The 440,600-nt window shown below is 50.8% G+C and overlaps 2 protein-coding genes across 10 annotated transcripts; one reads left to right on the top strand and one right to left on the bottom strand.

Annotated features, from left to right (window-relative positions):
* The first annotated feature begins 15,414 nt into the window (after positions 1-15,414).
* Positions 15,415-282,719, top strand: NCOR2 (nuclear receptor corepressor 2). Of its 9 annotated transcripts, none has more exons than XM_062590203.1 (47): positions 15,415-15,523; positions 95,461-95,674; positions 110,247-110,374; positions 120,461-120,641; positions 144,331-144,510; positions 151,294-151,407; positions 164,406-164,462; positions 169,469-169,521; positions 181,827-181,893; positions 187,952-188,124; positions 189,525-189,615; positions 192,364-192,542; positions 196,921-196,975; positions 199,462-199,560; positions 210,154-210,281; positions 211,203-211,375; positions 214,434-214,496; positions 223,836-223,978; positions 230,359-230,506; positions 233,658-234,222; positions 240,461-240,581; positions 241,839-242,076; positions 246,876-247,031; positions 247,634-247,773; positions 247,854-247,959; positions 249,415-249,519; positions 250,518-250,621; positions 252,807-252,957; positions 258,347-258,499; positions 258,957-259,043; positions 259,539-259,816; positions 260,596-260,959; positions 264,365-264,592; positions 265,289-265,534; positions 267,195-267,344; positions 267,806-267,952; positions 268,065-268,227; positions 268,829-269,262; positions 271,655-271,798; positions 271,933-272,081; positions 272,437-272,630; positions 274,326-274,475; positions 275,277-275,422; positions 276,698-276,751; positions 280,316-280,402; positions 282,044-282,223; positions 282,495-282,719. In XM_062590203.1, the coding sequence occupies exons 2-47, from the start codon at positions 95,570-95,572 to the stop codon at positions 282,671-282,673; spliced, it is 7,356 nt and encodes a 2,451-aa protein (XP_062446187.1). In that variant the 5' UTR covers positions 15,415-15,523; positions 95,461-95,569; the 3' UTR covers positions 282,674-282,719. The 9 variants fall into 9 exon arrangements, with proteins under 9 accessions (XP_062446187.1, XP_062446184.1, XP_062446188.1 ...); XM_062590200.1 differs by having other exon boundaries at positions 280,316-280,543; XM_062590204.1 differs by having other exon boundaries at positions 189,522-189,615.
* Positions 282,720-295,763: 13,044 nt separating this feature from the next.
* RFLNA (refilin A) lies at positions 295,764-315,285 on the bottom strand. The gene is made up of 3 exons (XM_062590337.1): positions 314,949-315,285; positions 303,910-304,019; positions 295,764-301,679 (listed from the first exon to the last, which is right to left on the bottom strand). The coding sequence occupies exons 1-3, from the start codon at positions 315,165-315,167 to the stop codon at positions 301,346-301,348; spliced, it is 663 nt and encodes a 220-aa protein (XP_062446321.1). The 5' UTR covers positions 315,168-315,285; the 3' UTR covers positions 295,764-301,345.
* Between the last annotated feature and the right edge of the window lie 125,315 nt (positions 315,286-440,600).

Genomic DNA, 440,600 nt, shown 5'->3' with positions numbered 1-440,600 from the left:
CAAGCCACGTGAGCCTTCCCCTCCGCGGAGGGCTGAAACCGGAGCTGCAGGATCTCTCCGGGAGAAGTGCACGGGGGGGAGTTTCTCGGAGCGGGGAGGATGCGAGATGAGCGGTCGGCCCGGCCTTCCCGCGACCTGTGCGTGCATATGCATTTATATACATATATATATATATATATACACATATATATGCACGTGTGCGTACATGCAGGCACACAGGCACGGCTGTGACTGCTCTTCTCCTTTTTCCTTATTTTGCCCTCCTTAGCGGCTTTTAACGCCCGGGAAAGCTGGTGGCCGGCGCAAAGCTGCCGGCGTCCCGCGCGCCGGGCTGCGCGGCGCGGGAGGAGCGTTTCCCCCGCAGGAGCAGGCTCCTAGCGTAGGGCCTTGCAGGAAAGGCTCGTTTTACATCAACACTCGGGCTATAAAAAGAATCCCGCGGCGGCGGCGGCGGCGGCGGGGAAGGGGAAAGGCCGCCCTTGGATTTCTTGGCGCAGCTGTATTTTTAGCCTGCCGATTTGAATAGAAAAAAATATATATATTAGCGCAATCCGCCCTTGCACGTCAACGTTAGCTCACCCTGCACGTGCTCCGGGGAGGGCTCTGCCTGCGAAAGGCACAAAAAAGGCTTCCCCAGGCGGCCAAGCCCCTGGAAACCCGGAAAGGAACAGGGAGGGGAAGCGGCCGCGCCGCTCCGAGCGCTCGCTTGGAGCCGAGGCAGCTTGGAGCCTCGCTACGGGACGGTTACGCTGATGAAACCTCCCCCGAGATCAACCTCGCGTCCGTTTCGAGAGCGCTCGAATAGACGGCGTCTAACTGAATCCTACAAGCGGTCCCCTCCCGATCACGAACCGCTCTTAATTATAGTTGACGGGAGGCAGAGCGCAAACGCGGCGAGGGCGCGCGGCGCCGGGGCCGCGGCGGGGAGGCGAGCGGACGGTCGGAGCTGGGGTCCGTCCGCCTCCAGCGTTCACAGTCTCGGTGCTCTGTTACTGCTAGATTGCAATGATCTTTTTTTCTTTTTTTTTCTTTTTTTTTGCCAAAGGCCCCGGATCCTTTTCAACCGCAGTTTTCTTTCCAGCAAGGGTGACCTCATCTGCTTCAAAGCAGAAACCGGGCATCTGAGCTCAACCAGAGAAAATTTACAGGAATTCATCCGTCAACAGGGACATTTCCATTTAATAAGTGCTCAGTTTGAAATCACATTAGCCCTTCAATTATTTATCAGCTGAAACTGCACAACTTCTCTGCGCGGGTCTAAAAAAAGAAGCAAATGCCTCTCGTTTTCCCTGTGGCCGTCAGCCGGAGCGCAGCCCGGCCCCGTTTTCACCCTTCGCGAGCGCGGGAAGCCCCGGGAGCGGGGCGCAGCGGGATGCACTGGGATGCAGCGGGATGCAGTGGGATGCAGCGGGACGCAGCGGGATGCGCTGGGATGCAGCGGGATGCTCTGGGATGCAGCGGGATGTGCTGGGATGCAGCAGGATGCTCTGGGATGCAGCGGGATGTGCTGGGATGCAGCGGGACGCAGCGGGATGTGCTGGGATGCAGCGGGATGCAGCGGGACGCAGCAGGGGGGCAGTGCCCGGCACTTGGCGGCGGCTCCGCTGCTGCCGTACAGCTCCTCGCTGCCTTCAAGGGTGAGAACCGAGCCCCCACCGCCGCATGAGCTCCTGCAAGCGCCCGCCGCACGCCCTCCGGTTCAGTAAGGATGTATTTATTGAAGTTTATCCCCTGTAACGTGTAGGAGTCTCTTATTAGCTAATTGCTAAACCTCAAGCAGCTGTTTAACAGATCTGTACGCAGCCGATTACGATATGCGGAGCTGTAAAACCCCGCGGCTTCTAATCCATTGCGTCCGAAGCGCGAAAGCCCCCAGGAGCCAAGTTTGCTCTGCGACCCCGCGGGCCCTCAGCACGGCACGGCGCGGCACGGCGAGAGGCGTGTGGAGCACTGAGGCGTTTCCGTAGGAAAGCAGAGTTAAAGGGGAAAAAAATCCAAAACAAACCCACCCTGCTCAGCATTAAGCGCGTAGAGAAAGGGAAAATTCCCGCGGCGGGCGCCCAGGGCCGCGGCGCAGGGCGAGGGGGCTCCTGCGCACGCCGCCCCTGCCCCTGGGCAGAAACTGCCCCTGCAGAAGTTCCCTGCGTCAGCATTTGTTTTGCCTGGCTTTGGGTTTTTGCAAAGCTCGTGGGTCCTGAAAACGGGATCTGACACCACGCTGGCAGCGCACAGACCCAAATTCTATTGAACAGCATTGCTGTTCAATAGGAAAAGAATATCTCTTTATCTATGCCTAAAACCGTGTTTAAAGCCATAAGTATATGCTACAGCTCAATTAAAACAGTGTACGCCACTCCAAAAAAGCAATATCCCTAAGCTCTGCTCTAGCTCTCGTGTTGATTTCGACGTTTTTAATATCGCATCCGGACAACAGAGTCTGTCAAACGCCGTGTGAAGTGTTCGTTTAGCTCAGCCAATTCCGGACGTGTAACAATTATGAAGAGATGGGCTCAGATGAGTCAATTTGTCTCGAGTGTTTTCTAGCTGAACTTAATAATATTGGAGATGTGAGAGAAACTGGAAAAAAATTCACCCTCTGCGTTCAATTCTTCTGAGAAGTCGAGATGCCTAATTCGCTCCGGCACATGATAAATGTTCCTCCCCTGTTCTAATTGCATCTGGCCTTAGTCACAGCAGCGTCTAGAGCATCTCCTTTGGAGCCTAAACACGTCACATACCGTACCTGCTTAAAAGGAGGCAATAAGGAAAAGTTCTTGATTAGATCTTTTTAAGAGCAATTCATTCCGCTCGTGCACGATTTGGAATTGGCTTTTCTTGCTGCTAAACGTGTAGCAACTATATTTCAGCCTCTTTGTATCGCTGCGGGTGCAAAATACGGGCTCCTCGGGTGGTTTGTATCTGCAAAGGTGATGAATGCAGCGAAGCCCAGACGCGAAGCCCTGGCCGTGCACAACCCCGGCGCCTGGGAGGCTTCGGCCGTCTGCGGGTTTGCCTAAAAAAAAATCCTCCGCCCTGCGTTTTGAGCAGACGTGCTTTCGGCTGAGCCGCTGCCCGCGCCGAGGCGATCCGGGGCGGGGTGCGGTGCGCCGCGCAGCCTCTCGGCGCTGGCGCGCGTCACTCCTGCTGAGCGCGTGTGCGGCCTTGCCAGGTGTATTTATATTTATATTTATATATATGGGCTCAGGAGCCGGGCAGGGGGGCGGCAGGAGGCCGCTGCCCCGAGGAGCCCCGTCCCCCCGCAGCCCGGTTTTTGGAGCCCCTCCGACCTTCTTGCGGTGTTCATCGACGTTTGAAGATTAGCGTTTAAGGATTAAGTGCCCCGAGCTCTCGCAGAAGCCTGCGTCCTCAGCCCTCCCCCTCGGGCCAGCTCCTCGCCGGGGGCACGGACGAGGGGCAAGGCGGACGGGCTCTTCTCCGGCCTCTCCAGTTGTCCCCCTGGTTTCTTATTTGTTGCTCGTTAGGCTCGCGATGAGCTCAGAGCCCGTCGAGACGCCGGCCGGCTAGACTGCAGTTGTCTTTATTTGACAGATTGTTTGGGTCAAATTGGAAGCTCCCGGGAGAGTTTCACAATCTCTTTTCCACTGGAAAATTTCATTAATCCATTACAAAATTGTTAACGGAATCAGAGTCTCTGGCTTTAACCAAGGAAATTCTCATGATAAATGTCAGAGTTTTCCCTAAGTACACGTCCAGGAGCAGGTTGAAGCGCAGTGAGGAAAAGCCCAAGCCCGCCGCCCGCAGCGTTTCCAGCCCGCTCCCGCCTGCCGCTCGGCTCCCGCAGGACGTTTCTCCGCCGCGGACGGTGGCAGGCTACGGAGTTCCCGTGGCCGAAGGATCCTCTCAGGGATCTCGGGGGGGAAAAGCCGCGTCGCCGGCCGCTACTGCCGATCCGGCGTGCCGATCCGTCCCGGCGCGTTCACGGAGTCGGCGCGTTTTGGGCTTTTCCGTAGGTGCGGCGATGGCGTTTGCTGTCGGCTGATGCTCGCTAGGGTGACGTAGGGGAGGACGATGTATTTTTGCACAGAGCAAACGTTGACTGGTGATTTTGCTGGAAGCGTTGGACTTTCTCCGCTCTCCTCCAGCTTTCCCTGGTTCCTTTTCTTGTCCCTGTTGACAAGGATGAGGAATCGGGGGAAAACTTTTAAAAAACAGTCAAAATCTTCCCAGCCAAAATAACGTCACCTTTAGTATGAAAAATAATACATCTCGGTTCACGGTCCCCTTCCGCGGGCGAGCGCTGCCCGGGGCCGGCGCGGCGCGGCGTTTCCCGCCCAACGCAGCCGGAGCCTGCCGTGTTCGAGCGTTTCTGCCACCGGCTCCGCACTGCAGTTCCTCAGGCCATCTCCATTCTCCCGAAGGAAATACCAACGAGGCCGCTGGGGCTTCTAGGCGCTGCCGGCTCCATGCACAAGTTTCTTAATAGCAAGTAGAGAAAACTGGTTGTTTTTTTTTTGTTTTTTTCCGGAGGATCTTCCATTTGTGAGCTGGGGAGGAGGGTCCGATCGCGACGCAGAGTGAGTGCTACAACTTCAAAATTAAATGCAGTTGCCATAGAAATATTAATTGGGAGCAAAATCTGCAGATGACACTTGAGCAGAAGATGGAGCATTTTGGAGAGGTGGGGACAGTGATGAAAACTGAACTGTTAAAGGGAAAACTCTTCAAAGGAAGCATCACCAAGGTGAATAGTTAACGCACATCAGCAGGTCGCCACGTCAGCGGTGGTTTTAATACCGTGGGGCGAAGGATGAGAAACGCGTGCCGAGGCCCGAGCGCCGTCCTCGCCGGTGGAGGTCACCGGGACGTGCGCGACACGTCTCAGGACAAATCCCCTGGCGCCGCCAGGTTTCCGCTCCTCCTCCGGCGGGCCGGGAGCCGGAGCGGGCTGCGGGACGGGCACCCCGCACCACCGGCGCTTGGCCCCGGCGCTTTGGGCGCGAGGGTGCCGCGGGGCGCGCGGGGCTCCGCTGATCTCGCCACTTGCAGGGAGGGAGGGATGCAACGAAGGCGCGCGTCTCCCCTGCGCCGCCTCCCGCCGTGTTACGCGCTGAAGTTAATTGCAGATGAGGAGATGGAAATAGCTTATTTTGACTTCCCTTAAACACTGCTCCACTGATCCCCCCCCCCTTTTTTTCCTGCCTCGAGAGGCAGGCCCTGTATCTATTGGAAAATAGCAATTATTTCTGTAATTCCCTAGAATTAGTGGAATTAGTTGAATGGGTGAAATCTGAAGCGAAACGCTGATGAGAAACGCGCTGGAGCTGGCAGCCGCGTGGCAGCGCGGCAGGCTCTCGCCGCCCTCGCTGCGGCTCCCGCGCGCCTCCCGCCCAGCCCGGAGCGTCTCCCTCGGCGCACTCCGCCGCGGCTTAAGGAACCCTCGGGGCACGCTGTAGTTTGACGTCTCTGGAGCCGCTTGGCCTCGATGGCCGCTGCCCAGCGCCTCGCCGCCGTTTCTCGGTTGGCTGCGGTGGTTGCATCCCACGCGCCGGTGGTTGCACCCTGCACATCAGTGGTTGCATCCCATGCGCCGGTGGCTGCATCCTGCACGCCGGTGGTTGTGTCCTGCATGTCAGTGGTTGCATCCCGCGCACCGGTGGTTGCATCCCACATGCCGGTGGTTGCATCCCATGCACTGGTGGTTGTTTCCCGCACGTCAGTGGTTGCATCCCATGCACTGGTGGTTGCGTCCCGCACGTCAGTGGTTGCATCCCGTGCGCCGGTGGTTGTGTCTTGCATGTCAGTGGTTGCATCTCACGCACCGGTGGTTGCATCCCGCGCACTGGTGGTTGCATCCCGCACGCCGGTGGTTGCGTCCCATGCACTGGTGGTTGCGTCCCACAAGTCAGTGGTTGCATCCCATGCACTGGTGGTTGCGTCCCGCGTGCCCTGTGCTCCCTGTGCGGCTCCCGGGCAGCTCCCGGGCCCGCGTGATGCCTGTGGCTCCCTCTGCCCGGCACCTCTGGCCCTCACCCAGCACGCTTGAAATCAGCATGAAATCAGATAAAATCAGAAAAAAATAAAAGTCAGCTGCTTTTCTTAAACCAGCCTGAGGCGAAGCGGTGCATCGCGGGGACCTTCCGCGCCATGTAGGGCATGATCCAGCTCTTCGGGTGCTTGTTTCTGCCAAAGATTTGGGGCTTGTGGCACTTTTTGTTAAAAAATGAAAGTGATCCCGTGGTATTTTCAATAAGCTGCTGGTTTAACTCAATTATGGGAGCATAATTAACTTGCTGAGATGAAACAAGAGATAAACATTTGATATTTTTTTTCTTGAAGGACGCTGTAGATAGATTTTGAACTACCTATTCAATTCCTTAAAATGGAAAAAAAAATAGCAGGTTCTGCTGAGGAAAGCGTACTACCTCCTTCGTGAAGTGGGATTTATTAAGGGTAGCGAACGGGTGTACCTCAGGGCTCAATCATCTACTGGGTTTTTTCAAGGGGTGATTCAATTGCTTTAGGATGTGTTGCCTAAAAGAACAAACCGGGCTCTGTTCGTTGGCAAATTAATCATGTTCCTTTGGTGGTTTCCCTTGGTTAATAATTTCATTTAGGCTGCCTTCTGTTTTGTGGTTTCATCCTCACCAAGAAAACTCTCAAATGAGAGAGAGAAAAAAAAAAAAAAAAAACCCAAAAAGCGCTGTTCATCTTCTGGCCTCAGAGCAGTGGAAAAGGCAGCACAGGGAGCTGCTGCGGGAAACGTTTCTCAGAAACCGGCTTGCTTTGAGGTGCGAGCAGCAACTCGTTGGAAAATATTTAAAAAAATAGTGTTAAGGCTAATATGTTTATTAAAAAAAAATAGTGTTAAGGCTAATATGTTCACGGCATGAGAAGGCCGTTTGGATTTGTTGTCGTCTGGGAACATCTCCGAAAGCTGCTGCTGCGCTCGGCAAATAGAGTCCGGGAAACCTGCCGCCGGGCTTCCCGCAGGGACCGACCGACCGCTTCCCATTGGGACCGACCGACCGCTTCCCGCGGGGACCGACTGACTGCTTCCCATTGGGACCGACCGACCGCTTCCCACTGGGACCGACCAACCGCTTCCCATTGGGACCGACCGACCGCTTCCCGCGGGGACCGACCGACCGCTTCCCGTGGGGACCGACGGACCGCTTCCCATTGGGACCGACCGACCGCTTCCCGTGGGGACCGACCGACCGCTTCCCATTGGGACCGACCGACCGCTTCCCGCGGGGACCGACCGACCGCTTCCCATTGGGACCGACCGACCGCTTCCCGCGGGGACCGACCGACCGCTTCCCATTGGGACCTACCGACCGCTTCCCACGGGGACCGACCGACCGCTTCCCGCGGGGACCGACCGACCGCTTCCCGTGGGGACCGACGGACCACTTCCCATTGGGACCGACCGACCGCTTCCCGCAGGGACCGACTGACTGCTTCCCATTGGGACCGACCGACCGCTTCCCGTGGGGACCGACCGACCGCTTCCCATTGGGACCGACCGACCGCTTCCCGCGGGGACCGACCGACCGCTTCCCGTGGGGACCGACGGACCACTTCCCATTGGGACCGACCGACCGCTTCCCGTGGGGACCGACCGACCGCTTCCCGTGGGGACCGACCGACCGCTTCCCATTGGGACCGACCGACCGCTTCCCGCGGGGACCGACCGACCGCTTCCCATTGGGACCGACCGACCGCTTCCCATTGGGACCGACCGACCGCTTCCCGTGGGGACTGACCGACCGCTTCCGGCGGGGACCGACCGACCGCTTCCCGCGGGGACCGACCGACCGCTTCCCATTGGGACCGACCGACCGCTTCCGGCGGGGACCGACCGACCGCTTCCCGTGGGGACCGACCGACCACTTCCCATTGGGACCGACCGACCGCTTCCCGCGGGGACCGACCGACCGCTTCCCATGGGGACCGACCGACCGCTTCCCATTGGGACCGACCGACCGCTTCCGGCGGGGACCGACCGACCGCTTCCCGTGGGGACCGACCGACCGCTTCCCGCGGGGACCGACCGACCGCTTCCCATTGGGACCGACCGACCGCTTCCGGCGGGGACCGACCGACCGCTTCCCGCGGGGACCGACCGACCGCTTCCGGCGGGGACCGACCGACCGCTTCCCGCGGGGACCGACCGACCGCTTCCCATGGGGACCGACCGACCGCTTCCCATTGGGACCGACCGACCGCTTCCCGCGGGGACCGACCGACCGCTTCCCATTGGGACCGACCGACCGCTTCCCGCGGGGACCGACCGACCGCTTCCCATTGGGACCGACCGACCGCTTCCCGCGGGGACCGACCGACCGCTTCCCATTGGGACCTACCGACCGCTTCCCGCGGGGACCGACCGACCGCTTCTCATTGGGACCGACCGACCGCTTCCCATGGGGACCGACCGACCGCTTCCCATTGGGACCGACCGACCGCTTCCCGTGGGGACCGACCGACCGCTTCCCGTGGGGACCGACCGACCGCTTCCCATTGGGACCTACCGACCGCTTCCCGCGGGGACCGACCGACCGCTTCCCATTGGGACCGACCGACCGCTTCCCGTGGGGACCGACCGACCGCTTCCCATTGGGACCTACCGACCGCTTCCCGCGGGGACCGACCGACCGCTTCTCATTGGGACCGACCAACCGCTTCCCGCGGGGACCGACCGACCGCTTCCCATTGGGACCGACCGACCGCTTCCCGCGGGGACCGACCGACCGCTTCCCATTGGGACCGACCGACCGCTTCCCGCGGGGACCGACCGACCGCTTCTCATTGGGACCGACCGACCGCTTCCCGCGGGGACCGACCGACCGACGCCACAGCTCTGCCCTGGGGCTGGGTGACACCTGGGCAGAGCGTGTTCTGCCCTCGGCCGGGCATTCCCGACGGAAGGGGCTGGGTCCGGGCCGGGCACGGGGATCCGGCGGTTGGGAATTGGGCTCCCGTTGCGTCGGCTCCGAGGACTCGAGGCGGAGCACGGGCCGGCGCGGAGCGGCGGGCGGCCGCCCTCGGCCGGGCTCTCCCGTGGGCTGCACCTCGCTGCAGACCGCGCCGTGAAACTGGACACTGCCTCCGGCTCGGGAAAGCGCCGGCGGGCGGCGGGCGGCGCGGACGGGCCGTTCCCCCCGCTTTTTGCCCCGTGTTTTCTGCTGGGAAGCGGGGCGAGGGCGGAGCGGATCCCGGCGCCGGCGCGGGGGCCGCTGCCGCTCCGGCCGCGCTCCCCCGGCGCCTAAGTGAAGGCGAGGCCGGCGCCGGCCCCGCGGCGCCCGCGCTGCGCCCGCTCCGGCTCCTCCGCTCCCGCCAGCCTCGGCTTCGCCCCCGGGCAGCGCCGCAGGGCGCGCGCCGCCCGCTCCCCCTCGGCTCGGCACGGCACGGCACCGAGCGGCCTCGCCAGAAGCTGGTAATTACGTTTCCTCTTTTTTTCCTCCCCCCCCCGAAAGTATAATTAATTATGAGCAGAGCCAGAGCTTGACGCTAACGCGCTTTTTTTCTTTCCTTTTTTTTCTTTAATCCCTCTTGGTTCTGTTTCTGCCCTATTAAAAATTGATGAAGGAACCAGAGGTAAAGCCATTTTCCCTGGCAGCCGCTCCAGTGAGTTCAGCGGGAATGGTATGAAAAATAATCACGAGAGGAGAGGGCCGAGGGCCACGGCGCGGGAGGCGTTCGCCCCTCTCCCCCCGCCGGGCGTTCGCCCTTGCCAAGGGGCCGCTTTCGGGGAGCGGGCGACTGCTCGTGCCGCGTGCCCGGGGTGGGCAGAGGGTTTGCGTTGCCCTGTCGTCGCCTGCTGCGGTGGTACCTGCCATGGTGGTACCCAAGGTGGAGGTACCTGCCATGGTGGTACCTGCCGTGCTGGTACCTGCTGCAGTGGTATCTGCTGTGGTGGCACCCAACGTGGTGGTACCCAGCGTGGTGGTACCTACCATGGTACTCTCCGGTGTGGTGGTGATCCATCATGGTGGTACCTGCCATGGTGGTACCCGGCGCAGTGGTACCCGCTGCAGTGGTACCCATCACGGTGGTACCCGCTGCGGTGGTACCGGCGTGGTGGCACCTGCCGTGGTGATACCCAGCGTGGTGGTACCTGCCACGGCAGTGGCACAGGGGTCTCGGGGCGCCGCGGGCTCCCTAGCTGGCGCGGCAGCAGCCGGCGTCGCGTGCTGCCGGCGCGGGGCTCTCCGTGGCGGAGGGTTTCCGCGGGCGCTGCGGACACCCCTGCGCAGAGGGCGGCGAGCTCGGCTCGCGTGAGCGCGTGCAGCCGCGGTCCTTCGGCGGCGCGCGCCCCGGGCCCGCCGGCCCTCTCTGGCCGCGGCGGTTCTGCCTCGCTCTGCTCCTGCGCGGGCTGCCGCCGTGCCAGCAGCCTCCCCGGCCGTAGGCGGGAACTGTTTTCCTAAATTGCAGTTACTCTGACAAGCGTGGCACGCAAAGGCGGCTGCGGGGCTGCCGGAGGGAGCGGCGCTCTGCAGGCGGCCGCGCGCCGAGGCGGCTTCGCGCTCCTCCCTTTCGGTCGTCCGCAGCCAGAGCAACAGCTCTCACCGCGTCCGAGCTGCAGCGAGGGCGTTTCCGCGACCCGAGCCCGGCTCTGCCCGCGATTCTGCTCCGGGACCCGTCCGGGCCGCGCTCCCCCGCCCGCTCCTCCGGGCGTTTCGGCGGCTTCTTCAGGTGGAGCCTTGCGTTCGCGAGCTCCTCGGAGGCGGCGAGCCGGGGCTCACGAGTTTCCCACCTCCCCCGGTGCCCGGGTGCGGCGAGCGGGCGAGGACGGGGTCTGGCGGGGCCGCGCCGGGGCCGGCCGGCGGGCACGAGCTGGCGTCGGCCGCGGCGCCTCGGGGTGTGCCGGCGCCCGACGTCCAGCTCCTCCTCCCAAGCCCTTGCCAGCGCTGGAGGGACAAGCGCTGGCGAGGAATTAGTGCCCTCCTGCCAGCTGGCCCCCCGCACACGCGCCCGTGCATGCACACACACCCCTGCATGCACACGTGCCTGTGCATGCACACGTGCCCCTGCATGCACATGCGCCCGTGCATGCACACACACCCCTGCATGCACATGTGCCTGTGCATGCACACACACCCCTGCATGCACACGTGCCTGTGCATGCACGCACATGTGCCCGTACACACACACACACACCCCTGCATGCACATCTGCCTGTGCATGCACACGTGCCCCTGCATGCACATGCGCCCGTGCATGCACACACACCCCTGCATGCACATGTGCCTGTGCATGCACACACGCCCCTGCATGCACACGTGCCCGTGCATGCACGCACATGTGCCCGTGCCCGTGCATGCACGCACATGGCCCGTGCACGCACACACACCCCTGCATGCTCACGCACCCCTGTACGCACACATGCCTGTGCATGCACACATGCCCCTGCAAGCACATGTGCCTGTACATGCACACGTGCCTGTGCACACACACGCACCCATGCACGCACATGCGCCCCTGCACGCACACACGCCTGTGCATGCACATGCTGTTCCTCCCTCCCTTTGCAGCAGGCGCGGCGTCTCCTCTCCTACCCGTCTCTAACAGCACGTAGTCGGGGGCTCCGGCAGGAGTCTCCCACCTGCTCCAGGCTGGAAAGATTAGGATAAAAGAGGCTATTGCATTGGCTCTGCCGCCAACTAAGTTTAATCTTGCCAAAGAAAAATCTGCAAGTGCTAAAAACCATCCTCTTAATGAGAGGGTTCAGCCCACGTGAGGTGTTTATGGGATAAACAGCCATTACAACTGGAAAAATAAACAGTGTTTTAAGACAGCAGCGTCGGGCTCCCGCGTCGCCCCTGCGTTTGGCTGTCTCGTCCTGGGGCAGAGGGAGATGAAAAGCTGCATTTTCTGAGAAGGGAGGAAAAAATGTAAAAAAACGCCCATGGTGGCGAGATTGCTTTGGAGCTCTTTGCTCACTAAGACAGCAAAAGGTCGGATGCGCTGGCCGCGGCCTCGGCCCCCGAAGCGGGGTTTCAACCGCTGCAGCCGTCCGCCAGGCAGCACCCGCGGGCGCGTGTCCCGCGAGCTGCGCTCCCCCGGCGGCGAGCGCCCCGCGTCCGGGCCGGCAAGCCGGAGCAGAGGCGGCCCCGCTCGCTCGCGGCACGCTTCGTGCCCCGAGACGTCGCGGAAGGAGCACGAGCCCCGAACGACGTCGCCTGCGGCGAGCGGCACGCGCGAGCGGAGGCGGTGGGGACCGCTACGAACCGTCCGTGTTTCCCGGGCCGAGGCGGCAAGAACCGGGAGGAGGCGTCGGAGAAATCCCCCCCTTTATTTTTCTTTTATGCATCTTTAAGTTTGGTGCCTGGACGAAAGCGTAGGGCATATAAATGGATTAACAGCCATGGTTTATTAGCGCGCCTTTATACACTGCGCAGGGCGAAAGGAAAAGTTATTAGCAGATGTATGGCCGGTAATAAGCTAATTATAACGCTGTCAGATCGGAGATTTGAAGAGGTGGGTAGTTCCGCATGTGAGATAACTGTAATTGCGGGCTAAAGCTTATGAATTAATATAGATTTAATAAAGCTGCGGCAATTCGTTTCGGAGGCCGAGGCTAGCTACGAGCGGCGGGAGCCGCCCCGGCAGCGCGTGCTCGGTGGCGCCGGCCGCGGCGGGACGCCGGCGCCCGGCTCCAGCCTCGCGGTCCGAGCTCCTGGGGTCTCGCGCGTGGTGCCGCGTCCGGGCGGGAGCGGAGCCGGTCCCGGCCGAGCGGCGCCCAGCGCGAGGGCAGCTCCCGTGCCGGGGTCCCTCGGCTTCCGGGAGGAGTTTCGGTGAACCCAAGTGGGAAATTGCTCCAATTTCCTGCGCTTTCGCTGGAGATTGGGAAAGTTTAACGTAGAAGCGTTGCGAGAGCCCCATGCCAAAGTGCAGCAGCCCCCCCCTGCAAAAACACGCCGTGAGCACGCCTGAGCGCGAACTGCCGGGCGCCAGCGGTGCGGGACGCTCGCCCTTCGGCACGGCAACGCGGAGCTCCCTTCTGCTGGCGGAGCAGGAGATGCTGGGGGCGGGCGCGGGGCTCCGCCGCGGGGGCTGCCGCGGGTGCCCGGGGGTTGCTGCGTGCAAACAGCGGCGCGCGCCCGGCACGTCCGCCGCCGCCTCTGCCGCGCGCCCGGGGGGACGGATCGTCCTGATCGGGGCGCTCTCCTGCTACTCGTTTGGACTTATTTCTTCGTCTGACGCCCGTAAAAGACGCCTTTCCTCGGCCCGGAAAGGCAGCGCGCTGCAGCCCGGGGAGAGGCGACGGCTTTTCCAGGCTCGCCGGGGAAGAGGCTTTGCAAATGCTGCCTGCCCTCCACCCCGCGCCCCGCTGCGGGAGCGGGCTCCGGCGGGGCGCCGCCGGCGCGGCGTCGCTGGCGGCGGCGCAGGCCTTTTCGGAAACTTCTCCGAACTGCCGTTGAGTTGCACGCCCGAGCCGTGCTCTCGTTATTTCTGTGCCGTTTCCTAAAATAACTTAATCGCTGTCCCGAGCCGCTAGCTGCACGCCTGCCGTTTGCAGCCCCCGGAGCAGCGCAGCGGAGGGAGGCGCCGGGGCAGGATCCTTGCCCCATTCCCCGCCGCCTCCCGGGATCGCCTCGGTCCTGCCCGCGGGCCGCGGGCCGCGGGACACGTCCCGCCCCGGCGCGGGGACGCAGCGCGGCCGGGCGCGTTTCCGTCTCCCCCGGGAAGGGAGACGCGGGGGGAACCCGCGCGAGCCGCCCGAGCCTCGCGGCGCAGGGCTGCGGCGCCGGCCGCCGCTGTCGGCGTTGTCCCGGGACAGCCGCCAGGCCGGGCCGGGCCGTGCTGTGCCGCGAGCTTCGCTCAACGATCTCGTCGGTGCTGCCGGGACCAGACGGCTTTTCGTTACAGACGTCTGGGCTTTCGGAAGACGGAGAAACGTGGAAGGAAATCAGCGCCTTTATTATAAAAGCAGTGCCGCGGTTACAAGCACGTATTTGCGCTTTAATAGCAGTCCAGCCGTTTCCGCTGGGGCAGCGGCCGTCTGGACTGCAGGGCCACGGGCAAAACCATCTGTCCGTGCCCTGGCAGGAGGCAGAGCATCGCTGCAAAGCATGTTCAACCCTAGGCTATTTATTTAAATCCATTTGACCATACCGTTGATCTAAGGTCTTTGGAATCTGAAACGCTGGCTCCTCGCTGCTGTAAAATTAATGTCTTAAGCCTTTTTGCCACGGTACGGGACTCGCCTTCCATTCAGTAAGCGAAAGCGCCCTGAGAAACGTCACAGATGACTTAAAAGAAAAAAAAAAAAAGCTACAGCTGAAGAAATGCTAAATGGTTCGAGCAGAGGCAGCCCACAAGGCAACGCCGAAAGATTCAGTCCTTTATCCTCAAAGATGATCACAGCTTTGAGAGGAAGATTTGATCTGCTGCTGCGCTTCGCAAGATGCAAGACGAACGCTTGCGAGCGAGGCCCGAAAAAGCAGCTGCCCCACGTGCACACCCGCATGCGCGCCCACGTGCACGCAGGCACACCCGCATGCATGTCCACATGAACGCAGGCACACTCGCATGCACACCCACGTGCACGCGTGCACGCCTGCCTGCCTGCCCAGCTGCCCGTGCTGGGAGGCAGAGGGTCAGCTTGCAGTGCCAGCCAGTAAGATGGTGCTGGGAGACACTGGAACGGGTGTTTCTCGGTGTGTGGCGGGTACGGCGGGCTGGAGCGCCGGGGCTGCTGCTGGTGGCCTGTTATACCAGTACCCCCAGTAGAGCCAGTGAGGCTGGCCAGTGACACCAATATAGCCAGTGACGTGAATATGGCTGGTGGCACCAGTGCGGCTGGTGCCACCAACATAGCTGGCGGCACTGGTACAGCTGCTGGCACCGCTTCAGCCAGTGACAACGACAGAGCTGGTGTCTCCAGTACAGGCGGCGGCACTAACTGGTGACACCAGTATAGCCAGCGAGCGACACCAGCACGGCCGATGCCCCGCACCACCGTGGAGGCCCTGCAGCGACCAAAGCCTGCAGCACAGCCGAGCCGAGCCGAGCCGAGCCGAGCCGAGCCGAGCCGAGCCGAGCCGAGCCGAGCCGAGCCGAGCCGAGCCGAGCCGAGCCGAGCCGCTCTGCGCTCTGCGCGGCGGCGCGGGCGCGGCCCCTTTAAGGCGCGCGGGCGGCCCCGCCCCGCCCGGCCCCGCCCGGCCCCGCCCCTCGGCGCGCGGCCCCGCCCCGCCCGCGCGGCCGGGGCGGCTGTGGGGCGGCCTGAGGCAGCGCCGCCGCCCGCCGCGCCGGGGCAGGGCCGCGCCGCGCCGCGCCGCGCAGGGCCGGGGCCGGGGCAGGGCGCTGCTGGGCCAGGGCGGCGGCGGAGGGGCGGCCCGGCCCGGCGGGTCTCGGGGGCGGCAGCCCCATGGCGCTGGATTTATAAACACGGCGGCGAGGGCGGGGGCGCGCTGCCCCCCCCCCCCCCCCCCCCCCCCCCCGCACCGGGTCCCTCCGCGGTACCGGCCGCCCCGGGCCCGCCGCGGCCGCGCGGGGAGCGGAGGAAGGTTTGAAAGCGGCGGCGATGGGGGAGCGCAGCTGCCACCGGCCCTAGGTAAGGAACGGGGCTGCGCCGGCCCCCTGCCCGCGCCCCACGGCGCCCCCCGCTCCGCGCCTGCCCCCCCCCGCTCTGCGCCCCATAGCCTCGGCCCCCCCCCCCCCGCTCTGCGCCCCCCTGCACCCTATAGCCTCGGCCCCCTCCCACCCCCCGCTCTGCTCCCCCCTGCACCCTATAGCCTCGGCCCCCCCCCCACCCCCCGCTCTGCGCCCCCCTGCACCCTATAGCCTCGGCCCCCCCCCGCTCTGCTCCCCCCTGCACCCTATAGCCTCGGCCCCCCCCGCTCTGCGCCCCCCTGCACCCTATAGCCTCGGCCCCCCCCCACCCCCCGCTCTGCGCCCCCCTGCACCCTATAGCCTCGGCCCCCACCCCCCCGGCTTTGCTCCCCCCTGCACCCTATAGCCTCGGGCCCCCCACCGGCTTTGCTCCCCCCTGCACCCTATAGCCTCGGGCCCCCCCTCGCTGTGCTCCCCCCTGCACCCTATAGCCCCGGCCTCCCCTGCTCTGCTCCCCCCTGCACCCCATAGCTTCGGGCTCCCCCCTGCTCTGCCCCCCTCCCCGGCTCTGCACCCCATAGCCCTGCCCCCCCGCTCTGCTCCCCCCCTGCACCTCATAGCCCCAGCCCCCCCCCGCTTTGCTCCCCCCTGTGTCCCATAGCGCTCGCCCCCCCGCTCTGCTCCCCCCTGTGCCCCATAGCCCTTGCCGCCCCCCCCCCCAGCGCCTCATGGCGTCTAGACCCAGTGCACTCCATGCCCCCCCCATAGCACCCACCCCATGTGCTCTCTGCCCCCTTGCACCCCATTGCCTCCCCCCCCCCCCCCACTGCGGTTCTGGGATCGGCCCCGGCGCCCGCCCATGGCCCAGAGGTGCCTGCGGGAAACGGCGGCGCTTCGGCCCCTCCGCCGGTGGCCCGGCTTGCGAAAACACTATAGATATGTATATACGTATGTGTGTGTATATATATATATATATATATATATATATATAGGGGGAGGAGGGGGGCGCCGCCCCCAGGGCGAGGGTGCAGCCAGGACGTGGCGATGGTGTTTGCCAAGGGCCCGAGCTGGGGGTGCTGCTGCTGCTCCTCGCCAGGCAGGTATGTTTGTGAGCCAGCCGCTGTTACATAAAAATGAAAATGTGTGCCGGGAGCTGCTTTGCAGGGAAGAAACTTTTTTGGTGTGTTTTTCTTTTTTTCTTTCCCTCCTCCTTCCTGAAGGGAAAGTACTCCCTATAGTTCCTTCCCGAAATGGCTGTGAGAGGTTGCCTGGCTGGGAGCAGCGGCTGGGAGCGTGGTGGGGGGAGCCGTGTGTTTTGAGGGCCCTTGAGGGGCAGGGACACCTGGGTCTGCAGAGGGGGCTGGGGGCGCATCTCTTTCCGAGGGCTGGTGACACCGCTCAACACGTTGCATTTTGTTTTGCTGTTTGATTCTGCTTTGTTTTTCTGCTCATGCCCAGCATGCATATTTGAAGCCGGTGGTTTCATGCTTTCATGAGAGCCCAGAGAAATTAATCTTCATCAGAGATGCCGTTCATCACCAAGTGGGAAGTCTAGCCTTAGCAAAGTCCTGCCCCGGTGCCCTGAAAATATGTATATTAGGGAGAGGGCTGAGGTCCTGGCCGCAGCCAAGCGGCTCCTGTACAGGAGATAAGAACGACCGAGCTCACTTATCTGGAGATGTGGCGTTTAGTGGTTGATGTGTAAATATTTATGGTGAGTAAACAGGGCTGGTCTGCTGGTGTCTGCAGGCAACAAGTGTACGTTTCTCTCCGCCGCCGCAATCTCGGGAGTGATTGCTTTTTCTGTCGATTCTTACTAATTTCCTGTTCCCTCTTCTCTGGCTGCCCTTCCTCCTGCTCCCTTGCCCTGGCGACCCACCGCGCGGAGGCTGCAGCGGGTGCAGGCGGCTGCCTGCCTGCTGCGTGGGCTCCTGCCAGAGCCGCTGAAGCAGCAAAACCGACACGGCTCCGGAGCTTCTGGGGCTCGGGCTGCTTGGGGCTCGCGGCTGCGTTGACCTGGTAAAGCCACCCGCCTTTGGACGGGGCGGGCGCCCGTACGGCTGGCGGTGCTGGAGGCTGGGTCTGCTCCTTGAACTCTGTGTTTTGGGTCAGCTCAAGAATTCGCCCGGAGGACAATGCTGCTGGAGGTGATCTATGCAATGGTTCCCCCCCCCCAACACCACCCTTTAGCTTAATGTGCGTTTATGATTTGAACTCTTTCTGTGACCTCTCTCTCAGTATCCTCTGAGTGCCTGAGAGCTCCCATGTTCTGCTGAATCCTGTAGTTTTAATCAGACTCTGATGGATGTGATGTTGTTCCTTGTGTTTTCCCTAGCTGTGTGGGGTGAGGGTTTTGCATTTAGTGTAGGGTTTGTATCAGCGAGGATAAGTCATTTGCATGTTTCAATTTGCTGCGGGATTTAGAGATAAGGGTTTGATAGTAAGACTAATTCATAAAGGGAAGGAATGTGAGTTGGGACCACCGGGTAGTATTTTCATCTCTGCTGAAATTGGTGGCAAACTCCTGAATGGCTTTAGCGAAATTGTGCTTAATTCTCTGAATTTTATTGCTGACTCGTTTGGTGGCTTTGGGACTTAGCTCAGCCTCCTGTGTGCCAGTGCCCGCTCAGCTCCACAACACGTTGAAGCCATGCTTGTGCGGGGAATCTGGTAATCGGTGATGTTGGTGGGGAGTTTTGCGACTGAGTCCCAAGGTGCCGTGGGAGGAAAGTTCTGTGTATGACAGTATTTCATAACTTTCAACTGAGTAAGTTTCAGTATGAGAGAGACTCTTGCAAGTGTTGCAGTTTAGTTTATTGAAAGCAAATGCATTAAAATCCTTGTTTGTTGTTGCCAAAAGGGAAAAAAGTAGAAGTTATTTTTAGTGTGAGAGGGGAGATGGGGCAGGCACATGTCTGGGGCAGGCACACACTGGTACTTTGTTGTTCTGGCTTTATGTGAGTGGTTGTTTCTGTTATTTCACAGTGTGTTTCTGCCAAATCACAAAGCATACCTGGTTCTAAACCCCCCCCCCCCCCCGGTGCTCAGGGCCTGCCTATCTGTGGGGCTCCTTACGAGGCCGTGCAGGAACGCCTCCTACACCTGGCCACTTTGGTGCTGGAGAAGTGGGAGGATGCTTCTCCCTTCACACCTTTGCGTGCCAGGGAGGTGACTGGCATTTTTTCATGATGGGATCTGGACTGAAACCATAAACTTGTTTCACACAAGCCACCAAACAGCTGCTACTTGGCAATACCTTTCATTTGCTAATGGCTGTGGTTGGATTTGAACCAAGTTGCCTAGAGTGGAGGTTGTACCAGTCCGTAGAGCCATCCTGTGCGCTAAATCCAAAGAGATTTTGATTCAGGCCATTCTCGTGGCTTGTAATTTGACAATCCAGTCTGGTGAAGGCAATTTTCTTACGACTGGTGAGGAAGGCATGTCCACAGTTGTGCTGATAGCTGCATGCTAGTAGAGCTGCTCAGCTCATCTGCAGAGCAGCTCTCCGGGCTGTGCTGGCTGGAAGTGGGTTATAGAAGATGTCTTTGTGTGTTGTGGCATACTTGTAATACAGATGTCTCCTTGATGCTTTCTAGTGTTCCTTCTGCTGCTGGTTGTGGTTGTTAGTGACCAGGAAACCTCCTTCTGCTGAAATAAAGTCGTTTTTGCAGTTAGCTTGTTGTGAGAGAAACCTGTGTGAAGTCAACCCTAGCTTGCAAGTCTGAGATTTTGTCATCTTAGCAACTCCTTGGGAAAGAAGAAAATTGTGGTCTTCCCAGTTCTTAGATGGTTTAAGGTTAGGAAAAAGGGAAGATTGAATTGGTAAATTTTCAGAAGTAGGCTTTGAGTGGCTGATTTGAGCAATGGTGAAGGGATCTGGGTTTGAGAGGGCCTGTGTTGGGTGCGATATTCCCCCTACCTCAACTGATGTCTCATTCTGACCAAATCACTACGCAAATCTGAAAATTAAGGCCGGAGAGGTTACATGAAATTCAATGTGTTGGAGTGAGTCTGCTCTGAAGAGCTGGTGAAGGTGGCTCTTTCCCCATGGGTGCTCAGTGCAAGGGCTTGCTGCTCTGAACAGTGAAGTACTGGTTCCCTGCTGGGTTTGTACCTGTGAGCAGCGATCCCTGCAAATGCAGACCTTGAGCTGTATGCAGGAGTACTCACGGATGGAAAATCCAGGGCAGCATGTGCTTAAAACGACTTTTTTCTTTGCATAGCTACATTTGTGTGGACCGTAACTCACTTTAGTCTTAACTGAGAGGTTTCAGTGGAGAGCAGGGTCAGCTCTAATGGAACTAGAAATGATTTACAGCAGCACCCAGTCGCCTCGGTGATTAGCGTCTGAGGTTTTTGCAGCCGCTTAAGGATTTGGGTGTCATGAGGTCTTGGATTCTCATCCAGGATGTTGCGACATAGGCCCTTGCATGGCTTTGAAGGGCTTGTGCTGTGTATCCAAGTACCAAATAAAGTGGTGGAGAATTACCAATTATGGATGGGCTTGTGGTGGCACACAGGTGTCAAGGTCCCTCATTCAGCCTGTAATGTCTGAGTGTTGGATTTTTGCCTGATAGTAGGAAATGAAAATGCATGTGAGTTAATGAACCTGACTACAGCCAAAATGCCTCCTAAAAAAGGAAGACTGAAGAGGGGAGCTAGAGCTCCAGGAAGAAGGGCATGCAAATGCCACGTGTTTGCTGGGAGAGCCTGGTCCAAGTGGGGAAGGGATTTGCTAGGAGGGAGAGGAGGGCAGGACAGAGCAGGAGGAAACGAGTGATTTGGCAGTGGTGGGAAGTGAACCCTGCCTTGCACGCGAGGCGGTGACTGGGCTGCACTGGGAATTGAGAAATCTGGGTTGCATCTCCGGGCCTGCTGTCCCCCTACTTGTCACTTCCCTTCTCGGGGCATCCAGCTCTGCCTTCCTACTGTACAACTTGCCTGTGTGAGCTTAAAAATTCTTTGGGGTGTGGGCTGTCTCACATTAAAGATAGCAAGAGCGCCTGGGAAGAGGGTATTTCTGGTGGGTGGCCAGTGCTGCCACCTCTGACGTCTGAAAGCTGGGCAGCTCGGAGGGAGGCGCGAGGCGGTTGTGGACGGGCAGACAGGACGAGGTGCTGATTGCGCAGTCCTGCTCCTCCTACCAGTGCAGACTTGGCTGGAATCGCCTGGCGTTTGGCCACCGCTTTGAGTCTGCCCAGGGTCAGTTCTGCCAGCTGTGCTGCAGTGGGGAGCGAGCCCGGAGGCCCGGAGATGTCCGGAAAGGAGCCCTGCCTGCAGGGGAGGGATGACTAATGCTGGCGCTGGAGGAAGAGCGGTAAGGATGGAGCTGGAAGGGCAGGCTCTGGCCATGATTGCTACTAAAGTGCTAGGACTGGAGGAGAGCGAGGGGACTGGGGGGGGGGGGGAATGGAGCAAAGCAATCACTGCGGTTACGTGCCCGCTGGGTGGCACGGAGAATGCTGATAATGGTTAGCGCTCTCGAGCGCTTTATAGCTCCAGAGCACTGAACAAACATTAACAAATGTAAAGGATAGCAGCTTTGTCTAGTTACAGAGAAGGGAAGTTAACTCCAAATTAACTTTATGATCCGTGAAACTGAAGGTTATTTAAAAAAATAATAACATAAATGGAAATGCTGAAGTTTTCCAGAGTTGCTGAGTACACTGCTTGTTGTTTAATGCCTTCCTTTTTTTCACTCCCAGTCTGCTTTTTGGCTTGGGAAGAAATTACAAGCAATATCAGCTTACACTTGGATTTGAACCCACATTACTCTTAGTCAGCTGAAATATTTCCTCTTATCGCCGCTCCCATAATGTTTATTTTAGAACGGATAGCATCACTGCTTTTCTGCTAGCTGTAGGGAAGCAGCCAGTCTTTGAAACAGCCCAGCACCTTGGAAAGAAATGATCTCAAAGCTGCTTCCATTTTTAAATAAGATACAGCTTCATTTTCCATAGAGAGTTTTATGCAAGGCTGTATCCCAGAACGGTTGGCGGCATTAAAAACCTAGGAGGCAGCAGATGCATGAATTGCTGACAGATTTAAAATTGCATGACAAACATAAAGCATTCAGTCATGAGCCAAGGCTGGGGGGGCGGTAGAGACAGAAAGGTAGAGGTTATTTTAGGCAGGAGAAACCGCAGAAGGCGGCAAACTCCGGGAGGGATGAGGAAGGCACAGTAGGGGCTGAGAAGCGAGGGGAGAAATCAAGGTGTATGTGGCCTGTGGCAGGTTGTCGGCGAGGGCGGTTACGTTGCCCGCAGCGAATTGCTGCTCCGTGGTGGGCAGCGCGGCACACTTGGGGTTTGCGCGGCTGAAGGGGATGTTAGCGGGGAACAGTTCTGGCGATAATGCGAGCTGGGGTGCTGGGTAGGGGCTTTTCCTTGAAGGGAAAATAGGCAGGTTTAGAGACGGCTGAAGCAGCAGGAGAGGGACCAAGTCCTGGAGATGATGCCCGCGCTGCAGGAGAGCTGCTGTGGGTCAGAGACCTCTCTGGAGGTATCTGGGACAGCAGAAGAGTGAGGTGGTGGGGGCAGAGCTGGAAGCTGGCTCAGTCTAGGCGAGGCGCCGTGGGTCGGGGAAGTGGAGCCGTCGACTGATGCCTGAAGGGCTCCTCATGAGTGTCTGGAGCAGAAGTAACCTTGGCTGCAGTTACGGAGCGGTGGTCATGACCCTCGCCTGCCGGATGGGTGGCTGTGCTGGGTGGGCCGCAGCTGGCTGGGACCCAGGAGATCGGCTGCGGAGCCGAACGCCCATCCCTGCCTTTCTGCAGGCCGGGGGGACGGAGCAGCGGTGCCTGCGTCCCTGGGCAGCGCGGCTTGGCCGGCGCCTTCAGCAGGGACCGGCTCGGTCTGCAAGGGGAGGGATGTGGTGAGGAGCGTGTTCCTGGCACAGGGCAGGGAGCCCTCTGTGTCCTCAGCCAGCGGTGGGAGGAGGAGGAGGAGAGGGGCTGAATCCAGGCACAGCTGTGGCGGGGAGGTTGCCCTGGGAGGAGATGTGGGGCCAAAAGGGTTTCTCGCTGCGGGGGCGAGCGCCGGTGCGTGGGGAGGCGGTGTGGCCTCGCGGGTGTTGTCTCCGATAGCCGCCGGCCCATCTGCAGCGCTCCCGGTGCATGTGTCGAGGGAGGGAGAGCCGGCAGGATTTCCTCTCTGTGGCGCTGGCTCTCGAGTTAATAACTAACCAAGCAGCCTAGGTTTATCCTTTCATTGTGGAAGAGAATTATTTACATAATACCACTCAGCGTAATCTTTATTTAGCATTGTTTCTCTGGCGTAACCCTGGACAGAGTGGTGGTGCCCAGAAATGCAGTTTCGGTCCAAATACGTGCGAGTTTAACCCTTCCATCTGGGTAACTGGTCTGTGCATGCTTTACCCTGCCTGTACAGTGAACGGGCTGTAAACTAATGAAATACCCCAGAGGCATGTCTGTCTGCCATGTAATTTTGGGAACCTTTACGTATCCTAAACCCTGTTTTCTGTAAGCTCTGGGCTGGTGCACTGTGTTGTAATCGGAGTGCTTTTCACTAGCATCCTAAGCAGCACGGCTAAGTTTGTCCTGTGCGTGTTTGGGCAGAAGAGTGGTTTGTATTGTGATCCTCTTTGACTTTGCCTTCTTTAATGTAAAGATGTAGCAATATTAAAGAAATGTGCCAGCCTGTGGGCGGCAAATGACAAGGTTTGGGAAGGTTCCTGGTGCAGGTCATCCCGTCATCCTTGAGAATACTTTTTCTCCTAGACAAGCAGGTTTCATCCTTCGTGAGGACTGTTCGTGGTAGGAGAATGTAATTGAAAGCTAAGGAGGCTTAGGTGGCCTTGTAAAGAGCTAGGGCCTGATTCTCGCAGCACACTAAGGCGAAGGACTAAACCCTCGGATTTCAGTGGGTTGCTGCAAGAGACTGAATAGGTGTGTAGGCACTCAAAGCCAAGCTTTCCAAAAATTTGCATACATCTCTGGCTGGATGTGTAGGCTTCTAACAAGCTGTGGCAAACAATGGAAAGTTGACATTCTTCTGAAAATATTTTAAAACCCTATAAAAGACTCTGACAGCTACGTATTTATAGGGCCAGGTCTTAGCAGTGTAGTACTCGCTCCCGTCTTCAATAGCTCCGGCTTTGGCCTCTGTAAACTTCCAGAAAGTTTACTTCTCAGCCACCCCTCCCAGAACTGCGGCAACACCGGTTCGCACATGGGTTATCGGTGGCAGCATCTGGCTCGGGCAGCAGCGGCGCTTTGCAGCTCTGGGGTAAGCGTTTACTGCCGAGCTTGTGTGATCTCTTTGGCCTGATGTTGCAAGGAGCTGGTTTTGCTGAGGCGGGGAGTCCACAATGATTTATGCTGGGTTATCCAGTGGCACAAACACAGTCCAGACTGGCTGTTGGCATGTGACTGCCTTTCCCGTCAAAACTTTGCCGGAGAGCACAATGCTCGGTTTTATGCCGGTGATATGGACGTTACCTGACCAAGCCTAAAACTTGCTGGAACAAAGGTGACTTGTTAACACTCTCCTTGAACCAATTATAACTGACTGGCAGGGTGAGTTTATATCGGAGCAGTGCTGTGAGACTGCAGCATTACTGATTTGCTACTACTAAAAGCCCTAAAGCTTCATCTACAGACTCGTCAAGCCCTGGCTGTTGCACATTTTATGGTATCATCTGGTATGTAAATCCTGGGTGCTGTTTGGTATCAGATCTGCGCTCTTGGGAAATTCTTTAGCCATTTGCTTGGGGGTAGTTTTCCTATATCAGGACCTTAAATAACTGTGTTCCCTGTTCTCTAGCTCAGGAATTTCTTCCGTTTGGTTAAGGGAATGACTATTTTGGTTGGAAAGATTTCTCAGTCGAGCACAGCTTGCGTGGTGGTTTTTTTCTTTTTTTCTTTTTGCAGATACCACGTCACGTAATTCCATTCATAAACTTTTCAAGCTCCGTCTTTAAAGCAGTTTTGGCGTGTGGGTTTTTTTTTTTTTTCTTGCCTTTGCCACAGAGTTTCAAGCTCATGCCAAAGTCCCGGCTTCATTTCTAGGTCACCCGTCTGCCCTCTTGTTTCCCCCCCCTCGTGCTGAAGCTGGCCAACTTGTTTTGATTTGGTAATATGTGAGGTGGTGTCCACAGACAGAAACGGGCAGGCTAGTGAAATTCATGTTTCCCTGCTGTTGTGTATGTAAATAATCGTTCCCGAATGCTAGACCAGGGGTGACTGAAAATCGTTAGAGAAATAAAACTGCAGCAAAGCCTGTGCTAGAGGAATCTGTGTATTCTGTGTTTTGGGACAACTCCCTGAATTTCCAGTGGAAAAAGTCTTCAGTATTCTTTCTTAAGGCTTTCTAGTCTTAAATGTCACTTAATATTTTGGAAAACGCTGATGAGACAGCGAGTTAGAGGCTGGTTGCTGCTGCTGTGCGCAGAGCCCTGGGGTGGTAGCGCTGTGTCTTCATTCGCTCTGCCCCGTGGCCTGGGGTCCCGGCCGCTGCCGCGACACCCGGTCGTGATGTGGCACGGGCACCCGGGCACAGCTCGCCTGGCCGCAGGCTCGCGGCTGGAGCGGGGCAGCGGGGTGAAAAGCTTCTCCGCCCCCCGGATGGATACGTGAGGGGGTGTAAGGAGCTGCAAATCCGCCCGGGGACAAAATCCATCACTGCAGTCGGTGTCGGTCACTCGCTCTGAGCGAATACAAGTGGCTTTTTCTTTAATTGTGTTGCAAGGCAATGGAGGGTTTTATGCGGCTCCGGTGTTGGGGCTGTGGAGCAGTCGGCATGTCAGCAGTTATATGCACAGAGATGCACTGTCTTTATTTTTAGAGCCAATGATCCTGCTGACGGCATTTACAGAAGTTGTCAGCCAGGCCCTTTTTTCCTTTTTCTCTTTTCATTTGTAGGTTTTAGTCTTGGCTTTGCTTGGCTTTGCTGCCTTGGCAAGGAAGTTGCTGAAATTCTTGTGTTTTTTGATCCCCCCCCCCTTCTTGCCCCCCAGTATCTAGATGATTTAAGATGCCATGTTCAGAGATGCACATGAAGAGCTTTTGTGGTTTTGGTCTAGAACCCAGCCAGTTGCCAGCAGCATTCCTGAGGGCTGTGTGATGAGGGACAGAGAAACGCTGCAGGATTTTTACCTTCGTTCCATGATGCTAGAGAAAACCCAGAGAGAGGTGTAAGTGCATACCTTAAGGCTTATGTTTTTATTCCAGCTCTTGTGCTATGGAAAGCTAGGGTTTACGTCTTCTCCACTGAGACTGGTGTTTATAAAATCTACAACGCTTCTGTGACTGTCACTGAAATCTGCCCACAGCAGGTGAAAGCTGAGAAATGGGGGTTTAGTTTGCCCAGAGATGGAGAAATCCTGCTGCAGAGCCAGCTGCAAGCTCCCTGGTTACTCCTGAAGTATTCCCCCACTGGTGGTGTGTGTTTTTGTATCAGTTTCAATGGGATAAGGGCTTTAAATTCCGTCTCTTTTTGCATTTTTACATTTCATTCCTTCAAATATCTGCATTTCTTCTTGGAAGTTTTACTGCCCATGCAGTGTATCACTGTTCTACATAATAAGTTACTGCGTTTTTTTTTTTTTTTTTTTCTGGTTGCTTGTTGTTTGAGGAAGTACCCTGAGCTCTTGGCTGAGCCTGGAAGATGGGTGCAGAGTCTGACCCCGGCTGCAGGCATGGGGCTGTTCCAGGAAGAGCATGTCAGTGCATGACTCTAGCCTTGAGTCGACAGATTGCCTCTTGCCTCTTGAGGCATTAGCCGTGTTTGGCTAATGCAGACACTCCCCTGTGTTTTGATCGGGGAGTCTACAGACACTTCTTTTTTCTTTTTTTTTTTTTTTTTTTTTTTTAAACAGAGGCTGATCCCTAGGGTAAAAAAGGCTGTAGCCAGGAATAAATGAGTGTTCACACTTGCCTTTATGAACTTCTTGAGTATTTTGCTAATTAAGCCTTAATCAGGTAACTGAGGCTTAAAATTCTAGTGCGGAGGACATGCCCTGGAATGGCGCTGCTCTGGGGCCTGATCCTTCCTTCCCTCGTTAGTTTTACATAAGCTTGATAAAGATGCTTGTGCTGTCTTGCCCTAGAAGACCGGATTCAGGTCTGTCGTACAAAGGCTGCAATTTTGCCTCTCGACCAGCAGAAAAAAATCTCTAAATACAGCAGCTTTACCTTGCAGTCGTGCCAAGTCAATTTAGTGTGTATACTGAGAAGTCAGAATAATTAGTTATGGAGACAAATGGGTCTTCTCTATATCCTCTGCTTTCGTCGCACAGCCAGCTCTGAGCGTTGTGATAAGCATAACAGTGAAATCTGTATTAAGCAACCAATTAAGGCATCTGCAGGGAGAAAAACAGTGGCTTAATATTAGCCTGCTAAGAAAGGTGGAGCTGAATTTTATCTCTTAATGGGTTTGGGACTGTCTTTCAAACAAGGCTGGTCTCTTTTGCCTTTTTGACAGCATTTAGCTGACTACTGAGGCACTGTTTCTGGGCTATGGAGGGCTCTGGTTGTAGTGCTGACCGAAGGAGTTCTCAACCCAGCTGTTCCTCACCACGGGCCTGCCCCGGTGCCTCTCCCTCAGGTTATTTTTCAGCAGTGGGTTGAGTGAATGGCTTCACCGTGTGGTCACCCGGTCACTTGGGTTGGCAGCCCCTTGGGAGTGGTACGGGTGCAGAAATGAGGGAGGGGGAACCAAGGGGCTGAAAGCCCCACATTGGAGGCTAGTGGCTGTAACCTAGACAAGTTGCTTGAACTTCAGACCTGTTTTTTGGAGGAGTAAACCCATAAACCTAAAATTCCTTCTTTCAGAATTGTACTGTGGCTCCTCACATGAGATCTTTGCTGTGTTCCCACAGTAGCAGCAATTTCAGTCTAGAGTCGCTCTCATGCAGTGTTAGAAGTTATGTCTTCTCCTGTGTGGTCCTAGCAAGGTCTGTGGCATTTGCTGCTTTTTCAGTAATTTGCCTGGGGCTGAAAATATACTGCCTGGTTCAGAAATGTTGCTGGGAGTGTTTCTCCTTGGCAGGCTTTGGACTCTTCACGTTGCCCTTTTGTGCCTGTTACTGCTTTGTGTTAACTGCTAGTTGCATTAACTGTATTCCTTCAGTCTTGCTTGGTCTCTCTGAGAGACCTGAGTAGTTTGTGTCTGTGCCTTCGCCCTGTGTACTCAGGAATGAGCTGATGAAAATCAAGTTGGTCAAATGCCATCGTCTTTGCATTGTGGTGGCTTCTGCAAGCAGCAGTAATGGCGCAGTTAGGCACTTTATGGACAGAAAATGCTGTGTGTGTGTGTGTCCTTTTACTGAGAGTGTTTGTTAAAATTGCTCTTCTGCAGGAACTTTGAATTGCAAATTGCTGTTTCTCTCCCATTTCTTTTAAAATCTGTTGTTCCTCTCTCCGAGGAGATGTAGAAGTACTTTGTACTTGTGCTCTAGTACATGGATGATATGTGTTGCAGCGTAGAGTTATAAGTAACTGGAATAATGTTGATCATAAATGGACAGAGTGTACCTAATGGCACTTCTTAAAATTTGCTTATTTGGGGAAATGTGGTGACTTGCTGTAATCTTTTTCCCGAGTACTGGAATAGATGAACGAGACTCCTGTACCTGACGTGGTGTTTGGGAAGGCAGCTTTCTGCCGTTCCACTGACAGGTTCTGCGTTTTTAAGAGAAGATGGAGCATGCTCAGACTGTTTCCTCTTGCATGCAAAAAAAGAAGGGAGGGGGATAATCTCGTGTGCATCCCATTTATTTCTGTGCGTAAATGCATCTTTATGTGCTGTTAACCTGTTTGCTCTCTGGTGCTATTTTTAGCAGTCTTATGAGCTACAGCCAAAGAGTTCTTCCAGTAAGTGTTTGTAACTAGCAAAAGCTAGGGCGGGAGGGGTGTTTGCACAGCACTTGGTGTGCTGCCGGGTCCTCCTCCCGGCCGTGCTGGCGGGCCCCTTGGGAGCTCTCGCCTTGGCAGGTGGGGTTTTGTGCAGCAGACCCCATCCCCAGTCCCAAAGAGGGAAAGCGCTGTGAAGTATTACTGCTCCATTACTGTGACCGTGGTAACCGACTTGGTTACATCAAACTTGATGAATTAGCCTAATTAAGCACCGTTTCCAGACTAAGTGTCTTCCCTTGGATTTCAGAGCAGAATTTAGGCTGCCTGATCCATCACCAGCCTTCAAAGGCGCTGCTGATTGGTTTCTATAGCAGATTTCTTTCCTATGTCAGTATGAGCTGGGGAGGATATAAACAGAACTGATGTCTTGGATGCTTCTCTTGCTTTGAACTTTCTGCTGTTCTGATCTTGTTTTATGATCTCTGAGATCCCCAGGAGCTGGGGGAGGAAGATCCCAAACTGGGGGGGGGGGGAGGGGAGGAGGGGGAACTTGCTTTGATATTCTCCTTAGACTTGGTGAGGTGGAAGCAAATTTTAAGAATACTTTTTTGTTTCTCTTCAGTTTCAGTACTGCATTGCAGGATTTATGCCACCCTGTCTCTTAAAACCCAGTCTAATCTGCAGGCTTGAAACAGAACAGCATATCCTGGAGATGTCTGTGCATGTCTTTGCACTTCCTTATCCTAATGCACTAGTTAAGGGCATTCCTGCCTCAGACTATTTCTCTCGGGTTTAATTATTATGTCAGTGATTGCAGCTTCCCACTGCAACGGGGACTTAAGGAGTTCAGCCTCAATTAAAAACCATAGCGTGCCAGCCAGGCAGTGGCAGACAGTGCTGCTATTCTCAAGTGTCTTCAGCAGTCCATCTAAGCACCATGTGATCAATTCAGTTGAGAAATCTGAGTAGGCAGAAAGCAGTCTCTGGGATGAACCTTGTGAGTGCTTCTCGAAATAGCTGAAAGCAAGATTTGCTCTCCGCAGCCACTCTTAGTCATTGAGGTTGGTCAGAATTTTAGGTAGGTTACTAAGCTCTGATCCTCTGAAATCATGAGTTGCTGCTTATTTTTTTATTTTTTTATGCTGTCTCTGGCATGTTGGAAGTATTTGTGTTTTCAAGTCTCTTTAGCTGTAATCGTAAGGGCTGGGAATTTCCTTGCTTGCAGTTTCAAGTTTTTATTCTCATTTCAGCAAAGCTGGACTGATCACACAGTTGATGACCCCTTGGTTGCTTGTGTTTGACCCTTTGAAACCTCTTGAGCAGCCTAGCAAACAAACACACTGTGTGTGAGAAGCACATGAGAGCAGCCCGAGCTGTTAGGTTGGTCAGTCATTGACTAGGACTCTTGTTTTTTTTCCTTTGAAGATCTGCTTAATCATTGGTGCTGCAACCCCCAACTGTGCTGGGCGCCTGGAGAGGGAAGCTGGCTGCTCCCTTTAAGAGAGCACATGACGTCCTAGGTGATGTGTGAGATATGAGCATGGAGGTTTTAGAGACTCCAGTGCTGTAATCAGATTTTGCTGGAGAAGACTGTCATTGATATCCCTGGGATTTGGCATCTATGTAAATACACTAGTCAAGCTCTATTTAAATGTGGGTTCATGTCAGTTCATTTGCCTTGGGAAAGGGTACGAACGTCCCATGACTGTGGTCCTACCATGTCATTTCTATTTGCAATATGAAATATCAATGCTGATGAGCAAGAGGTGAGGTTTGCTGAGGGTGCATCTCTGTAAATACAGAGGTAGTTGGGTGAAAATGACTGCTTCAGACCTTGCTAATATGAGGCCTGAGAGATATGGGTAAAAATTGCATGGCTAAAACTGATTCTGTCGTGCTGGTGGAGACAGGACCCATGCTGATGGGTGGAATGTGGATGACTGAAAAGTGTATGAAGCAGCTCTGAGACCTCTTAGTTCCGGGTTGGTTTTCCATCCTTAATACCTCTGGATGAAGCTGGACATTCAGAAGATGCTTCTCTGCATCAGTTCTGTAGCTAAATAGGAGAAATGAGAAATGCTTTTTTTTTTCCAGAGGAAAAAAAATCTACATATGTCAAATGCCTGTATTCTTTAAGCTTGTTGTTTGAAAATGGGGGAAAATTGACAGTGAGTGCTGACTGGCATGCGGGAAGAGGGACGGTCCCTGACTTTGAGGGCCTATTCAAAGAACTTTGCTGGCCTTCATATATTTACTGATGTGTTGATGGAACCGAGCTTTATTAGCAAAAGTCTACTTTGAACAGACACCTTAAGTTCACTCTCAGTTGCTCACCTAATGGGGATTTTAAGCTAGCTTTCTGTGAGTGTCCCTGTTCCCTGCTGTGAGTTTGGTTGGTCCACCCTCCCCTCCTAGACCTGGCCATGCGTGTGCTGGAGGTCTCAGCAGAGAGCAGCTTGCATTTGAGGCCTGCTGTGTAATGAGCAGAAGCCATGAAAAATGTGATTCAGAATAATGATGATTTGCGGTAGCTCTAGAAAATCATTTTCTACTGGTGGGTATTTTCAAACTATTTCTCTGTGCTTCCCCCTCATTCCCTCCCCGCCTTCCCTCTCCAAAACAAAAGAAGAGATGAAGGAATTCATTAGGAATTATTCACTCAGCTCTGCTGCCTGTCTGAGATCTGGCTGTCTACTTTCATCGGGGAGCTCAGGAAAGGTCAGAGGGCATCTCCCCGGGGAGGATTTGCTGTTGACTGAATTACACTCTGTCATTATCCTCCTGGATAACGAATGCAGCGGCCTCATTGGCACTGGCTTCAGAAGAAGCACGGTCATCTGCATGTGGCCTTGAGGCAGGAGGCGAAAACTGAAGGAGAGCAGAGTGGAAAACCCCATCTTGTGGGAAAGATAGAGGACTAACACAGGCAGTTTGGCACGGCGATTAACTTGCTACGTGATGCTGAACAGGGCTGTAGCTGCTCTGGACCTTTGTGTTATCTTACTCTTCCTCGGGAGGTAAGGAGACATGGTAGTAGAGTCTAAAGGACATCGGGTGGCTGATGGGGTGAAACTAGTTAATTCGCTCCATTTGTCAGAGTGGAAAATGTGGCACACTTGTGACACACTTTGAAATCTTTTAATGAGATATTTAAAACAACAGGGCTTTTTTTGTCTTTGTTTCTAAATAGGTTTCCTAAAAGAAAAGCCTGGAAATCCCTCTGAGCTAATTGGTATGTGATTTGAATTCAGTTGCTGTCTTGGAGGAGCTTTCCTAGCAGCTCCTTTGAAAACAACCTTTGTCGCAGCATCGCGGATTGTAAGCCCAAGGATCTTGAGGTTGCTGGTGGGGAAGAGGGAGATGTGTTTTGCTTGATATGCTGTATCTTCTAGCTCACACATGGACACATGTGAAAAAGGTTAAATAGAGAGGGTCTCTCCTCTACGAGGAAAGGGGTGAAAGTCTTGCTAGTTGGAAACGAGTAAGATTTGGTTGTGGGTACCAGAGTGTGGTACATGAGGCTGGTGCTGTCACTGAGGAAAGTATATATGCCTGAAGAGAGTTTACATTTTAAGTGCTGATTCTAGATGATTCCCACCACATTTTGCCTTGATCTGCTGGCAGGCACAGTCTTGGAGCTTGAGGCCCTTCCACCATATGGTTACGCATTGCTGAACTGCCCAGAGGTGGCCAAATGTATCCCTGTGAAGTAAAGTTAACAAATGTATTTTCCTAGTATTAAACTTGAAACATTGGTCTTCATTGCTTTTAGGCTAAGTCGATTCTCTGGAACATGCTGTGATAAAATTGCTGGCCAAGTTAGTTGGTGTCCTGATTACATGCCGTAGAGAGGAGGACAAGAGTTTGTGCCTCTGTTTATTTCTGTCGTCCATCTTGCAATCGGGAATTTATGAAATGGCCTTTTGTGTTACAGTGCCGTGTGTGTGAGTGCATATTTAAGTGGTTAGCAAATATACCCAGTTGCTAAACTGGATCAGATCATTATCTAACAAATACAGATGATGGTTCCCATCTGGACATCCTGACAGTAGAATACAGTAGGAGAGGGGGTGGTCTTCATGAGTTTTAAATCTTCCACCTGAAGCATGATAATTGTTTGAAAACACTATTTCTGCCACCAGTATTAAATGATGTAAAATTATCCTGTGCTGTAATAAAACAAACAAATGAAAATACAGCTGCCTGGAAAATACTTGTCGCTGTAACCGAGCACAAAGTGTGTGGTACTGGTCATGAATCGGTTTAATTGCTTCTCAGGGTATGGTTGTCCAGGTCCTCACTACTGCAAGGAGTCCTTCTCAGAAGGATGGTCATATTTGGACTGTTGTCTGACTGTGCAGTGTGACCAAGGGGTGGCTTGTAGCAGTTATGAACTAGGAGAGAAGTAGATCTCTTTATGCAAGCAGAGCTGTGTAAGAAGCCTTTAGTTATGCTATGCTAGGCCCCAAATTTGCCTACGTTATAAATAAATATGTGGCTGCATGCTTGTGTGCGTTTCTTTTTTAAGCTGAAGGCAACCCCTTAAGCTCTTTTTTGCAGGTCTGTTCAAGCTGGGGCGTGGGGAATTCCTAAGAGGATTATCATGATTTACTTGATACAGAACTTGAACTTGAGCAATGGCTTATCTTATCAGTGATAAAAGACATGGAAATGAAGTTTACGTAACTGAGGAGGCCTTGAACATGGCTTTCTTCCCCTTTGGAATGACAGATCTCCTGAGTGCGTTCCCTGCTGCAACTGCAGTGTTTCTGTTATCTGACACATGCTTCCCGGGTCCTGCTGTCATTAATTTATTTCCAGCGCTCCGTTTGGAATGGTTCTCAACGGTGCTGAGAACGGGAGAAAGGTAGGAAGGGGAGGGCTGCGGAGGCTTAGACGAGAGGTTGGATCTTGCTGCTTTACTGGAAAGCTTAGTGTCTGGGCTGGAGATCACTGGTCAGTCACAGGCTTGTATGTTAGACTGAGCTTAATAACCCATGTAAAAAGCAGCAAAGAACCACCCTATTTAGAGAACAGATAGGCTTTAAGAGTGCACTTTGAGCAGTGGACTAGAGATTGGCTCAAAGTTCTAGTCTTAAGGAAAAACTTGTGCCTGAGAACCAGAAATAGCCTGGAAATAGATGACCTGTCTGTTCTCAGTGAATTGGAAAAAGCAAGCCAGTGGGAAGGAGCAGAGTGATTCCTTTGGTGGCAGCTAGTAAGTAAATGCAGACGAGTGTCCGCTGCTGTAATTTAACTCCATTGACTCTGATAGCTCTGATACGTGGTGGAACGAGGAGGGTGGGTGTGTGTGTACGTGCAGATGGGGAGGGAGGAGAAGGAACACCCTGACTTGCCACTTGCCCCTGGCCTGAGCCTTGCAGCCCTCAGTCGCGGCCTGGCCCTGCACTCTTCGCCCCTGCCCTGTACCCGATGTCCGGCTCGGCGGAGCTGCCGAGTGGCTGTGAGGGCGGCAGGGTCGCAGCACGGGACAGACGGCCGCGCCGCAGCCGAGCGCACGCCTCCCCAGGGCACGCGTTCGGGCAATGCCGCCCTGCGCTTCCGAGAGGGCTGTACCTGTGGCCCAGCAAGTGGATGTTCACCCAGGCGTTAGGAAGAAGAGGGGAGCTGGTGTAAGCAAGCGGCAGTCCCCACTCACTCTCTTAGAGCTGGTGCGGTGGAAACTCCTTTCCCTGCTGCCTGTGCGTTGCTCCAAGGCGGTCGCTCCCTGCTGCTGTGCCAGATTACTTTGGATTTGCTTACCCTGGTGTCATACACTGTTGTGCGGGAGGAATTTTATTTTTTTTTAAAGCTTTTACTGTTGCAGATTATGACAATGGCACTGGGGTCCAGGCAGCACCATGCTCCCCCAAGAAGGACTCAGCAGACAGTCAGAGCTTGGCAGCCTGACAGCACGTATTAGAGGTAACCTTCAGGAAATGCCACACAGCCCTCGCTGAGCTTTCTGGCTCCAGGCACATACAGTATTTACACCGTGCTGCTTGCACTCCCCTTGAGGCTCTCAGCCTGCAGCTGCCTCTCAGTGCTCTGCCACCTGCCTCTGTGTCCCTGTGCCCCTGTGCATGGAGCTGGTACCTGGCTGCTGAGCTCCTCTTGCAGCAACCTGCTGTGCTGGAGGAAACTGCTGGCCACTGCTCTGCCCCTGGGCATGGCACAAAGGTTGTCTCCTTTTGGCTTCTTAAGAAAAGGCCCTTGTGACTGCTCCTTTTGGAGGCTTAGGTAAAGCCAATGCCGTGTTCTCGCACTTGGATGAGCAGAGAACAAGAGTCATTGAGGAGCGCAGCACACGCACAGCAGCCCTTCTTTGAAATGGGGGGAAATTGCACGGGATCAGCTCTTCTGACTGTGTGACTTGCCGGTGTCTGTATGTGGAGTTAAAAGCCAGAAGCTAAGGCCTCAGGATTTCAGTTTTACTCTGTTTTTCTTGAACATGTTGCCCTGTCCCACGTGGGTGGGGGAGGAAGGAAATGTGACAAATCCTTGTTTTGATGAGTGATGATGGTAAGCTAGTTAAACAGTGGCACCTGAAGTACTTTATGGTGATAGTATGGAATGATAAGCTGGGGTTATTGCTGTATGTGACACTAGGACATGATCCTTGCCCTTCAGAGTTTGGCCCCAAGATAGATCGGATATTTTCTCTACTTCCTAGCAGGGAGATTGGGACAAGCATGTGTGAAGGATAGGATTGCATGATGTGCTCATACTTGACCTACCCCTGCTGCCACTGAGACTGGTGGCTTGTGTCTCTTCTGTAGCCCTGGAAATGACTTTCTTAGTAGCAGCCACCTGGAAACTGGGCGCGGGTTGACTGAGTCGCAGTTCAGTCCTTTGATCCACCCACTCTCTCTTCCTGCTGCTTGTATTGTGCGGTCGTCAAGCGTTCGGTTGATGGTGTGGTCCCTTCAGTGGAGGATCGGCTGTGATCCTCCACTAACGGAAGGCAGGGAGCCGTGATACGAGAAGGAGAAAGCTCTCTGAACGCCTGCCATCCTCCCGCGTGCTCCCCGCTCCAGCCCTGCGGATGTTTGCTAATGCTCAGTCCTAGCAGGCTGATACTCTGGATACTCCGAAACCTGTTTCAGCGTGTGCGTTTGCAGAGTGCAAAGCCTTCCCTCGCTGCCACCTTGTGAACGCGTATTGTGTTGGAGGGGAACCCCTGGAGGGGCATTAAAATCCCACTTTATTATTGTTAGTTTCCAGTAATATTTATTTCATGAGAGGCTCTGTGTGCCTCATTGCTTGGACTTGCTCTGTGGGGAAGAGCGGGGCAGACTGCCTCAAGCTGAGGTCCCTTGGCCGTGTCAGCTCTGTATACCTTGCTCGTCTACTGTGGATTTAATTTCCATGGTGCTGAAAATGCTTCCCCAGTGCCCAGCTATCAATTGAAAAACAGTAGGGGGGTCAGAGGGGAGGTGATGGTGGTGGGGAATGACTTGTGGTCTCCATGACAACCTACCAGACGATAAATGGATCAATGTGCTGTTCTGCACCATCTGAAACTCAAGCAGCGCTGGCTAAATCTGGGGGCTGCCTTTGCCTGCCAGGTCCTGCTGCGGGGCCGTTAGTGTGAGACAGCTCAGCACAAAAGCATTCCTGCCAGCGCGCCTCCGATAGCGGGCACTTGCAGCGCTCCGTGCGGAGCAGACGGGGCTTTTTGCTTTTGTGTCTGCGTGCTGGAAAGTCACGCTGGACTCTAGAGGGCCCTGTGGGGTCTCGGGCGTCTTTAGGCACTGTGACACTGCTCCAGTTAGGTGCTGTTACAGGCAAGCATATAAACTTCAAATTCCCAGAATTTGAGGAGGGAAAGGACTCGATCTCTTCCACCACATCTCAAAAGCTCCAGCTGTTTCTGCACAAGCACGGGAAGATTTGTGCTTCCCTTTCTGCAAGTTAAATTCTCAGGTTCCTGGACAAGGCTTGTTGCAGGATGGGGGAAAGGGCCGCTGCCTTTGGTCTCGCTTCTGTTTTTGGTGGAGTGGGTAAATAGACAATCTGTCTTCCAAGCCATTCCACTGCTTTCACGGGCCAGATTTAGTTGGCAAAATAAAATACTGATCTTGTTTCATTACATTTCATAAAATTGTATCTCAGTCTGAAATTCCCAATTCTCAACTTTTAAACAAGGGTCTTCACAGTATTGAGGTCTCAAGCTCTGGAATAGCACCTGGCTCTTGAATTCAGCCTGAAACTCCCTTGTGTTTGCAGCCAAGACCAGGTCTGTGCTAGGCTGCAAGTGCTACGAAAGCCTGCGGAAAGAGGTGGCAGTTCACTGCTGGCCATTTCAGCCCAGCCAGGCACGCTTAGCAGCACTTCTTTGGCCCGTGTTTTCCTCCCAGATGTCCCCAGTGCTTTGAATCCTGTGTATCTACAGGGCTGCTTTCCTTCACTGTCAGAGTTCGGTTGTGATACTGTGGATCTGTGCAGACCAGATCATGATCTGAGGCATTAATTGGTCTCTATCACTCTTGCAGACAGATGCATTAATGTATTTCTCTCGCAAGGGGGAGGAAAGCTGTTGCTTTTCGTTTTACAGAGGGGCCAGGAGAGATGTGTTGCCAGCGGCTGCACCTGAGGCCTGCGACGAAGCTGGGAGTACATTGCAAAGCTCCGAAGTTCAGTCCTCTGCCCAGACTGTCGTATCTGGGATGAATGCAGATGTCTGTAGGGCTCTTCTCACCTTGATTTCCAAATGCCTTTCGGGATAGTTGGAGGGACTTGGATTCCTTGGGCAAGTCTGTCTGGGCAGGGACATGGGTGGGTTTTGTTTTTAATTCGTTATGTTATGTTTGTAATTTTATTAATGCAGGCAAGGAGAGACCTGCTGTCTCTGGGGTGGAAAAATCCCTGAAGTATGCTATGAAATCATTTGTCTGTTGTGGTTCTATCTAGATGGCTCTGCTGTAACCCCTGGCATGCCCTGCAAAGCTGTTAATTGGATGGTGGCCTGTAATTCATTCAGGCACCGATTTCAGGGCTCGGTGTGGCTGCTTATAATGGCTTGATTGTGGGACAGTCTGGCCAAACGATCTGCGCTCGTAGTTCTGTGTGATGTGTCACTGAACAGGCCACGAAACCTGCCGTCTCTGTTGCCTTGTGAAATATTTTATGGGCCTTTGGACTCTGTGCTCATAAAAATCGATAACTTTTCATGTTTTTTTTTTAGTAACAGCTTGGTTAAGTGCTCCCTTTCTTTTGAGTCACTGATGTTGAAAGGCCTTGCCTTGTACGCTTACCTTAGCCATGGACGTGTTTTTTAATTTTAAAAGCTGAATTGATCCATGCATTACTGTTGTTCTTCACCAGGATGTGTCCGGCTCAGGTTACTGCAGGAGAAAACTGGCCTCGGTGATGCCTTTTCCAGGGGCTGTTGCCTGTTTATTGCCTGTTTATTTCAAGTCCCTGGCCTGGCGCTGTTACAAACTCCTGTTTTGAGGCAAACTGCAGCACTTAGAGAAGTTGAAGCACTCTGAGTTTCTGTTCAAGCGTTGTGGTACCAGCTAACAAGAGGTTAAAGGAGCTGCTGGGAGTGACTGGCAGTAGCATGAAGCCAGTTCCTGCCAGCAGAACTGTGACCCCTTTAGCCTAGTAATTTGGATATGGATATGTTAATTTATTCCTGCAATTTCTAGCCTTGTCTCCCAAAGCTGAAGTGCTCTGATGATCTTTGCTCCCTGTCAGACTCGAAAACGAAGCCTGAAGTGTACCAGGAACAGCTGTTCCCTCTGTGTTGGGTTATTATCTTTTCAGAATTTAATAATGTGACACCCCTCTTTACCGGGTAGCTTGTCCTTCCCTCTAGGAACAGATCGATAGCAGACCTTGTATCTGCTATTTGGATGTAATTGCTAGTGTCAGCTGATGTCTGGTGCTGATTCTCCAAACAGCCCTGGAAAGCGTAGTAGGCTGTGGGGAGGAAGGATTTCTTTTCCAGGCTTGTGCTGCGTTGCAGCTGCGAGGGGAAGGGACTGCTTTGGAGAAGTTTCCCAGCTCCCTTCTCATGCTCGCAGTTGTGATCTGCAGGCTGTGCATGAGGGAGAGGAAGGGAGAAAGGGAGTGAACCCTCCAAAGATGGTGGCAGACAACTGCGCGTGAGCCCCAGTGCTGCGTGTAGATGACTCCAAGGAGGTGAAGGCTGACTGCTTGGTGAGGGTCCTGGCCTGTAAAGCGTACTGATTTCCATGGCTTAGCTGCTGATGAAGGAAGGGCTGGGGCTTGCGTGGGGAGCGTCAAGAGGGCTCTCCTCTGCAAGCGGTTACTCTTCCTGGGTCTCCAGTGTAGCGGAACAGGGAAATTGCTGTGCTTTCATGCGTGTAATCCCCATGTCTGATGAGGAAGGAGAAAGTGCTTCAAGGGCAGGTTGTGTGTGTGCAGGTAGCGAAGGGGGGAGGTTTGTTCCAGGGCCACTTGTCCCCTGCCTGTGCCACTATCTTCCTTGCTCAGATTTCCTTCTTGCTGATTGCAGGGACCTTTGCTGGGAGGATTGGTTGGATGCATAGCTTCTTTGGGAGGGAGAAGTGGTGAGAGCTGAAGGTAATCTGAGGACTAATTTTCAAGGGAGCATTACTGTTTAATGAGAGTGGATTTGAAGTGAGGATTATGTGCATGAAAACACAATGCTTGGAAAATACAGGAATGTAGGAACTATAAAAAGTTTTTAGTATCTAGAACTAAAAGAATACTGTGTAAATAAATAATTCCTAGCAGTGAGATTGGCTTGTGTATTCCTACAAGGAAGGAGGAACACAATGATTGATGGTTGGCTCCCTACTGTTTTATCCCTAGATGCAGAATACTATATAAAATATAGTGTCTCTTGGGATCATGCCCTCAAAGGAAGGTATAATATTAGCTTATGGCATGTGTAGCTGCCTGGGATGGGATTCCAGGGGACGAAATTCTTGCTTCATTTAAGTCTGTGGCAAAACTCCCGTAGATGGAATCAAAGCCAGGCGCTTGCTCTGTGTTTATGTTTAATCACCTGGTCTCCAGAGAATGCAGAAATGCAGGGAAATGCAAGGCCTTTTCATTAAGAATACTTGATACCCATTTTCCTAGCTGAAAGCTGCATTCCATCATGAGCATATTTTTGTTTATTTATAATACCTGCGTTTGCAGCATTGCACAAATCATCTGGAGAATGGGATGAGTTCCTAAAACTCGGGGGGGGGGGGGGAGTGGGGAGGAGAAAGGAGAGTATTTGGAAATACAAAACCTGCCCTCTGCCTCTGTGTGTACTTCCAGAGGCCAGATCTGTGACCCACATTGGCCTGTGCTATTTACTGCACTTCCCCCCCTCTCTTTTTTGTATTTTCATCATAATCTGTGTTTTTGTACCCAATTAAACCAGGAGGTGGAGGGGAGAGCAGAACAAGACAGGCAGATATAATGGGGCTAAAACCTGCCCAGCTGTTTTCTCAGCAGCCATCCCCCTTACAATCCCAAGGAAATAAATGCTCCTCTTGAGGGTCCTGATGGTTAATGATGATTTGAAGAGCGCACACAAACATCTCGGCAGATGCAGGCAGCCTGTGAGATTCCGGTCGTGCAGAGAGCCCTGGGACCCCGCTCCTCTTGTATTCAAGTGTGATGGTAAATCATTCATAGCCTTAGCAAACGCAGTTCTCTGCCTCGCTCTGCAGATAAACAGTCCAGGACCCTGAAGAAAGCCTGCATTTGTAGTCCTCTGAGGATGAGACAAGGGCTGTGACAGCCAGGAGGATCTTAAATTAAAGTTACGGAAAGGGCTCAGGGTGCATAGGTGTAGAAACAATTCTGTACGTGTGCTTCTTGTTTTGTAGCTGCCCCAGGATAGCGAAGAGGGAATAGAGAAGTGCTGCTCTCATGTCCTGATAAATCACAATTATTGCTGTGCTTAACCCTCCTTTGGTAGGGATCTGGCTGCAGTACTGATCTTGATGCCTTGTACGAGGCCCTCTGAGGGAGACCGTTGCAATTTGGCTAGTGAGGGGAGAGGAGAGTGACTTAGGGGAGCAATTGGAGGGTTCCTGCAGGCCTGATTTTAGTTGTGCAAAACGCAGGTGTGTGAAGATGTAATTTTTGGTTTGTTACAGCCTGGAATTCGTGACAACTGGCTGTGTGGTGGGTAAGCCTGGAGCCAGCTAATAGCTCTGAGAAGAAGCCTTGCCTAATCCTGTTCCCAAAGCAAGGAAGAACGGCTATTTGTTTAATCACCTGGTCTCGGGAATATGCAAAACTGCAGGAAAATGCAGCTGTATCCACCTGAGATTATGTTGCAGAGCCAGTGTGAACATGGGTGTGGGGGAGGAATGAGATCCTATGTTGAGACCAAAACTCTAGTGTGTGTTGCTTCGGGCCTGCTTTGAAGACCTCTGCTCTCCAACGAAGCTCCAGCCGCGTGGATTTGGCCCCATTAACATCAGAAGTTTTTTCCTTTCTGCGCGTGTAGTGTTTTAGTTGGTTGGTATTCTGGTTTTAATCCTCTGAAAAACCCAGATGGGAGGAATGCCCTTTGATTAAGAACTACCAAGTCCAACCAGCATGTGCAAGAGAGGAGGGTCTTTGGGCTAGAGTAATTCTGGCTTTTTCTGTTTCAAACAGAAATCCTGCCTTCAGACTTTACTCCCTTCTGTGGTTTTAAACTAATTTGGATTTCTGGTTATGAGTGTCATGCAGTAAAGCACTACAGGGAAAGGGAAAAACACACATGCACCTACACATGCTCTAGAAATATGTCAGAGTCAAGCTTGCTGAGAAATTCAGGCCCAAGCATGACCTACTTTTAAGACTGTTATAATCTACAGGGGAATGCCCTCTGGATTAGACCAGCCTGATCCTATCAATTTGTGCTCTGGGCTGGAGGAAGCAATAACAGTTACTTATTTTCCCCTTTTGCACATGAAGTGAGGGAAGAGTTTTCATACTAGCACTCAAACGTGAGACCGAAGGAAGTGTGGTTGGCAAGTACCACAACCTGGGCTCTGCTTCTCCACTGCTGGGCTGTCCGTCTGGGCCGTGGAGCAGCAAAGCCTACCTTCCTCTGCGTCTGGGGGAGCTGGCCAGCAACGGCGCGAGCTGCCCTGGGAGTTGGTCCTGGGCGCTGGAAGATGCCTCTGCTGGTCTCTCCAGTATCCTTTTGAGGTTTGGCTGTTTGGATCTGCTTTTTGGGGTTTCTGCTCTTTTTGTCTAATCTACTGCACTCACAGAGATGCTTTAAGAAAATGTGAGAAATTCTCCAACCCAGCCTCTTTTCCCCTCTCATCACCTGCCGTTGTTGATGTAGGAGCTCTCTTTATTTTTCCCAACTAATAAATTACTTCCAGAGCTCAGCAAAGAGGTACATGTCCATAGCAAGAAGGAAATAAACAGGGAAGCTGTATTTAATTTCAGCCCCTGCCAGAAAGGGGAGAGCCTAGCACTTGCCAAGGAAAGATTTTTGGAATAGAGGTGCACCACAGTTAGTTTTCCGGGAGACTTTCTGAAAATAAAGAAGCTGGGATGGAAATAAAGGTCACCAATGAAAACTTCTGGCTGATGAGTGGTGATTAGCCTTTGATTACAGATGTAGCATTGCCTCGGGTGACTCCAGGGTGCTTGTGCAGAGGCTTTTCTCATGCTTGTAGCACCTGGTACAGCTGGGAGTGAGGAGCAAGGGGTGTTTGGTACACCAATGTAAACTGTTCTGCTAGACTACAGAGAGATGCGGAAATACCTGATCTGTCACTTTGAAAGAGAGAAATAAAATATTCTGATGGATTCTAAATGGAATTGCATCCGCGGTGCCTATTCCACCGATGCCTTTGAGCTGTTCACTGATCTTTCTGATTGGGGTAATGCAGTGAGGAAGATACAGTATCCCCTTGAGGGGAGCAGCTTGTGAACATTACTGTTCAGTCAGCCTGAAAAAAAGCTCTATTACAGACAGATTTAGACCAGCCTTTGTACACTGTGAGGCACAGTCTGACTTTTGGGAATGGGTTTTGTCTGGAGGACAGGTGCCCTTTGGGCTGAATTATATATACGGTTTATATATCATGTGTATACTGTTCTCATCTGCTGTGTCGGAGAGGCTCAGTGAAAGGGGCAGAGCAGATTGCGACAGGGCAGGTAGACCCTGGTGGTCCCAGGGAGTTTGTGGGTCCCGGCAATAAGGAGTCTCTGCAGCAGGAACGCAGTCTTGCTTGCTCAGGCCCATCCGCTTTTGGCCGTTGTCCAAACACTTAACGAGTTGTCCTCAGCTAGACTGGGAAGGTGCGGGGGAAACAGATCTGTGAACAACCTGACTAATACTGATATTTTTTTTTTCCTTAAATTATTTTTTCCCTTCTTCCACTCTCTGGCTTTCACGTGTCCCAGCCAGGCTCCAGACTTCTGTTTACTCACCCGGCATCTGTGGGTCATGTTCACTGCTAGTAATACTGGAGCATACTAATGGCATGTCTGTGAGTTGTGCTGGGGGGCAGCCCTGGCGCGGCTGTGGGATTTGTCACACGTGTGGTCAGACCCAGGTGATTGTCACTGCACAAGTCTGTCAGATGCAGTTTTCAAGGTGTAGAAATGCTAGATTGCACTTGGTGTTGGCCACTTGTTTTGCTATCCTATGTATTTCCATGCCTCAATGCCTTGGTTTAAGTCCTCAGAGCCTGATATTGCAGTGAAAGATACTGGGTAGTGCACTTGGGGTGGGGGGTTAGTACCAGGAGACCTGTTAATCTGCATGTTACTGGGAACTTCTGAAGATGAGCAGTGGAGATTAGAGTCAGGTGGATAAGCAGTCAGCCTTTTTGAATGTACCGTGAAAGTGCTTTCAAGGTTTTGTCTGCATTTCCTGAGTTCTCTAGTAGCTTGCACTGATCTAGAGGGGGTGTCATGTAGGAGTTCTTGGAACAGTGTGAATATGGAAAAGGGTGAGGATTTTCTGGAGGCATGGTACAGGTTGTTCTTGATGTCTCACAGGTAGACCAGGGTGTTTGCAAATACATCTTTTATCTCCGTTGTCGTGTGCTGCTTGTCGATCCCTTGAGGGATTTCAGTGGAGTAGCTGGGATCATATGACCTTCACACCTGATGTAGCTCTTCAGTGCTTCTCTGTAGTGGACACATCTCAGGTGTTCATTGGGTATTGTGTCTCCCAAATGTCCTTCCAAGACCTTAGGCTCCTCTTGCCTTGCTTTGCAGAAGCAGCACAGCTGAAAACAGCAGTAAATACCACAGAGTAAATGCCTGCTGCTCACTCTGTCGTGCTGTGGGACTGGGCCACATCGAGGAGTTTTAAGAGAACCAAGCTGTAAACCTCTTGCCTAGCAACATGAAGGAGATATCCTTCGAGATAACTACAGAGGTGCACTGGAGGGGATGTTTAGTACCCTGGCCGCTGTAGGAGGGGCAGGACTGCTTCTCATCATGCTTTGCAGTTGTCCATCTCAGCATTCCAGCGGAAGTGAGTACAGATGGTGGTGTTCCTTGGGTGCAGGCCCTGCAGTAAGGGCTTGAACTGCTGTTTGGTGAGATTGTGTTTTGTAGTTGTGCTTCTGGCTTAGATCTGGTGGGGGTGGGATGGGAGAGTGCAGCTTCACAGCTGCAGCAAAAGAGCCTTGGTCACATCAGCAAAAAGGAGCTCTTGGAGATGTCCTAACGCTGGCAAGTTATAGTCCCAGTGCATGTTATCTTAGGCTTTGTACTGTAGTCTGCCAAATCCGGCTTAGTGTGGTCACAGCTGTTGGTTCAGCTGCCAAAAGAGAAGATGCAGAAGGGGAGAGGAGGAAGGAAAAGTTTTGTTTGAAAAATGGCAGTGACAGCAGGAGAGCAGCTAGGGTGAGGCCTATTGATTACACGCCTATCTCGATTTCTTTTGTGCCTCTGTTTGAAGGCACAGTGTGTGGACAAAGAAACCCTGTGCAGTGGTCTGAGGAGGATGGTGGTGGAAGAGGGACTGGTGCAGCTTCTTGGAACTGAAGCAGCAAAGTCTGATCTGTTTGCTCTTGACCACGCTTAACAAGAAATCCTCATTTCTTGGAGACAGCAGAACATCCCAGGTGAGACCAGCTTCCTGGAAGAAAGAGCTTTACTCTGTAATGTCTGAGCTGCATACTGAAGAAAACTAGCTTGTGGGTGTATTGAGTAGCTCTGAGATTTTGAGGGTGCCTTTGTGCATCGCTGTGGGAATCCATAAAGGTCCTATTCATGCAGTTGGCATTAGGAAACTTAAAGGACTGTTTATGTAGGAAAGTAGTCTTGCCCTCAGAAAACAAGGCTGGCTCAGCATCTGCACACAACTCAGTTGTACTGCCACATGGTCTAGGATTTATCCATGTCTAAAATGCTACTTTAAGAGTTTCTCAAGCAGCAGTCCCCTTCCTAAGTTGTTCTGTTGCTGTTCACATTGTATGTGAGGGCTGGGGGTTGCCTTATCCTTGTCCCTAGAAAATTTCCCCTGTGCCATTTTGGGAAGGAGTGAGAAGAAAGTGGTATGAAATGGAGGAAGAAATTGGTGTCATGGGGGGGGGGGGGTTGACAATTGTTCTTGAACAAGCTCTCTGACTGGAAAACCTGGGTATCCCTGGTTGGAGGTCATGCAGAAGAAGGACAGCTCTGGGTGCGTGTGATCAGTGTGACCAACTCATGGAAGCAGATTGCCTTACGCTCTGTGCACCTCGTGCTAAAAATACGGCGGTGGCTTGGGGAGGTTATGCCGTGTGCTGGAAAGCCTGGGTGTATGCACTGAGATATGGCAGCAGCCTGTTCCTGTGGGAGCGCTGGGGAAACATGGCACTGTCAGAGCGAGAATCCAGTACTTGATGAGCCAGTCATTCCAGCTTCTCAAGAGGTGCCTGCCCTCCTCCGGAAGGACAGCTGTTTCTCAGGGTGTTTGGGGTGTGTGAAATGCTGTGGATGGTGTAGTTCCTTTTCCAGGTTCCCAGTGCAGTTTTTTTTATGAAGCTGGCTGTCCTCTGCATGTCACTGACCAAGTAGCATGCTTGCTTTGGAGTGGGAAAGCATGGCTTGGGGTGAAGTGGACATGTGAGAAAGCCTGGGAATAGTGAAAACCTAATTAGAGCTTTTTGTGAGGGCCCTTTATAGGGGGAATCTAAGATTTAGGTTTATGAGGAGGAAGTTCACCTTGGTGACAACACTGTATTGCTGGAAAAGGGCAACTAAAGCACTTTATGCTCTGGTGGTGGAGAGAAGACACTATGCCAGGGGTGGTGGGAACTGCTCTTTCGGTCAGGTACAGGGACAAGGGCATGGGTTTCCTTCAACATCGACTGGTGACTTGAGTCAGTGTTCCTGTTAGCGTCTTGCATTTCTCTTAGTGAGCCATCCTCTGATGGGAAGAGGAGCTGCCTTAGGATTTCTGCCTGGTGAGGAAAGGTGAGCTCTGAATGTCTTGGGGTTACCTGCCTGCAAAAGTACCACACTTGATCATCAGTGCAGGAGTTGTGGCATGTTGCTTCATCTCCGTGACTGCATTTTTGTTTGCTGTTTTGGAAGATTTTCCTTGGAGATGATCTAGCGATGATTTGTGTGATGCAAGTGACTTCCAAAAGTTTGTGACTCCTCCCCCACTCCTTTTGTCTCTGGAAGGGAAATATATGTGTGCTTATGTCAGCCGGTAGAGATGCTCTTGGAGAAAATAAATTAATGTTTAAGACATTGAACCTCCGGTGTACATCTAATCACTGTATTTCTGCATTTGCATTATGTTCAGTGGATTTCATTTATCATGATGAAGTTTAGTTGAGCACAGCTCTCTTGCTGGTCTTCCAGTCCTTTGCCTGAGGCACATATGCTCCCATTAATTTTCTACTATTATCCACTCAGGTGTCCTGTGTGATCCAACATGCTTAATTTCATTCTATTGAGCACCAGCTCTTCCGATCTGATGTTAGCAGTGTGATTTGCAAGCATCGTAAGGAAATGAATCTTTCTTTTCTGGAGATAACTGCTTCCTGAATTTCTGTTCTATTTGTGATGTGCTAATAACCTTCAACCAGCAAATCTTGCTTGACTGGAGATCCTGTTTATGTCTCTTGGCTCTCTGTTGAACTAGAGCATTCCTTGTAATACTATAGTTGTATCCAGAGCCTGTTGAGGAGTGACTGTGCTCGGTGCTGCTCTCGGTAAAGGCTAGTCAGTGTGCTAGACACGTTACGGCTGCGTGAGGAACAGTGCAGTGTGTGGCTGCAGCAAACGGTTGGAAGATACTGGTGTAAGAGGCCTTGGGAAAAGGGAAAATTATATCATTTAAATAGGATGGCTACATAAATCGAGGGAATGTGGTGATGGGTGTGGTGTAAACCTCTCATGTAGAATGAAGATGATTGTATAAAACCTGACTTCAAATGGGCTAGGTTTCAGAGCTGGCCTGCCTACAAAGCATGTCCAGGGGCAGAGTCTCTTGGCTGAGGTGGGTGGGCAGGAGAGCTTTGTAAAGGCTGTGCTGTGACTTTGCGGTTGTTCAGTGCTTTTAACATGTGGCTTCAAAGATGTGGTGCTTTGGGTCTCCCTGTCCCTGGTGAAGAAGCCTGGATCCCTCTTGGCTGTGATGCCCTGGAGCTCTCTGCAGTGTCCCTGACGTCAACTCTGATCTTCAGCTAATGGCACGCAGGAGCGTCTGCATTTCTAATGCCTAGTGATGCATCATTTCACTGCCACCTGTCAAGGAAGGTCACAGACAGAAAAGCTGCGTACGTGAGTGGCTCTGGAGGTGTCTCGCCGCCTCACTTGGGCGGCTTGGCTCACCAGAGCTGAGAAGGGCTGTAATCCCAGGTGATGTTTTCCATCCCCTCTGTCACCACCAGCGCTCAGATGAACTGGCCTTTTGCCTTGATGCAGAGCCCATGTGCTCCGTTTCAAGCCCTGTCTGAGTGTCTCACAGGGCTAGGGCTGAATCTGGGTGCTTCTCTCTTGGATGAGGAGAAGCTGGAAAGTGCGAAGGCACTAGGAGTCGGATGCTGAAGGAGAGGGCTGTAGTGAGACTCCTTCCCTAGATGTGAGTGCTGCATTGCCCTGCAGGCTGTCAGACTTGCTGGGAGAGTTTTGGGTTGAAGCCTGAAGCCATTTTTCCTAGCCTGGACCTCTGAGCTGGAAATGCCCAGCTATCAGGCCCTAGAGCTTGAAAAAAAAGTGGGAAACTTGTGGACTGAGCAAGTATGTCTGGTATCAGACAGCTATTGCAGAGGAGGGAAGTTTAGAAGCAAAAACAAACACGCACTGGCTACTGAAGAGAGTGAGGCAGAGGGAAAAAGGCTCAAACACGTCCGTCTCCTGCTCTATTTCTTACTTGGCTGCTTCCAGGATTTAATGCTGATGCTCCAGAACGTGACAAGACAGTGTTTTGGTATATACTTGTTGAACCTGTCAGCCTGCGCAATGCATTTAAAACACAATTTATGATACCTCGTGTCTACACAGACATTGAGTGGGCTACTGAGACCTGGAGGTCTCTGCTTCTGTTGGGACTTAGAAACTGCCTGTTAAGAAGTGAGCAGGTGAGGGGTGTGTGTGTGTGTGTGTGTGTGTGTGTGCACGCGCACGCGCGCGCTGAGAAGTATTGGCTGAGCTTCTGCCCTTTGGGCTAAGGCAGTTGTGTTGCTCAGGTTTGCCTTTGAGCGGAGTATAACGAGCTTGCTAACACGGTCTAGTTTCCTTTGGAATATTTCCCTCCCTAAGGATAGCTCTGTTTCCTAGAGCCAAGTCTGAGTGGGCATGACCGGCCTTGAAGGAAGGGAGGTTTTCCTTTAGCAAATACCTTCGAAGTCCTCAGCTTCTTGCTGTGCCTTTGAAATGCCTCTGTGGACTCATAGACCATAGGGGTTTGCAAGGCAGGAGGAGGAGGAGGGGCATGTAACGATGGACCCGAATATTTCATTAGCTAATGATATTCTATAATTTAATTAAAAGTATCTTAGACTATGTAGGCAGCCAGAGGAATATGTCTTTGTTTCCCCTCAAGCCTACTGCTGATAAGTGAATTAATCCATTTGCATTTGTTCTGTGAAGGCATGTTTCTATCAGGTTTTCAGGAAAGTCTGTTTCCTTTTAAATGGAATAAAGATAAGGCAAGACACTTGAGTCCTCTATGGGTAGAGTCTGTAATCCTCCATACGAATGAAATTCCATTTGAGGCTTTGTCTAACGTTTCAGTGGTACAATGTGTTGCTGACTGCTCTTGGCTTGTTTTGCATAGGTAGTTAATTTGTCTTCTACAGTAATTTCTCTGTGGTGATAATGCAGTGCGCTAAATGCCAAACTTATGTGATTATATATAAGTAAATGTAAAACAACTAGTCATGGTATCAATGACTGAAATGATGAGACTTGTGTGGACAATATTATGCATTGAGTGCTAATGATATGCTATACTCTTTTTAGCATAGAGTGTAAATAGTTCATGCTCCGAACAATTCCAAGCCCTAGTAATAGTAGATATGAACTGTGCATGTCACACTTGGAAAATCCTTTTTACAGATGCTTCCCATTTAGCCCTTGCAGTGGCTAAGTTCTTGTTCACTGTTTTTTTTTACGGATGGAGAAATTGAGGTTTGGAGACCTTATGTGACATGTTGCAGATCGTGCAGGAAGATGGTTTCAGAGCCAAGATTAGCCAGTGGGTGTTTCATGGCTTCCCATTTTGTGCTCCTGCCACTGAGCATCCTTGTAGAGAGTGTAGATGAGACATCCTGAGACCTACTAACTCTGTTTATTCCTTCAGGCTGGGTGGCGGGGTACCAAATGCCAATTTTTGCCTTTCTCATTCCAGGGCCGGAAAATGCCGTTTGCCACCAAAGATGGCACAGATCTAAAGGTGCGAGTTCACTTAAAGAGAAGAGCCCCTTTATGGAAAAGGGCACGGTGTATAATTGGACTGAGCTGTGTGCCAGCTGTTTCCTGCTTGTATGGCATTTGATCCGCAGCAGAGATCAAGTCCCGATGACGTTGTCCATTGATGCTTTTGCTGCTGTTGTTTTTTTTGGGGGGGAAGCCTGTATTACTTTTTCTGTGGGACAGCAACTTCTAAAACCCACATGAATACATTTGAGGGCCATCCCCTTTTACATTTTCGTTTTCCAAATGCTTTTGATCTATTAGACATCTTCTTTGCCTGTCGTCTTTTCAGAACCAAAAATTTCTGGCATTCTTGGTAGCTTAAAAAAAAGTTGAAAACCAACAAAAACACTTCTGTTTTGCACGCGTGCATTTCTTTGTGTGTAGGGTATCTTACTGCTCCGTCCTAAACGGTTGAATTATTAAACTTGAAAAGCAGTTGCTCTTTAGGAAGCATTCACGTGTGCTATAAACATGATGGATAACAAGGCAAAGCCTAATTTAATTGACGCAGCTCTGTTGATGTTGTAATAGGGGTTTGTGTGAAGTCCTTATTTCAAGGTTGTGGTTTGTATGATTTACTGCTGGGGTGGCCGGTGACTGGTCTTCTGCAGTCGCCTCCCTCTGGCGTGGGGCTGGGCAGGGCCTAAGCCCGCGTTTGGCTGGGTGAAGCTCTGTTTTGCCCGGACCAGCAGGCACAGCTCGGAGGCTGTGCCTCAGCCCGGCGGTGTTTGCACAGGTGCTTTGTGAATATCTCACTGTTTGCGGAGAGCTGCAGCCACCAGTGAATGCGGGTGTTACCTGTGGGGAGGTTTTGGGCACAGCTCGCTGGGGCTGGCAGTGAACCAGTGCTAACCCACGACTGCCCAGTGGCCACATCTTTTTTTCTGTTTGTTTTTCTTTTTTCCCTTTGGCAAGATGGTTAGTAGTTAAGGAATGGTTTCTGTCTAGCTGCCTCTCATCAGAGCTGGGCTTTATGGTGCCCGTGACACAGGCAAGCTGTGAAACGCCTGCAGCAGCTTGCCTGTGGATGGGGGGCTCCAGCGGTTACCCCAGCACTGGGGGCGAGGTCTCCGCTTGTGCCACGGGTGGGCTGTTTGCTTGTCCTAGGGTGGTTTTGGCGTCGGCTTTGGGGGCGCCTGGCTGCCCAGAGGGGAGCTTGGGGCCGAGGTGCTGTGACATCCCTGCTGCTTGCTGGGAGGGGGCGCGGAGCATTGGGCCTACTGATCTGCCTGAGGTGTTTCCCTAGCATCGGTGCCACAATGTTCGAGCGCTTTGTGTTTAGCCCTGTTGTGTCCGTATCTGTACCAACTTCTGGACTCTTTTCTGGTAAGGAGCTGAGGCACAGAGGGGCTAATTGATTTGCACTTGCTATTGATGAAAATTATGGCAGTGTAGAGCCTGGCTTTTATGCTGAGCTCCTGTTCCCAGGCCTGGCTTTCCTGTCTGCCTCTTCTCCAGGGCCTCTGAACCTCTTTTTGACCATAAGGATGTGCAGAGCGAACAGCTTGGTCCCGGGTTGCTGGGCAGAACAGGAGCTCTGGGCAGCGCTACCTGCGACGTTTGCATCCTTGCTCCGAGTGGCTCCTCCTGCTCCTTCCAGCTCACCCCCCTGTGAATCACTAACCAGCACAAACTGATGGTAGCTGGGGAGCCAAACTGGGGTTGAAAACTTTCCCATATGAAATCCTGTGGCAGTGCCAGCAGAGATGATGGCAACAAGAGACGGCTCTGCTGTGCCAGAGCACTCTTTCATCTCTTTTCGGTTCTTCCCATTAGGGGTCCTGGCTCACAACATGTTAGATGCCTTATGCAGATGTCTTGGCTGGGAAAGAAGAAATGGCCCCTTTCCCCTCCCGAGCACAGCAGAGATGGAAGAAAGCTATTGATTTGCTTGTAGTGAGAGGGCGCTGAGCCAGGCTCTGCAGTGGTTTATTGAATCTGGATTAGGGCTTTGTTACTCACTGAAATTCAAAGGAGGGTGGAAAAAAAGTTTGAAGCAGAGGGTTTGCCCATGTTGGTAAGCAAATTGCTAGTTGGATGCTGTTTACCTGCTGCTTATTTCCTAAGCAAACGTGTGATGGGGACAGGCAGAGTGCTGAATAAAGTCCTTCTTTTTTCCCCCCATCCTTTTCAAGCAGGTTCTGTCCCGTCTCTGGAAGCAGCGCGGCCTCTGGGAGGCTCCCAGAGCGAGCTCTCTCCGGGGGCTATGGAGCCTTTTTCCTGTCTCCTACCGTTGTGCTGGCTGGAGGCGGGAAGCCAGAGCTATCTCATTGCAGTTGGGTGGCAGGACTGGAATGAGGCAGTGGCAGGAGTCCAGCTCTTAATGGGCAGGTGCCTCTCCTGCTGGTGGGAATCGTGGTGGGTTTGTTAGCTGTGATTGCAAAAGATGCCAAGGAGCAACCGGGGTATGAAGCTAAACTGTATTCTCACGCCGAGCGCTGGTGGCTTGCCCCTTAGTGGCATGCAGGAAACCTGCCCTGCCGTTTCTAGCTGCTCTGTTTCACTTTTCTGGAGGAGAAATAGAGGAAGTGGTCTCTAGGGCTGTTAATCTGGTCTCTTTACTGAGCACTAAATTCAACCCTGAAGGCTTTTTCCTCTGGTAAGCAGGTATTTTTGAGAAAAATTAATTTGGGGGACAGCAGTTTGTTTATTTGGTGTTCTCCTGGAAAAGCCTTTAATCTCCGCTTTGCACTGCCTTTGTTGTAGCTGTGAAATTCTGCTACGCGCCTCAGCGCCGGGCTCCTGTCTCTGCCTGCCGCAGCCCAGACCGGTCGGCTATCGCGCTGAGTGATCACCGAGGCGGCTGCCAGCATGGCAAACAGATGAGGACCGTCCTGGAGAGCGTTCAGCACGGGGAGGTTGTCCAGAGGGCTGTAGCAGCCGGATCTGCAAATAGTGTAAATTGGCATTGAGATCCTGCTGTTTAAACGTGTCAAGTTTTAGCTTTAATTGTGTGGTGGGCATAAGCACCTGTACCGAATCCCTCTGCTGATCTTAAAGCTGGAAACCACGTGATATGTATGGTGCAACTGGTCTGCTTTACTTCACGGGGCTGAGAGGCGGGCCAGAATTAGTGTCTTTACTGTTCATCTGAGTACTCCCCCTCTAGATCGTGTTGTTTCGTTTTATTTTGAGGAACTAGTGTTGCCTTGTGTTAGTGGAGCAGAGAACCACGTGAACACGAACAAGTTGCAACGCTTTGCGTGGGGCTTGAGTGAAGGGCTGGCATCTTCTCTCGTCCTCCCTTTGCTCATGTGTGATGGAAGAAATGTTCCTTGAACTTGGGAGGGAAAAGGTGTTTTTTTTCTGAATGTTTTCAGCTGAGAGCTGCAGAGATCTTTAATCTTAAGGTGCAAATTGTCATTGCAGCGTTTTCCTGGAGGAAGCCGTTTGAGAGGAAATGGAGCTATAAATGAGCCTTGCTGGGCTTCTGGCTGAGTGTTTTGAGCGAGTTTGTTGTGCTCTCCCCTTTTGGCAGCCGGCCAGGCTTTCAAAGGCACCTCGGCAAAGCTGTGCTGCGTGTTCAGGTACCCCCAACCCAGGCCTGCTGATGTACTGATACACAAGTGTGTGAACCCAGGGCTCGGGCTGGTCACATGCACGCTTAACTCCGCTCGCAAGTGGCGTGCTTTTATGGATTTGAGAGCGTGCTGGCATTATACAGTTACCCACAGACTCAAAAACCTAACCTTGTAATTTTAGCAGCTGGCTCAGCTCTACTTCTGAGCAGATAGGCTTGTTAAAATAAATAAATAAAAATATAGGCCCATGTTTCCTGCACATGTCAATATTGGAATAATTTTAAATGGTGTGTTTTCCCCTGGTCACTGACCTACAGTTTATTCCATTATTGACTGCTGGGTTACTGGCTCTTTGTATTCTATGGGTAAGTGAACTGTAAGGCTGCAATCCTTTGGCTGAGGTGGTGTTGCTGGGCAGGAGCTTGGATCTGAATGACTCATATTGGGGTGAAAGTGTACCCTCTGGCAACCTGAACACTCATTTATCTCTTTTATTTTCTTCCCTCCCTTTCTCCCCATAATAAACGGGTTAAACAACATAGTGGAGAATTGATCCTGCTTTCATCTCGCTGCCCCGGGCTGTAGTAGTTACCTTTGTGCTGCATTCCTGCTGCTTACCCAATGTTGAGGTATGCGTTCATTTTCCTTAGGGCTCCCTCCCCTCTCCTTAGTGTGCTCACAGTGTGCTCCCGATTTGGTTGTGATGGGGTTTGCTGCTGGACAAGTTACAGCTGAAACTCATGCAGTACCAGCATGGGGCAGATATTGGCAGTGTCCTTAGGCTAAAGCTTGCTCAGGTGACTTGATGCTGGGAACACGGTAAGGCTGAGCTTTGTGTTTTGTATCATGTTTTTGTTCTGTAAGCTCTATTTTGGAAACTGTTGGCCATAAATGGGGAAGCTGTTCCTAAAATAACCAGGCTCTGGTCTTCCAAGGGCCATTGCAGGTAAATCCAGGGCTTCTTGAAGACTGTGCAAACCACCTTCTGTCTTTATTAGTGTTTGAATTAGTGCTGTGTTTTTGGTAGATGTTCAGGGATTGCCTTCTCATTCTTCCCAATATTCCTTGCTGTGGGGTGGGGGGTGATTTGTGACTTACTGCTCTAATTAAATCCACTTGAGGCTGGTATTGCTGCTCTTGGCAAGGCACTTGGCAAAAAGAGAGGCAGCAAGGTCCTGCCTGGCATTTCTGATTATTGCTGATATCCAGATTGCTTGTGAGTGACTTGCACAATCTTGGATCAGGCTGAATTCAAACTGACCCTAGCTGTGCTGCCTGCTTTGCGTAAAGGCCCTGCAAACATGGGTGCAGAAAAGCAATAAACCTGGAAGCAAGTCTGCTAAGCTGCACTAACACCCAGTAAACCATCATCCTATGTATCAACAGCCTGTGACGTGTTATGTAGTGCTGAGGGTCTCTGGCTTCCTGGAGCCTCCATGCTGAACTGCACGTTGAATGGTTTATTTTCTTTACAAGAAAGGCAGGTGGTTCACTACTTAAGCTTTTGTACTTTCACTGAGCTTGCTTGTTTTGCCTGTGACTGCCTAAGGCTCTCCTGGTTTTTGCTGCTATGAAGTGTCTTTAATGCAAGAATACTTGGTAATACCATTTTCTGTAATCCTTTCATATTTCAGGTCTAATAAGGAGGCGATCTTTCATAGGGGGACTGATTTGCTTGTGTTGCTAGTGGGCCATGGGGTGTATAAAAGGCCTTTTTGTCTGGCACTCAGCTTCTCAGCCAGATGCATCGATCATCTTCAAAAGAGGGGGGATTTTTTTTTTTTTTTTTTTAACTTGAAGCCAGTGGTATTTGGCATCCAAAGAAGCAGGTGTTCTGGCATGGGAGAAGAGGAATACTTGTCTCTCATGTCACGTGAGAATCTTGGGGGAGTTTGTGTCAAAGAGCTGGGTTTAATCATTATATAATTTTTCTTTCAGAGGATTGGTGGATAACCTAATTCTTAGCGTTTGTGGCAGAATAGACTGTTAGAAGAGGTAAATGTCTCTGGAATACTGCCCAAAAATTGTCTTAGCTAGAATTAAACTCAGGAAGTAAATAATGCAGCCACTCTGCAAGCCTTTGGTCTTATGAGACAAACCTTTGAGACTCTCAGTCCCGGTGTTACGTGCTACTCTCAAACAAGGTCATGTCTGCTGTTACAGATGGATGGATTCTGGGTGTAACTCTTGAACCTCTCTAGTATCAAAAGCTGAAAATTGTTAAGACTGAAAATTTTCTGCTGTGCAGCACTTCTGGTACCTGAGATGAAGAGCAACAACGCTTTTGTCTTCCTTGTCATCCTTTCATATGTGGATCTCCGCAGAACTTGATGTCTTAGCTCCAGGATTTGACCTGTAAATTTGGCCCTATTGGTAGTGTGGTATGGAGCGATTTAGAGAAGAGATGAAATTCTTCTAAAATCAGTCCTTCTAAAATCAGTCTTCTCTCTTTTGAGCCCTACAAAGAAAGTCCTGCAGAAGAAACTGGTCTTTGGAAGATCAAGATAGCAAATGTTGTGTTTATAACCACCATCAGTCTTAACTTTCTTCCTTGGCTTCCAGGCAGTGCTGATTTCAAGAATAAGGCAAATACTCTAGTGGCCTTATCCAGGGACCTTGCTGACACCAATGTGTGCCTGTCTGTTAACCTTGTTGGACTTCTTCTGTCAGGCTTCTTTGAAGGCTAGGCATTGGAAGTAAAGAGCAGAAGGGCTAACAGGGGTCACTCCAGTCTTCACCTTAATCACTTGAGCAAAGACAGGGGCAGGCTGCATGAGCCGAGCCTGTCAGGGTGGTCAGCTAAGACGTGAATGAAGGCAAAGGGGGTTTGCATGGCCGTCCGTCTTGAGCTGCTTGGGCCAAACAGCTCTTACAGAGCTGCTGATGGGCCTCTTAACATGCATTTCTACTTAAATATTTGTTTATCTGCATGCCCCCAGTGCACTTTAAAAATTTTGGGGGTACCCAGGAGGAATGAGGCACCTGAGTGTCTGTGCATAGGGTCAACACTGTAGCAGAGCACACTGTTTTATTTTGTTCTTAAATAAAAGCACCTCCTGAGCAGATGGAAAATTAGCATTAGAGAGCTGTCTGCCTTTGTTTTTTAATGCTGTCTCTCTGAGCAGCTAGGGACATATTACGAGGTTCTTTAAAAAGGACTTTGATAGTCAGTCTAGCTTGGGTGGCATTAGAGGGGACTTGTACACCTCTTTTTGGTGCTTTGTGTTGTGGAGTGCTGTATGCTTTGGGGGCTGTCTGTGAAATTCATTGCAACTCTTGTGATGTGGAAAAATCTAGATTAAAGCCTAGATTTGCTCGTTGTATATGAATAGCATTAGCTGGCCAGGAAATGTTGCAGCTTGATGTAAGAGCTCTACTTAGCGAACAAAGAGACAAAAATAACAAACACTGGATTTACCTAGAAGTAATGTGAATTTGTTTTTTATTGTAAGCCACAGGAGAACAGTAACTTACCTAGTGTGACCATCTTACAAGCCACATGATCTTCATCACATGCCACCTATAGTGCACTCTGGATGTCTGCTCCTCAAATTCTGTACTGATACCTGAAGTGTCTGGCTGGTACTATACTGGTTGTTGTCTTGCTCCTTTCCTCCCCCATGCATGTGCTGCTTCCTCCAGGCATTTTGGCACCATGGAGAGGGTAGAAGTAATGTTTAAAACATAAAGGTTTCCAGATGTGAACCTGCCTTGGACAGTGGTGATGGAGAAATGTGTAATCCACCCAGGTGTTTACATTATGGCATGGCCTCATGGTTTGTGTGGATAAATACATCCTAGATTAAGTTGCTTGTTTTTATAGATTGACTTCCTTTCTTCTTTTTAAACTGTGATTTGAAATCCACAGCCTGGGGAGCATGCAACTGTATACCTGTTAGCTTCATTCCCTGCTGTGGGGTCAACATGATGGTTGGAGCTTCACATTCTTAAATGTCAGCGATTAGGTGTTAGAAGTTCCCCCTCTTCCTGCTGGAAGAGGTTAGAAGAGGCCCCGGAGAGCTGTTTGACGTAGGAAATGGAAATTGTTAGGATCCTCTGTTTCTATGGAGTCCACATGATCTCTTCAGCTTGTGGCAGATAGAATAATCTTGGCATTATCACTTCAGCCCTTTGTCTGACCAGACAGCAAAGCCTGGTCTCTCTTCTGATGCAGAATTACCCCTTCTGCCCTTCTGTACGAACACGGGCTAGCAGAGGTGGCTTTGCTGGGAGGCTGGGCCTTGCTCCCTGCTGAAGGCAGCTCAGGCCCTGGCGCACCCTCTAGCACTGTGCAAGTCATTACGGGACTCTTAGGCACCTGGAGCAGGCAAGTGATTCATATTAGATTTGGGGGAGATTGTGTACTAGTGAAAATGAAAACTTTTTTTTTTCTCTTGGCATAAAGTTTGATTTTGAGCATCTTGAACAGAAAATCAGCATGAAGTTGTGAGCTAGACAAAGTTTCACTTTTACTAGAGCTAGCTGGAAAACTCATCACTTCTACTGATTCTGGTTCTCCTTGAAGCCTTTGCAGGGGCTCTGGTTATTACTACTGTTGGATATGTGTTGGCTTCATGACAGAATTCTCAATGCATGTGGCAGTAATTTCAGTTCTCCTATTTACCAGGTAACATCAAAATAAAAGACGCTGCCTTTGAATCTATACTTTGAGTCTAGTAACAGATTCAAATGCACAAAGTGGGGAATGGTCTATTCATAAGGCTCCTTCTCTAAAGTTCTGATTCAGGTCAACTCGTGTGTGGCTTTTGAGTTGTGTGGAGCAAACTGCATTGAACTCCTCTAAGTTCCCTTTCCCTCTCGCTCTTTTTATTTATTTATTTATTTATAGAAAAAAGTGTGTGTGTGCGCGTACATATAAATAAATAATTTATTTGAGTCTGGGTTTTAGAGTCCGAAAGATGGATGTTACAGCTCTGTCTCCAAAAAACGTACTAAGCAAGGATGTTCCTTCCAGCGTGCGCAAGCAGCTCGCGCGCGTGGCGGAGCAGCGCGGCCCTGCGTTAGCAGGTTGCTGTGCTGTGGGTAGACGGGCTCGCTTTGGGGGGTTTCTGGGCTGCAGCGGTCTTAGGCTCTCACTAGCTTTCTAGCCTCTTCTCCCCCCCATAGGTGCTCAGATTATTTTGAAGAGTTTACTTTAAGGAAGAAACGCTGGGTTGCAGGGAAGCCTTAAATAAGGAAGAGGATTATCTAATTTCAAGCCAGTGTCTACACCATTTCACACTCCTTTACTCCTGTCAATCATGCTTCTCTTTTATGTACGTGAATTTGCTGAGAGAGCCCTTGCTGTCTAAGCCTGAGGTATCTTACCACCTACTGCCGGCTATTTTAGGGCTCTGTTAGAGGTGCTGCGTCTCCTCCTCCTCAGCAGCGCTGCTTCTCCTCTGAGCAGATAGGGAATTTAGACCCTTAACTCCAGTCCCCCAGGAGACGGGGTAAATGCTTCCTTGTCTAAAGAGCTGGCATCAACAGGCAGAGCTGGCCGCCTGGAAGCGGTGCAGCTGTCCGAAGGGGCAGGAAGAAGGATGTGAGTCGTGGCCAGGGGGACTTCAGGGGCCTAGATTCCCCATTCCTGGCCTTGACTCCTAGTGCAGGTTCCCCGCCTCGGGCTGGTGACCTCTCTGGCCTCAAAGTGTCCGCCTCAAGAGCGGTTGCTTGCGCGAGACCTCATTTGCTTGCTGTCCTGACCCGCTGTGTTGTGCACTGGGAATGACGGCTTTGCAAGCCCGCTGTGGAAGAGGAGTGAAGTGCTTTGATATATATCCCTCTCAAACCCCTTGCAGTATTATTTTTTGGGTATTTCTCAGGTGGGAAAAAAAAAAACTATCTGGCAGCTGTGTGTGAGGCTGCTGCTCCAACTGGCATGCATGGCACTAACAGTGATAAATCTGTGTTGGCTCTTTTGCTTTTTTCTTTTTTTCTTTTCCTCCCCTCCTCTCTCCTCTTGAGTCTCTCAGTATGACAGATGTGCCCGTTACTGTGATTAGGCTCTGGGACGTGGCCTTGGACTGACAGCCGATAACACTGGACAAGATGACTTAACCCATCGCGAAGTCCTCTGTAGTTCTCTGCTTTCAGGTAGAAAAATAAGGGCATGAAATTCTGGACGCGGTAAATGTCTCTATTCCACGAGATGTTTGAGGTGCCAGGCTCAGGTGAGTGTGTTACAGGGGCTACAGCCCCTGTCGAGCTGCTTCCCGAATGAACCTGCCGCTGTGTTCTCTGCTCAGGTGGGGCCCAGCGCCGTTATCTGGAATAGTGGCAACATGAATTGAATGAGCAGTCCGGTTAAAAAAAGTAATAAAGTTAGCAGGGTGCCTAATTAAATTAAATTCAAAATTACATATGGATGATGCCTTTCTAATAATTGATGTAGGTTTGTCATTTAAGTATTACACCACACTGTCCTCTTAGAAGTTTCCCTGATCTCAGATAAATACATACTGGTACCACAGAGGGAAGTATTTTATGGTTTGGTTCGGGTGTTTTCTGACTCTCTTGTGAGCATGGCAATGTTGTATTTCCTTTTTTTACTGAGACGTTTGGAAAGAGTTTGTCTGATTTCTCCACTTCTTAAATGTTGGGTTTTTTTTCCCACTTCCCACAAAGGGTTTCTGCTTCATTCCTCCTCTCCTAGCCAAGCCCTGGGGGCTGCGAAGAGCTGGGCAGTGTCTTTAACAGTGATGGAGGAAGAGTCAGGCCTTCGCCGTGCTCTCTCCTTAGTCCCTTTGCAGCACAGGTCTCTTGCAGGCTGTCCTCTGTCCTTCTGTTTCCCCGGGGCAGTGGGGAGCTGTTCCTGCCGGTGCTGCAGGGCTTCCTTGGCTCCTGCTTTTGTAAAGCCCTCGGAGATCTGGGAGAGGCCATGACAGATGTGCCTGTTCCTGTGATGAGGCTCTGGGATGTGGCCTTGGACTGACAGCTGATAACACTGGACAAGACAACTTAACCCGTCGCCTTATTTGAAAGTAATCTCTCAATTTCCATATTTCCAGGCTTCTTTTAAGCAACAGCGCTTTGAAGATACTTGTCAGGTTCTCTCTTGAAATAAGCATTAAGCTGAGGCGGAAGAACTATTTTGAAGTGAGGGAAAGCCACTGAAATTAAAGATACTTGAGAAGGCGCAGCCATCACAGCTGCCAAAGGAAATTCTCCTCTTGCCAGACAGCACATTAACAGCATTCTCTCCTGCTATCCTGGGCACAGGCATGCGGTCAGGCACTTAGTGCATTTTGAAGATAGGTTGTCAAGGCCAGAGCTGTCTACGGCTTGCAATTATTGACCTTTGAGGTAATGCATCCTTAATAGAAGGATACGAGTACATGAGAGGGAGAATTATCATTGTCATAATGATCTCTTCACCTCTTTTGAAGAGAACAATTCTATTAAAGGACCAGCTAAACTCCACCTAGACTGCTGCTGCTCCTCCGCGAAATACACACAGGTTTCCTGAGGGCTGCAGTAGGTGCAGGCAGGAGAGGGAGTCCAAATGACCCCAGAGCTGTGCTGATGTGTCTTTTTTTTCTTCCCCCCTCCCCTCCCTTTTTTCTCTCTGCTCTGCTGTTGATTTTGTATTTGGGTTTGTGTATGAAGTCCCAGACAGGGCTTCCATGCGGTATTCAAGCTTTTCTGATATAGGGGAAAAGCTCTTGAGGGTCCTCATGAGGCAGCCCTCTTGGAGAGGAAGGCTATTTGGAGTAAATTGGCATATGCATTGCTGAGAGGCGTCTGCAACTGCAGCTATGTTGAGGAATTATAAAAGATGTGTCATCTTTGGGGCAAAGAGCCCTTAGGAAGCCAGAGGGGTTTAGAAAACAACCAAGTTGTGGTAACTGATACTTGCATGGGTGCAGCGAGCTGAGCAGGGCTCTGCACATCCCTTGCCCAGTTGTTCTAAAGGGATGCTGATCTTTGTCAGCATGACCTGCTACTTATTAGAGCAGATGAAAGATATATATTTTTTAAAATCCTCCCCCTGCATGTTTTCTTCCTGTCCCTCCTCCCCAAATCCTTATCTAAGCTATTCAGCATGATGCAAACAGCCTGAAAACAGTATTCTTCCAACAGCTATTAACTAGAAAGGAGACAGCAGGCGCCTGCAGTCTCTCAGGAGGGGCTTGCCTGGTATGACCCATCGTTTTTAACAGCGAAAGTGGGAGCTGCAGAGTCGGAACAGAGGAGGTTTAACCACCTATTTTTTGCAGTTGTAGCGTGCAGTGGCCTGCATCTTACGATGTGAATTTTAAGGCAACCTAAGTGCTTTGAGTAGTGATGATGTCCAATTATCTGAAACATCCTTGATTTAAAGAAATATATATGAAAAACTTCAGCACTTTTAGAACTTTACAAGTTTTCTTCAAAACATACAGCTGGGTCCTGCAAGGATAGTCTTTTCATCCCAAATAGTTGTTCAGTGTTGATACAGTGCCTCAAGTGACAAAACAAAATGTGGGGAGAGTAATGTTAATTTGGTACAGAAGTAGTTTCTTTGCTTATATCAAGCTGGAGACATCAGCTTTGTTTCTCCTACATTTCAAGATTTTTTTTTTTTAATCTAGGGCCATGAGAGATTTTCCAGAGTGCCCTGCTCTGTTTTAAATGAATACTTAAAAGCCGTACTGATGGTGATAATGAAGGCTGGGTAGGCTAAGACGGAGCACAAACTCTTCTTATGAATTTCAGCTGCGGTGGTATCTTGGAAAGAAGCTGAGCAAATGGACATGGCAGTGTTTAAATAGTGTGTCCTGAATTGCTTTCATTTGGTTCTTATTTTCTAAGCCATTGGCTGGGTTTTCTGTCCTTTCAGAAATCGGCAGCTTCTTATGAAATATGGAGCTGTTTAAAAACAGACAGCAGCTGCTCCATCCTTGCGTCAGCAAGGGCTCAGCAGAAGGAAGGGGAATGGTAGACGGTTGTTTAGCTGTGATATTCTTCCCTTCGTTGCTGTTGTCATATTGTGTTAACAGAAGGTCTGATCAAGTATACACCAGGAAAGTAAGACTTAATGTTTCTTTGTTCTCGTGAAATTGTGCTGGGAGAGAAGGGGGGAATGTTTGAATGAGACTTTTATTATATGTGATTCAGATAGGTCGACATTGCCTTTATCAGTAGATATGTTGTTGTGCTCTTATTTCCTTATTTTCTTATTTCTGTTTGCTGTATTTTTAACTGGGGAAAGTCTTTATTTGGCATTTGTAGAAAACCTCTGCTACGTCTGACAAACCTCAGGGGTGGTAAATATTTAGCAGGGAGAGTAAGCTCTGTTCACACTGACTTCCTAACTTGTTCTAAATTCTATTTGAAAATCTCAGCCAGATTATTTAAAAAAATAAAATGAAAAATGAGGAACGTTGTTGCACAAGAACTGGAAAGAACCCAAATAGTTTGCTTACTGTTAAAATTGCAACATGACTGGAAACATTTGCTAAAGAAAAATTAATTGCCTGGTGTATTTGTGGTTTCCTGTTGAATCTCAATTTCGAGAGGAGGTTGAAAAACCCATGGATGTTTCCTCAGATTACTAGATAGCATTATACCTTGTGTGTATGATGAAAGACATTTAAGAAAGAGTAAGATACTGTGCCAAATATCCATGGCTTAATTTAAGGGTCTCTTCCTTTTCTTGAATATGACTGTTCTGTCCTTTTTAATGGGATGGTTTGAGCAGAGAGAAATATGCAATGAATTTTGACTTGGCCCAATTTTACTTCATTGAGAGATGTCTGAATCTAGATACTGTCTTTAGGAGCATCCTGCCTGTCCTCGAGCGAGACAGTGATAGACATAAGGCTTGTGAACAGTGTTGTTGTGCTCTCGTCATTCTGGTAGAGACCTACCAACGCAGTTTTTCCGGCCCAAAAGTCACCTGAAGAAGGAGGCTCATGTGGTTGTTAGCCTCCACATAGACCTTTTCATGAGCTTTAAAGTCACAGGCAAGGCCAACTGGTAAGGGAGAAGAGAGGCAAGCAGTCATTTACCATAGGAAGGGCATGAATCTGGTTGAAAATCCGTTCTGGCCCATCTCACACTGCTCTTGACTGGTGATCCTGTCTGAGTTCTGAGTTGCAGAGTTGGAGCTCATGAGGTGGGAATCAAATGCCAGGGTTGTTCAGAGTCCTCTTTCCGGTACCCAGAGTTCTGGGGAAGCCAGTCTTGAGTTGTGCAGGAGTTGGAGCCACGTGCTGGGAGAAGAGAACCTGTTAGGGTGGAGGTACTTGCAGAGTCCCACTATGGCCATTTCTGTTTCATCCTGTGCGTTGCAGGACAAATGCTGTCGTTTCTGGAAAGTCATGGCCAGAATTGCAAAGCTACTTCTATGCAAAGTCAGAGGTCCTTTTAAGGAGCACCTAGTTGTGTACATGGCTGTGCACAGCAAGGATTGTGCGGACGGGCAGGGTAACAGATGCTGTGGTAGATGGATGGAGAACTTGGTATGCCTCCATGCCTGGAGGCTGGGGTGCGTCTGAGAATGGCCAGGTGAAATCTTGGGCTTGAGTCAACTAGTTAGAGGTCAGATTAGATGGTCATTGCTCTCCTTTGGCTCACAGTCCACACTGCTGCATCTTTGTTTGTTGATCGTGCAGTAGATGTTTGTGTATGCAAATGTGTAACTTGTGATATCATGTGGCTGAATGTTGTGAAATCTTTGAGGCTCCTCTAGGTATTTCTGTGGGAAGGCTGGAGTTACCCTCAAATAATTTCTGTGTGGAAATAGTTAATCTCATTAAACACCAGAAACTGTTTTCTAAAGCAAAGGCAGGGAGGCCATGGAGGGAGAGTGGTTAACCATGTAGACTGGAGACAGGCTAAAACTCATAAATGAAGAATGAACGTAGGAGTATATAGCTGCATATGAGTATATTAAAACTTTAATTTGAGACCATATACTAAGATCAAAATGAACTGCTCTGCTGCCACACCATTTTCAGGGAGCTGAAAGCAACTTGTGGAGATGAATGCTGGCCCCACAATTGCAGGCAGTTGTTGATGTTTGAGAACAAGATCAGTTGCGTAAAATCTGTTTCTAGTTTAATTTGACAAATGTAGAGCTTTAAAATTATTTTTGGTGTCACTTGAAATAATGAAAAATGTATTAAAAAGTAATTCTCATCCAATTCTTCAGCTTTCGAAAAGTTTCCCTTGTGGTTTGCAACATGTTTGTTTGCTCTTGGGCCATTGGGAGTTAAATTTTCCTCTTTACTCAACTGTGGAAGCTGTCTTCATTTATCATTTCCCAGTTTAGCTCCTGTATTAAAATTGTAACAAGGCTGGGGTTTATTTTTGTCTTGTGTACATTTATCTCCTGTGTATCCTTGTATCTATTATTAGACTTGTGCTCCATTGCTAAATGGATTGGCCGAGCTCTTGGGGACAAAATATTGAAGCATATGACTAGTCTGCAATATCCCTTAGCCCTTCTGCCTTTGCAGTATTTGTAACGCCTGGGTTTACCCAGCATTTGTCATAGCTTTCTTATTTTAAACACGGAGGATGCAGTGGGCAGAGCCAGTAGATACGAGATCTTAAATGGCATATCAGTTTGTAAGTGGAAGGAGGAGGTGGATGTGGAGGGGAAGCTCCAGCTGAGAATAAATAGAGAACAGTGGTGCATTTAGGAGGCATCTGAATTGTATGCCTAGGTCACAGCCTGTGTTTTTTTTTGTTTTGTTTTGTTCTTCTCTTGTTGGGATATTTGTTTCAGATGCAAATAAGGGAATGCTGAATTGGAATCATCCTCTAGATGAGGGCTGGTGTGGTGGTTGGTAAGCTATGAACTTAACTGTTTGCTGAATTAAAACACGAATTGGAAACTTGTTAGGGATTTCAATTTTGGTTCAAAATCCCTGTGACCACCACTTCTGCTGGTCAGCAGCTGGGCGTGTTCTCAAATCTGTACCTAGCCTTTGGGCTTGCACAAGTGTCATCTCTTCCTCGGATCTCACCCGCCTCCTGTTTCCACATCCAGCCTGAGCTAACTGTTTTGTTTTGTTTTTTTTTTTTGGGGGGGGGGGGGATTTGATGCATTTTGTAATTAGCTATTGAATATCTTAACTACTTTCTTCCTTTGCTTGCAGAGTCTATTATATCAGGTTTGTTCGTGTGACCTCTTGCATTTTCTGCAGCTCTGCTCAACTCTCAGAAGTATACTTAGGGTCCTGCGCGCCGTGATAGTATGCCTTTAAGAGGACTAGAGCTTTTTTTTTTTTATAGCATAGGCAGTTCTTTGGCAAGGATACAATTGAGAACTGGTTGAAACAATTGGGAGGACTCTTACTGGTATAGTACAGCTTTGGATCAGAGTCTTGATTTTTTTAATTTTTTTTCTTTCCTTCTCGTTTGCCCCTCTAAATGGAGGGACAAAATACTCTTCTTCCCCCCCCCCCCCCATTTTTTTTTCTCTTTTGAGCTATCTCCCTACTAGAACTGATTTTCTTCTTTCATGACTATTTGCCATGTGCCACTTAAGAGCGTGGGTTAATTTGGGTTCTGCTTTGCTGATGTGGGCTTGTTGAATATGTTGGATATTCTTTTGCTGCTGGGTTTCATGATCTAGTTAGAGGAAGCCTGTTTGGGAATGCCAGCATATGAATAGATTCCTGAGTGACTCTTCTTTTTCCACCTCCTCCCTTCTTTTTGTTCTTTGTCCAGCACCTCTTAGTTTGTATGTACGTGCTACGTGCTTCCTTGTTTTGCCTGTGTTAGCAACATTTTCTGATGTCAGAACATGTTCCTAAAGACAGAGCTTGGCCCATGCAAAGCCTTTTCTCAACTGCAGGCTCTGCTGGTGTGGGTACAGGTATGCCCAGAGGTAACTTTGCCTGGGACCAGGCGGGTTTTGAAGGCCCTGGCACTTCAGAGGTGGCTTAGCAGGGATGATGCAACTGTGGGTGCAGTGGGTGTCTTGGGTGAGAGGATGGGAGCTACATGGTGTGCGTGTGTTCAGAGTCACGTTGCTTCAGTGACCTGCTGCGGTGGCCGCAGAACTACTCTGCAGGCGGCAGGGAGAGGTGATCAAACAAACTTCCTTCTAATTGTCAGATTTTTGTTTTTGTGATTTTTTTAAAAAATTATTTTTATTTTACCAATTTTAAAGCATGCATGACCATGCAATTTAATTAGCTGTGAGAATGGTTTCACTTACTGTGATTTTCTGCAAACATCACTGCTCTTTTCATGCTTTACATGCAGCAGAGCTACTATGAGTAACTAGGCAGGAATGCCTGTGACCATAACACAGGTAAGTTGTTATCACCGAAGTGGAGATGATCATGTGAGTGTGGTGTTTACTGGTGTGTAGGCTGGCTGTTGATTTGCTAGTGGGAGCTGGCTCGCTGTCCTGGTGCACTTCCAGGGCAAGGTCTTCTCTGGTACAGGAGGCACTCTTGGTCATGGCAGAGGTAGACTCCAGCCACAGGCTTTCAACTGTGCTCCTAGATGCTGCCCAGCTCAAGCTGCTTGCTTTGGGTAGCTGCCTCTTCATCCAGACCACCTTCATGCATGCCTTTGTGTCACAGAAGGGACCTGATACATCAACCACTTCAAGAACAACTGCAGCTTCATCTCTGTGGGCTCTCTTCTTTTCCATCTGCCATCCCCAACTGTCTCTATGGCTCTGGAACTGCTTACAGAAAGAATATCAGGAATGTCATTAACGTTTTATGTGCTTTACGGAAAACTAGAGGTCTGTGAACAGGTCTGTGGCCTGCTAGCATGTGTTCTAGAGGCCACTGTAAGACAATGTTCCTGGAGACCAGGATTGAAAACCTGCTCCCGGTGAAGCGAATGGAAGCTCCTGTTGATTTTGCAGAGCTCTGGCATTCAGCTCAAGCTCGTATCCAGGTCCGATCAGGAAAGTTATCATGTCTGGAGCCCTTGCCATGGCTGAACGTGTGCTTGCCAGACTGCTTGTGCTATCTGAGCTAATGGACCAGCTCCATTAGCCTTGAAGTACTTGGTGGAGCTGTAAATGACTGCATACGGTGCTCTGTCCGAAGAGAGAGGTCCAGAGACCTACCTTGGAACACTAGAGGTTAGAATAACAAGGTTCTGGCTTATGGCTCTGCACTATTATTAGTAATGACCAAAACAGGCTTTCTAGAGGTTTTCTCTTTTGTTGTTTCCCTTGTGCCTATAGTGATTTTCTTGTGGTCAGATCCACCTTGTTTCTTGTTTTGTCCTAAGCATGAACGGATTGTATTTGTGCTAGCTTCCATGGCTGCAGAGCCTGCTTCTTCCTGACACCCAGATTTTGTGTGTCTTGGTCTGCAGTCCATCCAGAAGCTATACATGGTGGAGTCTGGTTTTAATTGGTTTTGAATTTAAGTGTTGGGGATATTATGGTAGAAGCTTCACTGGTGGGGGAGGCGGATGGGAAGCATCCTCTAAGAGGTGCTATTGATTATTTTCTTTAAATCCTTACATTTGGGTTTTGAGAGGAAAAATCATTAAATAAGGTCTTAAAGCTGAATAAATAAGTCAGTATTGAATGTTTTAATGTCTTGCAGATGCTGTGGGGTTGCAGGATTTTATTTTAAATTTAACAATGGGAGTTGGAGTGACTCCAGAGCTGTAAAGAATAGTCTCTTTAATTAAAGGTTTAAGCTGGAAGAACATGTGTAGTATAATGCCATTTTAAAGTTTAAACAGGGTTTTGTAGTTGTAACTTGTTATTCCCACATCTGTGTCTGAGTGTTGTCCTGAGGATGTTGCTTGACATGGAATATAAAGTTAGGTCTGCACAAAAGTAGCAAGGTTTCTCCAGAGTTACTAGCTCTGGCCTGAGCTCTTTCTTTCCTGTGACTCCTCATGGCTGTTTTGAAGGCTGAACATCTCTGCAGGCACATGCATATGATGATTACAGCCAGGAGGCAGCATCTTCTTCGTTTTCCCCAAATAAATCTTTTTCAGACTGGAGGTGGAGATGTTTTGTAGCCGTACCTCCTTAGATGTCATCTCGCTAATAGCGAGTTTTGAAGGAGGCTGGGAGGCGGGGGACAGGAGACCAGCATCAAATGCTATCTGCTTAAGGAGGTGTCCCTGAGACCTGCTGAGACTTCACCGGAATAGTGGAGGATGAAATTTAGCTGTGGATCTGCAGTGTTCAGCAAAGCAGGGCTAGGCCTCATTCTTAAACAAGTCTCAAGTTTTGGGTCTCTGTGGTTTGCTGGCATGTTACTTTCTGAGGGGAACCCAGGAAATTGGCCATTTTTTTAAAAAAAATAATTATTCTACTCTATAAAAATGTAGCTGTGCCAGACATGTATCCCTGAGGTCTCATCTGACCTCTGTTAAGACGTTTAATGGAAAAATCTTTTGCTTTGACCAGTTCTTAACTTGTAGGCCCAAGGTACGTACTCTGTATCAGTTGTGGGTTCCTCCCCCCCACCAACACGTGGCTCTGCCTGGCTCTGCAGTAGCACAACATGCATTTAATGATCTGAGGCAATAATTGCTACTTCTGGCCAGTTTGGGTGTTTTGCTGTAGGAACCAGTGTCTGCCAGCGTTTGCCACATTCTGGTTTGTGCTGAGAGGTGGAGGACAATTGCTTGACTCTCCTCACGGGTAGTTGCTGTGAGGATTAGACTGATTTTGTGGCATAAGGAAATGCAGCCTTGTAGCAAAGACTTAACAGCCTGGAGCTTGTGAGGTCTGGAGTAAGGAACCTTCAGGGTTTGCATGTTGGGTTTCCTACTATGCTTGTCCCCATAAAATAATTAATTGAACTTGAGCTCCAAGCAATATTATCACCTCTGCACATTAAAAAAAAATCATAATCATGCTCTCCAACTTAATGAGATTTAGAAGCGTTCTTTTTTTTTTGTTTGCCTTCTGCTTTTTGAGTGTTAAAAGCTCCCATGGGCCATGCATTCAAGCCTTTTCTTGTGGTCATAGGGGCAGCCAGCTGCCTGCTTTGTAAGGGCTGGCGGTGGAGAGTAGCCATCGGTGAGTGGAGAGCAAGGGCCCTTGGGTTTTCAAGAGCTGTCGCAACTGGATTGTGAACACTGGCAAAGCTATTTTGAGCATTCAGAAGTGAGCTGTTTTTTTTTTTTCTTGTGGTGGCCTTGGTTCTGCTTTTTACAAATTTTCTTTTTAATTTCTATTGTTTGCTTATTTGTTAACTTGCAAAATTAAGCGTATTGCTCCCAGCCCTTGGGGAGGATTTTACTTGGAGCTGCAGCGAGCCAGTACGTGGCCATTTGCCTCACTGAACTCTTGCTAGAAGGAGCAAGTGGGATTTGTGTGATGGACATGCTGTTCTGCAGGTGAATGGGCCAAGTCTTCCACCGGAGCTTGGAAGTAACAGAGACATCCTAGGCAGCATAGTGTGCTTATAGAGAGTAAAACTGCCTTCACGTGATATTAGGAGCTGCTAAGTGTTGGTACTAGCCTTTGTTTTGGCAGGAATTGGTAGGAATTAAACCTCCTAGGCTGCTTAACTGCATCTGTCTTTGCTACAGCATTGACTAGAATGATGTCTTGAATGTCTTCTCCTTCATCCCGGGCTGCTTCTGGTCCTCGGGCTCGCTGGATTGCATTAGTGCTTCTAACTTGATTTAACTGTAGAACGAGCCCAAGCTTTGCAGGAGCAGAAGGCTCTGTGCTGTCACATGGCCACAGGGCGTCTCAAATGCAGCTGGTTCTCCAGGACTTCCTTGCAGCTCTCTGAAGGTGCCCAGAAGGGACAGACAGGTTCTCCCAGAGCTTCCTGAGAAAGGACTTGTAAGGCAGCTTGTTTCCCTGCAGCTCTGGAAATCAGCCACTGAGCCCCACAAGCTTTAGCGCTGTTCACCCAAGACGGTAATGCCGCTGCTGCATGCACGAGACTTATTTTGTTGCCTTTTCTTTATTTTGAGCTAGTCTAAATTGAGAGGAGTACATCATACGTAGCTCGCTGGTGCGAGCGCGGCAGAGAAAACATACCTGCTGAGTAACAGACTGAAGTAAAACAGGAAAAACCCAAACATTGCAGACCGTCTGTGGCAACGACTGCAGATGCTGTGCTGCAGTCCCTCGGGGCCGGGAGCGCGGGTCACGGTGAGAGGTCCTCAGCACATCCATTAAAAAGGAAACACTCCTGGCACGCGAAAACCCGGCGCCCCTGCAGCCGCCGCCGCTCAGCACCCCCCGAGGCGCGCGTGTGCGCGTGTCCCGGCTCGCGGCCGCGCCGGAGCGGGATGCCGCGGGGCCCCGCGTCAGCCTAGGGAGGAAACGGTTAAAAGGGAGAGGTTGTCGAGGCGGGTTAGCCCTAAGATAGCTAATATTTTAGAGGTTTTCAGAGCTCGGCTATAAAAAGGCCTCGCAGCGTTTGGGCTCAGGCATTGTCTGCTGGAAGCCAGCCAGCGTTGCCACGGCTACGAGGAATTATTACTTGCTGCTGGAGCTGGAGGGAAAGCTCATACTTTTGGCTTCAAAACAGGAGGGGTGGACTTATGTAATCCACTGTGTTTATAGGCTGAGACTGGCAGGAGCATTGAGAAATAATTACAGGCTTTCCATTTCATTTCCAGCTTGGTTTTAAGACTGTGTGGCCTCCTTTATTTATTTATTTTGAAGTTGGGAGAGTAGCTGCCAAAGGCGCCCGAGGTCGCGTAGGTGATGCGCGGGGGCTGCTAGGTAAGTGCCCCGGGCTGCCCGGGTGGCTTTTGTTTGGGTTGCGTTTTGTCGGGAGAGCTAAAGTAGGCCACAGCAGAAAAGAAGTTCCTTTGAAAACACTGGGACTTGGCCCCGCGGCATAGAAACGGTGTTTGGTGTCGGAGGCTGCGGATAGACTCCCGGGTTGCTTGGAGGTGGACAGCATTTGATAAAGAAGGTAAAATGCAAGGTTTTGTGAGCCACCACAGCTTTCAGGGGTGTGACTTGATCCCCCCAAATCTTGTTGGCTTGGGGCATTTATCCTCTGGGAGGAGAGAAAGGGAGGGCAGTGCAAAGAGAAAAGGGAGAAAAAGTTTTGTTTTTTTTTTTTTTTTTTTTGTTTTGTTTTTCCCTGAATATCCTGGTCTCGCGCATTGCTCCGTTGGCTGAAGACGGATTTGTCAGGGTGATCAAAGCAGTTCTGCCGATGTTCTGTGCTTTGGAGAGGTGAATTGCAAAGTTAGGCTGTAATTAATGTGGGTTTGTTCATCCCTGAAACAGTCAGCAGATGATGCTGTAATTTGGGTTTGCCTGAAAAGCAGCGTGCGGTAGTTTGACTCCGGTCAGGGCGGTGGGAGTTTGCAGCTGCTGTTTTTTGTGGTGGCTCTGGCTTAAAGGGAGTAAGTGCTGGTAACCTCTGCTCGCAAAACTTGGAGGTCGGATGGTTTTGCGAAAAGTCCCGGTACTGTCGACCTTGGAAAGGATGTTTCTGACGTGGTGGGAATTCCTTGCCCAGGCGGGATTACCGAGTCGTGGTTGTGGGCTGGAAAGCTGTCGCTGAGCGAGGGTCCGACCTGCAAGGCTGGGGAGGTCCCGGCTGTGTCAGCATCGGTGCTGTGAGACCTGGGGTGAACTGTTCCTCGCCCCGGTGTATTAGTTTCTCCCTCGGTAAATGTGAATAATGTTATGACTCCGACTTCTTCAATCTCTTTGACATTGGGTGTAAAACCCATAGGAGTGGACAAAGCCAGCTTTTTTGGAGGGGATAAAGAGGAATGCTTTTTGATACACTGAAAACTTGCAGTTAAAAAGGCGTATAAAAGCTGTAGTATGCTGGGTCTCGTAACGCTCTTCATTGCGTGGTGACCCGCGATGGGGCGGTGTTCTCGTTCCATGCTAATCTGTTGCCTCTGACTTTGTCACTGTGGTGTGGTGTGTAAAGATTGAATATCCTTGCTGCTATAATACAATCTGCTTTAGAGAGTGGAGCACGGTCTGTTCACTGGCAGATGTAATTCAGCAGCCAATGCAGAGTGTAGGTCCAACCACAGCCCCATATTGATGTGCTTGGACCCTATCTGGGAATACAGAGGAACGGTGGCACTGACTTGCGCGAAGGTTTGTCCAGTGTGTGCTGTGGGGAGGAAGGTGCTTTTCTCCAGGGTTTCCCACAGCTGCGGCATGTGTTCAGTAGTTAGAGCACAGATTTCAGATAGCAGTGGAACGCTTCAAGTGGAGAGATGTCCCTTGAAATAACAGACTTGACTCACATCAAGAGACACGCGGGTGGGCTATACAAAATAATTCATGATTGAATGATGCATAATGCTGTTCTAACTCTTACCACAGATGCTGTTGGGCTAAACTTGAGTTATATTTGTTACTGCAAGGTTTTTTCCTCCTCTGGGATTCATGCCAAGATGAACTGTATGTTCTGTTCTTAAGAGTTGAGTAATGTACGTGTGAATCTATAACATAAGTAATATGAGTATATAAAATGTGTGAGTACGCAGAATTAGCGTATCCCGTGTCTGCAGACCGCTGTGCACACATGCTCTGTGTGTGTTCGGAAATACAGTGCATTACGTGTCTGGGCAAAATTAATGACATGCTCTGCAGTTCCTGCTCACCACGGAGCCCGTGGCTGGTGGCCTGCTCCCAGATATCCGCACCGACAGCGCGGTCGCCAGCTACGGCTTCTGTACCTAATTGCCGTTTCGGAGTAATTACTCCGTTAGAGTCGGAGGTCCCTTCGGGAGAGGTCTGCCTCGACAAATATGAGAAGAGGGACCCTTGCAGCGTAGCTAGGTGCCTTCTGAATTGTCTGCAGACCAGCGCGGTTCCCGGGGGCTGGCTTCCCGGCTGGGGTGTCCGGAGGTGCGTTTGGTGCCTCGTAGAAGGGTGCGGGGACGTGCCCGAGCAGGCAGGGAGCGCGGCGGAGCTGCGGTCCGCCCTTCTCCAGGTCCCGCTTTATGCGGCCCCGGGTCAGCGGGCAGTTTTGAAGCTGAGGTGCTGTCGCCGGCGCTCCTAGAGCCGTACAAGCGACGTGCTGGAAGGCAGGCCTGCTTGTCCTAATGCGATTTTACTTTGTTTTATTTTTTTAAGCTAATAAAATCGACTTTCTCTCATAAATTATTTTTTTAATGTGAAAAATGAGAAGGTGGCAAGTAGCCAATCCCCCCGCCTCCCTCTTCCCAGCTCGGATGAGGTCATTGCCTCAAAGTTTGCACCGTGCGCTGTGAGCCACGGCGAGAGGAGCAAGAAGGCAACACGTGTCTCTCCCAAAGTGGCGGCGAGCGAGTGGAAGTCGCTGAAATGTCAGTGAGCTGTAAGTGACGCCGAAGCGGGGCTGGCCGCGGGGAAGGGAGCCCGGCTCGGCCGTCCGGGAAACCCTCGCAGCGCGCGAGCCGGGAGGGCTCCAGCTCCCGGCCCCGTCCGTGCCGCAGAGCGGGAGCAGCCCCGCTCGGGGCCCGCGAACGCGAGGCGGCGGCTGGGGCGCGTTAGCCGCGGGGCCGCCGGGTGGTTGTGCCGTCTGGTCGGCTTCCAGGTGGAGCAGCCGTGCGTGTGAAGGGCCAGCCGCGCGCCCGGGTGAAGCGCGAGCGGCGGCGATTTTGGCACGCCTCGGCTATGCGCGCTCTTGCATTGATTTGCTTTTCCTTGGGAATTTCTTCAGTGCTGTTTTTGAGATGGGCTTCTTAATGGGCTTGTGAAAGTTCATGACCCGAAGGAGGATCTCCCAGACCTTTGTGCCTCTGGCCGAGTGGCTGTGTGGAGAAGTTGGTGTTTTTTTTTCCTTTAAACACCCTGCAGAACCCCTGGTGAATTCCTGAGCTATTGTTTTCTCCTTGTCTCTCCCTCCCCTCCCCTCCCACCCCCAGCATGGCCTGGTTCCTCTCTCCTCCCTGGTGGAAGCGATACGGGGAACGGGAATGCTTGCCCTGCGCGGTGGTGGTTGGGCTTTCTAAGAAGTTGCAGCAGTGGGGCTAGGATTTTGAGGGCTGTTCCCATTTGATGGCCTGATGAGGTGCCTGGTGGTGGTGGGCCTGGTAGCTGTAGTTCTGAGGTGGGACACGGCTGAGCGGGCGCTGGGCTCAAACAGCTCTTCCATAAGTGCTGTAATAAATGCTTAATTTCTGAATTTTTGTCAGTGTTCTCGCTGCCCTGAGCCTTTGCCGTGGGTCTGATTTTGGTCAGTTTGGATAGAGACTTGTAAGCACGGGGCTGCTGTGGTGGTCAGGAAGAGGCTGTTTTCTGCTGCTTGAACTTTATCATCTCACCACCCCATCGTTGCTCTGGGGAAGTGTAGCAGGCTGAGTCAGTTCTGCGTGATCGTGCTGTCAGTGTTGGCCCAGAGGGGTGTAAACTGTTAGCAAATTTGTGCTCTCATGTAGAAATCGGATCTTTGCTGCCTTAGAAGAAGAGGAATTGTGGGGTGACAGAAGAGGTGCAGATAGTTGAGAGATTACAAGAGAGATGGCTACTCTTTTTGAAATATCTTTGTAGAGCCCTTGGGACACTTACCGGGTGGAAGAGTGGGTTTGCTCTTGCAGATTCCTTCCCCTGGTGTTCAGGGACTGCGAGATGTTGTATGTTGCCATTCCCTTGCCTGTGCATCAGGCTCTACCAGCTGGATGTTTTGGAGGTGGGCAGCCGCTCCCATCATTGGTTATGCAGAGTGAACCTAGTTTGAAGTTAAAAAGGTTAATGAGCGGGAAGAGGAAGCAGTTGAGATGTCATCTGCTGACTTGGAGGTCTTTGATCTGAGAGCACGCACCTCTGTGGTGGACCAGCCGGCATCCGCAGTGCTTTGCAAGGACTGTAAAGTTCTGGAAGGAAGCTAGGAGAGATGCTTCCATTTGCTGATACCAGAAAATAACCAAATTTTTAAGAAAAACAGTAGGTGGCTGCTCTAGACATAAATCAGTACGGGTGTGAGCAGCCTGCCAGTTTCCCTGGGTTGACTTTGGTGCTGTGCAGGTAGAGGTGCAGCTCCGATCCCTCCCTGTGCCGAGGGAGGAAATGAAGGAGTGTGGCTGGAAGTTAGTAAGCGTTAAGAGGTGTATGTGAGTCCAACATGCTTCCCTCCTTTCAGGCACAAACTTAAAATTAAAACTGCTGTTAGATTACAGCTTGTCAATTCTCTTGAAAGCATTTAAGAGCACCTTTAATTGCAGCTGCTCTTGTGCTGCTCAATCCTGACTATATCTTCTGCTCACTTACGCTCGGTCTTCGAGAGACTTAGCAGCCTCGCTGCTTTTCCTGTTGGCGCGATGCAATCGCGTGTTGTTAGCCTATTTTGCCCTTGCCTCTTTCAAGGCAGGGAAGGAGCAAGGGAACCAGATCTGATAATTCCAGTGAGCAGAACGGTTCCCCTGAGCTCTCTATAAAGAAATAAAAAGGCTCTCGTCCTCTCTGCTTCTCTTTGAGTACAAGCACTTTACCCTCTTGGAGTCCCTGCAGGCTCCTCATACTGCTAAAATTGAAACATCAAGATGTCTGAGGCAGCAGGAATTACCATCAGTGTTTTGACACCTGGAGGTACAATTTCTATTAGCTTTTATATAAAAACAACACCAGTTTTGCCAACAGAGTTCTTGTTAAATAATGCATGAAGACCCTGCTCCTGACAATAGGTATTTTTCTTTCACTTTCTTGAACTCTTGGATAATGAATTAATTCTTGTGACTGTTGGAAAAAAAAAATATACGCACTTGCACACAGAAATATATGTGTGTATGCACACATGCTTAACTCCTGGGGACAGAGTCAATTATCCTGTTTGCTAATTAAGTGGGAAGGTGGGGAAAACAATTTAAGACGGGTCTTTTCAGCATGGCTTGGGTCTTTGTTTTTTTTGGAAGCAATAAAATGCAGTCTTCCTTTGATATTTGCTGGTAAATCAGACTATTTTGTTACATGTGCCGTAAGGCAGACCCTAGGAAGAGGCTGTGTACCCTTAAACAGAGGAGCATGGAGTGATCAGAAATGGAAAATGGGTATCTTGCATTTTCGCATAGTTGATGCCTGGCACCAAGCATATGCTCTGAGCCCCGTTTTAGGGGAAATGAAGTGAAACAGAAGGGCACAGCATGTGGATGCAACTGTTAATGGTTAGAATCAAAGTACAGTTTTGACATTTCTAACCTAATAATTGGTGCTGCATGTGAGAGCCTGCTTATTTTCCTTTTCACCATGAAATGCTTTGACAGAGGAGTAAAGTCCCATTTTGACATTTCTGTCATTTTAACTAAAGAGAGAGATTACAGTAAATTGGATTAAGTGAAAATCTTCTTCAGATGTTTGTGGTTTGGGCTGATTTATAGATAGATGTCATTTGAACGTCATTCTGCATTTTTAAAGCATCTGCTTGATGGTTGCTCTACTGTTGTTACTGCAAATAGTCCGTACAGATGAGGGAGTGCTCAGCAGGAAGCAGTTGCCCATGACAGCTTTGACTCTAGCGTGTGGCACAGGGACAACAAGACACTGTTCTTTTCCTGTTCCCAAACATCTAGTGCCAGATTCTGTAATGGGTGCTTGTTTTTCATTTGAGTTTGTTACATTTGTGCTACCTTCTGCTGAGCCATGCTCTTTTTTTTTTCCTTTTTTTTCTTGCTGGCTTGTTGTTGTTGTTGTTTTAAATAAGCTTTTCTAAATCAGTATTTTTCCCATCCTGGAAAGAGATGGCTCAGAGCACATATTCCGTGCCATGCACTTGGTAAATCATGGGATGCCATTGCCCTGTCACCAGTGAGAAAACTCTGGTTGCACTCGGGCAGGATCTCACTCATGGCTGTGTTGCTGCAGAGTCCTTTAAGCCACAGTGAATGGATATCGCTTTTCTTGGAACCAAACCGTTCTTGTAAGCGTACGCTGGCTAGCTAACGTAGCAATGACACGTGAAAGTACCTTGTCCATCTATTGATATTTCCAAAAGATAGCACTGGAAATTCTTCCACTAAATTAAGAGTGAAACTTCTTAAATATTTATGTTCTTCCTGGCTTCAGCTATCTCAGCTGTGAAGAAGCTGCTGCTGCCATTTAGAAGGCCGCATGATCTTTTGTGGGTGGTGATGGAATCACTGCTGTAATCAAATCCGCCGATGACGTCGTTGACAAAAGAGGCCACTGTTGTCTGGTGCGGTGATCAGTGCGATGAGATGAAGTCTTTGTGCAGATGGTGATGGGAAACTGGGAGGTCTGCATCCTTGAACCGCATTATTTGCGTGTGTGTGTGTGTAATTTAATTTCCAGCACAACTTTGGAAAATTCTTCTAATTGACTCACAGCTGTTTGTTTTGAGTCCTGACATACAGACTTATATGTTTCAGTCATGGTCTCAACATTTATTTGTAAGTTTAATGTTGCTTTAAAGTTTATCTCCACTGCATGCTTTGTAGGGTCGTTGGCTGCCAGCTTAGCCTCCTGAACTGTCTCTCCTCTCAGCCGAGTAGAGCTAGTGCTGGCCTAAGGGAAGTGGCTGGATTTGGGAGCAAAAGGGTGAAAATTCCCCTTAACTCTTAAGGAGTTGAATGTCATACTATGTCTGCATTAATTCTTACAATCCGGGACAGGAAGGTGCTATCCACATATAAATCACAGGTGTAATGGGGAATTGCTGTTGGAAGCTACAGTGCATCAAATCCCAACTTTCTGAGGCGAATCGTCTGGTGATGCTTCATGTCTTCCTTCTCAGCCGAGCCTGGCAGGTTGGATTATCAACGTCTCTTAGCACAACTTGCTTTTCACGTGCTATTATTGACACCAGGACTTTCTTGTTTTATTCCCTGCATTTTCACTCTCCCCATCACGTGAGGGGAAAGGTGTCAAACTGCTGGCATACATTCTCAGATGCTCAGTAGTACACATTACCTTCACATTTAAAAGATTTTGCTATGCGAATGTTGGCCTGCCTTACTTGCGATTCCAAGAGCAATTATCAGAATATTTTAATGTTTTCTATGATACGGTTATTTATGAAAGATCACACTATTGAGAAGATAAATTTGTAATCCTGCTTAGTGGCTGATCTTACCCTATCTAAGTACGCTATCGTTACATAAGAGACAGTGACCTGAAATCCTCTTTTTAAACCAGTGGATAGGATTCCTTTCCCTTCTCTCCCTCGCACACAGTAGCACGATTCAGAATTTTTAAAATGGTTTAGAGGTTAAAGGTTTTTGCTTTGAAGCAGAATAACCCCTAATAATTAACCTTTAGATTGGTGTGTCAAAGAGAATAGCAGTGTAACAGGAGGAGATGGGTGTATTTTTTTTTTTTTTTTTTTGACAGCATGCATACTGCATCAGTCTAAGCATTAAACAGGCTTCCCCTGCGCTTTTTGTAGCTTGGTTTGTTTTGAGGAAGTGCTTAGAAGTCTCCGTAAGGCAGCGTTATCTGAGGTTACCTGCACAGATGGAGACGAGCACCACAGAGAAGAGCTCGAACGGTGCGTCAGGATGGACGGTGGCGGCGGCTTCGAGGGGTGGCCCTGGCGTCCAGGGAGGGAGGCTCTGCGCCAGCCCCGGGTGTTACTGTTGCACGTTTTGAAGACCAGCAGAGATGGCAGGTTTGTGAGTAGAGGGGAAGGGCTGGTTCCTGTGAGCAGCCTAAAAATTAAAACCAGCTTAGAGCTGTGTGTCTGTACGTACTTATTCTTTTTAACTTCTCTCAGTAAGGCGAACGAGGAACTGGCAGTGTGTTTCTTGGCATAGGCCTTGTGCTGCTGGAGTTTGAGATACTTTCCCTGCTGCTCAGCTGGCCCTTGCTCCCTCTCATCCCCTCCAGTCACATAGCAGCTCCGGCTTGAGTTCGGGTGAGACCTCTGCTCTTCTGGCCAAGGACAGTGGTGAAGTGTGGCTGACTTCAGCACTTCATTTCCCCCACCTCCCCCAAGAAATGTTAGATATCGTGGTGTTAAAATCTCTGTCTGGGGGTGTGAGGTTCATTCTGGTACCTCCCCGTCTGTGTTTCCAGCCATGCCTCATCCCTACCGGTCTGCCCTCACTTTGGGAAGAGCCCTGGTATCTCTGAGGAGGAAACTTCACTGCACCCTTTGCAAGGGAATGACAGCTCTGGGGTGCCTGGGCTTCTTGGAAAGCAAAAATCTGCTCTCTTTAATTTGGAGAAAACACTGGGCTGGGAGTATATGTGTGAGGGTATCTACAGTCTTTTCATTAGGATTTTCCAGCCTTCGTGTCCTGCATCCCTCTAGGAGAGCAGAGGTTACTCATGCATTCAACCAAAGCGCAGAGACGGGAATTCTTGCTCCCGAGAGTTGGCTTTTCTGTAGGTCAGTGGAGCAAACTCCACTTTGCTGGTGCAGACCGAGACCTGGGGCGTGCAAGAGCCGTAACTCTGGTCTCCCCGAGCCGGGGCCTTGGCTGAGGTGGCTGGTGCTGCATACGGTCTCAGACTGCTCGGGAGACTTCTGCGGGTTGAGGAAGCGAAGTCGATTCCTGCCCTGTCTCCCCTCGAAACCTCGGACCGCTGCAGGCAGTCGGCGCCCAGCCGCGGCGGCTGCTGGTAGCACGTGGGTTTGCAGCCCGCGTGGCGAGCGCCCGCGACGCGCGGCTTCGCTTGCAGCGGCCGGGAAGCGTTGGGCTGCCGGCAGCGCGCCGGAGGAGCCGCTCCGCTCGCCCGCGGCGGCGGGGGCCGAGCGGCCCGCCGCTCACCGGAGAGGGACGGAAGCGGCAGGAGGGTTTTGTCTCCGCTGTGAGCGAATCCGTGTCGTCTGTGATGGATCCTCACTGTGACAGACTGCAAATGGGAACTCTCTGGGGAAATTAGCCTGCAGCTTTTGACTTTATTAAATATTCTCCAGTGCCATCCCAAAGGACCACTTTTTAGTGCTCTGCGATGTTTTTCGCCTATGTTTTTAACATCACCTACATAAAGCGTGACCGTGTATCACCTGTGTTTACCTTAAAGTCTACATGCAAATAGTTAATAAATGATGGATAACAGTCTGCTCTTCAGGTCTGCATCAGGATGATGTCTTGTAGGTGTAAGAGCCTCAGCTGATGATACTGCAGATTAGTACAAAGTCTGATAGTTTACTTAAAGCTATGACTTATAATGATTGATTTAGCCATTTATTAAAACACCTACTTTATGACTGATTAAGCCTTTCTAAACTATTCGTAACTTTTAAAACGTGACCTGATATATTGTAGCTCCATTAGCATCTGACTAATAAAATACACTGTGGGCCTGAAATGTCTTTTAGGTTGACAGAAATTATATTTTTGGCCTAAGATATGTTGCGGTTTAGGTACCCTGTTATAGATTATTCTCGGTGCTTTTAAAGCCACTGAAGTATGATCTGTGTCCCTAAGACAAGCCACGGGGCCGATCAGACAGTGGTACTTTCCCAGCTCGTCTCCGGCTTGCTGGGATGCTCCGTTTACGCTGGCATTGCTTTGGGGGGAGTCTGCCGTGCGCTGGGACCGGCCCCGAGATGGTCTCTGTTCGGCATCCACCTCCGCGGGGGAACGGGTTTGGCGAGCATTGCGCCGATGAAGAGCAGAGCCCCAGCGATGCTGGTGACAGAGTTTGGTGCTAGAGCAGGTCGGGACCTACGCTGCCTTCTGCCGCTCTGGGCAGCGGGTGCCGAGGACGCTCAAAAGGCCCCGTCAGGAGAAGAGGGCTGATCGGAGGCACGCGAGGTCAGATTCGAACCTGGCTGGAGCGGAGCTGGGGAGGGGAGTTAGAGAGGCAGGCGAGGCTCTACACCTTGGCTCCTGTATAAATGTCTGTTGTCTTCCTGGGTTTTACCTTTATTTAACCAAGTACCAGAGTCTAAAGGTAGAAGGCTGCCTGCAAAATTGCAGGGGATTTTTTTTAACCTGCATTTTTTTTTCTCTATATAGAAACACTTTTTCCAAGAGCTGTTCAACTTTCCATAGGCCTGAGCTGGCTGCTGGGATGAGCTGTGTAATGGGTTTCTGAATTGTAGCAGGAAACCTGCTCCAGTTTAATCAGAGTTTAAAAAGCAAATTCAGTCAAACTGATGCAAGCCCCAGCGTGGAAACGTTAAAACTGCTCTCCATCGGGTTGGTGCCGGTTTTGCTCGGTTCAGTAACTCCTGCTGAGGGTGCTCGTGCGGGCAAAGAGTAGAGGCTAGCATGTGCAGTTTGAAATCCCTGACTCTGCCTTTCTTGCTGGGACTGAACTTGGTCCACAGGAAATAGATAAGTTTGGCAAGGAAGTGCAGTTTAACGTGCTCACTCTCCATCTGTCCCCTCCTCCTGCCTAGCAAGTGACTCTCTGCTGTGCACGGTTAAATGATCTGCCTTGACGAATTGCATGTGCTCAAAGAGGTAATGGTGTGCTTCTCCTGGGGAGCCGGAGCTTGTAAGGCCTGGAAATGTCGTGGCAAGGCCGAGAGCTTAAACGAGCGCGTGGGGATTCACTGCGTGTGGGAGTGCTCTTGCCTGGTCGAGGGCTGATGTGAAAACCAAAACACTCAAAAGCCTTCCCAGGGCTTAGCGAGGGGACTGGGAGAAGGGGGAGATGACTTGGAGGGAGGCTGTGGTTTTGATTCCTCTTGCAGTGCTGTCAAGCAGTGCAGCAGGCGTTTGTTTACCTTGGGAATCCATCTGCGATATTTATCTGTTCGCTTCTGGAGATTTTGGTCTAGCGGGTAACCAAGCGTGCCGTAGGAAACGTGGGAAGAAGGGAGAGAAGGCGGGCTGGCTCGGCCGGCCGGCGCCCCATTGCGAAGCTCCCCAGCCAGCTGTTCGGCAGCTGTTCTCGCTGCCGAGACCACGGGGGATTCAACCAGGAGCTTCCTTTACTCTTGGAGCGCAAAGTCCCTTTGGAATCCGCAAAGCCGCGGTTGGCGGTGTCTCTGCTGAATTCTCGGGAGCGGAGGTCTCCGCGGATTAAAACGCTGTTGTTTCCCACAGTACGGGTTGCTTACCATTTGCTTTTGTTTAGGGGAATTAACGGGCCCTGTTTCAGGCTGGGTATATGTGACTTGGGTGCTTGGATACTTGCTTCCAGGAGAACTAAGTCTGCAGAGGGTCAGAGGTGTGTAATGCATCCCGCCGCTGCGCTCGCTTTCACTAATCCTCTTTGCTCTCATGGGCATTTTGGAGAGGCAGCTTTACATAATGTATAAAACTGCCGCTGCAATAGCCCTATAGCAATAAAGAAGATTATTTGTCTTGCCTGGTAAAAGATTAACGTAGCAGTTCGCGGTTCGAGCAGGTCACCAGTGGGAGGTAGCAGGAAGGTGAAGGATCTCGTATCGTCTGCCGGTTTCTGCTCTGCCGGGTCTGGCGCGGCCGAGGTTTCTCTTCCAAGGCCGACAGCATGCAGGCAGCTGCCTCCGAGGGCATGGTTTGGCACCGTGTCCGACTGTCAGGTGCCTCTCGGAGACACTGAGATGTGCGTGGAAAAGTCACAGAGAAGGTGAACGTTTATTTACCCTTTCTGACCCTTTAAATATTTTTTTTCTTGATTACCTTTGTCAACAGAGTTTATAATTTAACCTCAGAGTTAAGTCACGGTGCACACTGATTGCTTGCGAGGGGGGAAAGCAGTGAACTCTCCTTTGGATAAGAGTTTACCATTCAAGCGTTGACCTTGTTAAAACATGTCAAGTCAATAAAAACTTAAGTATTTAAAGGCAAGTGACTTTTTCCTGCCTTGAGGGGCATAATTAAGTGATTCCACACCCCTCCACCCAGCCTGCTGGAGGAGGACTGAGGAGCTCCCCAGCCTGCCCGCAGAGATCAGCTAGCGGCTTTCGGCTGGGCTCGCTCCGGCTCCCGCGCGGCAGCGCCCGTCGAGGCCGTGGCGTCTGCGTTTGGAGCTGCTCATCGAGCTGAGGCAGTGCTGGGAGAATCTGGCAGTGACCGGGCCGGGAAACCCAGCGCTTCGCAACTGCGCAGAAAACGGCGTGCTCCCTTTTCAGGGTGGGCAGTTCTTCATCTTGCATCAGTTGAAATTGGGTCAAATGTTTTGTACGAAAACAAACTCAATTTCCTGGATAGAGCATGCAACAGAACTTACAGAGGGGTAGGCTCCTGTACCATTTAAAAATGGAAAGATACCCCCTTTCTTGAGGCTTTCCTTGGTTAAACATTCCTTTGGGTTTATAAAGTAAATGTTAGTTTTGTATTAATGTCCGTAGAATGTTCAAAAGCACCTTCCAGCCCTCCATCTAGTATTGGAATTTTAAAGGGATTACAGAGAGATTTTCACGTGTACGTCTGATTTCAGGTTCTGCTCCCCAGGAACAAGGAGAGACATCCTCCGTTAGAGCCCACGGCTCGTGCACCATCCGTGGCAGGCAGCGGCTTAGCTGCAGTTCCCAGCGTGCAGGTTCCCCTCTGCAATTAACTGCAGCTCGCCCGGCCGTTAGTGCACTGGGGATCCCGTTTCCAGACGTCCCTTCCCCTGGGAGCCTGGAAGAGGCTGACTTCGCAGCAGCCAGGAGGCTGAACGAGTGCTTGGGATGGGGGGAAGGGGAATGACTGGGTTTTCAATTTAGACTGTCACGTTTGTGCTTACTGAGCCATAATCAGTACCCAGTGGTGCGAATTCTGAAATCGTGGCTCCAGTGCTGAACCCATAAGGGATCCCCCTCCCCAGCCAAAACCCCAAAACGCTAGGTGCTGCTTTTTTTTTTTTTTTTTTTTTTTTTTTTCCTCTCCTTTCCCTGAGGTCTTCGCTTTGGTGCTGTTTGTGCCCCTGGAGAAGCGCGTCCTCCGGTGGAGGCTGCTCTTGCACCTGGCCTTCCACGCATCAAGTTTCTCCGCAGAGAGCAGAATTTGTGCTGGGCAGGAGGTTTGCATTTGTTCCACGATGAGGGTTTGCAAAGTCGTGGTGTCCAAACGGAGCCATGGTTGCGTGACCGTTTGGGAGCCCCTTCACGATGTGTGGGACCAGTATTGCCGTTGCCCGCTGCATGCTGTTAACGTGTCTCTTGGGAGCGGTTTGGCAGAGCCTGCTGGCAGTGGCTGCGTAGAGGGTGAAGCAGAGGGGAGAGGTGATAGGTTTGGACCTGGTGATTCAATGAACCGGAACTTGCTCCCTGCTTGAGCACTGAAAAAGCTGTTTAAGGCTCAAAGTGGAGAGTTCTCCTGGGTGTGCGACTGCCTGCACCTCCCCGTCCCTGCTGTACAGAGTCCAACAGCCCAAGCAGAGGGGATGAAGTAGAGATTTGGGGACAGCAGTGCCTGTGTAAGCTGTCCTGCAGCAACAGGATACCTAGAGAACCTGTTCTCTTAGCAGAGGCGACTTTAAATGTCGTGTCTTTTCTCGCTGTGGATAACTAGAGTCCATCTTAACTTAAATCTGAGGCTAGGTCAAGGTTATAAACTCAGCATATACTGCTGCTGGGAAACGTCCTAAAGGACCCCTCAGGTGCCTTCTGGAAAGCTGGTTATACCGTGATCTGTTTCTGTAGCTCTGCAAAAGCCATGTTTGACCTGGGGACCATGCTGCTGCTGCTACCTCTGCTAGCAGCCTTGGGGCCTCTGTCCGGACCGGTTCTGTTTGAATCCGGTGTCTGCAGTCTCGGGGCTCCTATCAGCCCCGGGAGGAGCTTCCCAGCTGCGCAGGAGCGCGTTGCGTCAGACGTTTCCCTCGCGGTTTTCCTTCGGTTCCACTCCGTGGCCGAAGGGGTGGAGGGTGAGTAACCGTACGAAACCTCAGCCGCGGGATGACTGAGGGTGATGCTTGTGCCTGCGCAGCAGCTGCCGTGAATTGGGCTAGTGAGTCATTTTAGGAACAACTTGGCCTTGGCAGCTGAGGTTGTTTCTTTTATTTTCCTTAGTAGTAGTAATTATTATTAATAAATAGTTTTGAGTTCAGTCATTGCAAAAGAAGGCAGACTGATAGCGCAGGGACTGAAACAGCGTTTCCCCAGGGAATGCAGCAAAACTCTCCCCTCCCTGGGGCCCGACGGGTTAGGTAGGCTGAGGGTGTCAGCTGGTCTCGATGGCGTTCGCGGAGTGCGCTGTGGGAGGGTGGATTTGGGCTTGCAGACAGTGTTCACTGAAGATAGATCCTTTCCCCAACTTATTTTCCATTAAACCATGGAAGAGCCCCGTGGGATTGTGATTTTTTGACTACCATTGAAAAGCTTAAATTGCAAAAGCAAAAAACCATTCCTCTTCCTTGAGCTCACGTTGCTTTTTATTTTCAAATGTGCAGTATTGATAGTTGCAGTTGCTGGAATAATAATGAGAATCTTTAACTTAAAGCATGCATGTTGCTGCTATTTGTGTGCTTTTCAGGCTTAACAGCTCAGGTTTTCTTCTCACGCAGGCTGATCTCTTAATTTTGTAGTAGAAGCTGAGATTTCCATGGGGGAGTGTGATACCAAAGCTTAAATATCACGGGAAAAATACTGTCCTATAGGGTGCGGTTAGCAAGTGTGTGAGAGTAGGGGTTGTCTGCGTGTAGGGAGAAAAGGTCCTTTGCTTTTCCTTCCCTTCCTTGGACTTGCTTTCTAAGACCAGTGAGTAGGTTTCCAGTTTGTGATGTTACTAATAACTGCGATTAAAAAAAAAAAAAAAAAAAAAAAAGCACAAGTCTCAGCATTTAGTGATTAAAAAGATATTTTTTTTTTCTTTTCCCCCCAAGCTCTTCTTTTGCAATCCATATGTTGTGTAAATCCCTGGAGAAATTTCTTAAAGTTCTGTTCAGGAAAGAAAAGCTAGAAAATGCGACTCAGACCAGAGATTTCAACCTTTTCAGTTCCCAGCGGAAGAGCAGACTCTTCTGGAAATGTCGTATCTGTGCAGCATGGATCCCCATGCCCTTCGTGAGCCTGTTCCCGGGGATGCGCCGCGGCGTGCCGATCCGCAGCGTGCCCTTCGCTTTGGAGCGAGCCGCGGCGAGCGGGAGCTGGGCAGGACCCGCTCTCGGCGGGGGGCTTCGGGAGGGCTGAGCCTCGCGTTGCGTGGGCCGCCGCTCCTCCGGGGAGCGGGCCGCCGGCTTGCGTGAGACCCGCAAAAGCAGGGCAGGGGCTTCGGCCCGGCGGGACAGACCGTTTTGGCCCTTGTAGCGAGGGCTTCCGTGCGCTGTGCGCCCTGGCCAGGGAGATCGGAGAAGGGGATGGACGGGAGGAGGTGGCAACGGTCTCTTCTGCTTCTCTTCCCTCGCTGTAAATGGTTTTGCAAGGTGCTACGCATTGTATGCAAATGTTGAAATTTTTTTGGTGCCTCTAGAGAGGCTTTGACTTTCTGTCTTGAAGCTATTAATTACCTAGACAAGGAGAGCTGAACCTACCCAATTAATGGCTCCTACTGATTCGACCTGTCTCTCCAGCTGCTCTGCTGTGAACTAACGAGCAGCTCCGTTCCCCGGGCTGCCAGCAAGCTCCAACTTCTTGTAGCTTTCCTGGGGAGAAATGAAAGAAGCAGGAACGGGCGGGAGCAAATGGCTGAAATTCTGTTATTAACCTGGGCTGAAAATTGACTCTATCTTCTAGTAATTACCCGGGGGATATTAGGAGAAAGGCCTCGTGGAGGGTTCGGAGCTGGCGTTTGATGGACGATTGCAAGCAATTGAGTTAGTGTTACTTAAGTTACTGTCCTGCGTCTGCTGTGTAATGTGCCATGTAAGTACAGCTACTGCTTTGCAAACCTGAAGTGAAATAGGTTGGCTTAAAATAGCTCAAATCTAAAAGGACTCTGTTCTGTAGTGATGTTTTATGGCACAGCTGCATAGCATCTCGTATATATTTTTGAGTGCCTTAGTTTACAGGTCATTTAATTTATTTGCAGACTTTGTTTCGGTTCCCTGGGGTAATTTTGTTCCTTTGCACATGTCTTCCTACGGAGGCGTTGAACTGCGCAGCTTGTCACAAATAGTTCAGCTTTTATGCTGGCAGTCGGTGCTCTTCAAAGATCCTTGTATGAAGTGTAGACTCCTGAATCATTAGAGGAGCACGAAAGAAAAGGAATAATTTAGAACGTGAAGATGTTTTGTCGTCTTTGAAATTGGGAATGTGCAAAAGGAGAAAATGTTTAGTTATACAATCCGTCTCAAAGACCTTATCTTAGGAAATTGAGAGGATGTGTTTCCCTTCTCTTTCAGGATGTAAATAATCGAAAATGTCACTCCTGAGCTGAGTAATTTGTTCAACAAAGAACCTCAAGGAGACAAGTCCCTTAGTTTTCATGACATGCCCAAGATATCAGAGGACCTGTCTCTGCAGCAGTATGAACCAAAGCGTTTGAAAATCAAATGAGCAGCGTGTTCTGTGCAAAATAAATAAACAGAGCTCGCAGGCGCTTTGTAAGCGACCTTGCGTTTCAGAGCAGCCTCCTTTACCTGGCTCGGCTGCGGTGGCTCCTGGGGACTGCAAAGGGATGCAGCGGCGATGCCGTGGTACGGTGACGGCTGTAACGTGCTGCTTAATGCACTCGGGAGTGTGGCTTGAATAACCCTATGGTGTCTGGGCTCATTAGTGCACATCGGCAAGAAGTCTTTATTTTTTTCTTCTTGATTTGAGATTGCTTAGTGCTGTGCAACAGTTGTGGTATATAAGCATATGTTTAACTTAAGGGGGTGCAGCTGGAGTGGGGGAGAGTGCGTGTAGGGAAGGGACCCGGGGACCAGATGTCCTAGGGACAGGCAGTAAATTTGCCCTTGGGAGAAGGGAAACTCCTGGATCCAAAATTGCTGATTCAGCCGGCAGGATTGGCAGCGGCCGGGGCTGACATACCGCAGCATATTGCGGCGCGTGGAGCGGGGGCCCGTGGTCATGACTGCCCTGGCTTGTGGGTGCACGGGGCAGCTGAGGGTGGGTACGGCACCGCTTCCAGCTCCTGGGGGGGTTGGCGGAACAGGGGGAAGTTTGGGGGTTGTGTCCGTCGGGCTCGTGGTCCTCAGCAGCAGGGTCCCCGCCGGCAGGCGCGTGCTCCGTTTGAGCCGGCTGCGCGATGCCCCCTCTGGGGTTTTCAGCGGAGATGGGGCTTCCCTCCAGACTGGTGCACTTTCAGTGTTTTCCTTGGTTTTCGCTAGCTGGTTCCGCCAGGTCTCCTTTGCCGTCCTGCTCTGCCTCCTTTTGGCTGCCTCCATCTAGTGTGTGCCTTGGCGCGTGGTTATCGCTCCGCTCCTTTCCCAGTCCAGCCTCCTGTCCTGTTTCCTCGTGCAGTGCCCGCGCCTGGGTGGTGGCGGTTTTCTGGTTTTTTGCTTTTGTTTTTAATTTCCTTTTCAGGCATTTCCATTTGTCTTTGCAGATCATCTCCAACGAAGGCCTCATGTGGTCTCATTTGTTTTCTATTTCCAGCCTACATTTAAAATAACTCCTTCATTTCACGAATGGCCTCTGCAGGAATCCAAATCCCCCCTTTCTCTGTGGGTCTCTTCCTTTTTCCCTGGTCAGTAGCTTTATTAACTCTGGTGTCCCTCTTGGGAACTTGGCGCGGAGCCGCAGAGCGGTACCTCGGGGTTGCCCGTGGACGGGGCTCTTCCCGCTCGCCCGCAGAGAAGCGTTCGGCCTGGCTGGCGGGGCCACGGGCTCGCTGCCGCCGGGGAGCGGGGCCTGACGCAGCTGGGCGCAGCTCTGCCGTCGCACCGCTCCTGCCGCGATTGCTGCTCAGGTGATCCACGGGTCGTCTGCATGCGTTTTGCAGCTCAGACTTCTTAAACAGGAGACGCTTAAGCTTTTTAAAAGGACAAGGGGGTGAAAGTCCAAGAGCAGGAAGAGGGAAACCGAAAGGAAGGAGCGCAGTGTACCGAAGTGTGCCAAGCGAAGGCCAGCCGTGCGGGCACTGGCGAGGACTAGCGCTTGGCGTGTCGTTCGAGCAGCTTGGTGAGGTCTGTCCCGCAGCCAAGCGGCGGCGGCCGAGCGCTCCTGCGCAGGAGGATGGGTCAGTCTCGCTCATTTAAGCGCATCCACGCTCCTCTGGGAGCCTTTGCAAGGTCACTCAGTGCCTTTTTCCCGAGACCTGCGAGGCACTAAAACCATGTGCAATCTGTTGCAAGGGCTCATCGGCGTGTGGGTCGGGACAACGGGGATGTCTGCGGTGGGGGTGACAGTGTGGGTGTCTCATCTGCTCCCAAGTAACCAGATAATGTTACTGAAAGCTGGGCTCTGAACTAGGACTGTTAAGTGATAGGAATTACAGTGTGGAGGAGTCAGTGTGTACTTTACATTGCCAGAAGCATTAGACTAATGTCATGTCGCTACTCGGAACAGCCTGTCTGGGAAACCTGTGTTTCGAAATGCAGCAGGGAGCGGGGCTGGCAAAATCAAAGCCTCTGACCTTGCTCTGCGCAGCTGTGGTGCCAAGATCTGTTCACAAATGGTGGTGGAGGTTATCTTGGGGCAGAGCTAAACACTGGTCCCATGCCCGAAATAGCTTGGAAAGGCTGAAAAGGAGTAACGCAAGTCACAGATCCTACCATTGCTGTGGAAAGCGGCAAAGGAGTAAGGTGGAGAAGTCGCCTTTCGTTGCGGTTCAAAGCCAGTTCTGCGTGGAGCTGCACCACCGTGGGAGGGCTCATGCAGCCAAGTGGTTTCCTGCAAGGAGATGGCAAACCAGGGCGTTAGACTTCAGCTCCTGAGCCTGTGTTTCCTATACGGCCGTGTGGACTGGTTGTCTCTTCCCACAAGGGTAACATCCTGCGCTGGGCAGCTCCGTTGTGGGGCCACAGGGTCCCTCCTTCCCCCAGAAGTGCCGATATACTGCATCCACACCCTCAATCAGACCAGGAAATTAATATAGTTCCGAAGTTATCTGGCCGAAAGGGAAGAGGGAGGAGGGTTGCTGTAAATCGAGAGACCTCAGAGTCAGTTGTGGGGATGCAGCTGGGGAATGGGGCAAGAGCCGTGCGAAGGTGCCGTTGCCGTTCGGGGGCGCGTACGAGGAAGCGCGGGCTGGGCAGCGGAGCGGCTCCGCGGTGCTCGAGCCCTGCTTCGCTTTCCTGCTCTTCCAAAGCAGGAAAATGCTTCGACTGCGCATTGATGATAAAGGCCTTGATCATTAGGGTTGAAATAACCTCTTCTCCATGCCATGGAGCTCGGGACGCGCCTGATCTTTCCTGTTGACCCTGTGCTGCTGTTTTAACTTAAAACCTTCGTAGCCTGCTGTGATTGAATGCTGCTAGGGATTCCTGGCCTGCAGACACCGACGTCGTTTCCTCTGTTACTCTGCATACAGCCCTGAATTTATGGCAGACTGCCTGCTTTCCTATTTATTGAAAGGACTTAATGGATACGCTACATACAAATATTTGTGTATAATGTCAACTCTCTTCCAAGAAAATTTCATGCACATATTGATTAGACAAATCTATTATCATCGTGTTGCGCCTTTCTTAGGAGTGGTTCTCTACACGTTTTCATCACATCTTTAATTATTTTTACTTCCACTAGTCTTTAAAAGAAGACATGGATAAATCTCTAACCATTTTTGTGATCTGCTTTTGATCTAGAGACGTATGGCGCGTGAACACCGCTGCAGGTAGTGCAACGGCTGTCGACAGTAAATGCGCTGTTCTGCTCTGCTGCGCAGCCAGCCACGTGCTGGGGGTTTAGCCTGGCTGGTTGGTCGGTTGGTCTCTTGGAGATGAACACTGTAACTTGGTATTAATTATACATTTCAAATGAAGCTACTCCTAAATTTATTTGAAAACACACAGGTTGACTGGAGGATATATATACTTTTTTTTTTTTTTTACTCAAATGCTAAATACATGGCGACTTTCCTCTTCCAACAACAACAAAAAAAAAAAGATTTGATTGTTTTTCCAAAAAGTTGCATCATTTTACACTTATAATTAAAACTCAACTTTATTGCCAATGTTCATCAGTTAAATGTACCCTGATGAGTGCTAGCAGCATTTTGTTTATTTGCCTGCCTGTCTGCAGGGCACATGTAGTACGGTGGTGCTGGCTGTTGTCTTTCAATTAAGTCTTTTGCCGTCAGTTTGTGGGCTACCTTCTAACGACTTTTGCAGACCATCCATGGTCTTCAGACCACAAGTTGAGTAATGCTACTCTGGATTTAAGAAACAGATTATTCTGTTAATGTTATTTCAGCATGTCTTTCCTTTAAAAAAAAAAAAAAAAAAAAAAAGTGTATGTTAAACTTGAGCAGTATGTTTTCACTGGGATCTTTAAAACCTTTATAAAGACAGATAAACTGATATTTTGTGGGCTGGGAGTGTCTTGTGCTTCTCACCTTTCAGATGGGTGGACTAAGGCGTGGGGTAATTAGGTCAGGTCTGTGCTTTTTGCGTGGCGCTGGCCGGATTAGCGCGTCCTTCGCTCTTGTAAGCGGCCGGGCTCAGCGATGAGCAGGAGCGTGCAGGCCCGCGTCTGATCGAGCGCGTCCCTGTAGTGAGTGCAGGGAGATGGGGGCTTGCAGAGCCTGTCCTCGGGGCAGGACCCAAACCAGGCTGGCCCGGAGCTGTGCCCCGGGTTAGCGGGCGGCCGGGGCTGGCGCGCGGGGCGCGAGCTGGCGGGCACCCAGGCGGCCGGCGGCGTGGGCAGGGCACCTCTGGCGTGGACGAGCCTGCAGGAACTTGCAGTGTCTTGCCGAGTGCTTTCATGGTGTAAATTGGGGAGAACAGGTGATGAGGAAATGATTTCACACAATAAATAGCCCATGGATCAGAGGCGCAGGGAGCCTGGGTGGGGGTGGAGAGAGGCTTTGAATTGCAAAGACAGACGACAGGGGCTCGCAGTCTCTTTATAACACTGGGCTTATAAGGTATATTTTGCAAGTGGCATGTGTGTCCCTGAACTCCAGATTATTGAGATAGTTTAGGGTGCTCAGGATCCGTATTGGAGAGGATCCTGGGGGTCCAGGGCAAACGCTAGTGCCTGCTGCGTACAGGAGAGCGCTTTGCTGGAGAGCTGATAGTTTGCCTGGACAACTGTCTTGCACCGGAAAACTTTTGGCTCTCTAGCAGAGACGTGATTTCAAGCACCCGTCTTTGCAGGAAAAAGTGCTTGCGTTCAGGGGAGAGCAGCGTGGTTCGCACCGTGAAGTCAGCAGAATGAGCTGCGCAGGTTTAGGGTCAGGTTCGCAATGCGTGGGGTGTTCAGGTCCCCGCTCGCGCCGTAGCGGAGGGACCGAGGCTGGATGGCGAAAGCCTGTGCGGAAAGAGAGATGGTGAATGGAGCAGGGGAACCCTACACGCCCCGGAAACCAGACCGAGGTGGAGGCGCAGCGCAGGACCCGGCTGCCATCGGAGGCAGCTCCCCTCGTGCCGTGAAAGCTGTAGTTTCACTGTTACTCCTTGCACCGGTACAGTCCTGCCTGCTGGTCTGCTGCGGCCCCAGGGCTTTCTGCGGACGTGGTGAAGGGTCCAGCTCGCCTGCTCTGCGGAGCTGGCGGGGTGAGGAGGGTGGTGTTGCTGGAGGCTTCAGCAGCAGGGCAGGACCCCGGGCTTCTCCCGTACAGGTGGACATCGGCGGACGCAGGAGCCTCTGTAGCTTCTCGCCTCTCCTGCAGCTCTGTGTTGCGCTCCTGGTGCAGGATTTGCCAGGAACCTCCTGCTTTCTCCTGTTTCCAATCAGAGATTGTAAATCTCCTCGTACCTAGTGCTGTAATGGCTAATGCAGGTCTGGGGATGAAATATTCTTTGATGGAGACTCCAAGTAGAGGAGCGACATACTTTTCCGGTGAGACAATGTCTGTTCCTCATCAAAATCAGTTGAGAAAAGTAGTAACCAAAGAGTTCAATCTTAAAGATTTAAAGAGCCTGACTGCACGCGTTCTGTTTTATTGCTATTAATCTGCTCCTTTTGCTTGTGTTCCTCTCTTAAAAACAAACGAGCGAGGGTCCCTGGCGAGGCGGCGTCCCGGCAGCCCTCGCCGCGCCCGGCCGCGAAGGCGTCCCGCCGCCGGTGCCACCGTGCCGCGCTGTGCTCCAGCTGGACCCCCGGCGCCCCGCCGGCGCCTCGCCGGGGCCCTGGTTCTCTCCCGCACCTCCAGCCCCCCAGAAACTGCAGACTTCAGCTCGCAAAGCTCTTCCACTGGCGCTGCTGCTTGGGACAAAATCGCCACCGCAGATCTGCCTAGTTACCTTGCACCCTGGCCCTGGGAAGCTCGGGGAATGACCGGTGCTTCGGTACCGGTAGCTGGTCGCAGAGGCAAAACCAGAAAGCTCTAGAGCCGCTTTAAAGCTTAACGCAATGCGTCTTTGTGGTTGGTGCTGAGTTTTGAGGCTGAACTTCTGATCTGAGGAGAAAGAAAAAAGCAGACGCCCCGTTCGGCGTTGCACGGCCGGTGGTGCCGGCGCTGGCACTGCGGGCGTCCGCCTGCTGAGCTCCGAACCGGGCAGCCCGTTCCCTGAAATCCAGCCGCGGCTCCGGCGTGCTGGAGCGGGTGCCGGCACGTGCTGGTTAGCTGCTCGGGGGCCGCAGTAGCGATGTCCGAGTTTGAATCCGTTACTAGGAAGGAGCCGTAAACTTCTGCAGATCCCGGCTGGGAGCCGGGGCTGCCGCGCGTCGTGCCGACAGCACCGCCCCGCAGTTCAGGACGGGAACGGGCGCTTCGAGCCGCTTCCAGTCGGGAGCGCGGGGGGAAGTGGGGTAGTCGCGCCGGCAGTATAAACCAGTGCTGGCAGCCCTCCGGGCGTCTCTGGGTTCCCCCGCGGCTGCAGGGGCTTTCCTGCCCGGGGCTGGATGCCGCCGAGCGCCGGCGCGGCGGGGCCGGACGCCCCGGCGGGCGGCGCAGCAGGGGAGGTGCCGCGGGGCCGGGCGCCCCCGGTCCCGCGCGCGGGGAGGGCCCGGCGGGACCATGGGCGGCTGCCGGCTGCCGCCAGGCCTCGCGCGGCGTCTTCCTGCGCGCGGCGTCTTCCTGCGCGCGGCGCCCGGCTCTGCAGAACGCCCCCCGCGCGAGCGGCGTGGCTGACCCCTGCGAGGAGCGTGCCCAGAGCCGCTTCCGTCGTCCTTAGGCCGTAGCAGGAGCTGGCTGCGGATTCTTTTTTTTCTTTCTTTTGGAAATCAACCCCTTTATAAGAGGGGGAGCTCCTCGGGCTGCTTCTCGTCGCAGCGTCCGGCGCGCTGGGGACCGTTGCTTTGGTTTGATTTTGTTTTGGCCCGGCGAACAGCGCGTGGCTGCAGGCAAACCAGTGAGGCAGGCTTGCGTCTGCTTGTAGCAGATAAATGGTTTATCGGCAAGGGCTGATCTGTGGTCTCGAGGAGGGGGGGGAAAATCATCATCTTTTTCCTTTCCCGCCCCGTTTTTGGTCTTCGTACGCACCGACTGCTGTTTCGGTTGAAGCTGCGTTCGTGCAGCTCGCCGTGCTCCTCCCGGAGAAGTGGCCGCGGCAGCGGGAGAAAAGGCTGCGCGTAGCTTACAGCGCTCGGAGCCTTTTCTGCTGCTCCTCGTGCGCTGATGGAAGACTTTGCTATCACTGCAAAGCTTGCCCAGATCCGTACTTACTAAGCCCGCGGGGCGAGGAAGAGGCGTGCACGCCTCCAGCCTTGCCTGCGATAGGAAAGAGCGGAGGCGGCGGGGGAGGCCGGACGAGCTGCGCTCGCGTTCGAGTGAGCCGGCGGAGCTGCGAGTCTCCGTGGACGAGATCGCTTGTGGCAGCGTCCTCCAAATCCCGGCAGCGGTGGAAATTTATGCTTTGTATAATTAACCGTTAATATGAGAATAATGGGTAATGCCTCTTAAACTGGCAGCAATAAAGGGCAGCATGTAAACACTGGTTACTTTTAGTTGAAGTCCTGACAAAGTAGAGGCTTAAATTCCTCTCCAAACAAACTACTGGAAGGATCTATAAAAATCAGCAACTTGTAAATCTCTCCGCAGGGCTAGGGGAATGCTCCCGCTCCGCGGGGTTTCCTCGCCCCGTTGCAGCAGCAACGGGGATTGGAGCACGCGGTGAGCCGTCAGCCGTGCGGGCGACGGGGCGTCTGTGGAAATGCTCTCTGGGCAAGGTGTTTTCCGTGGCGCTTGATCCTAATCAGAAGGGCCTGCTGCTGAATTGATATTTCCCTGGCACTGGAGGCTTGTGACACCCTTGCGAGGAGGCCCCGCGTGACAGCGGGGTCCCGTGGGTGGTGCGATGGCTGGGGCTCGGCGCGCCACGTCACCCTGGGCGCTGAGCAGGGCTCGCGCCAAACGGGTGCAAAAACTGCCACCGCTTGGAAAGGAGGACGCTGAAAGGGGAACGTGTGCCCGGATGAGCGAAGTGGTATCGGCAGGGAGAGGTGGCCGAGGAGGGAGAACTTGTGATAGCGCCTGACGAGGAAAGCAAAATTGTGGCAGCAGGCAAAGCTCCCTGTGGGAAGTGCTGGGCGAGACGGTAGTAGAGCAGGGGCCAGGCTGCTCCGCTGGGACTGCTGCGCTCAAATGAGGGGTGGGAGCTGCCACCAGGGAGGGTTCTGGGCTGGAAATGGCAGTCTTGCGCTCCTTGCGCGAGCATTTGTTCCAGCCTTGCTCCCTCTCTAGCGCTGCTCTTCCCAGAGTTTGAAATGGCCAGATAAATGTCTTCTCCACTGCTGAACTCGGCCTAAACGTTGCTGCTCTTTTCTTTCACGTTGTTCTGCTTCTGCATTTGGACTTTCTGCCCGTTTTGAAGTACCAAAACCACCACTGGCGTTGTTGGGAGCTAGGTCACCCCTCAGAAATACCCGTCTCTGGGAGACTTGGCGTCGGAGGCCTCGATGCACGCGCCTGCAGCCCGCAGGGCCCACCTGAGCCGCCACTGGGGATTGCTTCCTGGGCAACGCCGTGTTGCCCATCACTGCAGTCAGTTGGGGTGGATTTGGAATAACCTTACATTTGGGCTTCAGGAATATTCACTAATAAAAACTTGGCAGCAGTGTTTGCCAAGGAGAAGATGGGACTGCTTGAGAACCTGGAAGGCGGTCGGGTTCTGCTCGTTCTCGGAGGCTCCGCGTTCGGATGTTTAGCAGGTCTGTGGTTGACTGAGTCTTAACCTGCTGCTTTCCTGTTCGCTTGCAGTTGCGGTGTGATGTGGAGAGCGCGCACACGATGAAGAGGAGCTCTCGCCTCTCCTGATCCTTTGTGCCGGCGATCTGGAAGCAGCGAACGCCGCGTCTGCTCGTTCGACATGTCTGGATCTACCCAGCCCGTGACGCAGAGCTGGCGTGCCGTTGAGCCGCGCTATCCCCCTCACGCCATGTCCTATCCGGTTCAGATCGCTCGACCGCATGCGGTAAGGCCCGAGGCGCTGCCCGCTCGCGGGCTGGGAGCCGCGCGGTGTGTCCCCCTCGCTGGGGCGGTGCTTCAGCAGCGTGGCTCTCTGATGTGGCTGATAACGAAAATCAGAGCGTTTCCGTGTTTGTGATACAGGATTTCATCATTCCGCTCCAATGTGATACTCTTCTTCTCCATGTAGTACTTGCAGGCTTTCTCTCCCTTTCCAGCCTCTCCGTGCCGCTTGCAATGGATGCTGGTGGACACGGACGCGCCGTTTCTGAGCGCGGGGGCCCTGGGCCTTTCCCAGAGGGAACGCTGTTGGGCAGACGCAGCAGGAGCGAGCGTTGGGAGAGAAGGGGAAGAGCAGCTGAGCGCCCACGTGGAGTTCAAGCGCGCTGCCCCCGTCCCTCCTCGGCGCGGCCTTTCCTCTGCGCTGATCTGGGGAGCGCCTGGCCTCTCCCGCGTGCGGGCCTGTCGGTTCCCAGCCAGCCCCATCCCTTGCCTTCGCGTCCCTGAGAGCTGCTGCGATTTCTGCAGGACGGGCAGTGCTGCCTAAGAAACCTGCAGCTCCCTTCTCGGTCGGGGGGACCATTTTTGTGGAATGCATTGGAGCTTGCAAGGGTTAATTCACCCAGGTCCTGCCTCTCCCTTCTGTATTTGTCACTCATGTCTGTGCTTGCTCATCCTGGATGTTTGAATGATTTAGGCTTAAGCCCTTAACGGAAAAAAACTCTCCTTAGTGGAACAGCCTTAGTCAGCTCAAGCCGCTTAAATGAATCTTATTAGGTGCTGGAGCGTGGCGCACACTTGGAAGGCTGCTCTTTGGAGCCAGCTTGTTGGTGAGTTAAAGCAAGGTGACCACAGCCACAGAAATGTTTGTAATGTGAGTTAGGGCAAGGGGAGGTGGGGGTGAGGCAGCGTTGTCTCACGCCTACGTTTTTGGCAGTGAAGCCTGTTGAACTGTAAAATCCCTGTTGTGATGATGTTAGGGTTTGACTTGAAAGCCTGGAAATCCATGAACTGCAGTGAATGGCAGAAGTCTCAGTCTGCCCACCCCTCTGGACTTCAGCAGGGTGGCACAGGGAGCAGAGAGAGCGCTCGGAAAAGCTTTGAAATAGAAATGTAAGGAGGGTGCTGGACTAGCTTTTGGCTGCGTTGCCTGGCTCATGAAGGTTGCTTGGGGCCTGCATTCTTCTGCACAAAGAATCTTTTCATCCAGGATATGAGACACGCTGACCTGGTTCAGTTTACAGGAGTCTTGCTTCCATCAGTGCGAGCGTGTTTATTTGGGAGGTGGGGTGGCATGAGAGCATTTTTCTCAGCCGGAAGATCTCAGTTCTTTTTGTTTTTATCAGAAACTTGAACAGGATGTGACCAGGTGAGCCAGATCTGCAGTTGTTGCAGAGCCCGCATGTAAAAAAAACCTCCAAACCCCTCAAAACCCAATTTTGAGAGGGATTTTGGAAGTGTGCAAATGGCTCCTAGCCTTGGGGTTGAGTCATTGTGTCTTGCTAACCCACGTTGCCCCCCTTGGTGTCACACAGCAGCAGACTGAACCAAATGGGCCAGTTGATCACGTGTCAGACTGAGCTCTGGGTGTCTGTCGTGCTCTCTGGCTAGAGTGAATACTGTTTTTATTCTGCCGTATTGATGTTGGAAGAAGTTGCTGGCATTTGCTCCTAAAAGCTATTTTTACAGCCGCATGTAATCTTCCAGGGTTATGTGATACCTTTTAGGTGGTTGGATGCAGGAGAGGTCTGAGTTGAGATTTTGGATGGAAAGCCAAAGGGATCCTCTCTCCCACTCGGTAAAAGTGTGCCAGCCCCACACAAATCAGATGTACCTGGCCTCTGTTCGAGAGGGCAGACAGAGCGTTTCTTGGAAACGTGTCCCTGCGTGATCTGCCCCGCCGTGCTCAGCTGTTTGCAAACACACGTGTTTCGCTCGGCGGAGCCGTCAGCTGGAACCCGGCCACGGCTCCGTGGATGGAGCTGATCTCTGGGATTGTTTGGGAGAGCCCGGTTGCTTTGAAGTTGCTGTGCTGTTTAATATTAAAGTGGTATTTGATTGCATGGCTTGGCCAGGTCAGTTTTGTCGTGGGGTGTGTTTGCACAGTGAGAGCTTGTTTGGAAGAAAGCAACAGAGGCCAAAACCTACCCAACACAAACATGTCTTGCATCTAATTAGATTTGGGTTCTGGTCTGCTGCGTTCCATGACATCCTTTCATGAGAAGAACTGGGAATTTATTAGCCCTGGGAGCTTTACCCTGGCTGCAGGAATTCCCACTGCGGAAATCCCCTGCGTGTCTCTCCTGGGTGCGTGTGCAGGGCTGAGCACAGTTGAGCTGTAAATGCTGTTGCAATATAAAAAACGTTAGCTCACCTGTGACGGTTGCACCGAGGGAAGCGTGGCGCTGCAGGAATATTGAGCTCAGAAATGAGCCGTAACATTATTTTAGGCTTGGAGACTCTTCTTTAGGAAAAGTGATTTCAAGGATTGCAGCTGTTGGGTTTCACAGATGAGGCAAATGAGAGTGGATGTGCCGAAGGGGCAGAGCGCAGCAGAAGCAGGCTGGGCACTTTGCAAAACCTAAGCGAGTAGCCACCAAATGGGAGAAAGATGGGTTTCGAAAGAACCGAAAAAAAGTGCTTTGTTTGCACAGTCACCATCCCCCAGCAGCGAGCTCTAGTGATCCCTAGGGAGTTCAGAGGTGGCAGGGAAAATCCAGTACTGGCGGGTTAAGGATTTGTAGGCTGGTGTTTCGCTCTTAGGCCCCTGTAAGTTTACGGGAGGAATGGGAAGAGATGGGTCTGATGCAGGCTGAACCTGGGCCGCATGGAGCTGAGAGCAGGCTTTTCCACCACGTGGACTAGTCCACGTCTGTGTCGGGGTATCGTCACCTGCACTGACCTGCATCTGGTACCCGCATCTGGTCTGGTGTTTTAGAGTGACCCTCTACTTAATTCCATCTAATAGATATTAAAAAAAAAATCACTTTTTAAGAAAGAAAAAAGAAACATTGCAAAGTATGTATGCATACGTACTTTGGGAAGGGAAGAAGGAAGGTTGGTGAAAAGGGTTTTAGTTTGTTTGACATCTTTTAGTAAAACTGAAATCCAACAGGAACAGATTGTTTTTTCTTAAGAGCATTACATGGTTCCTGATTGGACTAAAGGGAAAATATTTTGGTTTTTCATATTAATTAGCTGTAGTATTGGGGTGTTTAGCTGATTTGTCATGTCCAGCCTGGAAACAAAGGAATTTTGTTGATGCTCTGTGATCTTTAGCTAAAGGTGAGAAGAAAAAAAAAACAAAAAAACCCCATTACTTCTAACCTTCCAATGTGTCCAAAGTTCATGCTCTCTCAAAGGAAACCTTGGCATGAAAGATGTTCATTTTCAGGCAACCCGGAGATACTTTCTGTAAGCAGATTGATTTCCTTGCACAGTGCACGTCCCTCTTTCCTTCAAAGCCTCTTGATGATCAACGTTCCCTGGGGACAGGAGGGCCTTCCTCTCTTCCTCCTCCTCCATATCCGGTTGCTTCTTGTGCCCTCCTGAGTGCTCACTGTCGTCGTCCTCGCCCTGTTTGTGCCCTGGCATTTCCTCGCTGTGGGAGCGACACACCTTTGGGTTGCCTGGAGGTCATGCCGGGGCTGGGGAGATGCAAGGTGCTCCAGTGCAAGAGTCCCTTTACTAAATCAGCTTGTGCTTTGGGGTGCTTTTAGAGTTTTACCTACTGGAGTTGTTGATGTTGAACAGGTTTCATGGGTTAGGGGTTTTCTTTGGGGTGCGTGCATGTGCATATGAACTCGGTGTTCCTGCGCCTCTTGAAACCCACCGAGCGAGCTGTCAGCGCTCTGCAAGCCTCGTGCGTGCTGTGCGGCCCCGTTCCCTCCAGCTGCCTCCATGGAGCCGGAAACTTGAGTTTTTCCCCTCCTCAAACTCCGAGCTCTGGCTTTCAAAGACCTTGGTGCTCCCTCCTGTGCCCGCCTCTCCTGCCTGGGAGCAGCTCCTTCTACACCTCCGTACCTTCTTCATTACAGCTCCCCTTTTTCAAAGCAGTAGTCGTGCAGGAGTGTCCCAGGATGATTGCTCTTTTTTTGGCTGATGATAAATACTTCCTTGTCTGCCTGTACAACAGAGGCAACCAAGTTGGTACAAACTTGTGTTGGTGCCCTGGCCAAATGGTGGCCTTCCCTGCCAAAACTCCTCCCAGGAGGTTGCACAGGGCAAGTTAAACCGACTGTCCTATTCTGAAGGTGCTGTTAGGCAGATGCTCCTGAGATGGCAGGAGCTAGCTTGTCTTTGGGGTGAAAGGACTGGTGTGGAAATACAGTGTCAGGTACGCCTGCAGAGAAGTAGCGCTTTGCCTTACAACCGCAAGGTGCCCTTGTGCTGCTTGTTCTGATTTTTCTTGGAGTGGCTGTTCACGGTTTTATCTGCTGGAAGCAAAATGCCAGTTTGTGTCAGTGCTCCAGGAACTTGAATGGAAGAGTTTGCAGTGCCAAATCCGAAAATCCCCCAGGCTGCAAAGAGCCTTCTCCAGCCACCTCAAAAAGTGAAAAAAGTCTTGCTACCAGCTGCATAGCTGAGCTGGGGGCAATTCGTGCCAGAGATTTGCTTGTTGAGTTGTTTCTGCCAGGCTCCAGTTAGTGTTTTGAGGAACGACTTGAAAATGCGAATCATACCTTGGAATACCAGCTCTGGTCAGGTCTCTGTCACAGAACTGCAGTGATCTCTCCAGAGAAGTACCTGGAAAATTCCAGTGAAGTATTGCACGAGATCCGAGCCGTTCAGTGGTGGCTTGGGGAATGTTTGCTTTGTGTTCTGGGTTTGGGAGAGTAGAGAGAGTGGAAGCGAAGTAACAGGGCACTGAATTCGCTGCCCTGGGGTCTCTCCCTTTTTGCCAAGAAGGAGTTGACTTACAGCAGTTAGTGTTTACAGTTCATTTTTCTTAGGATACGGTATTTATCTAAAACAGTCTTATTTCTTCAAGCTATTGCAAATTTCTACGGTTGCTTTTTGGACTATTTGATGTAGGGGGTACTCCTTTGCTTTTGGCTGATCTCAATGTTAAAAATCCACAGAAAGAAAAAAAAAAGATTGCTGCGTATGTGCTTTAGCAATGGTGGAGACCCACTAGTACCTCTTTCGGAGATCTAAAGCGGTTGCCTGCCCCGGTAGCCTGGCTCTGAACGCCTTGCCCGGAGCCGCTCCTGCAGACACTGCACTGGAAACACCTTCTTCAAGACTCGGGGCTTCTGCTAGTCATCGCTGTGTTCACGTACATTCAAAATACCGAGGAAGGCAAATTCTTTGACCTAAAGCACTTGCTGCAGAGGCCTAAGGAAGAGTGGAAAGGGGAATGTTGAGAGGCAGCAGGACACCACCTGTAGACAGGTTATGCATGTTGTGCGGGGCCACTGGGAGGTGGCGGCTGGCGACGGGGGAGAACCGTGCAGAAGAGGGGCGACAACGAGCAAAATGCCCTGGCAGAGGGTTTGGGTTTACCGTGCGAAAGGAGTATCGCTTACCCTGGCTGAGCACCTGGGGGCAATGCTCTGGAAATGGGCCCGCGCGTAGCTCCGAGAGGCAGAGCGGCAGGCCCTGGGCGTCAAGGCGGGGGAGCCGGGTCCTCGCTCGAAGGCGCCTGGATGCGGCTGGGGCAGAGTAACGGGCCAAAAGCCTCGTGATAGAGAGAGGTTAAAGAGCAGCGCCGTAACGAACGTGCCGCCGTAGTGCGGGCGCCCCGGCCGCCCGCGGAAGGGCTCGCCGCTGACTCCAGCACCAGCCGCTGGTCAGACGAGTGGGAAGTCAGGATAACGGGGAGCTGCCGCTGCCGAGATGTGCCTTCTTTTCCCTAAACGGCATGTTCAGACGGGACGGCTCAGCGCCGCTGACGGCCGCGGGAGAAGGCATCGAGAAGGACGCTTTGCTGTGCAGCTGCTGCAGACCTAATGGTGCTGGCAACAGCCGCGGCCTCAGCGCAGGGACGGCAGCAGCAATCGGTGCCTTCCAAGAAGAGGCCACGTGCACTGTGGTCACCTCCTGAAACAAAAGGCCGAGTCAGCAGTGCCTGAGAGATTGATGGCAAAGAGACTGGGTCAGAACAATACAGCCGTTTGTCCTTCCAGCACATGTTGCATCCCCGTAGGCAAGATAAAAATGCATGTATTCAGCCAGGTTTTTATTACTGACCTTATCTCCAACAGTATAACTGATTGTGGGGTGGTTGACGACTGTTTTGTTTTATTTAAATGCGCAGCGAGCATCTCCATGGGTTTGGGGGAGGATGTGGGATAGACAGCAGTCTCTGCTTGCAGGAGACCCCGTTTGGACCAATAACTGCCTCCTTTGCACTTCAGCAGTGACAGTTTGCAGAGGTTTTTCTCTCTCCCCCAAAGCAGAGAATCATTCTGGAAAATAACAGTCAAGTCTTGCCATGGCACAACTCCAGCCTCGACTGCATTTCCCCCGCCAGTGAGCCGCCCCTAGTTGAGCGTAGGAGAACATCTGCAACCAGACGTCAGGGTTGTCCCTGCCTTCGTGGGGAAAACCAGAAGGGGAGAAGTCTATCATGCTGCAGGAGTGGAGTGATTTATTTTAAGGCCAGATCTTCCCCTTGTTTGGTGTTGTGGAATGCTTTTGGTTCCCTCTTCTGCCCCTCCACCCCCCTGACGCGGCAGATGCCCCAAGCTGGCTGTGCCGAGAATGTGTCATGTGGGGGTGATTTGGGTGCAGAATCTCTTTGGGTGTCTGCTCGTGGCAGAGGCTTATGAGAAGCTGGGGAGGATTTAAGCTGGCTGATGTCTAGTGGAGGTGGCTGCCCTTACGATAAGGGCTGAGAAGAGCTGACTTTGTGACAGCGCTGTTATTTAGAAGATACAGATATTCAGGAACGGGGAGCAGTTGTGTCTTGGTTCTCGGGCTTCCTCTCCCTGCTGGGCTGTCGCCGTTGCCTCCAGTCTGCACCTCCAGGAGCGATGACGAGGCTTCTCGTGACTTTGTGGTTGTTGCAAAGGGCCGAGGCGTGCACTGCCAAGGTGGCAGTCTAGGTTGTCTCGATGGGATCTGTGTGTTCGTGTACGTTGTCCTCGCAGCCCCTCTCTCCCAGGGAGGGTCAGGACGACGGGCTGCACGGAGCGTTGGGCCGCGCTCGGCCCGCGGGCGCTCTGCTCCCGCATCTCCTCCTCCCTCCTACCTGAACCGTCCTCGGAAAAAATAGTTTTCTGTGGGCAAAGGCTAAAAAGTGCGTTTCTCGGTCCGGTGAGTAACTGATGTGCCGTCAGCGCCAAGGGGTATCCAGGCACCAGGGAGCTTTTCCTCGCATTGCTAAACTGGGTCACGCTTGCTGCTTGTGTCCAGAGATTTAAAACAACTTTTTGGAAGTCCTGGGCGTACCAGGCTGGGCTGGGGGCCGGGGCATCCCCTCGCGTCCCCTGCAGAGCCGCTGGAGCGGCAGCCCTCCGCTTTGCCGTGGCGAGGGAGACCGCGGCCCCGGGGAGCCGCTCCGCCTGCCGGGCCCCGCTCCCAGCCGGCGCTCGGGTCGCCGGGGCCGGGGTTACATAAAGCCGCTCCGAGAGCAGTTTATCACACAAATTAATTGCTGGATGGTCACAGGTTTCGGGCTGGGATACGCTGCTCGGTGCCGGCCGCCTGCAGCCGTGGGCATGCGAGGCTCGGCACAGCCTGCTCAACCTGCTGCGCCCGCTCTCCAGGCGCGTGGGGACGGCCCGCGCGTCGCCCCCGGTCGCCCTCGAACGCCCTCGACGCCCGGAGAATAACCGGAGCTCCCGGAGGCCTGGGACATTCTTTGGTTTGGAGAAACACGGGAAAAGCAGGAGGAGGGAAAGCGGCGCCGCTCCAGGCGGAGCTGCCCGTTGGCTGCTCCCCTCCAGGTAAATAGCGGCGGACGCGAGAGGGATCCTGCCCGGGGGACGGAGGGACGTGGGCGACCGAGGCGGGGTGCAGCAGGGCGGCCGGGGCGGAGGAGGAGGAGAGCGGTGGGGTCCCGCCGGGGGGACGCGCGGAGCCGTGGCGGTAATGTGCCCGGCTCCGTACCCGTGTGCCGCGAGCACCCCGGCTCGCGGAGGACGCCGGCCCGGCCTCTCGCCCGGCAGGCCCGGAGGAGCTGAGCCGGGCGAAGTCCCCGGCGCCGGCCGCCGCCGGAAGCCGAGATTCGAGAGGCGGCTCTCGAGCGGGTGCCGCCCCGCGCCGCCGAGCCGGCTCAGCTGGCGGATGTGGTGACCGAGGCCGGGACCGCGCGCGCTCGGCGGCGGTGCAAAACAAGAGTGGTGGTTTCCAGCGAGTCGGCGGGGAGCGCCCCGCCGCTTCCTCCGCCGGGAGTGGTAAGCGGCGGGGGACGCGGCCGCCGCGCCAGGCCGCTCGGAGGGTGCAGCAGGTGCTCGTCCGGCTGCGCCCTGCGTCTCCGCGGGCTCCTTTTCCAAGCAAGCAAAAAGCACTGGGCATTGGCACTTGTTTTTCTGTTGATGGGAGGAAGAGAGGAGGGATTTCCATTGCAAAACTAGCTCGGGGCTTTGCTTTCCTCGAGCCTGGCTTCTCCAGCGCCCGCAGGGGCAGCGCCGGCGGCGGCGGGAGCGCTGCGCGGCCGGAGCTGGCGGCAGCCGCCTTGCCCGCGTGGCTCCGGCCGCGGAGCGCGGGACGGGAGCTGCCGCCGGCCGCGGCGCGGGGCGGGCTGCCCTCGGGGGCGAGCCCGGCGGCCCGGGCTGCCTGCAGCGTTCAGCTTCCTAACCGGCCGTTGTGCCGGCGGCGCGGGAGACGGAGCGCGCCCGCGGGCGCACGTGCTCGAAACAGAAAGCGAGAGGGGCCGAGAGGCTGCGCGGCTGCCTGCAGTCATCGGTAGCGCGCAGGTTACCCTGAGGTCAGGGGAGAGCGCAGAGGGCTTCGTCGGCGACGTTGTGCTAGGTAAGGCAGCAGGCAAAGCTTTCAAAATAAGAAAAGCTTTTTTTTTTTTTTTTTTTTTTTTTTTTTTTTTTTTTCCCTCCTCCCATGGGGACCTCTGCATTTTTGTGCTGCTGAGGGCTTTTCTGCAATATTGAGTTTGCTCTCCTGGCTCTAGACAGTTTGATTATTGTATCGAAATGAGCCTGATGCTCTCAGGTTATATAGGGTCAGGAGGGTTTACCAGGAAGGGGGGGAGCCGGTGCTCTCCGCGCTCCCGAATCCCGCGGTGACACGGCAGACCTGGAGACCGAGCGCTCTCGTGAGCCGCCCCTCCGGGCGGGGAGCGCGGGTGCGGCCAGCCTTCGCTGCCGCGGCCGAGGACAGCTTTCGGGAAGGCTGGCGAGGCCAGAGCGCCTTTCCGAGCTGCCGCCCGAGGACGCGTGTTTGGATGAGGCTGTTCCTGGCTCTCGAGTGTTTTCTTATCCGAGTGCTGGCCCTGTGCTGCGTTGCCGTGCCCTGGCGGTTTGCGGCACCGTCGGCGCTCCGTGCTGCTGCCCATCTTCGGAGGTGCTGCTGTTACTGCTGCTTCTGCCGGGGGCTGCCCGAAGGGCCCCGCTGGGCTGAGCTCTTTCAGGGCAGCTTTCTGGCTTCGGCTGGGGCAAAAAAGCTGCGTTTCGCTTGCTTTCCCTTCCCAAGACCGCTCCGTGCCAGGCCGCTCTGGCAGGCGGCGATGGTAAGCTCTGTTGTCTTCAGCATCGGTTTGATAGGAGGGAGAGCAGAGCGTCGCATCTGAGCACCCCGTAAAGGAGAGGGCTCTGCAGCAGCAGCCGCCTCGCCCGGTGTGGGACGCTGCCGTCCGCCCGGGGGGCCCGGCGGCTCCGGCTGGCCTGCTGGATCGCGGCAGACGCCGTGCTGCGGGCAGCCCGCGACCTCCCCGAGCGAGGAGCTGCGGCTCGGGTGGCGGTGTGACGCTCGCGGCAGCCGTGTGCCTGTGCACGCAGCCCCGCGTCGTTGCTCTGCGCCCCTCTCGCTTACGGAAAGATGCCGGCCCTTGGACGCGGGGCAGCGCGCGCGAGGCTGAGCTCCCCGAGCCCTGCAGGCGTATGCCCTGCTTTCGGGTGGCTTGTTCAGGAGCTAGCGCAGGTGCGGAGTCTGAAGCTGAGCAACATGGATTTTTTCCTTGTCGCTTTCTCAGTTTTACTTAGCTGGCCCACCCTGAGCTTCAGGGGTACGGTTTGCTGGCTTCGAGGCGTCTGTTCCTTGCACGCAACACTGCTGGCCTTTGTTTTCTCAGCACCCTCGGCCAAGGCAGCGATCCAGTACGGTGTAATGCCCGGTGGCTTTGGAAGGACAAAGAGAGCGATGTGTTTCTGGGCCTGGAAGATGGAGAGGACCTAGCCTCTTCGCTGCGCTTGGATGTCAAGCTGCTCCCAGCCACAGGGATGTGACCGTCCTCTCCTGGCTGGGTGACTTCTGCGGTTCTCCGAGTCTGCTGCTGACCTGGGCTTGCTTGCTGGCACAGCGCGGGTGCCCTGGGGCAAGTCTGGGGTAGCTGTGAGTCCCGGCAGAAGCAGAGAGGAAGACGAGCAAGAACGCGTATGCCAGGGCTGCCACGCAGAGCTGGTGGTGGGAGTGCTGGGGGAGCGGGGACTGTGCGGCCTGCGCGCTGCGGTGAGCGTGTGCGCGTGGCTCGCGGGGGACCGCTGTGCCGGCTGGGTTTGGGCCGTGCTGTCCAGCTGAGAGAAGAGGCTTCTGAGCGCGCGTGAGACTGCTCCCTTGGCGTCACGTGGATTAGCTTCCGTTTGCAGTGGAGGCGAGAGGATGGGTGCCCAGGGGCCTGGCCTGAAAGAAGCTTTGTTCTCCTGGCCAGCGGAGAGTCGCTGCCTGAGATCTGCCACGGAGCCACAGCGGTGCCGGGCAGAAGAATGTAACCCCTGAGCTTGGAAGCTAACCCTTGGCATCACCTTGCATGTTCTCGAGCCTTCTAAGGCTCTAAGCAGGCTAGACCTCACAGAAAGGAAACTCTGGCCTGGTGCCTATCTGGGTGTACTGTGCCCTTGCTGTTGGATCTGATGGTTCCTTTTGCTCAGGGTTATTTTTTGAGAAGCTGTTGTTTTATCATGAGGATGATAAGGTCTTGGAATTGAGATTTCTAAAGTGATTTTTTTGTTGTTTATTGCTTTGGTTCTGTTTTGGAAATATTCCCCCTCCTTTGGCTGAGCAGAGAAGGTTAATTTCTGTCAGCATGTGAAAAAGACATTAATTTCCTCCTGTGTTCATTCTTCTTTCTTTAATTATTTTTCATGACATTTACTGAATTTATGAAATTTGGTGGGATTTTCAGAGGCCGCAGTACTTCTATCTAGGAGCTGCTGAACTGCAAGGAATATAGAAAAGGTTGGTTGAAAAGGAATGAAGTCTCGCTAGGAGGCAATGGGAGAAAAGGAACCAAGAGCCTTGGAGAAGGTGCTCTGACACATCAGCAGGTAGGAGACGGGGGAGGAGGAGGATCCCACAGAGCGGGAAGAGATGTAAAGAGAAGGTTAGCTCAGTTGGTTAGAGCGTGGTGCTGCTAATGCCAGGGTTGTGGGTTCAATCCCTGTATGGGCTACGCTGAGGGTTGGACTGGATGATCTCTGGAGGTCCCTTCCAACCTTACCTTATATGATCCTAACAGAGAGAGGATGAGCTAATAGAACTGAGCGAAAGCCAGGAAAGCGATGGAAAGAGAAAGGAGCGGTGTGTAGCTCGGGGCTGCGGGGTTTATGGTTGCTGTATTTCAGATGTCTTATAGCTGCCCTGGAGCAGGCGCCAAGGCTGCGCTAGAAATCCTGGGTCAAGGCTGCGGACTGAATCACACTTCTGCTGCGTGCGTCGGTGCTGGGGCGATTCGTGTGTCGGGCACTGGACACCGGTCCGGCGGTGCAGGGAGGGTGCAGCTTCGCTGGCAGCGGGCTGCCTCCCGGCACGAGGCTTTAAATCGCTGCTAAGCAGAATTGAGGCCTCTTCGGGAGGCTGCGCGTAAAGCTTCCCAGCATGTGTGTTTAAAAAACACAGTCGTAGCTCGCAGTGCAATTTACTGTAGCAACTTTCTGAGCAGTTAATCCACCTACGTTCTGCCAGGTCTCCCGCAGTTCTTTGACAGGGTACAAAGATACAGTGGTGGTGATTGTTTTGTTTTTTTTTTTTTTTTTTTTGTTTTTTTTTAATGTCTCACTAATTTTTTGTGTTACTTTTTTTTTTTCCTGGTAAAACTGAAAGCTAATGTGGACAAAGTGGAGCAGGTCAGGGAATGTGTTGGGCGATGTTTGGAAAAGCTGGAGATGGTGCCTGTCACCCTTACGCTTAGCGCTGAAGCGGGAAAAGGATGTCCTGGAGGTCTCAACCCAGGGATGATGGCACCGCGCAGCGACCTTCCCCGTCGCTCCAGGCCGTGCGATGAGGGTCCGAGCTCCGGCAAGAGTTTTCTGAAAGGAAGTAGAAAAGGAAAAGGCAAGACTCAACCGAGTGTGAGCGGGGTGGGGGGAAGAGAAACAGATGGTTCTCAGGACATGCAGGAACCTTTTCTCAAGAGCACAGCCTTCGAGCCTCCCAGACGGGTAATTCTAGTTTCTACGCCCACGGTGACGGTGGAAGGTGACGGTCCTAGTTGTGGGCCTGTTGGTACATCTTCCCAGCCATTATGTGTGTGTGTTTTGTATATAGAGGTCAGAAGCTGCATTGCTCCGTTCTTTTAAAACTCAGATGGGTGCGAACGCTGGGAAGCCCGTTGTGGGCAATTACTCTGCTTTGGCTGGAGCAGGACTGTAGGAGCCAGCAGGTTCCTTCCCTTTGGATGTTTGTTTATCCCTGTCTGCAGTTGCATTGACAGCATCTAATCCGACCTGCAGCCCTGCAGGGCCTCATGCATGAGTTATAGAGATGAAGCAAAAGCTGCAGCACAGAGGAGCTTTCTCGCTTGGCAGTGGAGCTCACAGCAGAGGTGGAACATCTCCGTGAAGCAGGGTGGAGGTAGTGTGCTGCAGTGCCCTCCTTCTGGCCCTGTAGTCTTTCTGAACACGCAGCTCACTGTAACGGCTGACATCTGAACCGACAGGCCTGGAGGTAGAGTTTTGGGGGTTGGCAGGGGCCCTTGATTCCTGCAGTTGCCCAAGTTCAGTCAGAAGAGAGAATAGCCCCCCTCTCAATGTTGAGGAGAAATGAGCCTGATTGCAACAACTAATATCCTCTGTTATTCCAGGTAAAATGAGAAATAGCAGCTGGCAGACACCGCCATTGCCCTTCTTCCTCCTTTCATTACTTACATTTTTTCAGCTTTTGTGCAGGAGGGGCTGATCTTGGGGTGGGGGATCTGTTTTCCTTGGCTGCCCTGGACTGAGTGCTTAGAATTTCTATTTTCCTTCCTGGCTTTCCAAAAAGCTACTATGCAAACATATTGTTTTACCCTCTGATAGACAAAGATGTGTAGCCTTTATACCTCCTGATACTTCCTCTTAATCTGCAGCCACAGCTGAAGGAAACAGGGTATCCAGTGCTGGAGTGGATGTTCTGCTCATTTACAGCTTGGGAAAGGGGTCTGTAGGTGAAGATTGTAACTTAAGCTCCCAAATCCTTTCTTTGCCTGCCAAATTTACCTTGCTTAGGTACTTCTTCAGTTACTCTGTAGTATTGGAGCACATCTGTCTTCACTACATCTGATCAAATAATTTCTGTTGCAGCTCTTATGACTAAGATCCCCTCCACCCCAACTGCATGTACTTCTTATTTTATTTACCAGTTTTAGTCTATGAATTTTTTAAGGGAGTTGGAGCTTTATTGTTCCAGGTGAAAATGGTTCAAAATAGACTCCTGAGTGGGACTGTTTTTTTCTAACATAAATATCTGTCAGTGTTGCCAGGGATGTTCTGTGGCAGGGCTTTCTATGCCATTGCTGAAGGTCTTAGTTAATTAGATGATTAGTCTTCTTTTCTGGTCAAGTATCTATCTGCAAATAAAAAATAGCAATTGAAATGTAGCTGCTGAAATACTGCTGCTGGAATCAGTCTGTGGCACAGAGCAGGAGGGCTTCTTATTTAATTAAACCGGGAACATACCGTACTGTACTCTCCAAGGGTCAAGGAACAAAAGGGACATACACATAATAAGTAGCAAACTATCCTTTCAAACTGCTTTAGCTCAGCCCAGGGGAGCTGTGTTTAAAGGGGCACCGTCAAGATAACGTTGTGATTTCTCTTCCCTTTTTTTTTTTTTTTTTTATTCTAAACCACCATGTAGATTATTGAAGCTGAAAGTATCCTGTGACTTAATTTTCTTCTTACATGTTCTTATTCTCTGATTTGAAGGCATCACTACTCAGATGTCAAAAAGCGTGAGGTTCATGCTTAGTGGCAGGGTAGAGCTCGTTGGTGTTGCAGCCTGGGAACCAGCCCTGCGAGCAGCCTCAGCAACCGACCAGAGTCATTTGGACCACAGGGGCCAAGCCACCGTCTTAGCACGGTGCAGGATTGGTGGTCACTGGGGACCACGTGGAGGGAAGGCACGGAGCAATGTGGATTGTGTGGTCCAGCACCCCATGCTCCAAAGGAGGAGCATTGATAAAGCTTCTTCTGAGTCATCAGGGTTCACCACTCTCATGAAAGTCACCACCAGCGTAACAAGGTCTTCTGTGTTTCTTTCTGCAGGATGTCGCGCTCTTAGAGTACCAGCATCATTCCAGGGATTACGCGTCCCACCTCCCGCCGGGGTCCATCATGCAGCCGCAGCGGAGGAGGCCGTCCCTGCTTTCCGAGTTCCAGCCGGGCAACGAGAGGTAAAGGGCGCCTTTCCCCAGATTCCCTGGCTGCTATTTGGTGTCCTCCTGCCGTGTTAGCCAGCGTCGGCACAGTGCTGTGATGTTGAGGAGAGCTCTCGGAGGCCTCTGCAATGTTATGTTATGTTATGTTGTTGTTACAGGCTACGCTCCATCTCCAGGCCAGTCTCAGCTTAGTAGTGCTAATGCAAGTGACACTTCTGTCATGTGGTCTCTTCCCTTAGATCATCTATCGCTTCAAAGCCATCTTAACTCCCCTTCCCCCCTCCAGTCTTCCAAGAAGCTACACGTGGCCATAACTAGTTGCACTGGTTTTCTTCAGTGTGGAAAGTGAAGCTGTGTTGTTGGTTTTGGCCTGTAGCTCCCTAGACTGAAGGGAGGAGTGAAATAGCTCATTTCCATTATTCATCTCTCCTTCCTCTTTTGTTGCTCTCTTCCTCCTCCTTTTCATTGTTTTTGTTTCTCTTTCTACATTCCTCTTGCTGCTTTCTCTGGATGTTTTTTTCCCTGTCTGATCCTCTTGCGAATCTCCCTCTGTCACTGATTGCTTTTGTACTCTGCCATGTGCAACTGTTAATGTTTTGCATGCTACTCGGGCAAGTGCCATGCGGCTGGAAATGCCGTAGATGCATTAACCACGGGAGCTGATCTGCTTTCAAAGGCCATCACTCTCGCTCTCGGTTTCGTCACAAAACACTGCTCTCTCCGTTTCACAGTTTCTCTTCTGCATTTGACACTTAGTGGTTTTGGAAAAAAGTAGCCTGGAAGTGAAATACGAACCTTAGAACAGTAGATTTATGCAAAACATTTTTTGATGCTCCCTCCCTGGTCAGGCTACGAATAAAAGCAGTGCAGAGCCACTGAGCTGTTGCTTATGGCTAGTGAGAGATGAGTCTGTTTCTCTAGAATCGTAGCTGTTAGGGGAGAGGAGAAAGACCTCTTAGGGCAGTGGATGCATAAGGCAGCTGAAGACCTGCTGTTTTGCTAGAAAGGCAGCCAGCACCCTCTTTTTCTGGTGTGATGGACTCCCCCTGATCCTGAGCAGACACAGAGCAGTCAGAATTTGGAGGCAGAATGCAGACTTGAGCGAAGTGGGCATCTGCCCTCCTGGATGCTCCTGGGCACAGCCCTCTGATGCTCACTGTTACACAGGGGTAGTATCATTTCTAACGACTAATAATCCATTGCTGCCTGATACATTGCTTTGATTTCTCAGTGGTAACTTCTTATCAAAACTAAGCTGGAAGTGAATCAAGCTGGAACCATTTGTTTGAAGAGTCAGCTTCATTTTGGGGAGATGGGTACGGGAAACCTGGCAGCATGGTCCCTGCCTGCTTTTGTTTTTCAGAGTCATAAACACATTAATTATGGTCTGCAAAATGGAGAACCAGTTCTACTCTCCAGTAAAATTAAGGTTTCACAGTCTGAATGTGCTATTTTAAAAATTTATCTTAGTTCCTCCATATAACTAAAAACCAGCTATGAACGTTGGTGTATGCTGTACCACAGACTTAATCTAGCAGGATCATCCAAGCATCTCACTGCAGCTTGCCATGTTTCAAACCCTTCAAGCAATGATTATTTTTGTGTTGCTGATCACTTGAATGTGGGTAGATGCTAGCTGGGGTTACCGAGTCTAGATACACATCCAAATGGTTATCTTGAGTATTTCAACACTTTCAACCAGTGTGTTTAAGTTTAAGCATGCTATAAAATGAAACTTTTAAAACAGACCCAACTTTCCATTTCACACTTTTTTCCCTGCTGCGTCTGAAGATTTGAACTTTTGCAAAAACTATACTCAGTAGTAAGGCTAAAAATACTGCTTAAGTGTAGCTCAATTAGCATACTAGGGTATAGAGCTATTTAAAAAAAATAGAAGTAGTTGGGCATCTGGGGATGCAGGATGAGAAGTGTCTCTAGAAATTATCAACCCAGTGTAATTACTGAAGTCATTCAAACTACATTGAGTTGGAGTTGGGGAGGCGTTTGTCTCTCTTGCAAATACAGCTACTGTTTTCCTGCAGCTGTAAGCACCGGATTTTGAAAGCTGTCCCATGAGGGCTGCACTTTCTCCTTTTCGTGGTATGAGAACCTGCTCTACAATCATGCCTGATGAAACCAGCTGTAGAGAGAGCCCTTTGGGTGCTTGGTTGCTCACCCCAGAACTTGCTGTCGGCTCCAGGGCTGAGAACCTAGAGCTTCTGGAGCAGGTTGGATTGGTGCTGATAGTGGTTCTGCATGGTGCAGAAGCAAAGCCTGGTCAAGGAACAGCAGCAAAAGCAGGCATCTCCGCAGCTGAGTCCCTTTGGCAGATTAATGCTGGGTGCATCTGTAAGCACTTTGGCTTTGTTCTTGGGCTTCAGTTGATGGTTTTCAAGCAGAGGCAGCTGGCCCTCAGCATGAGGGGCAGGGGAGGTGGGAGCAGCCAATGGCAGACAAATGATGTCTGCAAAGCAGGGACGAGGGGAATAAATAGGAGGAAGCACAAGGGTGTGCTGTGTCGGAAAGGAAGAAGCTCATCCTGTGTGTAGCTTTGCAGTGCCCTGCCTGGCAGGCAGCAGAGGTGAGTGTCAGGCAGTTGTTATGGATTTCTAGGCTGACTTTCCTTCCCTTCTCTCTCTCTCTCCCCTTAAAGCAAGCCTTAGTCGGGGGGGAGCCTTTCCAATTCCTCTTTGCTTCAGGTATTCAGAAAGGAAGCAGTCTGTCTGGTGTTGGTTGCAATGTCTGACGCTCTTCCCGAATAGTCCTCCCTCCCTGCCCCTTAAAGAAATAAATTGGTAAGTCTAGTGCAAGTGGAAGGTGCCAGGCTGGCTGTGCGCGTTCCCTGAGCAGAGCCAGCCCGCTCGGACAGCCCTGCCCTGCCGCTGCGCCTTGCCGCAGAGCCAGCGCGGTCGCTCCGGCCAGAGGACGCGGCGCAGCCCTGGGGACCCCTCGGGCCTGGCTGCTCCGAGGCCGCGCGCTTGGCTGCAGCAGTGCTCTACGTGCTGCTCACGCTCCTCTCCGGGGAGCTGCAGGGATCTATTTTCCCCTCTGCTGTTTCTTGGGGATGGTGTCCCAGTTTGGTTTTGCCTTCATCTTGGGCAAGACTCAGAAGCCTCTGCCCGCTGTCTTTGCGCAAAGTGTTTGAGGCCTGTGGATGCTATAAATCCCATGGAAATCACTTGGGCTTATTTCAACCATCTTACTCTGGTGGCAGCTTTAGTTTCACAGTCTCTCCTCCTCTCCTGGCTGCTGTTTTGTTGTGGCCACTAGGAAAAGCCCAGTGAAAAAGAGAATTGGGAGTGGGGCTTTTCACCATGGCAAAGTGAAAAGCATTCTAGTATGAATCAAGTGCCAGTGGCAAAAAGCTACTGCTGTCTTGAGCGGCAACCTGCTGGAAGGAGTAGGACTCCGAAATGGTCGTAAATTTGGGGTCTCCCTCAGCAAGAAGCTCTTTGAACAGCTTTAGGCAGCTGGACTTCACCATAGTTGTGCCTGTGGGTCAGGTGGGATGGGGAGAAACAGTCCCTGAAGTGCTGCCTCCAGTGTGGACACTCCTCCCTCGGGGGAGAGGCTGCCTGCTTGTCCTGCTTCCCACCCCGCGTGGCCCAGTCCTATGGGTGATGCTCGTGGAGCTGCAGCCCACCCTTGCCTGAGTAAATGAACTTTGAGAGCCCTCACAACTCCTTGGGGAATGGGTAAAGATTTGACTTCACTCTGGTGTGATTCTAGATTGAAAGAAGGAAAGAAAACTTTAGCCACTCGGCCTCTGTTACTGTAGGGGAAGTTGCTCTATGTTTCTTTGCAGGAATGTGCTGCTTTCCTTGATGGTTTTCTTGGTAGCAGTCTTTTTCTTGGAAGGATCCACAGACTTCCCCATAGCTTGTTCAGTTGGCTGTGCCAACTGGACTGCAGGAGCAAACAGAAGTATTTCAGGATCTGCTGTTGGTACGAGTCGTACTGTGAATGCTTGCAGAGGAATGTCCTGGCAAGGTGACAAGGATTAGGGTTTTCTCTCTTCTATGTATATGTTGATCTGCAAAAGAAGAGAATAACTGGGTTGAGCGTTAAATGTCAGGTGCCAGTGGGACAGAGTTCCTGAAAATCGACTCTTTTATGTGTGATGGTTTTAGAGCAAGATTCCTTATCCACCCCAGCACCCTTGGATCAATAACGGTTGTACTGGTGGAAAAAGTGGCTGTAATGAGTGGTATGCATGTTAATGTAGTATATTTTGTCTTTTTCCAGAATACGATGAGTCATTGTTTTCATAGGAGATTATTTTACCAGTTCATGAGACCATGCTCTTTTCTGGAGCCCTTCTGCTTAGAAACCATTAAGAGTTTGGAGAGTTCACCCAGTGTTGCTCTGAAGTATGATATTTAGGATATGTTAACCAGCTGCTGTGTTTTTGCAGCCGTCCGAGATAGCCATGTGCAATACAGCATGAGAGCACGCCTAATTACTGTGCTTATTGAATGTGATTAATCCTTCTACTAAGGAGCCCGGGGAGTTGTGGGAGTTCAGAGCGTGTGGAAAACCAGCGCGGCGTGTATGGCCGTTGGATATAACGTGCAGTTTTAAGTTTTAATTTGTGCTGGGCCAAATGGCACCAACTGTTCCAGAGTTAACGGCACGGCCAACCGGGTTTTATTTATGGCCTTTAATTAAGTTTCCATTTTTAAAGGTGACCCTTTTCTCAGGAGCGAGTGGTAGTGCAGCTGAAATCGCCTGCTCTTTGCATCTTTTCGCATTTAAAATTATGTTCTGGGAGTTGGATTTTTATTTTTTTTTTTCACTCCCCACCTGAACTGAGCGTGGGAAAACAAGCTCTGGAAAGGGCACTAGCTGACACGTGGTTGCTTGGTGCCAGTGTTGTCTTGTCCAGCAAGTGCCCTCTGTGCCAGTGTGAGCTATGGGCACAGAGAGCGGACAGGCTTTGCAGAGAAGAGCTGGATACGCTGAGCGTGGTGGCATGGGCTCGTGTGCCGTGTAGAAGGATGTGAGGGGAAACCTAGGCTTTGCCTTCATCGTGATGGAGTGATGAAAGCTCATGAAGCAGCTTTGCTGCGTGTAACCTTGAACCAGAGTTTGTTTCGGGGAGGAAAGGCGATCTCGGGATATACGCAACAGGTCTGCTGAAACTGGGAGGGCGCCCCAGGTGCTGGGATGCGGCGGGCTCCAGGCATCCACAACTGTCACGAGGGTTTTCCGGCCAGGCTCTGGATTTTGGGCCTCCGTGCGAGGAGGAGGCTCTGAGACCCACCAATACTCATTCTCCTTCTGAGCGTGGCAGCGCTGTTGTGCCATTTTTTTTTTTTCCCTAAGCTTTTGGTGGTCCTGGCTGTGAATAATTCAGATCCTGCATATTGGGCTCTTAAATGTGCAGGTTTTAAAGTATCTGCTCTCATCTAAATTGGATTTGGCCGGGAAGAAGCCATCCTGCACAAGGCTGTCCTGCGCCTTCAGCTTGTGCAGACCGAATCCTTCTGCGACGGTCGCCACTTAAGGCCGGCAGCTCTCTCTTCCTGCCAGCCTGGCTGCTCTTTCCGTGGCCTCTGTTGTTAAGTAAGTTGTGTGTTTTTTCTCTCTCGTCAACAGGATGACAGAGGGAATATATCAGCTGCTCCCTGTACATACTTTTCTAGCTGCCTGGTGGCAGGTTTTGCTCTTGCAAAACCCTCTGGTTTCTCTCTTTAACAAGTCTTAGTTGCCCGGTCGCCTACTCTGGGTATCACGTAAAGAGGCTGCTGAACCCCCAGACGAATCTTAGCACTAGCTATAAATAATTCACTTCAGCACTAGTGTTTTACTATAGTACTGGCTCCCAAAAGCATTTTATTGGCTATCTGTACCTTTTGGGGGCTGGAGGTTAGTTTTTTTTTTTTTTTAACTTATTTTTGGAGACCGTTTACCACCAAACCATTTCAGCCGGAGGAGATAAACAGCTACACTAAGGTGATAGTTTACCTTGGTTCTGGTTCCAAGAAACAGAGAGCCAATTTTCCACCCTAACTGTCGTGCTTGGCCCTGTGTTGAAGGAACATTATTTGTGGATGGGAGCAAAATTTAGACAAAGTATCCCCTTGTTGGGAAATTACTGGGAGCCTGCTTAGAGGTACTGTTGGTGTTTTGAACCCTTGGTGCAGAAGCCATGCCTTTGTGAACTCGAAGGGGGTTTTGCCACGTTGGCCAGGCTGGGTTTCCTCCCCATGTCTTGCAGAAAAACTTCTGTTCCTTGACCCATCACCTTTTGCTTCCCAGCTGATGGAGGAACGGAAGAAGGGAAGGCTTGAGGAGCAGGAGAGGGCTACGCTGCTCTGCAGAGAAGAGCAAGATGGGTTAGTGGGGCAGGAGGGTCTGCCTGGACGTCAGCAGGAGCACACTTGCAAAGAAGATAGATGAGATCTGTTCAGATCTCTTCAGGGCTGCTCTTGCATCTCCTTCCTGACCGTAGCTCAGGACACTTCAGTAGGTCCTGTCTCCCAAGGGATGCACAGTCTCGATTTCCTTTATACCTAACTAGCAAACTACCCCATTGTTATTCCATTTTGTGCTCAGATAGTTCAGGTGAAGGTATAATGTGGCAGAAGACATTTCCCAGTTCCTGTCCCACTGCAAGATGAGCACCCACTGAATGGAGGAGATGGAGGTGCTCTGCTGCTCGTGTGCCATCGAGCAGCTCATAGTGCCCTAATGCCCAGCCCTAGTCTGCTGAGAAAGAGGCCACGATGACTTAGTGACACAGCTTGGCAGCTGGTAACAGGCAATTAACTTTTCAGATGAGTTATAAATCAGAGGTTTAATCTTGGGTCATCTTTACCTTCTGAACTTGGACCTGTCCAAGACAGAGAAGTGAGCAGATGGAAAAGCTGGATGCCAGGGCAAACTCTGGGCTTGCAGCCCCACTAGCCCAAGGTGTTGGGGCAGGAATCTCTGCAATAAAACAAACAGATGGGAACTATTTAGAAAATGCAGCAAAACCCCAAACCGAATGTAACAATTATTTTTTTTTAGGCAGAGTAATTTTTAAACGTCATTGCTCTATAAAAGTCGTAAAGAGCTCGCTGCAGGTGTGGATGTAAAGAACGAGAGGTGTGAAGGCTTCAAGTAAGGGTGTTTTTATTTGCAGCCAAGACAGGCTGAGGGGGTTGTATTGGGCAAAGTAATCTTGGGAGCGGCTGGAAATTCCAGTGGATAAATTTAATAGAAGCTCCAATGGATGTGGAAATGGAAATAAAATAGCACCCTATAATGTAGCAGCTGCTTTCCTCAGCATAGCCCCTGGCTCACTGTAACTGCCTTTATAAAGCCGAGTGTTACTCTTATCTTAATACATGGTTTTTGAGTGTAGCGGTCGTGTCTGAGCAGTGGCTCGTGTTGAGTTTGTGACAACTGCGGAGGTCTCAGAGCTGTCTTGTGTCAATTAGCAGCTTCTTGGTAATACAGCCTTTAAAAACAACAAAAAATCCATTGGATTTTTAATTGCCTTGGTACAGCACAGCCTTGGGTGTTGGAATATTTTAACACCTGCCCTGCTCAACAGTTGCTTATTGTTACTGGGTTTTACAGCAGAGCCCGAACTGTTGGAGCGCAGCTGCGAGCAGGCAGGGTTTGCACGAGCGGCTGGGGCAAACCAGCAGGAAACCCGAGAGGTGCCCCGAGGTATGGCTGGCCTTGCTGAGCAAAGTTCTCTCTCGTTTGGTGCGAAAGCGTTTGCAGGTGAAACGAGCCGTGTTCCCCAGCGGAACTGAGGAGCCGTCCTGCTCCGGAAAGGTGGCCGTGCTAGCAGCACGTCCGCCCTCCGGGGCCGGGCGCTCGCCGCTTGGAGCCGTGCAGGCCTGAGCGGAGGTGGTGGAGCAGCAGGCGCTGCGCCGCTCCCGCAGCCCGTTCCCGCGGGGAAGGGCGGAGAGGACGAGCCGGGCTCTGCGTCCGTGCGTCAGCAGCGAGCGACTGCCCGCGTTTCAGCGCCGAACCCGCAGCAGCCGAGCTTGGCCTGCACACACTTGGTTACTGCCGTCGATGAGGAGAAGAAAAGAAAGAGGGAGCCGTAGCTGGCTTCCCGGGGCCCGGCGGAGCGTGCCGCGCCGGCGCCCGGGAGGCCACGGGCTGTGCGCTGCGCTCGGGGGGTCGCGCCGGCCGGGAAGGTTGCTTTCGCCCGGGGACCTCCTCTCTCTGGGTGTGCTGCAGAGCCGTTGCAGCTGCTGGCGAGACGCCCGCTGCCTTCAGAGGGCTCTGGATCATTCATCCTCTCCCAACCCTTTAATGAGCTTGGTTGTGGCTGGGGGCCCAACTGTGTGCAGGACCCCCCGTCTTTTAGGCCTGCTCTTGACAAAGTGCTTCCTCCGCCTTCGTTGCGTCAGGCGGGCGAAGGCGGTTTGATGTGTCTTGCTTTGGTAGCCTGGGAGGATGCTTGTGCCACGTGGCTCCGGAGGGCTTCAGCGAGCTTGTGTAAGGGGGAGAGGAAGCAAGCTGTGCTCTTCTCCAAACTTTGAATCTCCTGCGCGTGTGCGTTTAAGAGGCACGTCTGTCTCCAGCGTTAAAAACACACCCTTGGAGCTGCTGCAACAGAGCTTCATCCTTGGGCGTAGTAAAAGATTTGGTGTGTTTTTGTAGGATCCCTTTAAAATTCCCACAGGAGGCTCCTGGTAAGAAAAATACAGCTCCCCAGAAGTTTTATACTTGTTCTTTAAAAGCAAACACCTCCCCCCCTGCAATTTCCAGGTATTATCAACTGCATCATATTAGCAAGTGAAAGACATTTGAGCCCGTTGGGAAGAGGCAGCGCAGCTGCCAGGTCTGTCTTGGGGCCGAGGAGCTGCCGGGGGCTGGGGTGCTTTCTTCCCTCCCCCATCTTGTGAACATAAATCCCAGCCCTCTAGCCACAGGGGAGAATTCATTTTTTTCCTCTATGTGTAATCTCGGTGTTCATGAATGAGGTTTTAATTATAAACAGTGAGGCAGGTACCTTTGACAGAATAGTGGTGGAACGGGGCTTCCTCTGGTCTCGGGTCCACAGGGGGATCTGATGGCCCAGGTGGGGGGATCTTCTGAGCTTCGGCTTGTCTCGGCCACCTGAATGCCCACACCTGGAAGCGGGCAGAGCACAAAGCGCGGGCCTGTCTGCGGCTGGGGAGGGGGCTTGTGGGGGCCCCACCGCGTGGCCTGGGGCACAGCTGGCCACCAGCACTGCAGAGAGCAGCTGGGCTTTCTGGGTGTTGACGAGGAGGAGGAGGATGACAGTAGTGTGGCCTGAAGGGATTTTTTTTATTTTTTTTTTTTAGGAGGTCTGATATGGTAGCACGAAGGGGAAGTGATCTGGGCCAGGTTCTTGCGCTCTGCTGAGTGCATGTCCCAAACCTGTGGTTTACTTGGCATTTCCAGCAGCGCCACTGAGAGCGCAGCTTGGCATGAATCCTCTCCTCGGCCCACGGCTTTGCTTGGCTGTTCCTGGTTGCCAAGCTCTTGCGAGAAATCTCTCCGTTCCTGTGATGACTTCCCCCCTGCTGCCTGGAGCAGGGAAGACGTTTCATGTTAATTATGCAACTTTTTGCTGTTAGACCATATGTTCTCTGGGCAGCCGTGGCAGGCTCGTAGCTTCTCAGCAGCGTTAGCAGGACTGAACGTCCTTGCTGCGCTCCTTTCCCGGGTGCTGAGGGGCTGCAAGGGACAACCTGCTGTATGGGGAGTGACTGAGCTGGCTGCGCGGCCCCGGTGGGTAGGTGGGTGCTGCAGCTGCGTACTGCTTCCCAGGTAATATCCGCTTTGCCTGTGAGCGGAGCAGGTCCTGCAGGCGTGTCTGCTCCGTGGTGAGTGAGGAGAGCCCCGAAGGAGCAAGTGCTCCCGGAGATGTGCAGTGTATGGCAGCCAAGCTCCAGAGCAGAGCCTTCGGGGCCTGTAAAGGCTAGGAAGGAGTCTTGGGGCTGCACGGGCTCCCTTGGTGCACCCTCTTGGGGAACAGGCAGAAGTTGAGACCTCTGTCCTCCTTGAAGGGTTTGCAGGGTTTTGAGCAGTCTTAGTGTAGGGGAAAGCAGAGGTTGGTTGGGTGTGTTTTGTTTGTTTTTGTTTTGTTTGTTTGTAAGTCGTCTTTCTCCTTGTGCTCAGATCGCAGGAGTTGCACCTGCGGACCGAGGCGCACTCCTATCTCTCTGACCTGGCCAAACCGTCGGACTTGGAGTTCATTGAAACGAAGAGACCGCGCCTGGATCTGCTGCAGGACCCACTGATGCGGCACTCGCCTCTCCTGAGTCAAAGCCAGCAGGGCGGGACGGAGGACCTCTCGAAGGTAAGGGAGAGCTGCGGCGGCGGGGGCGCGTTTGGGGATCCCCATGCCGGTGTGGGACTGCCGATGAGGAAACCTGCTGCGTTGAGCCTTGCGCTTTGTGAAGTTGAATGGTATCCACCAAGACAGGTGACCTCCCTGGGGAAAGTTGACTGCTGGTGGTTCTCTAGTATGATCTTCCTGTAGAAAAACTTGCTTGCCTTAGTCTTATTTAACAAAGCAAATTGCTTACTTGCGATTGTCCCCTCTTCACATGTAATAAATATTACAAGGAGAAATCCCTTGCTTGTGTACTTGTATGTTTGGATTTAGTTTTGTGCTCTGTGGGGTAAAGCATATATGACTTCACCTTGAGTTTGGAATTATTCCTCGTTGGCAGGAAAGTCCTGCAGGACAAACAGGCTGGGGGCAGCTGGCCTGAGCTGCTGACGTGAGTACCAGCCTGTGAACGTGGGGAAGTTAATGCAGCTGCAAGTTGGGCTTCAGAGATTTCGTAGCTGGCATTAAAATGAGCAGGAAGTTAGCATCCTTACCCAGGGGCAATGAGGATGTTTTGCTGACTTGTTGTGGGAGTTGATTTGAAATTGCACGCGGGCAAGAAAGCTCTCTTGAGAGTGCCAGGGTATTCCGACTTTTCCTATTCTAATGTGGCTCTCGTACGTGATCCTGCTAACCTGCCCTGAATGAGAAGGATGTTTAGCTTTAAGTGGGGTAAAACACGAGTAATTCAGATTCTAGGAGGAGCATGGCTGAATTTCCTGGAGAAAAGGGCTACAGTGCCTGCAGACTGAGAATGGCCAGTGCTTGTGTAATTAGTGAGCTGGTGCTGGGAAGGGATAGAGCCAAATTTGAGCTTGGGAACCACGAGAAACGCAGCAGATATTATCACCTCTCTCTCCTTTAGCGCTTGATAGTGTATTGCCTTGGAAAAGACACCTCCTAGGTTCTTTGGCCTATTCATGTTCTGTTCTTTGCTGCTCCCTCAAAGATCTGTCTTAATGAGGTGATACTGTGACCAGCCAGGACCTTGCTTTCCATGCCACTGAGATATATGCAGTGGCTCCAAACCAGAGGAGAGTGTATCCAGGAGATGAAACCAGGACAACTTATTATTTTTATCAGCTGTCCTGTTCTGCTTCTCATCAGAAAACCGTGTATTGTCTCAGCTATTTGTTTTGAGTAGGTAAAGGCACTCTTGAGGCATTAGTTGATAAGTTAGAGACTGCATTTACTGCTTGGTCTGTGACACATTTCCAAGAATTACAAGCATTTTATAGGGCTTAAAACATTCGTTAATGAAAGTGAGAGAAAGATGTGAGATGCAATTCAGCAGGACAAGATTATGCTTTTAGTGGAGCCATTTGTAATTTCAGAGTCTGGAAAGAAGAAAAAAAATGTGATGTCCTTGACTAGTGGGAACATAAGTGGAGCCAGCATTAGTTGCTTAGAACTAGCTGGGGCTGTTCCCAGAGCGTGACAGAGTGAGCAGGCTGCGAGAGTTGGTCCATCTTGCTGCTCTTCCAAGTGGTGGGAGCAGAAGACATGTCTGGGATATGGTGTCCTTCCAGTCAGGAAGTATGTTGTATATCTGTCTTTGCAGCCTTGGAAATGGGATTAATAGCTAGCTATCTCTTGGCTTTATCCTTGAACAGTCACTCTCCACCTAATCTATAAAACTGCTGTGGGCCTTGAGGTCAGGGAAGAGCACTGGTAGCTGAGGTGTGTATCTCTGAACCTTCGCATATTTGAGAACCTGTGTGTGATGGTCCATAGAAAATGTTGAGAACTAACACTGATTTGCTGGCTCCAAGGTCTGGATACATGTGAATTTGGGCCATTTACATGTGTAAAACTATAAATTGGCCCCTGTGCTAAGCCCGCAGTAGCTGAATTTGACGTTCAACTCTGATAGTGTAAATTGCCATCTAGAAGAGCTGATAAAGACCTTCTTACGAGCAGCCGCAGAAAGCTGTGACTGTCAGCTCTTCTGCGTGGCTGAAGTGACCTCATGAAATGACACATCCAGATCAGTCTTTTCCTAGTTGCTAATTTCCATTCAGCACCATCCCCGCAGACATTTGGCCGTCGCATCTCTTCTAGTGGCACCTTGGTTTTCATGCTTACTCATCGTGTCCCGCTGTTCTCAAAGGTTATCCTGCAGGCTTTCCTCCCTCTCCGCCAGCGCGAGCGATGCTTGCGCGCCCGAGGGCTCTGACGCGTGTCTGCGAGCCGTGCATCGATCAGCGGGAGGGCGGCAGAGCCTGCGCGGTCGCAGGTAGCGCGGCCCTGTGATCGGTGTGCAGAACGAGAGAGAGAGCTGCTATTCCTGTCTGCGCTGCTGACTCAGTGCGTGCCGGAGTCATTCGATGCTTTATCTGGGGCAGCTCTGCAAACTGGTTGAGCTCTTCAGGTGAAATGCAGCGTGTGAGCCAAGTGTTACCAAACATACTGGGGGTTATTTAATCAGAGTATCATGGGGGTTGTTCGCTTACCCCTTGCCCTGCTCTGCGTTGCTGCAGTCAGACTACTTGGTGAGGAGCTCGGCTCATATCACTAAAGTGCTAGAATTACTCTTCATGATGATTTAACAGATCAGGCTAATTTTTGCACATTAAAGAGCTCCCCAAACTCCCCGATAAAAATAATAGTTGATTGCGTTTACATTACCAAATACTGGCCTGACCATCCCAAATGACGTAAGTGTAACGCAGCGGTAATCGATGTTGTTTTCCACCAGTAGATACCTGTTGGTTTCGGCTGGCTGCAGAGCACCAGTGGAGACAAGATGCAAGATCAGGTCTGTGGTATTCGGAGTTTAGCACGTCCCTGATAACTGCTAGTTGCATCAGGATTACCCAGTTTTATCAGTTCAGGGAAGAGAGGAAACACCATTTCTGCACATTTCCAAAGCCTTTGTTTTGAGCCCTAATCTCTGGTGTGAACACAGCTAAAGTAATTTACACAGCCAGTCCTGGTAATAATCCAGAGTTTTTCCCTTTGACACTGCTGGAAGAGAATTAGACCTCTTCTAGTTTTCTTAATCATTTCCTTATCTATCCCTCCCAAATAGGGGGGAGCTGGACCTCTTTACCCCATTCTGGGTCACTGCAGTCACATTTTTTTTTAAGTAAGTGAGGCTTAGTTTGTAAGGAGAAGGTAATACCTATTAGATCAACTCGTTATAGCTGGAAAAAACAGGTATGTTTTTAGGCAATGTGCCCTTCAAAAGCAGCAGCTTTAAAACTAAATCTCAGTTGGCCTGGTAAAACATATTACTTTTCCTTATGAGCCTTGCATTGATCGTATCCTTGAACGCTAGTACTTCTCGAGACAGGGAACAGAGTTGTTTTCTTGCCTGCTTTCCCCACTTAAATATTTTTTTTTCCCTCAAGAGGAGTTGCCATCATGTCCATGCCATGCATGTATTGCTGTACTCTTGCCACTGAGTTTGAACGAGGAAGGCTCAGGTGAGCTTATCTGCCGCGGGGAAGCGGAGTCTCCCTGTGCCCTTGCGCCAGGTGCCGGTGCAGGCTGACGCCGTCTCTGGGACGGTGCTCTCTTGAGCTGGCTGAGAATAACCACGCAAAATCAAAGCAGAACTGTTGTTTTTCATGATTGCAAGCGTGGACAAGAGATTCGCTGGAAGAACTGCCACGATGCAGACTTACCGGTCTGCTCTTGGCAGAGTTGGTTCCCAGGACCCTTGGTGGTTTCTGCTCGCTCTCTGATACCACGTAGCAGGAGACAGGAGTAGCGTCGACAGGCCAGCGCAGGCTCGTAATGTGTCTGGGCGGTACGCTGCCCCTGAGTGTGGGTGTGCAAGCTGCCGCTGGTGGTGTGTGCCGTCCTGCCCCATCGGGACGCTGACCGTCGTGTTCCCGGTCAGCAGTAGCTGCTCGCTGCTCTGGTGCTGGAGCAGTCCTACCCTATCCCTCTTCCTTTCCTATCTTCTTATTCCTGTTATGATTCCACATATTCTTTTTTCCCATTTCTGAGACGGCTTTTCCACCACGTATGCGGTTTGTTGCCCTTCCTATAGGATGTGAGTCAGTAGTGATCTGCGTTCAGCCCCCTTGCAAAGGCTGGCTGGCTGCACTCAGGCATAACCTGCTGCTCCAGCAGGAAAAAACTCATGGCGAGCCGTATGGTCTCGCAGGTACAGTGCTGGATGGAGACTTAGGAAACCCAAATTTTATTCCCATCTGCCATTGGCAGGCTGCTGCTCGCTGGGTAAGTCGCTTCCCCTTTCTGTGTCTCAGATTTCCCCGTCTGTAGAAGGGATAATGCCACTTCCCCCTTTTGTAAACTAGTTGACATCTATTGATGGAAAAAGGCTGTTAAAAAGCCATGTGTTGTTAGTACTTGGGCTCTGCTCTACGTTGTTGAAGGGTTTTGGTTGCTTGCCTCTCTGCATTAATGTTTTTATTGTGCTATAAAGTAGTAACTGGAATAAGGAAAGAGAAGGTGGGATTCTTGTAAAACGTAGCACCAAGGCTAAGAAATATATATGGCAAAATGGAAATTAAAGCTGAGGGTGATTGCTTTGATGCACATTAATGTAGCTTTAAAAGCAACTAATTAAAAAAGAATGAATTAACACACTTAAAATACATTTTTAATGATTCATTGAAGCCAACAATGTACACGCCAAATTTCACACTGACTGCACATTCCAGAGCCCGGTTTACAATACACTCCTGGAAAACGGGCCGCGTGACGGAAAGGGTCTTGGCTAGCCGCTTAGCTGCCGCCCTGGACGCGGCCCGGCCGAGCGCTGGAGACGGTTTAAAGGTCTTCTGGGAGTCCTGTTTCCTGTTGTTCCCTGCTCGCTTCTCCCGCATTGTCCAGCGAGCCGGCGGGGCCGCTCCTGGCGGGCTTCCTCCGGCCTTGCCCCCTTCCTTGGGGGGGGGATGAGCCGGGGCCGGGGGCTGCCGCGGGCAGCGCTCGGCCCAGGCGCTTCCCCCGAGGGTGCTCGGCGGGCGGGGGGCAGCTGCGCCGTCGCCTCTGCCCTGCGCTTTGCTGCGTGGCTCTGTCGTGGGAGCGCTGAGCCCTTGCCGGGATTAACCTCTCAGAGTTTCCAGCGGGCTGGGCTCGCAGTCGTTAAGGAGCCTGGCTGGGGCTCGTGTTGACCTTGGCAGAGGTCCCGGCCGGCTAGGAGGGGACTGGCAAAGGCGTAATCTGCGGCGGAGCAGTGCCGGGCCGGGGAGGCCGCGCCGGGGCGGGGGGCGGACGCCGCGGGGCTCGGAGCTGGGCGAGCTGCGGCGCTCCGGCGGGACGGGGGGGAGCAGCGCGGCCGTGGGCCCTCTCCGCCCCCCGGGCTCTCTCTTGCAGCAAGCGGCCCTGAATTCCAGGGTCTCCCCGTGACTTATGGCGGCGGAGCCGTAGCCCAAAGTGGCTGTGTGCTAAGAGGAAGCTGCGAGCATCGGCTGTGCCTGGTGCGTGTCCTCTTACGGCCTCGGAGCCTGCGGCGTGGACGCTGCAGCTCCGCTGGGCTCCCCGTCCCCTCCGGAGGCTGTTTCCACATTCGGAGAATAGCCCCAGGCTTGTTAGCTGCGGCTTTTGATGAACATCCGCATGCGGGTGTCTGCTGGCAATACGCGTGCCCAACCGCGGGCCTTTGCTTCAGGAGAGGGAACAGCTCCCTTGGCTGACGTGGCTGCGACCATGACCCAGCTCGTGGCCACGTTGGCCCTAGTTGGGGGAGAGCAGCTGCCGGGGAGCCCTGGCGATGCTACGGCATGAGGCGGTGTATGTGTCCGCGTGGTTGCAACTCTTCTGCTGCACTCGGGGCAGTGCAGGGTGCCAGAGCTGTGGTCCTCGCCCCAAGGGAAGGCCACAGGAGAGCAGGCTCAGGGCTGGCCCTACGGAGAGATGAGTCGCAGATGTTCCAAACACCCTGCTACTTGCACCGTGGGGTGGTCGCAAGTCACAGACTATTGCTCGCGTATGGTTTCCTCAGCCCTGCGAGGGCTGTACTGCCTTGGATGCTTTGCCATGAGAAGAACAACTTCTGCTCTCGGGGCTCTTGTGTGTTGAAGGACAGCAGCATAACTGATGAGAAGCCTGTGCCCATCGTGTGGCCTTTGAGCTGCTTCTCAGGGGAACGGATTTCCATGGAAGTGGCTTTAACCTCAATGAGATGAAGAATTTTAGTGGGTACAAATTTACTTACATCTTCCCTGCTTTCTTCCTCCATCCCCTGCAGAGAACGTTTCTAGTTGCCTGTCTGCAGCCGTCTTCAGAGAGAGGCACTCTGTGGCTTCTCTGGTGCTTAATAGTCCCAAGGCCATTGGTGCAGTTGGGTACTGAATAGTAGAAGGTGGCATTGGGATGCAGAGTTCAACGGCTGTAGGAGGATCCTCCTGCGATATGTTAAACATCCGCCCATCTGCTATGCGTTTGCTCGTGCTGTTGACTCGTGCCTGATAAAAATCTGATTATAAAATGTTCTGCGGAGTTGGGGAGGGAGAGGGGACGACTTTACATTAGGACAGCAATGATTAAAAGCTGTTTCTGGGAAAGAGATGTTGGCATTCTCTGTCATTCCAAACATATTTAAAAGCTGAAATATTTGCATTGTTCATGTTGTCACACTGTACAAACACTTCTGGCTGGGTTTATGGCTTCCCCTGCTTCCCCCCTTTCTCCCTTCCCCCTCAGGAGATGATTTCCAAGTAGCAGGCAGGATACATGTCTGTTTATCAACCCTTGCTCACTGGCACATGAACATACATGCTTAGGAGTGTACATCTGGCTTGTGCAGACCCTCTGATTCTCATGGTACCTACAGGAATTCATTTCATTGCCCGTTGCAAAGCGACCGTGTCTAGTTAGCTGCAAGGGCTTGTCAGCAGCCTGTCCCATGCACCAGCTTGGGACAGGAAACCAAAGGAACAGAAATAGCAACAGGAATGTTGTATCTGTAATGGGACAGTGTATCCCATGCCTGGACTCAAGCTGGTCTCTTCTGAAAAACAGACCCTGTTAGGAGGTGCTGCAAGATCCTGGCAAGATGTTCAGCTCTTCCAGCAGGCCTCGAGGCGGAAGGGCTAAAGAGAAGGAACACCGTGGCTGGCAAGATGACCGGTTTTGTTTGATGTTCTGCTGGAGTTTCTATGGCTCGAGGTAAAACCGTGGCCTGGAGAGCCTTGGACGTGGCAGTGAGAGCTGCGGAAGCAGACTCCGGAGAAGCCGGATGTAAAACCTGAGCGTGACCTTCTCGGAGCAGGCTGCAGCCTTGTTCTTCCCTGCTTCCAGCCACTCCGACCTGCAGCATTCCCACAGGCTGGGAGCTGCGGAGAGCAGGGCCCGGGCTTAGCACTGCTGGGAACATTTGAGGTGAATTGGTTTTGCCTCGAATGCAGGTTGTTGTTTCTCGCTTCCTTCTGCTCATTTGTGGTGATTGACATTCAAAACAACCTTTTAAATTGCCTTTCAAGCTGTAACTGTGGAGAAGGGCAGCATGTTAAGGCTGGCTGCTTCTTGGGAACCTGCTTCATCATTTACATAATTGGACTTTTCTGTTCCATTCAGTCGATATTACAAGGCTTGCAGAGTGCAACATCTCACCTGATATGCTTGGGGGAAAGCAAGTCCCTTGACTTCGTCTGCCTCACCCCTGTAATTGGAAGAAATATTGCTAGTTTTTCTGCTAGCAACAGGGCAGCTGGGTGTGCTGCATGGATTCATGGTGATGGTTTTTATACCTTTAAAGTGTTTGTATGTCTATTAGAGAGCAAAATGCTTGTGAAGCCTGTGTTTTCTTTAATGGCAGGGGTTCCTGTGTGCCCTACTGTTGTCTCCCCAAAATATCAGAGGGTAGTTTGCTGCTGAGCTCCGCCAGTCCTTGGGGTGGGGTTGGTGTCTCAGGAGCTGGCTCTCCTGTGGCTGCATTGAAACGCAGGGCCCAGCACAGGGCCAGGAGGGCCGTGCTGGCCTCTGCTGCGGTCTGCGTGGGGTCAGTCAGAAACAGCGGTTCTGAACAGTCACGGAAAGTGATGGTAAAAGCCCCACGTGGCATGAATTTAGGGGAAAAGAGAAGCTGGTCCTGGCAGCCAAGGCGGTGACATCCCGACTCGCTCTTTCCCCGCTGCAGTTTCAGGCTGATCTGTGTTCTTCGCTTCTCCTGGTCTCGTGGATGGGGATTGCTTTGCGCAGTGAGACGTAGAGCTTTGCTCCAGCTCGCTGCAGATGCACTTGCGCCCCGGGATGGGGGAAGTGATTCTTTCCAGTTTTATGTGATCTGACCAGTTAGTGCAGATGACGAAGCAGCAGGAGGTGATTAGCAATTCACAAGCACACGTGTCTTATCACAGATGTACTTGGACTCCCCTGGCCTCCCCGCTCGGTTGGCACTCCTGTGTGCCTCCCGTGCCAAGGGCCTTCCTGCTTCAGAGAGGGAGTGGGGACCAGTTTCTGTGTGTCCTCCAGGAACATACAGCACCTAGCACGTCCGTGGTGCAGTCTTCCATGGTCATGAGAAGCCGTAGGTGCACAGTCCTGACTCACGAAACCAAAGCCGGTGAGTTGTGACGCTGATCAGATTAACTTTGCGTGCTGTGTTTTGAGGAGGAAAGCATTTCGTGTTAAATCCTGCTCTCCTGGCGCCGGGTGGAAAGCAGCGGAGGAGATGCAGCAGCGATCGATGTTGTTTGCCCGCTCTTGCTGGAGGGGATGGCGTGGAGGAGTGATTTCGGAGATGGATTTGGCAGAGGGGAGTTGCTGCGTTTTGTGCCTGTGGTGATGGGAGCTGCAATAACATATTGAACACGGCAACGTCCCTTGCTAAAGCTCGGAAACTTCACCTCAGTGCTTCGTGGGGCCTCATCCCTTAACAACACCCTCATCGTCGATAACGAGAGGAGTGTCGAGTGCCAAAGGGCCTAGTTATAACCGCTCTCTCTGAAAACCTCCTTTCTTTTTGGACCCAGACCTGCTTTTTTAACATGAAAACTATTTGGCTGGGTTTTAGGCAGCACACATTTGGAGGGTTTGCTGGCTTGCTCTGCAAGCAAATGCTTTGGAGCTGCGCAGCGCGTGGCAGAGGGAGCGGGGGGCGGCAGGCGCCCGTGTGCGTCAGGAATGCTGGCTGCAGGCTCTGCGCGCAGCGGGGTTGTTTTAGGACAGGCTGACAGGCCTTTGGCTTGTTCTGCTGCTCTCAAGAAACATAACGCTAATTCTTGGCACCTTTTACCAAGAGGATGGAGAGTGAGCGCACAGGGGGCTCTGCTCCCTCTGCCTTGGACGAAACTGCTCCCCTTCTGCCCAGAGCTGGCTCGGGGCAGGGGACCGTGCTCTGTCCTACTGAGTGATTTGGAGACTCCAGAGCAGGTATCAGTGGGGAGAAGCAATGAGGGATGAAATGATCTGCTCCAACTCCTTATAGTCCTGACCTAGATCTAGTTATTCTTCTCTTTGGTCATCTTAGCTAAGTGGCCAATGCCACAAGCCTCAGTTCAAACAGCAAGGCAGGCTTTTAGTGGGCTAGCATCTTGATGGAGTGTCTTCTGTGTATGCACGTGTTCAGTCCAGCTTGTGTTTGTTGTTCCCAAGTCATCCTGGCCCTGGAATAGCATCCTCTTGAATCCTGCGCCCAGCACCACTTGGAGTGTGTTCCCTCTGGGTGCAGGGGCCATCCAGCAGCTCCAAAAAGAGAGTCAAGGTGAAGGTGGATACCAGATCAAGGGTTGGCTGTATGTGGCACCCCGTTGCCCACCAGTCATGGAGCACTGCAGAGCAGCAATCGCAGATTGCCGCGTCCTGCCTGGTGTGGAAAGTGGCAGTGGGGGAGCATGCGAGAATGACAGTGGTATGTTAGGGAGCTCTTCTCTATCAGCCTTGGCTGGTCTTCCTGTTAGATGCTTGGTCTTTTCTTAGTCAAGAAGACTGGAGAACAATTTGTCTTTTAAACTGACTTGAACTCCCTCCTTGCAGTGTCCAGAGCCTGCTGTCCCCAGCGCTTTAGCATCTTCTCTGTCTGCACGATAACACATCCTAGGTTTGCCTCCAAACCACGTCCTCTGATTGCTACCGTGGCAAGGGACAGGACGGGTTTGGTTTGGTTTGGTTTTCCTCTTCCTTGCATAGTTCCCTGAGGAGGAACTTTGCTAGATTTTGCCATCCCAGCCATGCTTTGGATGCAGTTCTGCTGGCGGCTGCTTCGCAAAGGAGCAATGCCTAGTGCAGATTAGGCGTCCTAGGTGGCTACGTGGCTAAATCAAGCACAGGCTTTCGTTTTGCACTGTTTTCCAGGTCTGCGTTACGGTCTCGTGTGCCAGCAATCACAGGTATGAGGTACCGATAGAGAGCCTGCAGCCGCTCGGCCCTTCCTGCCCCAGCAGTAGGGAAGGTGGCAGATGTAAACGCAGGCGTGTCGTCTTTTGATCGTTGAAAGCTTCTAAGGAATATGCAGATGTGTGTACCTAAATGTATAGTATGTACTATATTTACGGCTTTCTATGTATTTGGAGGAGTATTTGTAAATTATACCTCCATGAGTATTTCATGTGTATAAATTTTTTCAGTTCTAAGTAATTAAATAACATGCTTTTTTACATATATATGTATGTGTGTATGTATTCACATATAAACACATGCATAGACATGTGTATAAGCTGTCTTATGTACTTGTAAGCTGTATTTTTTAAGGCTGCTTATAGCTGTGCAGTTCGATGATCCTGCCTTCAGCAGCCACACTAAGAAAGGCTTACAGTTCCCAGCAAAGCTAAATATTGATTTGAGTCAATCTGGTGCACTTTGAGACATCACTGGTGTTCATGAATACAGCATAATCTCTGATTGGAGTGGGGAAATTTCATCATAAAGGCCCCAAAAGGGAGGTTTATTATTGCTTTCTTCCAAATGCCTGAATTTTATTAGCTTCAGTCATTCTTGGCAGGGCAGTGGAATGGGATTTTATAGTTAGCAAAGGAAAAGTAAACACAGTAATCATTTCACAGCCCTGTGCCTGCCAAACCAAGATGGAAATTCCAGCCTTGGTGGGAAGCTGCTGCTTTGCTAACAGATAATAACAAATTCACTGTGAGCTTATTCTTGCTAGGGGACCTGATATACTAGTGTTTTTTCTTAAGCACCCTGGCCTGGAAAGGCAGGGGTGCTTCACACTTTCTGCAGAGATGGCCCAGCCGGGAGTTTGCAGCCTGAGTGATTCCTGCAGCCATTCGCACTTTGAAATGGGGCTTCTCTCCTTCGTTTTATCCAGGACTCTTGTCCGTATTTGGTCCTTTGCTGGTCAGTAAAATAACTTTTTTTTTTTCCTGATTGCAATGCTACGTCTGATGCTTGAGGAGTGTAACACTTGAGACATTCATGGTGGTTCCTAAACCCAGAGACCTTCCATACCTGCTGGAGGGTAGGAAAGAAGAAAGGCAAAAAAACCCCTTGTCCGAATAAATCCAAAAATATCTGCTGCAGGATTTACGGATGGGGCCCTCTCAGAGCTCAGGCAACACAGTAATCTTGAATCAGATGACATTCGCTGACTTGTTCAAATCCTGGAGCCTTGCAGCGTTGGGAGGACTGCTGAGGAGCTGCCGTGGCATTCGGCTGCAGCTCTGAGCAGCGCTACTTCCCCGCGGCGGCCGGGGCTGCCTCGCGCTACCCGGAGCTGGAGCGGCTCCCAGGGGGGCGGTTGCAAGAACAGGGTTGAGAACGGAGCAAAACCGTTTTCGTTTGCTCACGTGAGTTTGCTTTTTGCACCTTTTTCTGGTGTTGGGCTTTCTGCGTCCGGGCTGGTACTGGAGCACGTTTCCTCCTAGCCCTTCCCGCGCTGCCCTCGACGCGAAGAGGCCGGGCGCTGCGGCCCCTTCTCCGCGCGGGGTCCCGCCGGAGCAGGCGCATCGGGGAGGGAAACGGCTGCTCAAATGTCGCCCCCCTCGCACGCGTCTGCGCGGTCGTTAGTACGCTGGAGCGCGGAGCGCGGCCGCCGCCGGCTGCGGTGGATGGCATCCGCCGACAGCCGACGTCCCGCGGCCTTCGGAGGCGGCGCGCGGTGCCGCGGGGCTCCTCCGAGACGCGGGCTCCGGGCCGGGGCGCGAGGCTGTCGCAGCGCGCTGTCCTTGCCGCGTCGCGGGCGCCTGCGGGGGACGCGTCGGCCGGCGCGCGGGGCAGCTCTCGCTCGGCGGGGCGATGCCGGGAGGAGGCGGGAGCTGCACAAAGAGGCTCCGCTGCTGTGTGCGGCACAGAAAACGCCACTAAAAGCCCCTGATGTTTGTTAAAAATCACGATAAGTTATTTGAAGAGAAGGGATTTTTTTTTCCCTGAGCCTATTCCTGTTGCTTAAAACTTTTCAAAAGCATCCAAGTGACCACAAGCCTTATGTCTTGCGCATAGCGTGTTTTCCAGTGCAGCCACCTCCAAATGGAAGTGAAATCAGCTTGCATTCCTGATGGAAAACTTGCTTGTTTTTTGCTTATTTTTTGAACTGGTGAAGTTCACGGGCCGAATTCACTGGTGACCCTTACTAGTTTCCAGGCTGTTGCGTTTGGATGCTGCATTGTGTACATTTGAGTCTTGAAAGGCAGGCATGTGTACTGAGCTGCTCTAATAGAAGTAAAAAGACTCTCTAGAAATCAAACTTTTGAGATCTTACTAGTTTTTTTGGACAAAAACATCTTTGGAGCATTTCCCTGAAGTCTGCTTTTCTTGCAGCCTGAGAATTTGTGTTTTTTGCAGGTGAAAGGTACAGAGAGTGTCAAATGATTTTCCTAGGACCACTTGGTAGGTCAGTGGCAGAAGCAGAAATGCATCCAAGGTTTCTCCTGACTCAGTGACCTGCTTTTTATCCTGGAAAGCATGGCTGAACTGCTGCGTTGCGTGACCCTGAAGATGTCAGAGCAGTGAGATAGTGGAACGTGGTTGGCAAGAGGAGCGCAGCAGATTAGTGCAGGAGCGATACCTTCTGTTTTTCCCTGAAGAACCAATGCAATTTCGACAGCAGCTCCTAGAAACGAGAGGGAGTTTGTGCTGTGACCCAGTCGGTTCTTGCCTTTTCTGCTGCAGGACTTCCAAGGGAGTTGGTGGGGGTCCTGGCTTGGTGAAATGCCTCCAGCATGTAGGAGGAGACTCAGGTTGGTCCCACAACATAATTCAGCCACTGCTAAAACTGACCTAGAGCTTCCTTGTGTTTGCTTTCTCCATTGGTCAAGCTCTTCTCAGCAGGCAGCTCAGCCTCTTGGATTTGGGGAAAAAAAAACAATTTGGCTACCCAAATTGTTGCAGTGGAGAATGGAGGAAAGGAGCTCAGGCAGGGCAGCCTTTAGGTATATCTTATTTGTGGCACTGATTAAATAGAGCTGTCTTCATTCATTCCCTTCCGCTGCCTGTAAATCTGATGCCCCTTCAAGCTGACTTCCTGATATTAATACGGTGTGCCGGTCCTGATTAACTCCCTGACAAATCCCCTCTCGGCACAGCCGTCCGGGTGCTGCTGTGAATGGACCAGCATTTGAATTTGCATGGCTGAGGAGTCCCTGCTCTCTCTTCTGTGTCCTTCCTCCTCCCTGGCAATAGGAAGAAATTTAAATGTTTCTGAAGAGCGACATTTCCATTTCAAAAGCTGTTCACTCGAGTGCGTCTGGAGTGGGATTTCTCTCCCCCTCTGACTCCTCTCTGAATGGGAGCTTTAGAAGTCTCATTTCCTCTGCTTGATAACACCAGGCTGAGAAGGGCTTTTGTCTTTTCATTTCCCCTCAATTTTTTATTTTTAAATAAGCGAGGTTTTGTAGAAGCCGCCACGGTGGATTTTTCCCTCCCCTGTGCGTGTCCGTGTGCTGGAGGATGCACCTGGTATCGCCCTCTGAATTAGCTGGAGCTTCCTGCTTTGCCAGGCGGCCCCGGTGGGGCGGGCTCGGCTCCGCCGGAGTCTCGGCTCCGCCGGAGTCGTCCCTCCGCGCGCCGGCCCGGGCGCCGACGCTTCTGCCAGCGCGGGGCTCGCGGGGCGTCCTCGCGCTCGAGAGCCTTGCGCGCTCTCCGAGGCCGTCCTTAAGGCCTGAGCAGGGGGGACGTGTCCCCGCTTTTTTGGAAGGCAGGGGGTGTGGGAGGTGCTGAGCCCGGCTCAGGATCTGGCCCTGTGCTCGCCACACGCGACGCTGCCTTAGCTCTAGTCGCGCTGACTCGTTGCCTGCCCGCTCCTTGGCTGGTGTAGCTGTGCCGGTTGGCTGGCGGGGCGGGCTGCGAGTGCCCCCGCCGAGGAGTTCGCCCGGAGAAACTCCCTCGAGAGGAGGCGGTGGGAAAAACGGGCGGGCTGCGGGGTGGCGAGCGCTGGGGGCCGCGTCCCGCGCCTCTGCCGGAGCTGCCCCGAGTCGGCCGGTTCCAAAGAAAGCGAGCGTGGTTTGGAGCCCGGCGATGGTGGCTTCTGCCCGCGCGCCACCATCGCGCCTTGGGACAGCTCTCTGCTGGCTGGCTTTCTCCTTAACCTCTCCATAAATCCTCGTGTATTCTTCCAGCTACTCCTGGCATTTTTCTTTTTTTCTGTTTTTTTTTCTTCTTCTTTTCTTTTTCTTTTTCTTTTTTTTTTTTTTTTTTTTGTAGACAACCTGTTAAGTCAGAACGGCTGTCGCAAGGCCTTAATTGCAAAGCCGAGCAGCTTTAGGCAGGGCGGAGGGGAGCCCGCCTGGGGAGTAAGGGGCTTTCAAAGGGTAAGTGACATCTTAATGATCCCGCCCGGCCTCGCCGCCTTGCTGGCTGCAAGGATTCGCCTTGAAGTGACAGGGCGTTTTGCGCGAGGGCCTTCTGCCCGCTGTGCCAGCTGCGAGCTGAGACCCCGCGCGCAACGGGAGCGAGAGGCGTCCGTGCGCCGGGGGGGTTCTCAGAAAACGGGGTTCCCGCGCCGGGAGGAGCTCGCCGATGAGCTCGCCGATCGCCTTCGGAGGCCCCGCGGGCGCTTCCGGGCCTCAGCTCGCGCTCGTCGGCTGCCTCCGGGGAGCCGCCGGCGCTGGAGAGCCCGGCCCGCGCCAGCCAGCGCCGGGGGAGCGGGGCGCCGCCGCGAGGGGCTAACCCCCCGCCGGCCTGGCCGCCTTCCAGAGCACGTAATTACAAATTTGTCTCCCTGGATTCACGCTAAGTGTAATTGGAGACGTTTTCACGGTTTGCTCCTTTTTAAGAGGCATCAAACCCAACGCGCGTTTGCCGGCGCGCTTTTGTTCGCACCCTCGCCAGCCGTTCGGGGCAGCCCCCTCCGGCTGGCCGCTGTAAGCCCCAGGGATGTTTTAATCACTGGTTTCGAGTATCCTGGTGCAGGAGTCTGACCTGCTGTTCAGCCCGGTCAGTTACGGATCTGGGCCCTTTTTCATGCAAATCTTCGCCTCCCCCGATGCTGTAATTTTGTGGTCACTCCAAATCACCGCGAGCTAGCGCTTCCCAGAGAAGCGATGGCCGGGACGCGTGCTCTGCGGTGACTTGCGGCGGGGCTTGCGGAAACGCCGCCGTAGCTGCCCGGGGCGGCAGAACCCTGCTCGTGAATCGAGGGGTTTGGGCCTCGCGAGGGGCAGCTCGGCGTTAGGGCTGTCGCGAGGACGAGGATGCTCTCCGAGCTGCCGGCGTGGTGCACCCTCAGCCCAGGCGGAGCGGTGCTCCGGGCGGCCGCAGGTACCGAGCGAACGTTAGGGCTGCAGACGGAGGAGCTGAAGAGCTTGCTACCGCGCAGGTTACCCTGACAGCATTAATCCCCCCCAGCCTGTGTTCGCTGAAAGCGTAAGGCAGCCTTTGCCCTACGCGACGCTGGGCTTTCCCTCCTCCGTCGAGTGCGCGGGGCGGCCTTTAGCTCTGAGCGCGCAGGTATGTTGCTATTTTACTTTATCCTTATTGTTTGGTGGGTGGTCTCGGGCTTTATTTACTGCCCCAATCCCCGAGTCCTGTGTTTCTTCACAGCTCTTTTATGGCACTTGTTGCTGTCGGAGTGCAGCGCTCCACGCGTGCCAGTAACGTCTTCTGCAGCCCGCTGGCGCGGCCGGGGGCGCGGAAGGAGGGCTCTGATCCCCCTTCGGGAGACGGAGAGCTGGCCGAGCGGCGAGGGTCAGGCAGGGCACGGTCTTCACTTCTAAATCATTTCCCCTAGGCGAGCATCAATGCGACTTTTTTAAATTTTTATTTTTTTATTTTTTTACTTGGGCAGATTTTTAGAGTTAGTAAAAGGCACATCCCTAGCACGGAGCGCTCTGCCAGATGTATTGACTCTGCTCCATAGCTTTGGACTGCTGAGGATGCTTAAAGTCAAGGTTTCCAGAATTTTTCTTGACGTTGCAGAAAGGCATATTTTCCTCTAAACTTGTTCTTGGAAATGTCTGAGTTTTTCTGGCTGATATTTACTGTTAAAAAAAAACTAGAAGCAAATATTCAGCATGGAAAGTTTCAATTCAGACAGTTAAGTTTCAGCAGGTTTAGAATTAACAGAAAATCCAATGTTTTAGACCAGGAAATGTTGGGCAATATTTAATGAGAGATAGAGCTATTAGCTCCTATTTGTAAAGAGTAGATGGGTAGGTGAGAATTCATCACTCGTGTGAAGTCAGTAGGGAATGCATGAGTTCAATGCAATTATTATCCAGTAATGGGGAAAGGCAAGAAGGTAATGAAAGGCACAACATCCATTTGTCAGTATAATGCCTTAGGCTTCGGTGGGAGTTTGTCTGAGTAAGGTTTTCCAGATTTGACCCATTATTCTAAGCTACTTTTCAGCATATAAGCTGCATTTGCTGCTGCTTCTGTAATATCCTGCAATCTTAAGGTCCAGAGGCAGCATCTGTTAAGTATAATAGTGTGGAATGACTTCTCTGAGCACAAGCAAATTTTGCAAGAGCAGATACTATGCTTTGGTTAGTGCATTTAACCATAACGCTAACTGCAAAGGTTTTACCACCCTCATAAATCTGCTGGTGGGGGTGGGGAGGGAGGGTCAGCGTTTGTTACTGGTTTTGCAATTAAATTGCTTCAAGCTGTCGAAACATTGGGGAAGTTTTTTGACCTACTTTCGTGCAAGCTGCAAAATTGTTGGGATATTTTCTGCCCTGGCTCCACGGAATTCGGCTGGGTTACAGGGGAATGGAATTTCGTAGGCCTTCTCATAAAGTCACATATTTTATTAAAAAAAAAAAAAAAAACCAAAGTCAACTCCGTCTTCAGACAGCTCCTCAGTCTCCAGTTTCGTGGCTTCCCACGAGAGCGCGCTGGGCTGCGTCCAACAAAAGTGATTCTTTTTTTGGTTATCCCCCCGCCCCGGCCCGTGCGTGGGAACGGAGGGCGAGCGCGCCAGCTCTAGGGCCCCGCGCCTCGGCCGCTCTCCTCCGGCTCGCTCGGGAGCTCCGCGCGCGCTGGTGTTCGCGGTGCTCTGCGGCATCTCTGGCCGCAGCTCCCTCCTGCAAGAGCCTTTTGCCGCCGGCGGGGACGGGGTGATGTCCCCTCTTGGCGGCAGGCCGGGCTGCCGGCGCTGGCCGCGGGGCCCTGGAGCCGGTCCTGCGCCGTTCGCCGCTGATGACTCCTGGCAAGCGGCACCGCAAGCGCTCCCAGGAATTGCGCCGCTTGCAGCGCCGTGCGCATCTGCATCTCCCTTTGACAACTTTGCGAGTTGTTGCAGGGACGCAGGCGAGCTGAAAGCCTGGCGTATTTAAGAATTAAAACTCCATTTAAAAGATTGGGTTGCTGAAAGAGCCGTTAATGCAGCAGATGATTATAAACAAAAGGATTGTAATAACGTGATGTACTTCTGCACTGTTTGGGCTCCCTGACTTTGTTCTCACACTTCTCTCCTGGGAAATGAGACATTAGTTTTCAGCTCCTTTAATATATTTTTTTTCTTTTTCTCCCTGTCAGCATTAGTACAGTGCTGTCATGTTTAGGTTGTTGATATGCCAGAAGGAATGTTTATTTGACTCTTTTCCAAAAAAAAGAGGAAAAAGAAAAAGTTTCAATTGAACTTTATTTACTTTGCCTTTTTGTTAAGACTTTTATACACTTGTTTTTGCCTTAAAACCCATTGGTTTTCCAGTGGATGGGGGAGTAGGGGTGCTGGTGCCCCTGCTGATCTTTTGCAACTTTTCTGCTTGATTTTTCTTCGTCCTGAGAATGGTCGTGGAGGTTTAGTGAAAGCTCTTGTTCCCCTTTCTGTCCTTCCACTGAAATTGCCACCCAATACCCCCCCCCCCCAGTTTTAGGAACTGCTCTAGTTCTGCCAAATTGTGTAATGCTTTTCAAGCCACACGCTCTTGGAGGTGGACAGGGAGGACAACTGGTTATCTCTGCCTGTAGCTCGGCTTTGCCCTGAGAGCGCTTGGAGAGTTTGGTTGGTTGGTGGAGTTCAGCTGTGTCCGGTGGCCTGGCGCTGCTGGGAGAGGCGCAGACCGCAGCCCACCTGCAGTACCCTTTCAGGCAGCCCACCCCGCGGTTGTCTGCCTCGTTGCAAGCCCATCCTTTGGTTTTGGGGTCGAATTAACTTGAGCATGTCCTTGGGGCGGTAGTGACTCATCTTGCCCATTTTGGAAATGTTCCCTAGCTTGTGGGGATGAGAGGTGGGCAAGTGGGCAGGAGCGGGAGATAACGCATCTCTTAACAGCAGTCCCCTCCCCAAACTCTAGCACAGCACCGCTGCCCTGTGATAACCAGAAAGGGAACAGGCTGAAAGCGGTGATTTAGGCATCCCCAGATCTGTGCCCTCACCTAGCGGGGACATTGGCAATGATCTGTTTTAGGAAGGCACAAAGACACCAGGACTTCCCTAAGAAGATAACGCTGCAGCGCTGTGCTAGACCCCGAAAGGCACATCTAGGCAAGCATCTCCCTAGAGTTCAGGAGGCTTTGGGCTCTGCTGGTGTAGTTTTGAAGAGGTAGCTGCGCTGCAAGGAGTCTGCAGTGAGTTAGGAACAGCCGGAGCGAAGCTACGGCTCTGCCCTGCGCGAGGGGGAAGCTGTGGTGCACCCAAAGAAAGGGGTCCTGTGCTCGCCGCTGCGTGCAGCCTGGCTGCCTGCTCAGAGCGCCAAAGCGGTAGGGGCTGCGTGTGCGCGTGACGTGGACCCTGTCCTGGCCTAGGGTGTTTTCCAGCTCTCCAACTGCAATTAGCTCCTTGGGAGCGTTTGAGGATGGGTCAATGATAAGGAGGACAACGTGGTGGCCTGGGGCAGGTTCCTGCGTGGTTGGGATGGGGGCCAGAGCTCCCTTGGTCTTTCCTCTCTTGCGGAAGTGGATGCAGATGTGTCCGAAGGCAAGGACTTGCCCTGCGTGTGGTTGCGCCTGTTCTTTGGTGCTTTTCTCTTCCAGGTCTTCAGCAGGCAGCGGCTGTCGGGGCTTGATGAGAGAGGCCAGTTCTGTTATCGAGAACACCGAGGCTGATGTGTCTGACAGAAGAGAGAAAGTTATTTTTGGAGATGGGATTTGGTTTGATTCCTGATTTTTAAGTTCTCTCCCCATCAGCTGCACATCTAAGCCACTGCCTAATAGCATGGAACAGGCCTGCTCCAACTCCATTAAAGCTACCTGCGTTAAGAGTAAAAGCATGGGAAGCAGGGAGGACAAGACTGGCTTTGCTCTCTGATAGTCTCCTTAGTGGTAATTGTTTTCCTTAATGCCAGCATCTCCTTTTTTCTGCAGGAAGGTTTATGCAGTTTCTTCCTCCAACTCATCCACCCTTGTTATCACACAAATCACATAATAATAAGGCCAGGGATAAACAGGAACTACAGTAGCTGTTAGCCATGTATAAAAACAAATCACGTGGAAACAGTATAATTACTGAGAAAATATCAACTTGAGTAATGCAGTAATTGTCGTCTTCCCTTTAGCAGGTTTATTCCATCTCTCCCAGCTTCATGCTGGTTTCAAAGTCTGTGGCTTCACGTTAATAAGAAGAATTTTACATTTCATGTTAAGCCTGTTCAGAACTTGGATGAGAGACCATGTGAACCACTGGCATTAACTGGTTTATATTTTGAACAGCTTCTTTAGAGTGCTAGGAAACAGATCGTCGGCAGCACCAGCTGAAACAAAAACATCTATATATGTTAGCGTCCCTCCACCCCAAGGCCTTCTTAGCAGGGTCTGACTTCCTTTCCTGGCAGCAGTGTTTCAGCTGTGAGGATGCAGTGTGCAGTGTTGGAGTTTTGGTCCAGAAAGCTCTATCCTGATGGGATTTCTCTGAGCAGATGCTGAACGCCATCCAAAGCCACTAGCTTCCTGACAGCTGGAGCGTGCCCCGAGCGTGTGCCCAGAGCTGTGCTGTCACAGCAGGGAGGCTGGTGGAGATGGGTTCTGGTTTTGCAGGACCTGCTGCTCCGAGAGGGATTTAGTTTCCTAGTCTTTCCTCCCACCCCTGTGGGCTTTGCAGTCTTCAGGAGGGGTGCTGTGTCCCTCAGTGCATGTCCACCATGGGCTTGGTGGGCTCTTCTCTTTTTTGGTTTATATAAACCTTCTTTCTTGGTGTTGTTGAGACTCATTGTACAGTGGGCCTGCAGCATGTGCTGTACCTTTGAGGGTTGGTGCCTCACGGGCTCAGCAGTGAATGCTGTCAGAGGCTGCCGTCCTGGGGCTTCTCCGTGTTCCCCGTGGTTTGGGCTGTAGTCTGCCGCAGCACAGTCCTTGCAACTCAACTGGCTCATCCCAACAACCATATGTTTCATTTGTAATCTGCTGCCCTGCTTTGCTCTGGGAGGCAGACAGGTGCCCTTCCCAAGAGGATGCACATAGCCCTCATCCCACATGTGGATGAAACATTGGTGGCTTCCTGAGACTTGACTTGTTTTCAAAGTTCACCATTTGAGCAGAGTATGGTCTTTGTAAACATCTTTTCAAACTGACTGGATTTTTGTGATTTACAAGAAGGGTTTCTTTGTGCAGTGTGTAAATCCAGGAGCTCTGCTTTCTGGACCTCAAAATTGCACAGACAAGACTTATTTGCCTTCAATTTTGTTTTTTTTTCTCCCTCTTTGCTTGTCATTTCCTTTATCTAGAGATGCTTGTGAAATGACAGTGACCTGTTATTTGAGGTCTAGGGACATTGCCTCTCTCTATTGCTGTAATCGTCTCATAATACAAGATGATGATGGTTTTTATGGGCTGTAATTTGCAGCCATTCCCCTTACTCAGCTTTGCTGCTGTTTCGCTTCAGATTCCACAAAGTAAAAAGGTAAAGCTATATCAGAAACAGAGTTTCTGAAGGGTTTTGTGCCAAGTTTATAGATGCCCTGTCTTGCATATTGGGAGACATGAGAGTGTATCTTTGTTTCCCATCTACACTGAGATTGAGAAATCCTTCTCTTTCTCGCCTGCGTTTTTGACAGAAGATGGCTTTCTTTCCTTTAGAAAAATGTGTCCTCCTAAAACTACTGTCACTTTCTCTTCCTCTTCCTTAATCTGAACAAGATTTTATGGGCACCTAACTTATCTTTGGCTTCTTGAGGTTGTCCTGCTCCTCTCGGCTTAAAAAAAAAAAAAAAAAACCAACAACATCTCTATGGAAAAGGTATCGGTCTTTATCTTGGTGTTGGGGAGAACACAAAGCCTTGGCCCTGCCGCTGGTTGACCATTTTTTCCTGTCTCATCCTAGGGAATCCAAACAAGATTGAATCTGTTCTTTAGGAGTCTCCACAAAGCTTTAATGTTCTTCTGATTTCCCTTCTAGCTGGATGCTGGAAACAACCAGGTTACGTCCCAGTGCTTCCCTGCTTGCAGGGCTGGATGAGTGCCTCCGAGGAGGGTTAGGGAGGGATCTCAGGTTGCTTCTTTGCTTTCCCTCGCTTGGTGGCAGCAGTGGGTAGGGTGTTAATGCATCCAGAGAAGCGCCGAGCACTGGTTCCTCACTGGCTGGCTCGATGTCGTCTCCATTTCCAGGCGTGCTCGGTGAGGGAGAGGAAGAGGAAAGAGGCACTAGTGAAGGATGCCGGTGTCCTAGGTCCCGGTGGACTAGGCCGTGGCCGCTTTGGGACTTTTCCGATCTCGCTGCCTCTTGTTCTAGCTTTGGCATGAGTAGCATTGCCCATCTCGTATGAGGGAACGGTGCAGAGCTGCTGGCAGGGCACCACGCTTGAAACCCCGTCCCCCAGGGTTGTGCCGGGGCGGGGGGCGCAGCCCCCGCTGCGCGGGATCTCCCGGCGGCCCTCCGGCCCTCCTCCCCGCCGAGCGGAGGCCGGCGAGATGCCGGGCTCGAGCGGCGCGGAGGTGGCGGCCGCCCCGCGGCCACGGCGGCCCGGTTGCATCGCGCCACCCTGGCCCCCGCGGCCGGCGGCCCACCTGCGGCGGGGCGCGCCGCCGGGGCCGGCTGCCCTCCAGCCCCCGCGAGCCGGGCCGGGCCGAGCCGGCGGGCCGAGCGCCGCTGCCGCCGCCGGGGCACAGTGTCGCCTTTGTCCCCGGGCGGCTGTGATTAAGGTAGCAAAGTTGTGCGAACTTCATCGCTTGTTTACGTTTTTGTCGTCCCCCCCCCCTCCGCCCTCCCTTCCAGAGCAGCTGCCGGGTGCTTGGCAGCGGTTTAAGGTTACAAACCCGGCCGGGCTCCTCTTCCCCGCTTCCTGCCCCCTCCAGGAAAAGAAATCCATCCCCTCGCTAAGCGAACGAGCAGATAAACCTTTAATTAAGAGGCTGGGCAGCCGCCAGGAGAGCGTGGAGCGCCCCGGGTCGGGGCAGCGCTCGGCTCGCGGGCTCGCGGGCTCGCGCCGTGCCCGGCCCTCGGGGAAGCCGGGCTGGGCTTCGCGTGGCGCCAGCGGCCCCAGCTCGCGAGCCCCCTGCGCCGGCAGCCGAGCCCGGAGGAGGTCTCGTCCGCTGCCTCGCCGCGGCCCGTCGCTCGCGAGCGGCGCGGGGCCCCGAGCGCCCTGGAGATGGGCTCTCCTAAGGCTCGGGCGGGCGAAAGGCGCTGCTCCCGGGCGCTCGTGGCTCCTTGGAGCAGCCGAAGGAGCTGAGCCTTGCGATGTGCTCTCCCCTTCCCTTGGCTCGTGGTAATTGGAGCTGTTCTCAGCGATGGTCGCGGTGGTTACGCTGATCCGGCGGCCTCGGACTTGAAGGGTCTTGTTGAACTGGGAGCTGCTTTTACACGGAATTTGCAAAAAGCTTTTTGTTGTCAGTTCAGTCTGTTTTCATCTAACCTGACCTCACATGTCCCCATCCTGTCCCTCTCCTGAGAGGACACGTGTGGCATCTGTCACTGAGAGCTCCCCACAAGACAAGAGATGGAGACCCTGCAGGAGGTGGGATTTCCCCCTCCTGCCTGGGGACCTCCTAGCTCGTTCCCGTTGCTTGTGCACGTGTGTCAACTCTGCGCTTCTCTCCAGCGTGCCCGTGTTAGTGTCCGAGGGTGGTGGCTCTGTGGCTACCTCATTTTTGATGAGAAGAGGCAGCCTTGAGCTGGCTGCTGAGATGTGGAGGGATGGTGCAGCCACAAGCTCAGCCCGGGCTGTTGATGGCTTTGTTGTTCCTGCAGGGATGTGACTAGCACCAAAGGTGGTGGGACCTTCTGAGAGGCTTTGGCAGGAGGAGAAGTTGCTGCTGCTGTGCCCCCGGGAGACTAACCTGATGCTCTCTTTGGTGATGCTGAAGGTTGCAGTGCACGGTGGTGGTGTGATCTGGCAGCTGGTCCTGCTTAGTTTTATGGGGGGTGCGTCTGTGTTAGTGGGTTGGGAGCAGGCCAGGGAGCTGTGGGAGATGAGAAGAGGATCTGATGTCTCCTAGGAAAGAGCTGATGTGGTCGTTTTGTGCTCTCCAGGACCGTGGCCTCTCTGGCAAACTGGAGCCCGTATCTCCAGTCAGCCCTGCTCACCCCGACTCTGAGCTGGACCTGCTGCCAGCCCGGCTCTCGAAGGAGGAGCTCATTCAGAACATGGATCGTGTGGACCGCGAAATCACTATGGTGGAGCAGCAGATCTCCAAGCTGAAGAAGAAGCAGGTAAGAGGCCGGGGTTTGGAGGGCAGCATGTGTCCACTTATGCCTGCTGGCTGACCCCTAGTCCTTGCCCATGCCCGTCCCTAAAGGGGAAGTGGCAATGCCTGGTGGCACCAGCGACGGTCTGTGCCGGTGCTCTCTGTTGCGATGTGGAGAGACTGCTGCTGTGCTGACAGGCTCTGGTTGCAACCAGGATGAGGGAGCTCTGGAAACCTTGCGTGTGGGCTCTCTGGCATGTCAGGATACCTCAAAGAGAGAAGGAAAAATCTGTCCTCAGTGATTTCCCTGTGGTCATGCAAAGCAGTCAGTGACAGAGCTGGAAACGGAGTCGGGGTCACATGGGTCCTCTGTACAGCACAGCGTTGTCCCAGCATGTTTTCTTTTCCCTTTCCAACAGCTGTCTCCCCAGTGCTATTGCTGCTGCTGCTGCCATAGTACTGGGCTGTTTGAACCATTGCTGCTGTGTCCTGCACCTGACGGCCCTGCACGCCTGAACCTTCCCGTGCCTCCACCCCCTGTCTCGGGGTCTTGGCAGCTCTGCAGCCGTGAGCAGCGCCCAGAAAAACTGCTGTGGTCAGAATGTGGCTGAACAGGAATGTGGGTCTGATCTTCTTGGTACTGCTTTACCCCTGCGCGAGAGCAGGGGCCCAGTGGAAGAACTGCCCACCTTGCTGCTGCCATGTACAGTTACCATGAACCTGTTGAGAGATTAGTGTGGCAACACCTTAGGGGCAGTCTGGGGGGGTTTGTTAAGGGCTTTCCCTGCCTAAATGAAGTCACTTTTCTCTGTCTTAGCGGTTGTTTTTCCTATGCTTGGGGCAAGTTTCTAAACTCTCCCTGATGGCTGTTAATCCCAGCCTGCCCCCGAGGGGTGTCCTTCTCTGGAGGCACACGTGTCTGGAATTTGAGTGGAGAGAGCTGTGTAATTGGGCTGTCATTCTGCATGTGAAATTGGGACTAAGCTGGTGCTCCTAGAGGACAAGAATGCAGTTGACCTTCCTCACCATCTGCAAAAGTAGAGGAGGAAAAGAAAAGTAAGTACAGTGTAGTAGCTCGAGAGGCTTTTTGCATTCCCCAGATACGCAAACCTACTACCTGTAGCTCAGCTCCTGTCCTGTGGCTGGCTCCCTAGTATCTTTTGAACACGAGAATGTTCCAAATCTCCTTTCATTTTTACTTAGCAGATACTATACCCATTCTTCCCTGCAAGGCAAAGCAAGATATTTTTGTTTTATTTTCAAATTATATGGTTTAATTAATATGAAAGACCTCTTTTGTGTTAGTCTTTATCCCCAGAGGTATCAGAGTGCTTGGGAAAGGGAGCCAAGAGGGTTAACAAACAGCTGTGATGCTGGGTGGAAGCAGCCCCTGCGTGCCTTTGAGGAGGGGCAGCAGGAACATCTGGAGCAATGGAAACCTCAGAGGATCCTCTTGTTCTTTTGGGGGCAGCTGGGCAAAGCCCCCTTCCCCTTTCCCTCCGTAGGAGTCACAGATGAAACGCTGATATTCGCACAGCTGGCAGTCCCACTCCTTTCACAGAGGGCAGTGGTCCGTAGCGTCAATTCACATTTGAAGAAGGAAGTGCCAAAACCCTTTCCCATTGCAGGTGGGGAGAGGGGCTTCCAGAGAGGGATGTGTGCCTGGTGCAGGGGCAAAGGTTCCGCTCATGGTAGCTAAGAATACCTAGAGCTGAGCTGATTTCTTTCAGAGCTGGTGAGGACCGGGTATTGGAGTTAACGGGAGCAGCGTATGCTCGGTGCCATTAAAATCAAGCTGTCCTTCCATAAGGAAATGGTTCTTTTATTGTTGGCCGCTCGGTTGGTTTATTTCTTCCTCCTGAACAAATTTCATGATTCTTCCTCCCCACAAAAATGCTCTGATTAGTTGGAAAAAGGTTGAAGTGATTGTTGGCAGTTAAATCATCCCCTCCCTTCCCTTCTTTTTTCTTTTTTTTTTTCCATTTTTGATAAATATGTTAATTGGTCCATCCATACCAGATCCTCCACATGCCATGATCTCCCTTCCCCTTGGATTGGATTCCTCTCCTCCTTCCATGACCTGGTCTTCCAAGAAAGTTCTCACATCTGGGCCAGTGCGGTTACGCGCGAGAGGAAACGTCCGCGGAGGGAGGGGGGGTTCCTGTCTGAAAGGCTTGGAGAACGTTTTGTCCATCTGTGCATCTGAGCTGTCAGTGCAGGAGAAAGGCGAGCGAGGGAAAACAATCAGCCTGAAACAGATACCGCTCCTCCTGGAATGAGCGGTGGAGCAGGGGAGACATTGTACGCGGCCGTAATATCCTAATGCTTATCCCTTCTGTCTTTGGGAGGCCTTCTCAGGGTAATTAAATACATTTGTATGGAAAGGCTGTGCAAAAAAAAAAAAAAAAAGAAAAAAAAAAAAAAAACACAGCTCCCTCTCTTTCTCTGGTTGTTCCAAAAAAATGGCGAAGAAGGCTCTGCCTGGGCCTCAGCTGAGAAGCCTTCCCAAAATGCTGTACACCCCTGGCAGAAGGCTGCCTTGATTCGCCGTCCCCCGCTTCATTCATGTGCCATATGTGCTTAAAGCTCTCATTGAGTTCCTTCTCCCTCTCCTTCTGACAAGGAAGGATAATCTTTATGCATTTATTCCTGGCACTGGTACCAGGAATCTTAACAAGAAATAAACTGCTGGGTTTTTCTTCGCAGTCGTGTCTGAGCCTCCCTGGATGGGAAGGCTCTCCCAAGTGCTTTCCGGGAGTACAACACTCCCACCTGGTGATGGCGGTGGAGCTGAGGTGACCCGCAGCGCTGCAGCCCTGTGGGCCATGTCCAGCTGGACTAAGGAGCTCTGGATTTCCTCCTCCATCTCCTGGCTAAATTCCCCTCTGTTGTTCTTCCCTCTCTTTGGAAGCAGTTTCCAGGGATGGAGCTGTATGGCTGAACGCCCTCTCGTTTCTCGTGGCGCGTGAAGCATCCCGGGGGACCAGGTGATCGCTGCCTATCGCCAGGCAGACGCAGCCGCTGGGAGCCGTCAAGACTCATCCCTGTTTTCCAACTGCAAAGGTCACAGTCCCGGTCTCGCTTTGGTGGCAGACCTTTAAGAAATCCATTTGGGTTTAGTCTGAGAACCCTGACCTATCCTGCTTTGCCGTTTCCCGCAGATCCCGAGGGTGGCCGTTGCGGGCTGTACCTGCTGAGGTCAGCTTTGCCGTTCCCGCGCTCCGGAGCCTGCAGTCTCTGCCCGCATCCCGGGCCTGCAGCATCTGGCCCTTTAATAAATGTATAATGTTACACCATGGAGAGTAGAGTCTAATTCTCTACTGTATTACAGCTATAATTAGATTTGTTTTTTTTTCTTTTAATGAGCTGCTTTTAATGAGCCTCCACTTACTGGCAAACTTTCATTTCCTGATATGCCATCAAATACTCTTGCCTGAAATCAATTAGAACAGACCTGACCACTTTGCAAAATTTTTGTGGGTTTCCAGATCAATGTAGCCAAGTTTCTGACATTTTTACTCAAATATTTTCCCCAAGAGAAGTAGAGGATTGACGGATTCCTCTGTGGTTCTTTCTTTTGAGTTTTTGGAGTTTATAGTTTGGAAGCAGCAGTGCAGTCGGGGGTACCTTTGCTAATCTGAGAGTAGCACGGCTCTGAAATGCCTCTGAAAGAGCCAAGAGGTGCCTGGAAGCCTGAGTAAGGACTTGCATGTGCAGGACTTTGTGAGCACTCTGCTGCAGCTTGGAGGTGGATTGCTCTGGAGAGGATCCAGTTGAACAAAGCCTCCAAGAAGCGTTCTGATCCTCGTCAAAGGCTAGTTCAGTCCAGCACTGTTTGTCTGTTGCTTCCCCAGGGGGATTGATGCTGTTTGCTCATATCTGTTTTGCTGCCTGTGCTTTAAACCTTGGCTTCTTGAAGAACTGTGGTCCCCTTTGTGGTGATGTGATCATAGGGCACCTGAGAAACAGCTGTGGTTGAGTAGAGGAAGCTTTTGGGGCCATTTCATCAGGCAGTCAAAGCCCTCAATGTGTCATGTTTGTATGGCTCTTCATGGGCATGGACAAATGAATCCCCATGGTTCCTGGGGGAAGGATTATCCCTGTTTCAGGTAGGGATGTCGTATCCAGATGGTCTAAACTGAAATCTGCCTGGCTGTAGTCATCTGTGGCTGGACTAAACCCTAGTTTTGGACTCTGATGCAGGTGCACAGAAGCACACATATGTGGAGCCTGTCCTGCCCTCTGCCAGAGCATAATCCCAGATGGAACTGCACTTAGTTGCACCCATTCCCACCCTGGCATGTCACCCTGGGCCATCCACCTTCAGGGTGGCTAAGAGAGTGCCTACAATCTGGTGGTGGTGCTGGCTTTCCTGTGGCCTTGGTTGCATCGTGGAGCTCCCTGTGCTGCTGTCTTTCCCCATGTGGGGCAAGATGCTCGCCTGCTCTGTGCGAAGCTGCAGTGTTAGTGGGGTCCATAGCACTGGGCTGCTTAATCCATTTAAATATGCTCTATGTTAAGGCTGCAAATTATCTTAGGCTAACCAGTAGAGCTATCTAGGTGCTTAAGTGTTTTCTTGGACTGCATCCTAAGCCAAAGTGGTGGTAGGGCAAATCATCAAAGGGAACGGAGATGATCTGAAGAACTAATAGGTGCCCCCCTTCTTCTCAGACCGCAAGCCACAGCTGTCTCCAGGAGGAAGGTGGTGTGCTCAGCTCTGATGAAAGCAGATTGCTGTCAGTCCCAGGTGTATTTCCACAAACGGATTTCTGTTACCAGTAAGAGAATCGGTTGTTTTCTCCCTTGCTTCAACAGGGGATATTTTAGCTGTAGAAGAAAATATAAAGGTGTGGAGAATCAGAGGTGAGCAGTGAAAGATCATACACGGATTTTGACAGCTGTTTCCTCTGCTGTTTCTGTCTCTCCCTGCAGCTACTGTGGGCAGTGTGTGCCCTGTGTCTTCACCAGGAAGCCACTTGCCAAGGGAGGAGCTTGGAGGAATCTGTTATTTCCTCTTTCATCTGGGCAGTTCCTCAATTTTACTAAAAAGGCTCAGATGTCTGGTCTTGCACCAGCTGGGAGAACTGGGGACGCAGGTTGTACATAAAACATGTCTGCAGACAGTGGTGATGTTCTAAAGTGCTCTTTTAAATAAGGTGATTTATAATTCATGTTTGCTGTGGCCGGGGAAGCTAGCACAATAGATAGGAGCACATTAAAAGATTAGTGAGCTCCAAGCATGCTTACATGGACATGCGTGCCTAAAGCTGGCACACAGGTCCACTCTGCCCATCCCTGAAGGTGGGGAGATTTATGATGAATTCCTGCAAGCTCCCTTCTGCTTTGCATCTTATTAGGGGGTTGTTTGCATTCAAACCAGTTTCGGGCTAGGCATGTTTTACTGTGTCTGTGTGGCAGGAGAGATGATGGACGTGAACATGACACGCAGCACTTGGGCTCCTGAGTGTTTATGTTGTAAGTTGAAGCAAAGCTTTGGATGAGAGCCAAGCAAAGGCCTCTGGTTGCCTGGTGTCCTGGCACAGGCAGACACATGGTGCTGGAGGAGGATGGCACTGTGTATTTTAGTACACAGCTGCTGGACCTGGGAGCCCAGATACCACGAAATGTGGAGCTGTGGTAATGCAATTAAGATAGTTAGAAAGCAGAAGAACCAACAGCGTGCACTGCTCAGCACTGTTGTGTCTCTGCAGGTGGGACACGCTTGTGATGGCCACCTGCTCCTACTGAGTTTTCCGTAGCTGGAGTTGGATTTATGTGGTGGTTTCTGCTTGGTGCCATTTGTTCTGTAGGAAGGAAAAGGAATGAGTCTCAGAGCACCTTCCTGAGAGAGCATGGTGGCATATGGCTGGAAGATGGTTAATGCTGTGTGCCGCTGCCCTCGGCAGGTTCTCCTTTGCCTGCCAAGTTGACCAGAGCTACAAAAAGTATTTATGTTGCAGTCATTTGTCGGTGGTATGGGGCCATCCAGTGCTGGGGGCAGCCTTCCCCAGGAGCCAGCTCAGCCCGCCAGAGGAGCAGTCCTTGAGCTCTTCACCAAGATTCACTAGGGGCAAAAGATACTTTGCTGACCCTCGCCTGGCTCCCATGCTGCCCTTCCTAGGGAGTCCTGTAGCTGTTGCTTTCATTCTTACGCTCTTCTGCATCTCTCACGTTGGCCGTGAGCGCTGCCATACGTGTGGCTGGGAAGGCTCCAGCCAGAGACTACTGCTTTCATGGTGTTGTTGCCTCCTCTGCTGTACTTGCCGTTCATCCGCCTGCACGGCACAGGGGCAGCTGTCGCCCGCTCCGAGCAGAGCCGAGGTGCGCAAGTCGGTTCGCTGAGAACAGTCATCCGGGACGTCTCTGCTGACCGCAGTACCGAAAAATAAAACTGAAGGCAGAGAGCACTCACCCCATCGCTCTTCCATCACTTCCCCTCAGCGCCGGGCAGGGTAGCAGCAGAGACCGTGCTGGGTAGTTCCCCCGAGGACTTCCAGTGAAATCGTTGTGTCTAGCCTCGTTGCCCTCTCCAGCGTGCCTGTTCAAGACAGGTCCTTGTTCATGCCTGAAAAGCGTCAGCCCACGCAGGCCATCTGGGGCAGACAGCATCGCGCTCCTGCCTGCGGGGGGTCTTACGTGGCTCTCCTCCCTCTCCGGGGCCTGAACCTGCCGACGTCTCACAGGAAGCGTTCTGGGATGGCGGTTTCTGTATTGGTCACAGCACCGCGGAGAGTCTCGTGTGGCCAGGGACGGCTGTGTTTCTCTCGCTGTGACTCACTCGCTTCCTCCCCCCCCTTTCATTCTGCAGCAACAGTTGGAGGAAGAAGCAGCCAAACCACCAGAGCCTGAAAAGCCCATCTCCCCCCCTCCTATCGAGTCCAAGCATCGCAGCTTGGTGCAGATCATCTACGACGAGAACCGGGTGAGTGTGAAAACGATGGAAATAGAAATGTGTGATTATGCTCTGTCATACTGGGCTGGGGGTGCCCATGGAGAAGGGAGGTTTGGTAAAGGGATAGATGGGTGATTGCCCTGGAGAAGTTCCCTCGTGGCATGACCGTGGGAGGTTGTGCTAGATGGAGGCCTCTTGGGACTGGTGGTGACAGAGGGCTCAGCCATGAGGTGCGTTCTCTGCTATGTGAATTATGCTCAAACGTTTCCTCTCTGAGCAGCGTGAGAGCTCAGATGTTGGGGTTTACTGTGATAAATATTAGACTGGAAGCATTTAGGAGCTGCTTCAGAGCTCTGCCTATTAAACGGCTCATTCTGTCTGTCCATTCTGGAATGAACCAGGTCAAAGTTGCCCTAAGAAGATGGGCCTTTGGCTTGAAGTGGGCTGCGTGGATTTGAGGGCGACTTTGGAGATATCTTCGATACTGGCAGGCCAGCTACAAGCTCTCTTGGCTGCCCCTGAGCTGTGGGGCTGGAGCAGAAAGAACGTGGATTGAGCCGTGGCTGAATTTATGGATATTTGAGGCTGAAAACAGCATTAGCAAAGGTCACACTGGCATCGTTGGCTCTGGATCTCTGCCTTGACCACTCATTTGTTGCATTCAGCCATTGCTTGTAATAGCAGCCTGAGGAGACATGAATTTTGCTGTGTGCTTCAGAGTGACGTTAGAAAATTGGGCCCTTTGGTAGATAATCAAGCGCATTCATTTTCATTTAGGTGTTGGATAAAAAGGATGATTTTGCATAAAGGGAAAACTACTAGTCGCTAATTATTTTGAATTGCGAAGCCTGCGATTTCACTGGGAGCTGCAGAAATCCAGGTGCCTGACTCCTCAGATTCACACACCCTTGGCTTAGAGGCAGCACAATTTTTCTGCTCTTACTTTTTCCATCTGTGCCTCTTCCTTAGAAATAGGAAGCCCAACAGTGGCACAGACTGTTGTGAAAGTGGATGAAGACTGAGGTCGTACGTGTTTAAAGCATTAGCAAGTGCCAGCTGGTAGTAGCTTTACAGACACTGGGGCTTTGGAGGCAGGTGCGGAGTGTTTCTCAAAACCAGTTCTCCATTTCAACGCTATGGAGTGGCTTTTCCAGCAGCGTTAGGCTAAATGCTTTACACCCTCTGTGCAAGGGTTAGGTCCAGAAAAGAAGATCCCAGATATTTTTGTTTCTATTCCCTTGAGCCCTATCCTCCCACCGGACATTCCCATGTTCTTGGACCAGAGCACTTTATGCAGGGAAGGAAATGGTGATTGCTCTGAGGCAGAGCAGGGAGAAGATCTTCTGTGTTGTAGGAATCTCTATGAGCAGGACCTTGCTCAGGGCTGAGCGTCCTGCTGGCTCCTTGTCCCACCTTGTCACCTCCTGTCTTTGTCTGCCCTTCCTCCGTGATAGGGTCACCCTTTCCTTTCCTTCTCCCTGAATCTCTCATCACCTTCTCTTTGGCAAACATGATCTACTCTTGAAGCTACTGCTCGAGCCAATCCCTCAGGGTTGCTGCTCTGACCTGTGGGTCACATTGAAGAGTATGGAGAACAAGTTAGGAGTTTTACAATTCTCCTTGAAAGTGAATGGTTATAATAATTGGGAGGTCGTATACAGTGCTCAGAGTTGGTGGCATCAGTGTGTCAGTGTTCTTGATTTTGTTCCAAGTTACACTGATCTTCAAAGCCAGATTTTAACCAGGGGCATTTTTGCTATTAACCTTCGCAGTAGGGTGCATTCATTCCAGGTGGGTGCTCAGCAAGCAAAGGTCACATCTGACACCAAATGTCTATATAATTTCATGTTTGGCTCTGTGTTCGTGTCTGTGTGATTAGGATGTATAAATGACAATTCTTCCCTCTGTTCTTGTAAAGTCCCATTGAGAATAGCATGTCAGCAAGCTTATCTGTGGGTAGAAGACTCCAACCAAGCAATCCTTCCCTTTTGCTTGATAGAAGCCATAGTAGGCTAAAATTAAGTTCCTTCCTTTGAGGAAGACGTGATCTACTCATGGACCGTAGAGAGAGTCTACGGAGACTTGCTGGCCAAGTTCAGTGGTGAAAGTACCCTTTAGGTATCGGCTCATAGAGATGCCACATTGCAGGTTGTAAGAGGAAAGGTGTGCTGAGAACCATAGGCCACGTTGCATCTGTCATTGTACTAATAATAAGGTGGAATTCAGAATATTATCCTCCTCCTAGAGGGCATCCCCAAGCTCAGCTTTCAGCCAGTCACCTCTGCTATATATGTTCAAACAGTGGTAGGGCTGTGACTTCCCCCACCATTGGCAGCAGATTTGCTGCCTTATGACCATTACTCTTCCCCTTGGCCCAAGATACCTTGGAGCCAGCAGGAGGATGAGAAAAACTGCTGTACTGTGAAGAGAAAAAGGCACGGCAGCACTGTTGGATAAGACCTTGAATAGAAAGTAGCTGAAGAAAGGATATCAGGTTCCTTGGACAGTTTTGATGGCAGCAGACCATCTGTGACGTACCCAACGGTCTGTTGAATGTGGGAAGGAGACCCCTGGTTGCTCCTGCATTGACTGGGAGGTTAGTTGCAGCTTAACACTTACTTGAAAGGTAATTGCAAAGGGCTGCAAGCTAAATAGAGACATATTGATCAAGAGTAGGAAAGGTCACTGAGCCAAATCTGTACTCTTTTTAAGCCTTTCTGCCTCTCATGTGTTACAGAAAAACAATGGATTTAAATGCCTTGAGGTTTGCTTGCAGAAAGAAAACCTGTTGTGATGGCTGCAGCCCAGCCATGCCTGCTGCCAGAGCCAGGGTTTTAGCCTGCAAGGCAGTGAGCAAAGGAAGGAAGAGCTTGATTTACTCAAGTAATTCAGCTTGTGACTTGCTTGAGGGAGGCAATGTCTTTTTTATTTTTTTTTTTTTTTATTTTATTTTTAAGAAGGAGGATATTCAGGCCTTGGGAAGAGGCAGGACAGCAAAGCATCCTAGAAAAGTTGGCAAAGCCAGAAGTGGTTTTTAAAGGGCAATATTGTGGAAGGAGGAGAAAGCCAGGGCTTGTGTCGACACCAGAGCAGGTGGGAGACGGTGCGGTGTGTGGAGGGACAGTAGTCTGGCTCTGGTTTAATTCTCTGTGAACCATGGGTCTGTGCTTCACCAAGCACGCGAGCATCGCTGTCCCGTTCCCACCGCTCCTGCCAGCCCTGTGCCAGAGTTGTACACTGCATGCAGTTGTACTGCAAACAAAGGAGGTATCAAAAACGGTCCATGGGAGAGAGGAGGTTATGTGAGGACAGAGCAGCTAGAAACTCCGGAAAATCAAGTTAGCCAGTCGTTCTGTGACCTACTTTCCTTTTGGCGATAGCTGCGGCTTTTCAGGGGTGAATGGTTTCTATTTTTAGCCCGTGGTTTGTCAGAGAAGTCTATATATTTTCTCACCACTGTGGTGGGTTATGGATGAGGGGTTGGGATGCAAGTTGGCATTGGCCAATGTCTGTTTTTCCTAAAGTTTAGGTTCTCTTCTGATACAAAATTTCATCACGGCGCTTTTCCCTCTTGTGACCTACTTAACATGTATGATTTGAAAAGTTCCTCGGCACTGGAGAGTCATTCTGGAAAATATGACCTGTAATTCCCTCTTGCTACTCTCTGCTGGACAAGTAATTGATTTCCAGAAAAAAAATGACCACCTCCTGCCTGTGGGTATATGCTGACCACGCACTCATCTTGGCTTCCAGATGAGCTGTGAAATTGCACCTGAACAAGTAGCTTTTTTTGAGTGCCTTTGCAAATATAACAGAGTAAAACACACCCCTACCTCCATGCCAAAATAACAGCTGGGAGCACAAACTGTGGTGCATAGCAAGAGGAAGAGGGCATCCATTTCTAGATGGGTGTCTGAGAAGGCAACTTAACATTTTTGGTGTTATTCATGGACTCAAATAAGAAGAAACACTGGGCAGGATTCTGAAAAGCATCTGAGTCCTATTTTCAAAATTGACTTTAGTCCTGTAGGGTGCTGGCACTGAGCTACCTGGAGAAGTTGGGTTGTATTAGGTGCCTCGGTTACTGGTAGAGGTTGACAGCAATGCAGAAGTTGGTGATTTCTTAAACAGTGTGTGTGACCCTGAGCCTCTTTAAGGCGTAGCCGTGTAGCACGAACTCCTCGTGGCCTTCGGTTTGCCCCTCTGGGATGCATTACTGTATCCCATGAACTTAGCATCCTTCCATGTCAAAGTCTCCTAATCAGGACAGCTTCTCTCTATATTTTTAGTAATAGTTTTATTCCACTAGGCTGTTCATGGGATTCCTTGCATCCATCCTTTCCTGAAGTTAGTTTAACATACCCGGGCTTGGATAAATTTTGGTGCTTTAAGTCAGCATTTCTGCTGAGATGGAGCCCACCTCCACTTCGAGGTTCCTGCACGCTGAGGAACATGTTGCCTAGGCTCGTCCGGTGGCTCCGCGGAGCCTGGGCTGGAGCTCGCTGGTTAATACTGGTGACTCAGTGGTGGAGCAGTTTGAGCAGCTCTGCCTCTTGTTTCCACTGATGCGTAATAAAAATCCATAGCCTCTGTTCCCGGTAGGAGGGTAGAGCACCGCACTTGGCGGGACGACAGGGCATCCATGCGATGGTTTCCTCGCAAGCAACGCTCGAGCTTGGCCAGAGACGAGGGCTCCGCGCGGGCGAAGCGGTGTTGCTCGGCCCGTGCCGTGCCGCGCTCGGGGTGGGAGCAGACCCGCTTCCCCGGAGGGTTTAGGCGTTTCCGCCGCAGGCGCGCGGCGAGGCCCGAACCACGGTGCGGTCGAACCCTGGCCGTCCTTTAAACAAGCACTGTGGCTCCCCTCTACAGCACCAAGCTCGGGTTTTACCCGACGGGGAGAGCTTGCGTGGGGATGCGGTGCAGCGATGGGACCGCCGCGTGCAGCGGTCCCCGCGGCGGCACGGCTCGGGGGCCGCGCGGCGCGCACCCTTCCCCGCTTTGCTGTCAGCCTCCGGAAAACTGAATTTGATGCGGAGCAGCCAGGGGAAGCAGGCAGCGATGCCTGTCTCGCTCTTGGGACTGAGCTGGTGGAAATCAATAAGATTAAATTTTAATTCGCTTTCTGTCTCGGCGCTTGTTCCTTCAAAAGGGCACAGCTCTCTATCCATAAATTCAGCATTACGCTGTGAAATTGGAATTCAAAGGGTTGTTCTGAACTTCTTCCACCCCCTGCTGCTGTTGTGTCTGCGCGGAGCGTATTCCTCAGCTATCCATTTACCCTCCTCAAGTACCTTCATAAAGCATTAATGCCCCATCCATAAATAAGGGAATAAATAAATGAATGCTTTTAGCATTGCAAAGTATAATCTGGCCGTTAACTACTCAAAGGCACAGAGTGTGACTCGGGTCCCATGGTGATTTTATGTCTATATAACTGATTTTCTGTGAACTCCTGATTTACTTCAGAAAGGAAAGAATTGGCCCTACAATATCAGCATGGAGCTGGTGCATTAAAAAAATCCTTAGTAGTGAAATCCCTTTTGAGCACTAGATCTTTGGGATTTTTCAAATTCTGGTTTATGTAGTAGCCTGGGGGGGCAGGAAGGACAGGGAGCATTCCTTATTTGGCTGCTGAAAGGGCCTCCTTCCTTTTGCTTTTGTTTCTAATAACTTCTGCTCTGAGATTGTCTCATCCTGCCTGAATAATGCAGGATTTGCTTTCAGGTAGTCCAAAGAAAAAAACTGAGAAGATCACAGGTTAGATACTATTAACACTTCTGCATAGTAGCAAAAGGTTGCAGAAAGATAAAGTTCAAACACCTAAAAACATTGAATGATTCAGAATTCTTTAATTTTTCCACATATTTTAAGGTTTTTTGTTTGTTTGTTTGTTTGTCCTCCTGTCTGCCCGAAACGTCTGCTTTGGGATCTGATGTTCCCAGTAAGTGCAGTGAGAACGAGAATTTTTGTCTGGGGCAAATCCGGACCCAGTAACGCTGCGTCCTGCGTTTGCAGGTCCTGGGAGCAGGCGCCGTAACTGCGGTGCCTCCAAGGGAGCCGGGAGAGAGGAACACAAACCTCATGGCGTGGTTCCTGCTCCTTGGGTTGAGTGACCAAAGTTTTCCCATAACCGCCACAGCGATGAGGCTCCGATTTCCAAAAGGCTTCTGGGCAATGGCAGAATTTCAGCAGGCTCTGCCTCGCCTCCCTAGCACGTTCACTTTGAACTTAGTGTAGCTTTGGCACCATGACCTTAGAGCTGACGGAGCCGGATCCTGTATCTGTGCGTAAGTGTGTTTCTGTAAACGCGTGAGATACGCCATGGGTTTGTATCAGCTGTGCATAGCGTATGAGACAGCCGACCACAGAAACTCGCTGAGGATGACTAGCCAAAGATGGAGACCAAGAGCAGCCAAAGTGAGTCAGCTTGTCGTGCTCCGCGCAGGAAACCTGGCGATTGTATCAACGCAGAGTGCCAGCATGACTCCTTTCCCCAGTTTTCTTGCTGTTTATGATTAGTCTTTTGTAACCTTAGTTACATGCATCCTCTGGCCCATGGCGAGGAGTGCCTGGGAGGTGGGTCTTCGTTACAAGCTTTGTGGTGGAAGGGTTGATCCAGCCAAGCATGGGGGTATCTGTGCCTAGGGAGCATACTGGGACACCTGGGTCCTGGGGGCACACTGGGAAAATGTCTTCTACAAGAGGGGCCTTCCCAGCAGCTCGAAGGTGGAAGCACCTGGGGAATTTTCTTGTGTTGGTGGAGCTAGCAGATGTCGCTGAGGCTGGCGTGCGCCTGCACGGATGCATCAGGGCTGTCGGGCTCGAGGAGAGCTTGGAGGGTGGTGCATTGGTCGGGAGCGCTGGCGTTAGCAGCCCTTCGTGCTGCTGCAGAGCAACTTCTGTCCCCTGATGCCTCGAAGGGACGAGCGCTGTGGAGCTCCCTGGCCCCTTCGGCAGAGCCTGGGCTTTTCCTGGTGCAGCGGCCAGGCTCGTTGCGCCTGGCCTCTGGGAGCACAGCAGACTGCTGCGATGACTTGGCTCCAGCATGGAGAGTGCTGAGGTTGAAAGGGAAAAAATTGATATTGTTGGGTCCAGAGAGAAAAACCTTTCCGGGTGAAGCCAGCACTGCCAGGTCACGGTCTGGTCCCAGCAGATCCTGACACAGAGGCAGTGCATAAGACAAGACAGTTATTTTTAAATCCCGCCGAACTGTTTGGCGTTCTGCCTTTTGAAGGACGTAGAGGACGTGATGTCCAAGGTTTGTCATAATTTCTGCTGACTTCAGTGACATTTCTCTTGAATTTTGTTTCAAACAAAATCCAAATCCAGCCCGCGTCTTCGACGCGTGAGTCCTGCGGCCCAGCCCGTCCTAAGGACGTTGTGGTCTGGCTGGCCAGTGGAGGTGGTGGCCCTGGTGCCTGGGATTTTTTCCCAGCACCGCTCCGTAGGCAGCACGCCTGCCCCTTCGAGGGGTTTGCTTGTCTCTGAGCAGGATATGCCTGATCCCAGATAGAAACGCTTACGTTCCCCGGCGCGGCCGGCTCTGCTATAAATAACCCTGGGAGCACAGTTCAGCTGCAGCAGCTTGGAGCTTTAGGGAGTGATGGCTGGAATCGTTCCAAGAAAATGCCGCCTCCTAATTTCAGATCTGCTTTCTCAAAATAACTTTGTGTTTCCTTATCTTCCATTTTTAAACTTTTCTTTAAGAGGAGCCCACGTGAAAGCTCGGCCTGACCCCGCTCTGTGCTTGGCCTCGTGGGGTGGGTTCGTCATCCCTGCGGGAGCTCGTGTGGCCGGGAAGCTGCTCTCCTGTCCGCTTCCCCATCCCACTCGTATTTTATTTTTTTTTCAAATGGAAGAAGAGGAGGGGAAAGAAAAGGGGAGAGGGGAAAAGACACTGGAGTTTGCTTTGGAAACCAAATGTGTTTTAGGCACGAATGGAGATTTTTTTTGTAGCCTGCAGGGAGGTTTGTGTTGTAGGCAAAGGCATCTTTCCTTGCGGGGGCTCGCAGCCCCTCCGGCGGAGCCGGGGCCGAGAGCGAGGCCCAGGGCAGCGGGGAGAGAGCAACCAGCGTCTTCGTGGCGGTGAGTTTTGGAGGCCGTGCCGTCCCGGCTGCGGCGCGGCGGCGGGAGCGGGGCCGGCTCCGGCGCCGTGCAGCCCCTCGCGCTGGGCGCCGCGGGTGCGTGCCCGGGGCTCTCCCGTGGGCAGGAGGCAGCTGGGGAGCGACACTGCGGCCGCCGGCCGCTCTGCCGGAGCAAAGGGGCTCTGATGTAAATGGGAGCAAAATTCAGCCTCGGGGCTTTTTCTGCTGCAAGCGTTCCTGCTCTGAGTGCTGTAGCAATATTTCAGGGATCTGTACCAAATCTGGAAAAGGGGTCGTTAGCTGCTTGTTGTGGAACAGGAGAGGAACTATAAAACCAGTGGGGATCTTCATGCATCTCACTGGAAGTAATGGCTAGATTTGCGTCTTGATCCATTTCTTCCCGTTAAATAGCAGGGGTTGCAGACACAAATGCATTGCCGAGGGGGGAGGTTCAGCGAACGTGGGGTGAACCCCCTGGCTTACTCCCGTAGGGTCGGTCAGGAAATGTGCTCCCAATGAAATCGGTAGTAGACCTGACCCCAAAGCGGTTGTGCCTCACCGAGGGGAGTGGGTTCAGCAGGGCTGCCCGCAGCCTCCTGCGGAGGCCCAGCAGGTGAAGGAGGAGCCGGAGTCTACCCTTGCACCTGGGTGACGTTAGGTTTCCCTAAATTCCGAAACTAGCCTCTGAGTAGCTGGACCGTCGGGTGGGAGCGTGGTTTTCTGTGGTTATCCGTCCTTCAGTATGAGCCTTAGTATGGTGGGAACCCTCTAAGAGGTGCAATGTATCGTGCCCACTTCTGCCACGCAGCTCTCGCGTCGGTCTGTGTGGCCTTGGAGACAGCTCATTACAGTTCGGTTATGATCTGATAAATGCAGCAAGGAGCGTCAGCAATTACAGTATGTGTCAAGTGTTAATTGGGCAGCTTTCATGATAGAGGCATTTCTTTGTGTACGTACAAAGATGTGACGTGCTCGGAATAGCTTTCCATACCGATCTTTCGTCCTGGAGACGTGCACGTTGCAGTCAGTTAATGCAAGACAAATTATGTCATTCTTCTTGATTCGCCACATGTTCTGCCTATGGTGATTTGCCTCTGGGTCGTCTCATTAAGTTGTCTAAACATGGCAAATGCAGCAGCTGAAAGTATTCGGCTTTTTTTTTCCTGAAGTTAATCGCGTTGTACATAGGGGCCTTCAGCATCATCAGTTTGTAGGTGTGGGACCCAAGCATGCCGGAGCAGCTTTCCCTGGTGCTGGTGCCTGGTGGAGGGGCCTCTGCTGGCAAAGCCTGTCCTCAGCTTTGTGGCTGCAATCTCGTACCTGCCGTTAATTGTTCCTGCAATAAATCGGGGTGATAATTTCACCCAGGTATGTACCAGAAAAAATGCTGGTGGGCTGATACATCCCCTTCAAGGGGAAGTGGTGGCCTAGAAGTGTAGCTGGCCAAATAGCCCTTGGCACAGGATGCTGAGCATTTTGTAGTCGCTTTTATTTTTGTCCACAAGGTGCTCTGAATAGATGGCTAACCTAACTCCCCCTGAAGATCTTACTCCTGGGTTTAATTCTTCACGACTTCCTGGTGCCGCTGTGCTGATGTTCTCCAAGGTCAGCATATTTTATAGCTCTCAGAGACCTAAATATTAAGATCTAACTGAAAATTCTGAGCTCTGTAGCATTATGAATATTTCAAATTGGCAAGTCCCCGGGCAGGCTTAGCTTGTCTCCATTAATGAAGTTAGATGCACAGCAGTGGAAATGTTTAACGCTTAGCAGCCTTTTTTCAGGCAGGTCCCTGAGCCAGGGTGGCCGGGTCTGCAGTGCCTGGGTTGGGTTCACCCAAGAGTTGAGACTTTTGGTTTCCCTTTGTTTCCTCAGGTGAAATCAAATGTCATTACTTATTGATATTAATAGTTCAGGCATAAACTAGTCTTAAATCTTTCACACAAGCCTTGCTAATTTTGTGACCAGAGATAATCTTAAAAAGACATCAGTGATAATTTAGTATCTGAACTTGAGTTGCACCTAAAATCCTCCGTCGCCGGTCGCAGTGGTTTCGACTAGAGCGCTGCGTTTGGCTGGGGTCTGCGATGCTGGTTTGAAGGCTTTCTGGAGGAGCTCACCACGACTGCAGCGTTTTTATGAACGCTCGTATCCTGCAGCCGTGAGGGTGTAAGGGCTCTTCCCAGAGGATCTGGGCTTCAGTGCAGCTGCTGGAGCTCTTCCTTAGCAAATCCGGCAGGATACCTGCGCTGCAGCGTGCTGTTCCCCGAAGGCAGGGATGCTGCGTGGAAGACGTCCTGTTCCATGAGCGGAGCTAGATATGTGTTTCTAACTCCTGGACCACGTTACGTCCCGTTAGTCTAAAGCTGTGTGAATGCTCGTGTTTTGCAGGTAGGTCCTGGCGCTGTGGGTGGCTTTCTTCTGGTCAGGTGGGGCCGTTCTCGTTTGCAGCCGTCACCTACAGGTCGAGGAGGTTCAGCACGGTGTTTTCACTTGGTGTGGAGGCACAGGTCCGTGCTAGCCGGGGTGCCCTGCAGAAGGAGTGTGCAGGGCAGAGGCACGCGTCTGCTGAGCACCCTCTTTCCAAGAGGTGTGAAGAGTCAGAGAAGCTGCGAGCTCGAGGGGCTCTGAGATCCCACCAGCATCGGGCCTCTCTCCTGCCTGCTGCTGGGAGGGAGGCTGGCCAGGATTAAAGCAGGAGACGTTTATCCCGTCCACGCTGCGCTTAGAAATAACTAGGCAAATAACTTGCTTCTGCCATGTGTTCTTCTCCTTGCGTGCGGCTGCCTGTTTGGCTTTGTTCTGCGGCACGTGTTGCTCTCCAGCTCGGGCATCAGAGCCGCCGCGCGTCTCCCCGCGAGCCCTGCGCCCGGCCGGGGCCGGACAGATGCGCGGCGGGACCCTGCGCCACGCGGGCTCGTAATGCAGGAGCAGGCCGCTGGGTGGCTGCGCCGTCCGCCAGCGCGCCGCGGCCCGCGCGCCGAGCCTCTCCGCGCCCGCGCGGGACCGGCTGGGAGAGCGCTGCAGCGAGAGCCCCGCTCGGGCTGGAGCGGACCCTTCCGAGCCCGCGACGAGGGGTTAGCGCGCCTGCCCGGGGCTCCGCGGGCCGGCCGCGCGCTTCTGGCTTTGCCGCAGCCGCTCCGGTCTGCGGAGTACACGTAATGGTTGCGACGTGCGCGAAGCCCCGGGGTCCGCTGTGCAGGAGCGCCGTGGAGGAGCGCGGCAAAGGCGAATGAATAACGCAGCTGCTGCGCGCGCCGGGCGCGTAGGCGGGCCCCGGGGCAAGCGCGGTTTTCGGTTACCTCTGCGGGAGCGTTCTTGAAGGTACTTCTGCGGTGCGAAAAGCTCTGCATCCTCACGAGCGCCTGGCGAAGGGAGTAGGTGGAAACTTGTCCCGCTTCCCCTTGCTCTGGTGAACCACCTGGGGTGGGTTGTGCAGCCGGGCCGAGGCTCTTAGCTGAGGCTCGGCAGCTTGGCTGCGGGCACGGTGACTCATGCATCTGGTCCCCGGGCCAAGCCTGCGAAAGTGCACGCTCGCAGCTCGGCGTGCGCGGGGGGGGCGCGCAGCCCTGGCGAGCAGCTCGCACGCCTCCCGTCTGCATCCGCGCTTGTGCCGGGGGCGGTGGATCCGGCTCTCGGGAACCCCCCCCCCCCCCTTCCCGAGGGCCGGGCTCAGCGGGGGACCCCGGAGGCGAGCCGTCAGCGCCACGCACCCGCGGGCCCGGAGGCGTCTCCTCCCTCGGGCCCTGGAAAAGGCGTCTCGCCGCGAGCCAGCGCGAAGGGGGAAGGAGGCCGATGCTGGGGTGTCGGAGCGGCGTGAGTCAGCCCCCCTGGATCTGCAGCCCCTTCCCCTCCCCGCCCCGGCGGGGATTTGCAGCCGCTGCTTGCCAGGAGCCCGGCTGGCTTGTCTAGTGCGCTGAAATCCCACATCTCGCCCTTTCCCCAGCTCCGAGCGCTGGGATTTGGCTCCTGCTCTCACAGCTCCGGCCGGGCTTTAGCGCTCGTTGGGGTAAAGTTCTGAACGTGCTTCAAAAAAGCTTTTCCCCCACCTTCGCTGTGCTTAAATCTGTGGCAGCTTAGCTCTGCCGGCACTGCTCCTTTGCCTCTATTTTAGGCAGCGGTGGATTTTCACTATCCCCCTTCCCAAATGAGTAAAACTACCTTTTTTTTATGGAGTAAATGCCCCTGAAAATCTATCTCTTTAGTCCCCTTTGCTGCCAGGTATTTGGCTTTATTGGATCAGCACTGTGTCTCGGCGGCAGCCTAAAGTGATCTGGATTTATCGGGCCGTTTGTAACGGTAATTGAAAAGCCGGGCTTTGCGAGGAAGTGCTGTTTACCGAAAATGTCATCTTTTATTTAGAATCCTGCTGCAGCGAACCCGTCTTTCTCTTTTTCCAGGCCTGTTTAATTAGTAACCACTGCACACGCTACAGCATGTGTTCGAGTTGCTTTGGGGTTTTTTTTTTTTGGTTTGTTTTTGTTTTTCTAATAAGCGCAAGGTAGTTTGGCTGGGGGCAGGGACGGGCTCGGCCGCGGCGGGGAGCGATCGCGCGCCGGGGAGCCGAGGGCAGCTCAGATCTGCCGATCGCGTGTTTGCGAGACGGTGAATCGTGGAAAGGGCATCGGTGAGCGCGTGCCGGGCCCCTCGCCCGCCTCCTCCCCGCGCCAATCCTGCGGCTCCTGAAACGAAAGGGGCTCGCGGCCGCGGCGGGCGATACCGCGAGCTGCCGGCGCCCGCGGCGCTTCGCCGTGGCTCACCTGAGATCGGGTTTAACCTCTGCCGGTGGGGATGGGATTTGCGGCAGGTTTGCAGTGGTTCAGAAGGGATTTTTTGTGGCACGGGTAGGGAACCGAGCCTGCAATCAGTGGCAGAAATAACTTTTCTTCCCCCCCCCCCCGCCCTCCTTCTGCCTCCTCCCCCTTTTCCCTTTCCTCTCCGCAGAAGAAAGCCGAGGCTGCCCACCGGATCCTGGAAGGACTGGGTCCCCAAGTGGAGCTGGTGAGTGCGCGCTCTCGCCGCGGGGATTTGGAGGCGAGCCAGCTCCGGCGAGGGCTCCGGGAGGCAGCGCCGCAGCGGGCGCCCGCGCGCCTGAGCCGGGCGAAGGAAGCGCGCTGCGGGCCAGAACCGCTCGCTGGCTCCGCACCAGGGCAGGAAGCAAAGTGGCTGAGCTCAGTACCAAAATGTGAGCACTCACAAATGCACGCACGCACACACACACACACACACACACACACGTGTGTGTGCATGCACACCCTCCTCCTGTCCAGAGAGCCTTAACCCTTCCGCTGCTTTCGCAGGGTGGCCCGGAGGGCTCCAGCAAAACCTGCCCCTGCGTAGCGGTGCGGCCACGGCTGGGGCTGCTGCCGCGCCGGCCCGCGAGCCCCGTGGCGCCCTGCGAAGTGGTTTTCCTCCCTCCCCGCCCTGGCACAAGCGTGTCCCAGAGATGAGAGCGAAGCGTGCAAGGGGCGGCGGGTGCTGGGGAAGCAGCTCTTCAAGCACAGGCCAAGGTGCAGCTGCCTGCTGGGACCCGGAGTTGCGCATGTCCTACAGCTGCCTCCCCTGTGCACAGAGAAGCTAAGAAAAGCAAATTTAAGAAACCATCAAATTTCAGCTGCACCTTCATCCAGCAAAATCCAGCTGTATCTCAAGACATTGACTCCAGGCAGGGGTGGCAGGAAACAACCCCTGAGAGGCTGAATGTTGGAGAAAAGTGCTGGAAAAGAGTGGTTCTCCACCAATGTTGCAAGAAAGGAGTAGCTGGAAAGATCGGAGGGGGCCCGCTGCGTGCCTGGCAGAGCATCTCTTGCCTTGCCCCGTTGGCTCCAGCTGGAGGGAGGGATAGAGGACGCTTTCCTGCCAAACAGGAATGTGCGTCTCGGGCTGTCCTCAGCAGCTGCAATTTGGACTCGCCTTGTGGAGCGTGGTACTAATTGCTGCCTTCCCTGCATGCTGAAGGGAGAGGTCACGGGGGAATTAGTGGTCACTGCTACTTAGTCAAGCCCACTTCCTTGTTTGGGGGAGCAGGGCTCATTATTTTTCCCTTGAGTCACCAGGGTCAAACCCTTTGGTCTCCTTCTGCTCCTCAGACTGGTAGTGCCTGGGTTTGGGGCTTCCTCATCTCAAAGATGTTGCATTTCCTTGTTTTTTTTTTCCCCTTTAATAATAATAACAGTAATGAAAGAAGCATAGCTGATGCCTTGCCTTGGGTGCTGAAGCTCCAGACGCTGGAAGAGCTCGGGAGCCAGTGTCACAGCCTGGTGCAAACCCTTCCTCTGATGCCTTGTCCTACTTTGCGGAGGGAAGGGGGAACCTCTGCTGAGGACGTGGGCTGCCAAATGTGGTTCTGCTCTGTCTGCGCTCATCTTGCGTGCTGTCTCATCTGTCTGCCCAGAGAGATGCTTCCTATTGCCCAGCCCCTGCCCACGTTACGTTTGGCAAAACAGCACTCTGGACCTGCCAGCAGCCCTCTGAGTGCTACCAGGAGACAAGATTAACGGTCAGATCTTCTCCTGAGTTGGAAAGGAAGTCAGTGCAGGAGGGAGCGCAGTTTTGCATGCTGTGCCTGGTGCGCGTGCCTGTACCCCCGTGGCGGTGACACGCAGCAGCCCTGCACCGCCTGCGGCCCAGGAGTGTCGTGCAGAGAGATGGAGGTAACCTGGAGCTAGTCCCATGCACAACCTCTGCAGAAGTGGTGGTGGCTGTTACTGAAATGCAGATTCGTGGAGTGCATTCAGCTCCGCTCAGGCTGCGGATGTCTCACTTCTGTTTGTTTAAGAGAGCCCTGCTTACTGCGTTTAGGTGGAGATGGTGACAGATACGCGTCGGCTTGATTGCAAGGCAGCTTGCCAGCTGCTGATTGTGCGAGGCGAGAGGTCACCGTGGAAATCGGTTAGTCACTGCTGAGAGGCGCAGGAGGTTAGAGCAGCGCTAGCAAACCACAGCCTGTGATCAGGGTGAGATGATACAAGGTTTTCAGCGTTGAGGGCAGGACGGAGTCTGGGGCTGCCTCCCCCGCTGCTGGCGTTTTGTGCCGGGCGGGGAGCTGAGAGCCCGTTGGGCCACGGTGGGTCTGGGTCTGGCTGGCGAGTGGGGGCCAAGGGGCTGCAGTGGGCAAATGTGCAGATTTGTACCCAAATTCTACTCCAGCCTCTCAGGTGGGATTTAAGGGGGGGCCTGTACCTCTTCCCCGTGCCCCCCACATCAGCACGGGGAATGCAGGACCTGACGCAGGACGTCCTGGTTGCCTGCACAGTCGTGGCTGTGCTGCCCTCTGCTCGGCTCCCTCTCTAGGCAGCAAAAATCAGCTGCACCTGCAAAGGGATCCCAGCACCCACTGGCGCTGAGCCCGGCACGGATGCAAGTGCTGTGGTGCTGGAGCAGCCGAGGTCGCATCCAGCACGTTGCTTAAGTGAGTCATCGCCCTAGTACTGATCTGAGGGCCCTTCTAGGACCTCTGCTTGTGTTGAACCCCAGGGTACGTCTTTGGCAGGGATTTCCTCGTTCTGTTGCAGCGGAGCAGTTTGCCATTCAGGTGGGTGAAGCTGTTAAGCGTAGGTTTAAGTCTCACTGGCTTGCAGGCCTGAGCAATGCTCAGCAGGCAGTGAGGTGCTCTGCAGAGCCAGGGCCCTCGAGGCTGTGCTCCCCTCTAGATCAGGGCGGCGGGTGCAGAGGAGGTTGTGACTTAGTAACGTCGTAAGTCCTTTCCTTTTATCCCTGCAATGTAGTGGGACCGTTTTAGAACGACCCGCTGTTTTCCTCAGGGAGAAGTTTCACTGAGATTTGTAGTCTGAATGCTGCGGTGGCCAGGAAGCAATTGAGAGCTTCTGTTCTGCTTTATTTTTAAAGAGGTTTCACTAAATCCGAGTGTTTGTCAGTAGTAGCTTGCATTACAATTTTGTTTTTCTCACGTGTTGTTCTCCAGAGAAACGCATTACGTGACGCTTACCCCGGAGAAACGCTGTGAGTGTTTTGAACCTGTCTTCTTACCCATCAGACCCATCAGACTTATTTTTGCTTACTCATTTAGAAAGTTGCAGTTCTGTGCAGACTGTGGACAGCTCTGAGGAAAGTTGGTGTTTGTGAAGTCCCTGCTGTGTTGAGAATAGTTTCTTTTATGATTTGGTTGCTAACGAGATACGCTTTCTACGGAGTAGGTAACAATTTTTTTTTCCTGTGCTTGTTCCACTTGTGTGCAGAGTTCAAGGGATGAGACTGCTGTGGAGGCAGAAGTCTCTTTGAGGCATTGCTGGGGTGCAAGGTTTGCTTTTTAGGTCCCTGTTTCTTACTTCTGAATGCCTGGGCTTTTCTTTTGAAGTGATGTGTGTAGTGGTTTACTATTAGTCTTAGATCTGCTAATTAAGAATTTAGATGACTCTCGATACCATATGTAAGTAGCAGTGGTACCGAATCAGCAACGTTTGATGAGCCGAGTAGCGTCAGGGCATATGTGATGTCTGCGTGCACACGAGGATCTCATAACCCAGACGAAACAAAACATTCATCCCACCCTTCTGCCCACGAGAATAAGGTGTTTGTGAGACTCGTCACATGCTGGCCTGTTTGCTGTGATCTTACGAGCACAGAGGGAAGAAAGGCACTTCTGTTTATCAACATTTTCACTTGTGCAGGCCTCTTCTGAGAGCTGCTCACTAGTCAAGGCAGCCCAGCAGGTCCTCCGGTAGAGTCTTGCCAGGTTGATTGTGGATGTGACACTCCCAAGCCACAGCTTGATTTCTTCTCTCCATGGTGCGGGCCTGTCCCTCTTGAGCTATGTGATGAGACAGTTGTCTGTGTTCCTCCAAGCTTTCCAAGCATGAAGTGTGCAGCCAGCTCTGAGCCTGGAGGTGGACCAGCAGATCTGAGAAGGTTCATGACAGAAATAGTCCCGGGGAAAAGATACTGCTGAGAGTGTGCCTTCTTCTAGGTTATTTCTTTTCTTTCTTTTTTTTTGTTCCTTCATGCCTGCCCTGGCACTGCCAGCATGGGTAGCTAGGTGTCTCCTGTATTCCCAGGTCCCGTCCTTTCCAGCTCTGTTATTAGAAGACAACAGGATGCAGATGCAAGGAACAAAGGCAAGGACAGCCTCTGTTCAGCAGATGTTTTGCCCTTTTCCTAAGTTTAATCTATAGTGAAGTAAGTGGACCCCTAGTGTAGCCTCAGCCGTAGGACTGCAGCGAGAAGATGTGCTGGTTCATGTGTAGCTGTGTCCGGGATACCACCTTCAGCGGGGAGCCAGCCGTCACACATTCCCCCTGCCTGTGTTTGGTCACAGATGTTAAATTGCTCACAGCTGGTTCAGTGAAAGTGTGTGGATGAACTGGCGGAAAAGCTGGACAATGTTTCTGTGGTCAGACGGGAGCTGTGTTCATTAGGAGACCGGTTGTTGTTGATGGTTGGGTCATTCAGGCTTTATTGACACAGACACATTCACGCTAGCTTAGCTGGTAGCTAGAAAAGCCTTTATGGGGTTCATCCCGAGGTGCTCGGGGGCTGCAGCGACCTCCTGGGGCCGACCCGCCCTGGCGTTGCTGGGAACGGCGGGGACCGGCGCCCGGGCGTTTGGCCCCCTCGGCGAGCTCCGGCAGGCTTTTGTCGAGCAGACGTAACAACCTGCAGCGCGCAGCCTGTCTCTTGCCGCTCCCCGAGCCCCCTTTCCCCTCGCCTCCCCCGTGTCATCTGTTCCCAAGCGTCTTCAGTGAGCGAGGAGCAGCCGCCGCGCGGCGTTTGTGTGCGTTACGCAGCAAACTGCTCGCTCCGAGCCGGCTCGCTCGAGCGCTGCCTGCCCTGCCCCGGGCCGAGCCGGGATGCACCGTGGCTCGAGCCGCGCCGCCAGGAGCCGGCACCCTCCGGTGCCAAAGCGGAGGAGCGGGGCGGCCGGGCCGGGGGGCGCGGGGCCGGGAGCTGCGCGCCGGGGCTGCGGCGGCTCGCGGGGCGCTGCTGGCGGGTTGAAGTTTCTAAATGTCAGGCGGTACCATTTATGCCTTCATTTTTCTTATTTATTTCAGCCATTATACAACCAGCCTTCAGACACCAGGCAGTACCATGAAAACATTAAAATGTAAGTATGTGGCAATAAAGGCTGTGTTAAATGTCAGGTCGTGATTAGGCTGGAGCGGGAGAGACGCGAGCTTGCGCCCGGCCCCTGTGTCCTATGGAGGTTGCCAAGAAAGAGCGCGAAACCTCCCAGAGCTGCTGCCGGGGCCCGAAGCAGCAAAGCGTCTGCGGGAGCGGGGGCGCTGAAGGTGCGCCGCGGGAAGCGGGTCCCGGCCGCGCGCTCGGCGCGTCGGCACAGAGCCGTCGCCGTGGCCGAGCGGGCCGTGGCGCGGGTTTGCAGCGCGCTTGGGGCGAGCCGAGGCGGGCCGGGAGCTGGAGCCGCGCGGAGGCTCAGCGGGGACGTTTGCGGCGCGCTCAGGAGGGAGCGGGTAATCTGCAAGCAAAGGTTAGGAAAAACGCTCCGCCGCCGAGCGGCGGTGGCGGGGGAAAGGCGCGGGTTGCACGAGCCCGCGCGCCCAGCCGCTGCGCGCCCGCCCGCCCGCCTTCCCCCGGCCCGAGCGGCGCTGCTGCGGAGGGCGGATTGACTCCTCCGGGGGTGCGGGGCCTGCTGCCCCCCGGGCGCGGGGCTTTCGGGAGAGGGACCGGCACGGCGCGGGTGCCCGCTGCAAACACCACGCTCGGGCTTGCTTCCGAGGGACGCGCTCGTGCCCGTGGGTATTTTGGAAGGAAACGAAACGTGAGATGCTTTTTTCTGTTTGTTTTTGCACGTACTGAAGTACGAAATCAACTGCCAGCGTGTATGTGTGTGGGTGCATGGGAGGTGGGGGGAGAAATAAAAATTGCAATTACAGCTAGGTTTTTTTGAAGCACCTCTTGAATGTCTAAGCACCACTGGTTATTTCAGCGATGCTTAGTGAGACTTAGTAATGGTGCAATTTATGACTTACCACCTCAATACATGATTTAATCATCAACTTGTATTTAATAACTGCAGTGACTTCCTGAAGGTGGAAGAAATAGATAACGAGAATAGTAATAATTGTGATTATTGTTAGAAATCTGAAATAATCAGCCCAAATCTGAAACCTATATCTGCCTTGAGCGAGCAGCCGGCTGCCCTAGACGTGCCGCTTGGCGCTGCCCACGGTGCGTGTGTCCCGGCAGGGGCTCGCTCGGCTGGGGACGGTCGTCTCGAGTAGTCTGTGGGCAGAAGTTAACAACCCTCCGCTCCGGCGGCGCGTGAGTCGATGCCGGGGGACTGCAGTGCCGGGGCTGGCGTCCCCTGCTCGAGCCGGGGCTCGCGGAGGTGCGTCGCGCTACGTTGGGTGCTGCCGGTGTTTAATGCACGCGGGGAGGAGCAAGAGGGTCTGGTAAAACGCCCGATCCCAGCGTCGTGGTGAGCCTCTGGGTGCCTGGGCCGGGCCAGCATGCCGAACGCAACGTGGGGAGGCATCTCCTCCTCGGGACGGAGGGCGCTGACACGAGGAGGGAAAGCGAACGGAGCAATCCGCGGGAAGCGGTTTCTTTTCCTGCTTTGGAGCCTTCTCGGTGGCTCTCAGCGTCCAGACGTTTCCTTTGCGTCTTCCCTTTCAGCTCACGCGGTTGGTCTGCCAGGTCTCCCTTTCCCCGCCTCTAACCAGCCCCTTTCTGACCTTCTCGTTCCAGGATTTCAGCTTTAGACAGGGATTCGGGCATCCCCTGCCAGCAGCAGCCTGTCCCGAGGGGCCCGCGGCTCCGAGGGCGCCAGCGAACCCGTCCGCGGTAGCGCCTGTGCCTCTGATTGCTCGAGCTTGGCAGACCTTGCCGGCCACCTCAGGCAAGGCCTCCCCTGGAGCTGGACGTTCACGGGCTTTGGCTTGGGCCTCCTGTTTTTTAAGCTCTCTGGCTGTTGCCTTCGGTGGACGCCAAGCCGGGAGGGCGGCCCTGGGTGCAGGGCAGGAGCGCGGGGCCCGGCGAACGTCGCCCCCGGCGCTGGCCGCTTCCCCTGCGCGCTGCGCCCGGGTGTGCCTTCGTAGGTGCAAAAGGGGATTTTTTTTTTGAGTGAACAAAAACAGAGCAACCCGCTCCAGCTTACCAGTTCCACCAGTGAACCCTGATGTAGGTGCTGCTTATACTCCCGGGAAGAGCGGTAACGCCTGGTCCGTGCTCCCCGGGAGGCCTCTGCAGCCCGCCGCTTTGGGGCGCGTGCGTGACTTGGTGTCGGTTCGGGGCGCTGATGGTGGAGACCCAGTCCTGCCCAGAAACGCGTGCTGGCCCGAGGAGGTGCTTGGCAGTTTGCACGCGACTTAGCCTGGCAGCAGGGGCACGCGGCAGCCGCCGTCTCTCCCGATCCCCCTCTTTTCCGGAAACACTCGTGGCCGGTGCAAGCCGGGCACCGGAGGCGGCAATTGCAAGTTGGCAGCTAGTTCTGTCCTTGAAAGAATGAGTTAAAAGTAGTTTCAGATGCTTCACCCACTCTCCATTCCTCTGCCAATATTTGTGGTTTTGTGATCACACTTTCCTGTGATTTAAATGATTTCCTGTCTTTTGTTGCTGTGTGAAAGACAGGCACAAACGAGAGGGAAGTGACTGCGCAGGTCAGGACTGAAGCAGCTAACGAAATGTGAAGAGCTGTCAGAAGCAGCTTCTAAGGCCTTTAGAGCAAGTGTTGTTCTGCAGACCTTCATTTTTAGGCCTCCGTAGGGTTGTTTAACGTCTCTCTTGTGGCTGCAGTAGTGGTGGTGATAAACGGAGGAGAGGTTGAAGCAGGCAGTCTCAGGGTTAACGATCACTGTGATTAATGCTGCAGAAATATGGGAAGGAAACCACATGCTTTAATGAAGAGCCTCCATCTCCTCCTTCCAGAAACCTTGCAATTAGCTGTCTTCAGCTGGTTATTGATGCCAGCCAAGTGCATTCGCAGATCTAGGTCAGCGAAAGGCCCTTGAGGTGTCTGGGTTCCAGATGCTTTCCTCCTCTGACCATGGGCCTGTTCCAGAGGTCCTGAAATCTGAATTTTGCTTTGCTCTCTGTTAATGACCATGTGGAGAAGTTGGTGTGATCTATTCTCCCATCTCCTGTGTCCTGCTGCGTGTTATAGGATATTTGGGTGGCCAGGAGGCAGATACTAAAATCAAGACTTTAGTGACTCTTGGAAGCAGGCATTTCAGGTGCTTCCTCCAAGAGGAAAAGGTATCAAACTTCTGCATTTTGACCAAATCATGGATGTTCAAATCTTATGCACAGCTTTTCCTTTGGCTGCATTTGAAGATATTTTTTCTTCTTTCCTCACTTTTAAAATGTTTGTGCTGTCCTACTGTAAACAAGCAGCTTCCATACTTTAGCCTGGAGGTGGCTCTTTCAGTAGGAGACGAAGTAAATGAGCTGGGTGTTTGGAGAGATCAGCTGGATGCATTAAAGCACTGGACAGACAACTACCAGGACACCACAGGTTATATTCTGCTCCGGTGTCATTGAAAGCAGAATGTTCTGAACAGCTTCATCATAAGCAAATTTAGCTACCGTGAATAACACCTTTGGCCCATTGCTGAAAAATGACCTAGATCGTGATTCTGTCTGCAGGATCTCATTGTAAGATGGTTCTGTTGTGCTAAAGACAAAATCATACCAGGTGGAGTTGATTAGATGCCTCATACTTGGGCATGCAAGGATGTTCAGGCTGTTTCTATCTGATTTTTTTTTGTTTGTTTGTTTTTTTACATTTTTCCCGGGAGAGAGTTTTTTTCTTCAGTCGCACGTCTACGAGTGTCTGGGATGCCATGGGGATATCACAAAAGCAGCGATTCCTCGATTTCTCTACGGTGATATTCTTTGTGCTGCAACACTAGTTTAATTCTTCTTGCTTGTTTGCTTTGCTTTTCAATTGGGATGAGTCACTTATGCTAATAGAGCTGGCAAGGAAGTTACAGGGAGAATTTCTGCTCTTCCTAAAATGTTACCAGTCTCTTATTTTCATGGAGTTTTACGGCCTGTCTCCTATGCAGTACAGTTAAAATTAATTTCATGCCCCAGTTCATTCCAGTGTTTGCAATTTCAAAAGCTTTTAAGTCCTATTTAACTGCCTTGCTGTGTTCTGTTACCCGTCTGCCGGGGTCCATTTGGTTCACCTACGAACGCAGGCTTCGAGCAAACCTGCTTAATTTTGTATGCTACATCTGCTGTGTGAGCTAAGGCACTGCTGAGTGGTTTGTGCCGAAGACTTGACCTACCTTAAAATGGTTTGAGGTTTGATGTGTTTGGAGTACCTGCTCTGCTGGAGGAAAAGGCTCTGCCACTCCGTCATCAAGAAAGAAGAGTGCAAGGCAACATTTGAAGCCCCCCTCTCGTGGATGGGGACAGCATGGGCTTTGCCCTGTGGCTCGCTTGGCGCGTGCGGTCTTTGGCAGTATGGCTTGCTTGGCTTTCCAATGTAGAGGCTCCTTCGGGATGTACCGCAGCCCCGAAGATGCCTGGAGGCCGCTGGAACGATTCTGAGCAAGTTTAGGGGTCTGCAAAGTCTTCTCACTTACTTTTTTAGACTTTACTGAAATATAGCAGCAGATGCCAAGGATACCTAATTCTCCACTAGTTAAGCACCATTGCATCTCCTCTGGGTCTCTTCATTGCAGTATTTTGCCCGCTGGACGAACAGGGACGAGAGCCACCTCTCCTATCTCACCTTCTGAGCAATTTTGCTTATTCTTCAGACTCCTGGCACCTGAGGTATTAACCTTCTTTCCTCTGAATGTTTGAGAAATGACAAGGTGGTGTTCACATGAGCGGGATCAATTACCTGCTGTCTACCTGGAGAGGGATTCTCCAAGGAGGCCTTCATCTCTCCTTCGGTAGATTTTTACTCAGCCTTGAAAAACAGCCTGGTAGGACTCTCCTCCCTCCCTTCTCCAAGCAGTCATGTTTGTGGGATTTGTGTTTGAAAGCAAAATTTTGAGTTTCTGAACCTTGAAAAAGCACACAGAAGGAAAACTGAAAAGCCCAGGCTGTTTGCTTCAAATCTGTTATGCTGAAACAGAAATACTGAGGTGAAACCAAGCTGCATTGCCTTGAAATGCTTACAGAGGTGTCGGAGACCCAGGGTCTGAGTTCGCAGTCTAAGCAAACGGATCGAGCTTTATGTAATTCTGATTTTTCTTGCACGTCTAGATCCAAGGACAGCAAAGCTGTGTGTACTGGCAGTACTTGCGCCTTTATGTGGCCCACTGCAGCTGATGGCTTTTCTAGGGGAAGAAGTTTGTTTCTGCAGAGCTGAAATCCTAAGTCCAAACTCTCAGACAGATTTAGGGGCTTCTGAATAACTTTTCTTTTTCAAATACCTCTTCTTTTTTTCCAAAAAGAGCAGAACAGGTTCCTTCTGAAAATCTACTACCTACTGCCTTCCAAATCACTTGTCACTTGGTAAAATTTAAGTCATCTTTACATTACTGGCAGTTTTGTTTTCAGGTTTTAGTAGCAATGGGTTGCCTCTAAGTTCATAGAACAAGCCTGACTTGCAACATAAACACTTTCAGGTCTATTTATTAAAGCTTGTAGTCATTTTCCTCATTAGAAATTCACCTAGCAGCTCCCTGCACATCCCGTTCAAGGCTTCTCATCTCTTTTATTCTCTATTTCCATGTGCTAGGGCAGAAGTATTGCCTTGTGATGAATGACTAAATGATGGAGACGCACACTGCGACCTTCTCCTTGTTTCTCTTGCCAGTGCTGAGGCAGGCGCTGGTTCTGTGTGGCCCACGCTGAAACACTTGGGCTTGCGGTCTCAGCGTAGGCTATAGGGAAAGGCAAAAGCCTAAGACCCGTCCCCAGCTGTGATCACCAAAAGAGCTCTTGCACTTGTCTCATTTTGGACCTCAGCTCATAGATGCTAAAGAGGATGATCATTAATTAAGAACCATGTTTAGGGATGTAACAGCTTCCCAAGGAAGTCATTTGAGCATCTCGATGGGAACAATTTCACCAGGAGATGGCCCTGCAGGGAACTAGACAGGGTGTGCTGAGCCTCAGCCGTGATAGGCTTTGGTCACGAGGATCCCCAGTTTTCCAAGGCATCTCCTTCTTGGAGCACAGCAGTCTCACATGGACCACCAGGTGGATTGTCAGCACAAAATTTTTGATGCAATTAATGGATGAATTCTTCTGACTTATACTGATGGCATGGGAGCTCTGGAGCTGAATGTATTTTGGACCTGTGGGACATGATTTGGGGAAGCTGGCAGACCTCCAAATGGCTTCTTTCCTTTCACTGTTGTTTCTGGGCACAAATGTGACTTGCCTGACGGTACAGCCAGAATAACATACCTCTTGCTCCATTTTCAGTGGCACTAGTGGTACTGTTGGTTTAGTGCATCCCAGTGCTCAAAGCTTCTGGCATGAATTAGCTCGAGATCTCTTTTCTTCCCCAGAAAGTGCTCGAGTGTTGCAGGGAAACTGCTCCAAACAGTTGGCTTTCAGGGGAATGTGACTTGCCTCGGGGTGAATAGGTTGTACTATGTTCCCAGGTGCAGCTTGTGCTCTGGCCATTTCAGAGCAAGGCAGTGAATGAGTGGAATGACCTGTGGAAAGGATGACCTGCTCCCTGCCCTCTCTGCAGGGCATCTTGTGGCCACAGATGTAGGAAATCAGAGACTGCCCTGAGCTGCAGCGTGGTGCAAGAAAGCTCAGGAGCAGGCATACCTGGGACTCTGGAGGCACCCACTCCTGTACGCAGGAGCGCTTCTCTTCGTCCCTCGGGGTCAGTTTAACCTTGGGGCGTTCTTGCTGTGCTCCGTGGATCCTGTGATTTAAAGATCTGTAGTCTTACTGGCAACGCTTTGTTTGCTTCAAGTTGCCAGAAGGCTTCTCGGTTTCCGGCCCTTGCCTGCATGATAAATCTCACTGTGCAATGGGTTTGCCAGCTGCTCGCAGCCTCATTCCCGTCACTCCTTACAGGCTTGATCCCTGCTTTGTTTGCACTGGCTGTTTGATGAAAGACGTTCCTGTGTAATTAAATACCCATGATTAGTTTTGATCAAATAGCAAGCTTGTTTTCGTCTCTTCTTGCACTGGCTCGAGGTCTGTGCAGGCAGATTTGGCCAGGTGTGCTGCACTACGTCGGATCTATCTATCCTTGGGAGCCTTATCCTAGTGTTTTGGCAGTGTCCACATATATGCGCAGACCGACGCAGACACGCATGTGTGTGCACACATCCTTTTAAGATTGCAACCTCCACAAGGATTCCAGCCAAGTAATTCATGTGGACCTGAGCCAAGTAACTCAAAAGTCAGAGTTACGGGTTCTTTCCTTGACTGACTCCATTGTGAAAGCCCAAAAAACAAAAACAACCTTGTGCCAAGCCAGTTAAGGTAGAAGCGGCTGCTTTCAGAGGGCTCCCTTGCTCCCCTTACTTTGCGCGAGTGCAGGGTGTGTTTTACTTAGGTACTCGGTGGCTTGGAGATTTGCTCTGGGAACCGGGCTCAGCTGTGCCTGGCCCTTGGAGCAGGGGACTTACCTCTCCTGAGAGCCAGTGCCACCCCTGACTTGTGAACAAATGGGCCTCCCACGTGAAAAACCCGAGAGTGCCCACAGCCACCGTGGCAGGCACGGCCTCTCTCGCCCTCCTGGGATGGAAGGAGATTACTGCCAGCTGAGCTCAGCAGCAGCAAGAACAGAAAACCTCAAGGCCTTTGCCGGGCAATTGGAGAGGAGGAGAAGCCTTGAGCTCCAGCGCTTCTCGTGCCGTAGAGCCGTAGCCCTTACCGCGGAGTGGGGCATGGCTCTGAGCTGTGATTTCCGAGGCTCTGTCTGGTGGCTGAGTGCTTGGCGGCGCTGGTGTCTTCATGTCTCTTGAAGGGCAGATTTCCACCTTGCCGGTGTCTCTTTACAGGAGACTGAGGTGGTGGTTTAACATTCACTGACTAATGTTCCTCGTCTCCTCTGAAATGGACGGTGCAGAGGAAGTCCGCTGGGGACCAAAGGGCTGAAATAGCCTTTGGTATGGAGAAGGTAAATGAACATGATGACCTCAACCTTGGAAAAGAGCTACCTTTAGAGGGAAGTGCTGGAAATATATAAAATTGGGACTATGCTAGAGCAGGTGAGTGGGAAATGCATATTTGTTGTGTCATGGCAGCAGGTGCTAAGAATATTAAATGAAATACAGGCAGAAGCTTTAAGCCCACCAGAAAGAAGGGCTTTTTTCATAAACGCATCAGTCAGCCGTGGAGCCTGCAGCCGCAAGGTGGCAGGGAGGACAAAAATGTGGATGGACTTGAACAGCCAGTAAACAAACTCACAGAAGGGAAGTCCATCAAGGGCTGTTGAACACAAAGATGTGGATACACCATCTGGCAGCTCCGAAACCCCAGATTGCCAGAACCTGGGAGGGCTCCGTGTCTTGCTGTGTCCATCCGAGCTTTACGTTTGCTCCCTGGGCAGCTGCATGAGCGCTGCCAAGGACAGGACGAGGAACTAACGCTTTGGCCTGAAGCAGGATGGTGCGTGGTTTCTCGCATCTGCAACGCAGCAGTACTTAAAACCGGCCACAAGAGTCACTGTTGCTTTACCTAAAGAGCCTCCCTACCCCCGTGCTTTCTGGTTGTGAATTGCTCGGTCAAGCCACCAAGACCGTGCAGGTCTCCAAATTCCGTGCTTTTCTCATGCACCGCCAAACTGCAGGTGGGGAGTTGCAAGGATTTGGGCCTTCGATGAGGATGATGAAGGAGGGCTGGTGCATGGCAGCAGCGCCTTTGCTGCTGTGCTGCTGCTCCACGCCGGTTATTTCTGCGCAGGGCTCTGCCAGCGGACAGCCTTTACCTTCCTGGCCGTGCCGCAGGAATTTTGCTTCACTGTTTGATTTGCCCAGGGAGCACAGCATGTGCTTCTGAGACATGCGGCCCGAATTAACCTCTCTGCGAATGGTTTCTAAGTAACAGCAGTACATGTATCAAGATAAACTGTGAAGCGTGTTTATATTTACCAAGATTGTATTAACCTTTGAAAGGTTGACCTTACGCAAAAAAAGATAAAGTGACAAAAACATTTAGGGCACGAGAGGGTTTTGTTGTTGTTTTTAATCCTTTCACTCTTTGATTGCTTCAACCCTGGCAGTGGTAAATACGCACTTGCTTTCAAGGCATTCCTGATTTTTACAGCTGCAGAGCCATTAAGTCTTTGCCTGTATTAGTATTCTCAAGGTCAGCCGTAATGCAAAACTCGAGACAACACGTCAGCTGGGTAGGAGTCTCTAATTTTCTTCATTTACTCTCCTGTCTCCTGAGAAGTTTTGCGGCAGACCAGGCGGCTGCGGTGTCGAAGCCCGTGCGTTGCTCTCAGACGTGGCCCGGGCCGGCACGGGAAGGAGGACCGCGCTCTCGAGTGGCCGCAGCTGAAATCCCGTTAGCGGGTGCGAGCCCGTCTCACCCCGGTCGCCCAGCTCCCCGCCGGAGCAGCGCGTCTGTTTTGACAGCCGTCACGCGCCCTCGTCGGAGTGGATTAGCGGCTCAGACTTCTGAGTTGCTCCTCTGCCTTGGGCGTGCTGGTGGGGTGAGGAGGAGAGGCTGGGGCAGTTTGCTTGCCGCCGTGCGTGGGCGCAAAGCCACGCGCTGCGGAGCGATGCTGTGGGGCAGACCTCGGCGTGGAGCAGCGGCCCTCTTGGAAACTGTGGGAGCACTTTAATAATCATGAGATCGTGCAGAGAGTATCAAAGACTAGATGCTTTTTAATTTGCCTTTTGATTTTCAACCCAGTCATACCTTTATGTTCTGTTTTTCCCTTGCCCTGAAAGGGAGCGCGGGGTGTCCAGCTGAAATTCCCAGCAGCCCGGCAGCTGGGGGGTAAAACTGGACCCTGCTAAAGTCACTAGCATCACTGCAGCAATTTCCCAAAGTCTCAATTCCCGTTGGAATTAGAGTAGACAAACAGTGGGATTGTGTCTTTTGGGTGCAGTCCCTCCTCGGAGCTTGTTCACGCGGAGCGAAAGCCGTGGCGCGAACGCCGGCAGATAGGTCTGGATGTGGCTGGACTGACCTTACCCCCTGCAGCTTTGTGCCTCAGTTTCCCTAACTTCTAAGGCAAGTGACTGCTGCTTCCCAGGAGATGAGTGGCGAGGTTTAATTCAGTGGTTGCCTGCAAGCCGCCTTGAAGCTTTGGGATGGACGTGCCGTGGACACGGAGTCTAAAGGCAGTGGGGTTGTGTGATCCCGCAGGGAGAAGCCTTTTGGCAGGGATGCCAAACGAGGCGGCCTCCGCTCTTTGCAGCGCGGCCTGGAACAGCAGCGGGTGCTTTGCAAGCGTGCCGTCAAAAGGAGCAGCGGCAGAAAACGCCCCTCTGCAGGGATTTATTACTCCCTCCCCTCAGTCAGTGGCACCTTTGATTACTGAAACGGTATCGAGGGTTGCGGTTTGAATCATTGCGGATCCAAGCGCTCGCGATCTGCGGGGACGCAGAAGCCTTCAGCCTCGCCTTTGGCGCGGGTGTGAGTGCTGCTGGTGCTCTTGCTCCCTGTAAGCGGGGGTACACGGGGATTTTGGTGATGTGTGCTGATGGCTTGAGATCATCAGCGCCTGAGGGCTATGGGAATCCGCTTCCAGCCATTAGCTGCTGGTTTCCCTCTGCAAGAGGAGTTACAAGGGCCACTTGCTCGCTCTGCCTTGGAAATCAAAGTCGTTTTTTGCATGAAGGCGTTCAAGGCAAAGTCAAAGAGAATAAAGATGTAGCATGGCTTAGCCAGTGCTTGAGGACCCTGCGAGTATTCAGTACTTCTGGTAACTAATTAAGAGGGGAAACCAGAAGGTTACCAAGTCTTAATGGTCCAATTCAGGCTAAGAGTCAAATCCAGTGCGTTTCTTCTGTAGTAACCTAAAGCACTCGGGTGGTGCCTAGGGGCCCTGGCTGGCTCGCGGGGCTGCAGGGGATGTGGGAGGGAGGGGAGTGAGGAAGCAGCCTGCGAGAATTTTCATTTTGCTAAATCCTGCCAAGCATGCCCACATGAGAGAGACTGTTAAGTACCTGATCCGTAATTGCACAGTGCAACTCGGGCTTTAATTGGGATAAAAGTCTTCAGGAAACTCCTTTGCCCCTGGTCTTTACCTTTCACTGCTTTTATTGCTATAAATATTAACAAACAGGAGCAACTGAAGAAGTTCAGTGCTCAGGTTTGTGCAGACTCGTGGAGCTTGGGCAACCTTGCAAGGTCCTTGTCACTTCGGTGGCATCTCTTTTCTGGGAGGTTATTTCATGCCCTCTTTAAAAAGAGGGAAGAGCCTGGGCGAATGCTGGGTGGTATGTGGTTGTAGCGACTGGTTTCTCTCCCAAAGTCCCAATTCTGCAAGTGGCTGAATTTTCCTGGCTGGTTTGTTTGCAGCTTTGTTAGGCACGGCTCCAAGAAAGCAAGAGGTTAGGAGATATGTGCTGTAACCGCTGCTGCAATCCTGCCTTCTTATCAGCTCCCTGGAGCCTGGGGGTGAATAACCTGTTGCAAGCGCGTGTGCGCCGACAGCTCCCTCGCTGCCGGCCGCGGCTCGGGGCCACGGTGGCCGAGCCGTCCCCTGCCCTGCGGAGCCGGGGCCCAGCCGCGCGGCTGGACCTTCTCTTGCGACCCCGTTGCCTTTGTGCAGAGCAAAACGTGAAAATAGGAAGCAGCAGCCTGGCCCGCTGGTAAATGCAGAGCCAACGGTCCGCGCGCAAAGAGACGCGGCGCGCTCTGCGCCGGGGACGAGCCTCGGCGCGGGGCCCTGGCGCGCCTCTGCTTGCAGCCTTGGCGCCGGGCAGCCGCGCACGCTGCTGCTGCTGCGAGTCAGGCCCACGCTCGTGTCCGTGCTCAGACGGCCCGTTGCAGCCCCGACGCTGGTGTCTTCACCGGCAGTCTGAGTGGCAGCATCCCCCGGCCGCAGCGTGCGGAGAAAGCGACGATGTCCCGCGTCTGATCTCAGCCGCGCCGGCGTCTGCTTTGCCCTGGTGACCGGCAGCCGGCGCTCGGCTGCAGCGCGAGGCTGGAGGGACGAGCTCGGGGCGGGGGGGAGCGAGAGGCTGCGTTACAGCGCCGGTTACCCAGGCCGCTGCATCGCGTCCTGCTGCGGGCACGCCGCCCGCCGGTGCCTGCGCGGCTCCCGCTTAGCCGGGAGCCCCCGATAAATGTTTGCAGGATTTGGAGTTCCCGGATCCGGTCCTCCTCCTTAGCCCTGGCTTTGCCCACAGGCACGGCTGGAGCTTCTTGCTCTTGAGAGTTTATCTAAAGTTTGTCTTTCTCTGAAGCTGACGCAAGGTCCCCAGATAACTATATTTACTCATCTGAAGTTGATACAATTCCAAGTTAAGGTGGAAGCTGCTTTGCTGTAGTGAGTGAGGCTTTGAATTTTAACAGGCTCATTAATTGGATCTCATCTTTTCTCCTTTTCAGAAACCAGGCAATGCGGAAAAAGTTAATTTTGTACTTTAAGAGGAGAAACCATGCTCGCAAGCAGTGGGTAAGTGATTCCCCCTGTATCTTATTTTAATGTACAAAGCAGAGTAATTCTTTAATGCCAGACAGAAGAGGAGATTTTCAAGCACAGTCGTGCTGGTGCTCAGCATTTTGCCCTCTGCATTTGTTTTTTTTTTTTCTTCCTGGCTGTGGTATATTTTCTGCTAAAGCTAAGTTGGAGGCAGGCGAGAGGCGCCTGTCGCTGCGGCACACAGCACTTCCCTGCGCGCGCGCCCCGCGCGGAGCGAACGCGTGGCGTTGCCTGGATCACAGCGGAGCCCTTCATCGAGTTCAGCAAGACCGTTCCCGGAGTAAACATCTTATTTTGTGAGCGACGGAAGCTGAAGAGAGGTGTGAAACAAACGATTCTGCTTCCGACTGGCGATCTGCAGGGCGAGCCGACTGCGCCCGGCTGGCCGCGGGACGCGGTTCTAGGAATTCGCGGCTTGAAACAAAACCGAGCCCCGGGCGCTTCGTCCTGGGGCCGCTTTCCTGGCGCGCGTGCGTCCGGTCCCCGGCGAGGAGGTTGCTGTCGGTTGTGTAAGGGGGAAGGTGGCTCCTGCTCTGAGCCTTCGGGGCGTTTATTCCAAGCCCGCAGCGAGTGGGAGAAGGTTCCAGTGGGATTTACCGAGCTGGTGGGTTTGCGGTGCCGGCGGCGGCCCGCGGGAGCTGGAAGGAGAAACGGGCCGGCTGGTTCTGTGACGTGCAGCAGGGGCAATGCCGGGAGCGGACGAGCGGCCCGGCCAGGGCAGCGCTGCGAGGATTTTGCAGCGTCTTTCTGCTCGCGAACGCCAAGGGCGATGCAGCTCGGGGCTTGGTGCTCTGCGAGCCCGGTGTAAGTGTCGGTTCCTGACTCAATGGCTCTATTCTGGGGCAGGCTCGGGTGCCAGCGTTAGTATCCTGTGCTGAAAACGTTGCAGGTTTTATTAATTTGGTGCTGTTTTTGGACAGAAGCGCTCTGACTGGGAGGAATTGTTGGAAAAACTCTAAGCAAGCAGCCCTGGGAAGTGGTTCGAAGGCTCTGCCTGTAAAAGCAGCTTTCAATAAGGCTGTTTACACAGACATTTCTGAGCTAGTGATCAGATGATTTTCTTATTTATAGTGAAAAAGGCATGTTCCTTTTCTTTCCTGTGTTTGTTTCTTTTTTTTCCATTTTGTAGCAACCCTCCAAAAGCCGCAAGTCTTGCACTTGGACAGCTGTGTTTCGCGCTTGTGTTCGAATGCATGTTTGTTACTTAGTCTTTTTCCCGATAAAACTTCTGCCAAATTTCCAGAAAAGACCTATTGGATTGCACAGACTTCAGCGTGACCCAGTGTGGCAGCCCGGTGCTGCTCAGGACGCCCTGCCAGCCAGAAGTGATGACTTGTGCAGTTATGAAAAAGTATCAATATTCCCTTCCTCAAAACAGAGATTGCAATGTATCATGTGGTTTTATTGGAACCAGAAGGGAACTAAACAGGAGCTGCTTTCTGGTAGAAACGACCAGTTACCATGCTAAATTGAGAATGGGTTGCTCTGTTGCGAATGTCAAGGAGCTGAGGGAAAAAAGTTTAATTAGGCTGCAAGAGCACAGTTCCTAAAATACAGCGCGCAGAAAAGTCGTCTGTCATGCAAAATAGGTGAATTTCTGCCAGCCGGTTTATTCAGTGTCCTTGAAAGGGGGTTTTTGAGTTTAGGGAAGCATTTTGCCTATTCTACAAAATAGGCAACGTACAGTTGCTGAATTTGCAAAGTGAATGCGTTTGCTGATTCTGTTTGCAAAATGGGTATGCTTAGCTGTTTTTCTGCCTATTTTGTAGCAGGCGCTATTTTTAGCGGAGCCCGTCTACGCGCCGGCGGTTCTTCCTGGTTCTTTTGCTCTCCGGCGTGTCGCCGCAGCCCGGGGCCGCCGGGGAGCGGGGCAGAGCCGGCGCTGCCGGTCGGTCCCCGCGCGGGGCGGCCGCGGCGCCCAGGGCTCTCCGCCGCCGGAGCCGCGCCGCGCCGCGGCAGAGAAGGAGCAGCTGTAGGTTCGGTTGTGAGCGCTCAGCTGCTCCCCCGGGCCCGTGTCGGGGCTCTCCGTGTGCCGCGTATCGCGGGTTTCCTGCCCGCTGGAGCCCCGTCCCTCCGCCTGCGGGACGAACCCGCGGCGGCGCGGCGAGGCCGGGGCCCGCAGAGTTGGCCGTGTCCCGGGCGCGCGGTGGCGCGTCGGCTCTCCCTGGACCCGGCTCCGCAGGGGCGCTGGTCGGCCCGTGGAAGGTTCGTCTCCGTCGGCCAGGAAGACCGGTCGGCGGCGATGCGCCGGGCCGGGCCAGGGCCGAGGCGTGCCGCTCGCGCGGGCTCCCCGTGGCCGGGCGGTGGGGCGGGAAGGGGCTCGCGGCGAGCGGGCGCCGCGCTCCGGCGCGGCTCGTGCCGTGAGCCCCCCTCTCGCTGCCGCGGCGAGCGCGCGCGCGCCTGGAGAGCCGGCGCGGCCTCGGCGGGGACGGCGCCTGCGCCGAGCTGTTGTCTTTCCAGCCGGGCTCTTCGCCCCGGCCGCGCCGCAGACCGGCACGCGGCCGGCTGCCTCCCGCTGTTGGAGCTTGATAGGCTTTGCAAAGTGCTTTTCACCTCTTTCCCAAAGAGGACGCTTTGAAAGCGGGAGGATGCGGCAGATCTCCTGGCAGGGCGCGGAGTTTGTCGCCTGGCCGGGATAGCGTTGCTCCGTGGGCCCGGGGGGCCCGGCAGGGGCCCCCGGGAGCTCGTGGCGTCATAGGATGCGGCCGTCTGCTCCGCTTACTGCCAGGTCCGCGGTGGCTCGGCCGAGCGGCGGGCGCGTGGCGTGGCAACCTGTTTGGTTGAGGGTAACCCAGCCGAGGGGAAGTTTGCCTGGAAAGTTTTTTTTCTCTCTCTCTTTTTTTTTTTTGGTTAATAAGAGGGTGAGAGTAGAGCAGAATGCGTCTGGGAAATCCTGCCGCTTCCGACTTCCCTCCAGCCGTAGGAAGGCAGTGGCGAGAGATGAGTTTATTTCTTTGAAATCTAGGTTCGCCCCGGTTCTGCTGCGGCAACTCGGAGCGTGACTAACGCGCGGCCGCCGGCGCTTGAAACCGGCCCGGGGACTCAAGGCAGCAGCGCAGGGGCGAGGGGAGGGAGGTGAGCTGGGGTTTGCCATCGATTATTTTGCAAAGCGACATCTGCTTTCACTTCCTAATTCGGGGCCTAGAAAATACTCGTTTCACTCAGAGCGAAACCTTAAAATCCCCGCTGGTCGCCCAGCTGCTTTCACGCGAGGCTGGGAGAGCTCCCGGGCGTCGCGCCGCCGCCGCGGGCTCCGAGCCGAGCGTGCGTGCGGCGGCCGCCGCGTCCTCCCGCTGCGGCGGGGATCCCGGCCGGGCAGCTCCCAGGCGTCCGCCGCGCCCTCGCGCGGGTGCGCTCCCGGAGCGCGGAGCAGCTGCTCGCGCCTGCGCTCGGGGCTGCCTCGAGCGACGCGGGCCGGGGGGAGGCCGCGCTCGCGTTGCAATCGGCGTTTTAACGTTACGGTTGCCAGGCTGATCCCGCGCGTGGCCCGGGAGGCGCTCGGCCGCCGCGGCGCCGGGCCCGTACGAGCGGGCGGGCGGATGCGCCAAGAGGAAGTCGCCCTGGGCGGCTGCCAGGGAACACGGCGACGGCTCGGCCCGGCGGATCCCTTGCAGCGCCGCGTTTCGCCGGCTGCGCGGTGGGTGCGCCCGCCCCGCGCGCGCGCGCCCTTTCCTGGGAGGCAGCCGACAAGGCGGGCGTGCTTTTCGGGACGCCGGAGGAGGTCGGGGTGCCGGGGGAGGCGGCGGCTCTGAAGTTACGGCGCTGTCGCTCTCCGGCGGCGGGGAAGTCGGCGCGGGCGGCCTCGGACCCGCCGCGGCGGCGCGGCCGGCCTGCGAGCCCGTGTGCGCGCCCCGCTTGGACGGAGAGGCGCGGGCTCTCCTGCCTTCCCCACTCTTCCTGCGTCCCTTCCCGAGGACGTACGGGGCCTTCCAGAAGGGAAGAGAAGAAATGACTCATCGGCACTAAAGGTGGAAAAGATACGCTAGCTTTTGCTCGACTGTTTGGAACCGGGCAGGAGCTCAGGAGAGGGCTTGGAAGATGCCCCGTTGGGTTGGGTCCGCGAAGGAGCTTGCTCCTCCCAGGCCTCTTCTTGGCCCGGCCCGGCCTGCGCGGGGTCAGCGCGAGGCGGCCGCCGAACCTGCTCGGGAAGGAGGCCGGGCAGCACCCCGCCGGCGAGGGCGGAGAGGAGCAGAGGGCCCTGAGGCAGGGTGCGGGTAGCCGCCCGCCCGCCGGGGCCTGCGGTCGGTGAGGTGCCCGGGGCGCCCGGGGCCGGGCCCTGGGGCGCTTCGCGTTGGCAGCGAGCGCAGTCGCCGAGGGTGGTGCGTCGCCCGCGGGAGCGAGCCCCGGGCGTCCTGCATTCGGCCGCGGCGTGCCCGCACCCCCGAGCACGAGGGTTCCCCGCTGCGGGTTTCTAATACGAATCTGCGGCAGAAGAGCTAGGCGTGCTGGGGGAGGCCGTCCGGATCCGCAGGAGAAATTGCAGCCGCTACTGGTGGAGCGCTTGAGAGGTTGAAAATCCCTAAAAGGGGCTGAATGTGCTAGTTGCTAAAGAAAAAACAGCTGCCGTCCTGAGAGCCCCGCTTCCCCTCCGTGTCTGAAAATAAAAAGAAGCAATTTAGGGGCTTCCTCCTTGCGTTGCCAAAAACAGCAAAAGAAACAGCCCGCAACTCTGTAAATACTGCTGGTTTCTTCCTTCCTCTCCGGGCGCCTTTCCCTCCTCATCCACGGGGCATGGAGGGCTGCCAGCACTGGCTGCTCCGCGGCTCTTCTGCGCGAGGCTGAGAGATGGGCCCTGCTCCACCGGCGGCATATCGGCTGGCGACGGGGCTGCTTGGTTTTCTTCTCTCGGCGATTTCCTCCAACGGCTTCTCTTTTCTGAGGCTGGTGCACTCATCTTTGCAGAAAAACTTGGGCTTTTAGCATTGATGAGTTGCGGAGGTGTTCTCTTTTTTGTTAGTAATTTCTTCAGCTGCTGCTTTCCAGGAAGGACGGACAGCGCCATGTGCCTGGGGTCACTTTCCTGTGGTGGCCATGGCCTTCTCCAGCTGGGTTTTGTTTGTATCAGCTCCCGCAGCCCCAACCCCTCCAGCTTCGGCTGCCCAGTTCGAGCCGGCCAGCACCTCTCCAGCATCCGCCAGCCCCGGTGCGAGAGCTGCCGAAGCTGCTGACCCGGCTGACGTGGGAGATGTCCCTGTGCTAGCTGGCATCAGAGGGCTCCAACTTGCACAGACTATTTTGTTTGAAACGTTTGGATGTGATGATAATGCGGAACGCAGCGCGTTAGCTCTGACAGCAGCAGCAGCAGCGGTGATAGGATATTGCAGGGCATGTGTTGCAGTTGAGAGCTAACTCTGTACGGTCACGGACTTGTTGTGTCCCATTGACTTCAGCAGGAGGGTTGTGCACACGTTTGAAAGCTCGTTCCTAGCGCCTCTGTCCATGAGTCTATGCACGGCATCGTTGGAGCAAACCCCCTCTGTCTGTCTGTGCTCCATGTTTTGATAGCCGAGTAGGTGCAGCGTGTTCAAGCAGCCACCAAATGCAGCAGATGGAGAGGAGCCGAGGGCCTTGCTGGAGGGCAGGTGTCCACGAGCCAGGGTGGTGTGCTGGGGAGAGTAAGGGAGACCCCTCTGCTTTGGGCTCTTCCTCCACTTGCTAACTCCCTGTGCACGGCCTTCCTTGGCTGTAACGGGAGCTTATCTCCCTCCTGGGACTGGGGATAGCTGAATTGAGCATCGTATGCTTTGGAGGATGCTCAGGCAAAAGGTATGAAGGACACGCAAAGCCCCACTGGGCCAGAGTTCTGTTTCACCAGAGATCTTGGGCCTGGAGTGGAAAAGGGTGAGGAGACCTGATGGTCTGTGTTGAGAATTTACCCTTGGTTGATCCCAGTCCCTGCAGCGCATCTGTGTCCTACTAAACGAGCAGGGTGACTCATGCTCAGTCTGACTGGCTGTCAGGGGAAAGACCTTGAGGAGCTGCTCCTTCAAAGCCTATCTCCTGATCTGCCTTTCTCACTTTGCCCTCTTAGGAACAGAAGTTTTGCCAACGCTATGACCAGCTGATGGAAGCCTGGGAAAAGAAAGTGGAGCGCATCGAAAATAACCCCCGGCGCCGTGCCAAAGAGAGCAAAGTGCGGGAATACTATGAGAAGCAATTCCCGGAGATCCGGAAGCAGCGGGAACTGCAAGAGCGCATGCAGAGGTTAGAGGAGAAGCGGTAGGAAGGGGCTGAGCTGGTATCGGACAGCCTTTCTTTTTTCTTTGTTGATGCTGTGGGATTTGATTGCGGGAAGAATTGCTTGGGGTGACTGTCGCTACGCAGGACCCATCTCTCCCCTTCTCTTGGAATAACTGCACGACGTGCTAACGGCAGGAGCCAGCAAACAAACAGCATGCTGCTTGTTCCCCACGGCGGCTCAGCACCGCTCCAACAGAGGAGGAAAAATGTCAGGAATGTGGCTGCCCATCTCCCCTCTGCTGTTAATTTCCTGGCAGGCCACATCAGAGCGCATGGGCAGGTCCCTCGTCCTGGCCACCTGACCAAGACGGGGCTAATTAACCGCTTAGTTGTAGGCCCAAATAAAGATGTACGAGACTTGCAGGTGGATTTGGCTGTGCCGATGATTTAGAACGTGCTCGTGCTTTGATCAGAGCACGAGCAAAGAGGAAAAACGTCTGCAAATGTTACAGGGGTGACTACAGAAGGTATGAAAGGCACAGAGGGTCCCACAGAAAGGGATGTCCCCTATTTCTCCCCGCTCATTTTCTCCTCTTAGCTCACCTTCCTTACTTAACACAGTTGAGGTCATGCTGTTTCCTGCCAAATGGAGAAAGCAGTTTTGGATCTCCACCCTTCTCGCTGAAAAATCTGTCCTTCCCATTTAAGCTACAAGGACTTTGCCTGGAGACACCTCATGTGCACAGAACCTAAATCCTTGTGCCCTTCACCAACGCCTTGTGCCCTTCAAACAGCTGGAGGTGTCTGAAAAGTCCCTAATCTGCAGCTTTGTTTGTTCTGTCTTAGAGAAGGGGAGAGATGGTACTGACAGATGTTTTCAGCTTTTACCTGTTAAATGTGAAAAGTTTAAATTCCTTGAGAAATATGGGTGTTATGTTGGGTGATATTGCAGGGGCATAGACACTGATAGATGACTTTGATTTAAACGCTCCTGCGGTGTTTGCAAACCAGATGCAATGGCACAGTGCTAATTGCTCAGTGCTAATGCTGACATGTTTATTCCGTTGCCATGGTGTGTTGGGGAGCAAGAAGGCACAAAGGTGGGAGCATGCTTGGGTATGAAGTGTCCTGCCGTAGTAATAATCTAAGATGTGGTTGTTAGCAGAGGTAAGGAAGCTGGTTTGAGTCTACTTGTGAGCCCTAATCCTGCAGGTTTTTACGTGGGGGATGGTGGTTTCCTGGCAGGACTTAGTCCTTTCAGAGCCCACGGGTTGTCGGTGCCATTCCCAGTGGAAATGGGACAGGATGATGTGGAATGGGTGTGGGGATATAACCGTTCCGGGAGCGGGAGCAGGGGTGGTTCGTGGCGCCTCGTACCAGGTGGAGCATCAGTGCCTGAGTGCTTCTCTGCCCTTTCCCAGCAGGGTAGGACAGAGGGGCAGCGGTCTCTCCATGTCGGCTGCACGCAGCGAACACGAGGTGTCAGAAATTATCGACGGGCTCTCAGAACAAGAGGTGAGACTGGGTTTTGCATTCTCGTCTTCACCCTTTATTCCTCTTGTCTCCAGCGAAGCCAGCAGAGCACTAGCAGGCCCTGTGGTGGAACTTGTCTGTGCCAAATCCCACAAACTTCAGGCCACGGTGGTGTCGGGGAGGTTACTGCATGTGTCTAATAGCCTTCCTGGACAGAATCCAAAGTGAGGTGTTCGTTCAATAACCAGCAGTGTATTTCTGGTCACTGGAGAGATACGGAAGAGCTGTGCAGCAGTTCTGCAGCAGTGAAACGTAGAGCAAAACGCTCCAGGCATTAGCGCCAGCCAGCAGGATTTAATGGCATTCATCTGCCTCTTGGGAATGTGAAACTCCAGCTTGCTGCTAATCCTGGGTAGTACCCTACGAACAGGTTATTGCTGTTAGTTTGAACTGCAAGTGGAGGTGGGAAGCAGAGGAGCCAGCCGTTCTGGTTGATGGATGGAGGGGTTTTCCTGTTTCATTATGTTTTGAATGGGCTGTGCGGCTTGACACAAGGGAATCCTATGGAATGAATGGTTTGTCCATGAGCCAGTTGGCCCATGTCTTCTGGGAGTGCTCCATTCATCTTGAAACATCCCCGTGACCTTGGCTTCGTTTGGATCTGGTTTCACAAGGGTTCCACTCGCTTGGCACAGCCAGCCGGCACGGTGCAGTGAGTGGATCACGCTTGGGAGGGGAGAGCAGCCATTGCCCAGCAATAGCTGGGATGTTTGCTGCCTGTGCACAGCTCTGTGCTGCTGCCCTGGGTTAGAGGGAGTTCGCTATTGCAAAGTTGAGGCAACCACACAGGGGATGTGGATCTCGGAAGCAGAGAAAAATTTCACAGTGTTGTAGAGCCTGTGGCCAAGGGGACCATTACATCATTGCGTCTGACCTCCTGCATGGCACGGGCCATTAAATTCCTCCCTGATAGTCTTCTGCAAAGCCCAGAGGCACCGCTTTGCTGTTCTCTGAGGTGGCCTTAAGAGCTGCCATTCAAATATTCAGCTCTTCCATGGAATGAAAAAGTAGTGAGGCTAGAGCAGGGGATTGGTGCCGGAGCTGCGGGCGAGGGCTAGCCCTCCACGCCAACGCGTTCCTGGAGAGGAGAGGGGGCTGGCTGCCCGCCGCGCTCAGGCGGGGTGTTTCTGCAGTGCTCGGCACCCGGAGCCGTGCCAGGTGATGGGAGAGGCCCCGCGCTCCTCAGCTGCGAGCAGCGCTCCTGCCGGCTACCTGTTTCCCTGCACTGCTAATTAGGTCTTTCTCATTTTGTCTAGGGCAGTCTGCATTTGTCAGGCCAGTGCTTTGCCACAAGGTCTGCCTCGACCTCCTGTGATGAGATGAGACCTCCAGGTCATCCAGCATAACGGGCTGCTAGAGCTGGAGGCATCCTAGGGAGGATGAGGAATGAGACAAAATGAGTTGAAGCATCTTTGTATAAAAGGTTGAGATGTGGGAAGAAGAGTTTGGGGCTGGGTTTGCCCCTGGATCCCTCTTCCTCCATGTCCCTCAGTGGAGCGTGCACTTAGTTCCCGCGGGGAAGCAGAGCAGTGCTGGGGCCTGGGCTAGCAGCTTGCTTGAGGGATTAGACGTCTAGCGTTCTCCAAGGAACTGGTGTCTAGCTGTACATCAAAGTAACAGCATTTGAGACCTGGCCTTCCTGGATCTCAGGTTGGGATTAATATCTGACCAGTGCCACCTCAGATGACGGGGAGGGTTCAGGAGTTACGGTGCTGCTAGCAAACAGAAGAGGGGTGACCAGAGCATCCCCTCGTCCCCATGGTGCGGGTCTGTGCACGGAGGACCGCAGGCAGCGCCGTCGCAGCGGCAGTCCCGGCGCTTGGGCGGGGAACGGCACAAGTGAGGCACTGCTTTGGCTGCTGTTGTGAATATTCGAAGAAGCTAGAGCGCCCAGTCTGTCCTGTCCTGGCATGCTGCCTGTGTTCTGGATGGGCTTGTGACTTAAATCAGAGAAAAAGCATCAGACTCTGTCTTAGGGAGTTACCGTTATGGGAAAGGAAGGAGTCATGGCCCCGTTACGGTGACGTTTGATCTCCTTGCATGGCAAAAGGGAATGATGCTGTCTAGAGCAGCTCGTATGGCTATCGGGAGAGAGGTGTGCAAGCTCAGCTGTAGATTGATGCTTTTATTGACTGGCACGTGGAGGAAGGTAGTTTTGCTGCCACTCAGTTGATTTGATTGTTTTATCTAGGTTTTATGGTCTGTAGTAGCTGAGATACTTCAGACTCAATCGAGGCAGAAAAGAGGGTGTGGATGCTGCTAGGAAATACGCTGTAACAATTTTAGGTTTCCTGTAGAGCAGAAACAGGGACAGCCTCCCTCCTGGCCCCCCTTCAGGAAGGCTTTGCAGAGCTGACCCACTTACCTTGCAGCCTGGCAGCGGGGGACTGAACCTCCGTGTGGTCGTGGGCTTCATAGCTGGACAAGTTTTGCACTCCGTGTGCCACCACTGCTTTGACTTGTCTTTCATCTTGGCTTCCTGAGGTCAGACATTTTTACATGGTATCTTAGAAGCCCTTTATTTCAAAATGAAAGATTAATTGTTTCCTGGCTGATGACGATAGCCTCTTTCCACTTTTAATTTACAATTACTCCAGCAGTAAAGCTGTCTAGTACTTGCTCTTAATTTCTCCTGTTCCTCTGCCTGTCCTTTCCTCTCAAGCATCTGTCCCCTCCAGCCTCCCACAGGCCTGCAGTGCTGACCAACTGTTCTCTCTGCTTTCCCCAAAGAACCTGGAGAAGCAGATGCGCCAGCTCGCTGTGATCCCTCCCATGCTCTACGATGCTGACCAGCAGCGCATTAAATTCATCAACATGAACGGCCTTATGGATGACCCTATGAAGGTCTACAAGGACCGGCAGGTGATGAACATGTGGAGCGAACAGGAGAAGGAAACCTTTCGGGAAAAGTGAGTGCAACCCCCGAGCATCTCTTCATTTAGCCTTCGGGAATTGCGGGAGGTGACCTGTGTAATGCCTTTGGCCGAGGTCCCAGCACTAAGCCGTGTGATGGTCACAGAGAGCAACAACCCCAAGGCAGGTGCCCTGAGGGAATTGCCCAAGGACTTGGCTTGCACCCGGAGAGCTGGTATAGCAGAGTGACTGGGACAAATGGTTCATTTGAAGAGGAGAGCGGTGCTGTGACCCAGCCGCAGTTGCTGTGCTTGCCCAGACGCTGGGCACAGGGTGATGGACCTGAACAGAAAGCTCAGACCTTTTTATACAATTAACTCTCAGGCCCTCTGGTAAATTGCCAAATATGTATGCTTTCAACAAGAGTGATCCTTCTGACTCGAAGTTACTTAGTTACTTTCTTTTTTTTTTTTTCCTTTACACCTTGGCTATATTGAAAACGAAGGTCAGGATGTTAAGAAATCAAGAGCAGTGTACCATGGTGCAAAAAAAAATCCCTTTAGGACAGAAAAATCTTTGTCCTTCGTGATGAATACCCAGATGGTTAGCGATCTGGGCTCTGTCCTGAATCCTGCCCCTCCCTCCACATGGCAGAAAGTAACAGTTTTTCTGTTTCCACTTGACCTATTGTATCAGCCAGTTTAAGGATAAAGCCAGTGAAACTCGGTGCTCCATGCACTGCTATTTTTCTGGATTTACATGTCCTTTGGGCACCGCGTGTCTAGGGGATTCTTGGGGCTGTGAGCATCAAACCCTCCCGTTCAGACACCCTCAGGTTGTGTTTTGCAGCCGCCTCTCGCTGTACCTTTCCCTCAGCACTCTGTCCTGCTGTCTGTAGGATTTGCCACCAGCTGCTGTTTCCATGGCTGCATTCCCACATCAGAAACATGCAAACTCTGCGGTGTTTTCTCCTGTTTGCAAGCAGTGCTTGAAAACAGCTTTGCTTTAATGACTGAGATCAATTTGAGAATTTGCGATACCTTCCCTGGGTACAGCTCTGCTGTCAGTTAAGCATTTCTGGCTGAAACTCAGATACAGACTTCCCCATTTATCTCCTACTCCGGCAGGGACTCCAATGCTGTTTACCCAGAGGACCGGAGCGTGTTTGGTGCCTGTATTCAGCTTTGCACTCTTTTATTTTTAATGTGCCCTGAGCAGAATGGGCATGCACAAGGTTGGGTATCGTGTATATAAAAACAGAGCTGGAGCTCAGCTTTCAGCAGGATCAGCTTTGTTGGGACTCACTGGTATGGATGTGAAGGAAGTGGGGTGAAGACAGGTAAGCCCGGGTGGTGGTGTCCCTCGCAGCAGTACTGTCTTAGTCTGGACTCCAGCTTGACACCGTGAATTACAAGCAGGCTCACAGCCAGCACCGAGGAAGGAAAACAAGGATCAAGAGGCTTACTCAGCTCAAATTCCCTTTGGATCGGCTCTTAACTTCGCAGTGCAGATGTAGCCAGGAACAAAGGTGCCCAGAGGAAATGGGAGGGGAAGAGACACCTTTGCCTTGAGGTTCCTGGGGTAAAGCAGAGGTGAGGTTGGATTGTTTGCATTATTTTTAGGTGTGGTTGGGAAGCCACAGACTGGGACAGAGGTTATGGTGGTGGTCATTAGGTGTGTGATTTAGATGTTCATCTGTACCATACTGAGCTAGAAACAGAGTTACCCTCCAGGTAAATGAGGGGAGCCCTCACTTGGTGTCAGAAATACCTCTTAACTGCTGGTGAAGCCTCCTGCTTGCAGCTGAAGTAGGTAATTGCCAAGGCGGACAGAAAAGGAACAAAACAAGCAAACCAACTCTTAAGCCTTTTGTAGAGGAGAACCCTGATTGCTAATTAGCCTTTGAGTGTGCTACTCCAGTCTGTAAGGCTTGCACACAAGTGACGCAAAGGCTAATTGCTTTGTCTTTAATGGAGGGGCCATACCTGGCTAATGGGGCTGGAAGAACCCACACCCAGCTCTTGCATCCTGCTGTGCATGGTGGTTTCTGTGTCATCACCATGGGTGATGCGAAGCTCAAGGCATAAATACAGAAGGATTTCAAGGTTCTCACAAAACTAATTTTAAGCAAACATCCGTGTTTGTGAGCTGTAGGGAAGGCTGCCGGGGGAGTCCTGCCGCAGCTCCCTCCCTGACCCCTCTGTAGACAGTTGAACTACGTGGTGTGCTGCGCTTTCTGGCCCAAGTTGTTAAGGTGAACCAGAGTTGTGCCATCCACGGTCGTGACTCGGAGCCTGCCTCCTCCACGGTCCCTGAAAACCCAGCGCAGCTCTGCTCAGCCCTAATTGCCTCTCAGAGAAAACAGCTCGGTGTTGCAAGACCAACAAGCTCCAGGTCTGAACCCGTTTTAGCCATAGGGTTTAACCACAAGGGAGGTTATGATTTGATTTGCATCTGGACAGGATTTCAGATCTCTTTGCTGCGTGCGCATTGCTAGCCTGCTCCCAGGTTGGCCGTGGTTTGCCACGGTACCAACCCCTGAAGCAGGCATGGTTGCGATACCCCTGAATCCTACTCGGGCATCAAGGCCCCGTTGTGCCGGGCATCTGTCCCTTGCTGTGCAAACATGGCCTGGCCTGGGGAAAGCACTGGATTGCCATCTGCACTGCCCCCCGCCACTGTGTTAGCGTCACTGATAACATGACCAGTCCCTTGATCAGCCCTTGGTTTGCACCTCATGACAGGACAAGCCAGCTTCAGAGCTGGGCTGTGATCCCAATACATTTGAACAGCAAAGCTGCTGCATTTCTTTTTCTTTGCTTTTTTTTTTTTTTTTTTCCCTAGCGTTTGTGGCTGCTTCTTTCTTTTGCTTATTATTTAGTCACATGTCTTGGGGGATCTCCCTTGGGTGTCTGTGTTATATTTGGATGGTTGTGCCCTTCAAAACACTCTATGGAAGAAAGGCTGCAGCTGCGTACAGGATAGACTGAAGGAGTCCCTGCAAAGCGCCCGAGCAGCCCGTTCCCGCCGCGGTCCCTCTGCAGAGCCCACCGCCCACATCCACATCCCGCCTCGTCTCGCGGGGTCGCCCCCGAGAGCCTCGCGCTGGCGGCTGTGGAGATGAAGTCCCCCTGCTCTGGTGACTGCTTGCCAGGACAATCTTGCCCGCCCTGCAGTTTGCCTCTTTCCTGCAAGCGGTTTCCCTTGGAGCTTCAGCCCCTGCAGCTCGAAGGGCGTATTGCCGTGTCGGGGAGGCTGCGGGCTGTGTGTAGCCCCCGAGGCCGGCGGAGCCCTGCGCACGGAGCAGGGCTGGCCGCTCTCCCCAGCGGCGCCCGGCTTGGCGGGTGCTTCTGCAGAGCCCGTGCCGAGCTCCAGCACTGGCGCGAGGGTCCCGCTTTGCAGAGCTCACCACGCATCGGCACCGCAGCCGGAGATGGTCCCCTGCCACCTGGGAGGACCTTACGCCAAGGGCTCGCTGGCTTTACAGCGCTCTCCCGCAGCCTAGGCGGTGGGATTTGTTGGACGAGGCGTTCCTTCTGCATCTGCAGGTAGCTCCCTCCACGCGGGGATGCGCCCTCCCGGGCTGCCGGAGCCTGCCGACAGCCTCCTCGGCACTCCGGGCGGGAGGGAGCCTTCCTCCGTGCTGCTGGGGAGCTCTTGACCAACCCAGCAACACGGCAGCCCCGTGCTTCCCCTGTGCTTGGATTTCCGTGTCCTTCCTTTGCGGGGACCCAGCGTCCCCGCCGTGCGAGGAGGCCGACAGCTGTGCTCGTGGCCAGCTGGGCGCTGTGCGGCGGAGCGCAGAGCGCTGGAGGGTGAAGCCACGTTGCATCCTCCTTGCTCGGAGCGCTTGTCTTGCCTTTTAGATGACAGCAAAGCCATCACCCTCCTCTCTTATCTTGCCCTGCTGTTGTACTCAGCAGTGACATGTGCCACCAGCTTCCTAGTCATTGATCGTGATTCCTCAGGGAAAGCGGCTTTCATTACTCAGCCTGTTGTTTTTTCCTTTGCCAAGCTTTTTTCTTTTTTTTCCTTGATGCATTTGGCATTTCTGAGGCCTCAGTCTGATATCCAGCCGCCTTCCCTGCCTGCCCTGCCATTGGGATGGACTGCCAGGGTTTGGGCGGTGGTGGCCGTGGGATTGAGCAGGGTGACGGACGGCTATTGGGCACTGCTGGCCCCTTCTGCCCTCTCCCACCCTGCTATCAGCCTCTGCAGAACAGGGCCCCCATCAGCCAAACTCCACTGGGCTAAATTTAAAGTTCCTGTCTTTCTGGGAAGCTGATCAGCAGACACATGTTTTCTCAAACCCGCAAGTCCCTTGAGAAGTTGGCCTCTCCGCTCCCAGCATGCAGGGCAGGGCAGTGCCGCTGCGGGGGTGAGCTTGAACCCGGTGCTGGCGCCGCACTAACCCTCTCTGTCCTTCTCCCACAGGTTCATGCAGCACCCGAAGAACTTCGGCCTCATTGCTTCCTTTCTGGACAGGAAGGTAAGCCTCAAGGCTTTCTCTGCACACCTGTAACCCTCCTGCCTGCCTCCCGCTGTTTCCCTTGCATCTCATGACTTTTGGTAGTGCCGGAGCCTCCAGCGGCTCCCCAGCACCTGTGGGTGGTGGTAGCTGAGGGCCCCTGGAGACACGGTCCAGGCGTATGCCCGCCTCCTGCAGAGACACGGGGCTGAGTCAGCTCTGAAGACGCTGGCAGCTCAGAGCCGCAGGATGCATGAGCACGTCCAGCCTGGTGCGTAGGCATTTCAGCCCCCTGCTTTTGCTACATGAGGAAGCTGCTTTCCAGGATCTTGTGCAGACGTTTTCCATCCACCAGCCTACCTCATAGAGGAGGTGCCGAAAACAGGCTGTGCCTGCTGCAAAGTGGGGTGGGGGGTGGCCTCCTTGTCTGGGGCAGGGGAGTGCCAAGATGGGGTGCATCCCAATTAGGCCAGCATTTCAGATTAGTGTTGTGTGTACACACACCCCCCCGAAAATCCTGAAATCGGTCGTTGTTCTTTAGGAACAGTTCAGTAGCAGGAGAGCCTGAACTTACCCACCCGTTTAGGGTGGCCTTTCCCTATTCGCTGCTAATTGAACAGATGGGAGAAGGAGTTGAAAAAGAGATCTTCAAGAGTGAGTCTTTGGCCATGTCCTGATCCAGGCCAGGTAACTTCCATGGGGCAGGCCACATGGGTGACCCTGAACAGACCTGGCCTGAAAGGACAAAGAGGTGGGTCTTGAGGAAGAAGTGCTTAGGAGCTGCTTGTGCTCCTGGAAGTCAGTTAAAGCCTTTACCTGTCCTTCACAAGTGTTTCACCAGCATATCGCAGTGCACTTCCCAGGAGAGATGGGCTGTGCCGTGCTCTTTCACACCACTGAGGCACAGACAGGCGAGGTGATTTCCTCAAAGTCTCATGATAGGGTTGGAGGAAGGATGGAAATCTTGGACTCCCCGACTGCTGCCTGGGGGAGGGTGGGCACTCAGCTAGCCCAAGCAAGGTGGTCACTTAGTTGAGTGGCTTTTGGCTCCAGAAGCTTCAGCAGCAGCTGGGACGCAGTGTCCATTCAGTCTGGGTGAACCCCTCTGCTTTGAGCTGGGTGGACCTGATGGCTTCCAGAGGTCCCTTCCAGCCTAAAATATGCTCTGATTCTGCCTGGCACCAAATGGGAAGATCATCTGTAAGAGCTCGATTTTCCTGTCCAAAGCAGCAGGCAAACAATAGGGCAGCAGTAATCTAGCGTAACAGGCTGTAAGACACCAGGCTGTTTTCAGCCTTTTCCCACTTGTTAAAGCTGAAAGTGGTAGGACTTGGATGATGCTCACAATCCACCCTGTGTTCCAAGCTGTAAAATGTCTTCTAATTTTATTTGTACTCGTTTGTAAATCAGGCTGTAATTATGATACAGAACACATCCATTATCTTGTTGGAGAGAGATGCAAAGTATGGCTCAATGTAATGAATTAATAGATTTTTAAATTGCATTATAAAAAAAATAGTGATCTTAGCCCTTGGAACAGATGACTGTAAGTTTTTGTGTTTGTGTGTGTGTGTGTGTGTGTGTGTGTAATCAGGGCTAGATTGGAAAGCAATCCAATTAACACTTTAGAAGTTGCAATCTGGCTTGCGAATGGTCCCACTCTTTGCATAGGAGTGGGAGGGAGCAGCCTTGTCCACCCACTGACCCCTCTGAGAGGGACATCGCAGGAGAACTCAGCAGCACCCTGTCCCTGGGCACGTGCAGGCGTCACGGGTCTACGGGTTTATTTCTTTATATGCAGCCACGGAGCCCCTATGTGAGAGCGTAGCCCAAGACCAGCATTCAGTTGCCCACAAACCAAGTGTGGGACTTTTGCAGGGTTGCGATGCTGCTGGGGAGCAGAGCCACGTCCCAGCCCCCCTGCTCTTGTTTTCTGAACGCGGCTGATCCAGGACAGCGCTCTGCCGAGCTGACCGGGGGGGTTGGATGGTGGCTCCTGAACGCAGGGAGTTTGACACATCTGTGTGGAAGTCGTGTGTTTTAGCCAGTAAACCTAGCGGCTGGAAATAACTCTAGCTGACAGTCGCGTGGCAGGTTACGTGCAGCGTCACTACAACGAAGGGTGACAGGCAGCTCTCCCCACTCTGCTTTTAGTTGCCACAGTTATCCGGGGTCAGCCCTTCCCCCTGCCCCGAGATGGCCCCTCGCTCCGCACGACGTTCCACTCTTCCTTGTGTGCCCCCGCTCCGGCTCGGCGCGCCTGCGGAAGGGGCCCGGCCCGGCCCTTGGGAAAGCGGTAGCCCCGGGCAGGGCTTTCTACTCGGGCAGCGTGCTTTGCCCCCCTCTTTCTGTGTGCAAAGTCTGCACCAGCTTGGCGAAGGGAAACGACTTCTGCTGCAGATCTTCAGAAGCTGCAGCAGGTGTGACGCTCTCGGGGCCTGAATATTGCTGCTAAGAGTGTGAGGGACCAAAATACGCTGTTCCCTAACTCGCCTGTGTCATTGCAGACAGTGGCGGACTGCGTCTTGTATTACTACCTGACCAAGAAGAATGAGAACTACAAGAACCTCGTAAGAAGGAATTACCGGCGGCGCGGGAAGAACCAGGTAAGAGATGGAGGAGTGCATGGAAATTTTCTCGCTCCTGCCAGCCGAGGAGCAGCAGTGATTTACACATGCCACCATCCCAAATGCTTCTTCCCTCCCCCCGCAAACGGAGATCTGGATTGCAGACTGCGATGGGGCTTGCAAGTTTATTCTGTATCACCGCTCAGAACGTGCTGTTTCCTGGTAGTTGATGTGTGACCATCGTTGTCCTGAACTCTTGAGTAGTTTTACAAACAAAAAGCCAAGATGCTTGAAAACGAGGGCGCAGTGAGTGCGGAAAGCCTGGCTGTCTGTCCGCGGTTACACTGCCCCATGGAGGTGACCTAGGCCTTCGAGGCTGTGGGTCTGTGCAAGACCCGAGCACAGCCTGCTTTTCTCTGCCTTTCTGGAGGCAGCAGCCAGCAAGGACGGTGCTGCGCGGGGCTGGAGGGGGGCTGCCGCTTGGCAGAGACTGCCCGTGGCACGGGTATGGGAGGGGAGCGCGTTGGGTGGGAGAGCCTTTGGGCCCTGCTGAAAAGAGGTGTGCAGTGCTGTTGAAAGGTCTGAGGGTATCCACGATGCTCCTGGGGGCTGGCAGATTCAGTGCTGAAGCTGTAAGAGACCCCAAAGCTTTTGGAGTACCAGCAGGAGGTACCTAGGAGACCTCAGATAACATGAGGTGCCTGGGGGTAGGTGACTGAATCACCCCGTGCTGTTGCGTGACCTAGTTACGAATCTGTTTTTGTGCCAGTGTTGTTGCTGAGATCACTCAAGGTACCCAGAGAGGTCCTAGCCTTCTGGTGAAGGAGCCTTGTCCCAGTGGGTGTTTTAAATGAGAGGAAGGTCTCACTGGTGAGTCCTCAGCTCGGTGAACAGTTATTCACTTGATGAGGAGAGTGCGATGACTGCAAAGGGAGTATCTCCCCAGATAACGTGGGGATAGGAATGGAAAAACTGGCCTGTCCTGTAGCACCACTGACATAAGCCGTTCCTCATGCTCCATGGCCATAAAAAGCAGCTCTTGGGTCTAGAGCCTGATTGGAAGGGAGATAGGTAGCCTTGCTCCAATTTGATTTCTGCAGCATTAAGACATGAGAATAGTTAGCACATGACGAATGTCATGGACAGGGCCCAATTTTCCCTTCTTTTTTTCAGAGACATGAGAGATGGATAAAACCCTATTAGATTATCCAGTCCCTCTCCCAGCAAACACAGGGTGGTTCCCTCCAGTACATTTTTATAGTGTTTACCATGGTCTGTTTTGTTAGATCACAGCAACTAGAACATGAGGCCACATTTGTTTCTTGTTAACAGTGGAGACATTTAGCACAGCTAATTCTGGTTTCAGTGTTAAGTTGAGCAAGTAACAAGTGTGGATGAAGGGAGAGGGACAGCCTACAGGGCTGCCCTGCACCTAGCTGTTCCCTTAACATACCTCTGGGGCCACAGACCTGTCCGTTCTGCACTCAGCAGATACTAGTTGGGTTCTGGTTTTTAAAAGTATCCCTAGCCACAGAATTTCCCAGGGTACGTTCTCTTGCTAATGAAGCTGGTCCTGCCAGGGCAGTAGAGATCATGCGTTTAGTCTTCGGAAGTAGAGATTTGCTACCTCCTGCATTGGCTGTAATAAAACAGGAATGCTTTCCCAGTAAAGGACAGCAATATTTGTAAGTTTGTGAGACAGAGACTGGTAGGCTCTGAGGTGTGTGGGCTTCACCTTTGATGGAGCTCGACCAGGAGCCTATTGATTTTGAAAGAAAGGTTGGATCCATGATTCTGGAGCGGAGTGGGACAGCCGGCACTCTCATCACTGCCAGATGCTCAGGTGTAAGATGGGCGTCCTGCAAGCCCCGTGGAGATGTGTGCTGCCGTTTCTGCGTTTGGTGTCGCCCTGCTGAGCTCACACTGAAGAGGGTGTGAAGACTGATTAGCCAAAATATGTGTTGCTATGCCCCAGGGCGTGTTATGTGGTGGCCAGGCTGCAGTCCCTGCGCAGGGGAGAGGTGACTGCCAGCTGCATTCAGCCTAGGAGGTTGTGCTGGGGTTCACTCTTCCTGGCCCTGAGATGTGTTGAGCTTGCTTTGCAGCAGATGTGCTGTTCGGACAGGGTTTAAGAGGTAGGGGTTGTCCATACCAACCAGTAGTGGGAGAGAGGTGGAGAGCAAGAAACCCAGCTTGGAGCAGCTCTCCCCCAAAGACCTTGGGAGGTCTGGAGGTGTGTGCTTCTCTCAGTGCTGCCATGCAGTTGGTATTTCCACATGTAACTTGCATCCCTTTCCAGTGGTGCTGCATAAAGAGGAGGTGCAGGAGGCCGAGCTGGAAGGACTCCGGTTCCTTGGAGTGCTGGCTCAGTAAGGGCATGCTTCGGAGGAGAGATTGGAGGTGCTGGCAGAAGCCAGTGGGAACAGTGACCCATCTCCCTCGTGGCCCATTCAGCTCTGCCAGAGGGTGGCTGCTCTTCGCCCTCCCTTGGTGTTGGCTCTCGGGGCGGGAGGAGGCACAGGCGTCGCTCTGGCTGCAGGTGGGTGCTTGGCTGCAGGACCAACCTTTGGGGAGCCTGGTCTCCTCGGAGCATGTGGCCGACGGGACCTGCTCGCCCCAGCCAGGCTGGGTGAGCGGGTGGCTGTGCTGACTGGCATGGGAGAGGCTCAGTACCGCCTGTTTGGAGGGCTGGGGTGGTGGCGGACATTCCTGGGTCATGGAGGGGGATTTTTCCTTCGTGAGTGTCTTCCTGAACTGGTTGAACTCTGCCCGTGTCTGGGGAAGGTGAGCTCCGTTGTGGAGGTCTGGCCAGCTCTGCTCACCCCTTAAATCGGTGGTTTGGGCAGAAACAAGCTAATCCCCAAGGCTCAGCCCACACCTTACATCTGCTCCCTATTTGTCCCTGTTGGGCCCCTCTCTGTTCTTCCGGTTGAGCCATGTGCGGGGCCATCCACTGAACTGGACCATGAGGAACCGATCCAGGCTAAAAATAGCTGTTTTTTTCCCCCCTCCTGGGATTATTTCTAACCCCATGCAGTTCCCCGAGCCCATTGCCCCCATGGCCTTACAAACAGCGGGGGCTGCGTGGCTGAGGACCGGGGCCGCGGGAGGCGTGGGGCCGCCGTTCCCACGCGAGGTCCCAGCCCCGGGAGATGGTGAGCGGCTCGGGACAGGCGGCACGCGGCGAGAGCATGGGGACCGGCAGCGGTCTGGGCTTGCGCGGGGCGGAGCGCAGCGAGGTCGTGGGGCTGCCAGCGAGGGTTAAATCTCCAAGTGAGATTTAATAGATTGTGAGAAGGGGAGGGAGCTGCTTTGCTGCTTATCTGACGAGAAGAGCAGATGAGTTGTGATACAGATTGCGTTTCAAGTGGCCCTGCGTTGTTTCCTTGCTCATTTTCTCATGGAGAGGTTGGTGGTCTTATTTGCTTTTGGAGACTGCAGGGAGCTTGAGAGAGAAGTGGAGATAATTATAAGTAGAAATAAAGCTATTCTGGTGTCAAGATTATCATTGTGGCCTACTTATTAAAAGTACATTAAAAAATAAGAATCCCATTGCTCCTTGGCTGATGGTCCCCTGGCAAAAGATATTCCTCATAAAGCTGCTGCTTATTGCTAAAAACCTCCTGCCAAGAGCGGGGACTTCACGTGATTCTGCTTCCAGTTTGTCATAAAAACAAGCAGCGTCCCGTTCCAAGGCACGGCGCATGCTCCGCGCCGCCGGCTCCCGGCGCGAATGAATGAAAGGCACCTGCATCCGATGGATCGCTAGGCGTGACTCTGTTCATGCTCCCAAGATGATGATCCTTTCTAAAATAATCCCCTGTATTCTGCTATGAAAAACATAATTTCACCCTGAAAGGAAAAAGAGGGGGGGGGGGGGAAGTTTGACTCATGGTAAAACAATCTGATCCAATATTCAATGTACATTAATAAGCATAAATCTGCATGTGCTCGTAACGGGAGCCGGGTGGCACTAGCCCGTGCGTGGCTGCGTTGCCCGCAGGGGCCGTTTGCGCCCTTTGGGGTATTTCTAACTTCATCACCCCCCGCTGGGGGGGCCCAAGGCTGGTGTTGGGCGGGTATCGTGCTGGGCGCAGCTCTCGGGGCATGGTGTTGCGCCTGGCTCTAATAGTGCAACCGTTGGGCCGAAACCGCTCGGCAAGAAGAGCGGCTCCGCGTGGAGCGTGGGGTTTCTATTCCGGAATAAATTCACCTGGACTCTGGAACGGCATGCCTGCGTGGCGGCGTGAACGTGGCAGCGTGACGGTTGGTTTCCCTGTAGCCGGGCGTGCGAACTCGGCCGGCGGCGAAGCGGCCGGGTTCCCGCGCCCCTCCGCGCCGCGGCGCGCCGCCGGCGCTCGCAGGTGGCCGGGGAGGCGGCCTGGGCCGGGAGGCTGGGTCAGCCGCCGGGCCGCGGTGGGGCCGGTGATTCAGCGGCGGATGAAGTAATCGGAGCCGGCGGGAGGACGACGCTGGCAGCCCCGCAGGATATGCTGTCATGCCGATTCCCCCGGTGCCGCTGTCAGACGCCGCTCAGATATTCCACCGCGAAAGGGCCCGGCGCTGCTAACGCTGGCACTTTCGAGGATTCGGTCCGCAAAGGAAACTCCTAGCGGAGGAGGCCGGGGTGCTGGCGTCCCGCGGCCCGGCCGGAGCCCGAGCACGGCCCCGCCGGCGCCCGAGGAGTTTTCCCAGGCCCACCCTCTTCCCTGCCAAAAAGCAAGCGGGATTTTCCGTGCTCCCGCCCCGAACGGCAGCCCTTCCCGACTGCAGCTCCCCGCGCTGGCGCGGATAAACCGCCCGAGCACCGATTTTTATAAACAACTCATTTACTTTTTTCACGAAAGCACCGACTTAGACGGCGAAGCTCCACGGGGACCGGCGTGCCAGCGGTAGAGCCGTGGCTCCCGCGCGTGCCCGGCGCGGCCCCCCGGCGACGGAGGAAGGGGCCGGCTCGCGGCCGCCCTGGCTCCGCAGCCTTCCCTTCTCCCTCGGCGGGCGTAAGGGCTGCAGCTCGCCCAGCTGCCCCTCAAAACGTAGGTTTTGCCCGTAGCCTTGCTCGGTTAGCCGCAGCGGTTAAGATGAGCGATGAGTATTTATTTCTGGGAAACGCTCGATTTTCACCGGCCCGGGGACCCGGCTCCCTGTTAGTGACAAAGGCTCTGACAAGCTCCCTTCAAAAAGAGGGGCGACGTTTCTCGTACGGTACCTCGAGTGCTGCAGCGCACCAGGCGCCCGCGTGCCTGGGGGGGCCGGGTAAACTGGACGGCCGCAAATACCACTGAATGAGCCCGCGAGGTGTTTGCGCGCACGCGGACTGGCGCGCCGTATCTTTAGGTAGTACGTAGATCTTTGGAGGCGCGGGCGTGGATGGATGGCTGGGGCTGCAAAGTAGCCTGCGACGGAGCTGTCTGCGCGGCCGAAAACACGTGCTGGGAGCGCGAGCGGCGGGGCCGCCTTCCCGTCGTGCTGCCGTGGCGCTCGGCGTCCCCCCGGTGCGGGCGGGTTGCGGCTTCCTGCCACCCCCCCGCCCCAGCCGGCACGGGGCAAACGCGCGTTCCTCGAACGCCGGCTGCAGTTCTGGGGACGATCGAGCGAGAGCTGGGCGGCTGTATTTGGGAAAGGAGTCGGAGGACGCCTCGCCGCACAGGGATCGCTGCCGCGGCCGCGGCAGGCGCGAGACCCGCGGGCTCCGCGGAGGAGCTGCGCTGCAGGAAGAATAAAGCGGTGGCTTGTAGGCGACGTGATGAGGACCCCCGTCCCGCTCGGCCCGGAGCCTGGGCTCGTGTTTCTCCGGCGGCAGGTTGATGCGGTCTCTGAGCGAGCGCTCCGCCGCGCCTGCCCTCGTGTGAGCCGTTGCGGTGGCAGCAGAGGAGCGGAGAGAGGTTTGGAAACCAGCCGAGGAGTCGCTGATCCCGGCAGGGGACTTGCAGCATCCTCCCCTGGGGTCTGCGAGGGGTAACGAAGGAAAGAAGCGGTGGGATTTGGAGAGCTGTTTTGCCTGTAGTCGTGATCCGAGATTGATTGGGAGCCATAAGCAGGTCGGAGCCAAAGGGAAACGGGAAGGCAGTTCGGAGCGTCGCTGAGTTGCTTTCTCAGCCAGCTGCAGCTGAAAATCCCTGCGAGAGCGGGTTGCTCGGGGATGCCAGGGCTTTCGTGCCGCTGGTGCACGCGTGCGGTGCGCGGGTGCTGACCCAGCCCCGCTCCGCTGGCAGCGCTGGTCGAGGGGGGTCGCACCGCCGCCTGGAAGCTGCAGGTGGAGAGCAGTCGAGCCCGGCGGTATATTTAGAGTGTGGTAAAGCAAACCGCGGAGAAGGGAAAACACGTGTTCGCTGCCTGGGCCGGAGCGGGGGCTCATCCCTGCCGCTTCCAAACGCACCACGCTCTTCCCCTCTGGCCATTTTCCCTTTGCGAGCAATCAAATCGCTTTTGAAAAAACTCAGCAGCGACCCAGAAAAGAAACATTTCCTGTTATGGCAAAGCCCTTGATGATTGAAGGAGGGAGCAAATGAGCAGGGTCCTGCAAAAACCGCTCCGAAATGCTCCGGTGCTGTAGCAAGATGACGGAGCGCCCGGGGACCCCGCGCGTCCCTGCAGGCTCGAGCCCCCCGGGGCCGCGCCGCCCGCGGGCGTCCGCCCCGAAGGCTCCCAGCGCCGCCGGGGACGAGCCTGCGGGGAGGCGCGGGAGCCGGCCCGGCCGGAGCAGCCCCGGGGGCCGTGCGGAGGTTTCGTCCTCGGCCGGCCGAGAAGCGCGGCCGCTCCGGGCCGCTCCGGTGGGAGCGTCGCGCGCTCGGCCCGGCGGCGCAGGCTGAGCCGTTCCGCGTCGACCGTGAGCCCGTCCCTCGGCGCTTCGGCAGGCCGTCGAAGCCGGGCAGCCGTTCTTCCCTCCCCGCTCCGCGCCCTGGCGGCGCCGTGTTTGATTTGGGGTCTGCGCCGGCGGGCGCGCTGCGCGGTCCTGGGAGCCCGGCTCCGCGGGCTGCGGGTGGCGGCGGGGGTGAAGCCTTCCAGACGGTCGCAACCGAGCCTGCGGGCCCCGGGAGGCCATTGCGCGACGCGCGTGTGTTTACGAGCCGTCCGCCCCGGGGCCCCGCGTCCACGCCGTCCCCGAGGGCTGCGCGGGGAGCGCTGACGCGATCCGCGGTCTCGCCTGCGGCGTCCCGGCGCGGAGCTCGGCTCAGCGTCGGCGGGAGAAAGCGTCTCGGAAGGGGTCTCGGGGCTGCCCCCGGCCCCGCGCGGCGTGCCCCCGGCGGGGCGGACGGCGAGGGCCGGGGCAGCAGCTCTCCGGGGCTTGGGAAATTTGGAAAACAACTCGGGAAGCGCCGCGCCGCAGGTTGAGCTTGGCATCCTCGGAGATTAATCACGCTGGCTGCAGCCGGCACCGAGAGCCCCGGTGACGAGGACTGTGGTTTATAGATGATGATTCATCGACTCGACTTCGAGCGACCACGTTATTCCAGCAGATTGCAAAATCATAAGAGGAATGTTGTGGTTAGTTTACGGCTTAACTATGCAAATCGTCAGGAAGCCTTCAGCGCCGGAGAATGTGAGGCGCAGCGAGCCCGGGCGGCGGGGCGGCGAGCAGGGACCGGGAGCTGGCGGGGACCGGCCGCTCGCGGGAGGCCCACGTAAGTGACCGGGGAGGGGAGGGGGGTCCAGGGGCGATTTCGGGCTGCTTTCGCCGCCTCCTTGTCCCGCGTCCGCCGCCGGGGCTGGGGAGGGAAAGGAGCCTGCTTTCCGCCGCGGCTGCCGGCGGCAGGCTCAGCCGCCGCGGAGGAAGTAAACAGAGCGAGTGGGAGGAGCTGCTCCTCTTCCTCGCTGGGGTGTTCTCCGAGCCAGACCCACGGCCTGCGGTTGGGGCGGGGGGGTGGGGGGGGTTCATCGCTGCCGTGAGATGCAGCAAGTCGGTCGGTTCTCAGTGGGGCAAAGGCTTTGGCGCCTGGGCCTTATCTCGAAAGCGCCCCGGGACTCCGGCAGCGTTTTACAGCGGCTGGTCTCGCCGTGACCCGGGAGCCCGATGAAGCTGGCAGGGCAGGGCGAGCGGACGCCCGCGCCGCTCCGGAGCGGAGCCGGGCGCGGAGGGCCGGCGGCCGGGGAGGGCGGGCGCCCGCCGGCCCCGGGGAGGCGCGCGGGCTCCTCCGGCCGCGCTGGCGGCGCTCCGCTCGCCCCCGGCTAGCCGGGAGCCGGTGGGAAGTGGGGACAAAGGTGAGCAGCTGTCTGCAATCCCGGAGCAGCTCGGGGCGGGGGCGAGGCGGGCGAGCAGGTGGGTCGGCGGGGAGCCGCGCCGCCGCTCGGCGCACCTCCAGCCGGGGCAGCGCGCGGCGGGAGGAAGCGGCGGCCGGTAATCGGGGAAGCATTTCCTGGCCCGTCACGCTTCGGGATGGCGTCCCGTCCCTTGAATCAGCCAGCGCTGGGCCGCGGCCAGGGCTAAGAATAGCCTCCCCGTGCGCGGCGGGGGCGGCCGAGCGCCGGCGGGGAGGGGGGACAGGCCGGCCGGCCCGCGGGCGCGCGCCGGGCCCCTTCCCGGCCAGGTGCTCCGCGCGGCCTTGCCGGCATCCCGCCTGGCGCGTTCCCCCCGCGGCTCTTCCCAGGAGCAGCTTCCCGGGGGCTCCGGCGGGTCCCCGGGCGGCAGCTCCTGCCGCAGGCCCTGGACTGTCCCCCCGGGCTCCCAGGAGCGGCGGCTCCGGAGCGGCGGCCGGCCCCGGGGTCTCCTTCAGCCTGACGGAGCGGCTGGGGCGGTCGGGGCCGTTCTCCCGCGCCACGGCCGCGGGGCGGTGGCGGGAGAGGGCCGGGGGCGGAGGCCGCCCCGCCGCCGCCGAAGGCGCTCTGCCGCGCCCGGCGCCCCAACGCGGCCCGGCCAGGGCAATCACTAGAGGGCATCCTTGGATTAAAATGCGTCGCTCCGGTGGGAGAAGCACGAGTTTGACGTCCCACCAGGCTTAGCTTGGAACGGTTCGCAGGAGCGGCCGTGTCCCCGCCGCTCGCATCCGGGGCGATGCTCTTGCCCCTGTCTCTGGAGGTTGGGAAACCGAAGAGGCCGACAGCTGAGTCGCATGGGCGACCTGGGCCGGGGGCGCAGCATCCTCTGGCATCTTCAGCGCTTCCCGTCTTTCCTCCGTCCCGCGTTCGTGCCTCGCAGGGGAGGAGGCCGCGTGCGTCCATCCCCGAGGATTTGGGTTTGGTGAGCTCCTTTCAGGGGCTAGAGGGGCAAATCCCCAGGGTCGGGGCGCTGGGGCACCCACGTAGCTTCTTTAAGCGCGTCCTGGTTCTGCTCGGTGCCAAGCAGCGCGGGAGGCTCCCCCCGCGCCGGGGAGCGCCTGGCCGCCTTTCCGCAGGGTGCCGGGGCCGGGGCAGCTGGGATTGCTGCGGATGCTGCTGTCGCCAGGCGCTGGGCTTAGCTGGGCTTGTCTGCTCTGGGCGTCTTTGGAGACAGCCTGTTTCTAGGCTGCTTCCCCCGAGAGAGTGGAAAACATGAAGCGAGCGAGCGCTTATCCGAACCGCGCTCCCAGCTCTTCCCAGGCTCCCCCTCCTCCTCTTCCTCCTCCTCTGCCCTCCGCCCGGCCCAGGCGCTGCCTGGCGCTGCGTCCGTTGCGGGGGCGAGCTGGGGGCGGGAGTCGAGGCCGGCGGGCTGAGCGCCTGCGAACGCCTCCACCCGCTCGGAGCCGGCGCGCGGCCGGGGGTCCCGCGGCATCCCCCGCGGCGCGGCCGGGCCCCGCGGAGGCCGCGGGGTTTCAGCTGCCTGCTGCCTGCGCGCGTTTTGAGGGCGTGCGTTGGACCGAGGAGCGAAAGAAGAAGAAAGCTTTCTTGTTAAAACGCTCGGGAGCCCGTTTTGACAGCTCTGCGCTTCTAATTTTAGCGCCAGCGCGCTGGGGCAGAGGGTTTAGCTCGCGCAGAGCGCTGCGGCAGCGGAGGCGGCCTCGGGCCCCCGCGCCGCGCCGCACCGAGGGGGCTCTGCCGGCCCGCGGGCCCGGCCGGGCCGCCTCGGGTCGGGCTTGCCGCTGAGGAATCCGCTTTAGCACGTGCCCCCCACCCGGCGCTGTACGGCAGAATCGTTCCCCACGGGGTGCGGGAAGCTCTGCTGTTTGGAAAGGGGCTGGGCAAGCCTGGGTGGATTTACTGGAGCGAGCAGCCCGGCGTTGGCCAGGAGCACGCTGGTTCAATAAATCATTTCCGTCGCTGGTTTTGACTTCTCGCTGAAATTCCTCTTGTTTGCTGCTCACCAGAGGGAAGGGAGGTCAGGGAAACCAGGCCTCCCCAGCATCCTTCTTCCTGCAGCTGTTGAAACAAAACCCAGAAATACTGTAATAACCGCGTCCCTCCCTGTAGCAACGCAACGCGTTTAGTGCGCGAGGGCGATGGCGGCAGCGTCCGGGCGGTCGAGCGCACGGCTCGGCCGAGGGCGCCCGGCGGCGTTGCCCGGGGCGGGCTGGCAAGCCGGGCACCCGCCGGCGCGCAGCTCCGGGCCCCTGGGGGCCCGTGGCCGGCCGCCCCGCGGCGCCTTTCCTCTTGGCGGCTGGCCCCCAGCGTTGTTCCGCGGCGGTTGTTTAGGTTGGCCCAGGTGCTGAGAGCTAATCCGCCTCAATGGCGAGGTTTGGTTTGGTTTGGTTTGATTTTTTAATGTCCCTTGTTTTGCAGCAGCAGCAGCAGCAAATGCCCCGTAGCAGCCAAGAGGAGAAAGATGAAAAAGAGAAAGAAAAGGAGAAAGAGGGAGAGAAGGAGGAAGACAAACAGGACGCAGAAAACGACAAAGAAGACCTGACAAAGTAAGCGACTCCCTCCCCTCCAGGGTCTCCTCCCGCTCCCGGGAGCGGTGTGCCGGGGCCGCGCGGGCTCGCGCTCCCTCCTGGGCCAGGGCTGCCCGAGCCTGGCACAGGTCTCCCCGGGCAGGCTGCGGGCGCCCGGTCCTCCTCCTCCCACACAGAGCCTGGGGGAGAGCCTGCTCTCCTGCTTGTTTCTCTTCCCTGCTGCTCCCAAACCTGGAAAACCACTTCCTGCTGTGTTTTTTTTTTTCCTTTTTTTTTTTTTTTTTTTTTAATTTGATCAAGTCGCAAAGCCATTCTGGTCCTGAGGCTTATTTTGTTGTTGCAAGAGCCTCCCAGAGTCGGAGGAGAGAAGAAGAGCGCAGCCGAGCGTGGCGCTTCACCTTTAGTGTTATTGATGTCAACGTGAGAGCTTCCAGATCAAGGGATTCGACCAATTTTATAACTGCGCCTGCCTCCCCGCCTGACACTATCATAACTTAACGGGGAGCGCCGGAGCTGTGGCGGGGAGAGGTTGGCACGCGGGCTGCTAGCTATCTGTAATGGGCTTAATACTTGGTTTAAAAGAACATCTGGCTTCATTATATCTAGGCTGCTAAGACATTTACCAGCAGGTCCCTTTCAGGAAGATAAATGAGGAGGAGGCAGTGATGAATTTGAATGCCCTAGTATTAAACCTGTCTCCGTCAGGTCTCTGTGTGCGCTCAGCAGTGGAACTGCAGCCATCTGCAGAAAGCAAGTCCCACCACCACCAAACCCAGCCCACTTGCGGCCAGGAAAAGGGCCTGCGTGTGCCAAAAAAAAAAAAGAAAAGTACAGACCCACTCCCCAAAAGAACAACAAAAAACAAGCAGAGCAAAAAAATCCCTTGAACTGAAAGTCAGGGCAACTTCACAATCGTTTCCTCCCTCTCTGTTTTTGCAGGGACAAGAATGATGACACGTCTGGGGAAGACAACGACGAGAAAGAAACTGTCACCTCCAAAGGCCGCAAAACTGCAAACAGCCAGGGCCGTCGCAAAGGCCGCATCACCCGCTCGATGGCGAACGAAGCCAACAACGAGGAGGCAGCGGCTCCGCAGCAGAGCGCAGAGCTGGGTGCGTAGGCGCTGGCGCGCGGTCCAGCCCCCCGGGGCAGCGCGGGACACAGTCGGCACAGGGTGGGCTCAGGGTCTGCTCCGCTGCCGGGTGCTGGGACGGGCCGTCAGCCTGCTCTGCTCCCTGTCCCCAAGGGTTTTCCTTCTCCGCAGTCCAGCCTGAGGAATTCCCCCTTTCCAGGGAGGCGGTGGTAAGGTTTCTCTAATCTGTTAGCTGCCCTGTGCAATACCTCCAGACGAACCAGAGGCGTTTGCAAGCCTGGACTTTCCTGGCTGAGCGTTAATGTGTTTTAGGGCCTCCGAGGGAAAGCACTGCAGTAAAGAGAAAGGAAAAACTGCCTTTTTAGCAGAGCGTTAGGCAGGGCTGTGCCAGGCTCGTGCTGCCAGCAAGCTCTCCCTCGCTTCCGCACCTGGAAGCGGTGTCTCACTGTGCAGGGGCTCAGGCCTCGAGCACCCTCTGCCCTCCTGCAGCTGGGGGTGCCGGGGCTTTGCCCATTCTCCAGCCCTCGCTGTTTCCCAGCCTGCTTGCTCCCAGGGCGTTTGCAGCCTGGGAATCAGGCTGCTCCCTCGCTCGCCTATGCAGCTACCCCAGCACATCGAGGGACGTGGCGAGGAGGGAGCAGGCCCCGTTTGCCCCAGAGCCCCAGCTGCGGTTCAGCTGCAGGCCCAGCCGGCCGGTTCTGCGCAAACAGCAGCATTTCCCATGTTGATCCCCATCACTCCTGCTCGTCTGCCCACTCCCAAACCGGCCGGACGCTGTGTTCAGCCCCGGGCTCTGGGGCAGCCGGGCTGCGGGGTGACCGAGCCGAGCGGGAAGAGCCTAGGGGCCGCTTCGGAGGGAGATCGAGGGGTCGAAGCACGCCGGCTGCAAGAGCAGGAGTCGTGCACACGACGCGGCGTCCGGCTCGGGGGGCCAGGCAGCGCGCAGGCATTCCCGGTGGCGTCGGCTAACCCGCGCCGTGGGCATTTGCCTTCTGTATGTGCAGCACTGGTAGTGGTTGCCCTTGGAAACTGTTCACGTATTGCCTTAGAGGAGCAAATACATCAAGGAATTTAGCCATTTTTCCCGTATTTCCCCTGTAATCAAGTACAAAATTATTACTGCGGTACCTAAGGCAAGTACGAATAAAAGAAGGGTGACTCCTCTCGCTTCCCTTCTCTGCAATTCCTGGCTTATTCTGTTCCATTTGCTATAAATCGTATCGAGGTGTTTTGCTTCTCCGTTCCGCTGCTGACAACTGGCTGAAGCTTTGATTGCGAGCACTCCCTTTCATACAAACGATATAAATAGTTCCCAACATAACGGGCCCTGATCTCCATCTCAAACTTGTTAAGCGATGCTGTGTAGAAGCAGTAGATAATGCCAGTAACTTAGATAGGATTTTTTTATTCTTTTTTATCCCGGTATCTTAGAGACCTCGATAAACTTCGCTGTAAGCATGGAGAAAAGACTTTTGACAGTGTTAAATTAGGAAAAGGAAATGGATTGATTCCAGTGACAAATCTAAGCAATTGGTTACACTTTATGTCTCTCCAATAGTGCTTTAATTTAGGTTGGCTAAGAAAGTTATTGCATTTTAAATACCAATTGAACATTAAAAAACAACACAAAACCATATTGTGGTTTAACTGCAGCTTGCTGGAGCTCCCAGTAGGCATCTGTTACATAACTGCGCAACCTCAGTAAATACCATTAATCAAACCGAACAGGCCATTTCTTTGACATTTCTTTACCATACAATAACAGTATCTTAAAGCTGAATTAAAGGCCTTACGAAGCGCGTTTGGGACGCTTCGTTTTAAGTAAACGAACGCCGAATCCCTGAACCTGCCCGAGGCTGGGGGAGGTCCTGAGGTATCGATTTCCCCGTGCTAGCTGAGCAGTGGCGTATTGGCCCCGTTCCCGGGGGACTGTGTTTCTGCTGGAGGAAGTGACCTGCGCTGACTTACAAGAGGTGACACCTGCGGTTCTGCTCAGCCAGCTGTGAAGGAGATTCCTTATCTGGCTCCCAAGTACCTCGCAGGTCACGGGCATCAGAGCTAGATCTGTCCTCTCGCGGGGTCTCGGCTTCTCTTAGAGCTTCTTGGAAGATGCTTCTTTCTCTCCTCGTCCGTATCCTTTAACCTTACCTATCAGCCTGTTTTCCATTTTAAAGGGACGCTGTCAAAACATCTCTCATCACTGTTGAAATAATGCTTTGCCTGTTGTTTAGAGTAATAACCCGTTGGCAGCCTGGACCGGAAATCTGTTTCCTTACCGAGTTGTTTTTTGCCTCTGACTCACACCCTGGTTTGTTATTGTAGGGTTTGCTCACGAGTGCCAGACTGCCAGCAGGATTATTGCGTAGCGACCGCTGCGTGCAGGACCTCGGTGTCCCCAGCGTTGGGCGCGGGGTGGAACAGAGCGGGGAACGTTAGGTGCTGACGCCCATCTCTTCCTCTCGCGGCCAGAAGAGCACATCCCCCTCCGAGCAGCGTTGCCCTGGGGCCTTGCTCAGCTCGTGAATCGGCCGCGGGCCGGTCACTCCCGGGTCCGAAATGTCCGAGCGCCCGGTGACAGCACGCGCTTTCCAAGGGGGCCCGTTGTCAGCAAGGCTGCCCGCCTTGGTGGCCCACCAAAACCTTAGCGTCGAGGTGACTCCATCTCTCCCCAGCAGGACGGTCCCACCCGGCACCTGCCCCCTCCAAAGCAGGCAGCTGATGGTCGGTACCTGCAGTTCGCGGGCCGGAGCACACGGCACTGATTCAGTGAGAAGTACGCTGCCTCCCTCGAGCCATCTGGCTTCGCTGCCAAACCCAGAGAAACCAAAGCAGAGGCCACGTGGGTTGTTGAAGCGTGAAAGCGTTGAGAGTCCTTGCTAGAAGAGCCTTGCCCCGGAGAAGCACTTCTGCCCTGCAGGCTGTTGTGTCGTGCGCTGGGGCCAGGGCCTGAGACGGGGTGTCCACCTAGGACTGGCTGGTGTTGGGACCTGCCTTCTGCGTGCGTCTGACCCCACAGAGCTTCACCTGCTTTCCGGCCCTCGTGCACTGACTTCTCTCCTCCCTTCCCTCCCTCCTAGCTTCTCTGGAGATGAACGAAAGCTCGCGCTGGACGGAAGAAGAAATGGAGACAGCTAAAAAGGGTGAGCTGCTTGTTTGCTTCTCCCGTTGGCTTCTGCCAGACCGGGCTGGGGACGGGTGGCCTTGGAGCATGGGAGCTGGTGCAGCTGCCGGTTTGTCCCCAGTAAGCTGCAGTGGGAGGCCTGGGGGAGGCAAGAGGGGAACTGGGAATGGCGTGAGGCTCGCTCAGCCTCTCCCAGCCCCAGGAGTCGTGCTGGCACCACGGAGGCCGTCCGAGCCCGTGGGTGCAGCGGCTCGTGGAGCCCCAGTTGTGGTCCCCGAGGCGGGGGAGCGCGGGGTGGAAAACGGGGCAGACACCTCACGAGTTGCCTTCGCAGCTCCTGGCGTGCCTGGCGCGAGGCTCGCGGCGCTCGGCGGAGGTCCGCAGCCCCTGCGCGACCTGTTTCGAGCGGGCCGAGAGCAGCCGCCTGCGCTGCTGCCTCTTGCCCGAGCGCTGTGCGGGCGGTGAACGCCGGCGCTCGGCGCTGCGGGGGCAGCTGCGGCTTTCCCGTCGTCCCCTCGCGGGGGTGGGCATCGCCGCGCCGGCGCTGCGCCGGAGCCGCCTTCGGAGCGCGTGTCGGCGAGCTCAGGAGGGCCCGGGGCTGCGGGCAGGAGCGCGGTGACTTTACATCCTGGAGCTGATTCAGAGCCCTTTGCTGAGACCGTTTTTAAAAAGTGCTGAGTGTAGCACAGCCCTTCTTGCCACTTCCCCCTCCTTCGTGCGGCTCTGGTGCCAACTCTTTTACGGCTTTATTTTTTTCCAAAGTCACGTCCTGTTGATGCGCTGTCGAGTTCACATCCCCAGCCCGTGCATGCTGCTTGGATTGCTTCTTATTCTCGTGGCCTGGTGAGGATTGTAAATGTGAAATTAAAATGGAAATGAGTGTCGTTTGGGGATGGCAACTGCAAACAGGCATGTTAGTGGCTTCAGCTCTGTTTGGAAAATGCACCTGCTGCAGGGATGTTGATTATATGTTCTGGAGCTCAGGCTTCCCAGGTGCCGATGGGAGCCGTGGACTTGGATTACTTTGCCTGTGAATATCCCAAAGTGTTTGGCTCACTCTCCTCTGAGCTGTTCCAACCCTCTTTACAGCCCAGTGCCAATCTTGTGCGTTGCTGAGCGCAGCTTTCTATAGATGCAGAACTTAATAGATAGACTTTAATCAAGCAGGCTGGCCCGGAGCCAGGTGATGGGGTGAGCAGGTGCTGAGCAGGGGAGTGCTGTTGGAGGGATCTCTTCTGAGCGCTGCTTTGTTTTGGAGATCGCATCTGGTTGTAAAAAGTGCCTCTTGCCATTTTATGCTGTACGCTGGAGGTGCACTTAAGGAGTCTTAAACGCGGCCGCCAAAGCCTGCGTGGAAGGTGAAGCGTGGGAGCGTGTAGCGGTTCTTGCTGCTGCCTGAGCTGAGCCGTGACCATCACTGCAGCCAGGGGGGCGGCGTGGGGCAGGATCTTTGCCTGTGCAAACCTGGGTTGCTGAAGTAGTGTTTTCCAGTCTGTTACAACCTGGGAAACTGAGACTTCTACGCCAGACTTCTGCAGAGAACCCGAATTCCCCTCCTTGCCAGGAAGTAGCCGCGTTAATGCTTTGAGTTGGCTCTTCGTGGCATTTCCAGGGGCTGGCACCCTGGGGGTTTCCGCCTCGCGGCGCTCCGAAACGGCCAAGATAAGCCGCCCTGGCCAGGCTCTTCTGCCCCTTCCCCATACTGGTGCGAGGCCGATCCCGCCGCGAGCTGCGCAGGGTCGTGCGAAGCCCCGTGTCTGTGCTGCGCTGTGCAAGAGTCGGGGGCAGGCTGTAAGGGGAAGCAGGACAGCGAGACGCCGAGGTCGAGCGGCCGCGCCGCGCCGCGGGCCCCAGGGGTGGGTTCGGCGGCTCTCGACTGGCCGGGCGGCACGGAGAGGCTCCAAGCCGGAGGAGGCAGGACTCTGTCCGTAGGGAGAGACGATAAAGGGGAGCACCGCGTTGTTAAAGTTAACTGGGGGAACGAGAGCCTAGCGGGAGGACAGTTCTTGCCTAATGACACTTTTATTATGCAATAAACTTTGATTCACTAGTCTGTCAAAATGTGCCGGGATTGGTATAATTACGGAGTAGCGTGTTTTTCTGATATTGTCTCCTTTCTCTGCGACTGCGATTACAAGTTAAAAGCAGGAGGCTTTGGTTAAGCGGAGTTGCTCTGCGATTCCCCCCGTTTCCTCTCCCTCTCGGGGGGCGGTGGCGGAGCCCGAGCCGGGCGGCAGCGCCCGCTGCTCTGCCTTTGCCGCGGCGGAGGCTCCGCGGCGGGACCGCCGCTGCTCCATAAAAGGCAATGTTTAGCCAGCTACCGCGTTGGGGGGACCCGCTGGCACCAGCCCAGCGGCCAGGAGTTAAAGGTAGGCTGGGAGGGAGCCTGGCGTTCCCACGCAGCGGGCGAACGCCGAGCTGGGACGGCCCGGGAGGTTTATTGCCCCCGGCCCGTCTATCTGGTTTCAGAGTGGAGAGTGATGCGTGCCTGAGCGGGATTATATTGCAGGGCTGCCTGCGAAAGCAGGGGAGCTGAACTTGATGAACCAGGAGTTTTCTGCGTGGCCTTCATTACTCTTTAAAGTCTAGTATCTGTTCTCGTCACGGCGCTGGGTTTTCCCCTCCCCGAGTCTAACAAGTGGTTTTGTACTTTGAAAAGAGGCCACGTGAAAATGGCAGTTTCTTGCTCACCTGAGTTCCTCCCGCGCTTTGCTCCGCTCGCTTCAGGGGCAGAAGCAAAATCTCGCTCTCCTCGGCTTTCCTCCGCGAGGCCGGGGCTGGAGGAGCTGGGCAGGGCTGTCTGCTCCGAAGGCACCGGAGACGGTTGGGGTAACGAGGTGAGAGAAGAGGGGTCTGGTACAGGCAGCCCAGCACCACTGCTCCAGCGGTCCACGAGGAAGGTGGTGGTCCACAAGGATGCAGGTGGTCCCTCAGGGTTTCGCAGCTCCTGCACATGCAGGGCTGGCAAAGGAGACGGTTTTGCTTACTTTCAGTCTTCATAAACGGACAACAACTGAAAATAGTGTTTTTGGAAGGGGCTGAAACTCTTTGTGAAATCGTGTCAAATGCAATGACTGGTTCTGGCACGGAGAGGGCCGAGAGGGGCTGGCGGGCTGGGAGCGTGCGTGTTGCTCTCACGAAGCATTTTGACGTTTATTTCAGCATGTAAGAAGCCAGTGTCAGAGAGTTAAATAAGCTATGGAAACCTCTAAATAGTTCATTTTGGGTGGATATAAAATATTTTCTTGGATGCAGAAGATACTCTTTTGAGGGCTGATTTTCAGTTCTGCCAAAAATCAGCTTAGAAAGTAAGATGAATTTCGGATGGGCCTAACTGTGTTTTTTCCTCCCAGTCTCATTTTGTCCGTGGAATGAAAAAAACTGCTGTTTTTTGTTTAATATTGATTTCTTCAGCTTAACACATTACCAAACGATAGAAACCAAAGCCCACGGCAGAAACCAGCTATCTCCCCGTGCCTTTTGAACGTAGCAGTGTTTTAGTGTGGTGTCTCGCTGCACAAGATCATTTTGAAGCTTGAACGGGTGTGTAAACACACGTGCACAGGCGTGCGCCCTTCCAACCCTAATTTGGTTTTGCACTGTTATTTTGAACCAGCAGCTGGCTGGGTGGCGGGGGGAGGTATATCTGCGTGGGTCTTCGCATTCTTCCTCCATCGCTTCTTCCTGGCAGGACAGCCTTTGCTCTTAAAAGGAGTTGGCTGCAGCCTGGTGCCTGGTAGGAGATACTGTCTCCTTGGGAAGCCTGGATTCAGCCCCTGCTCTGCGGGTTCCTCCCTTCATCTCCCTTGGGCTCCTCCTGAAGCCTTCCCCTCTTCAGCCTGAAATACTTACTGCTGTAAAAACCTGCTGATGGTAATGAAGTGTGGGCTGGAGAAGCTGGTTTGCAGCCCGTGCTGTTCGCTGCGTGTCGTCCCTCTCCCGGGCCCTGCCGGGTTGGCAGTGGAGGTGGGCACGCGGCACGGGCATCTGCCCGCGCGGGGGAAGCTGCGTGCCTGCCCTGAGCTTGCGCTGAGTTTCGTGCCTGCGGCGAGGCCGTGGATGGAGATTTTGCCGGGGCAGACGGGGCAGACTGAGTGCTGCGGGAGCTCCGAGGCCTGGGCCGGCCGCGTCTGCCCTGGAATAGGCTGTGCTCGGCTGTGATCCTTTCCTAGGCGCCCCGCTCGCGCAGCATCCTTGCTTTGGCTTTGGGGCCGGGCGCTGGATTTTGCCCCATCGTTGATACAGGTCGGCTGCGGAGTTTGGCTCCAGGCCGGGGCTGAAGCCTGTCCCGTAGCCAGGGCTGAGTCAGCCGAGCGCTGGTGGATGGGTTGGGGCTTTCTTGGCTCCCTGGCCAAGGTGTTTCCCAGCACACTTCGAACGCCGTCCCCCGGGATGAAGCCCGTTCGCCATCGCCGCCCCGGCTTCCCGCAGTCCCCCCTCCCGGCGCTGCATTTTCTGCCACAGTTGGCTGAACGTTTCTTGTCTATGTAGGAGAAAACTGTGAGGATTTGCTTAGCGAGTGTCAGCACATGAAACACAAAAGGCCTGTCAGGGGGAACTGCTGGTAATTACTATAATTTACAGCCTACATTTTAATTTTGAGCATTATTTTTTCAACAAGAAGGGAGCAGAAATAATATCCGAACCAGGTGAGGAAAGAGAGCCGGGCTCGGGCGGCGCGGCCGCTCCCGGGGGCGAGCTCCGCTGCGCGTCCGGGGCCTCCGGGCGCAGACCCGGCCTCTCCCGGGAGGCAGCCGGGAGTTCGGGCGAAGCGCGCGAGGCTTTCGCCCTGCTCCCCGGGCGGCCCGGCGCGCCGAGGCCGGGTCCCGGCACGGGCGGCGCGGTGCCGGCGTCGCCTCCGAAGGGGAGGCCGGGAGCATCCGGCCCGCTGCCCGGAGGGAAGAGGGAGATAACGGGAGAGCCGCGTGGGACCTCGGCGAGAGGTGGTGCGGGGCCGGCTCCCAGCGCTGCCCCGGCCGCCGCGCGGGCTCCTTCGGGCCGGCCCTCTTCCCCGCCGGGGCTGCGGCGTCTCGGCCGTGCCCCGGCCCAGTCCCCCGTGCCGCGGGGGGCGAGAGGGGCTGGAGGCACCGTCAGGCTTCGGGGGGATGAGCTCACACACACACACACACACATATATATATATATATATATTTCCCCCCCCCCCCCCGTAACGTCGCTCTGCTCGTCCCCGCGAGCTCCCGTTAAGGGACCCGTTTGCGGGCTCGCCCCCTTCCCGCCCCGAACCCCTCCGCTTCGCTGGGTGCCCGGCGGCGGTCGCTGGCGTGCGCCTCCCCGAAAGAAAAGCGCCTTTGATTCACTTCAGAGCGGAGGAAACTATTAGCCGAGCTTTGTTTTCCTGGATCGCTCCCCCTGCCGCTGACATTCAGGCGAGAGCGAGGGAGACGGAGAGCGAGCGCCAGGGAGGGAGGAGGCGAGTGCCAAGCGGCCGCACCCCTTGTCAGCTTGGGCCGCTGCCACGTTCGTTATTAATGCTCTGTCTAGAGGTCACATTCAGCCGAAACGAGCCCCGGGTCAGCCGGAGGAAAAGATTAGCGCGCGCCCGCCGCTCCGCCGCGCAGCGACGGCGGCACCGGCTCGCCGGCCCTCGGCTGGCGGCAGCGAGCTGCAGCGCGCCGCCGCCGGCTCCCCCCTCCGCCGCCGCCTCTCCTCCTTCTCCTTTCGATTTTTTGATTTTTTTTTTTTTTTTCTGGGAGACCTCGGGCATCTCCTGAAACTGCACGGGCTGCCCTGCCTCTAGCCCCGAGCGGCTGAGCAGGGAGGTGAGGCGGGAAGGGGGGCGGAAAAAAAAAAAAAAATAAAACCCCAAGCCCCCACCGGCGGCTCTTGCATCCACCTTAACGAGCGCGGCTCCAGCCGGTCGGAAAGCTCGGCGGCGCGGGAGGAGCGCGGAGGATGCCGCTGGCCCGGCGGCCTCGCGGGAGGAAGCGGCGCTGAGCCCGCAGCATGCGTTCCCAGCAACTTCTGGCGGCGGGGTCAGGAGGGTCCCGCCGGCGAGCCGCTCGGCAGCCCCGGCGCCCCGCCGCCGCCGGCCGCCCATGGCTCTGAGACCCTCGCGCCCCCGGGATTTAAGGAACCGGCTTTGCTTTCTTCTCCGTCTCCGGCCGCCGCGAGGCAGCGAAGGCAGGATGAGCGGGGCGGGCGCAAGCGGAGGAGCGCTCCCGGCGCGGCGCGGCGGCTCGGCGTGCCCGGGGGGGCTCTGAAGCGGCACCCCGGAGCCCGGCGGCGCCCGCCCGGAGCCCGGCACGCCGCTGCATGCTCCGGGCAGGACCCCTGCCGGGTGAAGCCCTGCTGAGAGCGCGTAAGTACGGCGGCGGCGGCGAGGGGGTTGAGCTCGGCGGCCGGGGCGCGCGGCGCGTCTGGCGGACCCGCGGCGGGGGCCCTGCAGCCGGTGCCCCCGCCCCGAGCCGGCGAGAGCCGCCTGCGTTGAGATCTGATAACTCCGTTAGTCATAGTTTCAGTTGCGCGGCAAGCCGGCGCCTTGCCGAGGCGGGCTGGCGTGCCGGGGGCCGCCGGCGGGGCCGGGGGCCGCTGCCGCCGGCGAGCCCCGGGGCGGCTGCCGGCCGGGCCCTCCCCAGGCGTCGGCGAAAGCAGGTGTTGCCGATTTGCTCCGTTCATTGCTTTCTCGTTTTTAAGGCCGAGACGCGAGCGGCTGGGATGCCCGCCTGGGGTCTGGGCACAGTCTGCTCCGTGCGAGGCCACCTGCGAGCGCCCAGCCGGGCCGCGCCGCGCGGCGGCACGCTCCTCCCCGCGGGGTCCGCGGCGGCACGGCCGAGCGGGGGAAAGGGCAGCCGGGACTCGGCATCGCCCGCCGCGCACGGCTAGCAAAGGTCGCGCCGGGCCCCTCCGCCCCCCTCGCCGCTCTGCCGGGGGGCCGCGCCGCTCCGAGCGCGCCGCGGGGAGCGGGCTGGGGGGCCGGCATCGCCCTCCGGTTTGCCGCCGCGGCCGGACGTCCTTTCGGAAGAGTCCCGGCGCGCGAGCGTGGCGACGGAGCTCGTGGCTTCTGCCCGAGCGGCGCTGGGAGTTTCAGAGTTAAAGCGCAGGCTTGTTTCTTGGCTTGCCGCGGCCTTTTGTGGTGCTCAGCGCGCTGCGCGATGCCTGTGTGTTACATGCAACATGATAAGCCCTGGTGCTGGGACGGGGCAGGATCCAGGCACGGTTTGCGTTTTAACCCTTACTGTGCTGGATGCAGCTGGTTTCCTCCAGAGCCCGAGAAGGAGAGGAGAGTTTTGCCTGTCCCAAAATACGCGTTGTCATCTATTCAGTGCAAACTTCCTCGTTTGCAGCTCCACAGACCCCCCGAGCCGTGCCCTCCCCGTGCACGCACGCACACGCCCTGCCCGGGGGTGCCTCCGTCGGCCCCTGGCTGCTCCTGCCGTGCTGAGATGAGCATCTGTCCCCCTGGGTTTTCTTGCTGTGCTGAAGCAGAGGCTCTGTGCGCTGGGCTGTACCTCCAGACGGCGGCTAGGAAGGTGACACGTGGCAGGGGTTGGGGCTAGGTTGGGCACGGTCGATCTCATCCCTGGTGGGTGCTGCGGCCCGCAGGGTGCCTGCATGCGCCTCGCCGGGGTCCCGAGCCCCACGGGGTTGGCTCTGCGTGGCTCTGGGACGGGGGCAGCAGGGAGGCTTTGGGGAAGGATGAAGGAGACATCTGGGCACTCGCTGGTCTTGGGCTCCCCAGGTAGTGCTTGAGGACAGAAAACCCCCTAACGGAAGAGGAAGATGCTCTGAGCAGGTTCATTCCCTGCTGGCTCCTTTTGCTGCCCGGAGCCAGCCAGGCAGCACAAGGTGGCTCAGCTGTGCAGCCTGCACTGCCTGGTGGGTGCTTCGGCCCCGCGGCAAGGACTGGCGCTGCGGGAAGGGGCGGCCCCACGCCACCCTGCCACGTCCGAGGGAGGCTGCAGGGTCGGGGAGCCCCTGGAGAGGCTGCGCTGCTCCCCAGCACACTGTCTTCTGCAGAAGCTCGTGAGCCACAGGGCCAAGGATGGCCAAGGCAGGGCAATTTAGGTCGTGGGAAGGACCACAGGCTGCCACGTATTATTTTCTGGAAAGCCTTGGACAGTGCTAGCCTTGGTCACCTCCAGGAGTCTGGGGTGGACAGAGCAGGGTGCAGTGCATGTGTCCCTGGGCTGGTGCATGTGCGGTTTTGCCTCCCACCTTCAGCGCAGCCATCTGCCTCCCGTCGCCGGCAGCCCTCTGCTTGGGCTGCTGACGGGTTGTGTTGCTCTCCAGTCTCCCGGGCTGCAGGGTTCCTCCCAGCCCGGTGTCTCGTACCGTCAGCCTGAGCACCGGCTGCCTGGGGCACCCGGCAGAGGCCCATATCCAATCCCCACCACCTCGCTCTGTCGGACAGGTACGGGGCTGCCGCACAGCACCGTGCCGAAGCACGGCGGCCTAGCGATGAGATTAGGGCGTTTGTCTGCAGACCCGAGACTCGCACTGAGCAACCCGCTCTGGCGCACGTTGCCTGCGTGGCTCCGGCAAGTGGCTTCGCGTCCCTGGGCACGGGTTTCCCCACCATGCGAAGGGGCACGGCAGCTGGAGGACTGGGTTGCCCAGACCCTGCCGTGGAGGTCACGGGGCAGTGATTTGCTCCGTCCTCCTCCTCCGCCCTGCTGGGTTGCCCCAGCCCTGGCAGGAGCCCTGTGCTCAGGTGGCTCTGGCTGGCTGGGTCTGCCAGCCCTTGGCATGATGCTTCACCTGCAAAACTGCTTTTGCTCATGAGCCTGCGATTAGCGCTAATCCCTCGGCACACCTTTTCCGAGCAAGGGAAGTTACCTGGGCTCAGCCGGCTCCATGCTGCCGTGACAGCTCACCTCCCTTGCCTAGGCTCTTCCTTCCCATCTGCCCGGCTTCCACCTCCCCGCCCGTAACAGGACTCTGCTCCAACCCTCTCAACTCCCGTGTCACCTGAGTTTAACCTGTCACCGTAGCTCGGGAGGGTGGAAGGAACCTTTGCTCCTTGGTAGGGACAGAGACCTGCTGCCCCAAGTTCTCCCAGGCATGGCGACAGCTCCCAGTCCCATCCCAACGGCTCGCACGTCCGCCCCGGCCGCTGGAGGGGCAGGGCTGTCGGCAGCTTGTTGAGCGATGTGGCTGCGGGATGTGTTCCGTTCCTTAGATAGTCAGCCGAGTGCCTTTTCCCCTTGGAAAGAAAAACAGGCTGTTGTAAGTCATCCCCTGGCCTAGGAAGGCTTGCGGACGGGTGCTGGTGACCATATTGTTCCTGTGGAGTTTGGCTTGCACAAAGGGTGTTTCCCATCCTGTGCGAATAATGCTGCCCTTGTGCGAGTTTATCTGGTTTTAAAGCCTTCTCCTTTTCTCCCTCCCATGACCACAGGTCTCCTTGAGCATGGGCGGAACTGGTCAGCCATTGCCAGGATGGTGGGCTCCAAAACCGTGTCGCAGTGCAAAAACTTCTACTTCAACTACAAGAAGAGACAGAACCTGGACGAGATCCTACAGCAGCACAAACTAAAAATGGTAAGAATCCTATCTCAGCCCGCACCGGGCGCCACAGATATTTCCCGGCAAACACTTGCGTTGTTCCCATAGCCGAGGGGGAAATCTTTCATCCTGGAGAACACACTGGTCTGAAAACACCGGGCACGGGCAGCTCGAGGGATGCAGGAAGGGGCTGTTTGTCTGCTTGATCCCAGGAGGCCTGGAGAGGGGGGTTGCTGTGTGAGAGCATAGCCCGTCTTCTGGAGCACGGCTGATGCTCGGGGAGATAAAAGGGAGCAGAAAGAAGAGTGGGGTTGTTGTGTGTTAGCCAGAACGTGAGCTCAGTCCCAGCTGTGTAAATCCCTTGAAGCCAGTGCAGTTGTGCCGTTTCACCCCGTGGAGGGGCGAACAGAATTGGGCCCAGCAATTCACCGTGTTTCTCTTGAAATCTTCGGGTACCGTCGACCCCGCAGCAGTGCCGACACCCGAACTGAAGGCGAGGGCAGCCAATTTACCCCCAAAATGCAGGGTTTCCTTGCAGGGTTTTTAGGACAGTGAAAGGAGAGGGAGGCTTAGCTCAAAATCTAATGCTGGAAGATTGGAAAGCTAATCCCGGCACGGATGTCGGTCCTCTTCATGACCGCAAGCAAATGCGCTCATCTCTCTGTGCCTCGGTTTCCCTGTCAGAATGGCTGATGCTGCTGCTTTTCTGGCATAAGATGCAGGGTGTGGATAATGTGCGGCTTGTTCAGCCTTCTGGAGATAAGGCAGGCTGCTACAGAGCAACTAAGGATTGTAATTATTTCATTTGTAGAGTATCCTGGGGTTCCCAGTTTCTGGCTAATAGAATTCACATGGCTAAATCCCCAAGGGGTGCTTTGAAAATGCAAAGGACAATGTTCAATGCAGGAATCTCTCCAAGCAAGCTATTACAGCAGGAGTAAAAAGAAAGACAGGAAAACATTCAATGACTCACCCAGGAATTTAATATCCTAGTCAGTCTATAGGAATGAGAAAGAGAGAAGACATTGGCGATTCTTTTTTTATTAATTCTCTATGCAGAGACACTCCTGTGTTCCCATGTTTCACTGAATTGTTTTTAGAAACAAAGCAAACAAACTATACAAAAGAGCGAAAAAAAATATATAAAGACTGGAATGAAATGTGCATAAATCCCTCTGAATATAAAATGTTATAAAGATATCATTGTTCATTACAGGGGAGAATCTGAAATAAGATCATACAGCTTAGCTGGCAGTGGAATCAGTGTATATTAATTTACTCTGCTTCCTAATGTTTCAGAAATTATATCACAGAAGTGTTTTTCTGCAGAACCACATTTTTCCCTGTATCCGTCCCTCCAAGGCAGCCACTAGTCTTCTCCAGTCTAATTGCTCACTCTCACTTGCAGTTTATATCAGCATCATCATTTTATTTTTTGAGCATTTGAGGCTATGGGAATTGGTTTTGTAGAAGAACAATGAATGTTCAGCTGTTATTTATTGTGCTCTATTGTTTTGTGGCAACAGCAGATGCCAGAAAGCTGAATAAAATAAAAGAACAACTGAGATTAAATTGCCATAGACCTTCCTTCCTGACTCCTAAATATATTCACAAGCGAACCAGGCCTCCTAATCTCTTCCTATACCCAGTAGTCAGCCTTGACCTCTGCAGAGTAAGAATGCGACAAGCCAGTGTGTCATCAGGTAGTTTTACCATGAAATCCCCAATATATTCCCTGACCTTGCCACCAACAGCTAGTGCTGATAATGTGCAAGGAAACAAGTTGGCTCTGCTTTTCCTCCTCTTGCTTAAGGAGAGTAAACTTATTTAGCAGATCTCATTAGCTTCTCAAATGTAGCTCATTAATATTTTGTAGCCTCCTCCTCCTCCTACAGACAGGCTGTGACACAGGTTTGAAGTGCTCCCTCCCTAAGCTAGGTTTCTCCCTGCCTGGGCTGGGTTTTAGCAGTATGTGGATGGAGGAGCCGCAGGGATCGAACCCATGTCGAAAGCTAGTTTAGGATGGGAAGCGGAGCCTGGGGAGATCCCTCACGCCCCGAAATGGGGCAGAGCACAGTGTGGAGTGAGATGTCCCCCTTCCGTGCATCTGGCTCATGGGATAGTGCTGGGCATTTCTGCAAGCTCTTGACCCTGAGGGACAGGTGACACTGCGAAGTGAGGCCTGGCCCAGCCAGAGCCCAAGGAGCTCTGGGGGCAGGGGGAAAGGTGAAGTGGGACCTGTGCTGTCCCCAGGCATCCAGTGCATTAGAAAGGAAAAGGGGTTGTTTTGCAAAGGTGCCTGGCACTGGTCTGTATCAGCATGCAGAGCTGTGTTTTCTCCTCTTCTCTTGAGCTGCACAGTGCTTAAAAGATGCCCAATTTTTTTGCTTTCTGCAGTGTATTCGAGGAGAGGAATCCCACTGCAGGCTGGCTACGGCAGGGCCAGGTCCGTGCAAGCCCCGGGTTCCTCGCCCCATCTCTCTGCAAGCCTGCTTCTGGACTGGGGTGTCTGCTCAGCGAGCTGCACCTTGGAGCAGGCAGCCTGTTACTCCCGTGGTGGAGTCTGGCCACCTCGAGGCTTCATTTTATCTACGCTGCTGTGTGTTTTGGCTTAGTTTTGCTGCTGAGCAGCTCAGATCTGTCCCAGGCATCAGCGTCACTTAGCCTTGACCTTCTGCATGCTGCGCTCTGTAATCTTGGCATTTAAGGAGAGCGGGCATTTTGATACACAGTGTCCTCTTGGAGCTACTCTTTTTGTTAGCAGCTGGAGATTAGACACTCTTCACCACAGACCTCTTTGCTGAGCGAGTCACTTTGGTCTAGTGAACGCTTGGGCTTCTTTTACCTCGTGAAACTAAGACGGATCAATTGGATACAACTGGTTGAGCACTGGTGGTGGCACTGCTTTGAGCAGGAGGCCTTGCAAAGCTCCTCCCAAGCAGCATTTCTGTGATTCTGTGCTTTTTCGGTGATGCTGGATTTAGGATTCAGATTGCAGAGCTGATCAGGGAGGAAAGCCTGGTGGTCTCCTCTCCTGGAGAGTGAACAAATCTTCCTTGTGTTTGCGCTGCACGCTCGGTCTCAGGCTAGAGGCCAAGGCCCTGCTTGCCCCAGTGGGCAGGACGCCCTGTCTGCAGGGTCCCAGGGCTGCCTCTCCTCTGGCTCTAACGATGGCTCTTTAGAAAAGCAGCAGTGAGAGGCTCTCTCATTTTGCCACTGCAAGGCTTGTGAAACTCCTGCGAGGTCTGAAGGGCTGGGGACCGGCTGGCTATTCCCAGTGCCAGGCCTGGGACAGGCATTACTTTGTCATCCTGTGGTTAGATCCAGCTCTAATATAGTCTCAAATATGCATCATTATGTCATACCAATCTGGGAGTGCCTGATCATGCTGTTTGGAAAGGCTGAGACAGATGCTGATGGGAGGTAAATATAATGACGGCTCTGTATCAGGAGCAAGAGTTGAAAGCTGTTTTGGCTGTTCCTACCGCATCAGGTGGCAATCGCAAGGAGAGGCCAAATTTGTCTGGACTGCTACTTCCCTTGTGGGGCAGATGGCCAGGAAGATGTCATGCCCATGCACTGTTGGCATGGCCTTCTCTCCTCCTCCTCCTCCTCCTCCAGGAGAGATGCGGGCGAGCTGCGTGGGGGGAGGCAGGATCCAGTGCTGGGAGTGGAAGGAGCGGCGGTAGGGAAAGAGCTGCTGATCCTTGCCAGGCTCAGAGTCAGCGTAACGGAGCTGGCTATACACCAGCTGCTGCGGTAACCCAGGCGCCTGGGATGGCTGTGCAGAGGAGCAGACGTGGAGTGACGCAGCAGGGATTACAGAGCAAGAGGGCCTGAGGCTTGGGTGCTCCTTCTTCGCCCATGTCCCCTGGTATGATGTTCGGCGTCCTCACAGTCCACAGAACATCTCTTCAGTGAGTCTCGGTGAGGCAGACTGGCACCAAATCCTGAAGCACTGGATGATCTTGCAAAAATACGTGGTGGTAGGTAGAGAGCAGAGCATGAGGGATGAGTCCCTGTGGGCTGCAGTAACACAAATCATCAAGGAAGTGCTTGTTGCAAAAGATCCTGAAACCTTCCCGTGGCCTCCTTGGTTCCTGCTTGGATTATGAAGAACCTGTCCATGTGATCGGAGACGACTTGTTCCAGGCACTGCCTAAAGAGCATCTTCCATGTCTCCCCTACGGAGCTTGAGCGGAGCCTCCCTTTTGGGTGCTTCACTTTGCCCTGCACGCTGGAGGGAGGTTCTGCTCAGCTGAATGTGTTTGTCCTGCAGTGGTGGTTAGGAGCCTGTCTCAGAGGTGGGCCCTGGTGTGCTAGATGCCGTACGTAGTCAGAGCAGGAAAGGTCCCCTTTCCTCGAGAAGCTGCCAAGAAGAAGACTGTGCTGGGGGCCCGGAGCTGCTGGAACTGCAGGGGGGTGAGGCTGGGGCCTGTATGTGTCCCCACCTCTAGCCTAGCTCTGCTCTCTGGTTCCACCTCATCTTGCTTTACCGTCTTTCTTGCGTAAGGCAGTGGCAATCTGCTACACATGGGATTTGCACAGCCCCAAAGGCACCTCGCTGCTCCGCTCTGCGAGCAGCCTCCGTCCCTGTGCGTGCAGAGTCCTGCTGCTTTGCTCTTCAGCAACTGCACAAAAGCCAAGTATGGTGCTGAGGCAGAGGCTGCTTCCCGGATAATTCCCTAGCGGAGAGCCTGCTCCTTGGTTCGACTGAGTCACAGATACGTGAGTAAGAGGCAGGGAGGCAGAGAAGTCTTTGCCATAGTAACGTGGGAGCTTTGTCATTGCATTAGCATGATGTGGAATTGCTGCTTCAGACCGAAACACGCGGTTGTTGAATCGTTGTCTTGACAAAGGTGTGAACGCTGGCAGCGCTCTGGCCACCGCCGTGACGGCCACCGAGGGGGCCGCGAAGCAGTGGGAGAGGGGCACGGAGGAGCCTTTCCCTCCCCTCCCTGAGTCTCCACGCGTTCACACAGCGATTTCTCTAGTGCGCTTTTTCCTTTCTCCTGCCCGGTTTGATAAAAATAGATTTTGAGCAAGCAACGTTTCCAAGCAGAAAGCAGTTGTATTTGTTTGTTTTATCTGGAAGTTTTTTAAAGGATCGAAAAGTTGAAGGGGGAGGGAAGGGAAAGAATCAGCTCTTCCCAACAGAGAGATCCAAAAGCAAAGTTAACGTTTCCGCCACGGCTTTATCTTTTCATCCATGTAAATAAACGTCCTACACACGTCATTCGTGTGGGGTTTGCAGAGGGAGCCGGAGATGATGGGCCTGTTCCTACTGGTAATATTTACTCAAGCAACAAGAGCAGGAAACAATAGCAAAACTGAGACTTTTACTTTGGGCCCGGGGGTTTCTGGGAGGGAGCAGTGTGTGTGTGCCCAGGTCCATGCGGCACGTGGCCGAGAGAGATGGGGCTGGAGGCAGGATGGGGCCTGAGGGTGCTCAGTGCTGCTCCGTTTGCTGCTCCACTTGCTAGAGAGCCCCGTGTCTCCTGGGGCTCTGCGCTTACAAACGCATCCGCCAGCGCGGGCAGTGCCCACGGGTTGCCGTCACGTGCTGAGCGTCCCACCGGTGGGAGTAAAGTCCTTTGGCAGCACCTGCTCTGGGACGCAGGAAAACTGGTGCGTTGAAGCGTTGGCCGCAGAGCACCTGGGTCGTTGGCTCCGCTATCTCCAGACGAGCGTCAGGCTGGGGCCGCGCACGGTCGAGGAGCGGGGAGGCAGTCCCTGTAAACACGTAGTACAAACACGTAACGCAGGCGTAAGGATCAGATGGCTGAACTGCCCGGCTGTTTCCAGCCCTGAGCTGCTGACTTTTGCACACGCGTCGCTTGTCTACGCGCCAGTGACGTCCCTCCCGCGGAGGTTTACCGCGGCTTGGGCCCCAGCTCTGCCAGGGAGACCGGGTGGCCTTCGCGTTGCCGTCGGTGCTGAGCTCTGCTGGAGGAGATGCTGCACCCTGCCTGCAGCTCGGCAGCAGGGTTGGGTGGATCCCGCTCCAGCCGTCCTGTGGAGCAGCACCACCGCTGTGGGTCTGAGCCTGTCCGCTCCACCCATGGCGCTGGGGTCCCCAGGGCTTCCCTGGAGTCACGCTCCTCCCCAGAAGGGCAGGAGGTGCCTGGGGCGCTCCACGTCCCACTCTGCCTCAAGGTTTTTGGCCTGGTGAAACAGCACCACGGGCTCCCTGGCCTTTCAGCAGGCAGACCTGGTCCTCGGGACCGCTTTCAGGAGAGTTCACCCGGGGAGCTTTAGGACTCGGGAGCTGGGGGATGTGGCAGTGTTAGCATCCCTCGTGCCAGCCGCGCGTGGCGCGTTCCCCAGCGGCGCTGGAGCGAAGGCACATACTGTGCTCTGGTGTGGGGCCAAGCCGACGTGACGTCCCTTCTGACCTTTCCCTGCCTCTTTCCTAGGAGAAGGAAAGGAACGCCAAGAGGAAGAAGAAAAAAGGCACCGCCGTGCAAAATGAAGAAGCTGCCTTCCCTCCTGTAGCTGAGGACGAGGAAATGGAGGTGTCGGGGACGAGCGGCAACGAAGAGGAGATGGCTGAGGAGGCCGAAGGTGAGGAGGGCCGGGGCGGCGCTGGGAGGGGTGCGCTCAGCTGCCCGGCAGCGGCTGGGCGCTCCAAGCCCTGCGCCGTTGGCTGCCTCGGTTTGCAAATGTCAGTGCTCCCAAGGGGCAACATCTGCCAAGGGTGCCCCTTACCCCAAAGAGGCACCGAGGTGACGCTGTGCTGCAGCATGAGGTGCTCGTGATCTTTTGGATGACTCTGGATTTCTTGCTTGCAAGGACTGCCCTGGATCACTGCCCTCCTCCGGTGTCTGTCTGGAGGGATGTTTATTTTGGGAAGTCATGCAATGGCAGGAGCTCAGTTACCAGCTGGCCTCTGCCACGGCTGCCGGACCCGGGGACCTCCCCAGGGTCCGGGTGGGGAGGCTTTCAGCCGCTTTCAAAGCCACATCAGCCTCTCAAAGAATGGGGCAACCCGGATGGCGCTGCCCTCCGGCACCTTCTCAAGGTCCATGGGCTCCTCGGCCTCTGCTTTGACATTGCACGTAAAGGGCTCCCTGGAAGCAGCGGAGGGGATGGACTTTGTCACCTGAATTCACTGTTGGTCGCAGGTCTTACCAGTACAGGCGCCGTGGGAAAATGGCGCTCTGGGTGCATTGCTCCCCTGCAGCCCTTGCCCACCCAACCGACTCGCTTTGTCCTGGCAAAGGTGGCACTTTGTGTGCTCCCCAGGGTCTTCTTTTTCCTCACCTTGGAGAAGAGACAGCCCTTTTATTTGTGATCTCCATCAGCCCGCAGTCCCCAAAGCGCTTGGCTTATCGCAGGGCCTGGCACACTTTTGCACTCTCACAGATCAGATTCCGTGTTGTTTTCCTCTAAAGGCCTGTCCCTGCGCGGCTTGGCAGAGCCCAGGGACACGCCGGGCTCAGATAGCAGGCGCCGCGTGGTCTAGAGGAGAGGCCATGGGGGAAACCGCTGGAGGAGAGCAAGCGGAGAGCCACCGGCCTGCCAGCGGAGCAGGCAGGGAGCACCGCAGCCCCGGCTGCCCCGCGGCTCGCACTGGTGCTGGCCCGCGCTGATACCTCCGGGACGTGGGAGCACGGCCCCAAGCAGGAATAACCCCCTGGGTTTGCGGGACGCCGTCCCCACCCCGTCAGGGCGTTGCTGACCCTCCTGCCCGAGACAGCTGAGCTCCAGGAGGTCCTTGCTGCCTGGGAAGCAGAAGGAGCTGCGGTCTCCAAAGCGTGAGGCTGTTGCACCTTGGCATTTTGTTCCCCTCTTCATTTTCCTTCTGAGGGAGCGTTTTCCTCTCTCCCAGCCATACCAAAGAAAGGAAGCAGTTTGAAAGTGACAATTTTAGCTATTTACCGCTTAGAAAGAGCAGCAGCGAGTTTGGAGAAAATGTGCATAATTTTCCAACAATAGCCCCATTTGACTTTTGTCAAAGTAATTTAATAACTTAACCGGCAGTGCTCGCACCATGCTGATTCCTGGCCTTAGCACCCAGGCTAATGGGACTCGAAATTGAAAATCTTTTCAAGTCGTTGTTGAAAGTGACTCATTACAAGGCAGATTCCAGGTAAATCTTTGTGCGAGGTGATATGTGACTCAGAGACACAATGTAAAAGGTAGTTATTGCTCTTTGTGAGAGTGGTTGAGAGGAAACAATGTATTTTTAAGATTAAAGACAGATCACTTGACACACTCTGAAGCATCACGTTCCTAGAGCTCCCGGACTCGTTTCGTATTCATCCCATTGGGCGGAGGGGGACTGTTTCTAAAGTGGGTTATTGAGCTGAATAAACGTGTAAGCAGAGGTGGATGAAATGTCATGGGCACAGAAATGTCAGAGCAGTGTTATGCCTGAGAAGCCTGCTTGGCTCCTGGGTGATATTTGGAGATGTGTAGTGAATACCGTGGGATCGGGGGGCGATGTGGCGGGCAGTGGAGCAGGGCGAAGGTCTTGGCGTGGTGTTTATTGCGTGACTTTGCATCCAGCTGCCGCACTTGCGAAGAGCAGGCATGTGTGCACGGGGCGCGTGCAGACAGCCAGACTGCGTGGCCGGTGCCGGTCACCTCTCCGTCCAGGACACAGCTTTCTCACGGCTCACGCTCTGCCATCGTGAGCTCGGTGTCCGGAGCGAATGCAGTGGAACCTAAAGCTTGGTGTAACAAGGGCTGAGCTGCTTTTGGTACTGACATTAGGAGTAGCATCATGCGCATTGTTAAGTGAGATGTTGACCAGGCGTACTGTAAATCTGTGTCCCATCAGTCCTGTGACCATCATCCTTGGGTGACTGCATCTCCCTGATTGATGCATGTGAGGAAAGCACTCTGCCTCCTCTTCCACGAGTGTGAGAGAGCTTTGCCCCGAGGGGGATATGTTGAGATTGGACCCTGAAAGTTTCCTGGCCCTTGGTGTCTTTGCATCAGAAAGTTTGGAGGAAATGATTCTTTCTCCAGCCATAGAAACAATCTCTCAGCAGCACCTTCATCTGTAACCATGCATGGACACTTGTGTTTTCAGCTCATTTCAAGTTGTTAGACTTGAGAATGATCCTTTACATTTAATGAATAACCAGTCCTGCAGCACTGGCAGAGCTTTGCTTTCACTGACCCTGACCTCCTTTCCTCTTGACACTGGTGGCTTAAATAACAACAAACACACGCAGTGTTTTGGGACATTCCCTTGGCTGCCCCAGGGGTGACAGAGACAGGGTCACGGCACCGTAAGTTAGCAGTAATGCCGTGACAGCGTGCAAGAGGGGAGTCAGGAAGGTGCCCAGGCTGCGGGAAGTGGTTGAGGAGCTCTGAGCTATGGTTGAGTGAAGTGAGGAGGACACAGTGCCTGTTCTGCTGAACCCAAGTGGCAGAGCAACCCGCAGCGAAGGTTTTTGATCGTAGTCCTGCTTCCCAATTGTTTGGTTGTCAGGCTTGTAGGGAGTGTGGTTTTGTGTCTGGGCAGGGGTTAACAATAGCCCGACCCGTTGTTATGTTAGGCAAGCAAAGAAAACCCCAGAGCATCTCTTGGCTTGGTAGGCTCTGGGTGCAGGGGATCCCAGCACGACTCTTCTGAGCCCCGGGATCGTCTCCCTTTCGGAGGAATGAGGGCGTTCTCCTCCCATGGGAGGGGGCGGAGGCAGCGATATGGGAAGTGAGAATCTCAGTCTGATCCTTATTTTTATTTCTTCCCTTTTCTCAGCTGCAGTAAATAACAGCTCTGACACTGAGAGCATTCCCTCGCCAAGGCCTGAAGCCAAAGAGGGAGGCGAAAACGGGGCCAAGGCACCATCCGGTCCGGGAGGTGACTCCAGCGCAGAACCAACAGTCAAGTTGGAAGAGGCTCCCGCACCCCCTGATGCTCTCACTGCTCCCACTGCTCCTTCTACCAACCCTGCTCCTGCCACTAGCCCTCCTCCAGAGGCAGCTCCCGAGCCAGCCAGCAGTGAGGAGAAGGCACAAGAGGACCTGGTGGTGGATGTGGTGAAAACAGAGGAGCCAGAGGAGAAGGAGAGTGAGGAGCCCTGCAAAAGCGAGGTGAAGAAGGAGGAGAACGAAGACAGCCAGGAAAAAGACAAGGGGAATGACAAGAAAGCGGAAAGCAGTGTCAGTGGTGGAGGGACAGCAGGGGCAGAGGGGCCGCCCAAGGCCGAGAAGAAGGAAAGTCATAAAGGCAGTAAAGGCCCCGGCGTGAACCCTGATAGTGACTCCAGCGCGACCTGCAGTGCGGATGAGATGGACGACCAGGAAGCTGTGGACAAAAACAGGTAAGAAAAGCAGCAACATGTGGTAGGTAAGTGCATGGTGCATGAACAAGACACGGGGATGTCTGTTGGGTGCAGTAGTGCCTGGGTACATGTTCATGGGCTCACTCTTGGGAATATCCCGATAAGAAGCCTAGGCCATCTCTTACCTGCCCATCCCCTTAAACTTCAAAGCAGCAGGGACCAAGATAATTCCATGGGCTGGAAAGTGTCTTCCTCAGTTGTGCTGAAAACTGTTAGGCCATGTGTTGTTTGTGAGGATAGAGCCCTGAATGCTCCTGCTGGCTCTCGTGCTCCACCAAGTGAAGGACTGTGCCCAGCTGCATCTCTGTGTGGCTGCAGCCCTCTGGCCATGGTTTGCTGCGGGGCTGTGAAGCAACAGGCAGTGTGATGTGTGCAGATGTGAAGTGCAGAACCACTGTGTTTGCTGACTGTGGGCCACCTGGGTGATGCAGCGGCAGGTGATGTGCCCTTGGGGCCAGCTGAGTTGCACTGAGGGGTAGAGCAGGCTCCCTGGAGCTGGCTTTGGTTGGTAACCCTCTGAATTCATACTGGCAGAACAGAAGTCACTTCAGAGCCATGTTTCTGTTTGTCTCCTGGTGGAGATGCTGCTCGGATCAGTAGAGATCAGTTATCCATGCAGGTCCTGGAAGGAGCAGAAGGTGGCCCTGTGTGGTGTGGGGAGTATGAGCTCTCCCACTGGTAGACACTGTTGGGTCTTTGCTTGTGCCGCTGCCTTTCCGAGCCCTTGGACAGCCCCTGGTGCAGGTAGCGAAGGGGTTCTTGACCCTTCTGGGGCCAGGGAGTAGAAACAGTGGTGTTTTTGAAGGAGAAACACCCTGTTCCCTCCCATCTCTTCCCACTACAGTCACATAGCCCTTCCTGGCCAAGAGCCTTGCAAATGGGACAGGGTTTCTTGGTTTTTTTCAAAGAATATATAAAAATACCTGTCTTTTTAGTGCCATTTTCTCTAACAGCTCCTGCTTCCATCCTCACTGGCTCTTGGGCCTGGAGGGGCCTCCTGAATCCACACTGCCACTATGTGCAGTGCTGCAGATCAGGAATGATGCAGATGTACCTCTCCCCACCGTCCCCTTCTTCCCAGATGGGATAAAACCTCCCTACGAGAGAACGTGAGGCCAGCAGGACTGAACTCCTGAAGTTTAGCATTAACCCAACTGAAAGCAAGACAGCAGCAGGTTTTACCAACTTTGCAGTAGCAAAGGAGTGAGTCGCCATGAGAGCAACCTTTTCTTCCTGGGCTCCTCGCTGAGTCAGCACATCTCTCTCCAGCCAAACAAATACCAGCTTCCAGGAGCATTAAGTATTAAACACTGCTGCTGGGCCACTCTGCTTATCTGGTCTGGTGGCAAAAGGCAGGTGATAGCAGCACGTGACTGCATGGGAAAGGGTTAGCAGGAGAGCCGAGCTGGTGCTCCCCGGGGGAAGCGGTCGGGCACTCGCAGCCAGCGCAGAGCCAAGCCTGTGCGGCCGACCCTGCCGACCTGCCCTGCCTCCTGGGAAGTGCCCCCAGAGGTGGTTTGCAGGCAGCTCAGAAGTTGTGCTCCCAGCAGGGATTTTGCATGCACAGACTCAGAGCAGCTTCCCCAGTACCGTTTTGCTTTTTGTCAAAGTGGTCTGTGGAAACTAGAGGTGTGCATGCCATTGTCCGTGCTCAGACCAGGTTGAATTCGGACTCTGTGTTTTCTGAGCCTGAGCTGGAATATATCTGTGGCCTTTCCTTGTGTCCTGCCCACTAGATGAGGAGTTTCTAAGCTATGCTCTGTGGATAGCCCATGGCTTCCCAGTGCCTGTGTGCTGTTTGCAGTGAAAACTTTGTAGCTGAGGATGGGAAATGCAGATGGGTGGCATTGCTTGGTGAGGCAGAAAGTCTGGGACATGGCTTTTAGGCCTGGACTCTTATCTCCTTACTGTGAGTCGCTAGGTCGTAGTGGTTTTCTGCTTGCATGCCCTTAACCTTCTACAAAGTGGTGGAGCTTCAGCTAACCTAGTTACCTTGCATTTTCCACAGGCTGAGGTCTGCTTGCTGTCAAGTGGTTGCCGCAGCTCAGCTGCTGCAGGGTGACTTGCAAATGCTCAGAGGAGGCAGTGAGCATGCAGCCTGCGCTGCCGAGATGCTGCATTATCCACCCTGTCTGGGATGGCGCTGGCGGTGTGGATGTGTGCGTGATGCTCGCCCACCCTGCACTGGTTGGGTGTGGGTGCTCTCGCTGCGCTTGTAGAAGTGTCAAGCAGCCTGCAGCACCCTGCTTTCCCCTCAAAGGGGGACGGAGGGTTGCTGAGTGTCTCTGGGGGGAGGTGAAAGGGGTGCAGAGCAGGCTGGAGGCATGAGATGTAGCAGCAGCTACTGCGACTGGCATTCCTGGATCCTTCTGCAGTTTGCGCTAGCAAAAACCAGGCTGAGACAAGGAGTTGCAGCCTTAACTTGTCAAAGCTGAAAAAGGCAGCTAATTGTCTTTGGTTACATATAGAGCCTGTGCTTTAAGAGGGCTGCTGCTAGCACTGCCAGTACTGCAGTTCAGTGGGAGGTCACGCCAGATGGGAGGGAATGTGTGAGGCCGTGCACATTTACCCATCACAGATTTGCAATGTGGAGAGGCAAGGAGACGCCTTCCTATAAGCACTGTGCAGATCCCTCCGCACTGCCCTCCCAGGGCAGTGGGTCAGCCGGAGGTGCGAGGCAGGTGCAGTGCACTCGGCAGAGCCCTCCTGGTTGCCCCCCCAAGCTCCGTCCCCTTTGCACACCCGCCACACTTGCCAGGAATTGAAGAGAAATTTGGATGACTGTGGATGAGTCATGTTAGTGTGCTGGGTTGTCTGGCAATTAAACCAAACCCACGTCTCAACAGTGGAGGTTGAAGAGCTTTGGAGAATGTGGTGTCTTGGTCATCCCCAAAGCTTCATGTTGGGAAGGAATGTGTCTGTACAGCTGAGATTCACCCCATGTGCATGTGTTGACCCTGTAAATAGGGCCTCACTGCTCAAATCCTCTTCCTTTCCCTTCCAATTCCGTCACCCAGCGTTAGGAGCTCTGGTTGTTGGGTTCAGGAGACACCAGGTTAAAAGCGGGTGCAGTAGTTGCTGAGGGTCATTTGTCCCATGTCCTGCTGACTGCATGCAGGTAAGGCCAGTGGTTTTCAGAGCAAAGCATCTAGCAGGCAGCATTGTGTCCAACACAAGATTTGGGGAGAAAAGTCATAGTAAGTTATGCAACTTACATATTGAGGAATTTAATGTTGACTCTGGCTTTTTAAATGTCAGGATCACCAAGTGCTTTAACAAACCTGAGTTAAGCCAGTTTGTCAGCTCCCCTTCTGCATGCAGCAGAGCAAGCTCCGTTCTCTCCTTCTGTTGATGAGTTAGGTTCAAAGAGAGCAATTCAGATCTTAAGTACTGGGTGCCTAAAATCATCTCCTAAATCAGCATGAGCGCCGGGGGCCAGGCTCTCGGTCAGGGTGAGAGCTCCAGCTGGAGCAGCTCCTCTGCTGTGTGCTGGCTGAGGGGCTGGCCAGGGGCCTGCTTGCTGATAAAGCTCACTGGCCTCTGGAAAAGCAGACTATTTAGCAACGTGTCCAGCAGAACTGCTGCTGAGGAGGTGAGCACTGCTGAGCAGAACCCTGGCTGTTGAAATCTGGCCCCGTGCTGTTTCCACTCGTGTTGCCTCCAAGCATCTGTGACGAGAGTCTGTCCCACACCATTAGCAGCCCTTGAAGTGACGTGGAGCCAGGCCAGCACTCCCAGCTCCAGTTCCCTGCTGCTGAGCACCGGGACCCGTCTTGAACGGGGTGTTTGACACATTCCCCTCCTGGCAGCGCTTGTGTCTAATGCGAGCTGGCAGGACAGCGAGCTCTTCCCAGCCGCTGGGAGCCAAGCAGGTGTGGTGCTGGCAGCCTCCACTGGCTCCCCTGCAGCTGGAGGTCAGGTTTGCACAGAAAAAACTTGGCCTTCATTTAAAAAAATTGGCTTCTATTGAGCAAAATCAGAGACCAACGTGCCTAAGGAGTGGGGGAACCCAGAGCTGTCTTTAAAAAGCCCCGGTTATCAGGGTTTGGGTACGGAGGGCTCTGAAGACGCTGGGTTTCCTTGTTTCAAGAGCCCCATTGCAGCAGCGCCCCAGCTCAGCGTGGCTTGAAGGTCTCGGAGACCTCATCCCTGGGCCCCACGTCTCAGCCGCCTTTGGGGCATTACGCCCTGTCCTGTTCCCTAGGGGCCCAGTTGCTCCTCCTGGCAGCCCCAGCTGGCAGAAGCCAGAGGACAGCTCAGCTTAGCTGCCTCTCACCAGGTCTGCCCTGGCACGCGGGGCGCTCCCTGGTCCGCTCTCCAGGGCCGATCCGCAGCTGGGTGTCCGTCCCATTCCCGCGCTGATCTGGGGCAGTGTGCGGAGCGAGCACTGGGGCAGTCCCAGCACAGTGATGTATTTATTCCCCTCACATGGCCCAGCCACGCTTGTTTATTCATCCAAGGGTGAGCATGGAATGACCTTGAAATTTATAGGCTGAAGAGAGCAGTGAAATAACAGCTAAAATAAACAAATCAAGCTGTAAACCTTAAAAAACCATGAACTGGCTTGAACAAATTGGAGTGGGGAGAGAGAGAAAGCGAGACTCTCCTGCAGAGACACAGCCTTTGGGGTTTCAACCCAAGTCTAGGAGCCAGAAACACCTAGGGTTTGACCTAAGACCACTGCCCCCATCCCTGTCCCCTTCCCGTAAGGTGCTGGCAGTGCCCACCTGCCTTGCCATCTACTGGACTGATTGGGAAGAGAAAAGGCCCTCAGTTCCAGTAACACCCTGGAGCAGCAACTCACCCCCTCCCCCCAGCCACTGGAATGGTGGGACCATGCAGTGTGGCCCCAGGGGCAGAAGTTCCTTCAGATGCCCTAAATCCCCCTTTTCCCTGCTGGTTACACCCAAGGCTGTCTTAGGAAGGCCCCCGTGGCCCGGTGCGAGGAGAGGCAGGGGTTTGGTAGCCTGATGCCTGTCGGCAGGAGGATGAGCGCTCTCGGGCACGTGGGATGGATCTGGGCTGGTGGCCCCAGCCGAGGTGCGCGTGAGACGGGAGCGCTGGGAGGTGCGTGCTCATGGAAAGCTGCTTATTGTTTGCGGCGTTCGCTCCCACGTTAGCTATGCTCTCGCTGTCTGCATGGGGGCTTGGCACGGCCGTGTTCTCAGACTCTGCAGAGCAGCTCAAACAGCCGAGGGGAAGAACAGGCAGGGAGGACAGAGGGTTGTACAGAGCCAGGCTGAACATCGAATTCCATCAAAATCCAGCCCTTCATCTTTCATATAGTCTCTCTCAGCCACATGCACATGGTCATTTTCCCAGGCATTAGCGCTTCGATAGAAGACAGTCCTTGACCAGGAGCATGAGACTGATTTTGAGTGCTGGGTGAGCACCAGGTGTGATCTCCAGAGGGTGGCAGGATGCCCAAATGAAATCTGAACTGGGCAGCCTGCTCTGTAACACCTCCCCTTCCCATTCCAGCCTGTAGTTCTCCCTCGAGTTTATTCTGGAGAACAGCAGCAGCTTCACTAGGAGTGCTTAGCGCAAGGTATAAGAAAAAGAGAAATCAAAAACCGGTTGAGCCAGATGTGTTGTCTTACTTGATCACAGAGTCCCACTGGGATCTTCTCTGTAAAGCAGAAATTGAATCCCGTCGTGCTCTCCCATTGCCTTGTTGCTCCGGGGTGAAGTCACCCTGGTTATTGCAGTGCTCTGCAGCTAGTTCAGCGTTGTTGGTGCTTGTTGCACAGGAGGGAGTGATGCTCTGCCAGGGCACTGAGGAGTGGTTCCCTGGTGTGCTTGCCCTCACAGACTAGGATGGCTCGGGACTCCTGGTCTCTAACCTGCCAAAGTCACAACGCAGGACACCTTCTGGAGGGCTGTAGATTTGCAGTGCAGCAGGATTTACTGCTGAGCAATCTCCTGTCAGGCAAGCACCCTTGTACTGGACTCTGGGATCTGTGGTGTGGTGGTCGCCATCTGAACAGACTTGGTTGGGATTGGGATAGCAACTTCCAGAGCTAGAAGCCTAAGTGGCTGCCGTGTGTTCCAGAGCCCAAGATCCAAGCAGTGAGCAGCGGTCTAGTGCGCTCTTCTTTGATGAAGATGTTGTCCTCTAGGCTCAGCAGCCTAAGGCAGAGGAGCGCAAGGCATGGGGGAGTGATCAAATGGAACTTGTCCGTGACATTGCCCGGATTAACGTTTGTTTTGTGTTCAGGCTGCTGTCCCCCAGGCCCAGCCTGCTCAACACCACCAGCGATGCCAGGCTGAACTCCTCACCGCAGAAACCCCTGGACCTGAAACAGCTAAAGCAGCGTGCTGCTGCCATTCCTCCCATTGTAAGTACTTGATGGAAGAGGGCTTGGCCTGAGACCACCGTGGACATGGGTGCCCAGCGCAGAGTTTTGCATTGGACTGGGTCTCCCTGAGCAGCATGTGTGAGAGTTAGGGCATGTGTTCACCACAGAAACAGATGAACAGGTCTCTGCGCTGCATCTAAGCATGACTATCTCCTGTATGGAGAGCGGTGTGCCTGGGTCATGAGAAAGCTGGTGGGGGACCAAGAACAAGCAAGGTGCATTTTGTGCACAGCATGTTCCCAGCTGCTGGGAAGACTCTGTCGGCAATGTCTGGATGTTTCTTGGGCTCTTTTATCAGAAAGTAGTGAGAGATCTGGACAGAAAAACTCTGTCATTGCCACATGGCTGCTACCTCACATCGCTTTAAAAAGATAGTGGGCACCTTCCCAGCCCAGTGTTTCTCTTGATCTCATGCACTCAAAGGACCTACACTGGAATCTCGGCTAAGTGCAGAGTAACTCTTTGTTCAGGCAGTGCCTAGCCCAGTGTGGCTTGGTCCAGGTTTAAATCTCACAACACAAATAATAAGTCACAACAGTTGACTGAGAACCTAGGAGTTACAGTAGATTCACTGAAAGTAATAGTATCATATAGGAGGCATTTATGTTTTTCCTCATTGCAAAACTCTGTAGTACCCCTTTCTGGCTATCTAGCAGCCCTCTACTGAAAAAGCTTGTATTCTCCCAGGCTGACCATTCCTCCTGGTGCTGTAGTTTGGGAGGTGACAGAAAAGACTGCACTATTTTCTGGGTTGGGTTCAGCACCAGAGGAGGAGCATTTGCAGAGTGGGGAGGGAAGAAGTCCCCGATTTCATGTGCTGTGTTTGGAGTATTCAGGCAGGATCTGTTCCTGATGCACTCTGGTTTCCATGTTACAGCTTAAGATCTGTCTGCTGTAACATAACTTCTTGCAAAATCTGCAAATACTTAACTAGAGATCCAAGGTTTTAAACAAGGCAACTCTGAGGCTCTCATAGTGTCACCAGAACAGATTTGATACTCTTGTGGGAGCAGAAGAAACGTGTTTTACTTGTTTATTCTAACCTCCTGTGGTTGGAAAGCTCCAGAGCACTGTTTGGGGTGGTAAGACTTGTGATAGTGTGGGACAGATATGTCTCAGAAGAACACCTTGACATCTTGAAGACTGCTGTGGATATTAACAGTGCAGAATCCCAGAAATGAATCACAGAATCCCAGCACGTGGCAAGCGTCACCAATTCTCCCTCTTACTCTGCAGATTTCTGAAGGTTTCTCAGAGGGGATATTGCAGAGCGGAAGTGTGAAGCCTCAGGTGCCTCCTCATGCCTTGGCCCTCTACCAGCAGCAGATCACTAAAGCCCACGAGTCTGCCCGTGAGGACATGCCCCCAAGCAAGCTCTCACAGTCGCAGCAGCAACAACCTGAGAAGGAGCAGCAGCAGCCCAACAGCAGTCCCAGGGGAAAGAGCAGGAGCCCAGCTGTCAGTGACAAGGAAGGTAGGGGGTGTGCGTCTCGGTGTGTATTTACCCACGTAAAAATGTATGGTGTGTGCAGCTGTTTGCAACCAGCAGCTTTCCTTCTCTTAGGTGGAAGTTTGCTTCAGCCCTTGCAAGCTCTTTAATAGCATCTTGAAGCAGGACGAGGGAGGCATGGCTTATTTCCCACGTTCATTAGACAGTACATCATGTCTCATTGAGCGCACAGCAAACACCGGGCTAGTGTCGAACACTGAGGAGGTGAAGATTGCCTTTGTTAGCATCTCTACCGTTCGCTTGAGAGCAAAGGGGCCTGGAGGGATGCCAGAGCTCTGGGTACAATGGCTCTTTTCTACCTTGCTGGCTTTTTATAAAGAATGCTTTTAATGCTCAGCAGGGACCATTATTTCATTTAAAATCAATGCTAATACTGTGATTCGGAGTCCAAAGGTTCCTGTAAAGATTCCCAGTGCTTTCTCCCTGGAATAGCTCTGATGTGGTTTGGCTGCCTAATGAGCAATTCAGAGTTTCCCACCATAGAGCATCTGAAGTGTTATTAGCTTGAGCACCTGGGGATCAGGGTTAAGGAGAATTGGGAAGTAGTGATGAGGCCATCCTCTAAATATGTTTTTACTCTGAGTGTCAGAGTTTGGTCCAGTTCAAAGTCTATGTTCCTGGCTCTCATATCCAGTCTGCACTTCAAACAATTCTTGAGCAGGTTGGGGGCCTGGTCGCTTCTAGAGATTAGAGGCTGTGAGCTGTTGAGTGTGAAGATGAGACAGTGTCACCAATGGCACAATTGAAAGAGCAGGGAAGTCGGCTTTTGTGGGTGTGATGTCTCCGGTATGGGGTTCTGCACCGGGATAGAAGGAGTTTGGATGCAGCTGGAAAACTTTACTGCCTTATTCAGAGAGATGGAGAATGAAGGAGAATACACCTGGATTGTGGTCGCTACTGGAAAATTGACGCACTAGTTCATGCTTCAGCATCCAGAATCTTAGTGATCTGTTGTGTGTGCTGTGTCCAGGCCAAAGTATTCTTCAAGCAGTGATGTCGTTTTGGGTAACTACTCACCTTTGAAAGCAAAGGAGCTACCCACAAGTCACAGTGTTGCCATCTGTGCAGTAAAGTCTCCAGCTGATCTTTTCCTGCCACGCTTGTATTTGTGACCCAGGCGGAGCAGTTACCTTCCAGCACTCGCCCTCGAGCAATAGATAATCAGGTTTGCTCTCTTCCTGTGCTATAATCCTACACAGATCTGCCAGTCTTGCACAGCTCAGCTTCCTGAGGAGTTGTGTGGCACAGCCAGTGCTTGAACCTGGAGCTCTTCATTGCTGGCATCTGGCCATAGGAAAGGAGGACTACTTGAAATCAGGCAGATTTGCTTGCATTCGGTTTGGTGCAGGGTTTTGCAAGTTGGAGCTTAGCTTCTCCATTCTGTGACCTGTTGGTATCATTGTTAAATGCAAGAGTCTAATATCCAAATGGATTTTGTATGGCTTTGTTCTCCCTAAAGCGCTAGTAATGTGAAGCACTTCATTCTCTGGGTCACCTCCTCTGTCACACCTCTGTAATGCTTTGAGTCTTCCATGTACTGAAACTAGTAACGTGTCCCAGGACTTCTACAAGGTGCACACACACATGTGGTGGCAGAGAGGTTAAGTAGGTTGGCATGGAGTGTCAGTGGTGGAGCAAACATCTCAACAGGCGGTGGGCTCTAGCTATCTGATCTCCATGTACCGTGCACCTGAATTTGGTACGAGTATGGACTCGCTCAGTATCTCAGGGTTGTTCCTGTCTCCTGGCAGAGGAGATCACAGCTGTGGATCAGGGAACTGGAGGGGAGATAGCCAGACAGTCCTAGCAAATCTGTGTGCGAAGGAAGCGTCCCTACTCTTCCTGCCCTCTGAGCAGAGTCTGACATCTCGGTGAAGCAACAAGTGCAGGGTCCGTCCAGGCTTTACACATCATGCTGCTGCACCATGTCTCCTTGGTGTTGTGTTAAACAGGGGAGCCTGCACCGCCTGCAGAGCCTGGACCAGAACAGCCCCTCTGTCCCAGAGGAAGCCCTTCCTCCTAGCAAGGGGTGAGCTTCTCCAAAGCAGGTATCCCTTTCCTTCCGCGGATCAGTGGGGCCCTGCTTGATAAGAGAGCTTGAACTTCTGCAACCACTCCAGAGATCAACATCCTTCACACCGTTCTGGATCTGCTTCAAAGCAAAGTCTTGCACACATCCTGGCCAAGGCGTTGGCTGCCTCGCAGCCCTCTGGCTGGATCCGTATCGGCTTGGAGGGCAGCCAGCGGAGCTCTACCTTCCTGGATGCTGCACTGCCCTCCCCTGCCTTCCACCGCGCGTGTGCTGATTGTGGCACGGAGCTGGGCAGAGGCAGCCAGCCCTGCAGCAATCTCACCATCAGGCAGACGGATCCCTTTTCCCCCTTGCTGAATCGCTGTCGGGCCTATCTTTGGTTATCGCTCAGCGATTTGAAAGCCAGCGATATGTTTTGTGCTGATTTAGTTGTGTTTCATTTGGCCCTCGTAGGAGATGGGAAGCCAAGAGCATTAATTTGGATGACGGATCGTATAAACTCTGACTCCTTCGCTCCGATTCCAGGGGCTTGATAAACGGTAATAGGAACTCTCTCTTCCCTGTGTAAGTGCTATTTTATCAAAAGCTGGATGAGTTATAGCCACCCTCTAATGTGAGGGCAATTAGGAACTGGCCACATTTCATAGACTCCAGAGAAGCACATGGGAGGGAACAGCTCCCGTGGGGAGGGGAGGAGGACATGTCTTTCCAAGAGCCATCCAGGGTGCATGTAGGCTTGGCTCACAGTGTCTTGGCTTCCAAGAGCATCTTCAGGCAGGACATCCCCGCGCCTTTCGCCCCCACGCTCTGCGGGGCTGGAGTGCAGCCTGTGGGGAACAGCACTTGGGGAAAAATCTGGGAGCGCCTCTCTCCCAAGGTCCAGGGAAGATGTGCCGGGCCTGTCTCCATCAGCCTGGTGGATGTGCTTGGAGTTCCTCGTACTGGGAGGATGAAGGGATCCTCGCTGGGATTCGACGTGGGAACTTACTGGGGAGAGAAGCTGCTGCAGCCGCAGTTCGGCCCCGCCGGGCTGCAGATGTGTGTGCGCCAGGGCACCTCTGTGCGCTGATAATGGATTTCTTGTCTCACTGAAGAGGACAAGAGTAATCTCCCAGCTTCTGAGTACACTAAGCATTAATAATGATAATGCAGTAAAGCCTCATTAAATTGGGCCTCTGATAATCTACTTGCCCTATTATTAAGCTTAGCAGGATTCAGGCATCTATTTTTATGAAAAATTGATGGTTAAAGGCTGGGTTCATTTGTGATTGCTATTGTTTACTGCCCAGCTTCTAATTTCTGGCCAGTCCAGACATTACACAGGTGAGTCTGGGGGAAAAGGGCAGTGCAAAATTAAGTGTTTATTGATTAAAAGCAAATCCACCCAAACCTGCCTGTAATCCATTCAAGAAAAGGCTGTCTCATCTGTCTGCTTAGCAGAGCGTTTGTCTGTGAGGTTGCCCCCGCTGTGGAGCCGGTGCAGGTAAAGCGCCTCTTTCCCGTAGGGCACCGTGCAGAGCACAGCTGGGTTTTGGTGCTCAGAAGGAGGAGGGAGCTGCTCTTTGAACATCCCAAGCAGGACTCCTCAGGCACTAGTCGCTTTTTGGCCTTGGATCAGCTTTTTTATAGCCTGGGTGAACCCAGTATGGCATCTGGTATAACCTGAACCAGACAATTTCAGGAAGCTTTCCTGCCTTAGGCCCAGATGCCTTGCACTGGAACAAAAAGCAACCCCACTCCCTGCGGAGGAATCCCGTCTTCGTGGCCGCGAACTCGTCTTGATCTTCATTTGCCTTTGACTGTGTCATAAAACACAGTTGTCCCAGGTGTTCAGCGAACATCTGGTCACTTCAAGCACGGAGTGTTGTTCCCTGGTTGTCCAACAAGCTGATGGCTTTATTTCTCGTTTCTTCCAGCAGACTGCAAATTGTTTATAATCGACAGCCGTCTTTTAAGGGCGGTTCAACTTTTGCATTACAGTGTGATGAGGAAATGAGCTGGTTGTCTCCACGTGCTTGCTCTCCAGTGTCCGCTGCAGCAGGAAGGGGGACCGTGTGCCTGGGGCTCCCCCGACACCACGTGTGGTTTGAAAGCACCAAACTGTGCCTTGCAGCGAAGGCATGGCTTCACCCCTCTGGCCCAGGGTCACTGCACAGACTGTGTGGCCGCTAGCGAGTCGGAGGCAGCCTCATCTCCTCGCGCGCTGCAGATGGGTGCCAGAAGGATGCCGGGGTGCTGGCAGTGCATGGGTTCTCGGTGCTGCGCCCAGCTCCCAGCCACCTGCGGGGCTGCAGCGATTGTGCCGGGGAAGAAGGCAATGCCGAGGAAAAGCATGAGCAAGGGGAGCCAAAAGGAAGGTTGTTTCACCTCCATTCTTCTTCACCTCCACAGAGGTCCCCGCTGGCAGTGAGCTTCTGAGGAGGCGATGGGGAGAGTCACTAACACAAACAGCTTTTCTCCCCGGTGCATTTCAGACATCTGAGTAAAATGGATGCAAACCAAGGGAGCAAAATTAAAGCTTTTATTTATTTATTTATTTATTTTGGTTGGGGAACTCTGCACCCCTCTTGTGCCTGGATCACTCTGAACACAAACCTCTGCACTCTGGCAGCTCGGTCCCACTTGCATGCTGTCTCTTACATCAGCTCTCCCCCTGTCCCCGGAGACTGCACGTCCGTGGGACACCTTGGGTGCCGCTTAGTAAACTGTTCCCTTTCTCTTTTCCTTGCAGAAAAGCCAGTGCATTTCTCATCCATCGCAGAGGCTCAGAAGCTAAGTGCAGAGCAGACCGCTGCCTCGTGCTGGCCTCCTGTCCTGTCCTACCCTCGGGATGTGATAAAAACCTCTCCCCAGGCAGAGCCCCACTTGTTTCAGTATAATCCTGCAGGCAAGTGAAAGCCATCCCTCTGCGTGTCTGCTCTGTCTGTCATGGCCTGAGGCTGAGGACAGATGCTGCGATAGCAGCCAGCATCACAGCTCACTCCCTTAAATCAGTGCAGCCCTTCTCTTCTTGGATAAGAGAGGAGGCTTCAACAGAAACCCACTAACCCTTCTGGTTTTGCCTCGTGTGGAGCAGCCTGCCTTGCCAGCACTGCTGAGGTGGGGCCTGCAAGGTTCAAGGAGGACCACTTGGGTCTCCCAAGTCTAGTCAGGGAACGTGCTCCATCACAGATGGGAGACGTGGGCGCTCCCCAGGCCACCTCAGGGCAAAGCTGCCCTGGTTTGCGCCCACCCTGCTATCCCTCCCCAGCTGGAGGGCACAGAAGTTGGGTGCAGAACATCCTCTAGCTGCAGAAGGGGAGAGGTAGTAATTTAAGCTATTCTGGTTTGCAAAGCGATGATGCAGCTTGGGTCCCAATCCAGGGTCACAGCCAGCCAGTTTCCCGTATTCATCCCAGCTTGCTCGCTCACTTGCCCTTTCTCGCTCCTGTTGTACATGCTGCTGCTTTGTCTTTCCTTGGCCTTGCTAACACTGTGTTTCCCGTGCAGGACACCCCATCCCGCTAAACTTGCATGAGAGTTCTCGGTCAGGGCTGCAAAGACTGACGAGCATCTCAAACCCTCCTCCCCTCATCTCCTCCACCAAGCATCCCTCTGTGCTGGAGAGACCCGTCGGGTCCATTTCCCAGGTAAGAGGGCAGTACCCACCCGCAGAGACACATCGCAGGGGGCTGCGAGCTGCATCCTGACCTCTCCCCTTGTGTCCTAGGGCATGCCCATTCAGCTCCATACCCCCTACAGCTCCGAGCATGCAAAAGTTCCTGTTGGCTCCATCACCATGGGCCTGCCGCTGACCATGGATCCCAAGAAACTGGGTAAGAAACTGGAAGGCAGTTCTTGCGTGCTTCAAGAGCCGTGGGGAGGGCGTTCGCGGGTTGCTCTTTGGCTGACCTGCCCATCTGTGATGGCTTCCAAACAACCCCAGTGCAGCAGGAGGCAAAGGAGCCTTGCGGGACCCTGCTGGTCCCAGGAGCTGGGGATACCTCTGTGAGACAGAGCTTCTCTGCCTGAATGCAGCCTGGGCAGCAGAGCCCTTACAGGGCTTGTCTGATGGACTGTGTGATGTGGTTCAGAGGTGCCCAAAAGCTGAAGCACAGCTGAGCCGCCAAACCTGGGGCAAGGAGATGCGCAGAGACAGGCTGGGGGCATCTGGCGTCCCCCCATGGCTAGCCTGCGTGACGGGGAGCTGCCTGCTGCATCCCAGAGGAGCTGCCGTGGCCCAGTGCACCTTGCTCAGGGGAGAGGAGGAGCGCAGTAAAAGCCAAGGAGATGCAGAAGGAACCAGACCTGATAAGAGGATGAAAGGATTAGTCAATCGGGACAGTAGAGCCGGAGGGAGCTAAATTCATGCAGCATAGGGAAGGGGTAACTCTGTCAGGAACACATCCCAGGCTATAAATACCTTCCGGCTAAGCTGTGATTGAAGGAAGGAAGCACATTGCTGTTCTCGCAGGCTGGTAGGATAAAGAGTAAATGGCCTGAAGCGAACAAAGAAAGTGTTTAGTCTGCAGATTTGAAAGCATTTCTTAACAGCACGAGGAGTTGGGCAAGGGACTGAGGCTGCGGGGAGGAATTCAGGGCCTGACCCTGCAGCAGGACCCGTGCGAGCAGGGATCTGCGCGTGCTCCCGGGGCAGCCACCAAGCCAACCTCCCGCTTCCCTGCGTGTTTGCGGCGGCAGCAGAAGAGACTCTTGGCCAGCAGCGTGGCTCTGCACGAAGACGTGCTCTCCCTTCTCCTCGCCCCGCCAGGGCCCACGGGGCGAGTCGGTGGAGCTGGTCGCTGGGCCTGCCCGCGCCTGGGGCTGCGATGCGATGCCTGTAGGGGAGGCAACCCCGGGCGCTGGCCTTTCCAGGAGGCTCTGCAGTGCCGCTGTGCGGAGGTCCAAGGGCCAGTGTGCCCGGGTCCGCTTACAGCCGGCACTGCGGTCTTCAGCCCTTTCCAGCCTGCTCTCTGCCGGTGCCGAAGGGGGTTCAGAAACGGCCGCTCGGCCGGCCTCGCCGGCGGCTCGCCAGCGGTGCCCTTGCCGAGGCGCGAGCCAGGAGCTGCCGTTCGCTTATCACCTGCGTCTGCGCCTTCTGCCGACCGTAATGGCAGCAGAAGCAGCCGAGGTCATCTCACGAGGCAGGCAAGGAGGTGCAAGCCTCCAGCTTCGTGAGATTAAAGCCCAGAGCAGTGGCTGCAAAAAGCAAGGAGAGCAGCTCAGGCTGGGAGCTGGTGGGCTGTGGCCCGCGCGCCGCAGCTGCCTGATACCTGGTTAATGTTTTCCAGTGCCTTTTCCCGGAGTAAAGCAGGAACAACTTTCTCCTAGAAGCCAGGCCAACCAGCCGGAAAGTCTGGTTATGCAGCCGGCCCAGGAGGGCTCCATCCTGCGGGGTGAGTGCGGAGCCAGCCAGCCGGGCGCGGGAGACGGCGCCCTAAGGCGGGAGGGGAGGGATGCGGGCGCTGCCAAGCGTGGCGAACGCCGCTGCCGGCTCTGCCTGCCCGGTAATTTCTAATTTGATTTCTGGGTTTCTGCCCAGCTGAAGGTGCCTCTTTCTCTCTGCTCTCCTGATGGCCAGATTCCCAGAGGGGGTGGCTGGATAGGTCTGTAGAATATCTGCGATGGATGCCAAGATGTTCTAGCCTTCTCCCAGAATCACGGCCTCAGGCGCTGATGCGGGCGGGAGTTCTCTGTTTTTCTGTTTAAGGGGCACCTCACAATATTTTGCACAAGACAGCAAAGCAAGACCTGTTTAAATGCCATTAATTGATTTTTCAGGCTCTTCATTATTACTGCTGCAGCTGGGCAGGGACCACTTTTCGTTTAAATCTAGCCCTGCTATTTTTCTTTCCCTATAGCTAAGAAGAAGAAAACAAGTGCACAAGTCTTGCCTTTAAGTGCTAGTTCTGATTAGTGAAACCCCCCGACTAATGCAGTCAGATGCAGGAAGTGCGGTGGATTGGCGCTGGCCCAGCACGGATAACATGCGAATGAACTCAAACCTCCTCGAGCTGCATCTCTTTGGAGATCTGCTCTGATCGTATCAGGAGAGGCTGACACAGGCTGTCCTTTCTCCTGGGCCTATAAATCTGCCCAGCCCGTTCATGAAAGCAGCAGAGAGATGGTGGCCTCAAAATAACCGCAGAATGTTATTTCCTCCTCCTTGCTCCAGGCTCAGCAAGGCTGGGTCCCTTGGGGAACGTGGTGGGAAGGGCCATGCGAGATGTTGGATTTAACCTGAAATCTCATGGAGGGCTTCCCCCTACGTACAGCTCGGCTTGCTAGAGATCGAGTTGAATTCTTCCCATTTAGCCATGGGCACTCTCAACCCTGCAGGGTTTTATGCTGTGTGACAAATCTGGCCACAACTCACTGGCTTTGTGTCTTACAGGTACTTCCCTCGGCTCTGCCTCGGGAGGGAGCATCACCAAGGGAACGCCCACATCCAGGCCCCCTCCGGAGTCGCCCATCACGTACCGAGGGTCCATCACGCATGTAGGTCTCTTGCTCCCTTGAATTTGCTGGGTGGGTGTTGGGTGCTGCAGCTTGTGCCGCTGGGTGCGGGGGGTGAGTTTGTGAGATGCGCTGCGCGCCCGCCCCCGGGGCTGAGCAGCACAGCACCGTGTGGCTCCCTTCCCACGGAGCCGTGAGCAGCTCTGCGGAGAGCTCAGCAAAGGGGCTCTGGGCACGTGCCTGAGAGCAGGCGCGAGGCACCAGGGCTGCACAGCCAGGGCAGAGCGGGAGACGGCGGCGAGGAGGCGGATTTGTTCCGGGCTGCAGCGGGAGCCTTTGCAAGCAGCCCCAGCTCCGTTTGGCGTGAGCCCTGTCCTGACACCCAGCCCTGTCCCGTTAGCCGAGCCGGCAGAAGAGCTGTGGAGAGTTACAGCACGTCTGAAACCCCCTTTGCTTTAAGTAGCTGTCAGGAACATAGGCAAAAGCAGCTTTAAGGGGCCTTGAGAAAATAGTCTTGCCAGCACAGGAAAGTGAAGCGGAGACGGGTGGAGGGCCCAGTTCAAGCAGAGGAAACGGAGAGGCTGCAAGGTGCATGTGAGGTTACGAGGTCTCCTGCCAGTGCTGAGCACGCTGTGCTGTAGGTCCTGCCCAAAGACTCTCTCGAGCAGGAAGATACTTTGGCTTTAATCTCCACCATCCATCTTCAGAAGAGCAGCTGGCAAGCGGGCGATAGTTTTTGTGGTGTGAGTTATTGCTCATCTGGTAACAGAGTAGAGAGCATAAAAAACAGAAAAATCTGTGTCCTGTGGGGATTTTATCTGGCTATCATTCAGATATTTAAAGCCACTCACACTCTGATTTTTGCCTGCCTCCCTCAAGGAGGGTGAGCATGTTCCCTTTGGCCTTGGGGACCTGAAACGATGTCCTGGGTCAGAGCAAAGGCTCATCTTGCCTGGTGCCCTGTATCCAGCAGCTGCCAGGAGTGGATGCTTGAGGACTGTAAATAACCCAAGAGAGCAAAAGCATGCTCCATCCCCTCGTGTGCCCCTCGAGCAGCTGTGGCACGATGGCTGAGCGTGAAGTTCAGAAAATGAGCAGGGTTTGTTTAGACTCTGGTTTACACCCAGCTGATTAATCCATCTAGAATTCCTTTGGCTTGGGAATGAGGTACCAGCCGTAGCCGGGGCTGCCCTGTTGCTCCCAGAGAGGGCATTACCCGCGGCTGCCCCGGCACCGGCTGCCCCGGCGGCCTGCCTCCCTCTCCTCCCGCTCCAGAGCAGCCCCCGTTCCTGCCGCAGCTCCCGGTGCCATGGCTGATATTTGATCTCGGATTAGTCATCCAGTTCGCAGAAGGCAGATCTTGAATATACGCTCTCTGCTCCGAAGCCATCTGTCATCACTTGCTTTCAAATCCCCTCTGAGCACGTCCGCGGAAGGAAGGCGACTCACCTGGGGCTGGGAAAGCCAGGACCGGGGGTGCTGCGAGTGCGAGCAGTCGGAGCGGCGAACCCGCGTGCTGGCCCGGCCCCGAGGCCGCAGCAGGTCTGGGGGCAGCTGGCGCTGTGGTGGGCGCAGAGCAGGCACGTCTCTGAGCTGGGGCGAGGAAACAGTCTCTACTCGAGCATTGGCACGACCTCGAAATGCCAGCAAGGCCGGCGCAGCCCTGGCTCGTGCTTGGTATCCCTTGGTGTTAGCAGCAGCCTCTGCACGGGGAACGAGCACCTGCCCGCTCCGAACTGCCCTCTCCCGCCCGGGTCGGCCCGCGGGGCGTGCAGGCTCAGCGTAGCGACCTGGCAGCAACCGGCAAGCGCCTCCGCCAGGCCCTTTATTCTGGAAAGTGCGGGGAAAAAGAGGGGGAGAGATTTGCAGCTCCGGGCTCCCCGGGGCGCAGCGCGAGCGTAGCCGGCGCTGCCCGGCGCCCGCGGGCAGCCAGGCCGGGCTCCTCGCCGCCCGGCGCGCGGTGCCTGCCGTCTCCGTGCTGTCCTCACCCCCGCCTCTTCCCAGCAACCTTACACAAATCACGTACCTTTTTACCGCTCGTTGTTATTGTCCTCATCAATAATTAAGCTGCAAATTTCTCGCTGCTGGCCCCGGCAGGAAGCGGAGGCCGGCGCGCTCTCCCCACCGCCCGGCCTCCCTTTTGGAACAGAGTGTTCCTGTGTGCGCGAGCGCTCGCTTGCTAATTGCTTGTGACACTGTTAAATATGGATCTTGGTGGCTTTCCAAGGGCACCCCAGCAGAAGTGCTGTACAAAGGAACCATTACCAGGATAATCGGAGAAGACAGCCCCAGCAGAGCAGAGAAAGCGAGAGAGGATGCCATGCCCAAAGGACATGTCATTTACGAAGGGAAGAAGGGCCATGTGCTCTCCTACGACGGTAAGTCTGCGTCCCCTGCCTCTTCAGGACAGGCGCCGGGGGCACGCGCGGCGCCGGCTGGGCTTCGGGAGCTGTTCGAGGAAAGGCTGGCGAGGGGTGACGCGCCAGCTTCGTTCCTCTCCCTTCTCACCCCCGCGTCCCTCTTGCCCGCTGCCGCGTTTTGCTGATCTCGCCTGTGACGCCGGCTGGCGGACGGGCAGGAGCGGAGGTGCCGAGGGAGGCAGCCACGCGCGGGTCTCCTGCCGCCTCTCTGGACGCACTGGGTAAGCGGTCTGCGCCTCCCTCGTGGCCGCCGTGCCTCCTGCCATGGCCCCGGCTGCCTGGCACGGGGCAGCTCGGCCTGGCCGCGCGCTGGCGGCAGGGCCCGCTGCAGCCGGGGCTGGATGCAGTTGCAGCCTTCGGTGACTTGCCGCAGGGGCTCGGATCCCCGGATCCTGTGCGTGACCCTGCTCGGTTGGGTTTGGGGCTGAGGAGCTGGCGAGGGTAGCGGAGCAGATGAAGGGCTATCGCCTTCGCCCCCGCACGCCTGTGAGCAGGAGAGCATGCGGAGGGGTGCAAGAGGACCCCCGTGGTCAGGCTCAAGGTGGTGCCCGTGAGATGGAGGCAAGTGAATTTGGCCTACAGGTTTATTTGGATATCAAACTTTCTGTGTGCAGCATCTCCACGTCCTGCAGCTGGTGCCTGCTGCCCTGCAGGAATCCTCCTGGGGCACAGCAGCACTGTGCCTCAGTTTCCCTGTGGCATGGGGGAGCTTGTAGCTGCCTATTCCCCAGGATCCTGGCATAAGCAGAGGTGTGTGGGGTGCTTGGCGTGTCCTTTCTGTGTGACCAGCGTGACAGACAGCCTCGAGCGGCACAGCGCTGAGCAGAGCTAGGAGGAAATGGGCAGCTTCTCGAACCTTCTCCTCCTCTTCGTTAGCCAGCGGAGATGAGCAGCACATCCGGGCTGGAGGAGATGGAGGCGATGCCACTCGCGAAGCCGTCTGTTTGCAGGGTTATGGCTGGGGGGGTCCTGTGCCTCCCACTGCTGGCGGCTTGTCCCAGACCTCAGAAAGGACAGGGCTGGCATGGTGCGACGTGGGTTGACCTGCACTGGGAGTTGGTAATGAATCAGCCCTGGCTCTTCCAGACCCCGGCACGATGGAGTCAGGGTGCCTTGCTTGTGGTCTGCATTATCACAAGAGTTTTGCTGCAATATCTGTAGCTGTTGGAGGGGCAAAGCCATTCCCTCGTCCAGCAAGGAGCCCGTGAGCTGCGTTTGGCGTGTTGCTGGTTGCTATGGCCTGCTGCCCGGAGGTGCTGAGGACCCCAAAGGACCTGCCTAGCAGCCCATCTGCATGCAGTGCAGACTGCCCTCTGCGTGTTCGGCGTCACTTACTAACCAGGCCGGCCCTGTTGTCTGGGCAGAGGACAGCACAGGGACGATCCTACCGAAGCGAACGCGGGACAACTGGCTGCAGCAAGCCTGACGTTCAGGCTCTTCTAAGAGGGCTGCAACCCAAAAACTGTGTTGTGGTTTGAAGCCCTGCTGCATGGTGAAGTGCTTCCTCGGTCCCCGCCGAGGCTGCCTCGCCGCGTTTGCAGTATCAGCATGCAGGCACCAGCTGTTACTGCCTCCTCTGCGCCTGCTCCTCAGACAGCAGCGCTGGCCATAAAAGCCTGTCTGCAAGCCCTGGTGGCTTCCATTACAGATAAGCAGATGTTCATCTCCAGTGAAGCTAGAAATGACTTCGTGCTCTCCTCTCGCTGTGTGCTGGGTCAGGCATCTCCAGGCTGCGGCTGCCTTTGGCGGGGGGCCTGGCTCCTCCACGCCCAGAGCAGGGACGCGGAAGGGCTGAGTTATGGAGACCACCTCCTATAGGAGACCACCTCCTATAGGCCTCTTCTTGGGACTCTCAGCCCCAGGGCCTTGGTGTGACAGTGGCCAGATACCAGAGCATGCTTTGGCACGCCTGTGAAGAGCCGTCCAGCAGAGACGTGTCACATCTGTTCTGAGTTGAACTTAGAGATGACAAAGGACCAGATCCTAATCTCAGTTGCATCCACCTACCTCAGCAGTTAGCTCTTAGATCAGATGCCCTGCTGCATGCGTGTGGTTTCCCCAGAGCTGCAGTGCCCTCCTTGTTAACCCATGAGGAGAAAGCCAAAAAGGGGAAGTCCTTAAAGTTCCTCCTCAGTGCCTTGGCCACGGGCACTGGGCGCTCTGCGGTCGCCCCACAGCTTTGTGCCCTCCAGGGTGGTGCAGAGCTCACCCAGTCTGGCATTGCTGCAGCCAGTCTCCAGGTGTTCACCTTCCCCCAAAAAAGGATCAGGCCTTCAGTGCTGCAGACCTCAGGCTCTCTCCCCAGATGTGCTCACGTTGCCTTCAGGTTGTGGCTGCATGTTGCAGGCTGGTTATTGCACCCAGAACTGGAAGCAGAGGGGTTAAATCCAGCTGTTGGGTACAGCATGCAAGCTTAGGCTGAAGCCACCTCCCTGCACACGCCTTGGTGCTGCAGGGACCTTCAGGACCAGGGTTGAGGCCTGCTCCGGTTGTGCCTTCTGCCTACCGCCTAGAAGCCGACTTGTCCCTTGCCTGCCCACGTTTGCTGTCAACTCTCCCCTCGATAAGTGTCACTCCAGGAGGCTTGTGTCAGCATGCCCTTTGGGACAGTTGGCAAGACTCGTCCCGAGGAGAACGCAGGAAGAGTTTCGGGACTTGTTTGTGCAACAAGCTATTTTAATCTCCTGTGCCCAGACTTAGAGTCAAATGAGGCTGATCTAAAAAGTGGTGCCACCAGGGGGAGAGACAAGGAAGGCTCCGAGCCACCCGAGGGTGGTACAATGCTGGCTGCCCATGCCTGGAGCTGGCCACTGAGCTGTGATCCCCCTTGGAGTGATGAAGGGAAACCTGAAGATCGAAGTCTTTCCCACTGCACGTCACCATGCTTCCTGCCATGGATCCTGACCTGTGGGCAGCTGCAGCCCTTGGAGCGCGGTGGCATCCCAACCCAGGCAGTGTCCTGCAGGGAGCCAGCCGTCCCTGGCGTGGGAGGCAGGCTGGGCACTGCCCGGCGCCTTTCAGCGTGCTTTTCACAATGCGTGTCCTTGCTTTGGGTCCAGCTTGTCCTTGAAATGATGAGCGCAGCGCTGCTGGAGCTGAATCGCTGGCAGGAGGCCTGGGGAGGACTAGGTCTCCCCATCCCACTGCACGCCCCAGAACAGGGGCTCCACCATCTCCAGGGCTGGCCCCTGACTGCATTTGCATGGAGGGAAGCTACGAGATGTGATTCCTCTGCAGGGTATCATGCTCTTTTTTCTCCACCAGCTTCCCCTGGCATGAGAGGTAGGCCTGGAGGGCTAAGAGCATCCCATCCTTGAGATCCCGAATCATTGGCGGGATCCTGGCGGGAAGGGATGGAGACGTCGCACCCTTGTGGGCCCTCGCTTCTGGCCTTTGCCTCTGCTAAAGGAGAGCTTTCCCTGACATCCAGCCCAAGTCCCCCCTGTTACACCCGGAGCCTGTTGCTTCTTATCCTACTCCTTGCAGACGTGGATGAAGAATGAATTCCTTCCTCTCCATGGCAGCCTTTCACATGCTTGCTAGCATTTATCATACCCCAGGGTCATCTCAGCTGTTTCTGCAGCCTAGCCAGCTCTGCTGGCCATCCCCTTTTCCCAGCACAGCACTAGGAAGGCTTCAAATCCAGAAGTGAGAGAGTTAAAAGATTAAATAAATAAATAAATTTAAAAGACTGAAATTGTTGGTGATTATGAATTTTGGCAGGCAGAAAAAAAATTGCAAATTCTTTAGTGTCATGAGGGTGCTTAAAATAAAAGGGCTGTAATGAGATGAGATCCTGTAGCATGTGCGAGCTGAATTGTGCTAGATTGGTTATTCTCATTCCGCCTATGATTGCTAATGGCTTGTGCAAGGCAAGGGACATGTTTGTGGAGCGATTTTCTTTCTGCTTAGTCTTTCTCCTCCCATGCGCCCTCCTCCTGCTTCTCCGCGACACAAAGGGGACCCGGGACCGTGTTCCCTTCTGCAGAAGGGCTGTTCGCAGCAGATGTGCCGTGACAACAGGGTGCAGGAACATCACCCCCTTCCTGTGCCTCAGGGTGCTTGGCTGCTTCCTGAACGTCGCCCGCGGATTTCTCCCACTGAATGAGTCTGAAGCGGAGGCTCAGGGACACCTCCTGTTTCCCAGAACATACCCCAACCCCTTCTTGGACTGAGTGGGTGCTGATTGTGAAAGCTGGTAGAGGGTGTGAGGTTGTAGTAATTCCATTTTATTAATTACTGGTTTTGCAGAAAAGAACTTTTGTTCCCAATTCTCCATGATGGAAATAATGTTTTTAACGTCTCCTTTTTCTCTAATTGTATAAACCACATTCTGTGCCCCTGAAAGAGGAGGATCAGGGCGCCGGCATTTCTTGGCAAGCAAGACCAGATAATGGGCAGAAGTGTTTATCTCTCCAAGCCAACATCATCGCTTGGAGCTCATTACATAAACACGGGGCATTCAGCTGGATCAGAAAGCGCTTGGTAAAATCACAACTTGCAGCACACGATGGAGGAAATTGGACTACAGTGACAGGATGGATTTGGCACAGCAGAGCCAAAGGCAAAGCGTGGCTTTTCAGACCACGGAGCAGGCTGTGCCAGGCAGCCCATCACTTACGGAGAGCGTGGCACAGCCTAGCACTGGCAGAGAGGTGGGGGCTGTAACTCAGGAGAGCTTGTCTGCCTTGGGTTTGCATAAGAATCTGTTTCAGGTTTGGAAGAGGCTGTGGTCTGTGGCCTGCAGTGAGTATGATACTTGCTCCGCCAGTCCTGTTTTGATGCATAGGACTTTTCACTGCCTGTCCCAGACATGCACACTCATTGCTGTTTCAAAGGAATTTATTTTCTCTGCTTTGCTTCACCCCCCTCTTTTGCCTGCTTTTCTCACCCAGGGAGTGTCTCAGCAAATGTTAAGACTGGACAACATCCCAAGCAGTAGGTGTCTAGCAGAAATCAAAACAAACAGAAAAAAATCCCCAGAATCACAAGGCCAAGTTCAGTGGGAATTGCAGCTACTTACAGCCGAGCTGAGCTTTCTCCATGGTGTCTCACTGCCTACATCTGGCCAGCAAGGGGGAGGAAGGGAGTTGGGCAGGGTAGATGCTCCTACCCAAGTAGGAGGAATAGGATTTGGAATTTGAGGCAGGCAGGGAGGAGAGAAGACATCAGATGAATTTCTTGGACGCCAACCTTGTGCAATGTTACTTGCAATGCCAAACAGTGGCTGTTGCTCAGATAGGATCTGATCTTTCAGCAAAATATGCAAATATGAGTAAACGCCCTCCTTCAGCAAGTCCCAACTTTCCATGCTTCTGATGTTGCTTCTCTGTGTTCCCTCTCCCAGGTGCTGTTGCTGCTTCTCAATGTCCCAAAGAAGATAGCAGGAGCTCAGGAGCTTCGCATGAGACCACAGGAACCAAGCGGACCTATGATATGATGGAGGGAAGGATCAGCAGGGGCTTATCAGCCCGTGATCCGTTATCTGCCAGCATTGAAGGTGGGTCTGGGTAAAACCTTTCACCAGTGCTGTATTGGTAGTGACAGGCAGAAACCCCATCTTTTCTCTGGTCTGTTTTATACATCTTTCTATGCCTATATTCTTATCCTATTAGGATCTACCATAGGGCGCTACCCAACGACTGTTAGCTAGGATTAGTTAATTACTGTAACAGTGGTTAGGCACATCCCATAGCACATGCTAACAGGGCAGCATCTGAGCATCATGGGAAAACAAGGGATACACACTAGCCTATTTGCCTTTGGTTTCTGACCTAGTATTCCAGTTTCAGGATTACAAAAAAAGGAAACACATTTAAAAAAGAGAAATTAAGTTATTTAAAAATTGTTAATTTTTTTTTCATTGTCCCAAGAGCCTCTGGTCCTCTGTTACTGTGTGTCCATTGTAAATGGACTTCTGTGTCACAGCCCAGCATTTCCTCTTGGATCTGTTCTAGGTCTCATGGGTCGAGCGATCCCTCCAGACCGACACAGTCCTCATAACCTAAAGGAACAGCATCACATCCGGGGCTCAATAACACAAGGTAATGCCAGCAAGCAGGACAAGGCCACAGCCAGAGGTAATGTGTGAAAAAAGCTATGCAACTGATGCTCTCACACGTGTGACCCCTCATTTGTCAGGTTAGAGCAGGAGGAACCAAACACGGACGTGTTGTGGTCCAGTTGCAGATCTCTGCAGTTTTGGTTGTGTGGTCAGAGAGAGAGATTTTGAGTCTTTCTCAGCTTCTGCCTAACTCAGCTTTCACTGAAGTCAGGGGTAAAATTCCCAGCTACTCACATGAGGGTAGATTTAGACTGGTGCAAAATGGATCCAGAAGCTGGCAGTAGAAGTAAGGAAGTCCTGTTGCATTAGTGGCGTAGCTGCTGTATAGCTGCTGTATGTGCTCAGCTGGCTACTGGTCCCTGAGCTCTGTGCCTTAGCTAGAGATCCCCCTGGCCTCAGCATCCTGTGGGGACTGTGAGCTCAGTGTCTGCCTGGGGAATCACCCCACTGCATCATCTTCTTGGGGGGGTTGCAGGAATACCTCGGTCCTACGTGGAGGCCCATGAGGACTACCTCAGAAGAGAAGCCAAACAGCTCAAGAGGGAAAACACTCCACCAAGGGACTTATCTGATGCCTACAAGGTCAGGTCTCATGAGGGCCTTACTCCATTGAAAATGAAACCAGCCCATGAAGGCCTGGTTGCCACAGTGAAAGAAGCAGGAAGATCAATCCATGAGATTCCCAGGGAGGAACTGAGGCGAACGCCAGACATCTCTCTGACCAGGCCTCTGAAGGAAGGCTCTATTACACAGGTGAGTATGGGGTAAACAGCATATGGCACATAGCACCACGAGTGTGATCAGTCCTACTGAAGCTGTTGTCCTTGCACAGACCCTGGGGGACCATTCCCACATTAAAAGGAGAGAGGAGAGGGCTTCTAAAGTTGCAAACATGTCACTGGTCAGCATTTAGAGTCTGCTTGGATACACATTCTCCCTTCCTATCATCTCTTAGCAGAAAAGTACACAACTCGGGATGGCATGTTCCTTGGCATGTTAAAAAAAGCGATGCTCCATCCACACATGCATGCTTAAGAGGCCACATTTGGCCCTTGTTCAAGGCCAGAGTCAACCTCGTGCCCTTGGCACTCTGAGTATACACAGTCTTGGCCTCTTCCCTTTATGGGCAACTCAGCAAGGCTGTTACATAGGGTTAAGCGTGGCATGCTGTCTCGTGTTGGCCACCAAATATTTGGAGGGTTCCCATGGCATCTGGTAGTTCTACCTCATTTCCCAGCGTGTGTAGGAGAGAGGTGTGATGGGCACAGACCGCCTTTGGCAGTGACTCATCTTCATCGTGTTGGGGCACAGCAAGGCAGGCAACATGAGCACCCCACCCTGCCCTGCTCAGTGCAGTCCTGTTACCTCTGCTTCACTGAGGGCTGTTGCTCTTTGAGAAGCAAACTGATGTTGCTGATATGTGGACTCACTGAGCTAGGAAGCACAAGTCACGTTGAAAATGTTTGGCATGTGACCACTGTACCCCTCGTGCTCTGTGCCCCTTTGACCTCCCCTCTGCCTTGTGTCCCCAGGGTACCCCACTGAAGTATGACAGCAGCTCTTCCTCAGCAAGTTCCAAAAAGCATGACGTCCGGTCCATCATTGGCAGTCCTGGGAGGACTTTTCATTCAGTGCACTCACTGGATGTCATGCAAGACCCAAGGAATCTGGAGAGAGCTTATGAAGAGAGCCTGAAAAACAGGCCAAGCCCAGTGACAAACTCGGGTGGCTCGATTGCCAGAGGAGCTCCCGTGATTGTGCCTGAGCCAGGAAAGCCACACCAAAGTGCCCTTGCCTATGAAGATCACCAGGCAGGACACAGCACAGCGTTCAGCAGCCATTTGCACAGAGGATCTCCAGTCTCCACGAGGGAATCCACGCCACGGCAACATGAAGGTACTTTGAAACCCTTTATTTGATGCTAAGATTTAAAGTGAGCTGAACAAACAAGATGTGCAGGAAGTTGCTGTTGACCCCACTTGTGTACCTGCGTAGTTCCTGGCAGGTGCCCGTCTAACCCGTTCTCTACAGCACCCAGCAGCTACCTGCGCCTTGCAGCTGCAGGCTGACTCATGGGAGCTGGGACCACCGCCAGGGATGGCTGGGGCTCAGTACCCTTCCTGTAGGAGCTGCAGAGGTAGCTCTGTGTCTGCACTGGTGTAACAGAAAGGTAATTCAACCCCGGCTTGGGAAGCTGCTGCTTTTTAGAAAGCATTTCTGTGACCTAGGGTTGACGTAGGGCACCCTAGTTTCTAAAGGCAGGCAGGAAGGCAATGCTTGGAGCACTAGTTGGGGGGATTTTCACATTCTTTTCACCAGGCTGATGAGTGTTTGCCTACCCTACGTGTTTATGCCTCATCTCTCACCTCAGCACCTGCATGCCTCACTTCCAGGAACATCTAATCCCTTCTAAGCTAGTAGATCTGGGCAGTTCATCCAGTCTCTGAGATCTGCCGTTTCTCCAGGCTGATCTGCCAGAGCCTGGCAGGGTCTTCCTGCTGCCCTTGGTACTGGTCATCTCCTGTCCCCGGTGCCAGAGCAGGGGCTACTGGGGACCAGGCATGTCTGGCCATGCTCTGGCCTGGAGATCTACAGTGCCTGGTGAGATGCACTCAGTAGAACCAGAGCACAGACCAAACAGCTCTCTCTATGGAGCATTTGTGAGTGGGGTCAGTACAGAATCCAGTCCATAAAACACTCTTGTCCCACGTCCTTCTGCCTCCCAGCTCTCAGGGGGTTGTAAACCTGACTCGCAGCACATTTATTTCAACAGTCGCCACCCATCCTCTCCCTGTCCTACCAGGACGCCAGGGTTTAGGAGTCCTTAGGCAGTGTAAGGCATCACCTTTCTCCATCTCCAGCAGATGCGATTGCCAGTCTCTGGCATGGCTGGAGCAAGAGGATGTCCTAGCCATGGCCACTGTACACATGGTGTCCCCTGTTGGGGTTTGCACCAGCAGACTATTAGCTAGCTAGTAACTACAGCAGCCTGCAAGCACCACAGGCCGCAAGCTGTGGCAGTGCTTCAGAACGGTTTGCATCACTCACCTGCAAATCCCCATCCTAGACTGAGACTCTTGCATGATTTAGGGGCTGCAACATGAGATGGTGCAGTCTGCCCAAAGCCAAGGCCAGAACCTACCTCCTGCGAGAGGAACGTGAGACTGGGCTGTGAAGTGCAGTGCTTGGCGCAAGCCACCTCCAGGCTGCAAGCAGCACAGAGCTTCTCCATAAAGCCTCCAGCACTTGCTCGTTGCTGGCCAGCTGCAGGTCAGACAAGAGTTAGCACGGCAGTTCTCTCCTGGACCTTGTGGTCCACACCATGTCCTGTTGCTGCAGTCTGTGCTATCTTTCTAGTTAAGGCAGTTATTCCCACCAAGAAGGGAGCTGTATTTTGGGGAAGCTTGCTGTTGCTTGGTGGCTCCTTGATATCTGCACATACGGTGAACATGCTGTTCTGACACTGGAGAGGCAACACCCAGGCTGTGGAGAGGCTTCTCAAGGGAAAACTCAAATGTTTCTGCAAAGCGCCAGCAGGAAAGCAGAATCCTGCATGGCTCAAGATCATGGGGTGTTGGGGTGCAAAGGATCTGCAGAGGCTGAGGAGTCTTTAAAGAGGAGCCCCTATATCGTGTGTCAAAGTTGGAAGGGAGCTTTTCCAAGCCAGTTAAATCTTCCTTCTGCCTCTGCAGTAGGCTTGGTTTTTTTTCTTTAGCAGCCGTGCCAAGTCACTGAGGTCTGTGAAAGGAGAGGGAGTGGCGGTTCGCATAACCCATGTCGTAGCCATGGTTATTTGAAAGTCAACAACAACGAGGCTGGATTTTTCTGCATGCGTACGAGGGGATGTAAACACCCCATGCAGTGAGCGCAGAGAAGGCAGGCATCCGACCAGGGCCAGCGCCCTGAACTGGCCAGGGCGGCTGCACTTGCTCTCCGCGCCAGGGCCAGCTGGGCAAGGACTGGGGAATCGCCTCGCTGGCAGTCTGGTCTGCTGTCCGTCTGCCTGTCTGCAGACATGGGGTTTTCCTGCGCCTACTTGGCTGATGGAAAGGATGGGCTAGCTTAAATATTTTTCTGAATTGGTGGGCTCATCTGCGGGCCGTTCGATGCAAGAGGTACACATTCACGGCATATCGGGGCAGCTGTCTGCATCCGCTGCTCCCCCAGCCTGCTGGTGGGGCATGTGAACCAGTGACACTCGTCCCAGGCAGGGCAGGAAGGGCCACTGGTGCCCAGCTCAGGCTGGCCAAGCTGAGAGAAGGCCCTGATGTTCTTCCAGCCTCCTCTCCACCGATTGTGAAAGAACTGACGGCTCCAGAGAGCGGCTGGTGTTTGAACCCTCTGAACTGTATTTCATCACTGCTGCTGGGAGTTTCTGAGGTCCCTTGTTCAGCCTTGCAGCATTAATCTCTTCCTCACTGGCGTGCTGAGGATGCAGAACCAGGCTCCTCTGTGAGGTGCTTGTGCAGGCCAGGGTGAGCTTGTCCAGCCAACATGTCACAGGTCTCTCGCTGGGCTCCCGGCTGGGGAGCATTTTCAAGCTGTGAACAGAGAAACACAAACCCAAGTTCAGTGAGCTTAAACCCACTGCGCCTCTGAAGGCTGGGCCACCACTGGGAAATGCTGAGGGGTCCTAGATAGGAAGAACTTGAAAGCTGTTGTCTTTGAAGCTAGACTAAGGTCTTTGCAGAGGGCAACCATAAGGTAGATTAAGGGGGAAGTTTTGCCTCTGTTCCCTTCAGAAGCAAAACCTGGCATCTGGCATGTGTTCCCCGCTATAACGGTGCCCCGGAGGAGCTGCCTCAGGCCTCCAATTGCTATGTGAGGTTTGCATGGAGGTCTTTGCTGAGGAGGCCATGGAGGTTGCATTGGTGAGGGGTGGTGGTGTGGAGGAATCGGGAAATCCTCTCATACAGCTCCTGGCACCAGCTGGCCTCCATGGCTCTGCTTCCCACTATGCAAAAACAGGGCCGTGTATTGCCTCAGGGTGGAGGGGACAAATTGGTCAGTATTTGTCCCTTGTCTCGTGCAAATGCTGTGTGGGAGAGCTGTCCCCAGGGTACATGCGCACTCTGCACAGGCCTCACGGGAGTGACTTTCCCAGTGCTGCTGCTAGCGAAGATGAGGTTGCCTGGCACATTGCCCCTCGTACCTCTGCTCTGTCCCTCTCCTTTGGTCCCTTGGGAGGTGACAGACAAGGGCAGGATATTGAAAGTCCCCTTGAGGCCAGCCAGAGCTGTGGGTGTCCCTCAAGGCCATGACACTTGGCTTCTCTGACTCATTTCTTTCTGCTTGCTGCAGGGAGCATCACTGCTGGGAAGCCAGTGTCCCAGGACAGAAAGATCACCCCTACGTCACGAGAGCTCACCAACTCCAAGTCTCCACACGCACCGGTGGCCGAACACCACCACCCCATCTCCCCGTACGAGCACCTGCTGCGGGGCGTGAGCGGGGTTGACCTGTACCGGGGCCACATCCCGCTGGCCTTCGACCCTGCTGCCATCCCCAGGGGAATCCAACTGGAAGCAGGTACTTTCTGCAGCAGGTTATGGTGAACTTCGGATTATTTTTCCCTTGCTAAGCTCTAAAAAGCTGAGGTTGCACTAGGCAAAAGCACTGCTTTCGGTTTGGCCGTGGTGGATCTGGCTTTAAGCCCTGCTTTATCCAGACTCTGCTCCACAGGAGATAGTTTGGATTTTTATTGGTGTAACAGGGGATCAGTTTGGCCCTTCTCCTTTATAAGCTGTGTAATGAGGCACAGCCAAACGTGCCATCACGGGCTTCACGGCTGTCTGCTTCACCCCAAGCAGTGCCCGGAGACTCATCAAAACTAGATTGCTTTAATTGTGCCTCACCTCTGGAGCTGCGTCTGCAGCATTCTCCTCACCCGGTTGCCTCTGTGTCCTGACCAAGTATCTCCAGCAAATGCTGAGCCTCTGCCAACTGTGCAGTTTAAGGCCCTGAGACAGCAAAAAGAAAAGCCCTTCTGGCTTCCTCCACCCCCAAGCTCGTGAAATCTGATGTTCCCAAAGGCAGGACCTGCCAGCCAAGGGCCAGGTGGACAAGCTTTTGTGTTTGCTGAATCAGGCATGCGGTGCCTCTGAATGTGTCCCTTGCTAATGCAGGCAGCCTCCACATTTCCCCCGCATCAGGCCCTGCCTGCTCTCTCCCAGAAACCAATCTCCGAAGAAATCCACTTTCTTTCTGCGTCTTTGTCTCTCCCAGCTGCTGCTTACTATCTGCCGAGGCATCTGGCTCCGAGCCCCACCTACCCCCATCTCTACCCGCCGTATCTCATCAGAGGGTACCCAGACACGGCCGCCATGGAGAACCGACAGACCATCATCAACGACTACATCACCTCCCAGCAGATGCACCACAATGCCGCAGCCACGGCCATGGCACAGCGGGCGGACATGCTACGCGGCTTGTCGCCCCGGGAACCTTCGCTGGCTCTCAACTATGCAGCAGGTCCTCCTAGCAAAGTGCTGTTTCGGGGAGGGGGGTTGGTGACGTTTTTATATTTTGGGAGACAGCTGGGTCAGATCCAGAGGTACCAGCTTGTCACCTGCTCCAAAGCTGTGGCTGGGTCTAAGAGCCAGGCCAGCAGCATGGAATCACCCAGCAATGTAGGAGTAGCATCACTTGATAGCTTTGGGGAGGAGGATTGCTGCTTTTTTCACTGTCTTTAGTTTCTCGAGGCTCCTCGTCTGCAGCTCTGACATAGGATTGCAAGTCAGCCAGCATCTGAAGTACTCCGTGGTGCTGGGAGCCCCCTCAGGAGCTGCTGGGAGAAGAGAGAAGTCCTTGGGCTCAGTTCTGGCACCACAGCGAGCTCGCAGCCTGAGCAGGAGGCCGGGGCAGCAAGCTGTTACTGCAGGGCCCATCAGGGAGGCAAAGCAGGCTCTGAGGCCAGGTGGCTGTGTTGGTTAGGGATCCGAGAGTGTCTCTGGCAGGCATGGCATCTGCCTCCTAAAATTCACCCCTGGTCTGGCTACATTATTGATTTCTGCTTCCTGTCCTAAGCTGACAATTAGATTTGCTGCAGGCATCCAGACAGCTGTTGGATCGCTCTCCAAAAAGGGCTGTTGATAGTTGGGGGCAGGAAGTAATTCCTGGCTCCTCAAGGTCTCCGGGGATGTGCAGCTCCGCGGATCCGTGCCAGCAGGGCTGCTCTGCCGGGCTGTCACGAAGCATTGCGCACTAACCACTGCTTTGCCCTGCTCTTCTGCAACCCTCGGGCCCTAGCGGGAGAAGAGCAGGACAGGCAGCAGGAGGCTCAGACTCAAACGAAAATGAGTGGGATGCAGCTAGGAGACATGGCAAAAGAGGGAAAGAACAGCTCAGTACAGTTGACAGTTGGGTCACTGGCAGGATAGTGGGACCAGATTGAAATCCCGTAAAACACAATAAGAAAGCTAAAGGGAAGGGGCCAAATTGTAGAGCTGCTTTTGCATTTTACAGTCTTTGGCAGGTGTCCATGCTGGGGCAGTAAACCCCATGGCAGGGAAGGCTTTTCAGCCTGGCCCTTGTGGCCTTTGAAGATAAAAAATGCTCCTAGTATTATATGTGGCTTTTTTGTGAAAGAAACAGAGCTTACTTCAGGGGTTACATACACAAATGTGCTGTGTGAGGTACGTTCCTCCTGCCTTTTCAGCGTGCAGAGCCAGGCCAGTCTGGGTCTGGCTGGCTGGGAGGAACTGCGGCCGATGCTGGCTGTAGCCCTCTTGCTCTGCTTGGATGGATCTTGGCTTTCCTTCTCCCCAGTGAGCCATTGAAAAAATCAGGTCCCTTTTGGTGCAGTTGGATGGCTGAAATTAAAAACAGCCTGTTTGGGGACAGAGGGGGAACATATGACACCGGTTACAAAGCATCTTTGGGGAGAGAGGAAAGAAAAAAAACAAGAGAGAGTTTCCTGTGCTGAATTGTTCCCAGCAGCTGGGCACTGTAGTTGCCCAAGGAGAGTCCTCTCCTCTCACAAGCAGCGACTGGGGGCTGTGCTTGCACTTCTCACTCCACACCGGAGCAGCGGGACGGGTCGACCTTCCTGAGCATCAATACCTACTCCGACATGACCAAGATGCAGCAGCTCAGTATAATCCTGACAGTCCTCTCACTTCTCTCTCTCTAGGTATCATCGACCTGTCCCAAGTGCCACATCTACCTGTCCTCGTGCCTCCTACCCCCGGTACTTCCGCCACCTCCATGGACCGCATCACCTACCTCCCCGGCCCCCCCCAGACCTTCAGCAGCCGACACAGCAGCTCCCCACTCTCCCCAGGTAACACTGGCAGGTTGCTTTTTCCATAGGAAAATGATCGGGCAGAAGTCCCTTAAATTATTCAGGATCATAAGCTCACCGTACCAGCACAGATCAGGCAGTGCAAATTCATTCGTATTCGTGGATCAAACTATTGGTTCCCTCAGACGAGATCCTTCTCGGGTCATGCTGAGTTTGCTCATTGGAATCTTCCTTGCTTTTCCCCTGTCTCCCCTGAAGCAACAGCTAGCAAACAGTTTTGTGTGAAGGTCATGTTCAGGAGAAGGTGACAGAATAGCTATTGCATGACTTGCTTGGGCTTTGTCACACTGGTTTTCCTGGTCTGTTCTCCTCTAGGTGACCTTGAATGGAGCCATTGCTTATCTACTGCATAGACAAATTGATCTGAAGAGCAGGCAGTATTCCCTGCCAGGGAATTGCAATGCCTGCAGCCCTTTCATTACCTTTCGGTCTGGTTTCAGGAGGCCCCGCACACATGACCAAACAGTCGGGATCATCGGTGTCTGAACGTGAACGGGATCGGGAGCGTGAACGTGAACGTGAGAGGGAGCGTGAGAAGTCCATCCTAGCATCCACCACTGTGGAGCATGCACCTATCTGGAGACCAGGTAGACTGGGGAGGAGCCTGACACAACTTCTCAGGGCTAGTCCTGGGTGGAAGGCTATGGTTGGGACTGTAGCCGAAGGGATGAAGAAGTCCATAATTATGTCTGCCCCCAGGTACGGAGCAGTCTAGCAGCCGTTCATCCTCGCACTCTCACAGCCACCAGCACTCTCCCGTCTCCCCCCGCACCCATGAGACCATCCAGCAGCGCCCCAGTGTACTCCACAACACGAGCATGAAGATCATCTCCTCGGAGAACCCCACCCCTTCCGTCCTGCGGTACGTCCCCCACTAAGGTCACTGTCATTTGCCCAGATCTCCACACTGTGGCTGGCCACAGCGGTTGGTTAATGACCATTGGTTCATCTACTACTGAGATTGAGCCAAGGGTTTTTTTCGCCTTAGATCTCAGGGAGAGTGAGGCTGGAGCTTGCAAAAAGTTGTGATGGGGAGAGGCAGATTTTGGTATGCCTTTCCTTGGTTTTATCTGGTGGCTTTAACTATTACCACAAAAGAAAGCAGGAATGTTTGAGGGCTGTCTGTGACCAAATACAGATATCACTCCTTTTACTGAAAGTTTCCTCCTCCTGGGATTATGAAGATCTATGGAACTTGTTCCATCTCTGGTTGATTCATTCCAGCTGCAGCAAATAATCCTATGGACAGCTATTGCAGGGAACACCTGGGTGGTGGAGACTCAGTCTGAGCCCTTGTCACCTGCTCCAGTGTGGGCCAGCTGAACACTTAGAGTTCTGTGAGGACCTTGGGACAGACAGGACTAATACCTAGGCCCCCCCCAGGGCTCTGGGGAATGAGTAGCAGCAGTTCCCTTTGGCCACTTGCTTCTCTTATCTTTGCCTCTTTTTCTTTTGCCTTGAAGATCCTCGTCCACCACTACCACATCGCCGGTCCGCTCTGCAGGCTTCCCCTCAGCCTCCACCCTGCGCTCTTCCATTGGGGCAGTGGACAGCTATGCAGCCATGATGGACCCAGCCGTCCTTCAGAAGGAGGCCTCGAGGGCCCGAGAAGCCAAGGTAGAACGTCCCCAGACTGACAACAACATATTCACCTCAAAGCTACCTACTGGGGCCAACCTAGAACAGTCGTCTTCACCTATTAAAGCCATGGAGTCGAGGCCTTTACCCGCCTCTGGTCCCGGTTCTTCTCATCACTATAGCAGAGGACAGGGGAAAAGCCAGCAGCACCATCACTCTCTGGACCAGCAGCACGCAGCCTCAGGCCCTGAGCAGCACAGCAGAGAAAAGAGTCAAAGTAAACCCTTTTCAATGCAGGAACAGGAGCTCCGAGCACTCGGTAAGACTACCACGACAGCAGCCAACTTCACAGATGTGATTATCATGCATCAAATTTCTTGCAATAAGGGGCAGCGAGAAAGAGGCTCGCTAGGTAACAACTCCACTAGTGATGGTAAGAAATTGGAGGGGAGGGGTGAGAGAGCAAATCTGTGGTCTGAAGCTGATTTTATTTTGTTATTTCTTATTTTTAGTTGCACATTTTGGCTATTGGTTTTGTCAGCCCCCCGAGTGTGTTTGTCCCTCTGCTTCCCAGTTATGTTATTCCGGACTTTGTGTATGTTTTAGGGATCTGCCTTTCTCCCACCCTCTGTTAATTTTTTCCATTGCTAAGTCTTGTTTTTCAGAAGTCATTCAATTCCTGGTATTGCTTTTTACGGACAATAGCAATTTGCTAATTCTGATTTCCCCATAATTAGAAATTCCCAGGCAGTCTGTAAGAAGCAGTTGTGGGTAATAAATCAAATAAGCGAAGAGGAGAGCACGACAGGGCCGCTGGCTGTCAGACAGGCGTGTTCCTGCTTTCAGTTGTGCCTTTGAGCATGCAGGATCTCAAAGCGCTTTGCAGGTTGCTGAAGGTGTAGCCTTGATGGGATACACTCACATAGTGTCCCTAGTGGTGGATGTGGGATAAGAGGAAAATGTGGACAGGGAGTTCAAGAATCGCTTAACCCAACCATACTCTGCAGCTATTTCCAGAGTAGGCCACAATAACCACTCAACAGCAATCTTGTGTACAACACGAAAGCAGTGGGATGAGTTTTTCCAGAAGAAGATGCAGGAAGGGAATTAAGACTCAAGGCCTGGGTTAATCATGTTGGGAAAACTCTGGGAAGAGCTATCGGCTTTGCCCAGAGAATTCGTCCAGATGTGTCTGTGTGTAGAAGTAGCAGGCAGCTGCAGTGATTTAATGGGGCACTTCCTTCAAGTTGGAGCATCTGCCAGCGTCTGCTGTGGCCACCAGCACTGAGTGTCACTACCAAATCCCCCTTCCTGCAACACAATAGGAAAGAGTATGGAAAACACATGGAAAGGGCATGGCAGTGTGGTCTAGGGGAGGAGAGCTGCTCTCCCTTGGGCTTCCCAATCCACTCATCCCACTGCTCATTGATGTCTTCGTGTCCCCAGCCCTTCTAACAGAAGTCCAGGGCCCAGGATGTGCCTCTGGCCCTGGGCGTATTGCCCAAGTTAGCTTTTCCTGTACTTTTTTTCCTGATGTTAGTGCTTTCTCCAGCTGAATGTGAAGGAAGAGGGGCATCTTTTCAATCCATGAGCTGAATGAAAGGGTCTTGAATTCCCGAGGACTTGCTTAATTTTTGGTGCTTGAGAGGTCATGCTAGAGAGGGTGTCTTCCCCAGTGTGCAAGGTCGGTGCGTCAGGGCAGCTGTGACAGAGTCTGGGACTGGGGCCCCTCAGTCAATGCTGCAGGTCACGTGCCAGATCCGCCTCAAACTGGCAGTTGCTAGGAATTCAGATTTAGGAGGTTAAAGGCCTGTTGAGATGAAAGTCGTGTTACCAAACTTTCTTAGCTGGAGAGAGGCAGTGTGTGTCTCCCTCACTGTAGACCATTGCATTGGGGGTTTATGGAGTCCAGAACACCTGGGTCCTTTGCCCCTAGTCTATAGAAGCACAGCCTGTCTGTGCCTCAGTTTTTTCTCTCTGCCAAGGATAATGATGGTCCATCATTCCAGCTTAGCCTGTTTTTGCAGCTCAGGGCACACCAAAGGCTCAAAAGGCAGAGAAGAGTCAAGGAGTCTTTTTGTCCCCCAACATGTCCCCCTCATGTCTTTGGATCGGGATCTGGAGTCTGAAAGGCCTGGTATCCAATTTTCAAATCACTGATGTTGACTGCATTGGCCTTTGGGCTTTTCTTTCAAAAGCATTTTGAGATCTCCCTTGCAGGCCACTTCCCCTCACACGGGGGATTGCTGTCCCTCCTGGCGTAGCCTTGTTTCTGGTTTTTTGTATTTCAAAACAAAAGGGAGAGGGGCTGAGCATCGGGCCAGCCCTGAGGGGCTGAGTTTGATGCTGGTTCTCATGCTGTCACTGTGAGCTGCAGCATTCCCAGCTCTGTGGGGAACGCGATGTTCTTGTGGATGTCACCAGAAGGCAAAGTTGGAGGTAGCCTGAGAGTCCTCTCTCTGCAAGTGGGCACCCTCTTGGCTGCTGGGAGGGCAGATGCACCTCGTTCCTGTTGCACACTGTCCTCTCCTCTCTGCTCTGTTCCTCTGGGGCTGCATTTGTTCCTCGCGATTTCATCTGCCTGGTCTTCCTTGACCTCTTCATTCTCCCCCTTGCTGAACGTGAGACTCCTCCCCAAAACAGCCATTGCAACGGCGCTCAGGAAGAGCAAAGGGAGCCCCACCATAAAGGCTCTTCTTCCCCTTCTTCAGGCTTCCATGGTGGCTACAGCCCAGACCGCATTGAGGCCGTGAGTCCCGTGAGCTCGCCCAGCCTGGCCCACGAGAAGGGGGCCAAGCTGCTGCAAGATCCAGAAAAAGGGCATGCAGAGCATGAGCTGCGACAGAAGCAGCAAGGTGAGGGTTGGCACCACGGCAGGGATTACCTGGCTCTCCATGCCCCCATGCTGTGTCAGGCCGTTGTTTGGTAGCTGAGGAAGAGGCGGCAGCTTTCATTCCTACTCCAGCCCTGTCCCTTGTGCCTCCCACAGCCTCCCTGAAGGCCTCGGCTCCCGAAGCAGCCCACCTGCAGCACCTCCGCCCATCTGAGAGCCAACAGCCCCCTTGCCAGCCGCTGCAGTCCAGCCAGAGCATCAAAGGCATAAACCAGCGGGTGGTCACGCTGGCCCAACACATCAGTGTAAGCAAACTTACTCTCTCTTTCCTGGGGCCCCAGGGCAGAGGGTAGGACCATATCTAGAACTGATCTGAAACGTCTCTGGTGAGGAGGGCCAGAAGTAATGCTAGAGCCCAGAGCGTTTCTGGTTTGGTACATGTTCAGCCCAGGTGGTTGCTTCCAGAGCAAGCCTACCATGAGAGCTGCGGCAGGCAGGAGGCAGAGGTTACATCCCAGCTGGCAGCAAGGACAAACCGGCCTAACCAGAGGGAAATGCAGTCAGTGCAGAGCATCTCCTCCTGCTTGTACTGCCTTAGTTGAGTCCTGCAAAGCAGGAACCATAAACCAACTCTATTTCTGACTTGGGGTATTCTTCTAGGAGGTCATCACCCAGGACTACACACGCCATCACCCTCAGCAGCTGAACTCCCACATCCAGACCCCGGTGTACTCTTTCCCCGGAGCCACGTGCCCTGTGCTGGACCTGCGTCGCACCCCTAGCGAGGCCTATCTCCAGCAGCAGGAACATGCGACAGCCTCCAGGATCTCCCCGCAGAACGAAGGAGGCAAAAGGTGAGGGCAGAGCGTCGAGCTGAAGCAGGCATGGACAGGGGTTTTGCCAGCCTGCTGTGCAAGAGTGAGCTCAGACAGGGCAGGGCTGCCTGGGGTGAAGACCTGGTGCCGTGGGTTACCTGGCATTCAGGTCAGGTAGTATATAAGGTGGGTGCAGTTTGGCACTGCTGAATTTATATCCGCAGCTTGGGGCTCACATGGATCACTTGCTTATAAAGCCCAGAACATAAAAGTTTCTTCTGATGTTGGCATTTTTGTCCTGTGGTGCCTCTCTTGCCTCCCCAGTTGCCTTAGGGATGCACTCTAGAGCCCCTTCGAGTCTCTTTGTGATCCCCTTCCCCAGCCAGCTGGGGTACTTGGTCCCTACCAGGTCACTGTGCAGTGACCTATCAGATCCCAGATAGTTCCAAAAAACCCAGTGCAATTCTTTGTCTGTTGATTCAAAATGAATTTTATCTCCATCCTTTTTCAGTGAACTAGAAGCTTGTTAGACATATGTGCTGTGTCAACTATAATTATCCATTTCAGGCACTAGCTTTATTTATTTTAAAGTCACTTTCAAATTACACAAGTAACTTCACAAGAAAAGTCTAACTGCTGTTGTAGTGAATTGAAAAAATGGGAGTCTTTTGCTGGAAATCCTAGAATGGAGTCTGTCCTCTCACCCTAATGCAGACAGTTCAGTGAGACCTAAACACATCCAGGAAACGGTGCTGTCTCCAAACTTGTGATTCCATGTCAGTAAACATAATTATTTTTCCCAGCTCCGCATGGTCCTAGAATTGTCTTTATAACATTAGGGGAGAGAACGCAGCCCTGGCCACCCAGAGAAGAGAAAAAAAATGAAAAAAGAAACCACAGAAAGAACAAAGACGTAAATTCCCAGAACTTGCCATGAGGAATTCCTCGCAGACTTGACCCTGGCCACCTCCCAGGCAGCTGGCTACGTTCAGGCATCAGAGGCCTTGCCAGTATAGCCCATGGCTGTGTTGGTTGTCTCTAGGCTCACCCCAGCGCTGAACTGGTCTGTAGGCAGCCAGTGTTCCCGTGCATAGTCCTCCTTGGCCAGAACGGCCCCTCCAGAGCTCTCCGTATAGCCATACAACCTCGTCAAAGAGCCCAGGCGGGCAAGCTCCTGACGCTGCGATAAGGGTGGATGGACAGCGGCTTGATGCTCCTCCTGGAGTGCAGTAGCCACCTCCCATGTATTAGCAAATGTGATGGGGGAATAAGAGACATCGTCCCTAAGGGTTAACACCCCAGCCCACAGAGGGGCCGCGCGGCTGCTGGCTGGGGGGTAGTGGCAGTTCGGGTCCTAGCAAAACACAGGAGAACTCTGCAGAGTAGAGGGACCCAGGGGCTGAGCCAGAATGTCCCAGGACTCATCCTTCCATCTCCCCTGGGTAGCTATATTTGGGCCAGTTGCTGGCTGGCCCGCTGCCTGAAAATCTGGGCCACATCTCAGTTCAGGCCTTCTCTGCACGCCTGTGGTTCAAAAAATGCCCAAGCTGCTCTGTTGCTAAGCCTTGTGTTAAAAGGCGCTGTAAGCCCGCAAGGGTGTGGAAGGTTTGGCTTCTTTCCTTACTTTACAGAAAGCTATTTTAGTCCTCTCCACTCCCCCCCACCCCTGAGCGGCTGTGCAGAGACACAGGATGTTGCAATAAACCGATTGCATCTCCCCATCGCCATCCACAGATCCCCGGAGCAGAGCAAAGCATCGGCAGGGAGTGGGCCGGACAACTGTATCGAGCCCATCTCTCCACCAGACGGCGTGGGAGAATCGGAGCACACCAAGAACGCCACGTACCCGATCCTGTACCGAGAGGGCGAGCAGCTAGACCAGAGGTAACGCAGAGGGAAGGAGCGCTGGATGCAATGTGAGGGTGTTCCCCCTGTCCCCACACCATCTTGGGCCACCGGAGGACCTGCCCCTGCCTTGCCCTGCGAAGCCTCCCTGTCGCTACCTGCCACTCAGCACACGAGTATGGCCAGGCCAGCTGGGGGTTGTCTCCTTTTTATAGCTCTGATGATCCAACAACAGGATAAGGGGCCAGCTGGCTCTGGAAGCCTCCTCTCCGAGAAGCTGCTTCTGAGATCCTTCTCCTAGACATAGCCTTGTGCTGTTTGTCTGCTGCTGTGCAAACACATCCTAGCAAACTGCCTGTCTTCCAGGGAGACCAGGCAGAATAGATGCATCCTGACGCTGCTGGTAGATCCTAGCAACCCCAGTAGGTCAGCTCCGATCCCTTCCCCAGCGTGGAGAGTGCCCCTTCCCTTCTTTGGTACCTTTGGAAACATCTGTCTTTACAAACTTCCTTCATGAATGTTTGACTGAGCAGAAAAGATCTGCTTTTAGGGAACTGAATTTTAGGTTCTGAGAAGGAAATTTAGTTGGGGTCATTCATTGGAAGGTAGGAATGATTAGGAAAGAATTTTTCTTATAGCCAAAAGTAGTGTTGCATCTCAGATGGCTGTCCTTTTGTGGGGGTGTTTCCACAGTGTGATACATTTAAAGTGGAGCTGGAGAGAGAAGTTGGAGATACCAGATAGTGCAGGAGTCTAAGGGTTGGCTTGAAGAGTTACAGTTAAGGTGAGATTTTGTGAACTGGACATCACAGTGGTTTCTAACAGCTTTTTACTTTGCAGGATGGGGTCCAAGTCGCCAGGAAATAACACTCAGCCTCCAGCTTTCTTCAGCAAGCTGACAGAGAGCAACTCTGCCATGGTGAAATCCAAGAAACAGGAGATCATCAAGAAGCTCAGCACAACCAACAAGAATGAGACGGAGTACAGTAAGGACATGTGGGGAGGCAAGTGGGGGGCATGAGGGGGACAAACCTTGAGGACACAAGAAGCAAAGGAAATTTGGGAATGGGTGCTGCTGTGAGTTAAGGGCTGGGACTTTTGCTTTTGCATGATCTCCAACTTTTTTGATTGTGCTCTGGTTTGCTGGGAAGCACAAATACCGACTGCTTTCTGCCATGAGCACCCTTGGCTTTGAGGTGCCTGCAGCAACTGTGAGGGGAGGTGAGGGAGGGCTTCCAAGCTGTGCGTCTCCTTTCTTTGGGGCTGTCAGTCCAACCTGTGTGGCAGCACCAGATAACCTCCACAGGAAGGAAATAATGAGTTGAGCATGGAGGAGACTTAAGAGCAATTGCTATTTTAATGAACGGCCAGCCAAGATGAATCCTTCCTCCTTGAGATGCGTGTCCCCCCAACATTACTTTAATCCCTACATCAATATTGGTACAGCTCTGTAAAACTAACCAGGCTGGCTTGTATTAGAAATTCAGCCCATTCATTCATTAACCACTAATAGAGTAGATAGGATCATAATTTAATTTAGCTCAGCATTATACAGTCAATACTAATTCAATTTGAATCCATCTTACAACAGCTGCATCGGATAAGAGGGACCAAGCTGTCTCGTCTCCTGGACGATGTTGCCATGAGCCAACTGTATTGTTATGCCCCTTTGGGGACATGTGACTGAACCCCATGACCTTCCACACTTTCTCTTATCAAGGGAAAATATACGGAAATAGGAAACGGCTCTTATTTTATGAGAATTTCTGTTATTCTAAGGAAAGCGATATCCAAGTGAAACAACTCGGCTAAGAAAGAAAATATTGATTTAACGTTTCTTCTCCTCCTCACCCTTCCCACTGCCTCAAACTGCTCCCCAGCTATGGGGATTTGAGTCTTTGGAAGCCCTGCAGGCAGGAGAGAGGGTTTAACTTTGCAAAGGTGGTAATGCGAAGGGGCTAGAGGGCGAGAGGTCGGCACTGAGCATGGAGACACTGCCCAGGGTTTCTGGGGTCTGCTTTTCTGCCCACTCCCACTTGGCAAGAAGCAGTGGCTGTGGTTCTCCAGAAGGCAAAGGCAGTGATTTATGGTCCCAGTATTGCAGACCTGCCCTAGTTCCTGGGAAACATGGGCTGTTGCCAGCTTCGGTGCTGTGATGAGGACACCAGGATCTTGTCATGGCCAGCATGACAGGTCTGTCCTTGCAGCCAGCCTATTTGCTCTCCTCTCTGCACTAAAGAACTTCTTTCTTTTTTTCCCAGATGTTGGGCAGCCTGGGACAGAGATTTTCAATATGCCAGCGATTACTGGAGCAGGTAACTCTCACGCTGCATCTACCTCATATCTCATTCCTTACAGGCTTCACAGCTGTGAAGAAGAGGAGACTCAGTAGATACAAGATTGGGAGTGGAGGGGGGGGGTTGAGTTTTTTTTCAATAAGACCAAGCATAACTGATGCTGAGAGGCTGAAGGCCTCGACACACCGTAACTCCTTGATGTTGAGTTGGAGACAAGGCAGCACAATTCCCCTGAAAGCCTTACAGGCCTCAGAGATTGAGCAGATGTTAAAACCCCAGCAGTAACACAACCAAAAAGCCTGTGAGCAAGAGATTGGGAGGTCTGTCTGGGTTGGCAATCTGATACCAAGATACCAAGAAAGAGGATTAAATTATAGCAGCGTGGTGCCTTCAAGCATTAGCACTGGTGACAGGTAAGGTGCACAGGAGGTCCACCCTTGCTGGGAGGAAGAGCTGCAGCCTACATCAAGCTGAGCAGGACCCTGTGCTGCTCTTGCAGGATCTTGCTACCACACATGTAGGAAGAGGAGGTGGCAAATGGGTAGTAGGGCATCAGCGAAGGGGGAACAACGGTAGGAAACAGGCTTCCTGCCACTGCAGGCTGGATGTGATCCAGGAATTGCTTTTGGGAGCAAATTCAGGCAACCACAGCATCCTGAAGCCTTGAACTGAGAGCATTTGTGCAAACAGGCAATAGCTGAGAACAGAGGGAAGGTGTTACCTGGGGTGATCAGGCACAGGGGCACTGGCAGTGCACTTAGTCCTCCAAGTACTTAAAGCACCGATTGACTTTATTTTCTCCCTACCTGGGAGGATGAAAGAGTGCAGCTGGTGGCTGGGTCCCCTGCTCCTTTCCAGCCACATGGAAAGGAGCCTCTGCAGCTAGTCCCACGCAGAGGAGTTTTCTGGGTGGGATCATGTCACCCTCTGATGATACGCAGAGAGGGGGAGTTTCTGGTGCCCTTAGGTAGATGGAGGCCTTAAGCCTGAAAGCCTGATTCTGGAGTAACAGTTTTGTTGGTGATGTCTGAGCGCCTCTGCAGAGCCCTGTGCAGGCTCCAGGCAGCCATGGCATGATTTAGTGCGAGTCTGCAACCCTGACTAGCATCAACCTGCTGGCTAACACGTGGGACATTACCCCAGCCAGCAGAGAGCTGAGGAGCAGCTGCCCTGCTCTCAGGATGCAGGGAAGGGCTCGGCACAGTCCCCCAGGGCCCTGTGGGGACCATGCAGAGCTCAGCTGGTGGCTTAGGAGCTTCCCGAGGGACACTGCATCCTCTCGAGCTCTGCTGCCCCCATGGCTCTCGCCCCAGCTAGGAAAACAGGAGAGAGAGAAGCTGAAGGAAGCGATTTTAGCAAAGAGGGGTAAAAGTGGCCCCGTGGCATGTGGGGGCACTGTGGGTTTCCCAGGCATAGCGCAGAGATCAGCCCTAGGCAGGAGGACGGCGCGAGGGCCGCTGAGCTGTCCCCAGCCCGTCTGTAAGACGGCGGCGTGGCTGCCACGTACGTTTGTGGGCTGCAGAGGCGGCCGTGGGGGCCGCAGGCGTGCAGGCGCTGAGGAGCCTCTCGCGGTGCTGCGGGGCCCAGGAGCCCTCGCGGGGCGGCGCGGGGCTCGGCCGCGGCTCCCCGCGGCGCTGCCCATCGCGCCGCCCGCGGCACTGCCCATCGCAGGGGTTGCAGCGAGGCTGAGGTTTGGGCGCCGCGGGGCTTGGATCCATTGCAGCCGGGTCTTTCCCCACCCAAAAACATTCCCTTTAGGTGTCGGCGGCTGCGGGAGCCTGCAGCCCGGTGTCGCTCCTCTCCAAAATCACGCTGTCAGGAATTAACCTTAGCGAGTCCCCCGCCGAGTTAGGTGCGGACGGGAGCAAGACAGTGTGGGGGGCTCAAATAAAAGCACGAGCAGCTCGCGGGGCACCCAGGGGTCTCCTCGTGCTCTGCCGCTGGCGTGCCCGTGCCCTCCAACACAGACTGGGGAACAGAGGTGGTGGATGGAGTTCCCGCTTCCCGGGAAGCCGTGAGCCGCCGGAGTGGGCAGCGCCCGGAGGCAGGAGGCACGCTGCGCGCACGCCTGCCTGCGGCACCTGGCCCCGCCAGGCGTGCAGCTTTCCCCGACGCCTCTTCACTTAGCAGTGTGAACACCCTCCGGCAGCGGGGACGCCTTCAGGCTGTTATTTTTGGCTGGGAATGGCTAAACTTCCCCAGCGCCGAGGGGAAAACCCCGGGGCCTGCTCCGGTTTCTGGCTGCAGCAGCCGCGAGACCCCGGCGTTGCCTGGCCAGAGCGTTTGCGTGCAGGGCGTCCCGCACGCCTTCGCATCTGTGTGATGCTTCCCTGCCTTTAGCTGGCGATCCCGAGCTCCGTAGGCATCGGTGCTGGCGGTAGGCGTGGGAAGGCCAGGCCGGGAACAGTGTAAGGTAGCTCGCCAGAGCGAACGCGGTTGGCGGAGGGAGCAGGACAGGAGGATGCTGCGGGCTGCGACCTCGCGGTCCGTGGCAGGCAGAAGGCGGCCGGGGAGACCCCGGGTTAAAGCCCGTCCTGCTGCGGAGCGGAGCCCACGCGCGGGGAGGGGGGGCCGGGACGCGCCGCCCGCCCCCAGGAAGACGAGGGAGCGCGGGAGCCGTCCCGTCCCGAGCGGAGGGGGCGAGCTGGGGGGGCCGCCCTCGCCGGCCCGCCGTTTACTGTCTGTTATTTTGCCCTTGCTTGTCTCCTGTAACCGCCGCGCTGGGAATGCCGGTCGCGTGGCTGAGCCTCTGGTCCCTGTGCGGCGCTGCACCATAACTGCATGGCTTCTGAGACTCACCCGTGCTCGGACGCCGCTCCGCACCTCCGCGGCCTGCGCCCGAGCCGCCGCCGGGGGAGCGGGCCGCCGAGGGGCGACGGCCGCCGGCTTGCCGAGGGCGCGAGGAGGGACGGAAGGGCTCTTCCCCGGCCAGCGCAGCCGCCCCGGGCTGCCGGCAGTCGCCACCTCCCAGCCAAGGCCAGCCCTGGGCACCTTTCTCCCAAAGACGTGTTTTTGTAGGTCCCCCCCTCCAGTGGCCCCTTCTTCCTTCCCTGTCTTTTTCCTCCGTGAGAAATTGGCCCGGCCTCCGGATTTTCCGCACACCTGTCTTGAAGCCGGGTGCGCGTCCGCCCGGACCCGCACGCATCGCTGGCGCCCCGGCGCTGAGCCGGCCCCGGCTGGGGCGCGAAGCCCCCCGTCCTGCTGCGCCTCCCCCGGGGCTCAGCAAAGACCCTCCCTGCCGCCCAGCCCCTCTCCGAGCCTCTAGCCCCGGGAAGCCGCGGCTGCGTGCGGAAAGCACGGAGCGAGCCCTGTTCCTTCCCGCCGTCAGCCCGTGCCGAGCCCCGGGGCGGGTCGGAGCGGGGAGGCGGAGGGGGGCCAGCCCGCGGCGAGAGCATCGCGGAGCTTTAAAGAACGAGATGACAAAGTTTGTTGCTTTGCGGGAATGTGCTGACTGTTTGTTTCTTCCCTTCTCCCTTGTCTCCTTTCTCCCCTTTCCCGTCCCCCCCCACCCCCATCTTTCTTCTCATTTGGCTCCCTCCCATCTCCCGTCCCCGTCTTTCCTCCCCTTCCCGTATCTCCCAGGGCTAATCAGTTGTAGAAGCCAGTCGGTCCAAGAGAATTCCAGTACCAACATGGGGTTGGAGGCAATAATTAGGAAAGCCCTAATGGGTAAATATGACGAGCAGTGGGAAGAGCGCTCACCTCTCAGTGCCAATGCTTTTAACTCTCTGAATGCCAGTGCAAGCCTGCCCGCTGCTATGCCCATAACTCCTGCTGATGGACGAAACGAGGACGTGCGCTCCTTGCCAGGTCTGCAGCCCTCTCCACCTTCGCTCTCTCTGTGTTATTAATTCTCGGCCTTGATTGTTTCCCCTTTTCACGGGTGAACTTTTTTTTATTATTATTATTATTTTTTCCGGTTTTGTTCATTTTGGTTTTCTTCCCCCACCTCCTCCCCCAGCTTTGAGCTTTGTGAATCCGCTGATTAATCCTGGTCTTGTTTGATGTTAATTCCGTAGTCGCGGAAGGTGCTGTTGCTTTCTCTAAACCACTGACTGTGCTCCTTTCCCCATTTGTTGTTTTTAATATCTCCTTTCCTTATCACGCCGAGGAGGTTTATTGAAAAAAAAAAAATCAAACTATCCCCTAAAGGCCAAAGCCATAAACTAAAATAGCCTCCCCCCTGCCAAAAAAAAAAAAAAAAAAAAAAAGGAAGCCCGTAAACACCCCCCAGTCCTGCTCCGGGCCCGTGGGAGAACGTGGACTCGGCAAAACGTCGGCGGGCGGCAGCCCGGGCTGGGGCCGGAGCCCGGGAGCGCGTTTCCCGAAGGGCAGCTCCGGCGCAGCGGGAGGCCGCTCGCGGGGCGACGCGGGGCAGCTTTTCCCCCGCTCTGCTCCGGGGGGGCCGGCCGCTAGCGAGGTCGGCTCCGAGCGTTTCCCGAGCCGCCGGGCTCGCCACTCCGAACGGGAGCGCGAGCGGCGGCAGCGCTTTAACCCCGCTCTGCCGGCCGGGGGATGGACGGACGGATGGACGGACGGAGCGGGGCTCGGAGCAAGAGGGGGGGAGCTGGAGGCAGGAGCAGGGCACAGAAAAAGGGGGGACTCTGCCGGGGGGGGGGGGGGCAGCGCGCGGGGCGTCAGCGCCCGGCCGGGCGCTCCGCCACCGCCCTCGGCTGCTCCGGGGGCTGCGGCAGGGCGAGGGGGTCGCTCCCGCCGCTCCGGCCGGGACGAGCGGGGGGGCGGCCGGAGGCGGGCAGGGGGCTGCGGTTGCCCGAGCCGACCTGCCGCTTCGGCGAGCGCGGCGGCCGGGGGGGGGGGCTCGGGCTGCAGCGTGCGGGAGGGGAGCGCGCTGCCGCGGCCCCTGCGAGGCCCCCTCTAGCTTGCTGCAGAAAAACAGCTTTTCTGGCTGCCGCATGAACCCACCCGCTGCTTCCACCCGCGCTTCAGCTCGCCGGGGCGGAGGCCGGGCGCGAGGCAGCGCGGGCGGCCGGGGCGCCGTGCCCGGCCGCGGGGCCGGCTTGGCTTTCAACCTGCTGCAAACCGGCCGGCCGGCGCCGGGGGGCTCTGCCGGGAAAGGCGGCGGCAGTGGCGGGGAGCGGGCCGGGACCCCCCGGTGCCCGCGGGCGCCCCCGCGGCCCGGCACGTGCCGCGGGAGGTTCTCGCAGGGCGCCGGGCGCTTTTGCAGGCTCTTGAGAGGAGCCTGGTTTGGGGGAAGCACCGGCTTCCCGTGCGCGCCCCTCCCCGCCCCGGCGAGCCCCCAGCTCCCCGCCGCTGCCCGGCCCCCGTGACCGCGGCCCCTTCTCTTTGCAGGAGGAGGAGGGAAGCCAAAGATCGCCGCCAGGCCCAACAGCCGCAAGGCCAAGTCCCCGGCGCCGGGCCTGGCCTCCGGGGAGAGGCCGCCGTCCGTCTCCTCCGTGCACTCGGAAGGGGACTGCAACAGGCGGACGCCGCTGACCAACCGCGTCTGGGAGGACAGGCCGTCGTCCGCAGGTACCGCGGGACGGGGCGAGGGGGCTCGTGCTGCCGCCGCGGGTGCCCGCGCGGGGAGGCCCCCCGGCCGTGCCCGGCTCGCGGCGGCCCGCCGAGCTCCCGGCCCCGGCGGCGCCCGCCGCGGTGGTGCCACAGCGGTGCCGCGGCTTCGCTGGGCCTCCTCGCCGGCCCCGTCGCAGCAGCGTGGGGCGGCCCCGTGGCGGGACTCGAGGGGGGCCGCCGGGCCGCCCGCCGGCGCTGACCCTCTCTCTGCTCCCGCCTCCCCGCGCAGGTTCGACGCCGTTCCCCTACAACCCGCTGACCATGAGGCTGCCCAGCGGGGTGGTGACGGCGGCGGCGCCCGCCGCCCCGCTGCCGCCCGGCGCCGCCGGCAGCCAGCACCACGCCTGGGACGAGGAGCCCAAGCCCCTGCTCTGCTCCCAGTACGAGACGCTTTCGGACAGCGAGTGAGGCGGCGAGGGGCGCAGACGGCGAGCGAGCGACGGCGCGGGCGCGCCGGCCCCCGGCCGCGCCGGCCCCGGCCCCGGCCCCGGCCCCGGCCGCGCCGGCTCTCCCGAGTAGCCACGCGGGAGCAGAGCTGCTTTATTTTCCTCCTCCCTCTTTTTTTTTCTTTTTCCTTCCCCCCTTCCCAACCAGCCCATTTGGAGGGGGTGCTTGGTTTTGTGTTTTTTATTATTTTTTTTTTTTCCTCTCTCAACATCTGGAAATTTCTGACTCCTCTTCGGTCAAAAAAGAAAAAAAAAAGAAAAAGCCTTAACGAGATAAAAATCGCAGGAACCCGACTTCGATGCTGGCGCCGAGCCCCGGACTCGAGAGCGACTGCGCCGCTGCCAGCGCCGGGACCGTGGCGGGAGGGAGAGGGTGCCGGCGGCCCCAGCTCCCCGGGATGCGGCCGCCGGGTCTCGGGGGGGGCGAGCGGTGAGGAGCCCCCGGAGCGAGTGCAGGGCAGCGGGGACGGACGGACGGACGGACGGACGGACGGAGGGGCGCCCTGACAGCGTGCCTGCGTTGCCTGCCCCAGCGGTCGGGTTAGGGGCTCCAGGGTGTCCAGCGCATCCCAGCTGTGCCACAGGGATGCCAGACCTTGAGAGGGAAAAAAAAATTAAAAAACCTTTAAAAAGAGAAATAGGTTCAAAACGCCCCAGTTTGGGTTCTCCCAGCTGATCCGAGCGGCGGGAGCCGTGCGAGCTCAGGAGTGGGCTCGCCGCGTGTTGGAGGTGGCTGGGAAGAACAGGCCGGGGGGGGGGGGGACAAAGATCCATTTCTTAAAAAAAAAATAATAATAATAGTAATCGTCCCTTCAGCGAGAGAAACCCTGGGTTTAAATCGGAGGGGGAAGAGCCTTCCCCGAGGGGGGCCGGCGCCCTGCAGACGAAGGGACTTGGTTGCTTTAAGTGCATTGTTTTCTGAACGGTGAGAAAAGGCAATTGTAAATTGTATTGGTCTACAGGGTATATTTTTGATACCTTCGGTGAATTATGTCAATATTTTACGCAAGGAAGGACTTAAACAAAACACAGTATTACATGCTGTAAAAGAGGTTCTGTTCTTACATGCGGGCTTTGATGCGTTTGTCCGTTGTATGGAGATGCTTAGGAAAGAAAGCGAAAAGGGCAACGTTGATCCATCAAAGTCACCCGTACGTCAGGAGAATGTATGAACGTAGTTTAAAAAAAAAAAAAAAAAAAACAAACCCGCTTGCCGTGGTCGCGGGGCCCCTCGTGACTCGTCCCGACCCGGACTCGGCGGCGAGCGTGTGCCGCTTGCGGACGTTCATCCCGCCGAGAGCCCCGCGGAGCTCGCCGGGCGCAGGGGCGGCGCGGGCAGGGCACGAGGCCGGGGCGCTCGCAGGAAACGTTCGAGAAAAAAGATTAAAAAAAAAAAAAGTTTTTATTGTATTTTTGCGATACACATGAATGCTCTACTTTACGTTATTTTTTTTTTCATTCCATGATGTTGGATCATATCTGCAGTTACATGGTTAAAGAACAAAATATTAGACTGTTTTTCATTCACTTCTGCTTTCTCGCTCTGGGGGAAAAAAGAAATGGCAAAAAAAAAAAAAAAAAAAAAAACCCAAAATGTATTAAATGCTTTGCGTTCTGTACACTAGAGGAAAAAAGACCACGGCACAGACTTTCTGCCTCTTCTGCTGCTGGGGGGACGAGCCGGGCGGCCGCAGCGGTCCGGGGGCGCCTGCGTTCGAGGGGAGTGCGGCAAGGAGAGAGGACGGCGCTGTCCCGTCCTCCGTGGCGATTTCTTTCCCCCCCTACCATGTTCCAAGGTTGATTCTGATTTCAAAGCAAGAGAATGATGGTGTTTGTTGTTTGTTTTGGGGGTTTGTTTTGGGTTTTTTTGTTTTTTGTTGTTTTTTTTTCTGTTTTTTACAATGTACAGGTTTTTAATGTTCATCAATGTTTGTCTTTTCTGTTGTGCTTTTTTTTTTAAAGAAAAAAAAAGAAAATGCACAAGCGATGTCGGAAGTCTTTCAGTTCCCAGGTTATTGCTGCTGGTGTCTCCGTGGCTCTGCGATGTAAAACTTAACAGAGCTGATGTTTGGGCATAACGCTATTAAAGTGCTACAGATTCTGCCGGGAAAAGCCCAAATTCAACCCATCTCCGAAGTCGCCTCCTTAATCTTTTTTTTTTGGGGGGGGGGGGGGGGGGAACAGAGCGAAGAACAAAGCTGCCGCTTGGTGCAGTAGCAACTCTGTGCTGCTTCGGTGTCTTGAAAAGGCGTCAGGAAGGAGGTAGTTTTCTAACGAGAAGTGGACGTGGTTTTTGTGGACATAGTCACCGGAAAGCCAGACCCTCTCGCGACCGGCTCTGCGGGAAGCGGCAGAGCAACCCGCGCTGGCGGCGCGGGACGTGGGCGAGCAGCACGCAGGCAAGGTCCCCGGCCGCGGGAGGAGCGGGGTCGCGCCGCGAGAGCCGGCGGCGTCCGTTCCCGCTCCGCTTTAGAGGTGGTGGCGTCCCGGGAGCCCGCTCCTCCGGCGTCCGTTCCTGCTCGCGGGACGCTTGTCGGACCTTGGGCGCTCCCCCTGGCGTCTCCTTTCTCTCCCCCCTTGGTTTTTCAGCTCTGGGGCGTGTAGAGCAGGGAGCTGGAGGCTGCTCGTGGCTGGCCAAGGGCTTGTGAAGAGTCCTGGGATGCTCAAAGCCGGGCAAATGCCCAAGCAGGGCTTCTCAGCAAAGAGTTTGTGTTTAAGAGGAAGCGTGCAGGTGTCTGCAAGGTTGCCTTGGTCCTTTGGGGGGGTTCTGGCGCGGTGCTCGATGGATGGATGGATGGACAGATCTTAGCGGCGTTTTCTGGGAGCCGCTGTGTTTGCAGGAGGGGAGGGATGTGGCCTTCGCGGGGCTTCTGCAGCCTCAGGCTCTTCTGGTTGGGTCTCTTAGGTTTCTCCGACGTGGGATCCGCTCCAGCAGGATCCCACGCTTGGAAATGCCCCTGCGTTTTGAAGCTCTCGTTCTTGCCCCGAGCCTGGCCGTTTAACCGCGCTGCTCGGCCCTTTCCGCCTTGCTGCGTCTCCGCGTGCCGGCCTGCAGCCTCTCTGCAGCCCCAGCTCCTCCCGCGGTCCCCGGGCACCGCGCCGGGGACGGCTCCTGGCGGCGGCGCGAGCCCGCGGCCACCGGAGCACCGCACCGGAGCGGGAGCTGCTCTCCCTGCCCCGCGCAGGGGTGAAAGTTGCGTTAAATGACTTAAACCCCAAGCTCAAAGCTTCCGCTCCCGGCGTCCTGATTTGTACCAACGAACAAGCAAGCGAAAGATTTACTGGAAAATTTATTGTTTGAACTCTGCAAGGAGAGGCGGAAAAGTTTTATCTTTTATACGACCAAACTGTGCATTGCTGTTTTGAAGTGAGTTGTATGATAGACCAGGCTGTACGTAGATCCATGAGTTGTAAATATTTACGCAGCTTGCTATAAAGGGTCAGTTTTCTTCTACTAAAGGTGACGGTTTTGTTCACTGTTATTTTGCTCAGAAGAGGAAACGGAAAAACCCTTTGAACTCTCCCCAAACGGCCTCCCGGCGCTTTGGGTGCTTTGTCCGGGCCCGGGGAGCCGGAGGGGGCTGTGGCGATGTGGGACAGCCCCTACCTCCACTGGGACGGCTGTGGGGCCGCGCACCCCATAGCCAAATGCCCCCAAACAAGAAGCCTTCAGGTGTCTCCAGCCTGGCCAGCTCCAGGCGCGAGTGGTCCCTGGCCGTCGTGGGCTAAGGACCCCCTGGTCTCCTCCCTCTTGGGGCAGCAGTCGATCTTTTAGGGAAAAGGAAAGGAGTTCAACCACGGGTAGAAACAATAGATGTTCTGATGATGGTTAATATCTCGCAAGCCCTCCAGGAAATTATTTGGGAGACTAATTAGCTGCTTCCTAATTAACACCCACCCACAACTGTTGCCTGCTCTCTGTTGCTAGTCTGAATTACTTTACCTGGGAGGTGCATCCCATGGGCTTGGGCTGACTTGGCTGGGGCCAGAAGTCGTCAGGAGCCAAGTCGTCCTCCCTGCTCCCGTCACACTGGAGGAGCTGATGCTTGGGGGGGTACCTGGAGGTCCAGCTGGAGGAGCCCCAATGGGGCAGACGTGAGCACGCAAGGTGGTTGGGGGCCACGCAGAGCCCCTAGGCTTGTTTTGGCGTCTCAAGGTACCGTGAGAGTGATGGGCTCGTCTGCACTGCATCACGCATGCGTGTGCAAGGGCTCGGAGGAGATCTGATTTTGCAAGGCAAGCGATGAGTGGGTAGAGTAGGCTTCCCACCGAGGCGGTGGAGCTGAGTGGTATGAGTATGTTTAAGAACAAATCGAACAGCTATGTGGAATTTAATCCGTTAAGGGGATATGAGTTGGTTTATGCACTTGGGGGTCTTTAGCTGCTTTTCCAGGGGCTCAGAAACGGATTTTACAAAGATTGTGTTTGCCTCCCAAGAGGAGCAATAAGCATTTTTACCTTCCTCTGCCTTGCATAGTTAGGAAGTTTCAGATGTTTAAAAAAACAATGCAGCAAGGGTGTTGTTTGGGCTGGCTCCCTAGCCAGGACTGTTTCTGGTCCTGCATGTCTTGGGCTATCCAGTGGACCTGTGTGTGTCCAAACGGCTCCTGTGTCTGCGTGGGGTAAGGATCATTCTTGGTCCTCGCAGTGGATCACCAAGGCCGCATCTGAAATTCATCTGCGTAGAGACCTGCGCGGACCAGACCTGCCTCTACCAGAGCCGACCATGCTCCTGCAATGACCAGGTCCCACGTGCATCATATACAAGGTGGATATCTGCTAGGTCTTAAAGATTAGTTTAAAGATCCCTGAGGCGAATAAAAGTGTTTTTGTTGAAATCCTTCCTGGAAAGGACTGCAGCTCTGAAGGCAATTAGGATAAGTTAATAAATAGCACAAACAGAAGCCAAGCTATTCAGCCTCACCAGCGTCAGGATTGAAACGATGATGAGGTCTGACAGCAATAGCCATAGTCAATAATTCACATTGATGCTGAAGAAACAGAAGGTGGGAAAACTCTAAATTCGAGGCCAACACTTATGATTTAATGATGGAAAACTTTAGGCCTACTTGAAAAGCTCTTACATAAGGAGTTGAAAATGAAATGGGACAAAAGCAGATGGCTTCTAAAAGCAGCAATAAAAAAGTGATAGAAATCCAGACTCGCTCAGATTGAGATGTGGTGGCAGATGGGGTTTTCTGAAGAGGAAAGGGAGGATAAAAGATCATCCCTGATCTCTTTGCGTTGGTCAGGAAACGTGATGAGAAGGCGCGTGAGCAATCCGGTCAGGTTCGCAGTGAGGAATTGGAGTTTAATTAGGATTATGGGGATACTTTTTCGTTTGGAAAGAATCAAGCAGGAGAAGGAAGACACTTAGGTAGGTCAGGCCGGGTTGGGAGGACGGGGAGGCAGCAGAGCAGGACCGCGGTGGTGTCCTCGCTCCACGCTCTGGGTCTTCGTGCCCGGAGCTTCGGCGTCCCCTCTCTGCCGGCTTCCCGGGCAGCCGGGCTCGGCGGGCCGGCGGCTCCCGCGTGCCTTCGGCCAGGAGAAGCCGGTAACTGCTCCCAGGATCCTCGCAGCAGGAAGCGTTTTATACCCTCCTGACAATTGCAATCTAAATAGTCGTTCATCAGTTCTTGTGATTTACCATGAAATTATATATGCTCTCTGATAATGGTACGGAGGGCTAAAGAGTGGTTTTGGCAGCAGATTAGACGATCTGGGTTGGCAAGAAACTTAGAGGGAAAATATAGCAGCTTTTGAAGCTGGGCCTGGCTGTTATCGGCTTGAGGGTGCTGGCGGAGGCTGCCGGGGCTGCGCTGGCCGGGGGCCGCTTTGCCGGAGGGGCTGCGGAGGAGCTGCGCTAGGAAGAAGTTTGGGAAAGGGTGTCACCGTGTGTGCGTGTAACAGCTGAACTAATTGTCAGGTTTATTTACCCTCTCGTTTTTGGCCTCCTGTAATTACCGAAATGCATATTTGTCAGGCCTCCAGGCGGCGGAGCGATCGTAAATCACACGCCACCGACTGCAGCTTGGAACGGTTGGCGGTGTCTGAAGCGGCTGGAGATCGGCGTTAATTTTAGTGAAACGAGACCGCCGTCAGCCCTGCGGAGGGGCTGGTGGGCCGCTTAAGCAGAAAGCAAAAATAAACCAAAACCCTGCTTTGGGCAGGAGTTCGGCTCTGTGCAGGTCTGTCCTGCCGTCTCTGCCACTCGGCTCGGCTCGGCTCGGCTCCGGGGGAGCGGGATGTGGGGCTGGAGGAAAGCATCCCCCGGGCAGAGCCTGGCCCGCGGAGGGACCAGCCTCGTCTTCCCAGGCGCAGCCCCAGCAGGCCTGATACAACCGCCCGCAGGCGCGAGGCTCCGCGGCCCTTGCAAACAGCGGGAGGCGCAAGCCCGCGCGCAAGGCTCGCGCGCAGCGGGGAGCGGGCCGGCGCTCCGGCTCGGCCGGCGCGGGGAGGAGAGCGCCGCTCCCGCGTTGGTGCGCGTCGGTGGTTTTGAAGCCTCCGGTTTGTTGGCCGTCTTTGGGGACACGCGAATGAGCCCGGCTGCAAACGGACGTAACGCGAGCGCGCGCGGCGTGCCGGCCACGGTGGAGAGCTCCAGCTGGAGACCTCGCCGCTTCGAAGCTGTGCGCGGTTTTAAACTCCGCAGGGTACTTTCTCTTAGCAAAACCAGCAGTTACCACCAAAGATTGATCTTTGTCCAGAATTTTTTGCTGCACTGCCCCCTCCCATACTTCTCCTATTTATTAACTTGCCATCCCTTTGGTGCCTAGATACACGTCAAGCTCTGAGAAAATTGCACTGCGGGGTTTGCTGAGGAGCTGCCGGGGGTGGGAAGCGCCGATCGCGCCGGCCGCGAGGCAGAGCCATGCTAACGCTGGTGTAGTCTGAGTTGTCAGCGTTTGCCGTGGCAATCCCCAGTGCTCCCGAGCGGGCAGAGCGCTGCGAAGGCAGCCAAGGCCCGGGGGGGATTTGCTACGTGGCCCGTTGCAGGAGGTTCCTGCCGGCGGGCCGGCTCACTGCTGCCTTTGCAGGAAGTGTTTTCACCCAGAGACGTGGCCCTGTTCAGCTTCGCACGTGTTTTTTTCTCCTGGGCAGAGCCGAGAGCTCGCTGCAGCCACAGAGCGGTTCCTCTGCGGACGTGGAGCCCCGTCAGCTTTGCAAAGAGGCCGGCAGCATCGGCAGCGTGCGCACGCTCCCGGGGCGGCACCAGGCAGGGGATGGTGCACCAGGTGAAATCGGGTTTCCAGACAGAGTCAGAAATGACCAAAGTGACGTGGAATCTGGCACCAGGTGCTGCAGTTCCTAAATGTAAAAAAAGATTTAAGGGTTTTTAGAGACACCAGTGCTTTTGGAATGAGGGAGAATAAGTTAGGAGCAATAAGGTTTGGGGGCTTGGTTCCTCTTAGGGCTGGTTCTGCCAAGACTTTCCTGGTGCTTGCCTCTGCCCCAGGGCACACATTGGCTCCAGGGAGGCACCACATTAAGTGTGTGAGATGGGGACTGATGCCTGCAAGCCAGAGGCACCTTCGTGGGCTGCTGCTGGCTCCTCTCTGTGCCCTGAGCTGAGAAGATAGCGTGATGGGAAGCTAAGTGTTCAGAAAAGCAGAGCGAAGACATCCAAAAGGTGCTTTCAAAGATGTTCCTCAAACCTTGCCAAGAGCAGCTGTGACCAGGCTACAGGGTGGTGGGCTCTGAGCCAGCCCTGGTGGCACATGGCCTCTGAACAGGTACGGGCTCCCCTGATCTCGGTGTTTGTTTGCAGGAGGCCTGGATGTAGATAGGTAGTCCTCACCCAGCTCTGTCGAGATCCAGGCGTGTGTCCTGCTCCAGCTTTGTCTCTATACCCAGACGAGCCATCACAACCGTTTCAAGCGGTGCTGGCTCTAACGCACTGCATTAGACCCATTTTTAAGCTACCAGGATAAACTCAACCTCGCAGGTCACCAGGGCGTCTCACTTCCGTGCGGAGCAAGAAAGAGCCCCCACGCCGGAGCTGCCTTCTCCGGCCACCGGTGCAGGAGAAACCAAATAGCAGAGGTTGCTCTTGGGTCTTTATGTGGGGGAGGGCAGCCTTTCTATTAGGTCCAGATGTTCCTTCTGCCCCAGGCCATGCTGGATGTGAAGCAAAGTGTGTTGATGTTGGCTGGGAGCGCCTCGTTGGAAGCGGGCTCCAAGGAAGCAGGGTTTCTCCCGTGCCCCAGTTTTGGTGGCCCTTGGGGAGTCGGGACGGCCAGGGACTCAGGCAGACTGAGCGGGGGCCCCCCAGCTCAGCAAAGGGGCCACCCTCCTGCCGAGGAGCCCTGTTCCCTTTGGCCTCCAAAACCCCCCAGGTCGCCCTCGCACCGGTGCAACGGCTTTGCCCAGCCACCCGCTTCTCCGGGCCTCCTCGGGGCCCCTCCGTGTGGCCTGCAGCCACTTTCCCTGGGGGCTGCCCCACACGCGGGGGCTGCCAGCAAGCACCCCTGGCCACAACACTGGGGGTCCCTCCTGCACCCTTCTCCTGGTGGGTTTCCTATCGGGACGTGGCCAAGGGCTCGCGGGAGCCTGAGGGATCTCTGTGCGAGGGGCAAGGCTGCTCTCCAGATGTTATTTTTCATCATTAAGCAATGTTTAAAAATATACGTGATTTTTCCCCCCTCTTTTCTTTCTGAGTGCATGGAGCGGAGGGACCGTCGGAGGGTTCAGCTGCGGCAGGGGCGCCGCTTGGGGAGGGCGGGAGGGGCCGGGCCGGGCCGCTGAGACGACGCTCGAGCTGGAAGTGCCGAGCTCGGCGCTTGGTGGGCCCCTGCGGCGCGACGAAGGCAGCGGGGCCAGGCGGCAGCGGGTCCCCGCGGCTCGTTAACGCTGCTCGGCCGCGCTTGGCGCAGGGGCTGGCGCTGCCAAAGCCGTTACGGGTCCTGGCGGACTCGCCAAGGGCCCCAGCTGCGGGGCTCAAGGGCAGAGCAAAGCCCCCCAGCCCCGCGCGCTGCTCAGCCGCGTCCTGCTCGCCCCTGCTTCGGTCTGGAGCTGCTCTCGGGCTTGGGCTGGAGCTGCAGAGAGCTGCAGAGGTTTGATTCCTCTCCAGCTAGTAGCAGGGGAACCGTGTGGCCCTGGGTCCCACCTCCTCCAGGTCGGTCTTCACTGCGGAGCGAAGCCCGGCGCGTCCAGCCGGCCAAGGGTGTGCTAAGAGGCCCCGGAGCCCGGCGATGCCCGTTCATAAATCTCTCCCCTCCACGCCGGGCGGCTGAGCTGCCTTTTCAGAGCAGCTAAAATGAATGTCCTGGAAGTGCAGGCGCTAAAAAAGTCTGTCGGAAGCAAGGCAAAAACCCATCTGTGAGTGGAAGAGGTCAGAGACGAACACAAAGGCTTTTATTTCCTGAGGCATTTGTCAGGAAGACAAATGTGTTTTCTTAAATTTGCTGCATTTTCCTCTCTGGCCTCCCACGCAAAAGCCAAATGGACTTTCACTAGCATAAGGCAGGGTGTTGGCTTGTGTCCTTTGTAACCCAATGCTCACGGACCCAGACGCGGCATCAGTCCGATCACTGTTTATTATCAGTAAGTGGGGCATATTTAAAGGAAACGGGCAGTTTTCAACACTACATCTATAACTAGTTTATTGCTGGCGTGTTCCTCCCTTGCCCTTATTATTTATGTTGAAAATGATAAATGAGGGATTGATGGTTCTTGCTGGTTTGTGAATAATCAGGTTATTTCACTGTAAAGCCCCGAGGGAGGGTAACGTTTCTACAGTCCTCCATCAAAGAGAAGGCAGTTTGCAGTGTGTGTGTGTTTTGGTCACTCCTACCCCGCTTTGCGCTTGGGCGCTTTCCCCCCCTCCCTCCCACGCAAGCACGCGTTTCCACGTGCACCGTCCCAGCGCGGCCTCGTGCCACCGAGGGCTTCCCCGTCCGTGTGCGCCCTCGGCATCCTCGCGCCGCAGAGCCGTCGGTGCGGTGGCTCTCGGACGCGACGGGCATCCCGCGTGGCGAGGGCTGAGTCGGGGAGCCGGCGCCGGGGCTCTGCGCTGAAGCGCGTGCGTAGCAGAGGGCCCCTGACCACAGCAGGCAGCTTGGAAGAAGCACTGATCCTGTTTGTGTTTCAAGGAGCTGCAAATAGCTGCTGGGGCTGAGGATCTGCTTGCGAGACAGGAAGAGCAGCAGGGAGATGATCTGAGAGTTTGTGTATATAGAAATGCCTAATCACCAGGCCCAGAACAGAGTCAGGAAGGGAATCTGGAGGTGGTTAACTGGAGAGCAGGATATTTTTATGCTAGAAATGTGTTGTCTGCCTGTCTGTTTGCAGGGTGGGAAGGATACAGTGAGAATCAAAGGCTTGGCAGGACGAGTCTTTTCATCCCTGTAGATGTGACCTCCCTGCCAGTCTTGGACACAGAGCCGTCTGGATCCGGTATCATTGTTAGAAGCAGAAAATTGTGAAACTTCCTCATTACACCCCAAAAAGCATTTCCAGGATTCAAGAACAAATCACGCCTGCATTCATTTTTGCCTTCCGTGGCTGGCCACATTGCCAGGCGAAGGGAGCTAGGTGCTTTGGCAGAGTTGTGCATGCCCAGGGCAGGTCCATGCTCCTCTTGTGTGTAACTAGAAGCTGAACCTGAAGCTGCTGGTGAGAGGGGCTACAGCCAAACCAGATTAGTAGCTCTCGGCCAACACCCGCTAGTTATGGGCAGAGCCGGGGCGGTTAGTGTGCCAGCAACCCTGTGTGGCCAAGCCATGGTTTTCTGGGTTACAGAGGGCTGCATGAGTGGTAGGAGTCCTCCCCAAAGCAATGAGCTGAAAAGCAGTATTAGATAATTCTGCTCCTGGCTGGGTAGATGCTGCAGAGAGCAGCTGGGATGCTCGCAGTGACAGGAGCCTCCTTCCCACTGCTGGACCTGGCCCCACGGCCAGGGGACAGAGGAGACTCTTGGGGCTCAGCTGCTGGGCTCAGGTGCCTCCTAAGGCAGCGAGAAGCTTTCAGAGCCCTGTTTGAACCACCTCTGGCGGTTCTTCGTGGCTGGCGCTCTGGGGGGCAATTGTGGAGCTGCGGGGAGGCAGAGCGCTGTGGTCAGCTGCTCCGGGAACAGAGGGAGCTGGCGGCACGCCGGCTGTGACAGACTCCCGTCTCCTGCCGGCTCCGCACAGAGATGGCCTACAGCGGGTCAGCATCCTGTGCTAGAGGACATGTAGTCTCAACACCCTTCTGCTGTCTGCGTAGTTTGGCAGGACGTGCAACAGTCCAGCTATGCAGCTGACGGTTTCTTTGCCTGGGCACAGATTTGTGCCATGTTTGAGGACTGTGACAAAACTTTCCTGCTGCTTGGCATCGCCTAGATCTTCCAAGGACACCTCTGCCAGTCCAGGCTTTGACATTGCCAACTGCTAAGCATAGGGAGCAGAGACTGAGACCCGAGGCCTTGCACATGGTATCTTCAAGCTGACAGACAGCAGAGGGAAGTTCTCCTGCTCAAGTATCAGGTAAGGTTATTTTTTCTGTCAAATCGTCCTGTTGTTTGTTGGCTGTACATAGCTGTGGCAAGAAATTTGGTACACAACACCATCGTTTCCTTGCAGCTCTGCTTTGTGGAGTGCAATGGGGATCCTAGCACATGGTTTTTTATTGTTATGATTATTTAATCTCTGTCTGCCCATTATCAGCAACTTATTTGAGGTGAGGTTTTTGGCATTTTACATGCAGCATTCTTGCTGTCTGAAAAACAGCCTAAGTCTTTCCTTCTGTTCATGAAGGCGTCTAGTCTAAATTCGAAGTCTATCCATTATAACTTCAGCACCTTGTAATCCCTCAGAGATATGTGCAATTACTCTCTGAAATATCCCAGAAGCAGAACTAATACCGAGCATCATCTGCTTAAATTTACAACATCTAAATGGCACAGTAAAAGCCACTAGCTTAGGGGTTAGCTCATCTGAGTGCGCTTGCCAAAACACATATCCTGCATCCAATACTGCTTTTGCTTCTGAGGGTTAGCTGCCACCTCAGGAATCTTCATTGGACAGCATTCAAATTTTATGGTTTTATTTAAGTAACAGGAGTAGATGCACGTGGCCTTTATCTGGCATCTTGGTTTCAACCACTGATGTCATCCAGTTTGTACCTTCGCTGCCTTCTCGGTGTTACTGCATTCACTTCCGCTGGTGCTTGAGCACAAGAGCTTCTCCCATGCTTCCTCCCAGGAGCAGTTTGGCAGTGATTTGTGTGTAGGACACAGCCATCATCGTAGGCACTTCCTGTGGACCTAAAGCAAGTCTCTTGCATAACATGGCTTTCTTTCTCCTTTCCATTCCTTAGGGTTTAACAGCCATTTCTGTCCAAGTCTATTGACTTCATCCCTATAAATCCAATATGACGTTTCCATAAGGATTAGTGTCAGATTCTCCCTGCAGACATCTTAGGTCTTGGAAGACAGTTGAGGGCTCCCCTAATAGCTGGCTGGCAAGCCTAAGGCACTTACAGAGATGGCTTTAAAACAAAGTTCATGGCTAGGCAGGGTTTTAGCCCTGATGCAAGCCATCTGCCTTTATGATTTGGAAAGCTAGAAAGTAGCAAGAATCTTGATAATGTACTAGGATGTGGATACCTGGATATGACATAAGTATTGCTTTGTTTCTCCCTGCAGTCTGAAGGGCATAGAAAAGCTAGGAGAGGCGTTATTTACATTGAACACCAGGGCTTCACAACTAGGTAGAATGAGATTGAGCAAGAAGAGAGAAATTTAGGGTGAACAACTGCTGACCAGTGAAATCTTGAACTGCAAAAATGCCTCCGCAGGAAACTTGAGTTTTGTGCCCTCTTGCTTGAGCCATTTAAACTTTCACTGGGCCTAAGTGATAGAGCAGATTTTACAAGTCACAGCACCACCCACCTGAGCCTCCTGACGAAGAACAGTTGGTCTGAATTCCACAGATGAGGGAGGGAAACACTGAAAACATCCCATTTGGATGGGAAAGTGCCACTAGACACCAAGTAAATGGATAAGGAAGGAAACTATGAATACATCAGCATAACAGTTTGTGCATTTTATTATGATATATAAATTTTGTCTTCTTAAATTACTCTGTATAAGTTGAATAGGAAGGGATTATTGTGGAGGGGGAATATACAAAAATAAAAGGATATTGTGAACTACAGCATCACCACATATACAACAGTAAAGTACTTTACAAGCACTTAGAGAATCAGACTTACAAAAATAAAAATATGACACATCCTTATGCATTTCCACCAGTACATGTTCTCTTCACCCTTCTCTAACCTTCAAACACCTTTCAGCCCCATCTTCAGGTCACTATTCACATAGTAGAATACTTTGCTCATTTTGAGGGCCATCACAGTATCTGAGAAGGAATGAGTGTCATGCAAGACATCCTATAAAACACAGCGGTTATTGATGTGCTTAAAGGGAGATGTTCAGAACTGATCAATTTGTGAATGATGGGGTAATACTCAGGGAGTAGAGTTCATCTGGTAGTAGAAACATGAACATCCACAAAGTGAGATCCACCCTTTCCCATAAAGGACAGACATAGACACAGCTCTGTGTGCACGTTTGATATATGGAGACCCCTGCAAGCCTGGGGAATGCTGACATTCACAGACTTCAGTGGGACTGAAGGACTGATGGAGGATGGATCTGTCTGTGTTTTAACTCTAAAGATGGCAAGAACACTCTTTCCTGCAGGAAAAAAGTCAGGTTAAAATTAAAATGGCTAAATATCCTAGCTCACAGTTTTCAAAGATAGAAACCTTTATCTGTAGACGAGATTCACACAACCTCCAGTCTTCAGTCTGTTCTACAAATTCTTTTGCTCATTATCCCTCTAGTGACCTTTCCCAATTTTTTGTAAGACTCACTCAACATAAATAAACAGCACTCACTTCTTTGACAAGCAGCTCACTCAAACGCTGCTCTCAACACCCAAACCTCATTTCATCATTCCTAGAAAGCCTGCACCCAAGGTGCGAATCTGTATTTCACATTGAAAAAAAAGTAGAGCTGTCTTTAAGGAAAAAAAGAAGGAGAAGAAGATGAAAGATCTTTGGTCAAAGTCGGTCTCTGAGGCTTCTGCAGAGTATTTCTCAGATTCTGAAAGGTGAATACTTAGTTAGGGTTCCTCTTTTTGGCCCCAAATGTAATGACGAGCAAAACAGGCCTGTTTCCACTTCATTTCTTGAAACGCAAAGTGTCAAGAAGAAATAAGAAAAGGCAAAGGCAGAGCAGACACAAGTATGCTCTGTTGCATTCAGTGGCAAAGCCACAGAAACAAAGGGGATGCAGGTCTCATCTTTGAGACAGACCTTCCAAAATATTCTGTTTTGATGTAAAAAAAAGAGCATCTCAAAAACAACAACTACAACAAAAACCAAAAGGTTTCTGTGAAATTTTCTGGTTTCAAAAAATAACTATTGAAGGAAAATAACCTGTAAAGACAGCGTCTGATTTCACCCATCAGGCTTACAGATTATGGAAAACAGGCATGTTAAGATCCTAAGGAAAAATGTGTAGCCACAGTCCCAGCTGTTCAAGGAAACTCACCTTTTCCTAAGCAGCACTTCCATGTTCTAGATTATCATCTGTATCTTTGAGAAAGTATACATAAATGAAGATCTGTTTTTTCAGGTGAAAAAAAAATGCTTCATTTAAAAGAAAAGCACCTCTCTAATGGGACAAATCGTTCCCTTTACAGGTATAAAACATACCACAAATAAGGCACTACTTGGCTGCTGGGAGTGATTCCTAATTGGCAAACCAATTCAATTTCTGGTCTTTGAGCGAGACACAAAAATCATCGCCTATCCCAATCATGAATGAATCAATCAAGATGAACTGGGACTCTTCTAATGCCTCCTAACTTGGGGGATAAAAGCAATAGGGACAGAGGGAGGATGGGGGTGGAGAGGGGGGGGTGCAGATTTAAGATATGGCTGCTTCTGACTATGCCAAGCATCAGATACATCATTTTGACCAAGTTATTTGTAATCAGATCTTGGACTGGTGATAAAGTGGGACTGTGCCATGAGGAGGGACAACCCAAATCCTACAATCAGCTCTGTTAGCCCTATGCTGTGGTGGGACCCATGTTTGAAAGCAAAGTCCCTTTCCAATGCCAGCTTTCACAGAGAAGAAAAGCAACTTGTTATGGGCCCAAGGGAAACACTGGTTTAGAAGCTATGTTTTAAAAATTCCTACAGATTTCAGGCACTTAACAATGTTACAGTTTGGATGTGGCCCAGGGCTGGTAGCTCACCAAACACAGCCTGCCCATAGCCATACAGCTTACAGGGTGTTCAGCAGCCCAGAAACCAAAGCCACAGGCTGGCTTTGTTTTCCTGACATGGCAAAACAAGAAAATCTGCTTAAGCTTCATCATGCCAGGGCAGCAAGAACTTGATGGGAAATGCTGAAGCCAGGCCTGTTACACAAAATAAATACATGGCAGGATTCCTGGAAGCACAGGGATGTCTGCAAGGGACTGATCTGTTTGGAAAAGTCCATAGTTGGTAGACTTCTCTTCTTGAACTAAAGGGAGACAAGCCTGGGCCCAGCTAGAGCTCTTCTTGGGCAAGCTTGTCGTTATCAAAAAAAAAAATGCATCTTTGTGCTTACAGCAGGGGAATAATTCTACTTTTAACAGAAAGAAAACATGGTATCTCGTCAGAATAGAGTATTAGGCATCCCTTCAGCTCTGAAACAATAGTGCTCTCCTATGGCCAGCCCATCCACACACTTACTTAGTGGAGGGCCTGCAGTCTAATCTGTCATCGTTGCAGAAGTCTCTTGGGTATGCATATTGTCCTGGCAGACCTTCTTTTTTTGCACCCAAACCATTTTTGCCTGGCTCTGAGCTTCTTTTGAACCTGGGTTATAGTGTCACTCAGCCTGGAAACCTAACCCGCTGCTATGGACACTCATGAGGAGAGAGCAGAGCACTCGAGGACCTGCGTAATGGACCCAGGAAGGTGGACAGGGCTTCCAGAGGTCATAAGGACAACATCATGATGTAGCTTGCTCAACAGCACTGGGAAATATGTGATAAGCAGCAAGATGACCTAGCAGATATGTTACCAACCTGCTTTGTACCACGATCCTGTTCACCCCAGCTTCAGCCGCCCTGAATATCTAGACCCAATCTCAATTGTCTAAGCTAACCGTGCAGCACCTGCATTCGCTGGAGCTCTGGGGAGAAGGCTGCTTCAGGCTGAATGACCCTTTTTGAGGCAGATGCTGCTTTTCCAGGCAGATACTGCTGGTAAGTGACACCAAAACTTGACCAATAACAAATATAATCTGCATTTGTGTGTTGCTTAAAAGAATTTTATGGTCAGTGGAAGCCTTGGAAATCCTTTGGGAGATTTCTCTCTTCCAGAATCTAACTCCCAGATGGAGATGCAGAGTTTATCACTGACTTAGCACACAACATCATATCTCTCAGCTCCAAAGATGCTTCAACTGTTAGGATTTAGGTATGTATATAAAGAGCTTATATTTCCCTCTGGTAGAAAAATGGTGCTTCATTTTAAACAAGAGAGCTCTGTTTCATAAAGTTTACAGGTCTGATCACATCTACAAATTGCCTTTTGAAACTGATGAAAAAAGGCACTATTTAAAATATTTTTTTTTTTAAGTTTGTCAGATCATTTTTTAATCTCTGTGGGTTTGTGCGTCAACTGTTCTGGGCAATCAGCTATGTCTTGTTGACATTGTTAATAGGTTTTCTGACTTGGCTGCTTGGCTGCGTTCTGAAATGTATAGGCTCACAGCAAGTCAGAAACAAAATGGAAAATTTAGAGGAGGGAAAGCTGGATATTAATTTCCGGAACTGCGTAGCTATTTTCTAAGTCTGGGCTCTTATGAGAATCATGCAAAAATTACTGGTAAGATTTCTGGAGACAATTCCATGCCATCTTCCAAAGGCTATATTTGTAGGAACCCAGGCTCTGCAGATTTTCAGTGAGCTACCAACATGCAGAGATGCCAACAGATATGATTCATAAGTGAGGAATGGTTTACCTTAGGGTGCTGTAGTGACACCTGTTCCCTCTAAGTTTCCTAATCTTGCTGCAGGGATGACTCAGCTATTCATGAAGTACCTGCTAAAGTGTTTCAGCCTCGCAGATAAAGGAAATCCAGCACAGATTTGGGCTCTTCAATAACTCAAGACTCCATGCAAGACAGTTTGGATGCTCCTCCAGTCAGCTAAGCAGCCCATGTCACAGGTATGGAAACTAATGAGTGAGTGAGCAATGCTGCATGAGCTAGCCCTGCACTGGCTTCTTTAAAGCTAGTTAGCATCTCCCTGTACTACAATCCTCTCTGCAATACAGCCATACCCTGAAACTCAAAAGGTTTGCAGGAGCCTAGAGAGTCCTGCAGACTGGATGCTAGATACAACAAACAGAATGGCAAGCCTGGGCTGACATTACTTTTGAAAAAGAGCATTGGGATCCTCAATTGCTTGGGCACTTCCAAAAAATAGCTGCACAGCTATCCTGTTTTCTTAGCTTCCTTGCAAACTATTTGCTAGGCTGGGTTCACAGAGGAGGTGGCTGAGGTTGTGGGCAGGCTTTCCTTTCCCATGCACACAGACCAGCAGGAGAGCGTTGCTGGCACCTGCATGACATTCCTGCACACTGTGGTCCCGCTGTGGCACATCTCAGGTAATCTGTGGGACTAGGGACAGACAAGGTCATGACTATTCACACAACTTCCTTGGCTCCTCTCACAGCCAAGGCTGGTGAAAGGCTGTTACCCACAGATGAAAATGCAAGCAGCTAGTAGTCACTCTGTACAGGACATCTCCTCCTGTGGCATGGAGGAGGTGCTCTCATCTTTCTGTATAGTCCTGTACTTCCTGGGTTATTTCTCTCTCTGGAGCTGAACTTTCTGCTGTTTCCCAAAGGCAGGGATCTCTGTAAACCACAAATTTCCTCTAGGTACTTCCACTGTACAGTGTCATGCTATGGTATGTAAACATCTAGCTGCTAGCAAGAACACTCTGTGTGATTGTCCTCCTCTTTTTCTTCATGACAGTCCCCACTCCTGTCAGTAAGACAGACCAGGAGCTACTGCAGTGATGTATTATTCCAGCTACTTCCCAGATGAGCTGTTGGAATGGCATGGAATGTACTGATACAAACAGCTGCCTCCTCTGCATTTAAAATCTAAAAGATTTGGTTAGGTGGTTGCTGGGCAGGCTGGACGGTGACTCTGCAGCTGTCTTCTCCTTGCAGAGATCAAAGCAGCTTTGAAGGCCACAGTAAATCTCATCTATGTGCTAGATGAGACCTACAGAGCTCACAAAGCAGCACCCCGCTATGGGGTAATAGGGTCCTTTGTCATCTTGTTTTCATCTAAACACAAGTCAAAAATAGATATGCTCAGAAAAAAAACCAAACAAAAATAAAATCCAGATCTCGAATGTCAGAAACATTACAAAATGCAAGCCAGCCTTTCATTGATCAAAACCACTCCATGCCCTGCAAGCCTGCTCCCAGCTAGTTCAGCCTCACCCAAGATGACACATTCTCTAGCCACTAATACTCAGTCACCATTAATGAGGGCCCAGCCAGAGACCCAGTAAAGGCCACAGTCTCCTTGAGGTCACAAGGTTGCCAGCAGCAGGGTGGATCAGAGGGTCTCACTGTAGATGACATAGGGACTGGTTTCCTCACAGAGTTCCAGCTGCACACTGGAAGCAAACCAGCGTTTGGCACAGCCCAAGCTGTAGTTGAGGGTGGTCCGGTAAATGTTCTTGGCACACTTAGGAAAAATGATGGTTGTGCTCTGGAACCTCAGTGGCTTTTGGCGGGGCTCAAAAATCAGCTGGGACTTGTAGTTCCGCCAGGTGCAATTGGGGGTGGCGATGACCGTCTCGCTGTAGGTGGTAACTGTGGGGATGGGGCTGTAGAAGATATCATCCCGGTAATGCTTCTCAGAGTCATATTTCACCTCAGAGTTGCACCTGCGGAGAAGAGCAAGATATCAGGAATGTAGCCTAGGCAGCAAAGTAGAAAGGATGGGCAGGACTCTTCTCTGACCCTTTGGAACTGGGACCTTTTATCACATCTTAGTGTTGAGTCTGAGTGAAGGGCTGCCCTGGGATATCTGAAGTTTGCAGACACTGGAACAGATGCAAATACTGTAACCCAGACTGCAGAGTCAAGAGGACTCCTCCCTTCTGGGCCAGCTTGGTAGAATTCCACCTTGCTGTAAAGCCATATTGGCACTTCAGCAGTGCCTGTTCACAGAGGAGAGAGCCTGCTTGGCCGGACTAGGTCAGAAAGGACCTTGTTGCACAGGCTCCCAGCAACCTGCTTCTTCCTGGGGGCTTCAGCTTGATCCTGAGATCTACACTGGAGGAAAACACCCTGATAGCAAAGGACATCAAGAGGCAGTGAAGCCCCTAAGCTGGGGGAAGGTCAGAGGCTGAGGAATGGACTTTCATCCCTGGACTGCGCAGGAAGAGCCTGAAGTCCCAGGCACATTCTTGAACCAGTGTTGTTCCACACATTTTTAATGGACCCAGCCACACAATATCCACTTAAAATGTTGCATGCTCCTGTGGAACAAAGGCCCACTCGTCACTGACTTATGGTAAGTCTCACCATGCTCCCTACTACTAGTGCTAGGCCTGGAGGATGACACTGCCCCAATGACTAGGCTGAACAGACATTGCTGGTGGGCTACAGGCACAGGCTGTCACACTGGGGTCAAGGGAATCTACTTCCCAGCACAGCAAGTCAACTGTTGCTTTCACAGTCCTTGCCAGCCATGCAGGTGCTAGCGTGGCAGGAAAATAATGCCATAAACATCTTTGTCATGGGTGGCAGAATCATGGTATACGGGACATCTGTTGAGCTGTTAGGGCTGTGTGATTGTCTCTTTTTCTTTATACTGCCCTGCCAGCAGAGCACAAAGAGAAGCCTAAGTTAGACAAAATCAAGGTGCTGGGAGAGGAAGGGGAGGTTGCTTGTTGGGGCCCACAGAAAATCCAGGCAATGATCACATAACAGGCAAAACCAAGAGCTGCTGTGTGCCGTGGCTGTCAAAAATCCAAGCCATGGGGCCTGAGGAAGCAGCAAGGTTAACAGTTTTTAGAGTAAGAACCCACAAAATGTGGGTGATGTTACTGTGCTGCACATTCTTTGCTGGCCTATAGGGGGATGTAGGGAAACCAGACCACATAAAGTCATTTTCCTAGGATCCCTGAATGTGGGGAGCACTAGGACTTTCACATCCTTTCTCTGCTCCCCAAACACTGCTCTGGCAATCAGCAGGCAACGAATGTGGAGCTCCACGTAAAAAAAGATTAAAAGCTGGGTGTGTGCTTGTCATTACCTTCACCCGGAGGGGGGTTGACTGATTGTGCACTGCATGTAATCTGAGCTGCTGTAATGTATTTTGCACAGCCAGGGTGTAAGCAAGTCACTCAGTGCCCATAAAACAAGACTCCGATGTAATCACCATAAAAACATGCCTGCCGGCAGTTCCTCAGCAAGCAGAGATTTACTGGGGTACATTTCCAGAGAGACCTTTGCATAGGTTGAGGGGGGTGGGAACTGCATTTACAGTCTTCCTACCATTCCTGCCCCAAGCTGGGTGTACCTGCGCTCCACACTGTTTGCAGAGCACATTCCACATCAGCTAAAGAAAGAAGAGCCAGAGACCAACATTTTTGCATGGGCCATACTCTCCAGCCCTGTAGGAGATCAGAATACCTCAAATGCTGACTCAAGGGACCACCACCTGAGGAGGAGATAATTCTGCCTCTATGAGCTGGTCTAATTCTGGCCTCTATTGCAAGTGCTAATAAAAATAGGTGCCAATTATAACAGTGTTGCTTCTTCTGAGGATACAAGTCAGCAGGGAACAGCACAAAGACCACCAGGTTACTTAGCGTAAGCCATCAAGCCTACAGATGGTAATGGTTTTCTCTCATAGCTTTGGATTTGACCTGGCCTTGAAAGAAAAACTGCCTTTTCTCATACCTCCCCACAGTCCTTACCTCCTCCCTTCCGTCTCTGCTCCTGTCAAGGTCTTTTTAATTCAGGTATTACCCTTCCACCTGTCTCTCCTGCCCTTCCCATCAAAATAACTATGATTCCCATCTGTTGCAGAAGGAAAAGTACCAGGAAAAGGACTGAAACTCCCCCTGCCCCTCTCCCCACCACCACTACCAATCCCATCTGTACCTAATTTCCTGCATGGGCTCAGGGCTGACCTCAATGCTTTCTCCAAAAAACACAGGGTACATTCGAGGCCTCATCTCCGGCATGGATGGGTTCAGGAGCAGGTAAGGCATCTGCAGGGAAGAAGAGCACAGTGAACGTTAGGACATAACAGGCAAGGCTAGCATAGTTCACAATGTGCTGTTGGCACAGGCTAAGCGGCAGCACGTTCAATGTTGGCAGACAACACCAATGCCTGCAATTTTGCTGAACTCAGTTCCCTCAGAGTCTCCTGAGAGACAACATAGGTGACAGGTTATTTGGCCTATGAGAGTAGGAGACTGCAGCATCAGGACCAACTCCATTCCATGCAAACTAAAGTCACCTTGCCTGCACTCTCAGCATCATTCAGTTTCCCCTCCTAATCCCTGTCTTTCCCAGGTCTATTGCAGAGCCCCCGGTGCTTTGCAACAGGTCTGTTCATCACACCAAGGAAGGCATTCTTTCCCGAAAAGAGCACGAAAGCTCAAAGGGGAGTACTGTTGTCAAGTTGCCAAGAAACTGCTTAAAGATGGTTGGCATAGAACTGGACCCTCACACAGATAAGCCTTGTGTAGGCCTTACATTTAAGATGTTTCCACCTTCTGGTCCACCACATGTGGCTGTTTCTATTTACAGGCTGACTTCCAGCTCAAAAGACTGATGCAACACAGTAAGGTGCCTTTCAGTTCCCATCAATGCCACCCACCATTTCTCCCTCCGCCTAGTGTGCCAGCCCAAGGTAAGTGACTCTATCCAGATCTCCATCGCTTCACTCTGCAATGTCTGTTCTTTGAAATCTAGCCCTTTCTTTCATTCTTCCATTCTTGTTTCTCACAGGAATTGCAATTGTTTGGGTCTTTTTAGCCCAGATGTTGTTGCTTCTATTGTTATGAATTAAGAAGGCCTATCATGAGCGAGAGTTTTTTTGGCCAGGACTTCATTGGCAAAAAAAAAAATGTAAGATTAGCTGCTTTCTACATGTGGTTGTAGATGAAAAGTTTAGATGCTTAAAGTTAATCCAGTTTTTAAATCTTACTTGCAATGACTGGTACATTTGTGTGAGGTGCTGCAGCCTAGGTGATGAGTGGAGATCATCATTTGCAATTACCTCAGCCAGGCCCAGAACACTTGGGAACTGTCCTGTACAAAACATTTCAAAAATAATTATTTCCTTGAATCAATCAGTGGGCAGTCATGATTTACCCAAAAACAAATTAAAAAAATCCAGACTGCTTTTCTAGCTGTCCACTCTTACAAAGACTCACAGCACACCAGCATGGAGAGGTGCTCTGAGTCTTATTTAACTCAGAGCTACAGCCTAAGTTTGTTGGTTTCAAGGATGTGGTTCTACTTCAGTGAGTAGTGTGTGTATATATATATATACACACATATATATGCTAAAAATAATGTATCCCTTGGAACGATCAGGCAGGGCATGTGGTATATTCTCTGTTGCTAAAGCCTCTGTGCCAAAAGTGGTGTCTTGATCCAAGGGATACTCTAGTTAACCATGCACAACTGAGCATGGGGTGAGACACATAGGGGAACAGGGTCTCTTTAAAGGAGATGGCTGGCAGCTTCTGGGCATGGTTGCAAAGGTCACTAGGTGGCTGAAAAGTGCTTGGAGTTTTTCCACTTTGCATGATGCAGAAGCTGAGTCTGTATGTGCTAGAATCACAGCCAATCTTCAACAGTTTCCCAGTCAGTAAGAGTGCTCAGAATTGACTAGATCCACTGAAGGTAGCTGAGGATACAGAGAAATTGGCTTGTGCTGCCTCTGTGATTCACTTCCGCCTTCCCAAGCATCTTCTGGCTCACATGGACAGCAACGATGCTGAAGCTGTGGTCCTGTTCCTGCTGCCAGTGCTGGGTAAGAGGTGCCTTGGCAAGCACCCTGCCCTGCATGCCATGCAGATCCCAGTGATGCTCATCCAGTCATCATCCGCTGATGTTAACTGGCAAAGCAGTGTTGATGCCACTCAGCACCGTTAGCTCACAAGACCAGGCTAGAGGTCTGGTTTTCTGTAGTAGCTTGGGCTTTCTGCCTCAGGATAAGGCAAAACATGTCATTGCTTCATTTGAATTCTCCAAGTCCTTGTAATTTGTGTCCCAAAGCCACAAAGCTGTTTAGTCTTTTTATACTGACATACTCCAGTAATTTACTACTGTGCTAAACTGAGTAACAATGAGTAAAATGGTCAGCCTCTCTTTTTCATTAAATAGTTCTGTTCCATTGTCCCAAAAAGGGCAGTATTTGCATAGGTCTGGGGAGAAAAAAAATGTTCTCCTTCATTCCCAAACACTGGCCAAAAGGCAAAGTTCGTTCCTGGATTTCTTTCAACATTCCTGACAAGGAAGGGCAAGGAGCAGCATTTCTGGTCATAAATAAAGTTCTTTGCTTCTGAAATGTGAGTTGTTTAGATCAGACAGGCCAGACAGTTCACAAGGGTGCAGAACTCTAGCTTTTAACAGGCTACACATGGCTACAGCTCTTTCTAAAGACATCTCGTTCATGAGGAGAGATTTGTTTGGGTGCAAGAGTCAAACAGCATGTGTGCATGCATTCATGGTCTCTGCCAGCAGCAGACAAGCTGTTGTTTTAGGAGGTTCACCTGCAAAGTGATGCAGACTGCTTTAAATGGTGAAAAAGAAAGGCTGGCAATATGTGTCCTCTCCTGCAGGAGATTGTTTTTCCTGTATAAAAGAGCAGGAAGAGAAGGAAGTCAATCATCTCTGAGATCTCCACTTCTCCAATCTAGCTGAGAAGAGTCACTGGTTCACAAGTTCCCGGGGAACACACAGAGAGGCAGACAAATACACATGCCCCCTGCCCACGCAGGGTCATGACTGTCTGATTACACTGCCCCTTTTCCTTAGGAAACTAGGCTAAAAATATAGTGACGATTCTTCCAAAATGCTGCTTAAACAAGGCCAGCTGTAAAAAACACTTTCAAAATCTGCAGTAGCAGGTTATTGCAGGCTGAAGAAGGTTTGGTTTTTTGTTGTTTGTTTTTTGTTTGTTTGTTTTGTTTTTTTAATTCCTATGGGCATATTTGACATCAGCAGAACTCCAGTCAAGAACCTGTCCTCTTTTTACACTGTGCCCACTTAAGGAAAGGTCTTGTCCAAAAGGCTGCAAGTTTTTCTCTGCTTGTAGACAAGGTGAGAAAATTATCATCTCAGTGCTCCTCTCTTAGAAAAGATCATGCCAGCTCAATGAAATCTTTCCAGCTTTCCCAGACGAAACATTGTATTTGCACAGGGCAGAAAGGTGGACTTCAATCATAACATGAAGAGCAGACCAAAAAGTATGAATAGCTTTACAGCTCTTACTGGAAAATGTCTGAATGTCCCATTAAACAGAGAAAAAGAATAATGTCTAAAGCAATAGTCCAGCTCTAATAACACACAGGTAACTGGGGGAGCCACCCTTCACAGGAGCAATGCACAAACGTGCAGTGGTTGTGACCTCTTATCACAAAGGACTTCTGCAACTGCCATCCCAGATACATGCCTGAATCAGGATCTTACTGAAATTGCACTCTGCTCCCCTAGGCTCCCTCAGTAATTACTTGGGCTGGACCCCAGCCAACCTAATCAGCTTCAAACTCTCCGGACAAAGCAATGCTGCGGTGAAAAAAGTCAGTAATGCATTTTATAAGTAGACATTGCAAACTGGCATCCGCTTCAGACCTGCAGACTTAGCTTGATTAATTTAGAAAGTTGGGATAATAGCAGATAGTGGCAAGCCAAAGTCAGCAACTTCTACACCTGTCAGAGACTATTACAGATTTACACATATCTACCGTGAGCTGCTGCAGGGTGGGAAACCTTGAAGTCACCTGGAATTCTGCACATGAAAGACATAAGTAACTACAAAACACAGTCTAAAACTAGAGATCTTCTACAAGACACTGCAGACTGCTCACCAAATAAGCAACTGTAATTACTTGCAGAGGAAAAGGTTCACTAAACAGTGAACCCAGGCTTTACAGAGGATAGGTTTTACCCAGGTTTACATTGGATAGGAACTTCAGGTGAGGTTTTGTTTTGCCCCCAGTGCTGTTGCCCCCTGTTCTGAAATGCTTGCTCCTGAATCTCATCTGCAGTTGGGAAGCAAAGAACATGGGATACAAGCTTTACAAAAGGTTTCTCTTTGAGGCTGAAATGTTATATGGTTGACACCTGCCAAAAACTGGCTTTTTGGCAGAAGTTTGATACTAGCTTCTTCCAATCTGTTTCAAGACAAGAAGGGTCTGCTTCTGTCAAAAAAAAAAAGATAAGTGACTTCTTTTCTTCTTGACAGGGATGGCTGAAAAAAGGGGAATACCGGAGTGTTGAACTTGCTACAGTAAATGAGGATCCTTGGCTCATTTCTAGTGATCCCTCTGCAATCTCCAGACATTCACAAGTAAGGTCAGTTCTTTTGCTGCCCTGCACCACAGATGAACTGGGAGCAGTGCCTGTTGGACACTACTGGAGGTCCCAAGAGCAGGAACCCATGTTTCCTTAGACCAGGCTGCCCACAATTGATCCCCAGTGGGGTCTATCTATCCATAGAACAAACCCTAATGTGCTGAAAGGCTACAGCTGGGGTCTGTCTAATCTGTCCCCCATAGACTAAAACCTTGCAATCTCTACACAAAGGATGAGTCTGGGTAGTCCATGAATGCTGAGGAAGCAAAGGGAAGAGCCAGGGAATCGTACACAAACACACACACATCCCGCAATGCACACATCATGCCTTCAAAACAGCCCAGAGGAGTAGAATTAAGCAGGAAACATGCAGGCATTTTTATTTCCTTTCTGGTACCTAAATTGTCTTAACCAGTAAAGGGTTAAAGTATTATTAAAAAGTTGAAGTGATTTCTTGTTTGGCTGCATTTTTCTCCCTGTCTTAACTCTGATGCCTTTCAGGCATGTAAAGGCCTGGGCAGCTAAGCTCTGCTTTTTTTCACATAGTATATAGATAAACACACATAAAATAGGTTGCTGAACAGGTATTCAATCTACTGCCACCAATAGCACTTCCTTTATGCTGACCTAAGTATTACAGGGGTCTCCTCACTCTAGGACGGATACGTGCTCTTCAGGTCGATGTCACTGCTTCATTTGTGCCAGGAGTGATACTTCAGAGGTTGGTTCTAAGAGGGTTTTTAGACCCCAGAGGTCTGAATGACAGCAAAAATCATGTAGTGCACAGAGTAACACTTTTTTATTCCTAATAATTATTTAGGGTCAGACTTAGGGTTTTGCACTGTTAAGAGGCTTTTCATTCAGGGCATTTTAAAAGAAAGCAAGCAGATTTACTAATTGGTAAACAAAGGTAAGGCAAAAAAACTGCTTGCACTACTTTGCATGTTCCTATAGCTTCCAAATTCTAGGCAGCAAAGCAACAAAAAAGAAAGGGACTTACTTAAGGTGACCTGAAAAGAAAAAGAAATCCCCCCAAAAAACTTTTCCCCAGAGAGCAAGAAGGGCCAGAACTGACTGACTCCTTTTGCTATCGTAATTTTGTCGAAGGTGCTAAGAGGCTGTGGCATTAGATCCCTAGAGACTGTAAGGGGAAATGGTTTGCCAAGTCTCAGGGCTACAAACAGGACATAGCTCTCCAAATTCCCAGCCTCTAACTTAGCTAGTGCGTAAGCAGATCTCTCACCAAATTTCCCTACTATGGTAACATGTCAGACCCATGAAAATGTCACTCTAATCAGCTGTTATTTACAGCTATAATGAAAGATCTGGCTGAGTTACTTGATACACATCTACATTCTCCACTTCAGATGATAAGAAATATTTGTTTAATAGACCATTTGTTTTCCCAATATCTTCATGTATCACACATTACAAGTAATTTATACTATAGCCAGATGAGATTTAATTTCGAAGTGGTAACAGTAAATAAGGACCTCAGGTAAAAAGCAAGGCTTTCTTTTTTCAAAAAATTATATCCCTTCTGCCTAGAGGTCTCTTCTGTTTCAAGAGGGACAGGTATACTAATTTGCTCATTTTCCATAATGTTACGTAGGGACGCAGCAGAGGTTAAACAGCTAGAAGAAACCACCCTCGTTACTGTCACATCTTCAGAGTAGGTGATGTGATTTCTGTAACTGTTTCCTTGTTTGCCTTTATCAGGAATGCTCCTTGAATCAAGATTACATGGCTGTCCATCCCCAAGACTGTTGCAAAGGCAAGCACACCAGTCTGTGTGCGCACTTGCACCACCGCGTCTCTACTCATTCCACTGATAATACTCACTGATGGAAGGTGAAGACCTGTCTATTTGCATTTCATTTTCTCAGCACTTGGGGATCCTTTGGGGCAAAAGGCACCATGCCCACAATTGGTGTTATTACCATGAGATGCAGCTTTGAAATGACCAGGGAGCTGCTTGCAAACAGCAGGCGGTTGGGGTTTCTCCCTGCAGCACGCACTTTGGCACACCAGTCCCTGGAGAAACTCTTCTGTCAGGTACTAGCAATCAATGTTGCTGCCTCCTCTTTGCCAAGGGCCCTGTTTTATGTGCAGATCTGACACCTCTTTCCTCTGATTGCCAGGACTGTGCTATTAATCACTGCACAGAGACAGCTCCACTGGAACAGGCCAGAACCAGGATCAAGTTGACCTGCTGAGGAACTGGAGCCTGATCTGCCCAGAAGGGACGTCTGTCACGTCTGTAGATGAGGTGAGGCCCTCAGCCAGTCCTCTCTTCCCCCGGACCCCACTCTGGGGTGTTGAACCAAGGAGGAAGAGAGGTAGGTGCGCATTCAGAATGGGACACGTACTGAGGCACACGGAAAAGCCACATAGGGGTTAGGCCTAGGCAAAGCAAGCAGCGCACAGGCGCACGGCAGGTATGTGACAAAACCATCACCAACCCCTGCTGGGGAAATTCCAGTAGAATCCCACCCTGGTGCTGTGGGAACAGTTCAGAAGTGGATCGGGACAGCAAATGCCAACGCCCAGGAGCTCCTATGCTGCTGCACAGATGGGCACCTCACTCTCTGCACGCAGCCTGTGGCTTTTCCACAGTTGCTGGGGTGCACGAGAGCTGGAAGTCAGGGCTCCTGCATCATGCGAGGGGTGCTGAGCCTTTCTCCCATGTGTGCTTTCATTGTAGGTATTGGCAAGTCTGAAAGTTATGGAAACCCCAGAGCCAGGAAACTTGCTGATGGCCCACCCAGTCCTCACAGGACAGCCTCCTCTCCTGGAGATCTTTCAGTGCAGGACGAGACGCGGGTTCTGTGGCACAAAATACCCCCCAAGGGCTCTTCAAAGGACACCATGTCAGGAAGAAATATTTTTAGTATCACTCATAAATCCAGCAGAATTGGTGCACATGTTAACCTGGACCCCATTGTCATGAAGCCATGCCAGCAAAGGCTGTGTGCCGAGAAACTAAGTACCTTGCTCTCCCTCTGCACTTGAGATGAAGCTGACATCTCCTCCCATCACACAAGACTGATTCTGTCACAACACTGCAGTGAAACATAGCAGCTGAATGTAAGTAGAAATCCCCTAAGTGGGGGCATCCCTCTGACAGAGGATGGACTGGGACATAGTCTAGCACAAGTCAGTGCTCAGTGTGGCAGGGTGAATGCACAAATATTTAGTCTTTCAAATTAAAGGGGACTTGTTGCAGCAGCAACAGTAGTGGGAACAGACAAGTCTGCTGCTTCAAGGAAGCATGATGGACAGTTCTGCAGATGAATGCAATTCTGATCTCCTTTGATATAAATTAGGAGTGACGCTAGTGGATGCAAAGCATTCAGTGCAAACAGGAACAAGCTCAAAACTCAGTGGCGCTAGCTTATAAATATATCCCAGGACAGAAACAGCAGGGGAAAACTCTCAGCAGATTTCATTCCCTTGATGTCCTATTTCATTCCCTACCCATCTAGCAACTGCTTCTTTGTGAGTAGTATTAGAGAGATGCACTTTGTTATATGCCTGTTCCTTTTGGCCCAGAATTACACACAAAGCCTAGGGAATTCAGTAAACAAAGTTCCGAGTGCTTAAGAATCAATTCAATCATATTTCAAATTTAAAAGGCAGAGGTAGCTAAAAAGTCACCTTTATTTTCATTAGGATATTTGCATTTAAGCACAAAAGAATTTGACAAGTCTCCTACACAGGCTTTATTTGAAGAAAATAAAAGCCAATTTCTCCTACACTGCAAGTAAAATGCAAAAAAAAAAAAAAAAAAAAAAGTCCCTAAATGGTGTTGAACTTGTGGTATTTATGACTCTGGCCCTAAATTGCCTTTCATATTTTCTTGGATCCCAAAGCTATAGCCAAATTGGCTGGTTAAATGTGAATAAATGGTGCATTGTCTTTGAAACAAAGTCGTGCTTATTAAAGAGAAAAAAAAGTTTGCTTTTTCAGAGTCACAGTTAATCACACGAAGCAGGGGGGAACATGGATTTTACACACAAGGAAGTTTTCAGTAAGGGCATGCAATCTCATTTCAGTCTGTATGAGAAGAGCTGTCCTAGATCAGAAAAATTCTTCAAAGTATTTGTAAAGTTAGAGCAAACTAGCTGAGTGCAAGAGAATACAACTGCATTCAGATTGGCATTTTTGATAGGTCTGCAGCAAGAAATAGTATGAAAAACTTCCTACTGATTTGGAACATTGTTTTCTTCACCTGACAACAATTTACTGTAACCATATATACTAGATTTTTTGGCCATTAGTGACTGAGTTTATATATGTTTTATAGTATTACAGCACAGAAGAATGCAGACTGCATTCCTGTCACGTATATAAGCAAAACAAACACTAATATAATAGACAACTAAAAGTAAGCAAGCCTTGGTTTGCAAATAGCTGCAATTACTGATTTGCCAATTCTGCATGCTCCAAGGAAGGGCTGAGTACTAGAGTTAAACAGAAGCACATTCATAGATTGCATAATTACTCATAGATCTATTAAATAGTAAGATTAAAACTCATCAGACATTGAAATTTAGGAGTACAGAGCAAGTAGAGTTCCCATATTTTTCCTGCTTAATAACAGCTGCAAGCACAATATTTGCGTGGTGGACATGAAGTGAAACTCTATACAGTGAAGTGGAATGAAAATTCCTATTTATTTCATTATTTTGCAGTATATCAAATGGTCAGAGTGACAGCATGTGGTGCCCCACCACTCCAAATAATGCAATCAAATTGGTTTCAGTGTTAGTGTCCCTGCAGTCTTCCATACCTACTAAGTACAGTGAAATATCCACAATATATGGAACATATGTCCTAACAGCAGGAGCCCAGTGTTACTGATGCTGTTACAACGTGATACAGAATTTGGAAACATCTACAAAGCAAGCTCCTCCTCTGAAATATGTAAAGTGTTCATTTGTGATCAAAGTAAGAAATAACTGGAAAATGTAATTTTGCTATACATACATCAGAGAAATAACTTTTTTGCTGTAGCAGTCGAGCACTAAAACTCTCAGTCCTAGTAGCCCAGGAGCTGGCATGGGCTTTAGCTATGCTATTTCATCTTCGATAGCTAAGAGCTTTCTTAGGAGGAGGAGTGGTGGCCAGCTCTCATGTGGAATGGAGGCTGTCACATCCCCATTACGGGTCTTTGCAGCCACCTCTGCTCCAGCTTTTTTCTGGTCCATTAAGACTTAATTCATCTTCCTCGCATATTTTATTTTACAGATACACAGCAACAGCCTGAACCTGCCAAACCAGATGCATGTGGGTAACTCTTTGTACACAAACAGTCCCATCGAAATGGCACGCACAGAGACATCTGCAGGTAAGAGTCCGTATCTGGAACCTCAGTAGTAGCAATTTGAGATTTGATTTTCACAATTAACACTGCATAGCCTACCCACCTTATTCTGGTGAGAGGGCTCTTTCGTGTGTGAAAGTTCTGGCATGTTTGGGAATGAAAGGTAGTTTTCAATAGCATGCTAAAACAACCTTTGAACTTGAGAAAGTAAATGAGGGTACGAGAAGTCATTGCAAATTGTCTCTCTACCAGGAAGAAGAAAGTCTTGAAGTTGTCAGTCAATCCATAGGTAGTTAAATCTTTCCCATGGAAAGACGTGTGCTGCAGTTTTTATTCTGTATAGAAGCCAATTAACTGTTGAATATACCTACAACTATCTTTTATGTGTGTTAGAAAACGCTTGAAAAATCCCCAGAGAAGAACTTTCATCATCCTTTAAAACCTCTGCAAATGCTCTGCATTTTGTGTTTAAAAGCAGCTTTTATAGCTCAAGGACGGAAATAAACAAAATAGAGCAGAATAACAGTCACAATAAATCTACGCAGATCCTACTCCACAGTCAACCGCTTCACTGGCACTGCGTCAGGCTAGCCAAAATCCATAGTACTACTGCCAGCCGTCTGGGCTCGCAAACCACTGACCCTGCCCTGCTCAGCCACGCAGCGCACAACCCTCCACGCAGACTCATGCCGCAAAACCCCGTTCCAGCGAAGAGCGCGCGACCTTCCCCAGACCGCATCTCCAAAACAGCTCCCCTCGCAGACGTCCGTGTCCTGCCCTGAATAACAGGCTGTTTCTTATCCCTAGCAGCAAGGTTCCAGCAACGTGGCTTCGCCCTCACGGCAAAAAACAAACAAACGTGGGACGATGAAGCGCTAAGCATGGCTGGGAGCCCGGCTGCCCTGCCTAGGTCCAGCCACCACCTGCATCTACCGGGCAGGACAGTGTCACTGATAAGCCATTGCACCCTTCTGCTCTTAAGGTAGGCGCTGGAGCATGTTTCCGAGCCAGGCTAACAGCGCTGTGAGGGTTCACCCCACCAGATCACCAGCACCTCTGCGAGCGCTATGAGCACGTCCCCGGCCGCCCCGGTGCCGCCGCTGCGTCCCCCCTCGGCGCCCCGGCACGGCCCCGGGCGTCCCGACACGCCGTGTCGGCCGGGGCGCCGAGGGGGAGGACAGGGCCAGGGCACCTCGTCGCCCCCCGCGCCGCAGCGGGGCTATCTCGGCGGGGCCCCCCGAGGGGACGAAGCCCAGCGCCCCAAGGGTCTGGCTCTTACCACTTTGCCGTCCTTGGCCTCGCGCCGGTGCCCCGGGGCCGGGGGGTCCGCGCCGCCGCCGCCGCCCCCGGCTCGGCCCTCGCCGCCGCCGGGCGAGAGGGAGTAGAAAGGGGGGCTGGGGCTGGGGGGCAGCCCCGAGTCCGGGCTGTCCAGCAAGCCTTCCCGGCTCTTCTCCTTCAGGCTCTCGTCCATCCCTTGCAGCTGTAGGTGACCGACCATGTCTAGGGGGCAGCGAGGGGGGGCCGCAGCGGGAGAAAAATCCTCCAGCGCCTCCCGCCGCCGCGGCAGGGAAGGGGAAAGGCGCCCCGGGGCAGCCCCTCCCGGTCCCGATCGCCGCCCGGGCCGAGGGCAGAGCCAGCACCAGCCGCCTTCCCCCCGCCCGGCCCCGGCCCCGGCCCCGCGCGCCGCCCCGGCCGCCCCCCGCCCTGCAGGCGGCCCCCGGGAAAGGGGGGAGACGGCAGGAAGGGAAGAAGGGCCCGATCCCCCGCCCGGGGCGGAGGGAGGGGATGCGGCCGTTTACGTGCGGCGGAGCCCGGGGCGGCCCCGCCGGCAGGGAGCGCTGGGCGCGGCGGGGCCGAGGCCGGGCGGGCCGCGCTGCTCCGCACGCCACAGCCGCCGTCTGCCCGCCGCCTCCCGGCGGCCCATTTATGCTGCGAGGGTGGGAGGGGAGCCGGGCAGCGCCCTCCCCTTCCCCCGGCCCCCTGGCTCTGCTCCGCTCGGCTCTGCCCGGGCCGCGCCGTCCCCGGCTCTTCGCGGGCAGGTTGCGCGGCGGGACCTGAGGCGGGCGGCGCGGGCGCCTCGGCAGCGGGGCCTCCCCGGCCCTCGCCGACCCGTGGTCTCCTCAGGTCCCTCGGGTTTTTTCCCCTCAGTTCTGTGTGATTTTCCCCTCTGTTCTGTCTGATTTTCCCCTCAGGTCTGATTTTTCCCCTGAGGTCTGTCGTGATTTTCGCCCCCCTCCGTTCAGTCCCCCCTCACCACACTGTCCTCCCTCTCCACAAGTGGCTTCTCTCCTCCACGTGAAGGGGCTCTGGCGGCTCGGGGTTGCCTGGTGGCCGCTGGAGAAATGGGGGCAGCTTCGGAAAGTGTTTCCCGAAGCCAACGTGGACGTTTATTGCCCAGTCCCTGGTTCACAGGGATGTCCTCAGCCTTTGGTATGTTTTCCCTCGTTGCGCTGTGCATCTACGTAGGCTCCAGGCTGTGAGAAACGCGGGGCTGGCCCGCTCGTGCGGCCCAGTCCGGGGGAGCTGCGGTCACCGCCGACGAGTTTGCACAGACAGCTCTGCTGAAACTGAACTGTCGGCTTCCTTCAGGTCCGAGCCGTTGGCCCAGCGCCGAGCAGAACAGGACCACGGCTGCTTGTGCTTTGCTGATGACAACTCTGATGAACGCAAGTTAACGTTTCTTGTGGGGATTGATTAAAATGTGAGGGGTCTGGTATTGCACTTAGTGCTGAAGGTTTTCACACTGAAGATGGCACAAAGTACTCAGAAGTAGGGTTTGATCCCAAAAGAGTCCTGTCTCCATTCTGCTGAGGGAGCCACACACGCTACGTGGCACTAGGTGGACTTGCCAGCTGGATTTGTTTAGGGTTTTTCTCTTACTCAGGTCAAAAAGAAAGGCTAAGGATGCCCAAATCCACCTTTAACTGAAATGAGGTGCCGTTCTTAGAGCAGCTGAAGTGATCTGAATGCACTGAGCTGTGCAGAAGAATGTCACTGATTTATAAATGTCAAATAGCTACCAAGCAGCCCACACAAGAACCTCAGTGAATTCCTACCTCTGACCCGCTCCTTAGCTCCCGCAGCCACACAGGCTGGTTTAGAGCCCCATACTGTAAGCCTCACACAAGTTACAGCTGATCAGCAAATGTCAGAGGGGACCGAAGGTCAAAATTTCCATAAATTAGGCCCTGGCTTGGTACCTATCACGTAATGGGGTTCTCTGGCCAGTTAATTATGTGAACTGCAGTCATTCAACCCAACAGTTTCCCTGCAGCCCTATTTCCCTGCCCCTCTCCTTAAGTGGTGAGGCTGTAGCTGCAAGAGGAGGGAGTGTCTTCAAAACTGCTTTCCTCCAAGGAAAAAAGGAGCAGAACAAAGGACTTGGACACTAGACAGGAGTGAGCATGGTATCCTTTCCTCCTACAGAGATATATTTTAGCTTGTGAAAAATGTATTTTTTCCAAATCTTGTTTTGAGAAACTACAGTTCCATTTTTCCTGAAGCTAAAGAGCATATATTTTTTAAAAGTAAATTTCAGCACAATACACATGTTCAGCATGGAAGTGTGTGTTCATCGTAAACCATGGGTTTGCTGAGCTCTAAACAACTGAAAAGCTAGGAACTGTTGAGCAGCCCCAAGGATTCGTAGAAATAGTGACTTAACTTATGACTGGCTAAAATACTGTTGGGTTGTGCAGGGCATGTGTGTGCACATATTATGGTAGAGCTGTTATTATTCAGCTATTTAAAGTTAGACCTGGGTAGCTCACCTAAGATGGAACTCCTGTGTGAAGCACAGGGTGGGCAGGTGGTAAGAAATACCTCCTGTCCTGAAGGCTATAATAGGAATGACTTGTTCTTTAGGCACAATTCTTCCTGGAGCAACAGGGTCCAGCTCTTGGCCAGTGAATATTTGGCTAAATAAAAGGTCGGTGAAGAATATAGAGTGCAGACAGAGAGGTATGCTGGGTAGGTTGAATTAGCCCTGCTGAAATAGGACATAAATAATGTGCAGTGCCCCTCTAAAGAAGAAAAACAACAAGGGGGGGATTTTTGGCTGAGGTAATGTTGCTCTACTGAAATCATCCTTGGGTCAGCAGTTCCTAATTTACTGGGCATTGGTATGTTCTAATGTCTTGGCTGAGAACAGGGGAACTGGTTCCTTGTGTGTATGGTGGAACAACAGTGAGGGAGAGTCTAGAGGGAAGTTTTCTGAAGCAGCTGAGTGTAGACCAACAGGTGTGAATGTAGTGGTACAGGGGCAGCAGTGTCTGAAGGCATAGACTGTGGCACAGTCTGGCCTCAGCGTGGCATAGGCTGGCCTCTACTACCAGCACTAACCCTGAAGGAATAACTTTGCTTTGCTGGGAATTTGAGTACAAAACAACAATAATTAAGGGGGCAAACAGCAGAAAGCTAGGGAAAATTCCTGCAGGACTGCATATGTTAAGAGTCACTCTCAGACAGAGCTGTATTTCTGAGGATGCTAATTAAAGCGGTCTTTATGAAACCCACAGAGTTCTCATAGACTCTTCAACTTTTCTTCTCTTGCCTATTTTGTTAACGAAAAGAACTCCAGGCCCAGTCCTGAAATGGTTGAAACAATGTGCTTTGCTGGGAGCTGCAGGAGTGTGGTGTTGCCCAGGACCAGAGAACTGCTGTGTGCCTGGCATGTGATGCTGCGCTTGGGACTGGCAGCTCTTCTCAGGTAATGAGCAGAGGGTGTGCTGAGGGTTGTGTGGTCTTGACAGATTCCTCAGGTGACTAATGAGGCTTTGTCTCCATGCTTGGATGCCACACCTTGCTGCTGGTCGCCTTGTTGAGTACCAAGGGAACTCATATCTCACACTGTTCTCACTAGTGGTGTTCCTAGTTTCTCCTCACAACCTCTCTACCACCATGGCCTTTTCTCTGCCTCCTTTCCCTCTAGATTCTGGCCAGGTGCCTATCTCCAGTACAGCTTTGATACAATATCCACCAGCCCCTTTTGGCCATGAACATTATTTTAATAAGATGTATCATGAACAGTTGGATCACCAGGACAAAATGACACAGCACTGGTGGAAACTCATGAGTGAGAGGTTATGTGGGTGGTGGGGGCTGGAAGCCAGACAGCCTTCCTGATGCAGGCAGACCTGCTTCTGGGTAGAAGCCCTTACCCCACTGAATCCCCGAGGTTCAGGCTACTAGATGCTTTGGTGAATCTTCTGCCTTCTGTTTCCCTAGCTATTCTCTTTGCTAGATTCAAGTGCTTTAGGAATCTACCATCTCACAGGCATGGCAGAATGTCAGCATCACGTGCTAAGTTTCCTTCCACTTCTGCCAGGCTTGAAAGATGAATACAGTGAGGGAAGAAAGAGACAGGATACAAACACCTACATTTGGACTTCTTCTGAAGCAAGCTGGGTGGCAAAATGGGAAGAATGTTAGGAATGTCCATTCTGGGTAACGATCAAACTCGATCATTTGGGAACACCCACAACATAACTAGTCCCAGTAAGACAGGCTTGGGCCACAGTTGGACTTAGCTGTGTTCTTTGGTTCCCTTTGAAGAGGTGCAATCTTTCCTCTCTGCAGTATGTCCTGACAGTGGTATTAGGAGCATCAGCATCACTCAAGCTGAGGGAAATGCAACAACAGAATAGGAGCTACATGCATCATGCCCAGACCACCGTTGACTGGGACCTTTTGGAGTTTTTTACCTCAACACAAAATGACCCAAAGCAAGAGGATTTCATATCGCCACTCACAGCATGGGTCCAGATGATGATACAAACAGCAGGAAGTACTTCTGTAGTGCTGGACCTGGAAATCACATGCCAATAAGGATTTATTTCACATAGCAGCATGGCAGAGATCGAACTGAAAGAGCCTTTTCTCTGAAAGCAGAGGCAGTTAATCAAGAGATAAAAATCACCTCCTTTAATGAAGAGTCCCACTCATCTATTTTTAGGCAGCTCCCACATCAAATTCTTTTGATGTGGACTCTTGAGTCTTGACTGTCTGGTCAAGTGAAGGCCAAAGCCCAGAAGGAACCAAACTAAAATAAGCATTTGACTCTGAGAAATCTCTTGAGAGATAACTGGTCTCCTTGAAGTGTCCTGAGATATAGCTTTGCCAAGCCACCATGATTGCTTGTAGCTTATTTCTCTCTCCCGTTAGCACTGCATCAATTCTGCATTGTGGATGCTGTGTAGCTCCCTCAAGTCATGGTTGCACCTGTGCAAGGCCCCTTTACCCTCATCAGATAAACATTCCCTCACAGCAGTGAACTGGAACAAACTGTCTAGCAGAAAATGGGAACCAAAGCCACAGAATCTCCTTTTGGGGCGTTCAGGAGTGGCTGTTCTTGGCAATAAATCAAAGGAAGCAAATTCCCTTTGATTATTCTGGGCTTAACGTAAAGACAGTACATCTTCCAGACAAGATGTGAGAGTTTGCTACTGTAGTCAAGTAGGATGATCTTTAAAAAACACGCATAGGGCTAGATGTGGTAAATGTTGCCTGCTTACATTTGACTGCAGTCTGCACAGTTTGTGCCACAATCAAGGCAAAAAAATAACTGAACGCTATTACAGAGCGAGCAAAGGGTCCAAAGCACAGGGAAATCATCATAAAGACTTCTGCTGACTTTGCTTGCTTTTGAATAGGGCCCTACATGCAGACTATTCAATTGCCAATTGAGTCCTGTTGGCGTTTGCTGATACTGTTACACACTTGAGTCAAAACACACTTCCCTGCCTCACTGCCCTGGCGAAAGACCTGCCCGTTATCCTGTGAAATTTCCTCTGCTTGTCTGTCAGGGCTGCTGTGCTGTAATCTTGGAGGATAATCAACAGCGAAACCATTCATAAATCACAGCTTACAGAAAAGACGCCGGTAGGGTCTTAAATTTCCAGCTAGCAAGGCCATCATTTCAACAATGACAGTCAAAGGGGAGATTATGAATTCTTTTACATGGAAAAGTTTTTCTTGGAAGAGCAGCCCTCTTTTTAGTTGCCTGTAAATACAGTCATGTGGATTTGATTTCTACATGGCCCTTCTGCCCACTTGTAGGGAGCACTCTGCAACCCCAGTGGGCCTGTTCTCACACCAAACCGGCATGTAGAGGGACTGCGGCAGGATTTATATAAGGTATCAGAAACAAAGAACTAAAACTTTGTCCAGTGCTAGTAGAGGCCAAATGGGCCATCTGTTTGGGAGGCAGTGGCAGGAAGTTCCACAGAACTATTCCCGTTTGTTCAAGTCTACCACAGCTCTGGGTCTGATCATAGAATGTGAATAAAATGGATCCCCTATGTTGTGGTATAAGTAAAGCCTTTAGAGTTTACCTCTACTTGCACCTTGTGAAGTTTAGGGCTGTATGAGTACAGGGAAGTGAGTCTACAGCCCAAAACATTAATGTAGGGGGCTGCACTGAACCCCACCTACAAGAGGGGTCTCTGATCCAGACTCTGCCTGTCTCTGATCCAGACTGAGTATTGGCTTGCTTTGCTCATCTGGACCAAGCGCTGTATCTAGGAAGAAAGGCAGAGAGGTTCTCTGCAGTCCTTGCCCTCACTGCTGCAGATGACAACTGGCAGTGCTTGCCACATCTCTCTTCAAGTCCAGAAGACTGAGTTCCAGCTAGGCTCCACGCTCATCCTCATGGCTGCCACTAGACAACTCAGCTGGAAAGAGGCTATATGTCCAGTGCAAGTCTGGGATAGCAACCCTTTACAGCATGATTTCCTGCTAACTTTAACAAGATCTATTTGAATAATTACTTAGACCAAGGTCTGACCTTAGCTGCTTCCCCATGCACAGGGCAAAGTAAGAGAGCATTACTGATCAGAGGTGAATTCACTTTAACAGACCTATCCATTTTCAGAATCGCTGGTAAATACCTAGGACTTGCTTGCTGCTATATGTCTAATGGTTTGGTTTCCAGGTGCTGAGCACTGATGTCCCTGTAGTAACAGGTAACTTGAGCCATGCAGAGCTTGAAAACTAGAGGGATGTGACTTTTAATCTGCACAGAATTTAGTGTCATCCTTGCCTGGGGCATTCTTTCTCATTATCAGGGCCTCTGAGAGAGAAGGGTGAACAGATTATTTTTTAAAAATGGCTGATAACTATGCATATTTAGAGCTCTCTTATTATTTAAAAAGAGCAAGTTAGTTAGCTCAGTTAAGCTACTAGAGATTGTGGAGCCTGAAGGAACCGATTTTTTAATTAAAGAAAAAATGTCAAAAACAAATCCTCCTTCATGGACTGATCTTTTTTTTTTTTTTCATTTGCAAATGAAGCATCATCTCTACTATGGGAAAATACATCTTGTAAAGCCTGATGATGAATCCTGTGAAGGGGCAGAGTCAGAAGAGTGAAAGCCTGGAGAAGACATAATGGGGACAGAAGAAAGACCATGTGGAGGAATACAGGCTGCTAAGACATCTGACATGCTTTCCATGTTAGTTTTCCATTCAGAGGGAGAACTAGATGGTTCTCTGCTGGCATGTTTACACTCTCTAATTTCTAGATATGCACTGTGCTTCCTACTTCTGTTTTTCTAGCCTACTTAGTTTTGTGACAAGCAAGGGAAAAATATCACAGTGGGAAGGATGCTTCTGTTCTAAGTCAGGTCAAAGAAAAACAAAAGCATGCCAAAAACTACCCTGATGAATTAAAAAATCTTTAAAAAGAGCAAAACATTTCCCAGTTTAAGACTTTATGCATTAAAAAAAATGATGGAAGAAGCATGGATAACAGTGAGGATGACTCTCTCCAAAGAAAGAAAGTTTTTTCAGATTTTATTTTGTAAGTGATGGTTTAAAATGCAGCATCTGAGGAGAGATGTAAAGCCTCACTGAGCAGCTTAAAAATGCAGAAAATGCAGTTCTTTTGACTGAAAAACATACATGTTATATTCCTGGCTAGCCTATGGGGTTAGTGTTGTGCCTCTTTGATTTGTGATACAATATTCCCTCCTGTGATGTCTAGCAGTCAACGGCAGATTTCTTCTCCAGGCATCCACTCCATTTAGCTCCTTTGTAGAGCTTGGAAGGACAACTAAAGCTCTCAAATTGTCTGTTGAGACGTGGCATGTTGAACACAGGGAATGACGTAGTGACACGTGTTGGACAGTGGGGAAATGCCTTCATAAGCCTCTTAGCTCTATTTCCTTCAGCTCTAAATCAGGTATGACATGACATAAAAGATTTGTGCACCATTTGGAAACCTGAGGATTGGAAGACCGTCTTCTTCCAAGAGCAGTAGCTCTCAACCTGTGGCTTATGGAAGGAAACCAAGAAAAACAAGTTATTGTCAAATTAAATTCACTGTACAGGAGCTGCATCACCACTGAGAGTCTACAAATTAAAAAAAAAAAAAAAAAAAAAAAAAAAAAAGTCTGTCCTGTGGACCTCTTCAAATTAAAAGTATTTTGTTCCCATGTCTAAACTAATATCCTACTGAAAGCCAGTTGCTTCAGAATCTCATTGTCTCTTGATGAAAGAAAGGGAGCCAAGAACTGAGCTATCTTGAAGGATCTCAATCCCTAGGCGCTGAAGCTCAGTAACTTTGTTTTTAGACATCACTGAGTTGAGAAAACAGTTTCCTTCTGTTTATCTTTATCAGCAGGCTCTTAGCAAATCCCTCACACACAGCTCTGTCCTGTCCCAGGCTATCCAAGGACAACTTTGTATCACTAGGAATCTACTACTATCTCTTCTGATTCTGTGATAAACTAAGACAAAGACAGACTGACCCCTGTGTCTGTGGCACTCAGAGGGACTGACTGTACCTCTGTAGCTGCTGTTTGGCGGCAGTATCTGGCCGTGCTGTATCCAGCTGCCTAGCAGCTGTGGCTGAAACAACACCTCAAGGCATGAGATTCAAGCTGGGGATACACTGGTCAAGCAAAACCCTCTGAATTTTACCAAACTGCCATCAAAGTTTTAGGAGTGGTGGATACCCAAGTGTGGTCACCTGTCCACTCACAGCCAGGCTGAGACCACTGGCGTCATCAGTTAAATTGGTTTGAATTGATGATGTGCAGATTAAAAGCTTCACAACCCAGCCCCCATTATGCATGCGGCCCCACTTCCTTTTGTATTTCTTTAATAGAAAAATAACAGGAAAAGCAATTACTGGCCATGCGAAATATAAGCTCATACAATATTTCCTATAAGGCTTCAAGCAACTCCTTGTTAAAGCAGATAAGTTAATCTATCTTTTTGTGCAGGTCACAGTAGGTTTTCAGCTTTAAATCATTATGGTACGGTAACTAATGGCATTTACCATAGAAATGACACTGAAAAAACAATGAATCCAGGCAATTATTAGGTGTATATTTCCAGTGAAAACAACCCACATAAAGACAGTGTCAGTAAAAAGGATGATTGATCATCTGTATTTTGCTCCCTTGCATTTTCTTAACCATTTTCTTTACCATGTAGTATTAACTCTAGTGCAATTACTGTAATGAAATCTACTAGGGGACTTCTCAGCACAAGGAATTCTGGCACTGCCAGGAGGGGCTCAGCATGGCTTTCTACCCTTGCAGGTTGAAACTGCATAACCAGAGGAGTACGATCCCTTCGGGCATTCAGCTTTCAAAAAGACCACATTAAGAGCTTTATCAGATTTCTTTTTCTTTTTTCTGTTTTGAATTTTGACAAAATGCTGTATGGTCCAGTCTTGACTCAGAGCTCATTTAAAGTCTATATAAAGGCTCTAGTTGACTTTAATGAGCAGTGCTGTGAACCCTAAAGCTGCTACATGATCAAAACTCCCACTGAATTGTAAATATGTAGGAGTTTTGTTTGCATTGCAGATACAATATTTGGCTACAATGCAGGGATACTTGGGATTGTTTTCTGTAGTGTTTTTTGTGCCTCTTTCATATGCCAAGTAGTTTTACTGGACCATATATAATTACAATTTTCTTTATTAGGTTAAATAATTGGCCGGATTCAATCTCAATGAACAACAAGCACAACTGAAAGCTACTGAAGTCAGTGAGTGAGATTTGCCTTCTCTCAGAATACATATGGTGTTCAGTTTCTGGCCACTGGTGTGAGAGAGCCTGTTCTCATGGTGCATCTGGTCCACCCATGTGCCATGGAGAGATGTTCTGACATTGAACCCACAATATAGATTTTTGCAGAGGGCAGGGCAGGTCTGTGAAGTAATGAGATGCAAAGAAAATCAGTGTATAATGGAAAAAATGTGTAATACACGAGAATATTTTATTTCAGGTCTCTTCAGAAAAAAATCGAGGACAAGACCAAAGCTTGGAGCTCAGAGCTTCTCGCTGAGTGGCATAATTCTGGACAGCCCTTGGAAAGGTGTGTCACTTGTTCTCTAGACTGCCACAACACCCTGGGATGCTGTAAAAATAGTTGGCAGTGCCTGATTGACAGGCAAGAGACGTGTGACCCTAAATTATGATGTTTTCCTTTTCATGATGAAATGAATGCTGCCTTAGACAGAGGCTGAAATACATCTGTTTGCGGTGGGAGTGCCATTTTAGACCCATTTCTTTTGAAACTGGGGCTGGAATTGCCAGGGATCAGCAGAGCTCTGGGCTCACAAAGAGGGCACTGTCTTTGAGGAATCTTTACATAAGCCCTGCACAACCAAAGCAACAGGAGTTTGCACAGCTGCTGCTGGAAGCAAACATGTTCTTTTAGCTGACCTGTGCTGATGACTTCGGGCGTTAAATCTGACGCTTTCCAGATGTATGGCCCTCTCTTGCCACAGTTCACAGACATTTGGTCCCCAGCTAAAAAGGAAAATAATAACAATAATAATAATAAAAGGGTGCTGTAAATACCACATTGTAGTGTATATTCCAGACATTTACATTTACAGATTGTATGGTCCAATGCAAAGGTAAGTGGCATTATGCTGTCCTGGGAGTCATATTTTGAACCACATTTGCTTCAGAGTTAATTAGTGTTGCATCTACCTTCAGTCTAATCACTGGTTGAGCACCTCCTTCAGAGAAGGTGGCTAATTATCTAGAGCTCCTTTTACCTGTTGGGAATTGGTGATTTTTTGTGTCCGTGAGCCTAAGATCCCCAGGAACTATCCACAATCTGTGACATTGCCCATGAGCGTTCACAGGACAAAGATATAATCCCAAATAATCAGTATGTTATGCTTTGTGCCTCATGGCAAACCGGATCCTTGCACATCCAGACACAGATTTACCAGGCAGGATACGACAGGATGCTTGTGAAGTGTTGGCTGCAGAACAAGTGACAGGGAAAGGGCTCACTCCTCCCTCACACCATGTCCTGATTCCATCTCTGCTGCCACAAGGTTACAAGCTGTGCTGTAAAAGTCACTGATGACTGCACAGCAGGCTCTGAGACCAGGTTGTTCACTTGCTTCTCATAATGAAATGGAACTTCATCCTTGCTCCAGACCCAGCATAAATTGTTCTCTTTCCCAGGATGGATATTTTTAACAATAACTCCCTCCCCTACAAAACTTGGGCATTGAGGTGTTCCTAGGGAGGGTGATGGAAGGGTGTGGGTTGGCTGAAAAGGATCATTTATTTTATTCCATTTTATTTAGGTGTGGTATTTATAAAGTTTCCATAATTGGCAGCAAGAGAAAGTAAAATAATCTGCTGAACTGAAGACTGCTCCGGCACAGACAGCTGCAGCCCAGCCTCTCTTCCGCCTACTCTGCCAGTTCTCTCAAGTATGGTTTGAGGACCACCTTCAATGAGATCAAAAGGTGATTTTCCCAGTGCTTTTTCCCCACACTGCTTACTTTCACAATCTGCCAGCTGGGTGCGAGTAGTGAGACAGGACTCAATTCTGGCCTGCCTTGAACTGTGAATTACTGTAGGGAAGACAATAGTGCAATGAAGGTGAAGTTAGATCCCAGACAACCTACAATGCCCAAGAGATATGTTCTTATTATGGTGATTTGGGGCATCCAGGGAAGCAAGTACTCAAAACAATCTGCTCTTTAATTACCTGGTGACTCCTCGATCTCTCTAGCTTGGAGGATTGCCAGTTGCAGTATCCTAGGAAAGGACCCTAGAAATATGGGACAGAGAGCAGCTGAGAGAGGGTAGTCATTTGGTGCTTATTTCTATAGGACTTTTTAGCTACAAGATGGTTAGCTTCTTAAATTTTTCTTCCTCACTTTACTTGCTTTCTTACTAATTGCACAGTCTTGTGGAAGGGGGGTTCCCTTCCTCCAAGCATTATAAAAGGCATAGTAAAATGCATCATTTGTGTATCAGGGGAATTTTTAACCTGTGTTTCTCTTTCTGGTTGTGAAGAAATGCTACTGTTTTCAAATTTTTCATGGAATAAAATTCCAAAAACTTGTGGTTTGCAGAGGCCAAAGAGTTTTACTCTGACAATTTTTGATCAAAAGTAAATGTTTTGTAATTCTTCAAATTGACAAATGTTCCTTTCGTTTGTTCAATTAACCCAAAAAGCTTTACTTCAACTCGATTCAACCCTAAACATCAGCCTCTCTTTGCACTGAGTTTCCTCCTAGCAGCTCAGGCCAGGAACATAATGCTCCTATTTTTCAGGGGACAGTTCTTAGCTCCTATCATGTCTCACAGACCTTAGAGTCCACTCTGCATCAGAGAGCATGTAATGCTCTAGAAAACAGCCTGTAGGAAAGATGAGACATCTAACCCACAGCTCCAGTGAGGCAGGGTACTTATAGGGAAATGAGACTTTAATGGTTTATTGAACACATTCAAATCAAAACATAGTTTTCTGGTTTTATTCCAACCGGCCCCGAAGAAAATATTGCTTCTTGACTTTTCTTAATTGAAAAAAGTGTGTATTTTTATTTCTTTATTCTGAGAGAAAAGAGGGTTCAAAATTGGGATGTTTTTCTCCCTGAAAATTTCAATTTTGTGAAAACTGCCTTCTTTGCTGGGCAGCCTTCCCAAAGGGAATCCCCAGCCAGCCCCAGTGCTAATATCAGTGCACAGTCTTTGGAACTGATCCAAAGGTCATTCACGCCGTTAGACATTTTTATCACGGACTTGTATAAACTTTGGACCAGGCTCTTTTGGCAAGAACATATACAGTCTGGAAACTTAAAAATAAATCCTGTTTTGGAGCCGTCTACAGCTTTTCAGCCACTACGATGATACGTAGGTACAAGCTTCTGGAGAGAAGGACTAACACAATGAGGTGATTTATCTGCCTCTATGGCTAGAATATCTTTTGGTTTTGGTGAAATACACAAGGAGAGAAAGAGCGTTTTTCAAGCTCAATGTTAGGAGCTCTTTACAAAATTTTCCCTGTGAAGCATCAACCCCAGAGAGTTCAGATGGAAGATGCAGTCTCAAGAGATGATGTGGCTTTCTTTGCAGGAAGCTTTGCAGCAGTAGTACCTCCTGGAGTATGTAACAGTCACCCTCCATCCTAGGAAGTGGAGAGGTCCCTCCATGGTAGTTTGTCTGCACCAGTAGTTTTAGGGGCCAACAGGAATGATGGCCCAGAAGAAGAGAAGAAGCAGTCAAAATACAAAATATCACTGCTGTGGGCTTAGTCCTTGTTCTCTGGCTATTGAAGTTCATGCTGCATTGCTGGACTTAAGTGATACTAACATTGCCTCATTGCTGGTTTAGCCTGAGTCTGTTGCAGACCCTGATTTTGGGTAAGAATGTTCTGATTTATGGCTGCAAATGTGATTTTCAACAGGGCAATTTCATCATGGGCAAAAGCTGTACCTGAACATGTGACTGTAAGGCTTGATTTTGTAACCCTAGAACAGTGCATTTGCACTGTGCTCTTTGTTTGACTGGTCTCAAAACACTCAGTATCCAGCTGAGACTGACAGTTGTGGCTGGGATAAGGAGAAAGGACACTGATCTCTGTAGTTCCAGGAATGGGGTAGGACTGATGACGAGACCATCAGGTAATTTACAGGTGCCTAGAGTGGATCTGGGCTGGATGCACAGCTGTGAGACTCCAGCTGGAGACACCAATTAGCAGCAGGCTGCCCAAGTGAAGAAGGAATTGAAGGGTTGGACATTTCCATCCCCTGTGCACTTTCACAAATCTCACCCTAAATACAGAAGGATCAGCAAAGCTATGAAAATAGTGACAACTGCTCTGGACCATGCTGAAGCAGCCTTCTGCCCTAATTTGCAACCTGTCCGTGTTCTGAGAGGTTCACAGGAGAGTCAAAGTGAGAAGAAAACTCTTGAACAAAATGAATCGTAATCCTTTTATTCACCCTGCCCATTCCTCTTGCTGTGCAGTATGAAGGGTTTGGTCTGCAAATAAGACCACAAATCTCACACTGTAATTACCCTGCCTAAAGCCTTTCACCTGGAACCTGCTCCAGCTCTCTGCAATGACCTGAGTCAGCTCTGTGTGCACAAAAAGCAAAGCATTTCTAGCGTCTCAATTCATTTCTACCACCACAAGAGTTTAATAGTGGCTGTCACTGCTTGCTGGTTAGTGAATCATTAGAGCTGAGTACAAGTCAAGTCATTTGCTGTTGCTGAGGTTTTATGAGTGGTCACATTTTCTGCAACATTGTTTGGTTTCAAAACAAACAGTAATTCTCATTTGCACAATATATACTGAAGTCTAATTGATGCTAATTTTCATGGTCTAATGCATCTGAATATCCTTCGGCTCATTAGGAAACTGGACATGCAGAAAATTACAGGGATTTTGGCTCTGTAGACCATCCCCAGGTCAACAGGTCTCTCTGGGGTGTTCTTCTGAAAAAAAGTGATTGCTGTGGAGAAGCAGGGTGCTTGGCATATGAGACCTCAGAGGAAACAGTGAAGAATAAGTGGTTGTATGATGTCAGGATATGAAGGCAGAGAGAGAGAGAGAGAGAGACAAAGTGGTGAGGAGAGAGGGGAGGAAATTTGAGGCTTTTGGTCAGGAAGGCAATTGCTTCCTATTGCCAATGGAGTGTGGCAGGTACCAGTTCAAATTCTCCTAATGCTGGCAGCAACATCCTACTATGGCGATGTACAACCACAGCCGTTGTTGGTTGTGGTCAAGCCACCAACCAGTCCATCCCAAGGATGGCATATTCAGCTGCATAGTCCATTTCCTTCCTAATCTTTTTACATCCATCTGGATACAGGATACCGGATATTTTGTTTTCTACCTGTGGCAGAACAGAAAAGAGTTTGCCTCAGCTGTAGCAGCCACTCTTCTTATAGCAGCAACTCTTCTTTTCAGCGGGTCTCCCATCAACTTGTTACCACAATTGTCCTAATTCCTAGGGCAACTCTCACAGCTGCAGCAGTCTCAGAGGGTGTTAAGTTGTGGCAGTAATAGTGCTGGCCGTGGTAAGAACACAAATGTGTAGTTTGTTGATCCTGGACTGTAGAGCAGTACTACTGCCTGGCAGGCTACACCACAAGAGCTGGCAGAGCTGTTTCCAGCACACACCTCTGAAAGGGGAAAGGTGGTTTTCAAATTTCTTCTTCTTTTCCTCTCTCTCCTCCAAGTCAGTGCCTGCCAGAAAGCTTTGGAGAGAAGCTCTGGTGTTCATCTGTGCTTCTCGGATTGTGCTCTTGCTCCAGCCATGGGCACCCAACAAAGTTTCCCAGGTCTCTGCAGTGGGTGTGGGTCACTGTAAGTTGAAGGTGAACAACCTCTCCCCCCCTCCTCCCCCCCAGCATCTAGGGGCAGAGAAGAAGAAGAAATGGGGCCCTGTTTCTCTGTCTTTGTGAAGCACTCAACTCTTGCCAGAAGTGAGGGTAACAGCCCCAGGGCCCTGATGAATCCTGCTCTGAATCCCACACTTGTCAAGTGCTATGAGGCTCTTCATGAATTACTCACTGGCATGCAAGATCTCCAAACAAGTTTCTTCTGTTAGAAACAGAGTAGATGCCTGCTGTGTCCAGCCCCTGCAGATGGAGGAATTAATGAGAGGCAAAAAATTATTCCTCTGCCCCAGCAAAAGGCATGCTCTGGGCAAGTAGCTTCCCTTTAACCTCCTTAGTAAAACACCCTGAGCTGTAAAGAGAGCAGGATATGTCTGATCCAAACCTTCTAGTGCGAAAATCCGCCCCCAAAACTCAGCTTTTCTTTCTGGGAGCCGGACCTTGCCTGCAGAAGGCAAAGGGAAGTTACTTGGCTACTCTGTAGGCATTTGGCTAGGGCCCTGCACAGGAGGCCTGCCGTGTATCCAGAGCATGTGTTTACTCCATCTGGTGCAGTGTGGGCCATCAAAGGCAGGGCAAGAGCAGGCTAGGAATGACATGAGAGACCGCAAACAAATCACCAAGCAAGTGATCACAGACTGCAAACAGGCCTTGGCCGAGGTGGGCGAGCAGAAAGCTGCAAATGGGTGATCAGAACATGTTTCCCAATTTTGTAGAAAGGGGGCTGGAGGTTACAAACTTCGTGGCAGCTGGAATGAAATGCTGTCTCTGCAAACACAGCACACCATTGGTTGTGCAAGTTGATATGACTTGCTCATACTCTCTGTTGATTCACTTGTAATAGCCTTCTAGAGAAAGGGCTCTGATCAATTAATTGCACTGTGATCAGAGGAGAATGTACCAGACACCACAGGCTCTGACAACTGAGCTCTCTTGAGCTGGCCTTGAGTTTGACAAACAGGCTATTTTATAAAGTGGGAGTCAGGGTGTCTACTGCTCATGTTGTCATATACTGCAGGGAACATCACAAACTGGTCCCTCCTCACCAAAGAACTGAAGCATGTGCCAATCTGCTTAGCTGAATCAGGGCTGTGGGAGCTCAGTTGTCCTGTGGCTTACTGTAAAATACCATTGCTGAAGGGCGGTGGGAAGACATTCAGGGCAAAGGGTATGTCACACCTCTGCTGTGCAAGATGCAGGACTGTGCAATAATTCCTATGGATGCCTCGAGAAGGAAAGCCACAAATTTCTGCCCTTTACCACTGATATTTCCTGGACCTGTAGCACTCAACCCAGTGCCTCTGAATCAGGAAGAGGTTACATGCAGTTATGCTAAGGCTGGGTTTTGTTTCTGCCTTAATGGGACTGTCCTGTCTGGCTGGGAGAAGCAGAAGCTGTGGAGAAGTGAGACTTACAAGCTATGTCTGCAGCTGACAATGGGATGTTGGATCTATCTTCTTTACAGGGAAACCTGCATACCTCTTCTGGGAGCAACGTATTGTCCTAAGCACAATCATGTGTTCAGTGCATAGAGGATTTAAATGCGTATGTGTGTATGTGTTAGGGCCAAGTTTTAATCGAACCCTGGCCCCATTTCAATCTCTTTCCTGATTGTTTTGTGTTCAGAGGCCTGAGCTAAGTCTGAGTGAAAATGTGCCAGGGGGCTTCAGTGGGGTTATTTACCAGCAGAATAAATATTCTAGCAATTTAGAAAGTAAACAGGCACCACTTAATCAGCTTTTGCTTAAGGGCAACATTCATTTATGCATACTGTTTGCTCTTTATAAAATGGGTACACACATGTTACCCTGTCCAATCAGGTACAAAAGTGCTGCAGACCCTTTTTGGACCCTTGGAGGTCTGGCCTATCTTTTCCTGGGGTATAACTGAAATGTTTATATCTGTGGGGGTTTAGCATAAATTAAGCACTGCTCCATTGCAGAGCTTTCTGATTTAGGCCAGTTTAGGATGGGTACATGCAAAGCACAGAACTGCCATCATGCAGATGTTCCTGTGTTTCTTTGCTAGGTTTAAGGAATCTGAGTAAAGCTAGTGGACAGCTACATCATTAATATAGGGAGAATAATGTGGAGGGGGTGCCCCCATGGCCATGCAGCCACTTTGTATAATCTGGGACACTTCAGTCACACCAGACAGTGTGAGGGAAAGGAACTCATTTGCCCCGTCTCTACCTCCTCTTCTCCGCCATGGCAGACATGTTTCTGCCTTTGAGGCAGGGAAATCTCCATAATTGTTTCCCTGTCAAGTTCGGAAATATGTGGAAGAATCCACAATATCCCCTGATTGGGTTCTCTGTGGATAACCTACTGAAACCACACACCTTTTGTCTTCTAAATTAGGTCTTCTGTGAAGTTACTGTCTTGTTTCTCTCCATTGCAGACCCAAGTGAGAGGAAGGCAGCTAAACCTACAGTGCAGCTCTTCCCACCCATTAATGAGCAAACAGCGATCACACAGCAGCCTCGCTTTGGACAGGGCAACTTCAACAACTGCTGTTATGAATGCTTCTGCAAGGATGCCTCAGGGTACATCATCACTGCAGAGGACAATTTAGCTAGCCCAGAGTATATTGGCTGTGAAGACCTGTAAGCCCAGCTGCTAACGTGAGGAGGTAACAGGGTCTGGCGGGCTGAGTCAGTGGCCTGGGCTAGTGTCTATATGTCTTTGCATGCAGCAGTCCTGCAAGACTTTTGTCCTGCACGTCCCCGTAAGAAAGCAAAGCACAGATCCAACACAATTAAGGTGACACGGGTTCCTGCTACTGGTACAGGGGTCATTTTCAAGTGCATCCTCATGATTTTTGATTCTTAGGCAGTTTCTTCATTAATTCATGTTTTATAGTAATAGTATCTCCAGCCATGGTTCTACAGTGCATTTCACAGTTTGCAGTATCCGACTTGACTGTCAGTGCTCTTGTGAAGGTGGAAAAGCTTTTCAGGGCAGAGCTGCTGTGGAGATTTCACTCCATGCAACAACAGCATGAACTGGGATTGAGATTGGATTGGGATGTCAGAATTTGCCTGAGATACACACCCAGGGACATATCCCCTGCCCCCAAGGTGCAGCCATCTAAGGGTGAAAAGTAGCAACTGTTTCATCATTTACAGAAATACCATGATAGAAAATATAACATATGGCTGAAACTTCAGAGGGGAATCTATGTTGGCAACAGTTAATTGCCCTGTTTGAAAATGGTCTAAACAGAGAGGTTAATGCCCAGGGACTGTACAGGCACAACCGTGATTTTCCATCTGCTTTGATGTCTCAATTAGCAGAACTTGGGGTAGGGAGGCAACTTCTTAGCTGTTTCCAGCCTTTAGAGGGGAAAAAAGAGTTTATTTATTAGAATAGGCAGGTCACAATTTAACTGAGAGATTGTTAGAGGAATTCAGAGCCTGCGGGATTTATGACAAGGTGATGAAAGAGGAACTCTGATAGTTACCCAATAAGCTTCTTTTTTCCAAGAATTTAAAAAAAATAAATTAAAAAACGAGGACTTTTTTTTTATGAATGGGTTCTTGTGGCGTGCAGGCTGCTAACACTATCAACATTGTTTCTGGGGAACTCCAGGCATCTAATCAATCTTCATTCTGTAAGAAAACGTTCCAAATTATACGAAAACCACATGGCTTCTCCTGTTTGTAGGGAAAAACCTGACCTGACCCCATATGTGCTCCAGAATGGCAAAGTCTACATCTCAGGACTGATTCCAGGAAGGCTTGTGATCTTTTTTTATTGTCCTGGCACTCACCAGAAGGCACTTTGTGTAAGGATGCAACTTTCCTTAGGTAAAGAGTGAGATGTTTTAGGTTTGTGGAGGGAAAGAGGGCATTGGGAGCATTGCATTACGTATCCAGGCTGTTCATGATCTTTAGCATGCAGTGGACTGGGCAGAAACATTCCTGATCTTTACCTGGTATAGAAAAAAGCACCATTTGTCTCATTATCCATTAAGTCCATTTACCCCAGCTGAGAATTGCTTTCATTTGGGGGCAAGATTCAGAGTGTGTTGGGTCCAGACAGACAAGCATTGCTGACACTAGGAATGCTAGTGGTGTTGGTGGCACTGGTGGCTGGTGGATGCAGTCCGTTCTGAGGCCAAGGCCCTAAGCCATCTTGCCTCCAGGGCAGAGGCCAGCAGATGGTCCTTTATGTAAGTGCTTGCAGCCACATTGCTACACTGTCCATGAGCTCTCTTGAATGAGTCTAGGTCAGCCCTGGCCTGTGTCAAAGACAGCAGTCACAGTATCAGCCACTGTTGAAGAGACACCTCTTGGCTGCCTCCAAGCCCAGGTTTGTTGCCCATTGAGGGAGAAAGCAACGACAAGGCCAGGCACAGCCATAAGCACAGCTTGAGGATGCCCTTCAGCACACTGCAATGCCTGAGCAAGCCTGGACTACAGAGTGGTAGCTGCATGTCCTCTGTGCCCTCAGGCTTGCTGAGGCAGCCTGGGAAGCCCTGTTGTGGGAAGGAGGCAGATAGATAGATCAAGCTGGAGGTAATGTCCAAGGCCACTCCTCAGCCCTCTTTTAAACAGCAGGAGGGCAGCATAGAGGAGTTTTGTGGGAGGCAAATTAGGGCCATCCTGGTACTTTCTGGACAGCTTCAGTCTCAGAAGTGGGCCAGTGAAATGAGTTGTCCAGCACCAGCCAGAAGGGCAGATCCACAGCTTCCCAGGCCAGCACTACAGTCCTGCTTTTCTAATCATCTGCTTGAGCTTGTTTTCCCTGGAGACATTTTGCTGCCAGAGTCAGCCCCACAGACTCCATTTCTTTGTCAGATACCAGTGTGCTGTCTGCTCCTGCTCAAGTGCTGTCCTGCAAGAAGCTGGCCTCTATTGGTTGCTTCCATAAAGCCTGTTAAATCCACCTTTAGGTGGCAAGCTGCTTTTTTTCATCTTCAGACATTGCCTGTTCCAACGCTCTGAGGGCAACTGGCCTTTATACATACACATACCATGCCACAGGCAGCGTGGGTGTAAAATAAATATTTATTTTATATATATAGATGCAGGTTCACAAGACAAAGGCAAATTTTTCTTTGAATAAAATGGACTTTTGCTGAAAAGATGTTCTGCTTTGAAGATTAGTAGCTTGTCTCATAGATTATCCTACTGTCTCCTCAAGACCTTGTGCCGAAGTGTCGTGCAGCCTAGTCACTAGTTTCAAAGCTGAGTTCAAACTCAGGCAAACCACACCAAGCTGTCTCTGGAAAACAATTGAACTGTGAACAGCTCTAGAGATCAAAAAAAATCTACAGAAAAGACAAATCAACAGGCTATTTAGAAATGGGCTGTAGCAACAGGATTTGGCTCCATATTTCAAACTCTGGCAAACATGGTAGAGAATTTTAGGGCCCAAATATTTGTCCACGGGAATAGGGAGCAACGTGTAAATGTAATTGAAGGCAGTATGATGTAGTAGAGCACTAGGCTGCGATACCTCTTATGGGTCGACCAGCTAGGTCTCTCGGATTGATGGCTCTGTGAACTTCTCTGTGCCTCCAGCTGTACAAGAGGACACAGTACTCTCTTTTGCAGTGCACTTTAACGGCAAGCTGGATTGGTTCACTTTCTTAAGAGGATGGATGCAGCAAGCCAGAGTTGAAACAAGAAAAGCCAAGACTTTAGATCTGTGGTGGTTTATCCAAACGCTGCATCCTGAGAGTCCCTGTCTCTCCTCCCCTTAGCCAGATGATGTGCCAGTGCACATAAACAGGACCAATTTGGCCATGCTGGAAATAAAAATAACAATACCATTTGACTTCTTTAAGCACTGTTTGTGTAATAGTATAATAAGGAAGTACCCAGAGCCCAGGTAAACACACCCTTTTGCCCACGTGAGAACAGCAAGGCCAGAGCAGACCTGTTTTGATTCCTATCCCTAAAGGAATGTAGATCCACAATAAAATTTTTGATCCAAACAGTAATATCAGTACAGGTGAATTAAGATCTCACTTGCAACATTATCATCAAAAATATTAAATCAATTATACGTACTCTATACATACTCTATAGTAACCTTAAAAATAACTTATTTTTCCAGAACAAGGGAAAGTTACATGGAGTTTATTTTTGTACCTGCTACATACAACTACTCAGTAATTTGCAGGGACATGTACATGAAGTTATAGGCTGTTGTTCGGCATAATGGAACAAAAGTGCTTGTGCAGAATGAGACTTGCCAAGAAAATTGCAGCAAAACTGGAGGATAACCCCACAACATCCTTCCACATGGAACAGACTGGTTATAAGCCCACATCTGTTCTAGTCTGTAATCCTGTGCAGCTCCATCGCTGTAGCTGGCTTTCTTGCATAAAAGGTGTAATGCTTCTATGTCTGTGAAGAAAGTAGGAGAAACCAGCTTTGCTAAGGAGCTGGCACTATGTGGAGGTAAATTAACTCTTTCTAGCCAAGGTATCTCTAATGGTTGATAAGCCTGGAATGTAAAGACATAAAGAGAAGGATGATGAAGTGACTAAGCCCTAGAACTGAGAGTCAGAAAGATTTGGGATCTATCCCTATAGTTTTGGGAACACATTATATGACAGAAGTTACAGAAGATACTGATAGCAGTACCTATTATTGAGATATTATGGCAAAAACTGTTACTGAGTTTCAACCTACAGAGGTCCTCCAAAAAGATCATTTTTATTTTTTAATAGTAGAAGTTCTAATCTTACCGGCTGAAATCTGCCCTCATGTATTTTCTTTTGTATGACCACTGTCCCAGCCTGTACGCCAGTCCAGCAGCACTTGAGGCAGTCAGTTTGCTGCGAGAAGAGCTGGCTGTTCAGGCTGCACTAGATGATCTGCTGGCAGATTTTGTCTTCTTTCAAAATGGTAGGCTGCATGGAAACCTCTGATGGGCCTGTGTTTATGGGATGTCATGACAACAAAGTAATACTGGAGATTAACAGCACTGAGAATGACTGATTCTGGCGTAAGAAAACTGAAAGCTCAACTCCTGCATGCTACCACCTACTTACTGCTGCTAAAGCTGTTATTTCACCTGTATTTAATCTGAGGAACTAGCTTGTTTTGGCAGCTCCTGTAGCTGTGAATGCCACATGTCAGGGGTGTCATACCCATTTCTTGGCTTTCCTTCCCACAGTGGTCCTACAGAAATTAGGGGAAAGATGTATGGGACCAAACAGCAGGAACTGATGGACAGTACTGGCAGACAGCTCTCTGTGGAAACTGTTCAGGTAAACGCCTCAGAAAAGCTGTCGTGTTCCATTCTATCAAGGCACAGAATCAGTGGGATGAAAGGAGTAACACAAGGAATCTTTGAACCAATCGGACTGATACATTCCCACTCAGCATATTGCAATCTTGTTCCTGGCACTGATTCAGGCTTCTAAAGAAGGCAATGAACTGAGAGTGGTGGCAAGGTGAATGCAGGCTATCCAAACATATGATAGAGCTTTGGTTGCTCTCTTGATGGTCACACTGTTGTCCCCTGGGCTGCACCAGCCATTCGTCATATGTTAGTACCTAGATGCCAAAATAGGCAGTCTACAGAGTCCTTAAGGGAATGTTCTTCCAGAATGATAGTAATACATAACAGAGAAAGCAGAAGCACCTCACAAATCATTCAAACACCGTCTTTAGGGCCACATTTCTAGCTGGCCTACCTCCATCAGTGACTACAACTATACCTGCACATACTACACCTGCAAGAGGTTGTCTGGGGTCTCTCGGCACAAAGGAGCCCAAAGGAGCAACTGTTCCTTTCTCTACAAGAGATAATATTTAGGGAAATACTCTCAGGCATCTGAGTGTACTAATACACCTTAATGGCCTTGACCAGCCTCAGCTGGCACCTCTATCCGCACCCTCTGCCCATGGGCCGAGTGCCTCCATTTAAGTTCTGTCTGGGTGATCACTCCCTGCTTGAGCTATATTGCAGGATACCTGTCTATACCTCTGTCATGCTTATGCCTGGCTATGGACCTTGTTGATTTGGACTTTGGCCTGTGGATTGTCCTCTCAGCTTGACTTCAGACCTGGCTCGTCACTGTGGACTTGCCTGACAATCTGGACTGTCACTTGAAGCTGGCTACCAACTCCACATCCATGCTGCTCGTGTTACTTGAGCACTGTGGAGCCGGGCTGTGGCTGGTGAGGCCCCTGTGCTGTTGGCCTTGTTGCTGTGCCCAGCTGTTGACTCCTTGCCCTTAAGGAGCAGCTGGCTCTTGCTGTTCCCTGACACGTGCTTGGATAGAAGATCCCCTATTATCAAGGGAACTATCTTAAGTAAATATGACCTTGTTTGGCTCTCTCTGTGTCCTAGTAGGATTGGCTAGGAAAGCAAATAAAGCCTGAGGTGGTTTGGGGCTTTATGTGTTACAAGGCCGGCCCTTTCTTGCTGCTCTCTGAATGGAGCAGGAGATGTTTGGAGGAGTCTAGCTGAGAGAGTGCTTTATGGGACTGCTAGTGAGGTATTGCATTTGGTCTGGATTAACTGCCTTCCTCAGTCCATGAGGAGACTAGGGGACTTGGGATCAATCTTCTAGAGCTCAAAAGAAAAGTCATACAAGTGGCCGTAACAGACTGGAGCTGTTTCTGTGCATGTGTATGTGACTGTCATTTGAATTATCAAGCATTGTAGTGATAGCCATGATCCTCAGGCCCCTGCTTTGGCCTACCAGCACTGAGTGTGCCTGTGTGCTGGCACTGGCTCTTTGGCTGTATTCCTTCAGTACCTCAGCTCCACAGTGCAGGTCTCACCCCATGTTGCCTAATATACAGGTAGTGTTAGCTAATGAGTAGCTCCAGAGTCTGGTGCAAAGATCTTTGTTCCTGCAAAAAGAAGGAGAAATAAAACAAGTCCTCTGAGGTATGCCTGCCTGTCCAAATGTTCTCCCAGTCAATGAATGTTTTTCTAAATAGAAAACACCTGCCATCTGGCTAAATTCATCTCAAGGAGAAAGACATAGTGGCTAGACCTAGGCCTTCTCAAATAAGGTTTTGAAAAACACACATTAGTTAGAACACACCAAATATCAGTGCTGCATCTGGAATCAGCTTTGCCCAGGTCTTCTTTGCCCAGAAAGCTTTGTATTAGCATTCGCGTTAACAAACTGTGCATGTTTGATATTTTAGTGGTGTGTGCAGATTCAAATGTCTCCCAAGGAACTGCTCTGCCTCATCAGTTACAAAACTGACTTTCGCTAAGGCAATTATGTGATACCATGCTGAAAGTAATATGATCTAGGTAGGAGATGGAGGAAGCCTTACTCCATTTGGATCCTGACACCTTGCAGGCCTTGGGTCAAGTTTACTCTTCTCTTGACAATCAGGAGATTTTTTTTTTTCTTTTTCTCCTCTCCAAGAGTTCCAAGATCAAACATCATTAAAGGCCTTGGCATTCCAAGTGCTGCAAACCAACTCTGAAAACATAGGGGCAAAGGTTAAGTTGGGGAGACACTGAAGATACTTTGAGTTAGATGACTACCGAAACAGACAAGTGTTCCCTCATGACTGTTCCTGAGTCATGTGAGTTAAGTAGCTTGTCACAGATCAAAAGTGGGACAGGGCAAGGCCTAGATTGCCTGATTCCTGGTTCTTTCCTTCCTGTCCTGCAGGCTATAAAGAACAGTACAATTTTATTTATCCAAGAAGCCAGGGCTGCTTTGACGGAGCCAAACTGGTTTCTTGAAAGAGAAAAATGTATATTTTGAAACCTTTCTGTGCAATACACATGTGAGAAAGTTCAGCAAGAAATCTGTCGTGCCCTTTCCTTGTCTACCTCTAATGTGTTTTTGTTTCTTTCCAAAACAGTTAAATTTCCGGACAAAGAGAATTGAGACTTTGATTTGAGTTTCTTGGCTTTTCTTAGCTCATGTCTCCCTGACCATTCCTTTATTCAAACAGAGGCTTTTGTACGCAATATATGAGGTTGAACCGAGGGCAAATATTATTACAGTCTCATATTCTGAATCGACACCAGCCAAGCCTCCCTTCTAACAGGATTCCCTGTTCTAGCAGGATTTCTTGTCCAATTGTTCCCTTTCTCCAAAAGTCTGACTGTGCCCTTCAGCACACTCGTGCAAGTCCCTTGACTCCCCTGGGCAGGACTGAGAGCAGAGCTGTCAGGACAAAAATGTTGAGTTGCATTCACTCCCTGCCTAACAGGGACTAGGTCGCATAGCTGAAATCCAGGCCCTTGTCTGGGGGAGGCAAGAGCTGGGATTTTGAGTGGCCTTGTCTGTCATAAGGAATAAAGCAAGAGTCAGATCTGGGTTCTGTCTGTGGACAGGCAGGGGCAGAGAGTTCAGAAATTGACAGGTTTGAAGGAAGCAGCTCCTCTAGAGACAGAACTGGTGGGAAGGTGAACCTAAAAATAGCTGGAGGGGTAGCATCCAAGACCAGCCTTGATAAGCTGCTTACATACTGATCATTATCTCTTTCTCTCTACTTTTTTTCATCTGGCTTTTTTCCACCATTCCGCCTTTTCCTGATGCCTTCTTCTTTCAGCTGTTACACTAATTACTTCCTTGTTTAACTTTCAAGCCTTCAATGGCTGTTAATTATTTTCCCTTTCAGTTATTTCAAATGTTTTCAGTCTTTCCTCTTTTCTTTGGCAGGAGCAAAGAGAAGGAGATGGGAAGCAGGAGAAGAGTTGCAGAGGGAGGAAGCTAAACTAGCAAGGAAGCTGGTCCTATCCTTTTGCTGGGATATCCTGCAGAGAGAGGGTTGTTCTAATCAACTTTCCTGCAATGGCAAGTGCTGCTTGTCTGAGGAGACTGACGCCTGTGATATACTGTCTTTTTGGTGGAATATCTTGCTAGAAGAAGTTCTTGGTGAGTGAGGATTTTTCAGTTTTCGGAGAATATTCCCACCTTGGCCTTTGAGAGCACATGAACTGGGATTTGCGAGTATAGGCACTAATAAAGCCCTAACATATCCTGAAGTATGAGTCCTGGTGGAGGATAGGGCAACCATTATGGCTGCTTATGGGCTTTGGGAAAAGGGCACTTTTCACGTTCCACTGAGCTGCGAAGAAGTGTTATGGGCCAATAATAACAATATCCACCTAGCTGCTCATCCCCCTCTCCTTCTGTGTCCCTGGCAGGCTCCATCAATGTGCTTGTTGACCTCTTTCTCCCTCTGCTTTGCAGTTCGTGGTTCAAATGCAACCTTCACCCTGTCCCTCCATTTGGAGGGAGCCTAGATGCAGATGCAGCTGGGAGTCAGTCTGATCGTCCCTGGGAGTCAATCTTTCTTCCGTGTGACTCCTATCTCCTGTGGGCTGTATGGCAGGGCAGGGCTCTCTTAACCTGGTGCACTTTGGAAATTTTCCAGGCTCTCTGTCTTTTTCTACCCCTTTTAGACTCATGGGCTAATATGCACATTGCTTTAATTTGTTCTTCAAATGAAGCCCAATTATACCTGTAGGTGCCTAGCTGTTAAGTCAGTAATTTATTTCACAGTAGTTTAGCATGCTTTTTAAATGCCTGATTTGCTATGAGGTCTCTATTCATTGCTGGATTGTGCAAACCTGTAAAATAGCACTGGAAAGAATTTATTTGGAAGAGAGGCCCAAGGTGAACCATACTTCCCCCTTCCCCCCCCCCCCCCCCCGTTCACCGATTGGGCCATAAAAGAACTTAAGAGTTGGTGCTGCTTTATGAGCTTTCCTTACTTATAGACTCTGCCCTAATTGGTCTATATACTGAGTAGAGATCTGGAGAGAAAGAAAAGGGGCAGACAGTGTGACACGGGCCTTCTCCCTCCACATTCAAAGTGGTACTAGTGTGGTTTGTATGGGATAGGGTGAGCTTATGGCAGCTGTCAACGCATCTCTAATCTCAAAGCATCTCCACAGACCTGTTACAGTGCTTAGATTCTCTGCTTGTGTGAACCATCTCCACTTTCCCAGCCTCTTTCTTGACACTGCATTTTACCATGTCCAGTGCCCCTCTCCTGCCCCTGATTTGGGCTACTTTGACACACATAAAGCAAGTTCTCCTGTAAAGGCAAGACATGCTTCCTTAGAGAATTTCCATGAGCAAAAGTAAAAAGAAGCCTGTGATTCAGGGCATGCACAATGGCTGCTGACATGACCCTTGTGGTGGTGAGAAGCGGCTTCAGCTCCCTTTAGCTTTCCTTTACACTGGTTAATTGTCATTTCTCCAATCCTCCAGAGGCAAAGGGAAAAAAAGCGGGCACACTACAACTGGAGATCTGTTTTGCCATGACTCAAGGGACTTGCTGCACAGGTTGGACGTGCTTTCATACTGAGGTAAACTGAGAGCACCATCACTTAAATCAACAAAGTAGTGGTGGGTAATGAATTGGGAAAACAACTGAGATGATAGGCAAAGATGGGAGCAGTGGGCAAAAAAAGGAGGGACTTGAACTTAGAGGAGGCAGGGAGACAGTGTATCTCATTCTGCTCTGTGCTTGGGGTGCTCTGGAGCCATCAGCAGAGCTGGACAGTGTAAAAGTACTTGGAGAAATCAGAGCAGCAGCTGCTGGCAGTCGCAACACAAGTTGTGAGTAGGGGAAGCAGCCATGCATAGCCTAAGAGGACTGCATGAGCGGTAGTGAGTTTATGCTGCAGCAGATGAAACTTTTTTAAACAAACCAAAAGCTGTCTAACCCCATCAGCCTTCACAGAGGCAATGCATCTTGGGGCCAACTGGGACTTTTGCCTGAGGATTTATTCTTGCAGGAGCCTTTGGTTCCCAACAAGGATAAAACTCCAGGCAGTCTCATGCACAAAACCTCAGTGATCTGAAGAGATTTGCTTCTCAGGCTGCTCAAGGCAGGACCAAGGATCATAGACAGTTTGTGGAATAATTCTACATGCCCAGCATGGACACAGCAGCACCAGTCCTTTGATAGTGGCTAAGCTGGAGTCCTTTCCAACCCATATGCTTTTACTTGATCCTTAGATTTCTGGTCCCCAAATGTAACAACCCTCCCTCTCATTCAGCTCTTTGTGTGTGTTTCTGCGTGCAGGACTTTAAAATACAAAACTGAAGTATTTCAAAGTTTCGTCTATGTTAGGACTGTCTTTCTGATGGTGTGGGTTAGATTGAATTTCTGTATTCCATATTTCTCTGCTCATTAATAAATGGTATTTACTTTATTGGCAATATTCCTCTCTCTGCTGGCTACCCACTTACAAAGAAATTAGCTACACTTAACTTTAAAAGGAGACTCAAATAGTCTGATAGAGACTGATTTTTGTCAGATGGGATGGTCTGAAATGAGAAGCAAATCAAAGGGCACTGATGCTTTTCTGAAAAAAGGACTGGGCCACCTCTCTTGATAACACAGTGCTGTTTAGGACTTTCTAAGAAACAAACAAGGTACACTTTGAGCTCTGAAATTTTAGTAGCCTCAGGCTTTTGGAAAGCTCCAGTTCATTTAGATTCTGGCATTTACTTTTGTTTGCTTGGACTATAAAGACCTTTTTGTTCTGATCCTCGAGACCTGTTTACCATTCAGCACATGTGGTCTGCATCGCTTGCACTAAAATCTTATAAGGACTTGGCAATCCTTTTTAGTTCTTCAATCAGTGTTGGCTAAGGAACAATGGCACAAGCCCATGGAAGTCTGTTGCCCAAAATGTGCTGTCCCCGTTCTGATCAACTAGCAACCCCACTTGAGGTAGGGATTACCGGCTTTATTCTTGGCTGTGCTGGTGCAATTCTAGAGTTACCATGCTGAACTGAAAGCAAGTGTGTCAATATAAATCCAGAGAACAACTTTGCTAGCTGCTTATGTATCTGCATAGAACATCAAGATCTGAGCTTTGCTTTCTACCCTGATTTATTGCTTAGTGCTTCTGTGCAAAGGCAAGTGTCAGCTGTAGTCAGTTGCATAGGCAGCTGCTCTCTAGAGATGCGTAAAGCTGGTACCAAAGCCTGTATTTTATGTGATCAAACCTGGAAAGTCTTGGTGTTGAGATTAACTGGAATCTCTTCTATGTGAGGACCAAAGATTAGGCCTTGTAATAGCTTTTCTCTGACCTCTCAATACTCAGGTTATCCAAGGATTGCTATTTGGCTTCAGAATCTGTGTGCACAGTTGACTGGAAGGAGGGTAAACCAATGGAAGAAATCTTTGCCTTCCTGCAGTGATTCTGATTTAACAGCCAGGAAACTTGTCAGTCACAAAAACAGCTCACTATTGCTGAAGATTCTTCTTCAAATGGCTAGGAGAGGTGTTTGTGAAGGCAGGGGGACGATTGGTCACACTGTTCTTAGCAGAGCAAGAGAACCAGGGGAAAACAGCAAAAGACTTGCAATGACTGCTGGGAATGTCATGGCAACAAAGTCCTAAAGGGAGCATTTTGCTTGTGCCTTGGATCAGCCTGCACTCTTAGAGAAGCTGTCATTGGCTGAAGATGTAACGTGCAGTCGAGTCTCTGAGATGACACGCTCCACTGAGAAAGTGCTGTACCATGGAGCTGCATCCATGTGTACAAGGGCAGGCCAAATGCCTTTTCTCTTTCTTTTTTAGTGATTAAATCCCAATAGCTGCATCAGCACAGCTACACAGGCTTTCACTCTCCTCCTTTTCTTAACATCTATACCAACACCACCCTTAGTACAAACCTTAGAGGACAATATGCATTTCTGCACAGATTGGCAAAAGATGATTGCTGATCTGAGCCTGCATTTCTTTAAAGCTTTGGACATGCCTGAAGTTCTGTCTTTGAGCTGTTCCTCTTTCTGTAAAAGGGTTAAAATGACCATATGGATCAAATCCTTCCACCCTGAACTGGAGTTTGTGGGTCAGGTGCAGAACCTGTTACCCCATCTTATTAAGGGTGATGTAAGTTTTTCAGAGCCCCATGTTGGGGGTGGAGAAAGCAAAATCAGATCCATCAGATCAGTTCTGTCAGATTGTCCTATAACACAACGTAATGTTTTCCTCTTTTGTTTTCTGCGTCATATACATGGGGTATACATGAAGCAGTGGCCAATGTATGAAGTTACCCTTTGTACATGTGCAGGGGCCCAGACCTTCCCTCAGGTGAGGAGGGCTGCTTGCTATGGAACCCCTTTGTCAGCTGTCCATGGCAATGAAGGCCAAGGCCCCAGCAGTGTCCTCGCAGGATCTGGCTATTGGAGTAGCTCCTACAAAGGAGGAGCAGAGGTCTTAGGCGTCTTCACTGCAGAACAGGCCCTGATCCCACTGGGCAGGGAGCTGTGAAAACACAGAACACAAAACCATCCCCTCACTAGATGCCTTCCAGTTGCAAGAGTACTGCATTGAAGCAGAGTCATAAAATAACTAGATGGCATTTAATTTCACTGATAGTTTTGTGTGGCATGTAGAGGCTATAGCTTTGCAAGGCACCTGCCTAAAGTTAAGCACATGGCTACACGTATCCCTACTCTGCTTTACTAAATTACAGTAAAAGAAGTCTGCCTCTCTTTCCATTAGTTTATTTAAACAGCAGAGCTAAATAACTGTCTGCTGTGCTGGCTTGCTTGTACCTCTCAAACTCTGTACTTGAAGAAAAATAAAAATAAAAACTGGAGGGTGAGAGTCGTGGGGGGAAAAAAACGTCAGTCACTTCCTCAGGAAACACCTATAACAACAGCGCTTGGAAAAAATATTCAAGAAAACCTCTCCTGTTTTGATTAAAAAGAAAAAAAGAACTCTGCTCTGACTCCACGACATTCTCCTTCTTTTATTTATTTTTCTTGAGACAGGCTCCAATTTTTTATTTTTTACAGAGTTAAATGAGCAATGAGTAGTATTCAGACACTGACATGAAGTTATGTGTACACCTGCTGACTGCCTCATAAAGAATGAAAATACTTTTCGTTAAGAAACAGCAAGTAAACTAAAATACAGCAATTAAGCTCGCTAATAAGAGACCCAAGCAGTTTTTTAAAAATCTATATTAAATTACACAAGACTTCTGAATGACCTTCTTCATTTGCTGGTGCCTGACAAAAGGAGTTTAGATTTCAGTTTTTAAAAATCTGGTATTCTTCAACATTTTGCTAGTGAAACTGTATTTAAAAGGAACTTTCAAATCAACGAGAGGAGTTGTGTTGCACATCGGTGTAAATTCTTATATCCCCGAATCTAGGTAGATGCCAGTTGGGAACATGACTGTTAGATGATTGATACCTCCTTGAATTCTTAAAAGGCACAAAATTGCTGCTCTAAGTCCTCAGTTAGAAACATTGGAGGTGCTCAAATGAGTAAAGTCTTCGTTCAAGCTTGAGGCATTGAAGTGAGCATGTGCAGTATGAAAGGGTAGAAGTTGCTGCAATTTTGAATACAGTAGCAGACTGAGGCTGAGAGCTGAAGCAGGTCTAGATCTCAGTGTTAGGACCTGCAGGGGGTTGTGACAGTCCCTGCAGGCATGAATCATCCAGGGAGGCAGCAGTGAGCTTGACAGCAAATATGTGCCTCTGCTCCTGTGGGGACTCTCACTGAGCACCAGCTCTTGTGGTGTCCCACTGGTGTTTGTGATGAAGGAGCGGTGCTGGCTGCCGGGACAAAGGATATTGATTGTTTTGAAGCAGTGCCTTTGTCACTTCTGAAACTGCTAGATCGTATTTTGACTTCTTATTTCTCCTGGGAAACTCTCTCTAGCTCCTTCCATTCTCCCTAGCTTTTCATGCAAAGGATGTACCTGGCTCATGGTAAAGGGGGCCTAGTGCATGACCCAGCTTGAATGTCCATATGTGCCTGAGACCACAACCGAAAGGTCTGTGTGAACCTCGTGGCTGGCATATGACCTCACAGAGGAAGAGGACAACTATTGTGTGGTATGAAGGCCTGGGATAATCTAAAGCTCGGGGAAGCTGGATTTGGTTTTGTGGGTGTTACTTATGTTCAGCCTGCCGGAAAAGCAACATCTTCTCATACAGACATTAAACTGATCTCTGGGGCTATATGGTATTCCAAGGAGTCAGCTAGAGATCCAAAGAGCTGCTCAACATATGCAACCCAGGCAAGGCCTGAATTATGTTCTCTGTGTTAACAGCAGACCAATGTGAAACTTTGTGTATGGCTGTAAAATCCTGGCATTTACCTCTTGAACAACAATGTGAGGCTACTGTGATGGCCTTCCAGGTGGCTTTCTGCCCTTGTAAATTTGGGGAGTGTTTTGTCAGATGTCTAGCATGAATTCTGTGTGGGCCCTAGTCTACCAACCTGTTGGCGTCATGAACCTCTAAACTGTCTTGTCTTTCACGTCTATCTTCTCTGTGTCCTCTGAGGAAAGAGGTGTTTGTGAAATGGATCCTGTCTCACAACAAGACTATGACCCCCTTTGGCAGATGTATGGAAGTATCTCCTCAGAGCTTTCCTGAGATGAAGCATGGCTTCCAGGTCTCACAGGAGCCAAACACGGGGATATAAGAGCTGTGAGCTAGTCATATTTGTATAGCTGCTTAATTCTTGGCAACATTCAAACACTCCTCTTCTCCTTTTGTCTTGCTCCTCAGTAATGTGTCCTAAGGACATTCAGACCCACACAATCCCCTAAACTCACAAGCTTACAAGCACTGTACAACAATTTTCTCCTGGCACAACCTCCTTGTTCAGCCTCTCCCCCTGCATTTCCATTGGCATTTGGACTATTTGTTGCTCCTTCTGCTTGTGGCTTTTCTTCACAAGAGGCAGCTATGTGTGTCTTCACAAAGACTAGGCCTGCTTTTTCACAGGGGTTGCAGGGCTTAGGGTACTTTACCCCTAGTTACGCCGCTTTGGGCAATGTTAGTCGCTTGAACTCATCTGAAATGCCCCATGGGGCTCTGAGGCCTTTCAGAGCACAGTCATTAGCCCAAGCAAATAAATAAAAATAAATTTTAAAAGCACTGGAAAACGTATTTATATGCCACTAAAATGTAAAAGACTGCTTCCTCCACTGCAAGTACTTATCCAGCCCTATGGGCTGAAGTCGAGAATGTCAGGCTTGCCAGAAGCAACTGTGTTCCAGCCATGGCTGCTCCCAAGAAATGCGATTTTGTTGTGCAATAGCTGCAGATGCTGCTGGTGAGACCTGCGTCAGGGGATCTCAGGACTCATTGCCAGCATTGCTTGGCTGAACTCCACTGCACCCTGTGAGAGGGACCCCGGTAACTGACCCAGTATTAGGTAAAAGTGTGAGGCATGGAGTGGTGAAAAGACTGTCTTTGTTGGATGCCATGCTCCCTGGCTGGTGTTGTGCAGTCAGCAGCTTTGGAGGATTAGGTCTCCATTTGACCGAATAAGCATCTGAACCAGCAGGCAGAGTCACTAGTGTGCAGAGGTGCAAGCATTGCAGAGCCAAGCCCAAGGCAGCAGGAAGAGGGGTTGGTAGTACCTACTTTCTTCCAGTATATCCAGCTAACAGCTTCCATATGTAGCACAAGTCCCTGTTTTCTTCCTCCAACAAACTGATCAGCACTTGCACTGCTTCTAGATTTGGCCTGGACCAGCCCATTTGGCTGACCAGGGTGGCAATGTTTGCTCTATAAGTAACCCCTCCAGGTGCACAATGTAGGAACAGATGTTGAGATGTTTACTGCCCGTGTCTCGGTGATAAATTCCTGCATTCTAATGAAACAGTTTGTGTCCACAGGAGGAGCAGGCAGCCAGAATTCTAGTACAGTGCAGGAATTTGCCTATTCCCTTTTCTTTTCCAGTGGATTTGTAGGTCATGTATACAGTGCTCTTTTCCTTGCAGTGTGTTCCTTTTAATAGGACATAATTTGGTGTCATCATAAATGTGAGCCATAAGGTATGACAACCCATGCAGTCATCATATGAAGCCTCTGGAGAGCCATAGGATAAGAACCCACCCAGAGATGTGGAACCAAAGCAGAAAAACTGTCCTATTGTCAGAAGGATGAAGAGGGATTGTTACTTTTCCATAGTTGGAGAAAAGCTGAATCTAATTAACGACTAGGGTCAGCTAGATTCCCCAAAAGATGCTCTAAGGGTTTTAATTGGTCTGAGCAAAGGAAGTTCACCTGAGGGGTTTCATTTGGCTCACCTGAGAAGTTTCTTGACAGGAATTATAACCTAGTGGTAGAAGGAAGAGTGAAGGGGAGTTTTATTTGAATGAGAACTACAAGAGGGGGTTTTTGATCCTTGTGAATTCCTCATAAACAGGTACCTTGCAAACTTGCTAATGTCACAGTTTTTTGCTGCATCTCATGGATTTGTCTTGCAGAGGAGAACACAGTAAGTCTGGTGCAGTTTTTTGGGGTCCTCTTAGATGAATCCTTGTGTCTGTGTTACCAAGCTTCCCTAGATCTGCTACACATCTCTGGTTCTTGATAAGGGCTAATCCTAATAGAAACAATGAGTCCAGAACAGCAGGATTGTTAAGCCTGGCCCTAGCTGTCTCCCCTGTGAATGAGATGGGCAGATAGTGTATCTGAGTCCTTGACCTGCTTGCTCCTATGGCAAGCAGTTGCTGCCAAAAAAAAAACTTTTAATTTCTCTTTTAATCTAGGGAAGTAGAATATATGAGTGAAATAGTTAAAGAGTGAAATGGAGAAGGTTAAGATTCTTAAAGTAAGCATTAATTCCCTTCCAGTTGTAAAGAGCTTTTGAAGGATGCCTTACATGGCTTTCAAGATGATGATGATGCTTTAGTGAAAAGCACTAGTTGAGATGAGCTGGGATGCTACTGCCAGAATTTGACCCTTTCCTTGAAGGCATAAGGCTAAGCAAGGATGAACTTTAGGATGGTGAAACCAGACCACCTAGAGTAAAGCTGGAGAAGAAGGAGGAGTAGTGAGCTGGGGAAGAAGGAAGGCAATCTCAATGGGAATGTAAGTTTCCATCTGACTGCTGTTGGAGACTTGGCTGGAGCTGGGGACTTGTGAAGCTGGGTTCTGCTCTGGATATGCTGCACAATGGGGTCAGAGCAGCCTCGTGGGGACTGTTGTTTACAGCTCACATAGTACCAGAGTCAAACTGAGGGCCCTCTCAATAGGATAGCTCATTCTTCCATTTGCTGTGTGCAGAAATTAAGCTCTATAACTGATAAAGTAGGGTCTGTTTTGGTAAGTGCTCTGCTTTCATATTAGATATTATCTTTGAGTGCTCTCAGGAAACCTCTTTTATTGGTACTAATGCAGTCTTCCTAGTGTTAATATTGTCTGACTTAAGGCAACCACTTTTCTCAAGCAGAGTAATTTGGACTTGTGTGAGGCAATGTAAAGTATCTGGCTTCTTTGCAATAAGACCCAGCTGAGTTCAGAGCTGTGATGCATCTATGAACAATATGTCAGTCTCTAAAGGTTTTCCAGCTCCTCCTCCTTAAAAAAAAATAATAAAAAAAAAGTCTCAGCAAAGGGTGAATTTGATCTGCTCACCATGAGGTGGAGGAGAAGCAGAGAGAAAGTCTTGAATCTCAAACATGAGGCTTGGGTGTCTTTGAACTGAAACTCAAAGCCAAGAACAATATCTCAGTAACAGGATATGCGATGTGAGTTTTACAGCCTGTAACTGCTTCCTAGTTAGGACTGATATTGATGAGCAGTATTGTACTCATGAGGTGTGCTGTGATCTCCAAAGGCATTCTTGGTAATATCTCAGAGGTCCCTGTGCAATGCAGCAAATGCCTTATGGCTCATTTTATTTGTGCCTGGGGATTCTGGGAATTCATGACTCCTGGTAGCATGTGTGACACCAAAGAAATCACACAGCAGTGAGTTTTGGTCGTGAGCATGATGTGGATTTTGCAGTAGAACTAGACTCTTCAACACGCAGGCATCTTCCCCATAATAAATGATTGTATGTGTTGGGGAGGGAGGTGAGCTCTGCATGTGTGAAGTGCTGCAAAATTGCAAAGCAGGACTTTGGAGTGTGGTCACTCTGTCAGTGAAGAGTTAGGGTCCAGTTTGCTGTCACACTTAGCAGTCATCCCAAAGAGGACCTCAGGACAAGGGTAATCTGGAGCAATCTGAGTTCATAACTGAAGCTCAAACTCAGCTAACATTTCTGTGCTGAGCAAGTCTAATCCGTCAAAGGGCTGTTTGAGCAGCCCGTGTTCCTGCTGCTCCTCTCTCTACAAGGCACTTGCTCATAGCAGTTAATGGGGTCGTGGGGGTGCTGGGACAGAACTTTGCTTGTTCACATTTTGAAAAGCACTGCAAGGAATGTGAGAGCCATTGGACATGTTAATCAAAGAAACCTCATATTCAGGAGTTTGCCCGTGTCTGGTGCTCAGACATAAATCAATGTAGGCTGGTGGCTTGACACTCAGGCCGCAGGCTGTAAAACCTCTCGCATTGATTCTGCCCCTTATGGTCATGTCAGGCTGGAAACAGCTTGTGCCTGTGTCTCATGAGCATCACGTGAAAGAAGGTCACTCTCAGTCCTCAGTTATGAACTCAGAGCTAATGGGTATCTTCCTCCTGTCTCATCTAGCCCAAATCTGTTTAGTTAACAAGAACTAGAACACCACCCAAGAGCCCTTGGCCTGAATCAGGATGTATAATATGCCCCAAGCAAAATGCAGTCCCTAAATCAGGGACATTTCAGTTTGAAAAGCAGGGGATGTTTATTTCCATCTGCCATGTTTCCATGCTCCAGCTAGGATCTAAAGCTGAACTAACATTTTTGTTGTCATTGGTGCCTCTTTGTTGAAGGTCTGGATTTCACATAGGAAATCCTGCAGAAGAATTGCTTGAACATATCCATTATGCTAGAGAACAAAGCTAAGGAATGCAATGCATCCCAGCACTACTGCCTGCCTTCCGTCTGTAGCTCATGACATGCTAAGCAGACAAAGGAAGGCCACCAGGTTGCCCATAGTACGCTCGTGCTTATGATGCTCTCGGGGAGATTAAAAGCCATCCCCAAATTCTGAGCTCCTACTACCGACCCATCTGAGTCATGAGGCCTCAAAAATCCTGGCAGCTTTGATCCTCTTAAGTCTTTGCATAAAACTGGGGATGCCAAGCTCTGACTTCAAAGTCTGTCAGTCCCCCCAGTCCATAAACTGGTCAACAAGCACTTGCATGTCACCATGCAGAAGGTCTGATGAGGGGTGGGGTGGGAACACATTCTTTCCTTTGCCAAAATTCTTAAGTCCTAGGCCATGCCTGGAGGAGGCTGCATGCTTTGGTGTGATTGCTTCTGGTCTTTCCTTTTCTTTTGTGCATTGTAATTTATTTAGGTGACAGCACTGAAGATCAGAGAGCAGCACAGGAAAAAATCTCAAATAAATGCTTTATACTCCTTGGGATCATCTGTCTAAAGAGCTCTGCTTGCTTTGCAGGCGTAGGGCTGAATTTGGCCACAAAACATCCTTCTAATAGTTTACAGCTGGAGAAACTGAGGCATGGGGTTGCTAGAACGTGACTTGGCTAAAGCATTTGCAAAGTCTCTGCCAGAACTGGGAGGAGCACCCTGCCCCTGACAGCTCCAGCATCTGCAGGAACATGCTTCCTCCCTCCAGCAGCTTGCCAAAGGCTACATGAGGGAGACCCTGCTCCTACGCATCTCACCTTTGCTTTATAACATGGCAATTCTGCTTCCATGGCAATTTGCCAAACAGCACAGCCAAAGCTCCACATTTGTACCCATACTGCTGGTCTATTACCCCGGCCTTGTATCTCCAGCATAGTACATTCACCTCATCTCTCTGCAGTCCCATCCTGAAACATCATCAGCCTCTTTGACAAAACCTCAAGCCACATATAGAAATTTGGGGTGAGTTCTGATCCATCTAGAATTCTCCAAATGGCTCTTCTTTCCCTTGGTTTTGTTCAATGTAAATGGGACAGGGTAAATCCTTAGAGTTACTCTCAGGGGAGATTTGCTTCTCGCTCTGTTGGGCTTGATGCCATCCTATCCCTTTCCTGGGTCAATACACAGGAGTGTCAAACTCTATGCATGTTCTCATGCTCCAGTTGATTTATCCAGCATCCTGAAGAGGAAGAGTGGCTTGTTTTGTTTCTCTCTGACTGCAGAGTAACATGGTAGGTTTAGCCAGCAATAGAGTTCAAGGTTGCTATAAATAGTTTTCTGCCTTTTCATGAGAGTTACCCATTTATTATAGTTCTATTCCTTGTCAACAGCCATTCTTGAATTGGCTGCAGCAAAAGCTTTTTGAGGCTATTGCTGCAAAGCTCCCTTTGAAATGCCCAGAGCACCTGATCAAGCAGGACTGCAGCTCTCTGACTGGGACAGGGGTGTCGAATGCCCTGAAGAGCAACGCCCGTCTAGTTTTACTTTTATAATACCTTGACTTACAGCCTGTTCAACAAGTAAGTCCCTACTCCTCATGTGGGTGTTCTGATGTCTTTTTTTACCCTCTGCAACTTAAAGGTGGTTTCTGTTTCTCCTAGGAAAGATTATTCAGAGATCTAGGAGTGGAGGGTATTATTCTTAATTGCAAGATGAGAACAAAAGGTTCTCAAACATGAGTTAAGCCTCACAACACCTTTTCAGGAAAGACTTTTGACATGAAAGGACTGCCTTCTTTCCTAGCTTCCCGTCTCATTTTAAACCAGTGAACTACAGCCACCTATGCAGTTGAACACAGTATCCACTGAGCAGCATGCAGCCTGGTTTAAGCAGGGAGCAGCTGATGATTTTGTTCTCTTTGAAGGTTACAGGGTGTACAGGAAAGCTGTTTGTAGTTGGCCTGAAGGGACATACTAGGCTGTATCTTTTAGCTTGAACAAAGATTGTTCATGCTCGGAAAGGTAGTTACAAGTAAACTGAGGTTTAACACAGCACTGAGTAAGTGGGTAACTCATGCCCGTCACTTGGTTGGTGTCCTGCTATTTTGGTTCTGCATAGGCTTTTGGGTGCAGGAGGAGCAGGTGTCTGGTGAGGGTGAATAGCGTTTGGTCTCTTCAGGCAAATTCTGGCTGCAGGCAGTCTATCCAGCAAGTGTCTGCCAGAAGGGTTTTTCTATTGCTAAGTGGCATACAAAGCTTTCATCAGGAGCCAAGCAGTGCTCACCTGTGTATTCAGTCTCATGCAGCACCAAAAGGACAGATCTCATACCTTTATCATTGGTAAAGAGGGATAGGCAGCTATTGTTTGGCTACCAAAACAAGGCTTTGGGGCCCTGCCACTGGCTTTATTTTCTGGCTTTTGCCAGATCATGTAGTTGTCCTCACACAGTGCCTCAGTTTCCCCACCTCTAAAATAAAGCTAAAGTGTTCCTCAGCTCTTCCCTACCACACTGTAGAGCTATGCAAGAAAACTTGGTAGCTACTGGTTTAGATCTGACATTATAACTCCCAGCATCGTATCCCTCTAACTGTAATTTGCCCTAATGAAAGAAATACATTTATAAGATAATTTTATGCACGTACCATTCCTAAAGTCACAGAGTGGATGGGGAAAAAATACCTAGTCTCTGAAAGGGCAGATCAAGGAAACCCTCTTTTTTCTAAAGATTTTAAAAATTGTCAGCTCTTAGGAGTTTTACAGCTTGGAGAGGCAAAGCTGACTCCCCTCAAATAAATGAGTTAACCTTCAGGGGACTACAGAATGGCAGAAATTGGAGGAAACTGTTCAGTGTGCTGCAGAGAACTGTGCAATGCTGGCTCCGTGTCCCTTCCAAGGCCTTTTATACAGCATTCTTCTGGCATTCAGAGAAACCTATTCTTTCTTCCTTTTGTGCTGTTTTACCCCCATGCTCCAACAGTGCTGATCCTTCTCAACTCTGTTCTCTGCTTGGTTTCTGCACCTTCATGTACCTGGAGACAGAGAGAAAATCAGGATTCGTAAATTGGACCAGCAAAGATGATTCATACAGTGCTTTCAGACTGGATAGATATTCCTGTGTCCTGCTGAGTATTTGAGGAACTTGCTTAGAAAGGCTTGTTAACGCATGCAGGAGATGGTGGAATCCAAGAGGAAGTGGTAGGCTGTTGGGGAGCAGGTGGGAATGTAATATTCCCCAACTGATGGATTTAGTACTTGGTGGAAGATGCAAAAAAAATGGCACCCCACCTACTCCTGGGTCTGTGACCTCTCACTGCATACCTGTAAAGCCTTAATGTTTGGATACTTAAAATTAGGACTGCCTGCTTGGATCTGTCGACTGGGTAATGGCTCCATTGCTGGCTTTATCTACTTACATAACAAGCAGCATAAAGAGCTGTAGCAGATGAAAATGAAGCCCTTCTAGAAATACAGAAGGATAACTTTTGGGAGGTAGACTTTTAATGGTAGTTTTATGGAAACTAAAAACTGTTTCTTCGAAGTCTGTTCTTTCCCATTTCCCCTGCAAGCTGGAGTTTCGCCAGAGATGAACTTGTCATGACTGTAGCTTTATGGGCATATGAGTCTGTCACCCTGCTTTCCATGAGCTTCTGGCATCATAGTTAAGATCATGCAAGAGCAACCACAGGGAGTGCCTCTTCAAGCACGTGTATCTGCTGTCAGGGCAAATACAGAAATAGACAAACTGAGGAAATTGCTTTCCTCCTTCTTTGGGGTATAAAATGTTCTCTTCTTTCAAATTAATTTGTTCTTCCATGAAAGTTCCCCTTGAAATCATTTTCCAACTACTTCGAAAGATCAAATAGATTATATTGAAAGCTACTGTAAGATGAAGTGCCCGTTTGGATTTAATAAATGCTAGTTTATAGATCTAGCCTCATTATTTCTTAGAGATAAACCTATAGAGAATGGAGGGGAGGAAAGATTTTAATGTTTCTGCAATTTATCCCACGAGCAGTAAAAACATACCATAGAAATACAGCAGCCACAAAAATGACATCTTAAACACAGTATTTATGACTTTCTATATTTGTTTTGCATAAACTTTTCTGTTTTCTATTACACAGATTGATTTATGAAGTTTATTTGGAATAAATGTTACACATTTAAAACAAACAGAGTCCCAATCTGCTAAGAGCTTAGGAGCTATAAAAGCTCTGTATGGTTCAAACTGAGACCTCCAAGTCTTTTTTACTGGAATATCTTTTTTCTTTTAAATTTCAGAAAAATAAAAAGTAGATGAAGAAAAGCAATTTAGAAAAATAGATATAGCCAGAGTTTCAACAAAAATTTGGTCTGAGCTTTTTATTCGGTGTCTTGTTCTATTCCTTAATGTTCTTTATCCAAGTGGAAATTTTGCCACAAATATCCTTTTTCAAGGACTCATTTGGGAGGTGTGGGGAGATGATGGAGGGTGGAGGGGATTGAGAACTTCTCAGAAAATGTTTTGTTTTTACTGAGAATCACGTAACTTTGGAAGGCGCATCAAACTAGAAACTTCTTAGTAATTTTTCCATGGGAGCATTACCAGCTTGAACCATCAGAAGTGAAGGGATGCAAACAACAGTTCAGAGCAATTTGCCTGTAAGCCATCAGTGCTTGATTTGCAAATGAGCTAGTTGCATATTTTAGCAGGTTGGGGGGAAAAACAGTAAAACACAGGTTGTATTTATTGATTTATTTTTTTAAGCATGTAAGTTGCATTTATTTCTGCTTTCCCCCTGTTCCCCTGACAGGCCTGGCATCTGCCTTGTTCCTTCCTGTGACTGGATTACTCGTATACTCTTAGTGCACTTCTAGACTGGCTAAAATAATACCTTTTCTGTATGTTTTCAAGTGGGTTTGCAGGTCATCACAGCACAAAGATTTTTCTCAGAAACCTAACTGATGTCCTTTACATGCCCACAGCAAAGCACCTGGTACTTGAATTCCCAATTGAATTGATTTAGGATATTTGCAACACATTGCTTGCAAGTGATCTGTAGACTGAGAAGTTATTGGGTGAGTAAAGATTTGCCTGAATTTGTTATTCAGGTGGGATTGGATTAAAACTGAAGCTTGTCAGCTTTTAAATAACTCAGAATTATGCTTTTAACCTTGTTAGCTAAAAACATGCCTGCTGCCACAGAATCTGGGTGGCTGCAAGCTGTAAGAGTGCATGGTCGTATTCTGTTTGTAACTGACCAGTTGGTCTTTCTCTCAAGCGTGCCATCTTTCCAAAAAGCATCTGATGTTTGTTGTCATGAGTCTGTTTTTCACAAGTCATTTAGATTTCCTTCTGTAAGGGGATCCAAAGCTATAGTCAGATAGGCTGTCCTCATCTGTGCTAAATGAGATGAGGAAATTTCCAGCCACCTACTGTCTTGACCAGTATGACCTCTGTGGTCACTCCCTAACCCAGTCTGATTTAGATGTTTCATGTTAGCTTCAAAATAACCAGCAGCAGGCATAAATGGGACTGTCCAGGTGAACCTGTACCTGTAGAGTTGTTCTACCATGTCTTCTGGGACAGCAATAAGCAGCTGAAAACATATGTATTTTTATCTAACCCAACATAGGCCCCCTGGACTGTAGCCTCAACGTTGCCGTGAGCATATCTGGGTTAAACCAGGCTGGAAACCAGGGTGTACTGCAGGGTGTGCTCACACATGCTGTTGGTCTCACCATTGACTTCATGTCTTGGTGGATTATCCACTCATGTTTGGTGCTGGATTTCTGCCCAACAACTCATACCATCCCCATGTGACTCCAGTGTAATCTATGTCTTTGCCCTTCTCAGCAAGCCCATATTGCTTGGGCATAAACTGCATTGAAAGCTCTTGTTCTTGCTATGCCTTCCGCCCTTGCCAAGCAGGGAGGCATGTGCACTAAGTAAGTGATTGCCCATAATTAGGCACCACTTGACAGAAATAACTGGCTGTGGCACATGAGTGCTGAGGTAACTGGGGTTAAGAAGCATCTCTTTCAAGTTGGCTGAGCATAGAGCCATGGGGGATGGCGCTATGGAGAAGAGCATTAAGACATGCAAATCCTCTCCCACTGTGTGTGTGTGTATGCACAAAGAGCTCTGATTCCCAACTGCTAATTAGTGAAAGGACACAAATCCTTCTAACAAGGTCTTCTACCCTTTCTTAACATCTGATGCTATTCTCTGGCAAGGGAAGAGCTCTGAGCTGGCTGAGCTTGAACCTCTGACCTAGGGCAGATATCCTCATTTATAGTAATAGTCTTCTCCCTCTCAGAGGCTGCAAGTCATAGATAGAAGTCTCTGTTTTGAGAGGCCTGTTCTTCAGGAGTTATTCTGAATCATCCTCAGTTGCAAAGAGTAGAACTGATTAACTTTTCTTTCTCCTGCTTTGCTGGAGAAAAACGTAGGCTGCCTGCCTCCTTGTGTGTTGTTTGTTATAGTTTGCATCCTTATTCAGAATAGTGTAGCACTAATTGGTAAAATGGTACAGGTGGTAGGATATCTGCAGACTGACAGGAGAACATACGAAAAGAAAGTGAATGCCACTTTGGGGGATGCAAGTAGTTTGGATGGTTTCTGCTTCTGTTTGGAGCAATCTATAGGTCTGATCCATCCTTGAAGAGAAGGTGAAGTGATCCAGTAGTTTTCGGTAGGTGTAAGTAGTGAGTGGCTGTTGTGGTTTTCAGTTTGTTCAGGAACACTGCAAGGACTATCCAAGAACACTAGCTGAATATCGCAACAGGAGTGGGTACAGAACCCAAATGGAGCCCTGGATTCCCCGGGACAATGGCCTTGTGGTTCTGAGGTAGGAAAAGCAGAGTTTACCTGGCCTTCTTTATCATGTAGTTTCTCATTTTCCAAGAACATGAGTCGAGGCTTTACTTCTCCAAACTTCCCAGTTTTTCTCAGGTATATTTTTTTATTTTTTCCCCGCTTTTTCAGAGGCTGTGCACTTCCACACTATGCCCTAATATCCTGAAGAGAAACACAGCAAATAGAGCTACTGGAAGAAAATATCCAAAAGCAAACAAAAAATGCCTTTAAATTATTCAAACAGCACCAATTTTTGCCTATCTACTAGGCAGCACTTGTAGAGCAGATGAGCCCTTTGGCAATGATAAGTTACTGAGGGAACTGTGAATTTGAGATTGGGTTGCCCCCAGAGTCTTGTCTGCCAGGGACACAGGGGCAGTGTGGCTCTGACTAGTTGAGCTGATCGTGTGTATTTAGCCCAAACAACAGTCCAGGGAAATAACAAGGAAGGGGGCTGGGACAAGACAAAATTGATTGCCATAAGGATCCTTCTGCCAGCAGAGTGGGCAGAGTTCCCCAGCAAAGTATTCTATGGGGCATAAGCTATTGCTAGGGTAAAACCCAGGAGACTGGATTCCCACTCCCTTCTCCAGCTTCTACTAGTTCCTTAGAAACCTATTTTGCTCTCCTGGCTAGAAACAACTGTGATGTACTGTAGCATGTCAAAGCTGGCTTGTTTTTGATGGCTCCCATCCAAAGCCTACTGATATCAGAGGAATGTTTTGTAGGATCGCAGGAGTGTAAGATCAGACTCAAACCTTTGCAGCTAGTTGTGTGATGTTTTCTTGCCAGGACACGCTGACCAGCCACCCAACAGGCCTGAGAAAATCAGCATGAGGTGTCAGTCAGGGTTCAGTTCAAGTGACAGCTAAATATGCCCCTCTGGAGATGAATGAGAGTTGGTGGGCCTGAAACGCAAACATCTCAAACAAGGCAGGCCAGTGACAGCACCAGCTTGCTTTTAAATCATACAGTAGCCTTCAGCCATTAACACTTCAAATACTATCCAGCCCTTTGAAATGTCATCTCGTTTGTTAATGTTCCTATTAATGCCCTTTCCATGCTCTATTTGCAGGGTGGCCTCCTGTCTTGGTCAGATGGTGGCTGCTCTGTCCTCCATGGGCAAACATGGAAAACGGTCCTGAGATGCTTTAGGAGAGACAGCAGGGTCTGGTGGTGGGATGCAGAGGCCTGGCATCTCTCATCTGCTCTGCCAAGGTTGTGTGCTCCAACTCTGAGTGAGTTGCATGTCTTCCCACTCTGAGGCTGGGAGGCTACTCAAGGGGCATACCTGTTCCCTGTTGGCTGTAGGTATAGCGCAAGTACAGTGTGGTTCTGGGACTAGCAGAGAATTTCTAAGTTCAGTGCTCCACTACTAACTCCTGGCATGTGCATGAGCAATAGGGGTGTAGGTTTAAAGTCTACACCATGCTTATGTAGAAGTGTGACATAGTGGAAGGGAGACAGTTCAAAGTTGATGTTCTCTCATTTTAACACTAAGAGCAAGAAACTCTGTAGCTCCAATTTTAGCAAAGATCCAGCTGAGAACTATAGTGCATGAGGCTTAATGAACAGCTGTGAACAGAAGTGCAGTGCATCTGTGGGCAAGCCTCGTTTCACTGATTTTTACCTTGGCTGATAATCGCTTCACCAGTCTGCCCTATTGACTCACTTTTGTTCAGAAATGGACAAGGACCAGTAAAGGTCTTGGATCTGCCATGCTCAAGGGTGTTACACTGACAGGAACTGTTCTGAACTAAGCTGTAGGACAGAGATGCACTGAGATCTTTGCAGAAGCCCAGCCCTGAGATCTCTGAACATCAGGGTGTGCGTACCCTGGTACGCAATGTCTTCAAGTCTGGTCCCCTCCAGAGTAACTGAGTTGCAGAAGATTCCCCTTGCTGAGTTTGGAAGCCTCCTCTACTTTCTGAATTTAAAAATGCTCTTTAGAGCTGAGGGAAAAAAAATTGTCTTTTTTCCTACTCTGTGGACAGGCACAGTGCAAGCAGAGGAAGCATGAATTGCACCACACTTGCTGCTCACTAGCTGGCCAAGGGAGAACAGTGCCTGCTTCTGTCTGGACTGCAGGGCTGGAAAGGTGAAGCCAGCAACTGGAGTCAAGACAAATAGGAGCCTGTTTTTGATTTGCCACCTGACCTCTGCCAGCTCAGAGCACCCTGTCTGCAATCGTGACCTAAATTAAGCCCTAATGCCATCAGCAGGGCTGTTGCTTTCCCTCACAATGCAAGTGTTTCCAGGTACCTAGTCAGAGATTTATAATCCACCTCTAATTACATTCTTACTTGTGTCTGCTGTCATGCTGGTTTGGTCTTTCTGTGGTTCATTAAGTCCAAGAGCATGCCTGGCACTTTGTGCTACCAGCCTGTGTAGCACAGGCAGCAAACAACACCCTTGGCCGACAGCTTAGTTGCTGGAGGAAACCCGCTGTGCTGGGCTGTGTCTTTAGTAGACCAAACATCACCGGAGACACTCTAGCTTGTTAAATTCTCAACTGCACAGGTCTGCTGTCCACAGTGGATTCACTAGATAGAAATAGCTCTGGCAGCCACCCAGCAGCAAGAACACCGCTTTTCTCTTAAATGCAAGAAAAGACAAAAGCTTTGTGTTCCTTGCCCTGCCAACTATTGTCTTTCAGGCAACAGATGATCAGCATCTTTTTCTAGCTGAGCTTAGGTGCTTTGACTATGAAGCTGAAGATTAGATCCTTGGAAAGGCAATCTGGAACTGATTACTAGTAATTAGTGTAAATTCTTCTGTCAGGAAACAAGGTGCTGGAAGGACCAAGATGGAATAATGTGCCTGGTGACACCATGCATGATTATACAGTGTTTGCTGTTAAAAGCATGCCCTGGTAGGGAGCGTACTGGATCCCTTGTGAGAAATCACTGCTTGTCCCACAAGGCTCACACTCAAAAAGAAAAGTTTTTTTTATTCTGGATTACAAACCCTCACTCCAGAAATACAGGAGAAGTTTCCAAAGAAACTCATCTGAGAAGTAAGCAAAATCCTGTCTCTCCAAGGAGCACAACTGAGTCTTCCTTTGCAGCCCCCACACTGATCCCCTTCTCCCACCTTATGCCAGGTGATACCACCATAGGAATTGACTTATACTCCTCAACCTTGCTATGGGGAACGGTGAGAGCCCTAGTCAATATTAATGGAGAAGCCAGTCCAAATATAATCTCTGCTTTATCCTGCCCTTTGTCTGCTGTTTTTTCCCCTATGCCAGGAGTTTTTCATGTCTGTGTGTTATGATTGTGACACTGGGGCAGAGAAGCCAGGCAAATTCTTTATGCACACTCATATGCTCTGAGCAAACCAGACATCCGGGATTTTGGAAATAAACAGTGTAAAGAGATCTGGGAAATTCAGTGTTCATGCCAAGATGTTTAAGAGGCATCTTGGTTCAAGTAAAAGCCTCATTTCCATTTTTTGTTTCTTTCACTTTGTTTTTAACTGTTAAGTTAAAGTCACTTCAGACTAAAATGGATCACTTTTTTTTTTTAGCTGATCAAAACACAGGTGCTTTGACTTATATTTTAATGTGCTAATTTCATCCAAGTATTTTATCTGTCAAGGAACAGGCTATTTTACTGATGGCACAATGTTTTGTTAAAGAATTTCTACCCATCCCTAGTAATTAACAGGAATTAAATCTGGGAACTCTTTGTCTTAAACTATTAGGTTCAAATGCCCGAGAGGAAAGGCCTACTCCTACTAGCCAGTATCTGGATTAGTAGTGGCTAGAGGGAGACAGTGGCCACTGGGGAGAGAGGTTTTAGATACCACTGCTGTCTCATGCCTGCATCACCGAGCAGAACTCAGAGGGCTACAAACTCCATAGGTGAGTCCAGTAAATTTGGAACCTACCAGTTTTTGTTTGCTGGTTTTCTTTAGGGTCAACAGGCATTTAAAGTGAAGATTATCTTGAGGTGAGCCACAGTTAGCAATCATTAAACACATGAGTACAAAATTGGAGATTTTTTTTTCTTTTTAGCAGTAAACTATAGTTGTGTAGTGCATCTGTCCTGAAATGTCTATTAGTTGTGGGACTGCAGTTTGTCTTGGGTCACGCTTCGATTTTTTGAAGAAGAACTTAGGCCAAGGATATATATATTTGTCTCATATATTATGTAGAATGGATATGAGCAAACATGACAGATGGGGAAAATAGATGGATGGGTTTTTTTGTGCAGTTTGGCAGTGCTTCCACTTGCTAACAGCTTAAATAGCAGAGTCTGGGTGATGACCAGGCATTAACACATTCCACTGTTCTGGATGTGCTTTATAAGGAGAAGGGAGCAATTACCTCAAAATCCACTCTTGTGGTAGTCAGATTAGTATTCAGTACAATGTTATGAGTCTAACTCTCAGTTCAGATTAGTTTTGGTCACCCGTTTATCATTCTGCAGCCCATTTGCAAATATGCATGTTAGAGAGCAAGACCCATTTTCCATCACATTTGTACACACAAGATTTCTGGCCTCTCCTGCTCTCTTTGTAAATAAGTTAGGTTTTTTATTTTTTTTTTTTTCAGTCAACAACATGAGAATAGTCTGGGAAGTTCAGGTTCTGAGTGTATCTGGTGTTTGTCAGGAAGAATTCAGGGCAATGCATGCTGTGTGTAGCAGCATAGCTGAACATCAGAAACTGGAACTACTTACTCTTGTAGCCCTAGAGGATGCGCCTGGCTTCTGTCAAGGGAAGAGAGAACCTTCACTGCCCCAACAGAGAGCTGGGCTATTGCAGCTGGAACTAAGGAAAGAGGGACTCTTCTGCATCTATGATAGCTGTAATTAGAGGTCAATGGATGCCTTGAAGGAGCTTGGATTCCTGAGAGTAGAGAAGCGTAGAATGACACAGACTTTGTGACTGGTTTCCATGTTGAAATTTCCCTCTGCCCTCTTCAGCTTCCTTCCAGGTCCCTGGAAGCTGCTGGGACTCTACTGTGGGATGTGGGGGAGGAGAGAGAGAGAGAGAGAGTCCCAGAAACTTGCCTTTTCTGGGGGGAGAGAGAGAAGTTGAAGGTAACACTAGAGCCCTCCATTACCCCAGCATGGAATTTTTGTGGAAAACAGGATAGAATTCATGGAGTCCCTGAATCTGTGGAAGGAGGGGGGAACACCTTGGCAACATCTTTGCTTTTTGTGTTGGCACCCCCTTCCTACGGGCTTGCTACTGCCCTAGAAATCTACACTGTCAGTTTCTGGAGGTTGGCAATACAGCATTTCCTTTCTTTCCATGACCCAAAGTCCCCAGATTTCAAAAGATGGAAGCCATAAGGGGTGAATTAAGGCATGAATGTGTCAGTCTTTGGTGTGGTTGGGAGGATGCAGCTGCCCACAGACTCCAAGGTATGCCAGCTGGGATGCCTTAGGTCTGGGCATTTGTTGGAGGCAGTCTCTTGTCCCTCAGTGTTCCAAATGTCAAACAATGGCCATGTCTGGAGCAGGCTGTTTGCTCAGCTGCAAATGGCACATGCAAGACAGACAGCTCGCTGCTTACTGGCAATATTAACTTTAACTGGGCACATGATGTGCTAGAAAACATCTCCAAAAATCAGCAGAGGAGGAGAAAAGCATGAAGTGGAGGTTATATGAGTCCTGGGTTGGTATGTTCATTGCATGTTAAATGTTGTTCTGTTGTAGGAGATGATACTGGCAGAAAAGTCTGCAGTTCCCTGCATGCTTTCAGGACATTTGAGCTGAATTCTGCCAAGCAGAACTCTTAATCCTGCAAGTTTGGGTTCTTCTGTGGGCCTGTTAGCAGTTATTAAAACACAAAACCCTTCTTGCCTACAAATCCATGTACTTGATCTTTCAGCCCAAATCCTACAAGTAACATGCACTTGTCCCCAGGGCAGCTTGCTCAAATAACCGCAGCTCTGCCGGAAAAAGGGCTGTTTGAGCCTCAGGGAGTTGGGAGGAGAAGTTGAATTATTCCCAGCATCCAAAGACCAAGAGGTTTCTTCTCCTTCAGCAAATGTTTTCAGTTCCCACTTGGTGAATTATTGCTAGGGATTTTTTTCCCTTAGTGTTTCCATGAATGTGGTTGAGGCTCTGATCCAGGAAATGGGGGGGACCTCTGAAAAATGTATCGCACCATTTCAAAACTTAAGTGGAATTAATTAAATCCAAATTTCAACAGTGTGTCCAAAGTTGAGCTAGGCTCAAGACACACTTCAGAAGGTTTGATTTCAAAACAATCCCTTTGCGCACATGCACGTAATTTAGGGAGGTTTCTGTGTATCCAGTACAAGGCAGGAACAGGGAGCCTTTGGGTACCCAAGCTTGTGGGGGGGAAAGCAGTGTTTGCTGGCTAGCCTGGAGAAAACCTTTTCTGTCTGAATCAGTTTCTCCTAATCCTCTGCTCAGCAAGCTGCAGATTGGAAAAAGAGTCAGGAAATAGTATTGCGGAAAGAAGAGCCAAACCATTTGAAATGGAGATGCTGTGGCTAGTATGCTCACAGAGCTGCTTGCTGAAGAAGTAAAAGGAGCTGAGGGACAGTAGAAAGAGCATTTGGTACCTCAGTCTTGGGCTGCAGCAAAATAGTTTGGTAGTGAGAACCTTTTCTGGAAGGTGAGAGTTGCAGGTTTTTTCTTACCTCCACCAATGAAGTGGGGCTATCTTGGGGCTTTCTGTGCTCCCATTTCCCCATGTATTAAGCTAAGTTAATGTAACTTACTGCCCCAGGGAAAGCACAATGTATTTATAAAAAGGAGAAAGAAAGAAAGAAAGAAAGAAACTAGTAGGATGGAGCTTGCTCAGATGTTTTCAAACCCCAAATGTAAAATTCTTTCCTTATTTTCACCCATATGTCTCAACTAGCTGTTAGAGGGTTACCCATGGGTCAGTGAGGAGCAGGACTGGCTCTTTAGAAGCAGCATTTAGAAAATTCTTTCTTTCATACCTGTTCCGTTTTCTTTTTTTTCTCTTTTTTTTTTTCCCCACCTTTGGGGAAGAAACTAGCATCTGTCATTTTCTTTTGTCTTGTCATAGTGAGCTGGGCTTCATCTTTAAGTGGGGGAGAGTTGAAGGGGATGGACTCCTTCTGCATAAAAGATTGGAGTGCATCTTTAGCATCTGTAAATGGAAGATTTTACTTTTAGAGCTTGGGAAAGGAAGTGATTCTACTTCATTTCTGCCAGGCAGCAATATACATTGCCAGTATTTTCTTGTGGATCATCTTGCCTGGGCAGCGATGCTGGGAGTGAGAGTCCTGAGGTGGCTACAGAGACCAAAATATTTCTTTTAAATGGAAATTCAGATGCATTGTGAGTTGATATGTTGTGATTGTGATATGTTGTAGGACATAAGAGTTGAAACATTTCTACCAGCCACTGTTTGAGACAAGAGAAGGGAAAGTGGAGATCTGTGCCATACAACAAAGTTTTCAGGCTCTAATGTTGTCATTACCAGACAAATTTTTTTCTGTAAACACAAGTCACTGCTAGTTATACTATATAGCAGCAGAGGTACCTGTGAAATACTGTGGGATTTATTAAATGGACGTGACCCATTGCCTGAGTGGGCTGAGAAGCCTTGAGGCAGACTTAAACCCTAGAATTAAAGGAACTTAACTTCAGGGCTCTGATTTACTCTGATGTGGCTGGGAATCTATCTTGCTGAGTTCCATAGCAACCAGACCTGCCAAGACAACAGGGGTACTGAATGAGTGTGTTTGTTCCAGAGGCCTCCCAGCCAGGTGTTACCTGTGATATATTGCATGCGGCTTCAGGACCAGAACTGGAGTTAGCACTGAAACCTGAGCCAGCTGATAGCAAAGTGCTATCCAGGTCTGTGTGGTGTTGCCCATCCACCTTTTCTGGTTGACTCCAACATTTAAAACATTAACACTGTGGTTCAGGAGCTAACGCAATACAATGGCCACGCAAGCATTTCATCTTGTGAAATAGCTACTAACAGCCTGATTGACAGTCCAAGCCATTGGTATATCAAAAAATTATTTCCTCCTGCTTCCTTCTGTCTTGCATCAGCAGCATTGCAGGGCATGTTGCCTGGTACTGCATGGCAACAACATGACCTGGCACAGCATTATGGAATTGCTTAGGCGCATTGTTTTCAAACTAAAGAAATTCCCTTTCTCATAGTTCTTTCTTCTCCTTATGAACAGTTCAGGGAGATTGGACTTTGTGTTCACACTGTGGACTTGCCTGCTGGAGCAGCACCCTGCAGCACCCTGGTATGCTAACCTGGCAGCATCTGAACCGAAACTTTGCCCAGACTGTAAGCCTCAGCTCAGCCACTGCCACCAGCAAGGTATGAGGGAGCAGAGAGCTATCATCAAGGCAAAGGAGGGCTGTGCCATGTGGAGCAGTTGCAGATTGCTACCAAGGCTGTGCAGAACACTTTCTTGGCTTTTGCCTGCCTTTTCTTTGCATCTCACCAGTACTGAAAGGTTCATGTTTCCTAGAAAACCCTGAGCCTCATGTCCTCTACCTCTCTGCACCTTTTTGCTGAGGGCACAGTTTTGCCCCTTGCCTTTTCAAATCATCCTCTCCCATCCTCCTCCTGTTTTTTGCTGCTTCTCATGTGTGCCACCTCCTTTCTCATCCCTGGAGAAGAGCATGTGCCAGGTATTACCACAGGGGCAGATGCAGTATCAGCACATTGCTCTCCCCTCTGAGCTGCCTCAGAAGGCTGCCGTGACCACTGGCACCCTCCTATCCATGCTCTTTGCTGATACTGCTGGGCTCTCCTACCATCCCATTTGCTGTTTCCTCTTACTTGGCCTATGGGTGTCCTGAATCATCTGCTCAGGTACCTTGCCCTCTGTTTCTTAGGGAGTTGTAAATGTCTTTCTGAGATATAAATGAAAGGGGGGAAATATATCAGCATAAGAACACAGTATATCTCGTCTTCCTGTTTGGCTGCTCCTAGCATACTTCCACATGTGGCAAGCATACCCAGACAATTAATCTTGTGTACCCACAGGGTATAATCATAAAGTAGTGCATGACAGATAAAGATGTCTCTTCCTTCTCTATTGTACTGTCTTTTTTTTTTTTTTTTTTTTTTTTTTCAGGAACTCCTGCTTTTGCTGTGCCAGAGCCAGTTTCCCCTCCCTACCCCCCAGGCATATTCTATTGAATATGATAAAAGCAGATGCTGTGCATCTTATGAAAATTAAACATTATGATCTTCTTTTTCCCTACTCTTCTACTTTGGAACAAAGATAGTCGAAGTCAACAGAAACTCTCATAAACATGGAAGCAGAATGGGAGAGAAACAGCTTGCAGTATGCTGCTTCTAGAAGGGACTGAGCTGAAGCAGTTCAGGCCACATATTGCAGAGCACAGGTGGCATGAACAAGGAAGCGATAGTTGCCTCTTTGGGAGGGTTCTCTGCAGTGAGGCTGCTGAACAGGACCCAGTTCCAGTGAGTATCCTTGTGCTGAGGGGGAGCACTCCAGGAAACACAAAAACACATGCTGCATGTGCTGGGGGAAGGAAACCTTCAGGCACATGAGCAGTGACTGCCACTTCATATGTGTGTCTTCCAGTTGAGCAGAAGACTTCAGGCCCATGCTTCCCTGCAGTTCTGGGGTTTGGTTGTCTGGCCCACATACTCCCTATCCTCTACTACTCTTTGTGCATCTCACGTGTTTCAGCATCACTCCCAGAAGCCTCTGTTTCCCTGTGTTGTGGGCACATATTCTTCTACCCAGGCTTACTATTTACATGGATGAGATTCAGCCTCTATGCAAAAGGCTGTGTGGATATTAACTCTTAAGTGATTTTAACAGAACATCCTAGACAGTTGCCTCAATATGCATTTGAGCCTACTGGTCACAGCAGCCTGCCTTGGGTTGAGCTCTGTGATGTGAGTTGGAGACTGTTCCTCACCTGTTTCTCAGAGTGGGAGCAACATGATGGACTGGCCATATATGTCTGACCATACTGTAATTCAGCTAGATGCCTAGTGTAATCTGTGTGTTTGCCCTCCCACAGCATCGGTGTCTCTCTATCACACACGCACATATACACACATGCATGCTGCTTTGGGGTCTTCCAGACCAACCCCACAATACACAGCCAGAGAGAGTAAAAGGATCTCTCTAGACAGTGAAGATCCAGGCAGCATGCACGGTTGCTTATGCAATAGGCAAATGCTGTAATAAATAACATGTAGAGTCACTGTTGTCTGATCTTGTTAATGGGCCGTGTATGATGTTTTCTGTGATCACTTCTGTAAAACATCAACACAGGATAAAATTCTGGCTCTGGCTCTGCTCTTCTTGCTCATTAGAGCTCCATGCACCTCTGTGCCGCTGCCCCAACCTGTTCCTGCTTGCCAAGATGGCTGTATGTCCCCCATTTCCTTAAGAGTCATTTAGCACATGATGGATGCTGGCAGTTCTTGGATTTTTCTTTATCCTCCCCTACCACACACACACACTTTTATGAAACTTTGCGGCAAACTGTGTTTAATTTCAAAGGGATAGTTTGGGCAAGATACCTGTTTGCCGGAAAGAAAAATCAGGGACATCTGGCATTCATTGGCTTTTAAAGGCAGTGAAATTACACGACTAAAATGCAGATACAGAGGATTTCCAGCTACTTCTAGGGGGATGTTATTTTAGTAAACTGACGTCAGATAGATTTGTTCTACTTGCTCCTAGCCATAGGTCTGGATATAGCCTGAACTGGGCCACTTGTTTATTTATATACCACCAACCAACTAGTTTTGCTTCATCAAACCTATTTTTTGTCTCTATTCATCTGCCTTTGTTTTCTTCTTGCAGGATGGCTGTTTCAGGCCTGAAAGCACTGCTAGAGCCATCCCCTGGGTCCTGACCTCCACATTTCTGCCAGGAAAGCTGCCATATTAGAGCTAGGTATTTATGCTGAATCTGTGGGGGACTTGATCTGGGGAGTGGGCAGGAAAGGCACTCGCCTCACTCCCAGTCACTAGTCTGGCTTCCATCAGGGGGATCCAAAGAGTTGCTTGGTCTGCTTATCTGGGTGAGCAGGTAGGAGCTGGAGAGATGTTTCCCGTGAGTTGGCCTGGCCACATGATGCAGAGTAGCTGAGCAATGCCCTAATGGCCTGGAGCTGCAAGACAGCTTGAGCAACCCCATCTGATCAATAGTTGTGGAACAAAAGCTTTTCTAACACTTCAAAACAGTAGAGCTTTATTTGAACTTGAAGAAATGAGCCTTTGGCATTGTGTAGAGAGAGCTTCTAGTTGCCAGTAGTGCATACTTTCTAATTCAAGAAGGAACAGCAAGGCAGATCCCATAGATGGCTGCAGGCACGAGCCCAAAAAATCCTGGCTTTGCCCATGGAGAGACTGAGAATTTGGATCCTGTAAAACAGAGGCTACTTTATGAGTAGTTAGAAACTGGGCCACACACGAACTGGGTGTGTGGGGGTAGTAGGGCACCACATTATTCCTCCTGCTGAGGGGACTCTGGACAGGTCAGCCTGAGCAGTACAGACCCTTGCCCCAGCAAGCGAGACAATAGCCTACAATGACCTCCTCATCCACCTGCCACAAGTTGCATGTCATCTACTTCAACCCCCTGCCAGTCACTGCATTCCCTGTGCTGGCAGAGACAGGGTCTGGGTGAGTGTGGGACAAATATTTTCTGCAGAGCAGAAGCGTAGCCATCTTTCCTTATACCCCTCCCCATGTTTCTGTCACCTTTCCTGGCTCTTCTGCTCCTGCCAGATCTTGTACTGGGAATTGATTGAAAGAGCCTTGATAGTTCAATCTGAACTGCCCTCTAGTTCCCCAGTGATGCAATTACTTGAAAGCAGGATCTTTCCCTCTCTGTTCTGCTTAAAAATATCCCCTGGCCATCAGGCCCTCCTGCTATTACCTCAGTTGTTTAGAGCATGGTGCTGCTAACGCCAAGGTGGCGGGTTCAATTCCCATACAGGCTACGCTGACGGTTGGACTAGATGATCTCCAGAGGTCCTTTCCAACCTTACCTTTCTATGATTCTGTGAGATCTAAAACTCTCCACGCAGACAGCCAGTGGGCTGTATTAGCTTGACTTTCTAGGGGAGTAATCCAGCAAGGCACTGAGTGTGGCAGTGTGGCAGTCCCAGCTTCAATCAGTCTCTACCACAGTTGTGGGTTATTGCAGTTTAGTTTCAGAATTCTTTTCCTCCTGCATCAAAGCTTGCACTAGCAACCTCAAATGTTTTCCCCTACAGTAATCTGTAGTGGGAGAGGTGCCTACTGCCTTGCCATGACAGATTTTCTGTTGAGAACTTCTATGGGTTTGCTTTCCTTGCTGTAGAATTAATCATAATTAGAGATAGAAGAGAGTCAGGCTTGTCTAGAGGGAATGTGTGCTGATATGTAGTGAACCCTATGTAAAAATATTATGCCTGATACAGCCAAAGTAACTGAGACAAAACTTGAGCTGACAAATTTCTGCAAGCTAAGCAGCCATTAGAGAGAAAGATGAACTAGGCAGAATGGTGCCAGCCTGGGATAAAGAGAGTGAGGGATTGTGGGGACACTGTGCCTCAGTTTACCCACCTGTCTGACATGAGTGAGGGCAGGATTAAGACTAGAGAACTGAAGGCTTTCACGGATGGAGATCTGTAGGGCTCTGATTTGTTACCTGTCAGAAGCAGTCGTGAACCAAGCAAGGGGAGAGGTTTTAAGGATGTAAGAATCTGATCTATTTGCCACAAATGCCGACCTGTACTGTGACCCAAGACAGTGGGAGCGAATTGCAGTAGATACTTCACAGATGAGCTCTGAGCCAAGGTTGTGAGCCCCAGTTTGGCTGCTCTTAAAAAATGAAAAGTGTTTTCTTTTTCCTGTGCTGTTTGCATCACCACTTACTCCAGTCAAGGAGAGCTGTCAACTCCTTCCAGTGCCTGTCCACACTGAGCTGAATAACTCTACTTCCTTCAACCTGTCTCTAGCCTCAAAATAGCATCCTCAGGTATGACATGAAATATTCTGCTGCCTTGCTGTCTGCTGCAGTCTCTTCCATATTTCTGCTTAGCCCTGCTCCAGTTTATACATAGACCTTGGGATTGGCCTCCTTTGTCCTATTAAAGGTGCCACAGGGACCTGGGGATAAGAGGAGGCGAGTCTTGCTGAGGGCACTGGTGTCTGCTATGCAATGCTGATTTGCACAGCACTAGGATGAATCTTGGAGGGTTCCTATGCACATCCTGGGCTGGCTTCATTTCATTTAGCTACTAAACTCTCCTTGGGATTAGAGCACAGTACATCCTATAGCTGGGATTTACCAGAAGAGTCTGTCCTCTTAGACCCCTGGAGAATGGTGGATTTGTGCAGAGTTTGAAGAAAGTATGATCACAAACCTTCCACCTCCATTTAACCAGCACACCTTCCTGAACTGACTCAGCAAAGTCAAATTCCTGAGCATGAGTGTATTAGCCCATTGGAACAGTGCTTTCTTGGATCCTATTTTCCCACGAAGGCACCTACAGCCAGAAACCACCTTTGTTGCCAAGCTAAATTATGCCTTTTTTTTTTTCTACAATGGGACAGGCTGCTCAGCACCTAATCAGAGATGAGCCTGTTCTCATTCAGCTGTTGAGCATCCCTGCAAACACACTGGTTATGTCAATCTCCATCCTATACAACCCTTAGTACTTCTGTTGCTTCAAGTCAGCATGGGATTGGGCTAATATTTTCCCTCTTGAAGAGCCTATTCCTTCAGTCAGCACCCTCTCCCTATGAGAAAAGGTGAACACATTTGCCCCAGCCTTACCTTCCAAGTTGCCTTTGAACTGCTGATGCGCTGTAGAGAAAGTGGAGGGACTTTTTGAAGAGACTGGCTCCTAGGTTAGCAACACAGCCCAGCCTGCTGTAGAGCTCATTTGGCTGGTTAGCCTCTTGCAGGCTCTCTAAAAAGACATCTCCCCCTCCCTCCTTTGTATTTCTGCCAAGTGAGCTCCGCTGCTCTGTGTTCCTGATCTTTTCTGACATTAATTACCCTTTCCTGGCTTGGACTGCCCTGTCTGTGGCCAGGAAACCAAATTCACTTGCGCCTGGAACCAAAGCAAAGTATAATGTTGCTTCGTCAGTGGAGTGAGAAGGGAAGAGTGTGTTTGCTTCCTTGGGTGGCCAACTGGAACAAGCAGGTGTCTCTGAGCCGTTCCTACCTCTGGGAGAGCTCCTAGCAGGCTTTGCCCATTGCAACCAGGGCTGGATCTGACCAAGTGCTGAGAACCTGCTGTGCCTGCTGGAGTGACTGACAGTGAAGGAAATTGGCCACCTTTGAATCTGTGCCAGCATCTTCAGAAATGCACTGAATGGAGTCAGCACAAGCACAGACAAAAACAGCAGAAGGTGTAAATCCCGGAGGCAGCCCATCTCATTTCACATGTGACTTTTCAGGTCAAGATTTCTGCCTTCCTTCCACCTTGGTGCCTATGATGTTCCTCACACCTCTGAACACCCTCACTCCAACAGTTGATACTGCTTCCAGCAGGGAGTTTTAGAGACCGAGAACCTCACAGCATGCAGCCTCTGGCAGCATGACAACCCAAGCAAGATTGCTGCTCTAACAGCACCACTGAAGATGTTCCAGTCACCAGCCACATGCCTGATGCCACTTTCCTTCCCAGAGTGACAGTGTCCCTACGCAAACTATGGAGGTTTGCTGGCAAAGCTGAACACTAGCACTGAGCTGCCATTAAGGAAAACAGTTTTGTTACTGGGATTTTTGGAGACTGACACCAGCCTAAATCAAGAGAAAGATGGTAAGTCAGAGAACGGTTGACATGGGAATGGCATTGGTCCCCACACTCTTTCCGTGGTGCCCTGTAGCTCCCAGAAATTACCTAGTGAAAACAGCAGCACTTGAAGAATTTAACTGGCTACTCACCACTTGTAAAGTCAATACTCAATGTTAACTCCCATGCTGTAGAATGGACAGCAAGGAAAATCCCTGCCTTTCTTGGAGACAGCACTAATGTGTCTTGCAAGGAGAATCTATATGTGTTTGCCATATCTTGAGCCCACATCAAACCTAAAGGGACCCACAAGGCAACATTATTTCTAAAATACAGCACCATCTAGTGCTGCATTGCAGCACCTCATTACAGCCGTCCAGGCTGTCCCCTTCACCTCAGCACCCCATAGCACTGGAGGTCAACTGCTCACCTTCCCTCCCCAGTGCAAGATTATCTGCCTTTTGCAGTGGACTTTAGTCTGTGTGTCAGATGGCAGTGTGTCATCTGAGGGCTGCCTGAACAAGTCTGTTTGTGCCTCTGTGTACTTGCAGCATTCCAGCAGCCTCTTGCATAATTCATGGAGAAATTCTGTCAAAACTTTATCCAAACCCCAAATCACATGTGAAATGCAGCTTGAAACTATCTTTACAGATCAGAGCTGTTGCAAACATCCCTTTCTTGTTTTCCTGTGTGTTAAAATGAAGGCAGGCAAAACTTCCAGTTGTGCAGAAAGCTGGTGCCAAGTGACATGTCATAGCCAGTTATCTGCAGCCTGTGCAGAACTGCAGAGGGCTATGGACTGTTGCTGAGGGTCCATGAGGGATTAAAAAAAAAGAGAGAGAAAGAAAAGATATATTCAGTGCGTTAAAGTTCACTATTTAAAGCTCTGGGTTTGCACTGGAAAATAAACTTTAGATGGGTTGAAGACTGCTGATCTGAATTATCTCCAAAACAAGGATTAAAAACACTACAAACTCTATTTACCTGGTGTAGGAATCATTCAGCCAAGAGCAGAATTGGCTCATGATCATGGAATTAATTTCTTCCATCTTCCATTAAAAAAAAAGTACTTGTTTTTCCCACATGCACTATTCAAGGTTTCAGATTTAGAAACAAATTCCTTTTCAAGTTATGTCCTGGATTCATTTATCTGGTTAAGTATGTAACATGGCACTAAGAGCTCCTTTAAATCAGAGCAATATCTAAATCACGGCAAGCTTAGGCCCATCTCCCTTTCCAAACCCAGGCGCTATGAGGTGAAACCCTTGAGTTGTAGGAGCATGCAAGGGGAAACTTGTAGGGCGGGAAACGCTTCCCTAAGCAGCAATGTTTAGCTCTACTGTTTGCCTCAGTGTCAGCACCTTTCAGTGTTCAGCCTTGGTGATCTCCCAGTTTTCCAGTTGTGAGAAACTTACTTAGGTCCTCACTTGAATCCTGCTGCATCCCAGCACCGATCCTGTACCAAGCCCCTCACAAAGCTTCACAGCACCTTGCTGCATGATTGACTCTTGCTGCATAGGCAGGTTTCCTCTTGCTTTTCTAGGGAGACGGAATGTTGTGCGAAGATGACTCCAGTTTTGTCTGACGTCCCACTGGGTTGTGTAGGGGACGGAAAAGGCTTCTATTGTGTAGTAAACAATACCATAATGGAGGATGATGAGTGAAAAAAATGGTTCCTTTCGCAAACACTTGTGTGATATCCTTTCCCACTTCTATTTGACCACTCAACACAAAGAAAAGTGTTGCTTTTTTGCATTGGGTTTTGTAATTTCCCCTTTCCAAAAAAAATGAAGCCAAGACCAGCATGAAGGTGTAAGAATTTGGAAGTAGAACTGCTAACTATATACAAAAGGAGACAGTTTCCTTGTGGCACCAGCAAAGTCAAAACTACAAGGTTTATAGTCTGGAGCTAGCCCCAGTGGCAGTAAAAATTAAATTGTCCTTTTGGATTCCTTTGCTTATTGAAACACAAAAGCCAGCAGCACAGAAACTTGCTTTCCATGGCTCGCAGCAAAGGCAGGATTGAGAGATTCATATGAACTAGTTCTCAAACAAACACAGCTGTGTCTGAGACCCCAGCAGATTCTTCCCTCAGAGACACAAATAGTGGAGCCCTGTAAATCTAGCAGGCCAATACATTTTGCTACAGCCATCAGGAAACACCTTCTGTAGGTATCATGCCACATGCAGACCTCTTTAGCCTCACCTCCGCATGTCAAATAAGTCTGTGTCATGTTGACTTTCTGTGTACACAGGAGCTGCTGCCTCTCACTGGAGCAGACTGGCCTCTCATAAAGGCAGTGTATGCCCAGCAACATCCTACCCTGAAGGAGAGGAACTCCCAGGTCTTGCCTAGTGTCGAACATGGAGAACTTATAAGGACCAGGTCACACAGCAGCTTCCATGTATGGGTCTTCCCACTGAGTTGTTCCTACAGGCAATCCAAATTCAGCTGTTCACATACACAGAGTTGTGGTAAGATAATATTAAAGTAAAAAGCATTGGTAGGGAATACATACGTCTACCTACTTCTCCTTAGCGTTATCATCTCAGCCATTCTTTGGTCAGTGTGGGATTGTTCCCTGTGTTTGCTCCTAGAACTTTTATTCTCACCTCTGCCAACCTAATTATAAATGTCCTAGCTGAAAGAACTTTCAGTTTCCTTTATTTGCTAGGCAACTAAACATCCATATATTTCCACAGGGGTCTGTAAACATCCCACAGTAGGTTCTCCTAATTAGAAGACAATGTCTGTAGTTGTGTTTATGCTGCTATGCTTATTAGGAAGAAAAATGCTGAGTTGATTTTGTGTTATGTGCAACCTGAGATCACAGATTTGTGTGCTATTTGGAGGGAGGGTTAATTGATTTCTAAGAAATGTGTCTTGAAGGTTTCTTGGTTTCTGAATCAACATAGACTGAGAATTTCCAGCTAGCTATTGTACAAAATTACAAATCACTTGTTCCCTGTGAACTTTCCCTAAGTTTATTCAATTCCAAAAAATGCAAGTTGTTAGAGGAAAAAAAATTGCATGGGTTCAGCAAATGAGCCACCATCTTGGTAGATGTTAATAAGGATTGGGATTTAAGTTTCAGGTCAGTTAGGCAGATCTAATAGCGTGTATTTTCAAGTCAATGACCTTAGAATCAACCAAAACATAAGTTGTCTGAAATCTGAGCAGAATGTCAGCAAAAAGGGGGGGGTAAGAGGTTTCCTGGATTTCTAGAAAGATTCCTAATTTTCTAGAAACCTAAAAAGGGAATCCATGATGTCACCAGCTCTGTCTTCTGTATAACACAGACTGTAGTAATCAAAATCAGCTCTGGGTTGATGTTTTTTGAACAGAGTATGTGTTTGAGAAAGGAGTCCAATTTGGCTTTAGAGTTTGCCAATAGTGCAAAGTTGATTGCTACCTTAGTAAATTGTTCCAGTTGTTAGAAACTTTAATTTTACTTCTACTCTAAATTCTCACTTCAGCTCCCAGTCAGCAGATTTCATTATACCTCTTGTGTGGCACAATAAAAGCCTACGGTCAGGTTTGTTTCCTGTATTGCTGCTTCACCAGAATGCAAAATCAATCTATAACAACAAGAATAAGATGCAGTCTTGGAGGCTTCTGCCTGAAACCTGTTTTGTAGCCATTTAGGTCCTCTCACGGCTCTTTTCTGAACCCTTTCCAGTTTATCAACATACTGTGTGAATGCTGGACCCAGTTCTGGGCACTGTATACCAGCAACTGCATCACTACCAGATAAAAAGGTGATGGAACCGCTGTGTTTGTTACTGATAAAGTTACACCAGAGAGTCTAAGAAATGCTAGTTGGAAGGGCCATTCCTGGAGACATGATAACTAGCTGTTGCCCTACAGAGTGTCAGATGAGGAAAACTAGTGCCATACTGTTGACACAAGCAATTAACTTATGTGATATAGTCCAGGTATTGGCTGGAAATTGCTGTTTGGGCTGTTTTAAAATACATCCTCCTACATGCAGGGGTATATAGACAAAGACAGTCAACTCCAGGGAGAGCAAGGGACCCTTTTCAGGTCCAGACAGTCATTCTCCCCATCTCCCCAAACCTCTACCTCCAGTTGCCTCAGTCCCAACAGCTAATGTGACATGAAGGGAGTTGCCACCAACCATCTGCCACCATGAGAGACTCCATCCTGCTTGCACCTTAGCCACCTTTTGCATGTGGCTTGGTATGTTAAGCTCCTGCAGTCCAGCACTGATTAAGTCAGCTGTTGTGCCATAACAGAGCTCTTTTCTACTACAAGGCCTGAAAAAGACCCTAAAGGCAGACCTTAACTGCCTTTGGCAATCTAGACCTGTCTCCTTTCATTATTGCCTGCCCTTACAAATGGCTGAAGGCTGTAGCATGGAGAACCCATGGTATTACAAGGGTTCTAAGAATCCCTGTTGCTTTGGTCACTGAGGGCACAGAGGTACAATGATACGCCTCTCTGAAAGAAGAAAGACTGAAAGAGCCCGATTCAATGCTAACCCTTAAGCAAAAAGCACATTGACCTCCCAGTTAATAAAGCAGCTCTTCTTGCTCATTTTATTCCCTGTGTTTTAAGTGCAGCACATTCCAGTTGGATAAAAGACTTCTGCTGTTTGGAGCGCACCAGAGTCAGGTGGTGAGCATACCAACAGCCAGACAGGATACTGCGCTTCCTGTGAGAGTAAATACTGAAAGTCATGCAAAGCATCTTTCATTCTGGCTTGGCCATAACAGCCAGCACAGCCGCTGGAGGGGAAGGTACTTCACAGAGACAGAGAGATTATTCTCTTCTGGCTTAAAGACTACCTGGTGTTTTAATCATATTTGAAAGCCTGTATTTTTAAAGGCTGCTCATTTCATTAACACAATGTGCACCTACAAACATCCATCTGCTGGGAGCTTGCAGGCTCACTCAGGAGTCTGCCAGATGGGAGTCCAACCAGTACATGGATGCTCTGTAGCTAAGCCTATAGCATGGCATGATTGAAGGAGCTCTTGAAATTATCTCAAGTCTGTATTAAACATAAAGAGAAATATGCAGCTAAGAAATAGTACAGTTTTGCCTTGAGAAACTGCACCTCTGGGCAGTCTGTCTTAAGGGGTCTGAGCATCATTACCTATCAGGAGAGTGACACTGGGTTTGTCCTGGAGTGTTTTTTATAAAGAGGCAGTTCAGAAATCATCAAGAGAATGTCTAAAAGTTTCAGCAAACTTCATACAGAGCAGAGGCAGAAACTCTTTTATCTACTAAGTGTTCAAAATTTACAGAGACTAACCTGAAAAGCCAAATTCCTCCTGAGAATTATATGGAAATCGTTTGTTGTTATTTAAGACACCTTCCCACATAGTGTAGTTGCTAAAGTATGAAGGGACTGGAACAGATACCAGTAGCATCTTTATTGTTGCATTTTTGCAAGCTGCATCATTCACAGTCTAGATGCTAGAGTGAATTGCAGCCATTCCATGTAGTTTGCTGATGTCTCCAGGCAGTCACAGTGAGGATGAGAGAAGGAAACTTGTCAGGGTCATAACAGCCAGCCACTTCTGCAACACATGGTTCTGACCTTTCGTCATAGTGTTCAGGTGTTGTATCTTATACTACGTGGGGGCCTTCTGCTAGAGTGGCCTGGAAGGAAATCAAGCCCTGTTCAAGCATGCGTGAACATGCAGTTCAGCAAATCCTTTAATTTCCATAAACAAATTCCTCTGGAAATCTAGCCCTTTATTGCTATCTTCCTCTGTTCCTCATCTGTAGAGCAGAAATGGCAGCACAGTCTGGCTCCCAGGGGTGTCTGAGGACAGAAATATCACTACCATGCAAGAGCAGCTCTGTTAAAACAAGCAAGAAAGGAAAATCAAATCCCAGTATCACAGCCAGGTCCCAACAGGATTTCTCCATTGCCTTGTGCAAAGACCTTTTTCAGTTTTCCAACACGCAGTAAAAATGAGATGGTATTAAAAGAAAGCTTGCCTTTCATCCTGAAATCCACAAAGTTCATGGTTTTCAAAGCAAATTTTCCTGAGCTGGTCTATTATCTATGTTTTCCTAATGGACAACTCAATATTTTCATTTTAACTTGCAAAACATTATTTACATCAAATTTTCTTGATTTTATAGACTCGAACACTGTTTTTAGGGTTCTCTAAGTTATTCACTGAGGCTTAAAGCCAGTGGAGTCACCTTGGTAAATCAGACTTTATGACTATTTTCATGAGATCAGATGTAACATCAATCCAGGCTTTTGGAAGGAAATGGCTTTCAGGGCCGCCAGTTAATTTGTGAAAATATACAGCAAGGATATTCTCTTCCCATTGTGCATTTCTGCCTTAATAAAACTACAATGTGTTCTAATACTATATTGTCTGCAAAGATTTTAATATCTCCTCCCTCTTGTCTAGCAGGGTTTCAGGTAAAGAACCAGATATGATACCTTTTTTAAAAGAAAAGGCAATAGCTTAAAAGCATTTTGATATTTTTGGAGTATTTCCAGCTGATCTGTTGGTCTGTACTTTGACAGTCAGCTTTATTTATTGGCCATGCAGTATGTTTAAAGTATTTTATTGCTTCTACAGTCTGAGCAGATATCTTTGGAGAAAAGGAGGCTTAATGGGGGTGTTTCCAGGGTTGTGTCCTGCAATGTGCTCTGAGTATTGGGGTGCTTACTCTGCCCATCATAAATCTCAGTGATATAATCCCATTCCCTAGAAATATTCTGCAGATTCCAAAGTTCTTTGCCAGCATCAGTTATGTCTTCAGCATCCCAGTGAGGAGTGTATTATCACTGCAGTTTCAGCATGGGAGAATGAGATGCTGGTGGAAGACTGACTCACCCACAGTCTGAAAGGAATCAGTAATAAACACAGTTTTCCCTGAGGTGATTCCTCCAGGAAAAAGCAATCACAAATACCTTTTTCCTAGCTTCTGGGATGCAGTTTCTTTCTTTTGCAGCATGCTCTGTTCTCAAGGATCCTCCATCTTTTCCCCCAGGCAGTACACTTGCAATGATGGTCCCAAATTCATATATAATACACTTGTAAGGTAAGTGATTTGGGACGCATCCCATGAAACACTGACAGCTGTCCTACACCCCTGTGCCTCCCTCCCTAATGTCTTATCTTGGAAAACCTCTCACTTTACAAATCTGACCATTCTTTGGAGGTCGTTTCATGGTTGCCTTTGCAAGGCATTCATGCCTTGCTCTAACGTTTTTTCCATGGCGTCTAAGCTGAGCTGAAGATCTGGAGAAGTTTGTTGTCTTATGTGATTAGTGGGGCCAGTAACAATCATTAGTGCCTGAGATGGTTTTTATCGTCTATCCCAAAGAGTGAAGCTGTTTTTCCTTTAGGATCTATTATAATTTCTCCAAATAGCGACATCCCTTTTAAAGATACTTACGTGCCCTTTTTCCCCTTCTCTGGAAATCACTGTGTTCAACTGATGTCGTTCCTCATCTAGTTCCTTGACATATAATTATCCACTTCCCAGTTTCCATTTCTTGCTCGCAGTTGCTGCAGGGAAACAGCAAGCAGTTCTATACTTCAGATATATCACCTGCAAGAGAGCCATGAAACGCTACAGAGACAGTCCAGCTGCTGTCCTGTCAGGGATATCTGCAGAAAACAATCATTCCTTTTCATAGGAGACCCATCTTTTTCATTCTTGCACAATAGATGACGTGATTAAGGACGTGGTTCGAGGTTCAAGGCGAGCTTTGGCCTTTGCCAAAGGTACCCACGAGATCTTGGATAAAGCATTTAATCTCTGTCTCACTTCCCAGGTGAAATGCAAAGAGTGTTTCTGTCTTTAGCCCTTTCGTCTGTGAGGATAGTAAACTCTGTAGTGTAGGTATTCTGTGGAGGGGCACAGACAAGCCCTGGTTGTGTTTGGGATTGATATTAAACTAGCATTTATTGGAAACATAATAAGAAATGTGACTGTTAAAAAGTCACAAAATACACTTGAACTCCATTCTTCTCCTTTTGAGGTACAAACCAGGAAATATAATCAAATATATGGTTGAAACAGGAAAAAGTACCTGCTGAAGTTCTGAATCTTATTCACTTGATGATAAAATATTACAAATATGCTTCTAAATGTGACAAAAACTCATGTACTGGGAGCTTTAATTTTTTTCTTAAAAATTACAGTGCCATTTTGACATAAATGTATAATAATGTTGCTTTAGTGCTTAAAAAAACTACCTGTCCTTAAACGAAACATATGAAATTAATCTATTCCAATTCCTTTCGCATTACTCTCTTTTACAAGCTTGAAACCTAACTTATCTGTATCTGATCAAGTGCCAATAATGATAGTCTATAAGCAAAAACTTACTCAAATTCCTTGCGTGGTTTAGTTTCAAGATAACCAAGTACAGATTTCCAGAATGTTTCTGTAACTGATTTTGTATTTGCTATATATTTATGAGAGATTTCTGTCATATGAGAGAGGCTAGGGTCATTCAGAGTTTTGCTTTTTACCTAAATCACTGGTATTGGTATTTACTTCCCAGCTGCTTTCTTTCAGCTATAGGAACATCGTACCACAGCCTATTAACAGAGATTGGGAAATGGCAACCATCATTCCTGGACGCAAGGAAATTCTCCTGTCTTGCTTCTTGGAGAGGAGCGGGGGGCTGGGTCTGGAAAGAAATTATGTATAGCACACACCAGGAATATGAATCACAGTTAAGGACTATCCTGTACAAATGCAGCTCAAAAAGATAAGTTTTGCTCCAAAAAAGCTTTTATTCCACTTGCAGCCTGGGAAACATTGGTGGATACAGGTAGTATGGGAAAGGGAGATTTTTTTCCAGTGAGGAATCTTGTTCTCACTGCACCTTAGTGATACCACAGCTATATGAGGATTTTATTGTGCCATTTGGTCCTTCCCACAGTGGCCTGGATTCGGCAGTTTAGCTGGGTGATATATACTACGTCTCTCTGAGTGGGTGATTCTCTAACTCCTTGAAGTCTCCAGCTAAGCCAGCAGGAGCACAGCTGTTTATATTTTTATCTGCTGTTTTTTTTTTCTTCAGAGTCAAGCTTCAAATTGAAACTTGCTTTGAGAAACAGAGGGTAATATGGGAGCCTTTCTGGTTCTGCAGTTACTGGAATAGGTACAATCATTCATATTTTGCCCAAAACTCAGTGAAATTGCTGAATATTTTCTAGACAGCTGCCATGTCTAATCACGCTTATTTTTGTTTAAGTTTTGGTGTACGGTTCCCATTTCTGGGAAGCCTTCATGCTATCTAATGGATGCATTATTTAAAAAATGTGATTATAGGCAAAAACACTGCTTGAAATTAGTCTGATTCTGAAACAAGGAAACTCTATTTAGAGTTAATTATGACCCCTTGAAGGGAGCTGGCATAAGAAGTCCTTGGAATATTCACCAAATTGGGATGTTAGTCCAAGAACAGTTACTGGGCTTGAAATAAGCCCACATCTTTTTTTTCTTTCTTTTCTCCTTTTTTTTCCTAGTTTGAGAGAAACGTGTATAATTGAATTGGCAAAGCGTTCTCTCTGACATTGATTTTTACAACAACTTTACCTTTTAGACAAAGTCTCACGTGTTATTGATTTGAAAATTCATTGTGAATGTTTTAAGATCTGGTTTCTGTCTGCTCTGGGGAAGAGAAAGAAAAACATGCAAAACAGTACAGTGTAAAATACAGGTCAGGAGCAGAACAGTACATATGACATTTTTCTGCTTTTAAATCCAACATTCGGCTGTATGTGTTTCTAGAGTTTGTTGTTACTGTCAACTTATTTCTCTCTGAAACTATGACAGGGGCACAGGCTGCCTCTGGACTAATTTATGTGTGTGACCATGTCCGCACAGAGCTCAACTCTTTAGGTGTCAGAAGACTCTCTTTTTTTTGGGGGGGGGGGAAGGGGGAATAGCAAGTCTGCTTTGGAAAATGTTCTCTGGCTTTTGGTTTTAATTAGCATTGCTCAATTACATGAAGGTATTATCACAGTATCGATAGAAAGACCGCCACGGACTCTTGTGGGGTTTGGAGTATCACTAGCCCCAAAGGAAACCATTTCATATCTATATGGCAGCAATCTTTCCCCAGGACTGAAAGTGCTCAGCTGTTAGAGATGTGTTTGCAGTGCGTCTTTCTTGAGTGTTTGCTGCATGCAATGCCATGTTTCCCTTCTATGTTTTTTTCTTTCTTTTCCCTCAAACAATACTAAAATGTGCCAGACCTGAACATAAAGCTGATACATACATCGGACAGATATTATTTAGGCAGGCATTGGGATATGGCTTGCCTGAGTGCTATTCGGCAGTTCTTGAATTTGAATCATCTATTTTCTAAACTAATGTTTCACTATGCCTCACTTGTCACTCTGCCCCTGTGATCTCAGAATGGACCACCTCAGAGACTCAGCAGCACCTCAGAGACTCAGGCCTTCCTAAGTAACACAACCCAGTCTCCCACTCTTATTTCCTCCCTACTCACCTCTCTGAGCTACCTCATCTTGTGATGTCAATCAAGGGACAATATAACTGTGCAAGAATTGATCAGCACATGTGGATACTGGAGTTGAAGGGGCACCTGGGCTTGGAGAAATCTCTTCAGGCTATATGTGCACAGAGGCAATGCCATGCACTGCACTCTCAGGACCCAAGTTGTATGGTGTCTTATACATATGTCCCAAATTTATTTATGTTCTGGAGAGCTGCCCCAGGAATGTCTACAATCTGGCACGCAGCATGTTGCAGCCGCATTGCTTAAATAATCCTTTAGCTAGCAAAACCCACCCCATTTCCTTACAAAGTCCTCTTTTTCTCAGTGTAGTTGCACATTAAAATGTAGTGGCTCTGGCGTCCTCAAGTGCTGGGGTTCACCCACCATGCTTCTCCATCACAGCAAGATCAGGATGTGGGCAAGCTCTGCTAGTAGTTAGATAGTGACACCACTTGCATCAGCTGCTACATCCTTTGCAGTGGAAGAAAGCCCCAACGGCTAGAGAATTCATCGTAGTCTTATGGCAGGGATCCTTCGCTTTCTCTGCTCCCTAGGCTCCTTTGTGGAGCAGGTGAGCTGGAGACCCAGTGGCCACTTCTCAAAGCTGAGGTTAAGCTAGATCACATTTCAAAGCTGCCTCTTTACAAAGGAACTGCACTGACTTGCCTCAGGTGTCTGTGTCCAGAAGAAGTACAGGGGGGAATAACAGAGCATGATCTAAGAAGAAAAAGGCAGAGGAAGACTAAGTACTGCATCCTCCTTAATTCACTTAACTACCCATATGCCCAGAAACTAACCCCAGTCCAGGAGGTTGCAGTGCTTTTTTAGCTGGATACTTCTTTCCTCTAGGGATCAATGTAATTAATTGCCTCAACAAAGAATGATATGTACTGCATGACATTGCTTGCAGAAGTTGCTGATACCCAGAAGTAAAGACAATACTACCTTCCCTCCATTCTCCAGCCTGTCCTCTGAGAATTCACATCAGTAACAGTCCATTAGATCTCAACACTGTTTCCAAGAAATGTGACTAAAACATCATTTCTTTGCAGGTAACAAAAATAAATGGGACTCAAAAGCATTTTACCTAGGAAACTCCAAGCGCTCCAAGCATCAGCATATCTCAGCTTTCCTGGGATTTTTTATTTTTATTCTGCATTTTCTAAATGGCATTGATTCAGTCCCTGTAGATGGGCCATGACGGCGCACATCTGGTTTTATGGTTAAGGAAATAGCTAATTGGATCAATACACTCAACACAGCTGACTGGAGTAAATAAGAGAGGACTTGAAGGAAGCCTTGTTTTCCCCCAGATGGAGGAGTCCACCTTCAGTCCTGCTGTGGTTGCCTTAGTGCCAGTGGAGTGACACAAGGGGTGAGAGTGGTCATTGTACTTCTGCATGACTTGAGCTCTCTCACTTTCTGTCCATCACAACTTTTTTTTTTTTTTTTTTTTTTTTTTTTTTTTGAGAACATTGCTCTTAAAAAACAGCAACCATTTTGCTGCCTAACTCACTGCTATCAGTAACAGAGAAAGCCCCTGGCTGGACTCTCTGTGGAAAAGTAGGACCAACCCATTAAGTAAATCATTTCCATCACTGGGCTACACAATTGCACCTTATTAGCTTGCTTGGAGCAATTGTCAAAGCTGAGCCTATTCTTCTCATGAGCCCATGGCAAGGGAGAGGGGAAATGGTAGGAAAGAGCAGTATGTCCCAGAAGGAGAGTGTCAAGGTGTAGCAGTGAAAGGTGTCCAGGGTTCAAACCTGGCAGCAAATCTTGCTTCAGCAAAAGTCCTGTTAACCCCCATGGCTGCAACGTGGAAATTGCAGGCTCCCATTTCTCTGCTCCAGCCTTTTGGGCACAATGTGACTATAGAAGGATCTGTGTGGGAGTGTTTGGAAAAAAAAAGCCCAAATCACCTTTTACAGTGATGGTTCAGCCAGAGAGTGACACTTGAATGGTTTGTGGGAATGCAGCCTGCAGACCCAGCCTGTCTGAATGTTGTCCTGGGCAGGGAAATGGCTATAAGCACCAATTTACTGCTCCCTGAGTTTGCCAGGTGCGTCCAGGATTCGCACAGAGAAAATGCTTGTCCATAACCATTCCAGTATGTTATCTTTAGGCTGATAATTGAAGGTAGGACAGAGATCTCTATAAAAAATACCTTAGTTGCATTTTGTTGTCTTTATTCTCCTTGTTCAAACCATACACAGAACCTTTCAGGCCCCTGCTTTCTTTCAATGCCTATATTGATCACAGCTGTGAAATTATTGTCCTAGGAATGTTTTTTCCCAGGCAGTGGGAAAGTTTTTTCTTAGGCACTTCATTGTCACTTCATATTCTTGGTAACTACTTAAAAGCAGGATCTGTTAGCTTTACAACAAATCCCTTTATTTACATGGAGGGATGCCGAGTTTTGGGTTATTTCACTAAAACATTGTGAGCAGAGCGTTTCAGGAACAAGCCTGCAAACATAAATGCTGGGGAAAGGTTTCTGTAGAGCAATCCCAAGAGCAGATCATCTGCCAGCTCTCACTGTTGCAGTATGGATCATTTCCTACAAGTGTAATCTGCCCTTTGCACCTTGGATTTTGTATTCTGTCCTTGCTGCAGCTAAGACTAGGACAGTCTCACTGTAAAACCAAACCAGGGACAAGGTAGATGTTTCTCTCATGATATATAGGCACTGTCGACCTTCTGTGATCCTGAACGACCACAGCTGGGCCCATTTTACTTAACTGTGGCCTCTACAGAGAGGCCTCTTGGATCGTCTCTTATGGAGAAAGCACAGGTAATTCTAAGGCAAAGTTGTAGGTGCTGCCTACCCCAAAGGAAGGAGGGGGCTTCCTCATGTATATAATTACATTCCATATACAAAGAGCATATAGAGAAATAGAGACACACTTGGTTTGGACGTGCAGTGACATCTCCAGCTTCTGCAACAGCGGGCCTTCAGCCTGCCTTTCATTTAAAGTCTGTCTCACTTGAGGCTCCTGGCTGCAGTTCAGCAAAGAAAGTGTTACTGCCTGCTGGAGGCTGCTGTGCTCCACTCCGAGAACTACAGGCTCCTATTCTTCAGGTGTGAAACTAAGGTGTCGTGTAGGGATTGGTTCTTATGTGGAAGCTACTTGGCTGTGTGTTCTTTAAAACTTGGATTTGAAGGGGACTTTCTTTTAAGGTGCTTGATTTTAAGCCCTGATTTAAAAGCTGAAGTGCTTCTTAGAGCTTAGAGGAGGGTAGTTAGTGTCTAAAGGGCCAGTTGGTGGCCTGCAGCTGGCTCTGGTGATTCTCACTGGAACTTCCAGTTCTTGGAACTGATCAGACTGGGCCACCTTCTCTCAATCTTACCAGTCCTAAGCACTGCACTTAATCAGGCTCCATCTCTGGGCCTGTGAGAGGGGAAAATTGCATTTTTAAAGTACATTGAAAACTCCACAAATAATTGACTTGTTCGGTTAAGAAAATGTGAGTATGAGTAATGGGTTGTCATTCCTTCTGAAAGGAATGTCATTTCCTCCTGGAAGAGTCAGAATTGTATGCAAGTGTACAATTTGTTTTATGATGTCTGAGAAAACATGTGACTGACTTAAGGTATTTTAATAGTAACTCTTTCTCCTCTAGAAAACACTTGGCTCTGGTAAGTGACACAGAGTAAATGTCTGGCGAAGTTGCATGGCAGAGGGCAGTGCACATGTGATAAGGGAAATTACCAAAGAGCAGTGAGTGCTGTCCTTGTTCTGGCTTGTTCTGGGGAAGGTTAGTCGCTGCTTCTTGCAGCCTGTTTTCTACTGAGCTTCTTCTGTGTATCTGTGTTCAAGCATTTGGCCCAGCATTTAACAGAATCTGCTGTTAATGGAAAATGTGTTTCTGAGTGACTCTTGAGAAGGGACAAGGAAGAAGGTTTCCAAACTGTGCCAGTATTTTAGTGCATGATCTGGAGCAAAGCAGGTTACCTCTCCACACTTCAATTGGTTACTGTTGAATAAAGTGGACTTTTAATGCCTACCTACCCACAAGGGTGTTGAAAAATGTAAAAAGTATTTGTAAATTAAAATCCTTGAATGAAAGTCTCTGGTATGTGTAATCATAGAGTATCACATTAAGTAGGAAGACAAACTGTCTGGTGAGTTCCTGGCATTACATGGAGCCTAGCTTGTCTCACTTAAATAGATTTCATAAGCTCTGCTAGAATTGAAGAAAGCTTGTATTTAAACTTATTTATTTGGATATACATAAGCATACATCAAAGAGAAAATAATCTAGGCTCTTGGTCTCTTCAGTCTAGTTTTTGATAGTTAATACTTTATCCTTTCCAGCATATCATAAAGTTTCTTCTCATGGTCTCAAAAGAACATATGGAGCTGAGTGAAAGGAGCTGAGCTTGTTACTCTCTGTGACTGTCTGGAAGCTCATGGTAGAGCTCTTGTCTGGATTTCATTGTTTTTTCTATGTTCATGTTATGACCAGTACCCTTAGAAAGATGAAAGACAAAGCCTAATAGTATGGTTCCACCTTGCATGCCTTTATTGGCCCTTCAGGACTAAGCAGTGATCTTGCTGAAGGCAGTGGAGAGTACCACACTGGGGATATGTGAGAACGCACTGATCAGTGCAGGCCTGACTGACTGTCTTGCCCTTTTGAGCCCTGAGAGCATTTTGTCCTCTTCAAATGAAGACATGTGCTAATTACTCAAGGAGCTGGGAGTTATTCATGGGCAGGAGACATGGGCTTTCTAGTGGCCAAGGAAAGCTGGGTACCAAAGTGACCTGGAGCACAGGTATCTGTACAATCCCTGTTCGCAACAGCAGGAGGTTCAAGACCTGTCCATGTTGGACTTAAACTGCTGGTGAGTGCTGTGTAGCTGAAAAGTTGCACATTGGCCTGCCTGAATTAGAGCATTACCCTGGGAAAGGAAGATATGATTCCCTTCCTGACCTTTCCCTGGCTGCACAGTCACTTGAGGCCAATAATTTAACCTCCTGGTATCTCAGTTTGCCTTTGGTAAAACAGGGCTGCTCATCCTGCTGTATTCTGCTTACATAACACTCCGTCCCTACTGACGGAAACTATTATGCTCCAGGAGCCAATTCGTAACACAGCCAACTTGTACATCTTGGGTGACGTAGTCTCATCCTAAAAGCCATGAAGAGCCCTTGGCAATTGCAGTCGGAACTTAAAGACCAATCTGTGGTCAGAAACAAGAGCATGTTTTGTTAATACAAGCTACAGCCAACTCTGCCAGCTGTTTCCACACTTTAGCAAGTGTTTCCTACTCAAATAGAGAGAATGGCTGATGGGAACTGGACCAGAGACAGCCATTCCAGCTAATAGCACAGTTACACCCTCAGAGAAGATGAAAAAGACACTAGATGTCTCCAATGCAGTATGTACCAAACTGCCAGATGTTTAGAATCCTTTAGGTCGTCTAACAGCCCTTTTCAAGGTGATGTCACTCCTGAGTATCATGGCGCTCCTGAAAGAACATCTCTGTGAACTAATTTTAGCTTTGAATTATGAGACTTTCTCCAACAGAAGGTGTCCCTGAGGACATCAGGATAGATTTTATTTCCAAAACGTTGCCTTTGTATATTTTAAACAGATCATCTGGATGAAGTTCTTATGGCTAGTTCAGACTGTCTGATTTATGGCAACAGCTGTTCACCTTTGTAGATGGGGAGATTCATGGAGATAGAAAATGCGTTTATGAACTTGATTTTTGCACACAGTTTTTGCCATGTTTTTGCACAGGTGTAAATCCAGACAGGTTTCTGTGAAGTCAATGAAATTATTCTGTGAAAGTCACAGAAATCAGAGTTAAAGGAAATAGCAGATCAGTTATTTCTTTCTCCAGTAGACTGCATTTTAGAGCACTCATCAACTGGAGGTGATTAGAGTTGAGAAATGTACCTAAGTAGTGATGGGCTGTTTCTGCTGAGTGATGGGGGAAAATGCGATTCTTCAGTAATGCCTGGGGAGTCATTTCTTCTTCGTGGCTGTAAAAGATGGCAATAATGGATCCCAAGATTAGGAAGTAGAAAAATGAAATAATGGGAGGGAAGATAGTCTGGATGTCCTATTCTACATCTAGATTTTAATGTCTCTATTTTAGAAGGTAGCGTTCCTACTCCTAAAATTTCTTGCAAAAAAATCTTTCAGTATTCAGTGTGGAAAAAGTAAATGACTATTGTAGATTTATAAAGATCCCTTGCTTTCAGAGAATTATTTATTATTTTTTAATAATTTATCATTTTATTTACTTTTTTCGCCAAAAAGGGAACTTGAGATTTCTCTGGGACGTTTAATTGCTTTGGCCAAGCAGATACATTTTTTCTCTAAACATAATAAATGCTTTGACAAAAAGAAAAGAAGTTAAGTGCCTCCAGATCCTACCCAAGCTCCAACCCAAGCTGATCTTTGGGGACTTGCTTATACTTTAAGACAAAGTGTTGCTAGAGCATTAGTATCCAAATGAACAATCAAGACCATATAACTGTACTGTTAATGAAATCTGCTGTATTTCACACATTTACACTCTTTTTACTTCCAGATATTCAGTCCACCTCTATGTTTTCCATAAAGTGCTCTCAGAGCTGAGCTGTTGATGCCAGCTCTGCTATAAAATGCTGTGACGATTAAGTGTCATCCATACAAAATGGAATAAATAACATTATTAATTCAGTAGACAATTGTCTGGCTTGCTACAAGGAGCTTAATATTTAATATAATGTAATGGAGCTTTATTTCCAGCTACTGAATGCCTTCCCTTAAATTGCCTCTTCAGTCATCAGGCTGCCATAGCTTTGCTTAAAATACTGTTCTACCTGCAGAGCAGAGAGGAAATTCCCCCCCCTAAGACTGAGGCAGAGATTAGACATGAACAACTGTTTTGGACTCTCAAGGGAGGCTCACCAGGCTCCAGACCGTGTCAGGAGCACAGATGTGTGTGTTTTGATGTTGATGTCATGTCGTAATTGTGGTAACTTAGGGTTGATTCTGAGCTTATAAAGTTTTGTTGCCAATTCAGTTTATGCTAGCTGGGTGCTCCTGGGCAGAGGAGTGAGGACAGAAGGGGACTGACACTATTATAAACTCCCAGAGGGTGTGCTGGAGATAATGCAGTTGCTCTGGATGGATATTTGTCTGTCGTAAGTGCAAGCTGTAATCAAAAAGTGTAGTTAAATCAGAGACCTGGGATTCTGCCCAAATGAAAATCAATGGGATAACTTCACCCTAGTACCTTTTAAGCATTCTGAATACAAAGCAATTTGTTTGGAGCTGCTATTGTGTGCCTAAACCTGCAGTTTTGCTCATCTAAAACATTACGGCCTGGGAAAAGGCAATGCAGGACTACTCTCTGCCTTGTCTGGTCTAGAGTATAAGCTCCTGAGAACAGGGCTTGCCTTGAAGTGCCTAACACTGGGTCATTAATGTTGATGCAGCCTTTTTTTTTTTTTCTTTTTTTTAAGATTTTGCAGTAGTTTCATCTTGTTCTGTAGATCTGGGCAATAGGAGGTCATCTTGTATAAGGTTTTGGAGATTTAGCTCACAAGGCACCTGATGATCGAGTTTTATAGCCAATTTTACTGCTAGTGAGTTATTGTTAGCAGAATGCTCATCTGAATACAAGTATATGTGGAAAATGGAGTTAACATCCCCTGGCATACTTATGCTGGAACTTCTCATCCAATCCAGAGACAGAAATAGCATGATTTCTGTGATCTCCCTGGTCAATCACAACGAAGAGTTGTATGAGAATGGTTCAAAATTCAGTCTGAAATTGTGGGATAAAAGTTTTTTCTAAAATGCCAGGAAATTATTTCTAGAGTTGGCCTGGATTTGCACAGAAATAGTAATGCAAAGGTGAAAATGGCTGAAGTGGGAAGAGAAGAGAATCTGAAGGCTTCTCAAGAGAATCTTGAAGACAGGAAAAGAATGAGATACTGTTGCCTCAAATATCTGATGAATGAGGAAGGAAAACATGAAACTAAAAGCTGGCAAGAGAGCAAGGTCCAGTGCTGGCTGGAGTTAGTGTGGGTCAAACCACTGGGCATACTGCAGAAAAGAGTTTTGCTGGGACCAGGTTGCAGCCTTTGAAGCAAATCAAACTTTGACTGAATTGCCATGTCTTTTCTCTCAATCTGTATTTGTCCTGTGTTTGTGGTCCCACTCAAGCATTCTTCTTTTCAAAGGCATTTCAAACATCCTGGATAAGCTTCTGCATGTGGAGAAAGGAAATCTGAAATGTGTATTTCTTCCTTAGAGCCTTATTTTTGCCTCAGATTATATTGGAAAGCTGGCAGTTTGGTAGCAGGAATCAGATCAGTTCTGAAATTCCAGAATAATCTATAGCTTCAGTAGAATTGTCTATGGTGGAAGTCCTAATCAGAATACATAAAGCTATTTTAGTCTAGACCTTGATTGTAATTCAGATGTAGAAAAGTTGGAAGGAAAATTTAAGTAAGTATTTCTTCCCGGGAAGGCATTTTTCCTTTCTGCCTCAGGATTTTGAAACGTACAACATCTTACCCTGGACTTGCAAACTGTTGGGTTACACAAATGCACATACTGGATGCGTTGGGAGATGGTGTTGAATTTTTTTTCATTATTTTTCATTATTATAACTGCATGTTTATGGCAACAAAATCCTTTGCATAAAGTGAAATAGTTTCTGGAGAACTGTTAGACTTCTAGTTGCACCAGAAGTTGTGTTTTCAGCTGCTGTATCACCATGTAGCTTAACAGTATCATTTTCTCAGAAGTAGAGGTGTACTACAGGTGTCTCAAACTCAAGGGAAGCACACTCTGTAGCAGTACCAAGGGGTACAGAATACCTATCATCAATTAGGATTTCAATCCAGGCTGTACCTGGAAGTGTGAGCAGGATGCAGCATTCCTTGTGTATGCTTGTCCCTTGTAGCAACTAGATTGAACTTTGGAAAGACTTAACATCCATCATCACTGCCAACTTTCCACTACAGTGCCTCTTCTCATGTCCCCCTCTCCGCTGCTGCCCACATTTAGAGCACCAAAATGCAGCCAGGGCCAGAATTGTTCCAGAAGTACAGTGTGTTCTTGTGTTGCTTTGGATGGGAGAGGGTAGAATGGTGCCACATTTTTCCTAAGTCTTGAGAGCTTTCCAGCCATGGAAACCAGCTTTCTGGCTGGTTGCTGTGGTAAGGTCAGAACGTTGGCTGTGACGAATTCCAGGATGTTTTGTGTCGTTTCTCAATGAGTGTGGCTGGTCGTTTATTTTAAAAACATCAGTACTTCCTACACAATGGAAAAAACAAGGTTTTGTGTAGGAAATGTCCACATGCTTTTCCTTTTTGCCCTTTTAGAAACCTTTCAGAAGTCATCAAGCTGAAAAGCAGAAAGCTCCCAAGTATTAGTATTTGCAGATACTTCCCAAATGCTGATGGCTAAAAAAAAATACTTTAAAATCCCATGATCTGTGCTGGGAGGGTACTGTAGGAGATGAACATGCAATAGTATGTTGCTTTGAGGGAAGAAGCCCTCCCCTACTGTTCTCCAAAAGAAGCTTAATGTCAAATTTCTCTTCCAAGCTATGAATGAGAGACTGCACTGCTTCATTTTGCCTGTACATTATAGTAGTTTTACTGCACTTGATCAGGTTAATTCATCTTGACCTTGACCTTTTTTTTTTTTTTTTTAGTGGTCCCTAGTATATATTTTTCTTGGAGGAAAAGCCACCTGTTTTTCTGCTTTGCTGCTATGCCTACATTTGAGGAGGAGATCATTGTATGAAGTCTTGCTCCTGTTTTGAATTACCTCCTTATACTGGGATGCAAGTTCTGCCATGTCCCAACCAGCCTATGTCTTTTGTAAGTGCAGAAACTTATGAAAAGTGCAAAACATTAATGAAAAATTCCACTGCTGGCAATATGATGAGAGTTCTTCTGCCATTAGAGTTCCATTATAAGGCATATGGATGCTGTTTCTGTCAGCAGCCATGGTAATACCTGCTGACATTACCGTGTCAGTTAGGGGAAAATCCCAGGCCAGCTGGCTGAAGGAGCTTTTTGCACTTGTAACACTAAAGTAGATGTAAGTAGTGGATGACCTGGAACTAAGGTTGTGCTTTTAAGACTTTTTCACCCTCTAAAAGCTTTCAAGCATGTTTGGCAAGGCAGGACAGTACCCCTGTAGATTTGTCCTAGCATGTTCTATCTTGGTCCTTCTCAATGAAAACAAGAACGAGATATTCTAGGTCTCTCAGAAAGCATCTCTATGACATGTAAGGCTCTTTAACTCTGTGCAGGCAGCCTTGCTGAAACTTTCTGTATTAGTGGTCTGTGTGTGTGACCAGTTGACTACATTGGTCCTGGGGTAGGGCTCCTAGGCAGACTCACAAGCCGCAGGAAGGAAAAGACTGTGCCACACAGGTCCCTGGAGTAGGTGCGTGGTAAGCTCTTTGGAGCCAGGATGTTCAGCTCCCAGCCTGTCCAGTTTGACTCTGACTGGATGTCTGAGGACTGTTCAGATATATGTGAGGGGTAAGAAACCAAGAAACCAAGAAACCAGCTACTTGCGGTGTTTGTGAGGTTGCAGGGATGGATGTATGGCCAAATGTCCAAGAGTCAAGTCAGCAGTTGCAAGGAGTTGGCCAAGTTTTCTGGTTTATACATTGCCCAAAGTAGTCTCTGGCTGTATAGGATAGGTAGGAACAAAAACAGAACTAGACTGGGCAGGACACAAGTCCTTACCACATGAAGCTCTGAGAAAATAGTTGCCGTTGAAAGGAGACAATCAGAATTTGCAACAAGCTAATCTCATAATACACTGATAGCAATTTGTTTGTTTAATACTCCATTAACCAAAGAGCAGAGCCAGTACTTTCCTTCCCTCTGCCCTCAATTTGAATCGCAGCTTACAGTAATGAAAAGCTTGACTCTGCTATCACTGAACTGATTGGGAGAAAGGGTTTGTATGCATGCTTGCAAATTGGGAACAGGTTTTTATGTGGCTCCCTGCACTTGCTGCCGTTATTACATGGATCATTCCTCTCTGAGTTGAGAACATCCTCTGGGCAAAGAATCATAACCCATAAGAAATTTCCCTGGGGAGTCTGATGTAGAAAGCCTATTCACACCTACTTCAGGTGCCAAAATCTGACTTCTGCTTTAGGTTGCTCTGGTAGGTGCTGTGAGTCCTGTCTGTTGCCCTTTCAAAAGGTGCAGAGCTGTCTTGAAGAAATTTAAGGAGAATCAGAACTCAAATATCCCTTCTTTGGCTTAGGAGATTTGCCAGAGTGCAGCAACCAAACAGATAACTTTTCCCTGCGCAGAGAGCTTTAACACAAACATATTAGTGAATCTCATTCCTTGCACAGTGTTTCTGAAGAATCTTTCATATTATGTGAAACTGGCTCTGCAGAACTGGCCTGCTCCAGAAGAGCAAGAATAGTCATAGCTCAGTCACCCTTTCAGCCCTTCATTTTGCTCATTTGCAGTGGCTTCTCCTGCATGCATGGAACTGGCCAGCTGAGTTGCCCACTTCCCATTCCCCAAGTGCACTGCTCTTAGACTACAACGCTGGGATCAGAAGTGACGAATTACTCGGATGGGACTGACCTGGAGTGCAAAGTGAATATCCCACAGCCCCCCACCTCTTCAGCAGTACTATATTCCGCAAGACTTCTCCTCTCCACAGGGGCTAGTCTGCTCTTTTCATCCACCCTCTAACATGATCCAATATCCAGACACTTGAAAAGAAGAAAAAAGAAACAGAACTGAAAGTTGCTATTTTTAAACCCTGCCTTTGGCTCTCTTTGTGGTGCTCTGCTTTCCCCCCTGTGATTCAAACAGTGTTCTTTTGAGAACTAGGCACCAGGGCCCTGCGGTTTCCTGGTACTTGGAACATAAAATCTCCTAATTCTTCTCTCGCAGCAAGCTTCAGAGGCTGGGGAGTGATTGATTCTTTCTATCGCTTCATTAATAGTCACGGCACAGCAGTTTTCTAATCTTTTTGCTCCACTTTTTATTTTGAATAATTTGTCTTTCAAATTTTCTCAGCCTTCTGCATCACACAAGGCAAATGCTGTTTGCTTCCCTCCTGCCTTTTAACCTGTGGGTTCAGACCTTCAGGAGCTGGTGAAGTAGAGCTCTCCAAAAGCTGGAAAGATACGAGACCTCCTTTGTGGAGTTTCATTGTGTTTGTTTTAATAAGCTTGGCAAATATACTGGGGACACATCCCAGCATGATCTATTGCTGGGATAAATTAGGAGCAACTACTGCAAGGTAAAGTCTCCTTTTATTGCTGTGCTGCCGGATATCTGGACCTATGGTACAAGTGTTGCAATGCTGTCTGCAAGAGCTTTGTGAAAGATAAGCTGTGCCCCAGAGATCCGTGCAGGCAAGGGATAAGAGGAATGAAGGCAGAAGGTGCTGAGAGTCTCAGCCACTGTTACAGCAGGTGTGGATCACTGGTATAGACCACCTCCGTGCATCTCTCACATGATGCTGCCCTGCCTAGCCCCACTGCTATGCTATGGTTGTTGACTGTGTGTGGAGATGAGTGCATCCAGAAGATATCCTAGATCCCAAGGGAAGAACAGGACATTAAGGTCTAGTTCGCTTCTCTGCAAAGAAGGTCTGTTGAGAGCTGATGATGGCCATGCTCAGAATTACTCAGCAATTTGAAGCAGGTAATAGACATCTCTGCACCACTGTTTCAGGCCCTACTGTTTATTCCTTTTAGTTCATGTAGTCTTTAAGCAGCATGTTGCCTCTCACAGGCAAAATGAGTTTGCCTCGGCTGGTAACCTACAACGGCAATTTCCCTGGAGCCTGAGGGCTGTGTCTTACTTGCGTACAACCAAGTGGATAGCACTCCTAATATGTGCATCTCATCCAGATAAAATATTGTATCCCTACGACTGCAGTCCTTTCTGTGCTGAGGGTATGTGTTGTTGTGGGCTCCCATTGGTGGCCTGCAGTGACCCAACTAAAGCGAATTGAAGTGCTGGGCTCTTCTTAGAGACAGAACTTCAGCCATTCTCCTGAGTCTCTGCTCACCACTGTTACCGTTGTACAGTGAGAGGGCTTGTGCTGCAATCCATCTTCCCAATTTCTTGTTCCTTAACATCCTATCTTTGGATCTCCCTTCCTCAAAGTCTGACTTGCTTCAGAGGTCTCTGTGGCTGAGACAACCTGCTTATCCAGTGGAGGGCAAGAGAACTAGTCTAGCTACAATACAGAGAACCTGCAGGCTCTCCACTGGTTCTCTGTGCCCCTTACACAACTCCTACTCAATAAATTCAAGAGTCCCTGGACTAGGGAGCCTGGATGCAAAATTTCTCTCTGCTGTTAAATGCTCAGTGCAGAGGAACAAAGCAAATACCTGATAGTGAGACAGTGCAGGGTAAAACCTGGGCTGTTTCCTACCGTCTGTGCTCTTCTGCATTACATCTCCAGGGATGAAGCTGTCCAAGAAAAAGGCAGGGCATTGCAGTGGGACCCATTGGCGAAGGGGATTAAGTATCAATATATAAGATGGGGAAAAAGCAGGGACAAGGGCTAGCTCTTGTGTGGCAGAGCCAACTCCTCACCACCACACTACTCAAGCTCTACTTCCATATTGCCTTTTAACCCTTGGAGTGTAGCTGAGACCTTGTCTAGAAATGAACTGTCTTCACAGGTTAAACATCTCACTGTGCTCCCAGGACTCTCTGGCATATTTGCAATAATCCTGAACTCCCTGCAAATTGTTTTTTCATTCAACCCAACTTTGAAGAAGGCAGATGGGCTGTAGTCTAAACACCCCAGGAGTCTGCATTTGCTTTGTTCCTTACGTGTTCCAGCACACTCTGCTCCCCTGTGATTCTAAAACAATGAGTCTTTGTGCTTATCTTCTGTATTTGGCAAGGCAGTTTTCACCTCTCAGTTTTTGTCTGAAAAGGAGAAATTGTTGTCTAACTGATCCTGTGTGGACTTCCTACCAAAACTATCCAGTGCAACATATGGTAAGTCATTCAGCTTTTTATAAACTCAGAGCCTCAACTACAGCTCTTTATGAGTGGAAACTGGCATATCAATAGTTTCTTTTTGGTCAAGGGTAATGAATTCTGTCTTAGGTTATTCTGACAACTCAACTTGGGTTCCTCCAGTCCTTAATTATATTATAAAGCCCACCTTGACTATATTAGTTGTTTTTTGTTGCCTGCCATGGTAGCTTAGCACTGTGGCATGACAACAGGGGAATAATGTCAGTCACGCTCCCCTTGCTCCAAAAAACACAAGTTTTTATTACTTATGCTAAAGGAGAAGATTCATGCCCTAATGTAGCAAGTGGTAGAGGACAACAGTGTGTGAGGATGTGGCTATGAATGATCTCATATGTCACTCTACTGATGTATCCATTCTCACCTATTTCATCCTCTGAAAGGAAAAAAGAATGAAACAGGAGCAACATAAAACTCATTTAGGATGTCCTTGTTTAAATTCTCTTGACTCGAGCCACATGAAGTAGCTCATAGGTTGACTGATGCCTGCTTGGTAGGATGGCTGGGGTTCATGGCAAACTCAGCGAGTGTGAGAGATAGATAGAATGTGAGGGATACATATAGTGGATCTTGGTGCAGAGAAAACTGTGGGCAAGCTCCATGCTAGTGCAGACAGCAGGACTAATACTGCTACACCAGCATATTTCTACCACTGCAGTTGTGCAGCTTTCAGCCTCAATTTGTGGTGTTACTCTGTGCTAGGTTGTTGCACCAGTTTTGAGGACTGCGCTTGTGAGTGTGGCCTAATTCTAGCACAGGTCTAGGCAGTAAGACTTCTCACAGCTGTTTTGGATCATTTGAATTTGCTTTGTATAACTGCTTCTCATATCTCAAAAATGATTGTCATGCACAGCAGACGTTCACCTGGTAACTGGATAGACTCTCTGGAAGGGTGAAAGGGTACCTGTGCGTGGGACTGAGCAAGCTTTGGGACTGACCCGCCTTCTTCCCCTCAGAAGTTCTTCCAGCCTGCTGTTGGCTGAGGGGTTCTGGGCTTGCATTTGCATTGCAAAGAAGGTCCCCAACCTGTTGAACTCTTCATCCAGCACCTCTTGCTAGTGCTGAACACACCATGCATATTAGGTAATTGTTTCGTATACCTTCCAGACACAGGCTGTTCTTGGGTTTCCTTTGTGGTTAATGCAGCCCATCTGTAGCTTAAAAAAAAAAAAAAAAAAAAAAAAAAAGTTCTCCCCTTTTGGCTATTTTGTATACTGCCACACTCAATTGACCACTGCACATTGCTCTCTCTTTCCACCTGTTTTTCCCAAAGCCTGGAGCCCTAGCATCTCTTAATTGTTCTAAGATGTGCCTGCTTTCTCAAGGATTTTTATTTGGGGCATAGGGAGGAAGAAGAGTTGAATATAAGGAGTTCAGGGGAATGAGCAAGATGGACTGGCCTGGAGTATCTGGGATGGCCTCTGCGAGAAGTAGTAGCAGGTAGAGTACCTACTGGGTGGCGTATAGCAGCCCTTCCCAGGCAGACCAGTCCACACTGTGGGTGGCTTGAGATGGCTTGTTGGGTGGCTTGAGGCACTCCTGACTTTGAGGGCCGTGTGCTGCAAGGAGACACAGGGAATTCTGGGCCAAGTGAAGTGAGGAAGGCTCGTCTTCAAAGAGAACTGCCATGCTGTGCTGTGCTGAAATGCATCCAGGTGTCAGTCCAACAGCCATCTCTCCATTTTCTTTCTTGCTGCAGCCAAGTACATATCTAAATGGGTATGTTTGAATGTCCAATATTCAATCTCTTTTCCAATGTAGTGTTCCAAGGGCATTTCATGTCTGTGAAGTCTATTGGCACAAGTCACAAGGCTGAAAGTTTGCAACCCAAACATTGGTAGAGGAGCATCCTCTGCCTTGATTTCTTACAGGCATTGAATTGGATTGAGCACAACATGATTCTGTGGCAACTCTAGCCAGAGCATATTTTTTTTTGTTGGTGGTGGTGGTTTTTGTTTGTTTGTTTGTTTGTTTGTTTGTTTGTATTCATTCTAGTAGCTCATCCAGTAAAATCTGTGATTCTTTTTTTTTTCCTTAGACTGATATGGATTGATGTTAGCAGGATTTTCTTGGGAGGTTTGTCTGTTTCTTAATTCCTGATTATGTGCCATTTACTATCGGGATATCTGAAGTAGCTGTTGAAGAAATGCATGAAATAGCTGTTCCAGTCCGTTGACCCTAATCTTCTAATGCTGACAAATTATTCTTGTGTTTATAATTGGCGAGGGCCAAGAACGGGGAACAAAACAGAGGAACCTGAATGGAGAAAGCACCACTTAAACAGCATCTTCAGTGGGGCCATGTCTCCTGTAACAAACCAGCAGAGACTAAGCCTGGGAGCCTGCTCCTGCTGAAACTCGTAACAGATCATCATGCAGACACAGCTATGGCCCTGGACACTGGTACAGGCCAGACACATACTGGGGCCATTCGTAGCTAAGAGTGGTTATTTTGGAGATCTCTCAATCTTTTGCATATCAAAACACAGCCAGGATATTTTAGAGAATCTGTTCTTTTGTGCCTCAGTGAGAGAGAATTCATTTATCTAGAGGTTGGAAAATCATAGTTAATGATATGGAATCCCAAAGAATGATTTTCTCCAATAATCCCCCACTAAAAAGAATTCTACTTCCCTTTCTAATAGGTCACATGCAGAATAAGCCAGGACAGCATTTAGCCTTACATATTGACACAGTAACATCAAACATGAGCTATCTCTTAAAAACAGTATGTTGAATTATCAAAGACAAAACAAGATTCGGACATTGGCGAGCAAGAGCTCTCCGTGCCTGACTGAGCTGACATTTCCTAATTGCAAACAGAGAGCTTATTCCATATAAGAATTTAAAACTTTACCTTTTTTTTTTCTAATCATAGGAGTTTTCCCCTAAGAAAAGCTATTCCCTCATTGTTCTTTCTTCAGAATAATTAAATTACTAACCAGCACAGTTCAAAATTCCTCTGTACTTCCTTCTGCTTTTTTTTTTTTTTATTATTTATTATTTATTTATTTATTTCCCCTCTTTTAAATGTCGCACCATTTTGGCTCTGTGGCCATCCCACTCTTGGGTTAACCCAGCAGTGTTCTGTGGCCAGAACACTGCAGTGCTCAGAGTTAGGCTAGGGAAGGAAGGCTCTCCAGCAGGGGAGTTGCCTTTAACCTGTGATCCTCATCTTTGCTGTTAGCCTCTGGATTTTGACTCCTGCAGCCATTTCCTTGGCTGCAAATGTGTACTGGAGTCCAGATTTAGTGTTCTGCAATTGGGACAAAACATTTCCTCTAACTCTCGCATTCCTGCATTTCTGCCTTATAACAGAATTAGAGTGAGCAAAATACCACAGGAAAGATGATGCTGAAAGAAGTATTTATTAACTGTCTTACCAGAAGCAGAATGGTAGAAATATATCCACTCCAGAAATATGTAGCCAAATTTAACTGAAGGTCATAAATCTGCAGAGTTCCAGCAGAGCTTCGCTGACTACATGCTGAATAGATGTGCTCTTGCTTAAGCTTATCCTGTGCCTAATGTAGGAGTTGTTCTACTGAAATCAGCATTTTTCTTTTCCAAATGCTGTAATTGAAACATAACAAGGCACTAGGAAGCTAAAGGCCTATGTTTTCCAAGAGGGTTAAAATTTTAAGTTTAAATTTGGGGAAACCTAGGTTTTGAGGGACCAAACTTTTCAGTAAGTACCTTGCATCTGAAACTCTGGTCTCTCTTGCAGTGCCTGGGAATTGTTCTACCAAATCACTGGCCACTTTGGGGCATACAGGAGTGAGGTCTTTGTCCAAGGCCAAGCTCCCCTTAAAGTCTTTAGCAGTTTGCCCAACAACAGAGACAGACGGTTTATCAGCTGTTGATTTCAGAAGTAGCATAAACAGCATGCCCGCTTGAAGAACATGTCAAGTCCCACTGATCTGTGTGCATGCTTATCTTTAACAATGTGCTTAAAAAGGATCCTGAATAAGAACTTAAAGGAGAACTCAGAGAATTTGCTCATACAGAATAACTGTATCTAACCTACTTTGTCAGTTCACACCATATAATCTTGAAGACTAATAAATAAGCAGTAGAAATTCTTACAGTAACCTTTAGCTATTCAGTACCAGGAGGTGAGGGGACAAGTACCTTCGCAGACATTGGGTACGTCTTGATGGTGGTGGGAGTATTTTGTTTTTAAACTTGACTGTAACAGTGGCAGGATGAAGTTAAAATGCAATCATTCTGAGTCAAATGGTAAGGCCTAGAAAAACAGATGTGGGGTGTGTGCCATGAGCCAAGATCAACTTCACAAAACTTAAAAGATTAGGTCTACAAAAAGTGAAGGGGAGGGGGGGGAAATGCACCAGTCAATATTGTGATGGATGGGAGTAAGGAAATAGCTCAGAACAGTCAAACAACAATAAAATCCGCAGCACAAAAATGTTAACATTCTGATGCCATTATTTTGTCATAGGTAGATGGTATTTAAATACCTTTTAGATACCATTGAAAGAATTTTCTTTCTCTGACATAAAATAAGGGGCAGAGGCTTTTACGTCTCTGAACTGCTTCTGCACTCAACTCCAGAGCAAAATTGCCTTCTTGTTTGAAATCCTGCGTGTATAGGACTAATCCTTGTCTCCTCTTTCCCTGTGTCGGTTTTTTCTCCCCCCTTCCAGCTCTTTATTTTTCTTTCAAGAAAACCCAAATAAAATGTTACATTTGGGTCAATTTAGACAATGTGAAACATTTTTGGACACTTGAGCTAGCCCCAAAGATTACAAGCCAGTTCAACACTGGATTGTATTTACCTATTTTTGCTTCTGGCTTAGCTTCTGTGTCCAGGTTCTGTTTTCTCTGGTGCTACTCAGGCTGCCCTCAGGGTGCTGCATTGCATCGTGTTGTCACAGTACTGGGTGCATCTCATCCCAAATTGGGGCCGGTCAGGGAGCTGAGACTTTTCTTCAGAAATGGATTCTGAGGTGTCTTAAAATACACGCACCAAATGCTCAGCATTGCCTGAAAATGGAGTGTCCTCATTGATCACTAATTTCACCCTAATCAGTCTTCTGCTGACCTCTGAAGAGTGATTTGGAATACAGTTTTCATGATAACTATTCAAAGGGCCTAATATTCTCTTTCCTACATCTCCACTATCTGAGAGCCAGAACAAATTAAGCTAGGCCAGCACAAATATAATAAACTCTCTTGATCACGTATTTATTTCCACTTTCCTGATTGCCAGAAGACATGGTAAGATCAGTCCAAGGCAGCGTGTTGTGTTCAGGATGCCCCAGGAGCTGTCTTTTTCAGGGTGTCTGAGTGCCTTGGCTAGGCCTTGTCAGAGAGGGAGACCTAATTCTGTCCCCTTTATTTTGTCTGGTTCTCATCATGCACCCATCAGGAGCTAGGAGGCCTGTTTGAGAGCACAGTGTGTGTTGGTTGATTCCTGCATTCCACCATATTTTGAAGGCTTTGCTCTTTGGTTGTGCATAAGCAATGTCCCTATGCTACATGGCTGTTCTCATCAGCACAGAAATGGTCACTAATTCTATATTTCGCTCTGGCTTCTTATTTCAAGTTTCTGCCAGGGAACAGCACCAGTTTCAAGTCTTAACCAACCAGGCTGCCCATATCCAGGCAAGCACTGGCACTTCTGGCACATAGCATCAGCTTTCACAGCAAACTATCCCTCACTGTGCATCTCCTTCCTTGGATTAGCCAGGTCTGTTGCTTTCAAAAGCCATATGCAAAACGTAGTCTAGTTCCAGAAGACTCTTTTAGTTTTTGCTGAACAGCATCCAGAAGCATCACACAGCCCCTCACAGAAAAAAAAAGGGGGGAGGGGGAAGGAAAAAAAAAAGACTTCTCTGTAAACGTGACCCATGGCAATTTCAGCTTCTATATTAAATGTCCTTCTGTGTTTTGCATCCAATTCCTTGGTTATCTTTTTTCACACTGTGAAAGAAAGCCTCCACCACTGTGCACAGGGAGAAGCCCCCCAGTCTGAGCACCACATTTTCCTGGAATCTACACTGGGCTTGCAAATATTATTCTGTATATTTATCTAACGCATCCACTGAAAGTTCCAAGTAGCTTTTCAAGGCTTCCCACAAGCTAAACCAAGCCAAGGGTTCCCTGGCTGACAATCATCAATAATATTGAGCTGCTACTTAAACTCTGCAGTCCTTAGATGAATTGACAGCCTGTTCCTTCCATGGGAAGATAATGTCCTTGCTCTAACAAGATGAAGTGCCTGTTGTCTGCTCTCCCTTACCACTTCATTTTGAAGCTTTTCACAGAAGCAACAGAAGATGTTGATATATCTTCCTGAGTCATTAGTAGGGCATGTGCTTTGGAGCCTTATTTTTTTCTGCTCTCAATGATATATTACTCTTCTCCTATGTCTTGATTTAATTAGATAATGTCATTATCCTACAAGGATTGTGTTTGTTGGGGCAAGGGAGTGGAGAAAAAGCTTTTTTCTGAGCCAGAACTTCTTAAACTTGGTGAAATTTAGACTTAACTTACTCCTTGCAGCTGGTCACCAGCTCCAAGATTGGTACAAAGCCAAAAAGATGACAAGCAAAAAGCCCAATGAGGGAAAATCTACCTCTGAGTCTGGATCTGGCGTTCTCCCTGTGAGCATGGATGCCCTTCTGAGAAAGGCTCAGTTGTGGCACAATTGTTACCTTTGCGTAGGGAATCCCAAGGATCACTGGGGTCTGAGGTCTTCCCTATTTCCTCAAAGAATGATGATGCTCTAAGAACTTCACTGGCTTATCATCTGAGGGAAGGCAGCACTGCTTTCCACTCTCTTACATCTGACTGCTCGGCTAGAGGAGCACCTCTAAGTTTGTCCAGGGAGCAAGTGCCATTGTGGTAGAATGTGGCCTTAGGGAGTTTCACGGAGGCTGTAGGTGCAAAGCACTTCCCAGCCTCAGCCATGAGCGCAGTTCTGGTTGCTCCATCTCCTCAGCCCAGCCAAGAGAGGAGAGGTCCCTGTGCATGTCTGAGGGAATGGATCACCACAGTGAACAGCTTCCAGGGCTTTGAAGTTTCACACTCCAGGCTAGAGACTCAGAACGACAGTTCTGCTGCTTTCTGGGAGATTTTACCCTATAGGGAATAATAGATAAAGATTGGTACCTAGAAATTCTTTGGACTTCTCAGTAGGCTATAAAGCAGGCTGAGAAAATGCAGGACTTTAGCTGTTTGTCTCCAGGGGTGAAGTACTCCGTTCATGCAGTCCTAACCTCTGGTTTTCAGGATGAAATTCCTTTTCCATGCCAGAAAAGGAGCAGTTCCAACCCACAAAAAGCTCATTTGCCATTCCTGTGTTGGAGGCTTGTTTTCCTCCACAGTAGCAATCGGCATCTGGCTGAAAAGCATGGCAGATGAGGACCAACGAGCTCAATTAAAAAAAAAAAAAAAAAAGAAAAAAAGAAAAGAAAAAGAAAAAAAAAGAAAGAAAGAAAAAAAAGAAAAAAACTCTCTGTCCCGGAATCTAAGACCAAAGAACTACATCTCTAATGGACAGTTCAGGCTCATATCTCTCTCTGAGGAGAACTATTACAAAAATATTTCCCAGATATTTGGCTGGGCATCTCACAAAACTATCCAGTTGCATGATGCTAATTTTCCCCATTGTCTAGACAGTTGCAAATCCAGACAGCATTATCAGTACGAACCTACTGTGCACACACATATACACAAATCCCATTTTTATGCCCATGATGTTTACAGGTATGTTGTTACCTATGTGCTGCTTAGTGGTAAATTCCCAAATAGCTCCAAAGTGCCTATATAAATCTCTTGGGGTGCTCAGCCCCCCAGCTGGATTGGCATTTGGTCCAGGCAGCAGTGAGTTGTGAAGATGCTCTGAAGGTTGAACTTGAGTATCTGAACCCCTCACTACCTGCCTTCTCAGAGCCAGAAATAAAACAAACTGTGCTCAGGGTTGGAGAGTGCTGTGAGCCCAGCCTAGACATCCCTCCTCAGGAGAGTCTCCTGCTGTAGGGTGGTCCAATGATGAAAATGTTCTTTTGAGGTTTTGCATGTTAGAAATATTTATGGAAACACATTTTGGGGCTCTAGGCATATAGATGAGGTCCTGCTAGTCTCTGCTGATGATAAAATGGTCTGTGGGCATTTATTCCTTCTGTCTGTCCTGAAATGTGATGACCTGCACAGAGGAACAGCACATTCTTGTTCTGCACCTCAGGCGTGCCAGCCCACATTTTGAGGCAGACAGTAGCACCTTCCCTAGGCTTTGGCATGATCGGTACCTATATTTATAGTTCCTTTTAGGCCAAGGGGCAAAAATACAGCAGAAGCAGTAGCTGTATTCACAAAGTAATAACTTCTGAATGAAGATACCTACTTTGCAGCAGCATTTCCCCTCTTTTCTCATTCCTAACCTGCAATATTCTTACCTCTCTTCCTAGGCCTTTTTCCACAAGTGCATGAGTTTCTCAGCCTATTGAAGTAGGAGATACCCCCTGTGCTGTGTACCCACAGCACAGATTCTCTGTCCCTTTCTCTGGGAGGCAGGACAAGGAGTAACCTAGGTGGAATACGAAGAACTTGATTGCAGCTCCTTTCCTGCTCTTTCTGAGGGCTGAAGTGAGTAGGGAAGGAGCTGTTTCTGTGCTCATGGGACTTGAATCCTGCCTAGCAGCTCTTGTTTGTGCATGGGATTATCAGAGTGTATTCCTGTGATCAAGACAGCAATATTAAGCTACTAGTGAGAGCCCAGGACTTGTAGTGCCAGAACAGCAATGACTCTGCTGCTTCCTTTCTGAGCACCCCAGCAAATGCGGTCAGGCCAGGTTATTGGTTTCCAGGATCCCCTACTGGCTTCTGAAGGTGGGCAAAAGGAAAGGAACTTAAATAGCTGCAGTGTGGTGGGTTCATCTTCTGCCTTGGAGATGTCTCTGTTACCAGAGCCTGGGAGCTGCAGGCAGAGAGAAGCTAGTGGGACCTGAGCTGAGATAACGTCCCAGACAGCCAGTTCATGCAAAAGCGGAGGAAGAGAGCAGTTTAGTTCACAATCTGTGATGCTTTGCAGTGAAAGTACTGGGAAGGGAGGGCTGGAAAAGTTCTGTCTTCCTCCAAGATAGCTGTGGTCTGTTCCCCAGCTGGACTCTCGCTCTATGTCTGTTCTAATCCACATCTTTGCTCCACCAGCTGGATTTGTTTTGCAAACTCAGATCTGATCTCCTTAGTTTGCCCTGCATGTCTTGCTCTGTTTTCAAGGCTTTGTGTTTCCACCATACAAACTTGAGAGCAAAGCATCCTACTTGCCCTCCTTTTAACTGGAGAGGGGAGGTACTGTGTCTATAATATGAGCAGACAGTCCCAAGATGCCTTCTAGTCCAAAAGATTTTTCAGAGGGCTTGTCATAACTGCGAATTTACTGCTGCAACGTATATTGTGAGATTTGGCATAATGAAAACAGAAAAAAAAAAGTCAGCCCTATGCAAGTTTTACACCCCCCCAAAATGTACCCCACTCTGGGGAGAAAGCTACTCCTCCCAAAACAGTGTGTAACAGGAAGGAAGAGGGTATTTCTGAACCTCTATGTTAGAGCAAAAGCCAATCACTTGATTAGATTTGACATGCAGTTCATATTTTGCTTAAATGTTTGTTCTAGGTCCATCCTCACAAACAAATTCAGTAGGACAAGAAAGGTAGTGGGGCTTGGAGGTAAGATAATGTAGCTCTCTGGAAACCAAATGCATGAGGTTCCTTAACACTGACTGAAGAGCAGATCCCTTCTAGGATAAGCCGATGTGCAGAGCACATGTTGGCAAAGCAAATTCATACTTGGAGTTGTGTGTGTGTGTGTGTGTGTGTGTGTGTGTGTGTGTGTGTGTGTTCAGGTATTCAGCCTATCCAGTAAGATGTACAGAAAGTTATCTTTTTAAGGCTGGTTACAATAAATTCATCTAACTTAAGCCTTAAATCTCTGTGATGCTAAGCAGACACCTGGGAAATGCATGTAGTTATTTTATGCTCTCCTAATAGGAGCAATGCAAACAGGTCCCTAACTTTCTTGAAAGAAGTCTCTCTGTGGAGGAGACTCCGAGAGAACGGCTCTGCAGTTCTGTGTTGTTGGTTCATTAGTAGGTACTTGTTTCAGCTTTTATACACAACAGCACTAACAGCTGCTGATGGACACATCTGAGCTGAGCACAAGCCAGCATCTAATTCTGCTTTGAGCTCTATAAAGCTCTTCCCAAGTAGGTCATCCTTGAACACTCTTACTCTAGAAAAGACCTACTCCATGCACAGAGCTGCTAAGAAAGAGCATTGCGCTTTCATCCCATATTCTAGTCTGCCTGAAATGATGCTAATGTCATGCTTTAGATCAGAATCACAGTATCAGGCCCTGAGATTTCAGAGAGAGATGTCCCACTCTAGTCACAGCCTTCCTGCATGGTGCAGAAGTTGTGGGCCTTTGGCTTCAGTGGAATGGGAAGGAGTTATTTACTCAAGACTGATTGTACTAGGAGGATGTGAACCTGAAAGGTGTTTGGCTAACAGGTGCCCAACGAAGGCTGTCAAAAAGACACATCCAACAAAAGTGAAGGCAAGGATTTTTTAGCAGGCGTGTAGAATCGCTGTTGAAAGACATCGTAATAACCATTTCTAAGGTTTTCAATATCCCTGAGGAAAACCCTTCTTGGCAGCAGCCTGGGCTTCTGTTTCCCATCAATTGTAGCTTTGTCTCTCTTGAAGCCCCCTGCTGCGAATGAGCAAACACCTGACTGAGAAAAGATGCATGGAAAACATTGCCTGTGCTAGAAGGGTAGTGGCAAACCCCTGTGCTAGAAGGAATAATAAACAGGAGATTATTGATATAACTGTGCTAGCATCCAGTAGGTTTTCCACCAGGCATGTAGACGCACCTACAAAAGAGGCATTGTCTCTACTGTCACTGCAAGGGAAATGGGAGACTTGAGTTGTGCCTTGCCTTGAGCCCTGCACAGGAAGGACGAGTTTGTGTCTGTTGAACAAAATTGATCGGTGTCAGTAGCCTGAGGAAGGAGGGCTGAGGAGCTGCTGGGATGCATATTCTGAGAATTTAAAGGTAGCAGCATATGCTAGATAAGTTTCCGACAGGCGATAGCCACACCCCTGGGCAATGGGCTGGGAATTGAATTCCAGATCTGAGCCTGATAGGTTACATGCATCTTGCCCAGAGCCCCAAAGCATGGGTAGGGACTGCTGACTTTGCAGCGCGCCAGCATATTTGTCAGGTGCAGAAGTCTGTGTCATGATGTTAGCACAGCCCAGAAATGAGGAGGTTTAGAGCATTGCACTGATCAAATGAATTTGTTTTTGGCAGAGTTTGGCCTATATTTGAGTGCTGTTGCAAATGTCCAACTTTGTAGATGATAAATTGTAGAAGAGATTTTTCAAGAACAGGTTGTTTTGCAGCCTCTCCAACATCTTTGGGTGCCATTACTTTATTAGGGAAAGCAGGGCAGCTTCTAGGGATATGAATATGCTAGCTCCAGGGTCTTTACAGAAACCTGTTTTGAGACCCCAGTTGCAATCTCGACCTAACTGAAGGGGTAGGGAAGGCTGAATATCCCCAGCACATATACCCAAAGGTTTTAACTCTTACTGGTGTTTTGGAACATTTGTAGACAGAGGCATCTCTTTTTCAACCTTTCTCCTTTCGTTTCCCTGGCTGCAGATAATGAATGCTTTGACTGCATTTTGACTGCCTGGTTCTTGGAAACCTGAGGCAGGCAGAGAACTGTTCTTCCCATGTGCTGTAGAAAAAAGGAAAGGTGGGTGGGAGGAAGGAGGAGGAGAACTATTTCCTGCAGTGAAACTTGATCCTCTTCAACTTAAAAATAGCAGGAAACCATTCCTCTGGGACCTGCTATAAATGAGTTTGACGGTTTCCTACTCTCTGTCCCATCTCCCAGAGCTCCCCATTTTTCTGGTGTCTTGACAAGAGCCATCTTAGACACAGAGGCAGTTTTTTCAACGGTAATTCTTGTGCTAGATGAGAGGCTCTGCTTCATGCAGGAGGATGCTGGGGGGAGGCTTGATGCACTGCAACAGGTAGCAAAAAGTCCTGAATTAACTGTTCTCTGAGTAGGGCTACTGTGCATCCAGGCTTTTCTGGGCCTTTTTTTCTCGCTGGAAATCTTGTCCAAACCTTTATAAAGGTGCCCAGGATTTCCTGGCATTTGCAGAGCCAACGTCTGTCAAAGCCAGAGGCCCCAAGCTGCTATTCAGCCCTATGGCTAATGATGTGCTCCTGCTCAGAAAGACCAGTGTTTCCCAGACAGCCCTGCCTATGCTAGCTGTATGGCCTTGGATATGCGACTCCTCGAGCAGCACAAGAGGAATGGCCCAAATAGCAGCCAGAGTCCCTATCTACGTTTGGAGACCCTCATGATAGTCCTCTAAGCTGCAAGACAAGGCCTGTTTGTGTGGCCACGGAAGGAGGGAGAGCTCTAGAAACAGTTTAATCAGGCTTGAAGCATTGTGTTGTGGTCACAGCAGTCTCCCTGCCCAACTCTGTTGCTGGGATTTTGCTCTCCTCTCTCTTCCATCTGTCGCCTCACTCTCTTCTGCTTCACCCCCTGATTTCACTGGTGGGAGATGGTGCCACAGACCCCAGCATAGCAGCCTGTCCCCCCACCAATCACTTTCCCCCATCTGAGTCCTGCTCTCTTCCTTGCTTCACTTTCTCACAGCTGCTCTCTGCTCCCCTCTCTTCTTCAGCTCAGTTCTTCTAGGCCATCTGCTTCCCCTTCCCCTACCAGCTCCAGCTGGGCACAGCCATGCCACATCCTCTCACTTCCAGCACTGCATTGACTGGATAGGGCTGAAAGCAACCAGAGAGGTGCATTTTTCTTGAAGATCTTGTTCTTCCTGGGGAGAGGAGACAATACAGCTTACAGCCTTAGGTGGCTGAAGGGTTAGCCAGAGTCTATTTAAATAATGAGCCAACAATTTTTGCATGGATAGCCCCAGAAAGAATGCTACTGCCTGCAGTTCTCCTGCCCTTGGGGTGTTATCAGATCTGATGTGGACTGGCTCCATGACAGGCATTGGTTAGGGGCGGTGCCAACCCCTCTTCCACCATCAGCCGATTCTATCAATGCTATCATGAGTCATTTCAGCTCTTGGCTACAGTCATTGCTGAAAGAGGGAGGGCTCCCACTATGAGTGATTCACCATGACTCCTTGGCTGCTTTTAATCTGCTTCCAGTCAGATCACCTTGGGGTGGGAGTGCTGGAGCAGAGCAGCATCAGTGCTTCCTTACGGCCTCCTTGCAGAGCCACTGTCCTTTTCACTGACCTCCTTTAGACCTCCCAGGTTCAGGTTGTTAATGAGTCACTGCATTCTTATGACTATTCCCTTCTGAGTCAGTAATAAACTGTTTCTGGTGAAGATCTGTAGACCATGCCATTGAAGTAGTTTCAGAGCTTGGCTATCACAGGACTGCACATCTAAAAGTTAGTAATCACCCTTGGTCCTTGTTTGAGGTTGGGGGACCACTGTGCTTCTGGAACCAGATAAGCTGTTAAACCCACTCTGCCAGAGCCAATAAACATTATTAGGTACTTTTCCCAAAGCAAGGGGGGGTAGCCTATGGGCTGAGGCCAGCTTCTGCTCTGGGTAACCACACTGTGCCTCACTGTGCTTGAAATTAGCCTTGAGCTAACGCATTGTACTTTGCATGTCCAGTGGGCAGAGTGAACTACCACAGCGTAGCTGACAAGCAGTGATTTATTAAGCCTTTGTAACTCAATCACTGCAGTCATCTTTCCAGTCTTAACAGAGCCAAATATATTCTCACTCTGATGTCACAAGAGTACAAAATTCCTCTTTAAAAAAATGCCTAATATTGTTGAGCCCTAGTAAAGCTTCAGTTCATCATCATCTATCCAGGCCAGCAACCTGTCTTTCAAAAGGCTGGTTCCACCTGTATAGCCATAGTTGTACCTGTTTAAGAAAAACAGATGACTTATATGAATGCAAACCTCTGGCTTGTACAGGCACATGATCAAATGCAGTTGAATTAGGATTCCTCAACAGGTATCTGCCCTTCAGCTGAACCATCGCCATCAGCTATGCGCTCTTAATCTGCCCAGCTCCTTCACTTAGTAAGGAACAGACACCCACTGAGCTGATCCAAACCAGCCAGGACTCCTGAACCCTGGCTCAGACAATCACTGCAGGACAATTTAAAGTGTTGCTTGCATTGCAGCTGTTTTCCTCCCTTCCACTTAAAAGTTTAACCCTCCTGCCTTGCAGATTGTTTAACTGTAATCAGTTGACTTTTTGCACTGAGACAGCCAGAGAGCACTTACTTGACCTCTGTAACCAGCTCTTTCTCATTTTGAGACACCAGCCCTTTCTGTAGCAAATATATACTTACACCCTTACCATCAGCTTTGTGTACCAGTTGAACTAACTAACTAGTCGCTTTTGAACTGAGTTTAAACTATGGCAAGTTTGTATTTAGAATGACCTATATGGATGTGTTGCAAGAAACCATGCCGAAGGCAAGCAATCCACACCTCTGATAGAGGAAACATGTACGCTTTATGGAACGCCATGCTCCAACTGCATGGAAGGCTTTATAGAGAAATGTGTTGGTTTTGCTGGATTTTTTTCTTTTCTTTTTCACTGGCGTGGAAGAAAAGAGAGGATAGTTTCCAACAGGGAGGATAAAACAGTACAAATTAAATCCATTCTCTGGACAGTATAACAATTGCAATTTCCTGCTATTCCTTGGAAGCTGTACAACCCAAGAGGGAGATATTTCAAGATCGGTGTGTCAGGGAAAGAAGCGCATGCATCTGGTTATTTTTAATGGCAGCTCTGTCCCTAATTTTCAGTGCTGGCCTTGATGAAATGCCAGTTCTGTTTCATTAGCCTTTTGTCAGTATGGAAAAGAATAAAAGGTGGCTCACAACATCACCACCTGAGACAAAGCTCTCTTTCCCAGCAAGTTATTGGAGGTCCTCGGCTATACTAGGGTAGAGTTTGGGTAGGGAAGAGAAAGAAGAAGGAAAAAAGAGCCTATATAAGTCTCATATCTGCAGTCTTCATTACCAAGAACCAAGGTAACCATTTTCCTCTGCAAGCCAAGAAAAATATTGGGCTTAATTTCAGACCGTTAAGAATAGTCTTTCTGAATAGCCCTGCTTTCCGTGCTTCATATGGGCTGCTTAAAAAAAATAGAAGAAAAAGAACAATTTCACAACCATGGCAGCTGTGAGCTGCACATGGGTTAGACCCTAACAAACAAAATCTTCACTGTGCCTTGGAAGAGCTTTCTCAGGGCCTGAGACTTAATCCACCACCACAGCCAAAGGATTAGTGCTCCAGAAGTAGAGCTGGGCAAAAGAGAAGATTTTTGTTCCATGAGAAATGTGGTGGATTGAGGGTAGAAAGGGGGATAAAACACCCAGTTGAATTTCTTCCAAGCTCTACTTTGCCGTATTGGTAGCATTAACAAAGCCGAAGCCATATAAAGCAGCTCCAACCCCCTCTTCCCTCCATCTCCTGCTTTGCAGCTAAGACTCGTTCCTACCAACCACACCCGCTATCACAGTTGCTACCTCCTCCTGCAGCTTTTTACGGAAACATAATCCATCACTGTAAGCCCTGCTCATGAGACAGCAGTCTGAACAGTGTGTTCAAGCTGGCTGGTGACTGCAGGTTATGGGAAGACTCTTGGTGTTACTGTAGCTGTTGCGTAGCTAGGCACAGCTCTTGTGCTGCTTTCAGAGCCCCAGCCTCCAAGTGGGGAAAGATGGAGCTGTTTGCTCTCTGGGTTGTGCCCTGAGGAGGTTTGGATCTAGCTTATCATGTATGATCAGACTTAACTGCTCTTAAAGTGACAGCAGTGAGCAGTGGAACTGCTGACAGGGGAAAGGGGAAAAAGCCTTGCCCAAAATTCAGGCAACATTAGCAAATGTCAGGCATTTGCAAGGAAGAAAGTCCCAGAGCTGGGAGGTTTGCTGACAGGCCAACTTCTTGCAAAAGCACTCCAGTTCTCTCGCAAGTCCCCATCAGCTTGTGCCATGGGCACCCAGGCCTCGTGCCAAGAGACAGTTCAGCGAGGGCAGTCCTAGGCTGTCCAAGGGGCTACCACAGCATCACCTGACTGAGAGCACTGGGTTAAGCTGGAAGCTAGTACCAGTGGAGCAAGAGGGACAGGCAAAGCCACACCAGGCTGGTCTTGTCACACTGCTGCCTTGCTTGTGCGAGTGAGGAAGATCCTGGAGTGGGTATCAGTGGTGGCTCCAAGGCCACACAGTGCAGGGGGCCCTGTCACGTGAGAGGAGCGTTTACACTGTAAATAGGCAGAAGAAAGAAGGAACAAGAGGAGAAGTGACTGAGGGCAGAGATCTCTGACACCTTTTCCAGTCAGAGTGTGTGAGGCCATGGGGTTGATTCAGTCAAGAGCCAGACTTGCTGCATGAAGCTGCTCTACCAGGCTTCTCAGTGCTGAGGGCCTGCTCATCAAGACAGGCAGCAGGACACCTGCAAGAAAGGGCTTTTCCTTTCAGGTGGCAGCAGTGACTCTTTCTTTGTGGAGGACAGAACCCCATTTGCTACAGTCACTCCAACACAGGAAGTGCTGCTGATGACAGCGCAGCGCTGTTGGCCTGCCCTCTGGTTTGGTACCTCCCTGAAACTGCTGGGGACATGACACCTCAGCATGCATGCCAGCCAGGCTGCCAGCTGCGTGCCACTTGCAGGAGAGCATCCCACGGACAGTAGAAAGCTGAGGGAGGGCGTTGAGCTGCAGCCTACTTTCAGCTCTGGACAGAGGGCTTGTTAGAAACAAGCCAGGTGCTCTCGCAAAGAAAGTGATCCATAGCAGGCAAAAATGAGTTACATTAAGAATTAAAACCCGAGATGCTGGAAATACTGTTTCTGCAATCTGTGATACAATCCTAGCTTCAATTTCTGGCATGTTTCATATCTAAACACTCCCAGGCTAGCCACAAAACGTAGCTTTACTGCATACCCAGGCTGGGATAGACTGAAAGGAATGGCTTCCATTTAAGTACAGTCACCTCCAGGAGAGGATCTGGGATGCCCAGTACTTAGCATAGAAATAAGTCATCAGTCTACTTTATGGTACACCAGGTCTGGGAGGGTGCATGCAGAAATAGTTAAGAGTCCCACCTGCTTGTACCATAGCTCAGTGCATCCAGTTCTTGTGACTTGTCTTATCACACTGAAATGGGGAGAAGTGTAGAGCTGGATACTGATTTAATATAAAATCCATCAAGCAAAAATAATTGGCTGGAAACCCGATTTCCTACAAACCAGAACAGTTCTTGCCCACAGTGTTTAGCACATTCAAAAGCAATGCCAATACACAAAAGCCAGGAACTTGAGGCCTATAATTTGCTTTTGCCACCTCTGGGTTCCTGGAGTTGAGTGAACATTTCTTAAGTTTCATTATGGTCTCAAACTAAGCCAGGTTCTGCAGGACATCTGCTGCAGGCAGGGATTTGGGCAAAGAGAGAGAGAAAAAAAAAGAAAAGCTCATGTTTGCAGAGCTTGGGCCAGGTCTTAGGTTGAGGTTTGAGTGAACCTGGGCCATTTGGGTGGGACCCACTGAAGCTAACAGACTTTGTGTGGTTTGGATTCAAACCTTGGCAAAACCAAGCTCAGCCTTGAAGAGCAGATCTGGCTCCACAGGCCTCGAGGACCCTTTCTGAAGCTGCAGTCAGCAGAGAGGTGGTGCAGAAAGAGAAAGGGACAAAGCTCCCACCTCCAACAGCAAGACTGCCATGCAGCCATGCTTGGGGAGTGGAGAGAGGAGAGGGGTTGTAGGCTTTGGTGCAGAGAAGTGCATGTGATGCAGGCAACAGAGACAGGCAGGCTGCAGTGTGCTTTGTCAGAGCACCTGGATTTGGAGCAGAAGCCTGTTGGTGACTCTTCGGCTCCACTGTAGGCACAGAGGATGTAATCTCCCCAGGTGATGGGCCACCAAGAGCAGTAGCTCCAAGGCTGGTCACTGAGGGAAAGCCATGGCCATTATTCTAAGCTCTCCTCTCCTTTTTCTTCTCTTCTGGTTGCAGAGCTCACCTCTTCACAGGCATAGGTAGAAGCCCGTAGTTTTCCACTCAGGAGGTGTGGGATTATTCTGTTCTTGAGGAGATCTGTAGTTCCTTCCCAGCCCCCAAAGAGAGAAAAATTTCCTATGCCTACACCAAGGCAGAGAACTTGGGCTCTGGTCTCAGACAGGATTTAGTCACAAGGGTGGAGGGTGCTGTTGCTTGGAAGCAAAATCCCAAAGCTGCAGCAACAGGGTCTCATCAGAATTGACATGTTAGGGCAGAGACTTAACAGTGAATGCAGAATTATACAAACTATGGCACGCTCCCATTAGAGAGCTCATCAAGGCTCGAATGACCAGCTGCAAAAAGCATCCATCTAGCAAGGGATGTTCACAGGGAATGTATGTGAAGATGTGCACATTTGGATAGTCTGGAGGGATGTTTTTCATAGGTCAAGAGTAACAAAGAGGATTAATCTCAGAAAACTGGGGCACTATGCTGAAGTGGATTTTCATCAGCCTTGTGCTATTGTGTGTGTATCTCAGGTTTACTAATGATTCAAATGAAAAGCAACCAGGAGAAGTGCTTGGAGTAGGAGATTTTCCTGTATTTATTTTGGATGCATGTCCAGTGGAAAAATATCTTCCTAAGCATTTTGCTTGGCGACGTGGCCTGTTTCATTTGGAGAACAATTGATGGTGATGATGAGTGGTGTTAGATGTGATGGCTGTTCGACAGCTTTTTGACTTGCCTGCAAGTCAAAGCAGCAAATTCCATGTGACTGTGCGTGTGTGCCGAGCAGAGGGTGGGGAGAGAGGGGCCACAAACAAGCTGCTTGACATGTTTGATCAGGTCTTTGCCAAACTCTTTCTGGGCAGATCATTCAAGCATCACCTAGTTTTGCAGCACTGTCTTACCATGCATAGCCTGAGTTGTTTGTTCTCTGTGCACTCTGCATTTTAATGAGAAACCACTAGACAATATTGCCCTCAATGCTGCAGAGATAGGTTTAGCCTGTTAGTGGAGAATTTGCCAGTAGCTCAGGGCAGAGGGGAAGGAGAAGATTACATAGTTACAGGAGCAGACTGCTCCCATTGACCTTTTCTTAATTCCAGCTCTAATGGGGCATATCTGCAGCTGATGTTATCCTGGCACCATATTCCCCTCTCCACCAGCTGCAGCCCTGCCTGTCCCTCCCCACCTTCAGGTGCAGGAAGGATGAAGAGAGCGATATGCCCCAAACCATCCTGTTTGTTAACTCCCTGCTCTGGCTATTAGGAGGATTAAATCAGGCAAAACCTCTTGTCTTTCTTCATTTCTGAAAAGGGAACAGTCACCTGCCACCATTTATTCTCTCCCTTGCTAAAGGCTTTTCCAAGCAATGGCCTCTGGTCTTGGTGGCCCAAGGGAAAGATCCAAAGCAACTTTGCTGAAGTCAACAGAATTGCTCCCAAGGTAACTGAGAGCAAAGCAGGAGCCCCAGGAGTTTCCTAAGCTTCACAGCCACAGCCGCAGGGCAAATAAAATGAGATTAACCAATTGCAATTAAAATGAGAGAGAACTGCTTTTGACAGTAATTTTGAATTTCCCCTAAAACTACTTCCAGCTGTGACCTCTGACTCGTGCAGCATTTGCCTGAGATCTGTCCCTGGCTGTTTGTTATAACTGGTGCTTTCAAGGACATTCAGTCCTGCCTAACAAGAGATTTCCTAGGGGAAAAAAAAAAGTGAAAAATGGAAGAGAAACTAATGGGGCATCCCTGCAGTGAGGCCCAGACACGAGAGCTCTTCTAGCAAGGAGATGAGAATAGCTAGACAATCTCTGGTGGATTGTGCTGCTTCCTGCTTGCTTTGAATTCCCCCATCCCAATAGTGCTATGTTTCTATCACACAACTGTGAGCCTAGTCCTGAGAAAATCTTAATTCAAGACAGTGTAGAACAGGCCTCTACACCCACAGAGAAGTTGGCTGTGCACAGACTGTGCCCTCACTTTGGGAAGAGATTAATGCCATGTCTGCAGGATTGGAGTTATTAGCATTATTCTTATCTAGGTACACTGAAAAGCTTGTTTGTTATGCAACAGTGCCACACAACCAGCTTACATCTTAAGAGCAGCCAATCGTTTCAGACAATTTAATCCTTTAAAAGAAGTGTGTGTTTTGGGGTCTTTCTTTGGCCTCTACTGCCATCCTCTAGCAGAATTTCTCCAGGTGCTGTTCAGAAAACAACCCAGGAGTACCAAGTCTTGAGGACTAGTGAGGGAGGAATAATGTAACTGGGTATGGATTTTCTCCCAAATATTATTAGTAACCTGCAGTCTTTTATCAGCTGAGATGCTGCTGCCTCCCATAAAGAACCTAGAACTTTCCTTTGGATGGGGTCAGAAAAGAACAGCACTTCCAGCAAATCCTCCTCTCATTTCAAGACTGTGCTCTAGCAGCACTCACGAGACTCAGGGCTCAGCTCTTTGAGCAAGGTTCCCTATCGCATTGAGTAAGAGATTGGAAGTTGCAAGAGGAGGACTTGGGACTGGGGTATTTGTTAGGAGATGCAGATTTCTATGAGGACTGATAAGTAAACAGCTTCCATGGCACATGTCTATGTGTCTGCAGACACATTTACCAGCAGTGTGGGCCACCTACTTGATGCATTTCTGCCATCCTAGTATTGCATGGGCCTAGCAGGGGAGCAGTGGGGACATGAGGTGACACATTGAACCTTCTCCATTTTGCAGTACAGCGGTATCGATTTCCTGTGCTGCAAGGAGACAGGGCTATGAGAACAGTGATTCAAGCTAGTGACTAGGAGTGTAAAAATATATATATAAAATTGCTATTTTTACTCTTCAGGCACAGGAGGTGAGAGGGAGACTATATAGAGATAAAAAAGAAGGGTGCATCCTCTTAAGGCTGCGTTACTCAAGTCAGATAATATCTCAGGAAATTTCCTTTGTCATTAGTGATTTTTAAAGAGATGAGATCTGAAAGCAATTTTGGAGAGAGGAACACTGCTTGTTACCACCACCCCAGTTATACTTACTAGATTTGGAGTGATTCAGCTGGTATTCAATACTGTTACACCCAGGTGACTTCCAGAACTGCTTTGTGTAGGTGGCCATCTGCCCATACTCAACATATTCTGCTGTCTCTGCACTTGCAAGCACCATTGTTTCACTTTGTAAGGTGCCCGTGTTTGAATAGGAATCACTACAGCCTGTTCTTAAAAACTTTCCATGATGGATGTTTAACTAGGTAGCCCATACCGGTAGTTTTCTATTTACAAGGCTTTTCCTAGAATCCTGTCTAAAACGTCTTTGCTGTAAATTAAACTGATTTTTTCTTGCCCGTCTCAAAATTCTGGAGATCAGTCAATCACTGTCTCTTTTGCAAATATTGGAAACTATTACCATGTTCCCCTCATTCTTCTCTTTTCTAGACTAAACAAACTCACTTGCTTCCACCTTTCCTCACAGGTCATGTTTTCAAAACCTCTTTATCACTTGTTTTTGGTTTTTTTTTTCTCTCTCTCTCTTTGTGCACATTTCAGCTTGTCTATTATCTTTCTTAAAATGTGCTAATTCAGATTGGACCCAGGATTGCCATTGCATGGGTGGAATCTCCCACTGCAGGGCAAATCTCTTCTTTTCTGAGTTCTTATGAGCTCTTTGGAGCTGTGGCTCACAGAATTAGACAAAATGATTTGCTTTTTCAGCCCTTTTGGAGATGTTCAGACCAAATCTTAGGACACAGCTAGATGTGCTCTTTCTCTTCAGCTCAGTGCCGCTCCACTGAGACTCAGTAAGGGGTTAGGCAAGTGCTCTTAGTCTGGTTTTCACACAGCGAATCAGCGTGGCTGAAACTAAACCGAAAAAAAGGAGGACACATGTCTTAGGCCCTCTCTCTGCCTGATTTCTCCCATTCATGGAAAAAAATAAGAGGGAGAAAAATATATCCTGGACATACAAAACAACCCCATACCTGCACACAAGGTCTTATGATCGTTCAAAATATTTGCTTAATCTCCCAGTATTTTGGCAAGGTACATGGGTATTAGCACTCGCAGGTGTTCTTATCCATTGATCTCAAAATATTCTCCTCCTTGTTTTAAATATGGGGAGACCGAGTGTGTAGAGGCTCAGTTTTCACAGGCAACAAAGATTCCCTGCTCCATTTAAAGTCAGTGGAAAATGTGTGTTGCACGCCAACTGGAGAACTGGGCTTTAAGTGACATGCTGAGGTCCCACTGAGAGTTAATACCACAGCCAGAAGTTAGAGCCCAGGTTTCCTGAGTCTGTCCAGAGTCTGATGAGCAGAACCAGGCTGCTTCCCAACCCTTCATATAAACACCAAGCGCGGCAGCAGGGTCGCATCAATGCTGTAATTCCCCAGTAAAAAACACCCGGCTGTGGTGAGTGTCACGGCGTGATGAAGAAGAGTTGGGGTGATCACAACTGGCTTACTAACTAGAAATCTTATTGCCCTTCCATTATTTGATTGCAAATTGCGTAGCTGAAAAGCCTGTTAAAGAAAACAAATAGCACCTGTGCCAAGCTCTGCAGTACTCCAGCAGTAAAAGATATTAATAGTTTCCAGCTCTGCATTTTGTGTGTTAGCTTGCCAAAGCTCACCTGCTCTCTGTGAAAGAGGAGGCTGCTCACTGCTGGTCTCCGAACAAAAGGCTGGTCTGTAAAAGACAAATCTGAGGGAATTTTTTAAATTCCAAAAATAGACAGGGGAAAAAATGTGCCAGCAAGATGGATCTCATTTCATTTCCCAAATCCCTCTGGTCTCCAGAATTCGTTCTTTGCTCTTAGTGTTTCATACTACAGCTTATTTCAGTCACTTTAGTGGAAAGTTTAAAACATTTACTTGAAGGCAAAGCTTCAGCTGGCATAAACTGTCACAGCTCCCTTGGCTTCAGTTGCCATCAGCAGAGGAGTTGCTCTTCAGCATTTAAATTGTTTATTAGAAAGTGGAAAACTGAGTTGCTTGAAATCATCTCCAAAGACTAAGGGAAGTGAGTTACAAAGGAAGGGGTCGCAGTATGGATTTCAGCTGAGAAACAGTCTTTCCACATTGACAGGTGCAAATACAAGCCACTCACAGCATGCACATCTATTCAAATCTTTTCTCAGATCACCCTCCAAAGCAGCTGCTGTCGCCCCCCCCCCCCCCCCCCGCAGCAGCCACAAAGGCAGGTGTTGGGTTATCTGCTAGACAGAAGGAGGAGGAGGCCATAGCCATCCCTCACAAGACTGCGTGGACTACTGAGCACCAAGTGAACAAACCTTGGAGCCAGGTAAATTGGCTGTGTCCCAGTAGTGCTCCTTTATGCCCGGTAGATCCGTCCAAAGGCAACAAAGGGGTTGTAATAAATGTTTTCCAAATTGTTGATTAATCAAGGGCTCTGACTTGGAACACATAAACCTGCATAAAGTTCCTATTTCAGCCAGACAGCTGGGATGGAGGCTCCTTCCTCACACCCAGCAAGTGCCAGTGCCCCATCCAAGAGCCATCTCGCTTCCGAACTCCATCCACATTGACCCGCTTCGCAGCAGACGATACCGTCATCACTGTCTAGCTGCCCACTCATCTCCTTGATCCGTTTCCTGCCTTGCCAGGATTGTTTTCATTGCCTTCAGATAAACTTCATATTGGTTCATTGTAGTGTGGCTCAGATATAAAATTCAGTCTCAAAAGTAGCAGTGGTCCCTAGTGAGCAAGTCCATCTTCTTCCTCTTGCTCTTGCCTTTCAGAACTCCTAAGCTGCAGGTCTGCTCATGCACAGCTCAGCTCTGCTGTGCTGTCTGTCCCTGCCCTAGTGCAGCCCCTGTGATCTCACGCAGAGGGTAAAACAATACCTTCACAGTTGTCATACCAGGAGCATCTGCAAGCTCTTTTTTCTATTCAGCACATCCTAAAGAAAAAAATATCGGTAAAGGGTCAATGTGATTTTGTTTGCTGGCAGACTTTACAAACATCAGCCATCTGGGCTTCCACCATGATACGATGTTGGGTTTCTGCATTAGTTCCTCTGTCTTATGTGTCCTGACTTAAATTGAGTGGTCACAACCCCAGTCTTGCTGATACTCCAGTAATTCATGTCAGCAGGACTGTACCAGATTGACATCAGCCTGACTAAGACCAGAGCAGACTGCCAAAGCCCAAAGGGTAGAAATGGTTATTTTGCCAGCGTCCTGACTGGATTTGTGTCTCTGTAGGAATGTGTACACTTCCCTTTGCTTTTGCAATGCATCAGGGTGTTGACGAACTGCAGTGCTGCTATTTATCCCTTAATTACTCCCATGACTCACATTAAAGTAACAATTTTCCATAAAAACAAACACAGGCAGTGCTGACACCACTTGGAGCTGCCTTTATTCTGAAACATGTTCTGTACTTTGGGTTTCTACGGTGACAACTCTGGAGGCTGTTGCAAGTTACCTATGTTGAGATTTGCCAGATTCAAAGGAGTAAGATTCACTGGACACTTGCTCACTCTGCGGTAGGAAGGAAGCTGCTGGACCACAGCCCACATGGGCCTGAGAATCGCTCAGCCCACTGTGATTTGAGGGGAGATGGGTGCTCAGCATAGTTCAGGACAGGGCGGTCCTGTCCCAGGCAGTTCCTGGCTGTTCCTAGGACATGTTCATCTGCTAATGTTCTTGCCGGGGCACTCCCTTGATCTGGTTTACCCATGGGCATCTCAGCCTCAGCTGCTGCTCTTTGTTTTCATTTGTCTCAAGAGGCTCCTTTGGGGAGGGCAGTGTTAAGTGCTATCGCTGGGTCTTGTCTGTGGATATTCATCGTATTCTGTGCATCTTAATTAATTACAGCTCTCTGAGTGCCATAGCTAGGTGGAATCGCCCCTGGTTGTGTCAGTCATTTGAAATAATGAACTAAATAATTAGCAGCATAGAAAAGGCAAGAAAAAACAGGTGGATGCAGAGAGGAGGGATGTGGAAGTACAGGGTAAAGCACGCAGCATCACTGTCCCAGCAGCTAGAACCTGGGAGGCTGCCAGAGGTGCCTGCTTTTCCTTGCTCTGGATTTTGCTTCATACCCTGGGAAAAGCAGGGCATGACGGAGTTTAGGGAGTGGAGGCCTGGAAAGCCTGAGTGAGGCCGGCTCCAAATAGGCAGCGTGAAGCTTTTGCCATTGCATGTTTTAAGAGATTGTGTGATTTGATGTAGAGTCTGTTAGAGTTGGCTAGTTACTTGCTTACACTTTGTCTGAGCAGATAAAGTTGCTTCGGTATTATACTTCTTACGCTTCCCCCTTACACGCTCTTTAACTTTGGAAAGTGTGGTTTAAAAAAAAATTAAAAATGCAACTTTGGCTGTGCAGCCTTCCCAGGAAATGCCTATAGAAACTGTCTGCACAGGAAATATCTACAAAGTGAAGGTGGGGGAGAGAAGCGAAGCTGAATAGACCTAGATTCTTCTCCATAGATAGAGAGACCATGTGCAACTTCTTCCCTTCCACTTCCTCCGGGGCTGTTGGCTGTCTCTTCATTTTGATTCCCAGGCCCCACGCATTACAAATGTCTTCCATGAGGGTTTGTCAGCCTCCCACCATGCCAGAGTCCTGTCAAGTGTCTTCTCCTCTGAGGAAGAAATTTGTAAAGGCTCAGTAGCCATGACTGAAGCCAGATTTTCAAGCAGGACCAGCACTCAGTAAATTGCAGAGCTTTTCTGAAAGTCTGGCTCAAAAGAAAGCCTTTTGCTTGCTTGCTTTTTTTTTTTTCTTTTTTTCTTTTTTTTTCTTTTTTTTCATAAGCTTTGGAGTTGAACTATGACTGAATCAGCAGAAGTAATCTAAACATTAGGGTGAATATGTCTTCCCTATAGGGTTTCTTTCTTTGTCTGCCTTCTTTATTGTTGCCAAGGTCCTGATAAGCAATGCGTATAGCTTGTGGAACCCTCTCCTGTGGGATAGGACCGAAGCCCTGTCACATGGGCATTTTCAACCGGGCTGCAGAAAGGACTAGGAAGTAGACAGTTGGAGATGACTCTTCTCTGGCAGAAAGAGGAATGGATCAATCAGAGTTTCTCCAACAGGCAGGGCTGTATTTAGGCCCTGCAGGCCCCTGCACTGGACCTGAACATCTGAAGTTTCTAGGCATGAGGCCAGGATTTCAACTTCACTTTAAACAAGGATATTTTTGGCCCAGTCAGAGATACAAAGAAAAGCTTGTCAGCTCACAAAATGTAAGGAGAACTATGCATCTGAGCAGGGAACAGGACTTGCTCCTGTTCCCTTTCTGTGGCCTCTATAGAATCAACTTTGAATAGTGGTGTCTGAGAGGAACCCACCAGCGATGGGCCAGGGCAGGAACAGACTGCTGGAGGGGGACCAGGTACACACAGACAGGTGCACACTCCTCCACTTAAACTGTACTACTTAGCTTGAGCAAAGTCAGACTGCAGTCTTCCTTGTACCAGGACATGCCTCTGCCCATGGCCTTTGTCTTCCCATGATGCAGAAGCATCAGCTAAATAACGACTGAAATTCTCCTTTCCCTAGAGGTCAAGGTGGGGTGACACCAGCAAGTGGCTTGTGTTTTTACGGGTAGGGGCTCCAGTCTTGTTCCAGAGAAAGAGTCTAATTGCCTCTTGCATTTCTCCTGATTCAGAGACATCTCTTGAGCCCAGCAGCTTCAAAGACACATCCCCCGCACTCTATCATAACATTTTGAAACCAGTTTGAATTTTCTCCAGCTGGCCTCTTGTTACAGAGATCCCTATCAGCACCCAGGGGAAAGAATTAGCAAGAAAAATAAGCATCTCTTTAAACTTCAGAGAGAAGAAGAAAACGCAAAGAAAATGGCCATGTAAGAAACATAGATTTAGCCCAGTGACGTCCAAACAATATGCTCTTTTCCTAGGGTTGTTTGAGGTAGAAGGGAGCCTGATGATTGGGTTTTCTTGTGTGAGCTGGAGCTTTTGAATATTAATATCAGGATTTTATCAAAGCCAGATGCATTTGCACAGGTACTGGCTATTCTACCTCCCTCCCAGCCTTTGGAAATGAGAAGGGCCCACCTAATCCGAGTACGAACAGAGTCGGGAAAGTGTGCCTGTGGGAGCAGGGAGTCACGAGCACAGAAAAGCCAGCACACATGGAGTTTCAAAGGCAGCTGCTTAGCCCTTCATGCCAGACTCCTTTCATCCCTCCTCAGGGACTTCGTGCGACTCTCTCTTCCCCTAGAAAAGTATCGCATTCACAGGCTTTATCCTTTTACCGGGAGATCAAGCAGCCAGGCTCACACTAAGCAATGGGAAAGCCTGGAACAGGCAGCTCTCTCAGTAGCAGAGAGCATCCCACTCCCAAGGCATTCCCCAAATCTCAGCCAGTCAGTTTTGTTGTGGTTGTTGCTGAGCCACCTCCTCTCATGTAGCTGTCCTACAGCCGAGCCCAAGCCCTGCAGCCATCCTCAGCATCTTTCCTCTGGTGCTTAGATTGACTTGTTGACATGTGAACAACTCCTTTTAAAGAACAGATACCCTCCCTTTCAAAAACCCTCGGGCAGTTGGGGAAAACTGGCAAAGGACACAGACTGAATTTGTTTTTGTTTTGACCTCCCTGTGGTTCTTCACACGAAGGAAGGAGAACTCAATATCATAACATGGGGCTTGGGGACCAGAAGTTGGTGCCTTTTCATGTTAGCAACCATTTCCGTCAGCAAGCCTTACAAATACTGTCTCTGTTTCTGTATTTGTGATCCCCACAGTGCTATTTTTCTGCTTTTCTTGGTACTTTCTCTTATTCCCCATTCAGTCCCTCTGCAGAGGGGCCCAGCCTCCTAACGGGCGCTCCTCAAAGGAGGGCATTATGCTATGCCATTGCTGCTCATGCTGTTCTTTTCTCCAGCAAATTTCCATTATGATGGAAAAAGGCTGGCAGCCCTCACCTCTGCTCTTTGATGACCTCTGGTTGGTTACTGAGCTATTAAGTATTACTTGACTGTCTTCAGTTGCTCTATCTAAACATAAACATAGATAAATAGAAAGAAACAAACAAACAAACAGAGAAAGAAAGACCAATTTGTGATGATTACTGGCCCAAACTGGGTTGGTTATGGGTGGCAGATTGCATCAAGCCGTACCAATTTACACCTTCCAAGATACTAACTTGCTCTGACAGTAAAACATTTCTCATTACCAGAACTCAGTGTATTGACTGCTTGTTCTTAGTTTTTAGTGTGAAATTAAGGGAAAATTCACAAAAATGTAATTAAAGCAATACTTACAGATTCATGTTTCAGCTTCAAAGAGTCAAAAAAGTGGAGCATGACCATATGTAACTTCAGAGACCAATCTGATCTTCCCCTCTTACTGAGAAGATTCACATAGCAACAGTGAGTGTGGCTTTCTTCAATCTGCTTTATCCCGTATTTAAGATAACCCCTTTTTCCAGAATTTCATTTAGCTACTCATACTACAAACACAAGGACAGATGGTCACCAGATCAAACTTAATCAGCATTCTGTACGCTGGATTTCAAGCTTAGAAATTCATCTGGTTCTAGTAAAACATAGTCTGAAACCTGCCTAATGTTTAACTCAACCACAGAATTGTATTAAATTTCTAAGCTTCCCCATCCTCACAAGAGATTGAGGAGGGAACCATAGGGCATTTTTTAGAAGAGGTTGATTAATAGTTTAATTATAAGAGATAATCTGTTTTGTTACTGATGTATCACTGGGAAACAGCATTTTTAATGGGGGACTACAGCTCCATCTTCTCCATTTCTTTCTTCTTGGTATTTAGCACAGGGCTAAGTCCAGCACTGGAGTAAAAGGATGAAATTTTAATTACATTCCCTATTTCATCCCAGGCTGAATTCAATGTGTAGACCTCAGCAGTCTTGTATAGACCTTGTACCCTTGGTAAGGTGCTTGGAACTATTTTTCCATGGCATCTTTTCACTGCAGTTCTCATCAGACTCTTCCCTTTTCTGCTTCTCATTGCTGTTAGTTGTTAAGTTAGCAAGGCCAAACCCTCTGTGAGTGCCCAGGCATCAGTCCTGGTCCTCATGAGTTGAAATTACATAGATGGGATAAGCAACCAGCCATCCCTGGGGCTGAGGCCCTGCAGATGAGAGCTCACAGCTCTGGGCTTTCAGGCCTTTACCCCCCCCCCCACCCTATCCTATGCTTCTACAGAGTAACATGCTCAAGAGAGCACAGCTGTCCGAGTGCCTTGAAAGCCATAGCAGAGCCTCCTTTGCCTTAAGTGAAAACAAAGTTTCACCCTGTGTCCTTAAATCCTCTGTTCTTCAAGCCACTGCAGTGATCTTCCCCCCCTTCAAAAACACTGAGCTATTTTATCCTTCATTCCAGTCTGTTAGAGATGTGTGTATCACTGCATCTAACTTTGCTGCCGCTATTTGCATAACTGTGGCATGGAGCTGACTGGCTAGAAACCAAAAACCACTCCAAATGGCACAGAGGCGACAGCCATCTGTGTCTTTTTCACATTTGGTTTCATTGTTTTAGGAACAAATCCAACTGCTGTAACCTACAGTAACTCTAGACTTATGGAGGCTCAGACCTTTCCTTATAGCACGATCTGTGGTTTCTCTGCGGAGAAGCAAACCTGGAAAAAAAACTTGTTGGATTGGATCAGAAGTATTTTAGTTAGTGCAGCAGGAGCTGCCAGTGGTGAAAATAGCAGTCCCGGAGCATGAATGAATGGAGTGGTGTTTCATTCTGTGCATGCTAGACAATTTAGGCATAGCTAGGCATGATGGTCTTGCTGGACAGTTTGCTCTTAAGATGTATTTCCATTGCCACATAATAAAAAATAATTGATCTTTATGAGATACCCATGGGTGGAAGGCATCCAGTGGTTGCTAAAGGTTACTCTGATGATGTATATTCAAAGCCCTCCTGATTTGGCATTAATTAGCACCATGTACTGTTTTGCAATTTCCCAGCACAGACACATCCAGATGCCTGCTAGGAATTGGAAGTGGCATCACTGTCACCCTGTCCGCCACCCAGACCAGACGGCACTGAGACAGTCCTTCCCTCCCATGAAACTTGTGTGTCCTCATAACCCTTGTGGCAAGGAGGAGACTGGCAGGGGGCATGCACAGCCTTGGAGGATGCAGGCTTTTTTTGCATTACAAAAAGCAAAAGCCATTTCTAACAGACCTAAAGCTGGGATCTTCACACAGATCCCTTTCTCATGAGTCCCAGAAGCCCAGTGTATTAGTGAGGAGCAACCAGAAGCTCTTGATTTGGTGTATGGGATGGGCATTTCTGCTGGCTGCAGGAAGTTGATGCCCACAAGAGCTCAGACTCCTAGAGGACTAATGGTAGCTGGTGACCCACACACTGATTTGAACTCTTCATGTCACGGCACTGGGAAGAACTGATGAAAACCATTCCCATATGTGTTTCCCATTTCTTTGGTCTTGGCTGCTCTAACCTACTACAGCTGCTTCCTAAGGCAGTCCAAAGGAAAAGCCGTGCATATGAGGTACTGTGGGGGCTGGAGTTTACCCTCACTAAAGGCCTGGAGAGAAGGGGATACTTGAACTTTTCCTGCCAATTTTATCCTTGTTAGACCATTTAAGTGTCCGAAAAGCACTTGCTACCAGCCCCCAAGCTGCAGACGTAGTTGAAGGCTGTGCCAACTAAATTGCCAAAAGGATGCAAACATTTTCCTAGTGTGTTTTTTTACTAGTGTTTTTTACATGTTTACTAGTGTGTTTATTAGTGTTTTTAGGATGTACAGTGTGAAGCACTGTCTAATGAATAGTGAGGATATGATTTAAACAGATTTGTTCCATTGATCTGCGAAACTGCAGCTCAGAGTAGCAGAGCACCTGCAGCTCTGCCTAGTGTCACAGGCTGCCTGGTGGCCGCTATGGGGAGGCAAAGTCCTCAGGGACAGCGTGGAGCACCATATGGGATACATGTGCAGCCCCGCAGCCAGCCCTTCTGAGTGCCCACTGCTCGCTCTTGCCACGGTGGGGCACGGCCACCACTGGAGTCTGCCACCAGCGTCACCTCCCCGCTGCCTCGAAAGCCCCTTGCGCTCTCACCCTGTACCAGCACCGTGGCTTGTGCACGCTCTCTCTCCTGTGCCGTAACAGGCAGGTTTATTTGTACCAGTTCATCTTCCTTTTTATGCCTCCAGCCTCTCTCCAGATTAATTTATTATTTTTTTTAACTCACAAATACATTTGTTGCAAATCAGATGCCAAGAGCTCCCAGTGCCAGGAAGATACAGTGCTCCTTCTGCTCGCTCTGCTTTGCTGTGAACTTTATCAGTTTTTGCTTGTTTCTCAGTGACCTTTGGAGCCCATTCAAAGTCATCTGCCTTTTGCTTTGATTTAATTTAAATCCAGTGCATGTTGCCAGCTGATTTGTTGCCTGTTTTTACACGTCGCCAGCAAATCACCACCTCTTCATATTGTTTAGACAGTCATCAAATATGAGCCTGCCAGCTCTTTTTGTTAAGGGTCTACAAGGGCTTGGTGGGTCTGGGTGTGAAAGGGACCAGAAAACTGCTGAATTCCAGCTAACAAGTCTTAAAGCCTAATGTGAGAGTTGTATGGCCAGAGCAGGGTCTGGCCTCACTGGGCAAAGCCTTGTGGCCTGTGGTACGAGTTCGAGATCAGCCTGTGCGCCTCCTGTGCCATATCTTTCTGCTGATTAGCAGGGCAGTTCAGCCACCATAGGCACCAGCAGCAGTGCTAGAAATACTCCCCTCAAATTATTGCACCACAGGTTTGGCTTGTGCTGGCTCTAGGATGGAGAGATTTTGGATCACAGGACCAGATGGGACCTCCTGGGTCCTCTCCTACAGCTGGTCCCAGTTATGAGGCAAACTGGGATTAATGGGAGTTAGGAGCCTGGCGTCTTGTATCACTGGTTATTCTAGCAATGTTTGCAAGAGCCAGGGTGGACATTGCAACCTCAGGTGAGGTGCAGAGTCTGCAGGCCATGTTTAGGCTCAGCTCCAGCACCGGGCAGCCTGCGAAGTGCTGTTTCCAGGTTCCATGTTTTCCACAAATTCCTCAGGAGAGCTATATTGAGGCCCATTTGTCATGAAAGGCAGGAGTATTTTCTCCATGACTCCTGAATGTTTTTCTGTGTGTTTCTCTGTGCTGCCTTTACAGCTGCAGGTATCCTGCTCTATGACTCGTTTAAGACCAAGATTTCCTTTGTGGGCCAGGAGTAAAGTCTGTATTTCCCTCCTATACAGAGAACAGTTGGAAGAGGAAGGCATAGCACAGCTGACCAAAACCCAGACTGATCTGGGTGTGATGGGCATCTCCCACAGATGGAGTCAGGATCTAAGGCATATATTTATTTCCTGGAGCACAGCCACAGTGTACATAGCTTTAAACTATTCTGGCTCTGTTTTCTCTGTATGGGATCTTAAATACTTAAGGAAGATGATTGGGGAGATAAGTGTTCACTGGTTAGATAGGACTGTGACAGTTTTACAAAGCACAGTGAGCGTAGCAGAATTCAAAGGTGACCCGCACACCTCCTGGGCTTTCCACAGAGATTTGACTTTCGTTCTTCCTCCTTTTGTTGGTTCTGTTCCTGTAAATCATAAGAGTGAAAACACGTGGGTGTTCCAGACGAGGTGGGGAAAACCTTAAGCAGGCCTTAAACAAGAAATTACCCACAATTAAAAAATGTTAGTGTACACAAAAAACAGTCTTTTCAAGTGCCCTTCTGGCCGAGGGCATGCCCTGCAAACACTAGGGCTGCCTGAGAAAGGAAAGTAGAAGCAGCATTTTTACAGGTGCAGACACGGAGGTCAGCGCAAAGCCTGGTAAGATCAGACCTTGCCTGCAGATGTTTGTGCACTGGTTTAACCCCACAGATGAGTACAGCCAGTGAAGGAGCGGGACAGTTTACAGGCTTAGCCATTTGCAGGACAAGGGCCTTATTTTGCTGTCTTGAGGTCAAGCCTGGCAGTGGACAGTTTGCCACAGGGTAGAGGACCATGCACAGCTGAGATGCTCTCTCCAGGAAGCCGACAGCTCTGGACACACAACACCTCAGCATGCTTCTCGCCCCACTGATCCATCAGCACAAAATTGCTGGTGACCTACTTACGTGTTAGCACTGGGGGCTGTAAGCCTGGCTCATTCAGGACCGCTACGTGCTCGCTTCCCCAGAGCTGCACAGCTGAACACTGGGGCAGTGTTGATGTTCCTCCAGGCCACCAGCACAGCCAAAGAGGCTGCACAGAGGTCAGGGATTATCCCAGTTTGGCTTTGATACATTCCCTTGAGCTCTGTCTGCGTCTCAAATGCACAGTGTCTGCAGTTACACACCTGATGCAGACTGAGGTTGGTTTGCTTGCACAGCCGTGTTACAGAGTGCTCAGCACAAGCTCAGTAAGTTAGCATTTGCCAAGGCGTTGTGTTTTGCACTCAGAACTATGCTGCTACCAGCACCCATGATGCCAAGTCAGCCCACACCTCCTCCTGCCACCCACCATCACACACCCACCACACTCTGAAGCAAGGCGCCACCGTATCACACCTGGGGTCTACAAACCCCGGTTTTGTCCGGGGAGGACAGCCACTAGCACGTCCCAGAGACCTTCACACAGCCCGCCTGAGCCTTTTATGGCACAGTTATGCACGTCTGAAACTTCTCATGAAAGGCTAGGGGAAAAGGCACCGCCAGAGCCCTGGGCTAGAGAGCAGCCTGGGAAGACCCATCTCTTGCTGTTACAGTGCCCACATGTGGCCAAGCCCTGAATCTTTTCATCTTTGACTTACTGCATCCAAATACAGGGCAAACTCTTTGCAAGGAAAGCAAGTGTCCTCTGCTGGTTGCAAGCAAAAACTGCATGTGTGTGACACCCTGGCTAGGGACAGCACTGCAGCAGAGGTGTCTCATGGGGACTTTGTGATTTGACCCCTACTGACGATAAAGCACGCTTGAAACGGAGTTGCAAGCTGGCTGATTACAGCATGCCACAGGGATGAAGGAGGGGATTCAGGGTGCAGGTGCTGTCGGGGTACAGGGTGCTGCAGGGCTGTGTGCAGCCCTGCTCAGTCACATCCCCATTGCTGGGGACACCCCAAGCAGGTCTTCCCAATGCAGCCCAGGGACAGGCCTGAGATGGTGGAGGATGGAAGGTGGCAGCTGCAAGAGAGGGGCAGGAGACTGGTGGGCCTGGATGGATCCTGCCGAAGGTGCTGGAGTGCAGAAATTCCCCAGCAGCCTGGAGCACATTTCCTGCAGTCCCTACAGCCCGGACAAACAAGCAGGGGCCAGAATCCAGCCCACATTTGTTCCCTGCATTTCTGAAATAACCCCTCAGAGATCAATGGGGTTTCACATCTTTCCCCATCTGTTCCTAATCTGCTCACTTGACAGATGCCAAACCACCATACCCATGTGGAAGAACACAAAACAAAGTACAAAGCCCTCTATCTCCTCTGGGTTTGTTCAGAAATGTTCCCTGGAGCCCGGTTCTGCTCCTGCCCCTGCTGTGCACGGAGAAACCTGCAAAGGGGACAGCAGCTCTGTGAGCCATAGAGTTTTCACGGCAATGGCCCAGAGACGGGATGGCCGGGGCACAGACAGTCTGACAGAGCAGCTTTGTGTTTATGCAAACCTGATGACTCAGGTTGGTGATCATCCTCTGCTAGCATCCGTCTGTTGCCAAGAAGCCTGAACCAACATCTCCAGCATCGCAGACTTGCACAGTCAGAGACATCCCTGGCCAGGCAGGTGGGGAGCTGGGTCAGAGCAGATCGGGAGCTGGGCCAGAAGTAAAATGGGCACCCCCTGGACCCCCAAGGCTCCACATACTAGGTCCCCCAGCCTCTCCCCCCAGCACTAGCTCAGAGTTCATCCCTGCAAAATGTGGTGAGGATGTGAGCAATGGCATTTTAACGGCCCCTGTGACTACTTTATTTGAAGCTGAGACTCAGTGACTATAGCAGTGTTATTACCAGTGACTGGACCAAACCATATCTGATAATAAATAATACAAAAATACTTCCAGCTTCTAAAAATATCCTATCTTAAGCCTTCCCCATCCACAGCCTATCGATTAGAAGGTTTGAGTGTTTGCAAGAGCTCGTACAGCAAACGGACTGGCTCTTTCAAGATGCCCCCATGTAGTTCACAGGTGTATCTCCAGCTCCCTAATAGTTGCCAAGTTCTTTGGAGTCATTTGAAACCAAACACAATACAAAGAGCTGAGACTAACCACAAGTTTCATGTCAGCAGGTTGTTCTGTGCCTCTTTTGGTCTTTTCAGCAAGCTGATGGAAACCAATTCTGTATCGTCAAGGCAGGACGAAGAGGTTTCGGAGAGCTCCCACAACTCGTTACAACGGAGGATCGATACTGCTCTAGAGCAGCCGAGTGCCAGTGCGTGTCTCAGCCAGCGTACTGCGCTCAGCTTTACGCAGCCTCAGGTAAGAGAGAGAAGGGAGAGACTTCTTGTTTGATTCGCTTGATCAATCACTTTGAAAACAGGTTCAAAACGGTCACAGTTAAATCCCTGTGCAATTTGTCTGTTCCCCCAAGAATGGGGTATTTATATGGGTTTGGATGGGCAAAAATGAAGACTGGGAAAGATTCAACAACTCAGATCAGAAAGGGAAAATGGTAGTGTGTTGGGCTGTTAACATCTTAGCGTACCCTGCTCTGTCCTGACACTGCTTTACACCAGCCCAAGCCCCTGTAATAAATGACAACATCCTGTGCCTCCCCAGTTTGGCAAAGGTAGGATTTGGGGTGAAGGAGAGCCCCTTTGCTCATTTAGCTTGTTTGCCAATATCTCTCAACTTCCCGAAATGTCAAGAGAAAGATCAACCAAGTGGAACATAATCTCAAAGAGAAACACAGTATTTTTTTAAATGTCCTCACAGCAGCAATCATAACAAAAATACAAACCTGAGGTTTGTAAAAGTCTAGCAATAAAACCACAGACATCTTTATGATTCCCAGATACACAGTGCTCCCCAGCAGCAAGCACAAAAACCCTCCCAGATGCAAGGAGCAAAACTGTACTGGGGGAACAGGCCTAATTGTTTTACAGCCCGGAAAAAAAAAAAAAAAAAAAAAAAAAAAAAAAAAAAAGACATAACACCAATTTGCAGGTTATTACCAGATTACCAGTCACCATCAGGGAAGATAAAGTGAAATCCCTTCATTTTGCCTCACCTAGAGAACATGGAGCAACTGAGTGTGAAGAGTCAGAATGCTGCACTTCTACTATTTTAGTTTCACAAAACAAGCTCAGATCTTTGTGCTGCTTCTTCATCATTTAAATAGATTCTTTTTGCAAGTAAGATTGTAAGTATCTGTGCTTTCCTAGCTAACAGGAAGCCTGTTCTGTTCCCTGGGAATAGAGATCATCTCTCTCAAAATGTGAGGCAGGCCCTCAGGCAATGTAGCTTAGCTTCCCAGCGTGCTCTGGCAGGTTATTTAATATTTCCTCATCTTAAATCTCCCATCTGCAAAATGAATACAGTATTTCTGCTACCCATTGTCCAACAAGGTTTAAAGCTCTTCAAGGTGGGCATTGCTTACTGTTATGAGGGAACAGGGGATTGTGTCAGCAGAGGGCTAGTTGTTGTGGGAGGTGAGTCAGACCTTGAGCTGGCTGTTAAGAGTATGCATGAAGCCAGCCAGCAATTCAGTGGGGAGCTGAGATTCAGCAAGATTATATGGCACAGAGTGCGGTTGTTGGAGGCCTTTCTGGACCATCTGTTTCTGTTGTCCAACCACACTTACACTGGTGTAAAAAATACTACGTGCAGCATGGGGTACCAACTGGTGTGTCACCCCCACCAAGTAGGTGTTCCTCTAGGGCTGGAGGGTTCTCTGCCGGCAGCAAAGGAGAACAGCTCCAGTAGGGCAGTACATCTGTGTGTAAACATCTGGCTGCATTAAAGGGATTTTCCTGCAAAATACAGGGATGTCACACAAATACAGAGAATGGAAAGCTGCCGACTCTAGGGATCATGCCTGCTTTTACTGCAGCACAAGAGCTCCACCAAAGCCTCAATTCAGCAAAGGTCTTACAAGTATGCGTGGCCTTTTTGTGTACTTCAGCCTGTGACTGTTTAGCCTAGCACTTTCTTATATGCTTGATTTTACTGTCCTCAGGTCCAGCAGGATTTTGAACTGTCCACCCATTTGCCTACATCGGTGAGGGAGGTAGGCATAGCTTGCTGGCCCCAGGGCTTGCTGAGCTGATGTCCTGATTCAGCTATTGACAGCTGTCTCTTCTGTCTGCAGTGGACACGAACCCATGTAGTAGCAATGATGGGAAATTACTGAGGGGAAAAGAGAGAGAGAGAGAGACCAGTGTAAGCCAGACCAAGAAGTCCAGAGTAAACAGCCTCAGCCAAGTAACGTACAGCTGTCAAGTCACATTACAGTAGCTTTCTGGATGCTGATGGCTTAACGATGCTTTGGCTCAAGGGTACATCTCCCACTGTGAAACTGCTTCTTCAAAGCCACTTTACTACCAGCCTGAAGGGAAGTAATCATGGCTTGTATATAAATGTATATGACGAGAGTAAATGCATGATTATATCTACAGCGGATCCAGCAGGTCTGACAAAACAGACAAGCTTGTTTAGTTGTTTTGCTCCCTGAACATAGACATTGCTGGCCTTTTCCCTGATGATCTTTGATAGAGTATAGTAGGCAGAGCCTGGTCAAACATTCATAAACCTGCCAATGATTAGTTATGTACTTAGAACTAGCTTTATATATGCATATATATATATATATATATATATATAAGCCTTAAAAACAAAATGCAGCTGTCACAGATATTCTTTTTCCCTAGAAGAAAAATAGGTGCTCTTCTCTGATTCTCAGACTATTCAAAAGTTGTCTTACATCTTTTGTGGACAGATTGTCCAAGTTTAGCTGCTTAGTCAAAGAGCTTTCTGATTGAAATAGGAACCAAACGCATGAGATTCCTGGGAAAAGTCCAGCCAGGATCTCACGGTACAAATGAAGGGTGGGAACTGCTTTTGCTCTTGTTAGGATACATACAATCACAAAATTCTGGCTAACATCCATCTCATGAATTAATGCTGAAAAATAATGGGTTTTCTAAGTGTCTGGTTGGTAAAGTGGAGATAAAGGAGCTGATCCAGCAAGGCACTGAGGCCTTCTCCCAGCCAGCAGTTGTAGCAATGTTTCATATTCAGGGAGTAGGTCAATTTGCTTGCACATTTAATGGATGAGATAAGGGCAGCTTACAGTAAATTAGCTTTCTGGGTAATATATGATATCAAGGATGCAAAAACTTGCCTGCCTGCCTGCTGCTGCAGAGGCTGCCTCTGCCCACGTGTGCTTCCAGAGCAAGCCCAAGCAGAGCTCTTGGGAGGTGATACTTTAAACACCCAGCAAATGACCTTGAAGGCCACGTGGGCCAATGTGCTGCCTTTGGGAGATGGCTGACGAGGTTCTGCTCAGCACGGTTTCATCAGCGGCAAGTCCCGCTGCAGCAGAGTTGCAAGATGCATCTCCAGGTTGTGTCTGCATGGCAGCCTGCTCCCTCCTTCTGCTCCTCCAGCCCCTCAGGTCAAGCCAGATTAGGCCTCTCCTTGATCCTGAACCGCTTTCTCCAAATCTGCTCCTCACAAGAGACATCTGAGCCTTGTTTTCCACGCTTGTCATCAGATGTTATTTGTGCTGCAGCAGGAGGCTTCCTCTTGCACCAGGAACCCTGCTGTCCTAGGCACTGTGCACACAAAGGAAACCCAGCAATAACCAAAAACAGTCTCTGCCTTGAGGAGCTGACAGCATCTCCCTCATTTCTGCTAGCTTCTGTAAATAAATTCTTGGTAATGTCACTGTTTCTCAGAGGATGATAAAAGGAGCTGTTGTCACTGACTTCTGCCATTCACAAAGCGCCTCCTCCCTCTCCCATGCAGGGAAAAGTTTGTTAAAAATTAGATTGCATCTGATGACTGCTAATTATCTTAGAGGCTTTTGGTGAGGTGGAGCAAAGGGACCAAAGCCAGTGCTCGAGTATAGCCCTGCATGAGAAACGATGGCCTGGCTGGTGTCACAGAGCAGATTTGGGCTTTGGATATTTTAGCTGATGGTTCTCAACAGGATGTGTGATAGTGAAGGTACTAAAGAAAGGTTACTACAGAAGCATATCTGCACACACACTTATGTTCATTCGGGTCTGATTTTAAAAATTTTCCCTTTTGGAAGAGAGAGAGATCATATCACCCTTCAGGTTTTAACATTTTGGTTGAATTTCATCCCAGCTGTTCCCCATTCCAGGGAAGACTCTGCCCTGGGAAAGCCTCGCGCCCTGTTCATGCAGGAGTGCTAGTCCCCACACTGCTGTGGGGATACAGGACTCAGCCGGCCACCTGCAGCTCCCCACGGGCAGATGGAGCACCAGAACAGCATCACTGCCTTCTCCTGCGCAGCAGGGTCAGTAGGAAGCTACTGCCAGGTTCTCATCTCAGCCACAAGGCTTTAATTAATAGTAACTCCTTTGGTTTACTGGGGGGGGGAGGGCAGTCCAAATTTAGCTCTGCCTTATTGGAAATGAAAGCTGGCCAGCTGTGCATGCCGTTATTACAGATGTTGCAGCAAAAATAAACAGCTTCTGTGCACAACTGAGCAGGAGAGGTAACAGGCCTTGTCTGCTTCCAGCTCTGTGGCCAGCTGCTGTCTCCTGCCCTTGTAATCTGGGCTGCTAAAAAACAAAGCAAGCAAAAGGAAACGAGAGAGGGACACCTTAAAATCAAATAGGCAGCAGGAGTCAGAAGGTGACTCTCGCACCCTGGCAAATCTCTGCCTTTGCTCTTAGCAGAGCCCGAGGAGCACATTCAGGACCACAGAGAGGGTCCTGATCACCCGAGACAGCTGCAGGCAGGTGCACCCCTGCCCCAGCCTCTCCCTGTTACCTTCCCACACTTGTCTCCAATTAACTGATTAGCACTGACCTTTTAAAGACCCTCCACTAAGCACCATACTGGTTTTCACTCATCTTCTTACTTGTTCTCTTTCTCTTTCCCTAAACAGCTCCTAAGGGAAGAAAAGTGCCCACATCTCCCTCTGCAGGCTATCCAGACCTGTAACTGGTGGGTGCTGTGCCTGCTGTTGTTGGCAGCGCAGGGTGGTTGTGCTGCTGGCACCCCTTCTTCCTCCCTGGGCATTAAACTATCTCTGGCTTTGTGGCTGCTTGATTTGTTTCTATGTATAAACTTTGCAGATGCTTTGTGTGAGCAGTGTATGGCGCATTTCCAACGCGGCCAGGCTGGTGTGCAGAGGGCATTTGCGGCTACGTGGCAGGGGATCAGAGCTCTTCTCCAGCAGATCCCAAGAGAAACTGGCCAGCCTGCGACTCCCCACTTAGCAACAAGGTACTGGCAATCTGTCTAGAGGACTGCATCCCATCCAACCCATGCAAATCCTCCAGTGTAAGGAGCCCTTTGCTCTACAGAGCTTGAACCTATGGCTGAAGAATAAGCCATAATGGGATGTTAGTCTTTGAACTGAAAGCCGGGACTTGGAGGTACTCAGATCTGGTGGCTGCTCCCCAAATCTCAGCTCTTGGCAAATCATGGGAGTAAAGAAATGTGGATTTTATTTTGGTTTCCCCGTGGGTTTTCTATCTGCCTGTGGTGTGGTTGCTTAGAGCCTGACTTTGAAAGGGCACCTGCAGCTTGCACAGCAAGTGGCAGCTGCATGAAGCAGTGGCAGCTACGCTGGCAGTACAGCCACGGCAAGGCCTTAGGGACCGCTGCACACCCCTGCCACTCCACGCAGGGCAGCACAGGAGCAGTCCTACAATCGCTTTTTGTGAACTGTGCTCTTAGTGGAGCATAAAAGATGCGAGTTTTTACTCTCAGGTGCTGGTGCCTCAAAGCCCTGCGTTTGCACTTGGCTGGATTAGGGAACTGGGTGTCCGGGGCAAAAGCCCCTGGCCATCTCCGAAGGCGGGGGGCTGTGACTGTGAGCCTCCTCCAGGCTCCCTCTCCATGCAGGGAGGTGTCACGGAGCTATAACTAACTGTATTGCACGGCACCTCCCTTCGGGGGAATTTAAAGGGCTTTGCTGATATTAATGACACGTGATTAACAGGCTCCCAGCACCCCGCGAAACGGAGGCACTCCCGCTCTGAGCGTGAAGTGACGGGGAGGCGTGCGGCTCCCTGGCGAGGGATGGGGGGGATGCCCCAGCTGGGTGGCGCTGGAAAGCATGAGGAACCGGGGAAACACGTTCGGGGGAAACTCCAGAGCTGCAAACTTGAGCAAAACCAGGGGGCATGCTACAAAAATGCTCAGGGACTATTTCCCTTTTATTCTGAAGGTGTGTGTGTCCAGCCCTTTGTTCCAACACCTTTTCCTTACCTCATTTACAGGAGTCTACTTTTTTTATATGAATGTCAGATTCTGAGCCCAGTTAATAACTAGCGTTTTCTTTCCAGCAACACAGCTGGGTTTTTTTTTCCTTTTTTTCTTTCCTCCCATCTGTGATACATTATTAGGAACTAATATTGAATTCAACATCCTTCTGTCGTTCCTGCCGGGATGAGTCGAATGGCCAATGCATTTCTTCTTTGGCACAGGTCCTGAATGAATCAGCTTCTCGGACTGCTGCTTTGTCACCTAAACAGATCTGAAATTAAGAGTCCAGCCTGTTATGACACATTATATATAAACAGGCTGCTTTAATGAATCTGAGGTAGAGTAGAAAGACCGTGCTGTGATAGATGGGGAGAGCTGGTGTTCTGGATTTTTGCAGACCTGTGTTTGAGTTCAGCCTTGCCCTGCATGGCCAGGGTGCACACCCTCTGACTGCATGTGTAAAACATTCCTTTTTGTCTTTAGCTTTGCCAGCTAATAACTAGTAACCCTTTTTCTTAAGTATTTCCAGTTTCAGTGACATTCTTCCCTCTTAAGTGATGATGTGCTTCCTTTGCCCCAGCTCTAGGTGCCTGCAGGTACGAAAGACTTCTAGAGCCGCCTTCCACTTGCTCGTGCAGAACAGAATTGCAGCGGAGGTATGTAGACCCACTGACTCCAGTTTACTGCTGCATTTGATTTTTGGTTAACAAGACCCAAAATCATTACCTGTGGCAGGTGTAGTATGTCTTCCCCCCCGCTTAGAAAATCACTATTTCTAGTTTGTAGAAACTTTAAACAGCTTTTTGTTTTTGCCTGCTTGCAAAAATCAAGCTTCTATCTCCTAATTTTGAAGTCCCCTGTAATAAAGTGGGTTTCCCCCCCCCATTACAAACACAGGAAAGATCCTGCATGCAAACTGGCATGTGACACATCCTTTTTTTTTTTTTTTTTCCTGTGCCCTATTCACGGGGCGGTGTCCTGGGTATGCGCAAGCTCCTAATTGCCCTCATCTTTCAGTACTCGTTAGCTGCGTGGGAATTCCCGTGCACGTCTGCCACTGCGCAGCTGCGCGCACGTGCCTGGGGTGAAGCCACGGGGAAGAACGCGCCGCTGAAATGCGAAGGCCGGCGAGCCGCGTGGGGTGCGCGGCGTGGGGCTGCGCGGCGGGGGCGCCGCGGCCCTTCCTGCGGCGGCGCGG

The sequence above is a fragment of the Rhea pennata genome, chromosome 17 (assembly GCF_028389875.1).
Source record: "Rhea pennata isolate bPtePen1 chromosome 17, bPtePen1.pri, whole genome shotgun sequence".
NCBI classification, from domain to species: Eukaryota; Metazoa; Chordata; class Aves; order Rheiformes; family Rheidae; genus Rhea; species Rhea pennata.
The sequence above is the reverse complement of the archived record's forward strand: the minus strand, read 5'-3'. Positions and strand labels throughout refer to the sequence as shown.

What these genes read in the sequence shown, in the direction of transcription:
- RFLNA (XM_062590337.1), bottom strand. Translation starts at nt 315,167, where the DNA reads ATGGTCGGTCACCTACAGCTGCAAGGGATGGACGAGAGCCTGAAGGAG. An exon ending in AGGCCAAGGACGGCAAAGTG is followed by an intron (nt 304,020 to 314,948) that starts GTAAGAGCCAGA and finishes TCTTCCCTGCAG; the next exon opens with ATGCCTTACCTGCTCCTGAA. An exon ending in GAGCCCATGCAGGAAATTAG is followed by an intron (nt 301,680 to 303,909) that starts GTACAGATGGGA and finishes TCTTCTCCGCAG; the next exon opens with GTGCAACTCTGAGGTGAAAT.
- NCOR2 (XM_062590195.1), top strand. Translation starts at nt 95,570, where the DNA reads ATGTCTGGATCTACCCAGCCCGTGACGCAGAGCTGGCGTGCCGTTGAG. An exon ending in TTCCAGCCGGGCAACGAGAG is followed by an intron (nt 110,375 to 120,460) that starts GTAAAGGGCGCC and finishes CCTTGTGCTCAG; the next exon opens with ATCGCAGGAGTTGCACCTGC. An exon ending in GGCGAGCAGCTAGACCAGAG is followed by an intron (nt 274,476 to 275,276) that starts GTAACGCAGAGG and finishes TTTACTTTGCAG; the next exon opens with GATGGGGTCCAAGTCGCCAG.